We start from the raw sequence: 492,362 nt of genomic DNA, 5'->3' as shown, positions 1-492,362 counted from the left end.
CAGTAACAGACTTAAAGAGAGCCAAATCAAGAATGAACTGCCATTCGCAATTGCTACAAAGAGAATAAAATACCTAGGAATACAACTAACAAGGAATGTAAATGACCTCTTCGAGGAGAACTACAAGCCATTGCTCAATGAAATAAGAGAGGACACAAACAGATGGAGAAACATTCCATGTTCACAGTTAGGAAGAATCAACATCGTGAAAATGGCCATACTACCCAAAGTAATTTACAGATTCAACGTTATTCCCATCAAGCTACCAATGACCTTCTTCACAGAACTGGAAAAAAACACCTTAAACTTCATATGGAACCAAAAGAGAGCCCGCATAGCCAAGTCAATTCTAAGCAAGAAGAACAAAGCAGGAGGCATCACACTACCAGACTTCAAACTATACTACAAGGCTACAGTAATCAAAACAGCATGGTACTGGTACCAAAACAGAGATATAGACCAATGGAACAGAACAGAGGCCTCAGAGGAAATAAAACATACCCACAACCATCTGATCTTCGACAAACCTGACAAAAACAAGCAATGGGGAAAGGATTCCCTGTTTAATAAATGGTGTTGGGGAAACTGGCTAGCCATGTGCAGAAAGCAGAAACAGGACCCCTTCCTGACACCTTACACCAAAATTAACTCCAGATGGATTACAGACTTAAACATCAGACCTAACACCATAAAAACCCTAGAAGAAAATCTAGGCAAAACCATTCAGGACATAGGCGTAGGCAAGGACTTCATGACCAAAGCACCAAAAGCAATGGCAACAAAAGCCAAAATAGACAAATGGGACCTAATCAAACTCCACAGCTTCTGCACGACAAAAGAAACAGTCAGTAGAGTGAATTGGCAACCAACAGAATGGGAAAAAATTTTTGCAGTTTACCCATCTGACAAGGGGCTGATATCCAGAATCTACAATAAACTAAAACAGATCTACAAGAAAAAAACAAACAAGGCCATTCAAAAATGGGTGAAGGATACGAACAGATACTTTACAAAAGAAGACATACAGGAGGCCAACAAACATATGAAAAAATGCTCATCATCACTGGTCATTAGAGAAATGCAAATCAAAACCACATTGAGATACCATCTCACACTAGTTAGAATGGCGATCATTAAAAGATCTGGAAACAACAGATGCTGGAGAGGATGTGGAGAAATAGGAACACTTTTACACTGTTGGTGGGAATGTAAATTAATTCAACCATTGTGGAAGACAGTGTGGCGATTCCTCAAGGACCTAAAAATAGAAATCCCATTTGACCCAGCAATCCCATTACTGGGTATCTATCCAAAGGATTATAAATCATTCTACTATAAGGACACATGCACGCAAATGTTCATTGCAGCACTGTTTACAACAGCAAAGACCCGGAACCAACCCAAATGCCCAACGATGATAGACTGGATAGGGAAAATGTGGTACATATACACCATGGAATATTACGCAGCCATCAAAAACAATGAGTTCACATCCTTTGTAGGGACATGGAGGAACCTGGAAACCATCATTCTTAGCAAACTGACACAAGAGCAGAAAATCAAACACTGAATGTTCTCACTCATAGGCGGGTGTTGAACAATGAGAACACATGGACACAGGGAGGGGAACACTACACACTGGGGTCCGTTGGGGGGAAATGGGGGAGGGACGGGGGTGGGGAGGTGGGAAGAGATAGCATGGGGAGAAATGACAGATACAGGCAAGGGGACGGAAGTCAGAAAACCACACTGCCATGTGTGTACCTATGCAACAATCTTGCATGTTCTTCACATGTACCCCAAAACCTAAAATGCAATTAAAAAAAAAAGAAAGAAACTGGAGTTTCTTTACATATAATCCCTTTACATATGTATTCACATTTCATTGATTTTTGAATAGCAAACCAATCTTGCATTGTTAAACTTGATTTGGTCATAATGTATTATCCTATTTACATAAAATGGAATTCAGTTTGTTTAAAAAAAAAAAAGAAAAGAAAAGAAAACTTACAGTCTTCAAACATCAGTAATGACAGGCATATGTGCAGAGTTTGGGTCTGGATACCGGCCCCAGCCCTGCCACTCACTACAGCACCAAGTGACTCTGAAAAAGTCATTTCACCTCTCATTCTCATTTTCTTCATCTGTAAAATAAATGATTTGGATTTATTTACCTCTAAGCTTTGCTTTGCTTTAAAATTTTATATTCTATTCTTTGGCTAATGATCTTATTAAAAGTATATAATGTGGTGCATCAGTAACACTATGGAATTTTTTGAGGCCCATGACTCTTTCATGTTTCTTCACCATCATTCAAATCTATTTTCAGAATAGGAGTAGCTGTGCAATTTGCCCTCTGGGGATCTCCAACACCAAATATGATGCATAAGGGTAAGGATTGGGATCAGAAGTTGTTTTATACCCTAGTATGTTGGTAGAAGGCAGAGTGGAAATCCCATCCCATAAAATAATGAATCCTTGGTTGCTAAGGACATCATTATTATAATGCTAGTGATGGCAATATCAGTCCTGACAAGTTTCCCTAGAACTGGATAATTTCAAACACATACCACTTCAGTGGGATTCTACCTAATGGTTTCCATTAGTGAGTCCAGTTCCATTTATACCGCAGTATTTTCCAAAGGATGTTATCATCCGTGTCCCTTGTTTCTGCCTAACATCCATCAGTCGCACCTCTAGCCATGGTTTAAATGTATAGTGAGTGACTGCTAAAAACAGTAACCACATTTTCTGAGCCAAAAATCAAAGCGTATTGGGATTATTCAGAATTCTGTACCTACCTAATAATAGCAAGAAATTTTACTGTGAAATAGTGTTTGAAATCTCAGCATAGATTATAGTTCATGTGGACAATGGACAGCATATTTGAAATCAGAATGATTATTGTATTTTTAACATTCCTACCAATGTCAAGAAACTCGGCAGTTTGAACATGGTAGTATGGTTTGAACATGATAGTATGATTCTGACCATGTTCAAACCATAGTAACAATAGCTGTTAGGTTCGTGCAAAAGTAATCACGATTTAATGGTAAAACCACAGTTAACGTTTGCACCAAACTAATAGCTGTCACATTTACTTTTCATGGCAAAACTGCAATTGCTTTTATACCAGCCTACTTTCTGGTGAACCCTTATCTTTGCAAGCCACTCGTCTCTGCATCTTACTTCTGTCATCTCTTGGATCCTCACAACAACCTGATGATGTAGGCATTCTTACAAGTCCCATTTTGCAAATGACCAAACTGAGGCAGAGGCATTAAGTAATATGCTCCAAATCACAATGCTAGCAAACGACATAGCTGGGATTTATATGTAGGCATGTCTGGCTCCAACAGTTCAAGTTCTTGGGCACTGGGCTAGACAGGACTGTCTCATAAACAAATTTCTAAGTCTAGAGGGACCTGAGAGACCATCTAATCCAGTCCAACTCTCTGAAAGAATAACTCGTGTAAAAACTCAACTGGCTAGTTTGTGGTAGGCTAGGACCAGACCTCTAGAGTCTCTGGCAGATATATTGCAACAAGTAAGAGCCAGGGTTTATCTAGCGGTCAAATTGTGCCAGGCACTGAGCTGTGCACATCTGATATATATTATCTTATTAGTCCTATCAACAACTCCAGGCAGTGTATTACCTCTACCTTATGAAAGAGGTAACTGAAGCATATAAGTTTATACAGTGTCACACAGAGCTAATAAGCCAGGATTCAAACCTTCCTAGTCAATCGGGGCTCAGGTAGGGAAAATGGCCCAATGTGGTGGTTCCAAAATCTCCTCTACCCCTCAGACCTGCACTCCACATCCCTGGGCTGAGTCTTGGCTCTGGCCATTCTTTTGTGATCAAAAGAATGAGCTCACTTCCTTTCTGTGGTTTGACACTGATCACAAATTGTCCTTTGAGCCAGTTCCTGAGTTACTTTACAGAATCCCTTTCCCACTTAAGCAATTCCTAAAACTACCTTGACGTATATCCAGCAAAGAGTGCAAGAATAATCATCCTCCAATTTCTCAACGTGTTTTAATCTTAAAAACTACTCTCCAAGAATTATGCAAACACTATGAATACTTTTATGACTCTTGGTACATGTTACCAAATTGCCTCCAAAAAAGATTGTGAAAATAAACAGTCAGCAGCAAAATATGAGAATATCAGGTCATCATTAGCTTTGGATATTTTCACTTTGGATATTTCACTTTAAAAATGCTTTATTATTTTAGTGTGCATTTATTTAGTTATAACTGAAATTGAACATTTGTTATAACTGAAATTGAACATTTTTCTGATATTAAAATAATTGTATTTCTTTTATAAGTAATCTGTTCAAATCCCTCTTTTTAATGTAATTGTCTGCTGCATATAAAATTTTTAAATGTGTTGCCATAGGTAATAAATATTGTCTCTGTCTTTACGTGCTCTTCCTTTTCCAACTTCTCATTTTGCTTCATTTACTTATTGATTACAATGGTCAGAGAATTTTTGGTTTTATTATCTCCCTTACCCCATCCTCTAATAGGAATATTTTTTCACTGTAAGTAGCAATTTTATTGTTTTAAGATTCATATGTAGGACAAATAGTTTTCAATATGCTTACTATTGAATGCCAAAAGCCTTTAAGGCAATATTTTTTTTCTGATTATACTTGTTATACATCCCATACATTTTAATAAAAATGTTCTTCATAATTCTATAAAACATATACTTATTTAGAAAGCAGTTTTGGGCCTGAATTGTCAATATATTTAAAGTTTATATTATTTATTTCTATTTTATTATGTTACAATCAGACAATATACTACTGTATATTATAAGAAATTATTATTTATTACTGCTTTATATATGTGAATATTTGGCCCAATATGAAATGCTTCATATATGATTCAAGAAAAATATACTCTGCTTTTAACAATACAAAATTTAATATGTCTTTTAATCTTACTTTGTAATTATCTAATTTTTCTGTTTCCTTTTTCTTTCAGAATGACTTTTTAGAATCAAAACGTTCCATTTCTATCATGTTTATGTCATTTTCTCCACATATTTTAAACATTTTATAAGACATAAATGTCATTGCTATATTATTTGGATGATAGTTTCAGTGCTACAGTTATTTACTATTCTAATTTTATGAATATAAAATAATTCTCTGTGAAATTTAAGATATCTTGTTAGTTTATATCTAATGATATTTACAAGGATTTCTTGCTCTTTATTGTTTATAGTTCACTGATACATTACATACTTTTACAGTTAATATCATTTTTTTCTTTTGCATTTTAAAAAAATCTGAAACCTGTTATTTACCATAGACTTATTAGTAAAAAAATAGTATTATAAGTATTATTATACATATTATATGTAGTATTATATATGTTATATTTGTTTGACTTCTGTACACTTTTTAGCTTGTTTCCTTGATATTTAATTTTTCATTCAATTTATTATAGATATTTCTTTATTTTTACTGTCTTGATTTTTAAAAATATAGTTTACATTGCTTTTTAATTCTGCTTCTAATTTCATGAAAGTTTTTTGCATATGTCTTCAACCTGTATTTATCTCACTTTAAAAACTCATAATTTTTATACTAATCATCGTGGACAAGAAATTTAGTGTGTTTGGTTATATTTTACATCCTGATACTTACTAGATGTTAAATTATCATTTGAACAAAATAGAAATAAAATTTCTGGGAAAGTATAAGGCCAGGAGAGAAGTCTAGCCTTAGCAGATATTAAAACATATTATGAAGCTTCATAGAATTGACTCTTAAACAGACAAAAATAGCAACAGAACAAAACAACGAATTCTGAAACAGATCCAAACATACATAGAAATTTACTGTACAATAAAGATAGCATCTCAAATCGGTAGAGAAACAACTGTTAAAAACTGGTACTTGAGTAACTGAGCAGTCACATAGAAAAAAAGATAAAAACTGGATTTATTTCTTTTTGGTATACTAAGATAAATGTAAAATACAAGAGACATTTAAATATGTGAAATATAAAATCTATGTAAGTATAGAAGAAAATATAAATGAACTTCACTATAGATAAATTTTCTATGATTCAAAATTCAGAAAATAAAATAATTACAAATTTGATAGATACAATATCTTAAGAAAATTTTTATAGCAAAAAGTTTTGTAAGCAAAGTGTTTATTAATAAGTGACAAATAAAAACTGAAAAACATATTTGAAAATTAACCACAGAAAAGTCTTAATATTCCTAATGTATAAAAAACTTCTAAAATAGAGAAAAAGATCAATAACCCAAAGAACACCAAACAGGATATAGGAGTTAACTGTTCACAGAAAAATAAAAAAGTAAATGTCCCTTAAAATGTGAAAAGATGGCCAATCTTGCTCATAATAGGAAAATAAAAACTAATTAAAACTACATAAAGATATCACTTCTCACTATTAGAATAGCAAAATAGAATATACTTTTATAATATATTCTATTGATGAGATTGTAGAGAAATAAGCATTTTTGTACTTAGCTAGTGGGAATGCAAATAGCATGATCCCTGCATACAGGAATTTGGCAACATCTGCCAAAATTGTATATCCATATGGCCATAGACCCAAGAATCCTACCTCTGGGATGCAATCTCAAAGATATCTTGGCAAAATATGAAAAGATACATACACAGGTTATTTATGACAGTGCTTTTGTAATGTGAAAATAAAGGAAGCAATTCAAATGCTTATTAATATGGGATTGGTTAATAAACTCTGGTACGTCCACATAGTGAAACACTATACATCAGTAAAAGACTATCTCTATAAGCTATAGTTTTGCAGGATATATTACTAAACAAGAAAGCAAGAGTGAAGAACAATATACATAGTGTGGTGCCATTTATATTTTTAAAAAAAAGAGTCAGGGAATACACACACACATATGTATGTAAGTGCTCAGATTTTTAAATGAAAGATATGTCGGAACCCTTCTTAAAGTCTTCTGACAGGGAGAATGAAGAAACAGACGTGGATAAAGCAAAATTTCACTGAAAATACTTTGCTTTGCATATCTGACTTTGGAAGCATGTAGATATCGCACATAAATACTTGCAAAACAAAATTATATCAATGAAAAAGCAATCTCTAAATATTAAAAGCAAAATAAAATGAACAAAACTTGTATCGCTTTGGTGGTTCAATCATATAGTGATTAAGTGACATTGAAACACAGTAATTTTATCATACATCCCTAGTGGGATATGTCCTAAAGACAAAATAACTACAAAAGAATCTTAAATAAGAGTGGTCATGTCAATAATATTTTTATACTTTTATATATAAATAAGAAATTATGTTAACCATATTGGAAACCAAGACTTTTAGCATAAAAATACAAGTATTAAATCAAAGAGGTTAAACTTAAGTGTTATAATCTTAAATTTGAATTTGAAGTAATTTGTATGGTCTTGTGATATATTTTTTCTTAGGAAAAAAAATATACATTTCCTGGTTCTCTTTACTCAAAAACTGAGAAACAATGATCATCTCAGTAGCAATGAACACCTTTAGTGCTCAGATTGTGGTCCCTAAATACCATTTATAACTGGAGTAACCAGGAATCCTTGGAGATGGCTGATCAAAGAAATATACAAAATGAGCCTGGAACATCTTGTCATACCAGAAGACAAAGATGCTATCAGAAAATCTTCATTTGTATCAAAATGATGGAAGAACTAATTTGGAAAACTTTCCACCGTCCAAAGATGGAGCAACTTGATCATCAATAATTAAATAATTACACATCAAACATGTTGAAATCCTTGAGTTTATAAAGATACTTTTTTAAAACTCCTTGTTGTTTTCCTTTGGAGGATGCCAAAGAATCAATTTATAGTTATAAAAATGTAAATATCTATTTAAGTGTTCTCACCACACACATATTTACACACACACACACACACACACACACACACACACACACAATGGTAACTAATTGTAATCATGAATAAGTTTATAAATTTATTTGAGGTAATCATTTCACAATGTATACATATATCAAGTCTTCCCATTGTATACCTTGAATATGTACAATTTATATTTATCAATTATAGTTTAATAAAGCTGGAAAGAATAATAACAAAGAATAACAATTGGTAAATAAAGAGAAAGAATCGAGCATTTCTCTTAACTTACCTACACAACCCATACTTAAGATAAACAAATTGTTGATATGGCTAAGGGATTTTTGTTGTTTTTGAGCATTTCAGCTAATAAATAAAGAAGAAATAACACTTTTCAATCCTTAATGAAATGATGAATCTAGGAAAAAAAATAGTTTCTGCTAAAAAAATTACATAAAATACCAGTGAAGGATTAATAAGGTATAATTCAGTTTGTGAGTATCTGCATCCACCAAATAAATATCACAAAAGGGAGATACCTCAGACACTTTTCTATAGAAACAAACGCCAACAATTAAACATTTTTGTCTTAAAAGAAAACACACACAGCAATCAAATAAGGTATCTAGATTGGCCCTGTACAATATTTTCTAAGTATTTGAAATGTAGCTAATTTGAACTGAGATACGTTGTAAAAGTAAGATACACATGGGATTGTGAATACTTAGTAAAAAAAAAAAAAAGTAAAATATTTCATTAGTAACATTTTGATATAGTTTATATTAAATGGTAATATTGGGGATATACTGAGTTAAACAAAATATTGCATAATATCAAAATCAATCTGACTTACTGCTCGTGGGAATGTCAAATGGTACTCCACTTTGTAAAAGAGTTTAGCTATTTCCTAAAATCTTCAACATATACCTACCATATGACCCAGTCATTGCAGTCCTAGATATTGACCCAAAAGAAAAGAAAGATCATGTCCATAAAAGACTTGTGCACAAATGTCACAAGCAGCTTTATTTGAAATCGCTAAAACTAGAAACAACCCAAATATCTAACAATGGGTTAATGGATACACAAGTTGTGGTATATTGGCATATTTGTACAGTGGAACAATGCTTAGCAATGAAAAGGAATAAACTGTCCGTTCAGGCATCAATGTAGATGCACCAAAAAATAATTACAAATGAAATAAGCTATCTAAAAAAATAGTACATATATGATTCCATTTATATAAAATTCTAGAGAATGCAGGTTAATATATAATGACAGAATCAAATCAATCATTGCCTAAAAATGGGGAGAAGCAGAGGGACAGGAGAATGGAATTGCCAAGGGGCATAAGGAAACTCATGAGGTGGTGGATATGTTCAATATCTTGATTCTGGTGATGGTTTCCAGTTACACACTTTAAATATGTTCAGTTTATTATATGTCAATTAGCTTTAAGAAAGCTATTATAAAATTAATTTCATGTTTCTTAGTACTCTCTTTAGGTATCTACTGGAAAATTTGCAATTATATATGTGGCTTGAATTACATGTCTGTTGGAGAGTGCTGGTCTAGACCTAACCACCATTTTGTAGAGAATATGGGAGACAAAAAGGCACTTTAAGCAAACCATTAGCATTCAACCAACAGAACTCAGAATTTGGACTCGGTAGAACAAATGACCAGGTTTCTTCAACAGATACATGACAAGGGAATTATAAAAATTAGATTAAAAAGGGAATAATGAAAATTAGCAGTGTGTGAGCTCCTGGGACTCAGGTCTGAACATTCAAACCCAATGAGAAATTTGACTACTGATTTTTTGAAGCCATTAAGGAATTAACTATTAATTATGTTGAGTATACTGGTTCATCCAGACTCTCTCACCTCAGCCCACCAGAGAGGACAGTTCTGCTCTCCGTAACGTCCACAAATGAGAGATTGAGCGGTTTTACTTTCAAAATCCTCCTCACAAATGCCTGATTATTTCTCCTCCAGATATATATATATATATATATATATATATATATATATATATATAGGTTATCCCAGTAAGTGCTGAGGGAAAGAGAGAACATCAGCTATGACCATCCTCAGAAAATTGAGGTTAAAGTAGCACTTAGTAGCCATGGGAAAATTATCTGTGACTGTGCCAATATCATGATTAGATTCAGTAGTAACACCCAGTAATTTCCCACTTTATTTTTTGTCTCTCTCTTTTTTTTTTTTTTTTTTTTTTTCCTGGAGTCCTCAGGCATTAATCTTGTTCTCCTTCACTGTAACCACCATTTATTCCTCCTCCCATAATTTTTCCCAAATCTTGGGTACTCATATGTTTTTCATTTCAGAACAATCAAATGAGCCCATACACCATTTTCTAAGCCTTTATTTTTACTGATCCAAACAGAGCTCAGATCTTTTTTAATGAAAGAAAAATGAGGTCCCCAAACACAAATACAAATCACTGAGTTAGCTTTCATTTGTGCATAAGTCTATTATCAATGCAAGTCTTTTAGTTTTTCAGACATATTACCACCCCAAATGTGGTCCATAAACAGACAAGTCCAGAAACTGAGAGGAAGAATTTTGATACACTTGAATAGCAGTTTAGCAGGGTAATTTTATATCTTTTAAATCTAATAAAATGGGGCTTATATTTTATGTTTTCTCTTTAAATATTTATTTTTCTAGTAATTCATTTTTACTATATTAATCCACAATAACTTAGAACTTAAAAACACTGTTCCAAAAGTATCCGATATTTTTAACCCTAGCGAACAATGTCTGTCAAAATCTGGCTGGCAGAACGCCTGCTTCTGAAACGGGTGCTTGTTACAAATGCAGATTCCTGGGCCCCATCTAGGGCCAACTGAGAATAAAGGTTGAGAATCTGCATTTTTTAACTTCAACATTTACTTATTTCTTAATTGACAAATGAAAATGGTATCTAGTTATCATGTACATGTTATTTTGATTGTGGGACAGCAAACTCAAGCAAATTAACATATGTATTATCTTATTTTTGTCGTAAGCACACTTAAAATCTACTCACTTAGCACTTTTCAAAAACGCATTACATTGTTTAGCTATAGTCACTATGTTGTACAATTGAACTTCTTCCTCCTTCCTAATGGAAAATTTTGTGTGCTTTGACCAACATCACCTCAACCTCCCTAACCCCAGGACCTGGTAACCACCATTTTATTCTCTTCTTTTATGAGTTTAACTTTTTTAGCTTCCACATACAAGTGAGATGCTATGCTGTTTGTCTTTCTGTGCCTGCTTATTTCACTTAACATAATGCCCCCCAGGTTCATCCATGTTGTTACAAATGGCAAGAATGTCCCCCACTGACTTTTCACTGAGCACATGAAGCTGGCTGTCCTCAACTTGCCTAAATTTGGTCTAACAATTACTTGTAAAAGTAAAATTTAGGCAGGTTGAGGACTAACCTATTACAAGTGAAAAAGCCAAATAAGAAAAGAAGACATAAAGCCCCACCCTGCCCAAATCTTCATTGATGTCACAAGATTTGGCTAAAACACGACCATGGCTTGGGCATGGGATATGATTATGGTGAGCTAACTGGAAAGGAAGACTCTCTTTTATTTCATTACACTCTGGCAGAGTCAAAGAAGAGGGGTTGATAAAATATTTTCCTCATAATAAATTTTTTTGTGTGCTCCTGTTATTAAAAATCCCACACACCGAGTTCTGGAGGTGACCTTGCTATGGAAGTTACCTTTTAAAAAAGAACATCACATCTAAATTTTTTATTTATATAATATTTCACTTACTTCAGTTTTTCCCAAATCTTTGTTTATGCCACAGGCCTTAGTCTTATTTCAACCAAAATAGAAGCAAATAACTTGAAAAACAAACTCTTAATATTTTTGCATCTCTAGGTCATTTTCCAAAAGGTCAGTGTTTTACATGTGTCAGTCTTTTACTGCAGACACCAGTAATGTATCTACTACATTCCATTTTCTAGAATTAGCTGCAATTTACATGAGATCTGCCTTGTTGAAATGCAGGCTGGCTGTGTTCCTTCCTTTGATTTAAATAACAGCAATTTGCTTCCTTTAATAAGCATGTATTTTCTCTTCAATATTTTCTTTCACCATACTAGAGAAAAACTGGTTAAATGAATGTTTGAAGTGGGTTGAGGCTTCTCTGCCCAGGCTGAGGGGTTAGCAGCCGGGCTCTGCTTTCTTTGCTGAGTCGTCCCCTGTGGTTTTAAGTCCTGTGTTCTCAAAAGGAGGCAGCAGAGCTAACAGAGAGCTATGGCAGCCAAAGCATGATAATGACATGAGAACACAAGATGGGGACAAGCACAGCAAGGTGTTCAAATGGGGCCTTGGTGATGATTTTTTAAAGGACATCCTGCTGAGTTCCAGCAAACAACTGTGGGCTTTCTTTTGTTGTCACCTCAACTACATAATCACAGTTCTATGTAATCAGGTATCCTGTAATCACCTGTCTTGTTGTGCCAGAAATAAAAGGGTTTGCATTTCCTTTGATTTGCTGGAAAACTAAAAGCAACAGATCCCAGGGACAGAATCTGGAAAATACACATTCCTCATATGAAATTGCAATTATTGGGAAGGCACATTTCAAATAGCTCAACAAAAAAAATCTGAGATGGCAAGAAGGATTAAATAAACATTGAGGTGAGAGGCATCCAAAACTCCTGGCATTGGGGCTGTCTTAACCCTCAGACCTCAATTTCCCTATCAGTTAAAGTAAGAGGAATAGATGATATTGCTTCCCAATCATCCTTTTCAAAGCTCATTTTTATTAGGCATGTTTCCTGAGGAATACGTTCTGAAAATATTTTTCAACAAAAGAATTGGTTATAAAATAACAATTCAAATGTTTTATCATTTTTTTATTCAAAGACAAATATAACTGTTAATCAGAGCTTCCAATCAGCAAAAGATTGACAAGGTTGGCACACTAAGCTGAAAAAGTACTTGCCAAAGGCAAATAAGCTTAATTTGGTTAGCTTGCATGATTTTATCATGGGAAAATGTATGGTTTCTGTTAAATTCTTAGAAAAACTGAAAGTAGCTTATGGACTCCTTTTTGCTATCTGGGCAGACCCTGAAGTTAGAAGACTTTGGGATAGTGATTATTATGTTTCTCTTCCACCAGTGATTTCTGAAGTTCTATTATTCTTCCCTTCTTACCGAATTGGGCAAGATAAATGGAGACTTAAAGAAAACTTCACAACAGAAAAGGAATCTAAAGAAATATACTAAACTATTCCCTTCTTCTAATGGCCAGAACAATAATCTTTATTATCAATTGGCAACGAATCATTTATTTTTTGTAGACATTTCAATGTCAAAAATGAATAATTTTCTTCAGAGTTTTCATAAGCATTGTTGTATTCACTTTCTTTTATCAACCAAAGGACAGCTTCGAAAGAAACTTTAGCTTCTGGAGTTTCACCCTTGACTGATCCTTGACATCATAACCAATCATCAAAAACAATGTCAAGAGGATATACATGAGACAAAGAGCTAGGTTTCCTTCAACCTAAGCTTTAAGATAACTCTTATCTGCTGGGGGCTTATCGGTTGAGGCAAGTAGGATGTACTTCATTGATCAAAAATTTCCCACACTGTTGACCCACTCTATCTCATCCTCAGTCACTCCAGTAATTAAAGATGAAATCCAAACTTGCTTTATCAATCAAGGCTCTGAAGTCTAGCTTCAATATGTGTCTTCAATCATATCTCCTTCACAGTTCAGTTCAACTAAACAACTATTCACCAGTACCTTCTGTGCGCCAGAACCTTGGATGAACAATAGGGACGTGAAGATAAATAAAGCCCTAACACTATCCCTGCCCAAAAGAAGCTCACAGCCTCTTCCTTGTGTGAGGAGGAAGGCGCTGAGATGGATTTAACAGAAAATACATTCATCCTGCCTTCTTAGACTGTTGTGAGGATTAAACGAAATAACACATAGAAAGGGCTCGACGTGGCATTAGGCATAGAGTGACATCTGGCTAAAATGGTGTAATGGGATGTGACAGGTCTCTCATGTGTGCCTTCCACTTCTCTGCTACTCCCCCACCCACACATCCTCTCACACAGCAGCCCATTGACCCATCTTCCAAACAGTTCCAACCACATAGTATGTTGACAAGTCATTTTGATTCTACTGAAAATTTCAGGAAGATTTGGGGAAGAGAATTTAGAGACAAATGTGGCAAACTTCTCCATTAGACATTTCCGTACCTCCTCTGAACATTTCCCTCCAAGTTCTGCCACTCATCTCTCTGCTCTCCCAGACGATATCCTTTCATTGGGCTGAGCTCCAGGCTTTCTCACTCAGGGAAAAAAAGCAGCCTAATAGTTTAGGGGCTGTGTCCTCTTAGAAATCACTTGAATTTCTATGTATTATCCAAGCATGCCCCATTGCTGCTGTTCTAGAAGTGTGTGGAGAGGTTGGTAGAGGGGATCTCTCCGTGGGATGGTTAATGTGTCAAGTTGATTGGATTGGAGGATGCAAAGTATTTTTTTTTTTTGCCTGTGTCTGTGAGAGGGTTACCAGAAAAGAGTAACATGTGAGTCAGTGGACTGGAAGAGGCAGACTCACCCTCAGTCTGGTGGGTACCATCCATTTGGCTGCCAGCATGTCTAGAAAAAGCAAGCAGAAGAAGGTGACATGAGCTGACTTGCTGAGTCTTCTGGCCTTCATCTTTTTCCTACTCTTTTCATCCAGGAAGGATTCTTCTTGCCCCTGAACATCAGACTCTAGGTTCTTTGGCCTTTGGACTCTTGGATTTATACTAGTGGTTTCTCAGGGGCTCTTGGGCCTTCTGCCACAGACTGAAGGCTGCACTGCCGGCTTCCCTACTTTTGAGGTTTGGGGACTTGGACTGAGCCATTGCTGGCTTCCTTGCTCCTCAGCTTGCAAATGGTCTATCATGGAACTTCTCCTTGTGACCATATGAGTCAATTCTCATTAATAACTCCCTTCAGTAAATATGTATATCCTATTAGTTATGTTCCTCTAGAAAACCCTGATGAATATACTACCTTACACATTTTTCACTCAATAAAAATCAGATCTGTGGTAAGGAACAGAGGCCAACATTGCCCTTCTAAGAAAATAAAAATTTTTCTATGCTTTTGGGGTCAATAACAATCAGCACCTAATTTGCTTGAACCTGAAAAATCTCACCAGACAATCTCTGTTATTAAACGTCACCAGGGCATAGAAAAAGATGGCCAATGGAAAATTTCTTTTCCTAGATTTTAGCTCTTCAACTTTGTCTTTAACACTGCTTCCAGGATCAAGAGCCCAGTTTTTCCAGCTTGTCCAGAACTTTACTCTCTGTGATATCCTTGTCCCTCGGATACTCCCTGGATACATCCCCACTCTCTATGAACATCATTCCACTCCCCATGGTTGCTGATACATACAAATAGAACCCTGCTGCTTAGAGCAGATTTCTCTTGTTCTCTGTATTTTCCCCTTCCATTGCATGGAATCAGAAAGTTACACGAATACTACATGAAACTCTAAGCAATACCTTACTCTGCAAGTACCCCCATCTCCATGGGTCCAACCATTAAGCTCTTGATTCCCTTTACAACTTCCTCAGTAGGGAAAGGATTAAGCCATCATGAACACCACACTGAATATTGTGGTTTTGGTTCATGCTATTACTCAATATAGCTATTGCACAAATGTTCTACAACTGTGGAGAAATTTCCTTGAGTATTGAATCATTTAAACATTATGCAACGGTGCAATAAATAGGTGTCATTTTATACTTCACTAGATTTTGTGATTGCTATATTCATAATAGGAAAGGTCACTTTGCTGTGACTTCACATGCTTCTCACTCCCAGATGAACCTCCCTCCATTTGGACTCCAACTCCCTGGACAGGGAGACAAATGGGCTTCTGCCCCTATACCTAAAGAGAGCTGATATAGTCTGCCATAGAAAAACACATTCTCATTTGGAAGCCTCAGAAGGACAGAATGTGGTCACCACTGTCCCTGGGAGTTTTTGCAAACACAATTATCCTAAAGAGAAAGCTGGCTTTATTCTAAAGCACATGGATTCATGTTCCAGCACCTAGAACCTTGCAGGAGCTCTGCCATCTCCTCTCCTTGAAAGTTCTGCTAAAACTCAAACAGTGAAGAGCAGTTTCCCACATGTCTGGCAGCTCAGAGATCCATGTCTGCTCCACACAGCTGTTTACTTGGCATCCAGGCAGAGTTGGTTCCTCTTTTTCTCATGCTATCAAGAAGTTCCTTGTTTCTGATAATGACTACTAATAATATTTACACAAACAAGCCCTTCATTGTGACAAAAGATGTCAAAATGCTTCAGAACTAGTCTGCCACAAATTCAGGGCCCGATTAGTGGAGTGGAGCATCCAGCTTGGTCTCTGAGAGCAACCAACTGATTGTTGAGAGAGCACAGCAGAAGGAACACTTTCTGTCCATAGGACAGCGTGCATGGACCAGCTGGAAAGGGCTGGAAAGGAGCACTGGGACATTCTAGGGGATGTGCAGTAGTTAAACTGCAAACAAACTAACATGGGATGCTCAGATACAACACTGCCATAATAAAGAAGCTCATGTTGTCTGTTTGTTGTCTTTGACTGCCAATTTTCTTCTCTACCTTCTTTGGATAATTACATTCTGATTTTCATTTGGGGAATGGGCTCCACCTCATTGAATACAGTTGGATGAAACAGTTATTCAAGGTGCCTGGTGCTCTCTAGATAAGGAGCAGTCAGGTGACCCAATACAGGTCGGTGGCCCAACTTTTTCCTAAAAGTAGAGTCAGATGAGATTGATGAAGACAAAGAAGCTGGTTGAAGCTGATGAATTCCAGCAGCAAAGCCTGACAGTACTCACACAGTTCTACTACCAAGACTCTTCAGAGTCACTTGTTTTCTCTTCTTTCTTTGTCTGGTTCTTTATTCATTCATGTTGCTTTGTTCTGTGTTGTTCTGTTTTGTTTGTTTAACGTTGTGACCTTCCCACAACTTTCCTATAATTTGTTTGTGCTTAGTTTAAACAGAGTACGCTTCAGTTGCTTGCATCAAGGTACTCTAACTGATATAAGGGATTTAGTGTTTTGTGAAACACTTGGGAGATATTTAATTCTTACACATGCTGCACTCTATTGATAAGATACAGCAGGCAGGTAAACGTTAGGATGAATGTGCAATTGGAAAGGAGAAAGTGGAGCAGTGGTCAGAAGCATAGGGTCACCTGTGCTAGATGCCTAAGAGCTGGAGAAGGTGACTGGTTTCACCAAACTTGTACAACTGTGGAGAAATTTCCTTGAGTTTCCTTCTCCTTTAGGCACATACTAAATCAAAAGAAAAATTAGAGACCAAACATAAATGTTTAGTTTCTTTGGAATACAGGCAAACTCTAACCCAGCATGTGAACCAGTCAGGCTTGAGACTGTGGAGACAAAGGGCTGAGACAATCACGTAAGGCACTGATGTCCATGGATGTAAGATGTTTTCCCATGTGGCCTGTTCATGCCCACACACCACAGACTGTCCCTGCAGCAACGGCCTAGGACTATACTCATCGGCCGCTGTGGACCAAGAAATTCTGAACTGTGGACCCTCATGCTCATAAAAATGTTAAGCAGAAAGCTAACTGATTCCAGGTGTGTAGACAGTAAACTCTTCATAAACCAAGAAATGTTTGTGCTACAAATAACATTACTCCACACAAGGCATTTTGTTTCTTCATAAGAAGAAAAGAATGAAGGTGGAATTGGAGGTCAGTTTCATTGAAAATAGACCTCTTAATTGGTGCCATGACTCGATAATCTTTCACATAGATTAATTAGAAGAAATACATTTCCAAATCCAAAATTTTTAGTTCATTCTAAGTATGGCCTAAATGTATCATATGGTGGTCATAACTCAACACATTCTAATTAATGGATAAGACCAATCAATAGCTGATATTTAGGTGGGATATTAAACTGCTGGAAAGGCCATAGCAAAATGCCACAGACTGTGTGGCCAAAACAACAGAAATATTTTCTCACAGTTTGGAAGCCCAAGTTCAAAGTGTCAGCAGATCTGGTTTCTCCTGAGGCCTCTCTCCCTGGCTTAACCTTCTCATTGTGACCTTACACGGTCTTTCCTCTGTGTGTATGCATCTCTGGTATCTCTCTGTATGGTCTAATCTCCTCCTCTTTCTAAAACAATGTTAATTTATTTTAATTTTTAGTGTTAATACCCAAGGTGTTTATTATTGTGTGTTGAACTGATACATGATTACATTATTTGTCTATTTATCTACCTATGACTATTTTTGACCTGTATATCAATCAATGTGATATGCCACATAACAGAAAGATAAAAATTACATTATTTTCTCAACATCTGCATTAAAATCATTCAACAAAATCCAACACCCTTTTAAAAATACTCAACGAATTAGATACAGAAGGAATCTAGCTCAACACAGTAAAGGTCATATAGGAAAAGCTCATAACTAACATTACCCAGTGGTGAAGAAGTGAAAGCTTTTTCTCTAAGATCAGAAACAAGATAAAGAGTCCACATTTGCCACTTCTCTTCAACATGGTTCTGGAAGTCCTAATCAGTTAAGACTTTCAGAGGCAATTAGGCAAGAAAAATAAATAAAAGGCATTCAAATCGAAAAGGAAGTAGTAAAATTATCTCTGTTTGCAGATGGCATGATCTTATATCTAGAAAACCCTAACAACACTAGTTGTTAGAAGCCATACAAAATTCAGAAAATTTGCAGGATACAAAATGAATATACAAAACTCAGTTGCTTTTCTATACACTATCAATGGATTACCTGAAAAGAAAATATGTTTTAAATTCCATTTACAACAGCATCCAAAAAAATAAATCTAAAAAAATAAAATACTTGGGAACAAATTTAAGGATGTGTAAGACTTGTATACTGAAAAATATAAAACACTGATGAAATAAAGTAAAGTAGACACAAATGTATACATGAAAAGACATCCATTTTCATGGATTGGAAGAATTCATACTGTTGAAATGTACTTACCCAAAGCAATCTACAGACTTAATGCCATTTCTATCAAAATCCCAATGGCATTTTGTACGAAAATAAAATAATCCTAAAATTTATATGGAACCACAAAAAAAAAAAAAAAAAAAAAAAAAAAAAAAAAAACAGCCAGAGCAATTTCAAAGAAGCCAAAGCTGAAGACATACACTTGCTAGCTTCAAAACAGATTTTAGAGCTACAGGGATTAAAACAGCATGATACTGTCATTAAAAAGACATATAGACCAATGGAATAGAATAGAGAGTTGAGAAATAAACCCATGCATATATGATCAACTGATCTTTGACAAGGGTTCCAAGAATACACAATGGGAAAGTGTATTCTTTTCAATGGGAAAACTAGATATTTGCACACAAAAGAATAAAATTGTACCCCTATCTTACACTACTTACACAATTTAACTCAAAGTGGATTAAATACTTAAATGTAAGACCGGAAACCATAAAACTCCTAAAAAGACAACACAGAGAAAAACCTTACGGACACTGTCCTTGGCAGTGACTTCTTGAATACGACACAAAGACACAAGCAATAAAAGCAAAAACAGATAAGTGGGAGTCCATCAAATGAAAAGACTTCTTCCGCATAGCAATGGAAATAATCAACAAAATTAAAAGGCTGTCTCCAGAATGGGAAAAAGTATTTGCAAGCCATATATCTGGTAAAAAAGTTAATCCTAAAAATATATAAGAAATTCCTAACCTCATTTTCTTATAAGATACCAAATTGGATTAGGATCCACCCTACCAATGTACTTTTAACTCAGTTACTTCTTTCAAGGCTCTACCTCCAAATTTAGTCACATTTTGAGGTACAGGGCATTAAGAACTCAAACATAAATTTGGAAGAATACAATTAAGTCTAAAACAGTTAGCAAGGAAGAATTAGAAAATGAATGAATGTCACAACTTTTTTATGAAAGTGAATTGATCCGAATGTGAGTCCTTCTATTTTGATTGTTACTAACTGTATTCATTTCATGTAGCTTCCTTAGCGAAATGCCACAGACTGGTTGGCTTAGAACAACAGAAATCATGACTAAAACACCAAAAGCGATGGCAACAAGGGCCAGAATTCCCAGATGGGATCTAATTAAACTAAAGTGCTTCTGCACTGTGCAAAAGAAACTATCATCAGAGTGAACAGGCAACCTATAGAATGAGAGAAAAGTTTTGCAATTTATCCATCTGACAAAGGGTTAATATCCAGAATCTATAATGAACTTAAACAAATTTACAAGAAAACAACCAACAATCTCATCAAAAAGTAGGTGAAGGATATGAACAGACAGTTCTCAAAAGAAGACATTTATGTGGCCAGCAAACATGAAAGAAAGCTCATCATCACTGGTCATCAGAGAAATGCAAATCAAAACCACAATGAGATACCTTCTCATGCCAGTTAGAATGGTGATCATTAAAAAGTCAGAAGACAACAGATGCTGGAGAGGATGTGGAGAAATAGGAACACTTTTACACTGTTGGTGGGAGTGTCAATTAGGTCAATCATTGTGGAAGATAGTGTACTGATTCCCCAAGGATCTGGAACCAGAAACACAATTTGACCCAGCAATCCCATAACTGGGTATATATCCAAAGGATTACAAATCATTCTACTATAAAGACACATGCACACGTATGTTCATTGCAGCATTGTTTACAATAGCAAAGACTTGGAGCCAACCCAAATGCCCATCAATGATAGACTGGATAAAGAAATGTGGCACATATACACCCTGGAATATTATGCAGGAATTAAAATGGATGAGTTCATGCCCTTTGCAGGGATATGGATGAAGCTGGAAACCATCCTTCTCAGCAAACTGACACAAGAACAGAAAACCAAACACTGCATATTCTCACTCATAAGTGGGAGTTGAACAATGAGAACACATGGACACAGGGAAGGAAACATCACACACCAGGGCCTGTCAGGGGGTGGGGGTCTAGGGGAGGGATAGCATTAGGAGAAATACCTAATGTAGATGATGGCTTGGTGCAGCAAACCACCATGGCACATGTATACATATGTAACAAACCTGCACGTTCTGCATATGTGTCCCAAACTTAAAGTATAAAAATAAATAAACATTTTTTTTTAAAAAAAAGAACAACAGAAATCTATTTTCTTAAAGTTCTAGAGGCCAGAAGCCCCAGATCAAGGTATCAGCAGTCCATACTTCCCCAAAAGTGATAGGAAAGGATCTGTTCCAGATACCTCCTAGCTTCTGTGTGCCTTAGGCATTCCTTGGCTTCTGGATGGGCATTTTCTTCCTGTGTCTCTTAGAAGGCATTCCTCCCGTGTACATGTCTGTGTTCACATTTTCCCATTTTACAGAGACATTAGAATTAGGGGCCTACTCTACTCCAGTATGATCTCATCTTAAGTAATTTTATCTGCAACGAACTTATTCCCAAATAAGGTTATGTTCTGGGTTACTGGAAGTTAAACTTCACTATGTGAATGTTGAAAAGGACACAATTCAATCCATACACCTTATAAAGTGTTAAAATAATTCATTGTCATAGACTGAAATCAAGAATCCTGAACTCTAAACACACTTTTACCTCCTCTCCCTCACTCACTCCTACAAAAAAAAAAAAAAAAAGAAAGACAGAAAGAAATAGTTTGTAGTGTTATTCATGGGTCAGTCAGGCCCAAATCCCTTAGCCAAAATTAGTTTACTATGTTTGAACTTTATATAATTGCATAATAAATGAATTTCGTAAGTGATCTCCTTGCTGGAAACATTAATATATTATTTGATTATACTAAACAGTTAAATGGTTCACATGAGAAATATGGGAAATTCTGTAGATCTTGTGATCTGTCGCTGACCAACTAGTTGGTTTCTGCTAAAGTCCAGATAATCTTCATTCATTATCGAAATCCAATCAAATCAAAACCAATGTTTTAAGTGAGTCTAGAGCTCTACATAGGTAAATTCTTCTCTGTCTTGGGTTAAGCACACTAAAACATTTTCTTTAAAAGCATTGTATTTAAGCTTTACAATCTTTATTTTGAACATTTGAAAGTCAGAAAAATAGGTATTTTAATTAGTTCACATTTGGATAAAGTAGCTTAAGTAAAATAACAACCATCTAATTTTTAGTAGCTGTCCATGGCTCTTCATGGGGGCTCTTTACTGAGGCTTTTATGTAACTTGGCTTTGTAGTTATTTTTAGTTACTGTGACCTCATTTCCCCCTGGATTTTACCCTCTAGAATCAGATTTAATTTAATGCCTAAAGTGCCTGTGTGAAGATAAACAAAAAACAAAGAAGCAAAATTTTAATCCTCCTAATAAAAGATGAAAGATTTCAAAAATATACATTCTCTGCTCAGCAAAGTACAGTAGACAATCAGAAATGATGCCCCACGAGATGGAAATCAAAACAGATGGGGAGAAACTTTCAAGGTCATCTGGCCTGGCTTGGATAATAATTCACCCAAATTATGTAAAGGTTAAGGAAATAAAGAAGACAGTATTAATCATCAGAAATAAAACAAAGAGCCTAAATTATCTATTTATGTATATAATTTTTGTAAAGAGTATAATACATCAACTTTGGAAGTTACATTATATATATTTAACTTTTAGTTGATACTTAAAAAGGTACATGTGTATATTCATTATATTAGTAAATATACAGGAAACTAGAATTTTTTTTTTTTTTTAGACAGAGTCTCACTCTGTTGCCCAGGCTGGAGTGCAGTGTCATGGATCTCAGCTCATTGCAAACTCCGCCTTCCAGGTTCAAGCAATTCTCCTGCCTCAGCCTCCCGGGTAGCTGGGATTACAGTTGCATTCCACCACGCCTGGCTAATTTTTGTATTTTTAGTACAGACGGGATTTTGCCGTGTTGGCCAGGCTGGTCTTCAACTCCTGACCTCAGGTGATCCACCCTCCTCAGCCTCCCAAGGTTCTGGGGTTACAGGAATGAACCACCATACCCGGCCAGGAAACTGGAATTCTGACATATGTTTAAACTTTGGGCACTGCCTCCAAATTACAGTGATACAGAAAGAAGGCACCCAGATCAAATGTCACATATGGGACAGTTTTGTGTCAAACTTCTAAATTTCTGCAAACAAATGTATACACAAAAAAAGATCACATATTGATAAATGAATGTAATCATGATGGTTTATATGTCATTTTGACTTTATTACTTTTCTGTTAAGTCAGAAAGGGCTTCCTAGAAGGTAGAGCAGAAATAGGGACAAGTGGCATTAGTAACTGAGGCCTCTGGCCCTTTGACATTCATCATCTTAAACCAAATTCAGATATTTCTCAATACTATTTGCCTCTGTACACATATGTATACAGCCCATGTGATCCTTAAGTGTGATGGTGGGAAGGGCTGAATCAAACATACCTAAGACATCTTTTGATGAGATTTTACCCCTTAACTAGAATTATTAGGTAAACAGAGATCTGCTTTTGTGTGTGTGGCAGCGGGGTGGGGGGAGGGCTTTTTTTTTTTTTTTTTTTTTTTTTTTGGCTGCTGTGATACTTCAACATGTCTTTCCTCAGATATATAAAATTGTGCATTATGGTTTAATGCTGAAATTGTCTTTTCACTAACAAATCCTATTGAAAGTTTTATATTATGGTGGTAACAAAGGACAACATAAACTTTTGAAAGTTTATAGAGTTATCGTTATTGGTATAGTTTTTTCATCTTCACTACAGCACCATAGCACCCTAGTGCCTCTATTTGATTGTTCTACTGAATGTGCCTTTACTAAAATTAATTTCAATAACTTGATGCTTTGAAAACTTCTGGTCAATAACTGTTGTAAGTATAGCAGTAAAATCAGAAGATTGAACAAGATGATTCTTGATCAATTTGGTGAGGGCAACAGGAAACATAGCAAATACAGCAAAGCAATATGTGCATGGAAACAATCCCAGGTGAATCCTTAAATCATATAAATTACATTTAATTTTTGTGATTTTTCTTACACAGATACTTGTTTGTGATACCTAGTCCAGTAGAGAAGGGTTTTGCTAAAGTCTTTGTTACAGGGGGAGGGAGAAAACAAAGTAATTTCATCAGGCAAAAAAAAAATTTGCAGAACTTAAATATATTTTTTATGCAACATTTACCCCAAGGATTATGAAAGTAGCAGAATTGTGAATGCCAGTTGGGTAAGTGACTAGAGAATTGGCATTCCTCCCCACCTAAAAGAGAAATGACCAGATTGCTCGTATGTGCAGTCAGATTATCTGTCTCACCTTCCAATGTTTCAGCAGTTCTGGTTCATCCAGGGCCCAGCATAGAGTTTACCAATCACTGACTAGGGTTATAAGGGCACTGGGTAAAGCATAGAATGGAGGTTGCATTCCAAACTAATAGTGGGAATGAAACTGAGCTAGGCCAGGGGCTTCTGCAGGGTAATCATATATACCCAGAACAATCAATACATGGAGTCTTGGTTGACTACAGTATCAGATAAACAAAGAAGGGTTGGCCAGAAGTCAACAGGTGATAGCCATAAAAGTTCTTGGGTCTTTTTTCCTACCACTTAAGCCATCAAAGATCAATGGAATGCTGTAGTCAAATCTTGTCAGGGTCACCACTTTCGGGGCTCTGTCCTGCAGATTCTGACTCAATGATGGATGAATAAAGTACACTGACACACGGACATTATGCATTGCTGGTTTGACTGAGTGTCTGAGTGGCTTACAGTCTCCCTGGAGAGTGCTGCAAAAAGATTGCAGCCGCCAACCTTTACACGCTGGCCTCGCCAGACTTTATTTAGTACACATTACATGACAAAAACTCTGACTCAACACTACGAGAGGTTAAAGATTAAAGGACAGTTTCTGATGCTTAAAGCAAATGCTACTAGTAAATGTTTTTACTACCTTCCTGACTGAACTACAAAATCTCTTCCTGACACACGTATTGATGGGGCCATGAAGTGTGGCTGCTCTGCCTTCACCATGGTGGTCATCAATGACTACACATTTATAGTGCAAACACTCAATAAATACATGTCGAATGAAGAAAGCAGAATTTCAACTGAATGTCGGGTAATGGGCTAAAAGGGAAATAGGCCTCAAAGTTAGTAACTTTTTAATAAAAAGGCAAAATAGCACCTGTACTGACTATAAAATATGGTACAGATTCATAAAGCCACACTAAAGAGTAGCTTTATGAATGTGTGCCATATTTTATATTTTATTTTTCTATTTTACATCTTATTTTTTTCTCATCAGAACTTTTGGGCCCAGGGATGGAGGGAGAAATACCTTCTTCTCACTACTCCTTAGCCATATCATCCCTATTTTATCTTGCCTCATTCTCAACATTGTTTTGGGTTCAGAGAGGCAGAAGGAGGAAAAGATGAACTTCAAAAAGCAAAAAGTTAAAAAAAAATGTAGAAATAAATGTGGCAAGGACAATTCTACCAGCCAATGTTCAAGGGAGCAAAATTTAAAGCATTTAAAGAATCATTCAATTCTTTCTCTGTTTTTTTTATTTTATTTTATTGTTTTATTTATTTATTTTTGAGAAAGAGTCTAGCTCTGTCACCCAGACTGGAGTGCAGTGGTGCAATCTCGGCTCACTGTAACCTCCACTTCCCAGGTTCAAGTGATTCTTGTGCTTCATCCTCTCAAGTTAGCTGGGATTACAGGCACGTGTCACCATGCCTGGCTACTTTTTTTGGGGTGGGGGAGTAATTTTGGTAGATATGAGGTTTTGCCATGTTGGTCAAGCTGTTCTGGAACTCCTGCTGCATATATAAACAACAGCAAGTGTGCACACATACTCACCCTACCCTCATCTAACCCAGTTTCCCTTTATGGCTACTGCTCTCATGTTTCTCCTCATTCCTCTCCCCTTATTCCAATGTGCAAATGATCCCCACCAGCTCTATTTCTCAAAACCTCCTCCTTCTCAGGGTTTGGCAGTCAGACTTCCCTCCATTTCTCCCCCGGAAGCTGCATTTGCCAATGTCACTGGTGATCCAGCTTTTGCTAAATCTAACTGAAATGCTTGAGATCCTCAATCCTGTTTGACATCATGGCAGCGCTTAGCACTGTTGATATTGTCCTTCTTCCAAAAACTGTGCTCATCTTTGCCCCCTGCAATACTAGCTTTCCTGGTTTGCCTCCCACTGTCCTGGCTGTCCCCTTCTCCATGTCTTTTGCAGGCTATCTTTATTCTAACCACAACTCTCTTGGCTTCTCTTAGACTCATTCTCAGCTCTCTTCTTCATTTACTCTCCACCTGCTTCTGTGCAGATCACAGGCATATCTGTGGCTTCAAATTCAACCTACCTGACCACTTTCTTGCCTTGGGTCTGAAATCTACATTTCCAGCCACTCCATAAGAGGAAAGAACTTGAAGTGCATGCAATATTATATCAAACTTAGAAGTTATATATCATGAGCAATGTCATGAACAGAACCCAAGATCAAGGACAATGATTGAAGTAGGGCCAGTGCAGAGACTTTACTGAGCTCCATACTCACAACTAGCCTGAAGATACAAATGGCCAACTGTGGAGCAACAGATCCAGGGACACATCCAAAAAGAGATTAGAGATCAGTGTTGTGGAATCTGGGATAAAAGGGAGGGCTGAGTTATTGTGGATATAAGTATAAATAGGTATAAGTGAAAATTGCAGTAATAACTTCAGGGCTAGTCCGACACCATGGCTTAAAATGCAGATAAAAGATTTCCAGAATTCCTACTAAGCCCAGGGAAATGTAAGGGGCCTGCCAGTGCAGCACACCAGCACAGACACATGAATTCTATAGCCACAGTCAAGAAGTTAAGGGGTTGGAAATTTCAGCAGATCATTAACTGTTCTATTCTGTTTCCATGAAGTTCTAAGTATAGAATTTTACATCTGTCCTTATTAAATCTTATCTTTTTGGTTTCTGCCTAGTGTTCTGGATGTCAAAATAAGTTTGAATATGTTCTTTCATCTGTCTTATTAGCTCTTCTTGTCACTTGGCTCTGTATCATCTGCAAATTTTATGTGGCCTTCTATGTCCTTAGCCAAGCAATTGATAAAGGTTGAAGTCAGCCAAGAATCAAACAGCATGATGTTTCTCTTCAGCATTTCCTCTAGTTGAGATCAACCCATTAGTTGACACTTTTTCAGAAGTCATTGTTCAACCGGCCACAATTTTACTGGATTGACCCAATACCAAGCTCATATTTCATTATTTTGTCTACCAGACTATCATTTGTCTTTGGCAAATGCCGTTTCGAAATGAAGGCAGGCACTTCCAAAGGTTTCCATCAATTTTTCCTCCTCCACCAATGTAGAAGTGTAATGAGGAAAGGGGATGATTATGAGTTTGGCATGACTTTTCCTAGTGAGTCACTGCTTCCTCTTCTCTGCTCACAAGCCATCTGTTTAATATTCTATTTTAGAAGCTTTCCCCAGAATGATATCTGATTTGCTAGTGTGCAGTTTACAGAATTCCTCTTTTTCAAACATGAGAGAGCCTTTGTTCATCACCAATATCCTGATCCTGCCTTTCACTTCCAAGATCAGATGGTTTAAAGATTTCTGCAAGGGACTCTGAATTCACATACAGGTCTATTCCCTTTAACCCTTATAAAATGGAGTCATCCAAAATTCTGAAATGGCCTCAGTATTTCTATATCTATCTTCTGCTTTTCTTCTTATCTGATGATGAAATACAGAACACATCAGTTGTATTACTATTCATCTTACTGGAGATGATAGAACAAAAGTGTGTCTCCTTTGTCATCAGTTACAATCTCATCATCTGCCCCAAGCAACTGGACTTTGTCCAACCTCTTGGCTCTGGACATCACATCTACATCCCCTATACTTCTTCCTTTACTCAGATCTCAAAAGATTCCTACCTTTGGTCTGTGACAGTATTTTCACATGCTCTGGTTGCTCTGTCTACTTCTCATACAAGTCTTTTGTAAGCATGATGTCATTCCAAGGTTTCCTGTGTAGCTACACAAATCCATGGTCCTTGACTTTTCTGAATGTCACAAATCCCTCTTTAGAGATCTATTCCTCCCTAAAATAACATTACAGCATTGGCATAATACCCAGGATCTTGTTTAATCCTCTTGGGTCTCCTTCCAGCCAAAGGGAGTGTCAGGCAAGCAGGAGTCTGCTGGGCTGATTCGTGCAAGTATATGACCAGCTCAATGGCAGTCACGCACCATGCCCAAGATGCTCTTTGGTAAAAAGGAACCCAAATCCTTCTCCGTAGTCTCTTCTCCAACGCCCTCCAAATTTCATCCCATATCCCATCTCCAAAGTGGAAACTTGCAGGACTGTTGCTTAGTTCCTGGTTACCACATTTTCAGGTGGCTCTGCTCATTATATAAATCGTTAGCCTGAGAAGAGGACACTATTCCTGGGGCAAGAAGAAATAACTCTGACACAGTCCGGTTTTTACATGAGGTCTGCCCACCTGTTCTGACTCAGACTAAAGTTTTGGCTCACTTACACATTGTGAACTCAAAAACAGAGTCTCTTGATAGTTTCTATTTATCTAACCTCAGTCTCCATATTCCTCACTGACCCAGACATATTCTTCTGAATCTATGTATTTAATACATTCTGTTCTCATATCATCATCTACAGAGTATTCTTAATTTTATATAAACATACTGCTTTATCTTTATATCTTCTCCAACTAAATGCTTTTTATATAATTAAACATTTAATATATTTCTTTCTTTTAGTTTGATAGATTTTTTTTTTCCTGTCAGTACTACTCCTCATAACAAGTTTGAGTTCCATTGAGAGGTCTGAGAGAATATATTTTCCAGAATTTTCTTTCTTGACAAGAACAATTTTTTTCCCAAAATATCTTTTGATATCTAATTGTCAGTAGTTGCCTTTGCACACATTTTCCACAAGCCACCCTACTGAATGTAGAAAAATAAATATATTTTTATCCGACTTATCAGCAGGATTTCAGCCATTCCTCTCCTGACCTACTCTATAGATTTTGAATTTGCCAGCTCCAAGATTCACAGAATTACAAGAGCCAATTCCTTAAAATGAGTATCTTTATTATATATTAGCCTCCTACTGGTTTTGCTTCTCTGGAGAACCCTGACTGATACATAATTTAATAAAGCCATAGCTCTAGATCCTTGATGAGAAGATTTTTCTCTCTCTCTCAGTGTTTTAGAAAAATTATCCATTCCTGAAGGATTAAAATAAGTCTGGTTTTCTGTTAAAAGGTGATCCAAAACTGCACATAAGCACTGATACAGGGCTTGCTGGGCATTCCAGAAGTGAAGGAAGGAGCCAGGAAGTGCCACCAGGACAGAAAGGCTGGGGGTCTATGAAAGTCTACTCCAAGCTGGGTTGACATTCTTCTGTAGGGGTAGGAATGGCAGGACTTCCATGCAGTGTCCCAGTCAGAGACTGAGTGTTGCCTACAGGTTAGGGTAAGAGTTCCTAGAAGTTGGGTTCACTCAGCAGAAATGCCTCACAGGATGATTAAGGGGAGAAGTTCAGAGCTGTATTCAGAGCTGAAGAAGAATGGAATCAAAACCCCAGAGGTATGGGAAAAGTATGGGCATCATGACATGGGATCAGAGACAATTTTTGAATTTGCAGACACTGTCCCTAATCCCTACCCTACTATCCCACTGCTTTGTGGGGAATGGGTTTTTTTTTGTGGCAGGGTCTCACTCTGTCCCCCAAGCTCACAACAGTCTCAACCTCCAGAGTTCAAACAATCCTCCTGCCTCAGCCTCCCAAGTAGCTGGGACTAGGAGTACATGCCGCTACACTCAGCTATTTTTTTTATTATTATTGCTTTTTGTAGACACAAGGTCTTGCTATGTTGCCCAGGCTGGTCTTGAACTCCTGGTCCCAAGTGATTGTTCCATCTTAGCCTCCCAAAGTGCCAGAAACTAACTCAGTACAAACCTGCTTCTCAATAGTTCAGTGTGTGCAAGCCTGGGCTTGCTGGTATCAGGTTATTATAGCTGGAGCCAGGTGGAGCTGGGGTAGAAGTTGATGGATGCTTCTAATGCTGCACACTTAGTGCAGATTTCCAGTTTCTGCAGGAACAGGAACTATTTTGTGATTGCATATTTTTAAAATATGTTCAAATTCAAAATAATAAAATTTAAAATCATTTGATTTAGTGTTTTGCTTTAAATAAACTCATTTCAATGTTTTCCTTTACTGAATTATTATGCTGATAATTCTATTTACCTGATCTTTTTCATTTTCACTTTAATAACTATTCAAACATACTCTAAATTTTTTAATTCTACTTCTTCCACGGGTTTTTCAACAAAATTAATATCTATTCAAATTTCCTTATGTTTCTATGCATTAATAGTTGAGATATCTTTCATTCAAATATTTATTTCTACAGACGTTTGTCAACTACCTACAAGTCCATGACACTGCATCAGGTGTCCAGGTAGGGGGGTCACATGAACAAAATGCAAACATTATCCTTCCCTAATAGATTAAATTTTTCCTATTTATTTTTCCCTAATCTCCTCTTTAGAATGCAATCTAAAGGTATTAGCTCAACGAACAAAAAAAACTTTACTTCTTATGAAATGTGGACATTAACTAGTTCTAAATCAGATTATTCCTACTGTTATGAAAATAAATATTTAAAAATCTCCTCCCCAAAAGCTGCTACCTGCTTAGCCTCGTGCCTGTATACTTTTATTAAACGGCTGGACCACATGCATTCTAGAGTTGCTCATTGGAGATTTTCAGACACTCCCTTCTTACCTTTATCTCTTTTTATCATTTGAGTTTTGTATTAGCCTTTTAATGGGTTTTGGGAGGTTTCTTTAGTTTTGTTTTGAGAAAGGGTCTCAGTGTGTTGGCCAGGCTGGAGTGCAGTGGCATGATCACTGCAACCTCCGCCTTCTGGGTTCAAGCAATTCTCCTTCCTCAGCCTCCAGAATAGCTAAGACTACAGGTGTGTGCCACCACACACACCTCATTTTTGTGTTTTTAGTAGAAACAGGGTTTCACCTGTTGCCCAGGCTGGTCTCGAACTCCTGACCTCAAGCGATCCACACCCCCTGGCCTCCCAAAATGCTGGGATTACATGCATGAAGTACCATGCCCCGCCTAATGGGTTTTTCTTATACCTTGATGTCTTCCAACTTTTTAAAAGTTTTTTTAAATTTTACATATATTTTATCTTTATTTATTTGTACAAATTTTTTACCACTTTGTGAGATTACTCTGCATTGAATTGTATTGGATGTGACTCTCCATTGATCTTAAAGATAAAGCTACATTTTCCTTTCATTAGGCATTGTTTATGACCCCTTACACTGATGTTTAATATACCTGTTGCCTTCTGCTCCTGATTATGACTGTCCTGGGAACCTGGCCTTCTACCAATCTGACCCCAATTTCCCCTTTGAAACCCCCACATTAAAAGCCAGATTCACAAACACAGACATGTGCTCACCCACCTTTCCTGTAGCCCCCAAGTCATGCCTGTCTCTGGGAATGGCCTTTTCTTCATCCAGGTGGATGAAACCTTATGTCAACCCTAACCTTCCTGTAGCAATTTCTCTAGTTCCCTGAAGCAGGTATCTGAGCAGCCTGCCTTCCCCTATTTATTTACTGCCTTGCTGGGTCTTTTACTTCACCGCCAGCTAGCCTTCCTGGTTTGAGGGCAGTGAAAGCTTGCAAAGATTTTATCTTTTGTTTTGCTTTTTTGCGTTATTGTTGTTAGATTGAGTCTCGCTCTATAGCCCAGGCTGAAGAGCAGTGGGGCAATCTAGATTCATTGCGGCCTCCACCTCCCAGGTTCAGGTGACTCTCATGCCTCAGCCTCCCAAGTGGCTGGGACCACAGGTGCCCACCACATGTCCAGCTAGTTTGTTTTCTTTTTAAAATTTGAATAGAGACATGATTTTATCATGTTGGCCAGGCTAGTCTTGAGCTCTTGACCTCAAGTGATCTGTCTGCCTCAGCCTCCCAAAGTGCTGAGATTACAGGCATGAGCCACCATGCCCAGTCTATTTTATAGTCTAGATCCAACATAGTTAAAGGGCCATAGCTTTTTCCTAAATAAAGTGAGCAATACTATAGACTTTGCCATTTCTCCCCTTTACATAAATTTTATTATAAGCATTCCCTTTGGAAACTGGCACAAGACAAGAGTGCCCTCTCTCATTACTCCTATTCAACATAGTATTAGAAGTTCTGTCCAGGGTAATAAGACAAGAAAAAAAACAACGATATTCAATTAGAAAAAGAGGAAGTCAAATTGTCTCTATTTGCATCTGGCATGATTGTATATTAAGAAGACCCCATTGTCTCAGCCCAAAATCTCCTTAAGCTGATAAGCAATTTCAGCAGTCTCAGGATACAAAATCAATGTGCAGAAATCACAAGCATTCCTATACACCAATAACAGACAAAGAATCAAAATCATGAGTGAACTCCTATTTACAATTGCTACAAAGAGAATGAAATACCTAGGAATACAACTAACAAGGAATGCAAAGAACCTCTTCAAGGAGAACTACAAACTGCTGCTAAAGGAAATGAGAGAGGACACAAACAGCTGTAAAAACATTCCACACTCATGGTTAGGATGAATGAATATCATGAAAATGACCATACTGCCCAAAGTAATTTATAGATTCAATGCTAACCCCATCAAGCTACCATTAATTTTCTTCACAGAATTGGAAACAAATCACCTTAAACTTCATACAGAATCAAAAAAGAGCCCACATAACCAAGACTATCCTAAGCAAGAAAAAGCTGGAGGCATCATACTACCTGACTTCAAACTATACTACAAGGCTACAGTAATCAAAACAGCATGGCGCTGGTACCAAAACCGAGATATAGAGCAATGGAACAGAACAAAGTCCTCAGAAATCACACCACACATCTACAACCATCTGATCTTTGACAAACCTGACAAAAACAAGCAATGGGGAAAGAATTTCCTATTTAATAAATGGTGCTGGAAAAACTGGCTAGCTATATGCAGAAAGCTGAAACTGGATCCCTTCTTCATGCCTTATATAAAAATTAACTTCAGATGGATTAAAGATTTAAACATAAGACCTAATACCATAAAAACCCTAGAAGAAAACCTAGGCAATACCATTCAGGACATAGGCATGGGCAAGGACTTCATGACTAAAACACCAAAAGCAATGGCAACAAAAGCCAAAACAGACAAATGGGATCTAATTAAACTAAAGAGCTTCTGCACAGCCAAAGAAACTATCATTAGAGTGAATCGCCACCAACAGAATGGGAAAAAATTTTTGCAATTTACCCCTCTGACAAAGGGTTAATATCCAGAATCTATGGAGAACTTAAATTTACAAAAAAAAAAAAAAAAAAAAAAAAAAATCAAAAAGTGGGTGAAGGATATGAACACTTTTCAGAAGAAGACATTTATGAAGCCAACAAACATGAAAAAAAGCTCATCATCACTGGTCATCAGAGAAATGCAAATCAAAACCATATTGAGGTACTATCTCCTGCCAGGTAGAATGGCGATCATTAAAAAATCAGGAGATAGCCAGGCATGGTGGCTCACACCTGTAATCCCAGCACTTTGGGAGGCCAAGGTGGGTGGATCATGAGGTCAAGAGATTGAGACCATCCTGGTCAACATAGTGAAACCACGTCTCTACTACAAATACAAAAATTATCTGGGCATGGTGGCATATGCCTGTACTCCCAGCTACTCGGGAGGCTGAGGCAGGAGAGTTGCTTGAACCCAGGAGGCAGAGGTTGCGGTGAGCTGAGATCATGCCATTGCACTCCAGCCTGGGTAACGAGCAAAACTCCTTCCCCCCTTGCCCCTCAAAAAAAAAAAAATCAGGAGACAACAGATGCTGGAGAGGATGTGGAGAAATAGGAACGCTTTTTCACTGTTGGTGGGAGTGTAAATTAGTTCAACCATTGTGGAAGACAGTGTAGCAATTCCTCAAGGATCTAGAACTGGAAATACTATTTGACCCAGCAATCCCATTACCGGGTATATACCCAAAGGGTTAGAAATCATTCTATTATAAAAGCACATGCACATGTATGTTTATTGCAGCACTGTTCACAATAGCAAAGACTTGGAACCAACCCAAATGCCCATCAATGATAGGCTGGATTAAAAAAATGTGGCACATATGCACCATGGAATACTATGCAGCCATAAAAAAGGATGCATTAATGTCCTTTGCAGGGACATGGATGAAGCTGGAAACCATCCTTCTCAGCAAACTGACACAAGAGCAGAAAACCAAACACTTCACGTTCTCACTCATAAGTTGGGGTTGAACAATGAGAACACATGGACACAGGGAGGGGAACATCACACACTGAGCCCTGTCAGGGGGTGGAAGACTAAGGGAGGGACAGCAGGGGGTGAGGGGATTGGAGAGGGATAGCATTAGAATATCTAACCTAGATAATGAGGTGATGGATGCAGCAAACCACCATGGCATGTGTATGCCTATGTTACAAACCTGCATGTTCTGCACAAGTATCCCAGAACTGAAAGTATAATAAATAATTAAAAAAAAAAAAAGTTAACACTGACGGGTTTAGCCCTTCAGGGAGCCTTCCCAGCACCTGGTAGTAAAACCATCTGTTCTATGAGTGAGCAGTTTTCAGTAGGTTTCAACTACCCAGATGCTTCCAGAGAGTTTCTCAGTAAATCCTTTGTTTCTTCTGCTGTCAGAAACAGTTTAAGGGACACTAGAGCCTTTCCCAGGCCTTTTTACTTCACGTACTCTGATCTTGATGTCTCATTTTTATTTTTGAGGTGATCTGGACATCCTCTTTTTTGTTCTCAATTATTTTAATCACATTTTATGCTCTCCCCTTCTTAACATGTCCTTATCTGTCCACAGAGAAGGCGTGAGTGATCACAGGGGATCATGTACAGCCGAGCTCTGACAGAACATAGTTTGGTGTACAATTTGGCTATTGGTATCATCAGATTTATCTTTTAACCTTGGCTACTTGTGGAATTTTCTGTTGGACGCAAATATTTTATTTGAAGCATCTTCAGTTCTTTGACTTTATTTTTTTCCTTAGGCATTCTACCTGGTTTCCACTCTTGTCTTTTTCATCATTATCGTGTGCAGGTTTCTATGGCTGCATTCATGGGCTTAAATCCAGCCCTGACTCTTACAAGCTTGCAGACCTGGGTAACGCCTGCACTTCAGCTTTCTCATCCATAGAAAGGAGATCATGGTAGTACCTACCTATCTTAGGTAGAGCTTTTGGGAAGAGTAACTGAATTTGTACTTGTAAACATTTAACACAGGACATTGGCATGTTCAATAATGTTAGCATACTTCATTTTTAATATTTCTTATCACTTTCGTATGCACTGAAAACTAACCACAGCTTATCCTCTTTTATCTTCCATTGAATTATTTCATGTGTGAAATGTGATCTCTGTCTTTCTGAAACCCCCCAAAATATTCCAAGGAAAAACTGATAACTGAGATGAAGCAATCTAAAAACTACAATTTCTTTCTTTCTGCTTCATAAATAAAGTCACCACAGTCATGTAATCACAGGGTATTACTTCCATTTAGCATCTTTCTCAGCCTATCTCTATGTAAGTGGTTATGTAAAGTTACATTATGTTCTATAAACATAAATACATAAAATAGCTTTATGTAGCTACTTACGTAAATCTGTCCTTAAGTATACAGTCACAGTAAATACTGGGGACAACCAGAGTATAAGAAGGTGAAACTCTAACAATAGAGATTGACCTCCAGAAGGACATCATGGAGCCCAATAACCATGCTCTGTACCACTATACAAGAGATGGGATGCTGAGACCACAGGGGCTTCATCCATTGGACAATCCTCATATTTTTATGCCCACTTATGATTATGTCTTATAGGGAAAAATAATTTCATTGCTTTTTTCTTTCACAAATCATCCTAATATTTAAAATTATCAGCAGTTTGTCGCCCCTTCTATCATGCCTTGTGTAATTACCACCTCCTTCAAAGCATATCTTTCTTGAAGCTTGAGAATACAAACCTATTTCCAATACACATTGTTTTCCATTTGACTGTACAGATCTGTTAACTAACTTTATATTGAGTGCCTACCACTCGATGGCTAATAATTGGCATCTTCTACCTTAAATGCTTATGATTTCACCCACTTCCATGTGTGAGAAAAAAGCATAAGAGAGAAGCCTTTTATATCCAAATTCTTCTTGCTGTTTAAATCAGGGTGTATTTGTTTTATAACTTAATGAGTATGAGAACAAACCGTAGCGCCTATTAATACAGGTTCTTGTTCCTACAGGCAGCCTGGGATTCTGATAACTCTAGCAGCACTGCAAACGCATCTGATACCAGTGGTCTGTGACCACACCTTTTAGCGCACTCTGTGTTAGGTGAACAGTCTCATGTGTCATATACTCACTGATATTATTTTATATTTTAAAGACACACTCTGGCAAGGCATGGTAGCTCACACCTGTAATCCCAGCACTTTGGGAGACAGAAGTGGGTGAATCTCCTGAGGTAAGGATCCTGTTCAAGAAAAGCCTGGCCAACATGATGAAACCCTATCTCTACTAAAAATACAAAAATTAGCCAGGCATGGTGGTTCTTGCCTGAAGGCTTAGCTGCTCAGGAGGCTGAGGCAGGAGAATTGCTTGAACCTGGGAGGTGGAGGTTGCAGTGAGCTGAGATTGTACAACTGCACTCCAGCTTGGGCAACAAAGTGAGACTCCATCTCAATAATAATAATAATTTAAAAAAATAATTAGTTAATTTTAATAATAAAGACACAGCTCTGATCTCTATGCAGAACTCCATATTCATCTATCTCCTTGTAGATGTCCCACAAATAGCTCAAACACAATGCTTTTAGTTCTGAACTCAGCATCTCTCTCCTCAGACTACCTATTCCATACTCTGTATCTCAGTTGGCATCATGAAAATTGATCCTATCACCACAGCTAAAATCCTGAAAATCGACCTGCATGACACTGTTGCTCTGTCCTCCAACAGCCAGTCAACCACCTAGCGCCATTGATTTTAACTTCTAAATGTCTCTTGAAACAGCCCCTTCCTCTGCCTCTTCACAAAGATTACATCACTCCAGGCCTACATCTCTAATTCATTGCAATCTCACCTGAGTTATTACAATAGGCAGCTGACTGCTCTCCAGCTCCTCAAATAAACTGATTCACTAATGCCATAGTGATTGCCCTTATGATGTAGATTTTATCAGGTAACCTGCCCTGCTTTGTAGGCAAAGTCTAAAGTCTGTAAGATGACATGAAAACCCTTCCAGAGTCTGGTTACTCCAAACACTTTTCATCTAATGTGGGAGCCAATCCTTCTCTAAAACCCACTGTTAAAACCATCGTCTTTGAATGTATTGCTGCAGCTACACTGAATGATCTGTGAGTTATTGCACATTCACTTGTGAAATAGCCCCCTTTTACTTGCTTTTCCTTACACCAGAAAAGCCTTCTCAATTTACCAGGTCAAAGAACTCCTCACATTTCAAAACTTTGCTCAATTATTTCCTCTGTAAAAATTTTGATGAGAGAATAAAAGATAGATTTAAAATAAATTTAGCTTCCTTAACATGTAAATCATTCTACCATAAGAACACATACACGCAAATGTACATTGTAGCACTATTCACAATAGCAAAGACAAGGAATCAACCTAAATGCCCATCAATGACAGATTGGATAAAGAAAATGTGTTACATATATACCACAGAATACTATGCAGCCATAAAAAAGCACAAGATCATGTCTTTTGCAGGAACATGCATGGAGCTGGAGGTCATTATCCTTAGTTAGTTAGCAAACTAACACAAAAACAGAAAACCAAAAACTGCAAGTTCTCACTTACAAGTGAGAGCTAAATAATGAGAATTCATGGGCATAAAGAGGGGAACAACAGACACCCTACTCGAGGGTGGAAGGTAGAAGAAGGGAGGGGAGCAGAAAAAAATATCTACTGGGTACTAGGCTTAGCACCTGGGTGATGAAACAATCTGTGCAACAAATCCCCATGTCACAAGTTTACCTACACAAATCTGCACATGTACCCCTGAATCTAACACAAAGGTTTATTTTTAAAATTACTAATAATAATAACATAAAATAAAACTGTCTTCCTTAAGGGGGCAAGGGCAGAGAAATAAAGTTAGGGTAGGAACCTGTGAAGAAGGGAAAGAGGAAAAAAAAGGAAATTGATTGCTCTTTCTGGGGCGCTAAAGGAAAAGGTTGAGTAGAGGACCTTTTATTTTAGTCAAACATGGGAGATTTGGATATGAGAAATGTTTTCTTAGTGGTGTTGGAATTATTCCACAAAAAATGTGAAATCCCACTTGTAACCATCATAAATAGTTGGTGCCAAACTTATGCTTCCTTGGTAAGCAACTAGCAAGCTTGAAAAAATATATGAAACAACTATTTTAGATATTGGACAATAGGCAGCAAAGGACTGTGATCCCTAAGAGAAAGTATTGCCTTAGATTTCTGCCTGGAGAAACTCTCTGACAATTCCTGGGTATATATCCCAAAGAAAATAAATCATTCTACCAAAAAGACATCTGCACTTGCATGTTCATTAAAGCACTATCCACAATAGCAAAATCATAGAATCAACCTAGGTGCCCATCAATGGTAGACTGTATAAAGAAAATGCATATGCCATGGAATAGTATGCATCCATAAAAAAGAACAAAATTATGTCCTTTGTAGCAACATGGAGGCAGCTGGGGGCCATTATCCTAAGTGAATTAACACGGAAACAGAAAACCAAACACCACATGTTCTCAATTATAAGTGGTAGCTAAACACTGGGTACACATAGACATAATGTTGGGAACAGTAGACACTGGGGACTTTAAAAGGGGGAGAAAGGGTAGGGGTAAAGGCGGAAAAGCCACGTTTTAGGTACTATGTTCACTATCTGGGTGATGCATTGAATCGAAGCCCAAACCTCAACATCACACAACATATCTATGTAACACCTGTACATGCATCTCCTAAATCTAAAATTTTAAATAAAATTAGCTTCCTTAAAATACAAGTCATTCTACATTCACACAAATGTTCATTGCAACACTATTCACAATAGCAAAGACAAGGAATCAACCTAAATACCCATCAGTGACAGATTAGATAAAGAAAACATGTTACAATTGCGTATTTTTAAATTTAAAATTAAAAATATAATGGATACTTTCCGGATGCTGGGAGTTGCAAGAAGATCCTAAGCAGAGCACAGTGGTCTTACTGAGCAGAGGAGCCAGAAATTAGAGTTTGGAGAAGCAGTTGGAACTTGTGGAAAGAAGTATCAAAAAGAAAGAAGCCAGCAGAGAGGGAGTTCCAGAAGTCATCACAACTCCTCTTGAGTCTACTGATGGATATATAGTAGACTTGAGTCACATATTGTAAGGAGAAACTCTACAAGGCTGGGTAACAATGACCAAAGATGGCAGCTGAACAATTTCTAGAGCACACAAAGGGCATGGAAACATTTGAGTTCTGACCAGCCATACATTCACTAGAAGGGGTACATGTTAGCAGGAAGACAAACCAATACTAGATTAAACACAATTCTAAAGCTATCTTTAAGAAGTTTAAAAATAAGACTTTAAAGAATCAAACTTATCTACAAGTAACTTAACCACTTGCCCCTACAAAGAGTAACACTCTATAAAGGAAGGCAAAAGGTTCTAGATGCCCAGTAACATACAAATGCTAGACACATGAAGAAGGAGGATAACTTGAGTTTTAACCAGGAGAAAAAGCAATCCATAGCAATAGATTCAGAATGGCAGAAATGATGAATTAGCAGACAAGATGTTAACATAGCTGTGATAAGGGTGCTCGACTATTTTTAAAAACCACATGAATATATTTTCAAAGATAATAGAAGACACTTTTGCAGATGAAAAATGCAATACCTGCAATGAGATACTCACTGGGAAGTTAAGTAGATTAGGCATATCAGATAAAAATATCAGTGAACTTGAAGACATAATAGAAACTATCCAAAGTGAAGCACAACAAAGTTAATAAATGAATGAAGCCTTTAATGACGTATGAGCAACATAAGCATAATTGAAGCTACAGAAAAGGTTGGCAGAAAACAATATTTGAAGAAATTGCCACAATTTTTTAATTATGTGACAATTATAAACTTACATGTTTAAGAAATTTAAAGAACCCCAAGCAGGAGAAACACAAAGAAAAATACACTAAGACACATAATCAATTTATCGAAACCTAGTGGTAAAGAGAAAATACTACCAATGTTCAGAGAAAAAAAAAAAGGCATATTACATTTAGAGGAAAAAAGATAATAATGACCACAAATGCATCATTTAAACGTTAGATAAATCCCAAAACAACCCAGTAGAATGACACTTTCAAAGTGCTGAAGTCAGTACATACTCTTAGCTAGAATTTGATATGCAGTAAAAATATTCTTCTAAAATAAAGGTGTTTTTCATAAAGATAAAAATGGAGAGAATTTGTCACCAGCAGACCTGTAGAACAAGAAATGTTACAGAAAGTTCTTTAGGCAGATATAAAATAAGCCAGATAGAAAGTTGAAACTACGCAAAAGAATGAGGATGGCCGGAAATGGGAAATATGTGGGTAACTATAAATTAATTCTCCTCATTTTTCAGTTCCTTAAAAGATGGTTCACTCATTAAAACAAGAAATAAGAATAATATTTTGCAGACTAAAACATATGCCGAAGGAAAATGTATAACACACACAACAGCACAATGCATGGAAGGAGGGACACACCGCTGTAAGCGTCTTTCATGATGGAAGGTGAGATCATATATTTGAAGATAGAGTATGATTTTTGAAAAGACATATGGCAAGCCTTAAAATAAAACAAGTTAAACCAAAGAGGACACAAAATAGAATACTAAAAAATACTTGATTAATCACAAAGAGGGTAGGAAAAAGAAAAATTAGAAAAGTATAGAATTTCAACATAACTTTATGATAATCACATGAAATATGAATGCTTTAAACACTCTAATGAAGTGGCAGATTTTCATACTGGATAAAAAAGAAAGACCCAAATATATACTGCCTAGAAATTTACTTGAAATATAATTACAGGTTGGGGGTGGTGGCTCGCACCTGTAATCCCAGAACTTTGGGAGGCAGAGGTGGGTGGATCACCTGAGGTAAGGTGCTCAAGACCAGCCTGGCTAACATTGTGAAACCCCTTCTCTACCAAAAATACAAAAATTAGCTAGGCATGGTGGCAGTTGCCTATAATCCCAGCTACTCTGGATGCTGAAGCAGGAGAATCGCTTAAACCCAGGAGGCGGAGGTTGGAGTGAGCCCAGATGGCACCATTGCACTGCAGCTGGGCCACAAGAGGAAAATTCCATCTCAAAAAAAAAAAAAGAAAAAGAAAAAGAAATAGAAAAAAGAAATATAATTACATAGATAAGTTAAAAATGAAAGGATATAAATAAATATACAATACAAACACTAAATGCTACAGAATATGTCTCTTCCCAAAATTCACATGTTGAAATCATAACGCCTAAAGTAATGATATTAGGAAGTAGGCCTTTGAGAGGTGATTAGGTCATGAAGTTGGAGCCCTCATGAATGGGATCAGGGCTCTTATAAAAATGATCCAACAAAATGCCCTTGTTCCCTCCAGCCATGTGAGGTTACAGTGACAAGAAGACATTGATCAAATCTGCCAATGCCATGATCTTGGACTTCCCAGCCTCCAGAACAATAAGAAATAAAATTCTGTTGTTTTTAAGCTGCCCAGTCTATGATATTTTGTCATAGCAGTCTGAATGGATTAAGTAGCTAATGAGAAGAAAGCTGGCATAGCTATATCAATAATGGGCAAAGTAAGCTATAAGGAAAAATTATCAGGGGTAAAACAATTGTTTTCATAATGATAAGCAGAATCAATTCATCAGGCAGACATATCAATCCTAACAGTGTATACACATAATTAAAGAGGTTTAATATGAGTGAAGCAAAATTTGACCTAAAAGTAGAAATAAATATACAGTTATAGTTGAAGACTCCAATACTGCTGTCTCAGTAACTGAAAGAACAAGTAACCAGAAAATCAATGAGAATAATCTTATTAAGGAACTTGACCTAATTGACATTTATGGAACATTTTATTCAACAATAGCAGAATACGCATTCTTTTCAATTCACATTCATTTCAAATGCCTAAAGAAAATTTGCCAATATAGACTATATGCTGAATCATTTTACAATTCTGAACAAATGTAATAGGCTAAAATTATAAAGATTAATTACAGAAGACTGAAAACAGAACCCAATAACCAAAAGACTTCTGGATAATCTCAAGACATATACAAATTAATAGGACCAGGGCCAAAGAAGAAATAGAAAACCTGAATAGCCTACAGATATCAAACAAGTTCAATTTATCATTTTAAAACTCTACAAAGAAAACTTAAGGCCAAATGAATTTACCAGTAAATTTCATCATAAATGTAAACAGTAAATTATACCAACTCTACAGAAATCTTTCAAAAATAGAGAAGGAAAGAAAACTTCCCAACTCACTATGTGAGGACAGCATTACTCTAACATCAAAATCGGACAAAAACAAGAAAAACATTATAAGAAAATAGCAAACCAGTAACTCTCATAAAGGTAGACTGAAAAATATTTAACAAAATATTAGCAAAAAAAAATCTATCGATATATAAAAAGAAGAGTATGTCATGTTTGAATATGGTTTATCCCATAATAAAAGGGTAGTTTCACATTAGAAAACCAGTCAATATAAATTCAACCATATTAACAGACTAAAGGGAAAAAAATCATATGACCACTCCACTATAGGCAGAAAAGACTTTTAACAGAATTGAACACTTATTTATGGCAAAATTCTCATAAACTAAAAAGAGAAGGGAATTTCTTAAATGTGATAAAAGGAATATATGAAAAGTATACAATAATATGCTTAACATTGACACAGTGAATGCTTTTTCCTCTATGATGAAGAATAAGGCAAGGATATATACCAACACTACTTCCACACAGCATTGTACCAGAAGTCCTAGAGAGTTCAATGGGAAATATAAAGCAGAAAGCATGGAAACAAAGAAGTCTGTAATTTACTGAAAGATGACATGATGATGAGTGTAGAAAATTCTTTTAAGTTTCAAGAAAACATGTAGCCTGAAATACATAAGAATCAATTATCTTCTTATATAATCACAACAAATAGTTTGAAATGTAATACATTAACTTTTATAGAAGCATCAAAATATAAAATTATTATTGACAAATTTAATAAAACATGTGGAAGGTCATACTCTGAAAACTATATAATACTGGTGAAAAGAATTAGAGGCAACCTTCGAAAAATGAACACATACACCATATTCATGGATTTAAAGATTCAATATTGGTAAGATGTCATTTCAACCCAAATTGATCTATAGATTTACAGCAATCCCAGAAAGTTTTGTTTTTAGAAATTTTTAGGTTGATTGTTATAAGTATATGAAAAGAAATTACCTAGAATTGCCAAAACAATATTGAAAGGAAAGGGCAGAGCTATAGAACTTACACTAGCTGATTTCAAAACAGTGTAGTTACTGTAATAAACACAGTGGCACTGGTGTGAGGATGGTCATTTAGATCAACTTGTCCAGAATAGGATCAAGAAAGAGAACCAATCAGATCATCAACTGGTTTTTAGCAAAGATATCAAAGCTATTCAAAAGGATTCTCTCTCCAACAAATGGTACTATATATTCATTTGGAAGAAAATGAACATTGTCTCTTACTTTACACCATTTGCAAACACTAACTCAATCACAGAATTCTAAACCTAAATGTAAAGGCTAATCTATTAAAGTCATCTATAAGAAACAAACACAAGAAAAAAATCTTCATGAGAAAGATTTCTTAGAAGACAGAAAGTACAAATCATAAAAGAAAAAAATTATAATTTGGACTACATAAAAAATAAAGACACATGCCTTCCAAAGAGTGCATCAAGAAAATGAAAAGGCAAACCAGAGACTGAAAAAAACAAATGCAAAACAGATAAATGACAAAGGCCAGGTGTCCAGAGCACATAAAGAAAAGCTATAAATTATTAATAAAGAGATAACAAAATTTTTTAAATGGGCAAAGATTTGATCAGACATTTCATGAAAAATATACATAAATAGCCAAGAAACAGTGAAAAGATGCTCAATATCATTAGTCAAATTAAAATGGTAATGAGATACTATAGTTGTGTGCCCAAATGGGTGATAACTATGGTATCTGGCATACCCAATTAAAAACACTCTCAATACCCAATTTTTATGAGGATGTAGAGTAATTGGAAATGCTGTGCATTTCTTGAGGAAATATAAAATGGAACAACTTCTTTGGAAATCAGTTTGATGATTTATTATAAAGTTAGACACACTTAGCCCTACAACTCAATAGTTCTACTGCCAGATATTTACTCAAGAAAATAGTGACATATTTTTTTCGGGAAGACTTGTACAAATATATTCATAGCATCATTTGTAATTATCAAAAAGGGGAAAAGTTCAAATGTCCATCAATGGGTGAATGGATAAACAAATTGTAGTATATTTGTTCAATGGAATGCTCCTAAATTAAAAAAGGAGCAAACACGTGCAATTGCTTTAAAAATCCTAAAGCAATTCATAGACACAAAAGGCTGCATACTGTATGATCCCATTTGTATGTCATAAAATACATGTACCTAAGTAGACAGCCAAACATAAATCAATGCCTGCCTGGAAGCAGATGTGGGAAAGACACTGACCACAAATGGGCATGAAGAAGCTTTTTGGATGGCGGCTATGTTCTAGATATTGATTGTGTTGGTTAAATAGGTTTTATTTTTTTGTCAAAACTCATCAAGCTGCACTTCTTATCTTATTGTATAGAAATTGTATGCAATTGAAATGAATTTTTGTGGCAATTCCTCAAGGATCTAGAACTAGAAATACCATTTGACCCAGCAATCCCCTTACTGGGTATATACCCAAAGGATTATAAAATCATTCTATTATAAAGACACATGCACACATACATTTATTTCGGCACTGTTCACAATAGAAAAGAAAATGTGGCACACATATGCCATAGAATACTATGCATCCATAAAAACTGATGAGTTCATTTCCTTTGCAAGGACATGGGTGAAACTGGAAACCGTCATTCTCAGCAAACTGACACAAGAACAGAAAACCAAACACTACATGTTCTCACTCATAAGTGGGTATTGAACAATGAGAACACATGGACACAGGGAAGGAAACATCACGCATTGAGGCCTGGGGGATGGGAGCTAGGTGAGGAATAGCAGGTGGTGGGGGTTCTGGGGAGGGATAGAATTAGGAGAAATACCTAATATAGATGATGGGGCAATGGAGGCAGCAAACCACCACCACGGCACTGGTATACCTATGTAACAAGCCTGTATGTACTGCACATGTACCCCAGAACTTAAAGTAAAATAAATAAATTTTTTTAAAAAGATGCCCACAAAATAAAATTGTTACTACCATAAAAAATGAAATTTTGGGGAAAATGCTGATCATGGATTGGTAAAGAGACTCTTGAGGAATGATAATCAAACAGCGATGGAGGAATCAGCAGTCTTCTGGGCAAGGTGGCCAGTGAAGAATTCCCATGGTGAGAAGGCTGAAAGATGTTTAACGATAGGACTGAGTCATATTAGACTTTGAATCCTGTAAATGGAAAAGCCATGTCCACATATTTTCATTAAATTCAATTGTACCTACACATGCCTTGTGTGAAGAGCTGATTTTCAGCTGGTAAAGTAGTCACATGAAACTTTTACAGCCAATGCCAACTCTGACTGGTGGCAATTCATCCCTCTTCTTTAGTGTTCATCTCCATACTGTTTGTTTGTTTTTGAGACGAAGTTTCACTCTGTTGCCAGGCTGGAGTGCAATGGTGGGATCTTGGCTGACTGCAACTACTGCCTCCTGGGTTCAAGCGATTCTCCTGCCTCAGCCTCCCGAGTAGCTGGGACTACAGACATGCACCACCACACCCGGCTAATTTTTGTAGTTTTTAGTAGAGGCCGGGTTTCCCCATGTTGGCCAGGCTTGTCTTGAGCTCCTGACATCAAGTGATCCACCTGCCTTGGCCCCACAAAGTGCTGAGATTACAGGCGTAAGCCACTGTGCCTAGCCATACTGTCATTTTTTAATGCAACTCCAGCTTGTGTGAAAGCTTTTCGTAGAAAAAGGATGAGTTCCATATCTGGGTCAGAATGGAGCAGAGGAAAGACAAGCTGCAGAAAGTGAGACACATGGTCTTGCAAGCCTGACCTCTATTGGGTTCTCAGAGTCAGAAGGAACTGTGAGCCCGTGAGACCCGGAAAGTTGACAGAAGTTTTGAAGAGTCTATTGGCTGTTCCCTAATCATGAACTCGGGGGCTGGAGTTAATTCTTTTTGATGAAGAACATTAAGTGAAAATAAGTAAATAAAATATTTCCAGATGGCACATGAGCTATACCTTCATTGACCCCATGAGCTATGAAATCACTCTTTCTTCCTAATGGGTTCTGTGCCTCGTGCAGGCATCTGTGATTTAATCTATGAAATATTATAGTCTCTGGACTCAGCAATGAGCTGGAGGTCTAATTAGTCTTTATATCCTCAGCACGTTGCATAGAATTTGGCACAGGGAAGTCATTCAGTAAATGCTTGTTGAAGTAACCTTTGGTTCTTAACACAACCAAGACTTCCCATCCTTAAGTCTTGGCTGTATTTAACTGTCATCAGTACCCAGGTCAGGGTTTATTTCCATACTTCCCTTTCCTGGCTTCCTCATTTTTTTGTTTTTTTTTTCTCTTGTAGATGATCCTGTGGTTTCACTTCCCATTTGGTTTCTGAAATCTCTGAGCACAAGACTTGGAGACATGGAATCCTTTCACTGCAGCTTTCATAACCTTTCTTAGGTTTATAAAGACACATGCACATGTATGTTTATTGTGGCACTGTTCACAATAGCAAAGAATTGAAACAAACCCAAATGCCCATTAATGATAGACTAGATAAAGAAAATGTGGCACACATACACAATAGAATCCTATGCACCTATGAAAAAGGATGAGTTCATGTCCTTTGCAGGGATATGGATGAAACTGGAAACCATCATTCTCAGCAAACTGACACAAGAACAGAAAACCAAACACTGCATGTTCTTACTCATAAGCTGGTATTGAACAACGAGAACACACGAACACAGGGAGGGGAGCAAATGCTGGCACTGCAATAATTGCTGTGTGGGAACTTGACAACTTCTCTGCTGGAGACTCACGGAGAACCATTGTTCTGTTGAATGGACTTGGCACATGAAGGAGGAGAAAAGACAAATGGCCTGGGTTGGTAACGGGCAAAAGTTGTGAGTCTTTGCCCACTTACCTGCTGAGCAAATCACCTGGTCCCCCTCTCCTTTCCCCACATCTTCTGATGAACTTTGCTGCCTATTTTCTGAGTAGCTCAGTGGCCATCAGAGACCCCAGGCTCTTCATCAGTGTTTCAGAATTGTGTAAGTCCTGGCATTTTATACATTATCAAAAAAGAAGGTTAAGACCGAAGTCAGGCTAAATTAGATGCAGAAAAACACATGGCATTTTTGTACCTGAGTATCAAGGGGTAAATCACATCTTTTGCACTTGAGTCCATAAGAACTGTGGCCTAACCCTCTTCTTCTGGAGAGCTCACTTTCCTGTCTTTCTGAAACTCCAGCTAGATGATCCTTTGGCAGGTGTTGACCCAATCCTGCCTTCTTCGTGGGCGTGGTCTGAGCGCATGGTCTACCTTACTGAAGGACCTCTCCTTCCCCTAAAGCACTTCTATCATCCTAGACCTCAACAGGGAATGGTGACACCTAACTGTTCCACCAGTCACCACCACTTTCTTCCAGCACCTCCAATGTGTCCGCCCTCCAGCACCACCTGCTCCCAACGTAAGGCTGGTAGGGTGAGGTTGCAGAACGTAAGGGTCTTCCTCAAGCGTGTCTTCTGCACTGGTTTGTGCCCAGCTGTATTTTCATTAAAAGCCTGGCTGTCTAACAATGCAGGTTCTAAAGAGGGCTCAGTCTGCTTCCCATTCCAGTCTTCTAAAAGACTAAATTCAGTCAGATGGGGAAGGTTTTGCCTCTACCTAAGATTGGAAGCCTCCATATGCATAATTGCAGAAGGGCCGAAGAAGAGACTAAATGGTATCTAACCTACGGTTTTTGTCAATGGTGGTTAGTGTGTTATTATTCTTAAATGAGTTAGATTCACTTTAAGATGTAAATAGAAAGTGACTCCCAAGTTGTCACAGGCACGGTGCCAAGAATTTCAGACATTTGTGAATATCATTAGGTAATTATCATATTTACTGTCAATAGCACTCATTAATCTCATGCTCAGGGAGAGGACCCTTTCAGAGCATAACTGCTGCAGTTAGAAGCATCTCTATCCCAAGCGCCAAGTAATTCCATGTGACTTTCCCCTATAGGCAATCCCATAGTTCTATGTGACGCCATCCTCTGCAGCCACACACCCCACCAAATTCACAGCACCTCTGCCTTTTCCCTAAGTAACTAACTCATTCAATTCCATTCAACCAAATTTATGGAGCTCCCTCTGTGTGCCAAATGCTGCGCTTGTGATAAAAACATAGACGTTCCCCCTCAAGGAATTCACAATTTTGTGGTGCAGATAAAAAGACAAGCAAATAATCTCAATTCTAGGTAGCATGTGCAAGAGGAGAAAGATGTGCAGATGGGATTTATTAAAGAGAAGGAGTTAGCCAGGCACAGTGGCTCACACCTGTAATCCTAGCACTTTGGGAGGCCCAGGCGGGCAGATCACAAGGTCAGGATTTCAAGACCAGCCTGACCAACATGGTGAAACCCTGTCTCTACTAAAATACAAAAAAATAGCCGGGCGTGATGGCGCACGCCTGTAATTCCAGCTACTCAGAAGGCTGAGGAGGAGAATCGCTTGAACCCAGGAGGCGGAGGTTGCAGTGAGCCGAGATCACACCACTTCACTCTAGCCTGGATGACAGAGCAAGACTCCATCTCAAAAGAGAGAGAGAGAGAGAGAGAGAGAGAGAAGGAATCATGGCTATAATTCCAGCAACTCAGAGGCCAAGGAGAGAGGATTGCTTGAGGCCAGGAGTTTGAGACCAACCTGGTCAACGTGGTAAGACCCCATCTCTAAAAATAATTATCCAGGTGTGGTGGCACACACCTGTAGTCCCAGCTACTTAGGAGGCTGAGGTGAGAGGATCACTTGAGACCAGGAATTGGAGGCTGCAATGAGCTATGATGGCACCATTCCACTCCAGCCTTGGTGACAGAGTGAGATCCTGATTCTAAAAAAAAAAGAAAAAGAAAAGGAAAGAAGGAGCTCTCTGTAGAAGATCAAAAGAGGCCACCCAAAGAAGATGATGTCTGTCTGACTTTTAAAGGAGGAATAGGAGTTTAGAATGCAGATTGACTGGAGGAAAAATATTGCTACTTGAGGCTCCATTGCCTCTCCTTCTCCCCATTCTCACCTCCATGCTACTAGACATATCTAGGGTACTGGGAAGGTGGAAAATAAGAAGATAGAGTGCCCAAGAGATTTTACTTTCAAAAGAAAAGATAATTCTAGCTGAGAATAGATTGGCAGGAGGCCAAATGAATAATAATTACAGCAAACGCATTGTCACACTTGTCACATGCTAGGCATGGTTCCAAGTGCTTTACAGGTATTAGCTCACACAATCTTTGTCCCCATTTTATAGATATGGAAAAAAGATTAAGTCAGGTATCCAGAAACACACCACTGGGAATGGGAGAGTAGAGACCAAAACCCAAGCAGGCTGGCTCTTTATTCTGACAACTGTGAAACTAAAGTCAAGAAACTATCCGGCCACATTTGGCAAATGCTTTCATTGAGAGCTGCATTTGATGGGGAAGGGATGAAATCCAAATGGAAGATACTGAGAGTGACAAAAGTGCCCCAACAGAGGATTTTTGTTGTTGTTGAGACTGAGTCTTGCTCTGTCACCCAGACTGGAGTGCAGTGGCGCAATCTCAGCTCACTGCAACCTCTGCTTCCCAGTTCATGCAATTCTTGTGCCTCAGCCTCCCGAGTAGCTGGGATTACAGGTGTCTACCACCATACCTGGCTAGAAACAATGTTTCACCATGTTGGCCAGGCTGGTCTCGAACCCCTGACCTCAACGGATTCACAGCCTCGACCTTCCAAAGTGCTGAGATTACAGGCATGAGCCACCGTGCCCGGCCCCAACAGAGGATTTTTAAGAAACATTGCTATTTCTTTGTCCCCTTGTCTGCCCCTAACACACAGCTTCAGGTGTTTCCTCAACAGGCTCTAATAAAGATTTAAATCGCTTCCCATGGTTTTGTGTTCTGCTGAGCTACTTCTTCTCTAAAGCGATGCCCTGCTGAGACTAGCACTGGCTGGGGGTGAGGGGAACAAGGAGTATGAGAAGAGCGAGCACAAACTGGTCAGACAGAGATGGCCAGATTAGGGAGGAGGTGACACAGAGGAGGGTGCTGGGTGTTCCAGGGATATGGGGGGCAGCCTATGCGTGGACATAGGATGACCTGGTGTTGGGGAATTTCTCTGTAACACGTGATGACAGAATTGAGTTTATTTTCTATCTCTTCCAGATTTAGCCCAGACATCATGTCCCAACAAAACATCACCAGGTACTCATGTGGGGCAGAGCTGGAAAAGGCCAACAGTTGCCCCTTCCCCATGTTATTGCCTCTTTTCTCTGCACCAACCCTCACCCACACCAGAATGCAACTACCCGCATTAACTTTCTGCTCTTACTTCAGAGAGTGTGGCTCATTCCCAGGCAATGAACCAGAGGACAACAGACATTTTCTTTGGGAGAAATGCAACTTTTTGAAATTAAAAGAGCATTTTGTTTTAATTTTTAAAGAACATTCAGATCAGAAACTGGGTTAAGAATAAACACTGCAGGGCTGGGCACAGTGGCTCAAGTCTAATCCCAGCATGGTCTCTGGGCTAAATCTGGAAGAGATGGAAAATGAACTCAATTCTGTCATCATGTGTTACAGAGAGATTCTCCAAACACCAAGCCAGGAGTTCAAGACCAGCCTGGCCAACATGGCAAAACCTTGTCTCTACTAAAAATACAAAAAGTAGCCAAGCATGGTGGCACAGACCTGTAATCCTAGCTACTTGGGAGGCTGAGGCACAAGAATCACTTGAACTGGGAAGCGGAGGTTGCAGTGAACCAAGATGATGCCACGGCACTCCAGGGAGGCAGAGCGAGACTCTGTCAAAAATAAAATAAAATAAGAATAAACACTGAAGAATCCGAGAGAGCAGTGGCTCTCTATGTGGGGGTCTGATGCATTTGCCAAGCATCAACAGACTCATTCTTACTAGGATGCATGTTTCTTCTGTGGTCGTGTTTACACATTGGTTTCTGGCAAGAGCAAAGTGTTTGCTTGTGGCCTTAAATAAAATGCAGACATCACCTCACTGAGTCTCATCAAAAACAGAACTTGTCCTCTCATTCATCTTCGTCAGACCTGCAGGAGCAGCCAGGCTGGGTCATCCAGGGTAACAGTCTTCCTCTCTACGGAGGTGAAGATTTCAGCCTTCACTCTGCTAATCAGGCTTCGGCCCACTTTAACCCTGTGAGTGGTTAACGCTCCATTAAGCCCCGGTGTTTCACTGTGCATTGTTTCTCACCAATATCAGGGAATTAAGGACCATACAGGTAAATCTGGGGTTGGCTTTCAAGGGTGTTCAACAGATACAGTCCTGGACTTTTAAAATAATATTCCATTCATTTTAGGAACTCCTGTTCTCTCTTTAAAAGTAAGATTCCTGCCTGAGATTCAGACTGACAGACTCTTGGATCCGCTCTGTGGCCACGCCTCTAGAACCCTCTACCTCTGCTGGAAGATGTTTCACAGGTTGTGGGAGAGACCAGGGGGAGCTGCAGCGGGGCTGCTGCCAGTCTGCAAGTCAGAGAACTGTTTATCCTATTAGCAAAACCAACAGAGCCTAGCTTCGCCCTCCACTGAAATTTCCCCAGGGCACTGAGCAGCCTATGACAGACTGTTTTGGAAACTGCTAGAAGAAGGGATCTGTTCAATGTTATGTACAATGCAGTAAACCATAGCATTTCCCTGATCTAGCCAGCTTTCTAACGGACTCGACCAAACTCTGCAAAGCTTTTCTACTGCCCAGCAAACATGGTCAGCTCACGCAAGGACTGCTCATACTCCAGGCCAGCATCTGAGCCTGAGCACACAGCCATCATGGCCCCAAGCAACAGGCACACATCTGGCAGTCACACTCAGTCTGGATTCTGTGGGGACAGATGGGAAGGGACATGCAAACACAGGACAGCGGAAGATTTGGGACTGACATGGATCAGGGACCCATGAATGTGCACAGCACACACAATTCAGGTCTAACTTGCTCTCCGGTTCTCTGAAGAGATATTTCATAGGCAATAGAAACTTGCTTGGATTAAAATAACAGTTACAGCAAAAATTATATAGATAATTACTATGAATAAACACTTTCATTTTCAAAAAATTTTCAAAATATTGTTGACATGTTATGAAAGTAATACATGGTGATTATAATGCTTCAATCAACCCATCGTTGTCTAAAACAATGCCTCTCTCAAAATGCAGTGTGTTTTCAAAACACTTGAGAATCTTGCTATACCGTGGATTCTAAACAGGAGGTCTGGGGTGAGGCCTGAAATTCTGCTCTATTATTTATTTTTATTACTTTTTATTTTTTGAGATGGAGTCTTGCTCTGTTGCCCAGGCTGGAGTGCAGTGGTGTGATCTTGGCTCACTGTAACCTCCACCTCCCAGGTTCAAGCAATTCTCCTGTTTCAGCCTCCTGAGTAGCTGGGACTACAGGAAAACACCACCATGCCCAGCTAATTTTTGTATTTTTAGTAAAGACGGGGTTTCACTATATTGGTCAGGCTGGTCTCGGACTCCTGACCTTAGGTGATTACCTGCCTCAGCCTCCCAAAGTTCTGGGATTACAGGCATGTGCCACCATACTCAGCCAAATTCTGCATTTTTAAAACCAACCCCCAGATGATGCAGATGGTACTGTTAGGTTGGCATAAAAGTAATGGCAAAAAACACAATTACTTTTGTACCAGCCTAATACAATGAGTCTCATAAATTCGGTCTAGAAAATGTAATAGTCTTCCTCTATCACCAACCTACTCACAACCCATCTCTCTGATTAGATTTAAGGCTATATTATGTCAGGTTCTATTATTCTATAATCTGTGTTCTTTACTAACTATAGAGAATGAGCATCCTTCCAGATCAATGACAAAAACATAACTCATTCTTTTTACTGCATGTGCAGAATTCCATAAGCAAAATGCCATGATTTATTCACTTTGCCCCTTACTAAGTGGGGGATATTTCTACGTTTGGGGCCATTTTTAAGCTCACCCATATTCGTCTTCTTTCTCTGTGGCTGAGACAGAAGGACGTGATTAGCAAGCTTACCTGGGCCTCACACCAAGCTCTCTATTCCTCCAAGTGAAGAAAAGTCGTTCACTATGTCTCAGAATGAAATCATTGAACAAAACTTCACAGCACACAGGAGCATAACTTTTCTGATTCTCCAGCCAAAGTATGATTCCTACAAGAGATCTTGCTGGTCAACCAGGAGGCCCAAGACATCATGGGATAAACAGAGTTTGTCTTCCTTTGTGGCCAGTTTTACTTGAATTCTGTGGAGGCAAATCAATTCCTTATTTTCCTATTAAAGCACACAGGTGTAATCAAAAAGAAAACATAAAATTCACAGGAAATTTTTTATTAAATCATGAAAGCTCCAAAATATTTTCTTGCCTGTGGCCAGTTGCTCTGGGCTCTCTGGGATACAGCTTGTACCTCTCTGCTCTTCAAAGCAATGGAAAGGATAGCATTCAGAATCAGACATTCACCTGGTGCCATACCCTTATCTACAGGTGAGAAAACTGAGGCTCAAGGTGGTTGATTAGCCTTAGACAGCTGATTAATTAGAGCAGGGTAATAAAATTGTCTAGATTGTTAAGATGAAAAGCTTGTGAAGCTTTGCAGAGCTGAGAATGGTCTATAAATCACTATTTAAGTTCAACAGTGGTCAAACCTTTCTGCATATTAAAATCAGTAACAGCTTCTCACTGTTAACGTCCCCAGTATCCTGGTCCAATCAACACCAATTAAATTAGAGGTTTTGTGGGTAGGACCCAGATATCAGTCTTTTTAATAAATTCCCCCATTTGATTGCAGTGTTGAGCTCAGGGTTGCCAGATTTAGCAAATAAAAGTATACGAGGCCCAGTTACATTTGAATTTCAGACAACTAATAAATTTTTTACTATAAGTACATCCCAAATATTGCCTGAGACGTACTTAAGAGTTACTCATTGTTTATCTCAATTAGAATGTGACTAGGCATCCTGAATTTTTTCTGGACCCTCCCTACTGTGGGCAATTTGAGAGCAAGGCTTTAGGGAAAGTCGTTGACTTCAGGGACGCCCAGGAAGCACTTCAAGGTCAAGGTGCCAAGCTCTGCACACTGATGGGTAACCCTCCATCCAAATACGCCCAATCTGAGATAGGATTCAGGAGCCAGGTGGATGGCATGTTTTGAATCAGCAAGGTCCTGGGCCTGACACTTTGCGACTGTTCTCCAAAGAGAGAAGCACGATGTTATTTATTGGAAAGTGGGTGAAGCAGGTGGTAGATATTAGTGGTTCACGATGCTCTGCTGCATGTCATTTACAGCTTGCCAAAGCCTCTTTTCATCTGGTTCTGCAGATGTATATGCCGGGTAAACAGTTGAGCCTCTGACCAGACCCTGACAAAGGCTTAAATGCTCCCAGCAGGAGAAAGTCCCTTCCCATAAACATCAATTTCCTGCCACGAGCATCTCTGCATCTTCTGAAAGTAACTACAGATTGGTACTGCAACCCCTCTTCTTCCCAGGAATTTCTTGTCTCCTAGACCTGGTGACCAGGACAGTGAGAACATCTCTGCCTACTTTGGCTAAAGTCTCTCAGGATTCAAAATGCAACCATGCTGAGCATGGTGTTGCATACCTGTAGTCCCAACTAATTGGGAGGCTGAGGCAGAAGGATTGCTTGAGCCCAGGAGTTTGAGGCTATAGTGCACTATGTTTGTGCCTGTGAATACCCATAGCACCTCAGCCTGGGCAACATAGCAAGACCCCATCCCCCCCTTATTTTTTAATCTTCTTCTATTTATTTCCATAATATTTTTTATTGCATTTTAGGTTTTAGGGTACATGTGAAGAACATGCAAGATTGTTGCATAGGTACACACATGGCAGTGTGGTTTGCTGCCTTCCTTCCCCTCACCTGTATCTGTCATTTCTCCCCATGCTATCTCTTCCCACTTCCCCACCCCCCGTCCCTCCTCCATTTCCCCCCAATGGACCCCAGTGTGTAGTGCTCCCCTCCCTGTGTCCATGTGTTCTCATTGTTCAACACCCACCTATGAGTGAGAAAATGCGGTGTTTGATTTTCTGCTCTTGTGTCAGTTTGCTGAGAATGATGGTTTTCAGGTTCATCCATGTCCCTACAAAGGACGTGAACTCATCATTTTTGATGGCTGCGTAATATTCCATGGTGTATATGTGCCACATTTTCCCTATCCAGTCTATCATTGATGGGCATTTGGGTTGGTTCCAGGTCTTTGCTATTGTAAACATTGCTGCAATGAACATTCGTGTGCATGTGTTCCTATAGTAGAATGATTTATAATTCTTTAGATATATACCCAGTAATGGGATTACTGGGTCAAATGGGATTTCTATTTTTATGTCATTGAGGAATCGCCAAAATGCACTAAACCAGCAAAAACCAAAACCAAAATATTTGTAAACCAGTCAGAATGGCAAACACTGAAATGATAAAAAGTGAAAGACACCTGGGTACGGTGGCTCATGCCTGTAATCCCAGCACTTTGGGAGGCCAAGGTGGATGGATCGCCTAAGCTCAGGAGTTTGAGACCAGCCTAGACAACATGCCAAAATCTCATCTCTACCACAAATTCAAAAAACTAGCTGGGCGTGGTGGCATGTGCCTGTGATCCCAGCTACTTGGAAGGCTGAGACAGGAGGATACCTTGAGCCTTGGAGATCAAGGCTGCAGTGGGCTGAGATCATGCCACTGCCCTCCAGCCTGGTTGACAGAGGGAGACCTTGTCTACCCCCACCCCCGAAAAATGAGACCAGCCCTGGGGGCCAGTTGTTTTCTTCCTAGAACTGGGAGGTGAGGGTGCCAGGTGAAATGCTGACAGGTGGCCTCCCCTGGAAGCCAGCAGCAATGTGAAATTGTCTAAGGGCGTCATTCCACAGGCCTGACCTCCCGGAGCTCAAGAATTTCTAAACCTATCTGTGACTCACAATGAACTTATTACCAGGAAACATTGCTGTGAGCCACCCTGTTTGCAGAAGTGCTAATGTCCTTGTACTTCAACCCAGCAGTTCCATAAACAGAGGGTCCTTTCCAGCACACATTTTCCTATGTGATCACTGTTTCTCTCTGGTTTCAAACCTATAACTGGTATCCATGGAAAACCAAGGCGGGCCCAGCTCTGCACCATTTAACCAAGACCGGCTCCCGTTCAAACAGACCCCAAATCCAAGACAAGCAACATGTGGGTGAAGGGAGTGTAAGGTGACGACGGGGCTTTTCAGAAGTGCACATGTGGAGGAGACAGAGAAGAGAATGGCATTCTCCTACCTGGAATACCAGACTCCCAGCCCAGGGATCCAGCCAGCAGCCTTGCCACCCCCATTCTCCATGAGTGTCAGAGATTTCAGCCTCCCACCAGACACACGCACAACCAATTAGCCCTTGCTTCCCCCCCAACCCCCTGAGTTCCAGATGGCCTCGCGAGGACGGCCCTGCGGTCTTGCTCCAAACATGATCGATTACAGCCCAGAAAAACTCTAGAAGGGATTTGTTGCTTCTGTGGTTAAGACTATGAAATTGTGTTTCTTCACCGAAGTCCCCTCTGAACTTTAGAAGCCACAGAATCCTTCCTGGGGCAAAGAGCCCATTTCATGGGGCTGCCTGAGCTCCCAGCGCGGTTCCCAGAGGCCACCATGACTCATGTGGCAGCAGTCCACCCACAAGGTCTCTGTGGTGAGGACACCATATGGTTACCAGGAGCAGCGCAAGTGGCAGCAGCCCGCCTGGAAGGCCAATGGGACAGGGGCCAAGCTTCCTTGGGCATAAATTCACCCCTGCTCTTATTGATACATGATTGATTCATTCACTCAACATTTCCTGAGTTCCTGATACATTCTTATGTATTCTGGATCCTATGCTAGACAATTGAAGGAGGAATGAGTCAGACAGAAACTCTGCCCTCAAAAATCTCAGTTCACAAACGTCAAAGAAGGTGTTCGGGAAGGCAGAAAGACCTCCTGGAGAGGAGGGTACCTGCAGCAAGACAAAAAGACGCGTCTGACATCTAGGGAGACGGAAAGGGCAGAAAGACCACAAGGTCAGGGGTGCCAAAGATAACTGCATCCCAAGAGGCTTCGTACACTCACCTGGCAAGCCACACCTAGTGAGCTGGTCAGAGGAAAGCCTCAGTGAAACCAGCCAAGGTTATATACAGAGAGAATCATTAGAGTGAAAAGTTAGAAATCCTTTGAATGTCCAGGCCAGGCACGGTGGCTCACACTTAAGATCCCAGCATTTGGGGAGGCCAAGGTGGGCAGATCACTTGAGGTCAGGAGTTAAAGCGCAGCCTGGCCATCATGGTGAAACCTCTTCTCTACGAAAAGTGCAAAAATTAGCCAGGCATGGTGGTGGATCCCTGTAATACCAGCTACTTGGGAGGCTGAGACAGAAGAATTGCTTGAACCTGGGAGTGGAGGTTGCAGTGAGCTGGGATTGTGCCACTGCACACCAGCCTAGGTGACAGAGTGAGACTCTGTTTCCAAAAAAAAATGTTTTTTGAAAAGGCTAGAGAGAAACCATTTGATAGCCTGCTATGTGGCATTCATTCACTCATGTATTCATTCAACAAATATTCATTGAGCACCTACTCTGTGCCTATCTGAAATCCAAGCCCTGGGGACACAGATATGAATGAAGGAAAGGAAGATTCTCTCTTATGACAGCTTATAGTTTAGTGGGAGATTGTGTGTGTGTGTGTGTGTGTGTGTGTTTGTGTGTGTGTCTCACTTTAGATAAGCCAATCAGAGTAGACTTTCATTGATCAATAGCTCCTAAAGACCTTTACTGAAAACAGTTGCACAAACAACCAGAATGCAGCTGGAAGGACACAAACGATAGGTATGGGACTGGAGCCCTTATCAAGGTCTTCAAAGGAATTTCAAGCTCTGTGCATGGTGATAAAGGGTCTGTATCTTTGGAGAAGGAGGCCTTTTGTAGAAATAGTAGCATTGTTTAATAAGATAAACCTGAAGGCAGAAGGGTAAATCCCAGGAAAATATGATGATTTATTCACGTTAGAGCTTGCTGCCTAAGAAGAGCAAAATGATGCCCCTGGAGTCACCTCTGTGCTGGGCAGTTCTCTGCAGATGCAGTTGGGTGCTGGGAGATCCACCTGGGTGAGCACAGCACAGCACACGTCCATCCTCATCACTGTATCCCTGCTACTCAGGAAGGAGAAGATTTTCTCATGGAAGCAAGAGCCAAAATGATGCATCCCTTTGTGCAGCAAAGGCAAGATGAGATAAGTTAATAAATAGCTTAAAAATGAACCCATGAGCAGCGCAAGTCTGAAGAGAAGCCAAGTGAAGCAGAGTCTGGAGGCAAACCTGACTGCCAGATTCCCACCCCAGGTCCTCAGGTCCTCCTCAGTCAGCCAGCTCCCAGCCACTGGAGGGTACCCCAAAAGTCTGAAAGAGGCAAACGCAGGTAAGCAGCCTTGTTTCCATTTCCCAGACGGATCTGAAATTAGTTATTTCAGTATCAGAGCATTTTGCACAGAAAAATCTATTTTTAATACAAATAAATGTACAATTAATAAAGTTCTGGCATCCCCTAGAGCTAAGAGATTCCGTTATTTTCAGTCACGACTATATTTAAATGCGCAACTGTCCTGCAAAACTTCTCTATTTTGTTGAGCCTAGACTTTGGCACTTATGAGCTCACTACAAGAGAGAGAGGGCTCTTGGAAGTGCAGCAAGGGCCCAAGTCCTGCGAGTACACAGCCCCAGTTGCTGGATTCTTGGATTCAGATTCTTAAATTGTGGTGCCAAGGATTTGACAGCAGGCAAATTGATGGATAGGCTTTATGGACAAAATTCAGGGCAGAAGGAAATTAATCAGCAATCATTTGTTTTATCACCTTCTTCCTCAAGATCAGGGCCTTCCTACCCTGAGCTGACCTGAAGATCCTGTTCATGGATTCAGCTCAGCCATGGGCACATGGCAAGCAGTGTCTGACTCTTTTGCCTCCCATACCCTCTGCCCACTTCCTACCGTCAGTTACCCAAAGCCTCCAATGCACTACCTCCTCAACTTCGACTCCTTGAAGACAATCCCACCCTGACAATCTATTCACCCTAAACTGTTAGGACATGGCTCAAAACTTAGCCCAAAGCAAGCACGGAACAGTTGTTTGTTGAATCAGAGTATCCAGTAAGCAAGTTCTTGAAACATGTCATTTTCACAGCATGGCAGTGATTCCCATAATCAGGCAAGTTTGGGAAATTCTGATGTGATGCAAACACATTCATTCAGAATAATGGAAATAAAGGAATTGGGGTAAGGGAGTGTGTTGGGAATGGGAAGCGTTCACTGATGCTTCTTAATCACTCAGATGTGATTGAGTAGGAGAGGAAAGGGAGAGAGTGTGGAGGTCAGTCACTCAACAAATTGTGGACACCTCTGGTGAGTGGGGCAAGAATGAGAGCTGGAGGACCACACAGTCTAGCACAGTAAGCATCTAAACAAAACAGAAGGGGCTGGAAGAAAAGTTAGTTATGCCTTGGAAGCAATGGATCTGGGAATGAGTCTGCCTTGGAAGAAAACAGTTGGAAATTGGTCCTATCTGTGTTAAATGGTGATTGCCTTCGAGTGAAATACCAGAGGAATGGCATGTCCATACCCATACCCATCCTGATGGAGACAATCCAACCAGTTGCGGCCTTTCAAGAAAGTTTCACTCTGCTGAACCCTGAAAATAAGGCCTTGGAAAGCAAACAACCCACTCGTCCATCAACCATCAACTTAACCCTAATGCCTCAGGTTTACCCACTGCATCCAAAACAGCCAATTCTACATTGAAAGCTGTTTGGATCAGAGTTCGTATTCGACCGCATAATTATACCATCACTAGCATCTGATCCTGTTTGAGAATTAAAGTGAATCCATTTATAGCACACCTTAAGACTCACATAAAAAACAAAACGCATGAGTCATGTCCCTAGCTCCCTGACTGAGGAACGGAAGCCTTTCCAAGTAAATGTTATCCTGCGCCAAAAGCTTTCTGCCCTTAATCCCCTGGGTTCAGAGCTGAAGCACTCACGAGTCTCTGTAACTTGAGTTGTGCTAACATGTTCAAGTGGTAAACAAGCAGAGTCACTCCTCTCTCCTGAGGCCCATTTTTTTCTCTACATTCCAATTCTGTCTTCTGAACACACGGCTTACCACTGCATGGCCAATGAAAACCAGGACTCTTTAGGAATAAGAGTGAGTTATTATGTGTTGAGTGTGAACAATGGGCCAGGAAACACGCTGTGAGCGCTTCCAGCTACGTGATCCCGTCTCCTGTTTCTTCACAACACCGTTGTCCCACTAACCTGGGGAAAGTCACCTCTCATTCTTCCTGGACTCCAATCATCCCATATATAAAGTGAGAGCTCAACAGAGTAATTCTCAAACTCCCTCCACCTTTCAACCACAGGAAGCCTGAGTCAGTATGAAAAGCGTGGCTATCTTTCTGAAAGTGCCTTCTTCCCACACACCCTGCACACAAACTCAGAGCTAATTCTTGTTCTTCATCTTTTGACCAAGACTCAAAAGGAGCTTCTCTGTGCACCCATTGTTAACAGAGGGTGCTACGCAGTTCTAAGCTCTCGGTGTCCTGAACAAAGAATTGGACGACACACACACAGGCAGCCAAGCAAAGGAGCAAAGATTCATTAAGTGCAGTATTACACTCTCAGAGTGGAGAGTGGACTGGCCTCTGTAAGACGAGATCAGTGTCAGTTTGGTGAAGTCTGGGTCTTTTTATGTGTTTTTTTTTTTTCTTCTCTTCCTAAGGCTGCCTAATCTCTAGCCAGTGTCTGCCTTTTGATTGAGAGCTGTGTTGTTTACTTACTTTGGCCCCTGTGCAGTTGAGTGTTGTGTCTATCCCATAATTTTAAGTTCATGCATGATATGCAGCCCATATACATGAATCTTAAGTAGCTGATTATCATACGGGGTTATCTGAAGGATACTTTTTTCTCTAACGCGCATGCCCATCTCGGAAGCGCTGCCCCTTCCTGGTTTGGTCCAGATCCTGCTGGCCGTGGGGTTCTTGCTCACTTCTCTCTCTTACTCTTTGTTTCAGCTGCTTAACTTCCGCCTCTTATCTTTCTTCTTGCTCATCAACCCCTTCACCTTGCTTATGCTCTCTACTTTTGCTTCTTCTACCCTTTATCTGACTTTTAATTCCCTTTGCTATTCTTCTGCCTCAATTTCCCTATTCTCCTGCCTCACCACTGTTGTTAAGAGAAGCAGAAAGAGGACCTTGGTGGAGCTGTGCTATCCAGGGCACAATCCTGGTCCTGCTACCATGGTACACCTTTCCTTCCCTCACATAGCAATCTTGAAAAGCTGTGAGGGAACAACTTCCTAGTACATTGTAGGCACTTAATAACCATTTGCTGAATGGATAAATTAATGAAGGTCTAAATGGATGGGTGGGGGTAGATGGAAAGATGATGATTGGGAATATCAGCTCTGGTTCTGTGCCTTTCAAACAACAGAAATTTGGAAAGTTCTTTAAATACTCTTGGACTGGATTTTCCCACCTTAAAAATGGCAGGAATAAAAGTTCCTACCTTAGAAGTTTGGTGTGAGGATGAAAGGAGACAATTTAGACAAATGGGTCAACACTATGGCCAGTATATCATTACCTTTAATAAATGTCAAACTACTTTTATTGGAATAGTGAGCACAAGTTATCTTATTACAAAGAAATTCTTGGCTGGGCACAGTGGCACATGCCTATAATCCCAGCACTTTGGGAGGCCAAGGTGGGTAGATCACATGAGGCCAGAAATTCAAGACCAACCTGGCCAACAAGGAGAAACCCCATCTCTATTAAAAATATAAAAATTCATTTGGGGTGGTGGCACACACCTGTAATCCCAGCTACTTGGGAGGTTGAGACAGGAGAATCGCTTGAACCTGGGAGGCAGAGGCTGCAGTGAGCCAAGATTGTGCTATGGCCCTCCAGTCTGGGTGACAGAGTAAGTGAGACTCCAACCAAAAAAAAAAAAAAAAGAAGAAGAAGAAGAAGAAGAAAGAAAGAAAGAAAAGAAAAGAAACAAATCATTCAGGACATAGGCATAGGCAAGGACTTCATGGCTAAAACACCAAAAGCAATGGCAACAAAAGCCAAAATAGAGAAATGGGATCTAATTAAACTTAAGAGCTTCTGCACAGCCAAAGAAACTATCATTAGAGCAACCAACAGAATGGGAAGGAAAATTTTGCAATCTACCCATCTGACAAAGGGCTAATATGCAGAATCCACTAAGAACGTAAACAAATTTGCAAGAAAAAAACCAAACAACCCCATCAAAAAGTGGGCAGAGGATATGAACAGACACTCTTCAAAAGAAGACATTTATGCAGTCAACAAACACATGAAAAAAAAGCTCATCATCACTGGTCATTAGAGAAATGCAAATCAAAACCACATTGAGATACCATCTCATGCCAGTTAGAATGGCAATCATTAAAAAATCAGGAGACAACAGATGCTGGAGGATGTGGAGAAATAGGAACGCTTTTGCACTGTTGGTCGGAGTGCAAATTAGTTCAACCGTTGTGGAAGACAGTGTGGCCATTCCTCACTGAAATACCATTTGATCCACCAAATCCCATTAATATGTGTGTACCCAAAGGATTATAAAACATTCAATTATAAAGACACATGCACGCGTATGCTTATTGAGGCACTGTTTACAATAGCAAAGACTTGGAAAAAACCCAAATGCCCATTAATGATAGACTGGATAAAGAAAATGTGGCACATATACACTATGCAGCCATGAAAAGGGTTGAATTCATGTTCGCAGGGACATGGATGAAGCTGGAAACCATCATTCTCTGCAAACTAACACAGGAACAGAAAACCAAACACTGCATGTTCTCACTCATAAGTGGATGTTAAACAATGAGAACACATGGACACAAGGAGGGGAACATCACACACTGGGGCCTGCTGGGGGTTGCGGGGCTACGGGAGGATTAGCAGAGGGTAAGGGGATTGGGGAGGGATAACATTAGGAGAAATACCTAATGTAGATGACGGGCAATGGATGCAGCACAAACCATCATGGCACGTATATGCCTATGTAACAAACCTGCACCATGTGCACATCCCCAGAACTTAAAGTATAATAATAAAAAAAAAGAAAACAAAAAGAAGCATAGAAATTCTTGAATTACTCTAAATCATGAAAAGGTAGGACTTTTATAGAATTCAGTACTTTAGAACTAGAAGCACACTGCCCTCTCCACACCCTTAGACCAGTCATGAGATACCAGTGGGTCATGAGGAAGAATTTGAGAACACTACCTGTGCCTTACAAAGTGAGTGCTCAGACAAAATTTGTTATATGAATGGATGGAATGAATGGCATGAGTGAGGCGAATGAATGAATGAATGAATGAATGAATGGACCAGTGGAAGAAATAAAAAGCAAAGAAGGGAAAACGGATTGTCTAGCTCAATAGTTTCATCCAGGGGTGATTTTGACCCCCTAGAGGATATTTGGAAATATCTGGAGACATTTTTGGTTGTCACAACTGGGATTTGCTCCTGTCATCTAGTGGGTAGTGGCCAGATATGCTACTAAACATTCTGCAATGTGCAGGAAAGCCCTCAACAGCCAACAATTTATATATTAATGGTACAGAGCGTGAGAAGTTCACCGGTTTTAAAACTCTGCTCTAGTAAACATGTATGTGTTTGTGTGTGGGTGTGTATCCAACTACTTTGTTGGAGTGATTCCTATGGTTTGGAATTGCTGGGACCAAGTTTATGCAAAAATCAACATTTTTGAGTAAACTCCCCGTGACTAAAGTCAGTTTCCCCAGTGTTTGAGACTTCTTCATTTCCTAAATCTGTACGAACATCAGGTATCAATATTTGTAAGGATCAATAATGTAATTTATAATGAAATTATTTTCTCAGCTATTAATGTTAACTGTATCATCTTCATATAGCCTTACAACTCATTTGTGCTATTCCGTTTTCCTCTGTTTCTTTTATTTGTGCTTCCCTTATACTCTTAGTCTCATTGTACGGATTTCTGAAGAGTTCATTTATGAATAAAGATGTTAATATTTTGTCTAGAATTGCAAAAAAAATTGAGATAAAATAAAACTCTGCTCTACCATAGAATGTCTGTCTGTCTCTCTCTTTCACATGCCCCCCACCCCCAACACACACACAGTTTAACATATGTGTGTGTTTTGAAATAGATCTGCCTAAAAGTCAGCTTGATCTCAGGACCACTTTGTATGTTTACTACACTCTTTATCTCAAGGGACTTACAGACACATCATGTAAGAAAAATCATGCTATAATGAGTTAAATTGAAATTCCCCATGGGAGTCACATTTCTGAAAGACTGCAAGAGTTACTTGGCTCTGACATAAGAAAACCACAATATCTGGATGTCACAATTTGTCATTAAGGGGCCTTTTGGGTTGGGAAGGCAGGAAATTGCCTTATTAAAAGATAATTTAACCATAAAGTATTTTCCACATAGACTCATTTAATAATAAAAGGATTTCAATTTTGTGAACATTCTCATTAGTGATTTGGAAATTTTCAAATAAACCAGCAGAAAAATAAAAATTGGTTGTCTATGGGTCTCTCCTGCCACACAGCAGCCTGGGAATGTGTCTGTGGGTTAAATTTTAATCTACAGATTAGAAAGTTGTAAATGACTGGCATGGAAATTCATCCAAGCAAAGCCTATATTAAAAAATCATGGAGCTGTTGATTCCGTCCAGAAGCTGACGTTTATAAGACACTATAATTCATTTCTGCCTGAATCCCTGCAGCTGGGTATTCCTCCCCTACCAACATGTGACCTTTGCTTTCTTCCTGGCATGGAAACGACCCCAACCCTACCCAAAAGTTTTTCAGCTCCTGCCCACCTCCCAATTCTCCATCAATCCACCCTCTCTCTTGCACTTTTCTTTGGTGGTCTTGTTTTTTAAGCTCTATTATTTTAAAATTTATATACAGTAAAAGGCACCAATCTTAAGTCTACACTCAGATGTCATTGGACAGATGTATTTTCTCTTGCTGCAATCACTCAAATCCAGATATAGGCCATGTTCATGCTCAAGAAATTTCCTTTTAGTGCCAGTGACACAATTGGGAGTGGCAGGGATTATGCTCAATTATCTAAAAGGGATGGCTTCATTTCCATTTCAGTCACTTGCTGCTGTGTGTTAATAATTAAGCCATCTAGGGTCAATAAAGCAGTCTCATTTTCTGAGGTGTTATTCGAGTTCTTTGTCTCACAACCAAGAAAATGAAGGAGCATGGCCACCAAGGGTGAGGTTGGAGTGAAAGTTTAATAGGCAGAAGAGGAAAGCTCTCTACAGTGGAGAGGATTGCCATTTTATAGTTGAATATAAACGTTTTTATAAGAACTTTTCCTTATCTGTGTAGTGGCCTGTGGAACTGCCCTTATATGTACAGCTGTGGACATGTCTCAGGCAACTCTCCCCCAAGCAAATTCACATGGAGCCCACCATGTACATGTCCAAGAAGGGGAGGAAACTTTTTCCTGGGACTCCACTGATTACACAAAGAACAAAGATATTTCTATGTTGGGCTTGTCCTTTTACATGTGTAGTCACAGCTTGATTTTTCAGGTTATTTCTCTGTTTAAAACAATTCTACAAGTGACCTGTCTTAACTGTCTGCCTAACTGGTTTTTTTAATTTCTCCTCTCTCCATATGGATGGTACAAGCACATTTCTGAGTTTTCAAGGTAAACCAGAAAACTGATTTATGTGAGTGGAGTGTGTATGTGTGTGTGTGTGTGTGAGAGAGAGAGAGCTTCTAATTATTAATTTTCACTTACACGTTTTAAAATATGATATAGGACAAAAACTCATCTGTGGCTCATGCTAGGGCTGAAAGCCAAGTTATAACCATAGTTCTACTGCTCAGTATTAAAAATGACAAGCTGGACATGGTGGCTTACACCTATAATCCCAGCACTTTGGGAGGCCATGGCAGGCAGATCTCTTGAGGCCAGGAATTTGAGACCAGCCTGGCTAACATGGTGAAACCCTATCTCTGCTAAAAATACAAAACGTAGCCAGGCACAATGGTGCACACCTGTAATCCCAGCTACTTAGGAAGCTGAGACACAAGAATCACTGGAACCCAGGAGGTGGAGGTTACAGTGAGCCAAGATCACACCATTGAACTCTAGCCTGGGCAACAGAGCAAGACTCTGTTCTCCCCAAAATAAAAATAAGTATAAAATATAAATGACAAAGCACAGGCCGGGAGAGGTGAATGACTCACCAAGTTTCTGTCAGCTTATTTGAGAAAGAGCTAAGATAAAAATCTAAATTTGTAAACTCCCAGCTCAGTGCCTCTCTACCTTCCCCACCCACACTGCTCACTCCTACGTCTATGCATAGATGGAGAAGGCTAATATGGTTGCCTCCTAGGACCACTCCCCTTCCCCCCATCTCAGTTACCCTTCGGTTTTGCACTGGTACTTCTCTCACCCCACTCCTTACTGTACGTTCCATGTATCTCTATGGCCAATTACCCCTTTTCCAGCCCCAGAATAACTCCATGACTCTGGGCAGTAATTGGTTTAGGAATCCAGGCCTTTGTTGGTGAGGATGTGGCATTTAGGTGACCATGAGGGATAATTACAAAATGTGTACATTATCCAGTTTGGGCCAATGAGAGTTAATAAATATGTGAGGAAGAAATCCCCTGCCTCATAAGAGGGAGCCTCTGAGTCAACCTCTAGTTCATCCTCTGAATGTCCTGACATTCATGTATTCAGCAAATGTTTCTTAAGCAGCTACTATATGCCAAACACTGTTCCAGACACTGGTGATACAGTAGAGTCACTGGTGATACAACAGATACATAGAAGCTAAAGAACTACCAGGAAAACAGAAAAGTAAACAACTGAAAAAGTAACTCAATGGCATGGCAGATACTAGCAAGTATGATAGAAAATAATAATGCAGAATAAGAGAACACGGGGTAGAGTGAAATGAGTGGGTACACAAAAATATAGGGTAACCTGAATACGTGAAGGCAGAAATTGTCACAGCCATTCTGCCATCACAAGGGAAGAAGCCTGATGATGAAGCCATACCCCAGAGAAGAGCAGGACCAAGGAAACTGCAAATAAATGGAATAAGAGCTTCTGGATTAAGCTGTTCCTGAAGCTTACCTCACCCCTGGACTACCAGTTACAAGATGTTCTTATATTTTAAGTCTGTGCCTGTGTGTTGGGTTTGCTGTCAGTGACCTGCAGTTAGAGGCATTCTAACAATTATATTAAATGAAATGACATATGGAGAATTTGATTTTCTTGGGAGCTTTTATTTGAGTCATTTCAAGAATAGACCAATATTTGGTTGGAAATATACCTGAGGTGCATTTGAGATAGGAGAAGATTCTTTCCTAACAATTGTGAGGGGGAGAACAATCGCTCTGCCTAAACAGGAGACTGATTTTCTTATGGTTCTGGAGAGGGAGATGGGAACGAGAGAAGAACAGGAGAGGAAGCAGAATCTGCATAGGTTGGAAGGTCACCTTCCTCATGCAATATGACCCACTCTGTGGCTCTCCCCCAAGCCCCTCAATAAAGTATTTAATATCCTTCTAAGTATTGCAGTTTGCAAGGGATTGAAATAAATCGAAATGATTGAAAAAGATATATCTTATTGACCAGTCCAGGCCCTCAACTAATCAGGCCAGGTCAACAGATCCATAGGATGAATATCTTGCAGATGTGTAAAACTCGAGAACACATTCCCACTGATTCCATATTAACGAGTACCTTTGCCTTCTATTGTTAAGACCATGTCACCTTTCATTGTTCCCCCACATGCAATCTTCTGTCTCTTTCTGAATTAACCTATCGTGCATTTTGCTATTCAATCAATTGAAATATTTAATAAAGGTTTGCAGAAGGCCTGCTATCATGCCAAGCACTAGAGTGGTAAAGCTGGATATGACAAAGTTTTCTTGAAAGAGTTTGCTGTCTCAAGTGAGAATGGAGACAGGCATTCACCCATTCCATGTGCCTACCATATGCCATCACTGTGCTGGCTCTTAGGTCTGTTACCTCACTTACACTACAGAATGTTGCTCTAAAGCAGAGGTCAGCCAACCTTGTCTGTAAAGGACCAGATATTAAACATTTTAGGCTTGTGCTGGCCAAGATATAAAACTGAGCACTTGATACAGATACTTGGATAACAAGGGAGGAAATAACATTCTACACATTTTTTTTAATTAGTGAAAGTCAAAATATAGCAATAATTGAATATAATTTATTTTTGTAATACGGATCTACTAAGGAGAAGGAAAAAAACTCTTTTTGAGGTAGGAAATTTTTCACTTAATTGAGGTTCAAAGTGAGTGTGTATGGTATGGTTTCAATGTCTTTCTTAATTGCTTCAAAAATTCAGGTTAAATTTTAACCCCAATGCAACAGTATGAAGAGGTGTGGCCTTTAGAAGTCATAAGGGTTGTGCCCTCATGAATGGGATTAGGTGCTCATATGAAAGGGCTTGAGGAGGAATTTCACTCCTCACTTTTCACCCCCTGTCCCTTCTGCTATCTGAGGACACCATGTTTCTCCCCTCCAGAGGACACAGTGACCACACATCATCTTAGAAGTGGAAACCAGGCCCCCACCAGACACCAAACCTGCTGGCACGTTGGTTTTGGATTTCCCGCCTCCAGCACTGTGAGAAATACATTTCTGTTCTTCATATATTGTCCAGTCTCAGGTATTTTGTTATAGCAGCACAAATGCAGTAAGACAGTTGGCTGTTGTGAAATCAATTTCAAATGCTCATTTGTTACACACCATTCTCACTGTGATGAAAGGAACCAATCTCCCTGGAAAAATGGCAGATTCTAAGGCTGACGCAGGAAATATACAAGATGAGCCTGAAGCATCTTGTATTGCCAGAAAGCAAGAAAGTGCTAAAATGCACACACACGCAGGCAGAGGCACACACACACACGCAGGCAGAGGCACACACACACACACACACACACACAGATACATGCACACATACAGACACACAATGATGAAAGCATGGCAAAGGTGTCAATTAGAAGAGCTCTCAATGGCCAGAGAAGGAAAATTTTGAGCAAAAAAATAAAGAAATATTAAATTATACTCCAAACAGTAACACAAATGTCCATGAGTCCATACTAGCATAAACAAGTTATTGAGTAAATAAATGAGGGAGAATAAACAAATTTCTCGTGCAGGATCCCAGATAATTTAAGTAGGTACTTTGTCCTTAGGGAAGTGGAGAAGCATAGCTCCCCTCTCCTTAAGTGCAGGCTGCACAGAGTGACTTCCTTCCAAAGAGTGTGGAAAGAAGGGGGAAAGGTAATTTTACAGCAGAGAAGCCTGACAAATGCTTCAGCCAGTGATTAAGGTCAGCACCCACAGTGATAAATCATGTTGTTAGTATGTAACCCTGATAAGACATGATGGGCATGGCACCTTAACTCTGTGGTTGTCCTCCCCAAAACCTGTAACTACAGTCTGATCGTGGGTCAAACATCATAAAAATCTATATAGAAGACCATCTTAGAAAACACAGAGTCCTCCTCGAGGTCATAAAAACAAGGAAAGTCTGAGAAACCATTGCAGCCAAGAGTTGCCTAAGGAGACGTGATGATCAAATGCAATGTGGTGCCCTAGACAGGATCTTGGAATGACCAGAAAAGGACAGCGGGTAAAACATAAAGAAATCTGAATGAAGCGTGGATTTTAGTTAACAGTAAGACATCAGTTCATTAACTGTGACAAAGTGCTTCACTAATGTAAAATGTTTATGAGGAAAACCAGACATGGAGTATATGGGAACTCTTTGTAATATCTTCAAAAGTTTTCTGTAAACCAAAATGTATTCTAAAATAAAAAGTGTATTAAAGATCCATACACAAAATCACTCTTAGTTTATGGGCTGTGCCAAAAAAAGCTTTGGGCTGTATGTTGGCCTGGGGGTCATAGTTTACCAATATCTGCTCAAATAAGCTACTTCTATCTCCATTTTGTAGCTGAAAAAACTGAGGTCAAGGACCAATTCGAACATCACTGTTCATGAAACCCTACTGTGAATAATGTCAAAGTTGGTGCTCTTTATTGTAGCCTAGGTAAACTCTTCTTTCCCCTGCCTGAAAACATCTAATGACACCTCATTGACTCCATCACTCTCTAATCAGGAAGAAAAATATTTTTAGGAGGTCCCAGGAGATTTTCTTGAAGGGCCCACTGAGTCACACTGACCGACACTCACCCCTAACAGCAGGGGAAGCTGGAGAAAGTGGCAGTTGACATTTTCACTTCTATGGTGCATCAGAAGAAGGGCAGAGAAATAGCTGTGGTGGGGGCACCCAATGGTGTCTGCCAGGGTTGTTTTGAGTGGTTACTTAAAATATTTAGGTGGTTTCATATATATCTTTCTTTTCCATGGCTTTTATGTTTGTCCCTTTAAGTAAACTATAAGATCCTCTGACAGTAAGAATTGTGACTTAAACTATCTTATACCTGAAAAGTTTGTTTTGTTTACCTGGACCTATAACACTGTTTGAAGAAAAGATCAGTTCAGACTTCCACTTTTCGGTTTTTGGAGAGAATCACAGCCAGACAAAATTGTTCAAAAAATGTATAGCCTCATGGAGCAGAAGCCAGTAGGGCAGAGTTGCTAAGTGACGGGGCAGGAGGCCCAAGCACCACTGTGCTAAGTGGAGACTTTGGCGCATATGTCACAGAGGCCAACTCAACTGTTAAGACCACTTGTAAATAACTTATCTGCATGGGCCATTTTGTAGCAAGAGTAATGAGCTTTGAAAAAACTCCTGAATGAGCTGGAAAATACTGCTGTACCATTTCTAGATGGCAGGAATCCCTGTCATCACATGTAATTGCTTTGGCTTGCGAAGACCCACATATTAGAGAACTAGTTATGGCTACATTGAGTTATGAGACCACCACCAGTTCAAAAATTCTGGAGTAGGCTGGGCACGGTGGCTCAAGCCTGTAATCCCAGCACTTTGGGAGGCTGAGGCAGGCGGCTCACGAGGTCAAGAAATCCAGACCAGCCTGGCCAACATGGTGAAACCCCGTCTCTACTAAAAATACAAAAATTAGCTGGGTGTGGTGGTGCGTGCCTGTAGTCCCAGCTACTCGGAGGCTGAGGCAGAAGAATTGCTTGAACCCGGGAGGCGGAGCTTGCAGTGAGCTGAGGTCGTGCCACTGCACTCCAGCCTGGCACCGGGCGACAGAACAAGACTCTGTCTCAAAAAATGAAAAAAAGAATTCTGGAGTAGTATTTAATTCTTCCTTATCAAGTATGATTTTCACAGATAGTGCAAAGAAACAACTTGAGATGGTGGAATTTTGACACCCTTAGAGACTGTGCTCCCTGCTCTAGGAGGACTATTCCTCACAGACATCACAATGTACTAACTGCAGATCCCAGTCACTAACCATCAAAGTGAGGGTACTCCCCTACTTTGTGATAATGTCTGTATCTAAAACAAGAACAGCAGCAATAATAACAAAAGCTGACATGCTGAATCCTGATGGGCGCTGGAGGGAGGTTCAGTGATTTACACGCATTCTGGTGTTCAGTGCTCACAGTGATTTTTCAAGGGGGGCCCTATAATGATCCCCATTTTTTTCAAATTTTGAAGCTTAGGCCCAGAGAGTTACTTGTCCAAAGTCATTACCAAATAATAGAAAAAGGATTCTTATCTACTCTGCTGCAAATAAGCTGCCCTATAGTGGAGTTTACCTCTCCTTCACAGTGCTTTTTGAAATGTAATTCTATATTTATTTATTAGATGAAGGTCTGGTTCAAAACAAGATACAAACTTGGGAGCCAGTATCCTCTAACAGGGTTCCTGTTGATCACCATCTGCCTGACACAGAACAAGTGCTGGATGAGACAAATTCTTATCATTGCATGCCCAGATGAATAGGCTAATATCTTTAGATGGATCTGGTGTTCACTCTCAGAGTGTCAGAAGGCTCTGCCCAAGATCTGAATTTGTAGTCTCCGTTAATTGGCTTTCAAGAGACAAACTGTGATTGATAAAAGACTTTAGTTTTTTAAGCAAGTCCTTTTTTTTTTTTGAGATGAATTCTTGCTCTGTCACCAGGATGGATTGCACAGTGGTACAACCTCAGCTCACTGCACCCTCCACCTCCTGGGTTCAAGTGATTTTCCTGTTTTAGCCTCCCAAATAGCTGGGATTACAGGCATGCACCACCACGCCCGGCTAATTTTTGTATTTTCAGTACAGACAGGATTTTACCATGTTGGCCAGGGTGGTCTTGATCTCCTGACCTTGTAATCTACCCGCCTTGGCCTCCCAAAGTGCTGGGATTACAGGCATGAGCCACCACACCTGGCCTAAACGAGTCCTTTAAGACGCATCATATATAGTGAATTTAAGACTTTGGGAGATTGAAAATAATCTCAGAGGGTCTGATCAAAGCAACTTGCAAATGAAGACCAATAAGCAAAGAAGACATGGAGGTTCAGACAATATCCAGGGACTCGTGGGGGTGGAGAGGCAAATGGAGTTCAGCTCACGCCTTTTCATGACTCTCCTGTCATCGATGGAGGTGTCTGAGCACCATGCAACCAAAGGGTCTCTTAAAGGAGTAGATATGTCTGCATGACACTCTGCTGCATGTTCCCACGAATGTTTAACCAACCGAATTAATATTTTGTTCTTACTTTACTTCCAAACACTTAACTAAAAATATTAACACATTGCACTGCATCATTTAATGATCAGAATGTGGGTGCACTGCTGTGTCATTTGTAGAATTAGGAACAGATGTTTTGAGGGTAGAGCGGGAAGGAAAAGCATCTTAAATAATTCTTTTTGCTTAAAACTCTCCCTTACACCTGGTTCCAGGACTTCTCTTGGCCTTCCTTACCCGACGTTCCTGTGTGCAGTTAAAAATGCATTTTTAAAAATAACTCTGGGACTTCCGAGCAGCATTTGGATACAAAACAGAACTGAATATAGGGTGGTTCTAAATGGCCTTCAAGTTTCTAAGAACCATGGAGCTGTCTGTTAAGGCAACGTCATTTGGCTTCCATAGGATAGCAGCATGCGAGGTATTTCCTGAGGCCACAGGTGCCTGCCCTCAATGCTGAAAGCATCTCCGGATTCCAGCGTGCCCACTATTCACATGTGCCACATTTCACTGGCAAATTCGGATCTAAAACTTCGGATAAGAATTCTTTTTTTTTTTTTTTCCACATTTCACACTGACAAGCAGCTAGGGTGAGCTTGCTGACAATTAGGAGGTCAGGAAGATTTGCAGAGGCAAACGAGAGGGTGCCAGCAGCCACAACAGTGTCCACCGTGAGACTGTTTGACAAATATCAAATCCAAAACTTTTCACATCGAGTTTTCAAAGAACAAAGGAGACGGCAGCATCCTTGACTTGATAACATTTATTCAGTACTCTTTGAAATTAGCAAGAATCAGAAGAAGCACATATCAATCAAATACAGCCACAAAAACATCCTGGAGATAAATAAAGCTGCACGATGAGAAATACTCACTACTGAAGGAACCAGTACTCTCTTACATTGACTATCTCTTAGCAACAACTAAAAGGTAAATTTAATTTCCTCACAATATAAAAACTTGACTTTTTAAAGAAAAATATAGATTCAAATCAATCAGAATTTGCCTTGCTAGGCCTTTTTATTACACACGTTTTTGAGGCCTAGTTCGACGACTGTTACGAAAATGACAAAAACAACCTCGAAAGAATGTTTCCGCAAAGTTCAACAAAACAGTGCAGAAATAACTTACTTACCCATGCACAGAATAAGGCAAAGGCTAATTTCATTCGGGTTAGGAATAATAGATTTAACTAGTTTCTTTTTCACAAAACAAACAGTTCAGACTTCTTTTTAAGTAACGGGTATACTCTATTATGCATCTTACGCTACATTACGTGGTTTTCCTAACTCTACTCAGAAAGCCTCACATGTCAAACAGAAACTTCTCCTTGATTAAACTTATTCTGTAACAACCACAGAAAAGTATCTGGGTCTTGTGACAGTGTCTACTGAGAAAAGAGCACACACTAGTAGAAGCATACAGTTTAGAGAGCTGAAGGTACATTAAAACGTAGTCTATAGGTTTCACAAATTTTGTTTTTAAAATATGTTTTCCAAACTAAAAGCTGCAGAAAATTAGTTCTTAAATAGTCTACTGAAAACTCTTGAGCAGCTAGCATTTCGAATTTCTTAAGCTTTTTATTTTCTTAAAAATATTTAAATGAGTGTAGTATCTCATCTTTTTGAAAAATAATCCAAAAAACGATTACAAATCTTTTGTTTTAATCAGTGTGACCAAGGGTTTGTCATCAGGACTGTAATCTTCATAGGTGATGGGGCTCACATCATACATTGCAGGCCGAGATTTCTTTCCAAACCTGAAACCAGAGAGAAAGGACTCTGGTTAGATAAATATTAGATCTCACATTTAATTAAAAGCAAGGGATGAGAATAATTTATATGCATGAATTAAATGGAACTGTAAAAATATATTCTCTAGCAAGTACAGGAACTTCAGACATCCTGATATTAACACCGGATGTGTATAAACATTAGTCTTTGGAGTTAGAGGCAAAAAAAAAAATGTATTTCACAAAACACAGAACTCAAATTAATGTTGGAGCTTGTAGGTTAAATCTTGGCAAAGCAATCAAGCATGGCAGCTCCACAATAGGTTTGAAGAAAATGTGTATTGATTTGTCTTTTTCTTTTGAGGCCCATAAATGTTTGGAGAGCCGAGTTTATTTTACATCCACTCTAGTGCCTGGAATACAGAACAGCAGGGCAGTCTTCCCCTGGCTGTGGACAGACACCTTTCCTGAGGGATTTTCGGGGGATAAGCTGTGAAGGTTTAAGGTCATCTGAGATCCCAATGCAAGAGGGCAGAGGTGGGAAATGACTTCAGATACAGAGGTGTCTGTCCACAAACTATGCCAGAACTCACCATTGAATCCCACCCACCTATCACCTCCCAATCCTATGCACACAGAAGCTGGTGTTTTCCTCTGAGCACAAAGACATTGTCCCAGTAGGTTTGAACATATTAAAACCGCCTCAACAGCAGGACTGACTCCCAGAAGTCAGGGAGTCAAAATCCAATTTCAGGACTTCCTGTCAAACCATTCTTAAGATGGCAGTTTTTAAAATAAAGCCAACTCAACTTCCGGGTGGTCTCTTCCCATTCAAGACCTCACCTTCCCTAAAACCCCTGGAGTGTGACATGATTCAAACAATCTTCCTCCCTAACCCATCATCCCTCCTCCTTTGTCTGGACAACATTTTTTAACCGTTTCAAGTCCACCAGGGCTCTTTAAAAAGGCATTTTAAAAGAACCTTAAATTTTAAAAGGTTCCTAGGATGGGGTCCCTAGGAATTAAAGGGGCTTATTTGCCACAGCTCCCATCCCAACTCTCCTCTTTTCTTATTTTTTCCCTTGATATCTTTTGAAAGTCCGTCTTCTCATGTATGGAGATGGGAAGTAGAATCAAGTGAGAAATGAGAAAACTGTGCGTTCTTCATATGATCTTTCATTTTAAACTGTCATCAATCTTGTATTCCAATCCTCTCAAATTTTACTGGCTTTGAGGAGCACAAAGGTGCATGGCTATGCCAGACAAGCACCAGCAAGACGTGGGGTTGAACGGTTAAAGCATCCTGCCCTCAGAGGAACTCACAGCTATTACTGCAATATTACAAAAGACTTCAATAATACTTTCTAGAATGTGAAGCCTCACTGAAGGTCCACCGTGGCGCTCACATAGATGTGGGTCAGACTCCAGCCTGCGGTCTATTTACCTAAATTGAGTGAGGTCTGCATAATCTAAGGATGTGAAAAATGTCCACAGAGTAAAAGTGTCAACAGGCCCGTTGGGTCTTACACTTTCTCCCAAGTCTGACAATTTTCTAGGCTACTTTATGATGCAAATATTTTGACAACTTATTTCTCATAAGATAGCTACATGCATCACCACTATTAATAATAATTTAACAAAAAATACCCAACAACCCAGCAAAGAGCTCTCCATACCCTAACATAGTAGGCTATAAAGAGTTTTGACCTGAGGGCCAACAAATTATACTAACTGATTAATTATTTGATTGGTTGGCTGAAAGGATAAACCCAAGCAACTTAATAGACGGCATATATCTTTAAAACGCCCATTTTTAAACATAATTTCATAGTTTGAAAAAGAACCTGCTTCCTCAAAATCTAGCACGTTAATGCTTACTTCATTTTACTTAATCCATTAATAAGCTATAATTCGGAGTATAACTCCAAATGAGTATGGCTCATAAAGTATAATGCAAGTTACAGAGGTGGTTAAAATAAGACTAATAGCCCCAGCAGTAGAAGAGAGAGCAGGCAGGCCTGGAGCTGGAATCCTTGCACTTTGATTTACTAGCTGTGAAAACTCTGTCCAAATTCCTTAGGAGAATTTTGGAGGTTGCTACCTGAAATGCAGTACCTAACTTATGGAAGATAAAATGGCTTCCTTTATAGAAACATCACAGTTTTCAAACACACAGAAAAGTGAAAAGACTTTGCTTGAATCTCCTGCACCTCTCACAGTGGCAGGCTTCTATTTGTTGATAAACGAATGTGCGTTCATATCTACATTTAAAAGACTGACGGTTTTTTTTTTTTATATCTCGGGCACTAAATCAATGTCAGAGGCTGCCTATTTTATTGCAGGCATTTTTATGCAAGTGTTCATTTTTAAAATAACATACTACTTTTTATCATCAAAGTACATTTCAATTGTTAAAAAAATAAATAAATAAAATAAAATTGGAAGCTAGAGAAAATTATAATATAGACTTGGGGTTAACAAACTACAGTCTACAGGCCAATTCAGCCTGATGCCTGTTTTTCAAATAAAGTCTTACTGGAACACAGTCAAGCCCATTCACACTTCCTCTGGCTGCTTTTGCACAATAAAGGCCGAGTTGAGTAGTCATGACAACATGGCCTGCAAAGTCTAAAACCTTTTATAGGTCCCCGATGAAGACCATAAGCATCACCCTTAGTCCTGCTCTCTGAAGGACATGTCAATGTTTTATACATCATTCTATAGTCTGCCCATCCCTCATTCCCACATCTATTCATTTTACAAATATGTATTAAGCACCTCTGACAGTATTATATGTAATAATTATTACATATTTTAACAAAATTGAGAAAATATTCAGCATACTGTTTTAAGACTGATTTTTTTCAATCCATATTCTGTATAATGTTTTATTTAGCATTCTTGTTAAGTAAAAACAAAAAAATCCTGCAAGTTTAAACATTAATAATAAAATGTTTCTTCTGTGCTGGGTGGGGCAGGCTGGGTGGAACACTCAGGGTTTATAGTCACATGTTCCCACCCGAGGTAGCTCATGGCCCACGACATGACCACAGACCATGACACTTGGGAAATGTATGTTGATGGTCCATGAGGAAGCCAGATCTTTAAAAGATGGGAATGAGTTGACATACTCCCCTCCTCCTGGAAAAATAGCTCGAATACCCTCATGTGGTGGCTCCATCTCTGGCCCCTTCCCAGCCCCTCGAGGGGTGATGCATCCAGCACTGTCCCTGGTGCCCACTCAACGTCGCATTCCACTGTCTTGTTTTCTCTGATTGATCATCTCATCTCATCATCATAACAACCTTGTGAAATGAGTACATCTCATTGATCCTGTATTACATATGAAGACACAGAAGCTTAGGAATAATTTTCCTAAGGTCACACCTGGTGGGAGGTGGAGCTATCTGGCTTCCAAGCCTAGATTCTGAACACTTTGTTGCAACCTTCATGCATGCGAGGACCCCATAAACTGAAGCTCTCACTTAACCTGTGCCTGGCAAGAGCCTGTGCAGTGCTGCATTGAAAGGCATCGCCTTCAAACCAGCAAACCTTCCTTCTCGTTGACAAACTCTGGTTTACAAGTCCTGGCTTTCTCACTTGCGAACTCTACAACCCTTGTGTAAATTGTATTATCTCACTAAGCCCAAATTCTCTTTGCCTATAACAGGTGACTAATGATACAGAGACCCTTAAATGCTTGTGAGATACTTGCAAATGTGTTATTTGTGAATGAAATGGTGCAGTGTCGGGCCCATGGGAAGCATTCGGTAAATGTTGTTCATCACAGAGGCACTAACAGAAAAGACAGCACCAGTAATATCAGCCAGCACGGACATCTCAAACGTCCTATTTGGTGATAAGTCTTGTGTGTCTATTTCTTCAAAGAAACAAAAGACACTGCAACCCGTTATAAGACAGATCAGAGAGCACACATTCTTCTAGTTCATGGTCCTCTGAATGGCAACCACTAAAACAGTGCCACCGAGAGAACGTCGGATCTTGAGAAAGGCCAAAATTGGAAGGTTTCGAGCTATCGGGGCAAAAAACTGAACATGCCCCCTATTATCTGTTTCCTGTGATCAGGCACATCCAGCTCACAGAGCAGCAACCAAGTGGGACCGGACCTCAGCGTCAGGACTTGGAGAGCCCTGGCTTTGCTCCTGCTGGTCAGTTACGAGCTCTTCACTGCCTGAGTATAAGCAAAGCAAGCATGGAGCAGATGACTCCTGGGATGAGGAAGAGGGGGAAGGGTCTCTTTTTCAACCCTGCTAGGAGTTAGCACCAACAGACTCTGACATCAGAATCACCCGACATGGCCTCAGTCACTCATGACTATCACAGGTGACCCACTCCATGTGTCCTGTGTGGCTGCTGGGCTGTAGTTATTATGACCCAATGTCACCTCCAAGTAGTAGCAGGGATTCAGCCCATAAAATGGACACTGGCTCTTGAAAACTAGGGAAAGGATAACATCAAAAGGTCTGAGTTTTTGCCAATGCCTTTCTAGGGTTTCCAGGAAAACGGAGCAAAGAGAGCCAACCAGCCCGGGACCCCGCCATGGCCTCTACACAGCCACGCTGTAGAAACCACAGGTCGTAGCTGAATAAACGCTCAGAAGAAAAGTTTTCCCAAAGGGAAGGTATTGTTTTAATGTCAATAGTTTTATCTGCAGTCACTGGTGCATGCAGGAGCTTGTCCTTTAGGAATTCTGCAGTAAATATTTTTGATATAAATCAGCACCAAATAAGAACCAGGTTTATAAATGCTTTCAAGTTTATTCTTTTCCTTCCAAGAGTATTCAGTTAAATATCTTCTCCGTGGGCCATATGAGCAAAAGGCTCAGAGGAATCTTAAACTATTCTGGGGCTGAAATAAAACACTCCTCCTCTTGAGCCCTGAAGGATTGTAGCCATGGATGCCTGTAGGGGCACAGGGAATCTGCATTATTGGGTCTCCCAACATGTGAAATACAACGTATGGATTCTGCTCCCTCCTGGTGAATGAAGCCCCTCTGAAATGATGAGGAGAGAAAAGATTCTTGGGCACCAAATAAACTTGTCAATTCTCTGACCCTTTTTACGTTCCTCATCTCTGATCCAGTCATTTCAGGATACTGTAAATGCTCCTCTAGGCTGGGGGCCCTAACTAAGCTGGTGCCCTGGATGAGTCTACCTCTCAAGCAGGTCAAGGCACCCTAGGCCAAGCTCTAATTGAGATCATCCATTCATTTCAAACCTCAAATTTTAGTGAGATCTACTACCTGCCAGGAGGCACTGAAGACACAGAAATAAAATCTACTGCCTTTGATTTACAGGGTAGTGGAATAAAGAGTCAAATAAACAATTAAGGTGGGGTTTGCAAGGCTTGGTATCAGGGCTACCTGGATGTTGTACTGTCTCGGTTGGCCCTGAAAGGAAGGCATTAAGAAGAGCAGCCATGCAGGGCCTGAGATGGAGGAGAGTTGAGTCCTCTGTTTTCCCTGGCAGTACATAAGCAACCCTGGGTGTAGCTCCCACTTCAGCACTAAGGGAGATGCTCAGGTCTCCCAAGTTCTTCCCACTGTCTCCTACCCATGGAAGCTGAGTTCCAGCTTTTGCTTCTTTTAGAATGAGAAGATCACTGTAAGATCTGGGAATTGAATTTAGAGGATTTCTTTTGGAGAAAGCAAACTCCTTAAACCTCTTAGCTTCTATGCTGTTCAGAATTTGGGTCTTCTCATGTCTTTTTTTTTTTTTTTTTTTTTTTTTTGAGATGGAGTCTTGCTCTGTCACCCAGACTGGAGTAAAGTGGTATGATCTCAGCTCATGGCAACCTCCACCTCCTGGGTTCATGTGACTCTTCTGCCTCTGCCTCCGGAGTAGCTGGGATTACAGTGCTTACCTTCGTTGTTGCTGTTATCATTTAATTAGGTGCATATAAGAAAACATTTATGATATTTCACTTTTATTTCTTATCATCCCCACTGTAACCAGAATCTGAAGCTACACTTTCCCAATAAGTACCTAGCAAAGAGCTAAGTAGAAATTCAAAAGAAACATGGAACCCATTGACGAAGAGTAAAAATCTCAGTGTAGAAGGGCAGACGTGTCCTATAGGAGCGCAGTTGTGAAGGTGACTGCAGCCGCCTCTCAGGCTGCCTGATTTGGAACTTTGGAAATGAGCAGGAGTGGCAGAGATAGAACCCAGGAATGATGTTCAACCTCTACAGGCCTGCCCAGGTCAGACGGAAAAAGATCCTTAAAGGAAATAAGATGGCGATGAAAAGGGTGGAAAAGATCAAGGATGTGGATATGTGCTATTGAGAGGGAAAACCCAGGGTTTTTGTTTTTGTTTCTGTTTTGAGACAGAATCTCCATCTGTCAACCAGATTGGAGTGCAGTGGGGCCATCTAGACTCACTGCAACCTCCAACTCCCAGGTTCAAGTGATTCTCCTGTCTCAGCCTCCTGAGTAGCTGGGATTGCAGGTGCCCACTGCCATGCCTGACTGATTTTTGTCAATAGAGATGGGGTTTCACCAAGTTGGCCGGGCTGGTCTCAAACTCCTGACCTCAAGCGATCCACTTGCCTCGGCCTCCCAAAGTGCTGAGGTTACAGGTGTGAACCACCATGCCTGGCCAGGTTTTCTCATGTCTTGACCAATACCAACATAGGACATCCAAAGATAGATCAGACAGCTACCAGTTCCCTTGAGCCCCAATCTTAAGGCATCGAACTCATCCCACTTTTCACTACAGCACCCTTATGTTCTGAATTGTGTGCTTGAGATTACTCTATCAATTAAAAGAAGAGATGGCTTTAATAAACAATATTGCTATTATTTTTGGAATACATACTCTGCAAAGTCAGTAAAATGTTATCTTAGCTGATTGTTTTGTGCTATATAATAGATTTGGAGAAGTGAATATGGGGTTATCTGTTTATACCATCTTTAATATTTGTAACAGATGCTGGACTATACCAAGGTGGTGGGTTGATCTGTGCAGCAAGTCACCATGGCACAGTTCTACCTATGTAATAAACCTGCTCATCCTGCACATGTACCCCAGAACCTAAAATAAAATTTGAAGGAAAACGTATATACATATTTGTAATTTATATATGATTGCCATAACTCTCCAGGGAGGGATAGTTATCACTTCATATAGTTGAGGGAGCTACATTTGCCCGGACTTCCACTGGAGGTCTGCAGGCAAAAATAAGCAAATGGCTGGGTATGACTTGTGGCCTTAGAATGTGAAGGTATTTTTCATCTTTGAATAGATAACTTAAAACCTAAGTGCCATCCAAACTTGGAAGAATTATTTTCTATGGATTATCCAGACCCAGGGTTAATATCCTTACTACATAAGGACTTCTTATGAATCATTAAGAAAAATCAGAAGCTGGGCACAGTGGCTCACACCTGTAATTCCAGCATTTTGGGAGGCCGGGCAGGTGGATCACTTGAGATCAGGAGTTCGAGACCAGCCTGGCCAACATGGTGAAACCCGATCTTTACCAAAAATACAAAAATTAACTGGGCAGATGGCAGATGCCTGTAAGATCTGTCTAAACTGCAGATTCAGGTGACGGAGTCAGTAGGACTCAAAGCTATACCTCACCAGAATTATACTCATTCTATGACACCACACTAACTCCTTGTCCCTTTGGAGTCTTTCTCCCAGAAAGGGACAATGCTTTATAAATATTCTCTCTAAAAGTAGAAAGATATCTCTTTATCCTTCTTTTACTAGGTCTTTAAGTCAAATTATTTATATGTTGACTTATATTTATATATAAGTCAAATCATTTATATGCTGACTGTTTGAAGACCAACATGGCAAAAGACATTCTCCAAAGAAAAAAATTCATCAAAAATGTTTTTAGTACACTGTGATTACAAATCAGATATTTATAGTCGCAGAGCAACACAAATTAGATGACCAAATGTATTCAGTGTGAAGAAAACAAAAGGAAAAGCTAGCAGCAAATTAAAAGGAGTTTGCTTATCAAGTGGCCGAATGATCTATCCCCACATGCAATGTAGAACCTATGTTCCATTCTTTAAAATCTTCTCTTTGCAGATGGAAAGTCCTGTGTGTAAGAAGACCCTGTTCCCAAGAATGCACATATGAAGGCGGCATTCCCCACGCCACCCCTGCAGCCCACCTGGCGTGCCGGATGGACGCGATGGCATTGCTGAACTCGCTGTCGATGCTGCGGCAGTTATAGAACTCCTCGTAGGCCGGCCTGGAAGAGCCCTGGTATTCGATGCGGCTGATGCGGCAAATCCCCACAATCAGGATGATCAGCATGAGGATGAAGGCCACGCAGAGGGCTCCAATGATGATGTAGAGGGAGTGCCGTGGCATGTTGGTGAGGCTCTCTGCCATGTGCCCGGACTTCCACTGGAGGTCTGCAGGCAAAAATAAGCAAATGGCTGGGTATGAGTTGTGGCCTTTAGAAAGTGAAGGTCTTTTTCATCTTTGCATAGATAACTTAAAACCTAAGTGCCATCCAAACTTGGAAGAATTATTTTCTATGGATTATCCAGACCCTTACAACATAAGGACTTCTTATGAATTACTAAGAAAAATAAGAAGCTGGGCATGGTGGCTCACTCCTGTAATCCCAGCATTTTGAAAGGTCGGGCAGGTGGATCACTTGAGATCAGGAGTTCGAGACCAGCCTGGCCAACATGCTGAAACCCCATCTCTACCAAAAATACAAAAATTAACTGGGCAGATGGCAGATGCCTGTAATCTCAACTACTTGGGAGACTGAGGCAGGGGAATTGCTTGAATGGTTGCAGTGAGCTAAGATTGCACCACTGCACTCCAGCCTGGGTGACAGAGTAAGACTCCATTACAAACAAATAAAAATCAGAAATACACCACAGAAAAAATGGTCAAAGGAATTCATCAAAAAAAAATACAAATAGAAAATCACTTGGCTTTGGAATTACAAAAAAAATGCAACTCCTCTACCAGCTCCCAAATATTACTTTAAAATTAGGATAAACACAGTGGGCAAGGGTACCCAGAAATGAGGACTATAATTTGATACATAACCCTTTCTTTGACTAATTAGCATATGGTCTGACCCAGATATTCCCATTTTAGGATTTATGCTGGGGAAGTGGCCCAAGAAACGTGTGAAGATGCTCATCTTACCATCACAATTTTAAATGTTATCACCTATTCCATATTTAGAAAAAGGCTCCCAAAATCACAGACACCCATGTACTCACTGCTCAGTTAATAAATATTAATATTTTACCATTTTTCTTTAGTTTTTTTTTTCTAGATAATTTTTGTAAAAGAAATAAAATGTGGCTGGGCATGGTAGCTCTTGCTTGTAATCCAGCCTGGCCAACATGGTGAAATCCGATCTTTACCAAAAATACAAAAATTAACTGGGCAGATGCTACTAGCACTTTGGGAGGCCAACTAGGCAGGTTGCTTTGAGCTTAGAAGTTTGAAACCAGCCTGGGCAATATAGCAAAATCCTTTCTATATAAAAAATACAAAAATTAGCCAGGTATGGTGGCACACACCTGTGGTCCCAGCTACTCAGGAGCCTGGGAGATGGAGGTTGCAATGAGCTGAGATCACACCACCACACTCCAGCCTGGGCAACAGAGTGAGACCCTGTCTCAAACACAAACACAGACACACACACACACACACACACACACACACACACAGAGCTGAATTTCCCTCACCCCATACACTCTTCTTCCATTCCACCAGCACCAGCATAATTTTATAAAAGTCAAAAAATAAATAACAACCTAAATCTTTAACATTCAGTGAGATCAAAAAATACCCATTAAACAAAAGAATAAAAGCATGTTACTAAACAGGATCTACTTGGACAGTACAATAATTTGACAATATCTTATGAATTTAAAATATCTGTATACACATTGAAAAGCTCAGAAGGATAGTATGATGATAATGGCAAACATATATTCATTTCTTATTATGAACTACGTTCTTTTTAAAAGCAGCTCATTTAATCATTATAACCACCAGAAGATACATTTTTCTCTCTCCCCACTTTACAAAGGAGACCTAGAGAATTGACCTCACTTAGAGTGAATACAACTGATACAAGTCAAGATCTGAGGTCTTAGCCTTTGAACAGCAACATGCTAACAACAGTGATCTCTAGAAGACAGAATTAAAAATGATTATTTTCCTCTGTATACTTCTCAGTCTTTCCCAGCTTTTTAAAAATAAAAATGTATTCCTTTTACAATGAAGCAATAAGCAATACATTATTTAAAGAAGACATTTTTAGGATCATCTTCAGTTAAGAGTGGAAATAGTATCAGGCTTGGGATCACACCAACCTTGCTTTCAATCCCAGCTCCTACATTTACTCGATCTCCTTAAGCTTTGGTTTCCTTGCTTGTAAAATGGAAATAACACATACCTCATTGGCTTGCTGTGACATAAGTTAGAAAACATGTTTTTAAAATATTTAAAACTTTTTAACTTTTTAAAAAGTTAAAAAGTCCACTCCTGGGCACGTCATGGTGGTGGTTCTTAAAGAGGAGCAGCCATGGTGGTGAAGGAGGGAAGGACAAAGGGAAGCATCCTATCCCCTAAGGCATCTGCTCTGAGCTGAGGATTATCGAGCATAGCCCTGTGTCCTTACTAAAAGCACCAACCTGTATTAGCAGAAAAAAACTGGAACGACAGGATATAATCTCTGTGCTTGGCATAGGTCAAGAACATCAAGTTATTTCCTGTTTATAGATCTGCACCCAAGTGAAACTCTCTAGATAGTATATACAGGATTTGAAAGGAAACTATGGACATTTTAAGGAGCTAGGTAAAACCAAAGAGAATCTGAACTCATATGGAATAAAGGATCCTTTCTCTACTTTACTCACACCACCACCAACACCATTCCACACTTCCCCACCCACACCAGGACATCACTTTCATGGTAGAATTCCAGTGCCTGCAAATGAGATTCAGAGGTTACCAGAAATGGGAATGAGCCTGTCTTTCCATGAAATCCACAGGACTCTTCTCACTGTACCATTATCAGTGAGAGTATTTGTAACCTCTAGATACTTACACCCTCATCTTAGCTATATCTTCAATCATCATAGAATCCAAAAATCACAATTCGCTATTCCTTACCTTGAAAAGCTGCAGTCTGAAGAAGTGTACAAATAGACACCCAAACAGGGGCCCAGGCCTGCAGACCCACTTCCTAGAAACTAACAGAAAAATGATCCATGTGCCCAGCCTGGATGCTTCCTGAGGATTTGAGAACAGATGAATCATGTGATTTCCTAGTTTGCATCCAGACTCTCCTGAATATTCCACCAAAACCTTTGAAGCCTGGTTTGTCATTTGAGTCTGCCTGCCTGAGCTCATAAGGCCCATGCAGCTTAGTAAAACTGAATGGTCATTGGTGCATTCACTGCTCCAGCTCACACATAGGCAGACAAAGTAACATAAATCATCAGAAACAAATAGTCATGATGGAAGGGAGAAGGTGTTTTGGGAAACCAGAACCAAGGCTCAATCCCCAAATCTGCAGCCGTCTCATTTGGCAATACCTGGTATGCACTGAGAGAGAAAACTTGTTTCTCTGGCTGAAAAAGCAAGCTGTGATTCACTTGATTTCCAAATATTATAACATTTTCTAAAAAATTCAGTTGCAGGCTGGAGTCCAACACTCAGCAGAGTATAACATCCATTTAGCATCAATACAAGGGCAGCCAGTACTACGTTTTCCTCCAACTTGGTAGAGTGCTCAGATCTGATCACTACGGAAGATCACACGAGTTCTTGATGAGTTCTTGCAGTCTATGCATAAGCTTCATAGAATTAACTTACATATCATATCAATTGTGTATACACAGTGAGTGCGCAACCACATGGCCACTAAAGTGAAAAAAAAAAAAAAAAAAAAAAAAAAAAAAAAAAAAAAAAAAAACCATACTGGGCTACGTCCTCAGTGTGATGTCCCAGGTCTGACTGATTGCATTTCTGACCATCTGCTCCATATCCCGAAACTCTGTATTCCAAGCTGTTTGGACTTTCAGGAAAACTTTCTCAAGATTTCTCCTACAAGCTCTGCTTTCCTCCCTCCCCCTGCCTTTCTCTTTAAAGCTAGATTCCCCCTCACTGTCATCTAAAATTATTTTGATAGAAATGACTGTGGCTGCTTTACAGGCTAATTGGTTTAGTAGCTGGGATGGATCTGGATAAGTCCAATACCAGGTCTGAGAGGCAGCAAATTTATCTCTGCCAGGTGGCTGCAATCACGATCTCTCCGTCCAGATGCTATCCTCATAAGTCATTGCTTTGCTGCATCCCAGGAGTCCCATCACATGAATCGTTGACTATGTTGGCTACAGCATGGCACGGGAAAGAATTGTGAACCAGAGTGTGCCAGATGGGTTAGATGGGTTGATCTCATCAGCCTCAGCAGGTGTGTGACCAGGAATGCATGTGCCTGAACTGTTCAAGAAAAATGACACACTTGTGGGTCTGACGGATCATCTGCATTTTTGTTTAAACTAAACTTGTTTGAGATTTTGTATTTTCCAAAGCGCTTTTGCATTAAACATTTCAGCTGGCCCTAAACAAACACCTTGAGCTCGGCAGACATGCTAGACTTGGATCAGTTGCTCAAGGTGAAGCAGGCAGTCAGTGACCAAGCTGAGAATGAAATCAGACCCACCTCCACTCTGCCAAAAATAGACTCCAGTCTAAAATACATATGCCATATCTACTTTTCAATTTACCTAGATGAATGTAGCTAGACTAGTTAATTTGCTTACCTATGTTATTTTTTTAAATTTATTTATTTATTTTACTTTAGGTGCATACTGTAGCTGGCATTTCTCCCCATGTTATTCCTCCCCACCCTCCTCTCCCTCCCCACCCCTCACTGTCTCTCCCTTACAGCCCCCAACTGTCCCCTGTGTGTGATGCTCCTCTCCCTGAGTCCACGTGTTCATACTGAGATATCATCTCATGCCAGTTAGAATGGCAATCATTAAAAAATCAGGAGACAACAGATGCTGGAGAGGATGTGGAGAAATAGGAACACTCTTAACTATGTTATTTTTAAAAAGAGCAAAAGTGAGAATGTATCTTATGAAGATGTTACTTAGCTTAATAATTTTTCAGACCACTTGCTGCCTAGAACAATTGTGAGGAGGGATGTCAAATTACTTTGTTTTCTATAGCTAAAGGTTAGCAAGACAATCAAAGCAGTGAGACTAAAAAAAGATTAACAACTCTTGTTAATCTCTAGAAGAGGAATAAATGAGAAAAGGGAATGAAAGAGATCATCTCCATTATGGAGATCCATTCACTGAGCACATGAATTAAGGACCTACTATGTGCCAGGGACAGTACTGACTGACAGGGATGGAAAGCAAGGGAAAATAGAGAGAAAAGTAGGCTCATGCAGCCCCAAGTTTTTTGAGGAATACAGGGATCAGGCAAACGATCATACACAAAGTAAAAGTACAACTGTGCTATGTCTGCAAGGGACGAGCTCTTTGGTGCAGCAGGAGGACAGGGGATATTTCACCTCACTGACTGTCAAGAGAGCTTGCACAACAGGAGCTCTCAGCGAGTTAGGTTCTAAGTGTGAGTGGGGACTAACCTGTGATGGGCAAGAGCAGAGGAGAGACTGCCACAGGCAAAGAACCAGAGTAAGCACAGGCCTGTGGGAGGAAGGTGAGGGAGCAGAGTGAGGGCAGGAAGGAGAACAGTGTGACTGCTTGAGAGCGAGGCAGAGCGTGGCTCCAGCAAGGAGAAAAGGCCTCCTTGCAGAGTAGGGCAGTGTGGCCTTGGGTCTTTAGTCACTTATTTATTTTAATAGGAGCTTGGCACAGTCAGGTTTGGAAACAGTGGGAGGGAGGGTCTGAGTGTTCCAATTTGCACTTTGAAAAGATCCTTCTGCCTGCGCGTGAAGAAAAGGTTTGAGGAGCCAGGACAAAAGCTGGTTCAGAGCCTCCTGTAGGATGAAGCAGAGTTAGTGGTAGCTTGGCCTGGGGTGATGGACATGGAGACAGAGAGAGGGGAATGTATGTGAGTGATGTGATAGGGGGGAATCTACCAGACTAAATGCAGCTTATACAGCTAGGCCAACGAGGGGCGAGAAACCAGGAGGCCAACTCCTGGTTTCCTGGCTTTTACTACTGGATGGATGAGGTGTTGTAGCCGAGTGAGATGACCAGGTTTGAAAGGAAGATCCTGAGTTTGGTTTTATACATGTTAAATTGGAGGTATCAATTCTGGGCACGGGCTTTGGAAAATAATATATGACTGAAGTCTCAAAAGCAATTGCAACAAATGCAAAATTTGGTAAGTGCGATCTAATTAAACTAAAGAGCCTCTGCACAGCAAAAGAAACTACTGACAGAGTAAACAGACAACCTACAGAATAGGAGAAAATGTTTGCAAATGATGCATCCAACAAAGATCTAATATCCAGAATCTATAAGAAACTTAAACAATTTAACAAACAAAAAACAAATAACCTCTAACCTCATTCAAAAATGGGCAGGAGGTATGAACAGACACTTCTCAAAAGAAAACATGCAAGTGGCTAACAAGAAAAAAATGCTCAACATTACTAATTATCAGGGAAATGCAAATCAAGACCACAATAAGATAACAATTTCACACTAGTCAAACTGGCAATTATTAAAAAGTCAAGAAACAACATATTGGCAAGGCTGAGAGAAAAAGGGAATACACTGTTGGTGGAAATGTAAATTAGTCCAGCCACTGTGGAAAGCAGTTCGGAGATTTCTCAAATAACATAGAACTACTACTCAACTTGGCAATCTCATTATTGGGTATATATCCAAAAGAAAACAAACTGTTCTACCAAAAACAAACATAGGCACTTGCATGCTCATTGCAGCACTATTCACAAAAGCAAAAACATAGAATCAACCAAGGTGTCCATTGATGGTGGATTGAATAAAGAAAATGTGGTACATATACAGCATGGAATACTATGCAGTCATTAAAATAAAAGAGTGGGCCAGGCGCGGTGGCTCATGCCTATAATCCAAGCACTCTGGGAGGCCAAGGTGGGTGGATCATGAAGTCAAGAGATCAAGACCATCCTGGTCAACATGGTGAAACACCATCTCTACCAAAAATACAAAAATTAGCTGTGCATGGTGGCGCGTGCCTGTAGTCCCAGCTACTCAGGATGCTGAGGCAGGAGAATTGCTTGAACCTAAGAGGAGGAGGTTGCTGTGAGCTGGGATTGTGCCATTGCACTCCAGCCTGGGTAACAAGAGCAAAACTCCATCTCAAAAAAAAAAAAAAAAAAAGAGTGAAATCACGTTCTTTGCAGCAACATGGATGCAGCTAAAGGCCATTATCCTAAGTGAATTAACATAGGAACAGAAAACCAAACACCACATGTTCTCACTTATAAGTGGGAGCTGCCCACTCACGGTGGTCACATCTGTAATCCTAGCAGTTTGGAAGTCTAAGGCAGGTGATAGCTTTGATATCAGGAGTTCCAGACCAGCCTGGCCAACATGGAGAAACTCTATCTCTACTAAAAATAAAAAAATAAAGGCCAGGTATCATGGCACATGCCTGTAATCCCAGCTACTTGTAAGGCTGAGGCACAAGAACAGCTTCAGCCTGGGAAGCACAGGGTGCAGTGAGATGAGATCACACCACTGAATTCCAGCCTGGGTGACAGAGTGAGAACTTATCTCAAGCAAACAAAAAAAAAGGTTCGGGGGAGGTAAACATTGGGTACTTGTGGACATAGAGGCCACAACAATAGATACTACGGACTACTAGGGAGGAAGGAAAGAGAGCAAGGAAATGGTTAAAAAAAACTAAGTGTTGGGGACTATGCTCAGTACCTGGGTGATGGGATCATTCATCTCCCAAAACTCAGCATTACACAACATACCCAGGTAAAAACCTGGGCATGTACCCCCTGAATCTAAAATAAAAGTTGAATAAACAAATAAATAAATTGGAGGTACCTTTAAGACACTCAAGTAGTTATGTCAAATAGTTAAATTTGGATGTTTAGCTCTTCATTTTAGTTAATAAGAGCTGATATTTATTAAGGGTTAGATTTGTGCTGGACACTCTGAGTGTTAAGGTGTTAACTCACCTATTCCTCCTATAATGCTTTGAGATAGACACTGCTATTACCTTCATTTTATGCAGGAAGCAACTGAGACTCAGAGGGAAGCTACATGCCCAGGGTTGCACACACAGTAAGTGGTAGCACCTGAGTTTAAGCCCAGGTGGTCTGGTTCTAAAGCCACATACTTCAATCAATAAGCAATGTATTCCAAACTGTAGGTTACAGAAATCTATGTAATGGAGCCAGATTCACATTTTTAAAAAATTATAATTTAGAGAACTATTTCAGAGTTTGTCACACTTATAAAAAGTTAACTATTATTTTATGTTGTGTGTGTTTTGCGTCTACTAGTCTGTGGGTTACATGCAGTATCAACATATTGCTTATTGTGGGTTGCACTCAACAGGCCTGAAAAGCATTTCCCTATGCTATACACATCCACCAGTAGTCTTCAGAGAGACAATGGAAAGTTCCTCCTCGTGAGATATTTTGGAATAAAAAAATCAAGATCTAATTACATCAATAACAACTACCTATCTATATAATGTCTGTGGTCCATAATATTCTATACTTACAGAAAATTAGTTAATCACCCAAAAGTATCTAATTTACCAAGATTCCATCAGAGATGGGAAATTTCATTTCCATCAGATGCCCAGAGACTTCTAGTTGTTCAAAGAGAAAGACAGCTAATGATGATAATTAAGGCAACCATTTATTAAGCACCTACTATGTACCTGGCACTGAACTATATTGCTTATATTTACTATCCCATGTATCAAGACCTGAGGCTCAGAGATCTTGTTTTCTGGCCCAGGGATAAATACATAAGGAGCTAGAATTCAAAACCAGCTCAACTCACAGAATTGAGTTATCAACCACAAAACTCCACCATAGCATTCTTGCCACTCAGTCAGGATGCTTTCCCCATATCTAGCCACAATCCCACCCTGAGAAGTAGAGGATACATTTCTGGTGTTCCAAGCATGTACTAAAGGTAATTACAGATTCAGTGGGATTTGCAAGTTACCCATGGGCCCCAGCACCATTGCTTTCCAGGGGAAAAGTTCTAAAAGGCAAAGAGCTGATTTATACTGAAATTCTCATGAAAAGTCAAAAAAAAAAAAGATTATCACCAATCAAAATCAAAACATTAAATGCAAAAACCCTTTAATTTGACAATTATGTTTTTGAGAATTTCGATTATTGATATTCTCACATAAGTAAGCACAAAGATGTTACTGTGGTCTGAATATATGTGACTCCCAAGTTCAAATGTTGCAAACTAATTGATACAGTTAGGCATCATATCCCCACCCAAATCTCATCTTGAATTGCCTTTCCCATAATCCTCATAATCCCCATATGTAAAGGGAGAGACAGGTGGAAGTAACTGAATCATGAGGGCAGATCCCCCCATGCTGTTCTTATGATAGTGAGTGAGTTCTCATGAGATCTGACGGTTTTATAAGGGGCTCTTCTCACTTCACTCAACACTTCTCCTTCCTGCCGCCTTCTGAAGAAGGTGCCTTGCTTCACTTTTGCATTCTGCCATGATTGTAAGTTTCCTGAGGCCTTCCCAGCCATGCTGAACTATGAGTTAATTAAATCTCTGTGCTTTATAAATTACCCTGTCTCAGGCAGTTCTTTATAACAGTATAAAAATGAACTAATACACTAACCAACAAAGTGATAGAATTTAGTCTTTGGCACGTGATTAAGTCATGAGGGCTCTGCCTTCATGAACTAGATTAATGTCCTTATAAAAGTGGCCCAAGAGAGCCACCTTGCCCTTCCACCAGGTGAAGACATTGCCAGAATGCCCTATCTATGAAGAATGGGCCCTCATCAGACACTGGATCTGCCAGTGCCTTGCTCTTAGACTTCCTAGCCTCCAGAACTGTGAGCAAGTACTGACTGTAAGGTATTTTGTTACAGTAATGCAAGCAAACTAAGACAGTTGCATATATAAGAATATTCATTCTAGTATTGCTTTAAAAAGCAAAAAACCCCAAATATATTATCTGTCTATGGGGGTCTGATTAAACAAATTTTGGAGATGCTAAAGAATGAAAATACTATGTGGCATTTTTTTTTTTGAGACAGAGTCTTGCTCTGTTGCCAGGCTGGAACACAGTGGCGTGGTCTTGGCTCACTGCAACCTCCACCTCCTGGGTTCAAGCGATTCTTCCACCTCACGCTCCCAAGCAGCTGGGACTACAGGTGCGTGCCAAACACCTAGGTAATTTTTGCATTTTTAGTAGAGATAGGGTTTCACCATGTTGGCCAGGATGGGCTCGATCTCTTGACCTCATGACCCACCCACCTTAGCCTCTCAAACCATGTGGCATTTTAAAAAGTGATGTAGATCTACATAGGCCAGTGTGGGTGCAGCTTCAGGATATACTGTTACACATAAAAGCAGTATGTTGAAGAGTGTGCGAAAAGGTCTCATTTGGACAGAAAAAACTAGGAACTTAACCCTTGACTGAATGTATCTAGAAGAATATCCAGTAAATGTCTGAGAGTAGTTACCTTTAAGTAGTGAGGTGAGGAGCTGGATAAGGAGCGATATTAATTAGTTTCATTTTTTAAACATCTTGGTTTACATTAAAATGAGAACCAAATAAGCCAACCTATTTGTATAATGAGAACTACCCATAGACTATAATCATTTGATAAGTTTCTTTAAACATTATTAAATTCCATCTGTTGTTAAAGGAAGAGGCCCAAGACATCCATCTATAGTTCACCTGTAGCCCCAGGAAGAGTTATATTCCCGTTCCCTGGTTCTCTAGAGGTGGCTGTACAAAGCCTTACAGCGGCTCATCACATATTCAAACCTGCCCTCAGATTACAAGCTCCCAAGGGCAGGAGATGTTTCAGTAACCTTTACATCCCAGAACTACATTCAATGCCTGACAATAAAGAGCCACCGATTCCTGATTGAATGCATAAATCTAAGATAGCCTATTTGCCTATTTCTCAACTGCAAAATATCATTAATTTAATAGTTTAACTGCATTTAACCATAGATTCAACTGTTTAATATACAAAACTGGCCAACAGTCAGTGAGGTGAGCTAGAACTCTAGTTAACTTTGTAAATCTTACACAGATAAAGCAAAATACATCAACACTGCTATGTAAAGATTTATAGAAATTTTTAGTTTTAGGCCTTGATTTTAGGAAGGCATGTTTTCCATTTTTTATAATTCAAAAAAAAAATTGTGTTTAGCCCAAAAGTGGTAAAATGCCAGAACTGTAAGGTGATAGATCTGTGTTGTTTTAAGCCACTCAATTCGTGGTGATTTGTTACAGTGGCAATAGGAAACTAATACGGATGGTCAGGGAAGGCACCTTTGGACTGAGACCTGAATGAGAAGAAGGCACCTGTGCTGAGATCTGAAGGAAGAGAACTCCAGGCCCAGGGGACAGCATGGGCAAAGGTCCTGCAGGCAGGGATGACCTTGACCTGCTCAAGGAAGGGAAGGCAGGACTCTGGCTACAGCAGAGGGAGCAAGAAAGAGAGACGAGCAATGTGGGCTCTGAAGGCAGTGATCAGGTGAACAGAAGACTCCTTCACTTCCTTGGATGACTTGGCAACCCTCCAGCACCATGTAGTTATGTGGGCCATGGTTCTCTGTGGACGCCTGAACCTTCCTGTTTCCATCTACCAACCAGACTTTGTGATACCCAGGTATCCACCTCTTGGTTTCTGAAAATCACAGATGCTCAGGGTTAGAAAGAGATCTCAGAGTCTGTGGTTTCCGTGGCTCATGCAGGACTAGAGGCCTCTTATAGCTTCCCTGCCCCACCTATTGTACAAACTCTGCATCCACTCCTGATCCTAGGATTCATTCCATTTATTCAGATCCAGTTCCCTAGACACCAGCCACTGGCTTCAGCTTTGTGTCACCTGCAAACCTCATACACGTGATCTCCTTTCATGGTGATCTCAGCTTATGGTTAGAAATATCCAATGCTGGGACCTGGCAGAGCCGAATCTGTAATGAAATTTAGTTTTAATTCCTCTGGCTCCATAGAGAAATATAAATGAGGTCAGCAAATGGAAAATGATAGAGTGAGTGAACAAAGAGTACAGGTGTGTACTCAGATGTATAATGGGCCCTATCACACCCAGCCACTCAGAATAGCCACTGTCCTGGGCTGTAGGCAGCATCTAAAAAGATAATTGCTGAAGTTAAACCTCCCTGAGAGTAGCTCATAGCTTAAGAGCTACAGTAGTACAGAAAGAATAACCAGCATTTTTTAGTGACTACTGAACAGCAGAAATCTGTACATTTGCCTCATTTAATCCTCGCAGCAATCTGCACAGGAAACCTTCCTATAACCAAGTAAGAAAGATGAGGCTCCCAGAGGTAAATTTGTTTATCCAGGTTACAGAATATGATGGAGCTTGAACTTTGCTCCTTTTTGTTATTCCATATTTTGCCTATATTATCATCACCAGAAGAAGTAAACTTTAGGTTTTTTACAAAGACAGGATCTCACCTCAAAATTTCTTGATGATATCCTGTGTGTTCCTGACTTTTCATCTATACTCTCCTATATATTTATTTTCCATGAATCCCATTTTAAAGGTATAAATAGACATTATTCTGCCCTAAGGCATAAAATGTGTCAATTTGTCATACTAAACTTCAAAATGAAAACTGGTCCCATTTTGTGGAAAAGTAAACTGAGGCTTAGCACGCAGTCATAACAGTGAGTGGCTTGGCCAGAATGAGAGCCAAAGTCCTGTTAACCCAAGTCTGGAATCCCTTCTACCAGCAGATTCCACCAGACTGGACTTAAGATCCTACAACAAACTACAGTCCCTACAATTTTATCATTGAAATCCTCTTCAGTCCTTTGTCTCTCCCTTCCACAAGGGAGTATTTCTCACCCATATTTAGCAAGGAAAGTTAATTCTAAGTCTGTATGGGAGCATTTGAAAATGCTAAGGGGGAGCCCTATAATAATTACACACTTCACACTTTGGCTGCATGAACCAAGAGGAAAAACACTAAGTGAGCAGGTAAGAGGCTAAATCATAGCTTCAGCCTCTTATCAAGTTGGTCAAATTGATATTGGAGAATGTGGTCAAGTTGGTCAAGTTGATGTCAGAGAATGTGGTCCATATTTGGACAAGAGAGTTTCCTAATACTGGCCACCTCCATGTCAGACATGCACTGAGAATGAGATGGCCCTGTGCAGCCATAGGCATCAAGGGCCACCAGTGAGGGTCTGGTCTTGTGACTCGGAGTGAAGGAATAGAGATAGCAGACAGATCAGGCCAAGTCAGCATACTTAGCTTTCTTCGGCTATGAAAGAGCAAACTGCCCCAGCTAATTTAAAGAAGAAGAAAATATCTTTCCAAGTGGAATCTCCAACAGTTCCAAAACAATTGAAAACTTGATTCTGGCCGGGCACAGAGGCTCATGCCTGTAATCTGTATGTAATGACACATAGCTGCAATCCAAGGCGGGCAGATAGATCACAAGGTTAAGAGATCGAGAACGTCCAGGCCAACATGGTGAAACACCATCTCTACTAAAAATACAAAAATTAGCTGGGCGTGGTGGCGTGTGCCTGTAGTCCCAGTTACTCGGGAGGCTGAGGTAGGAGAATCGCTTGAACCTGGGAGGCAGAGGTTGCAGTGAGCCGAGATTGTGCCACGGCACTCTAGCCTGGTAAGAGAGAAAGACTCAGTCTCAAAATAAATAAATAAAAATAAAAAATAAAAACTAGATTCCACGTCATTTCTCATTTTCACTTCAATCCTAGTAGATACACTGTTTTTATATATAAAATCTTGATTATGACATTTATCAAACTTCTGTTAGTTCACCCTAAGAGATTCCTCAGCTTTAAGCAGCCTAAAACCTTTTTCAGCTTTTCTTTTAAGCTTGTCCTCACTGGACTTTTCCCCAGGCAATAGATGGAACTTAATACATTTGAAGACACATGAACGCATAAATAAAAAGGGAATTTACATTCTCTGTGTTTCGTAATTTTCAACACAAAGACTATTTTTTTAATATGATTCTAATGCTTTTCTGTTCAGCACATTTTTGGCTACATGAGTAGCAGTGAACTCTGGATGACATCTAAAAATTCTCATCCTGGGGAAAGGCTGGCTTCAGACTCAGGAAGGAGCGGAGGCGGCAGAATGCAAGGGGCACACGTGCTAAAGCGGGTTTTGAGCACCAAACTGGGGCAGGAGGAGCTCTAGTTGTCCCTCTGGGACTTACTGCCTCATCTGTCAGTGACATGGGAGCTCTCTGGTCACAGTCGACATCTTCTTGCTGAAGGAAAACGCTTAAGTAACAGCTATAAATGTTAAATAACAGTGGCTGAGCTGCAGAAATACTTACGGATCTCACAGTTTGCTCCCACCCAACCATGTGGACAGTGGCAAGTATAACCATTGGGCTGGTCCAGGCAGCTCCCAGCATGGTGACAGGGGTTACTGTCACACTCATTTATGTCAACGTCGCACTCTTCCCCTAGGGAGATAAGAAAAAGCAGTGGTGAAACTGCTGCACCCATGGCTCCTGTCATTTTTCTGGCCAAAAAATAAAGATCCAAGGCTAGGGGTCATGGCCTCTAGCAACAGAGCCCAACCTGCTGTTTGTACAAAGTACAGAACTCTCAGAAAATTCCAGACAATGGATCTTCTTCAGTAAAATGAAAAATGAAAAAATATATACATAGCACTAGTAAAAAGAATCTTTCCTTTAGTCTATTTAACTGGTTAGCTTCATTTAGCTAGTTAAGTGAGGTTGATTCCCATGTCTGAATAAATCTTTCCAGGTTGATCAGAAAAAGTGAAGTTGGGGTCTTGATTTTATTAAAGAAATCTATTTTATTTTGGATTTCACCAGTTGAATATCATTATTTATTTTTCTGGAACTCCAGAAAGCTGAAAACTCACAGTTTATGATTATTCTGTAGCCAAGGATTTGAGTGTATGAGACTGGACATTTGACTCTTGTCTGGATAGTTCTAGGACGTAGCTGTGCACCCAGCCTGAGTCAATTGGGAGAGGTTACTTTATGTTCCAAATCCCTGGATATGATTCTGCTTGAAGTGGTGGGACCTGACATGCTCAGGAAGAGCATCGGGCCCACCTAAGGAGAGAAGCTGTGAACTCAGAAGTTAGTCTAAATCTGACCTAATATTTTCCGAGAAATGGTGGCCCCAGGGAAGCTGACTGTCATTCTCCCATAAGGAAGAATGTGACCTTCAGCTCCTGACCCTGGCTAGGCCCGGCTTTTCAGGATACCTTTGCCTGCTTCAGAGAGAACCTGATAGAAACGACAAACCAGGATCCAGAGCTGATGTCACAGTGATTCAAACAGCACCTTAGAACAAAGTCATCTTCAAGGGATTTTGAAGCTATCATTATGAGCCAAGACAAAACGCGTACACTTCTTGAATTTAAAGGCATCTCATCAAAGCTGAAGAGAAAAGGATATTTCAAATTGAGGGACTCTCTCTCTCTCTCAAAAGTTTGAAAATGAGAAAAAGAAATTTTTGAAATAAGCCCTCCTTTGCTTAGATAAATGCAGACCGTGATGACAAAACAGAACTCCTAGCATTGCTATGGTCACGGACTAAAGCATTTGAGCAAAATCAGATATTTTGTCCATTTTCAAAAGGTAATGTTTCAGCATACACTCAGGTGATTACTTCTGGGCTTACTTAATTAGCATTAAATTGCTTTTCTAACTGCTATTTGTTTACTTCATGTTTATAAAACCACTTTATGTCACTCAGACCATTTTAGAGGAGGAACCTCACATGAAAATATTCCATGTCTGTTTTATTGCTTCCATACCTGGCATCTTACTGTTTTATTTTTAAATAAAAATAAAATCTGTTGAACGAAACATTTACAACTTCTAGGTCCTACTAGGTTGATTGTAATTCACATATAATATATATGTGAATTTGTTTCCTGCACTAAATATAGCCACTTACGTCAATAGAAAAAAACATGAGATTGATTGCCTGTTTCAAAGGTTGTCTTTCTATTAATGGAGCAATCACTCTTAGTGGAAATAGGCATAGATTAAACTATTACAAACAGCATTACATGGTAGACTCGAAGAGACATATAACCAAGAACTGAGAAATGTGAAAAGGGTAAAATCAAAGACCTCGACAAGTATCTACATCAGTGCTACTTTCCACTCATTTAGGAAGATAAGAGTAATTAGAGATATTTATGAAAAAATAGCTTTCTTTAGCTGGCAATCTGAACACTGCAAATTCTGAAATGAGATACCTCGTTACCTTTAAAAGAATCGTTACAGAAACAGCCTCACATTTCCCTACCACTGTGGTCTGCAAAGCTCAAAAGCCCCACTCTGCTTCATGAAGTCCAATGTCAATGACATATGCTTTCAATTTCCTAAACAGTACAGTCTCAGGGCTATCAGCTCAGTCCATCCAGGCCTGCTCCAGTTCAGAGCTTTTCCAAAGAGGCAAATGCCACAATCAGGAGCCAGGGCAACCCCGTGCATGTATTAAATCTCAGATCACTAAGGGGCTCTAACATAGTCAGGAGAAGGCCAAGGTCCCTAGAATTGTCTGTTCTTGGGACTAACTAGCTTGGAAAGATTTGGTAAGAATGGAGATGGCAAGGCAAAAAACAGAATGAACTCTTTCTGTAGACATTTATCAAATACAGTATCTAAAATCCAACTACAGCCAAACCTATCCCATTCTGGCTTTCATCACCATAATGTTCTTAGAGATACACGGGGGATTAAATGAAGCAAATTAATAAAATAAACCCCATGCCAATCAGGGGCCAATTCGCTGACAGCTGTTTCTGCAACATTTGTGCTCTGGCAGAACTCTGGAGTGATGCACAGTTCTCAGATATCTTTGGGTTTATTCTAATGGCCTCTTTTATAGAAGAAAACTCCTATGCATCTAGTTGAATCAGTTATTCCTCAACTGGCTGTCAGTTTGAGGACTTTGCTATGCTCTATGATGACTGGCAACAGGAATATGAGGTGACTCAAATGATGGAATCTCTCAAGGGAATTTTCAACCAGAAAACACCCAAGGATGACTGTTTTTCTCTGCCTTACAATGATCATGCTTTTTGCGATTGATCTTATGCAAAGTGTTTGAAGATGTGCTATGAATTACAGAAAATAAGTTTGGCTTCATTTATGTTTCCCCATATTAACAGCATTACGTTTTCATATGCATTTCAACCACAATATTCCATTCTCAATCAATATTCATTTTAACTTACTTTATTAGAAGAGTTCATAGTATACAGTATTATCTTTCTTTACTCATAGTTAACTGATAAATCTTTAAGCTTTGGCTGCCCTGAGCCGACTGATTTTTGAGTTGGCTCACTGGCTCTTTTTAAATTTGAGTTACAAAAAAAAAACAATTATTCTTAAATCACTGTTGTTCTTGAATCAACATCTATGAAGAAAATACAAAATAAAATTTCTACTTGACTAAGGCTAACAATCAAGGTCTGAACTTTAAATCTTTTATAATTTTTTTTCTTTTTCTTTTTTTTTGAAACAAAGTCTCACTCTGTCACCCAGGCTTGAGTGCAGTGGCACAATCTCAGCTCACTGCAACCTGTGCCTCCCAGGTTCAAGCAATTCTCCTGCCTCAGCCTTCCCAGTAGTTGGGATAACAGGCATATGCCACCATGCCCAGTTAATTTTGGATATTTTTAGTAGAGAGAGGGTTTTACCATGTTGCCCAAGCCAATCTTGAACTCCTGACTTCAGGTGATCTGCCCACCTTGGCCTCCCGAAGAGCTAGGATTTGGCCACCATGCCCAGTCAAATTTTTTTTCAAGGTACTACTTTCTATGAGACAATAGGTATGTGCAGTTGGTATATACATTTGAAGCATACTGATTCTGCTTGCTCTCCTTGGGTAAGTTAGGAGATACAAAAAACCCATCCAAAGTTACCACTGTTAGTGAATCTTTGGGTTAACAGAGTCCCCACTAAAAGATATTGATGACAATTACTATAATCATAATATCTAGTATTAAATATATACCTACTATGTGCCAGGCACTGAATGGGTACTTGAACAATAACTCTTTCATACTTCACTAAGATGTTATTCAAGATGAAGTGAGTTTTAAAAATTATTTCAAATTTTTTCTATCATGATGGAATAACTGGAAGCTATTTTGTCTTCTCACTGTAAACAACTAGACAACTAGATAGATGATGAAATATCTTAAAAAAAAAAAAAGAAAAAAAAAGCACTATGAAGACATTGGACAACAGGAAGTCCATGACTGTAATTGCTGCAAGAAGGGAAATAAAACAGCTGAGCACCACAATCATCCTGGCTTTCTTCCTGGAATTAATTTAGAACACAGTGGTTTCACTGACTTCAAAAGACACAGATCAGAGTGCATGGAGGCCAATAGCTTTAATTTGTAGGAAAGACTACAACAGAAGACAGAACCATGCAGAAAATGAGCACCAGAAATCGCTGCATCCCTTGAGCTGTTGCTGAAGACTGTGTGTGTGTAAGTTGAGGCTTGACAAACAAAATGACAGATGAACAGTTCCCAAACTCACAAAGGAGTAAGAAATATTCAGATTTTCACAGCTAGAGTGGAACTATTTCATCAATTACCCAGTATATTCAGTGAAGCCACAAAAGATCACATCGTACTAGTGGGGCAAAACTATCTCTAGAGTAAGGCTACTCTACATTACCTCCCCAAAATGTAAAACAAACCTTGAAAGAATTAATTAGGTGAGCAAGTTACTTACCTGACACAAAAAAAGTCCATTACTTTTTTTAAAAAGACAATAAAATTCAATCATTCAGCAACTTAATCCACAATGACTATCATTCAAACAAAATTTATCAGACATGCAACAAAGCAGGATCATGTGACCCATAACTCCATGAAAACCAGCCAAAAGACAAAGATTCATAAATAACAGATGGGAGCTAGCAGACAAGAAATTTGTTCAACATGTAAAATAAAATATAAAAAACAATGAACAGAATCATGAAAAATGATAAACAAACCCAATGGAACTTTTAGATATGAAAAATACAATATCTGAAATTGTTTTTAGAACTCAATGATCTTAATAGTAGATTAGTAGCTCACACCTGTAATCCCAGCAATTTAGGAGGCTAAAGCGGGCTGATCACCTAAGGTCAGCAGTTTGAGACCAGCCTGGGCAACATGGCAAAACCCTGTCTCTACTAAAATACAGATATTAGCAGAGTGTGGTGGCATATGCCTGTAATTCCAGCTACTCAGGAGGCTGAGGCAAGAGAATCACTTGAACCAGGGAAGCAGAGGTTGCAGTGAGACAAGATCATGCCACTGCAATCCAGCCTTGGCTACAGGGTGAGACTCCTTCTCAAAAACAAACAAAAGGTAGATTAGACACTGCAGAAGAAAATATTGGTAAAGTTGAAAACAGAAAAAAGGAATCCTGACAAACTGAAACTCAGAAAGAAAAAGGACTTAAAAAAAAACAACTAAACAGAGACTCTGACCTATCCAACAATTTTAAACAGTCTAACACAGATGTACTCAGAATTCTACAGAAAGGATATGAGGACAAAATAATGTTTAATAAATTAATGGCTAAAAATTTCCAAGTTTGAGCCGGGTGCGGTGGCTCAAGCCTATAATCCCAGCACTTTGGGAGGCCGAGGCGGGCGGATCACGAGGTCGAGAGATCAAGACCATCCTGGTCAACATGGTGAAACCCCATCTCTACTAAAAATACAAAAAATTAGCTGGGCATGGTGGCACGTGCCTGTAATCCCAGCTACTCAGGAGGCTGAGGCAGGAGAATTGCCTGAACCCAGGAGGCGGAGGTTGCGGTGAGCCGAGATCGCGCCATTGCACTCCAGCCTGGGTAACAAGAGCGAAACTCCGTCTCAAAAAAAAAAAAAAAAATTCCAAGTTTGATGAAAATTATAACCACACATTCAAGATGTGCAACTAACCATAAGCAGGATAAATACGAAGAACCTCCTCCCAATACACACACACACACACACACACACACACACACACACAAAATCACAGTGCAGAAGCCAAAGCTACTACATTTTGGATGCGGATCCATCATGTTGGTTTCCTATTAACCCCAGTTCCAGGACCGCCTCTAAGGATTCCAGTTTGTGTACTATTCCTTGTGCAAAAACAGGTAGCATAAATCCTGTCCTTCCATCAAAACAACCTTGATGTTTTCGTACTTCGACTGTTCTGCACATCCCTTCTGATAAATGTACCTCCTCTGATTAAGTTGTTGAGTGATTGAATTTTACTGTCTTTTAAAAAAAAGTAATGGACTTTTTGTGGGTCAGGTAAGTAACTTGCGGACCTAATTAATTCATTTCAAGGTTTGTTTTACCTCCCCTGTGGTTTATAAGCACTGGGTCCCAAGGGTAACGGTGTTGGTTTGGGGATCCACCATCTTGTTTCCCCACTGCCCAAGACACAGAGAGGCTTCTCTTCGTAAGTTCTTATTAAACATTTCTTTTTGATAAAACCTGATATATCAGCCTCTTTATTCAGCCTCTCAGCTTCCTCAGACTTCAGGGGCAGGTTTGCAGAGGCCTGCCCATGATTGAACAAGTGGTGAGACAGGCCAGGAGCTGAGAGCCCAAGAAATGGGCAAACGGAATGAAGCGTCCGTGTGGGAAATCCCAGGTGGCAGCCACTTCTATGTGAAGTGGTGTGGCTCACCTTTTAGATGCTTGTGTGTGTACAGAGATACCCCAAAAATGCCACGGTGTTTAGAGTGACTGTGAAGTGAGAGCCATCTGTCGCACTATAATAAGGAAGGATAATGAGTAGCCACTGCTCTAACGTGATCACTTCTGCAGCCATTGAGGATAGGGCCCCAGCTAGCAGCAAAAGCAAAGTAATATGGGTTGTGAAGGAATTAAAATTAGAAAAGATTTTTTAAAGAGCTCTATTGTCAAGCATACATCTGCATTGTTTTAAGGCCTCTGTTCTCTCTCTGTAAAACTTCTCAGTGAAATGAATTCTATTTTCTCCATCTACATCTGTCTGTCCCTCCTTCTTCTTGCAATCCTCCAAACTACGTGAGGGATCTACAGAAAAGAATCTCTGACAGTCTGGTATCCCTTGGGGACAGAAAAGAGGCACCAAATACTCCTCTTTTGGGGAGTTACCTGTGTTTTTCTTTATGGAACCCTGTGGGAATTAGAAAAGTTCCTCTTTAAAGTTTCCTTTCCTGTTAAAGAATAAACTTGCTAATAACCCTCTGTTAAGCCCTATCCTCTGTAGGCTGTTAGACATGCCATGCTTACAGGCATGTAGTATATTCTATGTCTTTGTACTTTAACCAAGATATCTGTTCTGGAAGTGCTCACAGGCATGTCCCAGCTTGCAGCCTATGCCCCTTACCTGCTTTAAAAAGTTTTAAATTATTAGCCAATCGGGTTTTAGTTTAGATTGTGAGGTCTGGCTCCAACCAACAGAGATCAGACACAGCAGTAAGGACAACCCCAAATGCATTTCCTTTGTTCATTGTACTCTTGTGGCAAGATGGCTAGCAAGGAAAAGTAAAAGTTGCTTGCTGAGAGATCCTTTGTCTCAGTGCTGTTTTTTCTTTGCAACAGCGAGCATCTGTTTCCAACAAACCCCAAGAGTTGTAAGTAGACAAATTCCTCTCAGGTCTAAAATGCTGCTCTCTTTTGTATTGTGTTACCTGATCTGTTTGGCTTTTGGTGGTCCCAGAGATTACTTTTTACCATGAGAGGACTTGCCTTTGCCATGTGTAATAACTGGAAGTCGCAAGTGATACAATCTTAGAGGTGGTTGATGGCACTTGGCAGAAAATGATTATTACTACAAAGGAATACTCGTTTCTTTGGGCATTTGGATAAGAAAAGTGTGATTTGGGTACCTAGAGACTATAGAAACATGGCCTACTGTGGGATAAGACACCCATCGGGGGTGGGCTGATTGCAGAGTCGGTTGATCGGTGTTGAGTTGCCCACCAGCCTCAGGGGAAGGTCCTTGCAGTGAGGTACGCTGTGGAAGCATTATACTGTCCAATCCTGTGGTGTTTCCCTCTTTGGGGAGATCTAGGATTCAGTGTAAAATGGGATGCTTGGTTTTAAGGGATCTAAAGTTCTGCCTTTTTGCTGTACCTGCTCAAAGGTATAGCCCTAAAAACTGCATGCTTTAAAGGGCTCCACCCTGGGCCTGGTGCAGTGGCTCATGCCTGTAATCTCAGCACTTTGGGAGGCCAAAGTGGGCAGATCACCTGAGGCCAACGTGGTGAAATCCCATCTCTACTAAAAATACAAAAAATTAGCTGTGCATGGTTGCATATGCCTGTAATCCCAGCTACTTGGGAGGCTGAGGTGGGAGAATTGTTTGAACCAGGGAGGTGGAGGTTGCAGTGAGCACAGATGGCACCATTGCTCTCCAGCCTGGGCAAAAGATCAAGACAATGTCTTAAAAATTAATAATACATTTTAAAAAAAGAGTTCCACCCTAAAGCCAATAATTTAATTAAGAAACAAACTGAGTGGAAAAGAAGACACTTTTCCTGGCAATCTTGTTTTCAGATAACAATGGCAGTCTAAGTTCTCTGTTTTGAGATGTAAATTCCTCCCTTGTTTCACCTTAGAGTCATTTCTTTGGAAATGATTGACAGTCTAAAGGGGGGAAAGAAACTTTGAAAACTGGCAAATGAAAAATCTTATAAATCTATAAGATCTGCTTCTGTGTGTCTATATGTCTATATGTTTATATGTGCCATGTGTATGTGATATATCCCTATCAAAATATATAAAATAGCTCTAATTAATTGGCTTAAAGAAAAGTAAGTGCTTCAGTCAAATATTTTATCAGAAAGATAGAAACTAACTCAAATGCCTTTTAGTTTGTATGACTTTAGTAATATTTGATAAAGCTAGTGTCAAGATATTTTTCAGTATTTTAAGAGTTAAAGAAAGAGTTAAAATACTAGTTAATATGGAAAAATATTATCTTCTAGTTTAGAGGCTAAAGTTGGTTTCAAAGTGCAGGAAAAAACTCATACAGGTAAAACTAAGTGGACAGAAACAGAAAGAATAAAAGGGTGGGGAATGAGGAATTTTTGATTCCACAGTGGTCACGTGGTCACCACCCATGGTATGGAGCCCAGCTGTGCTATACTCAGTTGCTAAAGGTAAAAGTTACCAGTGAAACTTAGGAATTTAACTCCTGGGGAGGTGGTTCACTGGATGCGTAAGAAAATGCAAACTAATAAGAAAAAAGTGAAATATTCAACCCCTTAGTAATTATGATCTATAATAGCTAAAATAAAAGTAAATGAGAGTGATAGTTGGGTTTTGAGGCTGAACCAAGATCAGATGTGGGTATGTCTGAGCACTGGTCACCAGCCTCAAAACAACTTGCAGAGGTGAAATTATGCCAGGGTGAACAAAAGTACCTCTGAGACTCTGGTTACCAAGAAGGCAGTCAGTGTGAGGGAAGAGCAAAACCAAGTAACTACTGAAATTGGGGGGTCTAGTGTGAAGGAATTGTGCCATTTTGTAGGTAGGTATCATTAGCTCCTCAGACTTCGGGGGTGGTTTTGCACAGATCTGTCCACCATGGAACAAACAGGAATATCACAATCAATTTGCTAAAACATGGTAGTAAAGGAAAACTCCTAAAAATAGCCGGAGTAAGTTTCTGCTTTTGGAAAGATGGAGCAGATATATTTTCCCTATCCCTCCCACAAAGTACAAGTAAAAACCTAGACATTGTACACAAAATAAACATAAGAAAATTCCAAGAAGTTGAGAGAAAGAGACAAACTGGAGAGTAATCTCAGGACCCAAGGAACAACATCATGGTGAGCTCTCTGAGTTCTGGTCTCACATATTCCAGATTAGGTGCTGGAGAAGGCAGCAACCCAGAAATCTCAAAAGATACAGAAAACAAAACTCCCATGAAAGCCTGTTCTCTATAACCAAAGAACCAAGATAGAGGCAGCCTAGCAAGACAAAAAATTTATAGATAATAACTGCTCCACTCCAGTCAAACATTACAAAATAAACTGCAAGTTCCCTCACCCATGCCACCACAGGCCATGTAGAGAGCATGAACTTCCACCCTCCAAAGCGCCTCAACCACCCAAGAATAACAGAATGCACGATGTTTTCAAGGACCCACAAAACATATGCCAATATAAACCATATTCTGGGCTATGAAACAACCTCAGCAAACTTAGGAGAGTTGAGATCATAGAGTGTTCTCTGACAATAATTAAATCAAACCAGATATCTATGATAAAAAGTAACAGGAAAACCTCAAAACACTTGAAAAATAAACAACATACTTATAAGTAATCCATAGATTGAAGAAGAAATCTAAGGGGACATTAAAAATAAACATTAAATTGGATAAAAATGAAAACACAACATAAACTTTGTGGGATACAGCCAAAGCAGTGCTGAGAGGGAAATTTATAGCACTAAAATACAGGCATTAGCTGTGAGAAAAAGCCTCAAGTCAATACTCTAAGACAGGCATCCCCCAACTTTTTACACAGGGGGCCAGTTCACTGTCCCTCAGACCATTGGAGGGCCACCACATACTGTGCTCCTCTCACTGACCACCAATGAAAGAGGTGCCCCTTCCTGAAGTGCGGCGGGGGGCCAGATAAATGGCCACAGGGGGCCCCATGCAGCACGCGGGGCCGTAGTTTGGGGATGCCTGGTTTAAGATCTCACCCAAAGAACCTAGAAAGAAAGAACAAAAGCAAATTAAGCCCAAAGTAAAAAGAAGGAAGAAAGCAATAGATGTAAGAGAAAAAAATCTGTGAAACTGAAAACAGAAAAACAATAGAGAAAATGAATGCAACAAAAAGCTATTTATTAAAAAGATTAACAAAATTGATAAAACTCTAGCAAGACTGACAAAGGAAAAAAGAGAAAGACACAAATTAACAATATCATAAGTAAAACAAAAAATATCACTAAAGACTGCAGATGTCAAAAGGATAAAATAGAAATATTATATTACAACTCCACGGTAAATTTAACAACTTAGAAAAAATGCACTACTTCCTCAAAAAAAAAAAAATACAACTGATCAAATATAAAACATATGATTTAAATACTTCTATAACTATTAAGAAAATTGAATATATAACTTTAAACTCCCAAAAAATAAATCGCAGGTTCAGATGCTTTCACCGGTAAATTCTATCCACTATTTAAAGAAGAATTAATGGCAATTTGATACAATCAGTTGCAGAAAGTAGAATACAAAAGGACACTTCCCAATTTATTTCAAGAAGCTAGTTTTACTTCAATGCCAAAACTAGACAAATACATAATAATTTTTTAAAAACAGAAAAAAACTATTTTGTGTCCATATTTATGAAAAATACTTGTTTCTCACAAAACACATGATAGTTTTCTTTCTCTGTTATAATGACAAATACTTGTTTCTCATGAATATAGACACAAAAATTCTTAACAAAATATTAGAAAATAGAATTTAGCAAAATATTATTTAAAATGAGTTATACACTATGACCAGGTGGTATATTCCAGGCATGCAAGACTGATTTAATATTTGAAAATCAACTAAGCTAAAGAAAAAAAAATCACATGATCATGTAAATCCATACAGAAAAAGAATTTGACAAAATTTAATACCCATTTATGGTTAAAGTTATCAGCAAACTAGGAAGAGAGACCAAGTTCCTCAATTTGATAAAGAGCATCTAAAAAACACTACAGCTGACATTATTATTAATGGTGAAAGACTGAATGCTTTTTCTCTAATATGTAAAACAAAGCAAAGATGTCTGCTCTTACTGAACCTAGTGCTGGAAGTTCTGGGAAATGAGACAAGACAAAAAGTAAAATTTATAATTCTCAGAAAGGAAGAAATAAAACTGTCACTCTTTTCACATGGAATAATTATTTATGTAGAAAATCCCAAGAAATCTACAAAACAAAAACTCCTAAAACTCGTAAATTCAGCAAGGTCACAGGATACAATTTAAATATACAAAAATCCATTATATTTCTATATACTAGCAATGAACATATAGATACCAACTATAAATCTATTTACAATCACTAAAAATGCACACACACACACACACACACACACACATAAATACATACATATTTGGATATACATGTACAGGGAAAAAAAGTTGATGAAAGAAATCAAAGATCTAAATAAGTGGAGAGTCATGCTGTGTTCATGAATTGGAAGACTCCAAATAGTAAAGATATTGATTCTTCCCCAAACTGATAAACTGGTTTAATGCAATTCCTTAGCAAAATCTTTCATAGGTATAGACAAGATTTTTGTAAAGTTTACATAAAAAGGAACTAGAATAGTTATAACACTTTGGGAGAAAAAACAAAGTGGTAGGAATTATTCTGCCCAATTTCAATAGTTAGTATGAAACTACAGCTGTTATTATATAATAAAGGCTGAGAAATTGACACATAAATGAATAAAAAAAGAAGAACTCAAAATAGACTATACAATATGGCCAACTGATTTTTAGCAAAAGTTCAAAAGCAAATCGATGAAGAAAAGATAGCCTTTTCAGCTAATGATGCTTGAAAAAATTATACTTATATAAGCAAATATAAATAAAAGAATCTCCTCTATTTGGAAAATCTCAGGAAACAATGCAAACTGTGAGAAAAGATTCTAACTATATCACCAATGTATGGAGCAACCTCACTAAAGGGTCTGGGGAGGAGCTGACCTAAATAAATTCGGAAATGGGTAGCATTGATAAGACTAAATGCAAACTAAGTGATACATAAACAGTATACTCTAATTCATAAAGTTGTTTCCCACAAGGGTATAAGTTAACAATTCTGATACTGCTATACATGGATATTGGAATTGAACAATTAAGTAAATAAATGATGGATGATGACAGCCAGTGTTTGGTTGTTGTTGTGAAGAGTTTACAAATAAGCAAGGGGAGAAGGCTAGAACCATTCATGCTGTCAAAAACTAGAGTTGGAGACATCATTATGTTTAGCTCAATATAGATATAGATGACTACATAATACAATATTTATGGATAAGCACATATTGGTGGAGTAGTATACACATGTACTTCCTCGCTCTGTCAGCTGAGAAGACAAAAAAGCAATGACATACCAGCAGAAACAAGCACAGCTTAGTGCCCAAATCTTGGTTTTAATACTATTCTCCAATTAAAAAACCAGAGATCCTTGGAGAAATGAATGATTCTAGAACTGGAGCAGGAAATACAGAAGGTGAAGCTGAATCATCTTGCAGTGCCAGAACTATATAAGTTTATAAACAAAACATTATCCACAAAATAAAAAAACAAAACAAAAAATTAACCACATTGATGAGCATGTACCAAAGAGGTACAGGAGCCAACTGAAAGCACTCCCACTGGCCAAAGCGGGAACATTTTGGGCAAAAAAATAAATTTTAAAAGTATTGGGTTTTAAAGACGGTGAATTCAAAGACCACAGATGGATAAATTTATAACGAAGGGAGGAAAGCGGCCAAAAAAAGGCTGAGAATGCCCAAGATCAGAGCGCCTCTCCCTCAGCGGGGGATCGCAGTTCCTCATCAGCAACGGAGCAGGACTTGATGGAGAACGAGTGTGTTCCAATTACAGAAGCAGGCTTCAAAATGTGGATAATGAGAAACTTCTGTGAATTAAAAGAACTTGTTTTAACCCAATCTAAAGCAACTAAGAACTTTGAAAAAAGATTGACGAAATGTTAACAAGAATACACAATTTAGAGAGGAATATAAGTGAATTGATGGAGCTGAAAAACACAATACGAGAACTTCGTGAAGTATGCACAAGTTTTAACAGCCGAATTGATCAAGCAGAAGAAAGGATATCAGAGGTCGAAGACCAACTCAATAAAATAAAACAAGAAGACGAGATTAGAGAAAAAAGGATACAAAGGAACGAGCAAAGTCTCCAAGAAATATGGGACTATGTGAAAAGACCTAATCTACGCTTGATAGGTGTACCTGAATGTGACGAAGAGAATGAATCCAAGCTGGAAAATACGCTTCAGGACATTATTCAGGAAAATTTTCCCAGCCTAGTAAGGCAGGATAATATTCAACTCCAGGTAATACAGAGAACACCACAGAGATATTCCTCAAGAAGAGCAACTCCAAGGCACATAATCGTCAGATTCACCAGGGTTGAAATGAAGGAGAAAATACTAAGGGCAGCCAGAGAGAAAGGTCAGGTTACCCACAAAGGGAAGCCTATCAGACTTACAGCAGATCTCTCAGCAGAAACCCTACAAGCCAGAAGAGAGTGGGGACCAATATTCAACATCCTTAAAGAAAAGAACTTTCAACCCAGAATTTCACATCCAGCCAAACTAAGCTTCACATGTGAAGGAAAAATAAAGTTTTTTGTGAATAAGCAAGCACTCAGAGATTTCATCACCACCAGGCCTGCTTTACAAGAGCTTCTGAAAGAACCACTACACATATGAAAGGAACAAACAGTATCAGCCTTTCTAAAAAAATTATCAAAAAGAGCATCAATATAATGAAGAATTTACATCAACTAATGGACAAAATAGCCAGCTAATGGCAGTATTAAACTCACATATATTATTATTAATTCTAAATTTAAATTGACTAAATCCCCCAATCCAAAGACAGGCAATTTGAATAAAAAACTAAAACCCATCAGTATGCTGCATCCAGATCCATCTCACATTCGAGGATACACAAAGACTCCAAACAAGGGATGGAGAAAGATTTACCAACCAAACAGAGAGCTAAAATAAATAAATAAAAAGCAGAAGTTACAATTAAGCAACAAAGATCAAAAGAAGCAAAGAAGGACATTATCTAATGATAAAAGGATCAATGCAACAACAAGAAGAGCTAAAGATCCTAAATATATACGCACCCAATACAGGAATACGCAGACATACAAGACTTATAAAGAGACTTAGACTCCCACATAATAATAGTGGGAGACTTCAACATTAATATTAGACAGATCAATGAGACAGAAAATTAACAACGATATTCAGGACTTGAACTCAGATCTGGAACAAGTAAATGTAATTAACATTTATAGAACTCTGCACTTTAAATATACAAAATATACACTCTTATCAGTACCACATCCTATCAACTTAGAAGTTTAAAAGAAATCTTGGTTGGCTCCTTGTTTGCTATTCTCTTCCCTCATTTTCTTTCATGTCTCCATTATTAAGGACAATTATAGGCATACCCATATTTAGACTGCATTCTAGCCCGGGCAATAAAGCAATACCCCCATCCTCTCTCCTTCTTCCTCTTTCTCTTTCTTCCTCTTCTTTATTCTTTTTTTAAAAAAAAAAAAAGTATTGGGTTATAAACTAAAGTATAAAATAAATATCCATGAACACATTGATATAAATCAATGATTGAATAAATACACAAATGGAGAAGAACAAACAAATCTTTCATCTAGAAGAATTCCAAATAATTCATGTAGCTACTTTATCCCCAAAGAGCAAGAGCATAACTCCCCTCTTGATGAGTGTGAACTACACAACACTGACTTTGGAAGGAAGTCTCTTGCTTCCAAATATTTAAGTATGGAAAAGAGGAGAAGGAGTAACATTATAGTAGAGAAACTTGACAAACACTACTGCAGCTCAGTGATCAACGTCAGTGTCAGTGATCATAAATCTCATCGACAGTATGTGGCCTTGATGTGACGTGATAGGATTAGAAAATGGACAAAAGACAGGAAGAAATATTTCATCAGAGGATATGCAGATATCAAATAAGGACATGAAAAGATATTCAACATCATTTATCATTAGGGAAATTCAAACTGAAACCACAGTGAGCTATCATTTTACCCCTGTGAGAATGGCCGAGATAAAAAATAGTGACAACAGCAAATGCTGGCAAGGATGTAGAGAAACTGAATCACTCATACATTGTTGGTAGGAATAAAAAATGCATAAGCCACCCTGGAAACACTCCGGCTATTCTGGTAAAACTAAGCATGCAACTACCATATGATCCAGCAATTTAATTTCTGGGTAATTATCCCAGAAAAATGAACATTTATGTTCACATATAAACCTATATATGATAGTTCATACCATCTTTTTAAATAATAGCTCAAAACTGAAAACAATCCAGATTCCTTTCAACAGGGGACTGGTTAAACAAACTCTGGGCCATCCACACTTTGGAATACGGCTCAGCAATAAAAAGGAAGAAACTATTGACCCAAAATAACCTGGATGAATCTCCAAAGAATCATGCTGAGTGAAAAAAGAATCAGTCTCAAAAGACTGCACACTAAATGATTCCATTTATTCGATATTCTTGAAATTACAAAATTATAAAAATAATATAATGAAATAAAAAAAATTTCATAACCAGTATCCTGGTTATGAAATTGTACTGCAGTTTTACAATATATGTTATCATTGGAGGAAACTGGGTGAAGGCTACACTGGATCTCTCACCATTATTACTTGCAACTGCAGGTAAAGATTCAATAACCTCAAAATTAAAATTCTGAAAAACTAGCCAGAGAAAAATAGGCCCATATATAATCAACTGTTTTCTAACAAATGTGGCAATGAAATCCAATGGGGAAAAGATCGTATTTTCAATAAGATGCTAGACTAACTGGACATTTACATGGGAAAAATATTTTCCATCCTTAAGTCACACCATACACAAAAATTAACTCAAAACAGCCCCTATACCTAAACTTGAAAGCAAACCTATTTTAAAAACATTTTAGAAGAAAACATTGGATAAAATTTCATCATCTTAAAGTAGATAAAGATTTTTTACGATACCAGAAAAGCACAAACCATAATAGAAAAAAAAATCGTAAATTAGACATTACCAAAATTGAAAACTTTACTCCAAAAACATACCATTAAAAAATGCATGGATGATCCAAATGCGTATCAGACAAAGAACTTGTATCCAAAATATATAAAGAACTCTTCAAAATCAATAGTATGGCAAACAACCAATTTTTTTTAAATAGGCAAATTATTTGAAAAGACAATTCACAAGTAAAGATACATTAAGAACAAATAACCACATGAAAGATGCTCAGCATCAAAGAAATTCAAATGAAAATGTCAATGAAATTAAAGCACTGATGGCATATTACATAAAAATGAACTGGGAATTGTAATATTCTATTGTGAACTGAAAGACAAATATCAAAAAATAGTTGAGTTAAAAGACAGAGAGAGGGCCCAGCATGGGGGCTCACACCTATAATCCTAGCACTTTGGAAGGCCAAGGAGGGCAAATCATGAGGTCAGGAGATCGAGTCCATCCTGGTCAACAGGGTGAAACCTCCTCTCTACCAAAAGTACAAAAAGTAGCTGAGCATAGTGGCACATGCCTGTAACCCCAGCTACTCGGGAGGCTGAGGCGGGAGAATTGCTTGAACCAGGGAGTTGAAGGTTGTGGTGAGCCGAGATGGCTCCACTGCACTCCAGCCTGGAAACAGATCAAGACTCCCTCTCAAAAAATAAATAAATAAATAAAAATAAAAATAAAAATAAAACAGAGCGAGAAAGAGATATAGTAGCGACATTTCCTTTCCACCTTTAATAATGCACAAGGATTTCCTGCTCTAGTGAGAAAGGCATGTGTCACTTGTGTACTTGTGTCCCAGCTGTTCAAATGACAATGTCAATGGGCTTGGAATAACCTTTGGCTTCTCTGTTGAAGTATAGTAACCTCATGTCCAGTCTATGGTTTCAGGTAAAAAAATAAAGCAGGTTCTGGAGAATTCATGTTACATCAGAGCATCCTTTCCTTCCATCCACTGGTCCTCAGCCAGATAATTCCAAAGGGGCAGAATTGCAAAACTTTGGAGACAAGAGTGGGCACAAAGTAGGACAGTAACTGAGGGGTGCACAGGACCTAGGCCAGGATGGTGAGTGTTATGGAAAGAGCTGTGTAGAAGGAATGTAATGCTTGAAGAGCAGGGAGGCTCTCTGTTCAGTTGACTGGATGAAGAGTATTTTCAACCAGAAGCCTAAGTTCAGCAAGAGAGGACAGAGTCCCCCATGTACCACACTCTAGACTTTACATGAAGGCCTAAGAAAGCCAGTCCAATGTGGTAAATATGATATTGGTCTGAGTATCTAATAATATAGCAATGATTTGCCCATTTCACTCACTCAGTCAAGCAGAGAGCTCATGAACACTCAGTAGGTGGCCAAGTGTAACTTCTGCTAAACCTCAGATACAACGAAAGGGTATTTTATTCTAAGGTAGCTCGACCTCAAGAGCAGAAGCACCATACTCTTTTTATGGAAGCAGTTATATCAGCCTCTCCTGTGGAATACTAGTTCTCAGGATACAATAGGTTCCCTTTAAGAAAAGAAAAAAAAAAGGTTTTATGATCAAATAGATTTGAAAGATAAAAACAAACGTGATTCTTCACTGTAAGCCCTCTGAGAACCTCCAGTACACAGACATCCTCTATGAATCTTCACGTGGCATGTATCATGTCCCACATTTGTTTGGCCACAGAAAACCTTTTTCTATGGAGCATCTTCTGGGACCAGTTTTCTGTTAAATACATTAATAGCACAATCCCACAATGACTTTAGGAACTATTTTATGGTCCTCTGTAGGCTGAAAGCCTACCCAGGCTGAATAGAATAGACAATTTGTTTTCAAAAAACAGTTAGAGTGATGTTTGAACCTACTTCAGTGAGTCCCACTGCCCCCTGAGATCTGGGTGAATCCCATGAAAAAAATGCCTGTGGTGAGCTTGCTGCTGGGGTATACATGGGTGTGGTGGGGTTACAAGTAAGGAGGTGAGCAGAGTGGGGCTGAGAGGCAAGAGACGGAGGGAAAGGACGTAACTGAGAAGAGCCTGACATGGTATGTTCAGGTGGACAGCAGGCAGAGGGGCCCAGGACCAGGCTACAAAGGCTGGACGGGGCCAGACCACTCAAGTCTTAAAGATTATGTTAAGGAGGCCAGACACGGTGGCTCATGCCTATAATCCCAGCACTTTGGGAGGCCGAGGTGGGTGGACCACCTGAGTTCAGGAGTTCAAGACCATCTTGGCCAACATGGTGAAACCCTATCTCTACAAAAATACAAAAATTAGCTGGGCATGATGGCGGGTGCCTATAATCCCAGCTGCTTGGGAGGCTGAGGCGGAAGAATCACTTGAACCCTGGAGTTGGAGGTTGCAGTGAGCTGAGATCTTGCCACTGCACTCCAGCCTAGGTGACCGGGTGAGATTCCATCTCAAAAAACAAACAAACAAACAAGATTATGTTAAGAACTTTCACCTTTTTCTTAAGGACAATAAAACACCAATGGGTGATTTTAGGTAAAGAGTGATAAGATTAAATGATCATGTATAAGATCTCTGCAGTATGAAAAATGGATTAGGAGTCAGGGGAAATAGGTGTGAGGAGACCACATAAGAGGGCTTGCACTGGTGCAGGTGGAGAAGGTAAAGGCAGCATGGCGCCGACTCTGCAAAGAAGTGAAAAGATGTAAGAGGTTTTTAGGAGTCCTTGGCAGTTGGATGGAGGTAAAAGGGAAAAAGAGGAAGGTGTATTATTCTTTTCTCTGTTCTCACACTGCTGTGAAGATACTACCCAAGACTGGGTAATTTACAAAGGAAACAGGCTTAATGGACTCACAGTTCCACATGGCTGGGAAGGCCTTAGAAAACTTACAATCATGGTAGAAGGCACTTCTTCACAGAGCGGCAGGAGAGAGAAATGCCAGGTACTTTATAAAACCATAGACCTCACGAGAACTCACTAACCATCAGGAGGACAGCATGAAGGAAACTGCCCCTGTGATCCAATTACCCCCACCTGGTCTCTCCTTTGACATGTGGGGATTATGGGGATTAAAATTCAAGATGAGATTTGGGTGGGGACACAAAGCCTAACCATATCAGAGAGTATCAAAATTGTTACCCAGTTTCTGGCCAGAACGACTGGGAGTGATAGTAATACCATTTGATGAGCTAGCAGATATTCAAAGAAGGAAAGGAGAAGAAGAGCTGAGTTTGGGGTGCCTTTGAGATATTCAGGAGTGTATGCAGAGTATATAGTTGGAGATTTGCTAAATATTCTGGAGAAAACATGATGTTTTCTTATAAAATATTGGAATAAATTTCAAATGCATTAGAGGCTTAAATGTGTAAAAGTAATTCATATATGATTAGAATAACAGGAAAATATTTCTAAAATCTTGATATATAGAATCTTTCTAGCATGAAACAAGAAAAGAAATCAAAACCTCAATATTTAATTACATAGGCTAAAATGCAATATATGGAAAACAAGATACTTTGTCCACATTTCAAAGGCAAATGACAGTGGAAAATATGTGTAACCTATGTCAGATAAAATGTTATCTACTTAAAATAAACAGCTATTTCATATCAAGAAGAGTAAAGGTTAGCATGAATGGTCTGGTAGAAAATCAGACAAAAAATATGAATAGAGAGTTTATAAAGGAAGAAACATAATTAACCAGAAACATATTTAAGAAGTGTTTGATCTTACTGTAAGTCAAAGATCTACAAATTTAAGCAACACTAAAATGGTATTTTTGACCATTAGAATGACAGTTCTCAGTATTGTGTCAAGACAAGGAAATAAATGCTCCTGTGCACTTTTGGTAGGAGTAAATACTGGTACAATGTTTTTTTTTTTTCTCCTCTTGGAGAGTAATCTCGAAATAAGTGTGTATTCTCCTGGACCCTGGGATTCTATTTCTGTAAAATTACACTAAAAATAAGTACACAAAGATGTATATACAGGAAGATCCCTTGTAATGTTGTTTATAATGGGGAAAAGTTCTCAACTGCCCAAAAGTTGAATTGTGGATGGAACTTTTAAAAAATCACAATATTTCACATACTGGACTACAGGGCAGCCAGTAAAAATGATAAAACAGAAGCTATTCTTGATGTAAAAACACATTAATGATATATGTATATTTTTAAGTGAAAAGTAAATTATAAAATAGTATGAGGTGTATGATTCCTTTTATATTCAAACATATATGCATATACACTATATCACACACACAGAGACCTTCAGGAAAATCTCTGGATATCAGAATGTATCAAAATCTTAATAATAGTTATCACCTAGCAGAATGGTTTTCAGTAGTGGGATTTTTTTTCCATAGTACTAAATTTTCTAATTTTTCTTCCATGCTTTTTATTACTCATGGGATAAGAATATCTGGGAAAAAAACCCAGGATGCTTCCCTAATATTATTTTTGCTTTCACTGGTGAGTATATATGTCTGCGTGTGTTTATAAGCAAAACAAAGCCATCTGCGAATCATTTTTGGAATAAGCCCACTTCTCAGTCCCAAGAAAAGCCAAAAGGAAAACACAGGTTTTGACACAGATAAATAGAAGGATAATCAGAAGTTGCTTTTCCCACATCTTGGCTTTTGTCACCTTTTCCAGGAGCACAAATGAGGCTCCCCTGGGACGGCTGAGAGACCCAGGCTTTGTGAAATTCTCCAGGGCTTGGGAGGTAGCCACAGTGGCTTAGCAGGGGAGAGGTGAATGCAGCAAGGTGCTCTTTAGCCAGTAGTAACACATTTTTTTTTTTTTTTTTTGGCTTCAGAGCCGACCTTCCTCTGTGGGCACCTGATATGTCATCCTCTTCCAATTTGCAATCCAGAGTGGCCCTTAAGCTTTTTTTGTTGGTTGAGGAAAACTCTGAAAACATAGACTTTGTCATACTCTCTACATTTCAAGATCCCTGGGCTCTGTCGGAAAAGCAGGGCATGTAACATTTTCTTTTGAGAATCTGATGAACATTTGAGAAGCTACCCTGAGCACATACACATACATACCACATTTCACATCTGTTTTTGGAGATTCACAAAATTCCTGAAGCTCATAAGGGGGTGATTTTGAAGAAGGACCCCAAGTTATGCTGGAACCCCCAATCTAGAAGTGGCTTCTCCTGCTCGGTGTTCAGTGACCACCAAGGTTTCTGGAGAAGCCAGTCCTACCCGCTGACAATCTCGCCTCCTGTCCCACTCTCCACTGACACTTTTATGTCTTGCAATAAAAAGAAATAGGGCAGCTGAAAGCAGCTTCTACAGAAGACACACCCCTTCCTTCTTTTCGTCTTCTAACTTTCATTAACCCTTTACTTTTTTCAAGTGTTCATGTAATGGCTCACTTCTAACTTTCATGGTCCTAGCCTGAGAAGCGTACAGTAATGACAGCCTTTGTAAGGCTAGGCACCAAACGACCATCTCAGAAAAGCTCAATTTAATGTCAACACACGATGGGCTGTTTTAAAATAGATTTTCATCCAAGCCATGCCTCCTTACATTTTATAATGGTGTTCATATCTCACAATATTTTATTCATGATGGATTTGTGTGTGTGTGTGTGTGTGTGTGTGTGTGTGTGTGTGTGTGTGTAACAGATGCAATATCAGGGACTTTGGGGTAAACTTGAAAACTCAGTCCATGGAATCACTTGCCTGTAAACCCGGGTGCACAGATGCACGTGCCATTCAGGCCGTCATTGTCACAGGTGGCTCCGTTCAGACAGCTGATGTTAGCGCAGGGATCCTTGTACAACTCACAGTGTGTTCCTGCGGAGAAACAAGCAAAACAGGATGACTCATCCAGGACTCTAGCTCCCATGGCCTCTGAAAGCAAAGACGGAGTAGTCTGGAACAGTGCAAGGGAGATTCCAAGCGTGGGTGTGTGTGGGTGAGTGTATACACACATGCCCACTCATGACTTTAGATTGTTGTAAAAACATGCCTTATGAGAAAGTAACACATTTGGTCACTGTCCATAGATCCCACCATAGTCTTTTATCTGCACTTTCTCTGCCTACGTGTCCTAAAGCCTGGGTGATAGAAAGTTAAAAGCCTGAAAGATAATCAATAGTAAATGCTTTCTAAGTCTCCAAAAGAAACAGAAAATATCTAGATAACCTTGATAAAACATAATATCAGCAACCCGAAAGTGGAGATTTGGAATCAGATATTTAAGTGAGTCTCAGTTCTACCTTAAGGAACTACAGGTGACAGGGGAAGCTGAGTGATACTTAGACTCGGTGATACTTAGACTTAATTCGCAGAGACATCACTCCGTGCTTTGCGTCTAATTTATTTCTCACAACAGCACTATCCTTATTTCCCCATATTACAGATGAGGAAATGGAGGAAAAAGTCCAAGATGACAAGGCTATGGGGAAAAAAAAGCTAGGATCTGAACCTGCCCCTAATCCCACCCCAGAGTCTGTGTTTGCTAAGTGGGCTGTTGAGAGTGAACCCGAACTGACTGCAGCAATATACAAAACTATAGAGCTCAGCACTCATTTAACAAAGAAGAGGCATTTAAAAAAAAAATCTGCAGAGTAAAAACATAAAGTTTCTCATTTACGTTTCTTTTTTAAAGACTGTGAGTGCATGTATGTATGTAAATGCCTGAAGTGGAACTGGATTACTTCCAGGAGACTTGATTACTTTTATTTTCACATCTGTGTATTTCTACATTATTTGTACCTTTTTTTTTTGAACAAACATATGCTCTTCTATAATTTTATTAAAAACTAAAAATCTAATGCTATTTGAAAGGTAGTATATCTCCTGGTGTTACACTGAATGCCAAGATGGATGAATAGATTGGCGTCTCTCTCTCCTCCTCCTCATCCTCTCCCTTCTCCCTCTCTCCCTACCCCTATTCCCCACCCTTTGGAGAGAAAAATAAATTACATTCTATCTTGCCTAAGAATGCACATAATGATATGTCCACACTTCCCAACAGCCTTGAGAAAAATATGCATAAAGCAAATAGTAACTGAATGGTATTTACTTAATTTTCTCTGCACTTCATTACTTAGCTCATGTTGTGCGAGGGACCACCACACCCAATGACTCATCCCTAGGCACTGAAATCATCCTTGCTGGGCTATTCCCTTATTTCTTTCTCAATGCCTTAAGAAGTAGGGCTCAGGAAGCAGGAAAGGAAGTAAGAGAAAAGAGAAATGTAACTTTCTATCTATATTCACACTAATGACTTATTTGAGCCAGATAAAGCTCAAATTGTAGAATAAAGGACCTGTAATTGAGCCAGATAAAGCTCAAATTGTAGAATCAATGACCTTTAATTCTTTTTTATCCTTTGCCCCTCCTGGCCAAGCCATCAACAATATTCTGCCGGGTATTTTTCTGAAGCGTCTTTCAAATCTTTGCCTTTTTTTTCCTTTCTGAGACCACTGCTGTCATCCCACTGCCTCATGCCTGGTGAGATACAGCCTCCCAAAGACATGTCTTATTTTCCTCAGTCTCTAGCAACTTGAACGAGCCTCCTTGACTTTCTTCATCCCTAACCCAGGACGCATGGTAATACAAAAGATCAAAATAATGTTAAGATTAGCATCAATCTGGTCATTCGTCTTCATCTGGGTGTGTAAGGCCTCTTCTCCCTGGAGTCTCTATTTTTACTTCCCTACTGATTCACAAGTAGCCTGGGCTCAGTCGAAAGAATAAAAAGGAGAAGAGCCTTTTCTGCTTCAAAATGTTTATCACAACCCAAAGACTCACATATTTACAAGTTCCCCTTGGGCTGATCAATGAAAGCCAAGTGACATAAAAAAGACTTTTGGTTGAATGGGAAATGCAGCCATTACCAAAGTTCAGAGGTGCCCAAAGCCTAGAAAACGTTTCCATTAGACCTGAAGTCAAAGAAATCAAATGATCGTCACTGGGTCTCTAGTAATACGTTAACATCACTAATATATTAGCACACAAACTATCACATTTTAAAAACAACACTGAAAAGCAAATTCTAGGCCAAGTATTTAAGCATCTTATTTTTTATTTAAAGTCTTCAACAAAACAGACTTAATGAAAACACCCAAGATAACAAGCAATTTCAATCTTTTGGGTGTTTGGGTTTTTGTTTGGATGGATGGCTCTTTTTTGTAGGGTGGGGAGACTACAATTTTTTCCCTGGTTAATTCTCTTTTTCAAATGGCAAGACATTCGGTCCCTTGAGCATCTATTGAGATGTTTCTGGCAGCAAGACTGGACAAAAGCTAATCTTCACAGAAACTTGATTACTGAGAAGCAAGATGGTGTTAAAAGTCCCTGGAGAGCACTTTGGTGACTCACATTTCTATACTGTAAGCCTTGCTAATCCCTATATAAAATATATTTGTCATATTGCTCAGCTTGTCATTAGAGCTGAACAACTCTGAGCTAAAAACTTTAAATACAGAGACTAGGCAATCATGCACACTACTGATGTGCCAAGGTGTCTCCATTCAAACTCTCCTCCTCTGGAGGCCCCTGGACTCCTTCTTCCTGCCTCCTCACCACTCCTATTCCCAGAAAACATCCAGTCTTGGGCATCCTGTTTCCTCTGAGGAGTCACCTTCTTCCACGCCCTTCCCCCAACCTGATCTTCACGTGTTTAACTCATCTTTCAGTTCCCAATCCAATGTCCTCCCTCTGCAAAGCTGAACCTTGATTTTCTCAAAACAAACCATATTCTTCCACCATCGTGCCTAGAGAGCATGCCGGGACTGTCATGGTCACGGAGTTCACTGTGCCAAATCATAACTTATCTGCTCTCCCGTCTGATTCTCCCACAAATCTCTGAATTCCTGTAAAGCAGAGGCTGTATCATCACGCGTGGAAGAAATTATAGATCTAACACCAGAATCCTGTCCTTTCAAGAGGGGAGACAGCCAGCGTACTTTGGCTGACACACAGGTGAGGTTGCCAGAGGAGAGATTCCAAATTTCAAAGCTGCCTCAAAAACACCCTATTTTGTCGGGGGAAAACCAGGTCCACACTTCAATCTAAGTCTGTAGAATGACACACGCACACATGCATCATGCATTGGCAGAGGACGTAGCATGCACTCTTACAAAACTGATGTTTAGTCTCAAGCAAAAATAAACTGTAAGTCAGTCAAAACTAATAAAAATTCATGCTTTTCATATTAAGGGATGGAGAAAAAATGTTTCTAAAAAGACTTTGATTCCAACAGGGTTCTTTACAGAAGTTAATTTTAGAATCGAAATAAGCAAGAATTCAAAGAGCAGCACACCAATTCTAAGTCTTTGTTGCTGGAACAAATTTAGTTACAATTAATAATTGAATAATGAAAATCATTATTTTATCTCCAGGAAACTAAGCCAGTAAAGAAATGTTCTTACACTTAACATTTACTTTAAGACATGGTCTCATTTCATCCAAACTTACTTCCTCTATGAAAACTTTTTCCAGTATTTCAGCCTTTACAGATCTCAACATTTCTTAAACCATTTCAGAAATTACAATCGACAACTCAACCTTAGCCTCATTATTCCTGTGTGTGCCACTCAGTCTGCTTGTCTGGTTAAATAATAGGCTGAAAAAGGAAGACACTCTGATTTAGCCTTTTTGTATTTATGACAGTACTTGTAAGGGCTGGGTACACAAAATAACGAGAAATTCTTGTTCCCTGGCTAAGCAGAATCTAGCAAAGGAAATAATTTTATCCAACAACTAAGGAGTGCTCTTCCTTTCCATTAAAATGTCTGTAGTGTCTGTAGCCTTTAAAAATAAATAAGCATGTACAGGCTGGGTGCAGTGGCTCACGCCTGTAATCCCAGCACTTTGGGAGGCCCAGGCAGGCAGATCACTCGAGTTCAGGAATTCAAGACCAGCCTGGACAGCATAGTGAAACCCGTCTCCACTAAAAATACAAAAATTAGCCATGCGTGGTGGCAGGTACCTGAAATCCCAGCTACTTGGGAGGCTGAGGCAGGAGGATAGCTTGAACTCAGGAGGCGGAGGTTGCAGTAAGCCAAGATTGTGCCACTGCACTCCAGCCTGGGTGACACAGCAAGACTCTGTCTCAAAAATAATAATAATAATAATAATAAAGTACGTACAATGTAATTAAATCTATAATCCAGTGATCTCATTTCTGAGACTCTATCCCTAGAAAGAAATTCAGAAAGTATGAAAGCAATATAAATAGGGGTATTAATTCCAGAAACAGTTATAATAGCCCTACATCAGATGCAACAACAAGGCAATGAATAAGTATTTCCTCATGGGAACATTATAAAGCCATTTAAAATAAAACTAGTAAGGCTTCCTAGCAACATATGCATCAAACATAATATCCTATTATGAGTGAGCAGAACAATATAAAATTGTAGGTATACTCAATTATTTAACACTAAAAACATAAATACTAAAAACAGAATGGAAGTAACACAGATTATTATGGCTTACAATATGTTGTAAAACCATGAGTAATTATGAATTTTCTCTTTTCTTCTATTTATTCTTATGTTATTTTCATAATTAAAAATCAGAGTTTTTTTTCTAAATTTTGTCACCAAAAAATTCAAATACATATGTTGTTGATCATTTCATTGGATCTTCTAGAAATAAAAATCAATCACTATTGGGCTGTTTCTTGACTTTTTGACAATATGAGGTATGGACACTACACAAAGTCTTGTAAGTTACATTAGAAACCAGTCTTGAACTAGTTTGAAGGACACAGCAGTATTTTGGTATGTCTGAAGAGGGGTTACAGAGTCCCTCCATGAATTTTGCTTTTTAACAATTCCATGATCTACAGTGGCAACTTACATTCCGTGAAAATGCTTAAGTTGGTTTCTTTTACTTTATTCACATGTTAAAGAGTAGTTTTAATTCAAGTAAAGGTGGCCATTGAGCATTTGTTCTGTGCAAGTCACCATGTTAAGAGCTGTAGAGAATTTAGAAAGAGAAAGAACCTATGTAGTCACTGTCTTTCCGGAGCCTATAATTTAGTGTAGGGAAGAAGAAAATCTGAAACCAAAAAGAATTTAATACAAGGCTAAACATAATTGTCATGGCAAATATAAAGAAAATACTGAGAGAGTTAAAGAAGGAAGAAATCATGTCTGTTTGGGGAACAACATTTTAGACAGTGGATACAGCCATAGGAGTGAATGAGAGCAAAGAGGAGGGAGAGAGAAAGGGGCCTAGAGACCCATGTCATTCACAGTGTCCAGGAGACTGAGCCTCAGTGAGGGTAGAGAGGAGAACCGGGTCAGGAATGAAGTTGCAGAAGACACAGCAAGGAGACGTTCAGGAGGGACGCCAGGGCTCAGTGGGGCAAAGGGACAGGAATGCTGGCTGAGTCAGAAGTGGAAGTGAAGGCTTCCTAGCCTCACCATGAATTTTCCTGAAACCTCTTTTAGTGGAACGATGTGGGCAGGAGGCAAGAGCCATGGCTGAAAAAGCAAAAGGGAAGAAAGGGGCCGGGCGCGGTGGCTCAAGCCTGTAATCCCAGCACTTTGGGAGGCTGAGGCGGGTGGATCACGAGGTCAAGAGATCAAGACCATCCTGGTCAACATGGTGAAACCCCGTCTCTACTAAAAATACAAAAATTTAGCCCGGGATGGTGGCGTGTGCCTGTAATCCCAGCTACTCAGGAGGCTGAGGCAGGAGAATTGCCTGAACCCAGGAGGCGGAGGTTGCAGTGAACCAAGATCGCACCATTGCACTCCAGCCTGGGTAACAAGAGCGAAACTCCGTCTCAAAAAAAAAAAAAGGGGGGGGGGAAGAAAGGGACTTTAAGTAAGCAGAGGAGGACGCAAAAAGTCAAAGAAGAGGTTTTCAAAATAATTATTTATATATAATTTATTTAGAAGTGTTAGAACTTTTTCTTTAGCAGCCCAGTTTTTCTAGAAGCACTTATTTAAAAAGAATTTCCTTCCCATTCCTAGCAATTCCTTTTTAAGAGTCACACATGGTTATTGCAGACGATGGTTTCTGGGCCATCTTCAATTTTGGTTATCTGTCCATTCTTGCACGGGGAACACTGAATGTAACAACAATTGTAGCATTATAATGGGTTTTAACATCTGGCAGAAGCTCCCACTCATTGTTTTCCTTTTTAAAAATATTCTTAGCTATATACTTGGCTGACTATTGCACTCATTCTTTTTAGGAGGGGATATATATATATGTATATGTATATGTGTATATATATATATAGTTATATAGTTATATAGTTATATAGTTATAGTGTCACATATATATCCTCCTAAAATATAAAAACTACATAGTTTAAAAATATATATTAATATAAAGCCGTAAAACTTCCCACTTAAAAAGTATATATGTAAAGCAAAAAGTTAAAGCTTAACTTTATCCCCCAAATACTACCTATCCAAGTTCTAACTCCAGATAAGTACTAGTTAGGAATTGATACCCATCCATCTGCTGTTTCCTGAATTTATGCAGACATGCTATATGTAAATATATATTTGCAAAAATATTTCCAAAAGGGGAGAATGCCCATCCCCCCAAAGAGAGAAAATCACAGGATCATGCCCTCTCACATCCCCTCACTCTTTCTCTGGGCAGAAGAGCATGATTTAGCTACTCCTGTGTCTCCTTTAATTCCTTCTATCTACCCTTCCCATGTCCCCACCACTTTCAGTTTATAAGTTCTACCATTTACTGCTACATTGCCAGAGTTTACCCCTCTGTTTTCAGCAGTCTTATTTAAACCTAAACCTAAGTGTCTTTATAAAATATACCAACATTAAATAAACACTTTACCTGCCCATTGGATCTGTCACCTAGTCTGAAGTGCAGTGGTGCAATCTCAGCTCACTGCAACCTCTACCTCCCAGGTTCAAGCGATTCTCCTGCCTCAGCCTCCCGAGTAGCTGGGATTACAGGCATCTGCCACCACGCCTGGCTAATTTTGTATTTTTAGTAGAGACGGGGTTTTGCCATCTGGTCTTGAACTCCTAACCTCAGGTGATCCACCTGCTTCAGCCTCCCAAAGTGTTGGGATTACAGGCATGAGCCTGGAGTGAAATCTTTAACACATTTGTATGCCTTTCAGTCTTTCCTATTCTCACCCACTTACAACACATGGCTTTGGGTTAAATAATACGAAACCACTTTGTCTGTTGAAATTTTTCCTTTAGAGCAAGAGTGGTGGACATAGCCCAGGGTGTCCCCTAGTGAGTCACACCCTTGTGTAATTCCCTCCCCTTGAGTGTGAGCTTCCATCCAAGAACAAATGGCAGTTAAGAGGTTTTGAAGATGCAATTAAGGTCCCTAATCAGTTGACTTTGAGTTCCTCCCAGGTGGTCCTGGCCTAACCAGGAGAGACCTTTAAGAGGGTCCAGGCCTTCCCTGAAGTTCAAGACTGGAAGTAGGAGGTGCTCTGTCAGAGTTGCTGGCTTTCAAAGAGCAAGTGGTCACAAATCCTACAGCCACAGGATACAAGTTCTGCTAATAACCTATGGGGACTTGGAAGCTGATCTCTCACTATTCAAGCCTCAGAGGAGAGCTCAGTCAGTCAATGCCTTGCTTTCAGCCTTTTGAGCCCCTGAGCTAGGAATTGACTAAGCAACACCTGGACCTAGGAAACTGTTGGTTAATAAAAGCATGTTGTTTTTAAGCCAGTACTGGGTAGTAATTTGTTACACAGCAGTAGATAGCTGATACAGAAGGCAGATCCACCTTTTTCAAGAGACTTTCCTTCACTATTAAATTACCATTCACAATCACATTAATACCATCTATTTAGATTTATGCCCACATGTAAAGGCATAAATCTCTTCTTCCATTCTCCATCTTCCCCTATCTGGATCTTTGTTTTGATTGAATTCCTATTTGGCAGGAATGCTTATTAAAATACTTACCTTAGGGTATAGAGTGCTACATTTTCTGTACCCTTGAATGTATGGCAATGTCTTTCTTTTGCCCTCAAATATAAACAACCCTTTAATTACTAGTCCTTTTCACTTAAACATCTGAAACGCTGCTATGCTATTCTTTACCTTCATGATAGAGAGGAGAAGTACAATGCTATTTTGACTCTCTTTCTTTTGTATATAACCTGTGATCACTTTGAAGAATCTTGTAAAAATTTCTCTTTAACCTTGCAGTTATAAATTTTACCAGGAAATCTCAAATTGTGTATCATCTCCTTCATTAATCCCACTACTGCCCTGTAAGCCCATTCTATTTGAAAATAAGACTTTCTTCACCTCACAGATGCCTCCTTCTAGGAGTTAGTGAATTCTGCTTCTGTTTCCACATGCTTCTTCTTCTGGAGCACTCATCATTCAGACAGAAGCAGATGTCTTGAATCTTCTCCACGTTTCGTATCTTTTCACTTGTGGTTCCCACTTCCTCATATTTTGATATCTATCATGCACTAGTTCCCCCTCTTCTTTCTCAGATCCAAATTCAGTTTTGAGTAGTATACATTACTTTTTCACTTCCTTTCTTGAGTATTTAGAGCTGTTGTTGCAATTTTGCTTTTATTTCCCAAAACTTTTCTCCCTTTCTGAGTTGCTGGTGTGGGCTCCCTGTACTGGCCAGGCTAGAAACCTTGGCAGAGAGAGACAGCATAGGATATCCTCCTTCAGTGCTCGATGGGCAGCCAATGGGACCCTTATACTAAGGCGTGAGGCAGAAGCCTTCCAGTTTGGCTCTCTCAGGGCCACAAAAAAGAGGGGGGCCAGCTCAGACTACTTTGCAGTTTCCTTAGAGGGCAGACCATACCTGTGAGATCAGTACACCCCTCTGCCTCCTAGGGTCAGATGCAGCACAATTGCAGCATGCACATCTTCTCTATAAGCTGAGGGGTTCTTTGAACTCAACTGTTCATTGAGTCATCAGTTCTCTCTGGAGCCCTCATCCCCTATTCTTGTTGTAAGCAAAGGCTCCCAGCACCCATACCCTTTTCTTGAAACCACCAAATCCTCAGGGTCATCTACCTTACTGAGTCATCCCCAGCAGAGAGTCAGGAGGGATCAGGGATATTGAATGTCAATGTGAGTTGCCATCTTCCTAGAATCTTCATTTGTTCAGAAATCCATGAAAATGTTTATAGAAATGGAGGGGAGCAAGGAGAAAGAAGGAGGTTAAAGATACGAAGAGAGAAAGGTAATTGCTAGAGAAAAGTCTCAGAAAGATAGAAGGGGGAGAATGAAGGGTATATGGGAAAGGATACAACTTGAGCAGGATAAGGAACACATGATCAGCTAACATGGACGAGAATAAAACATTAGTGGTTGTGATTGAAGATACGTTTGTAGGGCAAGAGTTCTCAAAGGTCAGCCCATGGACCAGAACACTGGCATCACTAAGAACTTATCAGAAAATCATAATCTTGGGCCCCACCCAGACCTAATGAATTAGAAATGTAAGGGCAGGACCCAGCAATCTATGTTTTAGCACGCCCACCAGCAGATTTCTACACAGTTATGTTTGAGAACCACTGCTGCAGGGTGTGGAAAATTAGACAAATCTGAAGATGTTTACAAATGATAACTCCCTTTTGTCCCATGATCATGGGGAGGAAGCGACTTATATTCTAGGAGTCAGTAGTTCAACACGGGACTCGGGGGACATGACAAAATTTTGGAATACCCGCTGAGAAAAACGTAAGAAAAATGGGCAAAAGCCAGGATCACAATGATGAATTTGCAAAGACACTAGTGGGTCATCATATGAAATGACATTTTTTATTTCCTAGCACTGACAGCATGAGCAAAGCCTCCAAGAGAGAAAAGTAAGGGGCATATCCAGAATATATTTGATTATTTACATTTTCATTTATGAAGATAAAATCTGCTTGATAAACATCTATCAAAATAAAGGATTTTGACATTCGTAATTTTTTTGAACTACATCCACCACTACTAATTCTGTTATTGAAAGAATCTCAAAATATCTGGAAGCATCATTGTTCCTATTTTATACAGAGAAAATAAATACTGGTCAGTTTAAAGAATTTATCCTGTCTCAACAGGAAACCAGTGGTATGATTATGATGAGCTACCTAGGTCTCCCGACCCATTGCTTCTTTTCATTTCTTTCCAGAACTGAACCAGCTGCCTACTTCTCAATGCTCTCATAGACCCAGAACTGAGAAGCCTGAGAATGAAACCAGCACATCCCCTGTTGTGTCCTGGTAGATGTTAGTGGAGTTTGGTTCTAAATCAGCATCATACTCCAAAAGAAGCATCAGATCTGTGGAACATAAAGACTTGGCCCAGCTTCAGCCCTTTTATTTTGGGACTTAAGTTTTTCAGTGTAGGCTACAAGGCATGAGAGTTGCCAAAAAGGTTACTAAATTCAGGTAGGTTCATCCAAAGAGAAGCAACGGTGAGGGCAATGCAGGGTCTCCAGGTAGGTGGATGGTATAAAACAAGCAGCAATAGGAGTGGGCAGTTAAGTGAAATGGCTATAAATAGAGCCCACAAAAGCATTACAAAATCTAAACCCAGTACTGAAGTTACGGCTTAGAGAAACTTGTGCACAGCTGATAAATAGGCTCTCCTGGCACAGTGCTGGCTGAGGGTATCTGGGCTCCAGGAAGCCCTGCCATCCACAAAATGTGGCAAGGGGCAATGGAGAAGCTGGAAGAAAGGGCTTTAGGAACCATGCTGACCAGAATTATAGGGGGAGAGAATTACTGTCCACCTCATGGGGTTGTTGGGGGGCATTTAATGAGCTATGCACATTAGGGGTTAGAACGGGCTCCACACACCAGAAACACTCTGTCAATGTCACCTGTTTTTAATGAGCATTAACTTACTGGCCAATACATGAGTCTCCACCTGCCTTCTCCCCAAGAAAGCACAGCATTCTATCACTGCATAAGAAGCTTTATAGGGAAGCATCCTTCCTCTTCCACATTTTTCACAGCCGTGGTCTCTGACCTATGTCTGACAGTCCCATCTTAACATCACGTTTTGTTTTCAGCTTTTTACACATTCTACAAAAAAAGAGAGTGAGGATCCAAAAAGAACAGGACAGGAGAGAGGTTGTTTTTCAATCTATCAGTAAGAAACCAGAGACTTGCAAATTGGTCTCCTTGGACCCATTAATCATGCCAGCTTCAGCATTTGATTTTTATTCTGAACAATTCATGGTCCAATTAGAGGTTTATACATTTACATGGAGAAATACATGATGTCATTTAGAGCCACTCTGGCATGGGAAGGCCAGGCAGCCTCTCACCTTTGTATTCTGCCAGGCACACACACTCATAGCCATTAACAAGGTCCCTGCAGGTGGCAGCGTTCAAGCAGGGAGCAGAGAGGCACTCGTTATATTCCTCCTCACAGTAGAGGCCATGGTAACCTGAGGGACAGAGAGAAAAGCCTGCTGTCAAATGCATCCCATTTACAACCCACCCCGGACCAGCCTACAAGGAAGGCAGTTGGGGGTATTCTTTGGAAAGTATGGCACAAAGAGATGGGATTTCAGGAGTAAGATCTCTTGGGGTAAAGTTGAAAGGTGGATTTGAGGGAAGGCTCTGAAGAAAGAGCCTATTCTTACCACACTTTTTCACGATACCAAATATAAAAGAAGTGATTCCATTTATCCACTGACATTCTCATCAGAGCGTGTTTAATGGTGCTGGTGTTAGGGAGATCCAGTCACTGAGTGTGTCTGCTGCAGCCATCAGAGATAGGGAGTGAGCAGGACTTACGGGAGGGGAGGAGCAAACAGCTCTCTTCAAGACTGAGAACCTGGCTGGGCGTGATGGCTCATGCCTGTTATCCCAGCACTTTGGGAGGCTGAGGCGGGTAGATCACTTGAGGTCAGGAGTTCGAGACCAGCCTGGCCAACATGGTGAAACTCTGTCTCTATTAAAAATACAAAATATTAGTGGGTATGGTGGCAGGCACTTGTAATCCCAGATATTCAGGAGGCTGAGGCAGGAGAATTGCTTGAACCCAAGAGGCAGAGGTTGCATTGAGCCAAGATTGCACCACTACACTCCAGCCTAGGCAACAAGAGCAAAACTCCATCTCAAAAAGGAAAAAAGGAAAGAAAACAAAAAGTGTGAGAACCACACTAGGAAAATATATCTGTATTTCCTTTTCTTTTCAAGTCAGAAAAGAAAAAATCAGCTCAAAATGCTTAACTGAAATCCTTGATGACATGTGCAGGTTTTTTGGTTGTTATTGCTTGTTTAAAGATATGATTACATCAACTATAATAATTTAAATTGTACCTAAATGGTTAAAGTACTAAAGAAACAATAATGTGAATGAAGAAAAAATAAACCCACAAATTCTTGATAAAGGTGGATTTTACCCTACTATTTGCAAAACAGGTGTTTATTCTAAAGGACAAGAAGACAATATTCTTTGAGATTCACTCATGAGGGTTATGCTGTTTTCAACTTTTGAAAGCATGTGTTACTGCCAATTTGCAGTGAAACCAGACCGTTTTTGCTCAGCCCTGTCCAAACAATGAAAAACACGTGAGTGCTTTCAAAAGTCATGCTGCCTATGTTCGTTCTGAATTCAGATAAGCAGAAAAAATAAGCCCTTACCCAAGTAGGAATTAGAACTACTAGCTTTTCCAAGCCTTTCCAACACACAGCCAACTCTTAAACTCAGGAAGTCCCATGAGAACATGCTAATACGTTGAACTGTTTTGTTTCTTGTGCCTATCATAAAAGTAGGTTAAGCCCATATCTGCATTATTAACAGAGCACTTTTCAAATACGTTGCCATTTCAGTTGTTTTTGAATAGCTTTCCAAATTTAGGTTGCAATAATGGCCCCTTTGAGGAGCCCTTGACCTACCTAAGACAAATATACTATGGTTTTTCAATTCTTCTGTAAACTAGTACGTTACTCTACTTTTTATAACTTTAAGGAAATATTTCCATTAACCTTCATTAGATTATCTCCATTATGAAGATAGGACGTACTCAACTAGCAGCAATTTTGTCCCCCAGAGGACATATGAAAATGTTTGGAGACATCTTTGGCTGTCATAACTGGAGGTAGGGGGAAGGGGTCGCTGTTGGCATCTAGTTGGTAGAGTCAAGAGTGCTGCTAAGCACCTTACAGGGCCCAGGCCAGGCTCCCACGACAAGACTATCCAGAAAAAATGTCAATACAGTCAGGTTGAGAAACTCTGTTCTAGACCAAAGGTCTAGAACAAAGGTCTAGACCAAACTATGGCCCACAGGTCAAATCTATCCCTGGCTGTTTTTACAAATCAAGTTTTATTGGCACACAGCCACATCCATGCATTTACATATTATCTATGGCTGTTTTCACACTACAACAGGGGATTGAGTGGTTGCAACAGAGGCCATATGGCCTACAAAGCCTAAACGTTTACTATCTGGCCCTTTACAGAACAAGTTTGCTGATTCCTGATTTAGATTCAATGGAAGATCTTTCTTTTAACAAGTTTTGAATATTAACCCCTTATCAAATGTATCATTTGCCAATATTTTATTCCATTCCACAGGTTGCCTTTTCGTCTGTTGATTGTTTCCTTCATTCTGCAGAGGTTTTTTGTTTTTTGTATTTGTTTTTTTGAGATGGAGTTTGGCCAGGCCCGAGTGCAATGGCGCGATGTCGGCTCACCACAACCTCCGCCTCCTGGGTTCAAGCAATTCTCCTGCCTCAGCCTGCTGCATACCTGGGATTACAAGCACCCACCATCACACCTGGCTAATTTTTGTATTTTTAGTAGAGATGGGGTTTCACCATGTTGCCTAGGCTTGTCTCGAACTCCTGATCTCAGGTGATCCACCAGCCTTGGCCAACGTGCTGGGATTACAGGCATAAGCCACCATGCCTGGCCATCCAGAAGCTTTTAAGTTTGAAGTATCATTTGTGTATTTGTGCTTTAGTTGCCTGTACCTCAGATGTCATGTCCAGGAAGCCATTCCTAAGGCCAATGTTATAAACTTTTTCCTCTATGTTTTCTGCTAGAAGTTTTACACTTTCAGGTCTTACATTTAAGTTTTTAGTTCATTTTGAGTTGTTAGTCATGTATGGTACAAAATAATATAAATTGCCAGCAGGTATATGAAAATAACCTCACTAATCAATATAATTAATAATCAGGGAAATGCAAATCGAAATCATAACAAGATATCACTTCATACCTGTTAGGACGGCCATGACAAAAAAACAAAACAAACAAAAACAGAAAATAACAAGTGTTGGGGCAGATTTGGAGAAATTGGAACCCCTGTGCGCTGTTGGTAGGAAGATAAAAGGGTACAGCTGCTGTGGAAAACAACATGGAGGTTCCTCAGAAAATAAAAAATGGAACCACCACATGATCCAGCAACTCCATCGCTGGGTACTCATCCAAAATAATCAAACACAGGATCTCGAGGAGATATTAGCACTCTCATGTTTAATGTAGCATTACTCGCAATACCCAAGAAGTAGAAACAACTTGATGTCTATTGACAGAAGAATGGACAGGTCAAGCAAAGGTGGTACAGAATACAGTGGAGTATTACTCAGAATTAAAAAGGAAGAAAATCTTGTCACATGCTACAGTATGGATGAACCTTCAGGCCATTATGCTACATGAAATAAGCCAGTTGGCTGGACGTGGTGGCTCACACCTGTAATCCCAGCACTTTGGGAGGCCGAGGCGGGTGGATCACAAGGTCAGGAGATCGAGATCAACTGACCAACATGATGAAACCTGTCTCTACTAAAACTACAAAAACAATTAGCCGGGCCTAGTGGTGCGCAACTGTAGTTCCAGCTATTTGGAAGGCTGAAGCAGGAGAATCGCTTGAACGCGGGAGGCGGAGGCTGCGGTGAACCTAGATTGCGCCACAGCACTCCAGCCAGGGCGACAGAGCGAGACTCCGACTCAAAAAGAAAGAAATCAGCCAGTTACAGAAGGACAAATACTGTATGGTTCCACTTCTATTACGTATTTTCAAAATAGTCAAATTCACAGAAGCAGAAAGTAGAATGATGACAGTTGCCAGGGTCTGTGGAAGGGGAAAAATAGAGAGCTGCTGTTCAATTACTCAAGATATTAAGTGAGATAAATAAGTTCTAGATATCTGCTGTAAAACAGTGTGCGTACAGTAAATAATACTATAATATATACTTAAACATTTAAGAAGGTACATTAAATGCTGTGTTTTTACCACTATATATATGTATTATTAAAATATATTTTAACCACTATTATATACGTACATATATTTTACCACCATCTATCTATCTGTCTATCAATGTTACCTACTATACACACAGTGGGTAAAAAAATACACAACATGAAATATATAGAGAGTGGTAAAAAACATACAACATGAAATGTATATATATATGTAGAGCGAGGAAGAGAGAGGTAATAATATATACATATATGTATATATCCATGTATATGTAAATATTTAAGTGTCTTTTGCTTCTCCTAATACAAGAACCTTTTTGAGGTCATTGTGGAGCGCAATCACCAGCAACACCTTTTCAATTGCATTTGCTCTCCTAGAAGATCTTTTAACAATCAGCATGGAAGTGTAATATATAACCATAACCCTGCATGCATCTTTGACCTCTGAATTGAGGTGGTACTTAAACAGACAAAAATCAAAAAAGCGAGTTTTGCAAAATCATCTATAATTGTTTCCATTTTTGAAAACAGTATCGTTATCTTTTTATACCAGCAATATGAAAAGCAAATGAGGAAGTTATTTTACAGAGATAATTAAGCTGGTGATGTTTTTCTTCCTTGGGGGGAAAAAAGATAAAGGTTTCATATTCTAAAACTGTTTCTTCAGAGACGATAACATTTAAATGTCTTCGTGGAAATGTCAAGGCACCCTTTATACTCAGTGCCAAGCAGCCTCAATTGGACTCTTTGAATAAAAAGGCACTCCTTCCAAAAGAGAGGGCTTCTGTGAAAATGAGGCTGTCACTCCCTGCTGATAATTAATTCGGGCAAACAAATTAGCTCAGGGCGGTATGCCAAGGGTCTGAAAAAATATTAGGCTAGTCCAAAGAATTTTTAAAAATAAAATAAAAGATCAAAGTGTAGGATCAGAGTGGCCCCTTCCAAGGCACTGATCTTTAACAGAACTGCTCCCCTCTTTGCATGATTTGCTCCCGAATAATCAGTTCCCATTATTTCTTTCAAATTGACAGAGCACAGCAACCAACCAGATGTGGGGAGTGAGAAAAAGCCGTCAAGATGGCTGCCATGTTTAGCTGAGTGAGTAGATGATGTCATTATCACCGAGAGGTACCACCAAAGGAAAACCAGGCTTAGTCGGGGGAAAACAGGCTTAGAGGAAGAAAACTGGTTTAACTTTGGACATGTTTAGATTGAGTGCACTTGGGCAGGTCCAGATGGCAGCTGGAAATATGTGTGCAAATGGCTTAGAAAGAGCATTTTAGGAATTAGATGTCTGAAGTGGTTTTGAAGTTTTCATCAAAGAAGAAAATTAAAGGGAAAAAAGAAGGGAACAACGTCAGACCAGATGGGCCGGTGAAGAATAAGGAGCCAGATCAGGTCACCAGATAGGGACTGGGCAAGGAAGAAAATAAAAGCCCAAGGCATGCAGTGTCATGGAAGCCAAAGGATTCGAGGAAGTCAAGGAAGGTGGGTTAGCAGTGTCAGAGGCTCTCATCCGCGAGAACGACCACTGGGCTAGAAAATAAGGAGGTATTGGATACCCTCAATGCCATGGCTCTTAATGGAGGCTGTGCTAGCCCTTAGAGGGTGTTTCAGGCACATCACAATGATTGGCAGGTTCTACTGGAATTTAGGGGGGTGGGAGGGGCAAAGATATTAAACATCTTGCTACGCCCTGAATATTCCTGCATAGCAAGGAATGCCTCCTCATTCACAACTTTGGACTGTCCCACTGAATCTTCATGCAGGTGAAAACTCTGTCGATAACTTTCCCAGACTAAAACCTAACTTTTTTATATGCACCATTTTAAGATATACTGAGTTTTAAGCTGGGCACAGTGGCTTACACCTATAATCCCAGAACTTTTGGCGGCCAAGGTGGGTGGATCACTTGAGGTCAGGAGTTCAAGACAAACCCGACCAACATGGTGAAATCCTGTCTCTTCTAAAAATACAAAAAGTATCTGGGTGTGGTGGTGGGTGCCTATAATTCCAGCTTCTTGGGGACTGTGTGGCACAAGAGTCACTTGAACCTGGGAGGAGGAGGTTGTATAAAATCACAAGAACAACAGCTCTAGTGGAATTTAAATCTCCAATACAGAATATTAATCCATAAAACAAAAACATCAACAAAAATCACCTCCTCAGATAGTTTTCTGATAATGCTATGCAAAGTAGCTCTTCTCACCAGCAACTCATCACAACATTCAGCTGATTTCCATCATAGTATTGGTAACTGTCTGAAATCCTATTTTTAACATAGTTCTTTACTTTATTACCATGTCTCTTCCTCCACTACCGTATAAGCTAGAGGACAGAGTCTGCAAATACAGTGTTCACAGCTGTACCTGTGGTATCTGTTTTGGAAAAGCTACACAAATAAACTTGAATTTATTTGGGTTGAATAAGCACGCAGAATGTTATCGATTGATTCAATGCACTTTTAAAATGTTTCTATGGGGTTCCAGGACCTTCCAGGTGCCCTGGGCACTGGGTAGTAAGCTAAAGAACAGGGTCTCCACCTGCATGGAGCTTCCAGTGTAGTAGCAAGTTAGTGGCATCTGCCTTGTGTCAGGTCCTCTACGTGTATTAACTTGTTTAGTTTTCATAAAAACCCAAGGCGACGGGCATGACCACTCCCAATTTATAGATGAGGAATTAAGAGTTAGAGGGGTAAAGAAATCTGCCCAAGGTCGCGTAGTCAATCCTGTGTGTTCTTCCTTCTTTGCCATGTTGCCTCCAAACTCATTGCCCAGTGCCTTCGTTTATTAGGGCTCCCGTGAAAATACTATAGTACCAGTTGAATTAAACAAAAACGTATTTTCCCAGAGTTTTGGAGGCTGGAAGTCCACGGTCAAGGTGTGAGCAGGTACGGTTTCCCCTGGGGCCTCTCCCCTAGGCTTACAGATGGTCGCCTTCTCTAGGAGTTCTCACATGTCCTCTTTGTGTGTGAGCACTCCTGGTATCCTCCTGCTTCCCATAAGGACACCAGTGCTATTGTGTTAGCCCCACCCTTAGAACCTCACTGAACTTTAATTACCTCTCTAAAGGCCCTATCTCCAAACCCACTGGAAGTTACAACTTCAACATATGAATGAGGGGTGGGAGGGACATAATTTAGTCCTTAACACCTAGAAACTGAGTTTCTCAGTCAAGAGACTATTGGTATTTTGGACCAGATCTTGATTGCCAGGAGCTTCCCTGTGCACTGTAGAATGTTGAACAACATTCCTGACCTCTACATACTAGATTCCAACAGTGCTGGACTCTCTCCAGCACTGCCGTCCCACAGAAGAAAACAGGCCCTGGGTGTATCTGGCGCTGGCTCATACCAAGTGAACGGGATAGACAGGAGTAAGAAGGGAGACCCTGCCTGGTGATTTCTGAGCTAATGAGAACCCCGTTGAATGCTGGGCCCTTGGATGGAGGCTCCTGTCTGTGACCCTTATCAAGCCTCGAGCTGCATGGTGGAGCTGGTTTCTAGCTAGCCTTCTTCCTTCTTTTCAGATGAAAAGACCGCAGCTCTACAGGCTTGAGCAGCTCAGCAAAGGCACGGTGGAGCTCAGATTCCACCCTGCAGAGCCTGACCTGCTTCAGAAAAGGACACTTTGCTGCATAAAGGACTGAAGAGTCACTCAATTCCTACTCTCGCCAGTAAAAGGCAAGGCCTTCCATGGCCTTTCACCATCTTCCCTCTCAACACTGTCTCAAGACATCATTTAAACATCCATCTGGGACTCACCAGCTCTGGCTCCACACTGTGTTTGCTCACAGGAGCACTTTCCCTCTCCTCGCCCATCCCTCATCACACTCAAAAATATCCAAAACTCTAAGATTCTAGTTGTAGCCAGATGGCTTTCACACTTCATGCAACAGATTCCCAGCAACTCCTCCATCAGTTATCACCTCCGGAGGGCGATTTGTGCTTCCTGCTGCCTCAGACCAACAGGACCTTCGAAGACCAGGAGCTGCCATCAGGACAACACGGGGGAGGCCATGCTGCTCACTCCCCTAGTGCGTGCAGACTGAATTCAAGGCAAGAGTGAATGTAAGGTGCCTGGGGATTTTATTTGTTTTTACTTGATAATCAGGCTGGAGTGAATGTGGGGGTGTGGAGAGTGGTTCCTCTAAGGATGTGTCGCAACTCAAAGGATGTTTTCCTCTCTTTTCAGCATGAGTGGATAAAATGTGAAAACACATGACTTTCTGATTCAAGTCCAGGCCAGTTCCTGGAAGACCAAATATTCTACCTCACCCATAGTAGTTAAAGACATGGGACACAGAGAAAAAAAAAATCCTATTATGTTCATATGATTGTGAGCTTTCAAATTCTGGCTAAACTCACTGGTGGTCATAAAGCCCTTCTGTGCTCTGGAATGTGGGACGATAGCATTCATTTTGCTGTGCAGAGCTTTATTTCAAGGAAAACTCTGTGTATGTGTGTGTGTGTGTGTGTGTGTGTATGTGTGTGGGGGGTGTGTGTGTATGGGTGTGTGTGTGGGTGTGTGGGTGTGTGTGGGGTGTGTGTGTATGTGTGTGTGGGGGTGTGTATGGGTGTGTGTGTGTGTGTGGGTGTGTGTGTATGTGTGTGTGTGGTGTGTGTGGTGTGTGTATGGGTGTGTGTAGGTGTGTGTATGGGTGTGTGGGGGTGTGTGTGTATGGGTGTGTGTGGGGTGTGTGTGTATGTGTGTGTGGGTGTGTATGTATGTGTGTGTGTATGTGGGTGTGTGTGTGTATGTGTGTGTGTGTGTGGTGTGTGTGTATGTGTGTGGGGGTGCGTGTGTATGGATGTGTGTGTGTGTATGGGTGTGTGTGTGGGTGTGTGTGGTGTGTGTGTGGTGTGTGGTGTGTGTGTGGGGGGGGTGTGGTGTGTGGTGTGTGTGTGTGTGTGTGTGCGCACGCGTGCGCATACGTGCAGGTGCCTATCTCCCTTAGTACCTCTTGTTGCTGGCAGGTTCCTAATGGAAATTGATTTAAGAACTGAAAGAAAAACAGAGGCAAGAATCCGGGCTCACATTAATCCTACTAAGTGTTCAAATGGTCTTGTTTAAAGGAAGCTGCTAGTATTGATAACTGCACAGGTTTTCACTGAGTAAATCATGCTTCTGTCACACACACATACAACACACACAATAAAGCCAAAAATATGTCTGAGCATGGAGGAAGTTGTGTAAGTCGATGCAGAACGTTCGTTGGTGTGTGGGGGACGATAGCTGCTGATGTTGCTTGTTTCTTTAATCTCTAATTTCTTATACTTTTCTTGCTCATGTCACCTCAGCCAAAAAAGAAAATAGATACAAAAAGGCCCAAATCTGTCAATATTTCCACTTGCTGTGGTTTTTATAAACATTAAATTAAAAGGACTAAAGACAGAGACTAAGTTTTTGACTGTAAAACCTCCCTATTATTTATGTTACTGAACCATCTACAAATCTCCACCTCCCTCCCTGGGCTTCCAAAGAGATGGATGATGAAGAGCCGGCTCTAAATCATATCCTCACTGTTCACACCATGAGTTTAGATTCTCCCTCACTGGCTCTCTGGCTCTAATAGCCACATGGGGAAGATTGATAATTCTCTGTTCCTTATGTTTGCCTCCTCGATTGATTCATTCTTTAAGTCAACAAATAGTTACTCAATGCCTACCACGTGTCAGGCACTGTGCTAGTCACTGGGGCTACATGGTGAGTTAAAACAGATAAAGGGCCTTTACTGAGGCGCTTATGAGGGGAAAAACATCAATCCATCATTCAAGTCCATGCAAAGTCATACCTGGGGAGTGTAGGCAATGAGGGGCCTGGTGTTCCAGGATGGGGGAGACGCAGAAGAACTGACCATACCCCAGGGAGACTGCTGGGAGGAGGGGTGTACAGAAGAATGAGGAGAAAATTCAAGGCAGGAAAAGCTGTGTGTGCAAAAGACCCGTGGTAAGGGGAGCACAGCTGTGATTTGTTCTGGACATGGGTCACAGCCCACTGTAGGGCAAAGGGCAGAGAATAAGCAAGAACAGGCAGGTGTCAGGCCTGGTGGCATCTTTACTGTGGGGTGGTGTGGGGGATACAAAATCAGATTTACATTGCAGAGAGATTGCTCTGCTACCATTTGGAGAATGGGAATAAGACCTGCGAGAATCAATGTAGAGAAATCAGTGAAGAGGCTGCTGCAATCGTCTTGGGAGATCATGGCTGGGATGAGAATGGTGACAGGGCCACGTGGAGTATCAATGTCAAGAGCCATTTAAAAAGTAAATCGAAATACGTGGTCATTAATAGTATGTGAAGAGCGAGAAGGCAGGAGAGGTGCAGGGGGAAGCCCAGGTTCCTGGCTTGTTTTATCCAGAGCTACTGCAATTTCTTTCAGAGGAGCTCAGGAATGGACATTTATTTAGTCCCCTTCTGTGGACCAATGTCTCTTCTAGGCACTTTCAAATACAACAGAATCTCATTAGAAGGAAGGGGCTGGGGACGGAAATGGAATGGAAGGGAAGCATGTTCTATGAGAAGCAGACCTTGATTGAACAAAAAGAACTGACAGCTTCTCCTAGGAAAACAGAAGTGATTTGAAAAAAAAAAAAAATCAGTTTATTTTAATGAGCATTTGCTGAAATCTGACTATACTGTCAAGCACTGAACTAGTTGCTGAGGAGTTTGATTGTGTTGTAGTTAAGGAAGAAAGGCCTTATGTAAGAAGATACAACAAGTCGGAGGTGGAGGGAGGGCAGACAAAGAGAAAGCAGGAACAGGGAAGCATGGGAAGGGGAGAAGGGAGAGAGAAAAAGAGACCCAAAGGTATCAAGATGGAGATAGAAAAGAAACAGAGAAAGGGACATAAAAAGAGAAAAGCCCGAATTAATAAAATAGAAAAACTGGTCCAGCACAAGATGGAATGACACTGGGCAGACAGCAAGGTTCCTGCCAGAAATGTTGCAGGTCCCCTGCTTAGTGATGTCTCCAACTGGTGTAATGACCTTGGGCACTGCCCCTGGAGGGTCACCAAGATGGCAGGGCATATGGGGGCTCGGGGTACAACGTGAGAGTTTGAGAGACAACGGGACGCAGCAGCATTCTTGCTTCCCAAGTAAAATCCATATTCTTGCTTTCCTTACTAAAATAAAAGGTATTTGATACAATCTTCTTTTTATTAAGCACTTTTTGTAACTCAGTATTGAGAGTATCGCTAGATGGGAGCACCGAGCCATCAGGCATGCGGCTACAGCTCAGTGCCAGTGTGTCACATCTTCCATCAAGGCCACTCATGGGCACTTGTGGCAACAAAGGATACTTATAAAAGGCGGGGTTTCTGCTTCTCCCTAGGGGGACATGCACCTGGCACTGCACACTAGGTGGTAACAGAAGGGAAGCATCAAGCACACTGCCTGGCATAAGCACCTAGTGATGTGATGTGTGGTCACCTGGCCTGCGGTGCAAACATGATTTAAAAAGACAACCTGGATGCCATCCTTCTGAAATAGGTGTCCACCATGCATACACAGAAACGGCCCTACACACCATAGCACTGAAGGACGCCATCACCCTGAGCCATTGCTTCACATGGTCAGCAAAGACCACTAACTAGAATAGCACAATAGCAGCAGCTCAGCACTGACAGGGTGCCTGGCTGATTAGCCCAGATTTCACTAACCAGTAACTTGAAGATCTAAAGTTTTCCAATACGAAACAGTCTGTTTATGTTTGGCCTTTTAAAACTGACCCTTTTTCCTTTTCATAGCCCCATCCCCTGAGATTAACCTCAGGGCTGGATCTGGTTTCCTGCCTGGCAGTACAACTTTGACTCGCTGCTCAATATTTGATTCCAAAGTCTGCATTTTCTCTTTAACAACAGGCTGTTCTCCTCTCATTTCCTTAGCACACAGGCTGGTGAATGGAGAAGATGCTTGATCAAACTGGGCAAATTGAATTTGCTAGAAAAACGGAATCAGAGGGCTGAATAACCTTTGCATACATAAATACAAAGGAGTTCTTTTCTTTACCAATGTCTGTTTTGCATAAACATGCAGTAAAAGGCTTGGAAAAACATTTTCCAAAAATGACAATTGTTTTGTTAAGGGATTCTTTTATAAATTTAAATACATATATTCATGTTCTCTTAATTTTCCATAACAGAGATACGTTATTTGTGTGACATACAAGGGTAATATTATCCATGCTGTGACGGTTAGTACTGAGTGTTAATTTCATTGGATTGAAGGATACAAAGTATTGATCCTGTGTATGTCTGTGAGGGTGTTGCCAAAAGAGATTAAAATTTGAGTCAGTGGTCTGGGAAAGGCAGACCCACCCTTAGTCTGGGTGGGCACCATCTAATCAGCCGCCAGCACCACTAGAATATAAGTAAGCAGAAAAATGTGAGAAGAGAGACTCTGGCCTAGCCTCCCAGCCTACATCTTTCTCCAGCGCTGGATGCTTCCTGCCCTCAAACAACCGACTCCAGGTTCTTCAGTTTTGGGACTCAGACTGGCTCTCTTTGCTTCTCAGCCTGCAGATGGTCTATTGTAGGACCTTGTGATCATGTGACTTAATACTTGGCAAACTCCCCTTGATTTATATATATTCCATTAATTCTGTCCCTCTAGAGAACCCTAATACACACGCTTTATGGGTATATTATTTGTAGTATCACAACTCTAAATCATGTTACCAATTACAAGGGAAATGATGACCAGTCTTTATGCCTATCCCTTGATTGGATGGTAAGGAGAACAAGTAATATTAGAAAAACCCCAACTTTTTAAAAGTTTTTTTGTGGAGGAGATAAGAACATTTGCTATAGTCTATAAAGGGTGAAGACGAGGCTTATTCGAGGAGATTTTCTGAGATGCAGAAAACAGACATCATAATAAACACAGTGCTAGTAAAGAAACTGCTTTTAAAGAAGAATTCCACTTTTTAATATGTAGAAAGGAAAATCTTTGAGGATGTTAAAAATTCTGTAACTTCTGTAGATGTATTGAGTGTAAATCAGAATTAATTTATATTTTGAAAGGAAACAGTAAAAACCAATTGACCACTATCTTGAGTTACCTCCTTAAAAGTGGCTAGCTCCCTCAAAAAACACCGAAGAAAATTTGGGACTCTATGGAAGATGACAGCTCAACTGTGACTGTGCTGATGAAGGACACTGGAAGTCAAGGGAACTTGGCAGTAAACATGCTTTAACAGAAACAGTCAGGTGTCTAAAGGCCTTTGGCCTTAAACGTGTCCATCTTTTGGGAATTTTTCTAACCATGTTGATCTAAACAGTGCCGAAAGCCTTCTCTTGGAATTGCCTTCAGAACTAGGTTACAAACTAGTCACACTGAGAAAAATCAATCTCTTCATCATGTTTTAGCCATGTCTTATGTCTTCTTTTTTATGTTGCTTTTGGCCACTAGAGGGTGGATTCGACTTTATAATCCAGGCAAGTGAAACAGGAAAAAAAAAAAAAAAAAAAAAGTTACTCAGGAGTTTAACAAAAGAGGAGCAATAAAAAGATGTCTTTTACAAAAGGAAATAGATGGCAAAAACGGATGCAAATGAATCTGCCAGGTTATATTTTAAGAAGAAATCCCATTCCTTTTAATAATAAAATGTAACATTCAAATATTTCTCCACAGCTTGCAAATTCACCAATATGTCCTCTAAACATGTGGTATCTACAGTTTAAATTATCCATTGTGAAGTGCCCTATTTTTCCAACTAACTTTGTATTTAAAATGTTTTTAATGCAAATGCTTGTAATACCATGACGAAGGCACCAAGTTTAAATATTAAATATAATGACAAAATAATATTTTAGAACTTTTTGTTAAAGATTATTGTGTGTTTACATATAAACAATAAGAAAAGCATTTTAATAAAATAATCCCATATCCTCAATTGATTATCTAGCATGTTTATAAACACATAAAAATGGCTGGTTTGTAGTTGAGGTGAGGAAGATGATAAGAAAGTTTAGAAAAGAAAAGGTAGAGGCACACTCTCACATTCTAGAAGTGTTTGATTATGGGATGCACAGGGCTGCTGGGACCAGCAAAGACAACAGATGAGTGGGGGGCAGGAATCAAAGACTAAGGCTCTATCATGGCACTTTGAAGAGAAAAGAAAATCTAGCTATTTTTATACAAGCATGTATATTAACAAAGAGAAATTTTAAATGGTTAAAAAGTACAGAAGAGTTTTAAAATGTTCATTTCCTTTTAGTTTGTTTCACAAACAGTAAAATTTGATTTTATTTACCTCTTAGTTATTAACAGACATTCATTTGAGGTGCTTGCATTCATCACACTTGGGTCTCAGTGTGGTCCCCAGACCAGCAGCATTCACACCACCTGGGGACTGGTTAGAAACACATGTTCTCAGACCACACTCAAGACCCACTGATCCAGGAACTCGCAGTGGGGGGGGCCAGAACTCTGTGACTTGAGAAGCCCTCTAACATGATTCTGATACGCACTCAAGTTTGACAGCCACTAAGCTATAGAATAGCAAAGTATACAATATCTCCCACAATCTCTGACTCTCAAAAATGCAGGGAAATGGTAGTGGTTGCCCATGGAAAACGCTATACATGGTGTGGTTATGTTTTGGTTTTGTTTTTTTGTTTTTTTGTTTGTTTGTTTGTTTGTTTTTGAGGCAGAGTCTTGCTCTGTCGACCAGGCTGGAGAGCAATGCTGTGACCTCGGCTCACTGCAACCTCCGCCTCTCGTGTTCAAGCAATTCTCCTGCCTCAGCCTCCTGAGTAGCTGGGATTACAGGTACACACCACCATACCCGACTAATTTTTGTATTTTTAGTAGAGATGGGTTTTGCCATGTTGGTCAGGCTGATCTTTAACTCCTGACCTTGTGATTCACCCACCTCAGCCTCCCAAAGTGTTGGGAGTACAGGCGTGAGCCACCGTGCCCAGCGGGTTACGTATTTTAACAGCCATGGCATCTCCTAGGCATTTAACTAATCCAACTGCAAAACATATGGTCAGACCATGTACCAGCTTTGGGTATATAAATAAATCAACAGTGAAACACAGTCACATGATCTACCAGCCATCCACACGTAGACTAAATGAAACTACCCTCCTCTCAAAATTTACATAAGGGAAAAAAGCAACACAAAGGAATCCCAAAGTGACAGCAAATGCTGAATTAGAAAAGAAAGGCCAAAATGAGGGAAAGTAATAGAAGTGGCACAATGTGTTATAATTCTTCACTGTATGACTAGGAGTCACACATGCTTAAGCAGAATGAGGATAAACAAGTTCAAATTCAAATTAGTGAGGGCACTTTTCCCCACATCTCTGATCTAGCTTCCTTAACCAGTGGTAATAATATTTTTGCAGAAAGGAATGTCAGAAAATGGAAGACGCTAAAAGTATTTAATGCAGCACGAAAATTAAGATTTTGAGTAACATACAGACCGGTAGGTAATATTAAAAATAATACTATAGTTTTGTAAATATTGAATATGTTGCAAATCAACTATCATATACTAGACATTTGTGAATTCATTCCTAAGAATTACCTTGCCATAAAATTGCTCTGAAGGCAATTTATATTACTTATCTTTTAAAATACATTTTGAATAAAACATAAAAGCTTTACTTTAAAATGGAAAGAAAGTAAAAAAGAAAACACTGACAATCTAAGGTAACAATTTTTACAAACCAAAAGTTGGGAAGCGTGATCTGACAAAGTTGTGCTGTTTCTGATTATATATCAGAGGTGGCCTCATAGATACATAGTTTGGTGTCGAAGTATTTGTGTAATGGAAAACAAAACATTGCGACTGGAATTATTCCAGAAAATTCTGGTACACAGAGTCCACAATGCAGACCACGATTATTTTCCTGGCTCTATTTTCATTCCCTTATCACTGGGGACATTCACAGGTACAATGCAAATGTGTCATTCTCTAATCTTTCTTTTAGTCATTGCCATTCCTGAGTAAATATGCTAAATCCTAAATATTGTTAAACACCAATGAAATTTCTCATAATCATTCAAGAACAGTTTTAAAAGCACATGTCTTCCACTCTGCCACTATCCCTAAGGGCTATAAATGTGCAAGGGCTGAAGCTGACAGTCAAGACTTCAGCTAAAGAACTTCATGGGGAAATTCAGCCTTGAGGCAACTGGATTACAAAGAAAATTTCAAAATACAAATAAATCAGAATCACAAGTCAATTACATGAGTAAATTTTGAATTCTGTTCCAACTTTCTTTATTAAGGATGCCTAAAAGCATAGCATTTGTTCATTTAATTGTTGATAAAGCGGTAAAAAATCAGAAGTGTGTTTTTATTTGGTGACTTAAGATCCTAGGAGAATATACACATTAATAATCTGAAGGGAAAAATGAAACTTCTTTGAAATAAAGCCAGGAACAAGGCTCAATCTATGCAGAATTATGAGGTAAGCAAAGAAGTTTTCTCTTAGATATTCCTTATCACTTGAGTAGGGAAGTTCAGGGGGACCTCACCATTTCTTTTCAAGCAACCAAAGACTTAACACTGTTTATCTTTTAAACTTCCTTTCTCCTCAAATATGCTTACCTATATAGAGATAATTTATACACACACACACACACACACACACACACACACACGCACCCATACACACACAGACATACCACATTCTTCACATATTTAGGTTTAAGGTTATGGTAGATTGAAAAAAAAAAAACAGCCACAAGTTCTGTGCAGCTCCTTCCATCAAGAAACAGAGTCTATAAGCTTGACCCTGTAACTTGCTCAGGCCAATGGGATATTAGCAAACAACAGAAGAAGCAGCTTTAAAAACAGCATGGAAATGGGACCTTGTGTTCTGTTGCTGCTTTCAGAACCCTGCCATCATGAGAAGAAGCCCCAACCGGTCTGCTGGACAAAGAGAGACATGTGGCCCAGTTGTCCCATCACTCCAGCTAACTGCCTGCCACCTAAGAGGGGTCATCCAGGACCAAGCAGTCCCCAGATGGCTTGCCAGTTGCCTACAACAGCATGAGTGGCACATGAAGTAGAGAAGAGACATCCCAGCTAAGCCCCACCCAAATTATCAACCCACAGAATCATAAACAATAAGTGGGTTTTTAAGCCAGCAAGTCTTGGAGTGTTTTGTGACACAGCAATAACTAACTAATACAAAGGTTGATTGCTAGGTGCAATGTCTAACTTAAATGAATAAAACCACAGAGATGAACTTTTAATTATCAGAGACCTGGTTAAAAAAAAAAAGACATTTTTATGGAATAGTAAAGAGGAGTCTTCTCAAAATAGTACCACCAGGTATTACACATTCCTTACTCTAGACCTACTTTTAGTTGGGCTGATCTGATCTAAAAGCAAAACCTACGAAGGAATTGGACCTAGGACATTCATTCTGATCTGTGCCATCAGAAAACATCTGGTAGAGTAAAATTTAACCATTATGTTGCTAATCATCAACATATCATTAAGACTTCAGTCCAACTGTCTAGGGAGCTCTTTAGGCAACCCCTATAAAGCTAAGTGGAATTTTAATATTTTACTGATTTTGGGAATATGTTTGTTCACAATACAAATTATTTGGTAAAAGACGTTCATATATATAACAAGTTAACAACATTTGATTGTGATCTTTTTTTAACTTTTATTTTACGTTCAGAGATACATATGCAGGATTTTCACATAAGTATATTACGTCTCAGGGGGTTGGTGTACAGATTATTTTGTCACCCAGGTAATAAGCATAGTGCCCAATAAGTCATTTTTCTATCCTCACCCTCATTCTCACTCCACACTCAAGTAGGCCCCAGTGTCTATTGCTCCCTTCTTTGTGTTCACAAGTACTCAACATTTAGCTCCCACTTATATGTGAAAACATACAATATTTGGTTTTCTGTTTCTGTGTTAGTTTGCTTAGGATAATGGCCTCTGGCTCCAACCATGTTACTGTTAAAGACATGATCTCATGTTTTTTCATAACTGCACAGTATTATATTGTATATATGCATCACTTTTTTAAATCCAGCCTGCCATTGATGAGCATTTAGATTGATTCCAGGTCTTCGCTATTGTGAATAGTTCTGTGATGAACATATGTATGCATGTGTCTTTCAAATACAGGAAATGCAGAGAACACCTATGAAATACTACACAAGAAGGCCAAGCCCGAGATACATAGTTATCAGATTATCTAATGTCAAAATGAAAGAAAAAAAATGTTAAAGGCAGATAGAGAAATGTGGCAGGTCACCTACAAAGTGAACTCCATCAGGCTAATGGCAGACCTGTCAGCAGAAACCCTACAGGCCAGAAGAGACTGGGGACCTATATTCAACATTCATAAGAAAATAACTTTCAAGCAAGAATTTAATATCCAGCCAAACTAAGCTTCATAAGAAAAGGAGAAATAAGATGCTTTTTGAACAAGCAAATGTTAAGGGAATTTGTTACCACCAGACTTGCTTTATAAGAGATCCTGAAGGAAGTGCTAACTAGGGAAAGGAAAGACCATTATGAGCCACTACAAAAACACACTTAAGTACATAAACCAGTGACACTATAAAGCAGTCACACAAGCAAGTCTTCACAATAATCAGCTAACAACATGGTGACAGGATCACATCCGCACATATCAATACTAACCTTGAATGTAAATGGGCTACATGCCCCAGTTAAAAGGCACAGAGTGGCAGGTTGGATAAAAAAGCAAAACCCAATGGTAGGCTATCTTTAAGAAACCCATCTCACATACAATGACACCCATAGGCCAAAATAAAGGGATGGAGAAAAATCTACCAAACAAACAGAAAACGTAAAAAGGCCAGGGCTGCTATTCAAATGGGATTTTACAGAGAGCATTGAGGCACTGCATAAAGAAACACGTGAGTGAGATGGAAGAGGACATGCTGTTTTGCAAAACCAATACTCGCTTTGAGTTGACAATGTTCTGGGATTTTAAGAAAAGGTTATGTATCAATCTGCTTCAGGCAAACCTAAGAGCTTTGAATCTTCATTAAAACCGAAGCTGTTCTGTAAAAGCACTTAGTGAATACAGCAACTTTCACAGTGTGCTTTCCAATTGAAAACTAATGGGCATGATAGAAAACCAATGGAAGAAATACAGGGCATTGTCCCTGGGTGGTTGTATAAAATCAAGACAATGAATAATTTAAATGGACATTGAAGACTCCAAGTCCAGAAAAGAAGTAGGACATGCAGCAAATCTCCTTATTGGTGGTTTAATTGGGACTCAGGATGTAGACTACCATAAGTCACAATACGTCTCAAATATAACCTATAATGGCACAGTGTTACAGAGTTTCCAATCCTCCATGATTGACATTGACAGCAAATCATTTCCACTGAGCCAGTCTTGTGGGAAGGCGTGCTACTGAAGGAACAGGACATCAAAGCTATCTCAAAGTAGAGAACTGAAAACAACAAAAGTCAAATATGAAAAAGAAAGAACATTTCAGGGACTATAATATCACCAGAGCCAGGGGAAAAGAAACAACATCAAAGGAGTCCATGACATCTAGTCATCAATGCAGGAGGGTTTCAGGGAATCAGGTGGTAAGAAAAATTGCTAGTAGGCACTGGGGACTCCAGAAATGAGAAGCACTAATCAAGAGAAACTATCTAGGCTGAAGTGTGCATAGCTGTCATGTGGTTATGTCTGCATTTCTCATTTGAGTCAAAGGAAAGGAAGTTTCTTTAATTAGCTGCATCCGGCAGGCATCAAGTCAAATAAAATCATAAGCTTCAGTCACAGGTAGTTCTCAGCATCAATTTCAAAGCAGTGGATTGCTGGATCTACAGAATGAAGCAAAGACAGAAGAAGGGGGCTCCCTATCAAAATGCAGTTCAATTCCCTTGGAAGTCAGAGTTGTGCTTCTCTGTGCTGGGAACTAAGAAACGTCTATGGGTCAAGTGTCATCCATTGAACCACAATCAAGGCCATCTTTCATGGCAAGCTTTGAGGCATCCACTTAGAGCTCCATCTCAGGAGCAATGCTGAGAAAGAGGAATCTGGAAGTGTGTTCTTGTGATTGGTTCAAACATAAGTGGGAACCTGTGTTCGCACCTAACTTGGGGTATCACAGCTAGGCTTCTGAAGATTGGGATTAAACTATCACCTTCACCTCCTGTTATTTAAACTCTCAATGCCTCCATTACTTTATCCTTAAATAAAAAAATAAGAATACTACAGCTGGGGGCAAGTAAGAGAAAATGTTACGTCAGGTGTCTGACACACAGTCTATTACAAATGCAGTAAGTTTGCATAGATGGAAGCTACTCTAGGCAAAGCCAAAAGTCATTCTCTGGGTCAACAGAGCTGAATCAATGTGGCTGACAGATCCCAATTTAATATGTTAATTTGAAGAGGCTATTAAGACAACTACCATTTGAAAAATCTGGTTAGAATACTTAATGGGTACTTATTTGAGTGACGGCTACCCTAAAAGTCCCGATTTCACCACTATGCAATCTATGCATATAACAAAATGATACTTACACTTCGTAAGTTTATACAAATTTTTAAAAAGAGAAAAATGTTTCATTAGTTATTTACCCTTGGTGAATCAAGGCCACTTTTGATCCCATTTGCTATTTACTCTAAGCTAACAGAGGTCCCAGCAGGTCCCAGTTGCCTGGGTTCAAGTCCCAGCTTCTCATCCTTAATGAAGGATGTATCGTCATGGGCAGAGAAATGACAACAATCATGGGTCTCATTTCATAAGGACTCTGGGGATTCAAGAAGCCAATTCAGTCAGAGAGCTTTGCCCAGGACCTGGCACTTAAATAGTTATCACTAGAGTCACAGAAAGCCACCATCAAGGGAAGCAATCACTTAGCCTGCAAAAAGTTGAACGTGTACCCGTTATTCAAGAATGCCCACCATGACCATAAAATTTCATCTCACCTGTAGTCTAACTCTAACCTTAAACCTCATATAAACAGAATCAGAAAAAAAAAAAAAATTCCTCAATGGTCTTTCGCAAGTAACGGAATATCTGATGTCTGTGCCACTGCTCCACCGTTTTATAGATTTCAAGGTGGAAGACCATCTGTGTCATTTCATTAGAGTTTCACAAGCCAGGTATGTTTGTCTGCATCTTAAAGGAGAGGAAAGTAGTGCTGACAGAGGCCAGCAGCCCAGCTGTTGAGAGGCAAAGCTGGGACTTAAATTCAGCTCTTCTCAACGCCAAACTCGGGCCCCTTTCATCCAGCCAAGGAAGAAAGGCAAGGCATGCAGGATTTCAGTTCTAAAATCCAGATTCACAGACATTCTCAAGAGTGAAAAAAACAGTGATTGGATCATCATAATTTTCAACCACAAAACAAAATAAGAGTCAATGGCTTTGTTACAAAACAGTGTTAGGGAAGGCTGCATCTGACCCTCTAGGGCCATAAGCTTGAAGAGAATGTTCTGATATCACGCTGACAGGGCTCAGAAATGCATGGGTCAGTGATGTTAAGTTGTTACCAACCGCCATCTGCAACTTTCATTCCAGGCAAGATGATGTAAAACGGTTTACACCGTCTTCACACACTCTGCTAACTCCTATTTTTAGCAGGCAAATCTCACACCTTTTCAAGATGGGTACAGCCAAGAATGAGTTCTGAGTGATTGGAATTTTGAGGGGAAGTCAGGAGTGGTGGGAGCCAAAATCCCTTATAATTAAAGGCCAGTTTATTAACGCTTTCATATATATGGATTAGCCAGTTTAGGTGAGGTGAAAAGTAGCCTTGTGAATAGCTTTGTAACATCAGGGATCTTATAAAAATTCCATGTCTCACCAGCAAGTGCTCTTGGCTCAGCAGCAGTGTCCTTCCTCCCTTTGTATTAATTTCTCAGGTGAGAAGCCTAAAGAAGGCAAATATCATGAATTCTACCTGAATGGCACCACAACGTATAATCAAACAAGATGAAGACAGAGGATGGTTGTGGCCACAGTTTGGGAGCATGCTTAGAAAAGGTACCTCAGCATCTGGACGTCTACCTGAGCCTGACTCAGCTCCTCGCACCCTGACTCAGCTCCTCGCACTCTCTCATCCTCCTTCCTCTTCTGACTTCCCGGGTCTCACCCTCACCCTGTAACCTACCAATCTCTCAACTCACTGCTGGCTCCTCTGCCCTCTCCGGTGTCCACTATTGCTTCCAAAGCAAGAACTCTGCAACATTCTTCCAAATTTTTTCCCCTTTCTTTTTAAACACTTACCCTCTCCTATCTTGATGGCTTCCATGACTTTCTCTAGCATCCATACAACAGGAACTCTACATACGGTTTTTCCTGGTTTCAGCCTTGTTCCCACATTCCAGCCCCAAGTAAGAACTATTTACTGCACATCCACCTTGCTTGGCCTGCTGTACCCAAGCCCTACAGAGAATTCTTGTACACATTTCCCTTCTCTGAATCACCCAGAGGGGTCCTTTGATTCCATTCACACCCTTGTTCCCTGCATCCAACTGACAACTGAACCCTGATACTCCCGATCTTTACATGAACATTTAACCCAACCTTTCATTCCTACTGCACAAGTTTAAGCCTTTACTTCTATTAATAATTGCTAGAAGATCTCCATCTTTCATCTCTTCTTGACTGTAATATATGCCGAAGGTTGTGAGGATAATCTGCATAAAATACATATCAGTTCACATATACCCAATAATGCAAAATGTCTGCACGTCTTCATAAGCCAAACTCCTTTGCATCTGCATTCTCCCCACATCTGTCCCCACAAGCATTTTCAGCCTTACTACCTATTACTGCATCTAATGCATCTTATCCTGCAGCAAACTGGAATCTACTCTTCTTTGAACTCCTCCACCCAACTCAGGAATTCCATAGTGCCCTTTCCCCCACATATAAATCCAAACAATAATTTAGTGCCCAACTTATTGGAAATTCCAAACTATTGTTCAGAATTTAAATGAACTATTGTTCATATAAAAATTCAACCCACTGCCATCCTAAATACTTTGAGCATTTTAATTAATTAAGTTCTGTCAATGTCCTTCAACTAAAGACTGCCAAGAACATAACCTGCAGCTGAACAAGTTGGGTTTATGACCCACTGCAGTAAGAGAGAATGCATGTGGTGGGAACTATGGAGTGTCTCAGTCAGAAGGTGTTAGATGGGATTTATCATAAGATTTGAACTCTGGTTAGGTTATGTGAGGAGGGTTCAACTCTAGAGTGAATGCTGGATGCTGTCAACAAGCAGGAGCAATTCTTATCTAAAGAAGGGGCAGGCCAAAGCTGTATTGGTAAAGAAGCAGCTGTTGCTCTACATATGTGACACTAAGAACTAACAGAAAGTGAATACTTGGGATTTTGCCGGTTGCAGGGTGACCTTGTTTTTGTATTAGAAAAAAATTAAAGTGATCTTGTTTTGTCTGATTGTGCCATGGCCTCTGAATGATCATATCTAATATCCATGTTCTGTGAGATTGCTGATGTCCTTAAGTCCAACAGACGGCATCATGGCCCAGCTGTAAGCACCAGACCAGCTCCTAACAACCTCAAGATCCACCTGTAAGTATCGAGCAAAGTCCTCATGCCAGTGGCTGCTCTTCTTTTTCTCAGTTCTGTGTCACCATGATGTCAATGTACAGATTTAAACATTCTCTAAAGCAGAGCACAGATGATGAAGAGTAAAGCGAACTCTCCCTTGCTACAGATACAACTGGGTGATCAGGATTCCATCTGGGGTCCCAGTGGTGAGGGCAGGCATCATATTTTAGAACACAAGAAAGGAAAAACATGAGGACAGGATTGGGATCTGGGAAAAGGAGGTAATATATTCGATATAATCTATAACTCTCAAGAACAGTATGATATGAAGGTCAGAAACACCCTAGAGCATGTTATATACAAGACTATCTCCATCCAGGTAAACTAGATAAAGTTTTATGGTTAATAAAAATGAAAGTTGTCCACTGTAACTTATCCAAAAATGTAAAGGCACATGGGCCTTAGTGAGCTAAATGTCTTCAAATCTTTGTAGATACATTTATTTCTTTATTGCTGTTCAACTGCTATTGAAGTACTAACCATTAAGTCTTATCTTTGATCCTGTTTCCGGCAAATATTGCCAGACTACTGAAATTTTCAGGTCTCAGTTTAACAGAAGGAAGCAATGTCACCTATGTCTTTCGGGCTGTACAGACCAGAAATGCAGCTCACATGTAAGGCATATGTAGAAAATACAAAAAAAAAAAAAAAAGTATATGGAAAATCCCTACAAATATAATTTTCTTTAAAAAAAATTTCACTTGGAAGCAGTCTACATTTCCTTTGGTTTGCAGCCTATTACATATCTAGATGATCTAACTGGGTTATCAGCCCTTTGGTGAAAAAGAATGGGCAGAGGAACTTGGTTGGCAACTGTGCCATGTCTAGTCTGGGATTTCAAGTGCAGTTGAAGTGATGAGCATCTTTGATCTTACTCATTCAAAAAAATTTATAAGGACATTTCCAAGTAAAAATCTGCAATGCCTTATCCCTTAAATAGTAATGTTTAAGGTATATTCTATAATGGCAGGGTTAATTCGATTTGACAAACAAGTTTGAGTAATAACTCAAGTGCAAACTATCTTCCTTCATGCCAGGGACTCCTTCCAATACCAGTCATGTGCAGCAATTGTCTGCAAAGGCCACCATTGTATTGAGAGCACACACAATACATGGCTCCCACCCACAGGGAAAATGGGACCCCACTCCCCACCATGCAAGTTCCACCTTATCATGTTTGTAGCAGCTCCAAGTTCTCACTTTCTTCAGCAGATTTCAATTTGCAATTTTTTTTTTTCTTTTTCTTTTTTTTTTTTTATTGCATTTTAGGTTTTGGGGTACATGTGATGAACATGCAAGATTGTTGCATAGGTACACACATGGCAGTGTGCTTTGCTGCCTTCCGTCCCCTCACCTGTATCTGTCATTTCTCCCCATGCCATCCCTTCCCACCTCCCCACTCCCCGCCCCTCCCCCATTTCCCCCCAACAGACCCCAGTGTGTAGTGCTCCCCTCCCTGTGTCCATGTGTTCTCATTGTTCAACACCCGCCTATGAGCGAGAATATACGGTGTTTGATTTTCTGCTCTTGTGTCAGTTTGCTGAGAATGATGGTTTCCAGGTTCATCCATGTCCCTATAAAGGACGTGAACTCATCGTTTTTGATGGCTGCATAATATTCCATGGTGTATATGTACCACATTTTCCCTATCCAGTCTATCATCGTTGGGCATTTGGGTTGGTTCCAGGTCTTTGCTATTGTAAACAGTGCTGCAATGAACATTCGTGTGCACGTGTCCTTGTAGTAGAATGATTTATAATCCTTTGGATATATACCCAGCAATGGGATTGCTGGGTCAAATGGGATTTCTATTTTTAGGTCCTTGAGGAATCGCCACACTGTCTTCCACAATGGTTGAATTAATTTACATTCCCACCAACAGTGTAAAAGTGTTCCTATTTCTCCACATCCTCTCCAGCATCTGTTGTTTCCCGATTTTTTAATGATCGCCATTCTAACTGGTGTGAGATGGTATCTCAATGTGGTTTTGATTTGCATTTCTCTGATGACCAGTGATGATGAGCATTTTTTCATATGTTTGTTGGCCTCCTGTATGTCTTCTTTTGTAAAGTATCTGTTCATTTCCTTTGCCCATTTTTGAATGGGCTTGTTTGATTTTTTCTTGTAGATCTGCTTTAGTTCTTTGTAAATTCTGGATATCAGCCCCTTGTCAGATGGGTAGACTGCAAAAATTTTTTCCCATTCTGTTGGTTGCCGATTCACTCTACTGACTGTTTCTTTTGCCATGCAGAAGCTGTGGAGTTTGATTAGGTCCCATTTGTCTATTTTGGCTTTTGTTGCCATTGCTTTTGGCGTTTTGGTCATGAAGTCCTTGCCTACACCTATGTCCTGAATGGTTTTGCCTAGATTTTCTTCTAAGGTTTTTATGGTATTAGGTCTGATGTTTAAGTCTTTAATCCATCTGGAGTTAATTTTGGTGTAAGGTGTCAGGAAGGGGTCCTGTTTCTGCTTTCTGCACATGGCTAGCCAGTTTTCCCAACACCATTTATTAAACAGGGAGTCCTTTCCCCATTGCTTGTTTTTGTCAGGTTTGTCGAAGATCAGATGGTTGTGGGTATGTTGTATTTCCTGTGAGGCCTCTGTTCTGTTCCATTGGTCTATATCTCTGTTTTTGTACCAGTACCATGCTGTTTTGATTACTGTAGCCTTGTAGTATAGTTTGAAGTCCAGTAGTGTGATGCCTCCCGCTTTGTTCTTTTTGCTTAGAATTGACTTGGCTATGCGGGCTCTCTTTTGGTTCCATATGAAGTTTAAGGTGTTTTTTTCCAGTTCTGTGAAGAAGGTCATTGGTAGCTTGATGGGAATAGCGTTGAATCTGTAAATTACTTTGGGCAGTATGGCCATTTTCACGATGTTGATTCTTCCTAACCATGAACATGGAATGTTTCTCCATCTGTTTGTATCCTCTCTTATTTCGTTGAGCAATGGCTTGTAGTTCTCCTTGAAGAGGTCCTTTACGTTCCTTGTTAGTTGTATTCCTAGGTACTTTATTCTCTTTGTAGCAATTGTGAATGGCAGTTCGTTCTTGATTTGGCTCTCTTGAAGTCTATTACTGGTGTATAGGAATGCTTGTGATTTTTGCACGTTGATTTTGTATCCTGAGACTTTGCTGAAGTTGTTTATCAGTTTCAGGAGATTTTGGGCTGAGATGATGGGGTCTTCCAGATATACAATCATGTCATCTGCAAATAGAGACAATTTGATTTCCTCCTTTCCAATTTGGATACCCTTTATTTCTTTTTCTTGCCTGATTGCTCTGGCTAGAACTTCCAGTACTATATTGAATAGGAGTGGTGAGAGAGGGCATCCTTGTCTAGTGCCAGATTTCAAAGGGAATGCTTCCAGTTTTTGCCCATTCAGTATGATATTGGCTGTTGGTTTGTCGTAAATAGCTTTTATTGTTTTGAGATACGTTCTGTCAATACCTAGTTTATTGAGGGTTTTTAGCATAAAGGGTTGTTGAATTTTGTCAAAAGCCTTCTCTGCATCAATCGAGATAATCATGTGGTTTTTGTCTTTGGTTCTGTTTATGTGGTGAATTACGTTTATGGACTTGCGTATGTTGAACCGGCCTTGCATCCCCGGGATGAATCCTACTTGATCATGGTGGATGAGCTTTTTGATATGCTGTTGCAATCGGTTTGCCAGTATTTTATTGAAGATTTTTGCATCTATGTTCATCATGGATATTGGCCTGAAATTTTCTTTTCTTGTTGAGTCTCTGCCGGGTTTTGGTATCAGGATGATGTTTGTCTCGTAAAATGATTTGGGAAGGATTCCCTCTTTTTGGATTGTCTGGAATAGTTTCAGAAGGAATGGTATCAGCTCCTCCTTGTATGTCTGGTAGAATTCAGCTGTGAACCCATCTGGACCTGGGATTTTTTTGGGTGGTAGGCTCTTTATTGCTGCCTCGACTTCAGACCATGTTATTGGTCTATTCAGGGTTTCGGCTTCTTCCAGGTTTAGGCTTGGGAGGATGCAGGTGTCCAGGAATTTATCCATTTCTTCCAGGTTTACTAGTTTATGTGCATAGAGTTGTTTGTAATAATCTCTGATGATGGTTTGGATTTCTGTGGAATCTGTGGTGATATCCCCTTTATCGTTTTTTATTGCATCAATTTGGTTATTCTCTCTTTTCTTTTTTATTAATCTGGCTAGTGGTCTGTCTATTTTGTTGATCTTTTCAAAAAACCAGCTCCTGGATTTATTGATTTTTTGAAGAGTTTTTTGTGTCTCTATTTCCTTCAGTTCTGCTCTGATCTTAGTTATTTCCTGTCTTCTGCTAGGTTTTGAGTTTTTTTGATCTTGCTCCTCTAGCTCTTTCAATTTTGATGATAGGGTGTCAATTTTCGATCTCTCCTTTCTTCTCATGTGGGCACTCATTGCTATATATTTTCCTCTAGAGACTGCTTTAAATGTGTCCCAGAGATTCTGGTATGTTGTGTCTTCGTTCTCATTGGTTTCGAAGAACATCTTTATTTCTGCCTTCATTTCATTGTTTATCCAGTCAACATTCAAGAGCAAGTTGTTCAGTTTCCATGAAGCTGTGCGGTTCTGAGTTAGTTTCTGCATTCTGAGTTCTAACTCGATTGCACTGTGGTCTGAGAGACTGTTTGTTATGATTTCTGTTCTTTTGCATTTGCTGAGGAGTGATTTATTGCCAATTATGTGGTCAATTTTAGAGTAGGTGTGATGTGGTGCTGAGAAGAATGTATATTCTGTGGATTTGGGGTGGAGAGTTCTGTAAATGTCTATTAGGTTTGCTCGTTCCAGGTCTGTGTTCAGGTCCTGGATATCCTTGTTGATTTTCTGTCTGGTTGATCTGTCTAATATTGACAATGGGGTGTTAAAGTCTCCCACTATTATTGTGTGGGAGTCTAAGTCTCTTTGTAAGTCATTAAGAACTTGCCTTATGTATCTGGGTGCTCCTGTATTGGGTGCGTATATATTTAGGATCGTTAGCTCTTCTTGTTGCAGTGATCCTTTTACCATTATGTAATGTCCTTCTTTGTCTCTTTTGATCTTTGTTGCTTTAAAGTCTATTTTATCAGAGATGAGAATTGCAACTCCTGCCTTTTTTTGCTCTCCATTTGCTTGGTAGATCTTCCTCCATCCCTTTATTTTGAGCCTTTGTGTATCCTTGCATGTAAGATGGGTTTCCTGGATACAGCACACTGATGGGTTTTGGCTTTTTATCCAATTTGCCAGTCTGTGTCTTTTGATTGGGGCATTTAGTCCATTGACATTTAGGGATAGTATTGTTATGTGTGAATTTGATGCTGTCATTTTGATGCTACCTGGCTGTTTTGTTGGTTAGTTGATGCAGATTCTTGATTGTGTTGCTGCTTTTTTACCATTTGGTGTGTTTTTGGAGTGGCTGGTACTGGTTGTTCCTTTATATGTGTAGAGCCTCTTTCAGGAGTTCTTGTAGAGCAGGTTTGGTGGTGATGAAATCTCTGAGTGCTTGCTTGTTCACGAAGGATTTTATTTTTCCTTCACTTATGAAGCTGAGTTTGGCTGGATAGGAGATTCTGGGTTGAAAGTTCTTTTCTTTAAGGATGTTGAATATTGGCCCCCAGTCTCTTCTGGCTTGTAGGGTTTCTGCTGAGAGATCTGCTGTGAGTCTAATGGGCTTCCCTTTGTGGGTAACCCGACCTTTCTCTCTGGCTGCCCTTAGCATTTTCTCTTTCATTTCAACCCTGGTGAATCTGACGATTATGTGCCTTGGGGTTGCTCTTCTTGAGGAATATCTCTGTGGTGTTCTCTGTATTTCCTGGATTTGAATATTGGTCTGCCTTGCTAGGTTGGGGAAGTTTTCCTGGATAATATCCTGAAGAGTATTTTCCAGCTTGGATTCATTCTCTTCATCACATTCAGGTACACCTATCAGACGTAGATTAGGTCTTTTCACATAGTCCCACATTTCTTGAAGATTTTGTTCATTCCTTTTTGTGCTTTTTTCTCTGTTCTTGCCTTCTCTTTTTATTTCATTGAGTTGGTCTTCGACCTCTGATATCCTTTCTTCTGCTTGGTCAATTCGGCTGTTGAAGCTTGTGCATGCTTCACGAAGTTCTCGTGTTGCGTTTTTCAGCTCCATCAATTCACTTATTCTCCTCTCTATGCTGTCCATTCTCGTCAGCAGTTCGTCCAATCTTTTTTCAAGGTTCCTATTTTCTTTGCGATAGGTTAGAACATGTTCTTTTAGCTCATTGTAGTTTCTTACTACCCATCTTCTGAAGTCTGATTCTGTCATTTCATCACCCTCCTTCTCCATCCGGTCTGGTTCCCTTGCTGGTGAGGAGTTGTGATCACTTTTAGGAGGAGAGGTGTTCTGGTTTCGGGAGTTTTCATCCTTTTTACGCTGGTTTCTACCCATTTTTGTGGGTTTATCCACCTGTTGTCTGTCTCTGTCCCAGGGAGTTGGAGCTTTATGAGTTTCCCTTGCACTACTGCCTTTTTTGATTTTTTTTTTTTCAGGTCGGACCCGCCCAGCTAGCAGCAGGCCTAGCCTCTGCCTGCCCGCAGGGGCTTTGCTGAGCTGCTGTGGGCTCCGCCCAGCAGCCCTGAGCTCTTCCCTGTAGTCCTTTTTATATGGGCGTAGTTAGAACTGTCTGGGCAATGGTGGCCCCGCCTCTGTTATGGCAGACTCTCTCTGTTGTGGCAGGTTGCCTCGGCAACGGCGGGTTGCCTCGGCAACGGCAGCCTGCCTCCGTAGCGGTGGAGAGTCTCAGTAATGGCGGAAGCCCCTCCCCCACGGAGCCGGACCGTCCCGGTTCAGCTGTGCTTGGTTTGAAGGGCTCAACCCAGAGGGTTTCCAATTACTGTTTTTGTTTTCGTTGTTGTTGGGGGTGGAGGGGTGGGACCAACCGAGCCTGATCACCTGGCTCCCTGACTCAGAGTCTTTTCTTTTAAGTTGAACGACCCCGCGTTCCGGTCGCTTGTTGAAAAGGCGCCGGGATCTCCCGTGCTGCGACTCACGGAGTCGGCTCGAACCGCGGCGCCGGCTCCTGGCGGATTTTTTGCCTAGGAATCTCCTGGCCTGACTCGCTATTTCAGATGAATGGGCTATTCTGCCGTCTCAAGGCTCTGCTCGCCAGCTAAGAGGGCTCCCAGACCAGTGGCTTTTTTACGGAGAACCGCAGCAACAGGGAGTGGTCACAGCAGCCGCGCGGTCGGAATCAGCCCCGCGGGGGCCAAAACAGCCGCACCGGCTGGGACTGCGACGCTGGCGACCCCTCTGCCTGGGTATCTCCTGGTCTGTGGGCAATAAGAGTTCGTCTGGAAATGCGGCGTCCACTCACCCTCTGCACTTTCACTGGGAGCTGAAGTCCTGAGCTGTTCTTAGGCGGCCATCTTGAAAGTCCTCAATTTGCAATTTTTAAGACAATGGGTAGCCTATCACTTAACACTGTCACCGGAAGATAACATTTCAGTAATTACTCAGTGCTGACATTTTATTATTTAATCTTAAAATCCCATCAGAAATTCCTAGCCTGATAAGCTACAAATGAAGTTTGAAAATAAAGCAACCAGCAAATCTGATTTGCAGTAATCAAAATGGCATTGTGTCAGATGGGAGCTAATTTTCAACCTGACATGATTTCAATCTGCTGCCATTTTATGAAATGAGATCCGTTTGCTCTCTGTAAAGATGATCAGCCTTGCTGCTCCACAGCTAGACGCTCAATTTCACCTATTCTCATGAGGTTCTTCCATTATGCAAACTGGTGGGTCAAGCAATTACATGCTCCAAAAGATGAAGACGAGAAATTTCACATTCACAGACTTGTCATGTTCACCTCTTAAAATGTAAGTTCTTGCCAGGTGTTAAGATGCCTGTTTTATTTTACAATCACCTAACAATCTGAAGACACATACCCTCTGAAGGAGTTTCATCTCCCATGTTCAGCGAGAGAGCCCTGTCAGGACTCCTAGGCTCAACCTTGAGACTGCTGAACAAATGAAGGGATCACGTTCATTCAGCAAACAGAATGCACACATCTTTGGACTTTTCAAGGCTACCCAGGGGCTGCTGCTGGACCACAGATGGATTATCAAGTCAAATGCTCCAAGCAGGCAGAATGACATTTTAGTAGAGGACAGAAGGAAGGAAAGTGGAACAATTTCACCCCTGCATAACTCAAGAATGCTGCTGGAGGCTAGGAAAGGTAGCGCACACCTGTAATCCCAGCACTTTGGGAGGCCGAGGTGGGTGGATCACAAGGCCAGGAGTTCAAGACCAGCCTGGCCAAGATGGTGAATTTCCATCTCTAATAAAAATACAAAAATTGGGCTGGGCGCGGTGGCTCACGCCTGTAATCCCAGCACTTTGGGAGGCCGAGGCGGGTGGATCACGAGGTCAAGAGATCGAGACCATCCTGGTCAACATGGTGAAACCCCATCTCTACTAAAAATACAAAAAATTAGCTGGGCATGGTGGTGCATGCCTGTAATCCCAGCTACTCAGGAGGCTGAGGCAGGAGAATTGCCTGAATCCAGGAGGCGGAGGTTGCGGTGAGCCGAGATTGTACCATTGCACTCAAGCCTGGGTAACAAGAGTGAAACTCCATCTCAGAAAAAAAATATATATATATATATATTTATTTATTTATATATATATATATATATATATTTATATATATATATATTTATATATATATATATTTTTATATATATATATATTTATATATATATATAAATTAGTCGTTAGGCATGGTGGTGGGTGCCTGTAATCCCAGCTACTGAGGAGGCTGAGGCAGGGAATTCCTTGTACCCGGGAGGCGGAGGTTGCAGTGAGCCAAGATCATGCCACTGCACTCCAGCCTGGGCGACAGAGCAAGACTCCATCTCAAAAAAAATAAATAAATAAAAAAAATAAAGGGAAGAAAATAATGCTGCTGGAAACTCCGTGGAGAGAAAGAAAGAAGAGCTTTTACTAGTCCATGCCAGGAAATGGGCTGCCGGCCTCTCATTTCATGCTCTTACATGTAACTCTTCCCTCTTTTCTAATAAAGGGGAAAACTGAGTCCCAGAGATGCCTGTAAATTTCCTATGGTCTTAGTCAGTAAGCAAGGATGTTAGAGAGGTTCTTTCTACCATTCTTGGCTACCTCTCCCAGTGTGGAAAGAGAAACACCAGGCAGTATATTTTCTATTTAGTTGTATCACACATGTTGAAAAACTCTATTTGGTATTATTTAAAAACACTATCTATCTCTAACTCCCTTACAGTTTTAGTTTTAAAAATCAACTAAATATACAAAGTAGTTTGGGCCAGGCACAGTGGCTCAGGCCCGTAATCCCAGCACCTTGGGAGGCTGAGATGGGTGGATCACCTGAGGTCAGGAGTTGGAGACCAGCCTGACCAACATGGCGAAACCCCGTCTCTACTAAAAATACAAAATTTAGCTGGGCCTGGTGGTGGGTGCCTATAATCCCAGCTACTTGGGAGGCTGAGGCAGGAGCATCACTTGAACCCAGGAGGTAGAGTTTGCAGCCTGGGCAACAAGACCAAAACTCCATCAAAAAAATTTTTTTAAAGGAAACGTTTGATATGGTTAAGAAAATAAGTCAGAGAAGAAAGGGAGGAGAAAATGAATTGTCTTCTGGTCTTGCAATATGTGATTCTTCTTTGTGAGGCTTCACTGAGAGAAATGGAATTCTCAGGAGACAGGTAATAAAGTACTAAGGAAGTTTTTGTTCAGAACGCTGCTGAGGGGAATTTTCACACTTGTTATGACATCCAGAGCGGAGTTGGGAACAGTGTGCTCATGAGTCAGTGCATGAGCAAGCCTCTGTTCTTCCAGCACAATTGCAGCTTGTTTAGTTTGCAAACACAAGTTGTCTCAGTGATCCACATTCCCAATAGGTAAGGGTCCGCACCACGCTGCCTCCTCTTACTGAGTGCCCAGCTCACAGCACATGAGCCCCAATCCACATGGAAGAAAACGAGACCCTCTGAGGGGAAGCTATCCCCATCTCCACCTTGGCTCTGAAGGAGAGCCTGGAGGCCAAACAAGCAAAATGTCCTCAGGTTAAACATAGTGGAGAAACTGCTTCACTTCAAGTATCTCACTTTATGAGATGCAAAAATGTTCCTGTGATAACTGATTTCAGGCGTCAGCTTGGCTTAGGCCATGGTTCTTAGATATTTGCTCAAACGCTAATCTAGATGTTGCTATGAAGGTATGTTTTAGATGAGATTAACATTTAAATCAGCAGACTTTGAATGAAGCAGATGACCCTCCAGAATGTGGGTGGGGCACATCCAATCAGTTGAAGGTCTTAAGGACAAAGACTGAGGTTTCCCAAAGAAAAAAGAATTCCGCTCAAAACACAACACAGAAACCCTGCCTGAGTTTCCAGCCTGCCAGCTTCCCTACAGATTTTGGACTTGTGAGTCCACACAATTGCATGAGCCAGTTACTTAAAATAAATCTCAATCTCTCTCTCTCTTTCTCTCTCTCTCTCTCTCTCTTTCTCTCTCTCTCTCTCTCTCTCATTTCTCAGGAGAATCCTAACTACTAACACTGTTACCAAGAAGATTAAACAGCCCTATTCCTTCTGAATGTCAGAGCAGAGAGGAAAGAGGCACTTGGCAAAATATCAATTACTTAGAAAATCAGAGAATTAAGAGTCTATGTGGGGGAAAAAAAGGCTTTTCAACACCATTCAGATGCCAAGTTGCATTTCTCAGTCACTTTTCAAATTGATTCGTGAGTATGAGACATGCCCTTTGCAAGTTCTGGGCCAGACACTGGAGCAGCGGAACCAGGGACACCTGCATTGGAATCTGGGCTCAGCCCCCGTCCTGTGTGTCTGGCGGCAAGCACGTGACTGAACCTCTAGAGGCATTTCAAACCTTGGTGTAAATCTGACACTAAAATGACCAGAGATGTGACTCACCCAGCTCAGAATCTAGAAAGATGAGTGCTCACTAAATGGTGGCTTAGGGTGATTGCTGCTGCTGCAAAAGCTGTTAATAAAACACATTTCCTCCCAGCCCTAAGGAGGAGAGACACACATACAAGGATAATTAATGTCCTGTTTCTAAGACCATACAAGTGATATTGTGGGTGACTGCTGGAACTAAGAGGAAGGGAAAGTGAGTCAGCCCCCGAAGTAGAAGTTTGTTCAGTGAGGTGGGGTAATGGGGAGCAGGCATTCCAGCTAGAGGCCATTGCACCAGCAAAGCCAGGGTCAAGCAAAACCAGGTACTGGCCAGCCACACTGACTGGCCAGGGAGATGTGTGGGGACCCATTGTGCTGAGCTTTCTAAAGAGCCAGCTCGCGCAGGATGGAGACATGCACAGAATAGAAATCAGAAGAAAGGGCTGCCCTGCGCATTCCTTTCTGACTACACTAGTGGATTGCACACACACAAATTTTTGCCTAGCAATCACTCACTTCCAGGTATCAAAACTTCCATATAAAAACCTGTAGTGCAAACACAGAAGGCATTTGGAAATTAAATGGTGAAATTTCTCAATTCTTAAACAGGAAGCCAGTAATGTAACATATTGTGCATCAAGTAACAATTTTAATAGATGACACAATTCTGAATGTATTGCCCTGTGCTTTCCATGCACATTAAAATGAAAAAAACACATTCTGTTAAATTAAGCACACAACAGTAAAAGATAGGCACAGTAAAAGCTCTGTAATGACTTGCAGTAAATTGTTACAAATGCTTAGCCTGTGATGAGATTAAGCCTGTTTTCAATTTTCTTTGTTTGTTTGTTTTTTCCTACAATGAATGTGAGTTACTCATGAAAAGAGGAAAGGGTATGTTTTTTAACCCTGCCAAGCGTAAATCTAAAAAAGAAAATGTGTCATAAATGAGTGGAATTCACTTTTCTTTACAAGTATACTGCATTCTGTGGGCTGACATCTGCTCAGATGCAAAAGAAAACGTAATGATCTTTTTGAGATTGGCTTGAGATTGAGAAAAGGAAGACTTGCCGTCTAAGGGTGGTACCCACCTGGATCACAGAGGCATTTGTAGCTGGTGCCCACACTGCGGCATGTGCCGTGAGCGCAGGGGCTGAGGGCACAGAAGTCAATAAGCTGGGCACAGGTTGGCCCTGTGAAGCCCGGGCTGCAGCTGCAGGTGAAGTGTACCCCATCCACGTAGCACGTGCCATTGTTCTGGCATGGAGACGAGGCGCACGGGTCCACCTTTTCTTCACAAGCAGACCCGAAGTATCCTGTGAGAAAACATACAGGAGCTTAAAACAATGAAAACACATTTGCACATACTAATAAACTGAGTCTACTCCGCTGTGTATTCATAATCAATTATTTCATTCATAGTTTCCACATGTGTCATAACCCACCAAGAGAGGTAAGTTGTTTTTCTCAGCTTTAGTAATGCAGGGTTAAAAATATTAAGCCCTACAATCCCATTTTTATTGAAATATGAGATATATGACTGTTTAGGAGTACATACATATGTATACATGAATATATTTCCGTGCACACATGTGTGTATACTCTAGAAAGATACCAAAAATAAATTAACGGTAATTTTCTAAAGGAAGATGGGATTTGGATCAGCAAAGGGCTTTCCTCTCTTATTTTGTGCACATTAATGGGGAACACATTTCTTATTTTGCTGTCCTAGACATGACATAATCTTGAATGTAAAAAACTAAAACCATATCAAATAGTAAACAATAAAAAAAGTCTTTTTCATCACTGTCCCTTTGTCTCCCATTACCTTCTCTACAAACAGCCACTGTTAACAGTTTCTTGCATATATGCTTTTTAAAAAGTTGGTTGTTGTAACAGAGAAACAACAATGGTCTACCCTTACAATGGTATGCTGCTCAGAAATACAAAGGAAATACGTACTGACACATAGTATGACAGGAAGGAACGTCGAAAGCATTATGCCAAGTGAAAGAAGCCAGGCACAAAAGACTACATATTATATAATCCCGTTCATAAGAAATGTGCAGGAAAAGCAAATCTGTAGATACAGAAAGTAGAGAATGGTTGTCTATGGCTGAGCCAGAAAGAGGGATTCACTGCAAATGGGCCTGAAGAATACATTGGGGCAAATGGATGTATTTTAAACTTGGATTGTGGTGATGGCTGCACAACTCTGTAAATTTACTTAAATGCTTTGAGCTATACATTTCAAATGAATGAATTTTACAATGTATAAATTGTACACTTAAATGAAATTTTATGTTATATAAAATTATGTAAGGCTGTTAATTTTTCATTTAAATATGGTTACTATGTAGGCAATTTTTATCTTGTTTCCTATGTATATGATTCAGTATCTCTTGTTAAAAAATTATACATATAAAACTGTGTTGGTTTCTACATCTGTGCATACATGTAGGTATATGTATTTAGCAATGCTTTGCATAAAAACTACACTTCTTTCAATACTTTAAGAGCTGTTTGAAAATTAAAGATTATTCAAATTTTAGAAATCAAAGTTAAATAATTTTACTCACATATAGTTTGTATTCTAATAGTCTATTATACTTTTCTTGTTTACATTTAAGTTTATATTTACTCAACCTCTTGTAGAACTCCCAGTAATACTGACAATTTTTGTTGTCATTGCTAAGGACACAGTTAATATGTAAACAAATAAAAATAACTCCCAGATTTAATTATGTGAAGTACCACTCATAAATTGGCATAATCAACTTGGTATTTCCCTGTGCAGTATAGAAATATAAAATCATCCTCCAAAAAAAATCCAATGCTATTCAGTATTTTATAAAATTCTTAGTAGCTTTTAAATCTTAGAAATCATACTAAAAATGTACCATACAGTCAGTTTTAATGACACTTGAATTCTCCAAAAAGTTTCTTGGCAGCTTCAAGTGGAATATAATTCTATCAATCATGAGATATGTTCCATTTTACTTTGATTGAAAATAAGACATTCAAATACTTTTCAACATACGACAGTACTATATGTTACCAACACTATTTAACATGTTTTCAAAAATAGGATTTCATATCTCAAATCTTCTAATTTTAGAAAATACAATCATTTTCATCTGTCTAGAAAATGCAGCATAGCTGCTCAAACTATTTAAAGGCCCATTTAATTTGCTCGAGTGTGACACTAAAAGTCATTCAATATTTTTTTTTCTTAATGCGAAGGAATAATTTTGAGCAATGAATTGACCAAGCCAACCCACAGTTTGCATTTAGTTAGATCAGGCGTCCCCAAACTACAGCCCGCGGGCCGCATGCGGCCCCCTGAGGCCATTTATCCGGCCCCCCGCCGCACTTCAGGAAGGGGCACCTCTTTCATTGGTGGTCAGTGAGAGGAGCACAGTATGTGGCGGCCCTCCAACAGTCTGAGGGACAGTGAACTGGCCCCCTGTGTAAAAAGCTTGGGGACGCCTGAGATAGTGGCCCAAGATTGCATCTTATAACTTGAGGAAAAAAAAAAAATGGCAGGCATGGGCGGTGGCTGCTGGGGAGCGGTCTGGATTCTAGGTTAACCTTGTGGACGCACTGATTTCTTTACAAGAAATTCAGGCTTATGAGAAATTCCATACCCAAGGCTGGATACCAGTTTACCCAAAACAGCAGCTCAGGGTCAATCAGAAAATTCTAAATGTTAATGCCAAGAAACAGAAATCAAATTTAAGAGGACCTTTTGATTCATTTTCTTCCTCCAGCAGAACTGAACTAATGACAACAGAAGATGATGCTTGAGAACTCTGTCAACCCTTTTAGCTGAGAACACAGAGAAAAGGAATGAGCACAGGAACTGTGTCCTTGAAAACCCTGTGAGATTAGGTGGCTGAGAACTTGATAGAAAGAATATCTAGGGAGGGTCAAAAATAAGGAAAATGAGAAACAAGAAGCTCATACCAAAGTTAGGAGCATCAAAAGGAAATTACGTAGCACTACTAGATCCCAGTAGAAGAGTTAATATTAAATACAGCTCTCAGTGGAGGTTGACATTTAAGCACTGGATTAGCAATGTCATGGGTTAAATTGCATCCCTTCAAAATTCATACATATATATTTTTAATCAGCTTTCTCAGGTTGAGTAAAATTCGTATTTGGAAGCCCTAATTCTCAATACCTCAGAATACTGTTTAGAAATAGTGCCTTTAAAGAGATGACTCAGTTAAATTGAGGTTGTTAGGGTGGGCTCTGATGCAATCTGACCGTTGTCTTTATAAGCAGAGATCAGGACACAGAAAAAGACACCAGGGATGCCTGTGCACAAAGGGAAAGACCACACAGGGAGGAAGCAAGACTCTGCAGGCCAAGGAGAGAGGCCTCAGAAAAAAATCAACCCTGCCAGCACCTTGATCCTGAACTTCCAGCCTCCAGAGCTAGAAAGAGATGTCTGTTGTTTAAGCCTGTAGTCCTTTGTCACAGCAGCCTGAGAAGACTCATACAAACAAGGAGCATAAGAAGACAGGGAAGCAATGCTTAGGATCTTGTGTTTGATTCTGTGTTCGCCACCCCAGCAATCTGAGTGACCATCACAAGGGCTTCTCTCTCCCATCAATCACTGCCTCTACCTGGAAAACAGGGCTGAAACTCTTCTTTCCAAAGTCATTGTGGGTTCTGAAAATATACATATATCAAATTTCCTAGAACAGTTCCCAGTCCAAGGCTTGATGAATGGATGAATAAATGAATGAAATAGAAATGCTAATAATAACGGCAACAGGCTGGGCTCAGTGGCTCACGTCTGTAATCTCAGCACTTTGGGAGGCCCATACAGGTGGATCATGAGGTCAGGGGTTCAAGACCAGCCTGGCCAACATGATGAAACCCCATCTCTACTAAAAATACAAAAATTAGCCAGCATGGTGGCACATGTCTGAAATCCCAGCTACTGAGAAGGCTGAAACAGGAGAATTGCTTGAACCCAGGAGGCGGAGGTTGCAGTGAGTCAAGATCATGCCACTGCACTCCAGTCTGGGTGACAGAGCAAGACTCTGTCTCAAAAACTTAAAAAATAACAGCAACAGCTAACATCTACTGGAGGCTGGTTTGCATCACTTGGTTCTAAGCCTTTACGTGAATTATTTCATTCAACTCTACTATTACAGTAGGATGTGAGAACTACAATAGCCCTATCTTATAAATGTGAAAACAGTGACATGAGAATGTGAAGTAGCCTTTTCACATCTGAATAGCTAGTAGATGGCAGAGCTAGGACACCAAGGCCAAATGCTCACAAGTCTTCTATACTGCACAGAAGAGAAGTGAATGACAAACCAATTAAGATGTTATGATGTGTAAGCAAAACCAGGACTTACGTGTCTATCCTGTTTTTGTCTTGGTTAAAGACGAAAAGACTTACTGATCAAGTCAACATAAAGGAAAAAGTGAATTTTAGAAAGGGCATCACTCTAGCTTTATGTCAATATACTCAGTTGTAAATAGCCATATAAGCCACATGCAATAGTCCTAGTAGAAAGAAAAATGGGTAACAAGGACACATAAAGGGTCATGACTTTGGAGAGACTCAATATTTCAATAAGGCCAAGAGAAGTGTGGAAAATGAACAATAATAAGAGCAGTGGTCAGGCCAGGTCACGACTGGTCTTATATGTTACACTGGGGAGTTTACATTTCATTCTGAGGCCACTGGATAGCATCTATTTTCATTATTTATATTCCTAATTATAGGCAATGTGGAGAGTGAGGTGTTTACTCGAGTAATTGAGGTTGTGAGGGCCAATGTGTAGCCATAAAGATAAAGAATGTGAAATATATTAGAGCATGATTTTGGAAGTAAAATTGTCAATTCAGGGATCACTTGGACTGTAGAAGAATGGAAGAGAGGACAGAGCCCAGAGACTCAATGTAACACGAATCACAAACGCAAATGCCAGCAAGGGTCAGGTAGACAAAGGTGATATGCAGACTCCATCAAGTGTAATACAATAGGGACTGGCAGGGCCTGTGGCAAATGAGAGAAAGAAGTCCCTTCCAAACAGGATGGCCACCATAACCTGCAGCCAATTCAAAACATGGGGCCAGGAACCAGATCTCCTGAATATTCAAGAAAAGTCTGAAATCCAAATTATTGTTTGAGTCTTGTCTGTTTTATTTTATTTTATTATTATTATATTTATTTATTTTTGAGATGGGGTCTCGCTCTGTAGCCCAGGCTGAAGCGTAGTGGCACGACCTCAACTCAGTACAACTTCCACCTCCCGAGTTCAAGCCATTCTCTTGCCTCAGCCTCCCAGGTAACTGGGACTAAAGGCACATGCCACCACATCCAGCTAATTCTTGTATTTTTAGTTGAGATGGGGTTTCACCATGTTGGTCATGCTGGTCTTGAACTCCTGACCTCAGGTGATCCATCCACCTCAGCCTGACAAAGTGTTGGGATTACAGGCGTGAGCCACCACACCCAGCCGAACCTCGTCTATTTTAAAGCATTGATAAATCATTTCTCCAGCAAATAAAACATATGTATGGACCCTGTATATATGGCTTCTCTGTGTGAGTTAATGTTAAGGAGCTTTGGACTAAAGGGAATTGGGTTTAAACGCCATCTCAGCCCACTAAACTGTGGGACTTTGGGCTAGTACTTAATCACCCTGACTTTCTGCTTTTGTATCGTGAAATAGAGATATTGCCTACAATTTATGTTTCTTATGAAGCTTAACTGTAAAAATCTATGCAAAGCAATTGGAACAGTGACTCTCCAGTAATAAGTGTTGAATAAGAAGCAGCAATAATTATAATTTCTAGGTTTTCAGATGGAAGGACAACATGGACAGTATTATTATCAAATGCAATGGAAAATACAGGAAGAGGCTTCTAGGGGAGGGTTAGGAGCTCAGCTTTGTGCAAAGTGAGTTGAGATGCTTTTGCAGTTGATCAATAGTCATTAAATACATAGAACTTGTGCTCAGGAGAGATGTATGAACTAGAGTATAGACTGGGAGTCATATGAACATGGGTGGAAACTAGATTCATAGGTATACAGGATACCACTTGGGACAAATGAACAGAGAGAGACGAAGGTTCAAGGCTGGAACTCTGAACAACTGTAACACTTGTGAGCACAAGAAAGAAGAAGAAATCAAGAGCATATCTCACTGAGAGACCTCTCATCTTGTCCTGCATGTCTCTGCGGATTTCTCTTTCTCCTAGCACTTTCTACACCCTGTCTGCCTCCTCCATAACTGGTCTCTGATTTCCTTGAGATCAGAGAACATAACTTACGTGTCTTTGTATCCCTGTGGCTCAGCACGAAGCTTGGAAAATGGTAGGCATTTGACCAGGGACAAATAAATGGACAGACAGGCAGACAGAGAGATGGATGAATAGATAGCTAGCTAAGTTTCAAGGAAGAAAGAAGGTGCAGTTTCTGGTCAGGAATGAAAAAAATATATATTTCTAAAAAAGAAGGAAAGAAGAGAAACCAGGAAAGAAAAGTGTCACTGAAAACAATGGAAGAGAGGATGTGAAAAAACGGCACTGAACCTTGCCTGTAAATCACATGAACAAGCTCTCGCTAGCCTGCCACAAGATGAGAGACTGCATGGAGGAAAGGAAGCTGAGGCCATTCTAGACCACCTGGCCTCCATCGGGGCAGCCAGCGACCAGCCTGCCCAGGCTGTTATTGCAATGCACAAGGATTATGAGCTAAACAAGCGGCTGCCATTTTAGCCACTAAATTTTGGGGGTGGTTTGTTATGCAGCAAAATTTAACGGATAAGATTAATAGGAGCTACAGGATTGTATCTATGCAGGAATATAGGCCAGAGGGAGATTTTTGCTTTGCTTTGGAACAGACTTGAAAGAGTAATTGATCATACGCTACAGGAAAACTTCACTGAAGAGACGATCAATAAATGTTTATTGAATATCAAAAGGCCCACTGTGGTTGAATTAAGGATCTTGTGTTTTATTATTATTAAAATTTTGCTTTTTCTTACCAATTCAATAAAATATAATACAGGATGAGAATGTAAATAATACTGTATATTTTCAGTCTGCTAGCATACCTCAGTATATACTGAGGAAAGAATACACTTTTGGCATATTATCCAGTCTAAAAAAAGAAAGTGAAAAATTCCACTAAAGAAATGATCAGTATACGTCTGTTGAATTGAATAACAAAAAGGTCCACTGCTGTTGAATCAAGGTTCCTGTGTTTTATTATTAACACTTAAAGTATAATAAATAAATAAATAAACAAAATAAAGAGAAGGCAAGCTAGAGACTTAGAAAATATTTGCAAAACATGTATCTAATAAAGGACATTATCTAAAATTTAAAAAATTGTTTTTTCTTACCAATTCAAGAAAATATAATGCAGAATGAAAAGGCAACTAATACTTTATATTTTCAGAGCCTGCTAGCATACCTCAGTATATATTGAGAAGAGATTACACTTTTGGCATATTATCCAGTCTAAAAAAAGAAAGTGGGCTATAAAATGCTATTCTGTTACAAGGAATGACAAAGAAAAAAAATGAATGCAAGGTGTATCTGAATACACTTTGTAAAGATGAATGTGAGGTATGGAAATTATGAGATAATTTTCCTGGTTCACTTGATTATTAATAATCACTAGAAAAGATGTAAATGCTGAGTCAATTCTGAAATGCTATTGCATTGACTAGTAAATTATCCATTTCCTTCTATCACCTAAGCAATTGTTCATATGACATCCTTTTGCAAATGACTCACATCTCCTTCAGCCACCCTCTAAGTCACCTTCCTAAGAGAAGTAAGGACAGGTTTTGTAATTCAAAGAATGCAGAGCCAGAAAACCAAATTTTGAATCTTCTGACTACTGTGTGACCTCAGGCTTCATCATTTTTTTCTCTAATTTTCTTACCTACAAAATGGTGTTGGCTCCTACTATAAAGGGTCAAGTAAGATGACACATGTACTCAATAGATGTTGGATTCTCCTCCCTTTAAATGGTGGTTCTGGGGTAATCTCAAGTTGCCTGTATACCCAGAAGTTTGTGGTTAGGGAAAGGAAGGTGGCCCGTCAGTCAATCTGTGGAACATAATTTATTTTCACATTTGTATGTATCCCTCAGGGTCGTGTCCCTGGATGTCTATAAAGGGAGATTTCTGGAATCAAAAGGTGCTCACACACTGCTCTCTAAGCACACAGTTACTGGGCCATGGAGTGATGCTGGTGAACAGAGATGGGGTCCCAGGGCAGACAGCTGTGGGAAGAGGTGGGAAGCAGGAGTATCTCTGAGAACATCTCTTTACATAAGGACAATCTGCTGAAATTGTGTTTGTTCATGGCAAACACTTGTATGTACCAGGCACTGTTCCAAGTATTTTAAATGCACTAAGTCCTTTAATTCTCACATCAATCCTATGAGATAAGAACTATCATTTCCCCATTTTCAGATGAGAAAATAGGCATAAAAAGATCATGTAACTTGCCCAAAGTTACCCAGATAGTAAATGGCAGGTTTGATATTTGAACCCAGGCAGTCAGACTCAGGTCCAAGCTCCTAACCAGTACTCTGTGCTGTGGCGCCTAACACCTTGGGTATAGCAGTATATTAGTCCATTTTTGTACTACTACAAAGGAACACCTGAAACTGGGTAATGTATAAAGAAAAGAAGTTTAATTAACGGACAGTTCTGCAGGCTGTACAGGAAGCATAGTGCCGGCATCTGCTTCTAGTGAGGGCCTCAAGGAGTTTACAGTCAATCATGGTAGAAGACAAAAGGGAAAGCTGGCATATCACATGGTAAAAGCAAGAGCAAGAGAGAGAGGTGAGGGGTGCCACACACTTGTAAACAACCAGATCTCATGTGAACTCAGAGTGAGAACCAAGGGGATGGTACTGAGCCACTCATGATGGATCCCCATGATCCAAACACCTCCCACCAGGCCCCACCTCCAACACTGGGAATTAGGTTTCCACATGAGATCTGAAGGGAACCAACATCTAAACCACACCAAGCAGAAAGACCAAGAATGAGAGGGCAGGTCCTCCAGGGTCCATCCGGCCTCTGTCCCTTCCTGGCCATGTGTGGCACCTACTTTTTAATCCTAATATCCATCTCACCACTTCCCACTGTCATAGACTTTGGTCACATGTCAGCACAGAATAATGTTTACAGGGACAAGCCACTTCTGCAGCTAGATGTAGACCTGTGACGACATTCTGAATAATAGAGACAAGTGGAAATGTCCTGAAGTCACGTCTATAGATAATTCCTTGAAAGAAGTTGGCAAGTACCCTTTGCTCTTTCACAACTTTGCCCCTTCATCCATCCTACTATCTACACTACAGATGATGGCTGAGTTTTCCCTAAGTTTGGTGGAAAACATCTATTCATACACAATATGCTCACTGAATCCCAGGGAGAATAAATAAAATACACAGGAATGTCACAGTCAAACTGCTGAAAACCAAAAATTAAGAGAAAACATTAAAAGAAGCAAAAAAAAAAAAAAACCCAAGCACAATACACACATTGAGCAATAAGACTGACAGATGACCTGTCACCAAGATCTACAGAGGCATAAGATAACAAAATAACATCTTAAAGGCACTGGAAAAATAAACCTGTCAAACAGAATTCTATTTTCAGGGAAAATAACTTCTAGTAATGAAGGTTAATTAAGATATTTTCTGATAAAGAACAGCTGAGAAAATGTGTTGCCAGCAGATCTAGCCACGCTACAAAAATACTAAAGAAAGTTATTTAAGCTGAATAGGAATAAAAATAGGTGGAAACTCAAGTCTATGGGAAGGAATTAAGAGTCCTGGAAATGGCACTCTCGAGGAGTAAATATTCATTTTTTTCTTAATTTCTTTTAAAGATGGTTAAAAGAAATAAGAACATTGAATTATGATGTTGTAACATACATAGAAGGAATATACATGATAATAAGAGAAAAAATAATAAGGAGAGTTAATAGAATTCTACTACAATTAGGTTCATACATTTTGCATGAAGTGATTAAATGTTGATCCTAAGTAGACTCTCATTCATTAAGGGTGTATACTGTAATTCCCAGAGCAGTCACTAAAAATAAAACAGAAACAACAAAAACGCCAAACCCAGCAGTATAGCTAAAAAGTCAGTTGAGAAAATAATATCTTTTTAAATATTCTATTTACCTGCCCCCCCATCAAAAAGCACAGGCGTAGAATAAAACAAAGGATATATGAGAAAAATAGAAAATAAATAGCAATGAGGTAGACTTAGATACAATCACATCAATGTTACATTGAATATAAGTAGACTAACACTGCAATTAAAAGGCACAGATTATGCAAAAGAACAGAAATCATAACAAATGGTCTATCAGATCACAGCACAATCAGACTAGAACTCAGGATCAAGAAACACACTCAAACCCGCACAACCACTTAGAAACTGAACAACTTGCTTCTGAATGTTGACTGGATGAACAATGAAATGAAGGCAGAAATAAAGATGTTCTTCAAAACCAACCAAAATGAAGACACAACTTAACAGAATCTCTGGGACACCTTTAAAGCAGTATTGAGAGTGAAATTTATAGCAATAAGTGCCCACTAGAGAAGAGAGGAAAGATCTAAAATCAACACCCTATCATCAAAATTGAAAGAACTAGAAAAGCAAGATCAAAAAAACTCAAAAGCTAGCAGAAGACAAGAGATAACTAAGATCAGAGCAGAACTGAAGGAGACAGAGACACAAAAAAACCTTCAAAAAATCAGTAAATCAAGGAGCTTGTTTTTTGAAAAGATCAACAAAATAGACAGACTGCTAGCCAGATTAATAAAAAAGAAAAGGGAGAAGAATCAAAGAGATGCAATAAAAAACGATAAAGGGGATATCACCACTGATCCCACAGAAATACAAACTACCATCAGAGATTATGACAAACAGCTCTACTCACATAAACCAGTAAACCAGGAAGAAATGGATAAATTCCTAGACACTTGTACTCTACCAAAAGTAAACCAGAAGGAAGCCGAAACCCTGAATAGACTAATAAGAAGGGCTGAAGTAGAGGCAGCAATCAATAGCCTACCAACCAAAAAAAGTCCAGGTCCAGATGGGTTCACAGCTGAATTCTACCAGACATACAAAGAGGAGCTGGTTCCACTCCTTCTGAAACTGTATCAAACAATACAAAAGGAGGAAATCCTCCCTAACTCATTTTATGAGACCAACATCATCCTGATACCAAAACCAGGCAGAGACTCAACTAAAAAAGAAAACTTCAGGCCAATATCCATGATGAACATCAACGCAAAAATCTTCCGTAAAATACTGGCAAGCAGATTGCAACAGCGCATCAAGAGGCTTATCCATCACGACCAAGTAGGCTTCATCCCGAGGATGCAAGGCTGTTTCAACATACACAGATCTATAAATGTAATCCATCACATAAATGGAACCACATGATTATCTCAATAGATGCAGAGAAGACCTTTGATAAAATTCAACAGCCCTTCATGCTAAAAACTCTCAATAAACTAGGTGTTGATGGAACGTTATCATAAAATGATAAAAGCTATATATGACAAACCTACAGCCAATATCATACTGAACGGGCAAAAGCTGGAAGAATTCTCTTTGAAATCAGGCACTAGACAAGGATGTCCTCTCTCACCACTCCTATTCAACATAGTATTGGAAGTTCTAGCCAGAGAAATCAGGCAAGAAAAATAAATAAAGTGTATTCAATTAGGAAAGGAGGAAGTCAAACTGTCTCTATTTGCAGATGACATGATTGTGTATCTAGAAGACCCCATCGTCTCAGCCTAAAATCTTCTCAAACTGATAAGCAATTTCAGCAAAGTCTCAGGATACAAAATCAATGTGCAGAAATCACAAGCATTCCTATATACCAATAACAGACAAACAGAGAGCCAAATCAAGAGGGAACTCCCATTCACAATTGCTACAAAGAGAATAAAATACCTAGGAATACAAATAACAAAGGAAGTAAAGGACCTCTTCAAGGAGAACTACAAACCACTGCTCAAGGAAATAAGAGAGGACACAAACAGATGGAGAAACATTCCATACTCATGGTTAGGAAGAATCAATATTGTGAAAATGGCCATACTGCCCAAAGTAATTTATAGATTCAATGCTATCCCCATCAAGCTACCAATGGCCTTCTTCACAGAACTGGAGAAAACCACTTTAAACCTCATATGGAATCACAAAAGACCCTGCATAGCCAAGACAAACCTAAGCAAAAAGAACAAAGCTGGAGGCATCACACTGCCAGACTTCAAACTATACTACAAGGCTACAGTAATCAAAACAGCATAGTACTGGTACCAAAACAGAGACATAAACCAATGGAACAGAACAGAGACCCCAGAAGAAACATCACACATCTACAACCATCTGATCTTTGACAAACCCAGCAAAAACAAGCAATGGGAAAAAGACTCCATGTTTAATAAATGGTATTGGGAAAACTGGCTAGCAATGTGCAGAAAGCAGAAACTGGACCCCTACCTGTCACCTTACACTAAAATTAACTCCAGTTGGATCAAAGATTTAAACATAAAACCTAACACCATAAAAACACTAGAAGATAACATAGGCAAAACTATCCAGGACATAGGCATAGGCAAGGACTTCATGACTAAAACACCAAAAGCAATGGCAGTAAAAGCCAGGATAGACACATGGGATCTAATGAAACTCCAGAGCTTCTGTACAGAAAAAGAAACCATCATTAAAGTGGATTGGCAACCAATAGAAAGGGAAAATTTTTTTGCAATCTACCCATCTGACAAAGGGCTAATATCCAGAATCTACAAAGAACTAAAACAGAGATACAAGAAAAAAAACAACAACCCCGTTCAAAAGTGGGAGAAGGATATCAACAGACACTTTTCAAAAGAGGACATATATGAGGCCAACAAACATATGAAAAAATGCTCATCATCACTGGTCATTAGAGAAATGCAAATCAAAACCACACTGAGATATTATCTCACGCCAGTTAGAATGGCGATAATTAAAAAAATCTGAAGACAACAGATGCTGGAGAGGATGTGGAGAAATAGGAACACTCTTACACAGTTGGTGGAAGTGTAAATTAGTTCAACCATTGTGGAAAACAGTGTGGCGATTTCTCAAGGACCTAGAAATAGAAATTCCATTTGACCCAGCAATCCCACTATTGAGTATATACCCTAAGAACTATTAATTGTTCTACTGTAAAGACACATGCACACATATGTTCATTGCAGTCCTGTGTACAATAGCAAAGACCTGGTACCAACTCAAATGCCCATCAATGATAGACTGGACAAAGAAAATGTGGTACATATACACCATGTAATACTATGCAGCCATAAAAAAAGATGAGTTCGTGTCCTTTGTAGGGACTTGGATGAATCTGGAAACCATCATTCTCAGCAAACTGACCCAAGAAGAGAAAACCAAGCACCATATGTTCTCATTCATAGGTGGATGTTGAACAATGAGAACACATAGACTCAGGGAGAGGAGCATCACACACAGGGGACAGTTGGCAGGGGGCAGGTAAGGGAGAGACAACAGTGGGTGGGGAGGGGTGGTGGGGAGGGAAAACATGGGGAGAAATGCCAGATATTGTATGCATCTAAAGTAAAATAAATTAAAAAAAAAGATCTAACTATGTGCTCTCTAAAATAAACCCACTCCAGTATAAAGACACATAAAAATGGAAAGTAAGCCCAGGAGCAGTGGTTCACACCTGTAATCCCAGCACTCAGGAGGCTGAGATGGGCAGATCACAAGGTCAGGAATTCAAGACCAACCTGGCCAATATGGTGAAGCCCTGTCTCTACTAAAAATACCAAAATTAGCTGGGTGTGCTGGTGCACACCTGTAATCCCAGGTACTGGGAAGGCTGATGCAGGAGAATCACTTGAACCCAGGAAACAGAGGTTGCAGTGAGCAGAGATCATGCCACTGCACTTCAGAGCAACAGAGCAAGACTTCGTCTCAAAAAAAGAAAAGTAAAAGAATAGGGAAAGATACATTGCAAAAAAGGAAGCATAAGAAAACTAGTATGCTGTTAATATCAAAAAAGGTAGACTTCAAGACTAAGAATATTATCTGACATACAAAGGGACACTTAATATGAAAAAGTGAGTAATCCAACAGGAAGCTTTAACAATTCCAAATGTGTAGGCACCTAATAAGAGAGCTTCAAAATACATGAAAGAAAAACTGCCAGCAATAGAAACAGAAACCATCAGAGAAGAAGCCCTTTCTTAGTAACTGACAGAATAAATTAACAAATGTGCTACTTTATGCAATATTTAAATAACATATTCTTTTCATGTGCACATGAAATAAGTCAATCATTTTAAAAGATACAAAAAAATTATTTGTCAAAATTCAATATGCATTAGTTATTTTTAAGAAGAAAGAAAAACTCTCAGCATACTAAAATAGAAGCTAATACTTCCTGCATCTTTTAGGGCATCTCTTAGGGCAAACTAAAATAGAAGGTAATACTTCCTGCATATTTTTAGGGGAAAAAAAAAAAACTATGGATCACACTTAATGATGAAATAATGAATATTGTCCCTCTAAGAGAGAACAAAACAAGGATATCTACCCACAGCACTTAACATTCAATATTTTAGTGGAGATTCTATATATGCAAAAAGAAAAATAAAAGAAATAAAAAACAAAAAGTGTGGAAAGGAAAATATGACTTCTTATTCACCAATCTACAATTTTATCCAAAGAAATCTAAAATAAAAATTTGGAGAACTAATAGGTAAATTTAGCAAACCAGCAGAATACAAAGTCAATATGCAAAAATCAATAGTATTTCCATACACTAGTAATAAGCAACTGGAAATTAAAAACTGTTTTACTGGCATTTACAATATTATTAAAAAGTATAAAATAGGATTAAATTTAGCAAAAGATATGCAAGATATCTGCATTGAAAACTATAAAACATTGTTTACAGAAATTAAAAACACCCAAATAAATGAAGACATATACCACATTCATGGATTGGAAGTCTCACTATTGTTAATATTTAAGTTCTATTCAAACTGATTTATTGCAGTACTAATTATTTGGGATGTCTATTGTTTGTAACTAAATCAAATTCTAATTGATAAATTATGTCAGCACAATCAGGTAAGTACCTCTTATGTGTCTTATACATCTCTTATACGTCTGTTATCTCACTTGTTAAAAATGGAAATAATAGGATAACTGTATCCATAAAGTAGTTATAGTTGTACTAGTAGAAATAGAAGGAGAAAGAAGAGAAATTGTTGTGTTAAAAGTAATAGCAAACCTGTGTGTGTGTGTGTGTGTGCGCGCGCGTGTGTGTGTGTACACACTATATATACATTGCACTTTAGGTTCCGGGGTACATGTGCAGAACATCCAGGATTTCTGCATAGGTACATACATGGCAATGTGGTCTGCTGCCTCCACCCCGCAGTCACCTATATCTGGCATTTCTTCCCATGTTATGCCTCTCCAATCTCCCTACCCACTGCTGTCCCTCCCTTAGTTCCCCTCAAGAGATCCAGTGTGTGATGCTCCCCTCCCTGTGTCCATGTGTTCTTATTGTTCGACACCTGCCGATGAATGAGAACAAGTGGTGTTTGGTTTTCTGTACTTGTGTCAGTTTGCTGAGAATGATGCTTTCCAGATTCATCCATGTCCCTACAAAGGACATAAACTCATCATTTTTTTTATGGCTGCATAGTATTCCATGGTGTATATGTGCCACATTTTCCTTGTCCAGTCTATCATTGATGGGCATTTGGGTTGGTTCCAGGTCTTTGCTACTGTAAACAGTGCCACAATGAACATATGTGTGCATGCGTCTTTAGAGTAGAATGATTTATAACCCTTTGGGTACATACCCAGTAATGGGATGCTGGATCAAATGGAATTTCTATTTCTAGGTCCTTGAGAAATCGCCACACTGTTTTCCACAATGGTTGAACTAATTTACACTCCCACCAACTGTGTAAGAGTGTTCCTATTTCTCCACATCCTCTCTAGCATCTGTTGTCTCCAGATTTTTTAATGATCGCCATTTTAACTGGCGTGAGATGGTATCTCAATGTGCTTTTGACTTTCATTTCTCTAATGACCAGTGATGATGAGCATTTTTTCATGTTGGTTGGCCTCATATGTCTTCTTTTGAAAAGTTGCTGTTCATGTCCTTTGCCCAGTTTCGAATGGGTTTTGTTTGTTTTCTTCTTGCAAATCTGTTCTAGTTCTTTGTAGATTCTGGATATTAGTCCTTTGTAAGACTTCTTATTATATATGGGACATTATGCTGAGCAATTGGTAACTATTATTTCTTACTTATTGCAACCACTGGCTCAAGTAGGGTCAACCACCATCTACTTTTTAAAGAAGGTTTAGTGACTTAACTTTAGGGAAATAACATAGGAACACTCATCTAGTAACTGGGAAAAATAAAAATTCACTCAGGTTTGCCTGACTCCAAATCTGTGCTCTTCAGCCCCAACCTATTTGCTGCTTCTCACAAGAGAGTTTGTGTAAAAGCATTTGACAAGTTGAAGATACCATGCTGGCATATGAAATTATGGTCAGATCAGCTGGGCATGGTGGTGTATGCCTGTAATCCCAGCTACTCAGGAGGCTGAGGCAGGAGTTCAAGACCAGCCTGGGCAACATAGCAAAACTCCAAATACCATCTCAAAAAAAAAATATGTTAGGTTAAACCCATAACTATTTACAAATTCTATAATTTGACAGCTTTGGAAACCAGAAATTACTTAGCAATAACAAATTTTGAACTCTGTGTATTTACATAAATGTCCTGAGCCTGATTTGCCTATTGGCTCTCTGTATTTCTAATATCACATGGAGGATATTTTTAAAAAATAATTATGAAATTTGAGTCCTAAGGAATACACATGTGCTACCAACTCCTTAAAAATCAGAATTCTTAAAATAATTCAGATAACAAATTAAGAGCCAAGATGCCAAGAGATGCAGGCATAGCCTACTAATCTGCCGATCACAACCAGATGTTGGTTGATTGGTGACTCTTTGCTACAATGCATGTTACAGGTGTGTTGCATGTTACAGGTATGTTGATGTATACTTTTCAAAATTTTGAGTCAAAACTAACTTGTAAACATGATAGTGATCACAGAAAGGTCAAATGTTACTAACATAATTTCAAAAATTAAAGGGAGACCACATATGAAACTACCTATATTCAGAATAAGCACTTGTGTAAGTGATCCCAAACTCAGATATAGTGCTTGTGAGTCTGATTTTTCCTTGTGAAAATATAGAAGTCTATGAGGCAAAGCTAAAGCAAAGATAGTAAACACATCCCTGTGTTAGATTTACAGAGTGTAGGGCAGCACTATGAGTGCTAATAAAGAGATATTTTACAACACAAGGTGGAAAAGATCCTGGGTCATCTGTAACTGACATGCTCAGAAAAGATTTCATCTACCCAAAAAGCATTCTAAAAATAAACCAAGATTCTCACTCTATTTTCTCCTCTTCCTCTTTCTCTCTCAATATAAATATACAGACATACTTTATATACAAAGAGTTTCAAATTCAATCTCCAGACCTAGGAACCGCTCTACTTTGTCCTGTTCCTACATAATGTTATAACTCTAAAAGAAATTATTTGAGGTAGCCTTTGGTAAAGTTTCCCTTTTTATTAGCATGGCTCTTTAAGAGCTTTGACTGGTCAATCTAATAATAATAGTCTCTCAAGGTTAAGTGTTTTTAAAAATTCCCCTTATAGAATATACAAATTAAATTAGTTATGGTAGTGAAGGGTAAGGAATTGGAAAAGAAAATTCAACATTCCTGGGTTCAAGCACATTCATGGACACATTTAAATTCCAAATATGAAAAGCTATAGATAACAGAACAAATGCCATACTGCTGTGTGGAATAATGTAACACAAGTAATAAAAATAATAGTAGTATTTATGAAATGACTAAAGGATTACTAAGCTATAACAGGGGAATAATATACAGTCCTAACTGGAAGCTAATAAGCAAATGTATTTGGATTTACAATCTTCCTTGAAGAATAAAAATGAAAAATTATTTGGTGATGTTAGCCAAAAAGTGCCGGGAGAAAGATGAACATAGTGATATCTCCGGTGTGCAATAGCGTGATTCAAATGATACAGGACCTAAGATAAGGGACATAAAGAAATCTTGGAAAGAAAATACAAGGGCACCAGAGAAAAGCTCAATTTCAAACACATGGAAACAATGGCAGCAGCCAACAGATTTAAAACAACTGATTTTAAAACAAGGGGAAAGTTTAGAAAAGGATGAAAGATGAAAGAATTACAACGGAAAATAAACAAAATAGAATTACAAAAGAAACCTACTAAGGAATGAGGGGTAATGCAAAGAAAAGTAATTTAGCTAGTCAACTTTCCTTCGAATTTTGTATTTGAACCAATATTAATGTGACTATTACTGCCGAATTATTTATTATGTAAGTAGAAAAAAATCAATGCCCTTGAGATAACACCCATTATGGAATCAGACATTTAAGAACAAAAGAAAACATTTCTGGAAGATTTTACATTGCAAGACAATATATTGTCAGAAAGAAATAGAGGTATCAGAAATTTTTGCAATACTAAAGGAAAATACAGAATAAAGTGACACTGGCTTTTTCTTTCTGACAGTGTAAAAACCATTCACATCAAATAAATGATATGTATAGGCATTTAGAACTTAATTCATTCACCCCGGGCGCGGTGGCTCAAGCCTGTAATCCCAGCACTTTGGAAGGCCGAGGCGGGTGGATCACAAGGTCAAGAGATCGAGACCATCCTGGTCAACATGGTGAAACCCCGTCTCTACTAAAAATACAAAAAATTAGCTGGCCATGGTGGTGCGTGCCTGTAATCCCAGCTACTCAGGAGGCTGAGGCAGGAGAATTGCCTGAACCCAGGAGGCAGAGGTTGCGGTGAGCCAAGATCGCGCCATTGCACTCCAGCCCGGGTAACAAGATCAAAACTCCGTCTCAAAAAAAAAAGAACTTAATTCAGCATTCCATTGCCTTGGCAAATGGTTCCAGTAAGAAACCTAGGAGTCATACCTGATTTCTTTTCTTCTCTTAATCCCCATATCCACCCAATTAGTGTCTAATCCATCTTATAGACACTATCTGCAAAATACATTGTGAACTCAAACAATTTTTTTGCAACTTGGCTGCTACCATCCTAGCCAAAGACACAATTATTAAGATTTTTCTCCTATTATAATAGTTTTCTCTTATGAGATTCCCCATCCGTCTTACCCCTACAACCAATTCTCCAAACAGCAATAAGAATAATTTTCTTAAAATGTTAATATTATCATGACTTCCAATAATTCCTAAAATAAAATTTGACCCCGTTTCCATGGGCTCCAAGTCCCGGGTGCTCTAAGCCCAGCTCACCAATCTTACTCCACATGCTTCAGAAGCTGGCCCCACTGGCATCCATTCAGTTCCCAGAAATAACAAGGCATTCCTCACCTTGATCCTTGCCACGCGCCATTTCCACTGCCTGAAAGCTCCTGCTCCTACCTGCTTACAGAGCTGACTCCTTATGTCTTAATTCTTGGCATAAATGTTAGACAGGCAGGCCTCTCCTGATCACTTCATCCTAGGTACATATCCGTTTCTTATTCGGTATCACAGTACCCTGCTCACTCCTTTCATAGAACTTTTTATTTTCAATGAAATAGCTGTGTATGGGTTTCTCTACTTATCACCGGTCTCCCACCCAGAACAAGACCATAGGCTTCTTGGAGGAGGAGCCAAGCTGCTTCCTCTCACCATTGAGCCTTGGCATCCAGCATAGTATCTGAGCTATGGGAAGCATGCAGTAAATGTTTGTGGAATAAATGAATGGATGAATGAATGGTATAAAAGAGAACATATTCCAACAGGTCTGTGACACAATAGAGTCATTAGGGAAAGCAAATTGACAAATATGGACGACGTTTTGGAAATTACAATGAGGGAATATGAAAGGATGTCATTAGATGTTTTGATTACAGATACATAAATAAATAATCACTAGATCAAAATGAAAGTAGAAAGTGTATTTATTTATTTTGGGATGGGGTCTTGCTTTGTCTCCCAGGCTGGAGTACAGTGGCATAATCATGGCTCTTAGCAGCTTGAAGTCCGGGGCTCAAATGATCTTACTTCCTCACCATCCTGAAACTGAGATTACAAGCACATGCATCACATCCAATTAATTTTTAAAGTTTTTCACGGAGATGTGACCTCCCTGTGTTGCCCAGGCTTGTCTTGAACTCCTGCTCTCAAGAGATCCTCCTGCTTTAGTCTCCAAAGTGCTGAGGATACAGGTGTTGAGCCACTGTGCCCAGCTGAAGGTGAAACAGTTTATGGAGTATTCTGCTGAGTAGCACAGGAAAGCAAGGAGAAAGTAGAATTTTGACTCTCAAAGAGCTTTTTCTTTTATGAAGGAGACCAGAAGGACACATTTGAGATAATGAGAGAACAAGTTGAGGCCGTTTTTCCTTCCTGCAAATGCTAATGGGATGATTCCAGCCTGGCAGGAAGGATTGAAGCACCAGCCCGGGCTGTCAAAATGCAATCACTGACTCTAACTGTGGCAGAAATTCAGAAGAAGGAAGAACCCCTATGGGGTGGGCAGATCACAAAAACGTCATGGGAGAGCTGGCTTTTCCAACTGAGCCTTAAAGAAAGCACAGGAGTTGACTTGGCAGAAGAGGACAAGATGTTCGAATCAGAGAAGGGGTTTTGGCCAGTGTTTGTGGAAAACTTAATTGGGACCACATTTCTTCTGGTTCTAAGAAAGCAGACAGTTGTGCAAGATAAAGAGAAAGCGGAATATCTAGGAAAATCAATTACAAAATCATCAGCTGTAAAAGACCCAACAGGATTGCATTTTAAATGTGACTTTGAATTTTAAAGAAAATCCATTTGAGAGAGTAAAGAATACCTTAAGGGCGTTTTCTTGAGCATAACAGAAAGACAAAGACTTAAGACAGGAAAATAAAAAAACAACTAGGAAATCCTCAGAAGAATGTTAAATCAACTCTCCTTTACTTTGGAATAAATAGATAGGAGGGCAGCAGAGATAAAACTTACTTAAGGCCAGTCTCAGCGGCTCATGCCTGTAATCCCAGCACTTTGGGAAGCCGTGGTTGGTGGATTCCGAGGTCAGGAGTTCAAAATAAGCCTGACCAACACGGTGAAACCCCATATCTACTAAAAATACAAAAACCTAGTCAGGCATAGTGGTATGCACCTATAGTCCCAGCTACTCAGGGTGCTGAGGCTTGAACCCGGGAGGCAGAGGTTGCAGTGAACTGAGATCATGCCACTGTACTCCAGCCTGGGTGACAGAGTGAGATTCCATCTCAAAAAAAAAAAAAAAAAAAAGCATAAAAAAAAACATATGTGTGTGTGTGTGTGTGTGTGTGTGTGTGTGTGTGTGTATATGGATATAGTTATATGAACAAAAATAATTGGCTACTGACAATAGAAATTGAGAGGTTTGGGTCTGCATTTCCCTCTGGGTCTTCATTTATCTAACCTAGACTAATTGAGAGTAGCCATGCCTCAGGCCCTGCTTCAAGAATTCCCATTCTAGTGAGGAAAACATACAATAAAAAAACAAGTAAATAGGTATCCTCAGCCAGAGCTACAGGTTCTTGAAGTAGGAGAGGGGTGGAGAATGATGGGGGCTGTGTTAGATATTGGAGTCAGGGAGACCTACGTGACACAAGGGGGAGAGAGGGTAATGTGAGGGTCCCTGTGAAGAAGGAAACAGCGTCAGGTGCAAATGCTGCCTGTAGCATTGGCTGTAAGATGAAAGGTCTCCCTCTGGAGGACAATTTCTTTTTTTTTTTTTTTTTTTTTTTTGAGACGGAGTTTCGCTCTTGTTGCCCAGGCTGGAGTCCAACCTCACTCCTTATTCCTCTCTTCTTTTTCTTTTCTCCAGCTTCTGGCTTCTTGCTGCTGTCAGCAGCAAGAAGCCAGAAGCTGGAGAAAAGAAAAAGAAGAGAGGAATAAGGAGTGAGGTTGGAGATTGAGGAAGACAGTAGCAATTCCTCAAAGACCTAGAACCAGAAATACCATTTGACCAGCAATCCTATTACTAGGTATATCCAAAGGAATATAAATCGTTCTATTATATTAAAGATGCATGCATGTGCATGTTTATTGCAGCACTGTTCACAATAGCAAAGATGTGGAATCCACCCAAATGTCCATCAATTATAGACTGGATAAAGAGAATGTCGTACCTACACACCATGGAATACTATGCAGCCTTAAAAAGAAATGAGATCATGTCTTCTGCAGGGACATGAATAGAGCTTGAGCCCATTATCCTCAGCAAGCTAACACAGGGACAGAAAACCAAACACTGCATACTCTCACTTGTAAGTGGGAACTGAACAATGAGAACACGTGGACACAGGGAGGGGAACGACACACAATGGGAACTGTCGGGGCCAGGGGGCTGAGGGAGGGAGAGCTGCAGGAGAAATAGCTAATGCATACAGGGCTTAATACCCAGGTGACGGGTTGATAGACATAGCAAATCGTCATGGCACATGTTTACCTATGTAACCAACCTGCATATCCTACACATATATCCCAGGACCTAAAATTAAATTAATTTTTAAAAAAATAAACAGAATCTAAGCCCCTATCCCATACCTGCTGAATTAGAATATGCATTTAAACAAGATCACTTACTGATTTGTATGTACATTAAAATTCAAAAAGCAAAAAATTAAAGAAGTTAGGTTGGAGAGGTAGCCAGGGACATCTTGGCCCAAGACAACAGCTTGGATGAGAAATCAGCAGAGATTTGAAAGGCAGGGAATGAAAACATGCCATCCACATTTTAGAGGGATCACTTTTCTCATCCTCCCCCTCAAAAACGCTCAGCTCCCAATAACGCCCCCCGTACATCTAGTTGTGTAAAACTTGTCAAAAGCTGGTGTGCCCTCTCCCTGGTCTTCTGGCCTTCTCCTTGTCCTCTTATAGCCAAATCTGTCCACTTCTATTTCCGTTGCCACACCATAATGCATTCATCATTAAAGCTCATCTAAGGTACTGCAACAGGCTCTCAACAGGTTTCTTTAATTCTTGTCCTCCCTGGATCCATCCTTCCCCCTCAGACACAGTAATTTCTTCCAAGTGTGAAAAAAATTCTTCTCTTCTCCTGCTAAACTCATTCATAGTGTCCTTCTTCATACTCTTAGGCCATGTGCAATCCACTGAGCCCACTGCTTAAAGGCCTACCTGAGCCGACTCCGTCTTCTCTCTCTGGGCTTCTGTCTTCCCTCCATCACATTCTGCATTAAGGCTCTGCTGAACTGTATTCTATCGCTCAAATTTCTCTGTCTCTCTCTCTCTCCCTCACTAACTGCCCCCTGCTATTTTCTCTTCCTGGAAGACTCTTTCCTCTGCCTGCAGTCCTACTCATTCTTTAGGTTATTACTTAGCCTGCAAGTCTGTTAAAACATCCTTTCCCTTGGAACACTTCCTGACTCTCCCTACAGCCCTCAGTCTAGGTGAGTGGTCCCTCTTAAAACTCTACCACCTGATTACCCCAGAGGAGCCCTGTTCACAGCCCTGATCATACTGCCCACACTGTCTCCTGGGGCTATTATTCCATAAGACCCATAAGGCCAAAGCCACATATGTCTCATTCACTACTGAATCCCTTGTGATGAACACAATAACTGCTACAAGGTAGGTAATCAATAAATAGTATGTGAATTAAGCGTTTTATTAAATAATGCCATATTCATATAATAAAGGCAATCATGAATAACAATTTTTAGATTAACAACATAGAACATTTAAAGGATGTTGTTCAGTTAAAGAAGTTTGTTACAAAAGCGAATTACACAGTGAAATCCAATTTTAGTTTTCTAAAAATGGCGCTAATACAATGACCTCAAAGATGGTCACCTAAAATTTAAAGTGTTTTTCTCTTGGGGTTGGAATTCGAGGCATTGTTTTTCCGTTGAGCGCATTTGAGCATACATTTCCTTGGTCATCAAAGTAAAAAATGACAAAACTGATTTAAAGTGCTGTGTTAAGTCATGGACTGTCATGGAAAAGAGCACCCTGGTCAAATGCAGTGATGGTGGCCAGTGGTGAACAGGAAGTCCCATGTGAACCCTGGGTCACAGTGGCCAAGAGCGTGGCGAAGGGTAGACTATTTGGGAGCAGAAAGTGAGGAAGGGACTCTAAACATGACAACTTCTTCATAGAAATTATAATCAAGTATAATTAGGGCAATTTTAAAGAAGAGCAGTGGGAAAATGTCTTAAAATGGGCTAAATTAAATGAGGAGAAGCATCAGTATCTATCCTCAGCTGCCTTTTATCATTATGATATCAGGTCACAGGAGATAAAATTAGGTTGGAAAAACATAGTCAAAGAAGGGTTTATTTAACCGAAAATAATATATGACAAAGCAATTAACAAAACTGCTTCTACTTTCCCAGCCTTCTGTCTGTCAAACGTTGTCTTGGGCCTGGGTCTCTCTCTATCTCCCTACCTTAAGATGCTCAGAGTCGGAGCCTTGACCTGAATAGTTCAGAAGAAGGCCCAGGACTCTATTATATGATATTTTGGTCCAAGTGAAGAACAAAAATATCACTTTATCTTCCCCCATTATTGTGGTCTAAAGAGGGGTATGTATGAGGAGATAATTCTGCTACAAGGAGAAATGAAAATTATATTTACTACTAGGGTGTTTATATTTCTATTGTAAAGAATCTTTGTTGCATTTAGGAACCATCTTATAATATGAATGTTCTGTGTTTAGCGTGGAGAAGTAAGCTTTTAACAAACAGATCCTCCCACAAACAACTGTTACATCTGACAAAAAATAAAAAGCAAAAAACTATCTCAAGGCTCTGAAAAGTGAACTAAAGCAGGCAGGTTTTGGAAGGGAGTCAAAATACAGAGGCAGCAGCCAGCATGAGGTCAGTTTCACGTTTGGGGGGTTCATGCGGCCGGCCGGCTGCGACAGCCGTGACAGTGGCACAGGGAGACAGGATGTCAGCACTGAACCTGCCATTTCAGTGCAAAGAGACCCAGGAAGGGAAACCAGCTTTGCAAAATTATAACTGAGAAAATTGTGACAGTGAAAGAAATCAGACCTAACTAATTCCATCTTGCTTCTGACCTTTAAGCTGTCCTTGTTCATTTCTGGGCATAGACCAAACTGACTTTGGGAAGGAAGTTAGTTCATGATTGATCCTGAAACAAAATTGAGACTAGCCCTTTCCCAAAAAGATCCCCTTCTTATCTCGGAAGCAGTCTGCCTTTGCAGGATTAACAAATTAGCTGCAAGATTAGAAATTACAGTTTAAAAGGTCACACAGCCTCTGGCTCCAAGAGTCTGAACCTCCCCAGATTGCTCTCGGGGATAACATCACTACTGTAAAGCCTAACCATCAGTGCTTCAGATATTTTGCATACCCTGTACTCAGTGGATCAGCGGACACCACCCAGAACAGTAATCTGGCTCAACCAGTTCTGCCATCCCACCCAGGAACAGAAAACATCAAGAAAAACTCTCTTCAACCCCCTATGATTTCATCTCCAACCTGGCCAGTCAGCACTCCCCACTTCCCAAGCCCCTACCCATCAAATTATCTTTAAAAACTCTGATCCTCAAATGCACAGGGAGCCTGAGTTGCGTAATAATAACATTCTGGTCTCCTGCACCACCAGCTCTGCGTGAATTACTCTTTCTCTATTGCAATTCCCCTTTGTTGATAATTCAGCTCCATCTAGGCAGCAGGCAAAGTGAACCCATCAGGTAGTTACAGAAGTAGTCTGGAGAAGGCACACCCTGAGGAGTGAGGTAGGGTTCTAGGCAGGAAGAAAGCCAAAGAAGGGGCCCCAAATTCTGAATATGACTCTGCTGGAGTCTTTAGACAACCCCCATGCCACCCCTAAACTGGTTCCTGGAAGTAACCAAATTGGATGGGAGCTCCTGTACCCTGCAGGCATTATAAGTTTGCAATGAGTCCAGCCAGTGAGATTCGCACATTTACTTTAGTGAACATTGGTTAATTTGTCTTTGTGATACGGGGAGTTTCCTCATATAAAAATGTCATTGTCAGAACAGTTTTGAGATATTTACTCATTCATTCATTCAACAAATGTCTTGTATGTTTCTACATGCCAGGTGCTCTAAGGGATACAGAAATGTTTAGCATCACTGTCCTCAATGAGCCCAGAGGCCCCTGAGGGACAGTGGATATCCATCCAACTAGCTACCACGTGAAGTAAAACTTGATCAGGGAAGAATTGGTGCAGCAGAAAGAACATGAACTTCAGTGTCAAACAAACCTGTTTGTATCCTGGGCCCACCAGGACTTCAGAACCTCAGGAATTATCTGTAAAATGGCATAATACCTGTCTTGCATAACTGTTGTTCAGATTAAATGGTGACATTTATTAATTACTTATTCTTTTTGAGGCACTGGTCCAAGCACCGCATATTCATGTTCAAAGCTCCGTTAATCCTTATAACAATTCCTTTAGGTAGGCACTAATACTACCCTCACTCCATAGATGGGGAAAATGAGGCATTGAGAATTTAAGTAAATTGTTCAAGGTCGGCAGGGAGTAAGTAACCAAACAGGTTGAAACTCAGCCAGGTCTACTTGAGCCTCAGCTGTTAACCGCTAAGTTATGCCAAATAATAATGTCAAAGTGCTGGCCAGGCACGGTGGCTCACGCCCGTAATCCCAGCACTTTGGGAGGCCGAAGCGGGTGGATCACTTGAGGTCAGGAGTTCGAAACCAGCCTGGCCACATGGCAAAACCCCAAAACCCACATGGCAAAACCATAAAAATACAAAAATTAGCCAGTAATGGTGGCAGGTGCCTGTAATCCCAGCTACTCAGGAGGCTGAGGCAGGAGAATCACTTGAATCCAGGAGGCAGAGGTTGCAGTGAGCCAAGATAGTACCACGGAACTCCACCCTGGGTGACAGAGTGAGACTCCATCTCTAATAATAATAATAATAATGTCAAAGTGCCAAGCACATTGCTTAACACATAGAAGGCGCTCAACAAACGGCAGAGGGCATCAGTTCTGTTATAGGTACTGCCGATGCTGTTGTTATTACTACGAAGCATAAAAAAGAAACCATCATTGAAGTTCAAGACCTATGCCTGAAGTTTTAAAACTAAAATATTATAAGAATCCTAAATAACTGTCACATGCAGATCTGAACACATGCTTCTGAAAATCAAAATTTATGTTTATCTCTTAGATATCTTATCTCTTTTTTAGATGAAAAGCATCAAGTTATCATTATTTAAGTATTCATTCATTCGTCATACTGTAGCTTCTGACTGCCCTCTGCCAGCACTAAACTGCATCAGAACCATATCCAAAGGGGAAACCAAGCTAATATGGAAAGAGGGTCCTGTTCCTTTGCTGAAAGTTAGTGCAGCCGTTTTCCCCAGTGCTATGGAAAAAAGCAGACAACTAAAATTCCTTGCTGCATTTTTATTTAAACAAACAATGTCAGAGAAACTGTGCTGTGCAGAAAAAAAAAAAAGGGAATAAAAAGAAAATTTAGTTGTAAAGCAAAATGCAAAATTAGTGAGTGCATACCAAACAAAAATAAAATTTTGGACAGGCACAGTGACTCACATCTGTAATCCCAGCACTTTGGGAGGCCAAGGTGGGCAGATCACCTAAGGTCAGGAGTCCGAGATCAGCCTGGCTAACATAGTAAAACCCCATCTCTACCAAAAATACAAAAATTATCCAGGCATGATGGTGGGCACCTCTAATACCAGCTACTCAGGACACTGAGGCAGGGGAATAGCTTGAACACAGGAGATGAAGGTTACAGTGAGCTGAGAGCATGCCATTGCACTCCAGCCTGGGCAAAAAGAGTAAAATTCTGTCTCAGAAATAAAATGAAATTATACTCACAATAAGTCTCAATACCCTGTTTTGTTTCCAAAAGGTGAAAGTATATATTACTTGGAACTCCAAGGATCTCAGCTGCTATGACTCCTAAATAAAGTGGTGATTTGGGGATAATGCCAAATTTTAAAAGAATGAGAACAGCATTTTATTCAGGACTGTTAATTTCATGAGAATATGTTACACATTTCTTGTGTAAATACATGCAGTTTTATATGGTCCTAGGAGAATGCTTTCATCAAGATCATACATGTCAGGATGCTGGGGGTTGGGGGGGGGAATCTAAATCCCAAAACTAAACTATATCACTCCTAAATCCTGATTGGGTACACGCCCAGGTTTTTAACAATATACATTATCTGAGCGATAACTTTTATGACCTGTGTTGCTATTGCCTGTAAATCCCTTTAAGATGAAAAGCATTACCCCTGAAATTTGAGTTTAACAAAAGTATTTATATGGCTAGGTTACTCAAGGCTATAAAATGAAAAAAAAAAAAAAAGTTTGGTAAACCTTGGAACTTGTTGCAACAGAATTTAACCTACAGGACCTTTGGGCCAATATAAAGATTTAGACCCCAGGCATTCCCTAGAGTCACTTAGAAGTTATGAAGCTTTTCTCTATAAACATGACCTGAAACGTGATGGATTCATTGACTCAGCAAGTAGCTTTCAAACTGATATATTTGAATTGAAAACTTTTAAGAACGCGGTTCCTTAAAGGTAGTAGTCAACCTACATCCTCTTTACCAACGAAACAAAAGGTGGAAGACACAAAATTATGCGACTTACCCAAGGTTAGATGGCTAATAATGATCATCATAATAGCTAACATTTACTCAACACCTACTGTACCTACTATTAGCAAAGCACAATGTTAAGGGTTTTTTCCATTTTTCACACCAACTTAAAAGTGTAAACGAGTATTACTCCATTTTATAAAATAAAAAATGAGCCTCAGAGAAGCAAAGACTTCGTCAAAAGAGGTAGGTCCAGATTTCAAACCTAAGCGGTGTGATCCCAAAACCACATGTACAAATACGCCACTCTATTGCCTGGTCATTGGGCCTAGACTCAGATCCGCTGAACTCCTCCAGGCCAGAGATAAGACACCAACTCTCCATCCCTAGCTATGAGAGTTTCCAGATTATAAGATCTCTGATGTCCGACAGCAAAATCCAACACTGCATTCTAATTGTTATAGGACTGGAAAATGTGAGTCCCCTACCTGGTTGTGACACTTGCCTTCATAATTGCAGTGCAAGAGCAGTTCATACAAAATCTATGTACTCCATAATCCTATCCATAGGAATGGTGCTAGAAAATATCTTTACTGTTTTTAAAATGCATTGGATAAAATGATATGTTTTCAAAATAGTGCATAAAGCCCCATATTCGCACATTGGTCTCTGGTTGCCACATGCCTTCTGTAATAGGGAGATGCCAAGAAGGAGATTCCCTTTGCTCAAGTGTGCTCTGTAGGAGGGCAATGGTCACCGCCACAGAAGCAATGGATGTTCTTTATCTCGGGAGGTTTTGGTCACTATTGAGTTCTTACTCTTTATTAATGTATGTGGTATTCCACTCCAAATTCCCAGTGGAGAGGGAATGGAATTAAGATACTGAGGTAAAGATAATGGCTAGAGAATAGTATTCAGATTGTTAGTTATACATGTATCTAAACATATTCATGTATTTAAATATGCATATTTAAATACCAATATGTCAAATTCCTAGGTATATATAATTAGATATCTTCAGAATTAAAATGCGTTTAGTTTCAAACTTAAGGATTTCAAAGTTCTAAACCAAATATAAAGACAAGAAATTCTTAAGCAGTAATGCCAGCTCCTAAGTGCTTATCTTTGTCATTGCTGTTATCATTCAATTAGGTGGATATAAGAAAACATTCATGATATTTCACTTTTATTTCTTATCATCCCCACTGTTACCGGAATCTGAAGCTACACTTTCCCCAGTGTGAACCTAGTGAAAGCTAAGTAGAAATTCAAAAGAAATGCAGAACCGGCTGATGAAGGATAAAAATCTCAGTGTAAAAGGACAGACGTGTCCCGAAGGAGTGCGGCTGTGAAGGCGACGGCAGCCGGCTCTCGGGCTGCCCGATTTGGAACTCTGGGAAGGAGCAGGAGTCACAGAGACAGTACCCAGGAAGGACGTTCAACCTCTACGGGCCTGCCCAGGTCAGATGGAAAAAGGCCCTTGAAGGAAACAAGATGGAGATGAAAAGGGGAAAAAGGAGAAAGGACGTGGGTGTGTGCTGCTGAGAGCTCTATCCAGAGGGAAACCCAGTTTTAACAGCTTTCCAGCCCGGCAGGAATTGTTATAACAGGATTTCACTTGCTTACCAAAAATGATTTCTCACTTTTTTCAGATTTAAGAAAGTAAACAGCAGAGACATTGACAAGTGTGCTTTGTGTGCATTTTGCTTATGATTATGGTTACAAAGATAATCTTTAAAAATAGAATGGGATTTCTTTTAAAGAATATATTCAGAGATGGTATAAGACAGTAGTTGGGAGCACCAGAGCCAATTTCTGGGCTAGGTTTCCATTTCTCACTCTGTGACCTGAGGCAGGTTATTGATCCTCCTGTGTCTCAGTTTTCTAATCTGTAAGGTGGAAACATTAACAGTGTATGCTGCCCAGCACACAACACTAAGTTGATTCTCATTGTTGTGAGAGTCAAATTAGTTAGCAGACATAGTGAGTGATATCTAAGCGTTGACTTCTATCATTAAATTACTTATCAAATATTAATCCCTCCTGTTAACATAAAACAAGTGTTGGAAGTAGGTGTGGGCAAGAAGATGAATAAAATACAATTCCTTTCCTCAAAGAATAACACAGGGAAGCAGGGCAGACAGAATCAACAAAAACCTACAATGGAGAAACTGAAAAGGAAGCAGGCAAGGGTGAGGGCTGGCTCCAAACTCCAGGACATTCTGTGACTATGAGGTACTTTTCAGACTTGTTCTCAGCATGTCTGACGTGAGAAACATCTGGAGACCCAAGTTGTTTTTATTTTTTATTTTCTTTTTGAGACAGGGTCTTGCTCTGTTGCCCAGGCTAGAGTACAGTGGCACAGTCTTCGGCTCACTGCAACTTCTACCTCTCGGGTTAAAGCAATTATCATGCCTCAGCCTCCCACCTAGCTGGGATTACAGGTGTGTGCCACCACACCCAGCTAAATTTTGTATTTTTAGTAGAGGTGGGGTTTCACCATGTTGGCCAGGTTGGTCTCGATCTCCTGACCTCAAGCGATCCACCCACCTTGGCCTCCCAAAGTGCTGGGATTACAGGCATGAGCCACCATGCCTGGTGACACAGGCTCTTTTAAACTGCAAAGTATTCTATAAATATGAGTTACTGCCAATACACAAAAGCAAGCACTCTAAGGATAGGCCAGTGGGAGAGGCTGCTTAAAAAACGCCAGTCACCAGGTATGAGCTCCTGCTAGGAGGCTGCTACACATTGCAGCAAATTCCTCTAAACTCTGATGAAAGCCTGCTTCTCCCTGCTCAGTCTTCAATGAAGATAAATCTTTGAATGAAAGTCTTTGCAATGGAAAATTCATCTTCCTCTTGTCAATTCTAGAGCCTCACATTTTCCCTAGGCTTTATCTTGGCAGCCTGGAGGGGTTGTATGCTACTGGATAAGGAGAAGGTTCCTAGATCAACATCCAGGATTTTAATTGCTATCTAAAGACCAATGTCTCTGTGTTTAGATGAGTCCAGGCTTCTTTCAGATTCATAGAGCCACAGCCCAGCTGACATCTCCACTTAAGTATCACAAGGGTCTCTCACATGGGTTCTAACATAGAACACTTCTCCTCCATTTATCTGTTTCTCCATGAATGGCACAGCCCACTGCAAAGCCCCAGACTCTCTGCCTCACCCTCCCTCACCTTCCACCTCGCTCCTTCTCAGACCTCCTCCACTTTCCCTCCAAAGTTCTTCCAAAATCCATCTGCTTCTTTCTTTTTCAAATTCCACCTTTCTATTCCTAGCAGCCAACATCTACTTCTTGGACTTCCACAACAGTCTCCAAACTTTCCTCCTTATTCCCACTCTTGTCTCTCTCTAATTTATGTTCAACATTGTTCCAGAACAAAAAGTTTGAATTCCCCTGCTTATGCATGGTTTAACAGTAACCATTATGATGAAAACAATCATGATAAAATAGCTAATATGTATTCAGCACTTAGCCAGGTACTGTGCTAGGCGCTTTATCTGTCTCACCTCATCTAATCCTTACAATGATCCTATGACATAGGCACAATCTTCACCCCATTTTACAGATTAAAAACACCCAGATGCAGGAAGGCGTAAAATCACATGCCCATGGGACAAAGCTAGTAAGTAAATAGTGGAACTGGCCTTCAAGCCTCACTCCCCAACTCCCTCCCCTCTAAGATAAAGATGAAAGGCCTTGAGGGGCCCACCCAGCCCTGCAAGGCTTGCCCTGCATGCTTCCACCTGCTGTCATCGTGATTCTTCTCATTCTCTTAGCTCAGTCATGCCCTCAACTGCACCATCTGCTCCGCTCCTCTCTTCGGGTCTTTGCACATGGGAGTCTCTCCCGGCTCTCCAAGCCCAGGCAGATCCCTTCTGTGCCTCTTCAAGGCAACTATTCCAGCATGTAATTACGTACTTATCTGTGTATGCACCATTGGAGGGGCCATCTCGGCCTTCCTTGGCATTATATCCTAGCACCTAGCACAGCACTTGGTATACATGAAGTGCTCAGCAAATTATTAACAACTAGGAAATTGCAGTACAACTGCAAGCAAAATTCTCAGTTTCTAGTTCACGGGCCATTGTTTATTGCCAGTGTGATTTTGTGCAAATTACCCCCAAATGAACCTCCAGGGGCCTGACTGTAACTTTCTGGTAACAACCCCAGCAATAAGAAAGCATGTCCTTAAAGCACTTTCACAAAAATTCCATTTGATCTCAGAACGACCAGGAAGGCCGCCCTTGACTAAACACTAAACGGCAAGGCCTTCAATCAGAGTTAGGTGGCAACTGACTAATCGAGGGTGTGTTGCAAAAGAAGGAGAGGGTGCAGAACAGGCCTCACCAAACACATTTAACTCATCACCAGCACACAGCGGGACAGCTGGGTTGGCCACAGCCATTCCACTCTGGCCACCACCCTGGCCCCTGCTCTGCCCAAGTGAGCAGGAAGACAAGAACCTGTCCTTCTTTAGTTAACGTTCGTTACTCCCAAATATTTGAGTATGAGGTGCTGCCAATCACAGGAGCGGCTCCTTGAGAGCCCAGACACTTATCTGGGAGGCCAACGGCCTCTCATCAACACCCCTCCTGTACCACTGCCCTCTCCTGTCTCTCAGCTATAGCTAGTCTAGGGTAATTGTGAACACAGAGATGTTTCCGTAGGCACTCCGGCCCTACATCTAATCTCTGCAAAGGATGTCACTCTATGTAGTTATCAATGTAACTTCTGTGGATCAGAAGCTTAAATGCTGGTTCTAAAAAATAATCTAATGTCATGTTATGTTTACGACATTAACGATTTAAAGTAATCCCTTCCATGACATCCCTGCAAGCAGAAATGAGAACAAAATCTCCTCAAATTACAAAATAATTTCATGAACACCAGTTGGATAGCTGTGATTATCTGCCTGCTTCTTCAGGTAAAACTATGCCAGCTGTAAAACTGCTTTTGAAAATAAAAGCAGCCTAAAGATGTGGCTTTCCAGGTGACTTGAATTTTCTAAGACATTATAAAGTTGATTTAAAAACAGAAGTAAACTTTACGTTGAATTTTTAAATGTAAACTCATATCAAAAACCAAACAAAATACAAACCTTCACTGTCACCATTAGAAAGAGATCTCATTTTATTATAGCTATTCATTTTAATGTATAAATAAAATCACAGAAAGTCCTAGATTATGTCTAACAGTCAAATAATTTTCAAGCTATGCTAGCATAGAGCTAAAAAGGGGGCTATCAGCTATGTTTGTTTTATAAATCAAACAAAAAAGGAAGTTCTCTTGTGTAGAGTTTTGCAGAAACAAAGTATAAAGCTGATCAAATCAGCTTATGATTTAAAATGGAAAACAAAAGTTCTTTCCGGAGTAATAAATACTAATTACCTTCAGGACACTGGCATGTGAATCCACTGAGGCTGGAAATGCACGTTGCTCCATTTTTGCACGGGTCTAGGACGCAGTAATCAATCTTGGACTGGCAAAGCTCTCCAGTGTAACCTGAATAAAACAAAATGTGTATTTTATCAAATAAGCTATTTCGAACCCACCCTGAGCCACTCTAGGAACTGATAGACTCAACTGGTACCTGCCCGATGAAGGCAGTGGCAGCCTTCAGCTAGGCTGCTGCTGGATCTCATTTATTTTTACAAACTACGGTAGTTTAAAAATAATCATAACAGTTTAGAATCATTGTTCAAAAATCGTTTACTCTGCATAAATCTGTATTGCAAGAAGACTACATTTCTTCAGCATTACGTCTGTGTTTCATCTTGAAATACGAGTCAGAACCTTCAGAAGCTGAGACTGAGTATCACTGTCCCTGTTGATAGCTTCCTTCTGACTCCGTAATATACAGTGTTTAGCTTGATCTAATTGAGATAATGACCACATTCCCTGGGCCATCACAGTACTTACATAAAAAGCATTAGGAAAATATCTAGGTATTAACAATTTTAATATATAACATCTTAGAACTAGAATAACCCACCTGTGTTAATTCTGCGCCCCCTCCCCACACTTTAAAGATAAAGAGATTGAGGCACACAGAATGCTAAGCACATTAGTATATTTTTATTAAACTTATTTAATTCACAAATCCAACTAAATTCTCTGTGAAGCAAGACTCTCATGGTGATTTTGCTGGATTTTAACATAACTACACACATGTGGTGAGGAAATAAGGCTGTAAATCTATTGAACAACTGTGCAGTCAAAAAGCTATAAATTCCAGAATTTTGATTATTAATTTTGAAAACAAAGCCCCTGGAGAGAAAAGTTTAAAAAATAAAATGATAATATATTTCTCATTTTAAACTGGAAAATTGTATAGAAAGTTTCGAAAAATTTTTTTTTAGTATATAAAATATTTCATCTTTTATTTTTATGAATAATTGTCATTAATACAGCAGAAACTGATATGATTATAAAAGATACCAAAAAATCAGAAAAATGTTAGCATTCAATAGAAATTAAAAACCTGAGCTGGAGGCTCATCAGAGTCTGACACTTGGTACCATTCTGATGGAAGTGAAGAAACATGTTTGCCGGACTCCTTAAAACAATTCATGTAACAGAGAAAGAGTTAAATTTCAAAGGAGCTACAATGCACTGACACATTACATGACTTTTGTTGTTGACAAGCATTTAAGCAGGGCTATCTAATCTCACAGTCTTGAAGGCAGGGAGGTGTGTAAATCGTAGATTTTTAATTAGCAGTAATCAAGCTGAGATTTTTCTTGGTGAAATAGTTTTGTTTACTCTTGTAGATCCAAAAGGCTAGCTCAGTCTGTCAGAGTACAAGAGAATGCCAGAAGAGGTCAAGAGCAAGGGGATGGATCGACATGAATCCATTCCAACTTGTGGAAAACAAATGACACAGCAGTTACCATCACAAAGAATAGTATTAGTAGGAATTGGAGGCTTGAGGTCCAATTCAGTTCTCATTTGGATTCTACAGTATCTCTTACTAAAAATTTTGTTTAAAAAAAAAAATACCAACAGGGAAATTCTTACTCCTTTAATTAACAATTGTCCACAAGGAGAAGGGAAGAAATAAACAATAACTAATATAGATGGGCCTAACTTATTAAAAATCTGTGAGCTTGAATACATTTTAATATGTTGAATCTTGAGTCATACTTATAAACCAATGGTTAATATACTACAAAACCTTACAAACAAAATCTCATCTGTTGCAGAACTTCAAAACTAGTGGAACTAATTTCTTCTCCCTTTTATTTCTTCCACAGAAAGTCCTAAAACTGAGTAATCACTGGCATGCCTGCATTCACAAATATATCCTCAAAACATGATGATTTTTATCAAAATATATCTGCAAAATATGATGGCATTTGAAAACGGAAGTAATTTCAAATGAGGTCAAGGATGTCATACTCCCTCCAAACGTGTTTTCAGTTCTTTCTGCTCCACGTCACATAAAAAAGAAATGAGGGTAGCTAGATTCATGTAATTTCTTTCAGCCCAATAATGTCATTAAATTCCCAATGTTTTCACACTAGCAAAGATCCAGTATTTAAGTGATCTACTATAAAGCATCTCTATTTCTAAAAAAAGATTCCTTTCATTTTTTACTTTTTCTTAAGAGGGCTCAAAAAGCTGTCAAAAAGCCCTTTACTTAACGAAGACCAGCCACAGACTTCCGTTCTGTACCAGCTTTCCGAGAGGATAAGTGAGTCTTCAGCCTGATATTTTTGCCCCTGGTTTTACGAAGCTTCTCTTCTTTATGTACGTTCATGTGCTGCCTCAGATGAGAGCTCTGACTGAAACATTTGCCACATTCACTGCACTGGTAGGGTTTCTCCCCCGCGTGGGTTCTCTGATGTTGAATAAGGTAGGAGCTCTGGCTGAAACACCGGCCACACTCATCACACTGATACGGTTTTTCTCCAGTATGAATTCTCTGGTGCTGAATGAGATTTGAGCTCTGTTTAAAGCTTTCTCCACACTCATCACATTTGTAGGGCTTTTCCCCGGTATGGATCCGTCCATGCTGAATGAGATTAGAACTCTGAAAAAAACTTTTCCCACGATCAGCACATTTATGGGATTTCTTTCCAGTATGGATCTTCTGGTGCTGAAAAAGAGTTGAACTCTGACTGAAACTCTTTTCACATTCATTACACTTGTAGGGTTCGTCATCCAAGCTTCTTCTAAGTCTACTCAAGCTGGAGTCAAATCGAATAGTCACTCCCCACTTCTGCCGCTGCCGGCCTGTTTCGCGCTTGTTCTCATAGGTCTTTCCTTGGCTTGAGCTCCGGGAAATACCCGCTTTAGGCTTTGCTAACCTCATGGTGAATAACAAAATGTGTATGTATGAGAGTTTACAGGCTTCTTCTGAACTAATGTTTCATTTCCCAGAGGTGCACAGCTCAGAATTTTCACACGATCAGCCACCACCCCGGCTCACTCTGTTTCGAAAATTTAAGACATTAAATAGAGAAAAAAATGTACCCTTGGTTATGTTATTTGAGTGACAGGACAATCAACACTGTAGAGATGGTTCCTACCAAACATTTTTAGTCCCAGATATTTCTCACACAATTATGATCATACTGTAACACTTTATTTCTAGGATAGTTTTAACTACATAAAAACTTGTCTTTCTCAATTATCAGTTTTGAAAGACTGCCATTCGTGCTTGAATCTCAGATTTACAAAAAAAAATTTAGTGATATTAGAAAAGAGATGATTCACCTGAGCCTCAATTGCCTGCCAAACAGATTGTAAATTACTCATTGCAAATGTTTGTAAATTACTCACTGGGAATGTGGAAGCATTCATTTGCAATCATACTCACAGGCATTCAAGCAGCTTAGGAGATTCTAGCTAATTCAAGGTATGAGAAAAAGAGTAAGACAAGAGCATGAACTAAAAATCCAAACACTAGGACAAAAGGCTATTTCGAAATTTCAGAACAGGTTAAACAAAAGCTGTAAATTCAAAATATGGGAGAGTGAATTGTTTTTAAGAGAAATGCTGCAAATAATGGTTAGGCTAAAAATAATAACCAAAACTTACAAATGATCACCTATTTTTATTCATACGTTAACATTAATAATTTATCCACACATTAATACAAAATTGAACCATACTCATGTAACCTTATGAGGTTAGGGTTATTAGAATCACCCTATTTTTACATATATATATTTTTTTTTTATTTCACTTTAGGTTCAGGGGTACATGTGCAGAACATGCAGGATTGTTGTGTAGATACATACATGGCAATGTGGTTTGCTGCCTCCATCCACATTACCTACGTCTGGCAGTTCTCCCAATGCTGTGCCTCCCCAACCTCCCTACCCAGTGCTGTCCCTCCCCTAGCTCCCCCAACAGACCCCAGTGTGTGATGCTCCCTTCCCTGTGTTCATATGTTCTCATTGTTGAACACCACCTATGAGTGAGAACATGTGGTGTTTGATTTTCTGTTCTTGTGTCAGATTGCTGAGGATGGTTTCCAGATTCATCCATGTCCCTACAAAGGACACAAACTCATCGTTTTTTATGGCTGCATAGTATTCCATAGTGTATATGTTCCATATATTCCTTGTCCAGTCTATCATCAATGGGCATTTGGGTTGGTTCCAGGTCTTTGTTATTGTAAACAGTGCCACAATGAACATACATGTGCATGTGTCTCTATGACAGAACAATTTATAATCCTTTGGATACATACCCAGTAATGGGATTGCTGAGTCAAATGGAATTTCTGTTTCTAGGTCCTTGAGGAATCACAACACTGTCTTCCACAATGGTTGAACTAATTTACACTCCCACCAACAGTGTAAAAGTGTTCCTATTTCTCCACATCCTCTCCTGTTGTCTCCATATTTTTTAATAATCGCCATTCTAACTGCTGTGAAACAGTATCTCAATGTGGTTTTGACTTGCATTTCACCTGTGGCCAGTGATGATGAGCATTTTTTCATATGTTTGTTGGCCTCATGTATGTCTTCTTTTGAAAAGTGTCTGTTCATATCCTTCACCCACTTTTGAATGGGTTCTTTTTTTTTTTCTTTCTTGTAAATCTGTCTTAGTTCTTGGTAGATTCTGGATATTAGCCCTCTGTCAAATGGGTAGATTGCAAATCTTTTTCCCCTTCTCTTGGTTGCCTGTTCACTCTAATGATTGTTTCTTTTGCTGTGCAGAAGCTCTGGAGTTTAATTAGATACCATTTGTCTATTTTTTTTTTTTTTTTTTTGGTGTTTTAGTCACAAAGTCCTTGCCTATGCCTATGTCCTGAGTGGTTTTACCTAGGTTTTCTTTTAGGGTTTCTATGGTGTTAGGTCTTATGTTTAAGTATTTAATCCATCTGGAGTTAATTTTAGTATAAAGTGTCAGGAAGGGGTCCAGTTTCTGCTTTCTGAACATGTCTAGCCAGTTTTCCCAACACCATTTATTAAACAGAGAATCCTTTCCCCACTGCTTGTTTTTGTCAGGTTTGTCAAAGATCAGGTGGTTGTAGATGTGTGGCACTGCCTCCAAGGCCTCTGTTCTGTTCCATTGGTCTATATTTCTGTTTTGGTACCAGTACCACGCTGTTTTGATTACTGTAGCCTTGTAGTATAGTTTGAAGTCAGGTAGCGTGATGCCTCCAACTTTGTTCTTTTTGCTTAGAATTTTCTTGGCTGTGCAGGCTCTCTTTCGGTTCCATATGAAGTTTGAAGTGGTTTTTTCCAGTTCTGTGAAGAAGGGCATTGGTAGCTTGATGAGGATAGTGTTGAATCTATAAATTACTTTGGGCAGTATGGCCATTTTCATGATGTTGATTCTTTCCAACCATAAGCATGGAATATTTTTTCATCTGTTTGTGTCCTCTCTTATTTCCTTGAGCAGTGGTTTGTAGTTCTCCTTGAAGAAGTCCTTTATATTCTTTGTTAGTTGTATTCCTAGGTATTTTATTCTCTTTGTAGCAATTGTGAATGGCAGTTGGTTCTTGATTTGATTCTCTTTAAGTCTATTATTGGTGTACAAGGAATGCTTGTGATTTCTTAACATTGATTTTGTATCCTGAGACTTTGCTGAAGTTGCTTATCAGATTCAGGAGATTTTGGGCATAGACAATGGGGTCTTCTAAATATACAATCACGTCATCTGCAAATAGAGACAATTTGAGTTCCTCCTTTTGTAACTGAATACCCTTTATTTCTTTTTCTTGCCTGATTGCTCTGGCTTGAACTTCCAATCCTATATAAATAGGAGTAGTGAGAGAGGGCATCCTTGTCTAGTGCCAGATTTCAAAGGGAATGCTTCTAGTTTTTGCCCATTCAGTACGATACTGGCTGTGGGTTTGTCCTAAATAGCTTTTATTATTTTGAGATATGTTCCATCAATACCTAGTTTATTGAGAGTTTTTAACATACAGGGCTGTTGAATTTTGTCCACGGCCTTCTCTGCATCTGTTGAGATAATCATGTCGTTTCTGTCTTTGGCTCTGTTTATGTGGTGAAAATGTTGAACCAGCCTTGCATCCCCGGTATGAAGCCTATGTGATTGTGATGGATGAGCTTTTTTATGTGCTGTTGCAATTGGCTTGTCAGTACTTTACTGAAGATTTTTGCATCTATGTTCATCATGGATATTGGCCCAAAGTTTCCTTTTCTTGTTGAGTCTCTGCCAGGTTTTGGTATCCGGATGATGTTGGTCTCATAAAATGATTTGGGAAGGATTCCCCTTTTTTTTTTATTGTTTGGAATAGTTTCACAAGGAGTGGTACTAGCTCCACTTTGTATGTCTGGTAGAATTCAGCTGTGAATCCATCTGGACCTGGGTTTTTTTGGTTGGTAGACTAATAATTGCTGCCTCAACTTCAGCCCTTGTTATTTGTATATTCAGGGTTTTGGCTTCTTCCTGGTTTAGGCTTGGGAGGGTGCAAGTGTCCAGGAATGTATCCCTTTCTTCCAGATTTACTGATTTATGTGCATAGAGTTGTCTGTAGTAATCTCTGATGGTAGTTTGTATTTCTGTGGAACCTGGCGTGATATCCCCTTTATCATTTTTTATTGCATCTGTTTGATTCTTCTCTCTTTTCTTTTACATTAATCCGGCTAGTGGTCTATTTTGTTGATCTTTCCAAAAAGGCAGCTTCTGGATTTATTAATTTTTTTGAAGGTTTTTTTGTGTCTGTATCTCCTTTAGTCCTGCTCTGATCTTAGCTATTTCTTGTATTCTGCTAGCTTTTGAGTTTTTTTTTTTTTATCTTGCTCATCTAGCTCTTTCAATTTTGATGATAGGGTGCTGATTTTAGATCTTTCCTTGCTCCTCATGTGGGCAATTACTGCTATAAATTTTCCTCTAGACACTGCTTTAAATGTGTCCCAGAGATTCTGGTACATCATGTCTTCATTCTCATTGGTTTTGAAGAACATCTTTATTTCTGCCTTCATTTCATTGTTTAACCAGTCAACATTCAAGAATGAGTTGTTCAGTTTCCACGAAGTTGTGCAGTTTTGAGTTAGTTTCTTAATCCTGAGTTTTAATTTGATTGCACTGTGGTCTAAGAGACTGTTTGTTATGATTTCCATTCTTTTTCGTTTGCTGAGGAGTGATTTACTTCCAATTATGTGGTCAAATTTAGAGTAGATATGATGTAGTGCTGAGAAGAATGTATATTCTGTGGATTTGGGGTGGAGAGTTCTGTAAATGTCAATTCGTTTTGCTTGATCAAGATCTGAGTTCAAGTCCTTAATATCCTTGTAAATTTTCTGTCTCGTTTATCTGTCTAATATTGAAAGTGGAGTGTCTAAGTCTCTTTGTAGGTCATTAAGAACTTGCTTTATGTATCTGGGTGCACCTGTGTTGGGTGCATATATATTTGGGATCATTAGCTCTTCTTGTTGCATTGATCCTTTTACCATTATGTAATGGCCTTCTTTGTCTCTTTTGATGGTTTTTGATTTAAAGTCTATTTTATCAGAGACTAGGATTGCAACTCCTGCTTTTTGTTGTTGTTGTTGTTGTTGTTGTTGTTGTTGTTGTTGCTCTCCATTTGCTTGGTAAATCTTCCTCCATTCCTTTATTTTGAGCCTATGTGTATCCTTGCATGTGAGATGAGTTTCCTGGATACAGCACACCAATGAGTTTTGACTTTTCATCCAATTTGCCAGTCTGTGTCCTTTGATTGGGGCATTTAGCCCATTTACATTTAAGGTTAATATTGTTATGTGTGAATTTGCTGCCATTTTGATGCTAGCTGGTTGTTTTGCCCATTAGTTGATGCAGTTTCTTCATTGTGTCAATGGTCTTTACCATTTGGTATGTTTTGGAGTGGTTAGTACTGGTTGCTCCTTCATATGTTTAGTGCTTCTTTCAGGAGCTCTTGTAAGGCAGGCCTGGTGGTGATGAAGTCTCTGAGCAATTGCTTGTTCATAAAGGATTGTATTTCCCCTTTGCTTATGAAGCTTAGTGTGGCTGGATATGAAATTCTAGGTTGAAAGTTCTTTTCTTTAAGGATGTTGAATATTGGCCCCCACTCTCTTCTGGCTTAGAGTTTCTGCTGAGAGACCTGCTGTGAGTCTGATGACCTTCCCTTTGTGGGTAACCCAACCTTTGTCTCTAGCTGCCCTTAGCATTTTCTCCTTCATTTCAACCCTGGTGAATCTGATGATTATGTGTCTTGGGGTTGCTCTTCTTGAGGAATATCCTTATGGTGTTCTCTGTATTTCCTGTATTTGAATGTTGGCCTGCCTTGCTAGGTTGGGGAGGTTCTCCTGGATAATATCCTTAAGAGTGTTTTCCAGCTTGGATTCATTCTCTCTGTCACATTCAGGTTGACCTATCAAACATAGATTAGATCTTTTCACATAATCCCATATTCCTTGGAGGCTTTGTTCATTTCTTTTTACTTTTTTCTCTAATCTTGCCTTTTCATTTGATTTCACTGAGTTGATCTTCAATCTCTGATATCCTTTCTTCTGCTTAGTCAATTTGGCTGTTGAAACTTTTGTATGCTTTGCAAAGTTCTTGTGTTGTGTTTTTCAGCTCCATCAATTCATTTATATTCTTCTCTAAGCTGTTTATTCTAGTTAGCATTTCATCAAAGCTTTTTTCAAGGTTCTTAGTTTCTTTGCATTGGGTTAGAACATGTTCTTTTAGCTCAGAGAAGTTTGTTATTACCCACTTTCTGAAGCTAGTTTCTGTCAATTCATCAGACTCATTCTTCATCGAGCCTTGTTCCCTTGCTGGTGAGGAGCTGTGATCCCTTGGAGGAGGAAAGGCATTCTGGTTTTGGATATTTTTGTTCTTTTTGCACTGGTTTCTTCCCATCTTTGTGAATGTATCTACCTGTGGTCTTTGTAGTTGGTGACTTTTGGATGGGGTCTCTGAGTGGACATCCTTTTTGCTGAAGATGAAGTCATTTCTTTCTGTTTTTCAGTTTTCCTTCTAACAGGACCTTCTGCTTTAGGACTGCTGGAGGTCCACTCCAGGCCCTACTTGTCTGAGGATCACCTGCAGCAGCTGCTGAACAGTAAGAGTTGCTACCACTTTTTCTGTTATCTTTGTCCCAGAAGGATACCCACCAGATGTCAGCCTGAGCTCTCCTTTATGAGGTGTCTCTTTGGATATACAGGGGTCGGGGAGCTGCTTGAGGAGACAGCCTGTCCTTTATAGGAGCTCAAGCACTGAGCTGTGAGCTCCATTGTTCTGTTCAGAGCTGTTGGGCAGGTACATTTAAGTCTGCTGCAGAACTCATAACCACCTTTTTTTCCCCCAAGTACTCTGTCCTGGGAAGGTATGGCTTTATTTATAAGTTCCTGATGTGCTGCTACCTTTTTTCAGAGATGCCCTGCCCAGCAAGGAGATAGCCTAGTCACAGTCTGCCAGCAGAGGTGTTGCTGAGCTGCCGTGGGCTCTGCCCAGCTGCTGTGTGAACTTCCTTGCAGTTTTGTTTATAGAGATGTAGTTAGAACTGCCTTGGTAATGGTGGTCTGCCTCAGTAATGGTGGACTGTCTCTGTAATGGCAGACTGCCTTGGTAATGGCAGATTGCCTCAGTAGTGGTGGATTGCCTCTGTAATGGTGGACTGCCTCGGTAATGGCGGATTGCCTAGGTAGTGGTGGACTGCCTCAGTAATGGCAGATGCCCTTTGCCCCACAGAGCTGGACCTTCCTGGGTCTAGCTGCACTTGCTGTGAAACTCTCTATCCAGAGCATTTCAGATTGCTGGTCTTTGTGGGAGTGGAACCTGCCAAGCCAGATGACCTGGCTCCCTGTTTCAGCCCCCTTTTTTTCAGCTGAATGGGCGACTCTGTCTCCCAGGCATTCCAGGCACCAGTTGAAATGGCCACCCAGATTTGTGTGAGTTTTTGTGCAGAGACCTGCTACACCAGCCGAAACAGCTGTGCTGGAGACTCGTGGTGCTTTTCTGCCCAGGAATCTCCTGGTCTGTGGGCAGTAAAATGTCGTTTGGAAATGCAGTGATCACTCACCCTCTGCGTTCTCCCTGGGAACTGCACTCCAGAGCTGTTCCAATTCAGCCATTCTTGGATCGACCCCCTACCCTATTTTTTTACTGCAACTTTTAAGTGCCAGGGTACATGTGCAGGATATGCAGGTTTGCTACATAGGTAAACACGTACCATGGTGGTTTGCTGCACAGATCAATCTATCACCTAGGTATTAAGCCTAGCATTCCTTAGCTGTTCTTCCTGATGCTCTCCCTCCCCAAACCCCCACTCCCAACAGGCCCCAGTGTGTGTTGTTCCTCTCCATGTGCCCATGTGTTCTCATCATTCAGCTCCCATTTAAAAGCGAGAACATGTGGTATTTGGTTTTCTGTTCATGCATTAGTCTGCTGAGGATAATGGCTTCCAACTCCATCCACATGCCTGCAAAGGACATGACTGCATTCTTTTTTAAGTCTGCATAGTATTTCATGGGGAATCACCCCATTTTACAAATGAGGAAACTGAGGATCATGAAGGTTAAGTAATTTGCACATAGTCATACAGGGAGTCAGAGCCATGTGTCCAGGCCCTTTCATACAATATTTACACTTAAGGCACTATGCATCACCATCATCAACAACAGGTATTTGGTATGAAGGGAAAATAACAGAAAATAATGCCTAAGAAAACACACAGAGACACAGAGCTTGATACAAAAATCATCAATATTTAGCCCAGGTACAGTAGCTCATGCCTGTAATCCCAGCACTTTGGGAAGCTGAAGCAGGCCCATTTCTTTAGGCCAGGAGTTCAAGACCACCCTGGTCAGCATGGCAAAACCCCATCTCTACTAAAAATACAAAAATTAGCCAGGTATGGTGGCACATACCTGAAATCTCAGCTATGGGGGAGGTTGAGGCACAAGAATCATTTGAACCCAGGAGGCAGAGGTTACAGTGAGCCAAGATCATGCCATTGTACCCCAGCCTGGGCAACAGAGTGAGACTTCATCTCAAAAAAAGCCCCCACAAAATTAAAAAGTAAAATAACAAAAACCATAAATATTTATCCGTAACTTACAGCCTATATGTGCTTGGTTATGCGTAGGCTGGAGGTGCCAATAATTATTTTTTCAAATCCTTGCCTTCAAAGATTCTACAATATGGTTAGAAAAGTACAGTACATTTATGAAAAAGATAACCAATTATAAACGGTAGCTTCTTAAAGGCAGTGTGGCCTAAAGGATGTGAACGGCATCATGAATCATGTCCTGAAAAGGTGTCAGAATTGTGACCACAGAATCACACAAAACCCCAACCCACAGCCAGCAGCCAATTTGGTATCAGATGTGAGAGATGCACGCCCCCACCAGATAGAAAAAAAAAAAAAAAAAAAAAAAAACAGAATAATACAGGACTCTGTAAACGTCAAACTCCTTTCAACAAAAGGTTAACAATCACTTCCTTTGTAGTTTTTACTTAAGGATTTAAAACATACTTAAACATAGAGAGACTAGGTTACAAACCTCACGGATCCATCACCCAGCTCCAGCAGTTATTAGCATTTTGCCTGCTTAATTTCATCTAGTCTCCTCATATTTTTCTAGGTTCCCCATAAGGGTATTTTAAACCAAATTTCATTTCACCTGTAAATATTCGAGTATGCATTTCTAGCAAAAGGAGAGTTTTTTTTTTTAAAGATCACTTTTAATGTCCTCTTTAATTAATGTTTTGTTCAATTTACAAATTTAATTAAACACTTTAAACCATATTTATTTATATTTAGTAGTATCAACAATTTTCTTAAGAACCACAACCATCTGATAATGTGCAAATCTTCTCATGCACTTAATTCTTATAGGTCTAATAACTCGTAAGTAAGGTGAATCTTAAATGCTGTTAAGTGTCCCAATACTGTATGCAAGTTTGGTAAGATTTCAATCAAAGAGACTAATTCAGTTTTATTCTCATAACAGCTTTGGGACCTTAATGGCATTTTGTGGGTAAAGATACTGAGGTCTTGCAGGACTTGAGATGGTCTAATATATTAATAAAAGAGTTGTCACATTCAGAATGCCAATAGTCCCCTCCAATGAGAAATGGTCCATATTCAACACTTTATCGTTGCTTTTTCCCCCCGAATTTTAAAGTCTTTATAGTAAAGATTTTGAAAACATAGTAAACATGCAACTTTTTCTCCATAGAGAAAAAGATTATGTGTAATGCTCTAAACCCATAGAGTCTGAGCATATTGACATGTCTATGGGTTCAATGTTACTGGAAATGAAGAACACTAACGGAGAAGGAGCATGGGTTGGAGGTGGGAGGAGGTCGGGAGACAGGGGTGAGATCATGGGATTACAAGACCACTGAGCATCCTCAGCTGCCAGGTGGATCGGTGCTACTGGCAATAACCAGCTATGGATCTGCAAAGCAGATGAGGGCAGCATGATTCTCTACCCACCACAGTCTGCCTGGAAAGGGGCCCGTTAGCAGGACAGTTGCTCAGTGCAGTGTTTCCCAAGTTAGATTTACGAATCATGACGGCAGGAGCTGAAGACCTGACAATCGTCCACACCAGACTCACCAAAAGAACCAGGTATTATTCTTGGCCTCCAGGAAGTTACTAGTTGGAAGTCCCAAGAGTACCATCACCAACTGTATTACTCTTATTGCAGCTGCATTGCTATCCAACCAAAAACAGCTCTGGGAGAAACGAGGCAGAGGACAGGAGCCACGAGCATCTTGTGGCTGGATTCAGAAAATCTCAAATACTCACTCTAAAGAGTGAGTCGCTCTTTAGATCCTCAGAGAGCAGTGACTTCATGGAAGATGTTAGGCAAATCACTGTATTGACATACATGTAATACTCTGAACTGGATACCTAAGATCTACACAAATCACTTTTCCTGTCTATTTTGGTTTTTTATTTGATTGCATAATCAAGGAGTCAAAACTAGAAATTTAAATTTAAAATACCATTAAAGTTTTGCCTGGGTTCTTTCCTCCATCCTGCTAAAAAGTCAATTTCTTCTCTGGGGACTAAAGTAACCATACCAACTGTGAATAACATTTTCTTATGCCACTAAAGCAATGACAGACATCCAGAGGACTCAGTAAAAGATACTCAAGCAAGACTGACAGTATAAATGCTGCAGACATGAAAGGTAATACATGGTGGCCATTCTATATGTGTTATGGGAGAATTTGCTCTAGCACTAAAGGGCATTTCAGCCTTGGAAATCTATGCTAAAAGCTCCCAAGTAGAAGGTGGGCAAGACATGGAGAAAAACCCATGTAAAGGCACAAAAGTAAGCAGAAAAGGCATGAATGTCATTGACATTTGACTAAAAATGCACGACAGTAATAAACTCCCTCATTTTGACTTCTGAATGATAAAAATCTATACCTAACTATGGAGGCAAGTATCAGAAATTGTCTCTCTTTCCTTTAGCTAGTGGTAGCCCCTCAATGCCCCCATTGCCAGACCACAAGCATTCAGGGACAACCTGCCAAGTTACTGTCACAACCACATAATACCTTTCACATTGCCTAGTCCCAGACCTCACCGCTGCTCACCAGGACTCCAGCAATGGTCACCCAGCCACTGTCTTCACTGCCACACTTGCTTTCTTTCAATCCATTCTCCACATAGCAATAACCAGAGAGCACTTTTAAAGATATAATTCATATTCTATTACTCTTTACTTAAAACCCTCCAGTGGTTTCCCAAAAGGTTTGGAATAAAACCCAAACACTTTACCCAGGGGCTACAAGATACCGCATGGTGTGGTCCCTGCCCCCTTATCTTGGCCCACTCCTAACACCGACCACCATGCTGCAGCCATCCAGGCCTCACTCTATTCCTAATCTCTCCAAGCTCCTGCTCATGGGCATTAGTGTTGTGTTCACGTGGTGGCCTCAGGACCAGAGGAATGCAGGATTCAACAGAAGCAGTTATAGTCCTGCCCTGCAAAGAGAAGTGTAACACAGATTTAAAACTGTCCTGCAATGGATAAATTACTGAAGAAAGTTAGCAGCAAACTTTTGGGGGTGGAAAGGAGAGGACTAGTGGAAGTGTAGTAGAATTTCATCTGTAAAATCAGGAAATAAAGATAAGAGAAGTTAGAAATGAATTACAGAGTGGAAAACCTAAGACAAGGGCATCAAAGCATAAAAGACATCTCTAGAACTAGGTGGGGAGACATGAAAATGTCTTAAGAGAGCTAAAAAAAAAAAAAAAAAGTGCAAAGTCCAACTAAGGAGGGAAGGAAGATAGCTACAACCATAGTGGGAGTTACCAATAAAATCAGAACAATTCATGACTAAAACCCCAAAAGCATTGGCAACAAAAGCCAAAATAGACAAATGGGATTGAGTAAAACTCCAGAGCTTCTGCACAGCAAAAGAAACAATCATTAGAGGGAACCAGCACCTAACAGAATGGAAAAAACATTTTGCAATCTACCCATCTCACAATGGGCTAATATCCAGAATCTACAAAGAACTAAAACAGATTGACAAGAAAAAAACTCATCCAAAAGTGGCTGAAGGATATGAACAGAAACTCTTCAAAAGAAGACATATATGAGGCCAACAAATATGAAAAAAAATGCACATTTTCACTGGTCATTAGAGAAATGCAAATCAAAACCACATTGAGATACCATCTCAGACCAGTTAGAATGGCGATCATTAAAAAATCTGGAGACAACAAATGTTGGAGAGGATGTGGAGAAATAGTAACACTTTTACACCATTGGTGGGAGTGTAAATTAATTCAACCATTGTTGAATCAGGACTTTCTCTGCCTTATTAATCTCTGGACCCTCCAAACTTAAACATTTCCTGCACAATTATTTGTTGAAGGAGTGGATCTACTTGCTTCAAATTTTGGTCCCAAAATCAATTATCTTTCAACTTAGATTTAGCCTCCCCCTAAGCAATAATGTGGAGAATCGCCTGGGTAAAATGTGCAAGCTGCTCGTTTTCCTAATGCACATCAAAATAAATTCAGAGCTATCAAAGTAAAAACACCACTATCTCAAATATCTGCCATCAAAAATCACCTTGGTGCCCTCATGGTCTGTACGTCTAACTTTGGAAACACTGCAATGAGCAACTGCCCTGCTAAAGGGCCCCTCCCTTTCCAGGAAGACTGAGATCAGTAGAGCATTGCACTGCCCTCTTCTGAACTTCAATCTCACTTCTCCAGCTAGCATTCAGCACCTCCCATGGGTCTCTGCAATACAGCAAATCAACAAGGCTGAAGCAGAGCTCTTCATTTTGTTGTTTTTCAGAAGCCCATATTCAGACTTAATTCCTTAGGTCAGTGGTTCTTGACTGGGGTAATTCTTCCCCCAGGTGCCACTGGTAATGTCAGGAGACTATTTATTGTTACACCTCTGAAGGTGTGACTGGCATCTAGTAGGCAGATCCAGGGATGCTGCTGAACATTCTACAACACACAGACAGTCCCCTGCAACAAAGAATCATCCAGACCAAAATGTCCTGATCACCAAGGATGGGAAGCCCTGGTTTAGGTCAATGGAACCTTAGTCCTTCAGACTCTAAACCTTCATTTTGGTTTCAGAGCCTCTTATCTTCCATTCAGCAGAAGCTGCTCTTTGACAAAGCAGAGAAACAGCACCTTCAGAACACTTTTAAAAATCAGCATTCTTAGGAACATTTATAATTCCTAGCAGAGTCAAGGCCATTGTAAAATAAATTGACTCAAAGCCCTAAGAACCTGAGGAATTTATAATTGAGAGATTCTATGAATAAGTAAAATAATTCATTCAAAAACAGACAGCTATTGAAAATTCTGACCTCTCCTTTTAGGAAATTCCAGAGATTTTATTGTTCCTTTGAAGAACACTGTAGCATAGCAAAGACAGAAGAAAAGTCGTGACTCGGGATATATGTGTGGTAAGGATGCCCTCTGAGGACATATGGCACAGCTGGGAGAGCTCTTAAGTCAGGCTTCATGCTTTTAAAGAGTCTGATCATGAGCAATGATGTTAGGGGAAATATAGTCCCTGAAATAGGAACTAAAGTGTTGCAGGGAGCAAATTCTTAAAAAGACAAAGGGCAGGTGACTAGACACTTTAAGGAAATGCATCCATTAGTGGGCATTAACAGATTACATTTGATCTAATATAGACTTGGAGTGTTTGGTTTTATGCTATTTCGTATTTAAGTATAAAATACAATTTAAAATATATTCAATCTGGAGAGAGAAGAATGGCTAAGTGTCCCTGTGAATCTCAACAGCATACCCTCTGAGTGGTATCTTTTGATTTCCAACCTAAAAATCCCCCCACCACCCATATATCATTATCTACACCACCTGTACCCTTCAAATGAAGAAAACCTTCCAGAGGTCAATGGCAAAGTACCTTGTCATAAGCGAAGTTTGCTAAATGAGCCAGACTAGGAAGAACAAGGCAATCAATCAGTTGTGTGTATTTTTTAAAACATTCTCCTTCCCTGCACAGTTGTTTTTGAGTATGATGTTTACTTCATGATTTCTCTACTGAAATTAAAAATATATATATTCTTTTGTGTTGCTTTGGCTCTCTGAGGCAGAGTCTAGTTGTTTCTTTGGAAAGCTGTTCTGAAGGCTCCCATCGTGGGAATTGTGGTGAGAGCTATTTTTAACACTCCTGGTCTTTTAATAGTCTGGCCTGTGCAGTGAGGTGAGGCTGTTGGATTTGGACTGAAAGCTGATGCTACCAAGAGAACCCACCAGTCTCAGCTCTCACCCTGGGGGGATCTGAGCAGCCAGTAACAGGGCCTAAGCTGTGGCTGCTGAGATGCAGTGTCTAATATTAGCACAGAGGCAAGAAATAAATAGTAGGAATAAATAGTGCACCATCAAGACGTTTGGTCTCAGAGGCATCCTATTTTAAAGTCAGGAGGCAGAAATTATTGCACAGAAAAAAAAGCTAGTAAGATTTGCTGGCAGGAGAAAGACAAACACATCTGGACCAAGACAAACACGATTTAAAAACCAAAGGCAAAGGAAGATATATGAAGCCCATCTATGAAAGACAATCAGTAAAATATAATTAAAATGGGAATATACCAAAAAAAAAAAAAAAAAAAAAAAGCTTGACAGAAAGCTGACATTCAGCAGAATTAGAAAAATGAATCTCAAGGTTGGGGAAAAAAGTAACCACATCTAACAAAAGACAAGAGGCACGGTGGAGAGGATGGTTGCTTGGGGAGAGGAAGGTCTGGGGCGGTGATGCATCAGTCAGCTAAGTGAGCTCATCAAGGGGTTGACTTTGACCCTCATGAAGGAAAGAAAGATAGTGATTATAATGACTCCAGGCAGCAGGTACCTATGGAGTGTACCCTTTAATCCACAAGAGCTTACACCATGCTTGCCACATCTTAGGTGGCTCAATATTTTTTGAGTGAATGAAGAATTGATGGATTTTAAAACTGCAAAGCAATATGCCAATATTGTTGGATCTCTCAGCTTTTATACAGGCAATTTCGAGCAGTGGTTCTCAAAATGTGGTTCCCAGATCAGCAGCATCATCACTGCCTGGGAACTCATTACAAATGCAAATTGACCATGATTATCCCAGACTTATTGCAGCAGAAATTCTGGGGGTGGGGCCTGGCAATTTGAGGTTTAAGAAGTCCTATAGGTGATACTAATACAAGGTACATGCTAAAGTTTGAGAACCACTATTTGGAAAATTAGGAGCAAGCAGTCTTTTAACATCAAATATCAATATTATTCATTTGAGAATTAAACATATAATGCAAATTACAGAAGCCCATGGGTGAGAGTCAAATATTACATGACATCAAAAAGCCTTTAGTGATTGCACCGTCGACATGGCTTTTTTCTCTTTATGAGGGGGAGTTCTTAGGCTCAATTATTGCAACTGTCACTGCATTTTTTACACAACCACTTCCCTATTCTTTAAGGGCAGGTATTGATTATTTTTATGCCAGCCTCTAGCACAGAGCCAGAGACACTATAAACACTCATTATATAGTAAACTGATAACTGTATAAGCACCATGCATTGCTCTCTCTAATATAATTCCTTTTATTCAATTTCTCTAGCTCTCAAATATTTAAGTGCAATATTGATACAGGCCAGCTATATCTTTTAATCTGGTGATTCCAAAGGGGAAGATAATTCAATACATTTATTTCATTAAGTATGTCCTGATGGTTACTCCTGAGAAGTTGAAATCAAAAGGAAGAAAACATTAGATACGATTTTATGCCATTAGACACACAGGTTAGGGATTGACTCAAAGTCTCCGTGTGTGTGTGTGTGTGTGTGTGTGTGTGTGTGTGTGTGTTGAGTTCTAAGTTTATAGTAAATCAAACTCTAGAGAAGGTATTCATTCCCTCTTCAGAAAGAATTTTTTGTGAATGAAAACTCACATTTGGGGAATCTAAAAGAAGTTCAGGAACAGTTCCTGCCTCAGGGAGCTGAGGCTCCAGATGAGGAGATGAGACACGTTCCCATCAAACAGCCTACTGAGTAAATGAGCAAGAGAATGGTCCCAGGGCAGGCACATGTGCATGGCAGTGCCCAAGCTGCCCTCACTGATGTGCCAGGGGAACAAGGCTGGGCTAGGGCCCCCAATCCACACACCGAAGAGTTGGGGATCACTGACATGGTATCTTCAAAGATTTCTGCACAGAGTACAGACATGGCAAAGATGTGCTGTATATTGGTCTCTTCCTTTTCCCACTCACTGTCATTTTGGAGGAGCACTTCAGGTCTCTCCTCCCTTCTCCCTGAGAGCAGATGTTCTGGTCTAGACAAAATGAGGGAATGCCAAAAGGGATGTTGAAACTGGGTGTGGGATGGGGAGTGAGCAACACCTTTGGAAAAGAAATCAGAAGAATGAAAGCTCCAGTCCTTCTCATGTTTGTTTAGAGGCTAGGAAGAAGCGCCCTTGGTTACTCACTGATTCTATGCCAGTGTGTGTGGGGATAGATGTTTGTGTATGCATGTCTGTGTGCATGTGTGCACTGTGTGTGTATTGCATTTGTATATGTATGTACATGTGTTTTGTGTGTGTTTGTGTGTTGTGTGCATGTGTTGCATATGTGTATGTATGAGTGCACATGTGTGTTGGGTGCATTTGTGTGTGTTCTTGTGTGCATGCTTTCTTTTACAAGGTCAAGACCATCATTTCATGTCCTAGATAAGAAAACTTGGGCTCAGAGGAGCTAAGAAGAGTTGGTGAGTGGCTCAGCCTGGAATTATCCCAGGACTGCAGACTCCAACCCCACCCCTACTCTTTCCTCTTATGTGTTCTTTCTTTCCTTTTGATGAAGCTAATTTGAAAAGGCTGTGAGGGCCAACCAAGGCCAGCCCTGAGACACAGTGCGCAGGAAGTGGCCCACTCAGGCCTGGCTTTCCTGTGGTCTTTGCTCCAACTTGGCTCCCCAGAGCAGGAGATGCAGAAAGAGCTGAAGCCAAATCTCTGGCCCAAGAAGCGGTGACTGGGCTCTGTGCAGGGCTTTCCAATCACAACAACAATAACAACAGCTGACATTTGTTGAGGGCTTACTATGGGCCAGGTCACTTTCTGAGCACACTGTATGTATCGCCTCATTTAATCTTCACCATCAATGGATTTTGTCACATTGAATGCCATCATGCTCATGCCCAATTTACATATAGACAGCTATAACCCAGGAAGATTAAGTAACTTCCCCAAGCTCACAAGATAAATGAGTAGTGGGAGCAGGCATTGCACTTGGGCGATGTGGCCTCCCGGCCCAGCTGGGCTTTGTGGTCAGCCAGGTCCTGGCTTCATGAATATCACATTGGCAGCTGTGAGCAAGGCAGCATGGCCTGCAGGGAGGATGCAGTCACCCAGGTGGCAGATGCCAACAGCTTGAATCAGGGCATTGGTGATGGAAGAGGAAGAGCCAGGGCAGATGGAGACTCATCATAAATAGAAGAAACTTGGTGGTGCTCCACAGATCACTGAGATGAGGGCGGTGAGCATAATGGCTGAGCTTCCAGCCTGAGTGTGAAGGGATATGATGGCACTGCTGATAGAAACTAGAGATGCACCAGAAAGCCAGGCTGGAATGCAAGTGTGGAATCAGAAGAAGGCAGAGAGAGGCCGGCACCATGACCAGGGGCAGAGGGCAGGATGGGATGGGGAGGAAAGGGAGGAGGGGGAGAAGGGGGAGAAAGGGAAGGAGGGGGAGGAGGGGGAGGAGGAGGAGTTTCACTATGTTGCCAAGACTGGTCTGAAACTCATAGCCTCAAGTGATCCTCCTGCCTCAGCTTCCCAAAGCACTGGGATTAGAGACGTGAGCCATCACGCCCAGCCTAACCCAGTTTTTAAAACCTGCATTCATGATCTGCTAATTCACTCACTTCTTGAGGTGAAAAAGGCTGGGTTTGGGGACTCACAAAAATTCCAATCAGGATTTGTTTCCAGCAGGAGGTGGCCCATTTCAAACCAACAACACAAAGGCACTGACACTTAGTCAGTGTGCAAAAGAGTCAATGCAGGGTGGGAACACATGCAACAACATTCTCGTTGCCTCAGAAATGACGAGTTTTTAAAAATAGGCTGAAATCACCAATTAGTAGGAACAGTGTAGTGCTTTGAAGTTGAAAAATGCTTTGCATAGTGCTAATAATATTTTGGCAGTGGTGGTTTCTGAACATGTATCACAGCTATTCTTTTCAGAAAAAGAAATAGCTCCTTTGAGGGAAAATTCTATTCTTGGAATTAGAAGGCTCTTATAAAATATCAATAAATCTTTATAAAGAAGTTAAATTTCAACTTAATCATGCATTGTGTACTTACTATGTGTAAGGCACAGGGCTTGGCACTGATATAATGGAAAACTCAGGAGTAACTGAATTGTTGCTGCCCTCAAGCCAGCTACATATTATACATGTGCTACAAGGAGAAGCCAAGAGACAGAAGAGGAAGAAGAAATAAGAGAATTGAGCCCCTATCATAAACCTGTATGGCACATACGGAATTGTATCTCATTTTATTCACTCATTCATTCATTCAACAAATCTTTACTGAGCACCTACTATGTGCCAGGATCCAAGCTAGGTGTCGGGTATATGGACTGACAACTGACCACGTGCTTGCATTCCTTCAATACTCATAACCAGCTGTGATGAGGTTGTTCTAGTTTCTTTGCAGCAATGGAGAAGCAGGCCCAGAGAGGTTATATAATCTTCCCAAAGAGCACAGTGGCAGCAGGATTTAAACCACTGAATTAGAAGCTGTGGCCAAGTGGAACAGATAAGGGTCTAGATTCCAGGACAGATAGTACCAGGTTTGTACCTGGTACTTAGAATTCATGTAACTTTAGGCAATAAGTTACATGAACCTCTCCAGGAACCTTGTTCTGAATCGAATAGTATGATATTAGAGCTCCATGGGAAACAAATAAAAGGCTGGGCACAGTGTCTCATGCCTGTAATCCCAGCACTTTAGGAGGATGAGGTGGGTGGATCACCTGAGGTTAAGAGTTTGAGACCCAGCCTGGCCAAAAAGGCAAAACCCGATCTCTGCTAAAAAAGAAATACAACAAAAAAATTAGCCAGGCATGGTGGCAGACACCTGTAATACCAGCTACTTGGGAGGCTGAGGCAGGAGAATCACTTGAATCTGGGAGACAGAGGTTGCAATGAGCTAAGATCATGCCACTCCAGCCTCGGTGTCAGAGTGACTCCATCTCAAAAAAAAAAAAAAAAATTAAAATTAAAATTGCAAAATAGAGAATATAGCCCAATTCTAAAGGGGCATAATTTGGTCCACAGCATTCCACCTCTGATCCTTCTAAAATATGGAAGAAAAGAGAATATTTCTAAATTCATTTTATTACTACAAAGCCAGTGTTATCCTGACACCAAAATCAGACAAGGATACCATAAAAAAATAAAATAAAATTATAGGTCAATGTCCCTGATAAACATAGAAGACAAAAAATTCTAAAAAGAAACACCTAACACTAGCAAACTGAATTTCATACCACATTAACAGAATCATTCACCACAATCAAGTGTGATTTATCCATGGGATGCAAGGAAGGATCAACATACGTAAATCAATAAATATGGCACATTACCTTAAGAGAATGAAAGACAAAAACTATATGATCATCTCAATAGATGCAGAAAAAGCATTTGACCAAACTTAGCATGCTTTCATGATTAAAAACTCTTAGGCATAGAAGGAGTGTATCTCAACACAATAAAGGCCATATATGACAAGTCCAAAGCTAACATCATACTCAGTAGTAAACGGTAGAAAGGTTTTCCTCTAGGATCAGGAATAAGTGGCCTGCTCTTACCACTTTTATTCAACGTCGAACTGAATATACTATCCAGAGCAGTTAGGCAAGAAAAAGAAATAAAAGGCATCCAAATCAGAAAGGTAGAAGTTAGATTGTTTGCTGATGACCTTATATATAGACACTCTTTAAAACCCCACAAAAGGACTGCTACAATTAATAAATAAATTCAGTAAATTTTCAGTATACAAAATCAACATACAAAATGCAGTAGCATTTCTATATACTAACAACAAACTACCTAAAAATAAATGAAGTAAACAGTTTCTTTTATAGTAACTACAAAATAAAATACTTAGAAATACATTAAATCAAGTAGGGGAAATATCTATACATTAAAAACTATAAAATGCTGATAAAAAAATTGAAGAAGACAAAAATAAATAGAAAGATATCCTGTGTTCATGGAATGGAAGAGTTAATATTGTTCAAATGTTCACTTTATCTAAAGCAATCTACAGATTCAATGAAATTCCTACAAAAACAGAAGCAAGCTTCAGAAGATGGGTAATAACAAACTACTCTGAGTTAAAGGAATATGTTCTATCCCAATGCAAAGAAACCAAAAACCTTGAAAAAAGATTAGAAGAAATGCGAACTAGAATAACCAGCTTAGAGAAGAACATAAACGACTTGATGGAGCTGAAAAATACAGCGCAAGAACTTCAAGAAGCATACACAAGTTTCAATAGCTGAATAGATCAAGCAGAAGAAAGGATATCAGAGATTGAAGATGAACTCAATGAAAACAAATGAGAAGGCAAGAAAAGAAAACAAAGAGTGAAAAGAAATGAACAAAGCCTTCAAGAAATATGGGATTATGTGAAAAGACCTAATCTATGCTTGATCGGTGTACCCAAAGATGACGGGGAGAATGAATCCAAGCTGGAAAACATTCTTCAGGATATTATCCAGGAGAACTTCCCCAACCTAGCAAGGCAGGCCAACATTCAAATACAGGAAATACAGAGAACACCACAATGATACTCCTCTAGAAGAACAACCCCAAGCCATATAATTGTCAGATTCACCAGGGTTGAAACAAAGGAAAAAATACAAAGGGCAGCCAGAGAGAAAGGTGAGGTCATCCGCAAAGGGAAGCTCATCAGACTCACAGCAGATTTCTCAGCAGAAACTCTACAAGCCAGAAGAGAGTGGCGGCCAATATTCAACAACCTTAAAGAAAAGAACTTTCAACCTAGAATTTCATATCCAGCCAAACTAAGCTTCATAAGTGATGGAGAAATAAAATCCTTTATGGACAAGCAATTGCTGAGAGATTTTGTCGCTACCAGACCTGACTTACAAGATCTCCTGAAGGAAGCACTAAACATAGAAAGGAAAAACCAGTACCAGCCACTGCAAAAATGAAGCCAATGGTAAAGACCAATGAAGCAATGAAGAAGTTACACCAACCAAAGGGCAAAACAACAAACCAGTAACAAAATGGCAGGATCAAATTCACACATAACAATATTAACATTAAATGTAAACAGACCAAATGCCCCAGTAAAAAGACACAAACTGGTAAATTGGATAAAAAGCCAAGAACCATCGGTGTGCTGTATTCAAGAGACCCACCTCATGTGCAAAGACGCACATAGACTCAAAATAAAGGGATGGAAGAAGATTTGCCAAGCAAATGGAGAGAGAGAAAAAAAGCAAGGTTGGCAATCCTAGTCTCTGATAAAACAGAATTTAAACCAACAAAAATCAAAAGAGACAAAGAAGGACATTATGTAATGGCAAAAAGATCAATACAACAAGATACATAAAGGAAGTTCTTAATGACCCACAAAGAGACTTAGACTCCTACACAAAAATAATGGGAGACTAACATTCCACTGTCAATATTAGACAGATCAACAAGACAGAAAATTAACAGGAAATCCAGGATTTGAATGCAGTTCTGGACCAAGCAAACTTAATAGACATTAACAGAACTCTCCACCCCAAATCCACAGAATATACATTCTTCTCAGCACCACATCGCACTTACTCTAAAATTGACCACAAAATTGGAAGTAAATGACTCCTTAGCAAATGAAAAAGAACAGAAATCATAACAAACAGTCTCTCAGACCACAGTGCAATCAAATTAGAACTCAGAATTAAGAAACTAACTCAGAACTGCACAACTTCATGGAAACTGAACAACTGGCTCCTGAATGTCGACTGGATAAACAATGAAATGAAGGCAGAAATAAAGATGTTCTTCAAAACCAACAAGAATGAAGACACAACATACCAGAATCTCTGGGACACATTTAAAGCAGTATATAGAGGGAAATTCATAGCAGTAAATGCCCACATGAGGAGCAAGGAAAGATCTAAAATTGACACCCTATCTTCATAATTGAAAGAGTTAGAGGAGCAAGATTAAAGAAACTCAAAAGCTAGCGGAAGTCAAGAAATAACTAAAATCAGAGCAGACCAGAAGGAGTTAAAGACACACACACAAAAAAACCCTTCAAAAAGTCAACAAATCCAGTAGGTGGTTTTTTGAAAAGATCAGCAAAATAAATAGATCGCTAGCCAGACTAATAAAAAAGAAAAGAGAAAAGAATCAAATAGATGCAATAAAAATGATAAAGGGGACATCATCACCAATTCCACAGAAATACAAACTACCCTCAGAGATTACTACAAACAACTCTATGCACACAAACCAGTAAATCTGGAAGAAATAGATAAATTCCTGCACACTTGCACTCTCCCAAGACTAAACCAGGAAGAAGTTGAAACCCTGAACAAACCAATAACAAGGGCTGAAGTTGAGGCAGCAATTAATAGTCTACCACCTTAAAAAAAGCCCAGGTCCAGACAGGTTTACAGCCGAATTCTACCAGACGTACAAAGAAGAGCTGGTACCATTCATTCGGAAACTGTTCCAAACAATACACAAGGAGGGAATCCTCCCCAGCTCATTTTATGAGACCAATATAATCCTAATACCAAAATTGGGCAGAGACGCAACAAAAAAAAGAAAACTTCAGGCCAATATCCATGATGAACATCAATACAAAAATCTTCTATAACATACTGGCAAACAGAATGCAACAGCAAATCAAAAAGCTTATTCATCATGACCAAGAAGGCTTCACACCAGGGATGCAAGGCTGGTTCAACATACTCAAGACTATAAATGTAATCCATCACATAAACAGAACCAAAGACAAAAACTACATGATTATCTCAACAGATGCAAAGAAGGCCTTCAACAAAATTCAACAGCCCTTTATGCTAAAAACCCTCAATAAACTAGGTATCAATGGTACATATCACAAAATAATAAAAGCTATTTATGACAAATCCACAGCCTTTATCAGACTGAATGAGCAAAAACTGGAAGCATTCCCTTTGAAATCTGGCAATAGACAAGGATGCCCTCTCTCATCACTCCTATTCAATATAGTATTGGAAGTTCTAGCCAGATCAATCAGTCAAGAAAAAGAAATAAAGGGTATTCAGTTAGGAAAAGAGGAAGCCAAATTGTCTCTATTTGCAGATGACATGATTGCATATTTAGAAGACCCCATCGTCTCAACCCAAAATCTCCTGAAACTGATAAGCAACTTCAGCAAAGTCTCAGGATATAAAATCAATGTGCAGAAATCACAAGCATTCCTATACACCAATAACAGACAAACAGAGCCAAATCAAAAGGGAACACCCATTCACAATTGCTACAAAGAGAATAAAATACCTAGGAATAAAAATAACAAAGGATGTAAAGGACTTCTTCAAGGAGAACTACAAACCACTGCTCAAGGAAATAAGAGAGGACACAAACAGATGGAAAAGCATTCCATGCTCATGGTTGGGAAGAATCAACATCGTGAAAATGGCCATACTGCCCAAAGTAATTTATAGATTCAACACTATCCCCATCAAGCTACCAATGACCTTCTCCACAGAACTGGAAAAAACTACTTCAAACTTCATATGGAACCAAAAAAGAGTCTACATAGCCAACACAATCCTAAGCAAAAAGAGCAAAGCTAGAGGCATCATGCTGCCTGATTTCAAACTATGCTACAAGGCTACAGTAATCAAAACAGCACAGTACTGGTACCAAAACAGAGACATAGCTCAATGGAACAGAACAGAGGTCTCAGAAGCAACACCACACATCTACCATCATCTGATCTTTGACAAACCTGACAAAAACAAGCAATGGGGAAAGGATTCCCTGTTTAAAAAATGATGTTGGGAAAACTGGCTAGCAATGTGCAGAAAGCAGAAACTGGATCCCTTCCTGACATCTTGCACTAAAATTAATTCCAGATGGATTAAAGACTTAAACATAAGACCTAACACCATTAAAACCCTAGAAGAAAACCTAGGCATTATCATTCAGACATAGGCATAGGCAAGGACTTCATGGCTAAAACACCAAAAGCAATGGCAACAAAAGCCAAAATAGACAAATGGGATCTAATTAAACTCCACAGCTTCTGCACAGCAAAGGAAACAATCATTAGCATGAATCAGCAACCAACAGAATGGGAAAAAAATTTTTGCAATCTACGCATCTGACAAAGGGCTAATATCCAGAATCTATAAAGAACTAAAACAGATTTACAAGAAAAAAAAAATCCATTCAAAATTGGACAAAGGATATGAACAGACACTTTACAAAAGAAGACATCTATGAGGCCAAAAAACATATGAAAAAATGCTCATCATCCCTTGTCATTAGAGGAATGCAAATCAAAACCACATTGAGATACTATCTCACACCAGTTAGAATGACAATCATTAAAAATTCTGGAGACAACAGATGCTGGAGAGGATGTAGAGAAATAGGAACACTTCTACATTGTTGATGGAAGTGCAAATTAGTGCAACCATTGTGGAGGACAGTGTGGCGATTCCTCAAGGACCTAAACATAGAAATACTATTTGACCTAGCAATCACATTACTGGGTATATACCCAAAGAACTGTAAATTTTTCTATTGTAAATACACATGCACACGTATGTTCATTGCAGCACTGTTTACAATAGCAAAGACCTGGAACCAACCTAAATGTCCATCAACAATAGATTTGATAAAGAAAAGGTGGCACATATACACCATGGAATACTATGCAGCCATAAAAAACGATAAGTTTATGTCCTTCACAGGGACATGGATGAATCTGGAAACAATCATTCTCAGCAAACTGACACAAGAACAGAAAACCAAACACCGCACATTATCACTCATAGGCAGGTGTTGAACAATTAGAACACATGGACACAGGAAGGGGAGCATCACATACTGCAGTTAGTTGGGGTGGCTAGAGACAGCAGGGGTGGGGAGAGTGGGGAGAGATAACAAGCAGAGAAATACCAGATATAGGTGATGGGGGGATGAAGACAGCAAACCACCTTGCCATGTATGCACCTATGCAACAATCCTGCATGATCTGCTCATGTACCCCAGAACCTAAAATACAATTAAAAATAACAATAAATAAATAAAAATTCCAATGACATTTTCCACAGAAATAGAAAAAAAAATTCTAAAATTTGTATGGAACCACAAAAGACTCCAAATAGCTAAAATCAATCTGGAGTAAAACAAGCAAAGCTGGAGGCATCACACTACCTGATTTCAAAATACACTACAAAATTATAGCAATCAAAACAGCATGGTACTGGCATGAAAACAGATGCATACACTAATGGAACACAACAGACAGCCTAGAAACAAATATATGTTACAGTCACTTGATTCTCAACAACAATGCCAAGAACATAAAATGGGGAAAGGACAATCTCTAAAATAAATGGTAATGGAAAAACTGGACATCCACATGCAAAAGAATGAAATTAGACCCTGATCTCATATAATATGCAAAATATCAATTTAAAAACTTAAGTATCAGATCTGAAACTGTTAAACAGGAAAAAAAAATGGGAGAAGAGTCCCATGACATTGGTCTGTGCAATAATTTTTTTGATATAACCCCAAAGGACAGGTAACGAAAGCAAAAATAGACAAACAGGATTACGTCAAACTAAAAAGCTTCTGCTGAGCAAAAGAAGCAGTCAACAGAGTGAAAAGACAACCTACCGAATAAGAGAAGATATTTGCAAATCATATGTCTGATAAGGAATTGCTATTCTAAATATTCAAACAACCCAATAGCAAGAAAACAAATGAGCCTAGATAGACTTTCTAGAGAAAGATGTGCAAACGGCCAACAGGTACATGAAAGAAGCCTCGACATCACTGATCATCAGGAAAGTACAAATTAAAACCACAATGAGATATCAAGTCACACCTGTCAGAATGGCTATTATAAAAAAGACAAAAGATAATATGTGTTGGTAAGGATGTGGAGAAAAAGGGACTCTTGAACACTGTTGGGAATGCAAATTAGTATAAATATTGTGAAAACCAATATTTAGGTTCCTCAAAAAACTGAAATAGAACTACTGTACAATTCAGCAATCTCAGTACTGGGTACATATTCAAAGGAATTGAAATCAGTATTTTGAGGTGATAATTGCACTGTCATGTTCACTGCAGCATTATTTACAATAGTCAAGATATAGATTCAGTCTACATGTTCATCAACAGGTAAGTGAATAAAGAAATATGTATGTATACACAATAGAATACCAGCCTTTCTAAAAATTTCCATAGGTTTTGGGGAAACAGATGGTGTAATGATTACATGAATAAGTTCTTTAGTGGTGATTTGTAAGATTTTGATGCTCCCATCACCAAGCAGTATCCATTGTGCCCAATTCATAGTTTTTTTATTCCTCACCCACCTCCCACCCTTTCCCCCAAGTCCCCAGAGTCCATTGTATTATTCTCATGCCTTTATTTACATCCTCAGAGCTTAGCTCCCACTTACGAATTAAAACATATGATGTTTGGTTTTCAAAAAAAGAAAATTGTGTCATCTGCAACATGAACGAACTTGGAGGACATTGTGCTAAGGGAAATAAGCCAGACACAGAAGGACAAATGCTATGTGATACCACCTACATGATGAATCTAAAACAGGCAAATTCATAGAAGTAGAGAGAATGGTGACTACCAGGAAAGTAGAGGAGGGGAGGACAGGATTGCAGAGATTTAAAAGAGTACCTAGTTGGGTCCAAGGATACAAAATCTCAGACATGAGGAATGTATCCAGGGATCTACTGCACAACACCGTGACTACAGTTTGTAGTCATGTATTATATCCTTGAAAATTGCTAAGAAAGTGGATTTTAAGTGTTCTCACCACAAAGAAATTATATGTATGTGAGGTTAAAAAATAAAGAAAAACAAAGAAAACTAACCAATGCAAAACCCAACCTGCCATATTTATGTATTTCTACATTACCCATAACTAAAAAATTCTTTTTGTACTGGCACTTGACATAGAAATTAAAGAAAAAAATGTCAAAAATATTAACAAATTTGGAGCTGCAGATTCTTTGCTGAAAATATTTTCCCTTACCAAGAAACACTCTCCTCTCAAGAGAAATAAGCATTGTGTCAAAATAACAGTGCCCCTGTGAAGAGACTTTGTTGAGAGTTTTTGTTCTCTGGTGACAACAACATAGTTTGAATTAATTAATTCATAAAACAAAATAATTTTGCATAATCAAACTTGTAATAATCAGAGCATGGTGGGATACATTTTCAAAAGGAAGACACACTCCCCTCTGTTCGAAGGTTTTTGTGTGTTTATCTGCTGCTTCGGAGGTTAATTGATACTAATTAATTATAAATAGTTCCTTTACAAAGAAAATGCACTTTTCCTATGGAAAAATAATTGGTTCAAGGATGTTCAGCAGCTCTCAGTTAACCAAGAAGGAGCTGCCTGGCTTACAGACAGCAGTTCCAAAGGGAATGGACAAATCCTGTTTAGAAAGCTACCACTTTGATCAAAGAAGGTAAAAATGGATCTGCTCGGTGGGCTGAATTGCATTCTGTTTTTCTAAGAGTAATGGAAGAATTACCAGGGGTGGAAGCCCCTGTGTTTGGGTTTTTACTGACTCACTGGGCAGTGACCAATGGCCTGGCCATATACTCAGGCAAGAAGGCAGTGGAAACCTGGCCTATCAAAAGGAAACGCATATGGAGCACAGCCCCATGAAGAGTTGAGGGGTGCATTAAAGAAGAACCAGTCAGTGCCATCAGAAGAACTCCCTTCCAAGTTCAGAAGGTGACTAGAATCAACAAGCAGACATCCCCAGGTGCTCCCTTGAGGTGGCCACCCGATTCCATGAAATGGATGGATATGGGATGTGGGGGCACTGCAGCAGCGCAGAGATGGGCTGAATCTAGACACATTCCTCTTGCACCCTCCTTGAGTACATAATGCCAGAACTGTACTGTTTGTCAATAAGAGAGACAGAGGCTGCCGACGGCCATGAGGCAGATCGTCTGTGGGGAAGGGAAGGCCCTGAATATAGCTGGTCAGTGGGACTGATGTTGGTAGCCTGGAGAGCCACAAATGGGTCTTGACGGGAATAGACACTGACTCTGGAGTGGACTTTTCTTACCCCGTGGAAGATGAAAATGCTCAGAGTGCCATACCAAAAACAAAAATACAAGAAACAGAAGATATTACATGGATTTGGATGCTTATCACTTCTTCTGACCATCAAACACACTGTACAGCCCATAACATTCAACAACGGGTAGAGAGCTATCCTCCTTAGAGTAATAGTTTGATAGAGATATAGGACAGGCAACTGAAACAATGGTTGTCTGAAAGAGGGAGATGGCATGCAGGGCTGGCTTACCTGGCTTCACAAGTGTGTGCTCACACTGAATATGAATGGGATTAAAGGGGCATCCCCATTAGATATTTCTGTTTCTCTGGTTGATCTTGGGGAGAGGGGGTGGGGAGGATGCTGGTATGATTAAGCAATTCTTGCCAAGGTAGAGAGTACACTGGCATAACAACTATAATTTGTTTCTTTCTTTCCCAAGTTACCCCCAAAATAATTATTTTTCTTCCTCTCCCTGGTAACAATGGTCCTTGCACCAGGGCTGCAACTACAGGTGCTGGAAGCAGAGATGATTTCTAAATAAAAACCTGTAACTATGTGTTTAAATCTTACGTCAGAATTCCTAAGGGCTTCATGGGGGTAAGTTATGCTTTAACCCCAAATGACCAAACTGGAGCTAAGAGTGAATATAGCTATATTGCCTGGGTGGTAAAAATGGCTCACTAGTTCAGAGCCTATGTAACCTTACCCTGGGTGAATGGGACTAGACAGGAGGCCCTTGCTAGACTAGCATTGTTACCAGCAATCTGAACCAGCACAGAGGCCAAACCTAGTGTCCCTCCCAGAGGTAGAAAAGTTGAGTAAAAATAAATGACAATGGGAAAAAAACGAGAAATAGTAGTTGAGGATAAGGGAATAAATAAATGGAATGCACTCTCATCTTGAAAGAGTCTCAGAGCAAGAGATGACATTGTCTCAGAAGCTCATTTATAACAGATGCCTGAAAGGGTCCAATACATGTTTGCCAAGACCACTTCTGCTTTTGAACCACATGAGATAAAAAGGAACCCTGAAACCCAGTGTCCACAGTCTGGGAGACATTCATGTAATATGATGGGCTGGACGGATTACTAACGACTGAATAGAATTCTAGTAATGTGGAGGTATCTTTTGAGGTATATATACTTTCTGTTTATTTGTTTTGAGACAGTGTCTCACTCTGTCACCCGGGTTGAAGTGCAGTAGCACTATCTTAACTCACTGCAACCTCTGCCTTCTGGGCTCAAGCAATTCTCCCATCTCAGCCTCCCAAGTAGCTGGTACTACAGATGCACACCACCATGCCCAGCTAATTTTTTAACTTTTTGTAGAGATGGGGTTTTGCCATGTTGCCCAGGCTGGTCTCAAACTCCTGGGCTTGAGTGATCTGCCCACCTCAGCCTGCCACCATGTCCAGGTGAGTTGCATATTCTTATTTATTTATTTATTTATTTATTTATTTATTTATTTATTTTTGAGACAGTTTCACTCTTGTTGCTCAGGCTCTGGAGTGCAATGGTGCAATCTCAGCTCATTGCAACCTCTGCCTCCCAGGTTCAAGCCATTCTCCTGCCTTAGCCTCCCGAGTAGCTGGGATTATAGGCATGCGCAACCACGTCTGGCTAATTTTGTATTTTTAGTAGAGACAGGGTTTCTCCATGTTGGTCAGGCTGGTCTCAAACTCCCGACCTCAGGTGATCTGCCTGTGTCGGCCTCCCAAAGTGCTGGGATTACAGAAATGAGCCACCACACCCAGCCAGTTGTGTATTCTTTTGACGTTAATGATCTGTGTTTGAAAACCAGGGGACGGCCTCTGGTGATGTGTGTGTGAGTTTGTATGTGCATGCACGTGTGTACACACACCAAGTCACATATCTATATTGATGCCCTATGTATCTCTTTTATCTACATCCTTTGTAATATCCTTTACTTTTTTTTTTTTTTTTTTGAGATGGAGTCTCACTCTGTCACCCAGGCTGGAGTGCAGTGGCCTGATCTCGCCTTGCTGCAACCTCCACCTACTGGGTTCAAGTGATTCTCCTACCTTAGCCTCCTAAGTAACTAGAATGACAAGCATCTGTCACATGCCTGGCTAATTTTTGTATTTTTTAGTAGAGAGAGGGTTTCGCCATGTTGGCCAGGCTTGTCTCAGACTCCTGACCTCAGGTGATCTGCTGGCCTCGGCCTTCCAAAGTGCTAGGATTACAGGCATGAGCCACCACACCTGGCCCTATAATACCCTTCAGAAAAAAGTGACAACAAAGAAGATTTTTAGAAAATTCATTAGAAAACTCCTCTTTTGAGCATCAGCCCCCTGTTTCAGAAAAAAATTATCTAATATTTATTTTACTGTAAAGAGACCTTTTGACATGGAAATGCTGAAGGGATTATATAGTCTTAAATCATGCATTTGTGACAGGAAAGTACTCAGCACACAACATAGTTGCAAACACAGGAAAACAGTATAGTAAGATGATCAATAATCCTGCAGAAGTACCTGGGTTCAAATCTCAGCCCCAACAGTTACTGCCTGGACAAGACGTGTTCCCCATGTTGTTTCCTCTTCCTAGTCAGAGACTTTAGGGAATAAGGAACTGAATTCTGGCAAATGGCATGTTGTAGAATGGATAGCAGATGCTACTAGGCACTGCCCTAAGACCATTACATAGGACCCTCCAGCTGTCCCTTTGCCTTCAGCAGCAACTGTGAAGGCCGCCTCTTAAGGGTGATACCTTCATAATATGAAGAAACCTAAATCCCTGAGTCACCTTCTGGAGGCTAAGTGCCCTCATCAGACTATGACACAAGCAAAAATTGACCTTGGCTTGGATGCCACTAAGGTTTGGGGATTATGTATTGTTGCAGTGTGTGTGTGTGTGTGTGTGTGTGTGTGTGTGTGTGTGTGTGTGTTGGCTACAATAAAATAAAAAAAAAACAGCACTAGAAGCTAAGCTAAAAAGGAGAGAGAAATCTTTGGGAGGGGGCGTGCCTGCAGGGAATTGGAACTGGCAAAGAATAAGCCTGCTTAAGGAAACTGCAAGAACAAGTCATCAGGTAAATGAGCAAAGAGGGAGTTAATGATGCCAACGTAACATTTCCTAAATCTTTTCTATCCCTGATCAGGATTTGTGCTAGAGCATAAAAAACACCAGAGCCAAGGGAATCCCCTTGACCCATCTCTGTGAAAGGGCAATGAAGAAAAGTAGCTGGGAGTCAGGGAGACCCTGACAGATGCAGGGGTGTGCATTGGGCAGAGTGAAAGATGAGACAGATCGCAGGAGAGCTACAAATTCAAGGAGGGCAGAAATGAATTCTTTAAAATTGCTGTTACGGCTGCCTTAAAAATTCTATTAAACAAGAAAGACCTTTCACATGGAGGGGTTTTTCTCACACATGGAAAACGAACTCTAAGCAAATTATGCATGTTTCAAGAACCTACCTCAGAAAATAAAACCATATGATGTCAAAGTCAATGTAAAAAAAATATTTTTGAAACTTGTTTAAACTGTGACCAATGCTCAAAGGCACCTATATCTAATTTTATTTTATTTCATGAAAACAGGAATTTTCAATCTGCAATATTCAGAAAATGGTAGAACTACTGTTAGAAAGCAGCTTACTAAAGCCATAATTTGCTACTACTTACAAGTCTGGGGCTATAAAATAGTTTTGTTGTCTTAATAGAAGACATAAAAGATGACTGTTTGGTGAATCAAGATCAATTTGCCATCTCTTGGGTTCCAGCACAATTCTGATAAATTTACCAGCAATCAACAAACTGTTTCAGAGTTGTATTAGTTCATTCTCATGCTGCTATGAAGAAATACCCTAAACTAGGTAATTTATAAAGGAAAGAGATTTAATTGACTCACAGTTCCATAGGACTGGGAGGACTCAAGAAACTTACATTCATGGTGGAAGAGTAAGAAGACATGTCCTTCTTTACTTGGTGGCAGGAAAGAGAAGAATGAGAACCAAGCAAAGCCATTATAAAACCATCAGATCTTTTAAGAACTATCACAAGAATGACACGGAGGAAACTGCTCCCACGAGTTTTTTATCTCCACCTGGTCCCACACTTAACTCATGGGGATTATTAGAATTCAAGGTGAGATTTGGGTGGGGACACAGAGCCAAACCATAACAGGAGTCTAAGTACAATTATCAAAGTTCATATACTTGTAGTGCAACAATGCTATGGTCTTGATGTCAATTGAAAATCAAAGTATTACAATCATGCATTGCTTAATGATGGGGATATGTCCTAAGAAATGTGTCATTAGGTGATTTTGCCATTATGCTAATGTCATGGAATGTACTTACACAAACCTAGATGATATAGCCTACTACACACCTAGGGTATACAGAATAGCCTATTGCTCCTAGGCTACAAGTCTGTCCAGCATGTTATTTACGTTTCTAGAAATTTAGTTTCTAGAAATTTATGTTTCTAGAAACATAATAGTTAATTATGTTTCTAGAAATTTCAAATCAATGGTTAAACCATGACAGTGCAGAAATGCTGAGAAGAGAATAGACACAATTTAAAATACACAGGTATTTGGTTATTCTGAATTCTGTTTGTAGCTCTGAAGAAATAGGGGCACATTATAAAGTGTCATAGACTATGTATTCATAGAAATGATGTATTTCTAAAGATTAAAAATAAAATTATAAAATAGGAAACTGAATCCCTATTTCATACTACATATATGTAAATCAAATTCACGTTGATTAAAGACTTTGGTATAAAACAAAATTTTTAAATGTTTACTGGAAAATACAGATTAACATCCTTTAGATCTTCATGCAGGGAAACATTTTCTTAAATCAGACATAAACGTGTTAACCAGAAAAATAAACTTTGAGAAATATAATGTCTATTCCTCAAAAGACCCCTTGAAGTGAAAAGACAAATTACGTATTTATGATTTGCATAACTAACAAATTATTAGTAACAAAAATAAAGAATTCTAACAAATCAACAAGAAGAGTGCATGCACATACACAGATAATGGCTAATAAACATAAGAAGAGTTCAGCTTTGTTAGTGATCAGCAGACTGCAGAGACCATAATGAGATACCTTTTTATACCTCTCTAGTTGGCAAGCATTAAAAATTCTGACACTATCACCTGCTGAAGAAGATGTGATTCTACAAACTCACTTGTATGCTGCACATATGAGTAGATATTAGTGCAACACTTGGAAAAAGCAGTTTGATATGACCTCCTATAACTGGTCAATTATATATTTTATGTTCTACAATTTTACTTCTAGGTATATACCTTAAAAACCTCTAGCACCTATATAACAGAAGACATAAAAGAACAAGAATGCATAGCTGTCCCTGTTCATAGAAGAATAGATTAACGGAATTTTATATAGCTGTCAAGAACTCCAACACTCTGATGGATGTCTTAGTAATAACAGTATTAAGTCACAAAGTAAGTACCAGAGAATTGCATGCATGATACTCTTAACACGAATCATGCATGATGCCATTTTTATAAATTTTAAAATAATTAAAAATAAACGTTTCTATAAAAACATGTAAATATTAAACTGATTAAAAATGAAAACAAAGAACTGATCAACTCAAGATTCCGGGTGGTTGTTATCTCTGGAGGGAAAGGAGAGGTGAAGGGATGGATAAAGGAGGAGCCTACAAGGTTAGCGGTCAGAAATAACTTCTGTTTTTGGTAATGGTTTCACTGGTGCTTAGTAAATGTGTAAAAACAGGCTAGGCATTAACAAGATCAGAGAGTGTCACAAACCAAGTATTATCATCAATTCAATTCTGTGCCCATAAAATCTTTTTTAAAAAAAATGAATCCCCTTTGAGAACAAACCCAGATAAAACATCAAATTGAAATCATGTCAGTCCTCCACCTGCCAGACTGCTTGCAGAAGGATCTTTATTTGTTCAACATTACTTCCAAAAGAGAAATTGCAAACATCTAAAAGACTTGTCAATAGAGGAATAGCTTAAAACATCTGTCTACATTTATACTCTTTCATTAATTCATCTCATCAACACATTGACTGAGTGTCCACAATTTGTCAGACACTGGAATACAATCATGAACAAAATTGATCCAGCCCCTGCTCTCATGGGGCTTAACCATCCTTTAAAAAAGAGAAGACAGGTGGGCGCAGTGGCTCATGCCTGTAATCCCAGCACTTTGGGAGGCCGAAGCAGGTGGATCATCTGAGGCAGGAGTTTGAGATCAGCTTGGCCAACATGGTGAAACCCCGTCTTTACTAAAATTACAAAAATTAGTCAGGCATGATGGCAGGTACCTGTAATCCCAGCTCCTTGAGAGGCTGAGGCAAGAGAATTGCTTGAACCCAGAAGGCAGAGGTTGCAGTAAGCTGAGATCACACCACTGCACTTCAGCCTGGGCGACAGGAGTCAGACTCCATCTCAAAATAAAATAAAATATAAAATTTAAAAAGGGAAGACAGGCAGTAATCAAAGAGTCACACACACAAATGTATGCTGAAAACAGACAGTACTTTGAAGGAAAGTACAAAGGGCTATGGAAGAGAAAAATGGAGACAGATTTAGCTTGAAGCCTTTAGCTAAGACTTCCTGAGAAAAAGGGGCATTTAACAGACGTCTGAAACAAGAGAGATCTGAGAGTAATTAACCAACCCAAAAGGAGACAGGGAGGAAGTGCTGTTTGAGCAGAAGGATGAGAGGATGGATCCTGTGGCAGAGGAGAGGTCGGGGTATTACAGAGGTAAAAGGTCAAGGTGGCTGGAACCAGGGCAACGGAGACACGGGAGTGAGATAGGGCTGGAAAGGCAGGCGAAAGACATACCATGTGCAGAATGAGGCCAGGGGTTTCGATCTCTATCCAAAGAGCAACGTGAAGAAGAAGTTTAAGCAGAAAAACAACTACATTAGAATCTCACTGGGAAGGGATCCCCTGCAGCCATGTGGAGAATGGAGGATCTGGGGCATGGATGAGACAAAGGCCGATGCTCACACAGACATGAGAACTCTGGCTCTAGGGTGCAGCATGGTCAAGAATTGCTGGAGAAACGGCAGGAGGTCATCTCAGCAGCGAAGGCAAGGGGCAAATGCCACTGGTCTGCAGATGTTGGCAGTGGGGCTGCAGAAGGTGGTAGACTTGAGAAACCTCTAGGGTAGGCGTCCCCAAACTTTTTACACAGGGGGCCAGTTCACTGTCCCTCAGACCGTTGGAGGGCCGCCACATACTGTGCTCCTCTCACTGACCACCAATGAAAGAGGTGCCCCTTCCTGAAGTGCGGCAGGGGGCTGGATAAATGGCCTCAGGGGGTCCAATGCAGCCCGCGGGCCATAGTTTGGGAATGCCTGCTCTAGGGAGTAAAACAGAGAGCATCGGAGGTGAAAAAAATCTGAAGATACAGGAAGAGGGAGGCACCTAGGGTCACTCGTAGATGTCCGGCTTGAAGAAATGGATGGCATGCTGGAAGGCGGGCTGTGTAGGGCTGGGAGCATGATGAATTCAGTTTGGAGACGACTGAGCTTAAGGTGTCCTGGGACACCTAAATGAAGATGCCATGTAGGCTGTCAAGTAAGTAGGTCTGGAGGGGACTCTGGAGGGGACTCTGACCTGGAGATAAAAATTTGAAAGACACCATGTAACTTAAAATGAATGAGGTCACTCCATACAAACTGATATGGTAGGATGTCTGTCATCTACTGCCAAATACACGCTGAAAAAAAGAATGTTACGGAACAATATGTACAATACAATCACTTTTTAAAAACATGTCGAAAAATAATCATCTGGCCTGCAAGAGAAATATACACAAGCTGACCTACACACACATACACACACACACACACACACACACACACACACACACACACACACACACACACAGAAAGAATATACCAAAAGATTAACCTATTCCTATGATCTGAAGTTTGGGTAGGAATAGATATGTGAAAGACTTCCACTTTCATAAATTTCTATGTTGTTGGCTCTCTTGTTTCTTACAATGAGTAGTTACAAACCCCAATGCCCACTTCACTCCGTCCCTTTTTTCACCCCCAACTCCCACCTTATCCTGAATCCCCACCCAGTGGCAGAAGCTGGCAAGAGAATGGGATGGAAAGAGGAAAGATGACGTCAGCTTTGCACATTATTTTATAATAAAACAGCAACAACTTGGTGTTTGCTCTTAAGATGCATCATCGTAGCTGTGTCAAAGCATGCCCTGGTAAAATGCCATTCCTGCCCCTGAAGGGTTTGTAATCAAGTTGGCTGAGCAGTAAGTCAATTAAGATGACTGTCAGAGCATGAAGTCAGCAGGCACACTGTCCACTGCACTCTCCCTAGAGGCCCTCAGTGCGCTCTGAGGATTTCAAAGGCTCATGTAACATCCAAGAACACACCATACCAATCAAGAAATGTTAACGACTTCCCATTGGGGAGAACAAGGTAGCAGGAGCCTGAGCTAACAAAGGTACATGAACGAAAGGAAATTAATAGAAACAGGAAGATTAAGTGGCTTTTGTGGTTTATCCTGGGTTTTTCTTAAGTTACTTAACATAATCACCCTGCACAGTGCCAGCCTACACTCAGTACATATTTGTGGAACTGTTTTCAAAATATCCAAGCCTCTACTGGACCGAGAATACCATCTTCCCAGAACAAAAATGGTCTAATGCTGAAACAGAAGCATTCTAATGTCAGAAAGCCAAGGGACATACTGTGTAGCCCCATGTGAACATTCTTCTTCCATTCCCTAATTGAATCAAGCATGGACTGAGAGAATCAAATGAGATCTTGAAGCTGCCTTATTCAACAGCTGGGTATAGCATTGTTTAACCATCCTTAATTAAGAAGTATATGCTGAAAATGTGGAACCAGTTCAAATGTCCATCAATCAATGAGTAGACAAAGAAACTGTGGCATATACATACATACAATGGAATATTACTCAGCCATAAAAAGGAAGAAATTAGGCTGGACACAGTGTCTCATGCCGGTAAACCCACCACACTGGGAGGCCAAGGGAGGTGGAACACCTGAAGTCAGAAGTTCAAGGCCAGCCTAGCCAACACAATGAAATGCCATCTCTACTAAAAACACAAAAATTAGCTTGGTGTGGTGGCGCACTCCTGTAATTTCCAGTTACTTGGGAGGCTGAGGCAGGAGAATCGCTTGAACCCAGGAGGCAGCGGTTGCACTGAGCCAAGATCACACCATGGCATTCCAGTCTGAGAAACACAGTGAGACTTTGTCTCAAAAAATAATAATAATAATTTATGGCATTCGCAGTGACCTGGATGGGATTAGAGACTATTACTCTAAGTGAAGTAACTCAGGAATGGAAAACCAAACATCGTATGTTCTCACTCACAAACGGGAGCTAAACGATGAGGATGGAAAAGCATATTCAGTGAACTTTGGGGACCCAGTGGGAAGGGGGTGAGGAACGAAAAGACCACAAATTGGGTTCAGTGTATACTGCTTGAGCGATGAGAGCACCAAAACCTTGCAAATCACTGCGAAAGAACTTACTCATGTAACCAAATATCACCTGTTCCCCCAAAGCCTATGGAAATTTAAAAAAAAAAAGTGCATGCTGACATACACCTAATAACTGTGAACCACGTGCATATATCATACCAGGAAGGCAAACACAAGTGAAATTGCTCCCATCTTGCTTTTCGTTTGCATCAATACAGCTCGCGTTGTTCCGGCAAGGTTTCCTCTGGCAAGCATCGTATTCTTCACAGAAAGTGCCCACATACTGCTCCTCACAGGTACAGGAAAAAGTTGCCTAAAACACACAAAAAAACACAGTGTCTGTTACCTGGCACCTCTCAATGGTGTGCTTTGTCTGTGAGATTCAAAGTTCAAAAGAACCACTCCCTTTTTATAATAAGCCATTTAATCAAATCACTTATGTCATAATCTGGTTGAAATCGTCACTTAGAAAAATAGTATGTCTCTTTACAGTCTAATCTCAAACACATTTTTCTATTTCTTTGTTCATATTTATCCCCATCATTTTCAATATTCCTAAAATAGAAATGAAATGAACTTGTTTTAAGCTAAAATTGAAGTTTTACTGACCAGACATGGAAATGACAATTTTGCTAGAACAGATAGATTGTGCTACAGCCATTAAACTAGATGTCACTCCAACCAGCTAAAATCCTTCAACACAGATAGCATTTTCAACAAAAACATCATCAAATGTCCGACCCAGACTATCCTTCCAGAGCACTGAGAAAATGCACTGAATCACTCCGTCAACTGGCCTCAATGTACAGCCACGCAGATTACCTGAGTGCAAGGGAAAATAAAAGGAGGATAATTAAAGTAACCGTTTTGTTTGGCTTATGCTATTAACCTTATCTTAGTAAAAGACCGTAACTCAGACACAGAGAATGGAATTTGACTCGAAGCTTCATTTCTGAGATAGCTATAAAATACAAACAAAACTGGGTTTCTGTTCCCTTCTTAATGCCAGCCTGGGGATAGTGGCGTGTCTGAAATAAACCGCAAATCTGACCCCAAAGCCTAGGCAAGGCAATCTAGAGCATTACAGAAGATTGTTACGAGGAAGAGAGGAAGGGAGGCAAAGGAGAATTACATTAGCAGATTTTACTACTTAGGAAAATCTAAACAAAATAGACAAAAGCCCCCTGCCCAGCTCATCCCCAAGCCTGGCACATGGGGCAGGTGTTCAATCTCCACCATTCCCCAGCCATTGTCCCCTCACCCTCCCTGCCTCTCCCTGGCCTCAGCCTCCTGCTGCTAATCTAAGAAAGAGACTCTCACCTCTTCTCCATGTACTATCAACTCAGGATCTCCACTCAGTATCCCCATAAGCACAATCCACTGCCTGCCTTCCCCTCAAAGAGAAAAGGGTTATCCATTCTTCTCTTTAATGTGTTTTTGTCCCTCAATCAAGTTGCATAGTTCTTGCACATTTCTTGATAAATTTGCTCCTGAATATGTTTTTGTGGCTATTGATAACGAGATATTGTCTTCGTCCTATTCTTGGTAATACCCATAATACTTGCTAGTTATTATTACTCAGGAATAAAATGGTAGGGTTTCGTTTCCAGTTATCAAACTGAGCTTTCAGTACCAGAGTCTTTAGTTGATTCTCAGGTTTTCTACATAACACAAAGCCAAATAATAATAATAAATCCATAGCAATTGCAAATAGTAATAATGTCATCTTTTCTTCTCCAGTTCTCAAGGTTATATTGGCAGCTCTTCCAGAATAATTTTGGCCTCAAAGGGGTGTTTGTAGAATTTACCACTAAGTAGAATATTGGAATGACTGTGAAATTTTATCAAATGCCATTTTAGCTCCTATAGAAATTATCTATTGTTTTCATCTGTGACCTATTATTACATGAATTTAATATCGAGATTTCCTAGTACTGATTCAACCTTATGCTTCTGGAAGGAATATCCACTTAAGTCATTATGCAAAACAGTTTTAATATGATTAGCTGGCTTCTATTAGTAATTATATTTCTAGGGCCTTCCATTTTACTCTCCCTCCACCCTCTTTCCCCACAGACTTATTTTTCTAAGAAAAAGCTGTCCTTTGCACATGAGATCATGTTTTACACACTAGAAGGATGCCCCTTACACCAAGTGACTGAACAAGTGTGCAGACTCCTGTCCTCAGAAACCAACCAAGAGGCCAGACAATAGAATATGACATTTCACTCAACCAAACTGCCAAATTTTATATAGGCGTCTTTCTTTTATTAACAGAATATGTTTTGTTGTTGTTGTTGTTGTTGTTGTTAAGGGATTATGACAGGTCCTTGTAATCTGCATAATCAAGTCTCCTTGGTTTAATAATACATTCTTCAATTATATCTTAGAAGCTTGAACAATTAGAATTTTTTAAAAATAGCCTTTCTTCTTAAGCTGGAGCTACATTTTCTGCCTTCTGTTTCTATCATCTCTCACCTCTTTGTGGTAAATGGAAATTCCCTCTTCATTCTAGCAGTAAAATGAGGATCTATCTGTTTTTTCATCATGTTTTGAGTTTTTCCCTTTTGTATTATAGCTAGCAGCTAAAAGAAGCTGTCAGAAAGGTATTTTTTTAAAACAGGAAACTCCTTTTTTTAGCACTGTCTTCTAAGGACAATCTTGTCCTTGCTCAAATGCATAACTGAGTACACATTTGATATTTGCCTGAGTCCTGTTTGGAGCCCTCTGTGTGTCAGAAGATTTGTGACCGTCTTTGAAATGTAAATGCTGTGCACGCCCAGTGCATACAATTCCAAAGCAGGCCTCCAGATTATGATAAATTACTATATGTCATTGGTCTTGGCAGCTGTCCTCTGAAATTTGCTTGGTTTGTATCCAGACATTCCATATTGCAGATAAATTTGCTTGGTTATTTGAGGGATACATTTAGCATGTAATTCATCTAGTACGTTCCATGGAAAATATGCTGCTTATGGAAACAAATTATTAAAAGCCTCAAATCAAATATCTTCAAGTTAGTTTTGTTTTGTTTTGTTTTGTTTTGAGACAGAGTCTCACTCTGTCACCCAGACTGGAGTACAGTGACATCATCTCAGCTCACTGTCACCTCTACCTCCCAGGTGCCAGTGATTCTCATGCCTCAGCCTCCTCAGTAGCTGGGATTCTAGGTGCCTGCCACCATACCTGGCTAATTTTTATATTTTTAGTAGAGATGCGGTTTCACCACCCTGGCCAGGTTGGTCTTGAACTCCTGACCACTTCAGCCTCCCCAAGTGTTGGGATTACAGGCATGAGCCACTTGCACTCAGTCTCTTCAAGTCAGCTTTGATTGAATTTAGAGGTAAAACAGAAACCATTCATTTGGTTTTGCTTTATTACAAGCAGGAACCTGGAAAGAAACCTGAAGAAACTGTTGAAACAATTGCTTTTGATAAAGTAAAACACAAAAGTGATTCTTAACTTTTGGCTGATAGATGAGGAAAGAGGTTAACAAATGTTTAACATATTCATGACCATACTATTTTAGTTATATATTTGTATATCCTCTATCATAGCATCCATAAAGATAGATTTCTCCCTGTTTATTTTTGAGGAACAAAGAGCTTTCCTATAATATTAAAAATTCTGTTTTGATCGTTTTAAGATTGTTGACTTGTAAGAGATCATGACTGTTTATTATAGGAAACTATGTTAGCACATCATTTGTGAAAAACCGTATTTGACCGCTGAAAGTTGTAAACTGTTACTACCAACCTTGAGAAGTTCAACTCGCTGCCTGTGATATCACTAATCACTTATCTAGGTCCAATTAACTCTACCAGCATAAAGGACAAAGTAAACTTACTTAAAATGAGCACTTTAGCTAAATTACATAAAGATACTTCCTTATAAAAGTATTGTTTAAGTACATGGAAATGTACTTTTCAAGTAAAATGAACAATGACCCTCAGAAATTAATTTAAAAACCCAATATAGAATCTCAATTTTCCTCAACAGCTTGAAGTCAAATATGCCATTTGGACATTAATGAAACTTTCTCAATCAGTCAGTTACGGGAAGACGTAGTGCTAGCTATTTGGGAAGCTGAGGGAAGACAATTGCTTGAGCACAGGAATTTGAGGTTGCAGTGAGCTATGATCATGCCACTGCACTCCAGCCTGAGTAACAGAGTGGAACACTGTCTCTAAAAAAAGAAAAAAAATTAATAAAAGAAACTTCTAGAAGAAAATAATCAATTGCACATGGATTCACTTATTTGTCCATTCAACAAATGTGTATTAAGCACATACTATATGCCAGGCACTGTTGTAGGAGCTGAGGGTCACAGAAGTGAACCAGACCCTGTCCTGAGGATTATATTCTAGTAGGGTTGACTGACAATGAAGAAAATGAATGAGGAAATGGTATAGTAAATTCGGTTATAAGTGCCATGGGAAAAAAACGGAGAAAGGGAATAGAAGTAGAAGGGCTGTTACAAAGGACATGATTGAAAACAGAATGTAGAGAGAAAATGACAACAGGGCCAAGACTTGCTGGAGACATGGAGTGGCCATGGAGGCATCTGAGGAAAGTATTCCAAGTAAGGGGAACAGCGAATGCAAAGACTTCAAGGTGGACCACGCCTCACATGTTCACGAAAGATCCAGAAACCAATGTGGCTAGAGTACAGCAAATAACAGAGAGCAGAGTGACATGGGTCACTGGGTATGCAGCCAGATCACATAGGATGGAGGTTTTCAACTAGGGGCTGTATGATTTCCCAGAACGCATTTGGCAATGTCTGCATATACTTTTTGGTTGTCACAGCTGGGGGCTTGCTGCTGGCATCTGGTGGATAGAGCTCAGGGGTGCTGCTAAACACCTTACGACGAACAGGGCAGGCCCCACAGCAAGGAACTATCCAGTCCCAAACATCAGAGGTGCTGAGCTTGAGAAACCCTGATGGAGGCTAATGTACAAACTCTGGCTTGGTATAAAATTTTGGAAAGGATAGTTCTTGTGCCAGAAAAGAACCAAAATTGCACTGTACATAGTAATGTTGCTTTACATTAAATTACCTGTTTCATTACGATAGTTTATTTTATCCAGATAACACCCAGACCCCAAACATAAGTAATCCCACAGTCATCTCAAAGCAGAAGTTGGATGGTTGTTTATTCAGGGAAATTATGTTTGGGTCTTCCATTTTCACATGATGATGTCAGCCCTACCATCTTAGGTGATCTTCCAAGTATGAGAGGTATCATTACTCAGCATTATAACTGGCTCTTACCTGATAATTTAACCTGAACTGGGTGTCGTTCAATATTTATTCATTAATTCCATTCATTCGACAAACATTTTTTTGAACCCTGCCATGTGTCCAGCAATACTGTGCATACTAGAGATGTGGTGAAGGTCAAACGGACACAGTCCTCACTCTAGTGGAAGCAAAGGACATGCTCTACGTCAGATAACACCCTAGAGGAACAACAAATATATAGTTTCCTGTCACATTGCGTAAGTGCTATAAAGAAGTGTAACTTGATATGAGGAGACAGAAAGTGACAGTGGGGTGTAAATAGGCTTTACATCCATCAAAGTCTAGTTGGAAAGACTGGTGTCTTTGAAGAATCGTACATACGTCGAATTCACCCCTTCCTCCACATAGTCAAGGCTTCTACACTTAAGTCAAGCTAAACCATCAGAAAACTGAAGCTTGGACCGTATTCTCTTGTGCCTTTGGCAGAGCTGTTTTCATCGAGTTGTTATTTCACCTTACACTCTCAATTAAATATTGAAGAGCCCTATAAGAAACATCCCTGTTAAACCTAATATCACATTTGTTATGAGGATATTGAGAACATTATATATCATATGTCCCTTCGTGCACCATTGATGAAATCTTAACCCAAGAAAATTCAGTCATTTAAGTGCCACAGTTTTGCTAGTCTTTAGAACTGATGTTTCATTCTTAAGAACAATGCAAATCATGTAATTATTCTTCCCCCCCCCCCACCAACTTTTTGATTTGGGCATAAGCTCAGGGTCTAGTTGAAGTTTAGCTTTAACATTGGGCTCCATGACTATATGACTATTTCTCCTTTCTAATTTGGATATTGCCTTCTAATTTATGTATTCCCTGATTCTGACTTTTGGGGCATTTTCCTATTTCAATACTTCATGTAATATAGAGCCAAACCTCATGAATAAGTCCAAACCCTCTAACACAGCACTCAGGGCCCTTGACAATCTGGCCCCAACCCACCTTTTCTGTCTTTTTCTCTGTCATTTTTACCTCTCTCAGTAAAGCCTACTTGTTGGTGAACAAATCACTGCAGTGAGATAAGTCCACTCAGCAGCTATATTTCTTGCTTTATGGATCAGAACTTATAATTCTATTTTACTTTCTCCCTTAAAGAACACATACAGAAAATATACTTGTCTTTTTTTGATATCCCAGTGACATCAGTATGAACATGAAACACTCAGCTGACTAGACATTGAATTCCATTGTTTGTAAAGCTTGCTTAAATGAAATTATTGCATTAACCTTCACCAGGTCTGTCAGGTGGGTATTATACCAGATCCATCTTATGAATTGAGAACAGAATCAAAAAAGAGGTCAGGTAAATTATGTCAGGCGTCCCAGCTGGCAAGCAGAAGGTCAAGGCTTGAACTCACATTGTCTAATTCCAAATCCTTTGTCATTCACAGCTGCATACTATCCTCTCATTACTATGCTGGCCTCAGGTTCAGAAGATGTGTGTGGGGATGCTCTTTACCTTTAAGGGCATCTGCTAGGTCAAAACTCTAGCTAATGAGTCAATAACTAAAATAACCCCAGAAATGGTGGCATTTTAGTTCTCACTTCCCATTTCTGTGGTTTTTCTACCTCCTCCCTTGCTGTCAGGCTGCCTTCGTTACCTCTGCATTACTGACTGTCCCTCTGGTTCACTGACTCTAAGTTCTTATAGTCTGAGAATACTACTTAATGTATTGAAATAAGGTGTCAGGATAGAGTAAAAACTATCCTATCTGGTGGTTGAAAGTACCTCTTATACATAAAGCACCTAATCATTCATGAACAGACTTAGAAACTTCAGGCAATTCTTCACCAGAATTGGAAGTCCTTGATGTCTGGGACTCTAGCTACTCAGACATAACAGATGCTTAGGTGCTCATTGAAATAATCTGATGTCATAATAGCCTGCTTTAGGGGTAGTCTTGCAGGAGAGTTCTGCACAGGCACAGGGTCTTCTCCACCTTCTTCCTTGTCTATCTCTGATATCCTGGATTTTGCTTTAAGAGCGTCAGAGTCATTCTTTGAGCACATGTTTATACTAACTAGGATAACTGAAACCAGGATTAGGAGGACAGTCCCAAGCCAAGAGGTGACTAACAGGCCCCTAAATCTCTGATCATGAAACGGAGATGATTCAAGCCACTCCTTGCTAAAGGACCCTCCAGGCCAATTTAGATTTCCATCGTGAGCCAGACTAATTCCAAAGAACATCTGGGTTATTCCTAGTTAAATGTCCAAATATCTTCTAGGTCAAAATTCTGGCTAATGAGTTGATAATGGTTGAAAGTAGGTGACGCAGGCACGGTGGTCTGCCAGTTACGCTATTTTTATAAATGTTTGAAATTGTCCATAATTAAAAAAAAATGTTATTTTTATTTTAAGAATCTGGCTAAGCACCAAGAAGAAAGATAAAACTTGGAAACACTGGAATTCCATTTGAGCATCCCACAGCTGGCTCCTCCCTGTGGAATCTGTCATTGCATCTGCTGCAGGACTGCTGCAAAGAACATTGTGAGCATGTGACTGGGTCCCTGCATATGAAGTCCCACTCCAGAGATTTATTTCATATCCAAGTGCCAGGAAAGCTCTGCTTGCCCTAAGGGACTGACATGTTTTCTCCTTGTGGACAACATAAATCACGTAATAGAGCATAATTCCCTCCAAACAACCCGGTCAGCTTGAAGAAAAGGCTCAGCCATTCCTATGCCAAGGGAAGGTCTGGTTGCTTCTCGGCTTCCCCAGTGTACTGGGGTCATGACCAGGGCATGCCCAGCCTCAGCCTTGGCGGAAGGAAAGGAATTCCTGCTTACAGACCCTACAAGCGAAAAGTCAGAAGACCTCTCTAAACCAGTTCCCTACATACTGTCAGCATCAAGTAGACTCTGTTTCCTAACATTGGAAAGTTCTGGAATCATTTCACTCTTAGTTAATGGAAGAGTTTCAGGAGGCTGTCTGTGAAGATTCCAGGAGTAAGAGCTTTCTGCAGCCACTTTTACCAAGAGCTTATGTTGCCCTAAGCAGTCATCAGTGGGAGGAAGGCAGTGTGTCCTGGCTGACTCATGTAACAACATAGCATTGGTCAGGGTCTAGCCTGGACTGACCATCACCCCAAATGCACTGACCCTGAATCTGTGCAGAGGCCACAGAGACCTTGTCCTGATAACCCTCAGCTAAGGATCTATTAACCCAGCTCTGAGGCTACGGGAACCAGATAAGACAGTCATTTAGGTCTGAAACTATATAGGTGACAGATACTAAAACCTAGACACAGAAGAGTAACCACTGCATAAATTTTCATTTTATTAAGCATAGGGGAGCTATGAGTAAAGGGTCAGAAAACTAGTCTAGCATGCATTCAGCCAGGTAGAATTTAGCCTCCTACCAAACCCAGATTTAGTATTTCAAGAAGCAAAAAGGACTATGTGGATGTAAAATTTGAGACTACCTGAGAATTCCATTTACAATGTAAAAATGACCATAAATGCCTTTTCCTGAACCCAGACCACACAAGAACACCTGGAACCTAGCCACAGAGACAAACTGTTGCCTCTTTGGAGGCCCACAGTGCTCAAAAAAACCTATGAATTACATGTTTTAAATTCTTGTCTTTTGGCTGGGTCTTTTTGTTCTATTATTCATTACACATTAACGTAAACAACACATTCATATCACTTATAGCTCATAATTTTATTTCCCCATTATTCTTAGATATACTATCATTCTTTTATTTGGGTTCATTAGTAGCTTATTACAAAAAGAAAAGACAAACGTAGAAACCTGCAGATCATCTCAGCATTAAATTCAGGACTTGACATTCATGAATTCATAGGATTCATTCCTTCAGCTTAAATGTTAAATTTTAAATAATAGTAACAATAATGAGAGTCCTGCTCTTTCCTTCCAAGGACATTGAAGTTTACTTTACTACTCAGGGGAGAGGAAAGCAAATGTCTTTTAGGAAATGCTGTAGAAGCCTTTCTTCCTAAAACCAGATATATGGGTTGGCAGAATGGAGATGTTCAAAAGCAGCTTCCAGCCATATCCTGGCAACTCATGTGTTCTCAGCACTCTCGGAGTGATTATAATTAGGCACACGATTTCCATGTAATCAGTCTTGATCTTCGATTCACACACATCTGTGTATTTATTTGCCGCAATGTTCTAATCCATTAACAAAAGTAAAGTTTGACTTTAAAAAAAAAAAAAAAAGAATGTCACTGAAAATTCATCTTTTATTGAATTTCTCTGAAAAAAGAGCCTGTTCCCACAAGAAGACAACATACCATTCTACTTATTTTAAAATTCCATTTGGCCCTCTAGTTATTTCCTGTGTTGTATCAAAAGAAGTAAAAAAGAATACTTTAAGAAATAAACATTTTTATGTGTCAATTACTAACGAGAAGGGCTAAAGAATAGAGAGCCTGCCCAGCTTCTTCCTCAGGCTCCCTTAGATGGGAACAAAAATGATAAACCAGTGAAGCAGTGGTAACTATTCTTAAAGATGGGAAGCCGATGGGAACAGGACAGAGGACAAAGCTATCATCTACTGACGAAAGCCCTGCCACGTGCCAGGTATCACAGGAGGCTTCTTTCATTTAATCCTCCCAGCAGTCTCCCAAGATAGGTATGATTTTTCCATTTCACCAATGAAGAAACAAATCAGAGAATTTAAGTAGCTTGCTGAAGGTGACACAACTTATCAGACACAGAGAAGCTCAGATTCGGTCTCAACATAAAGACCATCTTACAATTTAAGACATTCAGAGCCATAAGATAGGAGGGACAGGACTCAGACCGCATCCTGAGAAAGGTGATGAGGGGAGCATGCTGCACTGGGTGGGGATGGGAAGGGGGTGACCTCCAAAGGCCTCGTCCACTCTTAGGTCTGGTGGCCCTGGGTTCCAGCCCCAGGTAGGGCACGAATCCTCTCTGTGGCTGTCCTGGCCCCAGAAATTTCATGTCACTCCAGAATGCTCACAACACATTGTGGGATTCTTTCCTACTCTTTCTGTATTCATTTGCTAGGGCTGCCATCACAAAGTATCACAGAGTAGGTGGCTTAAACAACACAACTTTAGGCCAGGTGGTGGCTCATGTCTGTAATCCCAGCACCTTGGGAGGCTGAGGCAGGCGGATCACAAGGTCAGCAGTTCAAGACCAGCCTGGCCAACATAGTGAAACCCTGTCTCTATTATAAATGCAAAAATTAGCTAGGCATGGTGACGGGCACCTGTAACCTCAGCTACTCAAGAGGCTGAAACAAGAGAATTGCTTGAACCCAGGAGTAGGGGGTTGGGTTGCAGTGAGCTGAGATCGTGTCACTGCACTCCAGCCTGGGCAACACAGCAAGACTCTGTCTCAAACCAAAAAACAAAAACAAAAACACAACTTTCTTTCTCATCACTCTGAAGAATACACAGCCTAAGATGACGATGTCGGCACAGCTGGTTTCTCCTGAGTCCTCTGTCCTTGGTTTGCCCATGGCCATCTCCTCCCCATGTCTTCATATGGTCTTTCCTCTATGTTTGTCTACATCCTAATGTCCTCTTCTTTAAAAAGACAGTCATAACAGATAAGGGCCCACCTGTATTTCACTTTCTCTCTTTAAAGTGACCTCATTTCACTTTACCTCTTTAAAGAGCCTACCTAAATATGGTGACACTCTTAGTACTAGAGGTTACGACTTCAACATACAAATTTGGGGGATGGGAGGCCACAATTCAAACCATCCTAATTCCCCTTCCCCTTTCTGCTTATTCCTCCAGCTATTTTCAAAGCAGCCTTCCTCAAATGCTGCTTTTAGTCCTTCACAGATACTTGATGCTCAGTGCATTCACCGGCTGATCCTAGAGGGTGCACAATATTCCTCGAACAATTGCTGTGTGAAGAGATTAGCATTACATGTGCAGACACATAAAACGTAGTTCATGTGTTCCAAGAACTGACAATCTAGTTAGAGAAAAAGTCTGTGTCATTCTCATCATCATGATCATCTTCACTGTGAATATGTATTAGGCTCTCGAATGCCGGGCCCTGTACTAAAGACTTTGCAAAAGGCAGTTATCCTCATAGCTACCTTTGAGGTTTCTGTTATTGTTATTCCAATTTTATAGCTGAGGTAACGTGTACAGAGAGGGTGAGTAAACTGATCAAGTTCTGCCAGCTTGTAAATTGAAAAGCTGATCTTTGAATCTAGCTAGTCTGATGGCAGGACCTGCTCTTTACATTAGAAGAACATGAAACACAGATGGCAAAGCAGCATAGCAAAGGAACACAGTACCTTGCTTGCTGAGATCCTGTTCCTGGGTCTTCTCCCTTTTTGACCATGGGCAAGTAATTTATATTATTTATTGCATAGCTTCCTGTTGGGCCTTACTTCCGTAACAGGAGAAAGTAAAAGGAGATGTGCTGTAACCCAAAGATGCTATTATTGACGTTATGTTTTTAAAATTTAACTGTTGCAAGCTCTAAAATGACACAACTGATATTCGAAAACACCTATCCAGTAACAAAGGAGTCCGAGTAGACACGAATACAATTACTGTATCATGACACAGGATGGTTGACTGGCCCTCCTTCCCAGTTCCTGGATGAGTGAGGCAATGAAATCAAATCAAATCACAGGCTAGATTCACGCAGAGATTAGAAATTGGGCTGCGGTAATCCTCCCCGGTCTCTTTTTTCCCATTAAGATTACCCAGCCCTTCCCAAATCTTGGAGATGGGAAAGAATCAAATGCTCAAACAGCTGCGGAGACCAGGAGGGGTTACACCTGCATCTGGCCCAGGTAAAAGGGCGGAACCCCTGATCCCTTACAGAGAGCCCCTAGCACCCTGTTTCAAACACTCTGATTGCTCTGGGCGGATCCTAGGTCAATCCTCAGTGGCAGCTTTTGTCCTTCTGGTGCTGAGCCATTGAGTTCTCAAGACGTTTGAGACCATCTAAAACTCAAGATCCTAAGATAGGGAGACAGATGTGAAGAACTCCCCTACGCAACACCCCCTTTAATGAGGAGGCCGCCCTCTCAGCATCACTCTGATGTGCACTTCTTCTCTCTTCTCCCTTCCTCTATTCCTGGTTCTCTGCCTCGCCTTATTCCCTTGAGGCTCCTTGACATATGTGATTCATAACATCACGGGCCACAGCTAAAAGATACATATGTGCCTCGATGCCCACCTTCAGCCGGGATGTGGGCCTTCTACCGTGTGTCTTAACTTTAACCCAGCTTCACTTTCCTAGTCAACTTATAATTCTTTGTTCAGTCTTCACATGGACTTTCCTCTTAATAGGTTATTTTATAGTTTATATATTTTTGTGTATAGCCTCAAGTCTGATACAAAGAGAGAGACTGTAAATAAATTTAAAAAGTAGAACATTGCATAAAGCTGACATAAGGAATCATTTTAGTCTTTCTAATGGAAAGTGAATGCCAGATTTACAGCCCATTGTTCGCCTAGAGAAATAATAATATACACTTAAATCTAGAATATTCACAGTCTTAATGCCAAGAGTATTATGTAATCCTTGATATTACGAAAGTTTAATAAAAAAAATTTCTTCAGTATCTGAAGAAAAACACTTTGCATTTTATTTCCATTGTCTCTGATCTAATCAATGCATTTCTTACTTTATTTATTTTTTTCACACGAAGTTTTGCTCTTATTGCCCAGGCTAGAGTGCAATGGCACAATCTCGGCTCACTGCAGGCTCTGCCTTCCAGGTTCAAGCAATTCTCCTGCCTCAGCCTTCCAAGTAGGGCTGGGACTACAGGTATGCACCACCATGCCCGGTTAATTTTTTGTATTTTTAGTAGAGAAGGGGGTTTCACTGTGTTGGCCAGGCTGGTCTCGAACTCCTGACCTCAGGTAATCCATTCACCTCAGCCTCTCAAAATGCTGGGATTATTTCTTACTTTATTGAATCTATACCCACACAAATTGATATAACATCAGCAAAGGTGGGAAAGTCCTATCATTCATCTTAATTAAATGTTATCTCATTAAATCCTTGTTGCTTTCATTATTTTAATATTGAACAAAAGGCAGGTTAGATCTAACAAATGTGTTTCTCCAGATTAATTAGATAAGAATCATTTTAATAATCTCTGGAAGAAACTTATCAACATATCTAACTCAAGAATGGCAAAAGAATTCGATAAATTCACAAACAAAGTGAACCTTCCTTGCTTTTGAATTGTTTTTATTAATCTAAAATATTCACACAAAGTGATTTCTTTTGTGTGATACTTTAATCCTCCAATTCTGAGTAAGAAAGGAAATCTGCATATGACTTTGAATTTAAGAACATTAATACTCGCATCTTCCTCTCAAAAGTGCCTTGGTTAATGTATCACATTTTAACCATTATGTTTGTAGTTTATTTTCTAACTCATTTATAATTCCTAGACTAGGATATTGAATTTAGGCTTTTTATTCAGAGAAAATGGAACCCAGGCTTAATGGCCTAGAGTAGCAGTCCCCAGCCTTTTTGGCATCAGGGACTGGTTTTGTGGAAGACAATTTTTCCCTGGACAAGGGTGGCGGGTAGTTTGTGGATAAAACTATTCCACCTCAGATCATCAGGCATTAGCTAGACCCTCATAAACCCAGATTATTTGCATGCACGGTTCACAGCAGGGTTTGCACTCCTAGGAGAATCTAATGCCTCCACTGATCTGACAGGAGGCAGTAATGCTCGCTCACCCGCAGCTCACTTTCTGCTAGGCGGCCTGATTCCTAACAGGCCACCGGCTGTACCAGACTGTGTTCCAGGGTGGGGGACCCCTGCCCTAGAGCCTCTGTGTCCCCATCTCATGATGGGGATGGTGAAAATGTCTGTCCCAGGGCTGTAGGGTGTGGAAATCTTTGGGCCAACATAGATCCATTTAGGTGCTAGAAAAAACATTAAGTCACCTCCTCATTCACCTGCACAGCCTGCAGCAAAGGCCAATCACCTTGCAGTGTGGCTGCCATCTACAAGGCGATTGGCCATTGGCCTTGGCCTCCACGTGGAGGCCAACCTCAAATTCTTTTTGCTAAGTATTAGTTACAGAGGCTCATGTTAAAAAGAAAAAGATCCTATGAGTCAGCCTAAGTGCCTCATGTCTTCTCCAAAAGCTGCATAACTGGGCTTTTGCTGTGGAATGAGGCTCAAGCTCGTCCACGTCATCAGGTGAGGGATTCTCCCAGAGCCTGCAAAGCTCCTCTAAACGTAGCCTGGTTTATCTGACATAACCTCTGCCTCAGAAGAATAATTTGAATACCACCAGCTTCCCCTGTTTCTGAAATGAAACCCAGACATGAGGCTCAGATTTGGCACACATCTGACGACTTTCACCTCCCCAAATCCAGATCCCTGTCCTTACAGTCAATCCCTACAAGTTGCACCTGCATTCTAGAATGATCTACTAGTCTCACTTTTACTGAAATCAACCCTCAACTAAGCTGAGTTGTTCCAGTTTTAGTAATAGGTAACACTTTAATGTGTCACTATTTTAAGGACATTTACATTTAAATAGAAAGCCATGCCTTTATTATACAGGAATTAAGTTCAAAGAACAAAACGCCAGGAAGCCTGCCAGGCTGGTGTCTCAAGAAAATTCGGGATGAAGAAACCATCCTAGATGGCCTTGAATCTTACCCTAGTGCCTTCTGTCCAACAGCATGGGCAACTGGATTGTACCGATGTTCGAGTTACTTCTATTCGGTTAAAAAAGAATCTTTTGTTCAGAAGAAGAACGTCATGATAACACTTTTTAGGTTATTTTCTCCTATTATGACTCCCAGCTGGTAGTAATATGTTCTTCTCTATTTTTTAGAAGACCTACATATCATCTTTCTTTTGCGGCTGGGGAATGATTAGATATTCACAAGTGTTTCTGGCTTAAATTGATATACATCCACAATTTTACATTTTAACTGCAAACTGAAATACATTTAGCTGAGTAGAGCTTCAAAGCAATGGCTAAAAAGTGAGGCAAAGGGCGCATTTCTGTGGTCAGCTGCACCAACACTTGTCACAACACAGATCTTAAAAAAATATTACAAGCCAGTGAATGGAGCATGTGCTAGTGACTTGAACGCAGAAATTTAAGTATCAACTTTCTTCCAACAATTATCCTGCAAGATTAGAACTCCAAAAGGGAAATCAGATGTGAGTCTGGCCCCAGTGATTTTCACTAAAGCCAATTAACATCCCTTGTGTTGGCCAGAAGAGTCCTGGGTCACTCAAAAGAGGATTAGCAGCAGCAGAAACTTCCTAGGATAACAGGGTCAGGATGCCAAGTGCAACGAGGACCATGAGAAGGTGACTGTTGACGAAGGCAACCAATGGCTTCTTTCGTGGTTTGCATGTCACATGTGCCACCCTTTATTGGGAAAATGCTCTCCAAAGTGCTTCCACATATGTGATCTCATTTCATCTCCATTAGGAATTTTTCCAGCATTTACACAGATTTGTGGACTTGTGCAGCCCAGGACTTCCCACCCACCACAGTCCTATGACATAGATATTTCTGTTATCCCCAGGATCTGATAGGGATACCAAGGCTCTCGGGAATTTAGAAGTGCAAATTCAGTAAATGCTGGAGTCAGACATTGAACCCTGATCTCTACCCGACAAGTCTGCTGGCTTCCACAGGGCCACAAAGCCTCCAACTTCATCAGATGATTTTGTACAAATATGGAAGCCCATGCAGACATCACCTGGACCGAGGACAGGAACGCATAGATATTTGCTGTCCCCTTGAATTCTCTCTCCAACTAGGCAACGCAAATAAGGCCTTCCCATGCTTCTTACTGCTCTAAACAAAACTGAAAATGTTAGTGCCTTTGCAGTACTGAAAATTTTTCTAAATTCCAATGCTTACTGAGATTGTGTCACTGAATTCCCTAGAGCCTCAGTGTTCCATTGGATAATTTGGGTAAAAAAATGTCCATGTCCCAGGGCTGTGGCAGGTGGGAGATGCTTCCTACCAGGGCACAGCAGTGGGACTGACGTCTCATTAGCAGTCTGTGGATTTGAACCAAGCTAATGTCAGGGAGTATACGTGATTAAATTGCAAAATGGATTGTTCTTCTGGTAGAAGATGGATGTATAATATTATGCTAATCTAAATATGGAAACCCATACTTCTCACAGTTTCATTTATTTTAGCAACCTGAGAAAGCCCTTCAGGCAAAAGGCAAGTCTGCCTCCTGCTTTTGATTTTAGATACCACAACATAGTATCTTTTTTTTTTAATCCCCAAATCTACCATGTGTGAAGAAATCCTAACAATAGAGGAACAAGCTTTGGCTGAAAAATCAATGAAAATAGTTCAAGCTTGACAATAAGTGACTGGATCCTGCAGGCTTCCACCGTCTGTGGTGAAGCTCCACCCTTGATCTCCTCCAACTCCAAGCTGGCCACGACCCTTGCCAATCAGCCACTCATCTTGCCAAAGGCTCTTTTTCCACCCAAGACCCCTACCACACATCCTTGGAAGATTGTTTTATCATCACTTCAGTTGGTGCTTTCATAACATATAACTCATCCCTTTAACATTTTACCTTCAACTCAACATTAATACTTCTGGCATTAACATTTAATTTGCCTAATGTGTATGATTTTGTTCCACTGTCCATTACTCACACCTGTAGTATTTTGCTTACCAGTACTTACATCTATAGGAAACCAAACTGAGACCAGAGGATTACAACAAAAAAGGTAAAGGTAAAATACTAACCAGAAAGCATGTAAAGAAATGAAGAAGAGGCCAGGTGCAATGGCTCATGCCTGTAATCCCAAACACACTGAGAGGCCAAGGCAGAAGAATTCCTTGAGCCCAGGAGTTTGAGACCAGCCTAGGTAATAGGGATACCCTGTCACTACAAAAAATAAAAAATAAGCTGGACATAAGTGGTGTGCGTGTGTGGCCCTAGCTACTCAGGAGACTGAAGCAGGAGGATTGGTTGGGTCTCAGAGGTCAAGGCTGCAGAAATCACACCACTGCACTCCAGCATGGGTGACAGAGTGAGACCTCAAATCTAAAAAAAAAAAAAAAAAAAAATGAAGGTTAATAGGAAAAATGAAAAACACACTAAAGAAGTTTAAAAAAGCACTTACTGAACTGAAATGTGGAGATAGAATGAAGAGAGGAAAAGCAAAAAATTTTAAAGTTTTTCTGTAGATATAGACCTAAACACACATGCATAATTATTTATGAAATATATAAACAGTATTCTATAAGCAGCTACAGGTACTTAATCTGTTCATATACTTCAATGTTACCCCAGATTCCTGCGAAAATATTGTCACTGTGCAGAAACAAAATGCATAAATGACAGCTCTGATATTCTACATAATCAGTGACCTTTGAACTCTGAGACATTCCACATTTGCCAGGGTCTCTTCAGATTCTCAGGAAGACTGTCATGCTAGAGTCCCTTGTGCCCTTCTCTCTCCATTCAAGCCCTAAATGATATCCCATTGCACATATCACATAACCACTTCTGTCTGAGGATTGGAACACAGCTCAAATTTTCTGCCCAGAAATTGCATGGAAGCTAACTACACGTGGAAGAGAGACAACTGTGTTCATGGCAACGGCCCGAGAAGGCCTGCAGCAAACTTGCTGGGTTTGTCCATTACTGAGCAGCTGCAGTATTCCAGGGGGAGCTTTCTCATTCCCTTCTGGAGTCAGCTTCTCTATCCCTTATTGACTTGGAAATATCCTATTTAACCACAGAACTATCATTAAACTAGAAACTCTCCTCTGCTGTGAACTTGGAAAGGACTAATGCCTGTGGCTCAATTAAATGCTGATCTTAGCCTTAAAATACTCATTACGTGAAAGAAAATTGAGCATAGAATGATTCCCCTGTTACCGATCAGTAACAGACATGTGGGTTTAGGCCAAGTTTCTTGGGATTATTCTTGGAATGCAAGGAAAAAGCAATCTAAAGGAAGAAACCCATACGAGCGTTCATGACAGCCTGACAGATGCTGGGGGTGAGGTGTGACCTGCCCTTTCCCCACAGTGGTGGTGGCTTCCTTTTGGGTCAAGCAATATTAGGGTACCATCTTCTCTGAATTTGCCATATTTTACATTCCCTAGAAATAAACTAGCCTTGGTTTATTCTCAGACAAGGCATAACCTGAGAATGAACAGATATGCCAGCTCTGCCCTAGCCTGGGCCAATATTCAAGACAGCCCAAGAAAACTCAATCAGCTACCTCCAATCAAAGCAAGGCAATCCAGTATTTCCATGAGTGCTGCTCTCAAGCAATTCAACAAAGTGATGTTCACTATTGTTTCTTGCCCTGTAACCCACATCTGCCTCATGGACAAACAGCATGTGGCTGGAATTCAGTTTGGCTGGGGAAACTCATTTTTTCCAAAGACATAAAACACTTAAAATATTTTTTTCAAAACCCTTTGATTAACATAGCATCATTGGTCGTTAGAGAAATACACGTCAAAAGCACAAGATAACAAGTCACACTCAACAAGGATGGCAAGAATAAATAAAATAAAATAACACTTGTTTGTATGTGGAGACTTTAGAACACTTGTATATTGCTGGTGGGAATGCAAAATGTTTCAGCCACTGTGAAAAGCACTTTGGGAATTCTTCAAAAAGTAAAACAGAATTATAGCATGTGACCCAGCAATTCTACTCCTTAGGTATTCACCCAAAAGAACTGAAAGCAAGGACTCAAACAAATACTTGTACAGACATGTTCATAGCAGCATTAACCACAATAGCCACAAGGTAGAAAAAACTCAAATGTCTATCAGTGATAAATGGACCTTGTGGTATATCCATACAATGGAACATTACTCAGCTATATAAAGTAAGGAAGCACTGATACATGCTACAATATGGATGAGCCAGAAAACATTATACTGAGTGAAAGAAGCCGACACAAAAGATCCACTTAATATTATTCCATTTATATGAAATGTCCAGAACAGTAAATCCACAGAGACAGAATGTAGAGTGGTGGCTGACAGGAGTTGGGGGAGGAGATGAATGGGGAGAAACTGCTTAATGAATATGGGGCTTTATTTGGGGGTGATGAGAATGTTTTGACAGAGGTGGTGGCTGCATGAAACCAAATGTACTTAATACCACTGAATAGTTCACCTTAAAACGGTTAATTTTATGTTGTTTCCATTTCACCTCGATTTCTAAAATGTAAAGTACCTCTGTCAAGCCGTTTGCCTGACATCGCTTGCTCATAAAAGGAAGGTTTCCTCCCCTTCTCTGCAGCTGTCCTCACCTCCGTTGATTCCAACCCCTCCAAGACCTTCATCTGTTAATTACACCCCTCCTAAACATTCCAACAGCTCCTGCCTCCCCAGCTGCCAGTTTCTTTCCCTCGGCCTATTTCAGTGTGATGCATCCCCTGCTCTAGAAGCAAAAGCCTTTCTTTTGACCGAATTTTCCACTCGGTACCATTCCACTTTATCCTTCTTTTCAATGACAAACTTATCAAAAAAGGGAAGCCACACAGGTTGCCTAAGCTCCTCCTTGATTCCTGTAATCTGGCTTCCTCCCCACCATTATCAGTGTCTTCCCAACATAAAGATCCAAAGGCAAATTCTCAGGCTTTCCTGCAAGGAGAAGGTCCCAGGCCCTGGGTGGAGCCCAAGACAGGAAGCCCAGGGAAACCAACTAATTTCCTGAAAAGCAACTGCTCGATTTCCTTCTTTATACTGTCTAGAAAGCTTGCAACAACGTTTATCAGAAAGGTTGGATTTAACCACTTTAGAAGATTTCTGTAATTTTAATCAGCTGCCTTTCATTTTATCTTTGAACAGGATTTGGGGGAAAGTTATGGTTCGTTTCAAACCTGGCCCTCTGTGGGCTGCTGGCAGAGAAGGAAAGGGATAGAAAGTGGCTTGGGAATATTAAGGGAGACTGCTGATCCCAGGTTGGGCCTGGGGGTGTGGGTGGAAATGGAGGAGATGGGGTTGAGGGGATCAAGGAGCAGACAAAGATGGGGAGCTATCAAATCAGCTGTTAGCAGATAAACCCAGAGCTGTTACAAGGAAGCCATTCAAGGAATGACCACAGAGGAGAGGCTACAACATGGGTTTTCAAAGTCAAAGACAGAAAAAACTGAATTATTCAAAACCAAATCCAGGGTGCTCAGAATAATGGATTAAGGTAAACAAAGTAAAAACAGAGGTCTAGAAAAAAAGGGTTACAGGCAGGTTCTGAACCAGAAAAGAGGATCTCAAAATGTGATTTCCAGACGTACGGGGGTATCCCTGAGATCTTTTCAGGAGGTCCATGAGGCCTAAACGATGTTACAATAATGTAGAGACGTGATGTGTCTTTTACACTCTGTTGACATGGACACCAAAGATGTATAAACAATGTTAAGAAAAACTGCTGATGCCTTGGAAGGAGCAAAAGCCATGGCTTTGAGGCAGTAGACTGGGAATCATCACCATTATTAGGCATTTGTAGAGAGGAAAAAAATGTCAGTTTCACCTAGAATGTCCTTGATGGAGCAGTAAAAATTAAAATTTGATGAATGAACTCTCAACCCTGGAGTGCACATCTTTTTAACATTCTGTCTGACAGAATGGAATGTGCGCACAAGACCCTCTGCTGCACACGGGAAGCACCACCTGGGCAATCGTTCACCAAGACCTGAAGTCATCTATTTTTCATGGAACACCCTTTTTCCTTTAAAAAAAAAAAAAAAAAAAAAACACTGAAAGACAAACTATGGTTATTCAGACTTGGCTATTTGGCAGACATTTTCTCTCAAATGAACAAAGTGAGCCTGTCACTTCAAGTAAGATAACCAACAGTTTTTGTTGTGAGAGATAAAAATCTGAGCTTTCAAAAACAAATTAGAATTCTGGAAAACTTTTATTTCCCATTACAAGCTTCACAGATTCCCAATATTTAAAGACTTTTCTGATGACCAGCTGCGATTTTTTGATACTGTGAAATGAAATGCGTCAACAGTTGGAAGCTCTGTATAACTCAGTGATCCAATGTTTTCCAAAGAACTGATGTGTGATGTTATCAAACCCATTCATGGGTAAAAGATCCAAAATACAGCACAGACCAATAGATTGTAATGGAACAGACTGCAAGAGTTTGATATGGCTTCAGAGTCCACATTCAATTAACATTTAAGAATCTATCACATGTCAAATTTTGGAGTATTTTAAAGAATATCCACAAATATCTGAAAGGCTATTAAAACATTTCTCCCAGTTTCAACTAAGTATCTATTGAGGCTGAATTCTCTTCTTAGACTTCAAGGAAAACAACATATTGCAACAGATTGAATGCAAAAGCAAATGTGAAAATCCAGCTGTCTTCTTTTCAACCAGACATTAAAGAAATTTGTAAAAATGAAAACAATGCCACTCTTCTGTTTTATTTTGTTTTAGAACTATAATTATTGTTCACTGAAAAGGTATTCTTATGTTAACATGTGATGAGTTTATTGGGTTTACTAATAAATGAATATATATATAGAGAGAGAGAGAGAGACAGAGTCTCACTCTGTTGCCCAGGGTGGAGTGCTGCACTGGCACAATCTCAGCTCACTGCAACCTCCACCACCTGGATTCAAGAAATTCTCCTGCCTCAGCCTCCCGAGTAGCTGAGATTATAGACGCCCACCACCACGCCCAGCTAATTTTTGTATTTTTAGTAGAGACAGGGTTTTGCCATGTTGGCCAGGCTGGTCTTGAACTCCCGACCTCAAGTGATCCACCTGCCTCGGCCTTCCAAAGTGCTGATTACAGGCATGAGCCACCACACCTGGCTATATTTTTTAATTCCTCAGTTTTAATTTAATGTATTAAATATCAATAGATATAACCCCGTCGACAAAAGTTCTTTGGAGTCCTCAATCACTTCCAAGAATGTAAAAGATCTTGAGACCAAAATGTCTGAAAACCACTACGCTAGGTAAAGCCAAACAGTTTTGTAAATAAAATGACTAACACAGTACCCAGCAGACAGATCTTCAAGTCTGTAACTCAATAGGCACAAAATGGGTCAAGTTCTGAAAACAGAAGCACTATGGAAGTCCAATGAGGGGGATAGTGTTTGTCCAGAGGGCCTATAGATCTTAACTAATACCTTGGAGAGAGCATCCAAATCCAACCCTGCCTGCCATTAAGACTCGTTATTTGCCAATGCCCAGAGTCTATCGGTGCTTTGAGAAAATGCTGCTATACTATACCCTAATAGAAGCATCCTCAGACACATGCAACTGGTCACTCAGAAGCCACCTGACACCCTACAACATGGAAGGAGATGCTGTAAGGTCAGACTAATTTTTTTTTCCTGAGATGGAGTCTTGCTCTTTCGCCCAGGCTGGAGTGCAGTGGCAAGATCTCAGCTCACTGCAATCTCTGTCTCCCTTCAAGCGATTTTCCTGCCTCAGCCTCCCGAGTAGCTGGGATTACAGGTGCGCACCTCCACGTCCAGCTAGTTGTATTTTTAGTAAAGACGGGTTTTCACCATATTGGCCAGGCTGTTCTCAAACTCCTGACCTCAGGTGATTTGCCCACCTCAGCCTCCCGAAGTGCTGGGATTACAGTCATAAGCCACCACACCCAGCCCAGACTGAGTTTTTTTTTTTTTTTTTTTTTTTTTTTGAGACGGAGTTTCGCTCTTGTTACTCAGACTGGAGTGCAATGGCGCGGTCTCGGCTCACTGCAACCTCCGCCTCCTGGGCTCAGGCAATTCTCCTGCCTCAGCCTCCTAAGTAGCTGGGATTACAGGCACGCGCCACCACGCCCAGCTAGTTTTTTGTATTTTTAGTAGAGACGGGCTTTCACCATGTTGACCAGGATGGTCTCGATCTCTCGACCTTGTGATCCACCCGCCTCGGCCTCCCAAAGTGCTGGGATTACAGGCTTGAGCCACCGCGCCCGGCCCCAGACTGAGTTTTTAAATCTAAGATGAATTCAAAGAAGGAATGGAGCAATTATCATGTGACAAACTAAAGGGCTAATATCATCAGTCTTCAGGGAAACAGATGAGTCCCCTTTTAATTTAAAGCCATATTTGGAGTGTGTACAGAGGACAGAAGATCATGGTGGGAAATGCTAGAGGGAGTTTTTCCCCTCAAAATCTAAAAGAAGTCCCAACCCACATCCAGTGATCATTGGCTAGATGCTTGATTAGAGGATGAGGAAGGCTGAGGAGGTTGATCATGGTTTACAGGAGATTTAGGCCTCAGATAAGTGGGGAAGCCAGTGAATTCCGATGCTAGTTTTCTGACATGAAATGTCAGGGCAGCAAGGGCACGTCTGTGTCCTCGCCTTGGTTTGGTTGGGGCGTAGTTTGCACCTGACAGAGAAGAGATGCTCACAAAACACTGGACAAGGGAATGAAAATGAATGAATCCTCCAAGGTAATAAGTAGAAGAGACCCCACTTTGGGAAAAAGCAAATGGTTTTCAGGTCCCTAAAGAGTGGCAATGAGGTAGCACCCCCATATGGATGCTCACCCCAGGTACAGCCATTTATTTCCAGTGGCTCCTACATACGCACCGACTTATCAACTGAAAAATAGGACAAAGCCATAAGCATGCCAGGGGGAGGAAGAACAAGGAAAGCCGACCCACCAGGCTCCAAAGCAATCATTTTCTGCTCCCAGGCATAAAAGTCTGGTCAGAGGCTTATTTCTGTATGTTAAAACAGTATGAATTAAAATCTAAGAACAACAGTTATGTCCCCAATACAGTTATGACATGTATCCCTCCTGTTTGTGAAGACTTAAAATCTGTAGCGAATGAAGTGTGACATTGGGGCCACCCACAGACAGTTCCTGGCGGTGTATAAAGGCTGCAGACCACCCCCATGGGAATTCTCACTTTCCCCAAATTACTGATTTCACCTGGACCCTCATTTTCTCAAACTTTGGTCTGCAGACAGAAAAACCCAGGGAGTTCTGTGCCCTAGTTCAACACATGCCAAATAAGACCATGGAAGAGAGGTGGCTGAGCCTTCTATGTCTCTCTGAAAGGTCATGTGACCCCTGCCTTTAGTGCCTTGGTCCAGGCTCCGTGGTCCCAGTCTGGCAGCATAGGCATCACCTACATTGCATCTCAGGGTCATCCCAGACCCACTGGTCACATTCTGCATTTTAACAAGATCCTCCTATGGTTCATGTACTCATTAAGGTTTGAGAATGCTGTACCAAAATGCCATAAGATCAACCCCCAACTCTTTAAAAAAAAAAAAAATGTATTTATCCCTGCTGCCTGTTTTTTTCTTGTAGCAAACATTAAAACTTTACATAAGGCCACTGAATAGGCTACAAAGGCTGCTGCTGAATGTCCTCCTAGAGGACACTGCTGGGGTGGAAGGCATTAGAGGCAGTGTTGCGCAGCAGGAGGAACCCCAGGGAAAAGTCCAGAAATCTCCCTTCATTCTTGTCTTGCGTATACCATGAATTAGCTCTCGGGCCTTGGATAAATGGCTTATACCTTTCTTAGACCCTGATTTCCCGGTGTTTAAAATAAAATAGGTGGAGAGGCCTCTAAAATCACCTTCTACTCTAAATTCTCTGACCCTGAAAATGTCACCAATGATATAATCCTCACCCTAATATCATTAGCATGCCACCAACATTCCCCAATGCCTCTGCAACTGTTCACAGGGGACATACATTTCAACCTTCTGAAATAGAAACATGACAAGATGTCTATCCTTTGGGAGGTAATTTTAGAATTATTTTTTAATTTATAATAAATGATTCAAATATATTATTGCATTTTCTGTGCAGGCAATGATACAATCAATCTTCTATTCTGTAACATAAAATGCAGCAATGGCTTTTTAATTACATTATACCAAGAATTATAATTCAAACACAAGTCAATGAAATTTTAGACAGGCTTATCCTTTACCCATTAAAAAAAAAAGGCAACAGTGGGCTGCATTTACTCTTATGATCTCTATAGTTAATGTGTTTCTAATAATTATTATTGTACTTTTATTAGTCATAAAAGCACTTTCTCTCTCAGAGGTCCACAGAGCAGCTTCTGCAAGTAAAATCTGTGAAAGAGATCATCCTGCTATTCACAAATAAACGTATCTCAGATATCTGTATGTTAGCATTAAGTCTGGAGCATCTACTCTCTGACCCAAAAATATTTAATGAACATTGCCATAGCTAATTTTTTAGTCAAGAGAAAAGTTTCACCCCACCTCTTGGAAAAATAATTTTTGAGGGGTGGGATGGAGTTTTGCTCTTGTTGCCCAGACTGGAGTGCAACGTCACCATCTCAGCCCACCGCAACCTCCAACTCCCAGATTCAAGCAATTCTCCTGCTTCAGCCTCCCAAGTAGCTGAGACTACAGGCACACGCCACCACATCTGGCTAGTTTTGTATTTTTAGTAGAGACTGCGTTTCTCCATGTTGATCAGGCTGGTCTCAAACTCCCAACCTCCGGTGATCTGTCCACCTTGGCCTCCCAAAGTGCTGGGATTACAGGCATGAGCTACCGCACCCAGCCCAAGAAAAAAAAAATTCTTAGAATAAATTAGTCTCTTTTCTCTGTAATAACACTTGCCACTGGTTCATCAAATATTTCCCATCCACTCTCTCACTCTGCACCCCCTCTCACTATGTTTCCTTCCCTACTGAACAGAGAAATTCCTCCAGAGTGCTGGCAGAACTGTGGGCACCTAAGCCCACCACGCACTGAACAGAACTATTACAAAGTAACTGTATCTTCTGATGTTCTCCTTGCAAGCTGCAGTTTTGATGCTGAAAAGGATGCAGGGAAGGTCCTTCCTTTGATTCTTTGTGGGCTCGTTCGACTCCCCTCCCATCCTGTTCCTTTCTTATAACCCGACCAGGTCACAGTGCCTTTTCAATGTTTCATGAGGACCTTTGTGTTGCACTAATGATGTGGCGGAATGAGCTCTAGGGGAAGTGATGGGTGAGTGAAGATGACATCTTCTCTTGCTTGCACTTCTGCACATTCCCACTTCCAAACCTGAAGGGGAGTTCACCGATGCTTTCAAACCAACAGAGGATAGCATCAAAGATCCATGGGTTCATATTATCCTGACCTACTTGTTTTTGAAATGATAGGGAAGAACTGGCAATGCTGCTTAAAACGTTCCTAAGGGGTTACTACAACTTTCTGGGTCACACAATCTGTGAGATGGCCTTAGATCGGAGAATATTTTCTCACTCATTATTTTGTAAAACTAAATTCACCATTTACTTTCCATACTCCCATATTTAGCAAGTATCAAACTCAAAGTACATATCTAACTCAAAACTCAGAGACAACTGGATTCCTATCTTATGTCTGTTCTTTTGTTTTTCTCATCCAGTTCATAGACAGTTCCTAAGCATCCCCTGTTTGGAAAGCACCATGCTAGTTGTCACGGCAGATACTGAATGAACCAGGCACAGCCACTAATGTCAAAGAGCTCACCTTCCGAGATTCCAGAGGAATTTCTCCGTGATCTCACATCTGAGTCAGACATTTCTCTAGACTCTCAGAAATGTACTTGCAAACCTCTCCCGCAGCACACATCACACTGCTCTCTAAGGCAGGCGTCCCCAAACTATGGCCCGTGGGCCGCATGCGGCCCCCTGAGGCCATTTATCCGGCCCCCCACCGCACTTCAGGAAGGGGTACCTCTTTCATGGGTGGTCAGTGAGAGGAGCACAGTATGTGGCAGCCCTCCAACGGTCCGAGGGACAGTGAACTGGCCCCCTGTGTAAAAAGTTTGGGGATGCCTGCTCTAAGGTATAAGTTACTCATCCAGCACCCTGTCCCCACAGCCTTCTAACTGCCTCTTGGAGGCCATGTCTTGCTAGACTGAGTGTATATCCCCCAGAGCCTAAAGGGTACCAGATACACAGCAGGTGCTGAATAACTCTGCAATGAAGTGAATGCAAAATATAATGACTATAAAGACATACAAGCATAACTCAAAAGTCATGTGCTCCCAATAACAAAAGGAAATTCTGCAGGACTTCAGAGAAGGGACCTACCTCACATTGGGGATTAGGGACAGCTTCTGGAAGCAGGAAAATTTTGAGCTGAGCCTGACAAACAGCTTGGGAGGTGGAAGGGTAAGTGGTAGAGGATCAGAGGAAGCAGGGGGAGTGAGGCGGATAAGCATTCCATTTGGGGAACTGCATAAGCAAAACCACACAGATCTGAGGGTGGAACTGGGGGTACAGGGGTTGTGAAGAGGCTGCTCGTACATCAGCTATTGCGTGTGTGTCACTGTGAACGAACCTTGAAACAGACAAGCCCAAGAAATGATAATTTACAGGGAGCCCTACAAAGGAAGCACATGCTTTTGGAACAGGAGAAAATAGACATAGGCAGATATGGACCTGAAAGGACACTGTCTCCCACCTTGGTCACTCTGGCTATAGAACAAGGACAGTGGGTATTATCAAGCAATAGACAAAGTAACTGGTTCGGGTCATTCATCATTTCCAATAAACCAAACCCAACGGAAAGAACTCAGTCATAGGAAGAATAGGACTTCCCAGAGCTTGAGCCTTCCAATTCCAAAGGTAGAAGAAGATGTCACAGAAGTCAGGTCTCATCAGCGATCAGAAATGGAAGAGCTTCTCTCAAAGACAGGCACATCCCTGGGCTCTAGAAGGCTTGAGGATGATACCAGCTCAATCCTCCCTCAAAACAAAGTCTCAGTACCCAGCTCTGGTATCTGATACTAACAGAGTAAGGATGGTGGATTCCTAAGGCAAGAGGTAGAGAGGTTTCTAGGGAGCCTTCTCAGAATGGAGGCCTGATCCCATTTGCCTATCAACCTAGGCCAGAGCCAACCAACAAGAAAACTATGGGATCATTACTGAACGTTGTATCACTGCCCAGCATTCATCTTTATTACTAACTCAATGTGGACTTGAAATGATTAACAACTTATTCTTGGGTGAAAAAAGGTTGTGCACGTCCTTTGGGGAGTCAGCAGGAAGGGGAGATGAGAACCGTTTTTCGGAGGCCTCTGTTTTCAGAATGGTTGTCCACAATTTGCATGTGAATTTGGCATCAGAGTCACCCTGCTGCCCACCAACAGGCATCAACATCTGGGCAAAGGACCTGGAAAACAACTTTTTGCCAGGGGAAAACTTATCTCTGCAGCGAAGGGATTCAATTGGGTAGAAAGGGGGCAACAGAGAATTAGAAGAATTCACCACCACCATCTGTGGTGGTGAATTTTATGTATCAACTTGGCTGTGCCACAGTGCCCAGATATTTGGTCAAATGTCATTCTGCATGTTTCTGTGAAGGTGTTTTTGGATGAGGTTCACACTTAAATCAGTACAGTTTGACATACCTAGTGTTCCATTATTGGAACGCTAAGCCTGTGGGAGTTATTTATATCCTACTGCTCAAGGTCATTGCCAAGGTCTGATTATTCATGCATGCAAAAATTCAAAAAATTGTATCCTCCAGCATAAATGGGTTAAGAAAAACAGATCACTCTTCATAACGTGAGTGGCCTCATCCAATCAGTTAAAGACCCAAAGAGAACAAAAAGCTGACCTCCGCTACGCAAGAGGGAATTCTGCACACGAAGAGCCTTTGGACCCAAACTGCAACTCTTTCCTGAGTCTCCAGTCTATGGGCCACCCCAATTAGATTTTGCACTGGCCAAGACTCCACAATTGCATAAGCTAGTTCCTTAAAACAAATCAAATATATAAGATTATTACCATAATTTCCTTAAATTCCCTGAAGGGCAATACAGAATCAGCAAATTATATATATGTATATATGTGTATACACACACACACACAATCTCCATTCAATGGTCCTGTTTCTCCAGTTAACCCCAATACAAATTTCTTGACCTAGAGAGACAGTCCATGGAATCTAATTTGGTTCTAAAGAAGAATTAAGGTCTAAACTAACCAAGAGCCCTTCCTGACACCCTGACACCCTGACACCCACTTGCGAGATAATTAAGGAGTCTATCACCAATGGGCAGCAGCTGGTAGCCTAACAACCTTGGTGTCCAAGCTCAAAGAGAGAGCTAAAGTTTTTTTCATAAGGAGAAGGAAAAATCATAACCAACCCTTGGTAACACAAAAGCAGTTTTCAAGAACAGAGCGCTCCTTGCAGTGTTGACATAAATGTTTATAAAGACCTTCCCCAAATGTTTATAGAGACCTTCCCCAAAGAGCAGCCAGCTTGAGCTCTGTCACAAGCCACCCATCAGCTGAAATTGTGAAACATGCCCTAGCCCAAGTGCATCCGACAGAAAAGAAATGAGTTCCATTACCAAATGCAAGTGGGCTGGAAATAACAGAATTGCTTTTATTTTGATGGATGATCTAATAAAAAGACATAAAAATGATTAGAAACAATAAAATTAAATCACAAAATACAGTTCTATTTGTTTTGTGCTATGGAGTGGATTTTTACATTGGGTGGAAGGTTGGACTATATAACTTCTAATTTTAGGAAACAGTAAAAAGAAAAAAAGACGTGATGACAGCAGTCTTTCATTGCTAGCAAGCTGCTTTTAAGACACTGAAACAGCCATTGCAACAATCACAAAAAGTCACGGGAACCCAAGTAGATACAAAAAAAAAAAAAAGATTATTTCCTCTGCTCCTACTTTAGGGAGTTCAAGTCCCCTCAGAAGTTTCTCTAACATAACAATGTGCACCAAGGTGGTGTGTCTTAGAATGAAATGGACATGGTCATTCCAGCCTAATCGTTTGCTTAGAGTCACTGAGGGGTAATAATAATGGCTCAGATAAGATTATTGCCACATTTTTCTTAAATTCACTGAAGGGCAATACATAATCAACAAGAGCAGAGGCTTTACTAGAAAGAAACACCTGAGGTGGAGCTGGGAGGCAACCTCGGAAGGAGGAGGTGTTAGCTCAGAGACACTGGAAACTCTTTAAAGGCGCTGCCACCCCTAATGGAGATGTGCTGCCTCTGAAATGATCTCCTAAAACTAGCTTGGATTCTTCACCACAGGTTTTGACTCACTCTTTTCACATTTGACAAGGCTGGTCAAGTTACCTGCCAGGTGCTAAATACCTCCCTCTATTGCCTTTTTAATGAGTCCACTCTAAGCTTCCAGGCAGAGCCTCCCAAGCTAGAGCTTGCCAGCAGAGGAGCCCACAACATACATATGTTAAAAAAAAAAAAAAACATGACGGCCAGGTGCAGTGGCTCACGCCTGTAATCTCAGCACTTTGGGAGGCTGGGGTGGGTGGATCACGAGGTCAAGAGATCGAGACCATCCTGGCCAACATGGTGAAACCCTGACTCTACTAAAAATAAGCTGGGTGTGGCGAAGCGCGCCTGTAGTCCCAGCTACTCGGGAGACCGAGGCAGGAGAATCACTTGAACCCAGGACGTGGAGGTTGCAGTGAGTGGAGATCGCACCACTGCACTCCAGCCTGGTGACAAAGAGAGACTCTGTCTCAAAAAATAAATAAATAAAATAACATGACAATCCCCTCAGAGATTAAAAATTTCTCCAGAAAAGCTACCCATAATAAAAGAAAACTCACAATTGAATCTCACCACTTTGTCAATCAAAAATTCTGGATCCTCTGACAGGACACTTCTCTTGTGCCAATATTAACTTTTTCAGAGCTGATCAGACCTCAAAATTATTCACTGGGAAGTGTGAGTTGGCATGGGGGAAGATCTGTGTGTCTCCTCCTCTCTGCAGGCTCACCCAGGAGGTAGGAAGCCCTGCCCCCCTCCACCCCATGCCAGTGGCTTTTCTTAGTCTCTCACCCTTCCTCTCTTCTGGCACCTCCTTATCAAATACATTCTCCTTGGCTTCCTCTTCTTTTCTCCAGTTATTTTACCCCTCCCTAGCCACGACTGTCATAGAAAAACACTGAGTGTCCTTCACAATTTTTCCCCATAAAATATGTTCATACATGAGGCTTCTCCTCAGGAAGAAGAGCAGACGGGTCCAAACTGGCAGAGACAGGAGGGCATAGGATGTAAGGGTGGGCTTGGCCTCCTGGAAGGATCTCCCCGGCACTGCACCTCCTGGCCTCACTCCAGTGGCTCTCCTCACCCCCAGAAGCAGGGAGAGTTTGGGCTTTGGTGTCCATTTGTGTTATTTTTCAAAGATGTAGCAGAAATGATTATTTCCACCGCTCTGTTGGGTTCCTGATCACATTCTGCCTCCTCCAGGGAATATCATACAGGAAAATGCTGTATATTTTTATTTATTCACTTATTTTTTGAGACAGAGTTTCACTCTTGTTGACCAGGCTGGAGTGCAATGGTGCTATCTCGACTCACAGCAACTTCTGCCTTCTGGGTTCAAGCGATTCTCCTGCCTCACCCTCCCGAGTAGCTGGGATTACAGATGCCCACCACCACAACCGGCTAATGTTTCGTATTTTTAGTAGAGACAAGGTTTCACCATGTTGGCCAGGCTGGTCTCGAACTCCTGACCTCAGTGATCCAACTGCTTTGGCCTCCAAAAGTGCTGGCATTACAGGTGTAAGCCACTGTACCCGGCCAGAAAATGCTATATTTAAGCAGCTGCAATATTATAGCTAACAGGAAAATCACAGGTTTTCCAAGATGACAAGAACAGTACTTGAGAGCTTCTCCCAATATTCCGTCAGTCCTATTTCTCCGACTTGTCAAAGTCCACACCACTAGTACCCAATGTGCTGACATTCCCACAAGAAGGCATCACCAAAGAAAATTTACCTGTGCTACCCTCAAAATCAGTCTCAAACAAATCATGCTCTTTTGGGGTTTGTGAATCCACTGTCACTGAACATCAACTCCAATAGAAATATCTGTATAACCAGAGAAGAAAATAAAAGTTGCTGGAGATAGATGTAGCAAGTGGTGAGGGGAACAGATGTCCCCTAATGGACCAGGTCTCTTCGTGAGGTATGTGAGATATGAAGTCTTCCTTGTCAGAGATCTTCAGATGGACCCTGGAGTCCACCTGCAAAAATGTTTTAAGGAAGTTCTAGGCCAGGTGCAGTGGCTCATGCCTGTAATCCCAACATTTTGGGAGGCTGAGGCAGGTAGATCATTTGAGGTCAGGAGTTTGAGACCAGCCTGGCCAACATGGTGAAACTCCATGTCTACTAAAAATACAAAAATTAGCTGGACACAGTGGAACATGCCTGTAATCCTAGCTAATTGGGGGGCTGAGCAGGAGAATCGCTTGAACCCAAAAGGCGAAGTTGCAGTGAGCTAAATTCGCACGACTACACTCCAGCTTGGGTGACACAGTGAGACTCCGTCTCAAAAAAAATACGTTTTAATGGAGTTCTATACTGATGGAAGTTGACCTCAATGACTTCTGTGGTCCTTTGTTCATCTGACTCCCAAACTCCTGCTTGGAAACAGAAAACAGGAGGCAGAGGAGGAAGCTGTACTCTTGCCCCACACCCCTGTCACATCTAAAGAAAAAGCAGAACAGGGCTCAGGGTTCCCATAGTGTTTCTGATGCCGGCTCCATAAAGAAAAGAGGTAATGAGTCATCTTCTCATCCATGCCTCTTTTCTGTTCCTTCTCTTACTTCCCTTTGACATCTGTAAGTCTATTATCATCGCCAGGGAAATGCAAAGACTAAGGAGGGAATTATCACGTTGGCAAGCAACGGTCCCCAAAACAGGCAAGTCAGTGGCTCTGTTTACCTTTTCTTTCTTCCATTTATCTTTCCTGTACTAATGGATATAATGACTACTACTTCTCACAAAAGTCTCTACTTTATACCAAAGCACCTCACAAATGTATTCCAATTACTTTGAAAATCACATGCAGATTTAAATATCTACATGTTGCATACTGGCATATAGTTGAAGCCATACATTTGGGGGCCTTCTTTAGCAAATATGCTTGTTCCCTTCCCTTCCACTCTTGCTAATGTATACAGTGCAATTTCCCCAACCCAGTCATTTTAATACCATTCATATTCAGATGAGTCCCAAACCAAAATCTTCAGCCCTGATGTCTGTAAATACTCACATCCTAAGTCCAACCACCATTTCAGTTTTAAAACTACTCCCTTAAGTTTATGAGAAAGGGATTTAATTGGGTTGAAAGGGGGCAACAAGCAATTAGAAAAATAGAATGTTGTGATGGTTACATTTTATGTATCAGGCCAGGCACAGTGGCTCATTCCTGTAATCCCAGCACTGTGGGAGGCCAGGGTGGGAGGATCACTTGAGGCCAGGAGTTCCAGGCCAGCCTGGCCAACATGGAGAAACCTCATTTATACTAAAAATACAAAAATTAGCCCGGCATGGTGGTATGTACATGTGGTCCCAGCTACTTGGGAGGCTGAGACAGAGGAATCACTTGAACCCAGGAGCCAGAGGTTGCAGTGAGCCAAGATAATGCCACTGCACTCCAGCCTAGGTGACAGAGCGAGACCCCATCTTAAAAAATAATTTATACATCAACTTGGCTTAATATGTGATCAACATATAGAGGGATAGACAGACAGATAATAGACTTGATAGATAGATAGATAGATAGATAGATAGATAGATAGATAGACAGACAGCTATATCAAGGATGAAAGGGGTGAGAACACATATATAATTATGTATTTATCTGGGTAAATATTCACGTAGATGTGTGTATTTACAATCTAGCAGACATCCCCTTACCTCTGACGGCTTTGTGGTGCATTTTCCTTTTCCCGAACACTCCAAGTCATTTGCGTGGCTCTCCCTGGGCACACAGGTGCTGACCTTCACCACCAAAGTTAAGCGCAAAGCCACAATAGACTTAGTAACAGAATCATTCACAAAACCTGAAAGAAAATGAGACAGAAGGAAATTATCAAGCGCCTCCTTTTTAAAGGCAGTGTGTTGAAAGCTCTACCAACAACCTTTCTACAAGACTATGAATTTAGTGTAGGCAGCACTTCAGTCCGACAGAGCAAAATGCAGGGAGGCATGGGAAGAAAGCCCATGACCACCATCCACTCAGACCTCAGGGCGTTAGGGCAGGCTGGCCCTCCCGAGCCTCACGAGAAACACCTAAGGCCAAGCAAAACCAGCCCCAGGCACGTGAGCCACCACCTCAGATCCTTTCGCTTTGCCCCCACCCTTGCCCTCTGAGGGCTGCTTTTTCTCTCAATTCCATCCCTGTGCTGGCATCTTAGAATGCAGTCTCTGCCTGTGAACCCCAGACTTCTCCCAAAGAGCAGCTTGCCCACATGACCCAAGTCCTCCTCCTCCTGGCTACTTCAGAGTCATGAGTGCTGGAAATCCTCACAGGCCCCACCTAGTGATCACATGCCCTAGTCTGAGCCTCCTCGGAGTGGGCAAGCAGCATGGGCACACATTCTCTGTTGGCTTCACGGATAATTAATAAGATATTCATCTTACTTGATTACCATTCTGACTGCACAGTATCAAGTTAAGCCATACAGTTTTAGCTATCTAATAAAATGGGACTGATCATAGTTGAACATGGATTGCAGTATCACTGACATGCCATATTTGTCACTGGATGATCTTTATGTCCTACAGCAGCTATTGGTACATAGTAGGCAGCAATAAATATGGAATAAATACATGAATAAACATAGCCTCTAACTGGAAAGGAGAAATAAATACTGTAAGTACTTTTCCATCAATGATTAAATTATTTTCACTAGGTGAACATTTTTTCTAATATGAACATTCATTTGTATCTAATTTTTAATTTTAAAACAAAATATCAAAACTCATGAATACGATTTTAAAAAGTTTTATCCACTCTGTCAAGAGAAAAAGTTTAAAAGTCTCAACATTATGAAGCCACATTCATAGATAGTTCTACAGCAAAAGGTTTTTAAGACCAAGGGAGTTACTAAGGAGTCAGTGAGGAAAAGACAGAGAAAGTAATTTATTCTAGGGCAACTGAAATGAGCTACATTATAAAAAAAAAAAAAAGAGTATATTTGGACCCCTCACACCTCACACTATACAAAAGTAAATCTAGATGGCTTAAAAGAGCTAAATAAGAACTGAAAACCTTTAAAACTTCAAGCAGAAAATATAGGGGGATATTTCATTGATCTGAAGGCAGAGGATTTATTAAACAAGATGCAAAATAACCATAAAGAATAGACAATCAATTTAACTTTACCCAACTTTAAATTATACAGACATAGCTATCATTAAGAAAGATAGTAGACAAGACACAGGCTTGAAAATAAAATTTATAACACATATAACCAGCAAATGCTTAGCTGTCAGAATATATGAAGAATTCTTTTTGCAAACTGCTTTTTTCTCAACGTTATTTATATTTCTATAAATATTGAAATCTGTGAAGCATTAAGTAACACTGTTATGGCCAGGCGCGGTAGCCTGTCTCTCTCTGCGGCCCAGGTTGGAGTGCAGTGAGGCAATCTCAGCTCACTGCAACCTCCGACTCTTGGGTTCACGTGATCTCCTCCTGCCTCAGCCTCCCGAGTAGCTGAGATTACAGGCACCCACCATCATGCCTCAATAATTTTTGTATTGAGGCAGAGTTTCACCATGTTGGCCAGGCTGATCTTGAACTCCTGACCTCAAGTGATCTGCCTGTCTTGGCTTCCCAAAGTGCTGGGATTATAGGCATGAGCCACTACACCCAGCCTATAATATTTTATATCTTTATTAATAATATATAGAGTAAATACTTTAAAACATTTATTAAATCTTGTGTACAATGAAATCTTATATTCATTTCCATAGTTTTATGCTTTTTTTTTTTTTTTTTTGAGACAGAGTCTCACTCTGTGGCCCAGGCTGGAGTACAGTAGCATAATCTTGGTTCACTGCAACCTCCACCTCCCAGGTTCAAGTAATCCTCATGCCCCAGCCTGCTGAGTAGCTGGGATTACATATATGCGCCACCACACCCAGCTAATTTTTGTAGTTTTAGTAGAGACAGGGTTTCACCATGTTGGCCAGGCTGGTCTCAAACTTTCGGCCTCAAATGATCCTCCCACCTCAGCCTCCCAAAGTGCTGAAATTACAGGCATGAACCCCTATGCCTGGCCAATTATATGCATATGTTAAATATTCTGTAACCAAATGTTTTGTTTAGATTATTATAGTTCAGGCATCACAACTTCAAACAGGCTTTGACTGGTCAGGAAAAATATTAATATCCTAAAATCCAGAATACACAGTCCCAAAATGACTTTGTGGTCACCTTCTTTATAAATTTTCTCACCATTTGTTCTTATAAGTACGTTGCATTAAACAATAATGATTAACTGGATAGAAACAGAGCCCATGCTGGTTGTCCTTGCTTGTATGGTACCTAGTATCACTTCATTAACTGATGGTCACATGAGAACATGCTGCTTCTATTGACAACAAATTAGAAAAACTTCCCAGATATTTCCAATGTTCTCAGTTTAGAATTGCTTGCACACTAGGGTGCTGCACATTCCTAAAGCCTATTATCACAGGTTTACTTAAAGTATTGTTTGACACAGTCAGGTTCGCTTTTCACACTTTTAAAGAGATCAATATTTTAAGAAATGTGGCTTAAAAAGTCAAGACAGACTTCCTACACTGTTTCCTTTTTCAAACTTCTTTTAAAAGTTTTCAGCCAGGTGCAGTGGCTCACGCCTGTAATCCTAGCACTTTGGGAGGCCAAGGCGGTTGGATCACCTGAGGTCAGGAGTTCAAGACCAGCCTGACCAACATGGAAAAACCCCATCTCTACTAAAAATACAAAATTAGCTGGGCGTGGTGGCATGAGTCTGTAATCCCAGCTACTCAGGAAGGCTGAAGCAGGAGAATTATTTGAATCCAGGAGGTGGATGTTGTGGTAAGCTGAGATCACACCATTACACTCCACACTGGGCATCAAGAGTGAAACTCTGTCAAGAAGAAAATGTTTTCGTAAATGTAAGACTTCTCTCATGGCCTCTCAGCTATTTCTGTTTGCCTTTTCTGTTTGTTTTACATCTTTGGGGGAAGATATAAAAATGATATCACAAATATCTACAACGACTAAAAATCCTTCTGAAAACAGATTGAGCCTCTAGAAAGATTATTAGGAAGTGCCTACCTTAAATAAGTATATATAGGCTGGGCACAGTGGCTGATGGCTATAATCCCAGTAACTTGGGAGGCCAGGGCACCCGCCACTGGAGGGTGGTGCTATGGTTTGGTTATGTCGCCAATTTCATCTTAAATTGTTGTTTCCATAATCCCCATGTGTGGTGGGAAAGACCCAGTGGGAGGTAATTTAATCATGGGGGTGGTTACCCTCATGTTGTTCTGATGATAGTGAGCAAGTTCTCATGAGATCTGACGGTTTTATAAGGGGCTCTTCCCCCTTTTTCTCAGCACTTCAACTTGCTGCCACCATAGAAAGACAGACATGTTTGCTTCCCCTTCCACTATGACTGTAAGTTTCCTGAGGCCTCCCAATCCCTGTGGAACTGTGAGTCAGTTAAACCTCTTTCCTTTACAAATTACCCAGTCTCCAGTATGTCTTTGTAGCAGTGTGAAAACTGACAAATACAGGTGGGGTTCTCTTAAATTGGGATCCATACCATTATCTGCCTGTACTGTTTTGTGTGGCTTTGAGCCTATATATTTGCTCCCAGGAGCTTCAGAAGCTAGGTCTGGAATATGAGAGGAGAGGAGCAAGATCCCATTTTCTCCTTCATCTGGGAAGAGGACTATAAAAAGCTATTGTCCCAAGCTTGCAACAAGGCCACCTGGATGAAATCAATTGCTGTGGCCATTTGCTTTGGAAATACACCAATGCATTAAGAACCACCAGGGTTACCTCATCCAGGCCACTGTATGCTAGAGGTGAGAGAGAGTCGATACCCACCATATACCATGCTAAACAGGGGCCATCCTGTGGCAAAAAAAATAAATAAATAAAGCAGGCTTTGAATTGAGGAGCAAATGGAATCTGTACCCTCTGGATGGGATTCTGAGGTGCAATGATTCCTGGAGATCCCTTTAGTGCCAAGGGGTTGACACAAATCTGATGAGGTCCTCTAGCCCTCAGAACTGCTTACAGTAGCTGTGGTCAGTTGACCTCTGGGTTATACCTGTGTATTTCTTGGGCATTCAGTGAAGTCTTGTTAAAGCTAAGCCAGTTCCCCACATTCTATGCAGAATTAGGGAGAGAGGTGTCTCCTTTTAGAAGTCAGGAAATCAGAGGCACTTATATATGGAGAGAAAAAAAGCCCAGCAAAGATGTCATCTCATGAGTATTAGGCAGAGGAACACAATGGAGCAGTGAAGACAAGACAAAGGACAGGGGTAAGACCAAAAACGGAACAAACCGAAGACTAAAGATTGGTGAAGGGAACCCACCAAGGAAGAACCCGAGGAACCGTGCCAAATGAGAACCTGAGGTCCGGCCTGCCCATGCTGGCTGCCATGCCAGGGCAGGTGGGTTCTTATGTGGCTTAGGTGCCCCAGACAAACACCCTGTGAAAAGCTACAGCTTCCTCTGTATTTCAGTCTCTACTGTGTATGCCAGTTTCTCCTGTGGGCCATGTACTGGCTGAGAAAACAGATACTGCCAATGACGACTCTATTCATAATTGTCTGGCGTTTATCTCAGGCCTGTGAGGTCCCTCAAATCCCATCACTGAGGCTTTGGAAAACAACATTTACCCTGATTCTCCTTGGGACAGAGGAAGACATGGCTATGCCTTTAACCAGCCCAGAATGTAAATGAACAATGTATGATTAACACCTCAAGTATCTAGGAGAAATGTTCTCCTATTACTCATAAAAGGTACTAAGACAATGTTCTGGAAATGTGTTAAGTAGGAATAATAACTGAATAATAATGAATAATAACCGAATGAAAACCCAAATAAGCTGACCATAGAATTTATCTTCAAAACTAAGATGCCTTTCAAAATACAACTTTTTATAATTACACCTGGACACAGGTATAAAGTGAGTCTCTCTCAGACAATGGAATAATAAAGTCACCCTTCACTTAATGTCTCAGGGAGCATCTGGAGGCGGTATATCTGCAAAGTCTTACAGCAATGTCAGGGATGTCTGTTTTTTGTTTGTTTTTGTGTTTTGAAATAAAGTCTTGTTCTGTCACCCAGGCTGGAGTGCTGTGGTACAATCTCAGCTCATTGAAACCTCCACCTCCCAAACACAAGAATTCTCTTGCCTCAGCCTCCCAAGTAGCTAGGACTACAGACACATGCCACCATGCCCGGCTAATTATTTTGAATTTTAATATGTTTTGTAGAGATGTGTTAGTCAGGATGGTCTGAATCTCCTGACCTCATGATCCACCTGCCTCAGCCTCCCAAAGTGCTGAGATTACAGATATGAGCCATGGAGCCCAGCCACCAGGAATGCTTTTAACAGGCAGAAGATGGATTCAAAAAAGCAGTATAAAGTTCAATTCAGGCAGGCATGGTGGCTCGCACCTGTAATCCTAGCATTTTGGGATGCTGAAGCTGGAGTATCACTTGAGCTTAGGAGTTCAAGACCGGCCTGGGTGACATGGTGAAACCGTACCTACAAAAATTTTTTAAATGGCTGGGCACAATAGCTCATTCCCATAACCCTAGTACTTTGGGAGTCCAAGGCAGGCAGATCACTTGAGGCCAGGAGTTTAAAACCAGCCTGGCCAACATGGTTAAACCCCATCTCTACTAAAAATAGAAAAATTAGCAGGGCATCATGGAGTGTGCCTGTAATTCCAGCTACTTGGGAGGCTGAGGTATGAGAATCACTTGAACCCGGGAGGCGGAGGTTGCAGTGGGCAATCGTGCCACTTCACTCCGGCCTGGGTAACAGAGTAAGACTCCATCTTAAAAAAAATAAAAATTAAAAATTAGCTGGCCATGGTGGCGCACACATCTGTAGTCCCAACTACTCAGGGGGATCACTCGAGCCCAGGAAGGGGAGGCTGCAGTGAGCCATGATTGTGCCACAGCACTCCAGCCTGGGTGACAGAGTGAGACCCTGAGAAAAGAAAAGAAAAAAGAAAAAGGGAAAGGAGGGAGGGAGGGAGGGAATTAATTCATGGGCAGCAAGGTTATGGCAGGAGATTAATAAAAGTCAGAGTGAGTGGAGACATTCCTCAACTTCAAGTAGAGCATCAGGAGACAAATGTCTCTTGATGTCTCAGTAAGAGGCACCACAGGTCTGACACAGAATGGTATTTTATGTCCATAGAGAACTAGCTGCCTTCTTCCTAAGATTTTTTACTGAAAACTTTATTTAAACTGGCTTTGGGAAGTAACAAAATTAACAATTTAGGCAAAAATGTATCTTCTGTGGTGATTTCTACTTCCTCTGCTATGGTCAGGAACCATGTAGACACCTTATACCTCTCCCAGCCGCCTTTCACATCTTGTTCACCCCAACTCTGTAAAGATTTCCACAATTCTCCCTTTGTATGGAATACTCCTCCTTCTTCCAGTCTTACAGCCATTGAGATCCAGCTCAGAGCCCACCTTATTGATGAGCCTTTCCTCCATACTGCAGCCCACTCTGAGCTCTACCATGTCTATCTGTGCTCAGGCATAAAACATCATGTACTGTTCCTGATCATTTTGCATCTTGGGTGGCTTCTTATACCACCTTTACTGAAGCTTTCTTGATGGCAAGGGACAAGTCTTAGACAAGTGGTGAGTAGAAAGTCAAAATACAGGTACATTAATAGGCAAAGCAGCAAAGACAATTCCCAAATAAAAGTTTTTAAATTGTATCATCCAATATTTCCACTTTGAAGAACAGCAATCATTTTGATGTGCAAATTCCAGTTTACAAAAAAAAAGCTTACCAACTGTTGATTACCTTTGACAGAGAAATGGAGCCTGCTAGAATGTTGGGACATTACCAGTTCTTATTCCAAGTGACACTTTTACACATAAAACAATAAAGATAAAATCAGATATCAGTTATTATTAAGGTATTTTCATACCTTTGCTTTGTTCTCTAGTTTCACATTAAATTATTTTTTAAGATCCGTACCATAAGAGATGATACAGATCTTAAAATGTTCACTAAGCATTTAGACCACATAATAGTCTAAGATGATATAGACAAGGCTTTCTTCCAATGATGAGTTTTAAAGTTCTATTCAGCTATTATACTTAACCAGCAATAATGCAAATGAATATGAAGTTAAAAATATACAAGTTATAGTTTTCTAGATAATTTGCTTCCATTTCCTTGATGAATACTTACTGAACTCACATGCACCAACGAGACACCATTGTAGATTCTAAGGTTACAAAGGTAAGTCACCCTTGGTTTCTGCCACTCCGAACTTTCAGGTAAAAGTAGTAGTTCTTGACTAGTGTTGAAATTAGTAGCTTCAAAATCTTGCAAGAGCTTTTTCAAAGTCTGTATTTTCAGGTCCCAAAACAAGTGATTCAGAATCATCTTAGATGGATCCCTGGCAGGCAAGTTTTTGTGAAAAATGCCCTAAGTAATTCTGATGTGTGCTTCCGGTTAAGAACCACTGGTCTGGTACAAAAACTAATCTAAGTTACATGAGCGATTCATATTATTATTAAAGTAACAATCACTTTGAATTAAAGGCAACCTTATGCACACCTAAAATTGGCATATTTTACTCATCTATTTTTGAAATCTAGGTGATGCCATCTTTAGACAAAATTGATACTCACAAGTTCATCATAAGTCTCTGAAGTTCTTAGAGACAACTCTGAAAAAGATTTCTATATTAGCTTTATTTGCTTATTAAGACTGTATTTTGGTTCTAAAATGTGTTAATAGATGATTAAAGAAATCAGTCTTTGCAACAGTGTGTCACACATTCCCACATAACTCCTAATTATCTTACCTAATCCCCTAAAGTGGATCAACAGGACAAGAATATTATTTGCAGCAATGTACTGTTCATACAATGAGAACAGTGGCTGGGAGCTCCTTCCAGGTAAAAATGTAATTTCAGTAAGTTGTTTGTACCTCCCTTTGATCACACCTGGGGGAAAATGCCTGTATTTTCTCATAATGAAAAGTAATACTGTCCGATTTAACTTTCATCAAACTGCAGCTAGGTCAGAAGCAAAGTAGCCCTCAGGAAATTCCACATGCCACAAGCAGGAACTGTGCCCCTTACAAAGGAGCTGCAGGAAGAATCTGAAATGAAATAGAATTCATTCAAAAGAAGGAAGTTCTTCGGAGCTTTATAAAAGAGTGATCACTTGAGAGTTGTTGAAAAGCCAGTGTGAGTTCTTTGACATAGCACTCAAACTGACAGACACTTTCAACACACTATATAAGAAATGCAGAGCACATGCTCACTCTTTTTCTCTTCTCTTCTTTAACAGTAAGAAGTCAATATACGTAGCATAGTTGCTGCTGCATAAGAGGTCTGTATAGAAAGGCTTGTCTTCATATTCAGAATTCTAAGATCCACAGGCCAACTAAGCAGAGACAAAAACTGGTAAGCAATGAGAAAAACGGTCTGGATGCATTTACGAAGCTGTCTGAGAATGGGCTTTTGTCAACACCTGCACTTTCATCGTCTTTTTAGGCTCAAGAACCGCTGCTGCACAGGAGGTAATGAAGGTGCCCCAATAAAGCCTGCTGTGAATTACAAGCAAGAAAGAGAACCAGAAAGAAGAGATGTATGAAAGAAAGAAGAAAAGGCAAAAGAAGAGAGAGGAAAAGAGGAACAAAGACTAAGCAGGGTGATGGGAAAAGAAAACCAAACCATAAGGTGGACGCTGAGTAAGGCAAAAAAGAAAGGGTGGCGGGCGGGGCCGGAACTAATACAGAAGAACAAAGTCAAAATGGAGCAAAGCAAAGGAAGGCTTATTGTGGAAGACAGTGTGGCAATTCCTCAAAGACCTAAAGACAGAAATACCATTTAACCCAGCAATCACATTACTGAGTATAGACCCAAAGAAATAGAAATCATTCTATTACAAAGACACTTACACCTGTGTGTTCACTGCAGTGCTATTCACAATAGCAAAGACATGGAATCAGCCTAAAGGCCCATCGGTGATAAACTGGATAAAGAAAATGTGGTACATTTACACCATGGAATACCATGCAGCCATAAAAAGAATGAGATCAGGTCCTTTGCAGGGACATGGATGAAGCTGGAGGCCATTATCCTTAGCAAACTGACACAAGATCAGAAAGCCAAATACTGCATGTTCTCGCTTATAAACGGGAGCTCAATGATGAGAATACATGAACACATCAAGGGGAACAACATACACTGGGGACTTTTGGAGGGTGGCGGGTGGGAGGAGGGAGAGGATCAGGGAAAATGACTGATGGGCACGAGGCTTCATACCTGGGTGATGAAATAATCTGTACAGCAAACCCCCATGATCCAAGTTTATCTATGCAACAAACATGCACTTATACCCCCAAACTTCAAATATAAGAGTTTTTTTAAATAAAAAAAAAGAAAGCCTTTCTGTCAAAAAAATTCAAGGGTTCTTACACCTTTTGTTATAAAAAGGCATTCTGTCACTTCTGATTTTTTTTTATTGCATTTTAGGTTTTGGGGTACATGTGAAGAACATGCAAGATTATTGCTTAGGTACACACATGGCAGTGTGATTTGCTGCCTTCTTCCCCTTCACCTATATCTGGCATTTCTCCCCATACTATCTTTCCCCAACTCCAAGCCCCCCACTGTCCCTCCCCTATTTCCCCCCAACAGACCCCAGTGTGTAGTGCTCCCCTCCCTGTGTTCATGTGTTCTCACTGTTCAATACCCACCTATGAGTGAGAACATGTAGTGTTTGATTTTCTGCTCTTGTGTCAGTTTGCTGAGAATGATGGTTTCCAGGTTCATTCATGTCCCTACAAAGGACATGAACTCGTCATTTTTGATGGCTGCATAATATTCCATGGTGTATATGTGCCACATTTTCCCTGTCCAGTCTATCATCGGTGGGCACTGGGGTTGGTTCTAGGTCTTTGCTATTGTAAACTGTGTTGCAATGGTCTTCTGATTTTTATAACCTTATATTCCTCACTGCAACCCACAAAAAATATAAAATTAGAGTTATTTCAAAGTTTTTATTAAAAACATTTGGTTAAATCATAAGTGTATACAGTCGAAGTCTGTGATTCCAATTATGAGGCTGAAACACAGAGGCACCCTAAGTGGACAGATGACGCAGTCCATGTAAGGATTGGGCTGAAGGATGGGCTTGGAAGGAGAGCTGTGTAGGATGGCAGAAGAGCTGAGTCCATTCATTCAACATTCAACAGATGCTTGCTGAGCTCTAGGTAGGAGGTAGCATTTAGGTTTAGCCCTGAAGGCAAGAATGAGTCAGCAAGAAGAGCTGGGGTGGTCAGTGTGTCAGAGTTCCAGTGACCAGTATCTTAGCTGAGGACAGAGAAGCAGGAGAAGCCAGATCACAACGGGTCTTATGAACTTTAGCGAAGATGTGGATTCCTTGCCAAGCACTATGGAAATCCACTGAAGAGTCTTAAGCAGGAGAGTAACACATGATTGGTGCATTTTCAAAGACCACAAACCACAAAAAACAAACAAGATTTTCATATGGATTGGCTGTGAGATATGAGGGAAGGGAAGAAATTACACATAGTTTAAGTAACTTTGTGGGGGCGTGGTGGTAGGCAAGTGAGTCAAGATTTCCATCGCTGGCATACTAAATTGGAGAGACCTCCAAAGGAAGCATTCAAGTTGGTGGTTTGACGTAGAACATGGGTAGTTAGAAATATCAGGGCTGCAGATTTCAGTGGCACTCATCTGAATATGGATGGTATGAAAACCACTGGGACAGGGAAAGTGCCCTTAGGGAGAGAAGAGAGGGTGACAAGACCCAGAACCAAGCTCTACACTCCAACAGCCATAATCTAAACAGTCTGGCCTAGATATCAGACCATGGTCATACTAGAAAAATCAACTAAAACATAAATATCTTTATGATTTTCCCAATGCAGAGTTATAAGGAAAGATAAGATCTCTGTGACCCAAAGAACATAAACGGCTTCAAGAGGTCAGACCTTCGGCACCGTTAGCATAGAAGAGGGAGACTTTGGTCCACAAGCAAGAAGAAGTCTCCGGGACTCTACACAGCTCAACTCAACCTTTAGATGCTGGAGGGAAAAAAAGAGAGAAGAAAGGGAAGGAAGGAGGGATGAGGAAAAATGACAGTGCTGGACTTGAGAAGTTCAATTCTATTTGCTGCACAACTGGGTGATTTCCCTAATGAGTTTAAAACTGTAATGAAGGGAAACTGTCTCCAAAGATTATCCAGGGATCTGTTAGCACCCTCGAGTAACTGGTTATGATGACAAAGAAAAGTTAGGTTTCTTTCTCTCTCCCTCCATTTCCACTCCCCTCCCTCGCTGCTCCCCTCACACACAAATAAACACTCTTGCTCTGCTCCTGCCCACAACTCCAAGCTGTGCTCATTAGGATGGCAATGAAATGTTCTGCCATCATTTTGGCCCTTTTAAAATCAAGACTTTGCCAAGCCCACCTCCCTTGGTGCAAATGCGAAGCTGAGAGCAACCAGAAGGGGCTCCAGTCATTATCTCTGGAATGAAGCAGTCAAGCATCAGTGGAAACACAAAACGCTGGGCTTCAGGCCATTACCTGTTTGCTTTACTGCTCGTCTCCTTCAATATTAACGCTAAAGGGTTTTAAATGGACTTTGTAGTTAACACCTTATTGGGATTAACAGCAAATGGGATTTGCTTTTCTCACTTTAGTCATTTGGCTAAAGACCATTTTCTTTTCTGTTAAAGGGAAAGCATACGTGGAAAATAGAAATTCTGACCACAAATACTTGAGCCGTAGGTGTTGGAAACAGACTGTGCCGAGTTTTCCTATTAAGACTCAACAAGTCATTTGGCACAAACCAATAACCTGTAAAAACTGTTCGCAGTCCACAAAGTCCCATGGCTGGCATCAGATAGGCATGAAAGGTTTGCAGTATCACAGATTCCATCCCTAGATGGAGACCCAGGGACTTTGCATTAACGCGGGCATGGGGAAGGCAAACACCCACAATCCCACATCTTACTCCTCAGAGGCAGGGGTGAAATGGCACACCTGTGCCACCTCCCTCACAAGGTGGGATGAGGTCGGTGCAAAGCTAATAAACCGGTCGGGATCCCCTTGGATTTGTGACTCAATACTTGTGGGCTGGGAAACAAAACTGGAGAAATAAATCATCTTTTGACAATGTCAGGCCAGGTGCAAAAATTGCTTGATGCAGACAGCAAACTTGAGCCAGGACCCAGTCCAGAGCCGCAATGATTGCACGAGGCTTACTAACATACCTCAGCTATGTGGACTCAGCTGTCCTTCCACTACGACTAAGCAGAACACAGTCCAAACCAGGAGGTAAAGGGTGGAGACATTAAATAAGCATTTTAAAAAGTGTCCCCACACCCATGGACTATCACAGTTATGCCTCATTCCCTGAAGAATATCACTTGCCTGGTCACACCAACCATCCCAGGATTTCATTTAGAGTCTTCACTTTTTGTAAAAAAAAAAAAGCTCTTAAAAATTTCCATCTAAAAGTTACTTGTGATTTGTTTGCTTGCTTGGAAGGCAAGTTTAGATTCTTAAAAGAGCAAATTGGTTTTTGGAAAATTGACCCGTACGGAATCTCTCATTTTCTCTGAGTTCCTAAGTAAGGTATAGCCAAAATGCTTTCCAAATTAGAAGACACAGCGGTGCAGCCCAGCAACAGTCCAAATATTTTTACCCTTGTCACTCATGTAAACCATCAGGTAGATTATACCTAGCCAAATGATTATGAAAATTACATATTAAGTAATATCATTTGCTCTAGGGCAAAAAATTGTAGAGACAATGTGATGATATCCTAGCATACATACAACCAGCTTGCTATCACCTGAAGATAAATTGGCTTTTCTCAACAAACCATCAAACATAGTGATCCTTAACAACTACTTTCCTACTTTGTCAGTATCTCAGGTACACTCTCTATTCATTCAGCCGATAAAATGCTAAAACTTATTCAATATCAAAATACAGGCTTAAAAAGTGAACAAAAAAATATCACTCTCCTATATTGAGAGTCCTTCCTAGACTGACATTCTACACTTTTCCAAAAGAAATTTCTATTCCCACAGTAAAGCATCATTGGCCACAGTGCTATATTTCTGTTTAACTTTTTTTCAAGATGGTATTGACCCTACCACACTCCTCTCTCCATTAATATTATACTAAAGTATATGTCCTGAGTCAAATCATTTGTCCCAGTTGAATATTTGAACTGTGGGAATAACTGCTAATTGCCTACTGATATCCATTCTCCTCACATGCTATAATAATGGAATGTGGAGTTTTTGCTGCAAACTGGGCCACCCAGCTACAGTACGTTTCTCCTCAGTGACCAGCGAAACCAAGAACAGCAATGCCGTGTTGTATGTTTACAAGGACAGAGCATGTGCCCCTTCCTATTGGCTAAAATGTCAAAGTGACAGTGACAGCTGGGACAGCCAGTTTGCATCCAGAGATGGAATCTGTGTGTTGAGAGTACACGTGACTTCCATCAGTCCTAGACCAACTACCTCTTGATGGTAACAGGGGAAGAAATTAACCTGTAGCTTGTTTAAGACCATTTGAGGTCTCTCTATTACAACAGCTTATCCTGTTCCCTAAACAATACAGGCCTGTAAATGAATCACACAAAACTCCTCCTGGGCCACATCCCATTACCTCTGCCATCTGGCCAAGATGGAATCACCATTAGCTACTACGTAGAGTCATAAACACAAAATACTAACTCCATCACACCCCCTTCTCCATCCTCTACCTTAGTAGTGGCAAAGCAGGGTAGTTGTCAAGGTAGCTCACTTTATATTGAATAGGGAGGAGGTGGAGCATCAACTTAGCAAAAGTATCTAATGTCATTCCTCTGATTATATAGGGATACATGAAATATGCATATAAACATGTATATTCTATAATTTGATTTTTAACACGTTATGTATTCTGTATAGAGTATGTCTCACAACACAAAAGTAATTGCCTACAATATCCATTTATTAATTCATAATTAATGAATGCTTCCTGATTAATGGCTTTACTATGAAAATTTAAATGAGATAACAGGATCCTGTGCTCATACAAGGGTAATGGAAAGATGACACCAGCCTCTGCCACCATATGGCCTGAGTTCTCAATAGCTCTGTGACTTTGAGAGAGTTCGTTATACCCTTCACGCCTTGGATCATTTCTTTCTAAAACAGAAATAATAACACCATCTATTTCCTGGGGTGGTGTTTATGATTAAAGGTCTTAATATCAGCATAGTTTTTAGGAAAGTGCAAACATTACATAAGGACACTATAAATCATCACTGACATCATCATCAACCTCACCCCATAACCATCAACATCACCCCATCACCATCGTCATCATCACCCCATCACCAGCAACATCAGTAACCAACATGTCTTTAAAATGGAGTCCTGGCTTAGTGCGTTTGGGTGGCTGTAATGAACGACCATAGACTGATGGCTTTAAAACAAAGGAAATGTATAGCTCACAGATCTAGAGGCTGGGAAATACAAGCAGGTTGAGTGTCTGCCGAGGGCCTGTTCCTGGCTCACAGATGGTCGTCTTCTCACTGTATCCTTACATGGCAGGAGAGGTGATGGAGCTCTCTGGGGTCTCTTTCCTATTTCGGCACTAATCCTATTATGAGAGGTCTGCTCCTGTAACCTCATCACCTCTCAAAAGCCCCAGCTGCAAACACTCCTTGTATTGGGTGTTAGGATTTCAACATATCAATTCGGGGGAGGACATAAAAACTCAATCTATAGCAGGTCCTAAGAGGAACTTTGAATTATTATAAGTCTGAGGAAGAGGTTCTGGAAAAGTTTGTTCCCCTGAGAAAAGAGTAATGCCAGGATGAAAGCTCAGAAGTCATTTAGAGAGTCCTCTGACTAAGCCCTTCTCAAGTCAAACCTCTGAAATGGAATTTGCTTAAATGATTGCTACTCTTTAAAAATTATTGCTAGAATTTTAAAATAATACCCAAATAAAAGTATACCATACATTCAAATGTAAGTGAGTGGCTTTTACTATCTGCCATTTTGAATAATTCATGCCCCATCTCTCTCCTAGGCTCGAGGCTTTTACTTAATGTTGTAAAAAATATGTGAATAAACAAGATATGACTACAATTCATAGAATTTGAAAGACTTTTTTAAAAAAGTATAACCAGAAACTACAAATTTACAAGAAAAAAACAACCCCATCAAAAAGTGAGTGAAGGATATGAACAGACATTTCTCAAAAGAAGACATTTATGTGTCCAACAAACATGAAAAAACCCTCATCGTCACTGGCCATTAGAGAAATGCAAATCAAAACCACAATGAGATACCATCTCATACCAGTTAGAATGGCGATCATTAGAAAATCAGAAAACAACAGATCCTGGAGAGGATGTGGAGAAATAGAAATACTTTTACACTGTTGGTGGGAGTGTAACTTAGTTCAACCATTGTGGAAGAAGTGTGGCAATTCCTCAAAGACCTAGAACCAGCAATACCATTTGACCCAGCAATCCCATTACTGAGTATATACCCAAAGGATTATAAATCATTCTACTATAAAGACACATGTATATGTATGTTTATTGCAGCACTATTCACAATAGCAAAGACTTGGAACCAACCCAGATGTCCATCAATAATAGACTGGATAAAGAAAATGTGGCACATATATACCATGGACTACTATGCAGCCATAAAAAAGATGAGTTCATGTCCTTTGTAGGGACATGGATGAAGCTGGAAACCATCATTCTCAGCAAACTATCACAAGAACAGAAAACCAAATACCATATGTTCTCATTCATAAGTGGGAGTTGAACAACAAGAATACATGGACACAGGGAGAAGAACATTACACACTGGGGCCTGTGGTGGGGTGTGTGAGGAACAGCATTAGGAGAAATACCTGATGTAGATGACGGGATGATGGGTGCAGCAAACCACCATGGAACGTGTATACCTATGTAACAAACCTGCACACTCTGCACATGTACCCCAGAACTTAAAAAAAAAAAAAACATAACCAGAAACAAGAGAGATTGGTTGGCATAATGGTATAAAAATATTCAAATTATAAAGTCCTTTTTTGAAGCAAAATTTACAACTAGATCTGTCAAATCTCCCCTTGTGCCTATTTCTCACATTAAGTAATCTCCATTTAGCAAAAATATTTTCTCATTGCCTGTAAAAAACACAACATAATTGGACACCTTTTTAATACTCCAGTTTCTGAATACCTATTGATAGAACATAAAAATTAATCTGCACTTTCCTTTGAAATTTTGCCGGCTTGCACAGAATACAGAATTAAACTTCTTTAATCTCTTTTTCAATGTCTATTTGATCACTTTTTCATAATCAGTTCAAATTGTATCACTTTATCTCCCACTAGTACAGTTTCAACTTATCAAATGCTAGTAAATCAATTTTAAATTACTGTAGCACTCATATCCAATTGCTCGCCACATCTGGTCATTAATATTCAGTGAATGCCTCCCAATTCATGGCATTACTATGAATGCCAAAATAATAATCACTTCTCTGTGTTGATGTGAGAGGCAATGGGAGATTTTAAATGCACAGCTAATTGGGCTCAAGATGACTTCATAAATGTTAGTGAGTCAGGGAATCAGGTCTTCAGATGAGCTAACATGAAAAGCTGTTGATTGACATGTTTACCTGCCTGGCTATTGCAAGCACTGTGAACATGACCTTTCAATTGTCTTTGTTCTAGTACAGTTCTTTGCTCTGCTTTGATTTAAAATCCCAAGTTTAAGTGATCAAGGTCATATTAAAGAAGTTACCTGAATTTTCAAGTGTTCGGTGAGATTTCTAATTTGGGTTGCATTTGCTTCTTAAATTACGCATAACAACTTTATTTTTCAGTGCAAGTATTTATTGCACTAAAAATAGAACTAACCAATGTATTGCAACAAAGCCCCAAGGGTGCACCATGATTTGGGAGAAGAAAAATTGTAGACATATAGGAAGGTTGTCTCTGACTCAGCCTGGGTTGTTATTTCTAGTTCATATTAGCATTTGCATCACGGGTGCTGTCACACCTCAACCTCAGGCTTCAAGAAGCTCTCAGGGAGTCTTCCTTGTTTTATCTACTTGCTGGCACTCCAGAAAGGTCTTTGACACCCAGCCTCTCTCCCATCAGGCTCACAAATACCTAGAATCTGCAGTGACTCATAATTGCCTGAAGAGTTTATTTGATCAATTGTAACTTAGGCTCCAAGACACCTGCGGGTTTTCCTGCTCCCCCAGACGCCTGTTTGCCGGATACGGAAGCTGTTAACTTAGGGATGACTTCTTTTTCTGAAAAATTAAAATGCATATTTTCACAGGGATCCTGCACCAGGATAAATGTGTTTTTCAACTCCTTCCCTTCAATGGCTCCTCATTGCCACTAGGATCTTATCATGGCCTCTGCAGCCAAACATGTCTGACTCAGGCTATCTCTTCAACACCTTCCTCCTTCCTCTCCAAGCTCCAGCCTCCTGGCTTTGTTGCAGTTCCTCTAATATTATGCGCCCTCTCCAACCACAGGGCTTTTCATATGCAGTTCCAACTTTCTGCATACAAGGGGTTTTCTCCAATGCCTAGTTAATATCTCAGCCTAGTCGTCTTTCTTCAAGGTAGTGAACCTCCTTCCATAAGGTTATATTTTTATTATCAACTACAGTCAGAGCACAGTGTACTGATCACAGTTACAATTTTCTATTTATTCTGCCACCCCACTAAAACCTATGACTCATGAGAGTAGAGACTTTTGTCTGATTTGTTCATTGCTCTATCACCAGCGCTAAGCAGGTGCCTAGTGCTCAGTAGGCACTCGGAATACATTGTGAAAGAGAATGAGGGATATGTGAACACATAAATACAAGAGTGTAAGTGAGCTGACTGTGGCAGATATGAGCATACAAGAGAGACAAAGTGGCAGAGAAACAAAGAACCCAGAAAAGAAAGCTGGCAGTGATGAGAACCAACTGGCTGACAGCTTCAGAGCAGGCAGCCACCCAAACAGCTGTGACCACAGAGCAAAGCAGCTTCAGCCTTAACCAGGAATACATGCCCTGAACACAGAACCCCAAGCCAACTTAGGTAGAAGGCCACATTCTGAACCATGCCTTGCTGCAGACCACGAACAGTGCCACCGATCCTGCTTTGAGGGTTTACCACAAAATAATGAAGTACTGATTGTTCCTGTTCCCAATCAGCTCTCTCCTGAAATTAAATTCTCTAATTCAATGTGACTGTCGGCTCAGTAGGCTGAAAAGAGTCTCCCTTATCTGTCCAGAACAGATTTTATTCACGCTTCGGTCTCTATGAAAGCCTTGCACCACTATCTGATCATCAATTCTTTCTGTAATAGTCAATGCAGCAAATTAAAAATTCAATCCCTCTCCCTTACAGTCTTTACTGACCAAAATCCCAATCTCAGTGTGTTTGAACAGACCACCTTCTCCACTGAATATCTAACAGGGATCACAGCATAAAAGATGAAGATGTGAAAATTAAACAAAAATGAACCTTTGTTCCTCTTCTAAAGAAAGAAAAAAAATATCAAACATATCAAGTAGATTTCATGCTTTTCTAGTTTCCACTTTTTTGTTTAAGCGGTGTTCAGAGGCCCCTGCTTTCATTTTATTTATTTTTTATTGTTTTAATTTCTTTAGAGATGGTGTGTCACTTTGTTGCTCAGGCTGGACTTGAAGTCCTAGGCTTAAGCAATCTTCCCACCTCAACTTCCTGAGTAGCTGGCACTACTGCTATGTGCCATTGTGCTCAGCATCTAGTTTCCATTTCTACTGTCATTTGTAGGCCCCTGCCTTGGTAAGGGCTGCTTGCAGCAGAGGAGAGAGACCTGACTCCACAGTAGGAAAAGCAGGCTTCGGATTCAGGAATAGCTGTAGAAGTCAATCACACTTTAATATTCTAAAGGAAATGATTTATAAAATGCAAGTATCGCACTAACAGAAAATTTTTTATTTATTGTTTTGTATTCATGGATATTAACTATTTATACCATACCCTCATTATTATAATTACAGCATTATTTCTAATTCTAAATGTTTCTTTGCAAACCAATTGTTTCTTTTATGCATCCCTACTGACCTACACACTCACTTCTGCATGATTCAAGCTATATGTTTCCTTTTTTTTTTTTTTTTTTTTTTTTTGATTATATGTAGAGATGAGGTCTCTCTATGTTGCCCAGGCTGGCCTCAAACTCCTAGGCTCAAGCAATTCTCCCGCCTCAGCCTCCCAAAGTGCTGGGATTATAGGCATGAGCCACTACACCTGGCTCCAAGCTATATTCTTTTATAACGATCTATTATACCTATTAAATCTTGTAAACAACATACATGCATATATATGTCTGTGCATCTCTGTATGTGTGTGCCTACATATGGATGTGTATCTATGTGTGTGCATATACGTGAATGTGCATGTGTGGTTGTATATACAGTCATCTCTCAGGATTCACAGGAGACTGGTTCCAGGAACACTCCCCCGCTCCGCACCAGATACCAAAATCTGAAGATGTTCAAGTCCCTTATGCAGGCTGAATGGGGTTGCTCATGCCTGTATCCCAGCACTTTCGGAGGCCAAGGCAGGCGGATCACTTGAGGTCAGGAGTTTGAGACCATCCTGGCCAACATGGTGAAACCCTGACTCTACTAAAAATACAAAAGTTAGCCAGGCACGTGGCTTATGCCTGTAGTCCCAGCTCCTCAGGAAGCTGAGGCATGAGAATCATCTGAACCTGGGAGGCGGAGGTTGCAGTGAGCCAAGATCGAGCCACTGCAATCTAGCCTGGATGATAGAGTAAGACTCCATGTCAAAAAAAAAAAAAAAATTAAGTTCCCTATATGAGATGGAGTAGTATTTGGATATAACCTATGCACATCCTCAGATACACTTTAAATCATTTCTACATTATTTATAATACCTAGTAGAAGGTAAGTGCTATGTAAATTGTTATTATATTATATGGGTTTTTTATTTGTATTATTTTCATTGTTACATTATTTTTTTTTTCAAATATTTCTGATCCGTGATTGTTTGAATCAGCAGATGTGGAATCCACAGACGCGGAGGGCTCACTGCACTCACATCGGTGCTCCCATGGATGCGTGCATGGATGGGGATGGATGTCGATTCAATGTGAGCATCTCGACAGCGTATTCCACAAAATATAATCAGATGCACAAAATCTAAAACAAGTTCAAACCAAACTTTTCAGAGGGCCATAATGTTCTTCCAGGAGAGCTGTCTGATGCCTGCTGGCTGTCACTTACCGAAGCCAGATCCACCCCTGGGCATTCAACTGCATGAGACTCTTGCTTATCACGTTTGCTTGCTGTTTTTTTTGGTTGTTTCCCATAAACAAGTTGGAGCTGGGTTTCCACACTTACAAAATAATTCCTCCTGACTATTTACCAGGAATTCAATATTTACGGAATCTACTCAGTAAACATTTATCGCCTACCTACTGTGAACCAGCTACTGAAATAAGTGATTGTGATGCAACAGTAAACAAAACACACAAAGTTCCCTGCATTCACTGTGCCTACATTCCAGCAAGAGAGACGGGTAATAAATAGATGTTATAGTCTATATTAGAAAGTGGACTGAGCACAGTGGCTCACGCCTGTAATCCCAACACTTTGGGAGGCCGAGGCTGGCAGATCACCTGAAGTCAGGAGTTCAAGACCAGCCTGACCAACATAGTGAAACCCCATCTCTACTAAAAATCAAAAATTAGCCAGATACAGTGTTGGGCACCTGTAATTCAGGCTACACAGGAGGCTGAGGCAGGAGAATCCCTTGAACCCTAGAGGAGGAGGCTGCAGCGAGCTGAGATCGCGCCATTACATTCCAGCCTGAGCAACAAGGGTAAAACTCTGTCTCAAAAAAAAAAAAAAAAAAAATTCAAAAGTGGTATATTCTATGGGAAAAAGAAAGCAAGGCACAGGCAAGTGGAATATTAGGGGCATGAGTGAGGAGAAGCAGGGGTTGCAGTTGTACAAGAGTGGGGGTTAGACTGAGAAGGTGATGAGTAAACAAATAGGTAAAGCAGGTGCAGGGGGAGCCCAGGTGAGGGGGTGGTCAGTGCAAAGCCAAGGCACAGGAATGCCTGGGAAGGTTTGGAAGTGGTGGGAGCATGGGGGAGAGGAGGAGATACCAGGATCAGAGAATTATGGGGCAGACATGTCAGATTTTATCTGTGTGTAAGTCTTGGCCTCTGTTCTGAGGGAAATGACAGCCACTGTGGGATTGTGAGCAGAGATGAGACATATAATGGCCCTCCCCAAATATGGTCTCAGTTGTAGGGGGCAGGGGTGAAGCAGGGAGGCCAGTGAAGAGGCCTCTGCAATAACCTAGGTGAGAGAGGCTGGGGGTTAGTAGCCGTGGAGGTGGAGAAATGTTAGTAGCCGTGGAGGTGGAGAAATGAAGTCAGATTTGCGATCTGTTGACATTTGTGCCTGAGTGTCCTTCTGATACATAGATGTGGGAAAGAACAAAGTCAAGAATGATGCTCAGGCCTGGGTCTGATGGGCAGGAAGGAGGAAACTGACTCATCAGAAGAGGGAAACCACACTCAAGAGTTTACCGCCATTGAAATCTACTTACCGCTAAAATCTCAAACGTTGAAATTCCCTCTGGGATTTGCTTTTCCCCTCCCACTCCCTCTCACCATCTGTCTCCAGCTCAGCCTCTCCCTTACTCCTCTTTGGCTGGCTCACTTTCTCCTCGCATGTGCTACACACAGCTCAACACTCGCATTTACCCAGATCCCCTCTCTTCACTCCCCATGCCTTCAATCTGTGTGTTCCTTCCTCCCCAGCAGCTTCCATTCTAACCTCCCTGCGGAAGACTCCCACCTCTGCACTCAACTTCTAGCCCTGGCCTCCCCCTGAATTGGGGTTTTGCACTTTTAACCACCTGCAGAATGCCAAAAACACGCATCCAAATGCAATACAGCATTTCTTTTCAGAAAGGAGCCTTGTTCTCAGTGCTTCCCTCACACACAAGCACGTCTAGAGTCAACCTTAACAGTGTCCTGACACCCATGGGCCTGCTTTTGGCTCTCATTTCTACCCACCGGATTCTGACCCTTCATTCCATCACCAAAAGCTACTCCACAATACTCCCCATGTTATATCTTCACCACAGCTACCACCAGCACCCCCTCCCCTACTTAAAACCCTGAATCACCACTGCCTACAAGCTAAATATAGATCTCAACACAGCATACATCCCCCCACTTTGCGTTCTGGCTGTCACATCCTATTTCCTTGTTAATTTTCTATAACTTTCTTTTTTTTTTTTTTTTTTTTTTTTTGTTGAGACGGAGTTTCACTCTTGTTACCCAGGCTGGAGTGCAATGGCACGATCTCGGCTCACCACAACCTCCGCCTCCTGGGTTCAGGCAATTCTCCTGCCTCAGCCTCCTGAGTAGCTGGGATTACAGGCACGCGCCACCATGCCCAGCTAATTTTTTGTATTTTTAGTAGAGACGGGGTTTCACTATGTTGACTGGGATGGTCTCGATCTCTTGACCTCATGATCCACCTGCCTCGGCCTCCCAAAGTGCTGGGATTACAGGCTTAAGCCACTGCGCCCAGCCTTCTATAACTTTCTTACTGAAATCCACTGCCCTAGCCAAATTGTCCCATTATTTCTGAATGGAGCATTCTCCCTCTCTTGCTGTTCTTCACACCATTCCCCTTTACCCTGAATGCCTTTCCCTCTCATACCTGCTCTTCAGTTCGAGGCCAAGCTCAAGATACACCTCAAGTCTAAAACCTTCATTTGCCCTTTGTTGATCACTCTTCCCTTGTGATATGAATTCGAATTGACTGTACCGTTCATTTAATAGCAAATAGACGCTCCTTGACCTTCTGACTGATGTCTTGATGTGCAAAAAAATCTCAAAATCATTAACGTCTCACAAGAGAAACAATTACACGTTACATGAATGTTAGCAATTGCCCCTTGCTTCAGCTTGAAAGGGAGAAAGACTAGCTTGCTGGGTCATCTCCCAGTTCTTTGCAGTGGAGAATCCCAGTAATGAAGGAGATAGACAGAAGAACTAAAAGCAAACAGAGAGGCTACAATGACGTACAAAGCTCAGTGCTCAAGGAGCAGGACAAGAAGACAAAGGAAAGAAAAGCCTCAAACGCCGAGACACTGGGAAGCCGACTTGGGTAGTGGGGGAGAGAATTTAAGAAAGCAGGTGCCAAATATATGGAGACTATTAAGAGAACAGAAAGGATGAGATAAGAAGGATGCAATTTTTGCTGCACAATAGGAGTGCATTTTCCCACCCTTATTCATGATCCCTCAAAAAGATGAGTGAAGATATACAGTGTTTTAATTTGGGGGTGGGGGGGTTACTTGAATGTGACTTTATGAACAAGACTAGGACATGAAACAAGATTTATCTGAGTTACATAATGAGTACGACATGTCTGTTTGGAAGCTAAAAATCTCTTAAAGTCAGGAATTGGGACCTGGTATGTCTTTGAATTTCCAGTCCTGGGCACAGTGTCCTACATGTAGTCACTAATCCATAAATGTTAGTTGACAATAAACAAGGATGCAGATAGATGAGCAGATGATGTGGTCCCTGTTTTTCATCATGGAGTGTTCCAGAGGCTGTCATCTGTTATTAGCGATGAAGCCAAACAGCATTTGTCATGTATTTATTTAAGGAGATTTTCCATTTGTCTACCAAGCAAATATAACTTTTGTAGGTCAAACTCACAATTACGGCATTAAAACAGGACAACCGTGTATGGGTTGCTTGTTAAAGTTGCACGTGAATACCAAAAATATCATGGCATTCAAAACCCAAATGTCAGAGAGAGCATTTGAGATGAGAAAGCAAGAAGGCATTTTCAAAATGCAATCCCAATTATTTATATTCTTCAAGAACTAGACAATTTTCTTCTGCTGACATGTTTGACTTTGGTCCATTTCCTTGATGCTCTGAGTTTCACACCCAAGACCTTTGTGAAAAACAATTACAACTACCATGATTTTGTGTCAGAAGTAAATGATCATCTCTAACGACTCTCTGATAGGTTTTCAAAATATTTGCATTTTCTGAAAAATCCTTTGTTCCATTCTCATGCATTCATTCTGACCTCATAAAAAGTCTATGGTAAAAGGTACTGAAATAACTACCTCCAGGAGATTGTAGTGGAAAAGCAAAAGAACCACAGAGAAAGAAATGGAAACGAAACCAGGGATTGTAATCTTCTGAAATATGAATGTTCTCTGCATAACACTAAAGGAGAGGAACGTCACAGAACTTGGCAATGTGATAGCAACCGTGAAAGACCATGAAAGCAGCAACCCCTTGTCTATTTCCTACCCTTCCTGGCCATTCCACATTGACTGTGATGTGCAAATGCAGAAATACAATCAAACCATTACATTTACTGTTACTCTGATGTATAAATGCAGTAATATGATGAAACCACTTAAATATCTTCTGCTTAAGGAGACTTGTACTGTCCTTTTTCTGTACGCTCTTAAGGGTCACTGCCTTTCCCTTGAGGAGATCCCTAAAAGTCTCAGATTCTTAAGGAAGTTGCTAAAAGGTACACGTAAATTTCAAGTTGAATGCCAGCTGAAGGTCGATGGGAGAAGAACAATGCAGAATTCTGAAAACACACTGGTTATCTTGAATGAAGACTGGAAGAAAGTTAATGTGTTTCAAATGTGCCATTAAAATATACAAACCCTTTGGCCCAGCAAATTCCTATCTGGGAATTTAACCCAAATAAATCATCACAGAATACACAAAGATGTGGTTACACCAACGTCTGAAATTGAAATTCCGTCCAAAGAAGCAGATAAAAGAGAGAAAGGAACTAATTGTGTAACAATAGCCTATTGATAATAAATTATAGTGCATTGATTCAGTGGAACCATGTACTACCATTAAGAAGACTGGGATTTACATTTATTAACGTAAAAGATTGTCAGTGAAACATTAAATGAAAAAAGCAAATAACTAGACAGTAAATAAATGTATTCTTCTTTCCGTAAAAAGTGTATGTTTACATGCATGCACCATCATACAAAGAAAAGGAAATATCATAAAATGTAAACACTGGTTGTCAGTAGAGGGGCGGGTTATGGGAGAGGACACCAGTTTTTCTTATCTTTCCTGTATATACTATTTTCACGATAAGAAATAGACAATCGAGCCTTTTTCATTTTTCAAAAGAGAATAAATTGACTTGTTGAAAGAAAAGCATACTTCCAGAGGTTTATATATGTCCTGACAAATTCTCTCTCTCTTTCCTTCTCTCTTTCTCTTTCGTCCTTTCTCCAAAGAAAGAGAAGAGATGCTATGAAGGAGCAGAAATCTGGCTATAACAAAGGCAATTTAAAAAACTACTTTCCTAGTTGAAATTTGCACTGATAGAAGCTAAGAAAAGCTTTTGACAGTAAGCTGGCAGAACGCTGAGAAAGTTTGTCTCTAAGTTAAAAGAAAAAGGGAAAATTTTAAAGAATATTTAATCAAATTCCAAGAATAAGATTTGAGTTAAAATTCACTAGTATTAAGGAATAAAGTATTTCTTTCCAGAATTAAAAAGAAATCCTTTAAAATATAAAAATAACTTATTAATTTTCATAAATTAACCTGTAAAGAAAATTCACTAGCTTTATTTCTTTTAAATAGAGTGTTGATGGGGAGAGAGAGAAAATGAGGCAGAATGAGGAAGGAGAGAGCATTTATGGCTTTAAGGACACACCTTCAGTTTGCTTCTCAAAACCAAGCAATCCCCCACATAATGCATCAGGCCCAAATTATACAATATCTATCTGCAGCTACTCTGTTCTCTTAAATTTTGAAACTGATGCTCAAAAACTGCAGAAGCATTGTAGTAACTCATAACAGTGCCCTTCCTCGTGGACTCAGACTGGCCTTACTCTACCTAGAGTTGTCCTTTACTTCTTGGTAAGGTCCTGGAATATGCATAACTTTTAGTGTTCAAAAGAATTGGCTGAGAGTATTGTGAAAAGAGTCTCCTGAGGAGCTACCAGGTCCATAGGGGGACTAAGGATCTTCCTTTCTAATAAGCCTGATTTCAGAGACAGTCTTGGAAGAAAGAGAAACATTTTATCCATCTCTGATCACCTGCCCCAACACTGTGGCAGCCTGGGAAGCCCATCCCAGTAGGGCCACTGGACCTTAGACTGCCAGCTCCAGGGACAGGCATGTCCAGAGTGGAATGCTCAGGGTATCACCACCATCAATAGGTACCAATAAGTAAATCACGCTGACCATGACAATATTTAGGAGGACGGCATCCAGAAGAAGGGCATGGAGTTCAGGCCAACTAATAGTTTTAAAGCCTAAAATCCATTAAATAATAAAAGAAGATCAAAAGGAATAATCCTGATTGCTGAGAATACTGATACAAGGTCTCGATTCAAGTAAAACTCAAATTCATAGAAATTCTCTAACTCAGCAAATGTAAGCTATAAGAATTTGATGTAAATCATGCCATTTGGGGAGGCTTTATACTTCCTCTGCTTTTGTTCTTTTCCAACTATTGCATTTGAACATTCCTAGGGGTCACCCTGCTATACTCCCCACCCCCACCATTGCAGCGAGCTCAACAGACCTTATCCAACTGTGGTTTTAAAATGACCATGAAAAGGTGAAATATTTGCATATTTTTTAAATCTTCAGCTTTCAGTGAAAGATGCTAATGATTCTCTAGATGGTGTCCTTTCTAAACTTTATTCAACTGTCTCACCCCCGGCCCCTAGAGCAAGGTTTCTAAGAGGACAAAATATAACAACCCCAAAAGAATGATGAAAAGTTTCTTTCTCTCTCTCTTTTTTTTTTTTTTGTGGGCGGGGCCATTTGATCCTCTAAAATACTTTTAATGTAATAAAAACGGTGAATGAGGATTTAAATGTCACGGAGGTGGGTTATGAAAACCTGCAAAGATTTCTTAAGATCAACATTTTGCAGCTGGGAATTTTCTTCAGATGGCACTAGGAAATGGCAGAATAGCTTTTACATAGGAACAAAATTTAACCTCTCAAGTGATGACCATGTGGTCACGATGGTTGCCAGGAGCTGTGGCATGGACCCATCTCTCTAGAAGTTCGCAGTTTAATTAAACATATAAAATCATCATGCCAAAAAAAAGGTGGTAAGGGGTAATGGAGAACACGCTGACGCTACGTTGTGTGATACTGGCTGTCGGCGTGATTAGGAGAAGGAACTGTGGGACACATGACTGGGAAAGCAAAGATTTTGTAAAAGAAGCGGGAGGGAGTCAGAGTGGAGAGAAATGATGCCAGCTGTACAGAGAGAAAACAGCGGGGAACCCGCAGAGGTGAGTTAGGTGAACAGCTAGGAAGGCTGCCCAGCAAGCCAAACCACAGGGTTCAGAGGCAGGAAAGACACCGGCCCAATCTGGGCTGTCCTTGGTGTCAAAGAGCAGGGCCTGGTCTGAGGCAGAACTCCTGGGACTATCATGAGGTCAGGGTCCAGACCACACAGAGGGGACCTGCCGCAGATGCAGCAGCTGGTCAGGGTAAGCGTCATGAAGCTGAGCTTGTGGGCAGTGGGGCTTTATGCGTAGGAAAATTAGGTCTTATCTCACATAGAAAAAAAAAAAAAAGACAGTCTTTGTTTCTGTGCAGCTCTGCCCCTTACCTTCCTGTAATGTCTATTTCAACTTCCCAGGTCCATTCATTCTCCCTAATGATTTACTGCACCTCAAAAGATGCATCTACATTTCCTATCTTCTCTCTCTTCTATGAAAAATAACATATAAGCTTCTATACCATATTGGGTTGTTTAATTAACAATCACTCTAATTTTCCCTCAAGCATGTTAATAAATTTATATGCCTTTAAAAAAAAAAAGAAAGAAAGAAAAAGAAAATCAGGTCTTGCTCCAGGAAGCTACAGGAAGCTTAGTGTCTATGCATTTAGAGAACATTGCAATTCAATGTACAACCAAGGAGCCAGGGACCCCAGGAACCTTGATTCCAATGATAACATGTACATTGGAACTCCCTCCACCAATGAAAGCTAATAAAGTACTGCAGGCTTGTTTGAGAATGGGCCGGAGACAAGAGGCTTCATGTAACTGGGCAGGTCGGGAGAATACAGGGCCTGAGGTTATGAGAATGAAAGGGGCGGTTCTAGAAAATGGGCAGTTCTAGAAGTGTGGATAAGCCAGGCGCGATGGCTCAGGCCTGTAATCCCAGTACTTTGGGAGGGTAAGGCAGACAGATTATTTGAGGTGAGGAGTTCAAGACCCGCCTGGCCAACATGGTGAAACCCCGTCTCTACTAAAAATACAAAAATTAGCCGGGCATGGTGGTGGGCACCTGTAATCCCAGCAACTCAGGAGGCTGAGGCAGGAGAATCATGAGAGCCTGGGAGGCGGAGGCTGCAGTGAGCCAAGATCATGCCACTGCACTCCAGCCTGGGCAACAGAGCAAGACTCTGTCTCAAAAAAAACAAACGAAGCAACAACAAAAACAAACCAAAAAAAAAAAGGAAGTGTGGATAAAGCATACATGCCCTGTCTGAGTTTTCTGATCCAAAGGAGAATATTCCAGGGAGAATAACTTGTTAGAACATTCCAGAGTGCCTGTGTGCTTGTGAGAATTTATATTCAGTAAAGATGGGTTAAGATAGACAAGTTAACGCATTTTAGAGCATCAACCCAGCTTCACTGCATCAGAGCTGAGATACAAAGATCCTTAAAATTTTATAATCAATAATTATCAAGTTAAATAATGTTTCAAAAATTTAAGTGCCCTGCCGACTATTTTATTTCCTTATATCTTAACTTACTCTATAAGATATGAGAGGCTCATAGAAATACATAACAGTACGGAATAAAATTCATCTTAAGCGGACATCAGAGGCAGGGAAAATATCACCTAAAGTAAGAGTGTACAGAAACGACACACGCAGGCCCTAAGCTCTTCACAGTTCCAAGAGGTGAATTACCAGTTTGTTTCTGCATCTCCCTGGGGGCTTTTCTGACAAGAGAAAAACGTATGCTATGCATCTTTCACTCCCTGTGGGAGTCCTTTTTTCTGACGTGTCCTGGTCGGTCACTAGCACCTGTCTCCTCCCATCTCTTCCCTGCCATCCTGAGTCTTCCACAGGGAGCCAGGTCCTGGCTACTCCACATGGCCAGGGAGCAGTCACAGGAGCTGGTAGTCAGACAGTAACAAGAAGGAACAGGAGGGCAGCTAGGGAGTGGAAGGGTCCGGCCTTTTTAATCTCTGGATTCCTTTTAATTCCTGAGCAAAAAAAAAAAAAAAAAAAAAAAAAGGATTCATCAAGAAATAGCTGAGACAAAGGAATACCCATCTAGATGCCTAAATTGCTAAGATAGACACTCAGACAGAATTAATATTGGCCACGATGCCTGGCTTCAGGAAGCCCTCCAGCCAAACTGAGATGGTAGCAGTATCTCCTGCTCCTACTTTTCTACTGGAACATTTCCCCCTTTCAATACTGCCAGCTGCCCTTACCCCAGCTAATATAGTCCCAGTGGTGTCCCCTGCCTTTCAGGAGGACTTCCCCAAAATTCCTCTCTCTGTCAAATTTACAGAATGAGGTATCCCAGCTCCAATTACTTTTAAAACTTTCATTTTAAAGGACAAGGCTTATAGGAATAGTTTACCCAGAAGGTACGGAAGAGATAGAGTTCAAGAATAAGAAAATGGAGCTCTACTAAGAAATTCAAAGGACTAGCTGGAAACTCACATCAAAGACTAGAAGATCCCTCTTTTTCCCTTGGAAGATAAACAACGAACTCAAGAAATATCGTCCACACCTTGAGCACCTAACCTGACATAAACGTGATCATATCCAAGAAGAGAGGCAGCTGGGTGAAGGTAGGTGAGATATTCAAAGCTTCTGTTACATGTTTGCTGAAATGTAACTCTATTTCCAGTTGTGATGGCCACTAGTCCATTTCTAGCACTATTATGAAATGATCTTAATAGCATAAACTACTGTGCCATCAAAATGCCACACACACTGCCCTTTGTAAGTGCAAGGAGGATACTGGCCTGCCTTCTCTCACCCTGGCAAAGTTAGCTGTTCCTTCCTCTGAATCTCATGGCCACTTATGTACAACCCTGTCATGGGCACTTGTCTAAGCTTTCGTTGCCCCATTCACTTAGAGACCACACCTAAACCATCTTTGCATGTCCAGACTATCACAGTGCTTGGAAAACGAGAGGCGTGCAATACATCTTTTCTAAACCAATATGGAGCTGAATATTTCCCACAGCCCTACTGCCTATAAATATAAATAAATAATTTAAGCTCCTCAATATGGAGACTTAGGTAGCAGGTACATCTGTCAAAGGAAATATCACTGGATGAGCAGAGAATGCTGAAAAACATACATACTTCCACAGGTAGCTTTAAGTGGTGCTCTACAATTATTAGAGATTCAGATGACTTTGAGAATCCAATAAAGTTTTGACTCTCTTCTGAGAAGGATGCACAGATACACAAAAGTGCATTTTCAGGAGATTCATGAGATCTATGAAGTGGACCTTTGACCCCCATGACTACCTCAAATACAGGTGCCCACTCAGCCCAAATTAGAAACTTTTACCTAAGACTCACAGTATTAGTTGGCTGGGTATTTAGAATTCCATTTTTTTTTCCTAAACATAGTAGAAACTGTTCAGCTACAAAACATTGCATCTCCAAGGAAGCATTAGGTAAGTCTATAAAGAATTAGGGGCCAGAGCCCCAGGACAGTGTTACGACCTTAGTAAAAGAAAAGTCTTATCCCTCTTTGTACCTCCCAAAGTACCTGGTTATTCATGTCTTATTTCTCAAGAGAAAAAAAGAAAACAAAGTGAACGCACTGCTGTGGGAACCATTTTCAAAACAAGAATCTTTTCAAGGTGGAAATGTAGAATCAAGGCAACTTAAAGCACTCTCTCTAGAGGTCCCAGGAGGCTCAAAGGAGAGCCATGGGCAGACTGGGAAACCTTCGAATCCAGTTAAGTCATCAATTACAAAGACCTGCAAATTGTTGGTTTCCAGGGTTCTGTGGTTAATTTGAGGGCTATAATCCTGAAAAATGACCCCAGCTCCAGCAAGGACATTCTTATCAGCCATGGGTTGTACCATTCACCCCTTGTGAAGTTACACTGGATCGAAAGTTATGAGAGATGCATTTTAGGAGGCCATACGTGAAATATCAATGGCCTGGATTAAACAGTAGCATGCACTTACAAGTCTGACATTTTAAAAAATGTACTGGAACTGTAAGAAAGGGTGGTACAAATGTGTACCTAATAAAAGGGATAGAAAAAATAGTAGGCTATGGGCAGGGGAACAGAATGAAGGAAGAAGAAAAAGGCAAATATCGAAAGCTACAGAGACCCCTATAAAGGAACAATGGAGAGAGGAATGGACTGGATCAAAATTAAAATAACTTCAAAGAGGAGAAAAGGGATAAAATATCAGATGGAGGTAACAACACGAACCATAAGAAAGAAAAGTGTGCAGGAAAAAAACAGGGTTTCTCTGAGGCAGGCAGTGAGTTCAGTGAATAAAGCAGATAAGCCCTGGCTGAGTTTTCTGATCCAAAGGAGGATATTCCAGGGAGAATAACTGTTAGAATATTCCAGGGTGCCTATGTGCTTGTAAGAATTTAGCAGGTAAAGGAGATCTAAGAATGCATGTTGAATCGAATTTTAAACAGTCATTTTCCTCATAAACCACTGCAGAAGAGGGTGATTTAAGAGAGGACTTACAAAGGAGTTGAGTTTGGGGATCTGAGGTGCAGAGAGAATGGGGGTGGGAGATGGTTGCATCCCCAGTGGGGGTGGGGCTGGCAGTGAGCCACAGGGCAGAAGTCTACCATGCAGAAGAGAGGAGAACTATGCCTGGGGGTAGGGGGAAAGATGGACGGGAAGAGCCTTAAATGCAGCCAAAGGGGCTTTCAGCAAAAAAAAAAAAAAAAAAAAAAAAAAAAAAAAAAAAAAAAAAAAAAAAAAAAAAAAAATGGTGACTCCCAACAGCTTCCTAACACAGAAGCAGAAGCCACAGCCCAGAGATCTCACTCTCATCCCTGAGATCGGCCCTCACCCCTGAGATTGGCCATCACATCTAAGCAACAGCAAGTTTAAAAGTATATATAGGCCGAGTGCAGGGGCTCAGGCCCGTAATCCCAGCACTTTGAGAGGCTGGAGTGGGTGGATCACAAGGTCAGGAGATCAAGACCACCCTGGGCAACATGGTGAAACTCCATCTCTACTAAAAATACAAAAATTAGCTGGGCATGATGGCATGTGCCTGTGATCCCAACTACTTGGGAAGCTGAGGCAGGAGAATCACTTGAACCAGGAAGTCGGAGGTTGCAGTGGGCCAAGATTATGCCATTCCACTCCAGCCTGGCAACAGAGTGAGACTCCATCTCAAAAAAAAGTGTGTGTGTGTGTGTGTGTGTGTGATATATCATATATAGTATGACACATATCATATATATCATATCATACATATCTCATATATCTATATATATTGCTATGATATATATATATCATACTTAAGACAGGCAAGCCACAACTATTTGATGGAAATGTGACTAGAGCAATGAACTTGACTCTGAAAATAAAAAACATCCAGCAAATGAATCATTCAGGACACTAAGAACACCTTCAATGCTCCCCATGAAGCAGACAATGATAAACAAAAGCTAATTTAGGTACTTACCCCAACGCATGGCATAAAGCAAGTAACATATTTGGAAGTAACATATTTAGGGAAAACAGAACAGATAATTATAGACAGGACAGAAGAGTTGAAATTTGGTGGCAATACAGGATGAAAGCAGTTGAGGCACAGAGAGAAGAACCACACACTTGGTAAAAAGCTCTGTCATCTCTTTCTGCAAAACGCTATAAATATCAATAAGGCAGTGGCCATGAAGAAAAATCATAAAGAAATTGAACTGTAATCACATGGAAATAAGCCAAATGTAAGTATATTACCTTCGTCTGGAACGTAGACCATTAGGCTCTCGGCAACAAACTTTTTATTTCTGTAAATCTGGTGACAGCAACCAAGTTTGTCTCCCAAAGATACAGAAGGGACTCCTCTGTTTGGTTGCATAGAAATAGGAAAATACCTTTGGTCATAAGTTATATTTATTTTTATTTATTTATTTATTATCCAGTTGAATTTAAGATTTTTGGTCCTTAATTATATACGTGCGAACTCCTGACAGTGAAGGGGAGACAGAAAACAGTCAATTCCTGAAACTGCCTCAAGCTTCTCTCTAGAAAACAAGCAGGAGAGACAGAAACACAGCGACATAATTCTGAAGCTTGACTCTCTTTACCGTGGAAGTTTCCTTCCACCCACCCTACAATCGGTTTGCTTGTTAAATGAACACCACTGTACTCTTAAAAATAGTCTGAGCTAAAATGTATTTGTGTCTGGAGAGTCCAGATTGCCAAAGTAAATTGCTTTAATAAGTTCCTTTTAAAAATAAAACAAAAAGAGCATTAAACACATGTCAACACAGGGAGTATCAGGACCTCAGCAAAGATTGCAAAAGATACATCTTGTTTCTTAAGGATAAAAAGATTTTGTAAGAGAAGGAGCTGGTGGTGCGGAGCTGGAGCTGATTTACCCTGACTAGGAACGTGGCCATTCCTCCCCAGGAAGAGCTCGGGACAGGACTGCTGGCTACCTTTGAAGAGAGTAAGATTCAAAGATCGTGATCTCCTTAAAAAGCCACGTAAAAGACCTAGAAAGCCATAACCAGAAAATTTTAAAAGATATCAAATTTACAAAAAAAAAGGGTTTATCAAAATAAAGGATGTTACTCAAAAGCATTGTCTTCCACTCATCATCTAAAGTATCATTTTGGGAAAAGAATTCCTTGACATAGTTATTAATATATCAAAGTTTTAAAGATTATTCCCCTAAGGAATAATACATTTCAACTGAAGATAATTTTTTCCACAAAATTTTTGGTCAGCAAAATGAGCTCAAAATATGTATGAGTTCCCAAGATTTCTTCTATCTCAAAAGAATACATTTACATTAATACTGGAAAATCCATCTCAGTTAAACCCCCCATCCTCAATCCCAATGTCAGTTTAAGGTCATAGTTACGTTACAACCAAAAGTAGCATAAAAGCGAACTTATACAGATGCTCCTCAACTTAAGAAGGGGTCAAATCCCTATAAACCAGGTGTAAACCGAGAATATCGTAAGTCAAAAACACACATAATGTGCCTGACCTACCGAACCTCATAGCTTAGCCTCACCTAATTTAAACGTGCTCAGAACACTTATATTAGCCAGCAGATGGACAAAATTATCTAACACAAAGCCTGTTTTATAATAAAGTGTTTAATACCTTATACAACTTATTGAATACTATATTAAAAGTAAAAAACGGAATAGTTGTAAGGGTACTTTAAATACATCTTCTACTGAACGTGAATAGCTTTCAAACTGCTAATAAAGTCAAAAAGTCACTAAGTGTAACCAGTGTAGGTCAGAGATTGTCTGTATCTCAAATAAGTGTCTTCTGCTAACGTTAAGGACATTTTTTTTAAAGAGTAGTGATACTTTATATGTTTTCTTGAAATATTAGCTCCGCGTCCTATTAAACAGAAAAACTTCAATATGAAATAAAACTATCAAAATCTAGAAACTATGTCCTTTTAGATAAACTTGAAATTTAGATTTGATTCCTGACAAGATGTCATCACACATTTCTGATGATCCGTCATTCATCCTGGTAGTCGAGGGCTAGTCTGAAGTTAAACGCACTCCACTCTTTGTCCAGCCATGTTCCTTCCCCAAGCCAATTTCTCTTTACCTTCTCTCCCCCCATAAAATTCCTGCTCCCTCAGCTGGACTTCCAAAGGTAAAGAAAGACCTTCTCACCAGAAGAGGGTCAATCAAACATAAAATGCAATAAAAATTATCGAGACCCGAGCATTTTCTTATATCCCTTTATCTTCATTATGATATTTGTGTCATATTTTAGAGGGTAAATCTAAATATATGTTTTCCATTTAGCAAAATTTTTCAGGTACTCTAGAAAAAAGAAAAAACAGAGAAAATGCCCTAAGATAATCCTTAACGTTTGTCAATTATCCTTGTACATTCGTTATCTCATTTAACCTGACCACCACCACTGAGAGCCAGGCGCTGTTAGGAGGATGCCTACCCCATCATCCAGGTGAGGATGGTTGCAATATATGGTCAGACAGAAGAAGGAATTCACACCAGGATGCAAGAAGCTGCCTGTATGCTTTGGACTGGGATGGGGAGATTCTAAACCTGAGCTTGGGCCTTTGAATTGAGCTTCAATATGGAACATTACATCAGCACATTAAGAAACCAGAGTTACGGCCAGATGCGGTGGCTCATGCCTATAATCCCAGCACTCTGGGAGGCCAAGGCGGGTGGATTACCAAGCCAGGAGATCAAGACCATCCTGGCTAACATGGTGAAACCCCATCTCTACTAAAAATACAAAAAAATTAGCCAGGCATGGTGGCACCTACCTGTAGTCCCAGCTACTCAGGAGGCTGAGGCAGGAGAATCCCTTGAACCCGGGAGGCAAAGGTTGCAGTGAGCCAAGATTATGCTACTGCACTGTAGCCTGGGTGACAGAGGGAGACTGTGAAGAAGGGGAAGGGGAAGGGGAAGGGAAAAGAGAAAGGAAAAAGGAAAAGAGAAAGGGGAGGGGAGGGAAGGGAAGGGAGAAACTAGAGTTCCAAGTTCCTGGGTGACAGAATGAAACGAAGGAAGAAAGGAAAGAAGGGAACAAGGGAAGGAGGGAAGGAGGGAAGGAGGGAAGAAAGAGAGGGAAGGAGGGAGGGAAGGAGGGAGGGAGGTTCGAAGTTCCAAGCTCAAAGGTACTATATGCTGGATGAGAAACAAAGACAACTGAAAGAATGTAGAATGCTAAACTAGGGGAAAAGTAGTCCTCTGGAAACTGTCCAAGTGTCCAAGCAAGAGGCAGTGGGTGGGGGAGAGAAGACCGAGAGTCTCTTTTTCTGGCGGCTATTTCTACACCAAGGCTGGGGAATTAGAAAACAACTAATTGGACACGTGGTTGTTTCAGAAGGTTAAACTAGTTCAAGAGAAAGTAAAAAGTCAGAAGTGACTCATACAGGAAGGGTGGCTATGGAGGAGAGAGGCCCCCAAAGAGAGCGATAATCCCACCAGCTACTTCTGAGTTGCAGGCTCTGCGGTGGCAAATCACTGTGAGGTGCTGTCCTTGAATGCCCTAAGTCAGGCCAGAATCAAACGGGAACAAAGGATATCCTGAGAGACCAACATCCGACACTTCAAGTTGCCCACAATTCCCGGAAAAAAAGCAGATGAAAGACTCCCCTAAAAAAACTGACAGCCAGAGCATTCAGCAGCAAAGATCATACGCCAGGGCTGGAACAGTCACTGGACTCCAGAGCCCATGCCCTTTCCACTTTAAGCTACACTAGAAATACTATGTTAGGGCCAGGCGCAGTGGCTCATGCCTGTAATCTCAACACTTTGGGAGGTGAAGGTGGGCGGATTACCTGAGGTCAGGAGTTTGAGACCAACCTGGCCAACTTGGTGAAACCCCATCTCTACTAAAAATACAAAATTAGGCAAGTGTGATGGTGGATGCCTGTAGTGCCAGCTGCTTGGGGGGCTGAGGCAGGAGAATTGCTTGAACCCAGGAGGCAAAGGTTGCAGTGAGCCAAGATCGCACCACTGCACCCCAGCCTGGATGACTGAGGATGACTCAGTCTCAACAACAACAAAAAGAAAGAACGAAAAAGAAAGAAAGAAATATCATGTTAGAATCCAGTTTTTATTCTAAAACCTTACCAAAAGTGGAAGAAAGAGTATTGGTGGCTAGAATTCAGATTATCTGAGCAAAATTTCCTATCTCCTGTCTCAACACCAAACCAAGGTTGGGTTGGATCAGACACAGTGTTGAGTAGAAGATTTTGGTAACTCACCAATAAAGTGATTATTCCCCAAGGCGAGCATCTCCTCCAAGAGGACCAGTCCCCCTGAAGCCTGAAGCGGGGTCACACTTCGTCCATCTATGAGGGAGCACTGTTGGAATCCGGTGGCCGTGACCTTCCACAGCAAAATCAGCGAAGCAGTGGCGTCTTTCCGAATCCTGAAAATAGGAATGACAGAAACAGAAAGCTCCTTTCAGAAAAATGCATCTTAGATCCAGTCCTTCAACTTAAAAATAAATACGAAGATGATGTGTGCATCCACCAAGGTACCAGGAAATCGATGGCATGAACGGACACATGGGCATCTACCATAACCGGGCACACTCCTTCTCGTTCACCGTGTACCACAAAATGAGTCACTGGCAACTCGACTTTGAGTAACCATTCTGATGAACAGTAAAAGAGTACACTGGGTTCTCTTTTCGACTAATCCTTCCATAGCCACACAATATAAAAAGAGTTGTGCTTTCATTTGTTATAAATGTGGACTGCAACCCAACACAGCCACCTGAGTTATGCTGCCAAAGTGTGTCACCCTCCCCCCAAACACCCCCCCACACACACATGCAACATCACACAATCCACCTCCCCGTGCTTCAGGCCTCCCCTGGCTCATTTTCGGTTAACTAACACACACACACACACACACACACACACACACACACAGAGAGAGAGAGAACAGGATGTCATAGAAGACCCGTCAATCCCAGCCCCAGCTGCTCTTCACCTTTCTCCTCACAGCCCAATGCTTCAGCAACTAGCCGCTACCAGTTCTTCCCCAACCCAGTCCTTTCTTGGCTCCCAAGCTTTGTCTCCTTCTCCACCTTGGAAATGCGTTCCTAGCCCACATATCTGGGTCTTCCCAGAGACCCGTGACCACCTTCCCAACATCCCACCAGAGGCCCATTCTCCCCAGTGCTCCTGGAGAAGAGCACAGTAGACTCTGCAGCACCGAGCTCCTGGCGTGCAGCAGGGGCTCAGTAAAGCTCTGATCACTGACTACACTCATGAGGAAATGAACGCGTAAGGAGCTAGTAACCCCCACAGGTGAATTCAGCGCCCAGAGGTCGGTCGTTCGGCACTCCCCATCTCACTTAGTCTGAGTCAGACTCTGCTAATTCTGTCGGGTTCTGCACAGCAAGGGAGCCTCAGAGAATGGCAGGTTTGTTGAAAGGAAAAAAACAAAAGCATTTAAAGAGATAGAAGGCCAGAACGTTCAGAAAGGCTTATCAAGGTAAGACAGTACGATCTGGACAGGAAAGGGCTGAGGGATGTTTTCATAAGAGTGAAAGAAACTAGAGATCCTGCTCCTGAAACTTGCCCAAGACAGCGAGGGTTCAGCTGTAGTTTGAGCAGTGAAAGAAACACTTAGGACCGGGGTCCCCCTGCTGGTAGAGCTCGAAGCTGCCTCAGACTCCACCTCTCCCCCCTCTCCCGATGGGGTGTTTGTTCCTCCTGAGCCCGAGGAGTTCCCCAGCAGCCCTTCCAGGCTCTTCCCCTGCCAGAGTGAGTTCAAGAACGGGGTGGGGGGGGCGGGGAACCAGGATGCAGGAGCAATGGAACGAAGTTCCTCTTCCAAACATGTTCAGGGAATGCATTGTTTAGAAAGCCAGGTAGACAAAAATGGCCATGGAGAGACATGGAAGAGACCTATAGTGCCCACAGGCCCCCTCAAAGGACATCAAACTGGTTAACCAGGACACATGTTCCCAGTCTTCTAAAAACCCCCAAAGACTGAACAGCAAATGCCCCTTAGGTTGCATGGGAAGTGTGGGGAGGGCGCCAGTTAACAGCAACAGAAGGATAGATAGTAGGGGATTTTCAGCCGGCCTGGGGCCCCCTAATACTGGCCCATCCCCACCCCCAGCTTTGTGCTCCTGGGCACCTGCTGACCGGAGCCTCACATGAAGCACCGCACACATCAGGTCTCAGCCCGCCCTGCTTCCCTCTGTGTCTCCCTCTTCCCCACCGGTGGCAATGGACCCTGTCATTTAAAAGAGTTTGAATGTAAAACAAAACACTCTTCTCGTCTGCTTGCTTTTGAAGAGAAAATTGGAAAAAAATAAAAATAAAATCAAAATATGTAGATTTTAAATGTGGGACATATTATGCATCTGAATGTAAGTGATGTTCCATTAAAATCTTAAGAGGCTAATAATTTGGGAAGCAAAAGCATTTGGGAGCCAAGGGATCTGGCTGGGATCTTATCTGAGGCCTCACGGTTTGTCACCTCACACCAGACTCATCCAGTCCAATTTCTCAATTCCACATCTCCAGCCTGACGACCCTCACTGTCACCTCCTCTGAAACTGCTTCCTCTAGTTTTCAAATGGCAGAGGCCACATCTACCCATGGAATCCGTTCACAATTCTCACTTGACTGGCCACTTACACACCAGGTCCATGGATGGACACAACCCCACAAACAGGTCATAGCTTCACTCTTCACAGTTTTAATTAAGAATTTTCTTACTTGACTGAGGTGTTCTGTGGCACTTCAAAGGATACCAGGCGGCCCCCTGCAGAGCTGTTAGAACTGGCATTCCCACAGGCAACATCTGGGATCACCTGGGAAGGAAAAAGAAGGCATGTTATTGGGGTTGATTACAGTATAAAATAATAAGACAAAGCGAAATCCCATGCTGATTTCCTTCATCCCTTTTGATGATGCGGGGATAGGCCTACACAGGAGAAGTGAAACCTTGCGAGCTCAGAAGAAAATGAAGCCTTTGCCATTTGATTTTCTAAAATACAACAGCTTCCCTGAGAGCAATCTACAAATTCCAGGGATTGTTAAAACTGATCAGTAGGCTGTTTCAGGAAAGAAAGCAAATGTCACTCCCTGCTCCTTTTGCATTCATTTAACAAGTAATCATTGGCCCTTGCTTAACCCAATGGTAACCAGGAGGCAGACGTCAAGGACTAACTTATGAACAGGAGGTAAAAGCCTAATGACTAGGCAAGCCAGCCTTCAACTTGCAGAGGGCATGAGGTATCAGGTATGATGACTCTTCTCTGTGCTGATGGGTCCCAGGAGCCCTTGCTGAGGCTCGGAAGCTTGAACGCTGCCTTTCTTGTTCCTTGTAGGCTATACCTTCACTTTTAACTTCTTTCCCAAAAGAATTATATTTATGTGTATTAAAAATAATAATAATAAGTTCGGTTGGTGGGGGAGGACTGTGCTCATGAAAAAGCATATTGCAAAAAACCTTGAGCTATGTCCAGTGAGATACTCCTGACCTATTTACACACTTACTCCTCATGCCACAATTACTGTCCTCCCCCATGTCGGTTAAAATGAAGAAGTATTAAAAGTATTCACCAGCACAGAATTAATTGAGAACAATATGGAAACTCTCAGCAATTTTACTCCATAGCCCTCACTTAAAACTTATTTTCCAGAATGTCCTACAATCAAATTCTATGGACAAAGCCCACCACTGATATTCAAAGATGTGAGCATAACTTGTTAAAATTGTATAACAGATGGCTGTTACCCAAGCCTCTAAGGTGCCAAATAACTTTATGTTTCCAAAGCATCATTACTTCACAGAAAGGCGATAATAATATACCTCTGGGTTTCCATCAGGTTAGACATACATATTAACATGTCTTCCTCTGGCACTTTAAAACTGCTTCATGAACAGCCTAAGAAATAACACAAGATATAGGAAGGCGAGGCATTCCTTTTTTACATTTACCAACTATAAAATAACATGACTTTAAATCAATAGATTGAACTGGCTGGTTAGAAAGACATTTTCTTTTAAAGGACGCTTCCTTGATAAACTTGAATCAAATCTAGTTCACATTCAAGAATTGAGTCATCCAGCAAAAAGGCACGAACATCACAACTTCAAAGCCTTTATTAAAAGTCTGAAATCAGAACAAGTTCACAGTTTTTTAGGTAGGCTAAAAGCATTGCCCTGCAGTCTGGATGTTGACTTCATAAATTGTGTGGTAATGGAAAAAAAAAAAGTGGGTCAACTGGTTAGAATTACTTAAAAAAATAAAAGGAGAGGCCAGGCGCGATGGCTCAAGCCTGTAATCTCAGCACTTTGGGAGGCCGAGGCGGGTGGATCACGAGGTCAAGAGATCGAGACCGTCCTGGTCAATATGGTGAAACCCCGTCTTTACTAAAAATACAAAAAAAAGTAGCTGGGCATGGTGGCACATGCCTGTAATCCAAGCTACTGAGGAGGCTGAGGCAGGAGAATTGCCTGAACCCAGGAGGCGGAGGTTGCAGTGAACCGAGATCGCGCCACTGCACTCCAGCCTGGGTAACAAGAGCGAAACTCCGTCTCAAAATAAATAAATAAATAAATAAATAATAAAAGGAGAAATGCTGCTATCTCCTTTATAACAATAAGGGAAATTTCTAGACACATTCCCTGACTCAAATACATGCTATGCAAAAATCTATGTTTTTTTCTTTCATTTAAACTATGAAACTTGTAATAATAATATGCCAACATGGGTTTATATGGATGTTATACATATAAAGTGTAAGATGTAGAATGGAGTTACACTTTCCAGTGTCACTTCAAATTCGTGATTTGGATTTGTTCCCCAACTTTTCTAGCCAGCAAATTTATTTCATGTCAACTTCTAGGAGTCTACTGAAAAATCTTCAGAATGAGACTTTTGAAGAGCTTGAAGATAAAACAGCCAAACTCTAACTCAGACAGGCAAAGTTCCAACAAATAGAATTTTCTGTTGCCAAGATAAATTCAATTTGGATGTTTCTTTGTCATTCATTTCAGAATAATGCATTCTGAAAATACTTCAAAAGTCATTGATAGCTTCTTTTTTCTAAACCCCATTGAAATACTTCAGGGTATGAAAAATAGAACCTAAATATACCAAAAAAAAAAAAATCACTGGGCATAATACTCTGCTGTGGTCGAATGTTTGTACCCCCCTAAATTCATGAGTGAAATCCTAACCACCATGATGATGGTATTAAGAGGTGGGGCCTTTGAGAGGTGGTTAGGTCAGGAGAGCACAGGCCTGGCGAATGAGATTAGTGCCCTTGTCAAACACCTGAAAGGGCTCCATAGGACCTTCCCCATGTAAGGTTACAGTGAGAAGACTTGGGCTGTGAAGAAGGAGGCCCTCTCCAGACTCTAAATCTGCCTCGATCTTGGACTTCCTAGTCTCCAAAGCTGTGAGAAATAAATGTCTGCAATAAGGTTTGGATGTGTGTCTTTAAATCTCATGTTGAAATCTGATCTCCAATGTGGGAGGTGGGGCCAGGTAGGAGATGTTAGGGCCGTGGGGGTGGATTCCTCATGAATGACTTAGCACCATCTTCTTGGTCATAAGTGAGTCCTTGTGAGATTAGATTGTTTTCTGGGACCTCTCCCTTCTCTCTCTTGCCCTCACTCTTGCCATGTGACATACTGGCTCCCCTTTGCCTTTCGCCATGATTGGTAAGCTTGAGGTTCACCAGAAGCAGATGTAGTGCCATGCTTCACGTACAGCCTGAAGAACAATGAGCCAATGAGCCCCTTTTCTCTATAAATTGCCCAGCCCCATGTATTTCTTCATAGCCGCACAAGAATGGACTCACACCGGTTGTTGCTCACAAGCCACCCAGCTTGTGGCGTTTTTGTTATAGCAGCCTTAACAGACTAAGACACACTCCCAGGAAGGAAAATTAGGTCAACAATGGAGGGTCCTATGACATGTTCCTTTACACGACTCTAGACGGAGCTGTCTGCCCCGAAATCTAAGATTATCTCACAGAAATACATGTGGATACCATTCCAAAAAAAATCGTATTCATTTTTTTTTTGTTTACTCTATTTATACTTACAAAACCATTGTACACACAAATGCAGACAGGAATAAGTTTAGGCACATATTTTGCTTGATGAGTTAACTTAAAATTCTTTCATTTTTAATTGCTGATACTAGAACCCCTGGAATCATTTTAAGATTTCTGGTTTCTCCAAGCACCGCATGTTCTCACTCATAGGTGGGTGTTGAACAATAAGAACACATGGGCAAAGGGAGGGGACCGTCACACACTGGGGCCTGTTGGGGAGTGGGAGGCCAGGAGAGGGGCTGGGGGAGTGGGGAGGTTGGGGAGGTAATATTGGGAGAAATGCCTGATGTAGGTGACGGGGGGATGGAGACAGCAAACCACCATGGCAGGTGTGTACCTATGCAACAATCCTGCAAGATCTGCACATGTACCACAGAACTTGAAGTACAATTAAAAAGAAAGATTTCTGGTTTCTAATGTAAAAATGTGCACGATATAATGTTCTCACCTCCACTTGATCCCATTTCATTTCTACAACTTTCTGCCCTGTTTTCGGCTGCCAGGTAGGCAGGGTCGCTGTTGCCTGAGAGCGGGGCAGGATTATGTCAGGCTCCTGAGTAGCAGGGACAGGCTGGAGCTGTCTGGGTACAGTGGATTCGGACCAGCCAGTGGCTGGGAGGCTGGGAAGCGCCTGTTCACAGTTGGGACCTTCATAGCCTTCATTGCAAATGCAGAGGTAGCCATCGCTGCTGCTGCTGCTACAGTTGCCATGGTGACAAGGGTTGCTGGCACAAGGATCTGCAACAAGCTGAAACGAGACCATAAATGGGTCAATTATTCCCTCATAAGAAAAGTGGTGCCATTGCTTGGAAATTAGCTCTGTGTCTCAGAGCGACTGCTCTAATGGAAACGCTGTTCCTGTGGAATATACGCCTTGACTACTCATGCTGGAGTGCGGAGGGAGATGTTCACGAAGGTCATCCCAGCATTAACTTTACCACAGATAAAAGGCTCCCAGAAAGAAAATACAAAGAGGAGAGCCGGCTCCTCAAAACCCAGAACACCCACTTGTGTTGATTTCAGGAACCCATTATTTACAGGAATTTTCTAGGGCAAAAAAAAAAAAAATAGTTGAAATTCATTAGGAAGATAGCAACTTTGACATTTTTAGCTGTCAAATGATATTAGGAATCTAAATTGGAATCTCATTTCTACATTCTGGACCTTTGCAAGGTTTCCTCATGAAAAAAGACTGCCCAATTTATCTGCCCTGCAGATGTGCTTACTGATGTCTCTCAGTTTCCTAATTGATCAACAATCCTTTCTAAGGTGATACTATACTATTTAATTAAAGGCTTCCAAAATTATCCATTTGCATGACAATTGCTAGCTAGAAGAGACTGTGGTGGGGACATAAGTAGAATTTTATGACATTTTAATCTCATTATTTTGGAGGGTGCTTACAGAGAAATGTGACCCCTTCCCTCGCCAGATGGAAGAACTCTGTTGTATGTGTTTAAATTGTGTTAATGGTCCGGGAAAGGTGTTTATTTTGGAGTCCTTTGCTGTTGACCTCTGAATAGCCATGTGTTGGTAGTTAGAGACACGCTACAAAAATGAACCTGCTCCTCCTGAGATAGCACAAGGCTCAGACATGTTCTCAGCACCTATTCAATTACGATTTGTTTCTGTGATAAAAAGAAAATTAGATCTCTAGCTGATATGCTCCTGGCTTCTCAGGGCTGACTGCAAAATAGAATTCAGTACAGAATAAATGACAGAGAAATGGGACCCTCGGTCTCTTGTTAAAATGAGTTCACAGACTAAAACATACATGGATAGAATTCTGCATGGTAAAACGGCTACTCGTTCTGCTAATTATTCCCATCAAGCAGCGTCCAACCAACTCCTTACGGAATATTAAGGGATTTGGAGTTGAATCAAATGAAGCTTCAAAAATCCCACCTTATTTCTATGCTATCACTTGGCAATTCTCTCACAGAATCTCAGGTGACAGTCAATGGATTTGTATCTGAAGAGAATATTTAAACTGTCAATAATTAATTTACAATATTTACAATCTATCAACTCAAAGTAAAATCCAAACTCCTTCTTCGGCAGACAAAACTCTTTGATCAGGCCCCTTCCTCTCCTCCCACAAACCTTCCCTTCCCTTGCAGCCTCTTGGCCTCACCCTGTTTCTGTCCCTGGACTATACCAAGTTGATGCCCACCTCAGGACCTTTGCACCTGCTGGGCCCCCTGCCTGGAACACTTTTTCTCCAGACGTTGCATGGCTCTCTTCCTCATTTCATTCCATTCTCTGCTCAAATGCTACCTTCTAGGAGAAGCCTTCCCTTACTGCGAAATCTAAAGTAATCTCTTTTTTACCCCTCTCCTACAAAAAACTTCACTGCCCTATTCACAGCCTGTCGAGGAACATAGGCTGTATGATGGGAGTTTTTAAAAAATGTTGGAAAAGTAGACAGATAGATGGATCAACATTTGGAAAGCAACGTGTGATAAGGGAGGGATGTGAACTTCTTGTTTAGCCACGATGTTGCTATCTTGTTTCTGATTTGTTTTTAGGAAGGCCTTGTGGAATGGGCATCACCTCAAGAATTATGCAAAAAGAAGAATTTTATTCACTTGAACAAAGGAGACATTCAAAGCAGGTTTCTGAAATCAACTTTTAAAACACCTGAGGTGGGTCTAGTCACAAATAAGAATTTTAATACCTGCTTTAAGAAGGGAAAAATACATTTAAACCACAAGGGGGAAAAGTTAATTCTGAAAGACCAAACTTGCAGCTTAGAGAATGACATGACTGAGGTAAGAACCACCTATCTGGTGGCCTGAGAGGCTTCGCAGCTTCGGCTCCATTGCCACAGCCCCCAGCTGACAACTGCCAGTCCTCAGAAAGGCAAGGGCCTCCTCCAAAGGGGCAGCAAGCACAGCAGAAGTCCACATTCACTCAGAGAATCAGTCACACGCACACACCCTTCCCACGGAAACAGGCACCACATCTACCCTCCCCAAGACAGCCATTTAGAGTTTTCAAAGAACACTCCGTAGAGTGGCTTCTCTTCACACCAACACTAAAATGGAGAAGGATTTCTGAACCCACATCACTTCTGAGAAAAAGAAGGGCAGAGGGCCGGACGTGGTGGTTTGTACCTGTAATCCCAGCACTTTCGGAGGCCAAGGCTAGCAGATTGCCTGAGTGCAGGAGTTCAAGACCAGCCTGGACAACATGGCGAAACCTCGTCGCTACTAAAAATGCAAAAATTAGCCGGGTGTGGTGGCAGGCATCTGTAATCCCAGCTACTCAAGAGGCTAAGGCAGGACAATCACTTGAACCCAGGAGGCGGAGGTTGTAATGAGCCAAGATTGCACCACTGCACTCCAGCCTGGGCAACAGAACCAGACTACATATTAAAAAAAAAAAAAAAAGGCAGAGGAGCCAATGACCTCTCACAGCTACCATACTAGGAGACCACGTCTTCTGATTTCCAGCCAAGAGTTCTTTCCACAACACAACATCACAACTTTGATATTATGTTATTATCATGCCAAAAAAAAAAAAAAATCCCATGGAGAAGCCAGAAGGTACGGGTTATATTTTTGTAAGCAATAGAAAACAAGTAGGTATTACATGTAGATCAGTTAAGGCTGCCTTGAATTTTTTTTTTTTTTTAGAAACATGTATGATAATGGTGATAATAAACACTGACTGAGGGCTTACCATAACCAGAACTGTGCCAGATCTGGGTATAAAATGCTACTAAATTAAAAAAAAAAGAAAAAACTAAATATGGCCCTCGAGAGTTTATATCTAGCAAGCTAGTACCAGCACTAAAAGCACCTAGTCCTAGCTGCCATTCACAATACTCATCTGCACACCTGCCATTCGCTGGCATTTTACATTTCTTACGTTACGGCGTCCTTACACCTACCCTCTATGGTAAGTACGGTTGTATCGTTATTCTAATTTTACAATGGAAGCTTAGCAATGCTACACAAATGACTTTTACCCGGAATAAAAGCCAACACATTCACTAATTTTTTTTTTTTTTTTTTTTTTTTTTAGATTTGTTGCCCAGGCTAGAGTGCAGTAGTGTGATCTTGGCTCATTGCAGCCTCTGCCTTCCAGGTTCAAGCAATTTTTGTGCCTCAGCCTCCCAAGTAGCTGGGATTATAGGCACCCACCACCATACCTGGCTAATTTTTGTATTTTTAGCAGAAACGGGGTTTCACCATGTTGGCCAGGCTGGTCACAAACTCCTGAACTCAGATGATATTCCTACCTTGCTGTCCCAAAGTACTGGGATTACATACGTGAGCCACCGTGCCCAGCCTATATTCACTAAGTTTTACAGGCACTCTGTGATTTGTCTGCCTCAGTCTCCCTGACCTCACCTCCTGCCCCTGACCTCCCGCTCTGGCTCCACACACACTGGCTCACTGCTCCTCCAATGCTCCAGATAATCTCCTGCCCCAGGGCCTTTGCATCAGCTGTTCCCTCTGCCTGGAATGCCCTTGTGTCTCAAGGCCACTCCCAAGCCACCTTTGAGTTTTTGTTCCAATGTCATCTTCTGACAAGGACCCTGTTTAACAGAGCAAGGTCTCCACCCTCTGGCAATGTCAACTCCTCTTTTTTTTTTTTTTTTTCAATATTTATTTTAAATTTGGGGGAACGTGAAGGTTTGTTACCTGGGTATATTGCCTGATGCTGAGGTTTGCCTCTTCTTTCCTTGCTTTACTTTTTTCTAAAATATCCATCGTCTTCTCACATAAATTTTAGATTATTTAATATATTCATTATTTTTCTTCCCCCACTAGAATGCAGGCTTTTTGAGGTCAGATTTCATTTTTCAGTTTAATTTATTTGTGTATCCACAGCCCCAGAACAGTGCCCAGCACATGGGAGCTGCTGGATAAACATTTACTGAATGAATGAATGCACACATGCCATGAATGAATGAGCGAGTGAATGGGTGAGTGAATGAATGTGAATGATGTTATATACAAGCAGCTGCCAGAGCCTGTGAAGTATACTGCTCTGTGAAATGCAATCAGGATTCTCCAAGGCCCAGTCTCAGGTCTTGAGAACATAAGTCATGGGGGAGCCTTATGTGTCCCACTGCGGTGTTGTAAAGTGATTAAATAACTTTAAATCTGCTTTAAAAGTAGTAAAAGCTCTGTCAGTCTGAGAGGTAAGACAAAGCCAGCACAGCCTGCAGCCCCAGCCTTGACGAGGGCAGGAAGACAGCAGACCCACTTCACAAGTGGCTTTCAACACAGTGAGCCAAGCCGCCTTTCTCCAGTCCTCAGCGACCATCTCTGTGAGCCATTTCTTGAAGCCATTCACCCCAGCAGGCAGGGTCAGAGGTGCTGGTAGATGGAGCTGGGTGGCAAATAGCAGGTCCCATGGCAATGCTCAATTTGTTACATCTAGGAGTCAGTCCCACCACGTAAGGGGATAAAGAGCCAGAAAGCAAACATGATGAGAATCAGTAATACCCTAAGCGCTTTGTCTGAGCTTCATAGATGAGAGGAATGCACAAATAACATATGGGATGAAAGAAAGAATGATTGACATGGAAGACCAGGAGAAACATGCTTAGTGAAGAAGAGAGGACAAAAGCTAACAATTAAACAGTCATTAGTATAAATTTCTAAAGGGATTCAGAACAGTGGATAAAGTGATGGAGTGCACATACACACACATGCACACACACACATGCACGTGCACACAAATGCACATGCAGACACAAGCAGACACACACGTGCGCACACACACCTGCATGCACACATGCACACATGGACATGTGCATGCACATGCGCATGGAGCACACACATGCACACACATATACACACGCACACATGCACACATACACATGTGCACACACAAATGGACACACACAAGCATGCATGCACACACACGTGCACATGCACACATATGCACATACACACAGGAGTACAAGGCAGGGAATGAAATGCATTGCAGGGTCATTGGACCCTTTTTAAAAATAATTTATCCTAATGCTACTTCCCTGGCATGTATTTTAGTTGTTTCATTAACAATGGCGGCTTTCTGCCATTATTTTCTCTAACACTTCAGACTAGTTTTATATTTTTGGAAAGCTATCTGTTTCAATTCATAACAGTATATATAAGATAAGATGCAATCATTTTAAAGCAAATCATAAATATTTATCGTTAAGCCCTATGTCTCAGTACACAGTCAAGACTTTTTTTAAGTTCCTATTTGTATTTTATCTCATTAAGGAAAAGGTCTTGTTGCAGAGGTCACTTCTGCTCTTGCATTCCATTAAATCTGAACTATAAGCAGGTAATAACCAAACTGCCAAAATGCATAATGAGGCAAAATATCAGAATTAATAGACCTAACTTTGGGAATGCATAAAATTGAATACATGATATTTTCAGAGCTATAATTTCTAGACTGTAATGACGGGGAAAAATGATTAAGCCTTTGTAATACCAGCTATAATAGAGAGGAAAGAGAAAGCCCATGGGTTAATGGTCTTCTGCTTACAGTTAACCAACAGGCCCATTTATTAAATGCTGGATGCTTGCTGCATCAGATCAATTCATCTGCTCAAGCCGCATTTTTTCACATCATAGAACTAACCTGAAACCATTTTCCACGTTTTATTTTAGACTTTTCACCCATGTCAAATAATGTCTACTCTAACCAAGAACAGTTATGGGGGAATGGACTGAGTAAAACGGGAGGCCAGACCTGAGCATAGATGCCAGCCTCTCCTGCGACTTGTGATGCAAAGGCAGTAGCAGAGAGACAGTTTAACCATGGCCTGTTTTACTTCCTTAAACTCTCTGCTACCCATGTTTCTGGCAATTCCCATGTCCTCTGCATCGTACAAACAGAAGGATGAAATGTCAACTTTAAAAGGCATGAAAGAGGCCTATTGATAGGGTCATCAGATACAGTAAGTCAAAGCTATCAGGGTTGCTTTGAAGTGCGGACACCTGCATCACCATTACCTGGATGATGGTGGGAGCTGGGGAGATGCACAGATAACTATCTTCCCTTCCATACTAGTCTAGAGAATGTATGGGCTTCAGTCCTGCCTCTTCTATACTTTTACAGAAAACTCAACATGGCCAATCAGCAATTCATGTGACATTTATCAAGCACCTATGATGTGCCAGGCAGGATGCCTCAAAGAGGGGTCAGGAAGATGAATAAAGCCCTACCTGGCCCTCAAAAAGCTCACAGTCCAATAGCAGTCAGAGACGTTAACTTGGACTTGCCCTGAGCAGTCAGCTCGTCAATTGCATGCCCTGCTGCTATGCATGTCAGCTGTTAGGATCCTTTGTTTGAATGAGGTTATCCACCCCAACACCTTTATATGAAACTACCTTAAATTTCTTTAATGCTGAAGGAGAGAATGGATTTGATCACTGCAAACAGAAAATGAGATTATGAGCAGGTCTCAGGACGTCCCTTTTAGAATGATAGTGGCAGGTTTGGCAAAACCAAGACAGCAATTCTGGATGCTTCCAGCAAGAAGAGGTGTCTGAGAGTTTTCTAATGGGAAATAGAGGCAGCTGAGCAAACCGCACCCAGGTGTTGGCCCTGTTCTGCACAGATGGGTGGGACAAGTTGCTCACCTGCTCTGGACAGGCACCCCTCATACATTAAGGGAAGAGCTGAGGTCGCATCTTGCACGGCCTCCTCCAGCTTGAAGACTTAGGATTCTATTGACGGCCACTAAGCTTGCATTGGCAGTTTTCAGAGGGTCCAGAGAAGAACCGAGCTGACCAGAGATCAGTCCCTCCCTCACTTACACCCACGCTAAGTGAGCAAAGGCATCCTGGGGAACGGGAAGGTGCTTGAAGAAACCAAAAGCGACAAAGCCCCACAGGAGAACTTACAAATACTGGGCAGGGGACTGGGAACATTTTATGACCTAGCACCATGCTGGCCACAGAGGGGATGCGGGGGACTCATGATACTTATGGGGGGGGTGGGAAAGAAGATAGAGGCAAGGAAGGGAAAGAACAAGGAATTTGTGTATGGTGTTACCAAGGAAGTAAAATGCACTATTATGTTAGTAATTTGAGTGGCAGAATCTATTTTTAAAGTTTTAATACAGATTTTCATAGAGATACTAGTATTATAGGAAGAGGGAGTGTGTTATTAAAGAACAAAAACAATAGCCTTAAGGCAGGGTTTCTCAACCGTGGTGCTTTTGACACTTTGAATTGGATAATCTTTTGTCATGAGGGGCTGCCCTGTATGCCGTGGGATGTTTAGCAGTGTTCTGCATCCTTACTTACTAGATGCCAGTAGAATCCCTCCTTCCAAGTTATGCCAACCAAAAACATTGCTAGCATCCCCTGGGGAAAGATCATCTCTGATTGAGACCACTGCCTTAAAGGAACAGTGCCTTTCACTCCACCAAAATTATTTTTAATCCATACAACTACATAAATAAATTTAAAAGGCAACACCATCATGAAGGAAGAAATGTACAACATACTACAAAGGACTAAATCCCTTATTATAGACAAAATTTTTAGGATCAACGTAAGATAAATGCCTCAATAAAAAGGGCAAAGAAAAAGCAATCTACAAGGGAAGCAGGTAACTAGAATGGGCCATTGTTTCAGTGACTTGTCTGAGCAACAGAATTAATCAAGAAACTTTTTAAACACTGATTCCCCAGCTCCAGGCTGTTAATCAGAAACTCTAAAGGAGAAACCTAGAAACCTGTATCGTTCAACATTTGCCAGATGAATTCTGATGAACCTGGTCCCAAAACCAAAATTTAGAAATTGTTAGTATAAACTAGAGGTTGGCAAATGACAGCCACAGGCCAAATTCAGTTTGTGTTTGTAAATAAAGCTTTATTGGAATACAACACATATTGTGTTTATGTGTTGACTGCTTTTGCACTACACCAGCAGTTGAGTGCTGACAGCTGAGGCCACCTGGCCCACAAAGTTTACATGGTATTTGTTATCTGGCCCTTTAGTTATCCCATATCTGATCTAGACAGTACAGACTTTGGGGTTCACAAAAGAAAGAAATAGGTAGGTGGGGTCACCTGGAAAGACTTCAAAAAAGAAAACTATCTTGAACAAGGCCATACAAGTTTGATAGCAATAACATCTATTTTCTCCCCCCGCAACTCTTGGTGTGTACCAAGTGATTAAATAACAGAAGGACCTTTTGCAAAACAACTTAAAGGGCCAGATATTCTTTTAATCATAATTATGTGCAGGAAGGCTGCAGAATAATGAAAAGAATGCTCATCCAGACAGTCGGCCTAGAAGCAAGACCACAATGAAGGTCATACCCCTACCTTACCTTCACTGGAAGAAACATGGAAATTCTCCCTCTCCCTTTCCATCCATCAGCTGAACTAAATAGAGATGAATGATAAGCAGCCCATGCCAAGGCTAATTATAAAACTAGGTGGACCCATGGAAGATGGTGGACAGGGAAAGGTCACACAAACTAAGGGGATACTGAAATAGCAGGAGAGCATTTGTGTCTGCCAACTGGAGAGGGGGACTACTACAAAGGTGACCCCAGAATTTAGAGCTCAGGGTTACTAGAGAAACGAGAATGAACAACTGCCACCTGGAGTCACCATGATATGGCAGAGAAAGACTGGGGTTCCAGTCTTATTTGCAAGTGATTTTGGACAAGGCAAGAAAGCCTCCTGGGGCTCAGCACCCTCAACTATAAAAGGAAGGGGTGGGACTAGAGAGTTCTTAAGGTCTTTAAGTTCTTAATATTGTGTTTCTATGTTTAAAATAGAAATTGCAAGGGTTGTCAATGTCATCTTCCTTCTGAAACGCAAATGAACAATGTTGGGGTCCAACTGTCACAGTATTTTTGTCTCAAAAAGAAATTTTTCCCACCTTCTTCAATAAGGATTTCAACTATCTTCCAACACCAACTGCCTACTCACTAGGAATAAAGATACGAAAAAAAAAATCACTGTAGTGCTTCTGCCAGTAGTAGACTCAGCCAAGAAATGCATCCCCAGAATTTTTTTCCAAATCCAAATAATAAAAATGCTCATTCGCCTTACTGATCGAGAACTATGTGTCTTAGTGAAATACACATTCCATGTTTTGATATGTCTTTACTTCTGTATTAGAAACTCTACATCAATTCAAAAAATTATTTCAAGACTAACTTGGGCAGTCCATTATTCCCCTCAATTCTGAGTCAGCTTTCTTGAAGCCAGCTTGTCCCGATTTTGGGGTATGAGTTGAGTCACATTTGAAATTAGGCTAAAAGGAAATTACAAACAGAATTCAAGCATGTGGCTATAAAATGAATCCCTTAAAAATCAACTCTTACCTATTGTTTCCCTACTTTTTCATGCTGTCTCTTTAAAACATGCTGCATTTGAAAATTACCTTGAGATCTCAGTACTTTGGCTTTAGTCTGATTAACACATAGTGATAAGTCATAGTGACGAATCTCTAAGCCCTGCTCAGCTGCAGATATGTCAAGAATTAAATGAATTGTTCTTCAAAAACCTGACCTGCCATTTGTCCCTTGGTTTCCATATTTAACGAAGTCCTAAGAGATAGCATTCATCTGCACTTACTGACACAGGCACACCAGCCTCAAATGAAATTTTTTTTTTCTTTTTACTTTTGGTCATTCAAAGACCAGTTTCTTGAATCAAAACCTTGCAGAACAATTCCAGTGCACATATTTTTGTTTCGCCTCTCATCAGAGACACTCATACATCCTATCAAACTCTTTCTTACAAAACAACAATGCCATCAGTACAGGAAATATGTCAACTTCTGCCTCTTTCCCTACTCAGGAAAAGAAGCCTGCATGCAAACTGAATTAAACTTCCTGTGAAGATCATATGATCATCTCAATCAAAGCAGAATAAACACTTTACTAAATTTAACATCTAGATAGAATGAAGACTTTTAGCAAACTAGGAATAGAAGGAAACTTCTTTTATCTGATAAAGAGTATCTACAAAATAAAACTTCGGCAAGTATAATACTTATTAGTGAAAGGTAGAACCGTTTCTTTCTGAAATTGAGAAGAAAGCAAGGATGTTTGCTAATACCACTTCCATTGCACACTGCACTAAAGGTCCTACACAGTGCAATGAGGCAAAAACAAAAAGAAAGTATAAGGATCCAATAAGAAAATAAGCTGTCAGTTTACAGACTATGTGATTATTTATACAGATAAATTATTAAAATATGGAACTTCAGCAAGTCTGCTGCATGCAAGGTCAAAATATCCCAAAAAATAAAATTATTTTGCATCTCCATGTATCAGCCACAAACCAAAGATAATTTTTTCAAAGGTGCTGCTTACAATGAAAAAAAATTAAATTCCTAGTAATAAATCAATTTTTAAAAGTGTATGGTCTCAACAAACAGAATTGTAAAAGGAAAATATTCTAGTCATGAATTAGAAAACTCAATATTACAAAGATCCAAATTTTTCTTAACCTACAAGATTCAAAGCTGCCGAAACAGAAATCACAACAGTTGTGTAAAATGGCCCCCAACAGTACAGACTCTTGAATAAGAAGAACGTGGGAGGGCTTGCTCTATTAGAAAGCAGGAATTTTAAAGCTATAGTAATTAAAATAGCATGATATTGGCAGAAAGATGAACAAATAGACCAATGGAACAGGGAGACAAGAAACTGAAAGGGTCACATACGGACAGCTGACTTCTAAATAGAGTCATGAGATAAGCATGGTCTTTTCAATAAACTGATCTCCAATGAGAAAAAAAAAATGAAGCTTGTTCCCTCTCTGACACCGTATACAAAAATAAGCCCCAATTGGATTGTAGATCCAATTGAAAGGTCAAAAATTAAGCTTCAAAAAGATAACAGAAGAGAATATCTATATAACATTATATTTAACAAATATTGAATAAACAGAACACACAGAGCATTAACTATAAGAATATTAATGAGCTGGATGACAACAGTTATAGGATACTGATTTTAAAAAAATACTATACAGCCATGGAGACGAAAGAACGATAGCCTTATACAGCAAGCAGAACAGATTCCCCAAACACAATGTTTTTTTCCGCTTGTGTAAGGATTGAAAACAGCAAAAGTGACCCATGCTAGAAGTCAGAAGAGTGGTTAACTTTGGGAAGCCAGGAGAGTTGGGGACCAGGAAGTGGCTGGGAGGCAACATTGTCACCCTTGATCTGGGTGATGGCTGCACAGGTGTTCATTTTATAATACATTGAGCTGTACATATTTGTTCTCAGTACTTTTCTGTATAGATTTTGTGCTTTGCAATTTTTGAAAATTGTTTTTAAAACACCTACCATGTATACATTATCTGATGTACTCTTTGTTCTTTAACAAACATGATGAAACTAACTTGCCTCTATCAAAAAGTAACCATAGGTTCCTTCCTGACTTCCCTACCAGGCAAGAGTGGCACACAGATTCCAGAGTGACTCTTGCCCCAGCACAGTGGCCACATGAAGCCAGAGGGACTGGGGGAGCCAGCAGATGCCAAAATCCAGCAGGCGCTGTGTCCGCGTAATGAATTTGCCCTTCCTCCTCGAAGACCCAGAAAGCCAATGAAACATGTCAACCAGGGGTGGAAACTCAAGTCAAAGTATCACTCTCAAAAGAACTTTTCACTTTTGTTGGGACCCCAAAGATAGGGACCCCAAACATTTTAAATGTTTTTATTTCTTTATTTTTTTTAAATAGGACAAGTGGCATGCTCTATGTTTTTAAAGAATAAATAAATGTTCTTTATTTTTTAAAATAAAGAACAAATGGCACCAACGTGGGGTAGCAGGGAGCTGGAAAACCAGACACATAGTAGGTTCTCAAAAAATATTTCTTGTCTGAAACAAAGAAGAGACCACATTGCTTTCTAGATCGTTCTTTATTCAGAGCATTTCCTACCAGGAAGAGCGTTCTTCTGTATCTGTTAGGCTCAGTGGCCTGGGATCCTTAAGAAAAGTTGGAGAGAGAAATCTATGGGTGCCTGTGAAGCAAGCTGCAAGGGCAGAAAAATCAGGGTGACCTTGTTAAGGAAATGTGGGGGAAGCCTTTGGGTTGAGCTATCCAGTGCCAAGTGTTCTTTCGTACCTGCCTGGGCTCTTGACCACTTTGATGTGTGTTTTTCTCTCTGCAGGCACACAAAACTCCCTCTGCTCTGTTTTCAGCTTTTCTAACCTTATGTGGAAACAGCTGCTCTAATTTTAATACCCATCTGCTCCCGGGAATAGGACAAAAATCAGTGGCTCTGCAGATAAATCTAAAGTCTTTGGGTATCCAACCTCATTTATCTGGAGATAAGCCTTCTATATACAGCACGCTTCATATAAGCAGCTACACTAAGAAAAAAACTAAAAAGGAAAATCGATAAAAATTCAAGCCACCAAAAGAGCAGGTGGCCCTGGATCTCCAGTACCAATTGTTTTAAAATCAACAAGACCCAAAGACCACTAAATTGCATGTGTGTTCCGATTGTCTCATTGCAATATTTAAAAGAAGATCTTTGATTGGCTAGCAAATCTGCTTAAAGGCCAGGGTTTTTTTGCCCCATGAGGAAGCTGAGAGGACCTCTGTAGTTATGAAAGACAGAAGAAACAAAAGAAAAAATAATAAAAGAACAACAAAACAGGACTAAAAGTGGAAGAGGTAAACTGTAAAAGCCCTACCAACTAGAAACAGTCATGGACTGTGAAGCAGAGAAGCCAGGATGGTCATAACAGAGACAGGAGTCTCTGCAGCTTAGGAGTTCAGACAGGAAGCAAAAAGATGAGAGAAGAAACCCACCACCACCTTTAATGCTGCAGCTCTGTGGACATGGGACAGCTATACACGGAAGCAGAAGAAAGAGAGTTCCACCTGCACTTCCGTGCATTGTCTTTCATGACACAGAAAGCTTACCTCCACCATGGCAAGCTAAACCTGAAACTGGTAGAGACCTGACACCTGTATAATTGTATCTAATGAGGCAGTATGACAAAGGTACTATAGCTCTGAAGACACTCTACAATACTGATCATTCAAATTACCTCTTTTAAAATGCAAATCTTTAGCATATCCAATTAAAGCATAAAATTAGAAGGCTAGAAGAACCCACTGGGAAAACTGTCAGAAAAGTATAACCATATAGAATTAATAGCTTTCAAGCAAACAATTTTTGAGCACAGAGCATCCTCTGAACTGTTTTAGAATGTTGATGAAACCAATCCCATTTAATAATGCTTGTCAGGTTGAACTATGTGAATTGTTAGTGTATAAAGCTTATAGACACCATGCCAGCCTGGGAAACATGGCAAAACTCCATCTCTACCCCAAAAAATGCAAAAACTAGCTGGGCATTGTGGCAGACACCTGTAGTCCCAGCTACTTGGGGTCTGAGGGGGAGGATTGCTTGAACCCAGGAGGTGGAGTTTGCAGTGAGCTGAGATCGCACCACTGCACTTCTGCCTGGGTGACGGAGCAAGACTATGTCTCAAAAAAAAGATTACAGACACCATGACTTACCTTGCATATGCAAATGCCATAGGCATCCATACAATAAAAAATTGGATGGAAAATTTCACTATTCAGGATTTTAATTATAACAGATTGAACTGATGGCCAGGCCCTTCTCCAGTGAAAAAATATTAGATAAAATTAAAAATGCTTTCAATCAGAGGTAAGCTTTAAAAAGGGGTGAAAGAAAAGGGGAATCCCCTGAGTTCATGTTCTTTCTAAGGACATGGATGAATCTGGAAACCATCATTCTCAGCAAACTGGCACAAGAACAGAAAACCAAATACCACATGTCCTCACTTATAGGCGGGTATTGAACAATGAGAACACATGAGCACAGGGAGGGGAGCATCACACACTGGGGTCTGTTGGAGGGGGGACTAAGAGAGGGACAGCAGGGGGTGGGGAGGTTGGGGAGGGATAACATGGGGAGAAATGCCAGATATAGGTGACGGGAGGATGGAGGCAGCAAACCACCTTGCCATGTATGTACCTATGCAACAATCCTGCAAGATCTGCATATGCGCTCCGGAACATACAGTACAATAAAAAAAAAGGAAAGGGGAATCCTCAAGTTTCAGGAATGATAAGAAAATTCACAACCAGAGAACTTAGCATATGATTACACTGCATTGACCACACAGGTTACAGAGCTGCAATTAAGATCTACGGTTCTGGGAACTGGGGTTCTAAAAATCACATGGTAGTGTTCCAGCTCTTTTAGAATCTGTCTACCAGTCTTTCTGGTTTTTACAGGAAGCTCACACACACACACACACACACACACACACACACACACACACAATCAAATGGGGATGGGAAATGGGGCCTTGAGCACAGGAAAAGAGAGGTAACCATCACTGAGCCCACACATGAAGCCTCTTAGAGACTCCTGTCTGATTAGAGAGGGCAGAAGGGACACCAAATAAATCTACCAGCAGGCCTGGAGTAACAGCAGAAAAACTGACATCTTTACAGTCTTTGGATTTAAAAAAAAAAGATTTCCCATGAATAATTAAAACCTCCCATATGAATGTCACCTGTGCTTAACAACATCTCCTTCATGTGGACATCCTAAACTGAAAATTAACATTAAAAACATGTTTAGGGCCGGGTGCAGTGGCTCACGCCTGTAATTCCTTTGGGAGGCCAAGGCAAGCAAATCACCAGAGGTCAGGAGTTCGAGACCAGCCTGGCCAACATGGTGAAACCCTGCCTCTACTAAAAATGCAAAAATTAACTGGGCATGGTGGTGTGCACCTGTACTCCCAGCTACTCAGGGAAGCTGAAGCAGGAGAATCACTTGAACCCAGGAGGCGAAGGTTGCAGTGAGCCAAGATTGCACCATTGTACTCCATTCTGGGTGACAAGAGTGAAACTCTAACTGGAAGAAAAAAAAAGTAGAACAAAAAAAAACATGTTTAGGATCAGTATGGTAGTGGAGTGACACTTTTCACAACACAGGACACATGTGACTCACACACATGCATGTGCACACACAGACCCTTATCATAATAAGCACACGGTAAAAAAAAAATTACAAACTATAGCCGGAAATAGGCCACCATCAGCACTTGGAACGGTGGATAAAGGGTCAACAAAACCTTTCCCACTCCTGCATGAATATATATTTATGCATTTTAAGATTTTAAAAAAAGATGTTTAAAGTAGATCTAAAACTTTTTTATAATTTCCCACAACGTTTTTAATTAACTGACCTGATTAACTGTCCTGATACCTTTGATAAGAAGACTTCTACTAAAGATATTAATAGCTAAGATTTCTGAGTGCTTATGCTATATCTGGCATGGTTCTCATCGTGCTCCCTATATTAATCCACTTAATCTTCGCTATCACCCTGTGAGGCAGGTACTGTTATCTGCATATTATCTCTGAGGCTCAGAGACTGAATAACTTGTCCATGGTCCCTCAGCTAGCAACATAATGAGAATACTAATCCAGGTAGAACAATACAATTCCAATCAAAATCCCAGGCTCCCTTTTTGTTGTGTAACTTATCAAATTGATCCAAAACACAAATGAGAGATGAGAGGACAAAACATTTCCAAGATAATTTGAAGAAGAATAAACACATATTTCCCCAACAGAAATAAAAATTTATTATAAATCTATAACTACATTGAACAATGTTTCAGAAGAGAGAGCACAGAGATTTGCCATGTAAAGAAACTTAGAATATAACAGGGAAGGCAAAGGCAAATTAGTATAGGGAGGCTGGGAGTGGTGGCTCATGCCTGCAATCCCAGCATTTTGCAAGGCTGAGGCAGGTGAATCACATGGGCCCAGGAGTTCAAGATCGGTCTGGCCAACATGGTAAAACCCAGTCTCTACTAAAAATATAAAATTAGCTGGACATGGTGGTGCCCGTATATAATCCCAGCTACTCGGGAGGCTGAAGCGGAAGAATTGCTTGAACCTAGGAGGCAGAGGTTGCAGTGAGCCAAGATCACACCACTCCACTCTGGTCTGGGCGACCGAGTGAGACTCTGTCTCAAAAAAAAAAAGGGGGGTCAGGCACTGTAGCTCACGCCTGTAATCCCAGCACTTTGGGAGGCCAAGGTGGGTGAATCATGAGGTCAGGACTTCGAGACCAGCCTGACCAAGATAGTGAAATCCTGTCTCTACTAAAAATATAAAAATTAGCCAGGCGTTGTGGCGCACGCCTGTAATCCCAGCTACTCAGGCGGCTAAGGCGAAAGAATCACTTGCACCCAGGAGGCAGAGTTTGCAGTGATCCATGAGCCGAGATCACACCACTGCACTCCAGCCTGGGCAACAGAAAAAAGGTAGTATAGGAAGGATCAACTTTTTAGTAAGTGACACTTGAATAATTGCTAATCGCTGATCTGGAGCTAATAAATATCTAACCTATACCATACACCCATACACACAATGAATTCCAGAGGGATTTTCTGTGAACATGTTAAAAATACAATCTCAAAACTTTTAAATCAGGGCTTGACAAATTACAGCTCACAGACCAAATGTGGGCCATCACCCGGTATTAATAAGCCAAGTTTCTCTGGAGCACAGTCACACCCATCAGCAGCCACCACCCGATATTAATAAACCAAATTTCACTAGAGCACAGTCACACCCATCAGTAGCCGTCACCTGATATTAATAAACCAAATTTCACTGGAGCACAGTCACACCCATCAGTGTATCCACTGTCCAGAGCTGCTTTCCCACAGTTGAGCAGTTGCAACAGACATGTGGCCCACGACGCCTAAGCTGTTCACTCTCTGGCTCTTTGTTGATTCCTGCTTTAGATGAAAATATAGGACAATAACTTTACAACATCAAGATAGGAAAGAATCTCTTGAATGAGACTCATAAAATAAAAGGAGAATAAATTAAACCGCAGGAAAATTTAAATGAATGAACTAGAGCTATATCTGAAAGCCACAGACAAATCACAAAAACACAGATGTCAATGGAAAAAAAGCAAGTTGTGAAAGGATTCTGCAGTATCACACGTCTATGTAAGTTTTATGCCTATGTTGTAAAAATATTTTAAAAGGCAGAAAGCTTACAACCCAATTCGGAAGAATCATTGTTTCTGGGTAGAGAGGGAGGGAAATGGGATAGGGAGGAGTAAGCAGGGTAGGGCAGTGGAGGTGGTGGGTTTTAACTCTATTTGCCTGTTTTGTTTTTAAATAATTAGAAACCAATATGGCAGAATGATGTTTGGTGAACCTCAGTGGCAGATGCTAATTGCAATATTCTCTGTGCTTTTCTGTAGTTTAAAATAGTTCAGAATAAAGATTTTAATTAAAAATGTGATCTTGGCCAGGCACAGGGACTCATGCCTGTAATCCCAGCATTTTGGGAGGCTGACACAGGTGGATCATCTGAGGTTATGAGTTCAAGACCAGCCTGATCAACACAGTGAAACCCATCTCTACTAAGAGTACAAAAATTTCCCAGGCGTGGTGGTGAACTCCTGTAATCCCAGCAATTTGGGAGGCTGAGGCAGGAGAATCACTTGAACCTAGGAGGTGGAGGTTGTAGTGAGCCGAGATCACACCCCCGCACTCCAGCCTGGGCAACAAAAGTGAAACTCCATCCCAAAAAAATATAAAATAAAAATATGATCTTCTTCATCCAAGCACCTTCTCTGTTCCAGGTATTTCTGTAGTCAGGGATTGGTAAATTCCAACCCAAAGGCCGAATCCAACCCACAACCTGTGTCTGTACAGCCTATGAGGCAGGAATAATTTTTATATTTTTTAAAGGTTGAAAAATCGAAAGAAGATTAACATTCCAAACAATCATGTAAATGTTTGATAAGATTCAAATTTCAGTGCCCATCAATAAAGCGTTATTGGAATGCAACCACCCTCATTCATTTTACATATTATTTGGCCTTCACATGACCTTGTCGCTCACAACACTGAAAATATTAACTATCTGACCCTTTACAGAAAATGTTTGCTAACCCCTGCACTAGGCCCAGAAAACATGCAAAGCTCCTGTTCCCAGAGTGCTGGTAGAGGGACAGAATGACAAACACCATAGACGCAGCAACACTGTCACACACCACTGCTTCTGTGTATGATGTAACGCAGGTAAAAGGCGAGGACGATTTTCTTGCCTGGATTGTGCATTCTACTTTCTATAGCTTCAATAAAAATGGCTAAATAATTGTGGAGCTCTCCCAATGAGGCAGGAGTAATGTCTGGATTGTAATATTTGTACTATCTTCTTCTTCTTCCCCAAATTATATCACCGATTCAGCCCACTGGCTAGAAATATTCAGAACATGAAATTTTATTACATAAAAGTTTTTTCATGAGAAAAATCAATCAATCTATCCTGTAAAAATTATAGTAGAAATTTAAATAACTGCATAACTTTCTAGATGATGATTTTTTTTTTTTTTGAGATGGAGTTTCGCTCTTGTTACCCAGGCTGGAGTGCAATGGCACGATCTCGGCTCACCGCAACCTCTGCCTCCTGGGTTCAGGCAATTCTCCTGCCTCAGCCTCCTGAGTAGCTTGGATTACAGGCACGTGCCACCATGCCCAGCTAATTTTTTGTATTTTTAGTAGAGACGGGGTTTCACCATGTTGACCAGGATGGTCTCGATCTCCTGACCTCATGATCCACCCACCTCGGCCTCCCAAAGTGCTGGGATTACAGGCTTGAGCCACCGCGCCCAGCCCTCTAGATGATTATTTTAATGTTGTTTGTGCTTTAAGCTCTGCATTAATATTAATGTTAAAATATTAATGTTAACATTGTGCCCTGGTACCATTTGTTCTGAAGATGAAAGGTTTTCAGACTTTGGAAGGAGCCACGTCCAATAAACCTAAGCACAGGTTCTGAAAATACACAGGAAGGATGAGTTTCCTTTATCAATGAAGACAGCAAATGACACAGAAAAGGCAGCATTTGTGGCCGACTGTGTCATGCTGCAGAAATCACAGAAAACACTCTACATGGCTTCACAGCCCAGGGACATGGTAGAACGGTTTCCTGGAACGTAGTAAGTTCACTTAGAAGAATGTTACTCAGAAAGCAACTATTTTCACGTTCTTAACTAAGACCTGCATTCAGATGGCCAGTTCTATCCAGAGGGGAGCCTGCAGCTGACGTTCATGAGGATGGCTCAGGGTCATGGGAACACCATCACTGGATTTGCATTTGCTCCATTTGGCAACGCACAGAAACGTATCATTGTCCTCAACTGCCGAGAGCGTACTGGAAGACCACTTACCAGGACTGGGTTCCAGGTTGTGGTTCTTTTGTGATACTTACGCACCGTAGAGAACCCTAAGAACAGCTTCCACGCCTGTCAAATGCCAACATGGCAATGTGTACGCTGCTCTTATCTGCAGTTCCCAAACTGTTTGCCAAAGTGCCATGGGGTGCCAAGCTAAAGGCACAGGGCACCACAGATTCTATTTTTTTAATTTTCAAGAGAAACACAGGATCTACAACTTCTGTCAGACATTTCACAAACTACTAGCTAGAAGTAGTTCATTGTTTCAACATTAGATCCTATTACATTTTGATGATATCATATCTTACCAGAGCTGGGTTTTTCAGCAACTGCTGGGATAAAAAAGCAAATCCTCCCTAACAGTCAATGTGAACAGGAAATGAGGTGAGCAGCTGTATAGTGCTTCACAGGCACACAGTCCCAGCAGTATGTAACTATGATTACTTAAGAACAAAACAGGCCCGGCATGGTGGCACGCAGTGGCTCACGCCTGTAATCCCAGCACTTTGGGAGGCCAAGGAGGGCAGATCACAAGGTCAAGAGATAGACACTATCCTGGCCAACATGGTGAAACCCCATCTCTACTAAAAATGCAAAAATTAGCTGGGCATGGTGGCACACAGCTGTAGTGTCAGCTACTTGGGAGGCTGAGGCAGGAGAATGATTTGAACTTGGGAGGTGGAGGCTGCAGTGCACTGAGCCGAGACCGTGCCACAGCACTCCAGCCTGGTGACAGAACGAGATTCCATCTCAAAAAAAAAAAAAGAGAATAAAACAAAGGTATTTTTTTCTTTCCATTTATGTGTATTTTTTTCAAACAGCCACAAAGTTGTTTGCATATAAGTTGTTGGGATCTAGCCACTTAATAAAAAGAACCATTAGCAATTTCTTTTGGCCTGAAGCACTATAAAAAGTATGCTGAGATGCTAAGACTACCAGGAACCAAGAAAGTTTGGGAATTCCTGGCTTACATCAAAACAGTTGTTGTGACACTACACCAGGTGTCCCCAAACTTTTTACACAGGGGGCCAGTTCACTGTCCCTCAGACCGTTGGAGGGCCGCCACATACTGTGCTCCTCTCACCGACCACCAATGAAAGAGGTGCCCCTTCCTGAAGTGCGGCAGGGGGCCGGATAAATGGCCTCAGGGGGCCGCATGTGGCCCGCGAACCCGTAGTTTGGGGACGCCTGTACTACACAGCAAAAGTTCTTCATAAATTGGGTCGCTTTATAAATAAATTCTGTAAGAAGTAAATTTACAAAGTTCTGCCACTTAACACTTGTGGAAATCTCAATAATCAGTCCTCATCTTCTACAAGAACCAAATAGCTGGAATTTCAGGAGACCAGTAGGCAGACCACAGAGAAGAGGCTTATCTGCAAATTGACTGAAAATTGACTGGGTTGGCAAAGCACGCAACTGACAGCTGTGAAAGATCCTCACAACCATGCTGATCTTGTGAGCTTTCACCTCCATTTTACAGAGAAGGAAATCAAAGTCCTATGAGGTTACACACAGGTTTAGGGTCCCTAAGTGACAGAGCAAAACTCAACCCAGTTCTTTGAACCTGTCTCCACCAGCCCTTCTTCTAATACGTACTGACAGGAAATCATACATAACCACCTTGAAACCTCTGTCACATAGTGCCAGGGGCATGTTATACAGTCTCCATACCCACTCAGTCCTGAGTCTCTTTGAAGGCCTTTTCTTCAATATGCAGGTAAGGAGCATGAAGCTTTTGCACTGTAGTCTGTCACTCTTTGTTATCCTATTGTTCCTATGTTTTGGCAGCTGGTCAATCACAACACGGATTCAGGCATTAGCTGCAAACTGAAGGCAACCATACTCGAGTTGAGCACTACTAAGGTCAAATCCCAGCACAGTTGCACAATACCTCTTAGTCCTTGAGGAGTTAAAGTAACTTCTCAATTCCTCAGTTTTTGCATATTTGAAATGGGGATAGTATTTTCTTTGAGGGACTGCTGAGGATTATCAGAGAGAATCTAGGACTTGGATACAAAAACTTAATCAGTGGAACTGGGAGTTCCGGTCTCATCTGAGTGCACTATGAGGGAATCAGACATTACGGGCATTCTGGATGCACTGGGGGACCCTGATGGAAGTCTGACTGTTAAAAAGACAAAACGTTCCAGAGAGAGATTTACTAAAAAGGAAGAAGGTATCTGGTAGAGCCAGCCACAGCAAGTAAAGATGCCTCCGGTGAGGGAGAACAGTTCTAGATCCAAAACTTCTGCTGATATTGAACTTACACTGACCCAGCTGTGCACGAGGGGCGTCCGCGAAGAGAGCAGTCCCTTGGAAGGTTGCAGCTCTATGACTCCAGAAGCCTCGCTGCAGACCCAAAGCTGGTAGAACATTCTGGGCCCACTGTTTTATGCACCTTTCCAGAATGGCCTGGAGTTACCAGGCTATTTGGCCTAGGTTTCACTTTGACCAATAATAGGCACAATGAGCTCCAAACTGGTTATCTTTGGTCTCCTGACCTAACACCTAGAGTCTGATAACTCTATGAAGGACTCGGTTATTTACTTTCCTTATCACATCTATACACATAAGGAGAGAGAACTAGATGGATAATAAGAAATCTTAAAGTGACAAGCTCTATTACTACGTATTAGAAAGCAAGAACTTATTCCAATATACAAAACTATTTTGGACCAAAATACGTATTTTCATATTTAAGGCAAATGCACAAGTGACTTGCTAAAATAAAACAAAAGCTTATCTCTAGTTAAAATTTAATTCCACTTGCACCCTCATTAAAACATTTGTATTGTAGAATGTCCAACATGAGATACAGTTATCAGTATCTCTATTGTGCCCAGCTCTTCAGGGAAGAATTTCAGCAAACAGCCATTAAAAATCTAATTTTGCTTAATAGAATATAGATTAACAGCCAGTTCATTCTATAAATATGGCTTCTAAAAACAGAAGTTTTGGTGGGAAAGGAAAAAAAATAAAATTCAAACAGCAGTACCAATTACTACAGCAGCGTTTTTAGTAGTTTGGCAATCAGTGTGAACCATTGTAAAAAGCAAAATCAACCATTCAAGCATATGGCTGCAAAAGAGGCAGATCACCTGAATTAGAGTCACAGCAAATTTAATTTATGAACAATAACACACTTAATGCATTGTGTAGAAAATAAAATAGATGACAAATTTTCACATACTGAGCAAGAGTTCTGTAGCAGTGCTTGAAGCACTGAAAATATGATTTCCAAACCTAAAAATAACCCTGTAAGGTAAATGTTACCAACTCCATTTTAGAGGTGAGACATCTAAGACTTGGAGAAGTTCACATATCACAAACATAATATATGCCACAGGGAAGAGTCAAAGCCAGATTGTTTTTACCATACTCTGCTTTTCCAAAAAAAAAAAAAATTAAGAGCAAGTTTCCTGGGCATTTTGTTTCTTTTAATGATTTACTTTTCAGGAAAGACAGTTTGAGTTGGGTAAATCTTAGTATACATTTAGAAACAAGTGACTACACAGAGTATCAAGCTCCAAAATCATTAGTCTTTGTTTCAGCCACCATTCATAACTGCTGAGCTTTAAATTCCTAATCATATATGCTAATTAAAGGGCATCACAGCACAGACAAGCAAGTTAAGAGTAAGGTAAAAAATAATTCAGTTTGGCACTGAACAGAGTTTGAGATTTACATCCGAAGATAGGCATCTAAAATTCAAGGTCTATCAGGAAAAAAAAAAAAAAAAAAACATGAAACACAAATAGATGGAATGCTGGTTTCTCAAGTTGCCCAGCCTTTCTGAAGTTCCTCTACTTGAGAACAAGTGAGGGTAGCTCCAGCCTCAGTCTACTGGCCTTAACTCTGTCCTCCTTCCCAGGCTGTTTCCAGACTCTCCTACAGGACATTTTTATTAACAGGGTCATAATCTCCTGGGCCGGGGAGGTAACTCTGTATGGCCCAAAGACTTTCTTGCAGTTTTTCTGGAGCTAGACAAGGTTGTCTTGAGGCTACAGAAAGAGTCAAAGAACAGAGCTATGAGCCTGGGCATGAGAGACTGGACTCCAGCCCTGCCTCCTCTGCAGACTGAACAATGACTGAATTGCAGCTTCCTCGTACAAAATCTAAAGGACCAATGCCCGCTTTCCTCATGGCTGGTTGGAGAAATCAAATGTACAGAGCAATAGGATCTGAAATGATTATTATAAAGTTGTATTAGTATTTACCTCACATTACCCAAGATACAATCACTTAAGTTCTAACATTGTATATGTATAGTTGCTTTTACTGCTAGGATTTGGAGCTAATCTACAAAGACTTTACTAAGATTAGCAGTAACATTGGTCACCAAAGTTTTATTCTTAGAAGGGTAAATGGGAATCTACGCGACGACAGAGTCAAAGCAGGAGAGCTGGTGACGCCCCCACCGCCCCCCACACACACACCCACTTGATGCATTTCCCAAGTCATCAAAGGGTTTAGAATTGTTCTGTAGAGGACAAAGTGTCACAGTTCTTTGGTGACCATCCCTTCACTATGAGACTAGTGGCCAAAAAGACAACAACAAAAAACATCAATCTAAAGCTATCGCAAAGCAAGCAGCCACAAGAAGCAAGGGTAGCTAAAATCCAACTAAGAGTCTGGGTTTCCGAGGCTTTAATTATCCAGGTGGACATGGGCCTGCATGCAGGAATCTGAATAATAAGACCAGTATGGTGTGGAATACTTTATCAAAGTGAAAAAGTGAAGGAACGTCTTTTATTGGAAAACAAGTTTCACAAACACCCTGTGTTAACGTACATTAAAGTTGTTACTCAAATAGATTCACATTTTTTTTTTTTTTTGAGATGAAGTCTTGCTCTGTCAGCCAGGCTGGAGTGCAGTGGTGCGATCTCAGCTCACTGCAACCTCCACCTCCTGGGTTCAAGCGATTCTCCTGCCTCAGACCCCTGAGTAGCTGGGATTACAGACATAACTACTACACGCCACTAATTTTTGTATTTTTTAGTAGAGACAGGGTTTCACCATGTTGGTCAGGCTGGTCTCGAACTCCTGACCTCATGATCTGCACACCTCAGCCTCCCAAAGTGCTGCGATTACAGGTGTGAGCCACCATACCCAGCCAAATATATTTTTATCAAAAAAACACAAAACTGATCAACTTAATTTAATATAATGTGGTAGAAAATATTATTTTGCTGCAGCTAGATGGTTGCTCATAGGTGACTGTGCTCATGAAGTTTCTCTGGAGTGTGCCCACTGGTGCTACTACCATGGACCACCATGACTATGGGGCCACCATGGGCCACATGATGTTGAATCCTCCCATATCCTCTCCTTGTTCAATCCACCTTGAAACTTTTGTCCTATGGCTCCATGTGATTTTGAGCCTTCACTTGCAGCAAATACATCATTTACTTATTACTGATTGCTTTTTCTCATTGGCCAACTCTATGATCAACCCAAATAGGCCTTGTATCTCAGAGTGGTACTCAATCATAAAGTGGTCACTTTTGACCTAGGGTGATAGTAACAAGAGAACACAAAAACATTACACATTATCTCAGCCAACTCACAGACCTCCCTGAGAATACATCCTCAGACAGTGTGTGTCCCTCCTTCCACTTTTTGTCCCCAGAAACACTGCTTTAGAAGAAAGAACACTAACTGGATAATCAAGAGAACACTGGCACTCTATCCACTTGTGGCCATCATCTCCACTCTCTGGGTGTCATGGATGAAGTGAGGGAGCAGTCCGGAATCTAGATCAGGTCTGGGGCCCTTGGCAGGTCCACCTCCTGTAATGCCATTAATCTCTAATACCCTGGGGTAATGCCAGGACGATCTCTGGGCAAAAGGGCTCACATACCCTCAGTGAGCATTCCTAATGTATCTTCAATCATGGTGTTTACCTGGACACGTGGCCTTTCCTGGTCTCTAGGCTGAGGCCTTTGGCATGCTTATGCAGATGGGAGGGTCTGCTACAGGTTGCTCTGGCCACACTGTGACAACCTGCCCTGCAAAGGTCCTGAATATGGCTAATTCTGGCAGACATCCGACACATGCACCGAATAAGAACCAAAAGACGAAACCAAAAGTCAACCTTGCATTGACTTCAAAATATGCAAAATGAATTCAATAAATAGGAAATCCTTTATGATACTTTATTTTGTTTATCAAAACTCAACATTAGCTCTACAACAAGTAAAAATCAGGATGGAGAGTATGGTAACTAAAATAAGGAAAAAAAGAACTCTCTTTCTTGATTCCATGACAGTAAATTTATATTCTAGAACAGAGATTATGACATGGTTATATTTCCAGTATTTGTATCCAATTTATTCAAATAATTGCAACCTAATTATGTGAAGCTATTTTAAACACTGATTTGCTTCCATTTAAATTAAAATCTCATCACCTGTGACTATTATTCCAAATACATTCCTTACGATTGAGACAATGAAATATTAATTATAATTTTGAAAATTAGCTTTGCTTAGATACAACTGTTCTCAATAACTTACAATCCTCTGAAAAAGGCTCTTAAAGACTGATCTGCCAAACACATTCATTGTATCCTTTCCTATTTCAATTTTTAATACAAAAAAGGATTTATATTTTTTCTGATATAATAAGTCATTTATTTCCATATTTCATAGAGAAGACAGAGGAAAAAGAGTTTTTTCTGTTTTAAGCATGAAAAGAGTCCCATGTCAGAAATTCAGGCTGGGCATGGTGGCTCTCACCTATAATCCCTGCACTTTGGGATGCCAAGGCAGAAGGAACTCCCAGAAGCCTGGGAGTTCAAGACCAGCCTGGGCAACATGGCAAAACCCCAACTCCACCAAAAATTCAAAAATTAGGTGGGTGCAGTGGCACACATCCATGGTCTCAGCTACTTAGGAGGCTGTGGTGGGAGGATCTCTTGAGCCCAGGAGGTCAAAACTGCAGGGAGCCAGCATCATATCAGTGATTATGTGATTACACTCCAATCTGGGTGAGAGAGTGAGCCCTGTCTCAAAAAACAAAGAAGAAAAGAAATGTCATCACCTGATCGTCAAGAAGTCACATGACCCCTGGGCTTTGGTTGCTATATCCATCCAATTGAGATAAACCTCTTTATCCTGCACAGAGGCAGGAGCTGTGCCCAGTGGTTTTCAGAGCCTGCCAGTCCTATATTCTGCTAGATATATAATACAGGCAATAGAGCATGACAGCTGTTTTTTTAATTACAGGTACTACTGGCCAGGAAATAGTGAATCCAAAATTCCCCTAAGAGTTTGGAGGTAGCTGGAAATACATAGTGTTATTATACAAAAAGCTTCGGCCAGGCATGGTGGCTCATGCCTGTAATCCCAGCACTTCGGGAGGCCGAGGTAGGTGGATCACCTGAAGTCAGGAGTTCAAGACTGGCCTGACGAATATGGAAACACCCCATCTGTACTAAAAATACAAAAAATTAGCCAAGCATGGTGGCACATGCCTGTAATCTCAGCTACTCGGGAGGCTGAGGCTGGAGAATATCTTGAACCTGGGAGGTGGAGGTTGTAGTGAGCCAAAATGGTGCCACTGCACTCCAGCCTAGGCAAGAAGAGCAAAATTTCAACTAAAAAAAAAAAAAAAAAAAAGCCTTCATGCTGTGAAAGCCCCATAGGAGAAAACATTGTCAGTCTAGAAAGGGGATGATACCAGGCCAACACCATTCATTTCAATGACAGTTCTTCCCAATTCCTCCCTGTGAAAAATATAGTCAGGAAAAATGGAACTGCACATGTTTTCTACTGTGCTTTATAATATGTGGCTCCAGAAGGTAGGCTCCAAAATTCTCAACTCAAACTCTACTGTCTTCCTGAAGGCTTATTTCCAAGGGCCTCTCACACTGCATGTGATGCAGCTCGCCAGGCATCAGCCTCACAAAGCTGGTGCCCAGGACACACGGCCCACCCCAGTGAATTCTACCTTAACGAGGCTTCGTTCTTCATCAGCACACCGAGTCTCAGCTGTCCTCTAAATTTTTATGCTGCACATTTCATACTCCATTTGTGAGTAGACTAAAGTTAACAAAATTAGTAAATTGGCTGAATTTAGTAATTTTGAGGTATGCCAATTCAGTAACTGTTACATAAGCTAAATAAAATGATATTCTTCTTTTTAAATGTCTTTGCTTTTATTTTAATACCCCTTAAAGTGGTCTTGTGCCTCAATCAAAATTTTATATAGCTGAGTACACAGTGGCTCATGTCTTTAATCCCTTTGGGAGGCTGAGGGAGGAGAATCACTTGAAGCCAGGAGTTCAAAACTTGCCTGAGCAACACAGCGAGACCCCCCTCCACACACCGCTCCATCCCCGCTCCCACCATCATCTCTACAAAAAATTTTAAAATTAGCAATTTTACAATGACTTACATATGTAATTCTAGCCACTCAAGAGGCTGAGGATTGCTTGAGCCCAGGAGTTTGAGATTACATGTGTCACTGCATTCCAGACTAGGGGACAAAGGGAAACCCAGTCTCTAAAAAATATTTACACACACACACACACACACACACAAAATAATAATTTATTTACCTAGTATATGCCACTGAACAAAGCTAAAAAATCCTAAAGTAAAATTTATTAAGTAATTATGCATTGTATGCCTGGAGAAGGCCTTTGGTAAGAATATTTTATTTTCATTTTGAACATGTATCTAACAAAATTGATTGTCTGGTTGCATAGCCCAAATAAATTAGAAGCCGCACATTAGAAAGAGGAGTTTTTACTAAAAACCAGCTCAGTGATATAAGCAGAAAGAGACAACCGGCTTGGAAAGGAGCAGAAAAGATGTGAAAGGAAGAAACATGGAATCAAGAAGCTGGTAGTTGGTCACTGGAGGCCACTGGGTGGGGCTGGGGGGAAGGGACAATGTCCTAGGGCTTCTGCTCACTTAGAGGTGGTTGCAGTTACTGCCTGATCCTACATTAATGCCCAAGATAATGACCTTGAGTTACAACAGAAAGGATAAATTATATTCTGTGTGCTCTCCTGTACATATAGTGTACTGAAGAACCATTCCTTAAAAATGATTGCAAAGAAAAATTTCAGAATTTAATGGATAAACTTCAGGTCTCTGGGAAACTCTTACATAATTTATCAAATGCAAGGTAAAGCAGCTGGTACTATATTTTAAATAATTAAACAATAGTGAATATAAACTTACTACAGTGATTTCCAGTTGAATTATTTTTACACATATCATTTCATTATGCCATTTCACAGAATACCTAAAATGCATGAATGTGTGCTAACAGTCCATTTGCCTATGTGTAAGACAGCTGGTTGCCTCAGCTTGGAACTAGACGGGGAAACAATGGATAGCTAATAACAATAATAATTACACCTGAGATTTTTTTAACACATCAACTATCACAAATTTTACTTCGTAGGAAAGAGTATTACCATCAGGATAGTGATAATAACATAATCCCGAGTCACAATGCTCTAATATTAGTACTGAGTCAACCTCAGAGGATTTCTACCAGTTGGCACTTTATAATGCCAATAATTTCATATGCCAATTTAAATCAGATATATTTAAGTCATTTCCTCAAAAATTTGAATCAATAAAAAATCAAAGTGACCTTGAGATTAGTTAAGATTTTAAATAGGTCAAAAAAACTTTCTGTACCTGAGTTTTCACTACTGTTAGTCATAAATGAGCAATTTGATCATCTCTCAATCTGTCCACGTGGCCTGTGTGGATTCACGTGTTTTGCAGCATGCAGTCACTCACAAAGTACAAGTGCAAGGCACACACAATCAACGGGCAGTTCCACAGTGTCCAGGGAGAGTGAAACACCCCCAGTGAAGACATGAAGGTCATATCTGGTGGCTATGCTGTAGTGGACCTTCTGCTAAGGGCTATGACTAAAACAATCATTGACAGTTTACAGGGCATCTGCATATATTTTAGGGAAGGAGCAAACAGGTGATTGAATGAAGTGAGAGGCAACACTACTCATGGTTTTAAATGTGGTATACTCTAAAACCTTACCCTAGCCTCAGCATGTTTAAAGAAAATGTAATATGAACATAGGAATCATTAGCAATTATTTTACATTGGTTATTAGAAATCAGCAGAGTTGCTTCTTGGCATTCTCATCATTCAACAGTCTTTCCTGCAGATTCCCTACAAGTGACAGCAAGGCTGACAGTCCTGCTGTGTTTGCTGGCTTGGCATTTGACAGGTTGACCAGGTCTAAAAGAGTAGAACTAGATTTTATACAAGAAATGTGACCCAGGTTTTGAAATCTGTCCATCTGGGTTCCAGTTCTGCCCCTTTTCTTTTCTATTAGGTTGGTGCAAAAGTAATTGGTGTTTTTGCCATCACAAGTAATGGTAAATCACAATTATTTTTGCACCAACATAATTGCAGCATCACGCCAGGAAAGTTTTCCAACTCTCTAAATCTTAAGATGTAGCTTATCCCAGAACTGAACTGCTAAGGTTGCTCAGAGATTGCATAAGAGAGTGCATTTAAGGCATGGAGCAGGGTGTCTGCTACAGAGTAAACACTTAAATATGCCAGCTAACATTAATGCTGTTGCGAATTCTAAGAATGCCTCAATCCAATGGCAATGAGTTTATGAATAAGCAAACTAATTTTCTGGTCTCGTCTCTCATCCCATGGATCATTCTCCACCTGTACTACTATTCCATCCTAACCTTTGTTTTTGAACAGTGAAAAGCCATGTGAGATCAAGCAATTAAGGGTTCTTTTATTATTATGAAACTGAGAAGAAGTGAAAAATCGCCAGGGTGGAGTTTCTTCACACTTGAGAAAATAGATGGATGGCGCTCACTCATATGGGATGCACAGGAAGGTTGTTCAGAACCAAAGTGACTCGGATGGGCACCCTCTCAGCCCGTGGGTGTTGCAGAACAGGATCACCCTCCCCTCCTGGGCCTGAATATGGTATGAAAAGGGCATCACTCCTGAGAGGCACAATGGATAGAAATAATAATGGAAAAGAAAAAAATTCAGAAAGCAATTAAGGAACTGTCAACAGAAAGGGCTGAGAAAAACCAGATATCAACATTACCATTTAATCTTTTTTCATATATCTTTTTGGCTCAAATTACTTTCATGTCAGAGGTATAATTATGGATATCACTACAAGCCATTGGCCTCACAGTTGGCACTCTCCTTACCCCCAACAAATTAAATGTCAGCCATTGGGCTTCAGCCATCATCATTCCTTCAAGAAAGGCTCCTGTCAATCACCTCACTATGTGTGATGAGATGAGCTGCAGCCTTGAAGCAGAAGCAGCCCTCTGCAGTTTGGGGTGCTCAGGTAGCTTCTGCAGACACAAATGGTTCTCTTTTGCTTTCCTGATAGAGACCCCTGTGAATCCTCAGAGAAACACCAACCCCCAACCCCACACTGGGATGGGGCATCAGTCCCTTGAGAAGTGTATGGGCTGAACTGCATCCCCACAAAATCGATATGTTGAGGTACCATTTCCTGGTATGTCAGAATGTAACTGTATTTGCAGATAAAGTCTTTAAGGGGTGATGAGATTAAAATAAGGCCATTAGGGTGGGGCCCTGGTCCAACAGGACTAGTGCCTTTAAAAGACAGAGACACACCATGCATGTACATGCCGGGAGGAGAAGCCCTGTGAGGAAGCAGTGAAAAGACAGCCATTTGCAAACTAAGGAGAGAGGCCTCAGGAGAAACCAAACCTGCTGACACCTAATCTCCAACTCCCAGGCTCCAGCACTGTGAGAAGATAAACATCCACTGTTTAAGCCATCCGGTCTGCAGTGCTTTGTTATAGCAGCCTTAGCTAACTCATACAAGAAGTTTCTGTGTGTTTCCAAGGATAAACAAGTCCATAATGAACTCATTACTAAGTGCTCTTACTAAGGGTTTTAGTACTGCAGATATTAAAAGTATAAATAATAACCACATAAGTATGCCTAACATCAGAAATTACTGCAATAACTTCCTACCATGTTTCTTTATGGTTCATCATTGCTCTATTTAGATAATTCCCACATACCACTGTCAAAGTAGAATCTTCCTAAAGCACAGCTTTGAAAATCGTATTCACCTGCTCAGAGAAGTCCACTGGATTCTCATGGATGACCAAATGAAACTCTCATGTGAGGCCCTGGAGAGTCTGGCCCCAATGCTACCTTCCCAGCCATCCTACAACAATACTTCCCACACTTACCAGATGCTCCCAACAGGATGATCTGAGGTCACCTGAGTGCACCTGGCCTGACCCTTACCCCTTGCCCTCTGTTTGGTTTTTCTTACCTGAAACCATGGGCCTCTTGAGCTTAGAAGGCTCCCAGGGGGTCTAAGAATCTATTGAAATTGCATATAAATAATTACACCTCTATATCTGACCTCTTTCCAGAAAGAGGGCTATAATTCTCATCAGATTTTCAAAGAGCTGTGACCACACTGAGTTTTACCTGAGCCCTGTACACCTAGAATACAATGATGGTTAGAAATCGCCACCCTTTTATATTCCAGGAAATGACTTACTGCAAAGAACCACCCATCCCCATATGACTTAGATAAGACTCACCAGTGACCTCTTCGACCCCCAAAGGCCAGACACAGACTTCAAATTCTCATAAATGAATAGCTGAACTCTGTCCCCATTGACCCACCTGAACAAGATATGTGCTAACGTGACTTGACCAAACTTGAGTCTTTTCTCCCCTGCGGGCCAACTCTGATCCTTCCTCAGCCTGAGTCAGCATGGGAATGCAGAGTAACCTAAGGGCCATGGACCATAAGTATTACAAGTTGAATTGTGTACCGCCAAAAAAGATTTGTTGATGTTGTAATCCCCATTACCTCAGAATGTGAACTTATTTGGAAACAGGGGCTTTGTGGACATAGTTAGATAAGATGAAGTCATACTAATTAGTGTGGGTCTGAATCCTCCATGATTGGCATCCTTATAAGAAGACAAGAAGAGACAGAGACACAGAAGTTGGAGACAGGGGAGTGATGCATCCACCAGCCAGAGAATGCCAAGCATCGCAGGCAACACCAGAAGCCAGGAGAGAGGCCTGGAACAGATTCCTCCAAAAGGAACAATCTTGCCAACATCTTGATTTCAGACTCCTGGCCTCTAGAACTGTGAGAGAATAAATTTCTGTTGTTTAAGCCACTGAGTTTGTGGCATTTTGCATCGTGGTCCCAGGAAACTACTACAGGCAAGGAAAGACATCTGGTCAACTGTTGGTTTGTGACACCTGCTCATCCTACTCCTCCACACTAGATCTTTTCAGCCTGTTTAATCCTCCCTGCAAAGAAAGTCCCATTCTGCCTGACCTTGGAGACACTTGCAAACCTCATGGTGAGAGCATTCCCCCTACTGCAATAGTGCCCCCCTCTAATCGTAAAATCTCCCTGTCGCCTTATCACAATCGCGCTTTCGATGAAGTCTCTCCTTAACTAAGCCCAGGTTGGTGTTTTTCTTGGACAAGCTCTATAGTTCATAAATGGCTAAGAACCAGCGCTCCTCATGAGCTAATCTCCACACACCTTCCTTCCTAAGCTTCCGCCATCCTGCCAGGCCATTTCCCCTCAAATCCTTGCCTTTCCCCCTCCCACCAGCAGGATGGAGCTTTTCCAAGTCTACCATTGGTAAAGGGATCCTGTGGATTCCCCACCCCCCATACCTCCTTGTTTTCCAAGATCCCTGCCCGCAGCCCAGGCAACAGGATATGAGCTAGTTGCCCTTAGGGAAGGCCTGCTACTGGGAGCCTGAGAAGGCAGGCACTGGATCCTGGCATTTGAGCTTCAAAGCCACAATAAGGAAGAAGAAAGAAAATGCTGGACAAGTCCTTGATAGCCACTGCAGACTACAGAAAGACTCCATGGGCTGAGGCTGCAAGGTGGGCACAGAGCTGCTCTCGCTGGAGTGAGCACTGTTGTCACCAGTGTCAGGTGAGTAGAGACCTGGATATCCATTTCCACTACAGTGGGTGCTGCCTTAGGGCACTGCTCCTTCCCATCCCAGAGCCAAGGAACCCCCAGCTCCTTCCACCTCGGCTTCTCTCCCTGCTGCATGCATTCCTCTCTAGGAATCACATGCTGTGATGCTTAAAGGATGTCCCTAAACAGATGTCCCATATTATCCATGAACTGGGACAATCAGGCCTCACATGAATAACCAGCAGCCATGGTGGGGCTTCACAGAATCACAGACGTCCTGGGTTGGAATGGAGTTTAAAAGTCTTAAAGTCCAGCTCCCCAGACATACCAGCTGCTTCACAAACATTTTTCAGACAGTGTTTATAAAAGTCTCTAGAGGAACTGAAAGAGTTTGTTGCAGAAAGCTGGGGTCAGCTCGTTGTTCTTCCTGAGCACCTGCTAAAGAGACGAATCAGGAAAATGAAACAGCAGGGAAGGAAGGTAAGAATATAACAAAAGGAAAACACAACTATAACTTAGAAGTGAAGGTAAGAGGCCGAGCACCATGGCTCATGCCTGTAATCCCAGCACTTTGGGAGGCCGAGGCAGGTGGATCATGAGGTCAGGAGTTTGAGACCAACCTGGCCAACATAGTGAAATCACGTCTCTATTAAAAATACAAAAAATTAGCAGGCTGAGGCAGGAGAATCGCTGAAAATCAGGAGGCGGAGGTTGCAGTGAGCCTAGATTGTGACATTGCACTCCAGCCTGGGCAGCAGAGCAGGATTTTAACTGAAGAAGATGAAGAAGAAGTAGAAGAAGAAGAAAGAAGAAAGAAGAAGAAAGGAAGGGGAAGGGGAGGGGGAGGGGGAGGGGGGAGGGGGAGGGGGGAGGGGGAGGAGGAGGAGGAGGCGGCAAACAGGAAATGCTCTGCAGCAAGAGACCACTAGAAAAATACTACAGGAATCTAAATGTCCATTCTTCCACATTTTACCTATTTTCTCTTCCTTGCATTAAAAAGTTAAAAGGTGAGTCTCCAGAACAATATAATAAACTTAAAAAAAAATAGTAAATTGTGGCCGGGCACGGTGGCTCAAGCCTGTAATCCCAGCACTTTAGGAGGCCGAGGAGGGTGGATCACGAGGTCGAGAGATCGAGATCATCCTGGTCAACACGGTGAAACCCCGTCTCTACTAAAAATACAAAAAATTAGCTGGGCATGGTGGCACATGCCTGTAATCCCGGCTACTCAGGAGGCTGAGGCAGGAGAATTGCCTGAACCCAGGAGGCGGGGGTTGCAGTGAGCCGAAATCGCGCCATTGCACTCCAGCCTGGGTAACAAGAGCGAAACTCCATCTCAAAAAAAAAAAAAAAAAATAGTTAAATAATGTCCACATTTTAACTATTTTCTCTTCCTTGCACTAAAAACTAAAAGGTGAGTCTCTGGAACAATATAATAAACTTTAAAAAAAAAAGTTGATTATAAATCATTCTACTATAAGGACACATGCACACGAATGTTCATTGCAGCACTGTTCACAATAGCAAAGACCTGGAACCAACCCAAATGCCCATCGATGATAGACTGGACAGGGAAAATGTGGTACATATATACCATGGAATATTACGCAGCCATCAAAAATGATGAGTTCGTGTCCTTTGTAGGGACATGGATGAACCTGGAAACCATCATTCTCAGCAAACTGACACAAGAACAGAAAATCAAACACCGCATGTTCTCATTCATAGGCGGGTGCTGAACAATGAGAACACATGGACACGGGGAGGGGAGCACTACACACTGGGGTCTGTTGGGGGGAAATGGGGGAGGTGGGGAGAGATAGCATGGGGAGAAATGACAGATATAGCTGAGGGGAAGGAAGGCAGCAAACCACACTGCCTTGTGTGTACCTATGCAACAATCTTGCATGTTCTTCACATGTACCCCCAAACCTAAAATGCAATAAAAAAAATAGTTAAATAATGGCCTTTAAGAGACTTTCCAAACTTTTCTCCAAAACCAGAAATACACTAATGTCTTCCTACCTCCAACAAATTAACAGAGCATAAAATAGTTCCTGTCTTAAATATAGTAGCGTGTCCTGATTTCAACGAGATCAGGTATGTTTGCCTGCGTGCAATCAGCAGTTTCTACCAGTACTAAAATAACCTAAAATCGTTTTCCTCTGTATTTTTTAGGCTATGACATTCAACCCTCACTCCCAGGCAGTCTTGACAGAGCCAGAGTTGAGCTACATAACGCCTTTGTATTTGTGTGCATTTCTGGAGGCTACACAAAATTATCATCTCAAATCATCCCCCTTAATTTTCGTGCTGAGGTTAGCTCAACAGACTCTGAGACTCCAATTCTATTACTTCTTTTTTAGTCAATTTCCTCAGATTTCAAATATGTAAGCAAAATCTCCTAAAGTCCTCCTACATGAGGGTGAGGAATCAGCTATTATTTCATTTTATTATATTGAGGATACATATGAGAAGTTTTTATAGGATGATGGTATTTTTTAAATAGACCCCTAAGCCCAAGGCTAAATAGAAATTGCAACCAAACCAAAGAAAATCACATAAAACAAATTCAGAAAAATCTGCTTTCTCAGTGTAGCTCTCTCATATTTTGTTTTCATGGAAAATCACCTGGGGCTGGGAGGGGTGGCAGGAGGAACCTCCTCTTGCTCTTCCCGGTTGTTCTTCTCATCATCTAATCCCACACTTTCCCTTCTGATACCTGCTTCCCGACTATTCTCTTATTACCACCTTCCTACATCTTTACTGATATCCACTGACACCTCCCCTCATCAACCCAGCCTCCTCCACTGCTCAGATGAACAAAGCTGCCATGGCCAGAAAGGAGCATGAAGGCCCCATCACCAAGTCATGTCAAAGGCTGGAAGACAAAAGAGATGAAGGGAGGGGGGCTCAAGAGCCAGAGGAAAACTCCATTTCTGCTCTACGTAGGATATAAGCTCTAGAACCAACAAAGAGCTTCTTATCAAAAGCTTACGGGTTATATAGGTTGAGTGCGTTATCAGTAGGAAACATAATTACGGAAGAAATGAACGTGAGCTTGAACGAAGGGGAGAACACAGGGATAAGGCAGGAAAGTTGTCCTAAGTGTGAGACACCACTTACCATGAGGCTTGGTAGCAGGAAAGCAACAGGTAGCATGGAAGGACAGCAGAAAGTTCCAGTGTGGCTAGACTGGAAGGAGAGTTGAAAGAGTTCACAGGTGTGGAAAGGCTAGAAGGACTGTCTACTATGCAATTTCGATGACAAAGCTTGGGCTAGAAGTTTCTTTTTAATCCGAAGGTTAAGGGGGAAATACTGAGTGAAGGAGGAATGCAATCCGCTGTTTAAACCGTTACATGCAACTCCAAACAAGTGACCAGATACTTGGATGCATTTTGCGATCCAAGAAAAATCTGTACAGATTAATGTTTTTTTTAATTTTAGAATAGGAAAGACAGACAAAGCACAAATTTAGCACTTTCTCCCATCTGTTTATACAACCATTATTCAAACGTCTTACCAGAAGTAGTTACAGAGAATCGGGCAATTACAGAGACTCAATGTTCCTTTCATTGTAAGGGCCTAATGAAAGGGTTGGAACATCCTGAAACTATAAAAGAAGCACCATTTTCCTTTACCTCATCTGCCTGTTTGGGAAATAATACCAGCTTTTCACTTAGAAAGTAAATCAATAAATCAATACAGTCAACAAAAAGGCAGCATTGGTATGAGATATTTTAACTGATTCATCTTAAAGTCTGGACTTGTTTAAAGCCTTCTCACTTTAAATAAATATCAAGTAATTTAAGTTTTGGAACTGCCTTTGAATACAGTACATACAACATATTTTCCACACAGTAAAGAAGGGAGCATGTAGAAATGTCCATTTGAAAATAAAAGAAATATCCAACTCAAGTCGCCTTTAAAACCATCAGGGCAGCCGGGCACAGTGGCTTATGCCTGTAATCCCAGCACTTTAGGAGGCCAGACTGGGTGGATCACAAGGTCAAGAGATGGAGATCATCCTGGCCAACATGGTGAAACCACATATCTACTAAAAATACAAAAATTAGCCGGGTGTGCTGCCGCACGCCTGTAGTCCCAGTTGCTGGGGAAGCTGAGGCAGGAGAATCGCTCGAATCCCGGAGGCAGAGGTTACAGTGAGCTGAGATCGCGCCACTGCACTCCAGCCTGGCAACAGAGCAAGACTCGGTCTCAAAAAAAAAAAAAAAAAAAGCCACCAGGGCATTTTAGAGCTGATGAGACAGAGATCATGCGGTCAAAGTGTTGCTAATCACACTGGAAATCTGAGATCAAGGGAGTTAATAACTCACCCCAAATGTCAGTGTAGGCAACACATTTTTCTTTTCACTAAAGTGCACCATCCCAGTGAATGTATCAGAATGTCTCTTTGTCCACAGTGTCAATCTTTCTGGTACCTCAACTTGTACTTATAGTCTCCTTTCAATCAGCCACCAGAAACAGTGCCTGGTGCCAGCCTCAGACAGGGACACTATGAGGTCTCCACACAAATGCTTCCCTCTTAATTCTTCCCTGCACAATAAGCAGCTACAGAGTGCAGACTGTGAATATCTGTAATTTAATAAACATACATCACCCTGTCTTTTATAAATATGACTAGTTACCAAATAGAAAAGGAAAATATCTCAACAGGTCACCTAAAATCAATTAGTTCTGTTTATGTCACAACTTTAAACATAAGAGATTTCAATTAATAAAGCCTTTTTCCTAATTTTTATAAAAGCTTACCACTTCATACCCAACCTTTCCAGCCTTCTGGTATAGCAATAGCTCCAGAGGAAAACAATTTTTAAATAATTAAAGCAAATAAACAGGTATTTGCCACCTATTAACAATGAGCAAAACCAAGGAAGGAAATAAGGCCACAAAGATTGCGTCAGTGAAAGCATGATCAGGATGCCATGTGGAAGAAAAAGAGGTCTGATTAACAAGTGAAGCCTTATAAATGGCAACTTGCTTGCTGAAGAAACAAGACTCCCAGCAAAAACAAGCAGCAACCAGCAAGTTTACTGTAAGCAGCAAGTTGTAAATGTGACTAGGGAAGGAGGGAGTCCCTACGCGAAGGAAATGAGAGAAGAGCTAGGAACTCCAAGCAGGTTGGAGAGAGTAAAGGGATTAGGCAGTGAAATTGCATCTAGAGCCCCAGGGGCACTGCAGTGGTGAGAGGCAGCAGGTGGTATTTTCCAACATGGCGCCCATTGCACATCGTCTTCTGCTGAGTGACATTGCCACTTTCCAATCAGGAGGTAGAGTCCTTTTCTCCACTCGCTGACACATGGGAAGGCCTGTGGCTGCTTTGACCAATAGAGCAGGGTAGATGGTCATGGCCAGGTCTGGGAAGGTGCTTGCCTGGCTCAGTAGCTACTACTTCCTGCCTCTTAGAAGACAGCTGCTGTGTTGGAACTGAGGCTCTCCAGAAACCGCCATGCTGTGAGAAGCCTACACCACATGGAGGTGCCCCGAAGCATGAGACACCAAGGTGAGGGGCAGAAAAGGAGAAAATAGACCAAACAGAACCAGGGCACCAGCCTTTGGAGGGAAGAAGTGATCAAAGTAATAGATCCAGTCCCAGGCACTCACTCCTACTGGCGTCTCATGCACCAGAGACAAATTCCTCAACGGAGTCCTTTCCTAATGTCCAACCCACAAAATTGTGAGCAAAATAAAATGGTAATTTCAAGCAACTAAGTTTTGGGGTCATTGGTTACACAGAAATAACAAAAACACGGGAACACAATGGTAACAATTAATTAAGTCTTGCAGAGAGGCCATTTTCAGCTGATTTTGAACAACTAGGCCTTTTGTCAAAAAGATGTAAGAACCCCAAAATATTAAACAGAAATAACCAGAGCTGCTCTGATGCGGTGGGCAAGGGTGTCCAAAATGTCAAAGAGTTCCATGGTGAAATGCAGGATCATCCTAGCTAGGACCCGTGCTCTGACCGTGTTAACTCCACAGAGAGGACCAGCAACATGTACCCAAGAATCTGGTCACTCACTGTCACCCAGCTTCCTGAGGAAATGTCTAGATGTAAGTCAAAAGCTCTTAATCTTACCCTCTACAGCCAGAGGGACTCTAGTCCTAACATCAAGAGTTGGAATCCAGGACATCAAAAAGGTGCTACCCTTGGTCTAGCCTCTTCTCTGTCTCAGGGTCCGACCGCTGACGTTTCCATTTGCAGTGTGCCTGCTCCTCTAACATTTTCACCCTAATCTTAACACTTGTTTAAAAATACCAACACTCCCTCACCCTTCACCCTGCTCCTTCCTCTTTTTTTCTAGTCTCCCCTCACTCTTTTTTGCTCTCAGAGAAAGAAATAAGAAATAGAAATGGGACAGTGTTTTGCCTGGTCGTTGGGTGATTAGACTCTGAATCTCAATTCTCTAGATTGCCATCCCAACTTTGCCAATTTAGTAGCTGTGCCTCCATTTTCCAAGCTGTAAATTGGGTACAATCATCATACAAACCTTGCTCAATGAATTGTAATACTGAAATGAACTCATACATAATAGTACTCAATAAATGTTAGGTCTCCATTATTTTTCTAACTAAACCTTATTGCTTTCTAATAGTCTAGTAAGGAGGAATTTATAGGTAATGCCTGAGATGTGCCATAGATAATTATGCTTAAGCACTCTTAAAGAACAAAACTCTTACATATGATTAGACTTATATAGGTCTCTTTATGTTTTACTAAGGAGGACTTACTTAGGTGGCTCACAGCACTGCAATCACTTTGTGGGGACCTCACTGGGCAGAAATGGTAACAGAGCTTTCTGAATGGGTGCCCCCATTTGAGTCAGCCAAGTTAGCAACTCCAGGGCGCCAGTTTGAGTGAGTCAACCCATAAAAGATCCTTGAGCAATACAGGCAGTCAAGCATCTCAGAGAGGCAGTCAGCTGTACGGCTTCCAGTCATCCCAAACTGAAAATTTTCTTAGTTAGAAAGACTTGGAAAATGGCAAACAAAAGAAATCACAATTTTGATTCATTTACACTGTATGAAAGCATTCGTGTTTGAAAAGTCTTACCTGGGCATTCCAGGACAGCACCTGAAAATGCAACAATTCGGCATTCCGAATATGTGGTCCTCTGTGACCACATCTGTAGGTGACTTTATCTTTGATAGCTCGATCTTTAAAGCAACATTTATTGTGATTGCTTCTTGGGCATATGCAGTAACTTGGGCATTTTCAGAAAGGGTGACCAAGAAGCATCCAACACAATATTAGAAGGTTATTATAGCTGGTACAAAATACGTCTCAAATAAGGAGCACACAGAATGTGTACCTCTTTTAGCAATCTCATCTACAAGCACAATCTATTATCCCTAATCATTTTCCAGTGCTTTTGTTGGCAGTTTATCTATCTTCTATTTTAATGGATAATTACATAAAAAGCATGTTAAGCTTCAGCGGAATTTATTCATTCATTCAGCACCAACTTATACTAAGAAAACCCTAAAAGTGTTATTGACTCACAAAAAAATAAAATCTGGGCCAGATGTGGTACCTCATACCTGTAATCCCAGCACTTTGGGAGGCCGAGGCAGGAGGATTACCTGAGGTCAGAAGTTTGAGACCAGCCTGGCCAACATGGCAAAACCTTCACTCTATTAAAAATATATAAATTAGTCAGATATGCTGGCACATGCCTGTGATCCCAGCTACTCAGGAGGCTGAGGCAGCAGAATCACTTGAACCCCGGAGGCAGAGGCTGCAGTGAGCTGAGATCATGCCACTGCACTCCAGCCTGGGTGACAGAATGAGACTCTGTCTCAAAAAATAATAAAATAAAATAAAATCTCTGGCAGATGTTTAAAATATGTCTCATTTATCTGTGGCACAGGGATCATAAGCTAATATATGTATTTGGACAAAGGCTTTTTATTGACAGCATCTTATTTTCTTTTTTTTTTTTTAATTGACTTTTATTTTAGATTCAGAGGGTATATGTGCAGATTTGTTACAAGGGTATATTGTGTGATGTTGAGATTTAGGGAATGATGGATTTCATCACCCATGTAGTGAGCATAGTATCCTCTAGGTCGCTTTTCAACCCTTGCCTCACTTCCTGCCTCCCCACTCTTGTAGTCCCCAGTGTCTATTTTTACATCTTTATGTTCATGTGTATCCAGTATTTAGCTCCCTACCTATAAGTGAGAATATGTGGCATTTGTTTTTTGTTGTTGTTGTTCCTGTGTTAATTTACTTAAGATAATGGCCTCCAGCTGCATCCATGCTGCTGGAAAGGGCATGATTTGATTCTTTGTTATGGCTGTGTAGTATTCCATGGTGTACGTGTACCATGTTTTCTTTATCCAATCCACCAATGGGCACCTGCGATGACTGCATGTCTGCTATTGTGAACAGTACCGGGATGAACATACGAGTACATGTGTCTTTTTGGTAAAACAATCTATTTTCCTTTGAGTATACACCGAGTAATGGGCTTGCTGGGTCAAACGGTAGTTCTGCTTTTAGTGAAAGCACCTTATTTTCATACCTGCTGGGAAAAAAAACAGGTAAAGCCATTGGCTTGACTGGAAAAGATCAGCTAATTTATGCATGGGGCTTGCCTCAGGTGCAGTGTCGGTGGCTACAAGTGTGTCGTGATCATTTTCCCATCCCCCAGTGATTCTGTGGAGCAGGGGTTTCTTTGAAAGCCATCATATAGGGTACCTAGAAGAACTGCCTTCTACTTTGCAAGCTTCCTTCCAACTTCCTCTGAAAATACAGAAAGAAGATGTCTGGAGGAAGACACTTCAAATTTCCAGTGGAGCTTTCTTGGGGAGAATTAGATCAGAAGAAAGGAAAATGGAGGACTTCTTACTTTATGAACTTCTGCATACTATTATTTTTACAATTAAAAAAATATTTTAAAAATTACTGGAACTTTCTGGGCTCTGATTTTCTCACCTGAAAAGTGACAACCCCAGATCATGAACTAAATGATATGAAGGTATCACTTCCAGCTCTTACGTTCTGCGCCAGAAATGCCTGCTGTACAGCCAGCTACCAGCGCTTCTATTTCCACATCTTTATGAAAGTGCAAAAGAAAAGACATGAAAGTAACTTGCTTCATTGCTCAGTGCCTCAGCTTCCTCATCTGCAAAATGGAAATCATAACAGCATCTGCCTCATAGGGTTGTCTTAAGCATTAAATGAGCTAACAAAAGTAACTGGCACACAGAGCTCAAATGTCCATTATGGTCATTCTTACTATTAATTCTGTATCAACCAACAAAATATTCCTGCCGGTATTTTTCCTAACCCAATAAAGTGTGCACTATAGAACTTTTAGAGCTAATATAAAGTAGTACTCTGTCAAAATACAGAGCTATGACTATCTCTTTGATTAAAACTTCAGCAGCAAAGGCAGTGCCATTGAACCTAAGACACCACTTTAGCTGATAAGGATGAGAAGTCAAACATTGTATCACTTCAATACCAGCCAAAATATGATTAAAGAAAGCATTCCAACATCCTAAGGATTCTGGAAAGACTGCTCCTAAGAAGACGGCAAATTCAAAGTTACTCATGTTTTTAATTAACATATTACAAAACACTGAGTAGGAGACTCTGACACATTCAATCTAAAGCTAAATAAACACTAACGATAATACAGCACTTGCATACGAAAACATACAGCAGCTCACAAAACACATCTTTGTGACTGAATGGAGCATCTTAAGAACTCAATTCCACAAACATTTACTAAGGCTTGTCTCCTTAATAAATCACTAACTGGTACACAAATATCTATGCTTCCAAAAATCAAGAGGCAGATTTCATTCATTTACAAAGTTCAGGCAGGAATTTTTTTGCAGGCCGAGAGGTTGGAGCAACTCACCAAATGATTATAAATGTCACATACCAAGGAGAGGATAGGAACATAAAGTTCTGAGAGAATTGCAAAGCAGTGCTATTTAGACTGCAGTGTTAATACAGGAAGTCCAGATCACAAAAATAGAAATATCAGCTCAGAGATGATATTAATTAATAAACAAACTAGTATTTGCAACAAAGTGTTAATATTTTTCTCATCTAAAATAATAAGAAAATATTAGGCCCAAATATTCAAAGGATCTAAAAAGGTAATTCACAAAATAAAAGCTCTAGAGTGAGCAAACCCAGGGAAAAGCTCAAGTTTATCAGTAATTAAAAATGCAAACTGAAACAAGATAGCCACTTTCCCTACTAAATTAGCAAGAACAAATTAATTAATAATTACTATTACATCAAATGTCAGCAACTGTTCTGCAAAACTGATCTCAATATTACCTATGACATTACAAATTGGTACACTTCTTTAGGAAACCTATCAGACAATAATAGGTGACATAAGTAATCTTAAATTTCATATAAGAAAATCTATAAGTTCAAAGCTGAACATCAAAAAATGTCTTAATGGTAAGTTTGGAGGCTTGAATGTATGACACTAGATAAATGGTTAAGCTAGTTCTGGTACAATGACCATGTGGAGCATGGCAACCATTAAAAAACAGAAGCCCTCAGGCCGGGCGCAGGGGCTCACGCCTGTAATCTCAGCACTTTGGGAGGCTGAGGCGGGCAAATCATGAGGTCAAGAGATCGAGACTATCCTGGCCAACATGGTGAAACCCCATCTTTACTAAAAATTTAAAAATTAGCCGGGCGTGGTGGTGTGTGCCTGTAGTTCCAGCTACTCAGGAGGCTGAGGCAGGAGAATTGCTGGAACCCAGTAGTCAGAGGTTGCAGTGAGCCAAGATCGCACCATTGCACTCCAGCCTGGGTGACAGAGCAAGACTCTATCAAAAAAAAAAAAAAGCCCTCTCTAAATCAATATGGAAAATGTGAATAATGGTGGGTTAAGGAAGGAAGCAGGATATAAAATCATTCACCCCACACACTTACAACTTTCTTAAATGTTTTGAATATTACTAGGGAATAAACAAAAATTATTGGAGTTATTTGAGGTTATGGATATTTTTCTCTTTATTATTAAACTCATAATGGTGTTATGTCACCTTGTTTTTTTCTAAAAAAAAAAAATAAATAACATTTTGTGAACTAAATGACTAACAGAATTTCTTTAGAAAAGCTAAAATGAATCCAAAGTAATATAAACAATGATTTAAAATTTTAGCAGACAAAACAATAAACAAATAAATCCCAAGTATGAAAGGTGAAACAAACCCACAATGTGAAATCTAGTCGGGCAGGCTGGAACAGAAAACAGCACAGCTTCTTGCAAGCCCGGATGAGCATGCCTGTCCCATAGCAGCCTGTGCAGGGTCTTTCCCCAAGGGCAGCGGCAGAGTGGACAACAGATGCCCAAACCACCCTGGTTCTTGGCACCACTGGGTAAGAGCATCCACACCCAAGAGAGGTGCACTACAGCCACAAGTACATACAGCACCCTCTCTGGGCAAGGCATCCTCCCTCTAGACTCTTCCCTGGAGGTTCTTAACACAGGTCACAGGAGCACCGTCTTATCCATGTACCTCGCAGAGAGCCTGAAGCAAATAGGGCCTGAAGCCAAGCACACAGGCAATTGGCTTAGAAAATGGGTACCAGAATATTTATCCAAGTAAAAAAGCTGTTGAGGACTGAGTTGAAGGAGTAAATTATGTAGGCCGGCACTCAGCAGGCTGTGACTTTGTCCTCTCCCAAGGGGCAATGACTGGTGCACAGCCTATGGAAATGAGAAAGAAGGCAGCTTAAGGAAGTAGAATATAAAATTTCATGTAGACTATGGTTATAACTTTCTTTAAAAATGTTGAACAAAGATGCATATAGAATAAGCAAAAAATTATAATATCTATGTCTGAGTTACGGATTTTTTCATTGCTTCCTCCCTTCCTCCCTCCCTCCCTCTTTTCCTTCCTTCCTTCTTCCTTCCTTCCTCCAAACTTTCTCTGAAATGATATTATCTCACTCTGTGAGGAGGAACTTGAGAGGCAGAGGGTGAAATATCCCAATAAATTCCACCATACTATTGCCACACTTCTGCAGCATTTCTCACTTAAACTAGAGGAAATGATTTTTCTCATGACATTAAGTTGTGTTGGGGATAATTCTGAAAATGGTGTAATTTTACTTCTGAGTACTAGAAACATATACTCAAAAAAGAGAGAAACAAAAGCATTACATTTTGCAAGGATGTAATTACATCTGGAATTTGCTTTTGGAACTATTTTGAACTTATAATGTAAAGCTCAAGGAGAAACCACTTTTTCTAGAAGAAAACAGATTGGCATTTACTGCCATTTCACAGTCTGGGCAGAATTAGGAACTGGGGAATTGCCCGTCTTTTCTGCTCTGGTGGCTTTACCAAGCTGCCGGCCCAAAGGAGTCTGTCATCACCATGGCAACCTGGCTCAGCATCCTCTGTGAAAAGGAAGGAGGGGCTGCCTCCCTTGTCAGGTTCGCAGCACCCGGCCCTCGTCCTCTTCCCGCACCTAAAACGCCCTTTCCCCAACCAATGGAAACCCTTCAGGGCCCAACTCAAATCTTTTGTCCACAAGGTCTTTCCCTTAACTTTCGAGAACAGCAGTGACCCTCTTCTCTGAATCACATCTAATGACAGCTTGACTCTCAGTTTTTCATCTCAAGCTTCACTGAGGCTGGTGGCAGTGTCTATGTCGACACGATTCTGTGCAGGGTTGAAATATTCAGTCTGTTTGTTCAAGGACAGCTATCCAATTGTTAACACAGTGAAATGCTCCCCTTCTTCCATACTGCCCCGAGCACCTGTTCCTTCCCCTCTCCCCATGCCTGTTCCCTGGATGCTCTGGCTTTTCCCTGGGAACTCCTTCTATCTCCCTGACAGCAACCAAAGGGTTCATGCCTGGTGGAACAATACCACATGTTAAATGTTTTGCCTGTGGCCTTTTCTACAGATGCACTAAGGTTCCACCAGAAAAAAAAAAAAAAAATCCCCTATTGATTAGCAACGTCTGTCAAGGGTATGAAGAGGAAGAGGGGCCAGCATACTGTAGGATGCTGATCTGATTAAATGTCTGCAGCATTAGCTTTAGGATTGACACAAATCTCAACGTCTTTATTTCTCTCATGCAGGAAAGGGGACTGAGGGAGGGAAGAGGAGCATAAAGGCAGTAAGGAAGAGAAGAAGAAGGCAGCCCATGGCATAATCGGAACAGTTTTGTGTTGTTTGTAAGCAGCCTTTGCTGCACAGTCAATGGGACCAACTGCCAGTTCAGAAGGAACCTGACTGTCATCATTTTACTTCCTATTTACAATGTCCATAGGAGCACCATTTCCTAAATATGCTGGGAAATAATCAATATATTAATAATAATAACAGCAAAAATAGTATTTCATACAGTGTTTACCATATACTGGTAACAAAGCAAGATAAATATTTTGTATAGTGTTTGCCATCTGGGCACTGTTCAGTGCATGTTATGGATATTAACTTAATCCTCAAAAAAACTCTGGGGGTTACTTAATAGAAAATATTTTTATATTATACTTTTTTTTTTTGAGATGGAGTTTCGCTCATTACCCAGACTGGAGTGCAGTGGCGCGATCTCGGCTCACCGCGACCTCCGCCTCCTGGGTTCAGGCAATTCTTCTGCCTCAGCCTCCTGAGTAGCTGGGATTACAGGCATGCACCAGCATGCCCAGCTAATTTTTTGTATTTTTAGTAGAGACAGGGTTTCACCATGTTGACCAGGATGGTCTCGATCTCTTGACCTCGTGATCCACCCACCTCGGCCTCCCAAAGTGCTGGGATTACAAGCGTGAGCCACCACGCCCAGCTATACATATTTTTATACTGTTATTTTAGTTGACATTTTACAGGGGAAGAAACTGAGGCACAAAAAACTCAAGTAATTTGGCCTTGGCTACAAATTCAGAAAGCACAGAATCAGGATTTGAACCCAGGCCACGCCTCAGAGACCACGTTCTCCTCTAGCACACCGTAACTCCTCCAAGGCATTATTTACTGGAGCAAACCGTTTGTACCAGCATATCAAACTTGGCATTTTCCTGACTGAAGCAAAATGAGAGCAACCTCCCAACAAACCCCTGAGCTGCCCCACGCACCATTCTCCCCATATCCAACAGTTGTGCTCAGTCCCTCAGAACCCCTGAGTCAGAAGCACCCCTGTGCCCCCACCCTGGTTGCAAGTCAGGCCAGTGGCACAAAGGTGCCAAGTCATAGGGAAGATAGTGTTCCACTGGCACCAAGAGTCATATCTGGACCGATGGGTGAACGGAAGGAACCCTCTAGAAGACAGGATAGATGTTGAAACAGAAATGCTGAGGAGGTGAAGACAGAGTGAACGAGCAGAGTCACAAAGCTAGGAAGGACCTGGTGCAGGTCCTACATCTTACTGGCTAGGCCCAGAGAGAGGATTGGGCTTGTCCAAAAGCATAGTTCACTAACAATAAGACTTAACTACATTTCAAGTCCCTGGAAATCATGAGACTTGAAATCTCCCTAGGTCATGTCATATCAATACAGCTAACAAGGTACAAACTTGTTCCCCCAAATTAGTATTCCCCCTCTTCTTAGGCACAGCTACAGACTACATTTCCCAGACTCCTTTGCAGTTGGGTATGGTCACATGACTGAGGTGATCCATGGAATGGAAGAGGAGGGCACAGGTACCAGATCCAGGCCTGGCCATAGCAACCTCCCTGACCGACTCCTTCTTGGTCATTCTCCTTCTCACTGACCAAAATGAAACCTCTGTGTTTTATATACTGAAAGCAAAGGTAATGTGTGATCTTGAATAAAGTTGCAGATCTGTCTTTAATTTGATCCCTGAATGACTGCGTGGAGCTGACACTTGCCAAAAAAAATAAAACAAAATCACCTGGAACTTCCCTGGACTACCACTATTAGAGTGAGAAACTTCTGTGAGGAACCATCACAGATTTGGGTCAATCTGTTACCTCACCCGTCCCACCCGAACTAAGGAAAAGTTCCAGCTGATCTTCCCCAACCCACTTCCATCCCCTCAACAGACACACATACTTAAGGTCAGTCATCAATCATTTAATTTATAAAATGGTAAAACATTGTCTACCGAACCCCGTCAGTTTAGAATGGTTGAATGGGGTAAAGTTACAAAACATAACAAGCCTCCTTTCATTCTGTTTCATTTGACAATTAACTAATTAGCTATCAGTTCAGTTTGATATTAAATATGCTTTAGTCTTTACTCCTGGTCCATGGTGGTGTGCTGAAGTTGGTTCATTGCCAATTGTGAGCCAATTTTCAGGAATTTTGTGGGCTGGTTGTTAAGTGCAGACATTATTAAAAGTTAAAGTAAGCACTTAAATTAAATTATTCTAAAAGCAAAGGTAATGCATACTCAAAACCCATCTCTTCCTAAATATTTTACTACAGTCTACCATCCATGCTTTTGAGATTACTGGCATCTGTTGTATCAACGTGATGGAAATTCCAATGGTACTCTAATGGGCATCTCTTCCCAGCTCTGCATTCAGAGGCATCACCTTGGTAGCCTGAGATCAGTTGTATTGGGCATATTTGCAACACAGAAACTGGCAAAGACAGTAAATCAAGTGCATTTTTTTTCTGTTTGCCGGAGAGTCAACTGTTAAATATTTACCACTGCTCTAAGGAGAAAACAGCCTTGAACATCATCCTCTTAATTATTTTATACGAACATGGAGGCATTTGGCCTTTTTGTTAATATAGAAATACCATCGTTTTTTATTTGTGCCTTTCACTTCATTTGGTTTATTTCAAAAATCACTAAGTTGTTTTAAGAAAATTAGTTAATGTTCCTATTACCATGGAAATAATTGGAATAGATTCCACATAAAATGTATTAGTGGAAATTTGAATTCATTATCTATTTTCTATTCAGAGCTGATGAGGATTCTTCTTCCTCAAATTATGATCAATCCTTTAAAACCAAAGCTAACACAAGAGAGGGAAAAAATTACAGTGGTTTATATATCAATTCTTTTCCGACTGATTTATAGAATCCATGCAATCCTAGTCACAATCCTAGCAGGCTTTTTTTATAAAGATTGAAAAGAGATTTTATAGACAGTCAAAAATTTATATGGAACCACATAAAGAACCTAAAAGAACCAACCATTTTTTTAAAAAATGAGTTAGAGGATTTAAACTATCTAATTTCATAATTGCAATCTAGTACAGATTATCGACAGTAATCGAAGCATCGCGGTATTGGCCTAAACATGCACAAAATAGATCAGTAGAGAAGAAAGTCCAGAAATAAACACAAATGCACGATTTTTGGCAAATGTGCTAAAGGGTATGGGTAACGAACACTCTTTTCAACAAATTCTGCAAGACAACTGAATACCCCTACGGAAAACATTCTCTTGGTGCACAAATCTCTTTTCCAGCCTGCACTTTTTGACATATAATGTGCCTGAGTGGAAGGGTAGAAAGAGATACTTAAAAAGGATATCTTCCCTCACTATAAGAATTTAATTCCAATCAGAAGACATAGGGATATTTTCTGTTCTAATTATTTAAATAAACTGATCAGGTGCAGGACTCATTTATCTACTGGGACCTGCTAAACCTATAGCCAAAAGTCCAAAATAAAAATATTACTTAGAATTATATCCTTTCACTACTAAGACATAACAAAACTGTGTCTTAAAACCCACCTCACAGATTAAGAAAATAAATTCCAAAGGAATTAGGTCTCTAATCCAAAAACGCCTCAAGCCTCAAGGCCAGGTCTCCAGGCTTCTGCTCCACTGCTTGAATCCAGTGGGTTTCTCAGTGTCTGTGACCACCTGGTCTCACCTGCCTGAGGAGTTCCTATAAATGTGACTCCCAAGTTTTCTGAATGGCAGTGTCTGGGAGTGAGGTGAGCTTTATACCCTGAACACACCCTTCAGGTGATACCCACACACATCCCTATGACCATCAAAGAAAAGCATTTAAAAACCAGACAAAACTATGGGAAACCAGCTTTTAGAAATGAGAAAATAGGTTTTATTATCAGAAGCACAACTATTTGAGACTGTTTTCCCTCCAACCATTTTATTTGCTTCTGCTTATTTGTTTTTGAGATGGAGTCTTACTCACTCTGTTACCCGGGTTGGAGTGTAATGGTGAGATCTCAGCTCACTGCAACCTCTACCTCCTGAGTTCAAGCAATTCTCCCGCCTCAGCTTCCTGAGTAGCTGGGATTACAGGCATCCACCACCATCCCTGGCTAACTTTTATGTTTTCAGTTGAGACGGGGTCTCACCAGATTGGCCAGGCTGGTCTCTACTGACCTCAAGTGATCCTCCCTTTTCAGCCTCCCAAAGTGCTAGGATTACAGGCATGAGCCACCACACTTGGCTTCCTCCAAACATTTCAAACATTTGGTAATCTCTTGTTGAAACACTCAGGGACGTTCTACTATGAATAAAAATGATTCCTAGATGCACTATAAAACTAAGCTTTTGAAGGTTTATATTTGCATCTGGGAAAGTGGCTAAAAGCAATGCTGAAATAAGACTGGGGCTTCAAAATGAACCCTCACAGACATCGAGCAGTTGGCCACCAAAGAACTGGGCCAGGAAGTCAAGAGGAGAGCTCAAATATGCCAGGACTCAGCAAAGAACCCAAGGGCAGGCCCTGGGATGACAGTCCAGTGTCAGACTCAAGAGCTCATAGGACTTGCACATTTTCACTGATTAAATAACCCAGACTGCAAGCTCTGACTTTGTCCTCCAAGGGAAAGTCTTCCATTTGAACTTGGATCTTAATTACTGGCACATATTTATGAAAGAGCCCTTGAAGAAAAATTGTACTAAGAAAGAGAAACAGCAGAAGCCCTTCCCCCCACAGCTCCCAATTACTGATTTCTTTTCACAGCTTGCAGGAGCGCTCACCCTGCTACCGCACTGCTGAAATTATAGAACCTTGAGGAGGCTAATTTAAAAGGTTACAAGACAAAACAAAAACAACTCTAAAAGGCTAATATCAGCCCAGGTGTGCTTTCATGAAGTAAGGTCAACACAATTTCAGCTCTATCGTGGCAGGCCTTCGCCTCCTCAGCTCTCAGCTCTGATTTGCATGTTTCAGGATTACATTACAATGCAATACTTCCCACTCACAAAGTCATAGCTTTGTTGAAAGGATTAATATAGAAATGTGCCAAATTATTTAAAGATATCTGAATAGTGAACAAAACATTATCATCAGATGATACAGGAGGAGAAAAGTAGCTCAGTACAACCTGTAAAAAAAGCTGTCATGGAAACACCTTCCTCTCTATTCATGCTGTACAAGGAGCTTACTTATATGAAACTATTCCAAATATCTGCGATCATTCCTGGAATCAAAAAATATTTCAAATCCTTTTAGCTTTACTAACTTCTTCTCAATTATGGTACACCTGGAAAGAAAGAGAAAGATATCAAAACATGTTCTACGTGTCTCGGGTTAACATTTTCTCTCTCTCTCCTCTCTCTCTCTTTTTTTTTTTTTTTTTTTTTTTTTTTTTTTTTTTGAGACAGAGTTTCATTCTTCTCACCCAGGCTAGAGTACAATGGCACAATCTGGACTCAGTGCAACCTCCACCTCCCAGGTTCAAGCGATTCTGCTGCCTCAGCCTCCCAAATACCTGAGACTACACTACAGGCACACCATGCCCAACTAATTTTTTGTATTTTTAGTAGAGATGGGTTTTCGCCACACTGGCCAGACTGGTCTCGAACTCCTGATCTCAGGTGATCCACCCACCCCGGGCTACCAAAGTGCTGGGATTATAGGCGTAAGCCACTACATCCAACTGACATTTTCTCAGAATAACGTATGCAAAATAAAATTGAGACAACGTCATGAAGTGAATGGTAGAGGGTTTGCTGGAGCCATGAATGGATTGCTGGACAGTGTGCTGAGGAGCCAGCAGAAATTGGAGACCATGAGTATACAGCAGCACCAATGTCATGAATGGGTGGTTTTCTCTGGCAGAGCTCCAGGGTTTTAGACAGAAAAGGTCAACGCCTGGACAGGAATGAGTTGTGGTTTCGCTGAGTCAGTGCAGCAGAATGTGAGGGAGCTGAGAGTATGGGCAAGAGATTGGCTCAATGGAGTATGTGGCTTAAACTGGCAGGCAAGAAGAGAAGGTGGAAAAGAGTTGTCTTGGATCTGGGAGAGGCTAAGTGGGAGAAAATAAAGCCTTGAAGGCCTTGGAGGTCTTGTTGAAGTTGAAGGACAGCTGCAGGAGGAATCAACAAGCCAGGAGCTGGAGAATGCATGTAACAGTATGAACAGGACGCTGCAAACAGAGCTTTCAGAAGTCAACAGTCCTAGGGATCATTTTGTCCAAGATGCAGTCATGAGCAAAGCTGGCTGAGAGGGAGCGGGGGTGAGGTTCGATGCAGCTGAGGGGACACAGCTACAAGGAGGCTGGAGAGTCGGATGGGTCTTTCATAGGATGTCACATTGAAAGCCGTGTCACCAGGACTTAGGGGTGGAGAAGAAAAGGAAACCAGACACGTCAGATTTTGGGGAATGTGTGGATATGGCAGAGTAGAGTTTACGGCAGGAAAAGCTCTGAAAGAGTGCAATTTTGTACACAGATGCAAAAGAGCAATATTTTCAAGTTATATTGGAAATCCAGAAGAATTTTCCCTCTCTCTCTTACGTGTGTGTGTGCACGCGCGCACATGCACACACACACACACACACACACACACACACACACTTGCTCACCTAGTTAATTTCACACCCTAGATCTGTGATCTCAGGGACTTTTTAAAACAAATGACCTTCACACACACACACACACACACACACACACACAGAGACACACACACACTCACTCACCTAGTTAATTTCACACCCTAGATCTGTGATCCCAGGGACTTTTTAAAACAAATGACCTTACTAGACAGGGAAACGGAGAACTACAATGTTGGTCTTTGGATCCCTTAGCAATATTGCAACCTTCATACTGGAAAAAATGAAGCAGATAGATATACCCTAAATGAATAGACTTCCAAGAAAAGAAATAAAAATCAAAAAGAAAAACATGAAGACATCCTCCTGGGACATTTAAATTTTTCTTTTGATGGAAGTTGGGAAATAATATAAAATTCTCCATGTAAGTGAAGAAAGCAGGTTGGTTTCCTCTTTGCTACTCAGCTCCCTCTGGTGGAATATTGATTTTTATGGCATGCTTGGTGAAATCAATAGACCCTAGAGGTCTGGCCAACCTTCCACATACTGAGATATAACGTCAGGGTATCAGGATAGAAAAGAGAAAGAAAGCAATCAGAGAAAGGAAAAACAAGGAAAACACCTGTGGAAGAAGCAGCAAAAAATAATGAAGAAATATGATTGTAAAAATCTCACTTCTATCGCTTTTAATATTTTATTACATTAAATATCATCTATTACCCTATATAGAAATACTGCTAAATTATTAACTTGCCTTTAAATTGATTTTCCTAGTATTGGGAATAAGGTTTCATTCAAAGAGGAAAAGTACCTAAGACATTTTGCTGTCGCTTTTAGAGAAATTAGTAACATTTCCGTAAATTCTGCTTCATCAGTTCCAACAATTATTTTCACTTTTACTTGAGAAACAATTCACCTGAGGAAATGCACTTCTTCTCTAATAATGAGAAAGCCACTTTGACAGAGTTCGTACAAAGTTTTGCAAAGGGCACCAATTCTCCCTGCAGTGACAGATGCCCACTGAAAACACTATGGGAAAAAAAGCAAAGTGAAATGGTTTAGATTGGCCTGTCAGGCATAAACGTCAAGGTCTGTCAAGGTCAGTGACTCCAGAAGCTACAGCACATGGCAGAAAAATGTGACCACAGCAGTCTGGCTGACCTTTGGCTCCTAACCAAAGAAGAATGAGGGAAGCCCTTCCCTGAAGCCAGTTAAGTCATGGAGGTGGCAGGGCCTTGAGTGAGCCACGGCCCCTCCTATAAGGAGATTGTGTAAAAATTGTCTAACCCATATGGATTCTCTGCAGACAGAACTTTTGGACTTCCTCAACAGATGTTTGCAATAAAATCAAGCTTCTTCATACATCACACCAAACTTTTTCTAAGGTATAAACATCCCCTGTAAATGCAGAGAACCAACAATGGAACCGAATATTCCAGTAGGCCGAGCACTTTGGGAGGCCAAGGTGAGTGGATCACTTGTTCAAGACCAGCCTGGGCAACATGGTGAAGCCCCATCTCTACAAAAACATACAGAAATTAGCCAGGCATGGTGGCATGTGCCTTTAGTCCCAGCTACTCAGGAGGCTGAGGTGGGAGGATCCCTTGAGCCCGGGAGGTGGAGGTTGCAGTGAACCAAGATCATGCCACTGCATTCCAGCCTTGGCAACAGAGTGAACCCCTATTTCAAGAAGAATAAGGGGAAGCGGAAGGGGAAGGGGAAGAAGGAGGAGGAGGAGGAATTTGAATAGTGTAGTGGTCTCAAGAGTTACCCACTATGTGGTCTTAGGCAAGTTATAGCCTTTATGGACCTCAGTTTCCCAGTGAATACTGTGATGACAACGATCTTAAGCTGTCTGTTTGAATCAGAGGAGATGTTTGTGAAGAAATCTTATAGTTTGGAAAGCATCACACACTTAGAATCAGTGCATGGCCTTCATTGAGTAGCCGGATAATCCCTCCCCAGTCTTGAACCGGGAGAGGAAGTTGCATAGTAGATAGGAAACAAGGTCCACCTGCTCTGCAACCTTCTAGCCGTCAAACCTTGGGTAGGCTACTTAGGCTACCTGTACCTCAGTTTCCTCACTGGTATCATAGAGATGATCATGATAGTAACAATGCCCACTTAGCAGAGTTGCCAGGATTAAGTTTAAATCCATGGAAAGTGCCTAGCAGCCTAGAATAGAACTGGGTGTCAGTAAATGTTGACTTAGGTTACCATAGTGCATGCAGCGTCATTTCTGCCATACGGAGCCATTTTCTTACATTTTGTCTCTATATCATTTTCCTTCCTTGTGTGTGTTCCAAAGCAGTCCCTTCATTTTGTGATTTTCTAATTTCTCAAAGTCAATGATTTTCTTACCTTCCCAGATGATGACTGCCCAATCTTGTCTCAAAGAACCTGGAAGGGTAAGAACCGCGCGAGTGCCCCTCATCACCACTTCAGTGCTTTGCACCAAGCAGACGCTCAGCCAATGCCTCACTGACTTGCATAGCTGTGCACACTCCCTCTGTACTGTTCATTGTTCAGACTAGTGAAAATCCGAACAGTCAGCCCAAGGATCAACCAACATTGCACCTGCCCTTCCAATTCTCCAAATGCCACTGATCACTACAATTTTTTATTTTTAATGTTTGTGGGTACCTAGTAGTTATATATTTATGGGGTATATGAGATGTTTTGATACGGGCATACAACATATAATAATCACGTCACAGAAAATGAGGTATCCATCCCCTCAAGCCTGGTCACTACACTTTGCCTTTTTTTTTTTTTTTTTTTAAGATGGAATCTCGCTCTGTCACCCAGGCTGGAGTGCAGTGGCGCGATCTCTGCTCACTGTAACCTCTGCCTCCTGGGTTCAAGCAGTTCTCCTACCTCAGCCTCCCAAGTAGCTGGGATTACAGACACCCACCATCACACCAGCTAATTTTTGTATTTTTAGTAGAAACAAGGTTTTGACATGTTGGCCAAGCTGGTCTCCAACTCCTAATCTCAGGTGATCTGCCTGCCTCGCCCTCCCAAAGTGCTGGAATTTTTTAAGAGAGTTTATTTTTCAGTATTCTGATAGGTATAGATGCTCCGAAACTCAGCTTTAACACCTGAGAGTTACAGCTGCAGGTTTCTAAGGCTCTTTCATCCTGACGATTAAGAGAAGATGAATAGACAATTCCTTAGATCATCAGGAATGACTACAAAGATGTTTATGCTAAATTTATGGCCCTAATTTTTAAATTGTAATAGGCATTTCAATCATAATACTGCACAACTCATCAGCTGTAAATATTGCTCTATGAAGTAAAGATGAGTAATCAGTAACTGTTGACATCTGCAGGATGTTTGTTGACACAAATAGAGCTAAATCCAGAGCCTTAGGATGGCGCTAGTCCATTGAATCTGAGTTGAAGAAGCCACGGCATTAGTGCCTTTAGTAGGAAAAACATTTTTTTAAGAGACAGGGTCTCAATCCTTTGCCCAGGCTGGAGTATAGTGGCATGATCAAACTCTGGGCCCAAGCAATCATCCTGCCTCAGCTTCCTGAGTGGCTGGGACCATAGGTGCATACCATCACACCCAGCTAATTTTTTTTATTTGTATTATATTTTTAAGAAATCGGGTCTTGCTGTTGCCCAGGCTGGTCTCAAACTCCTAGCCTCAATGGATCCTCCTGCTTCACCCTTCCAAAATGCTGGGATATAGGCATGCACCTGGCCCAGGAAAATTGTTAATGCATTTTTGTATTTGATATTGAATAAGCAAGAAGCCCAGGATGTTTGCTACTAACGTAGCAAGTCATAGTTATTAGGTGAACAGGATCAAAGTTGTGCTGAACAATGTGGTAGATCCCTCTCAATCTGTCCTTCTGGGAAAACTGAAGCTCTTAAGGGCTCTAGAAATAGGCCATGTATTTTGCCCAAACTGAGTTGCACATTCTTTGCGCTGCTGCAAATATGTTCACCAATCTGCCAATAGTACCTGAAATGTAGGATGACTTGTAATTTATCCTTCAAATCAGGACACCTTTAGAGCAAAAGCGTGCTATTAATAATTACCAGTAGATGAATCAAGAACATGGTCACCCTGTATAAAAGCTGGTAGAGAGTTAACCTAACCTGGCCTCGTGGAACACTTTTGCTTTGAGCTTCTTTCATTCATTCACTCAGTAAAATATTTCCTAGGAGCTGACCTTGTGCCAAGTTCTGTGCAAGGCACTGAGGAGAACCATGATGAAGGAGCTGTCAGTCCTCGCTCTGCAGAACTCCTTTTAGAATTCAGAGGAAGACATCAGGAGCATTCCTGAGCCCAGGTGTCAAGTGCAGGTGGAGCAGACACAGACAGCTATATGCACACAGTCCTGAGAGCCACAGTCAGGAAAAGAGGTCTAGTGCTCCCCACGGAAATCAACCAGAAACAAGGTGTCTGGGGGGAATCTATTCCTTCAGCCACTTGGCAGAAAGGCAAAGGGATGGACCAGTTGCCTGATGATGTGGATTCTAATCTTTTTTTCTCTTGCCACCTGGTTCTCACTTTTGGCAGCTTCCTCTTGCTACTTCTTTCCTTGCCATGCCTCCTATGAAAGCTGCACAAAGTAAATAAAACCAGAGGTTACAGACCCAGTAATCCTGTCCCAAGTGTGATTATTTTCAACTTCTAATTTTAAGACGTTATTACAAGAAGTGGTAATGACAACAACTCCCAACAAGGACAGATTAGCATATTGCTTGGATTGCCAAGAAAAAAAAAAAAAGAAACATGCAATAAATAATAAAACTGCCAAAAAATGATTTGGAAAAGCACTGTAAACACAGACGGCTTACAATGCAAAAATACATAATGTTATATCGGTTTAATGCAGATTCCCAAACATCAAAACTGATAAGTCAAACAACCATAAACTTGCATTCATATTTTGCTGATGCTGACCGGGTACATTATGCTTGTCTATGCAGTTGTGCAGTCAACAGAACTTATGGAGAAAAAGGCTTGAGCCAGCCATCTCTCAGTTACTAATAGGATGAACTAAACATCTGACAGATGCTCGTTACACAACATTACACTCAGGCTCTCCACAGGAATAAAAATAAACAATATAAAAGCAAAAGCAACCAAACTCTACAAGTATTTTGACCATGCGTTATTGGCACAGCCTTCTGACATCTGTTTACTAAATGCACACTCAGTGCCAGGCCTAGGCCAGGTACTCGGGGTCCACAGTGAACCAGACAAGCTCCTTCCCTCATGGAACTTACATGCAGGAGACCAGAGATGATAGAAAAGCAAATAATAGATATTTAATATCAAGCAATGCTAGTAGTAAGAAAAAAAAATAAAACAGGGTAAGAAGAGGTCAGAGGATCCAGGATGGCCTCTCTAAGGAGGTGACATGGGAGGAGACAGCCGAATACAACCAGGGAGCAGCAATCTAGGAAAAGAACAAGTCAGGCCTGTGGGAACGGCAAGGGCAAACTATTTCACCTGGGTGAAAACTAAGACGTTAACATCATTCTCAGAGCTCAACTTCCCACTTGAATTCATTACACTAATATTAGAGCATACATTTTCAGAATATTCACATCATTGCAGGTGGGAATATAAAGCCGGAAATGCTTGTAGAATGCATTCTGGAAATAGGTATCTAAAACTACTACAATTATCATAATTGTTTAATTCAGTAATTCTCTTCCTAAAAATATATGGTAAGATACATTCAGAAATGTGCACAAAGGTTTTTATATAAAGATCATTTTGGATATCCACATCAAAGATATCTATAACTTATATTAGCAATAAATTAGAAACAATTCAAAGTGTGACAATAGAAGAAATGTTCAATGAGTTACAAAGTATCTGGATGATGAACTATCAGTCAATGATTAAAAAGCAATTTTTGAATGATATGTTAATGACATGCAGAGATGCTCATAAGAATTTTAAGGGAAAAGGCAGGGTATAAAATTGTATATGTAAATATACTTGAAATCTATGATATATCTGCATATACATATGAACAATATTATGAGGGAAATGGTTAAAAGGAATCATCTCTGAATCAGGAGATTATAAATGACTTATTTTCTTTTTATTTTTCTAAAGGTTCTAACTGTTCCTCAAAGGACATGATTCACATTTATAAGACAAAAACAAGTCAATATACATACACATACACTTTTTTTATCATTAGCCTTTTTATATTAAAAAAAAAAAAAAAGGAGCCAGCCACAGTTAGAAACTTATTAACTGCTCCGTGAAATTTAGGGTTGTCATTTTAGTGTGCTGGGGAGGCACAGAGTTCTTCTTCATTCTTATGCTTGTATTTTTCTCTTTCTGTTTATTGGTGCTATTGCCTCCCATTAACCTAGATACGGGACTGTACCAGGATTGTGTTTGCATCCCAGGAGTCTAGCACAGTATGTGGTACCTAGTAGATGCTTAGTAAAAGCAACTGCATTATGTAAGTTACAGGTTCAAAGTAATTAGTTCCATTATTTCGAGTCATCTATCCATTGTGCAAATTAATTGTCCTGTATTTAACTCAAAGCATATACTATTCTAGGAGTAACACTTAAGTTGTTCTGCATTCTGAGTATTTAGAGCTTTCTCTTTGCAGAGATTTTGAATGCTTGAAATAACTACATGCTTTCTGTCCCACTTGCAAGTGCTGAATTGAAGTTGTCCAAAGTCACTGTAGCTATTGCATTTCTCCTTTTTCTTTGCATTACTTGGCCTCAGAGATATCAAGTGACTTCAATGTTTTAGAATATCTAGTTTTCCAAAGAATTCTTTAAAAAAAAAAAAACTTTAGTTTTGCATTGGGACTTCTAAGCATATGCATATTATGATAACAAAAGCAAGTTATTACAGATATTATACAGTAAACATCTCTACATAGTGTTGATTATCTGACCTGACACATTGGTTCTCTCTGATTCAAATGCAAAAGCTAGTAGACATTTTCCTGAGTATTATACTTTGCCCCAGAATAACTCATCACCTCTATATTCACTGTTCCAAACATTTTTTTAATTTGCAAACTCTTCCTCTATTGAAAATGTGTTTGCAATTACAGTAGATTTTTTTCCAACCAAGTGATAATGTACCTCAGCTAAACTGTGTTGTAAGGCCAAAATCCATGAACGAAGCATATGCTGTCCTGAAGTCATTATGTTTAACAGGTCCCTGACCCTTGTAATTCTTTCCAGTAACAGAGACCAGAAAAGAGTAGGAGGCAAGAAAATGCTGGAAAATAGCAGCAGCTCGAAAAGGCCGTGATGAGTATTCTCAGCTCTCCTAATTCACCATCATTTCAGGATTTATTTCTACTGCATTCTGAGTATTTAGAGCTTTCTCTTTGAGAAAGCTGTCTGTTGCTCAGACAACAGCATTTTCCTTTCTTTTCCTTTTCTTTTCTTCTTTCCCTTTTCATTAAGGTAAATAAGCTAATATCAAAGATTGACCGGTAAGATGCTGTGGAAATTTTAACTATACATTTATACGCTCATCAGTACTACATATTAAAGCGTGTTATCTTCCATAGAAAGGAAAGCATTAGGTATGTAACTCTGTTACTTTGAAATGAATTATATCCAGTGATATACGGATAAATGTTTAACAACCCACTCTGGGGGAAAACAATCTTGATTTATGGGGTTTCCAATTTCTATATTATAAATACTCCCACCAGCTCTCAGCTGCCAATACAATGTCACTGAACACCAAGACGTGCACAACTCTAGCAAGCCAGTATGAGTTGGCTCCATCACACCTGATGCTAGCTAAGAACATCGAAATTATATGAGGACTATAGACATTGAGATACAAGGAGGGTTTTGTATTTATAACCTACAACATGGTGACAAAAATTTCTAACACCTGGGGTCATTAGACTTTATATGTAGTGGATGAGAATTATTCTTAACTCTTCCCTCCTGGTTTCTATTCTCACCTCTCCTAAGAAATAGCATCAAAATCATTATCTGAACTCCCAGGTGTACCTTACACCCATGAAATAAACTCAAGAAACCTACTGTCCCTTAAACCCTGACTAAGGAAATTTCATCAGCTGGAGATTCAACCCTTCATTGGGCTCTACTCCCAGTGGAAAAAAATGTGCGTATTCCCTCACTAAACTCTTCTCCTTTACTCATACCTCAGTGTGAAGGAAGTATCAGAGCCCAGGTTTTGAAGGCACCTTAGAGGAGGGAGAACAAAGAGAATCCTGCACTATGCTGGACACTTTAAAGAGACAACCATCAATAAGGACAGGGAAGGGATTTTGCAAATGAAAACACATTTCCCTAATCTGGCAATCTTGCCTAGAGCTAGTCCTGAAAAGCACGTTTCACCCCACAAACTCAGTAGGGTCAGATCGTCTTGGGAGAGCACTGCACTTCCAATACCAAATTTTCATTTGCACGATGGGCATTTGGGTGCTAAGTTTCAGCCCCTCATACCTGCTGCCGCCCCTCCATAAACGACCACCACCCCAAGAGCCCCTATACACTGTTTTCTTTCAAGCTTCCTTTTTGTAGCATTTTCATTAACTGGTACCACTCACCTGCCAGAACAGGCTCTACCTACCTGCCCAGAGTCACCCAGTCACTGTGCATTGTCATTTCCAAGCTGGTGCTGGACTCACCTGACTGTGTCTGGTCTCTGAATCCCTTCCTTTCCAGGGGCCACTTTATGGCTAGTTCTGAAAGTCCCTGGGACCCATCGAGTGGGCAGCTGTGAAGTGCTTTCTATAGAGTGGATGAGGCCTGGGATCAACCCACCACGTAGGGGACACACGTCGGTTTTGCTTGCCTCTCCTCCATTTACCCTTCATCTGGGATGAGGACCAACATTTCTCTTTGGGAGGCTTAGTGGAACTATCAATCAAGGCATGCCTTAAAGTGGCCCATGACACAGCCAGGCCATTTCAGCCTTAGCTCTAATTTGAGTTGAGTCCAGTGATGAGAGGACAAAAGCTGAAGTGTCCCAAAGGCATCCCAGGAAAGGACTGTTCACTGGTTACTGCTTCCTCGTCCCCTCTTTGAGCAGCTGGTTGCTCAGTTTCATCATTTCGGCAAGCTGCCCTGCTGCTTCCAGTTAATTCCTTTCTTGCTTCAATTAATGAGAGTCCATTTCTGTTGCTAACAACTGATAAACTCTAATTGACATAAACACATTTATAGATGACTGGTGGACAGATGTGGCAGACAGGAGGAAAGTCTCCTGAATCGTCGAGGTTTTCTTACGGTTCTCAGAAGCCACCTGCATGTCTTCTCACAAGCTCTCGCCATGGGCAAGTCCTGGAATCACTCTCTTTTTTATCCTCTGCAGGTTCTCAAGACATCATCTGGGTCTCAGAGGAAGCAGAATTGCAGGAGAAATGTTCTTTGGGAAGGGAGGGTGGAGAAGGACCCAGCCAGGTCTCTATCTGTTCTCAAGTTGAGAGTCCCTCCCTGGGCTGCTTCCTAGGGTCTTTTTTAGGTAACTCAGCCTGAGGCAAGTGAGGATAAAAGACAGCACATTGGAAAATAATATAGATGGAGGATTATTTTATTCCCAAACAATGAATTAGCACAATAATAGCCAAGGGGATCTTAAACACCTTTGGGAGGGTGACATCTCACAATAAGTCCCTGGATTTCAAAAAAAGAACATGAGGAAGCAACCAGCAATGAAGCGGAGTCTAGACAGAGGAGCAACATGCAATTTAGCCCCATCAGATCTGTCAGAACCCAAGGGCCAACAACCACAATTCTTTTAAGATTCAGTAGCATAGCCTTAAAGCAACCACAGGAGCAATTAAACAACGGCGGTGGTAGAAAGTCAGTGGGAAACACAGTGGATTTGTCTCAATTAGAAAAGGAAAAGTGACAGGATTTGACATCCTAGCTATTACTGGTCATTACTGCAGCATTTCAAAAAAGGAAAACTGTACTCAAAGCAGATTTGCTTAATGACAGAATCAAAGAGCTAGAAGAAACATCAAAAGAATCATGGAGTCCAGCCCCCTGCAGTCAAGAACACTTTGAAATGAAATCACTAAGAAAGGCAGCAGGAAGAGTGAGGTCTTGAATGAGAAACTGAGTTCAGATTCAAGTTCTGCTGGGGCTAGCTAGGTCGGCCATGCAGGCTCCTCAACTCTCCGAGCGAGCCCTCATTCTCTCATTCTTCCTCTCTGAAGTGAATAAGACCCCCATCTGGCAGATTTATTCTGCAAAGTAAATGAAATAACATGTAAGGCCAACTACTAACACTTAAGTTCTCAATACAATATGTCAAGCACACTGGGTGCTTCTATCAGCACATCACAGAAAGGACATGAGCCCTGGACCACGTGCACATTGAAATACACAAGCAAATGATCCCAATCCCATCAATATAATGTTAAAGAGGTGGAAGAAAAGAAGAGGAGTAATTGTGATAAAATGCCATCAGGTGAGCTGGAAGAGATATCATAGAGGGAGGCAACTGACTACTCTCCTCCAATGTCCACCCTAGTGACAGACAAAAGGGTCAGGCAGGGAGCAGCAATGTGGAAGACAGTCGATATTCATGAGCTCAGAAGCAGGCAAAAAAATCCATTGTTTTCAGCCTAGTATTTTGGGTGTTTTAGGTGTGGAAATACAGTAATCAACATTAAGCTTTCAGCATGCCTAAAAATAGTTCTTCACCTGCTGCTGCTTTTTCCATTGCTTACAAAGGCTATTGTTTATTTCAGCAGATGGAAAAGAAGCTGTGAAAAGCTGTTCACATGGAGCAGAAGGGAGTGTGGAGAGGCAGCGGCATGGGTAGTATGTTAATGAGTGGGGTCAGGGATGATTAGCTCAATTGCTCACACAAAACCTTTCTTCTCCCTGGAATTTGCTGTTCGCACTCTGAGTTGTGGACTCTGGTGCCAGCATGCTAATTTGGACCAGCGTCTCAGTGGGCACAGCAGTGAGGATTTCCATTAGGCTCAGTTTCCATTTGCTTCTGTACTCTTTGGCATTGCGCTCTGAAAACCTAAGCTTTCTTTTCACGTGTCACGCAGTGTCTCAGAAGCTCCTGCGTTAGAGGCTCGGGGAGAAAACCACAAGCCATTTTTGGCTTTCGGAGGCAGCTGCCCCTGCTGCTGACAGCCGCTGCCCAGTCCTACTGGAGACGGACAGTCGAGGCTGACACCTCTGCTGGGCACAGCAGTAGGAAAGGCAGTCTCTCTCCTGGCTCCCAGAGTCGGCCATGAAAGCAAATTCAGGTTTTGTGTTTTGATAGAGTTGAGAACCATCAGTCCCAAGCCCAGCAGAAGATCATTGCCTTTGCCTCCAAGCCACTTGCCATAAGAATTAAAAGCATACAAATTCTCCACTCAACAGTTATTCTTCTCAGTGGATGGCCAGCATCTTCGGCTCCGTGAGTTTTTTTTATAAATACATATGCACCAAGCCTCAGCCAGTACTCCCTGCCCTATATCAACTTTTTAGGTCCTTTCCTGCCGTACCTGATCGGTTCAAATTGATAAGAAAATATTAATTGAGGCTCGTTTTACATTAAGTTAACTAACAAACCCTCCATCACCAAGCTAAAGGCAACGGAGTAAACCCAGCTCCCATTAAGTTTCTGTGAATCTATCTCCTACGACGGTGACTTCTTTTCCTGCTGCGGCCTCACATTCGTGTCACACATGTGCTTAGACCCTAAAAGGAAACACCCAACATATGGGAAACTATGGGGCTTAGTACAGCCTAATGGTTGAAATTCCTTGGTGTAAAATTAGCCATGCTGCAAAACGCCAAAAAAAAACACAAAAGTCATGAGGAGATTTAGCAAGGTTGTCATAAATCCAAATTTTATGGAGAGATTCAGGGTAAAGATTTGGTCTTATTTCAGTATGTGTTTATCACAAAGATAATAATAATATATCTTAAAAAAATAGCAATTTTTGAAATCCCATCCCAGAGGTTATGTTTTGTCTGCCTTGTTATCTACGGCTGTGGCAGCCAAGTTCTTTCCGGAGATGGTCCCGAATTCCAGCTCTCTGGCCCCTGGGCACTGCCTATGCTTATGTGTCACTTAAGTCTCAGATTTGGGGTCAGAGCCCTGCAACAAGGTGAAGAGTTTCTTAGCTACAGACACCACCATCAGATTCACACATTCCACATTTTCCAGGCCAAATCAGAAGGTCCTCACAAGCCACCAGTAATTCAGCCCATACACTTTTATTGAGATCACATTAGTGATAACACCAACACGTTACTTTCTATCAGTGATAAAGTTGAATGGTGACCCAACTGAAAGTGTTGGTTTTATAGTCTTAAACTCTGCAAGAGAAAAAAATCTACGTAAATACCAGAAGCATCATTAAAATAGCTTCTGACAATTTTTAAAACATCTGAAAGACATTTTTTAAAAAAAGTCATCAGTACTGAGATGAATCTAACAGAATGAACAATTTACTGACCTAGTTTTTAAAACATTGCCAAATCCCAGTATGTTTCCACATAACGCCGTGGCACTCAGTGAATGTATGATGGATCCATCATCACCACCACCAACACCCCTCAAAGCTGCACAATATCTTTACATGTTAGGCCATGTTTGCAATCAAAAACAGCCACCAAAAGGAATGAAATCAAATACACACATATATATAACAAAAATAATTTTTAAGTTAAAAAAAAAAGAAAGAAAAGGAAAGGAATGAATTCAAAAGAGGTACTGATTAAAATAGAAAATAAAATGTAAGAAAGAGTCAGACCAGAAAAGCATCTTTTAAAAACCTCATGGGGTGGTGGGGATGAGAGAGGACACCATTTAAATAACATCAGATTCAGAAGACAGAGATTTCACCAGGATTTCACAAGCCTAAGATCCAGGATTTTAGAGGCAAATAGGAGATGGTTTGGAAGGTCCAAATGAAGGAAACAAAGTATATATTATTCACAGCAAATTGATCATTTGGTGAATTTTTTTGTTCCTTCAGTTAAAAAGAACTTGGTTGAATTTGGGATACATAAAAGAAACTAAGGAATGTATTAGAGTAGGTTGAATGTTGATCACCCCCACAGAATGACATGTCCAGTCCTAACCCCTCAAAACCTATGCATTGTGACCTTATTGGGAAAAGGGGGTCTTGGCAGATGTGACTAAATCAAGGATCTGCAGGGGAAATTATCCTAGATTATGTGAGTCCTAAATGCAATGGCAAGTCCTAAAAAGGGAAGAAGGGAAGAAGGAAAAAAGGGAAGAAGGGGAGGGGAGGGAATAGGAAGAGAGGGGAGGCGGAGAGGAAGGGGAGGGGTAAGGGAAGGGGAGGGAATAGGAAGGGAGGGGAGCGGGAGGGGCGGGGAGGAGAGTAGACACAGGGACACAGGAAAGAAGGCCGTGTAAACACCCATATGAAGATGAAGGCAGACATTCACGTTAACCTGCCACAAACTAAGGAATACCAGAAACCACTAGAAACTGGAAAAAACAAAGAAGAATCCTCTCCTAGACCCTAGAATGTCTAGAGGAAGCCCAGCCCCACCCATACCTTGATGCCTGACTGTGGCCTGAAGAACTGTAAGAGAATACATTTCTATTGTCTTACACCACCCAGCGTGTAATAATGTGTTACTGCAGCCCTAGAAAATTAATACAGGCACCTTGGCCATTAATGAAGTAATTGTGGAAAGCCATCCTTTGCCTGTAGGTACCACATTTAACCTACAGTCTAGTGGGAAACAGGTATCATCCGCATGGTCAGAAGCAGGAGCTTTCAGATTAAAGAGACCCAGGCTGAATCCAGATTCTGACGATTACTCACTGTGTGGCCTTGGACATGTCTGTTGACCTCTCTGTGCCTCAGGGTCACACCTCTAAAAAGCTGGGCAGTAGCAGCAGTCCCTACCTCATACTGTTGGGAATAAATGGGAATACCTCCGGAAAAGTGCAAGGTGCAGGGCAGACACATGGTGAGATTCATTCCCTACCACCAAGCATGGGCTGAGCTCCAACTCAGACAACCGCAACGTGAGCCTGGGGATCGGAGGACGAGGACGGGAAAAGCTCAGTGCAAGGGAGCCAGCATCTAGCCCTTCAAATGTCTGATTCTCAGTACACTTTTTGTCAATAATTAAAATAACTCCAGTGCCTTGATACTCACACTTCTATTTATAACACTTAAAATTATCAGCTTCATTCCCACTATCACACCTAGACAGTTATTCATTAATTCTCACAGGAGGAGTTTAATTTCAGCAAATGTGTTTTTGAGATATTTTGATGTCCTGGAGCTATGACACTATCATGCAATTCATTTACTTTCTGAGAAACATGAAGGCAATGATTTTTCTCTTTTTTTCTGTCTTTGTTGAGGCATACTTAAAAAATTAAAATTGTATATATTCGAGGTATACAACATAATGACATAATATACATATATGTTGTAAAGTGATTACCAAGTCAAGCTAATTAACAAGACTATCACATCATAGTTACCGTGTGTGTGTGGGGTGTGTGTGTGTGTGTGTGTGTGTGTGTGTGTACCATGTGTGGTATGTGGTATGTGTGTATGCTGTCTGTGTGGGGTGGGTGTGTGTGATGTGTGTATGTGGTGTGTGTGTGGTATGTGTGATGTGTGTGTGATGTGTGTGTGTGGTGTGTGTGGTGTGTGTGTGTGATGCACATGTGTAGTGTGTGTGTGGTGTGTGTGGTATGTGGTGTGTTTTGGTGTGTGTGTGTCATTGTTTCTGGAGGTTGTGTGGGGGGGATGTGTGTGGTGTGTAGTGTATGTGTGGTGTGTGGGTGTGGCGTGTGTGGTGTGTGGGTGTGGTATGTGTATGTAGTGTGTGTGGGAGGGATATGTGGGGGGCTGTGTGTGGTGTAGTGTGTGTGTGCTGTGTGTGTGTGGTGTGTGTGATGCACGTGTGCAGTGTGTATGTGTGGTGTGTGGTATGTAGTGTGTTTTGGTGTGTGTGTGTCATTGTTTCTGGAGGTTGTGTGGGGGGATGTGTGTGGTGTGTAGTGTATGTGTGGTGTGTGGGTGTGGCGTGTGTGGTGTGTGGGTGTTGTATGTGTATGTAGTGTGTGTGAGAGGGATATGTGGGGGGGTGTGGTGTGGTGTGATGTGTGTGTGCTGTGTGTGTGTGGTGTGTGTGTGTGATGCACGTGTGCAGTGTGTGTGTGTGGTGTGTGGTATGTAGTGTGTTTTGGTGTGTGTGTGTCATTGTTTCTGGAGGTTGTGTGGGGGGATGTGTGTGGTGTGTAGTGTATGTGTGGTGTGTGGGTGTGGCGTGTGTGGTGTGTGGGTGTTGTATGTGTATGTAGTGTGTGTGAGAGGGATATGTGGGGGGGTGTGGTGTGGTGTGATGTGTGTGTGCTGTGTGTGTGTGGTGTGTGTGTGTGATGCACGTGTGCAGTGTGTGTGTGTGGTGTGTGGTATGTAGTGTGTTTTGGTGTGTGTGTGTCATTGTTTCTGGAGGTTGTGTGGGGGGATGTGTGTGGTGTGTAGTGTATGTGTGGTGTGTGGGTGTGGCGTGTGTGGTGTGTGGGTGTGGTATGTGTATGTAGTGTGTGTGGGAGGGATATGTGGGGGGCTGTGTGTGGTGTGGTGTGTGTGTGCTGTGTGTGTGTGGTGTGTGTGTGTGATGCACGTGTGCAGTGTGTGTGTGTGGTGTGTGGTATGTAGTGTGTTTTGGTGTGTGTGTGTCATTGTTTCTGGAGGTTGTGTGGGGGGATGTGTGTGGTGTGTAGTGTATGTGTGGTGTGTGGGTGTGGTGTGTGTATGTAGTGTGTGTGAGAGGGATATGTGGGGGGGTGTGTGGTGTGGTGTGATGTGTGTGTGCTGTGTGTGTGTGGTGTGTGTGTGTGATGTACGTGTGCAGTGTGTGTGTGTGGTGTGTGGTATGTAGTGTGTTTTGGGGTGTGTGTATCATTGTTTCTGGAGGTTGTGTGGGGGGATGTGTGTGGTGTATAGTGTATGTGTGGTGTGTGGGTGTGGCGTGTGTGGTGTGTGGGTGTGGTATGTGTATGTAGTGTGTGTGGGAGGGATATGTGGGGGGCTGTGTGTGGTGTAGTATGTGTATGCTGTGTGTGTGTGGTGTGTGTGTGATGCACGTGTGCAGTGTGTGTGTGTGGTGTGTGGTATGTAGTGTGTTTTGGTGTGTGTGTGTCATTGTTTCTGGAGGTTGTGTGGGGGGATGTGTGTGGTGTGTAGTGTGTGTGTGGTGTGTAGTGTATGTGTGGTGTGTGGGTGTGGCGTGTGTGGGTGTGGTGTGTGTGGTGTGTGGGTGTGGTGTGTGTGAGAGGGATATGTGGGGGGGTGTGTGGTGTGGTGTGATGTGTGTGTGCTGTGTGTGTGTGGTGTGTGTGTGTGATGCACGTGTGCAGTGTGTGTGTGTGGTGTGTGGTATGTAGTGTGTTTTGGTGTGTGTGTGTCATTGTTTCTGGAGGTTGTGTGGGGGGATGTGTGTGGTGTGTAGTGTATGTGTGGTGTGTGGGTGTGGCGTGTGTGGTGTGTGGGTGTGGTATGTGTATGTAGTGTGTGTGGGAGGGATATGTGGGGGGGGTGTGGTGTGGTGTGATGTGTGTGTGCTGTGTGTGTGTGCTGTGTTAAGAACACCCCTGATCTACTCTCTTAGTACATTTCAGGTAAACAACAGCATTACTAACCGTGGTCCCCATGTTGTGCCTTCAATCCGCAGAACTTACTCATTTTAAAAGTGAAAATTTGAACCACTGACCAACATCTCCACCTCACTTTCTGCCTCTATGAGTTTGATTTTTTAGACTCTAAGTGACAATGAGGTACTTGTCTTTCTCTTTTTGGCTTATTTCACTTAGCATAATGTCCTCCGAGTTCACCCATGTGGTCACAAGGGCAGGATTTCCTTCTTGTTTTATCATTGAAAAATATTCCAGTGTATATAGATAACCACATTTTCTTTATCCATTCACCTGTCAATGAACATTTAGGTTGGTTCTATACCTTGGCTATTGTAAATAATGCTGCAGTGAACACAAGGATACAGATAAACAACATGGAGGTTCCTCAAAAAACAATTTTAGGACCATGATTTTTCAATTTCAACACTACATAAGTAACAAGAGTTGTTAAGATCCTAAAGATATCTACCTCTAAGATGTTTTATCTTGATTAGCTAAGTAATAGTCAACATACATTCAAATGTTTCCTCAGTACCGTACTATGTGACAAGAAAATGATACATGAGGCCTAAGCAATTCATTATTTTTGGAAACATGTCCTCTTTCATCCTAGCTCTTGTGTCCAGACTCTCACAGCAGCTTCTCCATCTCTGAGAGCTAAAATACCTGCCTGGTGAATAAGCAGTCATACCCAGGCCAGTCAGTCGCTCTCCTAACTTTGGGAGAAAGAAATCCATTCACGAGTGCAGGGATGGAGTCAGGCTTGCAACTCTGTAAATTTCAGGCATGCCTGAATTTCAAGGGAATTTCATAAGCATTAATTAAAAAAAAAAAAAACTATAAGGTTCTTCCTTACAGGCCTTAAAAACGTGAAATTTCCCTAAGTCAATGATTTGAGAACAAAAAGATTTAAAAATGGAACAGTTAATTGAATTGGAATTAAACAGAATGCTGCTGAAGTGAAACACAAGCAGCTGGTCAGTCTAAGACAAAATGCTAAAAAGACCTCTATCTTTATCATCAGGGAGTCAGGGTCATATTATCTTAATTGCCTGGTAAACCTAGCCTTAGCAAGCATGCAGACTGCAGATATGGTGATATCTGACTTTATTTAAAAGTTTGCCCTACTCTCATTCTCTTGGCTGACTCTCTGACCTTAACATATACAAATTTCATCCAAGCATCTTCCGAAGCACTTTTTATTTTGCCTGAAGACGTCAGAGAAACCAGTACTTCCAATTGGCATTGCTGGTCCTATTTAACCTGGTTGATGATGCAAGTTGCCCAGGTGTTAATGAACATGCCCTCCCTGCTAAAGAGCCTTCAGGTGCACTGTTGCAAAAGCAGCATCCTTAAATAGCTGAGACCCAAGTGAGACTTCTCTGAGGCAATATTTTGTTTGAATCTTGGAACGGTGCTTCCAAAGATTCACACAAATTAAAAATGAATACTTGCCAATTCCTTCAACATGAATTCATTCATTCAGTAAGGCTTTCTTAAGCACTCACAATGTGCCTATTATTTAAGGGTACTTGGGGAGGGAGTTATTTTTGTTTTCCAACTACCCATCTGAAAGACCCTGAATAAAAGATGTATTTTACTCCTTTATCTGAATGACAACCAATTCGAAGAGTTAGTGCCCAGACACCAAAAATCTAATCCAATCTTGCCTTGATTCCTGTTCTAGATTTAGACACAATTTTAATAATTCTGGCCAATTTCTAAGGCTGTCGAGGTTGAAAAAGTAGACTTAACTTTTGTAGTTGAAATCGTACGACACATATCATATAAAAAGAAATTATAATAGAAGGTTTAAAAAGTAGACCTTAAAAATAGAGGTTACAAAATTAGCCAGGTTTCTATTGAAAGAAATGTGATACTATTTTTTTTTTAACGTATCACATCTCTACATCTGAATTTTGTCCCGAAGGATGTGGTGACCTAGATAAAACTGATACTTTCTGGTCAGAATTCTGCAGCACCCAGAACTGGCAGTCATTAATGAAGAAAGCTACAGCTGCAGGGGCGCCCTGCAGTTTCAAATCGAAACAAGAGGGTTTCTTTGTCCTAAGACACTGATGGGGCATCGTTTCAAAGTCTCGGAAAACACTGGAAAACATTTGACTTCGGTAAACACTGGAAATGAGACTACACAGAGGAACCCAATTTTTTTTGCCCTTAAACCTTTTTTTAAACAGATTTCAATACTTATCATAGACACGTCCTCGAATTACTAAAAAGCATATAAAAAGAATGGCTCCCCACTCCATTCACTGGCAAGCAAGTCTCCAGCTCTGCATATTCATCAACATTTAATATTTATATAGGACAAAAACATTTGACCTAATTCAACCTTACCATGATATAACTATTTCTAATTTATAATTTGGTCTCAAGATCTCACCTGTAGGACCCGGACCGAGGCAGACAAAAACGGTATGACCTTGAATAAATCGAGTACTGCTCTGAGTCTCCATTTTGCTACCTCTGAGATCTGGTCTCTATGAGCCTTTTTTTTTTTCCAGTCTATTTATTATACCTTAAGTTCTGGGGTAATGTGCAGAATGTGCAGGTTTGTTACATAGGTATACATGTGCCATGTAGTTTGTTGCATCTATCACCACGTCATCTGCATTAGGTATTTCTCCTAATGCCATCCCCTCCCCAATCCCCTCACCTCCTGCTATCCCTCCTCCAGCCCCCGCCCCCCGACAGGCCACGTTGTGTGATGTTCCCTCCCTGTGTCCATGTGTTCTCATTGTTCAACACCCACTTATGAGTGAGAACATGCGGTGTTTGGTTTTCTGTTCTTGTGTCAGTTTGCTGAGAATAATGATGTCCCGCTTCTTCCATGTCTGTGAAACCCTAGAAGAAAACCTAGGCAGTACCATTCAGGACATAGGCATGGGCAAGGACTTCATGACTAAAACACCAAAAGCAATAGCAACAAAAGTCAAAACAGATAAACGGGATCTAATTAAACTTAAGAGCTTCTGCACAGCAAAAGGAACTATCATTAGAGTGAACCAGCAACCAACAGAATGGGGAAAACATTTTGCAATCTACCCATCTGACAAAGAGCTAATATCCAGAATCTTCAAAGAACTTAAACAAATTTACAAGAAAAGACAAGCCCATCAAAAAGTGAGCCTTTCTTAAACTCAACACCTTGAGAGTCTGATGTAAGTTATGAAGCCTCTCCACCTAAACACGGACATTTATGACCAATTTGATGATGTTCAAAAGCAGTCACAGATTCCAGGTGAAAAACAACGGACCTAAAGAATCTCTACGATCCCTCCGAGAGCCGAAATTGTACTATCGTTTAATCGGACAACCTGTACTCTGTATCTTACATTATATATTACATATACATAATGCTACTTGTTCAGCTTTGAAACTGCAGAGCACCCCAGGGGCTGCGGTTTTCTTCATCAATGACTGTCATGTATGTATATATGCACAGATATTTTAGATGCTATTATTATGTTGATAGAATATAATTGCTATATTTTGCCTGCATCTTAACTGTATTTATTATGCCTGCACTAGTAACTTAGGTATACACATACCTCATATGTGCATAGACAGAACTCAGGGTAGCTGGACTATGCTCTGGCCCATCTTTATAGCTGACAGTCTTCAATGACTTATTTTAAGGACATATAAATGTGCTCCTTAAGTGACTGAGCATTTTTTTAACTTTAAGCTCAGGAGTTCACATGCAGGTTTGTTACCTAGGTAAACTTGTGTCATGGCGGTTTGTTGTACAGATTATTTCATCATGCAGGTATCAAGCCTAGTACCCATAGTTATTTTTCCCGATCCTCTCCTTCCTCCTACGCTCTACCCTCCAAAAGGCCCCAGCATGTGTTCTTCCCCTTTACATGTCCATGTTTTCACATCATTTAGCTCCACATATAACTGAGAACATGTGGTGTCGGGTTTTTTTTGGTATTTGTGTTAGTTTGCAAAGGATAATGATCTCCAGCTCCATCGATGTCCCTGCAAAGGACGTGATCTCATTCTTTTTTGTGGCTGCATAGTATTCCATAGTGTATATATACCACATTCTCTTTACCCAGTGACTGAGAATTTTATCTCTTTCATTTATATAAGCTAGTCTAAGTCTCTGTTCCCCAGCCTGCTGGGGAAATGGTCCCATTATAGACCTGGTTGAACAGAAAGGGAAGTTAACAAAAACAATATCATCAAGTCACCCTAATGTGCAACGTAATTGTTACATATGATATCAACAAATTCATAAATGTATCTGAAGCTATACCCTGGGATCATTGGCATAAAGTTAAAATGTAGTGATCGTTCTATCCCTTAGTTTGGGGATGAGCAGGAATGTAACTCTAGTAACCTTAACCTTGACCTAGGAAAATTAGACCTACATTCAGAAATTTCTAGAACACAACGCCAAAGTAAAAGATATGTCTTAAAACTGTCTATGTGGAGTTTGTTGAATGATTACAGCCCATCAGAAGAAAGATTGTTAAATTAAAAGAAAATAATAGAAATTAAAGGAAAATTAAGAATGAGCTAGTGCAAGAATGCTGCTGGCAAACCTACTTACAATGTTTATTGTTTTTCTTCATGCCCTAACCTCTTTGCTATCCCAGTCCCTACCTGATGCTCAAATGTAAGCTCCATCATGAAAAGGGATTTATCACTTGTTTTTACTGATAAATCCTAAGCATGAAGAGCATTGCCTCGTGCAATAAATATTTGAAAACAATGACACTAAGTTCTTTATTCATGCCAAAGACATCATGGTAGTTATGAGTAGTAATCCATAATTAGGGGGGTGTGTATGTGTGTGTGTGTGTGTGTGTGTGTGTGTATCCATAGTTATTTAACTGCTATAATCAAGCGCAAAGTGAAAAATTGCTTCCCAAAATCTCCTGTATACCAGTCCCCACCACCATCACCAAAAAAATAAACTGGTTACTCTCTAAATGATTCATTGCAGGTGAGCAGAATGTTCTGGGGCTTTCTATGGAATCCCAGACCCATCGGATATTGAACCCTAAAGTTCTAAGATCATGAACTATCAAGCTCAGGAAACAGAGATCTGATTGTAACTCACCATTAGAAATTAACTTCTTTAAATACTGCTCAGAGAAAGAAGACCTAGATCATCATTCTTAGTCAGACGTCAAATATTAACAAGACTAAAGAGAAAACTTTATAAGAAAGATGACCAAGTTCAAACTCATGTTGTTCAAAGTGAACAAAGAAGAAAAAGATAACCAGTCAAGGAGAGAAGTCAAATATTAACAAAATAATCATGTGATTCACAATGCAACATAAAGTCAACCCTACCTCAAGTAAACCTTAAAATCAGAGCAACTAATATGAAGTCTCAGGAGTGGAAACTTTTTCAATTAAATCTTGACATGAAGCATTTAGATTCCATCATTTCATAGTGACCCCTTTGAGAAAAGTGGAAGAAATGCTGTGCCACTTCATGATTTACCGGCATTAGGATTCACGATTCATAATTAAGACAAAAATGAAACTCCATGGCTGCATTCTCTTGACGCCAATATCAAGAGCCAGAAATAGAAAAACTCCAGCAGGCAGCCATGAGAAGGCTTTTCTTGTCTATAACATCAAACAATTTGATTTTTTAAGTCAATTAATATTTGGTTTAGCATCATATAGTCATAGTGAAAGGCTTTTAATAATCTAGAGCACTCAATTTAGTCATATTTGTGTCCATTTTGCAAGGGTATGCTACCTTCAAAAGTGCTAGGCTGACAGAGAAAATCAATAATCCTACTGGTTAGAAAAGAACACAACGTCATCAGGGGAACTGGAACAGAACCTTCAGGGTCAGCACAGCAAAGGCACCCAAGGGCACTTCACCCAGTGGAGATGCAGGCTCTGCTTGGCTCACTGATTCTGTGTCTTGGAGCAGCCTCATCCAAAAGGGCACACTTTCTACAGACAAAAGTAGACCTAAGGAAAAAGATGACTCATCCCAAGGGAGTACTCATTATCTGTTAGCACTATTCTAAGGTTTTACATGTAATAAATTACTAACAATGTTGCTGTCATTTTACAGATGAGGAAACTGGAGCACAAGTGGCAGAGCCAAGATATAGAACGAGGGGTTCTGGGTCCAAGGGCCATGCTTTCAACCACGGCAAGCACAGACTGCGAGGAAGGAAACAATCACCCTCTCCTTCCTTCATGGCTAAAGTTTCCTTATAATCTAGCAGGCGTCCCCAAACTTTTTACACAGGGGGCCAGTTCACTGTCCCTCAAACTGTTGGAGGGCCACCACATACTGTGCTCCTCTCACTGACCACCAATGAAAGAGGTGCCCCTTCCTGAAGTGTGGCGGGGGGCCGGATAAATGGCCCCAGGGGGCTGCATGCAGCCCGCAGGGGGCCGTAGTTTGGGGATGCCTGATCTAGAGCCTACCCAGCGTCCTGAATACCAGGGATAAAAATAGAACTCTCTGGCTTCTGCTGACCAGAATAGACACACCAGGGCCATCAGGTCAACAGAGCCACCAGAATTTGAGCAACCAAGCTCCCCAAATCTGCAAAGTAGAATGCAAAAGTGAATTCACCTGTGAAATCAGGTAGACCTATCAGAAGTGAGAAAGCAATAAGGAAGACCAATGTTCTCATATTGAACTAAACAAAAAGAAGAAACTGGGCTGACAACTCTGTGACCTAGATCCAGTCTGTGCTGCCGATTCGCAACTTGGTTTATGGAGCATCAGAGAGCTGGACAGTTGCTAAGATCTCCTGTTCTAAGACTCTGTGCTCCTCATGCTCCTCTGAGAAAAACCACACTGGGCCTTCCCAGTGCTTTGCCCCCAAGTAGATACTCGATCAATTGAACTGAATTAAAAGCAACCTTCAATTACTATTTTCCCTATCAGAGTGTTTAGCTTTGATCTAGGAAAAATGCAGAAGAAAAAATTCACATCAATTTAATTATTAACTCTTCTTTGATCCACCAAAAAAAAGAAAAAAAGTGCAGCAGAGAATGTAACAGAATAGAAAATACAGTCTTCCTCCCGATAAAACTACTATATTATGCTGCAAGTCAATCAGAAAAGAGTTTTTCCATGATGCTGAAACCAAATGCATTAACGTCACTCCAAAGATTTTTTTCCATGATTTGACTCAATCCCAGGACCGCCCTCGTACTCACTTCCTAAGCACATGAACAAACCGAAGACATCATGTATCTAACAAAGTGATTTCCATATTCCACTTCTGGGGAAATTATAATTTGACATACTTGTACCCTGCACAGACACCCTAAATGAGTACAAAATCAGGCATCTCTTTCTCAAAGAGAGATTTCAATTTTCAGTCTCATTTTCATGTAAAATTTTTAAAAGTAACATCAGTAGGAAGAAGTCTCACTTGTAATCTGCAAAGCAGAAGTTCCACGTGGTTCCGTCTTACATTGTTATCCAACATCTTCACTAATGTATCCAGCAGATTAACTGGAAATATGTCATGCATCCTTCATTGTGAAGAGGTAAAATTTAAAGAGGTATTGTCACACCAGTGGATACAGTTAGGTTTCAATTTTTTTCCTGAGGGTTTCAGGAAGTAGGAGGATAAGGGTACAATTTTTTTTCTGAGCTGGAGTCTTGCTCTGTCCCCCAGGCTGGAGTGCAGTGGTGCAATCTTGGCTCACTGCAGCCTCCACCTCCCCGGTTCAAGTGATTCTCCCACCTTGGCCTCCCGTAGGTATGCAATTTTTGATCTCTCTGTGCAAGATGAATCTGACATTCCAAAAAGGCCTTGAAGTTTATTAACCTGGTACCAGTATAGTAATTTCTTCATTATCTTTGATCACATTTCAGTTCTTGACCTGAATTGGTTTTGAGGGGATTTTGTGAATTTCAGGATACACAAAATCCTGTATATTTGTCTTTTTTCAGTTACAAAGATTTCTGTTCAATGCTGATTTATACCAAACTAAACAGGAATTGTATCCAAGTCTACACTGTCAGTAAGCAATTTGCCCAACATCATTGGTCAAAGAAGAATCACTAAAATAAAGACAGTTTGTATTTGGGGCCATTTTGCATCCACCAGTGGTGAGATGCAAGCACCATCCAGGATATCAAGAATGGTAAGGCCAGCTGGGCATGGTGGTTCACACCTGTAATCCCAGCACTGTGGGAGGCCAAGGCAGAAGGATTGCTTGAGCCCAGGAGTTTGAGATCAGCCTGGGCAACATAGCAAAACCCCATCTCTATTTTAAAAAATAAGAAAAAAAAATTAACAGCCTACCAACCAAGAAAAGTTCAGGTCCAGGCGGCTTCACAGCTGAATGGGAATCCTTCCCAAATCATTTTATGAGACCAATATCATCCTGATACCAAAACCCAGCAGAGACTCAACAAAAAAAAGAAAACTTCAGGCCAATATCCATGATGAACATAGATGCAAAAATCTTCAATAAAATACTGGCAAACCAATTGCAACAGCACATCAAAAAGCTTATCCATCATGATCAAGTAGGCTTCATCCCGGGGATGCAAGGCTGGTACAATATATGCAAGTCTATAAATGTAACTCACCACATAAACAGAACCAAAGACAAAAACCACATGACTATCTCAATAGATGCAGAGAAGGCCTTCGACAAAATTCAACAGTGCTTTATGCTAAAAACTCTCAATAAACTAGGTATTCATGGAACGTTTCTCAAAATAATAAAAGCTGTTTATGACAAACCCACAGTCAATATCATACTTAATGGGCAAAAACTGGAAGCATTCCCTTTGAAATCTGGCGCTAGACAAGGATGCCCTCTCTCACCACTCCTATTCAATATAATATTAGAAGTTCTAACCAGAGCAATCAGGCAAGAAAAAGGACTAAAGGGTATTCGATTAAGAAAGGAAGAAGTCAAATTGTCTCTATTTGCAGATGACATGATTGTATATTTAGAAGACCCCATTGTCTCAGCTCAAAATCCCCTGAAACTATTAAGCAACTTCAGCAAAGTCTCAGGATACAAAATCAATGTGCAGAAATCACAAGCATTCCTATGCACCAATAACAGACAAACAGAGAGCCAAATCAAGAGCGAACTGCCATTCACAATTGCTACAAAGAAAATAAAATACCTAGGAATACAACTAACAGAGGATGTAAAGGACCTCTTCAAGGAGAACTAAAAAATTTTTTTAAATATTAAGGCCAAGAAGTGATGTCGGCAGACAAGACTTCTGGATAGGGTCCCATACTAGCAGCAATGCCAACAACTGACCAAAAAGATCAGGTAGTTATGCTCATCCCCATTCCCTGGATAAATAAACTGAAGCACAAAAAAATCTTCATAATTAGACCTTAAGCTGGTAATCAGGGAGCTAAGACTTGACTCCAAAATTCATGACTTGTCTATGTCACATTGCTTTCCTTCAAAAAAGAACAGCAACCAAGGTGAAAACAAGGTATTCTCCAAACATTACTGTATTATTTCACCTGGGCAGAGGAATAGGCACTTTCAGAACACTGGCCTGAGGCCACTGTGCAATGAAAAGGAAAAAAAAATGGACCTGGTGCAAAAAAAAAAAAAAAAAAAAAGTTATATATTATTGTTTATTCCAGGGATCAAACCGCAGCATTCTTTATTATGAGAAGTAGAACAGTCTCCCTTTTGTCAAATTACTCAAGCAAGCTTCAGGTCAGGTCCTTTAATTTGTGGAACAGTTACTAAGAACCAGTTTATCAGGTCACACATTATTGAGCAATATGAACTTCATTAGGGCTCATTTTCTCTTGCAGAAAATGTAACAGCTGAAGAGAATGCCCACCTAGATCAGATGCCAAAGGCCTAAGCACACCAAAAGAGCCATCACAAGAAGACGGAAGTCCAGATCCTCAGGAAAGTCATCAAGGTAAGAAAATAAGTTCAAGACAACACATCTTGCCAGATTGAAGAAACTAATGAAAGGACCCAATAGAAAGAAAGCCATAGTGCCAAGGGATTCCAAGAAAGCTGGCATTTGTTCCAAGGGTTGGTCACCAGTTCCACCACTGTCCAAGCCAGATGGGAGCCTGAGCTGGCCAACGCCATAGCTCCACAGAGAGCAGAGGAAATGGGCAAGCAACCAAAACCAGGGATTCAAAACGGTCTGATAATTCTAACAATTAACATTTTCAGTAGTTATCTAAAACATCTGTTAGAAAATGGAATATTACGAGGAGATAGAGTCAGCAGCATCATTTTAAAAAAAAATGTGAATAATGTTGACCTCAAATAGTTGTTTTTTTTTTTTTTTTTTTTTTTTTTGAGACGGCGTTTCGCTCTTGTTACCCAGGCTGGAGTGCAATGGCGCGATCTCAGCTCACCGCAACCTCCACCTCCTGGGTTCAGGCAATTCTCCTGCCTCAGCCTCCTGAGTAGCTGGGATTACAGGCACGTGCCACCATGCCCAGCTAATTTTTTTTGTATTTTTAGTAGAGACGGGGTTTCACCATGTTGACCAGGATGGTCTCGATCTCTCGACCTCGTGATCCACCCGCCTCGGCCTCCCAAAGTGCTGGGATTACAAGCTTGAGCCACCGCGCCCGGCCTCCTCAAATAGTTTTAAGGCAATATTAGAGCAATAATAAACAAAGCCAAAATGTCAGTATTTAATATTTTTACCCTGCTCAATGTTACATATAGTCAACCAAAGCAATGCATAGCTGGATTCAAAGTCAAACTAAAATGGGGCCTAACATAGATTCCTGACACCATGAACACTTGGGACCATCTTTGCACAGGGATAAAGGTGAGTAGGAAGTGATCTGGTTCTCCCTTCCATCATAGCTGAGAGTCATCTTTCCCTCTCCATCTCTGTGAGTCTAACCTTTATCAGGCATGCCTGCATCTCTGCAACCTCCTTTTCACTGATTTTTCAATTCTAATCTCAACCCAATTCCAATCACTGTGCATGTCAGACAAATATTCTATATCACACTTTCATCTTATCCCACCTCTATCCGAATATCTAAATTTTCAGAGCTAAATCGGCTTGGTATCCAAATCCAGACTCCAAGATTCTATCTCCTCTTAGCAGACATTTCCTGTAGTATTTCCCACTGTACCCTGCCATGGCCTAACTGTTCGCGTCACTATCCACTGTACAAGCCCCGCCTCCCCACATTCATTCATTATGTTCTTTAATTATGTCATACCCTTTTTCCTTCCATGTTTAACACCTCCCTGCTTTACTTTCCCTTGCAACCTGCGAGTGGTCAACATTACATGAGAAATGCAGGACACTTTAGAACAAATCACTAGTATCTCTCCCACACCCATTTCCAAAAACAATCTGATATGCGTCATCATAAAAAGCACAGGTGCGTATATGTAGGTGACACATGTGATTTAAGTGTAAAAATACCCAAGAAACCAAGTTTCAGATATGAACCAGGTAAACATTAGCAACAGTTACTAAGTACATTTTGCAATCCCTTAATTCATTCATTCAACCAACATTTGTTGAGCATCTGCTATATGCCAGCACTGTGCTAATTATTTAACATATAAAATAGAAAAGCCATGGTCCCTATCCTGGAATTTTACAGTTAAGTGGGGAACGGTCATGTCAATTGCACCACTGCACTCCAGCCTGGTGACAGTGAGACTCCATAGGAAAAAAAAAAAAAAAAAAGGAGGTTATATGAATTTTTAATACACTCTTTTTCCTAATTTCTTAAAGATTGGCCCAAAAAAGTGGTATAGACACCACAAAATGCAAATTACTAATTAGATAAAAAGTACAAAAGTAGTTTCAGGTCATTTTATGATTGCAGAGGCTGACTGAAACCTGTTAAGTTTGTATCTCATACTTGGCAAAATATGAACCTGAATTTTCACATGCTATTTCCCTGATAGCCCATTTAAAAATTTAAAATAAATTGTCATCACTCTTGAAAAAAAATAACTAAAATAAAGTCTCTCTTGTCCACTTAAAAAAAAAAAAAAAGCACAGGTGCAGTAAAACAAACCCCCAAAAACACTTTATTTTAACCCAAAGACAATATACATACAATAAAAGTGAGGAAGTAGGGGGAGCATATTTTAAAAAGCTAAACTTAGAACTGAGTTTTGAGCACAAGAATTAGCTCTCAGCTTCATAGCAACCAAGGCAAAACATGAAACATGATATATTAAGTATTTTTTATCTGACTTTTATCACATGAATTCATCAGCAGAGATTCAATTTCCTCAGCTCTGAACTCAAAGGAAATTTCCACGTGTATCATTATGTTATGATGTTATCCTCCATCATGTAACAACATGATGGAGGATATCCTTAACAGCTGTTTTACAGAAAGTACTGACCCATATCATGATTTCTGACCATGACCCTCAATAAAAACTGAGGGCACAATATTAGCATCATTCAATTAATACCATTCTGTTGGGAGCCAGAAGGAGAGAGTTCAGCTGTCTAGCTTTATGGTTCTGTGACTGAGCTCAGGGATAGCTCCCTCTAACATCAGTTCTTCTGCCTGGACTTCCAACTGGAGTGATACATTTGATGGTTCCAAATGGAAGCTACCAGAGAGCACCTGAAGGAAACTGACCAAATGCTGTCCCTCTGCAGATGAAGCCAACAAAGATCATGTTTTTCAGGGAAATAGAAGAGTTACCCCAGCAGAGGGCCACCTGGCATCCCTGGGAAGAAGTGACTGTCCCTGAAATCACTCTGTATTGTGTCAAATGCTCAAACGAGGACTTTCCTTTGGCATCACAGACCTGGAGAAGACTCGGTCAGCAGGATTATCCAAACATCCATTTCAGTCACAGATGGCCTGGATAATGGATGCTGTCCAATATTTCTTTTCAGCAGGGCTGTGGCAGCGAGAGTGGCCCACCAGGCTTCAAGGGCAATACCAGGCCCATGGGGTAAATAATGGGTTGAAAGGATCACACAGCACTATCTAGACACATAAAATGTGTCTGCCCAAAATAGCATTTTGATTTACCACTCTGCAAAGTGGCACAAAGAAAAGTGGAAAAAGGAAGCAATGTATGAAGCTGCAAAGAGTTTCTGACAAACAAATGCCTTTGGGAAGGCCAAGCAGAGTATTTTAATCAAGAAGTTATTGGGAACAAACAGACATCCTTAATGACTATTACACAAATTGCCCAGGGTCCACGTGTACCAGGGTTAATGGTGTTCACCACTAGTCTTTTTGCTCTTCATGTTTCTTTGGTTTTAAGCTTCCAGAATTTGGGGCCTGGTTATCCCATAGCATTTGCCCCAAATAAAGGACAGCCAATTGGGAGTTGTGGTTCCACTATGTTTGTCACTACCCCCAATACATTTTTTGACAAGGTAAGTAACTTAACATGAAAACTGAGATGCTTTCATAGAGCTTAATGGTTTCAATAGCAAAACCATGTTACATTTATGATTAAAAAGATAAAATTTTAATAAGGAAGAAAAGAAGGAAGGACAGTAGTAGGTGTAGACAAACAGCAAGGAGTAATAATTTGCTTTCAGATAGTCATGGTATCAACAGGCTCCAGCCTTCACCAGGGAATGTGAACAAATCCATTGATTAATTTGGCCACGGAGGGACTCACTGGAGATTTCAGAGCAGTGACCAAGTCAGAGAATATATGCTACATTGTAGCTAACAAAATAGATGTGTTGTAGCATTTAGAGCTTTTCAAGCCCAAATCTTGCCAAATAATGTCTCTTTCTTCATTGAGACTTAAAGCATTATACAGATTGAGGAAAGATTGAGGTCACACTGTCAATGACTGCATTCAGACAGGAAGTGCTCATGACCAGAAGGATCTACCTAGGGAAGATGCTGCTGTTTCAACTGTCTCAACTTTCTTATTGGAGGTATTTCAGGAAGGTTCACTGTAGAGCGATGTAGGCTCACGACTCTCTCACATGGCCCTAACTTAATTTGCCTTTTATACCCGTTCAAGGAATGATTATTGTCAGAGAAGCTGTGTGTATCACTTCATGTCCCAGAAAATCAAGCAGCAGCTTCTAATATCTTCCTCCAGAAAGAATACACATTCATATATATATGTATATATGTATGTATATAGATACACACACACACACACACACACACACACACAAACACACACACACACATACTTTAAGTTCTGGGGTACATGTGCAGAATGTGCAGGTTTGTTACATAGGTATACACGTGCCATGGTGGTTTGCTGCACCCATCAACCCATCATCTATGTTAGGTATTTCTCCTAATGCTGTCCCTCCCCTAGCCCCCATGCCCAACAGGCCCCAGTGTGTGATGTTCCCCTCCTTGTGTCTTGTGTGTTCTCATTGTTCAACTCCCACTTATGAGTGAGAACATGCAGCATCTGGCTTTCTGTTCCTGTGTTAGTTTGCTGAGAATGATGGTCTCCAGCTTCATCCATGTCCCTGCAAAAAACAGGAACTCATCCTTTTTCTGTGGCTGGATAGTATTCCATGGTGTATATGTGCCACATTTTCTTCATCCAGTCTATCACTGATGGGCATTTGGGTTTGTTCCAAGTCTTGATACTGTGAACAGTGCTGCAATGAACATACGTATGCAAGTGTCTTTATAGTAGAATGATTTATAATCCTTTGGGTATATACCCAGTAATGGGATTGCTGGGACAAATGGTATTTCCGGTTCTCAATCCTTGAGGAATCACCACACTCTCTTCCACAATAATTAAACTAAATTACACTCCCACCAACAGTGTTAAGAGCATTCCTATTTCTCTGCATCCTCTCCAGCATCTGTTGCCTCCTGACTTTTTAATGATTGCCATTCTAACTGTTGTGAGATTGTATCTTACTGTGGTTTTGATTTGCATTTCTCTAATGACCACTGATGATGAGCTTTTATTCATATGCTTGTTGGCCGCATAAATGTCTTCTTTTGAGAAGTGTCTATTCATATCATTTTCCCACTTTTTGATGGGATTTGTTTTTTTCTCGTAAATTTGTTTAAGCTCTTTGTAGATTCTGGATATTAGCCCTTTGTCAGACAGATAAATTGCAAAAATTTTCTCCCATTCTGTAGGTTGCCGATTCACTCTGATTAGTAGTTTCTTTTGCTGTGCCGAAGCTCTCTAGTTTCATTAGATCCTAATTGTCAATTTTGGCTTTTATTGCCATTGCTTTTGGTGTTTTAATCATGAAGTCTTTGCCCATGCCTATGTCCTAAAGAGTACTGCCTAGATTTTCTTCTAGGGTTTTCATGGTTTTAGGTCTTACATTTAAGTCTTTAATTCATCTTGAGTTAATATTTGTATGAGGTATAAGGAAGGGGTCCAGTTTCAATTTTCTGCACATTGCTAGCCAGTTTCCCCAACACCATTTATTAAATAGGGAATCCTTTCCCCATTGCTTGTTTTTGTTAGATCTGTCAAAGATCAGATGGTTGTAGATGTGTGGCATTATTTCTGAGGGCTCTGTTTTGTTCCATTTGTTTATATATCTGTTTTGGTACCAGCACCTCGCTGTTCTGGTTCCTGTCGGCTTGCAGCATAGTTTGAAGTCTATAACGTGATGCCTCCAGCTCTGTTCCTTTTGCTTAGGATTGTCTTGGCCATACAGGCTCTTTTTTGGTTCCATATGAAATTTAAAGTAGTTTTTTCTAACACTGTGAAGAAAGTCAATGGTAGCTTGATGGGGACAGCATTGAATCTATAAATTACTTTGAGCAGTATGGCCATGTTCACAATATTGATTCTTTCTGTCCGTGAGTATGGAATGTTTTTCCATTTGTTTATGTCTTCTCTTATTTCCTTGATCAGTGGTTTGTAGTTCTACTTGAAGAGGTCCTTCATATCCCTTGTAAGGTGTATTCCTAGGTATTTTATTCTCTTTGTAGCAATTGTGAATGGGAGTTCACTCATGATTTGGCTCTCTGTTTGTCTATTATTGGTATATAGGAATACTTGTGATTTTTGCACAATGATTTTGAGACTACACATTCTTCACACAACACAAGAATATACCTTAGAAGTTGCTGAGACATAGAAGCAAGAAATGGGAAAAAGGGCATAACATTTTTTACCAAAATAAATGTTGTCTATAACAGACAGGTGGAGAGCGTTTGCTAAATGAGCATGAGAACACAGGAAATGTCCGTTTCAGAATGGTTATAATCAGCCCAAGCACTCCAATCCCTGTGCAAGCTGCAGAGTCGCATCAGCATCCTGCCTTCAGATCAAAGCTGCTGAGCAAAACTGTGGTGGAGGAAGGGCCCCGGAACACCCTGCGTCACTCACAAACCATTCAAGTTCTGGAACTGCTGTTGCAGCAATCCTCACCAAGCACCAGGAAATCATGGTTATTTGTGGACAGAAAAGACTGAGGTCATTCACAGGATCCAGGCCAGATTCCCGAGCATGATATGGGGTGTGAATGGCCCTGCAAAGAGCCACACATTTGGAGTGGGAGCTGATTCCAGTTTGGTTCTATCAGGGAGAGCCCTTCACTGTGTCTCCTCCCAGGCTCAGGCGAAAAAGGCCCTGCCTTCTAATGATTACATCTGCATGTTCATGAGGTTGCATGTGATAATGCTTTGAAAGCACTCCCAGCTAAGTCTATTCATCATCGCATGTGGTGGGTAATGAAGACTTCAGGGAGGGAACTGGTTTGCACCCCTGGGGAAATATATCAGGAGTGTTCAAAACAGCAGACTGACTCGACCATAGGAATGATATAGATTTTCCTTGGGTTCTCCATGAAACCAGAAACTTATAAAGGGAAGAAGATGTTATTGCATTAGCCACTCACATCTAAACATCTAAATAAACAGGAGCAACACTAGTTCTGGGATAAGTCAAAACCTTGTGCACAAATGCACTAAGAGAAAAGTGCTTACCCTTAAAAATGCAGGAATGGGACTGTGTCCAGCACCGCGCTGTCCAACAGGACCTTCTGTGATGATGGAAATGTTCTACCCTGGACCATCCGTAGAGTAAGCCACTACCCAATGCAGCTACAGAGCTCTGGAAATGTGGCTACTCTGAGTAAGGAACCAAATTTTTTATTTTACTTATTTGCAACTAATTTAATATTAGTCTAAATAGCCACACATGGCTAGCGGCTACCAAACTGACAGCATAGGTCTAGTGTATTAACTTCAGCAATGAAAAAAGAGTAAGGCCTGGGAAGATGTGTAAAATGTCAGCAGTGGTTGCCTGGGGGTAGGGGAGGGGGGATTTTTTTCTGCTTTTTAAATACATTTTCTCTATTTCCAAATTTTTTGATTAATAAGTACATGTAAGTTTTATAATCAGAAAAAGTCAAAGATAAATGTATGCTGAAAATAGTAGAAGAAAGGCAAGATAGGACAACTTCTGCAGTTCCTGTATCTAGCACCTACCAGCTTGCTCAAGCTGATCAATAACCAATAAATGATGAAACCATTGCTGCTGCCACACAGCCATCACTCATCAGGAGGCTCCAATTCAAATCAGTCCAAAGTCTACTGGGCTCCAGCCATACTCAGCTTTCCCTTGGACACGTGAACTTGCTAAGCTTGTTCTCACTCAGGGCTACCTAAGTGCTCCTCCTGCTGTGAGTGATCCTTCCAAATCTCCTCTGGCTCCTTAAAATTCCCTTAAATGCTGCCTTCTATCCAATGTAACCAGCCAGTCACCTCCTATGTCATCATTTCCTTTAATTGTCTACACAGCACTTCTCACTACCTGCTATTTTCTTGTTTATTTATTTATTATCTGTCTCCCTCTACCCTCCACACTAGAATATAGGCTCCAAGAAAGCAGTCTTATCCGTTTTGTTTACTGCCCTATGCCCACCACCAAGCACAGTGTCCACAATGTATTGGTGCTTAATAAATATGGGCTGAATTAATTGCTAGAGACCCCAGTATTTCCCAAGGCTTCTCGGAGACTCTGCTTTTTAAGATTCCACTTGCAGGAAAGGGATGGGTTCTGGGACCAAGCTGTCAGGTTTGATCTGGGCAAATAACAACTGCCCTCTTCTCTACATTTGCTTCCTGGTCTGTTATTCGATGGGGCAGTACAGGATGCTTCATGGAGCTGTGAGATTTGAATGAGGTAACAGAGGAAAGACACTGAGTGTAGTGCCTGGTGCGTAGAAATGCTCAAACAGTATTAGCTATTATACTTTGAAGATTCTGGTTTGTGGGAGGAGGCTAAGACAAGTTTGCCAAAATTTATCATTTAGATAAAAGAGAGGAAGAATTAAACTTCAACTACAAGCTTCTTAGGCTACTCTTTCTGTTATTTCGATGTGCAACAAACTGCATCAAAATTCAAGAGGTTTAAAGCAAGGACAACACTGATTTGCCCATGAATCTGTAATATGGGAGGCGGGGCTCAGCAGGAACAGCTAATCTCTGCTCCACCTGACATCAGAATGGCCAAGGCTGTGGCTGGAATCATATACAGGCTCCCCTGGTGTCCTGTCAGGGGTAGCTGGGGTAGGGAGATTCCAACAACTGTGACCAGGACAGCCAGGCACTCAGCATCTCTGTAGCTCTCTGTGAGTTCTCTCCAGCCTGGCAGCCTCAGAGCAGCTGGACCTCTGAAACAGAATCTCAGGGCTCCAAAGGTGCACGGAGAGAGAGGAGGTGAAGGGGCAGGGGGAGAGGAAAGGAGGTCGTGAGGATAACTGAGAAAGAAGGGAGGGATGGAGAGGAGAAAGGAGGGATGGAGGCAGGAGTGGGGAGAGAGGGAAAGAGAGAAAGGGGCGGCGGAGGAGGAACAAGAGGACAGAGGGAAGGAGAGAGAGAGAGGGAAAAGGAGGGAGGGGGAGAAGAAGACAGAGAAAGATAAAGGCTGTGAGAGAGAAGGATTAAGAGGGAGACAGAGGTTGAGAGAGAGATATATATATAATATTGATTGAGAGGAGAAAGCTACATCACCTCTTCCAACCTAGACTCTGAAGTCATGTCACAACACTGTCACCCCATTCTCTTATTCTCGTCCCAATAGTCATAATGCCTGCCCATGTTCAAGGGAAGTGGACATAGATTCAGTCTCTTGATGGAAGACGGTAAGTTCCTAGAAGGGGCTACAGGTTCCAAAATACTGTTTCAGCCACTTGGAAAGGAGCACCTCACAGGACTACCAACAAATAGTTCTAGGCGTGTCTTCACTCAAGGACCACTGTCATTTTGGGAGTCATGTGCACTGCTCTCAGAAGCAGGAGGCTGTTCCAGGAAGACCCGTAACCAATCATTCCTTAGCTCAGAATGCCAAGACAGTGCTTAGCTATGCAGCACCAGAGGAAACCGAGGCACCAGTGCCAGCCAGTCAAATGCATCATCGACAAAAGAAAGCTGTAATAAAAAACTCACAGACAGACTGAGCTGGTTTCATTTGCTCCTTCAGAGCCAGTCCCTCCCTTCCCCACAGATCTTTGCTCTGGGGCTGACACACACAGACAAACACAAGGACTTGTCCCCGGCTCCTTTGACTCTGGCTGCAAGATGAGTTTGGCCAACAGAGTGCACTGGCCAGGGGCCAAGGAAGGAGGAGAGGGAGGACAGGTATTTGTCATCCCTGCTGCTCCTCACAGGTCACTGTAGGCTGGCTGCATCTCCCCAGCAAAGGTCTCCGTTCCTATACAACCCCTGTTGGTCTCCAGGTTCCAAGAACAGCTGGTCTCCTCCCCTTGCTCCTGCAGGACTCTGGCAGCAAAGGAGCTGTTGCTAGCCCTGGGGCACTGCAGGGCCTCTGGTTGGTTTACTTTTTCTTCTTATTTTTTATTATTTTATTATACTTTAGGTTCTGGGGTACATGCGCAGAACATGCAGGTTTGTTACATAGGTATACACGTGCCATGGCGGTTTGCTGCATCTATCACCCCCCTCATCTACATTAGGTATTTCTCCTAATGCTATCCCTCCCCCAGCATCCCACCCCCTGACAGCAGGCCCCAGTATATGATGTTCCCCTCCCTATGTCCATGTGTTCTCATTATTCAACACCATTCCCTGGTTGGTTTTTCTATATCCTGCCTGCTCCTCTGGCTCACTTGCAACCTCTGCCTCCTGGGTTCAAGCAATCCTCATGCCTCAGCCTCCTGACTGGCTGGGATTATAGCCATATGCAACCATGCCTGGCTAATTTTTGTATTTTTAGTAGAGATGGGGTTTCACCATGTTGACCAGTCTGGTCTCAAGCTCCTGACCTCAAGAGATCCGCCAGCCTTGGCCTCCCAAAGTGCTAGGATTACAGGCATGAGCCAACATGCCTGGGTCCTTGTTCTTATTAGTGGCATAAACCTCTCTCCCAGGCACCTTCACACTCTGCTTTTCGTGAGCACTGTTCCCTAGGGTCATGTCTTATCATGTCAGCATTCATTCGCTTATCCACAAAACAACCGGCTGGATTCAGGGGTGAGGATAACCCCTGCTTTCATGGAACTTACTCTCCACTCACTATGTTGAACTCTATTTGGCCAAATATTTGCCAGGAAACCTGAAGGACAGCCTGCTTCCAACGTCCTGAGACATAAGGTCATACAGATTGCAAATGGTGACTTCTGTCTTCACTCATCACCTTGTGCTTACCAGGGAGCTGGGAGAAGCTACCTAAGCAAGGACATTCGCAAGCCGTCAGCATTACTCATCTTGTGTAAAAATCTTACATCTTATGTAAAAATCACATTGTTCTGGAAGGTGGCCATCCTGTTATACTGTTCAAAGCACAGGCAGTGTCATCTGGGGACTGTCAACACATGTGCCTGTCTATACTGGTGGGGGAGAAGGGAGCTAATGATTCTAAGTTTGAAACTACGCCGAAGAACAAGGCACATGCCATACAACAGAAGCCTGCAAAGACACCTTTCTCCCCAGGAGGGGAAATCAAAAAGCCTGTAGAAGGGGCCACATCAGTTTCACAGGACTCACTGAAGGGAGGACTCCTGAACTGCTGCGGATGGTGTCAGGATGAGCTGCGGTGGACCTAACTCCCATCTACTGCCTCCTTCTCAGCAGTTTCCACTCTCTGCCAACCCTACCACCTACCAATCACTGGGCACTGTCAGTTCTGATCCTGGGCTCGCATTTATTTTGATTCAGCTCAAAGAATGTGTGGACAGGAATCTTACCTGAGCTGTCACTTTCATTATCACGTTACCATCCAGCAGGTGGTTGCCATTAAAGAAGCACAAAGCACAAAGGACAGGAGAAGTGGACCCCTGGCAGACGCAGGCTTTCCTGGTTTCTCACTGATCAGTGTGACCCTGGAGACTAATCGCCCAGAAGAAATCTTGTTATCCTATGAGAAGGATGGTACTCCAGGCCTGCGCCAGCCACCTGGCTCACATTTCAAAGAGGAAATGACCCACGGGCCCCTGTTCTGCCCACTGCTCTGTCTGTATCTACTCATTACTCTTTTACAGCATCAATCAGTCTTTGCTGGGGGTGGAAACCAGACCCAGCTCCTCAGGCTGGCAAGTTCCCAGGGCTTGCGCTCAGCAGGCAAACAGCCTAGTGAGAACCATGCATTGGTGAACACTGAAGTCCATCTCCCAGGAGTGGCCAGCACTGCACACCTCCAGGAAGTACCACTGCCCGGCTGCTCCACTAGAGCATCGGGGACATCTCAGGAGGGTTCACAGGCACAGGAAGCTGCAGTTCTCTTCTGGCTGTGCTGCTGCTTGTGTGAAATCCCCACTTCCCACTCTCACCAGGTCTGGAAGGTGGCCATCCTGTTACACCGTTCCAAGCACAGGCAGTATATCTGGGACTGTCCACATGTGTGCTTGTCTATATTGGTGGGGGAGAAGGGAGCTAATGATTCTAAGTTTGAAAATAGGCTGAACAAGGCATATGCCATGTAACAGGAGCATGACAGCTGCAGAAACCACTGCCCTTGACTTTTGGGAAGGAGTATGCTGGCTGAGCTGCTGATGGTACAGGGCTCTGAACCTGAACCCAGCAGGGCCGGGCTTTGACCTTGTGGCTAAAATTCACCCACTGTGAGATCCAAGGCAGGTTATTCACCAGCGAACATACTCACCTGCTCCAAAAGGCAGTTGTGAAGATTCAGTGTTTCTGAGAATACATCTGACAAATGCTAAATCATAGTCGAATAAGGTTAAATGAGCAGGAAGCAACAGTCGCCCAGTTATAGATGCTGAATGGCTTGATTCTAAGGCTTTTCTTAGATCTCAGCTTCACATGCTGCTGTGGTTTGGGGTGCTATTTGCTCTAGTAAAGGACTGTCTTCCCATCCCACCCCTGTTTTCAGTCACTTCAACAAAGTCCCCCTCTCTGCGCAGCACAGTTAGATGGGAAATGTTTTCACACAGGACCTACAGACATTTATCTCACAATGAGAACTCTGGAAATGGCTGGGGACAGGAAACAGGGCTGGGTTTTTATTTTATATTTTATTTTATTTTGCAGAAGTCATTGTGAGGATGGACTTGGAATTCTCATGAAGACCTGCTTCCCTCTCCATGTCATGAACTGTCAGAGCTGCCATCTGGAATAGGGTTTAGGTACCATGCTCACGGTAATCTACAGCCTGCAGACGCATCTGCTCTGTGATCCAGGTGGGCGGACAGGAATGAGTCTCACTTCCCTGTTCTGGAACATGATTTCCTACAAAACCTCGATGCTGGCTCACTTAGTGTGTGGTGTTACCTACAGAATTCTTGCTCTTCCCACTCTGCTTCTTCCATGCCTTGTGACACTGGGATTTCTTCTCTCTCATCTTCCTCTTAAAGGCCATTACTATCCTCCCCTCACAAATTCACTATCCTGTCCACTTCACCTTGTCATGGACAAGTCAGCCTCTGTTTTTGCTGATCTTCTGCCCTCTGGGGTGATGTCTTTGTTAGCACTGTTTTCCTTCTGGGGACTCATTCACATTTGAGCCATTTCCTTCCGGCTCTCCAGGTCAAGGAGAGCATCTGTGTGGTAGGCAGTGCCTTGCCTTCTCCACCCAACATGACACACGTCAGTCCTGTCTTCCCACAATCTCATGAGCTACGTCACTCCAGACAAGGAAGCCTGAGGTGGAGATGCTAACTCAAGCTCTCCCATCATCACAGCATTCAAGGGGGTTTTTAAGCTTCCAGATCTCTTTTTTGGCTCTCATTTTTGGTACAACTCTGAAAACTCAGAAGTGAAAGAGAGAGGGAGTAGAAGCCAGGTATAAATTCCCACCTCTCACAGCTCTGGGCAGCCATAAATTTGAAGAGCCACCCTCTTCTTTTCATGAATATACCACCTCTGACTACCACCCCAGGGTGGACGGGTGATTACACTGATTTTTTTAAACTTATATTGGTTGTAATATTCAAAGAAAAGGTTCTATGAAGCATGATGTCAGTTTCAACGTGTTACTGTCTCCAATATGCAGGTGAAAGACAAAAATTTACTTCTTAGGGTTTAGAAGCAATGCCATTGTTGCATTCATCCTATCAATATGTTTAAGTTTTTAGAAAGAATTAATTGATAACTAGGTACCCATGATCTCATGATTGTTTTCTGAAAGATGAAAAAAAAACATCTGAACTCTGACTTTCATATTATATAGGCTGGGGGACTTCCTCTCCTATTCTATCTGAAGCTTTATTCAACTGATGGTCATTGTCCTCCTTTGTAGCTCTTGGTGAAAGAGAAAAGGAGTTTATTGATCCTAACAAAGCATGAGATGCACTCATATTTGCTCTTGTTCAAAGGCCAATTTGGGACTTCTAAACTTTTTTTAATGAACCTTGTACACACAATGACATATGTCAAAACTCATGCCTGCCAGAATTTCTCATCCAAAACTGTGCATGGCAGTGAGCAAGCTGAGGCACGTGTCTTCCAGGCAGTACACAATGGCAGCCGCTTGCTTCTCCCTAATTCTTTACTAAAAATCCCTGGGTCAGTGTTCCCTTCGTGCTTCCCAACAGCTTTCCCAGTCACATCTAGATTCCTTCCATCACTTTGTGAAGACACTACAAGGACCTCCTTCATGAGATTCTGATGGGATTCTACATGCCAGGGTTGCAGGGGAACCCATGCATCATGAATTCTTTAGGAAAGCAACATTGCATCTGGAGTCCTTCAAGTTGTTGTATTTTCTGATTCTTCCCTATAAAAAAAATACTTTAATGTAGAAATTAGCTGCATATGAAGTGAATAAAAAGGTGTCCTGTGACTGAAGGAAACCTGGAGAAGTCAGGTAAGTATAGTCAGAAAGGTTTGGCAGACGAGGTGGAGGAAGCCAACATGCAGTAATAAGCAATGTGCGTGTTGCAAAAGCTAGACCCATGTTTTTCTACCATGAGCATCAAATTCCCAGAACCTGCCATATATATATGTATATATATGATCTCATCCATAATTGACACCTTAGCCCTGATAAATCCTGTTTCCTCTGGATTTTAGAGACTTAGAAGAAAAGTACATCAATTCATTTCAGCACCTATGGGTAGTACACCATCACACGACTTTTCTGTTTCGTTTTGTCTTGTTTGCTTTTTTTTTTTTTTTTTTTTTGAGACATAGTCTCGTTCTGTCACCAGACTGGAGTACAGTGGCACGATTTTGGCTCACTGCAACCTCTGCCTTCTGGGTTCAAGCGATTCTCCTGCCTCAGCCTCTTGAGTAGCTAGGGCTACAAGCACACGCCACCACGCCCAGCTGATTTTTGTATTTTTAGTAGGGATGGGGTTTCACCGTGTTGGCTAGGATGATCTTGATCTTTTGACCTCGTGATACTCCCACCTTGGCCTCCCAAAGTGCTGAAATTAAAGGCGTGAGCCACCATGCCCAGCCGACTTTTCTGTATTTACAGTATATAAGGAAGTCATAATAAAAGGGGAAAGGGATTGACAGAAAGATAACTACAAACAGGACATAAAATGTGTCAGATGATAAAGACATCTATGTTTCTTCCAAGACAGGTCCACAACACAGGAGATCACACTACATGCTGCTGAGCAGATGTGAGGGGTTTCCCCAATGCTCCCCACAGAAACTCTGGTGATTTTGGTCCAACACACATGCATGGTATAAGAAATACTCCACTATATGTGAGAATACTCACTCACCCCCACTCCTCCCAGAGGCCCTGTAGACAGGGTTAATTATCATCATCTGCACACCAGGTGCTAGGACCAGCACCTGAGCATTCCCCTAAATGCTGCCTCAGACCTGCCTGAAGCTTATTCCTGAAGAAGAATATTAGAAGAGAAAGGATAGAAAATAATTACTACAGTATTTAAAGATTCAAATCACCTTTAACGATCGTTTCTAACATAAATAATTAATTTTCTTCTTTTGCCTAAGCAAACAAAAGGAAAGAAGAAAGAGAGCAGCAAGTAGTTATAATGTTACTCTTAACATTTTTAAAACACATATTTAATAGGAAACTGTTATTGCAAAAGAACTGTATTAACTTTCAACTTCACTTGTACAAACATTATCTTTAGAATGTAATTTTCTACTACTCTGTCTTATTCCTTTTTTTTTTTTTTTAGATTGAAACAGAATGATTATGGTCATTTGCCATAACACCTAGCATCGTCTGACAGTTTGAAACATTGGTCTCAAAAGGTATGTCATAATAGGCACTTCCTCAATAGCTCCTTATCATTCAGTAGCTCATCTCCATAGAAACGTCAAGACCTAACAAGCCACTAATGCCTTGTTCTGCCTGTCTGATGGCCCATTTGGTATTTGGCAATGCCAACTCCTTATTCCTCATGTTTACTGTTGACTTTTCTGCATTTGCACACTGGACTGTCATTCACTCTAACCTGGGCTTCCTCATATAGCACACAAAATGTTAACCACCTGTCCTAACATCTTTCACATCAAAACTGAGGCCAATTCCAACACTCTTCAAGAGCACTGTTAGCCCAAGCTTTCTCACATGAGAAAATGGAGTGACTCACTTCTAATCGAGAGGCACATGGTGTGTAAGTGCATGTAATTACATGCAGTAAAAGCAATCTGACTCATTTAAAGAAGGCTATAAAAGTTGGGTCTCTCCCAACTGCAGAGTACCAGAAGGTACCTAATTCAAACCCACACAATCATGAAATACTAATTCTGAATTAATTTACCAAGCCCTAAAATATTGGAATAAGGCACGCCCTCTACAACTTGAAGTATAAGACAAATAAAAGGAAGTCAAACATCCACAGAGTAATAATGATACAAAATTCATTCACCTCAACATAAGATCCCAGTTACAAAATAAAAAGTGATATGGAAAGAGTATGGACATATCAATATGGCACAAAGTCATGGATGGCTTCTTAGAAAGGCCTAACCTGTAAAGCTGCATCAAGAAAAATGGTTTTCTTCCATCGAGTTATCCTTCAGGGCTCCCACTGGCCAAGTCTTAATATTAAATGGACTGTGGATCTCATTCTTATTAGTGATTCCTATGCTCCTGCCAGTATACTGGATATACCTAGCAATTAGTAATAACCAGAGAAGAACCACTGCCCCCCTACCCAGATGCCCGTGGAGTCACTAATTTCATCCTTTCTTAAAGTGCAGGTATCACACAAGTATAGAATCTGATGGGCTGGCAATTTGGTCTCAGCACTGGAATGTTCAATGGCAGGCTAGAGCCTGGAACTTCCCTAACAAAAGTAGGCGAGCAAGCAGTGGTATGTGCTGGTCATGCAAAATCAAAGAATCAGAACATCCACTTACTTTGTAAGCTATTTGACAAAACTAATGGTTACCTTTTCATATAGCTTACCTTTCTCAGAAATATTTCTCCTGAAAGTAATGACCCTAGCCGGGCACACTGACTCACGCCAGTAATCCCAGCACTTTGGGAGGCCAAAGTGGGCAGATCATGAAAATTATCTGGGTGTGGTGGCACATGCCTGTAGTCCCAGCTACTCAGGAGGCTGAGGCAGGAGAATTGCTTGAACCCCGGAGGTGGTGGTTGCAGTGAGTCTAGACCGTGTCACTGCACTCCAGCCTGGTCACAGAGCAAGACTCCATCTCAAGAAAACAAAAAAGTGATGATCACATAATTATCTTTCCAACAAATGTCCAATTTTCTATTGAGAACAGTTCCAAAAGATGGGTATATATAGTCAATCAACAAATATTAAGTCCTACTATGTTCTAGGTACTGCTATAGTAATGACAGATACATTGATGAGGCTGCATTCATGAAGAGGCTAGCTTTGGCAGGAGATGGCAGTGGAGAGGAAGTTAATCAGGGAATTGCAAACGACATAAAAACAAAACAGATGGGGTCTCCAAAGGAGAGGCATATATGGGGTGTTCTCATAAAAGTTTAACCACCAGCTCTCTGAGGAAGCTCTGATTTTTAGCCCCTGCCAATTTCCATGGTGTAAACACTCCCAACATGGCCAGTTTCAAGTTACCAACATGATATCATGTGGTTTGCAAAATTCCCAGAAATTTAACAATCAGCAGGTACAAGACTAATATAATCTGACTCCAAAACACCACTTATGTAAGAAGAAGCTGAGCTAGACAAGTACATGAAATGCTTGAGAAACAATAGACTACCCCAGGTTCTAACACTTAAGTCCTAGATCTCAAACGTTCCATCCCTGGCACGAGAATAGCAAAATGGTAGACTGGATGCACCTGGTAATTAATAATAACCAGAAAATAACCATTGGCTCCAAGGTACCCATCTAGTTATCAACCCTGGTGTTACTCCTTTAAGCCAATTATGTTCAAAAAAAGGAGTTTGTCCCTCCTGGAAGAATGCGTGCAAACTCACAAAATTGGGTGTTCTATTGAGAGCACGATTTATAGTTTTATTTTAATAATAAATCCCTCCCTTGTCACCCACAACACCAAAAAACACCAACATCGTTCAGTCATTCTTCAAGTAAATTCTATACCCTTTTCTATAGTCACCCACCTTGGTTCCTGAGTCCTGGGCAGCCACACAACACTGCGCAAGGGGGCACTTGAGGAAAATAAGAACAACTTAACAAGGCTTCTCTAGGAAACACTATTCTTACAAAGTTTGCGAATCCTCACCCTAAAATCTCGTTCAAATTCAGTGGAGTTCATTTAATAGGTTAAGGAATTATATACCTCTGCTTTAAAAAAAAAATCTTGTATATGTTTATAATTATAAAAACATAATTACATATTTTTTAATTTAGTAACTGTCATCTCAATAAATAGAAATAGGCACAACAGATTGCCAGATGCTCTGCATGTATTTCAGAGAAAACCATATTAAAGGAGAATAGAAATCATTCGAAATGTAAGCAGGAGGGCATGTAGGGAGATGCCACACAAGAAGGGAGGACAGCGTTCCAACAATTTCAAGTCTGAAGGCCACCCCTGAAGGCTGCACTGCATTTAGAACTGTAATGACATTTGAACAGGTGAGGAGACATTTGAAGACTAGTTTACAAATTTAGCCCACACTCTCTCCCAAACTCCAGTATAAAGTTCAGCAGACAATAGACTAAAACTGTTTAAGAAACCTTATACATAGAATGTCTTAATTAAAATTTGATGAGTATTTATTCAGCTCCTAAGCACTTCAGCAGAGAACTCAATATTTTCTAATTACTATTACTAAGGGTAACTTTCATATGCCCAGTAAATTTGCTTCTCAAACTGTTGTTAAATACTTCACTGAGGTTTTAAAAATACTCATAAAGAGCCCACTAATCCTGCTTATTACTTCTTACTGATACAATCAGCTAATCAAGTGGCAACTTAAAAGTTACACTGGTTACTTCATCTCATAATCACATACCAGGATAGAAAAGATAAAGGTCTGGGCGAGGTGGCTCACGTCTGTAATCTCAGCACTTTGGGAGGCTGAGGCAGGTGGATTACCTGGGTCAAGAGTTCAAAACCAGCCTGACCAACATGGTGAAACCCTCTCTCTAATAAAAATACAATAATTACCCAGGCTTGGTGGCAGGCACCTATAATCTGAGCTATTCAGGACGCTGAAGCAGGAGAATCGCTTGAACCCAGTAGACAGAGGTTGCAGTGAGCCAAGATCATGCCATTGCACTCCAGCCTGGGTGACAGAGCAAGACTCTGTCTCAAAGAAAAAAAAGAAAAGATAAAAGAACGAGAGAATGATAGTGAGAATCATAGCAAGAGGTCAAGACTGGTTATCCGCAAGGGTGAAAAGTGGTTATAAATATTATTGCTTTCAACAAGGTTGAACTATAAAACCGTAAAGATGGGCAACAATTTCCAGGCAAACTAGGAAAATAAATTTATTTTGTAAGGAAGCTAATTATTTCTCATATTATTTATAATATGTAATAGCATACAGTTTGACTTTTACCACAGGTAAATAGATTAATCAAAATCCACACTGATAACAATAACTCCATGGAGTTATCAATCTACACAGTGGGAAGTCCAATTGGTAGTTTTTACACATAACTTATTTAAGTCTCATATCCCTACCTACCCCTTATATATATTGTTACCCCATTTTATGGATATGGAAACCAAGGCTCAGCAGATTTTGTAACTTGTTGAAGATCATGACACTGAAAGTCATTCTGATGTCTGAATTCCAAGAAGATATTCTTAGCCTCGACACTTTGCTGCCTCCCCACCAACTAGAGCTCTTATCATCAATAGTTATCCAGCATTCACCAAGACATCATGAAGTCCATAAATTGTGAATGTCAAAGAAAATGCACAGTAAAAAAGCCCACGTTTCCCAGTTTGCAGATTGGCTAGTTTTAAAATGTGTTTAGAAATTAAAGCACATTTTCCTGAAGAAAAAAGAAAAGGACAAGAAAGGAAAGAAAACAAAACAATTGGGTTATCAGGTCAGTTCAGAAAAGCTAAATTCTTGATGATGATGATGATGATAATGATGATGGTGATGATAATGATGATGGTGATGATAATGACGATGACAATGATGATAATGATGATGGTGATGATGATGGTGGTGATGTTAATGACGATGATGGTGGTGGTGATGACAATGGTGATAATGATGATGGTGGTGACGGTGATAACAGTGATGATGGTGGTGGTGATGATGACAATGGTGATAATGATGATGGTGGTGATGGTGGTGATGGTGATAATGATGATCGTGGTGATGGTGATGACAATGGTGATAATGATGATGGCGGTGATGGTGATAACAATGGTGATGGTGGTGATGATGGTGATGACAATGATGTTGGTGGTGGTGATGATGGTGACAATGATGATGATGGCGATAATGATGATGATACAAGCACATGTGGGCAGGCACTCTGCAGAGTACTTTACACATATTTAGTAACATACCTCAAGGGCAATAGGGTGTCAGAAATGCATCTCTTGACTTTGCTCAGAGATTTTCCCCAGGAGCCAAAGTAGGGCTGGGGGCTGTAGGCTAGGGCATCATAGGGGCTGTACAGCAGGGGCAAGGGCAACACTTACAAGTGAGAGGAGGTTGCCTTCACGGGCAAACATCAGCCTTCCTTTTCTCCCATGCAGAGCACTGTGCCAGGAGCTGGGTAGAGATGACTAAGACACCTAAGGCTGGTCTTGTGGGGGAGTTCATACTGAGACCCTTTCGACAGTCTGAAAAGTGCATTGGTAACCATCTTCCAGATGCTGAGCACAGGAGAGGAGCACCTACCCAAGTGTGTGTGTGTGTGTGTGTGTGTGTTTGTGTCGGGGGGGTGTGTGTTTGTGTGTGTGTGTGTGTGTCAGAGAGAGAGAGAGAGAGAGGGTGTGTGTGTTGTGTGTGTGTGTGTGTGTGTCAGAGAGAGAGAGAGGGTGTGTGTGTTTGTGTGTGTGTGTGTCAAAGAGAGAGAGAGGGTGTGTGTGTGTGTGTGTTTGTGTGTGTGTGTGTGTGTGTGTGTGTGTGTGTGTGTGTTGGGGCTAAGGAGAGGCACGGTGTCAGGCAGGGCCTCCAATAGGAGGTGATGGCTGAGCTGAACTTTAAAGGATGAGCAGGAAATTGATGATGGGAGGAGCTGGGTGAACAGATTTACATGTCTGAATTATCTTCTGAGCACCCACCATTCCACTCCATCCTCCTCTTCACCGGCTCTTCCTCTTCTACTCAGATTTTGAATATTTGTTTTTCCTTCTCTTCTCACTATCACATGCTCACCCTGCACCATCGCACCCACTCCCATCCTTTCTCTTTCCATTTCACTCTGGAGATGTCCCTGCTGAGCTCCAGAGGAACGCCTCCAACTAAGTGCCAAGCATGTCACCAAAACGTCTGCTGGGCTCCTCTGACTCTGTGTATTCCAAACTGAGCTCTTGTCTTCCCCTCTGGAGGTGGAAATTTACCTGGAATTTACCACTCATCTAGTGACTGAAAGAAGTATTGTGCGTGAGTGGAATTTACCACTCATCCAGTGAGGGGGTGGTTTTCTTGGAGGTGGACAGAGCTGAGTGTACTTTCCACCATAATCTGTGGCATAAATTCCTATCAAATCTGGTCTTCATGATTAGCACCTATTTATGCCCCACAGTTTACACCAAAATTATAAAGCAGCACGGGCTGTTTTCCAACTGAAACTAATTTAAAATAATTTACTTTTTGAAGAATTATCATAAGAATCCACAGTTATAGATAATTTTGATGAAAGCTATTCTCATGACCTAGTAAAAATAAAGAGACTGAACATATGGTTTGGAATAAATGTGATTCTCTAAAATGCAATCTGTATAATCACCGAATTATTATAATCATTCTGGGGCATGTTTTTATCTTTGTTGATTTTTTCCCATCCACCGGGACTGTGGTCATATAACAATAACACAACAAGTTTAGAGGACTCTGATCTTTGGTTGCTAAGCAACCTGCAGCTTTGAAGAGAATAAAGGATAAAGGGTCCATGGCAAAACAATGCCATTTGCAATTCAACAGTTATTTAAAAGTTTTAGAATTATTAAAACTGTTTTGTTTTAAATACAAGTATGCAAATGAATACTTCACAGGATCAGTCATCATTTTTATTTCTATCATACTGTGAATTTGTGGTTGGAGTCAATCACTGAATGGATGACCCAGATTTACTAATTTGAATAAAAACATAATGAGAACACTGTTTAACATGGCAGAGTCATTGTTCCTTCCATAGCAGGGCTGATAATGTTGCTGGGAAAATTAAATGGAAAATGCATTTTAGTTACAAAAGGTAAAAGGTGGTACCCATCCTATAGTCCCTGCTTAGTAAACGCCAGCTGTCATCACCACTGTCACTATTATCATCACCAAAGTGGAATGAGTAAATAGGCCCGTATAGAGAATTCAGCAAATGGCACGCAGCCCACAATGAGCATTCTTCCATTTCCGTGGTTGCAAATGTAAAAGTCAGTCACCATGCTCCTCATTCATTCATTTTTCATTCACTCAACAATGGTCATTGAGCAACTACAGATGACAGGTGCTACACCAGACACAGGGTAAACAACTGGGAACATAGGTGGAATGCCTGTCGCGGTGTGGACAGAGAGCAAACAAGTAAACATATCACTGTAAGACATGACAAGAACCGGGAAGGACACAAGCAAGGTGCTAAGGTCAGTATGAGGCATTGGAGGAGGGGCTCCTTCAGGAGGGGAGGCTTAGGGGGCACCTGAAGGATGAGGGGAACCCGTGCATGGGTAGACCCAAGAGAAGAGGGAACTTTCTACAACATCACCTGAGGCAGAGAGGGCCTGAGGCAGAAAAGAGCCCATGACATTTGTGCTGGGAGCCCCTCCCGGAACGGGACAGAGACAGACACAGTGAGCTGGGGTAAAAGAGAGATTGGAGAGGGAGCTGGATTCATGTCCTTATGAAAATATTATTTTCATACTTTGCATGAGCCTCTCAAATTCACATTTAATCAGGCAGACACCCACATTTGCACTCCCCACAGCATGGAGGGTCTGTTTGTGGGACGGTGTCACAGATGGTTCATCTGGCACAGCTACAGCCTTGTCCCCCACCCCACTCCCGGCCCGTACTACCGCTCTCACCACTGCCACCACCACTGCCACCCAGGCAACCTGCACCCACGTTCTGAGCTAGCTTTCACTGTCATTACCATGGGAGTCCTGGGACGCTGCAGCACGGCGGCCTCTGAAATGGTCCAGGAAAGATACAGCTCTGGTCATCCTGACTTAGCCTGGGGGCTACAGCAGGCAGAAATTCTAGAAATTCAAACAAGCCAACAGAGGCAAACCCCAGAGACTTCATGGGCTCACACCTCATCTTGACCCCAGCTCTCCCTCAGGGTGGCTCAGAGACCACCACACCCCACATCTGACCTATCTAGCAAGAAGTCCCATCCAGGCCTGTCCTCTCCCCCTGCTCCTCCATGTAGCCATCCGTACTCAGCCTTCCTCCAGCACCCACTCAGCTCAAAAACAAATCCTGCTAATAGAGGAGTGACTGCTGATGGCTGAATGCCATATCCCCATCCCAACAGTCCAGACACAGACCTTCTGGGTGTCCTTAAAACCATAACTCAAATAACTGGCTTTAATTGTAGAAATTCCCATCAAACCAAAGTTCCAGGGAAGAGGAGTCTTTTGTGGACTTACCATCAACACCCTTCAAATCATAACACAATGTGTACAAACTTCAAATAAAGCCAAAATCCCAAAATCTTTATATAACTTAAAGGTACAAGACCTGACTTTAATGTCACTCTGTCAAAGAATAGAGTATCTTTCTTTCCAATTTCATTTTATGCACCTTAACATAATTGTGATTATAGCACTGGTCAATTTTGTGTCTTCTTTTTTTTTTTTATATAATTTCATAAATGCAAGGCTGTCTTTAAAAACGTCTTTTGTAATGGCTAAGCTCTATCATTGAGCTATGCCACTATTTAAACATTACCCTATTAACTTGAAAACATTTAGGTGTTTCTTATTTTGGACTATTATAAATAATGTTTTGATGACTATCTCTGTTTATAAAACTGTTCAGATTTCCAACTTCTTTTTTTTTTTTTCTGAGACAGAGTTTTACTCTGTCACCAGGCTGGAGGTGGCACAATCTCGGTTCACTGCAACCTCTGCTTGCCAGGTTCAAGCAATTCTGCTGCCTCAGCCTCCTGGGTAGCTAGGACTACAGGCGCCCACCACCGCGGCCAGCTAATTTTTATATTTTTAGTAGAGATAGGGTTTCATCATGTTGGCCAGGCTGGTCTTAAACTCCTCACCTCAAATGATCCACCCCAGCCTCTCAAAGTGCTGGGATTACAGGGGTGAGCCACAGCACTCAGCCCAAATTTCCAACTTCTATCTAAGAACAAGCTCCTAAAAGGGGTATTAAGAAATCAAAAGATTTAAGGTTCTTAATTCATGTTGTCTAATTGCTTTCCAGAAAAAAATGAACAGATTTTCATACCCACCATTGATAGAGGTGCCCATTTCACTTCAAGAAGTATATTGTTAATGAAATTTGAAGTTACTTATCTGTCACAACATTTTACTACCTGTAGCTTCCAAATTTACTCATAAGGCTAATAGAGTAATTTCACACAATATTTACATAGCTGGTACTGCTTTGGGCCATACTGACATCCAGATGGATTCTCAGTCAACTCTACCTTAACTGTCATCATTTCATTTCTTTCTTTCTGTCCCCTTAATCTGGCTGGTAATTAAAGTTGGCCAGTCAGTGTTTGGCAAGTTTCAGTTGTAGCATAGAATCTATACCAATCCACTGCGTGGCAAACCCACATCAACACACAGCTTGGCTGGAAGCCTTTCATCTCTCATCAAACTGGATTAAGTAATAGTTTACCCTAACTACTTCACCAGGGTAGTACAATCTGGGTGTTTAGAGCTCCTCCTGTGACAGGAGGCACCAAACAGACCTTCCTGGAAGGGACTGGCCCACCCACAGGGACACAGTCAGTGCTAAGTCACCTTGAAACTCAAACTTCCCACAAGTAATTCATGGTTGTCTACCCTGACACTCAGTCCTGACTGTCCCAGATTTCTCTGTAGCAATCAACAGATGGGCCCATGAATTTGGGCAGCTTTGAATTTTTGCAGCCTCAGCAACATTGAGCAAGCCACATGCCTCCAATTTAATTACAGAAATTTATGGAGAGGAAGAGGAGATTCCCCAGTATCAACTTGAAGACTGGAATGCAGAAAGATCCGGGTTTGCATCAGCCAGATACATCCTTTGGAACCATCTTTGCATTCCTGGGATACCACGTCCGTAGCTTGTGGAAGATGCCACTAGATAGTGGGCTTGGTTTTTTCAAGAACTTGGCCCTCTAGGCAGCAGGGTGAACTCTTCATGAAATACCATGTTTCTAACATTAGGACCTTTAATAGCACATATGAAGATTTAATCTATAAGACTGGTTCCTGGGAGACACAGAAAAGTATATGTCACCTGCGCACATATTTAAAATAAACTCTATCCACAATAGCAAAGACATGGAATCAACCGAAATGCCCATCAACGATAGACTGGATAAAGAAAACGTGGTACAAATACACCATGGAATATTATACAGCCATAAAAAAAATGAGATCATGTCCTTTGCAGGGACATGGATGGAGCTGGAAGCCATCATCCTGAGCAAGCTAGCACAGGAACAGAAATCCAAACACCACATGTCTCGCTTATTAGTGGGAGCTGAAAAATAAGAACATATGGAACCAGGGAGGGGAAGAACACACACTGGGGCCTGTCATGCAGTGGGGTTGAGGGAGGGAGAGCATCAGGAAAAATAGCTAATGCATGCTGGGCTTAATAGATTGGCTGATAGGTGTAGCAAACCACCATGGAACACATTTACCTATGTAACAAACCTGCACATCCTGCACATGTACCACAGAACTTAAAATTAAAATTAAATGAACTCAATAATCCAAGCCTATGGTACCCATAGTGCTGTTTCTCCACCCTGATGGCCACTCCCCTCCTTGGCCCTGGGTTAAAAGTGTCTTCCTGAACACAGGGAGTTAGCTGATTTCTCCCAAAGCTGCTGAGCAGGTGGCTTTGGTAGAGCCATGACTTCCTAATGATGCAAAAGTTTAGACATATTTCTCTTGTTAAAATTCATTTAAACATGCAAAGTTTAAAACCATTTTAAAATGTGTTTCTGCACACAATTTATTTTAGCCAAGAGAAAAGAAGTGAGATGAGAGCATTCACATCGGCATACTAGAAAGCACTGGAGATGTAACCTGGCAGGGCATCAAGTCAGAAAAAAACATGTTTAACTCAGATTGGATGAAAGGGAAATACCACCACCTACCAGTGTGAAAATCCCTTGGCGCTTCCTGCATTCTGAAAGTGTATCCACACACAGGCACATTTCCTTTAATCAGGGGGTGCTAGGGGAGCAGGGAGGGGCAAATACCACCAATGACTCTCCCTGGCTGCAAGGGAAAAACATAAGCACTCCCACCGTTATGATCACCATAGTCTTCAAAGCAATCTCCAAGAATGTGAAAGCCAGCCTTCCATCATAGAGCTGACACAGTTAAGTTTCAGAAAAGTTAGGTAGTGAGCCCAAGGTTTTGCTGTGAGCTATGACAGTCTGGCCTCTGGGTGCCCCATCTAGAACGCTCTCTAGCATAGCAAGCTAGCATCCAAGGCTGGTACCACTCAAAAGTTCATTCTTCTGTTCAAACGCAGGATTCCTAAATGCAGCAACCTTTGGCAAGCGGAATTTGAGTAATTATATTGGAAGGCTGCAATTATTTCCCTTCTGTGGGTCCTGTAGTCTCAGAATATTCATGAGTAAATCTTCCAAATGATCAACCCTAGGTCATTCTCCAGCATAGCTGCCCTTTAGAACCACTTGGGGTTTCCTTTTGTTAATATTCTGCTCAGACACTACTCCCAAAGATTCTGATGTAATATGTATGAGTAGAGCCCAGGGATTTGCATTTTAAAAACTCACCTAGAGGGTCTAATATGTGGCCTTGGTTGAGAACCACTCATGGAGGGAGGCAGACTGCTTTTTCTTCTTTTGCCTGCTGTCTTTATAGACAAAAGAAGAAAAAAAAAAAAAGCAGACATCAACTTTGGAGCCTCAAAGAATGACAAGAACTTTGCTCTTCTAGTCTGGGTTGCTTAACTTCCTTGGCCATGTTTTCACATCTACTTAGTAACAACAGTGCACAGAGAAAACATCTAATTCACCTTGGTATGCCCAGTGCCAGGATCTGAATGGAACTAGCGTTTGATAAAACGTTATTGTTGAATTGAGTGGAGTTGCTACACTGAATGCACCCAGTCTCCCTTCCAGCTCCATCACTCTGGACTACTCATTCATTCACTCAACAAACACTAATATTAAGTTATCAACTATGTTCAGGCACCGTGTCAAGGGCTTATACCTGTTGGGGGGATAAAAGGATCTCCGCCCTTGTGGAGATTAAGTTCCATCAGGAGACAAATAGACTGTAAATGACGGACCCAATGAAAAAGTAAGTTAGAAAGGAGGTAGAAAGTGACAAACATGGAAAAACAGGGCAGAGTAATGAGGTTGCAATCCTCATGTGTGTTTGGGTCTGTGTATATGTTTGTAAATCTTGGAACTAATATTTTATTTCTGACTTCAATTTTGCTTATCACATTGCAACATTAAACATTATGCTATGGTCAAGTTCATTCTTATTACTGTCCATTTATTAAGAATAAATGCATTATGCACTCTTAATGCTGTGTCAATAAAGCTACAAGACTTCTTTAAATTGTCAGTTTGAGTCTTTTGTTTCCTCTAAAGTTGGACCTGGTCATTCAGACCAACCATCCTGCTGAGAACAACTAGAAAGCTGGCTAAGTATTGTTTGAAGTACTCCGAAATGTGTCCAGCATTTGGAAAAGCTTTTTCTCAAGGAGTTATTTGAATTTTCCAGAGGAGGTTGCTAAAATCCTGAGAAATTGAGAAGAGACAACAGTGGCCTCACTGAACTCTAAGCTCTAACTCCCTATAGTTAGATTTTATATTTTCTGCAGTTTGATGATCTTTGTCTTTTAAGGAGAAGATTTGATCCCTTCATATTTACTTGCCAATATAACTGAGTTTATGTCTATCACGTTGCAGCTCTGGTTCACTCTTAATGGAAAACTATTATCCTTCGAGTCTCCAGCCCTAAAAGAGGGGAGATTTATCAGGCTCCTGTCTTCTGAGATTTGAGATTTATGAGAGCTTCCTCTTCGAAGATGGGAGCCTAATAAATGTCCCCTTATTTGGGGTTAGAAACAAAAGGGACAATAGTTTTCCATTAAGAGTGAAGCAGAGCTACAACATGATAGAAATACACTCAATTATATTGACAAGTAAATATAAAGGAACCAAATATCCTCATTAAAAGACAAACATTATGAAACTGCAAAAAATAAAAAATCTAACTGTAGGCTATTTGCAAAAGACACACTTTAAATACAAGGATATAAAAAGACAGAAAACAAAACAATTGGTAAAATATATATACATACATTATGCAAACACTAACTTTAAAAAACTTCCAGTGGTGGACACGACTGAGGTCTGATCAATCAGCAGAATCTAACCCTTGAACCACAATGACTGGTTCAGAGGTCCATGTGTGACCCAACTCAGTCCAACCAGAGCTAATCTCAGGACTTTCAAGCAACTGAAATAGGTGCTCTCTGTTCCCCCAGGGTTGCTGGCAATATGAATAGTATGAACCTGGAGCTGTCAGGAGTCATTATTCAGAATCTGAAAATGAAGCCAATACAAAGGAAAGTGGACCAGAGAAATGAAGAGATTCATGCCCAGGTGATATAACTTGAGCTCAGAGACACTGCTGTGCCTACACTTTTCAGCCACATGAACCTACAGACTGCCTTTAATGCTTAAGCCACTTGAATTGAGTCTTCTGTTGCTTGCAACCCAAAGAGTCCTGACTAATACATACAATGTGGAAGAACCCTGATGTGGCCTAGTCTTCAAACCTCTCTGGCCTTCATTGTTTTTCAACTATAAGACGACAACATTAGATATCACTTGATTGCTAAAGTTCTTGCAGGAGTGCTTAACGCATTCATATTTAAGATTCTGTATGTCTACTTAATAAAAACCCAAACACAACATTGCATTTCTGGTCTATTGATACTCATTCAAACACAGATATCACACTCATCTTAAAATCAGTACCTCGGCCGGGCGCGGTGGCTCAAGCCTGTAATCCCAGCACTTTGGGAGGCTGAGGCAGGTGGATCATGAGGTCAAGAGATCGAGACCATCCTGGTCAACATGGTGAAACCCCGTCTCTACTAAAAATACAAAAAATTAGCTGGGCATGGTGGCGTGTGCCTGTAATCCCAGCTACTCAGGAGGCTGAGGCAGGAGAATTGCCTGAACCCAGGAGGCGGAGGTTGCGGTGAGCCGAGATCGCGCCATTGCACTCCAGCCTGGGTAACAAGAGCGAAACTCCGTCTCAAAAAAAAAAAAAAAAAAAAAAAAAAATCAGTACCTCTATGGGCTCTCAGCTATGGTTAATCAAATTACTGAATCTTATACCACAAGTGACTATGCAAGTTAATTATCATTTTTAAAAACTCATTTTATCTTTAGAGATTTCCTGTAAGTTAAACTATTACATTGTACTTTTAATGAGCAGTTATTTCTGAAAGCATTGAGCAAAAGCATTAAGCCATGCATAAAAATACTTCTTATCTAAATAAAAATGGCTTTATGGGTTCATCTTAAAACAACAGGCTGCACATCTAAGGTGTCTTATTTGCCATAAAATAAAATGATGCAATGATTACAGTTAATATTCCACCATTTCAATTCATTCCACATAGTTTTAAACAGAATGGACTATATTTGAGAACTGTGATCAGCATCTTGTATAAAGTATTTTTCTTATATGTTATAAGGATAAGCAGATAGCTGTTATAGAAATAAATATATGTAATATAATACATATAATTTATATTTAATAAAATAAAAAATATAAGAAAGCCCTGCATTTCTAGACAGGGGATTCCAATCTCAGCGCACTGCTACATATCTTGGGCAAATCACCAAGAACCCCTGTGCATTCCAGTCTGATATGGTTTGGCTGTGTCCCCACCCAAATCTCATCTTGAATTGTAGTTCCCATAATCCCCACTTGTCATGGGAGGGACCCAGTGGGAGGTAATTGAATCATGGGGACAGTTACCCCCATGCTGCTGTTCTCATGATAGTGAGTGACTTCTCACAAGATCTGATGGTTTTATAAGGGATCTTTCCCCCTTCTGCTCAGCACTTCTTGATGCCACCACATAAAGGAGGACACATTTGCTTCCCCTTCTGCCATGATTGTACATTTCCTGAGTTCTCCCCAGCACTGCAAAACCGTGAGGTTTAATTAATAAATTACCCAGTCTCAGGTATGTCTTTATTAGCAGTGTAAGAACAGACTAATACAGTAAATTGGTATTGCAGAGAGTGGGGTGCTTTGACAAAAAATGTGAAAGCAACTTTAGAACTGGCTAACAGGCAGAGGTTAGAATGATTTGGAGGGCTCAGAAGAAGACAGAAAAATGTGGAAAAGTTTGGAACTCCCTAGAGACTCGTTGAATGGCTTTGACAAGAATGCTGATAGTGATATGGACAATGAAGTCCAGGTTGAGGTGGTCTCAGGAGGAGATGGGGAACTTGTTGGGAACTGGAATAAAGGTCACTCTTGCTATGCAAAGAGAGTGGCAGCATTTTGCCCCTCCCCCAGAGATCTGTGGAACTTTGAACCTGAGAGAGATGATTTAGGGTATCTGGAGAAAAAAATTCACAAGGAGCAAAAGGTTCAAGAGGAAGCAGAGCATAAAGGTTTGGAAAATTTGCAGCCCAATGATGTGATAGAAAAGAAAAACCCATTTTCTGGGGAGAAATTCAAGCCTTCTGCAGAAATTGGCATAAGTAACAAGGAGTCAAATGGTAATCACCAAAACAATAGGGAATATGTCTCCAGGCTATATCAAAGACCTTCATGGCAGCCCCTCCCATCACAGGACTGGAGGCCTAGTGGGGAAAAATGGTTTTGTGGGCCAGGGCCAGGTCCACCCTGCTCTATGCAGCCTTGAGACATGGTACCTTGTGTCCCAGCTGCTTCAGCTCCAGCCATGGCTAAAAGGGGGAAACGTACAGCTCAGGCCATTGCTTGAGAGGATGCAAGCCCCAAGCCTTGGTGGCTTACATGTGGATATCCAGGCAGAAGTTTGCTGCAGGGGCAGAACCCTCATGGAGAATCTCTGCTAGGGCTCAGAGCTCCTGCACAGAGTCCTCATTGGGGCATTGCCTAGTGGAGCTGTGAGAAGATGGCCACTGTCCTTCAGACCCCAGAATCGTAGACCCACTGACAGCTTGTACCATGTGGCTGGAAAAGCCACAGATACTCAATGCCAGCCCATGAAAGCAGACAGGAGAGGGGATATACCCTGCAAAGCCACAGGGGCAGAGCTGTCCAAGGCCATGCCCACCTCTTGTATCAGCGTCACCTGGATGTGAGACCTAGAGTCAAGGGAGATCATTTTGGAACTTTAAAGTTTAATGATTGCCCTGTTGGATTTCAGACTTGGATAAGACCTGTAGCCCGTCTGTTTTGGCCAATTTCTCCCATTTGGAACAGGGGTATTTACCCAATGCCTGTACCCCCATTGTAACTAGGAAGTAACTAACTTGCTTTTGATTTTACAGGCTCACAGGCAGAAGGGACTTACCTTGTCTCAGATGAGACTTTGGACTTGGACTTTTGGGTTAAAGCTGAAATTAGTTAAGACTTTGGAGGATTGTTGAAAGGCATGATTGAGTTTTGAATGAGACATGAGATTTGGGAGGGGCCAGAGGTGGAATGATATGGTTTGACTCAGCCCCCACCCAAATCTCATCTTAGATTGTAGTTCCCATAATCCCACATGCTGTGAGAGGGGCCCCCATGCTGCTTTTTTCATGATAGTAAGTGGGTTCTCATGAGATCTAATGGTTTTATAAGGGGCTCTTCCCCCTTTTGCTCCTTCTCCTTGATGCCACCATGTGAAGAAGGACATGTTTGCTTCCCCTTTCACCATGACTGTAAGTTTCCTGAGGCCTCCTCAACCATGCTGAACTGTGAGTCAATTAAACATCTTTTCTTTTTAAATTATCCAGTCTGAGGTATGTCTTTATTAGCAGCATGAGAATGGACTAATACACAGTCTCATCAGAAGGGGAAATGCCTCCTCTGAATAAACATGAGAACTAAAACACATAATATAGGGAAAGGAGCCTAGCATCTAGTAGCCTTTCATGTAGTAACTGAACATTTAAAATAAATTTGAATGTCCATAAGAATATATTTATTATAAATCTCTACCCATGCCTACCCCCACAGGATGGTCTTCGGTGTTTGGAATGCCTGGGCATAAATGTTCTGGTGGAGAGAGCCCCGGGTAGAGAGTCAGCAAAGTCTAATCCTGACTCGGACATTCATCTCTTTCATCAACATTTTCTTCTGCAGAATTAATGAACTGGCCCATACAGTTCCTAGGATCTCTCCTCACTCTAAACATCTAGGAAATGCATTGTTGTAATCAGTCGTCAGAAATGTCCAGTGGAAGGGTGAGTTCCCCAAACTGCATTGAAAAACACAGAAATCTACCTCTTTCCCAATATTCCATAAAGGCGAACTCATTAGTGTCAGACAGTGAGTAGGACAGGCCTGGAAGACCCCAAGTTCTGGGAATGGAGGATGGATGGTAAGCCGAGGGTCGTGCTGAGCCCTTGACCTGAGGATGAAATTGTTTATGAGCTTCTCCGAGCCTCAAACTATCCAGAGTTGCCAGAACTGCTCCCTGGTGGAAATTTGTTTCTTTGTTTGCTAGGAGTGGGAGAGTTCTGTGCATTAGAAGACAAACTGAGCTGATAAAAAACACAGTTTGCACGTCTTTCTAAACCTCATTGCTAAACCTCATTGCCCAAATCCTAATCCCTGGGGCATTAACAAGGTTTGGGTTATGAAAACCAAGTCTCCTGGCAGTGGTTGCTAAGCAACAAGTGATCTACAGTCCTTTAGCCCTGCTTTGGTTCATCAAGCACAGGGGGTCTCACCCCCAGCCCACTCAGATTTCTCATTTATACTGAGCTCATTAGAAAACCAGCAACATAATTGCTCTAGGTCAACCCACATGAGCTAGTTCCTTAATAAGCAAGTGGAATGGGATAGTATTACAACCCACAATGATTGATGGGGAGGCTCTATTTCTCTGCATGATGTATTGAACGTTCCTAAGGGGTGCCAGGTCCTAGAAGAAGGAAACTGACCAAATACCAAAGACCTTTCTCAAACCTTGTGCTGCTGTTTATAGTCTGGATGGCCTTGCATAACTATTTTTTCAACTTTCTGGTCTCAGTTTCCTCCTTGTGGAATGAGGCAATTGGATGAATGACATGTAGGGCCACTTATTCCCAGTGGCTCAGGTGCCTCAGCAAGCTCTCTGCCTCTCCCAAAGGAGCTCAGAAGACCACAGGCGTTAGCAGGAGGCATGACTTACTAGAGTGGAAGGGCAGCATTCATGGCCTAGGCTGAGTAAGAGAACAGAGCTTCCCAATTCACAGGCTTTCTTGGGATGGAGCCACAGGAGGCTAGGCCTTACATGAAGACACCAGGGATTTGAGTCAGCAGAGTGTCCAGGGAGCTGGGATCTTAGATCAAGGCTGGAATGGAGCTTCTGTGATGCTATCACCCAGGTAACAATAGCAGCAAGAAGACATCAGTCTGGTATGCAAGGAGAGGCTGCAAGTAACCATCCAGGGGGGGATTCTGGGGCTCAGGTTGTGTTAGAAGATAACACAGACGGAAAACCATCTGGTAGCTCCTCAAAAAGTTAAATATGGAATTACCATATAACCCAGTCATTCCACTCCTAAGTATATACCCAAAAGAATTAAAGACTGAGACTCACACACTTGTACAGGCACGTTCATAGTCGCACTATTTGCAATAGCCAAAGGGTGGAAACAACTCAATTTCCATCAAGAGATGAATGGATAAACAAAATGTGGTGTATATGTACAATGGAACAGTATTCAGCCATAAGAAAAGCAATGAAGTGTGGATAAATCTCAGAAAAACTATATTAAGTGAAAGATGCCAGACACAAAGGGTCACATATTGGATTATTCCATTTCTATAAAATATCAACAATAAGTAAATCCATGGAGATGGAAAGCAGATTGGTGGCTGCCAGTGGCTGGGATGAGGAAGGAATGGGGAGACCGCTTAATGGATACAGTGTTTCCTTTTGGGATGACAAACATGTTTGGAACTAGATTATGAACATACTGAATGCCACTGAAATGTTCCCTTTAAAATGATTACTTTCCTATTATGTGACTTTTACTTCAATAAAATGTTTTAAGACAATACAGATTCCACACATATACCTGGGATGGCTTATGATACAGAGAATCAGCAATATGAGATGATGAGAAACCATAGGATGTTCCAGACTCTTTACTGTTTACCTACTTCAATACAGACAAACTTCATTGATATTACTTTCTATGCAGGAAGTGACTTTCTAATGCACTGTGGTCAGAGGCCTAAGAACAGAATACAAGAACCTTCCGGGGAAGCATCCTTCTTCCCAGGTTTCTCATTAGGAGTTTACACCAAGAGACAAGCAGCCCTTCATCAGAAGAACCCATGAAGGAAGCAGGTGTACAGGTGAGCCCTAACAGGAAATAGACTCCCTTTTCTGGGAAAGAAGACCTGCTTCCAACCAAGGAAGGAGTTTTCAAGGCATGCACATAGAAGTGGAAGAGCAGGGCTAGGCACATCAGCTCATGCCTGTAATCCTAACACTTTTGGAGGCCAAGGCAGGGGGACTGCTTGAGACCAAGAGTTCAAGATCAGCAAGATAGAGGGCTGGGCAACCTAAAAGGACCCCTATCTCTACAAAAATAAAAAAACAAATTAGCCAGGTATAGTGGCCTGTGCCTGGAGTCCCAGCTACTCTGGAGATGAAGGTGGGAGGATCACTTGAGCGCAGGAGTTCAAAGCGGTGAACTGCGATTGGATTACTGCCACTGCACTCCAGCCTGGGTGACAGAGGGAGACTCTGTCTCTGAAAGAAAACAGTACAAGAAAAAAAAGTGGAAGGGCAAAGTGAGGCAAGGAGATCAACTGAATGGCCTCTGTCAACAGCCTTGTCCCCTGCTGGTCTCTGTCTCCTGGACAACATTCGCCAGTCAATCATTTTTCCAAATATAAAGGAGAAAGAAGGAAACATGAAAAGCATATTCGCACGCTACCAGGAAAGAGCTACGCTAGGAGAAAAGCACTTGACTTCGCCTAAATTCCCACAGGCTCTGCTTGCATTTATGTGCTCTTCTAAGCATATAAAACAGCTGTAGGGCCCATTGGAAGCAAGGGAAGCAAGAAAAACCTTGCATAAAATTGACTTGTGATTTTTAAAATGGTGTCAGCATCAGTTTTTGGCATCATGCTGTTAAGTTTGAACATAATGACTATTTTCCTTAGGAAACACAAAGAAAGATGGCTTCCCCTGTAGTCAGTGCACAGCTCCAAAATTTCCACCCTGCCACCTCCTACTCTCTCTTGATAAAAATAAAAATAATAATAATAATATGGAATTTACTTCTCTCCAGCTAAAGGTTTATTTGGGGCCTCATAGAAATGCTAATATTCATTCTCATTTCTCTGTCTTTCCTATTATCTCTCTCATTTTGAGGCTTTTCTGCAAAAATAAAAGAATTCCCTTTTGCACAACCAAAAAAACCAATGGCCAATTTTAAAGAGTAAAAATGAAGACAGAGGGTCACAAAAATTCCTGATCAGGAGAAATTAGGCTGTTCTCAACGAGCTAAAAATACAACACGGAGAGTAAAGGATAAGGGAAATTTGCATCTTGCTGAATATTAGGCCAAGCCTCTCAGGCCAAGCCTCTCTGCCCAACCCTGGATGAAGAACATTGCTTGAAATCAGACCAATACACCATCAAGAACTTTTAAGAAATACTCTATTATCCAATAACGCCAAAATTAACTTGGTGATTTTAACAAAATACTAAGGCATGCAGGACAGTTACAAAAAGTGTGCTGAGTAGTTCTTAAAAGAAGGAAATAAAGAATCTTGATAAAATGGTTGCAGTGTTCCAGCCTCAATAAAAAGTCAAGACAAATTAAAAATATTTAAATATGATTTAGAAAATCTATGCCAACAACCCTTCTTAAAATAGACATAAATTAAAGTTATACTTAATTGTCCTTTTTTTTTTTTTTTTTGAGACAATCTCTTGCTCTGTCTCTCAGGCTGGAGTGCAGCGGCACAATCTCAGCTCACTGAAACCTCCTCCTCCTAGGTTCAAGCGATTCTCTCACCTCAACCTCCCAAATAGCTGGGACTACAAGTGTGCACTGCCATACCCAACTAATGTTTGTATTTTTAGTAGATACGACGTTTTGCCATGTTGCCCAGGCTAATCTCGAACTCCTAGGCTCAAGCAATCCATCCTCCCCAGCTTCCCAAAGTGCTGAGATTACAAGCATGAGTCATCACACCCAGCTTTAATTGTACATTCTAAAGAGACAATAGAATCAACCTTATCAATACACGTTTTAGAGAAAATAGAATTTTTCAAAAGCAAATGCTCGGCTCAAATCTGCTAATTCTTAACATATCATACAGTATGTTAACAGTATAAAGCATAGACTTCTAATTAAAATTTATCAGCTTCCCCATTGATGAATTTGGCTAAATAAGAACCAAAAATTATAAGTTTCTAAAGAGCAAAACAATGAGCAGAAGAGAAGTCAAATGAAAAATGATACACAAAAGAGAAAAGAGATTTATAACACAAAGGACAAAGGGCTAATTTAATTTCCTTCATTAACAAGGAGCCATTACAAATCAATGGGGAATAAAGTAGAACCCAAAAGAAAATTAGGCAAAAATTGGAACAGGCAATTCATAAAAAATATTTTCCCTCATTTACAATTTTTAAATGCAAAGAAAACCAATGAAATATGCTTTACCTGTCAGCTAACACACACAAAAATGGGGACAAGTAGGCATTCTCTATGCTGTTAGTAAATTTGCAAAATTCTCCAACCTTTTTGGATGGTAACTTAGCAGTATTTACTAGAATGCTTAATGTATACACATATATGTCATGTGTGGGGGGGGGGGTGGTCAGTGCTACATTTTTCATTTATTTATTTATTTATTTATTTAGAGACAGCATCTCACTCTGTCATCCAGGCTGGAGTAGAGTGACGTGATCTCAGTTCACTGCAACTTCCGCCTCCTAGGTTCAAGTGATTCTCCTGCCTCAGCTTCCTGAGTAACTGGGATTATAGGCACGTGCCACCACACTCAACTAATTTTTTGGGACATTATTTATAATGAAAAACTGGAAATACTGTGCTTTAGTAAGGACTGAATATGTAAATAGTCACACAATGGAATACTAGTCAACCATCAAAAAGAATGGGTTTGCTTTCTGTTTTAAGATACGGTAAGATACTCAAAATAGATTAAGGAAAACATTACAGAACATTATTATAGATGAGTTAGTTTTTATATAACATAGCTTGCATGCATATAAAAGTATTTACTTAGGCTTCACATACGCTTATACCTACCAAGAAGAAAATGTAAAACTACATAGCAAAATGGAAACAGTGATTAGTGCAGACGGATGAGATTGGCAGGAGAGGAGGAGGAGAGGAAAGGGAAGGGAAGGGAAGGGAAGGTTACCAACAGGCTCTTTATACCATATTTCCACAGGTTTATAATCCCATAGCAATTGAGTGCTTACCCTTAAAGGGACCCATGAAGAAGTAAAACTATGAGCTGATTTCATATTTTAAACGCAAGTTAGCAAAATTCGCCTCCTATAATTATTTGACAAGAATTTAAAGTACCACTGATGGACCCTTCAGAAAAAAAGCTGGGAATTGGAGCAGGAACTGGGCCTTAGGGGTAAGGTGGCCATATTTAGCTAATTAAAAATACAAGACTCCCAGTTAAATCTGAATTTCAGATAAATGATGTACAATATTTGGGACGTACTTATACCAAAAAAAAAAAAGAAAGAAAAAAAAGAACTCACTGTCAATCTAAAATTCCGATTTAACTGCGCATCTGTATTTTGCCTGGGAATCCTACTTTGGGGTACCTGAAGGTCCCAGGCTAGCTCCTGGTCTATGCCCGAGTCCATGCTCAGATGTCCCACATATTCAACCAGCTGCTTCTTCCTCCACTCCAGTCATTCTTTTACAGGTAGGTGACGTCTTAAAGAATCTCTTGAAACTTTTGAGCCTTTCCCCAGACGAATATAAACATACAAAATTTGGCATCTCAAGGGTATGTGGGGCCCCACGTGAGCCCCACCCCAGAATGGTTGGACCCAGGGACTCCTCCTGCAGTCCATGGCACTGAAGATGGTCAGCTAGGAGGAGGCGAGCATGATGGACTGAGGAGTACAACCAGACTATGAAATAGCAAAATCACAAGACCATTTCTGCCTTCTTTACCAGTTCCAAGGACATCGGAGGTAACAGAGATAGCCTCAGCTGCATGCGGGCCAAACCAGTTGTAGAGAGGGACTGAAGCATGTTCGTGAAGTATGTGCATTCATCTCCTGCCAAGTAGGAGAAAAGCCTTATTGGAAAGATCCAAATGATGACTTCAGGAAAACTCGAAAGGAACGCAGTGCTTACACGAACTCTGGGATGACTGATAGAATCTGAGTGTCTTCAGGCCAACATAGTGGAAATGTTCTCTGACAATTAAGATTTGATGATGGCAATCATGCCTTGATTTCCTGCTCTCTTCCGGTAAACTGCATACTTGTTTTGAATTCATGTTATAAATAAATAAATAAATAAATAAATAAATAAATAAATAAATGATGGTAGGCTGGGCACAGTGGCTTACGCCTGTAATTCCAGCACTTTGGGAGGTGAAGGGAGGAGGATCGCTTGAGCCCAGGAGTTTGAGAACAGCCTGGACAATATGGCGAAACCTTCTCTCTACAAAAAAAAAAAAAAAATTAAAAATTAGCTGAGGGGTAGTGCTACTCAAGAGGCTGAAGCAGGAGGATCTCTTGAGCCCTAGAGGTCGAGGCTGCAGTGAACCGTGATTATGCTACTGCACTCCAGCCTAGGCAACAGAGTAAGACCCTATCACCAAAAATAATAAATAACGATGATAATTAAAAAAAAAAAAAGATTATGTGAGTATCCACACAGTCTTGAAACCATCCACAGATCCCAGGTTAAGAATCCTGGTTCTACCTCCGTGTAAAATTCTAGGATGTTTGGGGGGATTCTTGTCATCTTAATATGTGCCTGGGAGAACTGCATTTCTTCAGCTCCCCATCTATGCTATTCTAAAAAGCAAGTTTCAAAGGATATAGAATATCCAAAAAAATTTGGCAGATGGTGGGGAGAAAATATTTACAAGACTCAAACAACCTGATTTTAAAACTTACTATAACTATAGTAGCCTCAAGACAGTATAGAATTGGCAAAAAGAGACATAAATGTAATAAAATAAAGAGTCTAGAAATTTAGACCCACACATGCTTGGTCAAATGATTTTCAACAAAGGTGCCAAAATAAATCAGTGGAGACAGAGTCTTTTCAACAAGTGTTTCTGGAACTATTAGATATTCATAAGCAAAAAAAAAAAATTAACAAAAACTACGTATAGGTTGCACCACATATAAAGAGACTATCTTAAAATGGGTCAAACCTTGAACAATACATGAGAAAACAAGAGGAGATTTTCGTGGCCTTGGGTTAGGCAAAGATCTCTCAGACAGGGCACAAAAACGTACAAACCATAAGAGAAAAAAATTGATCAATTAGACTTCGTCAGTCTTTAAAACCTGACCATTGAAAAGCCCTGTTAAGAAAAAAAAAGGGCTGGGCATGGTGGCTGACACACGTAGTCTTAGCACTTTGAGAGGCCACGGTGGGTGGATTGCTTGAGCCCAGGAATTTGAGACCAGTCTGGGCAACATGGGACCAGCCTGGGCAACATGGTGAAACTCCATCTCTATTAAAAATTTAAAAAAATTAGTTGAGTGTGGTGGCACATGCCTGTAGTCTCAGCTCCTCAGGAGGCTGAGATAAGAGGATCACTTGAGCCTGGAGGCAGAGGTTGCAAGGAGCCGAGATTTCGAGATCACACCACTGCACTCCAGCCTGGGTGACAAAGACCCCGTCCAAAAGGAAGGGAGGGAGGGAGGCAGGAAGGGAGAAGGGAAGAGGAATGGATGGAGAGAGGGAGAGAGAGAGGGAGAGGAAAGAAAGAGAGAACAAAAGAGAGAAAAAAGGAAAGTAAAGGGAAAAGCCACAGATTGAGAGAAAATATTTGCAAAATCGCATATCAAGTAAGGGATTTGAATCAGAAATATGGAAAAGCAACCTCAGAATTCATTTGAATAGACACTTCCTCAAAGAAGAAGCATGGATATCAAATAGCACATGAAAAGATGTTGGACATCATTAATCATTATAAAAATGCAAATTAAAACCACAATGTGATGCCACTGCACACTTATTAGAATAGCTAAAACCTAAATCACCAACAATATACCAAGAACTGACAAGAATGCAAGCAACTGGAACCCTCATTTACTGCTGAGCTGATGGGAATGCAATGGTACACCTCTTCTGGAAGACACTTTGGCAGCATCTTCTAAAGTTTAACATGCACTTACCACATGACCCAGCATTCCCAGAAAATCAGGTTATTTACTCAAGAGAAATGAAAACATATGTCCACTTAAAGACCTGCATGTGAACACGTACAGAAGCTTTATTCATAAGCACCAAACACTGGAAACAAACCAAATGTCATCAATTAGTGAAAGAACAAATTGTGGTCTAGCCATATAATGGATACTATTCAGCAATAAGAAACAAACAATTGATATATGAAACCACATGGATCAATTTCAAAAGCATTGTGTTAAGTGGAAAAAGCATGCATATGATGTTCTAGAAAATACAAAAGTATAGTGACAGAAATCAGACCAGTAGCTGCCAGGGACAGGCTGGGGACAGATTTACTACCAAGGGGCATGAAGAAATACATAGGGATGATTGTGGTGGATTTACATGCCCATATGTCAAAATGCATAGAAACGAATGCCAAGAAGAGTGAATTTTACTGTATGTAAATTATACCTTAATTTTAAAAATAGTCATAAAATGAAAAGAGTCTGGGAATCCCTTGTTGAAGAAGCAAGAGAACTAGTCAATGGAAGCTGAAGATTTTGGTGTTATTTTCATTGTTCTTGTATTGCATTTTCCGTTCCTAAAGTAATATACCTAGGACATATTTAACTTTTTGTCCTGTTCTAATACATTCGATGGTGCTTGGAAAATTAACCACAAGATTTTCCTTCAAATGACATATTGCAGAAATCTGACCTCAAGGCGGTGGGATACTAGGAGTGATGGTAATACAGCGTCCTCTGCTCAGCCCGCATCAGCCCATTGCTACAGACTGTGCGTCAGCCATCTCATAGGAAAGAAGGACTGTTTTTCTTCTCTTGTGATTTCTTCCACCACAGGACGTCTTCCATAAAGGAGTTTTAATCTGCCTCCGAAACCCAAAATGTAATTACAAATGTTCCTTTACATCAACTACAAGGACCAGAGAAGTACCAGCATTGAAATTCTAAAGGACCTGCTTGCTTTCAGGAACTGTGAGCAAAAGATAGCAGACACGTTTCCCCTTCCAAGTGCCTTTCTTTCAAGTACAGTGATTTCATTTCTCAAATCCTGTCTTTCAAAAGCCCTACAGCTTTTCTTTCTTCCTTAAGAAAGAAACACCTTGACATGACACAAACCCAAACCCTCCTTATAAAAACTACAAGTGCCAGAACAGAACCGCAACCGTCTGGCTTCCTTTTCTCTATGGTGCTCACGTTGAAAGTCACACACCATGGAGCAGTCTGAGGCACAGCAGTACAGCAAGAGTAATAACCCCACACTTGAAGCCACCATGCCAGGGCTCAGATCTCCAGCTCTGTAGCAGAGCTATAGGACCCCAGGTAGGTTTCCTTAGCCATAAGATGGGGATCATATTCACTTTTATCAAAATAGCAGATTGTGTTTATGGAGGGCCAGCTCTGTGCCAGAGACCTTACTAGTTATTCACTTTCATCTTTCCAACCATCCTATCAATGACTGAGGAAATGGGGTTTAGGAAAGCTAATAAGCCTGTGGTAACTCAGTCAAGATGTTCACGCAAACCCAAGACCCCTCTGGCGAGCATTTCTTTTCCCTGCCTCACACACTTCGCTGGAAATAAACCATTACTCTGGCCTCCAAGGTCAACATGTTGACCAAGGATTGATATAAAAGGAAAAGTTCAGATCTGTCCAGGACAACTCTAGAGATTTAAGCAATCTGAAGGCAATGGCTCTTCTCTTTCTTTTTTTTTGTTTTTTTTTTTTTTGTTTTTTTTTTTTTTTTTGAGGCGGAGTTTCGCTCTTGTTACCCAGGCTGGAGTGCAATGGCGCGATCTCGGCTCACCGCAACCTCCGCCTCCTGGGCTCAGGCAATTCTCCTGCCTCAGCCTCCTGAGTAGCTGGGATTACAGGCACGCGCCACCACGCCCAGCTAATTTTTTTTTGTATTTTTAGTAGAGACGGGGTTTCACCATGTTGACCAGGATGGTCTCGATCTCTTGACCTCGTGATCCACCCGCCTCGGCCTCCCAAAGTGCTGAGATTACAGGCTTGAGCCACCGCGCCCGGCTCTTCTCGTTCTTATCAGTCCCAGGGCCCTACCTAGAGCCTGGGGTAGAGGTAGCCATCAGGAAGGGATGGACGAGAACAAGAGGAAAAGAGAGAAGGGAGAGGAGCCTTAGGCTAAGTCAAATAAATAACAATGAGAAAATAGACTCTTCCCACCAATGTTTATGGAAATATTTAGGAGAGGGTCAGTCAACTTCTTCCTTTATCAAAGGCCATATAATAAATATTTTTGGGCCAGGTGCAGTGGCTCATGCCTGTAATGCCAGCACATTGGGAGACCGAGATGGGTAGACAACTTGAGCCCAGGAATTCAAGACTAGCCTGGCCAACATGGAGAAACCCCATCTCTAGTAAAAATACAAAAAATAATAATAATTAATGTCAAATATGGTTGCATGCATCTGTAACTTCAGCTACTCGGGAGGCTGAGGCAAGAGAATCGCTTGAACCTGGGAGGTGGAGGCTGCAGTGAGCCAAGATTGCACCACTGTGCTCCAGCCTGGGTGACAGAGCAAGACTCCATCTCAATAAATAAATAAATATTTTTGGCTTTGTGAGCCATGTCTTCTCTTGAAACTCCTCCCCTTTGCCACTGGAACATGTAAGCAGCCACAGACAAGACTTACACAGACGTGTGTGGCTGTGTTCAATACAATCTTATCCTTGGACACTGAAATTTGGGTTTCATATAATTTTCATACAAGATTTTTTTTATAGAGAGAAGAGGTTTCACTATGTTGCCCAGGCTACTCTTGAACTCCTGGACTCAAAGAATCCTCCCATCTTAGCCTCCCAAGGTGCTGGAATCACAGGCATAAGCTACCACACCCAGCCCAGATTTTTTCTTATTTTTTTTGACTACTTAAAAATGTTAAAATCATTCTTAGCTGGTAGAAAGAATGGAGATGAGGACTGTCCTTTGACCACCCTCGATTTTGTTCATCAGAAAATGTTTTTGTTAGTTTCTTTGCTGAGACAGTCTGGCTCTGTTGCCCAGGCTAGAGTGCAGTGATGCAACCTCATCTCACTGCAACCTCCACCTCCAGGATTCAAGTGATTCTCCTGCCTCAGCCTCCCAAGTAGCTGAGACTACAGGCATGTGCCAGCATACCTGGCTAATTTTTTTTTTCTTTTTGTATTTTTAGTAGAGATGCAGTTTCACCATATTGTCCAGGCTGGTCTCGGTCTCAAACTCCTGACCTCGGGTGCTCCATCTGCCTCAGTCTCCCGAAGAAATGGGAGTATAGGCATGAGCCGCAGCGCCTGGCCACATAAAAGTATTTTTTAAAGAAAGCTTTATTAGAAATATTAAAAGCCAGGGTTACTGCAAAGGATTTATTAAAAAATATTCTGCGCTTCCCAGAACAGACCTGGCACAGTGGAAATGATTAAACAGATTAAATGTCTTCACATGCTTTCCTCTCCTAAACAGCCCCTCCTCACATTTCCTGGATCTGCCCCCTCCTCACATTTCCTGGATCTGCCCCACAAGACTCAGTGCCCTCCTGGTGCCCACAGCTGCACCCCACTAAAACCTGCCATTTATTCAACAGTATTATGTAGAGCCAACTGTATGGAGCCCCAGTGCTGGCTTCCCAGGCAACTGAGGGAGGAGGGAGCGGAGATTCTGAAAGTGCTTCCTCTTAAAGACAATTGCTCTGAGATGCCCATCGTGATTATTGACTGAGGATAGGTGAATGCCTCAAATAAAAAACAAGTAGTGATTCCCTAACAGTCTAGATTGCCAGCTCATGTTCTTCACCGTTCTCTTATTGTTCTTTGCACTCACTGAGTGAAGAGAACAGAGGAGGAATTAACAGAAGTGAGCACCTTTTATCCGGTGTCTCTCTGATGGGCTGGGCACTGGGCTAGACACTTATTTTATTTTTTGAGACAGAGTCTCGCTCTGTCACTAGGCTGGAGGGCAGTGGCTGGATCTCGGCTCACTGCAATTTCCACCTCCCGGGTTACAGCAATTCTCCTGCCTCAGCCTCCCGAGTAGCTGGGACTACAGGCGCATGTCACCACACCCAGCTCATTTTTGTATTTTTTAGTAGAGACAGGGTTACACCATGTTGGCCAGGATGACCTCGATCTCTTGACCTCGTGATCTGCCTGCCTTGGCCTCCCAAAGTGCTGGACTAGACACTTATAAGCCACAGCAACCTTCAAGGCTGGCATCAAGATCCCATTTTCACAGATGATAAAACCAAGCCTCAGAGAAAGGAGTCACTTACCCCAGGACACCCAGAGCTAGATTCTAACCCAGGTCTGACTCCCACACTTGGACTCTTTCCATTCCAAGTTCACTTTGAGATGCAGAATCTATACCATTTGAGGAAGGTGTGGACCAGGAGTTTCCAGGCTGTGAACCTGGCTGCCCCTCAGAAAGGAGTAACCAAGAGCAAATGCGACTGTCATTTTTCTCCGCCTCCTGCTATATGCTTAGCAGGCTATGAAGGAAGATGCTAAGAGTCAAGCAGGAGTTTCTCAACCCAAGTCATACAGTATAATCCCCTGGAGAGCATTTAAAAATGAGCAGTGATGGCCGGGCGCGGTGGCTCACGCCTGTAATCCTAGCACTTTGGGAGGCCGAGGCGGGCGGATCACAAGGTCAAGAGATCGAGACCATCCTGGTCAACATGGTGAAACCCCGTCTCTACTAAAAATACAAAAAATTAGCTGGGCATGGTGGCACGTGCCTATAATCCCAGCTACTTAGGAGGCTGAGGCAGGAGAATTGCCTGAACCCAGGAGGCAGAGGTTGCGGTGAGCCGGGATCGTGCCATTGCACTCCAGCCTGGGTAACAAGAGCAAAACTCCATCTCAAAAAAAAAAAACAAAAAACAAAAAAAATGAGCAGTGACAGGCCCTACCCTAAGCCAAGTAAGTCAGAATCTGGGGAACAGGAGAACCATAGATAGGACCCACTCGTTTTTGTTCAAGCTCCCAGGTAGGTCTAATATACTGCCAGAGCTGAGCACTAATGTGGGGGAAGCAGAGGAAGGAGTAAATATAAAGAAATTCTGTCTGCATAGCTTTCCCACGTTGTTGGGTTTTCTGTTTGGTGGGGGCAGAATTCTGCAGTCACTGCCTCTGGGTTAAGCAGCTCTGACCACAGCTGCCTACTGAATTGGTAAGGATATCTAAAAATACAATCCCGGCATTCAGCTTTCTGACTTAAATACCCTTTAATTTCAGACTAGGTTTTCTTTCTTGTTTGATGCTTATCAAATGAGGACATAAACAAAACCATTTTGGATGGCACCATGTCACATGAGAAGTTTAAGCAAAGAAGCTAAAGACAGGAATACATTTTTGTGAGGTGGCCAAGCTGAGAAGAGTGATGCCTCCTAAGAATGCAGCAAGAATGCAATGCACGAAATAAGCAAATCATTCTGTTTTGATAACACCAAGAAAACATCACGTGTCCTTCTTTTCTTAAAATTCTTACAAAAATTTTGACTTTTTTTCTTTCATTTCAAAAGAAAACTTCAAGTCACTGAGAATTTTCTAAGAAATCATTTATTTCAAAATAAAAAGTACACATTTATAAAAATTTTTAATACAATTAAATTTTCATTTTCAAAACATGTCATAACATAGTTCATCCTAAGAGAGAGAAAAAGCTGTGTCTGCTCATTGAAGGAAGACAATCAAACACACTGAATAAACTAACATAGTCGTTTTATATGGGAAAAATACAAGCATTTCTTTGTATATCTTTTATTTGGGCAACATTACCTTCTTTCAAAATGTTGTAAACTTCATTCTCACATACTTCTTTACACTTATAGAAAGAACTTTACTAGGTTCTTATTTGTGAGTTACATCGCTTCTATAAAGAAAATAAGACAAGAATTATTAGTCCATTTTAGAGAGATGAACATTGAGGTTCAAGGATGTTCAATAATTATCTCAAAGTCATAAGAAGTTCATAGAAAACAGAGAAAGAAGCAATGTTTTTTTACATCTCAGCTACTATTCAACATTTTGTACATACTACAATGTGAGTTTGTGTGTGTCTATGTGTGTATGTAATGTCCAGTAACAAAGACTGATACAGTGCAAAGAACTAGAATTATTTGTTATTGTTTGTTAGCAAACCTCAATCAAAAATAGTTTCCTCTGAAGCAGACCATTGTTTCAAGTTAGCATGCTTAATCAGAAGACAGGGTTATAAAATCAGGTTAATGAGTAAAATTAACTTGCATGAAAAGCAGCTACAAATGTCTCCTTTATACTCCAAGTGCAGAAATTAACACATTTTTATTATAATCCTGAAGGCTAAGATCCTTAGGGAACACGTAATGAAAAAACAAACAGATATCTGACTGCTTGACTATTAGGCAAAGAATTATTCCATAAAAACGAAATAAGCTTTACAAGCAAAGTAATACAAATTTAAATAGCCCCTACCTGTGATGGATAGCCCAATAGAAGGAGTTTCTGTACCACTCACCAGACAAGAAAAATTAGCCCAGCCACTGCCACCTCTGATACTGCCTGCTTCCCCAGATGAACCACAAGCAAGAGCAGCCTCAATTTCTAATGAGATGAAGTTTTTACAAACCTATCGGAAACCTTTTTTTTTAATGTTATGTTCATTTGCTTGCCATTGTGGTAAAAATAACTCCAGCTAGGACCCAGAATTCTAACTCTAAGCTGAAGGTACCTGGTTAGCATGTGGCATAAGGAGAATCTGCTGTGTCTTTGTCACCTCTGTGCCTTTTTATTCCAGCTGAGTCCACTCATACAAGCTCAATTAGAGCAAGATGGACTCAGAAATTACTTCATCCCCTTGTTGCTGATAAAACTCAAGGAGGTTAGAGCTCTTGCTCCCTATTGCAAATATGACAGGTCCAGGTCTGGATTTTCATCTAGGCACTCTTTAGATTCTACATAGCCCTGTATCAACCAGCCTGGCTGGTTCAAATTCCAGTTCTCACACTTACTAGCAGTGCGACATTAGGATAGTCACTTCACTTTTCTGCACTTCATCTATAAAATGGGGGTGGGGACAGCACCCACCTGGCTCATAGGACATTGCAAGGATCAGCAAGTTATATCTGCAAAATCCCTGGAACAGTGCGGGCACGTGGCAAGTGCTTAAAAAGAGGGTGAGCTATCATGATCATCACCATTATTACGTATCTACAAATGAGACTTCCATATACAGTTTTAAAATCAGCAGAATTTCTCATGATTTAAGATATTTGCATGTGTTAGAGGACTTTCAGTGCAGTATCAAAATGTGACCTTGGATTAGTCACTCAGTGAAAATGAGCTTCATTTTCTACAGTTGACTAAGAGAGATGATGAGACTTGTTCCGTCTAGTTAAGGTAATGAGCATTTGAAATATGTGCAGAAAGTTTAAAAAGGAGGGAAAGAGGTGACATTTCTAGAAATGTCACAGGTGCTCAGTGATTTACAGCACTTAATTAATGTAATCCTTTCCAGAACCTTAGTGTGACCATCCCACAGAGACAGGATGGACACCTACCCAAAATTCAGTTTGGACCTTGAGTCTGAAAATGGCTCTCTCTCTGTCTGTCTCTCTCTCTGTCTCTCTCTCTCTCTCTCTCTCTCTCTGAGAGACAGGATATAAAAAATGTTTATTGCTGACACAATAGGGCTTTCTGGGGAGAGCAAGCAGCTCCCATATGGGTTTAAATGGCTTCTGAGAACAGGCAAAGGAGACCAGCTTATGGGACTGCACTTTGGGCTTGAGGCTGGGGTAGCACAGGGCAGGAGTTTTCACAGTTTGAACCTCCCACCAGCACCAAAGGAGGGAATCCCTGGGCTTTCTTATCAGCTTGCTTGGATGTGGAGGAAAAGGGAGAGGTGAGCCTTTAAAGCTATCAGCCGCAATCAGACATCAAGAAATGGAATCACTCTCTTCATGAGCAATCCTGTGAGATAGGCCCCCTTGTTAAAGATGAGGAAATAAGACCCAGCAGTGGTAACTTCAGCTTGACTTCAAACCCACACAACCCACAATTCCCAAAACCTGTGAGTTCCTGTCACTCAGGTGACACAAGAAGCACGTCCTGGACCCCACTGGCTTACCCAAACTCAATCAGCCAACCACGAAAAAGCTAAAGACAGCCTTAACCCATTTTAATCCTAATTTGTAGTTTATTATCTTCTTAAAATTTCTCTACACACAAAAAGAAACTTCAAGGTTAGGGTCTAATGTTACCATTGCTAGCATTCTCTTTGGAGGAGGAGGAGTGATACTCTGTTTAAAAGATCCTCATCACACACAGGTAAAATTCCATTTCCAATTTATCCAGTTAGCACGAGGTTCTATTTCAGCAAACACATCGTCTTCGATGGCTAAAATCCATTTTCCTTGTCTGTAATTGAGTGTGTATAGTTCCTCTCTCCCTCTCTCCCCTCCCTTCCCCATCACCCAGGTTTAACTTCCCTTTTGAAATTGTCTTTTGTGTTCTTTTCTGTTCTCATGAAAAATGAGTCTCAAGTCTCACTGTGAGATCATGAATAATTAAATTAAAATCATCAGGAATCCATTTTTATGGATTATAAGGCCCTGAATCATCTCAGTAAGTTTTTCTAGGTAACCAAATCCAATCAAATTCCAAGTTCACTAAGCTTTCCTATAAGGATTACAGTTACTTCAGTGCTCTCTTCAATTTGCACACCAGGGCATGCAGTATTTAGGGCATTGCTTCTACTCAGGTGAGCGGTGTTCACACAACTAAGCCTACCGCCAATGCGAACTACAAAGGAAACCTGAATCCGTTTTGAACCAGTTGGTTCTGCAATGTTATGTATTAGTTCATGACTGTTTTGAATGAATTACATTATATATCAAGTCACTACTTAGGACAAATCAAAATATTTATGTTTCTCTGTTAGTCATCTTGAGGCAACACTAAAGAGCTCTTTTTCTTGAATATATCTTATATCTATTTTTAGAGTCACCAAAAAACATCTCAGAGTTGTGTTAAACTCCCTAAGTCTTTTTTCACATGTAAATAGAGGTGCACTCTAACCTACCTTCTCCCATCCATTCCCACTAAACCCTAGGAGCAAATTAATTATTTATTTCCAGGATAAAATTCAGACATATAAATATATCAACAGTTTGATGGACACACTCAGACACTTCATTTCTTCAGGAAAAGTCATATAAATCATCAATAAACAGGGAAAATTAGCATGAGTCCATTCCCTGGTTTTTGATTTGCAGTTCTTTTCACTTTTGCAAAGGCGAGATTTTGTTCTAATGTTTAGAATGGCTCCAACAGGCATTTCCCCAAGAAGCTATCACCGGGAACCTACTCCTGATGCTCACATCACACAAATTCTTCCTCCTCCTCATCACCTTCATTCAAGGAACTAAAGCTTATTGAAACCAGTAAACAAAGAGGAAGAGCCCAATGTTGAAAAGATAGAATCTGGTTGCTAATTCGCTATTAGAGGAAATAAAAAGTTTCTAGGTACATGCAAAAAAAAAAAAAAAAAAAATCTGCCTGTCAAGGTCAAGCGTCTCAATCCCATTTACTTCTGTAAAAAAAAATGTGAAACCTGTCATATTGAAAGGGCAGCCTTTTTCCCAGTTGAAAGAACCTATTTGAGCATTCTCAAAGTAAGTCTCCAATCATTGTTATCAAATTTATATGAAACAAATTCCTCCAGCCTCAATGTAAAAAAGATAGTATCTGATTCCAAATATCTTCCATATTCATGTGGTTTAATGTAATCATTTCAGATAAATTCATCATTTGCCCTACCCTGCAACCGAGGTTTGAGGATTTTCTACCTGTACACACAGTTCTACCAAATTGCCTACTGAAATTGTCGATGTTAGTAGGTTTCACCGAGCTTAAACGTACTTATAAAAGCCCTAGATATTATTTTCTGCCAAATTCTCTTGGAAACCCCAAATTCAAGAGCGCCTGCTGGCTATGTCCCATCGTCCCATCCCTCGCACCGCCCCACGCTTTCTGGTGGCTTCCCGGTGCCCTGCTCACGCCCCGGCTGCCGGCCCCGAGCGTGCGCCCCAGGAGCGTCCGGCAGGAAGGGCGGCTCCTCCAGCCCCACGCACAAAGCCCCCTCGACTGTTCCAACACTGCTCCTAAGCTTAGAGAGTGCTCGTCGCAGGCCGAGGGGAAGCAGCTGCTCTCCTCGGCCTCTGGCTGCCTTGTCACAGCCCTCAAGGGCGGAGGAAGAGAAGGAAAGTGCCTGACCACCTGGCGCGGGGCCCACCCTCCCTTACCTCCCACACCGCACACCCTCGACACACACAGGGTCCCGCAGGACCGGGAGCTGGGACGCCCAGAGCCGGCTCCGCTGCGCGAGCCGATCCTTGCTCGGCCGGGCCGGGAAGGGCGCGTCACTAGGTGGCCAACTCGAGCGTCTGGAGCACCGCGCGAGGAGTGCCAAGCCCCGGAGAGGCGCACCCCGAGAGCCCGGCCGGCCCCGCCCGGGAACCGGGGTGGGTACGGGAGTCAGGGTCGGCCCGGGGACCCGCGGCCAGGCAGGCTGGATCGGTCGCCTTCCCCAAGTGGGAAAGCCTGGGTCCGGCGTGCGGGAGCCCAGTATCGGGCAGCAGCAGCAGGGCCGGCGGGAAGAGGCTGCAGGTCCAGGACCAGCGCCCTGCGCCGCGCCGCGCCCGCCCGCCCGCCGCTTCCACTCACCTGGCAGTTGGCGCCGGAGATCCCGGCGGGGCAGGTGCAGCTGTAGCCGGGCTCGGAGGCGGGGGCCGGGTCCTGCGGGTCCGCCTCGGGTCTCGGGGTGCACACGCCCCCGTTCAGGCAGGGCTGCGCGGCGCACGGCCCGGGCGCAGACAGGGGCGCGGCGGGCACCGGGCTGGCCAGGGAGCTGCCACGGGGCCCCGCGCCGAGCAGCAGCAGCAGCAGCAGCAGCAGCAGGGCTGGCGAGGGCAGCAGCTGCGCACCGGGCCCCTGGGCGCGTCGGGGCGGCATGGCCGGCCGGGAGGGCGCGGGAGCCGGGATCCGGACGCGGAGACGGCGGCGGCGGCGGCGGCGAGAGCAGCGAGAGCGGCGGCGGTGTAGGGCTGCTCCGCGGGGCCGGGCGCCTCCTGCAGCTGCGGGATCCGCGGTTCCCCGGGCAACGGCGGGCGGGGCCTGCGGAGCGGGGCGGGGCGAGCGGGGGGCGGGGCGCCCGGCGGCCCCGGCTCGGGAGTACCCAAGAGTGGGACCTCTCTCCCCGCAGGGAGTTGGGGCGGGGGTTGCAGGAAGGCGACGCGGGACCGCAGCCCCCAGGAGTCGGTCGGAGTCACGGTGTGTCCAGAAGGAGCCCTTGGACCGGGAGCCAGGCGACACTTGGGCAGGAAAGGGGCTGGAGAGGTCCACGCGTGCGGGAGGGGGACTTTTAGGGGCCTCCAGAGCGGGGAGCACCGGGTGCGCCCCCAGGCCGGAGCAGGGCAGGGCGCCCCAAGGGAGGGGCGGTGCACTCGCAGCAGCCGCCCGCAGCCTCTTGGCGCAGAATCTAGGAGACCGACGCGGGGCCCGGCCTTGCCTCATCCCCCGGGGCTGCTCCCCTTCCCATAGCGCTTCTCCCGGCACCCCCAGCCCTCCCGCCCGGCCGCTGAACCCTGCGCCGGACGCTCTCTCGGCTACCGGGCTCGCCTGGAAGAAACCTCGCGTCCGCCAGGCGGGCCCGGTGCCCTTGTCCTTGGTGCTGACCGAGCTGCCTCCTTCTCGGCCCTTTCCAGAGCGCGGGGCCTGCCGCGCCACTAAGGAATGGCTGGCCGCGCCGTGTGAGAGCGGGAAGAGGTCTCGGGATCAGACTGTCCACCCCTGTCGTTGAACCTCACGGGGAAACTGAGGCCCAGAAAGGCTGGACTCGAACCCAGTAGTAGTTTTGACTTGACTCCCAGCCCCAAACGCCAGAAAGAACAGTTCAGAAGCGCAGGTTGGCAGAGGAACTGCTAGCGGAAGGAATCGCTATAGGACTCTATAAAATCACTGTGACCTACTTCGGGGGGCTCTTCAACGCGTCCTGGCGGGGCTGGCTGGTGCTGTGACCGCCGAGAAGGCTGCATGCACTCCGCTGAACAAAGTGCAGCCAGCCTGGTCTCCTCCACCTGACCTTTCGCAATCTCTGCTACCTATGGGTTCCCAGGTACCTTTTACCTTCGTTTTAAGGTGGCCAAATGAAAAACGAAAATGTGATTCCCCTGGATTGACAATCTGAGCCAATTTTTTTTAGTGAACACAAAAATACCTTGTTTTTTGGTTTTTGGTTTTTGTTTGTTTGTTTGTTTGTTTTTGTTTTGTTTTGTTTTGTTTTGTTTTTGAGGCAGAGTTTTGCTCTTGTTACCCAGGCTGGAGTGCAATGGCGCGATCTCGGCTCACCGCAACGTCCACCTCCTGGGTTCGGGCAATTCTCCTACCTCAGCCTCCTGAGTAGCTGGGATTACAGACACACGCCACCATGCCCAGCTAATTTTTAGTATTTTCAGTAGAGACAGGGTTTCACCATGTTGACCAGGACGGTCTCGATCTCTTGACCTCGTGATCCACCCGCCTCGGCCTCCCAAAGTGCTGGGATTACAGGCGTGAGCCACCGCGCCCGGCTTGTTTTGTTTTTAAGAAAATAAATTAAGGACTCTATGTGAACTTATGCTGTAGGTGTCATAGACGCCAGGGGCTGCTAAAAGTCCTCCAGTGGAAACAGGAGAGGAACTGCACGGCCTCTCCCTGTCCTGTTCAAACGCAGAAGCAAACGTCACACTTTTCTGCTTTAGGAGATGTCTAAAATGCATGTGGCCATTGCAGGAAATCACTCAAGGCCAGACAGATATGCAAGCCGAGAATTCAGACCTCCAAGTGGATACAAACAGTTATTACATTTTTCCTCACACCTGCTGTCTTTTAATCCAAGACCTTTTCCTTTTGTAAATTCTTAATTTTGTGCCACGCCAGCACCCTCTGCTGGTACTAATGTCGTCATTCAGGTGGTTCTTCCACTTTCTGTGCATTCTTTCCTGAAACTAACTTCTCTTACCTTGAATCCTGGACTAGCAGGTAGTGCTGTTCATTCCCTTCCAACAAGACCCACACACAAACGAAGCAAGACGAAGTGTAAAAAGGTTGTGAGTTAATTAAAATCACATTTCAGTTTATTATACCTTTGCCTGAGCAACCCCTTTGTTTGTATGTTCCATATTACTTTGAAATATAGGATAATTAAAAGTAGTTTTATTTTCTGAATGCTGGTTACTGCATGTTTCAGGGAATTTTATTTTCTTGAAGTATTCTCTTAGTTTTTAATCTTTAAAATGTATATTATGGCAGAGACAAGACAATATCCTTTCATTTTTCTCCAGGCTAAAAAGGAAAACTAGACCTGTGCGATGGCTTACACTTGTAATCCCAGCACTTTGGGAGGCCCAGGTGGGCAGATCACAAGGTCAGAAGATGGAGACAATCCTGGCTAGCACAATGAAACCCTGTCTCTACTAAAAACTACAAAAATTAGCCAAGCATGGTGGCATGCACCTGTAGTCCCAGCTACTTGGGAGGCTGAGGCAGGAGAATAGCTTGAACCAGGGAGGTAGAGATTACAGTGAGCTGAGATCAGGCCTCTGCACTCCAGCCTGGGTGACAGAGCAAGACTCCATCTAAAAAATAAATAAATAAATAAATAAGACTAAATCTTCCAGCATCTTAGCCTATATATAGGTGGAGCAACATGATTAATACCGGAAAAAGGCATATTGATTTGCATGTCCTGGTCCCAAAACATCCATGTGCTAAGTGCCATGCAAGTGTGAACTATTTTTACTATTATTAGTCTCAGAGAAATGGATCTTTTCTGTAGATTCTGAAAGCTGATCTCATACTTCACTACAGTTTTTCAATCATCTGCGAGACCCTCAAATCCTCAACTAAAAAGTCCAACTAATATATCACCCTGTCACACTAGCAAAAGTGATTAAAATAATATTGCCTCTATGTTGAAATGAAAGCCAAAAATCCAGGCTTTTGTTTTATAGTATTCCCAACTCACAGAATATCAAATCTTCATCCTAACTCATCTCATTTCCTTTTTTGATAGAGACCCTGTATTGACAAGTCAAAGGCAAAATATACCCATAATGTATCTGAATTTCAGCCAAAAACAAAAGTGATAGAATTTCTCGTAATCACTTTATGGAGAAAGTTCAGCTAAGCGGACTCAAAACTATTTAGCAACATGCCAGTCAAGGGTCACTACCAAGCTACAAGAATTTTTAGGGAAATATCATGGAGTTGAAACTTTGGGCAGCTAATAAAATTCACACCAGAATCAACAAGTACATTTATCTCAACTAGTAGAAACGCTGAGCTAAAATAAATGAAATGGAATAGGAGGTGAATGATAGTACATTTGCCCTTACTGCTGCTTGCCAATATTTCCACCTCTCGTCCTTCCAGGAACTTCTTAGTTAAGACTTTACTTTCCTGCCCTCCTTAAAGTTAGATGTGATTATATCATTTGCCATGGCCAATGAAATGTGCAAAAAATAGTGTGCACCACTTCCAGATGGAAACTTTTAAAATTCAGTGCGTGTCCCACTGTGTTCTCCTCTCCTTAGCATGACAACTGGCAAGATTCCAAGAGGTGGAAGGGGGGCTCCTTCAGCTTGTGTCCCTGAGAGAGGACAATGTGGTGAAGCAATGGAACCTCCAATGGACATATGAGGTAATAACTAAATCACTATATTTTTAAGCCACTGAGTCCCAACGATGTAAAATTACTCGAGGTCACACATTAGTAAGTGGCAGAGCAGGTCTGTTTATTCCCAAGGAGCCAGGCAGCATGACTAGTGATATCAGGTGTGCTATTTCTGCCAGGTAGAAGGCTGGATCCTCTTAGAAATTTTAAGGCTTCTGGATTTGGTGGAACAAAAAAATTTCAGAACAGTTTACAGGACACATTTCTTTTCATAGGTCTAATTTAGAGTTACAGCTCCATTGCATTATACCCGTAGGGTATTATAAAAATGTTACAAACTAATGCAAATATAATTCTTTATTTTTTGCATTTTGTTCCAAATGGAGAAAACCAACTTCCCAGGCCAGCGCAAGTTCACAGATAGCCATTTGGGAGCCGCTGGCCTCAATGAGAACAAGACTCCTGATGAGTTTTTTTATACTCTGTGTCCACCACAGCATCCTGTGAGAATGCCAACCTGGGTGTACCGTGTCATCATTCACAGACTTAGCAATTTATATTTAGGCCATGTGTGGTGGCTCACGTCTGTAATCCCAGCACTTTGGGAGGCCAAGGTGGGCGGATCACCTGAGGTCGGGAGTCTGAGACCAGCCTGACCAACATGGAGAAACCCCATCTCTACTAAAAATACAAAATTATCCAGGTGTGGTGGTACATGCCTGTAATCCCAGCTACTCGGGAGGCTGAGGCAGGAGAATCGCTTGAACCCAAGAGGCAGAAGTTGCCATGAGCCAAGATCGTGCCATTGCACTCCAGTCTGAGCAACAAGAGCAAAGCTCCATCTCAAAAAAGACAAAAGAACAAAGAAACATATTTAGAAGAAATTGCAAAGGTTACCAAGCTTGATTTCCCAGAATTTGAACTAAGATCCAAACTAAATCATTTACATGGGTTGACAAATCACCTCCAGCTTACCTGGGATTTAGCACCCACCTTCTTTCCAAAAGCATCGAGCTTTTCTGCAGTCATTTGCAAGATGGTCTCTTTATTTCCCTCTGCACCTTCAATTGCCTGTAGGCAGTGACATTATTACTGCTACCCCTTCCTGCAGTCCACATTCGGTTAACCTTTAAGAATACAATAAAACACCCATCCTCCCTGCAAAAGGTGGGACTGGCTGCTGGATTGAAGCTGAAGTCAGCTTGAAAGAAAAGGTTGGTCACATATGAAGAGAAGGGACACATTGCCTGGTGACAACTTTCTACTATGAAGAACAGCACCAGCCTACTTTGGCCAGAACAGGTCTATCAGGACTCATGATAGCACTGGGCAGGTTATTCTCTTTGACCTTCAGAGGTCCTATAACATGGAGACAGAAACCTCAATTTTACAGAGCTCCAGGTAGCTCTATAAAATGAGGTGATAGGGATGATGTGGAATATTTACAGTGTACCAGACACTAATATGAGTATTTTTTATATATTATCTCATTTAATCATAATGCCATCATGATGAGGTAGGAACTTTGACTGGTGCCCAATTAAAGGACAAAACTGAGGTGAAATGAGCTGAAGTAAAATGTCTAAAGTCCCTCAGTTTGCAAGGGACATGGTCAAGACTCAAACGTCGGGAGGAGTCTGGCTTAGGAGCCATGCTTTGTTTGAATCTCTACTCTGTGTCTGATATATGAATCTCCTGCAGTTCAGAGTCTGACACTTAGTACATACTTTGTATCCTACAGGGTAAAGTCTGATACTTAGTAGATATCGTGCATGAGCTATAGAGACAAATATAGATCTACATATATAATATATGTACATATATTGTATGTCATATGTACATGTATAATGTATGTCATAGAGATAATGTATATATCACATGTGTGTGATGTGTCTCATATGTATGTGATGTGTGTCATATATGTGACATGTTTATCATATATCTGTATGATCAGTAACATATGATATGTTGCACAGTGCTTGCTGGGCTTTGGTTTATTGTGGGGAGGCACTGAAGAGCTTTAGTTGTTTTCTCACTTGCTGTCTCTGCAAGGTAACTACTACTCCTGACTTGTGAGGGTGTAGGATGTGGAAATTGGATAGGACACTCCAAAGATCTTTTCTGAGGAGGAAGACGATGCACTGAAGAAGCTAATAGCCATCCAGGCTGAGTAGCTGCAGAACCAGAATGAGGCCCCAACCCTCCAAATCACTAGTTTATGCTTTTCCACCTTCCCATAGTATCTTTTCTCCACTTCCAATATTTCCTACAAAACCATCAACCCAAAAAGGCAATACAAAAATATAAATACTAAGTACATGGGGGTTTTAAGTGTCTTTGAAGAATTGTCATGAAGAATAAATACGATTTGCATGCATTATAGCTACAAGCACTAGGTAATTATCTTATTCCTTTAATTAGTAGTATCTTTATTAAAATTAGTCATTTAAGTGTTCGCATTTATATTCAGATTATTTTATTCTATTATCACTGAACAATTCCTAAATGCTGTTTGAGGGTTCACATTTATTTTCTCCCCTCTAGACTTGCTCTGATTTGAATTAAACCACTGTTCTAGCAGCTGTTTAAAACAGTTTAAATTTATTTTACATTATCACTGTAATATTGATTTGATCTAAGGTAGGTTTAAATGAGGTCTTGAATAAAAAGACAGCAAGGAAGCATATCTTCCCCATATGAATATCTCCACCTCCAGGTGGAAATCAGGTATTTTCACATCAATTCCTGAGAACATGGAAATTATTTTAAACTCAATAACTGTTTTTAATTCCCTATGCTGAACATAGGATCTGGTGTCCCTGCTCTCTATACATGACCAACTTTTTCTTTCAAGCTTACTCCAACTTCAATCCAGCATCCAGTCCCACCCTCTGCAGGGAGGATGGGTATTTTCTTGTATTCTTAAAGGTTAACTGAATGTGGGAAGGGATAACAGGAATGATGGCATTGTCTACAGGCAACTGAAGGTGCAGAGGGAAATATAGAGACCATCTTGCCAATGGCTTGTGAAAACTTAGATGCTTTTGGAAAGAAGGTGGGTGCTAAATCCCAGGTAAGCTGGAGGTGATTTATCATCTAATAAATCCGCATAACTAAACTGCAAATAAGGAGATGCAATTTAAGTACCCCTCTTTGCACCTGAATTCACTCTGGGCTCTAAAAATACCTCCAGTCTTTGGGTCTTCCAGACACAATATTTTAAGCTTCATTTCCATATAGAACGTGCTCATGTTAATGGCTTAAACAAATTATGGATTTATTCTCCCTCATAAAAGAAGTCTGGAAGTTGTCAGTCAAGGGTTGATAACAGTGTGGATGACTCACTCAGCTATCAGCCAAGAAGCTTCCTGCCTCTACTGTAAATGAAGCCTGAAATATCCAAGCTACATTATCGCTAACTGGCCTATGGTGGGACATCTGTGGTTTTCTCCATCTGGTTAGTATCTCTCCTTCTTGGATAACTGGGTCCCAATTTTGCCATGGGGAAACCAACTCTCAGCCCATATGCTGCACATGAAACTGACCCCACTGCCAGATCCAGAAGTAACCATGTGACCTAGACCTGAGCATTCCCCTGGTGACAGAGTGATCCCAGTCACACACCATGAACACCAAAAGCTCAACAGAGCTAACAGACACATACAAAAACAATTGATGCAGACGGGTGCAGTGGCTCACACCTATAATCCCAACACTTTGGGAGGTCGAGGTAGGTGGATCGCCTGAGGTCAGGAGTTCGACACCAGCCTAGCCAAAATGGTGAAACTCCATCTCTACTAAAAATACAAAAAAATTAGCCAGGCGTGGTGGCACCCTGTAATCCCAGCTACTCGGGAGGCTGAGCCAGGAGTATTGTTTAAACCTGGGAGGCAGTCATGTCAGTGAGCTGGCCAAGATTGAGCCACTGCATTTCAGCCTGGGTGACAGAGCAAGACTCCATCAAAATAAATAAATAAATAAATCCACAAAATAGGCCAGGTGTAGTGGTTCATGCTGTAATCCCAGCACTTTGGGAGGGCAAGGCAGGTGGATCAACTGAGGTCAGGAGTTCAAGACCAACCCGGCCAACATGGCAAAACCCTGTATCTACTAAAAATACAAAACTTAGCTGGGTGTTGTGTTGTGTGCTTGTAATCTCAGCTACTTGGGAGGCTGAGGTGGGAGAATCACTTGAACCCAGGAGGCAGAGGTTGCAGTAGGCCAATATTGCACCACTGCACTCCAGCCTGGGAGACAGAGCAAGACTGCATCTCAAAAAAAAAAAAAAATAGCAAAATAATCCAGCAAAGTATTTAAAAATTGATATATAATGACCAAATAAGATTTATTTCCAGAAAAAAAAAACATGATTATCAGAAAACCTATTTACCTGTATTAATAGATTTAAAAATAAAAATACTATGGCCTTCTTCATAAATGTTGAAGATGCATTTAATAAAATTCTGTGTACATTCTTGTTAAATAATAAAATGAAAAAAAGATAACTACTACCTAATAATGCAACACATCTGTCTCAACCCGAAAGTCAGCATCATGTTTAATGAAAGAATATGAAAAGATAATCTCATCAAAGTTGATAATAAGATGACACCATCATCATTATAATTTAATGTTGTTCTTGAGATATTAAACCAGTATTCAAAAGCAAATTTATAAATATTTAATTGGAGAGGAAGTAAAATTATTATATACAAACAATATATCTAGAGAATACAACTTAAAGTATACTATAAACAATAAGAGAATCCCATAAGATACCAAAATAAATACACAGAACCCAAAACTCACATATATGCAAATCATAGCAGTTAATTGATGTGGGGGTGAGGGAATCTCACATTGGACACAAACAAAAAATTTCTTAATAATTATAACAAGAATGTGAAATACCTATTGAAGAAAATTTTTAAATATAATCAAATGACACAAAATAAACTTGGACAAATATAAAGACATACCATGAACTTGAATAGGAAGAATTAACATCATAAAATATAAATGCCCCTAAGCTAATCTATACATTTAACATAATAAATACAATCACCAGTGGAATTTGGTGAGGGAGAGTGTAGAATTGCACAAGCTGATTCTAAAGTTCACCAAGAAAAATAAGCAACCTAAGAAAGCCAAGAAACTCCTGAACAAGAAGGCAATGAGGTGGAACTAACCAATATTAAAACATAATATAAAACTACAATAATTAAAGTAGTGTGACACATTAAATAGACAAACTTATGGGACAGACTAGGGAGTCCAGAAATAGACCTAAATATTTGTGAGAATATGCTAAGAGCTGGATGACTTGTTCAATAAGTGAGATAAGTGAGTCATCACTTGGACAAATAATAGTATTGAATCCATATCTCACAACTTATACCTCAATAAACTCCAAATGGACCAAAGATGTCAAAGTGACCCAAAAGAACGAAGCCATAAAAATTCAAGAATAAACCAAGGCAGAATATTTTTACTTGGAGTATGACACATATCCAGAAGCCATTAAAAAAAGAAAGATCAAAACACTTGTCAACATAAAATTGAAGAATTTCACATGGTAAAAATCACCATATGCTGCATGAAAGCACTAAGAAAAATCTTGTGCATACTTTATCAAAATCAAAGGGCTAATTTCCCTACTATAGAGCTATCTTCCATAAGGCAGTAAGAAAGATCATTGACAAACTTCAAAACTTTCTATCCCTTTCAACATCACCTCCCAAAGAGCATTCCAAAGGACACTAGTTTCTTTAGATATTGGCCAACTTATTAGATAAATGCCTAGAAGTGATCATTTGTATTCTGCACAGCAGGTATGTGCATTTATAATTTTAAAAGACAGTGTCAGGTTGCCCTCCTTAGACATTCTACCAAGTCACGTTCCTGCTAGTTAATGTGTGGAAGTCCCTGTTCTCTCCATGATAAGGTTTCATCAAACTTTTCCATACTGGAAAATCTGATAGGTGAAAAAGTGCTGTATTAGTCTGTTTTCATATTGCTGTAAATAACTGCCTGAGACTGGATAATTTATAAAGGAAAGAGGCTTCATTGACTTGCAGTTCAGCATGGCTGGGGAGGCCTCAGGAAACTTACATTTATGTCAGAAGGTGAAGGGGAATCAAGGCACCTTATTCACCAGGTGGCAGGAAGAAATGTCAAGCAAAAGAGGAAGAGCCCCTTATAAAACCATTAGATTACCACCCCCATGGTTCAGTGACTTCCTCCTGATCTCTCCCTTGACATGTGCAGTTTATAAGGATTATGAGGATTACAATTCAAGATGAGATTTGGGTGGCGATACAAAGCCTAATGTATCTTAGTGTAGTTTTCAAACATATTTCTTTTTTGTTTGTTTGTTTGTTTGTTTTTCTTTTTCTTTTGAGACAGAGCCTCACTCTGTCACCCAGGCTGGAGTGCAATGGCATGATCTTGGGACACTGTACCCTCGACTTCCCAAGTTCAGGAGATCCTCCCATGTCAGCCTACCAAGTAGTTGGGACCACACGTCTTTCAGGTGGATGCCACCATGCCCAGCTAATTTTTTGTCTTTTTGGCAGAGAAGGGCTCTGTCACCCAGGCTGGAGTGCAGTGGCATGATCGTGGCCCACAGTACCCTTGACTTCTCAAGCTCAAGAGATCCTCCCACCTCAGCCTTCCAAGTAGCTGGGACCACACATCCCACAGGTGTGCACCAGTAGGCCCAGCTAATTTTCTGTATTTTGGGTACAGATGGGGTTTTGCCATGTTGCCCAGGTTGGTCTTGAACTCCTGAGCTCAAGAGATCTGCCCACCTCAGACTCTCAAAGTGCTTGGATTATAGGCAGGAGCCACTGTGCCCAGCCTAAAATATATTTCTTATTATGAGCTAAAATGAGTGTATTTTCATATGCTTCAGAGACATTTGCATTTCCTTTTTGTGGACGGATTGTTCTGAGAATGGAAGCCATTCACCTTCACATACAGCTTGTACCCGAGATGGGAACTACTCCCCCCATAATCACACACACACACACACACAAAGCCTCCTCTGCTGGAACATGATTTTCTACTATGCCTCTTCTCCTTGGCATCACTTTTCTACTCAAGCACACTCTTCCCCAGGCAAATATCTTAATTATTCATGATGGAAACCTCTGGAAAGACCCATCGACACCTTAATAAAACCACCAACACTTTTAGCCCTGAAACCTTTATCTCAAAATATTTGCCTTGCTCTTTCCACCAGTCCAAATCCTGTTGTTTCCTCCTGATTCTTTTTTTTTTTTTTTTTTTTAAGACAAAGCCACGCTCTGTTTCCAGGCTGGAGTACAGTGGCACAATCTGAGCTCACTGCAACCTCCATCTTCCAGGTTCAAGTGATTCTCCTGCCTCAGCCTCCTGAGTAGCTGGGACTATAGGCACGCTACCATGCCCAGCAACTTTCTGTATTTTTAGTAGAGACAAGGTTTCACCATGTTGGCCAGGATGATCTCGATCTCTTGACCTCATGATCTGCCTGCCTTGGCCTCCCAAAGTCCTGGGATTACAGGTGTGAGCCACCATGCCAGGCCATTTCCTGATTCTTTTGCAATCTTCATCAAGCCCCTGCATTGACAGACCTGCCTTAAACCAAACTTCAAATTCCCAGTAGAATCCAACTTTGCATTTCCCACTCTAAGACACTGCTAAAGCTTTATGGAGCAACAAACTTGGTCTCTAGCAACTGCTGATTTTTCTGTTGTGTTGCTAGTTTCTTTCAAGTTGAGTTGTAGGAGATAGTTCATGAAACTGAAATAAAATCAACCCAGCTTTCAGAAGAGGAGGAAGAACAGAGTTAGAAAGGAACTAGGCTACAATGTTGCAGAGTTGTGGACACTAGGATTAGGTGGTGGGTTTGTTTTTGGTTTTTGGTTTTTTATTTTCTTGCGTAGGGTGGCTAGAGAATAAGGTGACTGAATAGAGATTTTTTAAAAGACCATTGTGGTTCAGTGTGGGTGAAGGAGGGAAGCAAGGGTAAGTAGCAGAAATCCTGAAGGGATCAAATTTGGGAGGTGTTGGGAGATGGAGGAAGCGTGCCGTTCAGATGCACAGGCCATGGGGGATGACTGAGAGAAAGGAGTCCAAGACAATGCTGGGTTTGGATCCCAAACAACCAGGTAAATAAAGTTGCCAGTTTCTGAGATGGTGAGGAGTCCAGGAGGAACAGTGAGAGAGGGGAGGTGGTGTTTGTGGTGGAGGCAAAGAAGTGGAGGGTGGTGGAGTCTCCTGTACAGGCAAAGGTGAGTGACAGCCTTTGGGGCTGAGCAAAAGGAGAGGAAGGACTCACTAGAGACAAAAGTGATACTAAAGATTAATGATGTTTCTAGCTAGTCTATGTGCAGTCCTTCGGTAGCTATGTCTAATTATTTTAACAGTAAAGACACCCAGATTGCTATTTTAAATCAACAAAGCTGGCCAGGCACAGTGGTTCACACCTGTAATCCCAGTACTTTGGGAGGCTGAGGCAGGTGGATCACTTGAGGTCAGGGATTTTGAGGCCAGTCTGGCCAATGTGGTGAAACCCCATCTCTATTAAAAATACAAAAATTAGCTGGGTGTTGTGGCACATGCCTATGGTCCCAGTTATTTGGGAGGCTCAAGCATGAGAATTGCTTGAACCCAGGAGGCACAAGTTGCAGTGAGCTGAGATCACACCACAGCACTCCAGCCTGGGCGTCAGAGTGAGATTCTGTCTCAAATAAATAAATAATAAACAAAGTCATTTTATTTTATTTCACATCGTACATTCCTACCACACATTTTCAAAAATAGCACCACTGTTTCGGCTCTGTCCTTGCTCAGCAAACCTTGTGCCCAATTTAAAGGACAGCATGTCTCTTCACATATTTTTATAAATCTTTTCAAAGATGCTAATGAAATAAAAGCATACTCATTTTTTAAAAAATCTAGAAATATTAGGCTTAATGGATTTCCAAATAAAATCAGGAACTCAGAAGACAGTCTGTGCAGATTCTATTTTTGCTGACAATGCACAAGAGAAAGCAGCTTTATTTTATGGAATCTAATTAAATGACTACAAGGAAAAGCTAACGGGGTTGGTAACGGGCAGAAGTTTTTCCCTGTGAATACTGAGGGCTCCAGCTTTTTGGGGCTGCCATGGCACTCAGCCCGGTGATTAACTGAAGTGTGGGACCCACGTCACCAGCAAACGTGATCACAGCATCATGTGACCCTTTGTGCGTCAGGGGGTAATGTGTAATCTGAGCAAATGTTCAGAGAACGGGCTGCGAATAGTAAAGGGCATTCATATAACAATGAGCCACACCAACTGCAGTCATTTATCTCAAGATTACGCCAATTTATTTAGATGCAGATGTCACGAGCTGATTAAAAACTAGTCCATTGCACATATTCCATTTGCTGCTGAGATGAGAATTAATAGACACAAGCCAGATGACATCTATATAGGTGTGACACCTCATCGAGGGGGCAAAGCGTGTGCTCAGTCGTTTTTCTGAATGCACAAATTAGCCCAAGGTGAACTTGCCCCCTCTTCCACTGCAAATGCTCAAATGAATGCCCATGATTTCACCTCTTTTCACTACACTGTATTATTAAACTATCAGGATTTTGTAGCCTTGTCCTAGTTATCAACTATGATGACTTTTAGAACAAATATTTAAGGATGCTCTCCACGTCATCCATGTACCAAAGAATAGTTTTTGATTCCAGAAACAATGATAGGTTTTTTGATACTGAATCAGGCTTACATTCTGGGAATAAATCCCAAAGGATCATAGGTGGAACCAATTGCTTTGGAACTGGGAGAACTGGGCAGGGCTCAGGGGTCAGGGTTGAGGGCGTCATCAGCCGACAAGCTGTGGAGCCAGCAACTAAAAGTGAACCAGCAGAGAGCATCCAGGGACAAACAGTCCAACCAAGGAGTCAGCCCAAAGGCATAGGGCCAGAGGCAGAATCCAGGCACAGGGCATGAGTGGCAACCCAGGCATTCCAGATGAGAATCGCAAAGGCCTCTGGGTAAGCTGTCCCTTACACAGCACTATCACATTACTGAATGTTATGAAATCTGCACAGGCCAAGTGCAGTGGCTCATGCCTCTAATCCCAGCACTTTGGGAGCCCAGCAGATCGCTTGGGCTCAGGAGTTTGAGACAAGCCTGGGCAACAAGCCTTACCAAAAACAAAAACAAAAAAAATTAGCCGAGTGTGGTGGCACGTGCCTGTAATTCCAGGTACTTGGGAGGCTGAGGTGAGAGGATAGTTTGAGCTCAGGAGTTCAAGACAAGCCTGGGCAACATGACGAAACCCTGTCTCTACCAAAAACACAAAAAGTTACTTGGGTGTGGTGGCACGTCTGTTCCAGCTACTCAAGAGGCTGAGGTGGGAGGGTTGCTTGAGCCTGGGAGGTGAAGTTTGCATTGAGCCATGATGGCACTACTACACTCCAGCCTGGGCAAACAGAGTGAGACCCCATGTCTACAAAAAAAAATTTTTTTAATTAGCCAGCTGTAGCGGCACATACCTGTAGTCCTAGATACTTGAGAGACTGAGATGGAAGGATCACCGGAGCCCAAGAGTTTGAGGCTGCAGTGAGCTATGATTGCACCACTATACTCCAGTCTGGACAACAGAGTGAGATCCTATCTCAAAATAAATAAATAGGCAAGCATGTTGGCTCACACCTGTAATCCCAGCACTTTGGGAGGCCAAGGCATGTGGATCACTTGAGGTCAGGGGTTCAAGACCAGCCTGGCCAATGTGGTGAAATCCTGTCTCTACTAAAAATACAAAAATTAGCTGGGCATGGTGGCAGGCACCTGTAATCCCAGCTACTCAGGAGGCTGAGACAGGAGAATTGCTTGAACCCAGGGGTTGGAGGTTGCAGTGAGCCCGAGATCATGCCACTGCACTCCAGCCTGGGTAACACAGCAAGACTCTGTCTCAATTAAAAAAAAAAAAAAAAAGAATATCCAAATGTACCATAAATATATGAAAAGATGCTCATCCACATTAGTCATCAAGGAAATGCACATTAAAATCAGAATAAATAACGTTCCATATCCACTAGAGTGGCTAGAATTAAAAGGACTGACAACGACAGGCATTACAGGAGCAGTGGTGGCTCACATACACGGCTGGAGGGAGTGTCAATTGGCAAAACCACATTAGACAACTTCTTGGTGGTATGTACTAAGGTCGAACCTAAATATACCCTATAACTTGACCATTTCTCTCCAAGATCTCATTTACATCCAACAGACATATGGGTCAAAAGCATCAAAATGTTTATAGGTGCTTTATTTGTAACAGCCAAAGACTGGCAAATGCTTAAATGTTTATCAACAGGGGAACAGATGAACAAATGATAATGAATTTCTACACAGGAATATGATGCATCAATAAAAAGGAACAAATTGCAATGCCGTGGAACAACATAGGTGAACCTCACAAAATATTAGACAAAATTAATGCATAATAGCAGAAATCAGGATGAGGGTATCTTTGAGAGGAGGGAAGAGCTGATGATGCAGAAGGCAATGCCGGCATTCTAGGGTGCTGGTGCCGTTCTGGTTTTACACTGGTTGTAGTTCTATGGGTGTATTAGAATTCATGGAGCTGTGTACCCTTATGATCTCTGTACTTCTCTGCATGTTTGTTTTAGTTTAAGAATAATGTTTTAAATTTTAAAAAAATTGGAAGAAGACCCATCAAGGGCGACTTCCGAGAACCTACAGGAAAGCTCCAATGACCTCCAAATTCTTCCCTGTTTATTCAGGGGAGTCTTTGGATGTAACCACTGGATTCATTCCTTCACCTGGTCTTCATAGGCAGCATACATTACTTCAACAAATATTTATAGAGGGCCAGTTGTGGGCCAGGCACTGGGCTGAAATTCAAAGATGAATACAACAGGTTTGTGAATTCTCAGGGAGTTCACAGCCTGAAAAAAGAGAACTGCTTTCTAATCCCATACTCTGCTGAATGCTATCTCATACATCATCTCATTTAATTCACATTTCATTTAATTCTCTCAGTGAGCCAGTCCATAAATCAGTGGCAGGGCTCTAATAAAACCTACTTCTTAGGAACCACAGGGCAGGCATCTTCCCTGTACACCAGGCTTGGTAATATGTATACCACAGTAGGTGGCACCTTGCTAACCCACAGCAGACATCAATAATCTATCAGGCACTCCTCTCCCTGGCTTTGACATGGCCTCACAATCCTCCCCCTCAAAGCTCAATAGACAATCATTTTAGAACAATGGGGATTCACCCAGAGGATGCCACTAATCTACTATTCTTGAATCAAAGCATCAACTACTTTTTTATACCTTTTTTTTTTTTTTTTTGAGACGGAGTTTCGCTCTTGTTGCCCAGACTGGGGTGCAATGGCGCGATCTCGGCTCACGGCAACCTTTGCCTCCTGGGTTCAGGCAATTCTCCTGCCTCAGCCTCCTGAATAGCTGGGATTACAGGCGTGCACCACCATGCCCAGCTAACTTTTTGTATTTTTAGTAGAGACGGGGTTTCACCATGTTGAGCAGGATGGTCTCGATCTCTTGACCTCGTGATCCACCCACCTCGGCCTCCCAAAGTGCTGGGATTACAGGCGTGAGCCACTGCGCCCGGCCATACTTTTTTATACCTTTGTCCCTCTTCATTTGAAAATATCCTTGGGAAGATCCATAACTTGTTCTTATTCATTTGCCTCTGGTTATGAATGGAGAATTTGAGAGTAAATTTGCAGGCAAGGGCTGAGAAGAAAGTATGCAATGCACGCAGGTCTAGAGTTTTAAGGGGACTTATGCTAAATGTTTAAGGCACTGCAAGAAACTTGCTTATACTACTATTTTTGCCTTGAGTAGAAACTAGCCTTGGTGATAAACTGTAAGCTTATAAATTAATCTTAATGGGAATAAGGGACAGCTGAAATAGATCCTGAGATCATCAGTGTGAATTTCAGCTCACATTACATGCAAATAGTCTGTGGTGTTAAAAACTCAACTCCTGGTTCAGCAAAACTCCTGATCAGTTTTCAATAAAGAGCACTTACTTCCTGTGTAGCCTACACAACCATCTATCTTTCATTATCAATGCTGGTGACAGTGATCAAAATGATCTGTGTGCAACCTGAACCTGCCTGAGTGACAGGCTGCTTCCTTCCTCCGACAACCATTCCAGAGAGAAAAGCTTTGCTGGGAAGAAGTGCTTGGATCAGGGCATTTGTTCAAACACCAAAGGTTAAAAAGTGAAGATGGCACACCTCAGTGTGGGACTCAGTGGTTTGTTTTATTGTGCGTATACAAATAGGGAAAATCCTTTTCAAAAAATAAATAATAAACTCAGAAACATGTCAAGCCCTTACTTCTTGGCTTTAATTTTGGGTTGCTATATTTTGCAGGTTTCTAACTCCTACTGATACAGAATGGCTAAATTCCACCCTCAAGCCTCAACCCTCAGCCTTAAGTGAAAACAGCTGGCCCTGATACAGAACGGCGGGGCTCCTGGCTAAACTCCACTTCAAGCCTGGAACCTCAGCCCTAAGTCAAAACAGCTGACCCTGATACAGAACGACTGGGCTCCTGTCTAAACTCCACTTCAAGCCTGGAACTTCAGCCCTAAGTCAAAACAGCTGACCCTGACACAGAACGGCTGGGCTCCTGGCTAAACTCCACCTCAAGCCTGGACCCTCAGCCATAAGTGAAAACAGCTGACCCTGTTGCCTTTGTGGCCCACCCCACCTCCTATCTTGTGCTTGCCTTTTTGGCCCATAAAGAGACTTCAGCTGGTGGAGCAAAAAGAGGTAGGTGACGCAAGTGTTTGGAGATGCAAGCTGCTGAACATCAGCGTTACATGCAGCTGAGCATCCGAGACTAAGGATAGACTGGGCTAACTTCAGATGGTGCAGCTTCAGGAAAAGATCACTTTCTTCCCATACCATCCCTTTACCAATTCCCCATCCCGCTGATAGCCACTTTTATTGCCCAGTAAACTCCTCCACATACACTACCCTTCACATAGTTCATGTGACCTGATTCTTCCTGGACACCAGACAAGAACTCGGGTGTCAAGAAGGGCAGGTGCAGGAGGCTGTCACCGTGAACCTTCACTGAACTGTTAGCCATCCACAGACTGCAGTCTGAGTGAAACGAGCCACTCCAATTCCTGCCCACAAAGGGGGTCAAGGTCAAGGGAACAATCCTGTCTCAATACAACTATAGAATTTCTGGCTAGAAGTGCCATAGGAGAACTCCTCAAGAGAAACAGGGACCCATCTGAAGAGACACCAGATTGGGCTATCCTGCTTTCTTATTTCCAGTCCAGAGATAGCCTCCTCTATGCCCTCACCCCTCCCCTGATTTCCTAACCATGAACAAGATGCACGCACACACACACACACACACACACCCAACTCCTGTTAACAGCAGAACATATCTGAGTCATGGCACCAAAATATGTTAGTGGCAATGAACCCATATAGGTCTACAACAACCTCAGTTCTTGCCTCCTCAGAAGAAAGGATGTGACTGAGGAGTCATAAAGCAGAAGAGATCAAGGCATATTTTACAGCAGGAGCAAAAGTTTATTAAAAAGTTTTAGAGCAGGAATGAGAGGCAGGAAAGTACACTTGGAAGAGGGCAAAGCAGGTGACTTGTGAGATCAAGTGCCCCATTTGACTTTTGACTTGGGATTTCAGAGGTTGACATAATCCCGGGCATCTCCCTGATTCTTCCCTGGGGGTGGGCTGTCCTCGTGCACAGTGGCCTGCTAGCACTTGGGAGGGAGCATGCGCAGATGGGGATTTTCTATTTTCTAAATTTCCTGGAAAGGAAATGTGGGGTTGGGTATGTTACATTAGGTAGCTAGTCAGACACGAGCAGAAGAGGAAAGGATTCCCCCACCCCCACACGCACCAGGAAGCTCAGGTGACCATCAGGTGTTTCCTGGAGTTGTACACATGCTCACTCGAGGTGTTCTTCCTTTACCAGCCAAATGCTTCATTTTGCCTCTTAGTAAACGTACTGGAGCCCACTCTCCCTGCTCCTGAGATCTTATTTGGAAGCTGCTGATCACCAGTTTCAGGTTTTTATCTAGTGGGAGACTGCCTTTCTCTGGCACCGGCTATGACCAATTATTATTTTAGAGAGACCGTAACAACCATCTGAACACTACTTATGGTCACCTGACACTCCTGGTGCATGTGGGGGTGGGGAGCCCGCTCCTGTTCCACTTGCGTGTTTTTAAAAAGAATGCATTTTTTAAAAGAATGCAAATGCGGTTATTTACATATAAACACACTCCACCCCCACCAGAAAGACAGCCTTGGAAGGGAGGGAATTTTGGATTTAAGCAGAGAAGTTAATACTTTTATAGTGAGATGGATGGGAAAACTTTCTACAAATTGGACCTACCATGATAGCCATGGTCTACAGGGAAAACTATTTTCACACCCAACCTTGAGGCCTCTCTCTCTCTGTCACACACATACATATGCACACACACACACACACACACACACACACCTACTAAATAACTACTGTGACGAACTTCTGAAATAGTGCAACAAGGACTTCTAAAAACCCACACTTCCTTAAAAACAATGAGAACACTAGCAAAAATTGTCACCAAAAAAAAACCCCACAACTTTTTAAGAACTCCGGAGATTAACCAAAGGTGTCCAACTATCAGCAGGTCATTTATTCAAGAAAAATGGCTGAACCTCAGAAAGAACAGTGAGTTTTGTGGTATTTTAACTTGCCCTATTCTCATCTCCTGAGCTGCTCAGTAACCTTGGAAACTAACAGCCTCACGACAATGATAGCTGTGAAAATCATCAGTCTAGCAGCCACGGGAGGAGACAGATGGGTTTGAAGTTCTCCAAAAGCCTAGGGAATTGTCACTGTTTGACCTGCCTGGCAGCACCCAGAAAATCCTCCTTCTCAGAGTTGTTTCTACATGGCCTAACTCAGAGCTCCCTCTCTTCAAATAGCCCCATTCCCTGGATATTTGTTTAAGAAAAAGTGGACATTGTTTAACATGACAGCTTCCTCAGGTAGTAATACTACTAGGGGCTGGCCCAAAAAAACTTCTTTCTTTACTCTTTTCTTTGAGACGAGGTCTCGCTCTGTTGTCCTGGTTGGAGTATAGTGGCGTGATCATATTTCACGGCAGCCTTGATCTCCCAGGCTCAAGTGATTCTCCCACCTCATCCTCCCAAGCAGCTGGGATTACGGGCACACACCACCATGCCTAGTTTGTCTAAAAAAACTTTTTAAAAATCTGGGAAATGAGATGTCCATGGGGGCCTTGGAAATGCTCTGACATATTCTTGGGAATCTAGAAGGCCATCTGCAGGTGCAGCACTGGGCACACCCCCTGGAAAGACCCAAAAAGGCCCCAATCTCTCACCTCTGGCTGCAGTTAAAGATCTCCAGAAGCCAGAAGCAAAGGTAAGGCAGAGTTTAAACTGCCTGCCAACCAGGGAAAGCACGCCCTAGCATACATGCATACATACACATATACACAGAGTCCCTTGGCAAAGGCTCAGAGAGTTATTGTTTCATACATTCTAAGAAATCTCTGTCCAGGCTGAGGTGGGAAGATCACTTGAGCCCAGGACTTCAAGGATGCAGTGAGCTACGATGGTGCCACTGCGCTCCCATCTGGGTGACAGTGCAAGACACTTTCTCTAAGAAAAGAAAAAAGAAATCTCTTTGTAGTCATTAGCTGTCTGCCAAGATAACCAAGCAGAGACTTCAGTGGCCGTACGTGAGAAAGATATAGACAGGAGACTGTGAACCGTCCTGTAGCCCAGTGTTCTTAAGGCTCAGGTGCAAGAGAAGCTTCAGTTGCTCCCCAGGAATGAATGACCACAGGCTACTGCGCTCAGGGCAGAGGGATAACCAAGGCATGGGCTACTGTTTTCAGGACTGAGGCACAAGTGAGGCGCCACTTCAGAGCCCTGCTCCCAGCAGATGCTGCACTATCCTGGAGTCCTGCATTGCTGGCTGCTGCTCCCAGGACTCAAGGACCAGTGAACATCGGTCACTGCACCTGGACCTGAGGGCTGAACAAAGCATGCTGCTGCAGCGCAAGGGGCACCCAGTCCCCCACAGACACCTAGGTGCTGCCACTGAAGACGGCACTGCCAATCCTGCAGTGACAGTGCAGCAGAACAGCCAGGCCACCACCAACCTGAGCATTCCACTGGTGGCCTAGTAATCATATCAGCACCTGTACACACCATCAGAGGCCTGTGGACAAGCCCGCTCAGCTTGACTTCACCCCACCACCTGTGCCAGAACACACAGTCTGGATATTAAGGAATTGCCCAGCCCTGTGCCTTTGATCACGTCGGGGTCACCTGGGTCTCACCACCTGTGGAAGTCTGACCTGCAGACCCTGATTCAACGACGGATGAATGAATGCACTCTCACACCATTACAGTGTTTCAAGGGGGCTACGGATGACCGTTGGCTGCTTTCAGAGGGCAAAATGCAACCAACCCAGACCCTCTGTCCATTCACACTTTTATTGCCTCAAGATTTTACAACAGAGGTTCTAAAGTTAAAGGACTTGTGGATAATTAACATGGTTAAGAGAATAGTTTCATGACTGCTAAAAGCTTTAGGTTCCAGGCCTAGAGTAAATACTATTAACAGATAATTCCCTTTGACCCTCCCCGGAGAGACCATCCAGCACAAAATTTGCATGAATAAACAGAGTAGAGACAAATGGGTGTGGGGTAAGGCCTTTGATCGTCTCTATCTCTCCCTAACTTGACATAAGCGGATAGGCTGGCCACCTTCAGCCTGCCCCAATAAAACCTTTTGGCCTTCCAAAAGGTTTGACACTATAACCTATAACTTTCCCTAAATATTTTCTGTAATATTTTGCCTGCCACCTCAAGTGAATAGCAACACAGCTCAGTCCACACTATTGGCACCTGAGCATGCCTCCTGGGGGCCTGAAATTGGGTCTACACACCCAGTGCTACCACCACAGCTGGCACATACCTGCCCACACCGACTGCAGCACTGAAGACTGGCCCACCCAGCTCATTGCAGTCACCACCAATAAGGGCACACATTGCTTGGGACCCAGGGTGTCATCCCACCACTGCCACTGCCATTGCCCTGGCCACATGGGCTGCCAGGACCCACTGTACTTCCCAGTCCACTCCTGCCACTACTGGCATGTGAGTAGGCCACATGGGAACCCAATAACTGGCCCACCTGAGGCCAGGCATTGTGGCTCACGCCTGTAATTCCAGCACTTTGGGAGGCTGAGGCAGGTGGATCACTTGAGGTCAGGAGTTTGAGGCCATACTGACCAACATGGTGAAACCCCATCTCTATGAAAAATATAAAAAATTAGGAGTGATGGTACATGCCTGTAATCTCAGCTATTTGGGAAGCTGAGGCAGGAGAATGGCTTGAACCCAGGAGGCAGAGGTTGCAGTGGGCCAACATCATGCCATTGCACTCCAGATGAGGTGACAGAGTGAGACTTTGTCTCAAAAAACAAATAACTGGCCCACCCAAACCCACTAATACTAGTGCCAGTGTTTGCCATCCCAAGGCTTAAAAAGCAGGCACAATCAGCCCACTGCTGCCACCACTGGGAGTCAAGGACTAGCATACCCAGAGGCCCACTCCCCAGAAAAACTGCACCACAGCCTCTGCTAATAACTGTACCCCAGGCCACCAAGGAAATGACAGATACCACTGATACTATTTGAAGCCCAAAAAATCTGAGACTACACTACTGCACACACCCTGAATCAAAGCCAAAGTGCCCTATCCAACCAACACCATAGATTCTTCCTCGGGGAAAAAGTCCTCCCTTATGAAAGCAAATTCAAAAATGGGAAGAAGTGACTGTTATGCCAGATGTGCAGATATCAACATAAGGACACAGGGAATATTAAAATGCAAGGAAGTGTGATGACTCCAAAGGAATACAGTAATTCTCCAGCAATGGATTCCAACCAAAAAAGACTGATTCTAAAGAAGTTCAGTGAGATAAAGAGAATTCTGAAAAAAAAAAAAAAAAAAAAAAAAAAAAAAAAAAACACCAAAAAATCAGAAAAATAATTCAGGTTATGAATACGAAATTTACCAAAGAGGTACATATTATAGAAAAGAACCAAAGAGAAAATCTGGAGCTTATTGAATTTGTTGAATGAAATACAAAATACATTTGAAAGCTTTAAAAGTAAACTATATCAAGCAGAAGAAAGAATCTCTGAAATTGAAATAAGGCCTTTTAAAATCACCCACTCAGAGAAAAAGAAAGAAAAAAAATTTCAAAGACTGAGCAAAGCTTTCATGACATATGAGAGACATCATAAGGTGATCAAATGTTCAAAGTATGGAGGCTCCAGAGGGCAAAGAGAGAACAAAGGGTTAGAAAACATATTTAACAAAGTAATACATAAAAACTTCCCAGGTCTAACAAGAGATTTAAATGTCCAGAAACAAGAGACTCTGAGATAACCAAACAAATACAATGTGAAAAAGACTTCACAGCACATTATAGTCCAACTGTATAAAAGTGGGGAGAATTTTTAAAACAGCAAAAGAAAAGCATTTAATCACCTATTTTAAAAAATCCTCTTCAGACTAACAGCAGATTTCTCAGCAGAACCCTTATAGGCCACAAGAGAATGGGATGATATATTCGAAGTGTCGAAAGAAAAAAGATGTCAGTCAAGGATGCTATATCCAGCAAAATTATCCTGCATAAATGCAGTAGAAATAAAATATTTTCCAGACAAGTTAACAAAGGTTAAGAGAATTCATCATCTACAGATTGGCTCTATGCAAGAAATGCTCAAGGGAATTCTCAACCTGGAAGTGAAAAGATGATATTTATCATTACGAAACACACAAAAGCATAAAACTCACTGTAACTAGCAATATAATATAAACAAAACCCCACATATCAGTAATAATCTTGAGGATAAATGAATTAAATTCTCTGCTTAAAACATAGATTGGCTAAATTCATTTTAAAAATAAAAAACAATCAATTATATGCTGCATGTAAGAAATGCACTTTACCTGTAAAGACACCTGTGTACTGAAAATAAGAGGATGGAAAGAGATATTTCACACAATCAGAAACCAAAAGCAAACCAAAGCGGAAGTAGCTATACTAAGATAAGATAAAATAGACTTTAAGGCAAAAATAGCAAGAAAAAAAATAAAAAGATCATTACGTAGTAATAAAGGGATCAACCTAGTAAAAAGATATAACAGTTCTAAATATATATGCACCCAAAATTGAAGCACCCAGATCCATAAAGCAAATATTACTAAAGAAAGATATACATTCCAATACAATAATAGTGGGGGAACTTCAGCATCCCACTATCAGCGTCAGACAGATAATTGAGATAGAATATCAACAAAGAAACATTGGATTTTAAGCTGAACTTTAGAATACGTGGACCTAACAGACATTTACAAACCATTTTATCCAGCAATTGCAGAATACACATTATTCTCATCAGCGTATGAAACATTCTCCAAAATATACCATATGCTGGGCCACAAAACAAGTGGCAAGTCTCAACAAATTTTAAAAAATCAAATTATATCAAGGATTTTTCAGACCACAATGGACTAAAACTAAAAATGAATACCGAGCAGAACTTTGAAAAATTTACAAATACATGAAAATTAAACAATATCCTACTGAATGACCATTGAGTCAATGAAGAAATTAAGATGGAAGTCAAAAACTTTCTTGAAACAAATGAAAATAGAAACACAAAATACCAAAACCTATGGGATACAGCAAAAGCAGTATTAAGAGGAAAATAATAAATGCTTACATCAAAAAAGTAGAAAAATTTCAAATAAACAATCTGAAGATACACCTAAAGCAACTAGAAAGGTTAAGAACCAAGCAAACCAGAAATTAGCAGGAAAAAAAAAAAAAAAGAGTAGAACTAAATGAAAAAGAGAAAGTTTCAATAAAACAAAAAGTTGGTTTTTTAAAATAATGGACAAAACTGATAAACCACTAGCTAGCTTAATAAGAAAAGAAAAGTCCCACATAAATAAAGTAAGAAATGAAAAAGGAGATATTACAACTAATACCACGAAAATGAAAGTGAGCTTTAGAAATGATGATGAATAACTACATGCTAACAAATTGGAAGCCCTAAAGGAAATGAATGAATTCCTGGAAACATACAATCTACCAAGATTGAATCAAGAAGAAATAAAAATCTGAATAGACAAATAATGAGTAGTAAGGTTGAACCAGGAATAAAAAACTCCCATTAATCAAATGTCCAGTACTGAATTGATTCACTGCAAATTCTACCAAATGTATAAAGAACTAATATCAATTCTCCTCAAACTATTCCAAACAATTGAAGAGGAAGAAATACTCCCCAATTCATTCTACAAGGCTAGCATTATCCTGATACCAGAGCCAGACAATGACACAACAAAAGAGAAAACTACAGCCAATATCCCTGATGAACACAGACACAAAAATCCTCAACAAACTACTAGCAAATTGAATTCAATAGCACATCAAAAAGCTAATACACCATGATCAAGTGGGAATTATCCTGGGAATTCAAGAATGGTTTGACATCTGAATATGTACCCCAGAACCTAAAGTACAATAAAAAATACTTTAATAATAAATAAATAATAAATGTGATACATTTCATCAACAGAAAGGACAAAAGTTATATGATCATCTTAATAGATGCAGAAAAAGCATTTAATAAGATTTAACATTGCTTTATAATAAAAATTCAACAAACTAAGCATAGAAGGAAGATGCCTCAAAATACTAAAGACCATATATGAAAAACCCATAGCTAACATTATACTGAATGAAGAAGAGTTGAAAGCCTTTCCACTAAGAACTGGAAAAAGACAACAATACCTACTTTCAACAGTCCTATTCAATATTGTACTGGAAGTCCTATTCCGAGCAATCAGGCAAGAGAAAGAAATAAAACATACCCAAATTGAAAAAGAGGAAACCAAATCGTTCCTTTTGCAGATGACATGATCTTACATTTAGAAAAGCCAATACATTCCATCAAAAACCTCTTAGAGCTAATAAGCAAATTCAGTAAGGTTGGTAGATAAAAATTCGCCTACAAAAATCAGTACCATTTCTATATGCAAATAATAAAGTAGCAGAAAAAAAATCACGAAGGCAATTTTATTTGCAAAAATAATTTTACAAAAATTTACAAAACATTCCATTTTACAAAAAATAAAATAAAATACCTAGGAATAACTTTAACCAACAAGGTGAAAAATCACTACAAGGAAAACTATACAACACTTGTGAAAAAAGTGGAAAAGGACACAAACAAATGGAATGATGTCCTGTACTCATGGATCAAAATAATTAATATTATTAAAATGACCGCAGTGCCCAAAGCAATATACAGATACACTACAATCTCTATCAAATATCAATGCCATTTTTCACAGAAATTGAAAAAACAATTCTAAAATTTGCATGAAAGCTAAAAAGAGCCAGAATAGCCACAGCAATCCTGAGCAAGAAGAACAAAGCCTAAGGCAACAAACTACGTGATGTCAAAACATATTACAAGGCTATAGTAACCAAGACAGCATGGCATTAGTATTAAAATAGGCACATAGATCAATGGAACAGAATAGAGCACCCAGAAATAGATACACATATTTACATCCTGCTGATTTTTGACAAAGGTACCAATAACATACACTGGGGAAAGGACACCTTCTACAATAAATGGTGCAGGAAATTGGATATCTATATGCAGAGGAATGAAACCAGACCCCTATCTCTCGCCATATACAAAAATCAGCTGAAGATGAATTAAAGACTTAAAAGTAAGACCTTACACTATAAAATTTCTAGAAGTACTTCCCTAGGGTTTTTTTTTAACTAAAAATATTTTTTTAAAACAACTAGAAGAAAACAAAGAAAGTACTTCAAGACATTGGTCTAGGCAAAGATTTTATGACAAAGACCTCAAAAGTGTAGGCAACTAAAACAAAAATAGAAAAATGGGACTATGTTAATCTATAAAGCATCTGGATAGGGATAAAATCAAGAGAGTGGGCCGGGCACGGTGGATCAAGCCTGTAATCCCAGCACTTTGGGGGGCCGAGGCGGGTGGATCACAAGTTCGAGAGATCGAGACCATCCTGGTCAACATGGTGAAACCCCGTCTCTACTAAAAATACAAAAAATTAGCTGGGCATGGTGGCACGTGCCTGTAATCCCAGCTACTCAGGAAGCTGAGGCAGGAGAATTGCCTGAACCCAGAAGGCGGAAGTTGCGGTGAGCCGAGATCACGCCATTGCACTCCAGCCTGGGTAACAAGAGCGAAACTCCGTCTCAAAAAAAAAAAAAAAAAAAAATCAAGAGAGTGAAGAGGCAACCCATTTAATGAGAAGATACTTGCAAACTATTCATCCAATGAGGGACTAATATCCAGAATATACAGGGAACTCTAATAATTCAACAAACAAATCCATTAAAAAGTTGGCTAAGGACATGAATAGCCAATACTCAAAAGAAGACAAACAAATGGCCAACAGGTATTTGAAAAGACATTATCGTCACTAATCATAAGAAAATGTAAAGCAAAACCACAATGAAATATAAACTTACCCCAGTTAGAATAGTTATTATTAAAAAGATGAAAAAATGACATACTGGCAAGGATGTGGAGAAAAGGAGCTCTTATACCTTGCTGGTGGAAATGTAGATTAGTACAACCACTATGGAAAACAGTATGGAGTTTTCTCAAAAAACTAAAACTAGAACTACTATACACCTCACCAATTCCAATTCCTCATCCAATTCTACTGGGTATCTGTCCAAAAGAAAAGAAATCACTATATACAAGTGATGCCTGCACTCACATGTTTACTGTTGCACTATTCACAATAGCAAAGATATGGAATTAGACTAAGTGTCCATCAACAGATTAATGGATAAAGAAAACGTGGTGGATATATACACACTGCATTGTAATTTGGCCATTAAAAAAAATGAATGTTGTCATTTGTAGCAAAATAGATGAAATTGAAGGTCATTATGTTAAGTGAAATAACCCAAGCAAGGAAGACAAATTCCACATGTTCCCACTTACATGTGGGAGCTAAAAATTGATCACATGGAGATAGAGACTCGAAGGATAGACATCAGAGGCAGAGAAAGTTTTGAGGGCTGGAGGAGGAAGTGAAAAGGATTGTTGAATGGGTACAAACTTACAGTTAGAAGAAATAGGTTCTTAAAAAAAAAGAAAAAGAAATAGGTTCTAATGTTCGATGGCAAACTAGGGTAACTATAGTTAGCAAAAATATTTTATATATTTTACAGTAGTTAGAAGACATGACTTGAAATGTTACCAACACATAGAAATAATAAATACTCAAAATGATGGACACCACAAATACCCTGCCTTATTACACATTTTATGCATGTAAAAAGCACTCATGTGCACCATGTAAACATGTAAAATATTATGTATCAGTAAAAAGGAAAAGAATATACAGTTTACAGAATTCCTCCAGAAAAGCCATTAAACGTACAACAGCAGCAGCAACAATAAGCACTAAAGAAGGAGGAAATCTTAGTTCTAGAATTCTACATTATGTTATTGAAAATACCCAATTCTCAGCAGAAAAAGTACACAACATGCAAAAAACACCCAGAAAAGTATGATTTATGCCTAGGGCAAGGATGAAAGTGGGGAGAAGCAGTCAGTAGAAACTAGACACTGGATTTACTAAAGATTTTAAAAGAGCTATAATTGGGGGCAGGGGCATATGCATGTAGTCCCAGCTACTTGCCAGGCTAAGGTAAGATGATTGCTTGAGCTCAAGAGTTTGAGACTGGCCTGGGAGAAATAGTGAGACTGTCTCTAAAGGAAAAAAGAACTATAATATATACATTCAAAGTATTGAAATAAACCATGTATCAAAAATTCAAAGAAAGCCTAAGAAAAATGTCTCCTCCTTCAATAGTAAATAAAATAACCTGAGCAGAAGATCAACAAGAAGTGATTCAACAATACTATTAACAAATTATTCCTAACAACCACTACAGAACATTCCACCCAATTAAGAATACCCAGTTTTAAAACAAACCACAATAAATTTAAAAGGATTAAAATTTAACAAAGTATATATGCCCACAATGGAATAAAATTTAAAATCAATAACAAAAATTTGGGAAACCTTACATATATATAGTAACTAAACAACAATAGAGACTATCAATAAAGTGATAGACATTATGAAAAAAAGACAAAGAGAATTTCTGGAGTTCAAAACTGCAAAAACTGAAATAAAAATTTTCACTAAAGGGACTCAACAGCAGATTTGAGCAGGACAGAAAGAATTAGTCAACATAAAAATTTGTCAATAGGGAGTATACAATCTCGGGAGAAAAATGAAGAAAAGTGAATGGATACTCAGAGATATTAGGGACACCATCAAGAATATCAGCAAATGCATAATGGGAGTCAAAGAGGAGAGGAGAAAGAGAAGCGGTAACACAGACTATTAGTAGAAACATTTGGGCTGAAAACCTCAAATTCTGTAAAAAGTGTTAATCTGCACATCCAAAAAATGTAACAAACTCTAGGTAGAGCAAAAACAAAGAGATCCACAATGAGACACATCATTGTTAAACTTTCCAAAGCCAAACAAAAAGAATCTTGAAGGCAGCAAAAGAAAATTGAGTCATTATGCTCATTATGTACAAGGGTTCCTCAATAAGATTAACTGCTGTCTTCACAACGGAAACAACGTAGGCCAGAGCAGTGGATGACATTCAAAGTGCTGAAAGAAAGACTGTCAACTAAGAATTTTATATCCAGCAAACTATTCTTCAAAAACAAAAGACAGAGTAAGATATTTCTAGAAAAAGTGAGACTTCATTGCTAGCAAAATTTCTCTATAACAAATACTGAAAGGAATTTTTAGAATGAATGAAAAACACTAGAGAGTAACTCAACTCCATATAAAGAAATAAAGAGCAATGGTAAAGATAACTACATGAGTAAATATAAAAGTACAAATGCATTTTGTTTGTAACTCTTTTCTTCTCTTATGTAATTTAAGAGACAACTGCCTAAAACAATAATTATAGAGCTGTGCTGATGATCTTATAATATATAAAGATGTAATTTGTATGACAATAATAGCATATGGGGAGAACAGAGCTATACTGGAGCAAAATTTTATATGCTACTGTAATTAAGTTGCTATTAATTCAAATTAGATTATTTATAAGATGTTAAGTGTAATTCCAGAGGAACCACTAAGAAAATAGCTTAAAATTTATATAGTAAAATGGACAAAAAGTGAATTCAAATCATATACTAGGCCGGGCGCAGCGGCTCAAGCCTGTAATCCCAGCACTTTGGGAGGCCGAGGCAGGTAGATCACAAGGTCAACAGATCGAGACCATCCCGGTCAACATAGTGAAACCCCGTCTCTACTAAAAACACAAAAAATTAGCTGGGCATGGTGGCACGTGCCTGTAATCCCAGCTACTCAGGAGGCTGAGGCAGGAGAATTGCCTGAACCCAGGAGGCGGAGGTTGCGGTGAGCCGAGATCGCACCATTGCACTCCAGCCTGGGTAACAAGAGCGAAACTCCGTCTCAAAAAAAAAAAAAAAAAGAAAAAGAAAAAAAAGTCATATACTAGAAGATATGTATCTAACACAAAATAAAATAGTAACAGAGAAAGGGGGGGAATAAGATTATACATGAAGTAAATAGAAAAATGGCAGATGCAAATCCTACCTTATTAGTAGTTACACTACATTGAAATGACCTAAACAATCAAAAGGCAAAGGTTGGAAGAATGTATTTAAAATTAAAAAAGCATCAGCTAACTATCTGCTATGTATAACAGACAGACTTTACCTCCAAGGACACAAATAGGTTCCAAGTAAAAGGATGGAAAAAAGTATAATATGCAAATAGTAACCAAAATAGAGCAGGGTTGTTACTAGAGAAAAAAGACACTTTGTAATGATGAAATGGTCAATTCATCAGGAAGATATAATAATTATAAACATATATTCACCTAACAACAAAGTTCCAAAATACATGAAGCAACACTGACAGAATTGAAAACACAACTAAAGAATAACAGTTTCAGAATTCAATAACCACTTCAACAGTGAATAAAACAACCTAGGCCAGGAGTGATGGCTCATGTCTGTAATCCTAGCACTTTGGGAGTCCGAAGCGGGTGAATCACAAGGTCAGGAGTTCCAGACTAGCCTGGCCAACATGGTGAAACCTCATCTCTACTAAAAATACAAAAATTAGCTGGGCATGGTGGCACCTGTAATCCCAGCTACTTGAGAGGCTGAGGCTGGAGAATCACTTGAACCCAGGAGGCAGAGGTTGCAGTGAGCCAAGACGATGCCACTGCATTCTAGCCTGGGCAACACAGTAAGACTTCATCTCAAAAAAAAAAAAAAAAAAAAAACTTAAGCAGAATATCAACAAGAGAAGACTTCAACAATACTATTAACAAATTAGTTCTCACGACAATCTGTAGAACACTCCACCCAACAACAGCAGAATACACAGTCTTAAAACAGTGGTTCATGCCACTTTGGGAGGTCAAAGTGGGCAAATAAATTGCTTGAGCCCAGGAATTTGAGCCCTACCTGGGCAACATGGTGAAACCCCCTAGATACTAAAATAGAAAAATTAGCTGGGCACAGTGGCACATGCCTATAGTTCTATCTGCTTGGAAGGCTGAGTTGGGAGGATCACTTGATCCTGGGAGGCAGAGGTTGCAGTGAGCTGAGATCATGCCACTGCACTCCATCCTAGGTGTCAGAGCAAGATCTTGTCTCAAAAAATGAAAATAAAAATAAAAGGATTATAATCTAACAAAGTACGTTCTATACCCACAATGGAATGACATTAAAAATCAGTAACAGAAAAAAAATGGGAAACTTTACAAATATGTGGTAAACAACACACTCCAAAATAACCAAAGGGCAAAAAAAAAAGAAATAAAAGGGAAATTAGAAAATGCTGTGAGAAAAATAAAAACAAAAACACATTATAGCAAAACCTATGGGATGTGCTAAAAGCAGTACTTAGAGGAAAATATATAGTTTTAACACCTATGTTTTAAAAGAAGGCTGGCTGTAGTGGCCCATGCTTGTAATCCCAGTACTTTGGGAGGCTGAAGCAGAAGAAATGCTTAAAGCTAGGAGTTCGAGACCAGCCTGAGTAAGAAATTGAGACCCCCCCACCCCCCACCTCTACCAAAAAAAAAAAAAAAAAAGGAAAAATTAGCCAGGCCCAGTGTCATGCACCTGTTGTCTCAGCTGCTTGGAAGCTGAGGTGGTAGGATTACTTGAGCCCAAGAGTTTGAGGCTGCAGGAGCTATGATCATGTCACTGTATTCCTGACCTCCAACCTGGGTGACAGAGTAAAACCTTGTCGAAGAAGAAGCAGCAGAAAGAGAAGGAGGAGGAGGATCTCAAATTTAAAAAATGTAATCTTCCACCTTAAGAAACTAGAAAAAGAAGATAAAAGCTAGAATGGAAATAATAGTTGTCATGTATTATCTCTGAGAAACTGAGCCCATGAAAGGAGACAACCATCTTTAGAGGCAATGTGTCAGGGTGTTGATAGCTTATTTCTGAGCCAAGAGTTTGTAGTGTTATGTTTCCACAGAGTATAAATGTTGCAAACACACTTGGGCAAGTGATGGAAGAGGCAGATAATATGAAATAAAGGCCTATGCGGTGCATTTCCTGTTTTCAAAAGGCAAGGTGCAGACTCCATGCTTTGCTAGCTATAAGAAGGTCACATTTCAGATTGTTCTGCCCATGTGCACTCCCATGCCCATCTCTAGCCACTTTCACTTTGGGCCAATGTAAGAGATGCTTTTCATCCTCTGAAAGATTATCAAGCAAATGGCTGGATCAGAGATACAAGGAGACAGGAGACCCTCTGGACATTCTACTGTAACAGAGAAAGTTGGGAAGCGGCCAGGGAACACATACTGTGGCTAAGAGGAAGGAATCTCGAGAAGATCAGGGAGGCAAGTGGCTGGAAATGTCTCCAGCTCTGCATACTAACTCAGGAGCCCAAAGCTTATGAGTCTTGGCTTCAGTCTACTCTCCACACACTGTCCCTAGGAGCATGATTCCAAATTTCCCTGAACTAAGGGTAAACAAGTATTTGTATGATTCTCTGCAATGCCAAGGACCGCCCCATGCTCTGGCTATGAAGGCAGACTCTAGAATAGTCTTTCTGTAGCAGCAGTGACCACCTTTACAGTAATCTCTTCTTCACCCATCAGGACAAATATTTACTATCCCATTACCCTTGAACTCTTACTCATTATCCCCCCAGATCCTCCCCTAATTAGGTTTTTTCATTGAGGTGTCATTACTACAGCAATAATATGCTCTAGATTTCTTCTTAGTAAAGGTGATTTGTTAAGTGTTGGATAATATGTGATACACGTAAAGTAGTAGAATATACAAAACTAATCTATGTTGCTGTAAGTCCAGAGAGTCGTTATTCTTGAGGGGGATAGTAGTTGAAATAGGAAACAAGGGAGATTTCTGATGTTCTGTTGATGCTCATTTTTGATCTGGATGTGGGTTATGTGGATGTATTCAATGCGTAAAAATTCATCAAGTTGCATAGTAATGCTATGTGTACTTTTCCGCATGCATAATTTTTTAAATTAACAAATAATAAAATTGACTTTTTGGGTGCACAGGCCTATGAATTTTAACACACACATAGATTCCAGTAACCATCATAATCAGAATACAAAAGAGTTGCAAAAAAAAAACTCTTCATTCTAGCCTTCTGTACTTATACCCCTTCCCCACCCAAAACCCACTTCAACCAGCAATCTGTTCTCTGATCCTGTAGTTTATAGTTTTGTCTTTTCAAGAATGTCATACAAAAAGAAGCATGCAACATGTAATCTCTTTAAGAGGTTAACTACTTGTATTCAACATAATCCCTCTGAGATTCATCCAAGTTGTTGCATGTATCAATAGCTCATTCCTTTTTATAGATAAGTTGTATTCCATTGTATAAATGTATCACAGGGTTTTTAATTAAATCCATTCATCCATGGAATGATATTTAGGTTATTTGCTGTTTTTGGCAATTACAAAGAAAACTGCTATGAATACTTGTGTACAGGTTTTTGTACAAACATACATTTTCATTTCTCTGGGGTATATAAGTAGGAATGCATTTGCTGGCTCATGTGGTTAAGTGTATGTTTTTAACTTTATATGAAATTGCCAAACTGTTTTCAGAGTGGCTATACCATTTTCCATTCTCATCTGCCATGTAGGAGAGTTCCAGTTGCTCCCCATTTTTATCAGCACTTTGTATTGTCAGTAGTTTTTATTTTAGTATTCTAATTGGTGTATAATGATACCTCATTATGGTTTTAATTTGCATTTTCCTAATGGCTAATGCTCTAAAACATCTTCCCATATACTTATTTTCCATCTGTATACCATGTGTCTTAGTCTATTTGTGCTGCTGTAACAAAATACCTGAGACTGGGTAGTGTATAAACAATAGAAATGTATTTCTCACAGCTCTGGAGGATGGGAAGTCCAAGATCAAGGCATCAACAGGTTTGATGTCTAATGAGGGCAGCATTCTGCTTCCAAGATGGTGTCTTATGAATGAACGCTGTGTCTTCGCCTGGTGGAAAAGATGGAAGGGGTCAAACCCACTCCCTCAATTCCTTTCATAAGGTCCCTAATCTCATTCCTATGACTCAATGACCTCCTAAAGTCTCTGCCTCATAATACTATCACACTGGTGAATAAATTTCAACATACGAATTTCAGGGGACACATTCAGACCATAGCACTCTTTGGCAAATGTCCAAGTCCTTTGTCCACTTTTTCATTAGGTTCCTTTTGTATTGTTCTGAGAGGTCTTTACATACATCTGTATATAATGTACCAGAACATATATATGTCATATATATGCATATTACATATACAAATCCTTTGTCAAATATGTGATTTGCAAATATTTTCTCCCAGTTTGTTAATTTGTCTTTTTATTCTCTTACCAGTGTCTTTCACAAAAGTTCTTAATTTTGAGAAATCTAATTTATTGATTTTTTTCTTTCATAAACTGTGGTTTTGTGTGAAGACGTTTTCCTATGTTTTCTTCTTAAAGTTGTATAGCAAAACCTGGACTAGGGTGAGATAAGGGAGGTGCCTGGGGCACAAAATTTCAAAATACTCTCACTTTCAGAATCATACTTGCATAACTAGAGTGAGGGCTTCCTTAAATTTTGCATTCCTCTTTTCACCGCAGGCTCAGCCTTGTTGTATAGTTTTATGTTTTACATGTAGCTTTATGCTCCATTTCGAGTTCATTTTTATATAAGGTGGAGGTTTGGTTCAAAGTTCATGTTTTTGGCCTATGGATGTCTAATTGTTCCATGCCATTTGTTGAGAAGTCTGTCTTTTTCCTCCACTGAATTTCCTCCATTCTTTGCACCTTTGTCAAAAAATTAGTTCGACGTATATGTGTGAGTCTATTTCCGGACTCTCTATGTGTTTCATTCATCTGTATGCTGATACAGATCCCTTTGCTAATATCACACTGTCTTGATTACTCTGCCTTCATAGTAAGTCCTAAGTCAGAGAGTGGGATTCCTCCAGCTTTCTTTTTCTTTTTCAAAGTCGTTTTGGCTATTCTACTTTCTTTGTCTTACATTTTAGAATTATCTTGCCTAGATTTACAAATAATTCTGCTGACATTTTAATTTTATTTGTAATTGTGTTAAATCTGTAATTCCATCTAGGGAGTACTGACAAGGTAGAAGTGAAGGCAGCGATGATGGAGGCTTCAGTGGGCGGAGGAAAGGCAGAAAGAGTGGCTGGTCTCTTATTACGTACCATGTGCCAGACATGGCTTAGAATTTATGTTATCTTACCTAATTTAATCCCCTAAACTAAACTGTGACACAGAGAGTATTATTCTTACTTTTTGACCGAGGAAGCTGAAGCTCAGAAAGATTCAGTAACGGGAAGGGAGAGGCAGACTGGGATGGAAACCCAGGATAGCTCTTCTCACTCCATCCACTCCCATCTTTAGTGCCCTAGACTGTGCCTAGATCTGTCCGTAAATCCCTAGTTAGAAAAGTGCATTCTCCCAAGAAGGGAAAAAATACCTCTCATGATCAAGAATAAGTGTCAGAATTTGGCTACACATTCCAGTAAGAGTGAGGCCAAAGCCAGGACCAGTGACTCATGCCTATAATCCCAACACTTTGGGAGGCTGAGGTAGAAGGAAGGATTACTTGAGGCCAGGTGTTCAAGAGCAGCCTGGGTAACATAGTAAGATCTCATCTCCACAAAATATTTAAAAATTAGCCAGGTGTGGTGGTACGCCAAACACAAAAAACTAGTTTTTGTTTTTGTTTTTTGAGAGCGAGTCTCACTCTGTTGCCCAGCCTAGAATGCAGTGGCAGGATCCCAGCTCACGGTATCTTTCATCTCCCAGGATCAAGCAATTCTTATGCTTCAGCCCCCTCGCAAATATCAAGGATATCTTCAGAGGCCTTATCAAATGTCTTGCCGAGATGTATATATTGTCTACATCAGTTTCTACCTAAATCGGCTTATTTAAATGACATCATTTAATTGTGAGGAGTGCATTCTCAATATTCTCAGCCTTCAGGTGAGGAAAGATGAGCAAAGTCACTTGCCCAAGGCTATGCAGCTGGTACCCAGCCCCACCAGGCCTGAGCCCACACATCTGCCTCTGAAGCTTGAGCTCTACAGCCTACCTGCTACTCTGCCTCTCACAGAGAATTGAAACTTCTCTCTGTACCTCTCACAAATGCTGTCATTATCAGTACTCACTATTCTAAATTGTAAACTTCGATGGCTAGGAATGAGGTCTAAAGTGGATCACACGTCTGGCATGGTGGCTCATGCCTATAATCCCAGCACTTTGGGAGGCCATGGCCAGTGGATCATTTAAGGTCAGGAGTTCAAGACCAGCCTGGCCAACATGGTGAAACCCCATCTCTACTAAAAATACAAAAATTAGCTGGGCGTGGTGGCACGTGCCTGTTGTCCCAACTACTTGGGAGGCTGAGGCACACAAATCGCTTGAACCCAGGAGGTGGAGGTTGCAGTGAGCTGAGATCGCGCCATTGCACTCTAGCTCAGGCGACAGACTCTGTCTTAAAAATAAAATAATAAAACAAAATGGGTCACAGACAGATGTGAACATTGAGCTGGAAAACTGAAAGGTGACATCAACCCCAGGTTCAAAAGTAATTAATGGTAGGAAGAGGTGACCAAGAAAGTGAATACAGTCTCTGACTCCAGGACGCAGGTGAAGTGTCTATAACCAGCGAGCATCTCACACCAGTGTGTGTCAGGATGATTCTTTTGGTGTAAGTACTACCATCAGAGGAGGGGACATGTCAATCAGGGACAAGATAGCAGGTATTTGAGGGAAAGTGAGGAGGAACCTCGGCACTGTATCAAAGGGATATGACGGGAAGGCCATTGTGGATTTAGGGAAATGCGTAAGGTGACCTTAAGAAGAAAAATATGGCCGGGCGCAGTGGCTCAAGCCTGTAATCCCAGCACTTTGGGAGGCCGAGGTGGGTGGATCACGAGGTCGAGAGATCGAGACCATCCTGGTCAACATAGTGAAACCCCGTCTCTACTAAAAAAAATACAAAAAAAAACTAGCTGGGCGTGGTGGCGTGTGCCTGTAATCCCAGCTACTTAGGAGGCTGAGGCAGGAGAATTGCCTGAGCCCAGGAGGCGGAGGTTGCGGTGAGCCGAGCTCGCGCCATTGCACTCCAGTCTGGGTAACAAGAGCAAAACTCTGTCTCACACAAAAAAAAAAAAAAAAAGAAGAAAAATATGATGGGGAAGTCAGAAGGAGAAATGAGAGTGTACTCCAAATATCTCAAGGGCTGCCTCAGGAAAAGGGGATTAGATGTGCTCTGGAACGGTTACAAAAGACTGAACTGGAATTAAAATCACCAGGGAAAAGAGGCCAATTTCGATGCCATATACAGATGAGCTTTCTACCTAGAAATACCTTCCTCCCTGGGGTATCATTTAGTCTCAATATTAACTAAAGGCCATTTAGATAAGAAACCAGTGTTTGCTATTCCCTTGAGTGTACCTTAAGAATTTTTTTTTTTTTTGTGAAATAACCAATAAACTCAGGGAAAATGAGAGAGAGAGAGAGAAATACTCCCAAGAAACATTCATTTTCTATAAACTATCATCAGTTTTTGCAATGACAAAAAATACTGTTTCTGTCACTAGATTCAAAAAGTCAGATAGGGAAAATAAATACAAAATGCTCTTCCAGGAAAAGTCACTATGAAAATGGGAGGAACCACTTAATAATTTGAGCTTTGAAAGAATGGCTTGAGGCCCGTGGCTCACGCCTCTAATACCAGCACTTTGGAAGGCCGAGGAAGGCTGATCACCTGAGGCCAGGAGTTTGGCACCAGCCTGACCAACATGGAGAAACCCCATCTCTACTAAAAATACAAAACTAGCTGGGCATGGTGGTGCATGCCTGTGATCCCAGCTACTTGGAATGCTGAGGCAGGAGAATCGCTTGAACCCAGGAGGCAGAGGTTGCAGTGAGCCAAGATGGTGCCGTTGCACTCCAGCCTGGGTGACAGAGCAAGACTCCATCTCAAAAAAAAAAAAAAAAAAAAGAATGGCTTGAAGAATGGGGAGCAGGGTGGGTGGATTGAGAGCAGGATCCTGGTTGAAGATACTGGAAAAAAGATTTGAAATTGGATATGAGCGGGAGGGACAGACTTTCACGTTCCCTCTCCACCGAGCTTCGCAGGTGTCGACGTATGGTTTTAAAAGCCAGGGCTGTGAGTCTTGGGTTCCAGCCATGGCTCTGCCACTTAGTTGCCACACAAGCAAGTCTCTGCACCTTTCTTGACCTCTTTCTTCATCCGTAACATGAGAAATCTGGTGGATCAGGTGATTGTAAGATCTTTGCTAGCTCTCTAAATGACAGGACTCAGAGAGTTAACAAACAGGCTTGTTCAATAGCCTTCCTTCACTCAGTTAGCAATTAAACTAACGCAGAGACAACTGCCACCCTTTCAATCACAGAAATACTTGAAAAGATTAAGTAAACCAGGCTAAAATGCAATTCTGTCTGAAAATACTTACACACATACTCAAAGTGCACATTACCCAAAAAGAGGATAAGACCGATTGGTCAGCTAATGACATGGACCTGAAACTCCAGAGGTAACCCTTTAACTGAATAACTGCCTTTTTTTTGTTTTGTTTTGAGACTGAGTTTCACTCCTGTTGCCCAGGCTGGAGTGCAATGGCACGATCTCACTGCAACCTCTGCCTCCTGGGTTCAAGCAATTCTCCTGCCTTAGCTTCCAGAGTAGCTGGGATTACAGGCACCTGCCATCACACCCAGCTAATTTTTGTATTTTTAGTAGAGACAGGGTTTCACCGTGTTGGCCAGGCTGGTCTCAAACTCCTGACCTCAGGTGATCCAACCACCTCAGCCTCCCAAAGTGCTGAGCCACCACGCCTGGCCAATAACTGCTTTTTTAAAGCTACAGATGATCCACAGCATATTTTGTCACCTGCACAGAGGGAAAAGAAATGCCTCTGAATATTTAAATATGCTTGTAAAATATTAAGCACCTCCCACAGGCAGTGGAAGTGATATATTTATCTGGTGTCATTATCTCTCTGGGCACCGCCTCCATCTGTTCATGGTCTGCAAACGTGGCCAAGTTCAATATCCTTTAACAGAGGGAGGTTCACAGATCACATCCTCTTCTCACTTGCCTGGGCTACCCGCAGAGTCCAGTTAGCAGCAGGCGTCGGACAAGGCCTATGGCCCACCACTTTTGGTTCCATGGAGCCCTGGATGAAGGAATTTGGGAAGTAGCTTATCCTCTATTTTTTCTAAATAGAAAAAAAACACATTTCTTAATAGCTTAAAACATTATTTTCATGTTCTCAATTTATAGTGACCCCCTAAATGAAGGCTATTTCTTTAATTTTTCTTTTCTTTTCTTTTTTTTTTTCTTGTAGGAAAAACAGAATCTATCCATTTTCAAACTTAGATGATGCCAAGTTTTGGGGGGGGGGCGGAAATCGGCTGAAAAACCGCAATAGTGGTTTTTCTGATGGTGAACTTGGCAACATGTCAGCACTGTTCAGAGAGAAGGACCCACTACTTTATATTCTGTGGCTGCAGATGGCAAACAGGTTCATTTTCTCCTTATTGTTCTGTCATACACACACACAACGAGAGAGAGAGAGAGAGAGAGAGAGAGAGAGAGAGAGAGAGAAGGTATTCAATACATACCTCCTTTTAACTTCAGGATGCCTGATAACACTTTTGCTCCTGCCACTAGCTGGATAACGGGCAAATTGAATAAATCTTCAAACCTTGGTCTCCTTATTTGTAAAATAGGATTTTTGTTTGTTTGTTTGTTTGTTTTTTGAGGTTGAGTCTCACTCTAGCCCAGGCTAGAGTGCAATGGCGCGATCTCAGCTCACTGTAACCTCTGCTTCCTGAGTTCAAGCAATTCTCATGTCTCAGCCTCCTGAGTAGCTGGGATTACAGGATTCCCTCACCATGCCTGGCTAATTTTTGTATTTTTAGTAGAGACGGGGTTTTGCCATGTTGGTCAGGTAGGCCTCAAACTCCTGACCTCAGATGATCCACCCGCCTCAGCCTTCCAAAGTACTGGGATTACAGGCATGAGCCTCCTCGCCCAGCTGAAATAGGAATTTTTAAAAAGCTACTTCACAGGTGTATGTAATAACCAAATCCAATTTTACAAGCTAAATACTTGCAATATGTAAAGCAGGGAGGCCACTCACTCTCCCCAACTCATCACTGCTGGGGATGGAAGGGCAGTGTGGTTTAGTGAGTCAGGGTCTCCTTCCTGGAGTAAGTCTTGGATTTAGGTCCCAGGCATCCGCTGAGTTTAGGACAGAACCAGGCAGGTAGAAAGTGTTTGTGGAGGTTGGGCGTGGTGGCTCATGCCTGTAATCCCAGCACTTTGGGAGGCCGAGGCTGGCGGATCATGAGGTCAGGAGACTGAGACTATCCTGGCCACGGTAAAACACTGTCTCTACTAAAATACAAAAACATTAACTGGGCGTGGTAGCACATGCCTGTAGTCTCCCCTACTCAGGAGGCTGAGGCAGGGGAATAGCTTGAATCTGGGAGACGAAGGTTGCAGTGAGCCAAGGTCTTGCCACTGTACTCTAGCCTGATGAAAGAGCAAGACTCAGGTCTCAAAAGAAAAGAAAGAAAGTCTTTGTATAAACATAACTATTAATCGTGATGGTTTCTCACAGCCAGGTATGATACAATCGTTTTTCTTAGTTGATGTGCTAAGGCCTGCAGGACCCCTGACAGCTGTGCTCTATTTCATTTTTTACTTTTTCGATTAAGGCTATTTCTAGGTGCTACATTTATGGGATTTAAAATTTTCTTCTTTTTATTTTTCAACATTTTCCACAACAAAACTTTTTTGTATTAAGACAAGAAATAAAAGTCATTTAAAGATCATTTTCTTTCAAGTAGAACTGGGGTTCAAAAAATACTGACCAATGGGCATGGTGGCTCACGCCTGTAATCCCAGCCCTTTGCGAGGCCGAGGCAGGCAGATCCCTTGAGGCCAGGAGCTTGAGAGCTGTACGGCTGCCAGGGGTCCTGCACCTCCAGGTATCTACAGTGTCCTCAGGTAGTCCCCTCCTACACTGTGCCAGGATTAGTCTCTGGGACCAAGAGAATATAATAGAAGTAATGGAATGCCACTTCTGAGGTTAGGTTATAAGATTGTAGCTTCCGTCCTGTGTGTTCTCTTAATCTCTCTCTCTCTCTCTCTCTCTCTCTCTCTCTCTCTCTCTCTCTCTCATCACTTACTCTCGGGGAAGCAAGTCGTTGTGTCTGGATACTCAACGTTGTGTCCTCTCTCCCATGGAGAAAGAGGCACGCAGAGAGGAACTGAATGAAGTCTCCAGCTGACAGTCACCGCAGAACTGAAGCCTCTGCCCACAGCACTGTGGATAGCTTGGAAGTAGATCGTCCAGCTTCCGAAAACTACAACACTTGTGGACTCATGAGAGGCTCTGAACCAGACAATCTGGTTAAGGCATTTCCAGATTCTTGACCATTGGAATGAGTAAGATAATATGTTTGTTTCAGACAGCCAAGTTTCAAGATAATTTGTTACACAGCTATACCTAACTACTATACCCACCCTCCCAATGAATGGTCACTGGAGATCACTGAGCTGGCCCTGTAACCCCCGGAGTCTC

At 40.8% G+C, this 492,362-nt stretch overlaps 2 protein-coding genes, 2 long non-coding RNA genes and 1 other non-coding gene across 8 annotated transcripts; 3 read left to right on the top strand and 2 right to left on the bottom strand.

The window, feature by feature from the left end:
- The first annotated feature begins 33,317 nt into the window (after nt 1-33,317).
- On the top strand, nt 33,318-307,373 carry LOC141584531 (uncharacterized). Of its 2 annotated transcripts, none has more exons than XR_012517599.1 (2): nt 33,318-33,333; nt 307,307-307,373. It is a non-coding gene; the product is annotated as an uncharacterized LOC141584531 (long non-coding RNA). The 2 variants fall into 2 exon arrangements; XR_012517598.1 differs by lacking the exon at nt 33,318-33,333 and adding an exon at nt 229,739-229,754.
- On the bottom strand, nt 73,996-450,411 carry DNER (delta/notch like EGF repeat containing). 2 transcript variants are annotated; one of them, XM_039470096.2, is made up of 13 exons: nt 449,985-450,411; nt 318,628-318,927; nt 314,823-314,917; nt 312,342-312,508; nt 274,941-275,086; nt 241,193-241,346; nt 200,712-200,825; nt 166,642-166,866; nt 131,175-131,297; nt 119,640-119,753; nt 97,472-97,603; nt 83,134-83,380; nt 73,996-75,008 (listed from the first exon to the last, which is right to left on the bottom strand). In XM_039470096.2, the coding sequence occupies exons 1-13, from the start codon at nt 450,270-450,272 to the stop codon at nt 74,897-74,899; spliced, it is 2,217 nt and encodes a 738-aa protein (XP_039326030.1). In that variant the 5' UTR covers nt 450,273-450,411; the 3' UTR covers nt 73,996-74,896. The 2 variants fall into 2 exon arrangements, with proteins under 2 accessions (XP_039326030.1, XP_039326031.1); XM_039470097.2 differs by lacking the exon at nt 131,175-131,297.
- LOC101031447 (uncharacterized) lies at nt 201,652-203,910 on the bottom strand. Its single transcript, XM_003925450.4, has one exon. The coding sequence runs from the start codon at nt 203,635-203,637 to the stop codon at nt 202,963-202,965; it is 675 nt and encodes a 224-aa protein (XP_003925499.1). The 5' UTR covers nt 203,638-203,910; the 3' UTR covers nt 201,652-202,962.
- Nucleotides 333,359-333,418, top strand: LOC120364450 (U7 small nuclear RNA). Its single transcript, XR_005579705.1, has one exon. It is a non-coding gene; the product is annotated as a U7 small nuclear RNA (small nuclear RNA).
- Nucleotides 450,412-450,500: 89 nt separating the features above from the next.
- LOC141584438 (uncharacterized) lies at nt 450,501-467,789 on the top strand. Of its 2 annotated transcripts, none has more exons than XR_012517494.1 (3): nt 450,501-451,434; nt 453,893-453,999; nt 467,394-467,789. It is a non-coding gene; the product is annotated as an uncharacterized LOC141584438 (long non-coding RNA). The 2 variants fall into 2 exon arrangements; XR_012517495.1 differs by lacking the exon at nt 467,394-467,789 and adding an exon at nt 454,359-454,572.
- The last annotated feature ends 24,573 nt before the right edge of the window (nt 467,790-492,362 follow it).

Source organism: Saimiri boliviensis, chromosome 5 (assembly GCF_048565385.1).
Source record: "Saimiri boliviensis isolate mSaiBol1 chromosome 5, mSaiBol1.pri, whole genome shotgun sequence".
NCBI lineage: Eukaryota > Metazoa > Chordata > Mammalia > Primates > Cebidae > Saimiri > Saimiri boliviensis.
The sequence above is the reverse complement of the archived record's forward strand: the minus strand, read 5'-3'. Positions and strand labels throughout refer to the sequence as shown.

Bases quoted from the DNA above. Each gene is read 5' to 3' on its own strand.
- LOC101031447 (XM_003925450.4), bottom strand. From the start codon at position 203,637: ATGAGGTTAGCAAAGCCTAAAGCGGGTATTTCCCGGAGCTCAAGCCAA.
- DNER (XM_039470096.2), bottom strand. From the start codon at position 450,272: ATGCCGCCCCGACGCGCCCAGGGGCCCGGTGCGCAGCTGCTGCCCTCG. The intron at 318,928-449,984 runs GTGAGTGGAAGC...GTCTCGTTTCAG, and splicing joins TCTCCGGCGCCAACTGCCAG to CTTGTTGCAGATCCTTGTGC. The intron at 200,826-241,192 runs GTATGATATATG...TGTTTTATTCAG, and splicing joins CACTTGTGTTTGCCTTCCTG to GTTACACTGGAGAGCTTTGC.